At 29.3% G+C, this 460,090-nt stretch overlaps 69 protein-coding genes and 1 non-coding gene across 89 annotated transcripts; 36 read left to right on the forward strand and 34 right to left on the reverse strand.

Annotated features, from left to right (window-relative positions):
• Positions 1-7,323: 7,323 nt before the first annotated feature.
• Positions 7,324-18,416, reverse strand: Bma-pitp-1 (Phosphatidylinositol transfer protein; the record flags this gene model as incomplete). Its single annotated transcript, XM_043077320.1, has 18 exons — positions 7,324-7,399; positions 7,566-7,838; positions 7,940-8,070; positions 8,234-8,449; positions 8,723-8,932; positions 9,079-9,193; positions 9,532-9,684; positions 9,986-10,148; positions 10,293-10,389; positions 10,603-10,725; positions 11,042-11,287; positions 12,815-13,042; positions 13,583-13,840; positions 14,162-14,320; positions 14,439-14,608; positions 14,816-15,019; positions 15,863-15,995; positions 18,339-18,416. The coding sequence occupies 18 exons, from the start codon at positions 18,414-18,416 to the stop codon at positions 7,324-7,326; spliced, it is 3,033 nt and encodes a 1,010-aa protein (XP_042933254.1).
• A 2,440-nt stretch (positions 18,417-20,856) lies between these two features.
• Positions 20,857-23,565, forward strand: Bm13714 (serine/threonine protein phosphatase 4 catalytic subunit, putative; the record flags this gene model as incomplete). Its single annotated transcript, XM_043077321.1, has 9 exons — positions 20,857-20,930; positions 21,059-21,182; positions 21,530-21,655; positions 22,098-22,243; positions 22,359-22,491; positions 22,583-22,696; positions 22,911-23,035; positions 23,172-23,250; positions 23,515-23,565. 9 exons carry the CDS (start codon positions 20,857-20,859, stop codon positions 23,563-23,565), a joined length of 972 nt encoding a protein of 323 aa, XP_042933255.1.
• A 1,211-nt stretch (positions 23,566-24,776) lies between these two features.
• Bma-glrx-5 (Hypothetical UPF0055 protein YPL059w, putative) lies at positions 24,777-25,533 on the forward strand (the record flags this gene model as incomplete). The annotated part of the gene is made up of 2 exons (XM_001897084.2): positions 24,777-24,977; positions 25,420-25,533. 2 exons carry the CDS (start codon positions 24,777-24,779, stop codon positions 25,531-25,533), a joined length of 315 nt encoding a protein of 104 aa, XP_001897119.2.
• A 756-nt stretch (positions 25,534-26,289) lies between these two features.
• On the reverse strand, positions 26,290-30,826 carry Bm4034 (Protein phosphatase 2C containing protein; the record flags this gene model as incomplete). Its single annotated transcript, XM_001897083.2, has 15 exons — positions 26,290-26,394; positions 27,049-27,133; positions 27,225-27,362; positions 27,540-27,615; positions 27,754-27,856; positions 28,069-28,152; positions 28,396-28,519; positions 28,694-28,837; positions 28,992-29,085; positions 29,316-29,544; positions 29,717-29,875; positions 29,987-30,074; positions 30,190-30,316; positions 30,428-30,497; positions 30,716-30,826. The coding sequence occupies 15 exons, from the start codon at positions 30,824-30,826 to the stop codon at positions 26,290-26,292; spliced, it is 1,737 nt and encodes a 578-aa protein (XP_001897118.2).
• A 3,232-nt stretch (positions 30,827-34,058) lies between these two features.
• On the forward strand, positions 34,059-39,591 carry Bma-dagl-2 (Lipase family protein; the record flags this gene model as incomplete). The annotated part of the gene is made up of 14 exons (XM_043077322.1): positions 34,059-34,153; positions 34,650-34,913; positions 35,324-35,495; positions 35,581-35,757; positions 36,245-36,399; positions 36,732-36,852; positions 36,941-37,117; positions 37,235-37,404; positions 37,517-37,655; positions 38,080-38,206; positions 38,680-38,819; positions 39,041-39,117; positions 39,295-39,390; positions 39,570-39,591. The coding sequence occupies 14 exons, from the start codon at positions 34,059-34,061 to the stop codon at positions 39,589-39,591; spliced, it is 1,932 nt and encodes a 643-aa protein (XP_042933256.1).
• A 2,134-nt stretch (positions 39,592-41,725) lies between these two features.
• Positions 41,726-46,206, forward strand: Bma-alh-11 (aldehyde dehydrogenase, putative; the record flags this gene model as incomplete). The annotated part of the gene is made up of 10 exons (XM_001897080.1): positions 41,726-42,437; positions 43,040-43,185; positions 43,455-43,584; positions 43,807-44,051; positions 44,548-44,771; positions 45,032-45,230; positions 45,369-45,533; positions 45,660-45,718; positions 45,791-45,867; positions 46,070-46,206. The coding sequence occupies 10 exons, from the start codon at positions 41,726-41,728 to the stop codon at positions 46,204-46,206; spliced, it is 2,094 nt and encodes a 697-aa protein (XP_001897115.1).
• Positions 46,207-47,762: 1,556 nt separating this feature from the next.
• Positions 47,763-50,711, reverse strand: Bma-chin-1 (RhoGAP domain containing protein; the record flags this gene model as incomplete). Its single annotated transcript, XM_001897079.1, has 6 exons — positions 47,763-47,994; positions 48,394-48,614; positions 48,864-49,079; positions 49,371-49,620; positions 50,031-50,224; positions 50,601-50,711. 6 exons carry the CDS (start codon positions 50,709-50,711, stop codon positions 47,763-47,765), a joined length of 1,224 nt encoding a protein of 407 aa, XP_001897114.1.
• Positions 50,712-51,605: 894 nt separating this feature from the next.
• On the forward strand, positions 51,606-65,067 carry Bma-ekl-6 (uncharacterized protein; the record flags this gene model as incomplete). Its single annotated transcript, XM_043077323.1, has 30 exons — positions 51,606-51,624; positions 51,914-51,968; positions 52,406-52,531; positions 52,926-53,049; positions 54,267-54,458; positions 54,807-54,914; positions 55,571-55,655; positions 56,292-56,599; positions 56,720-56,855; positions 57,040-57,122; positions 57,554-57,661; positions 57,833-57,897; positions 58,113-58,179; positions 58,319-58,397; positions 58,477-58,604; positions 59,027-59,134; positions 59,411-59,560; positions 59,993-60,148; positions 60,381-60,449; positions 60,570-60,785; positions 61,060-61,222; positions 61,445-61,548; positions 61,754-61,933; positions 62,324-62,499; positions 62,718-62,932; positions 63,261-63,410; positions 63,639-63,731; positions 64,070-64,227; positions 64,555-64,668; positions 64,894-65,067. 30 exons carry the CDS (start codon positions 51,606-51,608, stop codon positions 65,065-65,067), a joined length of 3,909 nt encoding a protein of 1,302 aa, XP_042933257.1.
• A 2,418-nt stretch (positions 65,068-67,485) lies between these two features.
• Bm3365 (major facilitator superfamily protein) lies at positions 67,486-72,403 on the reverse strand (the record flags this gene model as incomplete). The annotated part of the gene is made up of 9 exons (XM_043077324.1): positions 67,486-67,671; positions 67,842-68,006; positions 68,204-68,329; positions 68,601-68,733; positions 69,536-69,675; positions 69,832-69,978; positions 70,742-70,887; positions 71,234-71,432; positions 72,287-72,403. The coding sequence occupies 9 exons, from the start codon at positions 72,401-72,403 to the stop codon at positions 67,486-67,488; spliced, it is 1,359 nt and encodes a 452-aa protein (XP_042933258.1).
• Positions 72,404-75,032: 2,629 nt separating this feature from the next.
• On the forward strand, positions 75,033-77,950 carry Bm10782 (Uncharacterized protein; the record flags this gene model as incomplete). The annotated part of the gene is made up of 6 exons (XM_043077325.1): positions 75,033-75,125; positions 75,435-75,656; positions 76,207-76,375; positions 76,673-77,158; positions 77,363-77,555; positions 77,731-77,950. 6 exons carry the CDS (start codon positions 75,033-75,035, stop codon positions 77,948-77,950), a joined length of 1,383 nt encoding a protein of 460 aa, XP_042933259.1.
• A 2,157-nt stretch (positions 77,951-80,107) lies between these two features.
• On the reverse strand, positions 80,108-87,702 carry Bma-pros-1 (Homeobox protein ceh-26, putative; the record flags this gene model as incomplete). Its single annotated transcript, XM_001897075.2, has 12 exons — positions 80,108-80,290; positions 80,700-80,844; positions 82,819-82,971; positions 83,144-83,283; positions 83,486-83,612; positions 83,746-84,077; positions 84,463-84,669; positions 84,861-84,997; positions 85,194-85,380; positions 85,549-85,767; positions 86,648-87,070; positions 87,334-87,702. 12 exons carry the CDS (start codon positions 87,700-87,702, stop codon positions 80,108-80,110), a joined length of 2,622 nt encoding a protein of 873 aa, XP_001897110.2.
• Positions 87,703-124,534: 36,832 nt separating this feature from the next.
• Positions 124,535-139,499, reverse strand: Bma-cbp-1 (the record flags this gene model as incomplete). Of its 4 annotated transcripts, none has more annotated exons than XM_043077327.1 (39): positions 124,535-124,675; positions 124,900-125,145; positions 125,328-125,420; positions 125,533-125,726; positions 125,854-126,100; positions 126,243-126,364; positions 126,837-127,037; positions 127,366-127,513; positions 127,623-127,820; positions 127,966-128,091; positions 128,212-128,430; positions 128,799-128,979; positions 129,220-129,437; positions 129,617-129,911; positions 129,993-130,136; positions 130,294-130,526; positions 130,898-131,018; positions 131,143-131,256; positions 131,517-131,674; positions 131,947-132,117; positions 132,202-132,318; positions 132,424-132,563; positions 132,778-132,888; positions 133,046-133,147; positions 133,367-133,496; positions 133,664-133,961; positions 134,078-134,387; positions 134,521-134,652; positions 135,066-135,168; positions 135,422-135,592; positions 135,927-136,175; positions 136,355-136,465; positions 136,628-136,770; positions 136,902-137,057; positions 137,191-137,308; positions 137,532-137,676; positions 137,816-138,081; positions 138,792-138,889; positions 139,442-139,499. In XM_043077327.1, 39 exons carry the CDS (start codon positions 139,497-139,499, stop codon positions 124,535-124,537), a joined length of 6,528 nt encoding a protein of 2,175 aa, XP_042933261.1. The 4 variants fall into 4 exon arrangements, with proteins under 4 accessions (XP_042933261.1, XP_042933260.1, XP_042933263.1 ...); XM_043077326.1 differs by having other exon boundaries at positions 133,364-133,496; XM_043077329.1 differs by lacking the exon at positions 132,778-132,888.
• A 5,761-nt stretch (positions 139,500-145,260) lies between these two features.
• Bma-lon-1 (SCP-like extracellular protein) lies at positions 145,261-147,760 on the reverse strand (the record flags this gene model as incomplete). Of its 2 annotated transcripts, none has more annotated exons than XM_043077330.1 (6): positions 145,261-145,389; positions 145,597-145,749; positions 146,283-146,436; positions 146,941-147,026; positions 147,363-147,511; positions 147,643-147,760. In XM_043077330.1, 6 exons carry the CDS (start codon positions 147,758-147,760, stop codon positions 145,261-145,263), a joined length of 789 nt encoding a protein of 262 aa, XP_042933264.1. The 2 variants fall into 2 exon arrangements, with proteins under 2 accessions (XP_042933264.1, XP_042933265.1); XM_043077331.1 differs by having other exon boundaries at positions 147,643-147,691.
• A 5,853-nt stretch (positions 147,761-153,613) lies between these two features.
• On the reverse strand, positions 153,614-158,209 carry Bma-abcf-2 (ATP-binding cassette, sub-family F, member 2, putative; the record flags this gene model as incomplete). Its single annotated transcript, XM_001895124.2, has 16 exons — positions 153,614-153,739; positions 153,882-154,085; positions 154,210-154,338; positions 154,535-154,708; positions 154,940-155,029; positions 155,132-155,251; positions 155,349-155,444; positions 155,717-155,819; positions 156,021-156,147; positions 156,244-156,384; positions 156,472-156,547; positions 156,636-156,748; positions 156,817-156,938; positions 157,219-157,342; positions 157,592-157,667; positions 158,126-158,209. 16 exons carry the CDS (start codon positions 158,207-158,209, stop codon positions 153,614-153,616), a joined length of 1,905 nt encoding a protein of 634 aa, XP_001895159.1.
• Positions 158,210-160,560: 2,351 nt separating this feature from the next.
• On the forward strand, positions 160,561-162,437 carry Bm5459 (the record flags this gene model as incomplete). Its single annotated transcript, XM_001895125.2, has 4 exons — positions 160,561-160,728; positions 161,414-161,623; positions 161,734-162,066; positions 162,201-162,437. The coding sequence occupies 4 exons, from the start codon at positions 160,561-160,563 to the stop codon at positions 162,435-162,437; spliced, it is 948 nt and encodes a 315-aa protein (XP_001895160.1).
• Positions 162,438-163,303: 866 nt separating this feature from the next.
• On the reverse strand, positions 163,304-165,736 carry Bma-cdk-5 (Protein kinase domain containing protein; the record flags this gene model as incomplete). Its single annotated transcript, XM_043077332.1, has 8 exons — positions 163,304-163,390; positions 163,624-163,704; positions 163,848-163,978; positions 164,064-164,160; positions 164,286-164,465; positions 164,788-164,964; positions 165,200-165,288; positions 165,700-165,736. 8 exons carry the CDS (start codon positions 165,734-165,736, stop codon positions 163,304-163,306), a joined length of 879 nt encoding a protein of 292 aa, XP_042933266.1.
• A 960-nt stretch (positions 165,737-166,696) lies between these two features.
• Positions 166,697-170,082, reverse strand: Bma-pvf-1 (Protein kinase domain containing protein; the record flags this gene model as incomplete). Its single annotated transcript, XM_043077333.1, has 4 exons — positions 166,697-166,866; positions 167,488-167,686; positions 168,548-168,753; positions 169,752-170,082. The coding sequence occupies 4 exons, from the start codon at positions 170,080-170,082 to the stop codon at positions 166,697-166,699; spliced, it is 906 nt and encodes a 301-aa protein (XP_042933267.1).
• On the forward strand, positions 166,706-168,140 carry Bm13404 (Uncharacterized protein; the record flags this gene model as incomplete). The annotated part of the gene is made up of 3 exons (XM_043077334.1): positions 166,706-166,832; positions 167,535-167,609; positions 168,133-168,140. 3 exons carry the CDS (start codon positions 166,706-166,708, stop codon positions 168,138-168,140), a joined length of 210 nt encoding a protein of 69 aa, XP_042933268.1.
• A 4,289-nt stretch (positions 170,083-174,371) lies between the features above and the next one.
• Positions 174,372-177,956, forward strand: Bma-ced-6 (CED-6 protein, putative; the record flags this gene model as incomplete). Of its 2 annotated transcripts, none has more annotated exons than XM_043077335.1 (9): positions 174,372-174,513; positions 174,619-174,733; positions 174,972-175,122; positions 175,355-175,486; positions 175,710-175,841; positions 176,004-176,204; positions 176,985-177,152; positions 177,368-177,454; positions 177,780-177,956. In XM_043077335.1, the coding sequence occupies 9 exons, from the start codon at positions 174,372-174,374 to the stop codon at positions 177,954-177,956; spliced, it is 1,305 nt and encodes a 434-aa protein (XP_042933269.1). The 2 variants fall into 2 exon arrangements, with proteins under 2 accessions (XP_042933269.1, XP_042933270.1); XM_043077336.1 differs by having other exon boundaries at positions 176,004-176,189.
• A 2,231-nt stretch (positions 177,957-180,187) lies between these two features.
• Positions 180,188-184,983, forward strand: Bm2524 (structure-specific recognition protein 1, putative; the record flags this gene model as incomplete). The annotated part of the gene is made up of 17 exons (XM_043077337.1): positions 180,188-180,238; positions 180,491-180,676; positions 180,813-180,918; positions 181,055-181,251; positions 181,398-181,492; positions 181,632-181,767; positions 181,908-182,011; positions 182,089-182,217; positions 182,308-182,425; positions 182,618-182,721; positions 182,826-182,895; positions 183,008-183,137; positions 183,397-183,557; positions 183,865-184,062; positions 184,154-184,281; positions 184,459-184,552; positions 184,933-184,983. 17 exons carry the CDS (start codon positions 180,188-180,190, stop codon positions 184,981-184,983), a joined length of 2,058 nt encoding a protein of 685 aa, XP_042933271.1.
• An 862-nt stretch (positions 184,984-185,845) lies between these two features.
• On the forward strand, positions 185,846-186,478 carry Bma-rps-28 (40S ribosomal protein S28, putative; the record flags this gene model as incomplete). Its single annotated transcript, XM_001895129.2, has 2 exons — positions 185,846-185,920; positions 186,353-186,478. 2 exons carry the CDS (start codon positions 185,846-185,848, stop codon positions 186,476-186,478), a joined length of 201 nt encoding a protein of 66 aa, XP_001895164.1.
• A 444-nt stretch (positions 186,479-186,922) lies between these two features.
• Bma-elpc-2 (LD47515p, putative) lies at positions 186,923-192,813 on the forward strand (the record flags this gene model as incomplete). The annotated part of the gene is made up of 19 exons (XM_001895130.1): positions 186,923-187,120; positions 187,311-187,404; positions 187,711-187,818; positions 187,970-188,197; positions 188,272-188,342; positions 188,444-188,513; positions 188,919-189,065; positions 189,363-189,535; positions 189,754-189,876; positions 189,958-190,104; positions 190,410-190,480; positions 190,564-190,669; positions 190,836-190,986; positions 191,113-191,243; positions 191,454-191,631; positions 191,861-191,988; positions 192,097-192,200; positions 192,337-192,474; positions 192,696-192,813. 19 exons carry the CDS (start codon positions 186,923-186,925, stop codon positions 192,811-192,813), a joined length of 2,484 nt encoding a protein of 827 aa, XP_001895165.1.
• A 1,903-nt stretch (positions 192,814-194,716) lies between these two features.
• Bma-cnd-1 (neurogenic differentiation factor, putative) lies at positions 194,717-197,232 on the reverse strand (the record flags this gene model as incomplete). Of its 2 annotated transcripts, XM_043077339.1 has the most annotated exons (3): positions 195,256-195,266; positions 196,347-196,381; positions 197,015-197,232. In XM_043077339.1, the coding sequence occupies 3 exons, from the start codon at positions 197,230-197,232 to the stop codon at positions 195,256-195,258; spliced, it is 264 nt and encodes an 87-aa protein (XP_042933273.1). The 2 variants fall into 2 exon arrangements, with proteins under 2 accessions (XP_001895166.2, XP_042933273.1); XM_001895131.2 differs by lacking the exon at positions 196,347-196,381 and having other exon boundaries at positions 194,717-195,266.
• On the forward strand, positions 194,959-195,829 carry Bm17397 (Uncharacterized protein; the record flags this gene model as incomplete). Its single annotated transcript, XM_043077338.1, has 2 exons — positions 194,959-195,123; positions 195,764-195,829. The coding sequence occupies 2 exons, from the start codon at positions 194,959-194,961 to the stop codon at positions 195,827-195,829; spliced, it is 231 nt and encodes a 76-aa protein (XP_042933272.1).
• A 7,328-nt stretch (positions 197,233-204,560) lies between the features above and the next one.
• Positions 204,561-204,734, forward strand: Bm9212 (Uncharacterized protein; the record flags this gene model as incomplete). The annotated part of the gene is made up of 1 exon (XM_001895132.1): positions 204,561-204,734. One exon carries the CDS (start codon positions 204,561-204,563, stop codon positions 204,732-204,734), a length of 174 nt encoding a protein of 57 aa, XP_001895167.1.
• A 2,993-nt stretch (positions 204,735-207,727) lies between these two features.
• Positions 207,728-207,886, reverse strand: Bm14157 (Uncharacterized protein; the record flags this gene model as incomplete). Its single annotated transcript, XM_043077340.1, has 1 exon — positions 207,728-207,886. The coding sequence occupies one exon, from the start codon at positions 207,884-207,886 to the stop codon at positions 207,728-207,730; it is 159 nt and encodes a 52-aa protein (XP_042933274.1).
• Positions 207,887-210,971: 3,085 nt separating this feature from the next.
• Bma-tin-10 (Mitochondrial import inner membrane translocase subunit TIM10, putative) lies at positions 210,972-211,524 on the reverse strand (the record flags this gene model as incomplete). Its single annotated transcript, XM_001895133.1, has 2 exons — positions 210,972-211,134; positions 211,412-211,524. 2 exons carry the CDS (start codon positions 211,522-211,524, stop codon positions 210,972-210,974), a joined length of 276 nt encoding a protein of 91 aa, XP_001895168.1.
• Positions 211,525-211,978: 454 nt separating this feature from the next.
• Bm6984 (TM2 domain containing protein) lies at positions 211,979-213,546 on the reverse strand (the record flags this gene model as incomplete). Its single annotated transcript, XM_001895134.2, has 5 exons — positions 211,979-212,175; positions 212,592-212,719; positions 212,834-212,891; positions 213,182-213,258; positions 213,440-213,546. 5 exons carry the CDS (start codon positions 213,544-213,546, stop codon positions 211,979-211,981), a joined length of 567 nt encoding a protein of 188 aa, XP_001895169.1.
• Positions 213,547-214,595: 1,049 nt separating this feature from the next.
• On the reverse strand, positions 214,596-216,727 carry Bm5295 (Serine/threonine protein phosphatase PP-Z, putative; the record flags this gene model as incomplete). The annotated part of the gene is made up of 7 exons (XM_043077341.1): positions 214,596-214,651; positions 214,809-215,079; positions 215,359-215,514; positions 215,592-215,669; positions 215,924-216,109; positions 216,214-216,396; positions 216,620-216,727. The coding sequence occupies 7 exons, from the start codon at positions 216,725-216,727 to the stop codon at positions 214,596-214,598; spliced, it is 1,038 nt and encodes a 345-aa protein (XP_042933275.1).
• Positions 216,728-218,235: 1,508 nt separating this feature from the next.
• On the reverse strand, positions 218,236-225,911 carry Bm2301 (Uncharacterized protein; the record flags this gene model as incomplete). The annotated part of the gene is made up of 7 exons (XM_043077342.1): positions 218,236-218,382; positions 218,671-218,754; positions 220,323-220,379; positions 220,825-221,006; positions 221,299-221,412; positions 222,060-222,177; positions 225,828-225,911. The coding sequence occupies 7 exons, from the start codon at positions 225,909-225,911 to the stop codon at positions 218,236-218,238; spliced, it is 786 nt and encodes a 261-aa protein (XP_042933276.1).
• A 4,009-nt stretch (positions 225,912-229,920) lies between these two features.
• Bm13760 (tricarboxylate transport protein, mitochondrial precursor, putative) lies at positions 229,921-232,150 on the forward strand (the record flags this gene model as incomplete). The annotated part of the gene is made up of 8 exons (XM_001896215.2): positions 229,921-229,955; positions 230,196-230,382; positions 230,554-230,660; positions 230,803-230,894; positions 231,056-231,195; positions 231,296-231,384; positions 231,528-231,725; positions 232,039-232,150. The coding sequence occupies 8 exons, from the start codon at positions 229,921-229,923 to the stop codon at positions 232,148-232,150; spliced, it is 960 nt and encodes a 319-aa protein (XP_001896250.2).
• Positions 232,151-233,628: 1,478 nt separating this feature from the next.
• On the reverse strand, positions 233,629-240,271 carry Bma-top-3 (Uncharacterized protein; the record flags this gene model as incomplete). Its single annotated transcript, XM_043077343.1, has 16 exons — positions 233,629-233,736; positions 233,950-234,104; positions 234,411-234,754; positions 234,978-235,215; positions 235,327-235,516; positions 235,591-235,779; positions 236,030-236,142; positions 236,275-236,455; positions 236,611-236,824; positions 236,898-236,957; positions 237,089-237,285; positions 237,475-237,665; positions 238,026-238,174; positions 239,066-239,091; positions 239,862-239,967; positions 240,111-240,271. The coding sequence occupies 16 exons, from the start codon at positions 240,269-240,271 to the stop codon at positions 233,629-233,631; spliced, it is 2,622 nt and encodes an 873-aa protein (XP_042933277.1).
• A 351-nt stretch (positions 240,272-240,622) lies between these two features.
• On the reverse strand, positions 240,623-243,063 carry Bm6881 (DNA topoisomerase III, putative; the record flags this gene model as incomplete). The annotated part of the gene is made up of 7 exons (XM_043077344.1): positions 240,623-240,712; positions 240,971-241,113; positions 241,366-241,481; positions 241,637-241,868; positions 242,071-242,219; positions 242,334-242,545; positions 242,821-243,063. 7 exons carry the CDS (start codon positions 243,061-243,063, stop codon positions 240,623-240,625), a joined length of 1,185 nt encoding a protein of 394 aa, XP_042933278.1.
• Positions 243,064-243,875: 812 nt separating this feature from the next.
• Bma-let-49 (MED7 protein) lies at positions 243,876-245,844 on the reverse strand (the record flags this gene model as incomplete). The annotated part of the gene is made up of 5 exons (XM_043077345.1): positions 243,876-244,097; positions 244,253-244,363; positions 244,439-244,586; positions 245,152-245,285; positions 245,689-245,844. 5 exons carry the CDS (start codon positions 245,842-245,844, stop codon positions 243,876-243,878), a joined length of 771 nt encoding a protein of 256 aa, XP_042933279.1.
• A 4,910-nt stretch (positions 245,845-250,754) lies between these two features.
• Positions 250,755-256,745, forward strand: Bma-acs-4.1 (AMP-binding enzyme family protein; the record flags this gene model as incomplete). Its single annotated transcript, XM_001896218.2, has 15 exons — positions 250,755-250,832; positions 251,801-251,938; positions 252,267-252,464; positions 252,685-252,786; positions 252,861-252,965; positions 253,143-253,371; positions 253,506-253,720; positions 253,896-254,018; positions 254,242-254,381; positions 254,567-254,739; positions 254,950-255,024; positions 255,207-255,392; positions 255,501-255,682; positions 255,956-256,049; positions 256,576-256,745. The coding sequence occupies 15 exons, from the start codon at positions 250,755-250,757 to the stop codon at positions 256,743-256,745; spliced, it is 2,208 nt and encodes a 735-aa protein (XP_001896253.1).
• Positions 256,746-258,574: 1,829 nt separating this feature from the next.
• On the reverse strand, positions 258,575-259,280 carry Bm17398 (Uncharacterized protein; the record flags this gene model as incomplete). The annotated part of the gene is made up of 2 exons (XM_043077346.1): positions 258,575-258,597; positions 258,986-259,280. 2 exons carry the CDS (start codon positions 259,278-259,280, stop codon positions 258,575-258,577), a joined length of 318 nt encoding a protein of 105 aa, XP_042933280.1.
• A 154-nt stretch (positions 259,281-259,434) lies between these two features.
• Positions 259,435-266,381, forward strand: Bm9214 (uncharacterized protein; the record flags this gene model as incomplete). Its single annotated transcript, XM_043077347.1, has 12 exons — positions 259,435-259,530; positions 260,183-260,341; positions 261,260-261,360; positions 261,802-261,935; positions 262,333-262,421; positions 262,648-262,814; positions 263,188-263,314; positions 263,546-263,732; positions 264,037-264,332; positions 264,972-265,057; positions 265,688-265,820; positions 265,971-266,381. The coding sequence occupies 12 exons, from the start codon at positions 259,435-259,437 to the stop codon at positions 266,379-266,381; spliced, it is 1,986 nt and encodes a 661-aa protein (XP_042933281.1).
• A 4,403-nt stretch (positions 266,382-270,784) lies between these two features.
• Positions 270,785-275,309, forward strand: Bm9215 (Uncharacterized protein; the record flags this gene model as incomplete). The annotated part of the gene is made up of 16 exons (XM_043077348.1): positions 270,785-270,826; positions 271,045-271,161; positions 271,342-271,478; positions 271,644-271,770; positions 271,966-272,151; positions 272,384-272,510; positions 272,618-272,701; positions 272,847-272,947; positions 273,062-273,225; positions 273,617-273,820; positions 273,906-274,071; positions 274,177-274,362; positions 274,461-274,606; positions 274,721-274,805; positions 274,946-275,153; positions 275,254-275,309. 16 exons carry the CDS (start codon positions 270,785-270,787, stop codon positions 275,307-275,309), a joined length of 2,136 nt encoding a protein of 711 aa, XP_042933282.1.
• A 756-nt stretch (positions 275,310-276,065) lies between these two features.
• On the forward strand, positions 276,066-283,319 carry Bma-swp-1 (the record flags this gene model as incomplete). 2 transcript variants are annotated; one of them, XM_043077350.1, is made up of 21 exons in its annotated part: positions 276,229-276,291; positions 276,886-277,007; positions 277,071-277,134; positions 277,910-277,956; positions 278,162-278,337; positions 278,556-278,701; positions 278,904-279,017; positions 279,103-279,295; positions 279,450-279,637; positions 279,799-279,890; positions 280,031-280,221; positions 280,303-280,418; positions 280,540-280,600; positions 280,680-280,891; positions 281,239-281,393; positions 281,781-281,859; positions 281,984-282,097; positions 282,223-282,345; positions 282,459-282,595; positions 282,881-283,009; positions 283,217-283,319. In XM_043077350.1, 21 exons carry the CDS (start codon positions 276,229-276,231, stop codon positions 283,317-283,319), a joined length of 2,625 nt encoding a protein of 874 aa, XP_042933284.1. The 2 variants fall into 2 exon arrangements, with proteins under 2 accessions (XP_042933283.1, XP_042933284.1); XM_043077349.1 differs by lacking the exons at positions 277,071-277,134; positions 277,910-277,956 and adding an exon at positions 276,066-276,072 and having other exon boundaries at positions 276,239-276,291.
• Positions 281,524-281,680, reverse strand: Bm15520. The gene has a single exon (XR_006227913.1). It is a non-coding gene; the product is annotated as an Unclassified non-coding RNA Bm15520 (non-coding RNA).
• A 619-nt stretch (positions 283,320-283,938) lies between the features above and the next one.
• Positions 283,939-288,697, reverse strand: Bma-div-1 (DNA polymerase alpha subunit B family protein; the record flags this gene model as incomplete). Of its 2 annotated transcripts, XM_043077351.1 has the most annotated exons (14): positions 283,939-284,100; positions 284,214-284,349; positions 284,809-284,972; positions 285,244-285,358; positions 285,686-285,798; positions 285,868-285,986; positions 286,264-286,388; positions 286,612-286,748; positions 287,001-287,092; positions 287,313-287,518; positions 287,653-287,787; positions 287,978-288,036; positions 288,243-288,367; positions 288,583-288,697. In XM_043077351.1, the coding sequence occupies 14 exons, from the start codon at positions 288,695-288,697 to the stop codon at positions 283,939-283,941; spliced, it is 1,803 nt and encodes a 600-aa protein (XP_042933285.1). The 2 variants fall into 2 exon arrangements, with proteins under 2 accessions (XP_042933285.1, XP_001893716.2); XM_001893681.2 differs by lacking the exons at positions 286,264-286,388; positions 286,612-286,748; positions 287,001-287,092; ... (3 more) ...; positions 288,243-288,367; positions 288,583-288,697 and having other exon boundaries at positions 285,868-285,999.
• A 1,379-nt stretch (positions 288,698-290,076) lies between these two features.
• On the reverse strand, positions 290,077-292,125 carry Bma-epg-9 (MGC80090 protein, putative; the record flags this gene model as incomplete). The annotated part of the gene is made up of 7 exons (XM_001893682.2): positions 290,077-290,156; positions 290,322-290,516; positions 290,811-290,923; positions 291,145-291,308; positions 291,518-291,601; positions 291,818-291,895; positions 292,096-292,125. The coding sequence occupies 7 exons, from the start codon at positions 292,123-292,125 to the stop codon at positions 290,077-290,079; spliced, it is 744 nt and encodes a 247-aa protein (XP_001893717.2).
• A 641-nt stretch (positions 292,126-292,766) lies between these two features.
• Bm9216 (Uncharacterized protein) lies at positions 292,767-295,525 on the forward strand (the record flags this gene model as incomplete). Of its 2 annotated transcripts, XM_001893683.2 has the most annotated exons (8): positions 292,767-292,868; positions 293,246-293,311; positions 293,542-293,640; positions 293,811-293,917; positions 294,180-294,369; positions 294,490-294,609; positions 294,807-294,962; positions 295,484-295,525. In XM_001893683.2, 8 exons carry the CDS (start codon positions 292,767-292,769, stop codon positions 295,523-295,525), a joined length of 882 nt encoding a protein of 293 aa, XP_001893718.2. The 2 variants fall into 2 exon arrangements, with proteins under 2 accessions (XP_001893718.2, XP_042933286.1); XM_043077352.1 differs by lacking the exon at positions 293,542-293,640.
• A 1,597-nt stretch (positions 295,526-297,122) lies between these two features.
• Bma-grl-15 (Ground-like domain containing protein) lies at positions 297,123-298,322 on the forward strand (the record flags this gene model as incomplete). The annotated part of the gene is made up of 2 exons (XM_001893684.1): positions 297,123-297,398; positions 298,119-298,322. 2 exons carry the CDS (start codon positions 297,123-297,125, stop codon positions 298,320-298,322), a joined length of 480 nt encoding a protein of 159 aa, XP_001893719.1.
• A 1,182-nt stretch (positions 298,323-299,504) lies between these two features.
• Positions 299,505-301,578, reverse strand: Bma-snap-29 (the record flags this gene model as incomplete). 2 transcript variants are annotated; one of them, XM_001893685.2, is made up of 7 exons in its annotated part: positions 299,505-299,538; positions 299,678-299,748; positions 299,869-300,011; positions 300,091-300,280; positions 300,644-300,805; positions 300,893-301,068; positions 301,527-301,578. In XM_001893685.2, the coding sequence occupies 7 exons, from the start codon at positions 301,576-301,578 to the stop codon at positions 299,505-299,507; spliced, it is 828 nt and encodes a 275-aa protein (XP_001893720.2). The 2 variants fall into 2 exon arrangements, with proteins under 2 accessions (XP_001893720.2, XP_042933287.1); XM_043077353.1 differs by lacking the exon at positions 301,527-301,578 and having other exon boundaries at positions 300,893-300,973.
• A 995-nt stretch (positions 301,579-302,573) lies between these two features.
• On the reverse strand, positions 302,574-304,066 carry Bm9217 (Uncharacterized protein; the record flags this gene model as incomplete). Its single annotated transcript, XM_001893686.2, has 5 exons — positions 302,574-302,776; positions 302,852-302,923; positions 303,220-303,329; positions 303,656-303,771; positions 304,013-304,066. The coding sequence occupies 5 exons, from the start codon at positions 304,064-304,066 to the stop codon at positions 302,574-302,576; spliced, it is 555 nt and encodes a 184-aa protein (XP_001893721.1).
• Positions 304,067-305,315: 1,249 nt separating this feature from the next.
• Positions 305,316-306,678, forward strand: Bm9218 (Single-strand binding protein family protein; the record flags this gene model as incomplete). Its single annotated transcript, XM_001893687.2, has 5 exons — positions 305,316-305,381; positions 305,653-305,792; positions 305,984-306,087; positions 306,262-306,354; positions 306,485-306,678. The coding sequence occupies 5 exons, from the start codon at positions 305,316-305,318 to the stop codon at positions 306,676-306,678; spliced, it is 597 nt and encodes a 198-aa protein (XP_001893722.1).
• A 1,837-nt stretch (positions 306,679-308,515) lies between these two features.
• Bm16932 (Uncharacterized protein) lies at positions 308,516-309,105 on the reverse strand (the record flags this gene model as incomplete). Its single annotated transcript, XM_001893688.2, has 2 exons — positions 308,516-308,622; positions 309,012-309,105. The coding sequence occupies 2 exons, from the start codon at positions 309,103-309,105 to the stop codon at positions 308,516-308,518; spliced, it is 201 nt and encodes a 66-aa protein (XP_001893723.1).
• Positions 309,106-312,021: 2,916 nt separating this feature from the next.
• Positions 312,022-312,508, forward strand: Bm9219 (Uncharacterized protein; the record flags this gene model as incomplete). Its single annotated transcript, XM_001893689.2, has 2 exons — positions 312,022-312,210; positions 312,374-312,508. The coding sequence occupies 2 exons, from the start codon at positions 312,022-312,024 to the stop codon at positions 312,506-312,508; spliced, it is 324 nt and encodes a 107-aa protein (XP_001893724.2).
• A 697-nt stretch (positions 312,509-313,205) lies between these two features.
• Bma-ger-1 (GDP-L-fucose synthetase, putative) lies at positions 313,206-315,994 on the reverse strand (the record flags this gene model as incomplete). Its single annotated transcript, XM_001893690.2, has 8 exons — positions 313,206-313,373; positions 313,489-313,581; positions 313,654-313,740; positions 314,007-314,136; positions 314,322-314,419; positions 314,709-314,825; positions 315,269-315,466; positions 315,923-315,994. The coding sequence occupies 8 exons, from the start codon at positions 315,992-315,994 to the stop codon at positions 313,206-313,208; spliced, it is 963 nt and encodes a 320-aa protein (XP_001893725.2).
• A 988-nt stretch (positions 315,995-316,982) lies between these two features.
• Bma-ubc-18 (GDP-L-fucose synthetase, putative) lies at positions 316,983-317,990 on the reverse strand (the record flags this gene model as incomplete). Its single annotated transcript, XM_043077354.1, has 3 exons — positions 316,983-317,140; positions 317,565-317,751; positions 317,928-317,990. Coding segments are annotated over 3 exons (408 nt in total), but the record flags the coding sequence as incomplete, so codon positions are not given.
• Positions 317,991-320,004: 2,014 nt separating this feature from the next.
• Positions 320,005-324,821, forward strand: Bma-mcm-6 (DNA replication licensing factor MCM6 homolog, putative; the record flags this gene model as incomplete). 2 transcript variants are annotated; one of them, XM_001893691.2, is made up of 18 exons in its annotated part: positions 320,005-320,087; positions 320,271-320,417; positions 320,489-320,617; positions 320,761-320,923; positions 321,105-321,188; positions 321,256-321,424; positions 321,502-321,650; positions 321,902-322,063; positions 322,254-322,387; positions 322,466-322,607; positions 322,743-322,839; positions 322,952-323,118; positions 323,319-323,453; positions 323,601-323,762; positions 323,904-324,014; positions 324,119-324,252; positions 324,381-324,497; positions 324,638-324,821. In XM_001893691.2, the coding sequence occupies 18 exons, from the start codon at positions 320,005-320,007 to the stop codon at positions 324,819-324,821; spliced, it is 2,469 nt and encodes an 822-aa protein (XP_001893726.1). The 2 variants fall into 2 exon arrangements, with proteins under 2 accessions (XP_001893726.1, XP_042933289.1); XM_043077355.1 differs by lacking the exons at positions 320,005-320,087; positions 320,271-320,417; positions 320,489-320,617; ... (8 more) ...; positions 322,952-323,118; positions 323,319-323,453 and having other exon boundaries at positions 323,619-323,762.
• Positions 324,822-325,191: 370 nt separating this feature from the next.
• Bm9220 (TPR Domain containing protein) lies at positions 325,192-336,595 on the reverse strand (the record flags this gene model as incomplete). 2 transcript variants are annotated; one of them, XM_043077357.1, is made up of 23 exons in its annotated part: positions 325,192-325,271; positions 325,370-325,519; positions 325,703-325,930; positions 326,183-326,381; positions 326,599-326,802; positions 327,073-327,416; positions 327,934-328,282; positions 328,657-328,877; positions 329,190-329,406; positions 329,707-330,039; positions 330,376-330,555; positions 330,729-330,951; positions 331,746-331,933; positions 332,424-332,618; positions 332,929-333,107; positions 333,383-333,477; positions 333,665-333,801; positions 333,899-334,087; positions 334,382-334,531; positions 334,826-334,941; positions 335,399-335,674; positions 335,877-336,021; positions 336,371-336,595. In XM_043077357.1, the coding sequence occupies 23 exons, from the start codon at positions 336,593-336,595 to the stop codon at positions 325,192-325,194; spliced, it is 4,623 nt and encodes a 1,540-aa protein (XP_042933291.1). The 2 variants fall into 2 exon arrangements, with proteins under 2 accessions (XP_042933291.1, XP_042933290.1); XM_043077356.1 differs by having other exon boundaries at positions 335,387-335,674.
• A 6,533-nt stretch (positions 336,596-343,128) lies between these two features.
• On the forward strand, positions 343,129-350,554 carry Bma-pef-1 (the record flags this gene model as incomplete). Its single annotated transcript, XM_043077358.1, has 13 exons — positions 343,129-343,195; positions 345,718-345,845; positions 345,901-345,982; positions 346,508-346,656; positions 347,047-347,208; positions 347,283-347,486; positions 347,728-347,877; positions 348,257-348,447; positions 348,795-349,016; positions 349,433-349,539; positions 349,730-349,905; positions 350,111-350,185; positions 350,363-350,554. The coding sequence occupies 13 exons, from the start codon at positions 343,129-343,131 to the stop codon at positions 350,552-350,554; spliced, it is 1,905 nt and encodes a 634-aa protein (XP_042933292.1).
• Positions 350,555-352,237: 1,683 nt separating this feature from the next.
• Bma-taco-1 (Hypothetical UPF0082 protein RSc2190, putative) lies at positions 352,238-354,764 on the forward strand (the record flags this gene model as incomplete). Its single annotated transcript, XM_043077359.1, has 6 exons — positions 352,238-352,342; positions 352,824-353,003; positions 353,642-353,764; positions 353,975-354,085; positions 354,346-354,552; positions 354,648-354,764. 6 exons carry the CDS (start codon positions 352,238-352,240, stop codon positions 354,762-354,764), a joined length of 843 nt encoding a protein of 280 aa, XP_042933293.1.
• A 2,854-nt stretch (positions 354,765-357,618) lies between these two features.
• On the reverse strand, positions 357,619-366,718 carry Bma-lgc-50 (putative glycine receptor like protein T20B12.9 in chromosome III, putative; the record flags this gene model as incomplete). The annotated part of the gene is made up of 12 exons (XM_043077360.1): positions 357,619-357,661; positions 357,981-358,036; positions 358,730-358,798; positions 358,923-359,103; positions 359,387-359,446; positions 359,645-359,727; positions 360,147-360,234; positions 360,455-360,576; positions 361,147-361,381; positions 361,794-362,053; positions 362,690-362,798; positions 366,588-366,718. 12 exons carry the CDS (start codon positions 366,716-366,718, stop codon positions 357,619-357,621), a joined length of 1,437 nt encoding a protein of 478 aa, XP_042933294.1.
• Positions 366,719-370,053: 3,335 nt separating this feature from the next.
• On the reverse strand, positions 370,054-372,220 carry Bm9222 (uncharacterized protein; the record flags this gene model as incomplete). Its single annotated transcript, XM_001895217.2, has 5 exons — positions 370,054-370,184; positions 370,480-370,888; positions 371,406-371,534; positions 371,848-372,006; positions 372,140-372,220. 5 exons carry the CDS (start codon positions 372,218-372,220, stop codon positions 370,054-370,056), a joined length of 909 nt encoding a protein of 302 aa, XP_001895252.1.
• Positions 372,221-374,524: 2,304 nt separating this feature from the next.
• Positions 374,525-381,489, forward strand: Bm17399 (Uncharacterized protein; the record flags this gene model as incomplete). The annotated part of the gene is made up of 19 exons (XM_043077361.1): positions 374,525-374,581; positions 375,121-375,303; positions 375,767-375,931; positions 376,036-376,174; positions 376,247-376,387; positions 376,654-376,808; positions 376,886-377,046; positions 377,195-377,267; positions 377,443-377,532; positions 377,605-377,751; positions 377,875-378,093; positions 378,655-378,751; positions 378,869-378,952; positions 379,153-379,332; positions 379,595-379,701; positions 379,863-380,047; positions 380,273-380,485; positions 380,771-381,000; positions 381,305-381,489. 19 exons carry the CDS (start codon positions 374,525-374,527, stop codon positions 381,487-381,489), a joined length of 2,811 nt encoding a protein of 936 aa, XP_042933295.1.
• A 1,468-nt stretch (positions 381,490-382,957) lies between these two features.
• Positions 382,958-384,327, forward strand: Bm7065 (Uncharacterized protein; the record flags this gene model as incomplete). Its single annotated transcript, XM_043077362.1, has 4 exons — positions 382,958-383,242; positions 383,421-383,623; positions 383,804-383,908; positions 384,150-384,327. 4 exons carry the CDS (start codon positions 382,958-382,960, stop codon positions 384,325-384,327), a joined length of 771 nt encoding a protein of 256 aa, XP_042933296.1.
• A 2,897-nt stretch (positions 384,328-387,224) lies between these two features.
• Positions 387,225-389,160, forward strand: Bm7064 (putative O-sialoglycoprotein endopeptidase, putative; the record flags this gene model as incomplete). Its single annotated transcript, XM_001895214.1, has 7 exons — positions 387,225-387,293; positions 387,383-387,514; positions 387,866-388,081; positions 388,175-388,251; positions 388,377-388,590; positions 388,773-388,909; positions 388,992-389,160. The coding sequence occupies 7 exons, from the start codon at positions 387,225-387,227 to the stop codon at positions 389,158-389,160; spliced, it is 1,014 nt and encodes a 337-aa protein (XP_001895249.1).
• Positions 389,161-389,592: 432 nt separating this feature from the next.
• On the forward strand, positions 389,593-390,813 carry Bm9223 (Uncharacterized protein; the record flags this gene model as incomplete). Its single annotated transcript, XM_001895213.2, has 3 exons — positions 389,593-389,662; positions 390,065-390,221; positions 390,642-390,813. 3 exons carry the CDS (start codon positions 389,593-389,595, stop codon positions 390,811-390,813), a joined length of 399 nt encoding a protein of 132 aa, XP_001895248.1.
• A 1,601-nt stretch (positions 390,814-392,414) lies between these two features.
• Bm9224 (uncharacterized protein) lies at positions 392,415-393,281 on the forward strand (the record flags this gene model as incomplete). The annotated part of the gene is made up of 4 exons (XM_001895212.2): positions 392,415-392,550; positions 392,655-392,754; positions 392,927-393,011; positions 393,213-393,281. 4 exons carry the CDS (start codon positions 392,415-392,417, stop codon positions 393,279-393,281), a joined length of 390 nt encoding a protein of 129 aa, XP_001895247.1.
• A 191-nt stretch (positions 393,282-393,472) lies between these two features.
• Positions 393,473-405,566, reverse strand: Bma-dyf-2 (WD repeat membrane protein, putative; the record flags this gene model as incomplete). Its single annotated transcript, XM_043077363.1, has 36 exons — positions 393,473-393,584; positions 393,850-393,926; positions 394,021-394,147; positions 394,414-394,564; positions 394,944-395,025; positions 395,384-395,605; positions 395,932-396,072; positions 396,552-396,719; positions 397,011-397,077; positions 397,212-397,339; positions 397,492-397,594; positions 397,740-397,822; positions 397,909-397,984; positions 398,110-398,183; positions 398,323-398,395; positions 398,524-398,633; positions 398,801-398,973; positions 399,085-399,182; positions 399,312-399,349; positions 399,431-399,597; positions 400,073-400,178; positions 400,388-400,585; positions 400,788-400,892; positions 401,028-401,134; positions 401,463-401,580; positions 401,671-401,843; positions 401,974-402,044; positions 402,231-402,322; positions 402,522-402,603; positions 402,859-402,971; positions 403,307-403,523; positions 403,883-403,981; positions 404,183-404,314; positions 404,436-404,501; positions 404,818-404,906; positions 405,534-405,566. 36 exons carry the CDS (start codon positions 405,564-405,566, stop codon positions 393,473-393,475), a joined length of 4,071 nt encoding a protein of 1,356 aa, XP_042933297.1.
• A 125-nt stretch (positions 405,567-405,691) lies between these two features.
• On the reverse strand, positions 405,692-406,849 carry Bma-rps-13 (40S ribosomal protein S13, putative; the record flags this gene model as incomplete). Its single annotated transcript, XM_001895210.2, has 4 exons — positions 405,692-405,826; positions 406,053-406,139; positions 406,290-406,394; positions 406,721-406,849. The coding sequence occupies 4 exons, from the start codon at positions 406,847-406,849 to the stop codon at positions 405,692-405,694; spliced, it is 456 nt and encodes a 151-aa protein (XP_001895245.1).
• A 520-nt stretch (positions 406,850-407,369) lies between these two features.
• Positions 407,370-413,850, forward strand: Bm9225 (Uncharacterized protein; the record flags this gene model as incomplete). Of its 3 annotated transcripts, XM_043077364.1 has the most annotated exons (5): positions 407,370-407,570; positions 407,781-407,951; positions 408,206-408,438; positions 411,649-411,722; positions 413,810-413,850. In XM_043077364.1, the coding sequence occupies 5 exons, from the start codon at positions 407,370-407,372 to the stop codon at positions 413,848-413,850; spliced, it is 720 nt and encodes a 239-aa protein (XP_042933298.1). The 3 variants fall into 3 exon arrangements, with proteins under 3 accessions (XP_042933298.1, XP_001895244.2, XP_042933299.1); XM_001895209.2 differs by lacking the exons at positions 411,649-411,722; positions 413,810-413,850 and having other exon boundaries at positions 408,206-408,451; XM_043077365.1 differs by lacking the exons at positions 411,649-411,722; positions 413,810-413,850 and having other exon boundaries at positions 408,206-408,337.
• A 2,835-nt stretch (positions 413,851-416,685) lies between these two features.
• Positions 416,686-417,645, forward strand: Bm11254 (Uncharacterized protein; the record flags this gene model as incomplete). 2 transcript variants are annotated; one of them, XM_043077366.1, is made up of 3 exons in its annotated part: positions 416,686-416,778; positions 417,097-417,208; positions 417,608-417,645. In XM_043077366.1, the coding sequence occupies 3 exons, from the start codon at positions 416,686-416,688 to the stop codon at positions 417,643-417,645; spliced, it is 243 nt and encodes an 80-aa protein (XP_042933300.1). The 2 variants fall into 2 exon arrangements, with proteins under 2 accessions (XP_042933300.1, XP_042933301.1); XM_043077367.1 differs by lacking the exon at positions 417,608-417,645 and having other exon boundaries at positions 416,686-416,776; positions 417,107-417,207.
• A 1,980-nt stretch (positions 417,646-419,625) lies between these two features.
• Bma-zfp-1 (AF-10 protein, putative) lies at positions 419,626-432,461 on the forward strand (the record flags this gene model as incomplete). Of its 3 annotated transcripts, XM_043077368.1 has the most annotated exons (18): positions 419,626-419,725; positions 422,367-422,543; positions 422,979-423,078; positions 423,417-423,513; positions 423,860-423,967; positions 427,314-427,502; positions 427,907-428,049; positions 428,191-428,307; positions 428,468-428,615; positions 428,720-428,858; positions 429,163-429,269; positions 429,497-429,641; positions 429,752-429,890; positions 430,100-430,293; positions 430,637-430,796; positions 431,055-431,558; positions 431,887-432,193; positions 432,288-432,461. In XM_043077368.1, the coding sequence occupies 18 exons, from the start codon at positions 419,626-419,628 to the stop codon at positions 432,459-432,461; spliced, it is 3,048 nt and encodes a 1,015-aa protein (XP_042933302.1). The 3 variants fall into 3 exon arrangements, with proteins under 3 accessions (XP_042933302.1, XP_042933303.1, XP_042933304.1); XM_043077369.1 differs by lacking the exons at positions 419,626-419,725; positions 422,367-422,543 and having other exon boundaries at positions 423,041-423,078; XM_043077370.1 differs by lacking the exons at positions 419,626-419,725; positions 422,367-422,543; positions 422,979-423,078; ... (1 more) ...; positions 423,860-423,967; positions 427,314-427,502 and having other exon boundaries at positions 428,027-428,049.
• A 2,092-nt stretch (positions 432,462-434,553) lies between these two features.
• On the forward strand, positions 434,554-436,444 carry Bm5592 (dephospho-CoA kinase family protein; the record flags this gene model as incomplete). The annotated part of the gene is made up of 5 exons (XM_001895203.1): positions 434,554-434,665; positions 435,356-435,480; positions 435,609-435,775; positions 436,106-436,265; positions 436,427-436,444. The coding sequence occupies 5 exons, from the start codon at positions 434,554-434,556 to the stop codon at positions 436,442-436,444; spliced, it is 582 nt and encodes a 193-aa protein (XP_001895238.1).
• A 6,809-nt stretch (positions 436,445-443,253) lies between these two features.
• Bm333 (Uncharacterized protein) lies at positions 443,254-447,448 on the forward strand (the record flags this gene model as incomplete). 2 transcript variants are annotated; one of them, XM_043077371.1, is made up of 8 exons in its annotated part: positions 443,254-443,379; positions 443,459-443,585; positions 443,904-444,060; positions 444,632-444,735; positions 445,640-445,797; positions 445,889-445,988; positions 446,441-446,568; positions 447,212-447,448. In XM_043077371.1, 8 exons carry the CDS (start codon positions 443,254-443,256, stop codon positions 447,446-447,448), a joined length of 1,137 nt encoding a protein of 378 aa, XP_042933305.1. The 2 variants fall into 2 exon arrangements, with proteins under 2 accessions (XP_042933305.1, XP_042933306.1); XM_043077372.1 differs by lacking the exon at positions 443,254-443,379 and having other exon boundaries at positions 443,537-443,585.
• A 6,389-nt stretch (positions 447,449-453,837) lies between these two features.
• Positions 453,838-457,219, reverse strand: Bm12010 (galactokinase family protein; the record flags this gene model as incomplete). Of its 2 annotated transcripts, none has more annotated exons than XM_043077374.1 (8): positions 453,838-453,993; positions 454,163-454,341; positions 455,028-455,241; positions 455,392-455,643; positions 455,816-455,925; positions 456,244-456,359; positions 456,582-456,705; positions 457,126-457,219. In XM_043077374.1, 8 exons carry the CDS (start codon positions 457,217-457,219, stop codon positions 453,838-453,840), a joined length of 1,245 nt encoding a protein of 414 aa, XP_042933308.1. The 2 variants fall into 2 exon arrangements, with proteins under 2 accessions (XP_042933308.1, XP_042933307.1); XM_043077373.1 differs by having other exon boundaries at positions 456,223-456,359.
• Positions 457,220-460,090: the final 2,871 nt, after the last annotated feature.

The raw sequence follows: 460,090 nt of genomic DNA on the forward strand, positions 1-460,090 counted from the left end.
CAAGCATACAAGAATTCATCATGAATGAAAGAAATAAAACGTAAGTGAATAGTTCATATGCAGAATGTTCAAGTATAGATCTGTTAAGGAACTATTGGTAATGATTATATCAGTGAGAAACGACCAATGGATAAGGTTATATTGAGGTTGCATATTGTTGAAAAGGTAAACATTTATTGGATAACACGTAAAAATTGCTGCAAGAAGTACTTATACTCGAAGTTCACTTGATGTCTTAATAATTCCATCACAAAGATCTCAATACGAATAAATTAATGAATGTATTTGGTAAATAAAATCATTGGTGGATTAGTGGAACAGATTTTAAGATATATTTTCAGCAGTATCGAACAGCTATTTAGTTAAAGAAACTGAATTAGTTAAAGTTCCTTCATCGAGAAACAGCTTATATATGTCGCGAAATATTATCATATCGAAAAGTGCAAAGGTAAATTATTAATTCTTCAGACTTCCGTCAATGCAAGAATCAAAAAATAAACTTTACGAACTGATACGTACCGCATGCTTTACTGATAAATTCTTCATGCTTTACTGATAAATTCTTCATGCTTTTTATAAAATAACGACAATTGATTCAAAATTATTAATAACAGCTTGTTTCTAATGTTATGAGTTATCACTGATTTTTTTTCTAAATATTACAAAAGAAACTTAAATTCTGGGAGCTATTTAAAACACTTCTTTGTAATTCAAAAAAGAAGCAGTTCTGAAAAAAAAAAAAGGAATTAGACAGTAAGGACATAAAAGTAAAATAAATCACATATCCAATTAAATAACTTCTTACTTTCTCGATAGATTTTTAGATAAACATTTTAGTTTTTAAGCTTAATTTTTAAGTCATTCCTATTTTGATTGCTAATGGAAAAGTATAATTTATAAAAGCTTTAAATACAGATAACTGTTCCAAGAAACTAGCGTATGACAAATTAAATTTAGCACATCGTGAATTCATTAGTCGCTATTTTCTATGTTTAAAATTTGTTAGATAGCAATGTTCAATAGTTATAACGTTTAGTTCATTAGTCATCTCTATATAATCAGTTCATTTTGATTTTTTCCCATTCAGTATATATTTATTTTGTCTATTATATTTCAAATATGTCAGATTAAGATTTCAAATATGTCAGATATTTATTTTGTCTATTATATTTCAAATATGTCAGACATTCAGAACTGAATATTTCAATATTCCGATAAGACGAAGACAAGCAAAAAGTGAAAATAGATGGTTTATCAATTAAAATTTTTTTTTAAGATCAGATGATATCATATGTGACTAACATTTGCTATGGACACATTCAGAACTGAATATTTCAAATCTATATTGCTTTAAAATTTATTTTGTGTATCACTGTTACTAAAATGAAACAATATTAGCGTCTTTTTCAACTTCAAATATAATATTGATGTTTGAAAAAAAAGAACTATTTATTACTAGTTCAATAATTAAAAATGTCAACAAAATCTTGAAAAAACCGGAATTATTTTTCGAAGCTTTTCAAATCTTGAAGAATTTCATTTCATGATTAGTAATTTTTTTAATTTTTGAGCTAAATAAAAACTATTCTCTGAAGAAGAAAAAATATTCATCAATCCCAAAAAAGAGAAAACAATAAAGCAAAGATAACTGCAAGAAGCTCGCATGGGAATAATTCTTCTCTCATTGAACTATTTTCTACTTAATAATAATAAATATACCTTTTCAAGCAGGTATAAAAAATGAAAAGCTATGAAAAAAAAAAAAAGTTATTAACGAATTAGGTATTTGAGACAGTAAATTTTCTGGAAAAAAAGTTATTCTTGCAGGGTGCATGCAGAAAGTGAGTAATGCAACTGAAATAAACAATTCATAGCTAAAGAAAGCGAAACAAGCGATAATTACAGTGATCAAAGAGCTTTCATATGATCAATTAAGCAAAACACAAGCAAGAGAGAGTTTGCAAGATTAATCATCTCTTATTTAAATTTGCCAAGGATTGGGACTGCCAAGGATGCGGGATGTTATTTAATCATTTTGAACTTACTTACTGAAAAAGCGAAGCAAGTGATAATTTTTATTTGACGCCACGTTAATCGAACATCATTTTTTTCATACAACGAACGCCTTTCTGGTAATTACAGTAATAAGTCTTTGTGAAAATATTAACATCGGGATGTAAATCAAGTGATAAAATTTATCAGTCAAAACAGTGATTGATAAATTTTTTTGCATATAGTGAAGATGGCCGAACTATGGTCTAATCCTAATATAGCACTGAAACAATTTTCTTCGATATTAGGCTGCATTTACACTTCTTGGAAGAAAAATGCCTTTATCATTTGATTGTTTATTATTTTGATGGTTTTTAGGCCTACATTCTGAAGAGGACAGTTTTAGTTTAATTCTAGAAGATAATAAATAATATCATGGTTTCTGCATAATAAATTTTTAGAGTTGGAAGAACGGTTTTTGCTTCTAGGTTTAGTCCGTTCAAACTGAAATATTTGCGCTTACATGAGACCAATCTAATTTTTCATTAATTATTGCAGTTATTGGAATCACAAATTCTTAGGTAAGTAATAAGCTATTACGGAATTAGCTGTTTTTGTACTGATCCAAATTGTGCCGAATTTCTTCTGTTATATGTTTTCTGCTAGCATGGATATAATGAAGACACATATCGAAAAAAACTTTTTCAAAACTTTTTGAATTTGCTCGTTGGAGTATTTTGAAATAGTATTTGAAATATTTAGGTTTGTATATTTACACTATTCCCAACAAATTATATTTATTTACACTTGTAACTTGTAAAAATATATTTACACATGTAGAATTATGAATCTTGGTAATCTTGATTAGTTTCTTTGAACTTGGATGAAGAAGTGTCTTGGTTTTGTTTTTTCATTTCCTTTAAATGATTATAACAATTCGTCATATCTTGCATAATTAATTCTGCAATTGCTATCTTTTGTATAATTAAATGAAACGAAAGAACTTAGTAACAGTTCGAGATCAATAGTTTTTGTTAATGAATTCAAACTGTGCAGCCTTAGTCTTTTGACATGAAAATTGGTGAGATAAAGCCAGTAGCTAAACAAACGAAAAGTTAGCCAGAGTGTACAAATTAATTTTTTTTTCTTAATTTTGGAAAATTTTGGTAAAAAATTAAGAAAAGTATGTTTTTGTTTTTGGTCTCGATATACAAATAATGATCAAGGTTTAAACCTTGAACTGGTTGCGAAAAGTTGTTGTATTTTCCTTCTTGTATACTTATTTTTTTTCTGTTTGTGGTTTTTAGTGCTTTTATTTTATATGTCCAAATATTTCTTTGTAACCTTAGCATCCATAAAATCCCTCCCAAGTTTCTTCCTTACAAAGCCATTCATTATGGTATGGCTCGGTTGCGAGGAGTCTAGCTTGCTTCTATCTTTAATTACATTTATGTGTTATGTATCAATTCATTATTGTAATATTGTATAATTTTTAATGTTAATCTTTGGTTTAATAACCCAACTTTGAGGTTTGAATAATAAAGTATTTCACGAAGACTCCCACAGTACACGTACACAAAATGGAACCAGTACAAACTCGAGAATCTACCAGTATCGAGGATAAAAAAAAGTCAACCATCAAGAAAGGAAACCTACTTTGTTTAACAAGAAAGCAGCGCAGTAAGAAAGAAATTCTAAATTTGCTTTTACAGATGTATATTTAGGGATAGCAAATATTTTTTGGAAATTAAGGGTTTGTTTTAAAAATTATTCCCATGAAATCATTTTTTATTTGTTTGCTCCTTTTTTTTGGTTTTAATAATAATGTTTCTAATTTTGATCCTTTTTCTTTTATTTTCCTTTTATCGTGGTTCCCTCCTAAGAAATAACTGGTAAGAAATTTAATGCAGAATGTTCAAAATTGATTTTGCTTCATTGTTTTTCGACAAATATGATTGTTCTGGAGTAGGAAATCAAAAAAAAAGAAAAGAAAAAAATGAGACAAACATAGATAAGGATGGAGTAGAAGCAATACTATGTTGCTAGAATCGATCCTACTGCGGTAAATATGAGCGAAAAGAAATTTTTGGAATGGTCGTTACTAGCAAAGTAAAATTACTTATGTTAAAAAATTATTAAACGTTATCAAAAAAAAAAAAAATCAAAATATTGAAAAAGCTTTCTTTTGTGCAAGTTTTTTTGAGAGAGAATCATGTCTCTAAAATTTCTTAAAATAATTTTTTTTTTTTAAAAAGACTAAATTTCTCTATGCGAAACCAAATTTTGATGCAATCACAGGTAATCATACCTCGAGACAGCTGTCACAAATTTCGAGTACCGCGAACTTTAAATTAAAGTAATGATTTTATGCGAAAAACTAACTATCCAAATTGTATTATATCTAAATAAGTGTTAATGTAAACAATATTATGAATCATTTAATTAATCTATTTCCTTATTAAGCCATTTTCTCATCCCTTTTTTGTTTATTTTGATTTAATTAACGCATCAGATATTTCATAGTACAGTTTTTTTCACCTACCAATTCCTGTATTTGAGAGGATCTATCAAATTTTGTAAACCACTTCCATCTTGACATATATATATTCTCTTGTATGAGAGATTACTTACTATAAATGTGAAGAAATGAGGAATCCTCATTTTTTCGACCCCAGTAATTACTTCCTATCCTGTTAAATCTGTCAAAATTTAAGCCAAAGCATTTCGGTGTTATTCCACACTACTGCTACCACATCAAGCCATAATCCACGAGTGAAAAACCTCTCCAAAAGAATCAAACTTTCGACTGCCCAAATTCGCCACAACAGTAGCCAGTCCAGCACACTGACAATGTAGCATTATAGGAAAGTTTGAAGATAAAACTGCTGAAAGAAATTACAAACATAGTGAATCTCACAAATACTGAGCTAAACTTCCAAGACTTAATGGCATAGCTATTTCTACTGAAACAATAAACAATGAAAGCGACAAAAAATGAAATATGCAATCCTCCTTCGGCCATCCGATACAAAGATTACCATACAGACTGGGCAAAAGCTCAGATCAGTAGTTCAAATACAAGAATTCACGCTTTTTTCATTTCTTCCTGTGTAATCTTTTTTACTTTTTCTTTTCGGTAGTTTAGTTTTGGTGATTTCTGTAGTTTTTGTTCAATATTTCTGTTTCATTTATTTGCTTTTCTTGAGTTTTAATACCAATAATTTTTCTCCAATGTTAGTTTTTTTTTTCTTTTGTTGCAATCCTTTTCCAATTTTGTTAAGTATGAGAGATAATTAGGGAATTTAATGTAGAATGTTATAAATTGGTCGTGCTTTGTATTTGGAGTTTTCTACACCAGAACACAGAACATATTGTCCTGATGTAGGGAACTAGCAAAAGTAAGATAAGAATAGATAAAAATGAAGTTAAAGTTAGCAAAAACGTTGCTCCTCTGAGATCTATTATGAAACTGTTTAAAATGATTCACACAACTGATAGAAGTAAATTTACTTATGTTAAAAAAATATCAATCGGTTAGTGCTTTTTACGACTTTCTTTGGTGCAAATTATGCAAAAAAAAAGGAAATGATCCTCCTGAAATTTTGATTTTTCTTACAAAAAGCATTAATAAAATTCCATCTCAGCAAAAGACTAAATTCTTTCATTGATGTAATCACAAAATGTGAGAGCAGTTGCTAATCTCGTAAGCCGACAATATAGCATTATAGATAGGTTGGGAATACAATGGATTTCACAAATTTTGAATTTATATCAGTTATTTTACAGTTTTTAATTCTAGCTGTTTTGTTGATTATCACATAAAAGAGAAGTAAGACGATTTTATTGAAGCACTTTTATATATTACAGCTTGAATTTGTCGATCAGTTCAGTGTAGATTTTTTTATAGAAGTCTTAATTGTAGGATGATCAAAAATATGCAAATGATATGATATTAAAGATGAACAGGAATGAAACGAAGGAGATACAATTACATCAAATTTTGTCTTCGTCATGGAACCCATCATGAAGTCCAGAAAGTGCTTCTAATGTTTTTGTTGTTTGTGACATTATGGCATAATGAATCGTCATTTATGCGTTGAATACCAGTCTTCAATTATAATCGGCAATAAGCGAAATAATTATTAGTTAAATATACTAATTCGAATCAGTTGTTCAAATGAGCAGATCAGTTCAGGTGTAAGACTGTCACAAAGGATGAGAGATATTATTTCTACTATCTCAATGCAAATGAAAGGACTGAATCATGTCCAGTTAATATGTGATAGAGTAGCTACTGTAAATCAGTTTTTTCATTAGGACTTGAGAAATTCGAACGCTTAAAATTAGAACCATTTATTTGGTTTCTTATCTTTTTGTTTCTCTTGTATTGATCTTCAATTAGACCAAAGTAAAACATCGTGTAGTCTTCAAAGAAAGATTTCACGTATAGGAGGAAGGAATTTATGACTTTTTCATCTTTAGGTCAACAAAAACTTCGGGACTTGTAATAGTGTAGGCATATTCCTTTTACGTCTACTATGCCATTATTTCCTGCCGTAACTCGATTTCCTGTCTGTTGTATAACAATGCCAAAGAGCTTCATGTCCATTGCATCCATTTTAATGCTTAAATTTTCATATGTTATTTTAATCCACTGTGCTGGTTTCTACTCATTCTTAGTCATCGTAACTTCTCAACTGGAACTTTTGTATGGATTGGTCAGGTATACTTACATTCTCCCGAGATTTGAATGGTCCAAGATTAGTAAATTGATTACTCTCGTGTCTTATAATTCACATCCACTTCCATATTCCAACAGATTGCAAAACTTCTAGTAGTGAACTTGTCTAGAAAATCCGAAGAAATCCCACGCAGAAAAATCCTCCTTTGTTAAATAATCATTACTTTTTCCAAAGCTTTCTTGTTATGCTTTGACTCTTTTGAACAATAGTCATTTCATTTGCTTATTATTCGAATGTGGACGATATACTGACTGGTGTTTGGCAAAAAAGTAAATATTTTTTTTTTTTTTTCATTATTTACACGACAAAATTTTACTGCAAGTCAATCAATACTGCCATTATTGAAACACAACCTTTCTCATGTCTTGTTTTATTTTTTGCTACTCTTACCAAGTAGGCAACAAAATTTCACCATTTCTAATAACCGTAAGGACCTCACTAAAGTTAAGATTCGGAAAATATATAACAGTTTAAACAACAATACACACTGTACAACAATAATAATAGTTAGCTAATATCTTAACAGAGTGTTAGATTGAGATCGCAAATGAACGAACATGTTTAAACATTTAATTGATATATATTTTTTTTATAGCAACCTGCTCTTTTCGGATAACTGTCGCCCACTTCGGGGGTTGAATGAATTTGTACGTCGTATCAAATTTCTGCAAAATTATATTTTTGATAAAATAATCAAATGTTTCTCTATAGTAAGAGTTATTTGAAGAGTTATAAAAGAAATTTCTAGTAAGAGTTATAAAAGAAATTTCCAGTAAATTTTTGGTAATATTTAATAAAAAATTTTTAGTAAAAAAAAAATTATTTTCAAACCTGCGATTGAGAATGTTAGATGAATTTGTTTGAGGGAAAATTAACGATGAATCAAATGGTTTTGCGAAGTCGTATAATCCTTCGTTGAGATCCTTCAAATGCGAAGCATAACAATTGATATTTGTACATCCTCGTTTCCCCCCAGTTACCGAAAATATTCGATTCGGTTTCACTCCTGCACTACTATAAACCGATACATCTTTACTGCTTCCGTAAGCTGCAGTAATGAATAAACCCATCTCCAAATAGTTTTTCAAATGAAGCACTTTCTGCCTAGAAATGAAAATTTGTAGAATTAATGTAAATGGTCATCATTAGTTTGAAAATCCAACTTTATAATTTTTCATAAACGATTCAAAAACTAAAAAAATGACCTGAGAGGATCTGTCGAAAATGATGGAGTAAAAATGAGGAGACCATGAGGAAAGTTATGAAGTGCAAGCCACAAAGCTACAACTTTATGTTGCATGTCAGGTCTGGCAGTGATATAGATAATGGTGTAGCCCTGAAACACATTTCCAAAAATCTGAACTTCAACACAATTGCTTGGTCCTAAGAGAACAGCACACTGACTTTTGTCACCGTTTATTATTTAATCAATCAATTATCTATCTCGAAACTTTCAATATTTTTCTTTTCGATGAATGAAAGGAAAAAAAGTGACCAACCAAATCATGCCAATATCGTACCACATCAACAACTCCTGGTCGAACTCGTGGATCACGTCCCGTAACCGATACTGAAGCAGTAAGTGATCCATCAACACTAAACACTACGAATTGTTCTCCGACTGGTGCCACAGCAACATACAAATCCAGAAAAGAATGATCTCCATGCACAATTAATTTCACATAGTGTATTCCAACTGACAATCGCTTTTTAAGCTGCAATAACACATTAAATTTAACTGTTCAACTAAATTTGATCATTTTTTCATTTTTCACCTATTCTATAGCAATAAGTTGCAAAGTTCATGGAACTAGCAAAAATAGTGCAAATAGAAATTAATATATGCCTCTGATTGTTGGGAATTTCACTGCTAACTTAAAAAACCGTCGATAAATTAGAGCAGTGCAATTAGAGTTAAAATTAAAGCAGTTCTTCTATTTATGCAGACGGTGAAGAAAAAAAAAAGGATAATATGATCGTAAAAAAACCTCAAATGTAATTTTGCCATGGGAATCAGTAATATCTGTTTTAACTAACTGCCAATCACCTCCTGTGGGCCGTATATAAACGGAAATATTCTCACGGCTTAAAGCAACTAAGTCCATTGGTCCATAACAAAACCGTGCATGGATAACTTGCTCAGTTCCTTCTACGCAAATTACGTCATTACCGCTGAAACTCGGTGCCAAATTAGCAATCTGCAAGCAAATCAGTACTCCATTTATTCCCTTTCTTCTATGTTAATAATTTAGCCTTTAAACTAAGTTCGAAACAAATTAAGAATATAAGACTTTATTAATAAAAAAAATCTACATATTGAAGACCAAAAATTTGCATTACTTGCCTTATATTTAGTTCTTTTCTTGTTCCATATTGCAGGACCAAGCTTAATTTCTGATGGAATTTTTGTAATGCTAGCCAAATTTATCGGACGCACACCTTCGCACTGTAAAAATCGCCTGAAAACATTACCCGTTTTGATAATCATATAAGCACTAATGAATTTAGAATTATTTCGGTATGAGAATACTTCAACAACTTCATATTTCAAACTATAATCTTCTTCCTATCGATTGTTAAAAATGCAACCTACTCCAAAATATAGGGCTCTTATGGTTAACTTCGTTTTTCTGAAACAATCTCCATGACACGAAATACCAGTATATAGAGAAAAACTTACGATATCAACTGGACGTTATCTCAGAATGCAAACTGTTTTTCTTTTTTTTCCTAACTGCACATGCAAATATAATCTTATTTTAAAACGAAAGTTTCGAGGTCAAAAAATTAAACCAACTTGAGGATAAAAGCAGCTACATCATCACTTTCCCAATACGAAGCATGGAGAACATTGGGAAGAGCTGATGACGGCAAAGTAATCATAGCGTGCGGAGAATGCAGTATGTGATCAATACGATGGTTACCCCAAAGTAATGATGAATCAAGTATACTATAAGAGAGAAGTCCTTTAAAAGGCTTGCGATTTCAAAAAAAAAGAAAGAAACACAAAATAAAAAGTAAAATACCACCAAATGTGTAACATTTCGAATTTTTCATGATTTTTCGAGAACATCTCACTATTTAGGAAATATTATTTAAATATATTATATATTAGCATGTAGTTTGTTAGGAGAATACTCACATTATTTATAACCCACTCCCACACTAAATACGCACACTGGTTATGGGTTTAATCGATTTTATACTGCTTCCCTCACATTATCACTTTCGGAGGTATATCAATCATTTACCCATCATTATTCTCAACAGCATCAGCAGTACCACTGTAACGAGGCATGTCGACGGGTAAAAGCATCGCAAGCTGAGGATTTAATACTGGTTCCAGCCGGGCACCACATGCATCTATCGAGTAGTAGATGTTGAATAATTGATTGCATTCCAGTGGTTCAGCTTCTACAAAATTTCTTTTTGTTTCTAAATTTCTTTTAAACTAAAAGAAAATTTTAATTTGAAGCAATTTTTAGCGCAAGCAATTAATTTTTGAAAGCTTTAATAAAATCAGCGTAATAACATATATAGAAACAGAAAAACATGTACCGTAGCCGTGAAATTTCCGATGAATCAAAACAAAAGCCAAGGGACAACCAAGAAGGAATGTCATGCTCGGGTGGAAAACCAGAGATTCTTGCACTTCCTGTAATAAATTTGCTTCAATTAAAGTAAAAACTTCAGAAAATATATCGATTAACAACAGAGTGCTATGCATGCAATTACTAGATACCAACCCCATTTATTCCCATCTTTGTCTTCAGCATAAAATCTAACACAAATTTAACGGAAATCTGGATTTAAAAGAGAAAAGTAATTTGAAAGTCAGTTACTTAAAACAAAGCCAGAATGGAGTTACATCGTTTGAAGAAGTTTCTGAATTAGGTGTTGATTGAGGACAATTTCTGAATTTCATGGTCAATGGCACCGATGAATTTCGCTGTAACTTATTTACATTTGTCATCCACGCATTTTCTCCAAACTGCAAATTGAAAAAAACAAGATATCCGATAAAAAAGAAGTATCGCATATTTTTCAAAGAAAATTTAAGCGACCAAATTTGCAAAATACTACATCCAATCAACGGATCTGTAGAATAATGACCAGTGACAAGAAATATGATAGTATTCTGACAATCGTTTCTCGAAGCTTGTAGGAATATGTGACGGTATACAGCAGTACTTTTTTCACATTGCACTGGGATATTTTTACACTTTTTTCTAGGCTGCAATAGTACGATGTTTGATAAAATTTGATAAAACCTTAGTGATATCAAGTGCTAACAAAAATTCAATCACCTCTTGTCTGTTTTCGTTTGCAATAATATGAGACTTAGTGGAAAGATTACTGGAATGTCGAGAAACAATTTGATGTGATTGTTGCATATGGCAGTGATTTGCGGAACGTTTTAAACATTCATGCAGCAAAATTCCACCCAAGTAATCACCCACGGCAAATATTTCGCCGTTAAAATTTCGTCCAGCATTGGAATGCATAAATTGATTATATGCTTCATTAGCCCGGCGTAACGTATTCCGAACAGCCTAAAAACGTGCTTAATTTTAAGTTTAAATATAAAGTTTATGTACAACTTAACCAATATAATATTCTAATGTTGTTAATTCTATCCTTACGCTAATACAGAAATAATTTTTTTTAAGCGAAGCTAGCCATATTTTCTTTATCAATTTCTCACAAATAAAAATTAAAACATGTTTCAGGCTTTCAATCACTACAACATTCAATTTACTAGAAATATTACCAAAAAAGCACAACACTAATTATTAACAGTTCAAGACTAAAACAACTTGAAAATCATAATGTTGTGCGAAAATCTTGTTCAAATTATTCTGATCTCCAAGCAACAGTTTTTTTATGTTTTATCATTTTAATAATATTCCATTTAATATCAAAATACTGCTGCTTATGCATTCTATCACTAGATTTCAAATTTTCATTATTATTCTTCCAGATATTATTCGCATCAAGATATAATGGAACTAGTGTGTCATTAAAATCATTCATCAATCAAAACCATAATTCCATTATCCTATTTTTTTTTCATCCCATTTCACATGCAATTTTCATCGCTGTCTATATATTATGGGAATTGCAAAAATTGCAAAAAAAAAAGAATGTCGGAAAGAAATATTTTGTGCTAAATTTTGAATTTTTGAACAGGTACAAAATACATGTTCACATGCATATATTAAATCGTACAGCAGCCTTATCTCAAGCTCTTTGATATGCATTATCAGCCAAGTGTGCAATAGTCTGTATAATTGCTAAAAACTGTGCTATCATTGGTATTGTGTTAAAATTGAATAGTATTATTTAGATAAGAGGAATCCTTCCCCATATAATTTCCAATCTACCATAGCAAGGCTGATTGAATTTAAATAAAAAATTTTGCGGAAGTTCAAATTCGAATTCAGTACAAAGATTGACAACAATTTTTTCTTCATAAATCAATGATGAAGATTACCTAATCATTGAAGGTATGAAAACTATTTTCGTCAATCTCTTGAATTTATGCACTGATTATCCCATAATGTTTTCATTTTAATCCCTGATTACATTTTATATTTATCTCGTTCATATCTCACTTATGAGCTATCTGCTCATTTCTATACAATATCTTTCTTTTCTCAATAGTTTCAGTTCAGAACTTTCAAAATTAAATTATTCTAGCAAAATCATCGTATTGATTCTTGCTTTTTTGCTTCCTTTTAAAGAAGTTAAAGAAATAATAAAGAAAAAAAGCACGCTTAGGTATCATAAAAAAAAAAAAAAAAACAGTTTGGAGTATATTAATTGAAGATGTACAACTCTGACTTCTATGTCTCATTATTAAGTCCTCATTTTCGAATGTTTATAAAAACAAACAAAAGCAGTACACTTCTCTCTATCTACTTTCAATGCTAAAGTATCATTTAATATTTTTGCAATAAAGAACACTAAAAAAGTCACCATTTTTAAATGAATATGTATACATCAAGCATATAAACGATTACACAAGATCACCTATATCGATAAGTGCTCTTATTGTATTGTACGATTAGGAAACAAACCTCAAAATAATATTGCGATGAAGAAAGAAGTAATGCCAGTGATGGATGAACAAGACCGTATGTAGGCGTAATTGAGATCAAATGTAAGGCTGTATCGGTGAATTCTTGACCACATGATACTTGTAAAAAATGAACATGTCCTTTCAGATGCTCATAATCTGTTGAGATCTGTTTTTCCATTGTTAAACGCAAAGAATTCGGATCTGATACATTTTGATCGGTTGAAACCTAGTAAAAAAAAAAGGCAAAATGATACCCATACATTACCATCGAAGTAGAAACATAATCTTTTTATATCATTCGTAAGGATGGTAATGCTTTGATTATCTCAAAATCAGTCATCGGAATCACATTCAAATTTAAGTTTTCTTAAATTCAATCAAACAGTATTGAATAAAGAATAGTTGGTTATTTCCGGTATACAGAGTTTTAAAATCAACGAATCGACTTCAGTAATAATTATATCAAGAATTCAAAGGGTGCTCTCATGTTTCTCTAACAAAACAAACACTGTTGTTTGAAGAGTAAGATGTGTTTCACACATATCTATAGAATTTGAAAAGAATATAATATATTTCAGTGAGCAGACTATTTATAACAAACTATTCTTATTAATTCTGACAAATAAATCAGATTATTCAACATTCTTTGAATAAAATTAAGAATCTAAACTTGATATACTCAATTTTATTTATAATTTTAACACTTTTCAGCTAGCAAACAGTGAATTTAAAATTAGTCTCTAAAAATTTTATTCAAAAAACTCACATCTGAGAAAATATCACCGTAAAACACTATCACAAGCAAGGAAGCATCAGATGTGGTGTTAGCTGCCACCTTCACATCTTGTTCAAGTCTAGGTGATAACAGTGTTTCGTGACCACTATGAAGCGATATCTCTGAACTCCATTTTATCAGCGACTGAGAATCCTCTATCATAGGATTACCATCCACACAATCGAAATAAATCGACGAAGAAACAGAAATGGACGATCGCGACATTAATTTGGATAAATGTTCTGCTGCCTGAAAATATAGATGGAAAACTTTTTTTTTTTTCAAATAGATAAAACTTACTAAGTTTTTAATATGTCACAGCAAATCAATGAAAAAGCTGAAAGTGTGCAGTGGTACACGCAATCCCTTACAAATGACAGATTCCAAATGATGATACCATGACATTAAACCATCCTGATTAAATTTTTGATCAATCCTTAGATATCGTTCAGGAATTCCACTCTTCACTTCCTCTTCATGGCACATATTCTCAATACGACAAGTAATTAATTTCCGTAAAGTAGACTAAAATTCTGACCCAAAATTGAAACCCTTGAAAAAGACTATTACATCTCGCTCCAATTCGCGTACATCCTCAAGTGTAAGATCATGCCATTCATCTTGCCATACCCACGCTTGCTTATGAGCCCTTAGCATTGTATTACGCAATGCATGATTATGTATCCAACGTTCCGCGCGAGTCTGCAAACCCCAAAATCGAAATTCAACCTGAAATATCCTTTAATGCGATAATTCATTTGATAAAACAAAGTTCTACACGTCCTGTCAAATTAAATTCCACATTCCTCTTTCTATTGGAAATAATGATTTCTGATGGGAAACGTACTCTGCAAAGTTTATAGGCACACATAATAGGTTTTCCATTTTTGATGCAGTCATCAATCCAATTTTCTTTCAGCGGCCCGCGACCAGTCTTTATACTATGATATAATTTCGGATCTTCATCAGGAACATAATCATACGATGATAACGCATCATTCACAAAATCCATTACATCTACAACGTGAAACTTACATCTCCAACTTTTTTCTAAACATTTTTAAATTAAAAAACGATGGATTTTACGCCTAAAACTGATTTCATAAACCAAAACGATTTAAAAGAATACTTACACACTTATACAACTGACACAACCAATTTTTCGAATTGAAATAATTCGCTAAATCAAAAATTAGAAAAAATATTGTTTTTCAAAAAATTTACCAACAATTCGATTTTTCAATTCATCACCGGTAAGCTCGAAAACATTTTCTTGATTACCAGCATCATTGTAATATTTCGTCTCCACTTCAATATTGAAACGATCCAAAAATGGAGATGAATAACGTGTTTTCGTATGAGGATATGCATTCCAGGCCTCTTCATGTGCTTCCAGTGCATTTGTTGGTAGTACGCTGCGTAACCAGACTAACCATAAAAAAAGAATTTATGAAATAATTCGTGGACATTTGCTTCATTATTTTATTTAATGCATCAAATATCTCCAGCATATCTTTATACATATAAGATTTTTTCAGAAAAAAAAAAATTTAATATCCGATGCAATTTTAATCGCTATAATTTTAACAAAATCGCTATGTTGAGACGACACACAAATAATGTTTTGTATTTGATCAGTTTTACACTATCATATTTATGACCTTTAAAATATAACCGTATCCTGTTCGCAGAAAAAAAAAAGGAATGTATAAACGCTCATTTTATATTTCCTTTATAATTTAAATTTTGAATTTTGAATTTTTTTTCTAATTTTTTTGTTTAATCTTAATAAAAAAAATTCATTACTTAATCTTGAACAATTGATCAATCTACTGATTTCTCATTCTTAAAATAGGCTACCAATTTGTCTTTGACTCAACAAAAAGGAATGTGTGGAAAAAGGAACACAAAAGCAGAAAGGAAAAGTGCATGAGCAATTTGTTCGACTACATTGCTGTCAAAATTTCTAACATTTCTGGACATCATAAAGAATGGAAGAAAATTAAATATGACAACAGCTCTTAGAAAAAGAAAGTGAGGAAGACGATGTTCAATTCGTGTTTTCTTCAAAAAATTGTTCCATGGAATTAACGAAGGTACGGTGCTACTAAAGTAATTTGCTTTTGTTCTATTTATGGAAAAGTAACATTGTAAACTTGTAGTAGCTGATTATAACAACTAAAGCATATTTTCTTGGTACATACAAAAAATGTAATAGCATTATGCCATCACTTTTTATGAAATTCATCCATTGAAGTACAAAATACTTACCTGGGATTTTATTGCCGATATGATAAATTTTAAATGTGTATTGACCAGATCCACCTGGACCATCGCTGTACGGTTTGTTAGTGATAATTTCTACACCACTACCTTCGCCCGAACTTTCTTGTCGACTTTTTTTCTGCAATTTGTAATTCCTTTAAAGAATAAATGAATCAAGTTTAATTATCAATTATTCTAGAAAGAATTATTTGTTTCGTCATTATCTCTTCCTTTTCTAGAATGAAATTTAATTCTAATTCTGGACTTTTACATTAGGCGTACATACTTCATTTTTTCAAATTAAGGTTTCAGTGATGCTGAAAAAAATTCTTTGTCCCTTTCACCTCGAAATTTCTTCCAAAATTTTGCTTTTTCAATATTGAGAAAATGCCCTTTACTATATTTAGATCATTAGTATTTTTAGAATTTAGATCGATATTTTTCTAACATTTGCTATCCAGAAATACATCAAAAATTTTCTTCAATTTTCATATTTATTTTCTATGCTCAATCTCCCACTCTTCCTTCGATGTTTTCCTATTTTCAGGATGTCAATTACTGAAGAGAGTTATGCCATAATGTAAATCCAAACATCTACTTCACACATACTTATTAGTATTTCAGTGTAACGACTAACCAACCATTAACGAAAATGATTTTTACTTTAATACACGAATTGAAGCTTTTATCAATTCAACTTGAATATTTCCTTTAAATTTATGAACTGACTGCCGGAATTTATCAGAATCATTTAGCACTGGTTAATCCATAAAAGTCAACAGATGGTATTTATGACTCAAATATTCCTTTAAATCAATTCATGAAAACAAATATTGATTTCTTTTTTTCATTAACAACATTTAAACAACTTATATTCTGCTCATATTATTAACTTATACTTCCAGAAAGGAATATTTTCTCAAAATTTTTGGAAATATTATTTCCAAACCTGCCCATCATTCGCCATTGATTTACTTCATTTAATAAACCATTAAATTTCACTACATTGACAATCTTTACATCCAAAACAAGTCCTACGCAGTGGGGAAATTAATTGCCAGTCTATTATTAAAAAAGTGGGCATTAAAATATCATAACTTTTATAGATCTCAATATTCCAATTATTGCAGTCATATTAAACTACGAATATACAGTTTCCAACTTTCGATAATACAAGCAACTTCATGAAAATAAGACGGAAAGCCATCATTTGAAAGCAATATAATTACTAACTTCATAAATCTGAAGAAAAATTGCAGTGTGAACCCAAGCATGCATTGAAATGTGCTAAGCAATTTGCTTCTCTTTAATTTAACAATCTACAAATTATCATCAAAAGAATTCTAACAATAAAAAATGGGAAATTTACCATACCTTCCGTCTTGAAATTGCCCCTGATGCTTCCAATACTTTGTACCAAAAGACAGAAAACGGAAAAGACCGATATCTTTGGGAAGATTAAAAAATAATCGATAACATCCGTTATACAAAAACTACTGACAAAGAGAAAGTCCTACTTGATAAAGTGATTATTTAAACTTTTGGTAATTAACAATAAAATCATGTGCAGATCAATAAAAAGAAATATCTTATTTTTTTTGGAAAAAAAAATATAAGGACTAATAAATTTCATTGCGAAAATTTAATATTGACAAAATTATAAAGAAAAAAGAATTATATTTTTCTTGGGAATAAAATTTATGACATTTCATTTAATGAATATATCAGAATCAACTGTTAGATATTTTCGATAAACAACTCTCTACTTCGATGAGAAAATTTCAGAAAATAATTTGATTAAAATGAATCATTTGAGAATAGTTAGATATACATATATATGCAAATTCATCAGTGCTATGCAGCATAGATATGGATTTCAATTAAGACATTTCATGAGATAGCATATTCAATAAATAAACCATTTAATTCTCATTCAAATAAATCTATCACTCTTCTTGATTGAAAAATATTATTGTATACAGATTTCGCGAAAAAAAATGTCCAAAAATTATTATACAATTAGCAGTATGAGAAAAAACTTCATCGTCACTAAAATTTTTCATTTTTGTAGTTCAAAAACTTTAATGTATTTAAAAGCAGTGAAATGTCACACATATGAGAAAAGAAAAATGAAAAAATCTTTTTGCAAACAAGACTTCAATATTTGAAAGTTGCAAATTTTTGCAAAATTTATCAAACTTTCTGAAAAAACAGAAATCATTTTGCAAATGTGTCAATTTTCTCCCACAATGAATGGTGCACATTTAATGCACAATAACTGACACGAGCATAACTGACACACATTCCGTATCATAAGTAACATTTAAACAATAAAATCTATGCTTGAAAAGAAGACAGAATTCCTGAATCCTTCTCCTCCCAAAAAAAAAAGTATCTTAACGTTCCTTCCCATTCATTTCCGCTCTCTCATATCTACATCTCGAACAAGAAAGAAACAAACCAAATTTACCTAAACACAAACCTGAATCATATAAAGTTGAGCGATACGATATTCGTTGACAGTAAGAGGTAACAGAATACGATATTCCTTTATCAACATTGCTTTGGTAGTAAGTAACTGTAGTGATAATAGTAGTAGTAGTAGTAGTAGTAATAGTAGTGATAGAAGTAGTAATATTAGTAACAGAAGTAGAAATAAATCAGAAAAATCTTTTTTTTCAGAAAATCAAACAAATAATTGGCAGAATTGTCCCAATTTAATCATTCAAAATCGCTAGCTGCAAATTTCGTTTTGTTTTTCATTTATCTTCTTTCTTTTTTTTTTTTTTTTTATTAAGAAATACTTTAATTATTTTCATCTATTAATTGATTTTTTAGTAATTAATTTTGAAACGATTTATGACAAAAACATGAAATTCTAGTAATATTAATCATTCGCACATCATCATATCAGTTCTCAGCAAGAAGGAGAAATGAAGTGGTAATTAAACAACCATAAGGAGGGGGACTGAAGTGATAAGCGGAAGAAAGATGGAGAAGGAAGGGGAAAAGAAGGAGTGGAAAGACGAAGAAAGGGAATGCTTAGAAAGAGAAAGGACAGAGGGGAAAAAAGCAAATTATATATTTTATAATTTGTGGGGTAAATATATTATATTGGATCAAGAACCATCAAAAAATGATGAATGACTGATTGTGTTGCACAGAAATATGGATGGAACCACGCGGAAGAGTGAGAGGGAATGAGGAGGGAGAAAGACAAATATTCATGTGAACCTTAGCTTTTAAGGCCTTTCTAGCTGCATTTCATCATCGATATTCTCTTACTCTTCTTAGGCATTTCTTCCTACAATATTTTCTCTTCCATCCTTTTTCCTTCACCAACCGACAATTTCCTCTCCTTTTCTCTTTGCTCTTCCATCTGAATTTCAATACCTGAAAGTATTTTTTTTTTTCTTTTTACTTAGCATATTTTCAGGCTTATTCCTCTCCTTTTTTACCCAAATAGTTTATAGGTAACTTTTTTCCCACTATAACTTAAGGTTAAGGCAAAATTTTGAAAAAGAATAGAAAGGGAAACATCTACTGCAAAACTAGTAATTAAAAAGGAAAATTAAAAGCTGAAATTTTCTCCTTCATCCATTTCAAAGTTTGTCCGAATATTTTCCCTGTTCAATTCCGGTCCTTCCATTATTAACTGTTGCATCAATGAGGAGATGAGTTTGCTTCGAAAAATATGTAAACTATAGAGGTGAAATGCTGAGAAAGAAGACATCCATATTTTCGTTTTTATCATCCTTTCAGCTTTCTAATTTGTTCCTTTAAAACTTCGTTAATAAGGATAGGATAAAAGGAATCAAAAAAGAGAGAGGAAAAAAAAAAAAAAAAAAGGATCTAAAGAGGGAGAACATAACACGGCATGCTGCAAAAATAACTGTTGAAAAGTTATGACATCACATGAAGTAAAAAAAGAAAATGTATTTTACATAAACAAAATACGGTATTTATGATCGAAATGTATCATCCGCCCCATTCACATTATATAACTGTAACAGAAATAAATCACTGGACAAGAAATAGGGAAAATAATATTTTCTCTCTTTCTCCCATTTTCAAAATTTTAAACTAACAATCCTTATTTCAATTTCTTTCAATTCATTTTATACCACAAACTGTTTGCAGGTTTTATGCTGAAATAAAAAAAAAATGCAATATGAATCTGTATTAACTGTTTACAAATTTTTAATTTCTGATAATTCTTGTGATTATATTTTAGCCAAAATAAGAAACTGCGGTTTTTAGCGTATTTTATTATATTTTAATTTAGGATAGATATACACACACATATATATATTTCAATGATCAGCCATAAATTATGAAGGAATTTCCTGGCAACTCAATCATTTTGATGTAAATTTAGATAAAATTAAATGAACCAAGTAATAACAGTTGAATAAATTGCAGAAGAAAAAAGAGAGGAAAGAATGAGTAAGGGAAAATAGGAAGTGGGAATTACATTGGCGGTCATTCTCTCCATCTATTCATTTGACTGTTTATGGAAATTCAAGGAGGAATAGGTCAGTTTCTTATCAATATTCCAAGGCTCTATTTCATTCCTCGTCTATCAGGCATTCAGTTCAGAGTCCCAGCATACCGGACATCAGTTACTGATCGAGATAAAAACGAAATAAACTACAACTCCCACACCTAACACATCTCAGCAATCAAATCAAAATTTCCATTCAATTTCAGCGGCCGGACCGTCTTTTCAGATGGACGGGCTGCAAATTTTATTTCCCTATTTGTTTGAAGTTTAATGGCACTAATGAATTTGATGGCTTAGATTTCCACTTTAAGTTTCGCAGTTTCTGGTTTCTGCTTCATCATTTGTCTGATTATTTTGAGTGCTTAAGCTTATTGATTCAGACATATATGTTTTATACGTTTAAGCAATTATAAAGTTTACTTAAAATATTGTTTTAATTTTAAGCAGACAATTACTGCATTTATTTGTATTTATTGCAGAAGATTTTGATATGGTAATGAATGCAGATGAAACATTACCTTCGATGTTACCTTCAACACCAACTTCTGTTACTGTGAATGACTTGGATAGGTTAATATCAGTTTTTATTTTGAATTTCATTAAAATTGAATGTTCATGAACTTTCACATTGATATATTGCACTGTTTGCCTTTTCGAGTTACATAATTTAGTCATGATTTACCAGCGATAATTTTAAGACAAATCGAAACATTGATGAGGTGTGAATGTATCTCAGAGCAAGAAGTAAAATCATTGTGTGCCAAAGCACGTGAAATCCTTTTACAGGAAGGCAACGTGCAAGTTGTTGATTCTCCTGTTACGGTAATCTTTCGTTTTTCTCTTTAATTTCTTTAATTCTTTAAACCTGTCTTAATGATTTTGTAATACGCTTTCATAATACCAGTAGTTGTGTTATTTAGTATTATATCAGTTAGATCATTAGCATAGTTAATTGTGTCAAATTTTTTATGATATAGAACCATTTATTGTTGACGAAAGTATTAATCTGTTAAATAACCAAATTAGCAAAAAGAATGACAAAAATATATGAAGCTGCTGACGACTTGTTACATCCGGGCTACTTATACATAACCAAAGATTTACGAATCATTTATGCTCTTTTATGCTTAGGAATCAAAAAGCACTTTTATGATTAGAGAGATATTTAGATATGTGGCGATATCCATGGTCAGTTTTACGATTTAATGGAATTATTCAGGGTTGGTGGCCAGGTTCCTGACACTAATTATCTTTTCCTCGGCGACTTTGTTGATCGTGGTTTTTATTCTGTTGAGGTTAAGTTGCTGCTTTTGTTCATCAGTGCTTTGGTCATCACAGTCGAACTTTATTTTTTCTTACATTTTTAATATTAGTTCTAAGTATGAATTCGTAAACACTAATGAAACCAAATTAATTTTATTTGATGCAGCCATATACCGGATTTTGTTCAAACCACTTTAAACTTGTTGTCCTTTAAAGCTTGTTATATTTATTTCCCTTTTGAACTAAATACCTTATTTAACGTGCTCTGTTTCGAACTTAATACATAAGTTATTTTTTATCTTTCAAATTAGCATTCATTTCTTAAATAGAAATTTCGATATCCATTTAATCTTTTTGCGGCATCGGCATTTACTACATAAGTTTTTATGTTATAGTACTTTAGTAACATAAACTTACACTATTTTATACAATGCTCTTGGTTTTAATCACATTTTACTGATTGTAATTTTTCAGACATTTCTGTTACTATTAGCCTTAAAAGTGCGATATCCCGATAGGATGATGCTGATAAGAGGGAATCATGAATCGCGACAAATAACTCAAGTGTATGGATTTTACGACGAATGCTTGAGGAAATACGGTTCATCAGCCGTATGGAGGTACGTTTTTGAATTTTGACTTATGCTTACCTTGGAAAAAAGAACGTTGGTTTTCATAGCAACATTGAATGTCTATTTGCTTTTTATTTTATGTTGCAACTGATCCCTGCTTCAGGTGTTGCACTGAAGTATTCGATTGTCTAAGTCTTTCTGCAGTTATTGCGGGTAAGGTATTTTGTGTGCATGGTGGCTTATCACCATCAATACAAAATCTTGATCAAATCAGGACGATCGATAGGAAGCAAGAGGTTAATACTCTGCATTTCCATTGTCTTACGTAGATATTTCTTGGGATGTATTTTTAATAAGCTACTTAGTTATTCAGGTTTTGGTTTTCAGGTACCTCATGATGGCCCAATGTGTGATTTGTTATGGTCAGATCCTGAGGAGAGTGTCGGTTGGGGTGTTAGTCCTCGAGGTGCTGGCTATCTATTCGGCTCTGACGTTGTTAAGGCTAGTTTCTCCAGCTTGCATGTTTATCTATTATTTTTCTATATAGAAGAAATAGTCATTTAAAATAATTTTTTGAATTCATTCCGAAATGGAAGAGAATTTTCTGTGCCAGTTTTGAGAAATTATTTGTTATCATCTTCTACTGTTTGAAGTTTTCATGATGTCTTATTCTTTAGTCATTAGAGGCTTATTCTCTGATAAACGATTAGTTTAGGCTTTCTGTCAAGCAAATGGTGTAGATTTGATTTGTCGGGCTCACCAGCTTGTTATGGAAGGTTATAAATGGCATTTCGGTGAAACGGTTTTAACGGTCTGGTCGGCACCTAATTATTGCTACCGGTAATGTTGGTTTTTCTTTGTAAAATTCTTTCTTTTTTTGGAGATTGCATTAATCAAAAATAATTTTTCATCTCCAGTTAGATTGACTTCTTCATTAACACTGAAATTGCAATTTTCTAATTAATAGCACTTACAGATGTGGGAATGTAGCGGCTATTTTGGAACTTGATGAACAACTAAACAAAGATTTCACCATTTTCGAAGCTGCACCACAGGTTTATTCATCAACTTTTTTTTCTTGATAAAATTTGAAAATTTAGAGATTAGAAGAAATTCTTCGCATCATACGATCTTTTTTCTGACCATTAAGATTTGATATCTTTTGTAATTTAACACTCACTTTCTATACATGGCTAATATGCCACAAGGAATTGAATTTCAAGTTACATAGAGAATTAATTGGGAACTAAAATCAATTTAACGCAGGTATTAGAAATGACTAATTTCAACAAATTAACTCTTATGTACTTTTTTTGCAGGAAAATCGCGGTGCTCCAGCGAAAAAGCCTCAGCCGGACTACTTTCTGTGAAGGCCATTGTATCCTTTTGATATTATATTGTTATTTGAAATGTAGCTTATTTTTCTTTTCGTAACTTTAAAATTTATAATCAAAGAAGAGAAGCGATAACTCTGTTTCACTTTTTTTCTCTCTATCACAAGCTTTAATTATTGTTTATAGTACTTTTCATCCACTTACTTATTTTTGAGTTGAAATTGCCACAGGTTTTGATTTTTTTCATTTTGTAGTACATTCTGATTAATTGACTTACCATCCGTTTTACTGAATGTGATTTAGAAAGGAAAAAGTAGTTTTGAAAAATTCTGTTGACACGCTGTTCTAGCTGTATAAAGTAACGATCATTCTTTCTTCGAAATGATTGAACCTGAGAATTCACCTTAATGTTCGTTTCGTTTTCTTTTTTTTTTCTCTTTTTTAATTCAAGATAGCTTTATTTTGCAGTTATCACTGGGTGACGCATTCAGTTTTCATAAACCGATCTGATAAGTTAATATTTCTTGGCTTTTATTACTTCAGAAAGGTTTAATTCCAAGCATTTTTTTTTTTTGTTTTGTATGTTATGCTACTGGTGATCGTTACTGAAAGATGAGAGGACTTGTGAACTAGGGATAATTTAGTTGTGTAATTCTAATACTTTCTGGTAAAGTTTCGTAATACACGGCTATTGTTGTTGCTAGATGAAGTCATGGCACAACATATACGTCGTGGAGCGAATCTGCGCTGCGAATTATACTCTTGATGCTCATTTCAGTTGTTTTTGCTTCTCTCTTTATTGTTTCTAATAATTATGCTGCTTGGGGCAATGCATTACTGGGTTTTTCTTATGAGTTAATTTCAGATCTTCAGAAACAGTTTAAATTGAACATCCATGTATTATTTTGTGACTTTTCTTTATTCCTCCGTTTATGAGATTTTTAACTCTTTGTTGTTTTAGATTTTTAGTAGGTTGTATGGGGTTCGAATTAACCTTATAGAATGACTCCACAAAATTATCGATCTATTGCTCTGGAAAGGAAAAAGTGGAGGGAATGTGCACCATAACATATTGATATATAATCTTAAGATTTATCACCTTAAGGTTATGTATGATTAGTCTTTATGCTACACTAAGTGGTCCCACTGACCATTTGCTACTCTAATTGAACTGAATTATCTGAAATGAAAATACTGCGGCACACAAAGCCTAAATTTAAGGGCAATAGCGCTAATTTTAATTGCAGATGTTTGGCTTGACAAAAATTATTAGGCAAGTTGCATTTCGTGCACCCGGTTCATATCTTTTTTCCTCTGCATCGTCAATACCGTTACCTGAAGCGTTGAAAATGCGAATTGAAAATATGATCTCATCTGCTCCGGTAGTAGTTTTCATGAAAGGTACGCAGCTGGAACCAATGTGCGGCTTTAGCAAAAATGTCAAATTGGTGAGTTCTAGTTAAATATTAAAACAAAATAAGAGATCAGGGGTATTCTAAAAATTTTTTGATGGTAAAGCAGAAGAGAAAAGTTTTAATTGGATTTTTTCAAGTTAATGAAAAATCAAGTCTATTGACTCCTTCATTCTATGAAGTTGGGATGATCTGATTTATTTAGCTAATGGTGGTAGCCATTTTTACACTCATATATGCGATCTGTACTATTTGAGTTTTTGCCATGAGCATATCATGACGACATAAACACTTTTAGCAAGAAAACAGTTCTAGTAATCCTCGGAGACAATTCAGTTTTTGTGTTGTGTAGCTTTTAAATTTTGAAAAATACTAATTCATCGTAAGTTCAGATAAAAGCGCTTTTATCAGAGTATTACATAACTTGAAAATTTCTCATGCTTTCTTTTTGGGATTTTCTTCAGTCTTTTCTTTACAGGTATTAGATTTTCATGAGGTTAAATTCAAAGATTATAACGTACTCGGCGATGATGACCTAAGAGAAGGTATTAAAACATATAGTGATTGGCCTACGATACCTCAAGTAAGCTAATGTATTGGTTATTTACTTGGCGGTTTTTTCTTTGAAGAGGAAAAGTGAAGATATAAAAGTAATTTTTTCATCTAGAAACTTGAACTTCTTGAAAAAGATAATGTATTCCGAAAAGGTAGATATGACAATTTCACTTTTATTCTAAAACCTACAACAGAAAAGTTAAAATTGCCAAATAAATGTTATGTAAACATGTTTCTAACCGTTTCTTTGACCACCAGTGCCATGCATAAATAACTTTAGTTAATGCTGGGCATTTTCATTTATGGAAAATAAAACGCGTACATCAGAATGAAACATAACGATTCACACCAATTGGTGAAAGAAAAATAATTTTTCTTCTATGTTCAACCAACCTGCTTTTTTTTTCTTTTTTCACCTCAAAACATGGAAGCATTTATAAGATATCATAAAATATACACAAATAATGTGCAATGATAAGACAAATTTCACGAAAAATGAGAGGAAAGAAAAACAATAAATAAAATGAATGGTACCTAATAGAAACGAGCTATGTATTTTTTCCCTTTAAAAGAATATATTTTCTAATCTGCATACTCTCTGTAACAAATATAAAGTAAGGAAAAGGAAAATAAAATTATATAAATTCTCTTTTAGGTTTACGTGAATGGCAACTTCATAGGTGGTTGTGATATTCTTGTTCAAATGCACAAAAAGGGTGAAATAACGGACCTCTTCGAGAAAGAAGGTATAAAAACACGATTTTCGAATGCTTTAAACGACGAAATAAAAACATTAGGATGACGTTGCCGAGCGCAATATTTGTGCTACAATTATCGTCATATTATCACAACCAGTACCATCTCCAGCTGTATTTGGTGACAAGCAGTGATCACAAATCTACAACTAATTTTTTTTTGCGATATTAAGAAGTACAGTTTCCTAATAGCATTGCATATTTATATTGCACTTTTTTGTACTTTGCCAGCAATATATTTGCCCAAGTTGTGATCGGTTAAAATCGAACATTTACTTTTAAATACAAAATTTTATTAAAAGAAAATAATGCTCTGCTGCAAATGATTTATTTTATGAAAAGCATGCACGTAACTTTCGATCTTGCTACTACAGAGATTTCTCATCCCAAGCCACCTCTTATTTTTCTATCGTCAGTATGTGTCACTTGGATATGCACTCTGTCTTTTGTGTAAATTCAAACATTTGCCTTCTCTAATTGGGAAGAATTATGTTAATGCTGCAGGAATGTTCATGCTGAAGATCCTTTCAGAAAATTTTGTAGTTCTGCTATTTCGTTTTTTTTTTTTTTTTGCAAAGAAATTAGTTTTTCATCTGAAATGCGAAATTAGAAGTCAATTTATAGTGATCTAAATTGTATAACATAAGCCGGAAACATGATCTATATATCCATCTAATATGTCTTTTTCAATTCAGAATTAAGATCACTTTATGCATTGGATATATTTGCATAGGATACTTTTTTAAATATCTGAAATTTTATTTAATCATAATCCCTGAAAGATACGACGAACAAACCTGTTCGCAGATGTCCTTTAGATTGACACCATCATTTATCCTTCGTCGTACGAAATCAACCGCTTCTTGACTAGTGAGGGAATTCCTGAAGTTGCAGATCACTTGGTAGCAAAAATTGTAAAATAAAACAGAACTTGAAGATTTGGAAAACTCCAGCAATAAAGTATATGTCATACCATATACCATCGCAAGCAATAATGATAAATTCGTCGCCTTCTAAAATTTTGTACTGTTTAACATCCGGTAATGCCGAGATCATCTGTTCTTTTAATGGTAATGCAGCATTTTTCTTATAGAAATGATCACCTAAGGCTCTGAAAAGGATTGAATATCAAAAAAATGGGCATATAAGCATCGAGTTTGGCATCGCAAAATCGCAATACTCATTGGAACTCTTTCGAGCAAATTTTTTAAAAGGAATGCACCAATCCTGGATTTCTTTGAAAGAGAACCACATGACTGCAGCTTCTTGGAAAGAAAAATAAGCTGACCTGGAAAGATTCAAGCCACCGTTAACTCGACCATCGATACTAATTTCGCCTCCAGCTGTTTCAATTCGCCTCCTCTCTAGAAAAAAATCTCGCTTCAGTAAACAGCCGACATAAACAAAGCTGAATTTTCTCTATATTTTAAATAAAGTGATCAGTTAGTAGAAAAAATTTGGCTTTGTCAAATTTCTACATTTTACTGAAAAAAAAAACAAACCTGTGTCATCTTCTGGCTTGTGATCAACCGACAGTTCAACAGCCATACCGTCACGACACAGCACTGCCCGACTATCACCCGCATTGCCAACTACTACCTTATCCTAAAATAGCAGCATATGCAATGAAACACTTTTGAAAATAAGTAATCGTAATTTAAAATTATTTTCTTGTAAAAGTTTCGAAAATATAAAAAACAAATTCCTGTCACTAATGAATTACAAATATGGGAATATGATACCTTATTCTGTAATATTTCTAATATTCTGTAGATGCTATTCAAATCTCGTAATAGAATTACAGAATAAAATATTACCTTGAAAACTATGACAACGCATGCTGTCGTGCCTGAATCTTCACCTGGAGTATCACCCGATGGGCAAGAATAGGCCTGATCAGTCTACAATATTGCACTTCAAATAACATGTTATGACAGTAAATAATTATCAATCATCCAGAACTGCTTTCTCATATCTAGTGAAAGATTTGATCTTGCTATTGCAATCTTGACCATTAGTCGGTTTTAAAACTTGAATTTACTTCAACAGTTTCTGACGATAAATGTAGTACATTTCACACATATAACGAAATAGAAAGAATACAGTAGTTTTTATTAGTACTTAACAAGATATTTTGAACCTACATCATCAATTTCCTCATCATCCACTTCCTCCTCCTCTTCACCATCACTCATTTCTTCGTCAGCATTGTAATCTTCATCTACTGACTCTGAATCCGAAGAAAACGTAACTTGTCCCTCCAAAGTTCTAAAATATTCAAAGTGATACGTACACTGTAAAAATTCTATAAATAATATGTTATTTCCTTCCATTTCTTTCAAAAAATCCAGTGCAGAAGAAATCAACGCAGAATACTTTTCTTTAAAAGTATTTTTTCAGATGAAGCTATCGACAAAAAGACTGGAATTAATAGTTACTTACGCAGAAGGATGAGGAATCTCCCCGGATGGCAGAGAGCCATCTCCATCACCTGAATCGATCGAAGTTATAGTAGCATCAACTTCTGCAGGACCAGCGACTTCCGGCTCACTATTTACCGCTTCACTTTCCCCAGCACTTTCGCATCTAAAATAAGAGTAAACATTAGAGAACTATTAAAAGGATCACAATTATTGTTTTCATTAATAAAATTCAATGAAAACAAAGTCAGTTGAATTAATTAGATGAAAAATGATATCGTTATGTTACTGTAAAACAACAGCTCGAGTTTAACATTAACCTTTCATCTTGAATCACAGCCACTGTTTCACCGACCGCTGATCTACCTAAGAGTGTAGCTTTGTTCTGACTTTCTGTTATGTCTTCTTCAACATCTGCAATTAATGCTAATATAGCTTCCTATATAATCTTAAAATGCTGCAAAATCATTACAATGCTCTCATCAGATTACTAAGACAGACAATAAAAAATTAGGCAGATATGTAAAGAAAATGAGCTCCTTTGAAATTCACTCTTCCTTAAACTTGTTATATTGATTGCCGAGAATCAATATAACAAAATTTGCACGAAGTTAAATTGAATTTTTCAAATTGACAGCACAAACCATCTAAGGATTTGGTGCGTTTCATTTTCAGGATACTTGATGAGGAGTCACTGGGTCGTTTTCTGGCTTTTTCTTCCAGTCCCTTTTCTTCCGACTTTCTGAGCTGATTTTCATCAGCTTTAACTTCTTTATCGATCACAGTATCGCTATCCTGATCTTTTCGATTTCCTCCCTGTTCCAATACTTTTGATCCGTTCTCTTCAATTTTCTCCTCAGACTCTTCCATTTTCTGAGTGTAGCATAAATGAAAGTTCGCATTTTTATAAAATCCTTGTTTACTGGTTTGCGAAATCCAGAATATAATTGTCATACAAATTCACTAATGAGTAGGCGATAACTAATAAGTTTAAGCGCAAGGCAATAACTGAGGTAAACATGAGAGAAAACTAATAGGTGATTACCTGCACCTGATCCTCTCCTCCGTCTTGCTGTTCAATCTGTGCCCGCAACTCGTCAAGATCTATGACTGCCTGCTTTCCATTCTGCTCTCGATGTAAAATAATTCCATATCTCTCCAGTATGGTTTCAATTGGCATTCCAGCTTCTTCATATAATGCTTGCTGAATATGGAAGACAAACGAGCGATACTGATAAATTGTGATTTATGAGATATTGATGAATTATGTTCACTATTCTAAATTAGTCCACAACTAGACAAAAGTCAAATATACCTTGTCTTCGTCAATATCGCTTAATTCTTCACGTTTCGGTATTACACCACCTGCCATTTTCTTCAATTCTCTCATAACTGCTTCGGATCTATAAAGTACCCGACTTTATCTCCGAAAACATGGAAGTCAGAAATTTCTTGCAAATAAAACCTAATGAACCAAGTGAATGCTTTAACAAAATAACCAAAATGACTGTTTACAACCTTAATAATTCATCTAATTCCAAGAAAGTATCCTGTATAGCTTTTGCGTAATTACCCGAAAACCATGAATTATTTCCTTTCAACATATCTGGTAAATGGTGTGCACTGTATTGTGCCACTTCACTTCCTATAATGTATATCTGTTTAATAAAATTCAACATATGTCTCAAGAAGAAGAAAAAAAAAACTTAGAGCACTTGATCACGAAAATAATTATAAATATTATTGAGAAATTTACCTCCATGACCGTCGTACACTGCGAAAAAAGAAGAATCCTCATCATAATTTATAATACAATTATGCGCATCCTAAAACGAAATATTTCAGGATATAAATATACAAAACTATTTACCTAACTTACTACTTCCAAAATATCAAATTCAAAAAGTGCTCATCTGACATCTTAGCATAAAAGTGTCAGGGCAAAAATGGTCCTACACATTTCTGTAGGGAAACACACCAATCTTTAAGAAATTCAAAGAAAAAGTAAACCTGAATTTTAGTTAATTTAAAATTTTCAAACAACCTCTTGATTGATGCGCCATCCTTGCATACTTGTCGCAGCATAATAAATTCGCTCATTGCCACCACATTCAGATATTTTTTCGGTTATTGGTTTACTAAGATAGGCACCCATACGTTTTAATTGCTTCCAGCTATATGTATGCAACTACAAAGGCGATAAAGTCGATCCGAAAAGAAGCAGAAATTTAACTACAGTATTTTATAAACAAAAGCTTCTCTTTCAAGATATTACAACAGAAACATATGTCACTTTAAGCATTTATAAGCAGTAAAAAAGAATATGAACGAGAATAATATAAACCATGAAATAATATAAATACTCATAGGTTACATGCAAGTAAGTGGCAACTAGTTCCAAGTTATCTTCAGTAAAATAACTTGATTAAAAAAAAGAAATTTAGGGAAAATTGTTGAATCTACGTGGAAAATACAGGTGATAATTCAAGCAAACTTTATATAATTAAGTACTTCTGCTTTGGGAAAAAGGTAATATTCGTAGAAAATTCAACTGCAAGAATAATATTGATAATGATATATACGGAGCTGAGTAACCAATATTTAAGGTATGCAATTACTGGAATAATCAGTATCCACTATTTAATTAATGAGGCACATAATACTAAATATTCAACTAAAAAAAATCAGCGCCCACTGAAATGAGACTTCCTATCTTATCACAAAAATAACAAACAATAATCATCATTTAGTGGAATATCTGTTAACATCTGATAACTAACCAGTACAGTATTTAGCAAATACAAATATCATATACCAAAATTATTTAGTTCAAATAAAGTGATATTTATGAATATACATTATTTAGATCTTAAAACATCAACAACATTATGATCCCTGAGTTTCTAAGTATCTCTTATATCAATTATAATAAAAGAAATCTGTACATTAAATTCTAACGTAAATAAAAAGTGAAAATATCATAAATGCATTACTGTTATCTTATGAATCTATGTCAAATTCATTTTTACAGAAAATGAAAAATGTAAAAAGATCAAACTGAATTTAATTTTCCCCTTGAGATATCAAATGGCTATAGGAAAATTGACGATAGGCAAATAGACGAAGCAATGAAAATGAGACAGACGGAATTTCTAGTTTCAATGACCTTAAATTTTAAAATTTACAATAGTCATTCCTTATCTCTTCATCAGTTAACAAATAACCTTATCTGTACGCAATAAATACATCAACGAACTATGCAGCACCACATATCACGCAAGCGTAAAAAGCAACAAACCAAACTTTTTCCCAATTACCACTGAAATCAGTTATGAAAATTATATTACACGGCTAACATAAAATATTTCACGGCTAGCCGGGACTTCCGTGAATTAAAAGCGGCCAGTTGGCAAAACTTCTGGTCATTGTGTAGCAGTCATGCCCACTCTCACAGACATGTAGTTCTTTCTTAGTTTTCGTTTTTTGGGTGGGTGTTTATTTGTATGACAAGAAATTTCATCGACTAAGTAGTAATAACTTGTAAAGCAAACATCCAATCAATTTTTAAAAGTTGAAAGCTCCAAAGTTTTGATTTATAAGGTTTAGTTACTTGATCAATAATTTTTTTTATAAATTCTTAATTTCTGTAAGTTTTGAATTTACTTAACTTCATTGTTCTTTATTATTCACACTTATGCTTCTGTACGATTGACTACAAGGAAGTATGGTGTGTTGATTTACAATTTATCGTATGTCTATAGAGCTATAAACTGATTGAATTTGTTTGTGTTTAATACTTGCTTATGTTGTGTTAAATTTCATTTTTTTTTCTTCTGTATTCATTGTAAGCAAATTTTGTAATACTTATTCAAATGATGCTATCTTTACTGATTAAAGAAAGAAATCTTTTGATATTTGATGGATTTTCAACAATTTCAAATTTAAAACACAGATAAGAAAGGAAATAGCCCTAATGTTTTTTGAGTTATTTTCACTTATACTTACGTTTGATTGATAAGTGATGATAGGGATTGACAACTGATACAGCAATTGTATTTGTTATGAACCGCTGTTTTTTGTAAATATGTTGAAAATGGATTTTGTTAAATTCTGGTCTTAAAATATGATACGAGTGGAATTTGTCTACATAATGGTAAGAAAGTTCATCGATGAGTCTGTAAGGCCTACATACATACAGTTAATCAGTTTTATTTGACTAACATTGCTTTAGAATTAATTTTATTTCACTAACTTGCTTTAGCTTTCACTATGTAATCAATTTTTTTGATGACATTGCGGTATATCCAAAAACAAAAAGGAAGGTACCAGTAAATGTTAGTAACACGAAAGTAAATGTTAGTTAAAAAAAAAAAAAAAAAAGCGGATCGATCCATCTGTTTAGTATTTCACTGTTTTAATTTGTGGTCTTTTCTGTTGAATACTAATGCTTGTAAAGTTTTCACATTTTAATGCATTTTGACGTCAAACACATATTAGGCATTAGCGGATCAGTACTTTTGCGTTTTTTTTTTAGTTCCTAACCATTACAGGTCGATTGGTACCTTACTGATGATCCTGTCTGTTATGGGCTATTGGTATCTTCCTATTGATTCTGATCTGTTACAGGCTATTTCATATTCTGGCCATTATTATATTCCCGTATTTCATCTTAGCTTTGAACAATCCGGTAGGCATTTATGTTTTTTCAAACTTTTGAACGAGTAGTAACCCTTCCATGTGATTACCATCAAGTTCTCTTTTTGATTTTAAATTTTATACATGGAACAACGAAATAATATATGGTGGTCCTTAAAAAAAGTGAATTTTATATAGGTATATCAATCGAGAAACAATTTAATTCAGTTGGTATATCAATCGAGGAACAATTTGATGTAGTTGCATAACTTTTCTCAGGATTTTGCATGTACAAAAATTCCAGTTTTTGTTAGAAATCTTGTCTAATTGAAAGAAAAGAAAAAACGAATTTGCCAGTGGATTACTTTTTTACTAGATTGAATGAATGCACTATATCTTAAATACGATTAATATTAATCGTAAGTGAAGCTTTATACAATTAAATTATATATATATATATACGATAGAATATCGTAGATGCTGTCATTGACTGTACTGGGAGGCGGTGGAATATTACAAATGATGACTTCATATTTCCACCTTTGTCCGAAATATTACTTTCATTATCCAAAAAAAAATATATATATATATATATATATATATATATTATATATATTAAAAATACGGTTAAGCACAATATATCTGTATAATTATACTTCATTACAAATTTTTTAAAAAATTTTCAAGATTTTACGTAAATTTTAATTAAAATATATTTATTCGAGTTAGTGATAGACGATAGAATATCGTAGATGCCGTCATTGGTTGTATTGGGACGACGGTGGAATATTGCGAGTGATGATTTCGTATTTCCATCTTTGTCCGAAATATTAGTTCGCCTAGCGTGGTGAGTTTTTCGATTTTTTTTTCTCGCTAAAATAGCCACAGTTTGCAGCACTATATATCATTTAATACTCGCATTACGATTAATCGAACGTTTCAAACTGAACTATTCATTTCTTCCTTCCTTTATTTTTCATTATCAGTGTTTAATTTTGGCTTTTAACGCAAAATACAAAACGCAACAGCTAATGGTGTCAAATTAAAGAGTTAAGAGCTATGATATTTATTGTCATTAATAAAAATTATTATTGCTACTTAGTCGTGATATTATCATTGGATGATGAGTGTTGCTATTTTTTCTGGTAGATAGTTTGAGTGAGAAAATAAAGAACAATAAGTGATGAAATAAAACAGAAATAGTTGTCATCACGATTTAGCATTTATAGTATTTGTTATCATTAATAAGAATTACTACTATTTAAGTTTAATATTATTATAGAGTGATGATTTCTACTGTTTGCATATGTTGCTTTTAATTGCATGAAGTGGTATAATTCCAGGATATCAACAACATGTATCATATTCATGTTAAAAAAGTGGGAAAGTTGTACCGATCAACACTTTCTCATTAGTCTTTTTTCATTGATTGGCATCAATGGTATAATTATTTTAACATGTTTTGTCATGGCATTGATTAGTTCCCGCGGGTCTATCTTGGAACCACACAAGCGACGTCATGTCACGAAAATCATCTATATACGTGTGCCACTGCTTGTTTGTGAAATTGCCATTACTGGCTCATCGACGATCTTTGCTTACAGTAAGCTTATCAAAGTCGAATAATTATTTTTGATTGTTATTCACATTCAGTAATTTTCTTTTAATCTGTTAAAATCTACTGAATCCCAAAGACTCAAATTTATTTTTAACTGCCTTCTATCTTTTCCCTTGAATCTAACAGTTAAAGCATCTTAGAATTTCAGTTATCGATATCCTTTTTATCTGTGCAGGTTTTATTTTATTATTTCGCTAAACGAAAGGAAGAGAACTAAATTAAGCAAATGAGGAAAAAGAAGGAAATGAAAGAAGACAGGGGTAGATAGAAAACTGAGAAAATAAATTCTGGAGTTAAGTTGGATTGCCCAGTGATTGTCATTTTAATATTATATATTTAAAAAAAAAAAAGGAACATTGTTAGCAATCAGTTAATTATTTTTTTCCTTATTTCAGGTAGTCCGTCTCCATGTAGTCTTTTTACTATATTGCGTTTAACAGTTATGCTTCAATGGGCTCTCATAATAACAGTTTTAGTCGGTGTTGCCGTTGTATTTAATCCATCTGGTCGTAGTCGTATACAGCCAAGTTTCCGAACTGAGAATCAAGTTTGGTTGTTACGTCTGAAGTTGGTTAGTTTTATTCCGATTTTTTCCATTTCGTAAATTAAATTCTATCAAATTACTCGAGAAAATAAATTGACATCGGAAATTTTAGTTTTTGTTGACAAGAAACGAAGAAATGCGTGCAGCTTTAAAGGATATTGCTATTCTTACAACATCGTTTTTTGCTGATGTTGATTTAGTAGCATCCGATATTCTGGCTGGTCTTTTAATGCTTGTTCATGCTCCTCATCGACCACCAAGTTCCACCACCTACGTTCCGGAAATTGAAGTACTTTTTTTCAACATTGTCTAAGTATTTAGTGATTTAACAACTTGAGATGATTTCCTAATATATGTAGGCTTACTCATTTTCGAAAATATTTACAGTGCTGTCTCGTGCCAGACCATTGCAGGCAAATATATCCTTACATCTCAATCAATACTTGGGTTTTACGTGCCTGATTTGTAAGCGATTCTGCTTGAAGATGAGAATATTAATATAGAACAAGGAATTTTGTGTGTATGACATGAATGATTTCTTAAGAATTTTAATGGTTTTCACAACTCATTTCTTTGGAAAATTTCGTAAAGAATCTAGTACTACATTGCTACAAAAATAGATAAATTTTTGGAATTCTTTTATTACTGTCATATAATGATACTGTCCATAATGGTAGATAATGGGACTGTTATATATTGATATTTATTGATATTAAAATATATTATTTGTAAATCAACTAAAGTTGACTGAACTGAAATATAAGTAAGTTATACAGCCACCAGAATGGATGACATTGGAGAATGCGCGTTATATGGCGAAGTATATAGCGGCTATATATGGCTGGGAAATTTACATGTTTTACAATTGTGGTTGTTGCGATTGGCTAAAAGTATGTAAAAAGATCAAGTGTTGCGGAAAATGTTGCAGCAGGTCCATTTTCACTTTGAACTTCAAAATTTTTAATTAAATTGTTTTCTTTTGCAGTCATAGTCACGTAAATTAGAATTTGTGTATATAGTTCAATAGGCATGCTCAACTCTTCGAACTAGTCGAGTGAGTAAGGCAGAATCAGTTCACATTCCGATTTTATGATATTTGAAACTTTATTGTAATGAAATCTGGTTAGTTTTCGAAAAGTATCCGGCATTCTTTTAGATTTTTGACAGCGAAAGCATATGTAGCATATGTATTGTTTAAACTTTTCAAAATGGGTAGGTAAACAACATTGCTGGAACACGTAATCATGAGAAATTATTTTACAGGCAAAATTTTCCAGTTAGAGGTGATAATTGCTGTGCATGTTCTACAGCTACTTTCCTTGCGATAACAGAATGTAAGGAAACTGATGTCATTTTCGTATCATTTGCAAATGAACTCTATCAGGTAGTATTTTCTGTTGTTGCAAATAATCTCGGTTAAGCAGGATAGAAATAGTCATTTTTATATTATTATGACAGATACTATTTTTTAGGTACCATTTATCGTACTTGTAGACGTAAAAGCAAAAAGTATTGTCATAACCATACGTGGTACAGCTTCAATGGTGGATGCAATTAATGATTTGTCGCTTGATGATGAAGCATTTTCAATAGATGTTGATCAGGATCCGATTCTTTCTCGAGATGAAAAATTGGATACTCATGATAAGGTGTGGAATGGGAAAACTAGTAATTTTTGGAATTTAACGCTTCATTTGACTTTCAAATTTCCGCCAACTAATGAAGTAAACTATATTGTAATTGGCCAGGAATTTAAAAATTTCCAGGAAGTACGTGTACATCGTGGCATGTTGCGTAGTGCAAGGTATGTGCTTGAAGTATTACGTGCAAACCGTACTTTGGAAGGTTTAAAAATGAGATATCCGGATTTTACAGTCGTTTGTTGTGGACATTCACTGGGTGCTGGAGTTGCGACATTGCTTACATTGCTCTTGAAGTTAGTGTTGCATTCTGTTTAGTGTTGCTGAAATATTGCTGAGTTGAGTATCTAACAGTATGTAGAAGTACAAGAATTAGGTTTTTTCAAAAAAGTGTGTTCTATTTTATAGACAATCGTTCAGTCCTATACGGTGTTTTGCTTATTCTCCTCCAGGATGTGTTATCAGTGAAAATGGTTTAAAAGAGACGCAAAAATTCGTATTTAGTGTTTACATTGGTGATGATATTGTGCCACGGTTGTCATTTCAAGTAATTTTGATCCTGTTTTCTTATCCAAAAAATAACCGTAAAAATAAAAAATGTTATGCATTAGAACTGATGATTGCCTATCTTGTTTGAATAACTGTCAGGTAAATCTTTAGGTATTACTAGTCGTGTTTTTTACATCATGGAAGCGAGGCTAGAATTCTTGAATGTGAAGAAAAAAAAAAGGAATAATGCGTTACATTAGTTAAGTATTAGCCTATAAAATGAAGTTGGTTTCAGTGATGCTATTAATATGTGTCAGATAAAAGGATCATGTTTTAAAATGTAATTGCTATTATCCAAACGATGATTCTTTATCAGCATAACTAGGCGATTTTGCGTATTATGAAAGTTATTATTACAAATTTTAGTGTTTGTCTAGGAGCAGAACTTTTTCTTCCTCTTTATTTTTCTTTTTAATTTTCAGACGTTATGCAAATTGAAATATGATGTAATAATGTCGTTAGCATGTAGTAATTTACCGAAATATAAAGTTCTTCTTCGTGGCTTTTATCGATTGTGCTTTTCTCCTCCGTGGCAACCGGATCGAGATAGTTCGTTCCATTTTTATTACAATTTAAATGAATTTATTTTTCTGAAGTTTTTTGGGCGCCAAAAATAGCAATAATATGAGCTGGTGTATATCAGCTTCAAAATTTTAGCTATGTGTTTTTTGTTTTTATTCAGAGACTTTGAGGGATGAAAAGTTAGTCATAATTTAAGGCTATATTTATTTGTTGTTGAAGCTATAACTTTGATAGTTCTTTTTTATCTTTTTTGTTTTCTTGTATTTTTATCTCCCGTCTGTTTATTAATTTGGTTTATAATTTTTTTTTTTTTTTATTTTTTGGTATTCATAATTATTCAGCGGTCTTTAACATTTATGGTGGAAGGTAGCAAATTTTACTGTAATGAAACATTAATCACATTAGTTTGACCATTTATAATAAGACCTTTCTTTTTCATTTTGTTAGTGTAACCGTTTTTTGATAAATTTGTTTAAAATCATTGTTTTTTATCTGAATAGGTCATGAAGAGGATGCAGCTGTAAATATCAACGATCGATTACCATTAGTTTTCCATACTTCTTTGTTAATTTTTGATGATAACGCTGATGATATAGAGGAAAACAATCCCGCAGAAAGATGGGCAAAAAAGCGGACGAAGGTATGTTAATGCTGATGGTGTATAATCTCAGGAAAGTATTTGGTTTTTTTTTTTTTGGCATTGTTTACATGCTAATGGTATATGGGGAAAAATTTGTCATAGATGCAAGTCAAATTACTATTTCAAGACGATTTTCAGTAAATTAAAAGTAAATTTGCCTGTCTTTTAATTGTAAACTTTCCAGAGTTTACAGTTTGAACTTAAATCAAGTAATTTTGCAGCTCCTTCCACCAGGATGTCTCCTTCATGTCTGGGTGATTGATAACCAGAAAATTTGTAAAAGATGGGCTCATTACAGGTAATTATTTTTCTTCTTTTTTTAAAGATGGCAACAGGACTGCACACGATTTTTTTATTAAGGAGGAAATAAGTTGCGAAAAATTTGTTAGGTTTTGTCCCAAATAATTTCATAATGAAAATAAGTTAAAGAAAGAAATTTTGATTTCTTTGTATTTTTAATTACCTTATAATGCAGTTCGCTTAATGAGATCAAGCTGTCAAGTGCTGTTATTCGCGACCATTTACCGTATAACGTGTTAAAAGTGCTTAACATGGAGCTTAACCTAGATACGTAATATTTTCAACAGTTTTTTTTTTTTTTTATTGTTTATTTATTTTATATACACAATAATATTTATTAGCTTTTATGGCTCCTTTATTAAATTTTTCTTATCTAATAATGTCAATTTTTCATAGTTTTGTTAATTCACTGTAAAATAAATTTGGGAAGATTTTTTTTTTCTAATTTAGGATTTCTGAAGTGGTTTTCTAAAACTACAGTAGCACGAAGTAAGGGTTGCTTTTATCCATGATCACGTTTAAGCAAAATTATTTCTGTGTCCGATCGAACAGTCGTATCCTGATGCTAATAACTGGTGTTATAAAAGATGGAACAGATAAGGGTTTTTATTTTCAAATTTGTTTTCTACTTTATGAATGCAATCTTATCACTTGATGCGACTGTAAATTTGAACTCTTTGTAAATATTTTAATCAGTTAAACTTTTGATAGCAATAGACTCTGTATGTCTTTTTTGTCCAATCATTATTCCATAACAAATAAATACATTCGAATAGGTATACATTGAAGAGCATTGTTGAAATGTTATTCGTTTTCCAAAACGCAGTAACGATATAAGTTTGTTCATTCTTTTTTCTTTCTTGTTTTCAAATAGTGATATTAGGTAGATCCTTTTCGTTTTTCAAATCGTTTATCTCTTTCTTGTAGTCCTTCAGTTTCTTGGTTTATGTGAAACCAATTAGATCTTCGTTATTTTTGACTTCTATTCTTTGCTCATCTTTTTTTTTCTTCCCTATAATATCATTCTATTGTATAATGAACATGAATTTGTATGTTCATCTGTATTATGATATAAAGCTATAATCTTTCAGAAGTATATTTTTATCTGAATATCATTTCTTTATTGTTGATCGCATTTCTTTATCACAAAGAACAAATGTGCATACATTTGAGCGATGAGATTTACCGTATAACATATTTAGATCAGTTTTGCAATCATACTCTTCTTGATTGGTACAAATTTGAAAGGCGATTTTTGACAAAAAATAAACCAAACGGAATGTAGTATTAGTTAGCGTAAAATAAATCGTAGAGTAATGATTTTTTGAAATTTTAGATTAACTGTAAAAGGTCCGATATCTACTTAATTTTGTTGGCTTCATTATATATCTCTCCGTCGTTTTCCTTATGCAGTATCAATGAAGTAGCATCAAATGAAAATTTCATGTATAATTCTTTTTCATTCTAAAAAGAAAAAAGTGTTGGATAGTGCACATGACAGAATAGAAACATTTGTCTCCAGTTTTTTTAATTGTTACAGTATTTAAGGATGAATTCCTTCAATGACATTTCAGTTCACCTTTTTCAATTGTTTCTAATTTACAGCTTTCTGTTCAACTTTAAAATGCCAGGAAAATCGTCATAGCAACATTCATCTGGTTAAGATGAGCACTAGGAATCACATGCCATCTATCATTTTTATGTTAAAAAAGAACTTTGTTTGAGGAATTAGATTATGCAGTGTTAATGATCAGTTCATTTATTAAATTAACATCATATCAAATCTTATGCTTTCCCTTATTATTTAAAAAATTTCTAATATATAAACATATTATGAGCTTTTATTTTAAATCTTTTGATGAGAATATGGTGGTGATCTTTGAATTATTTTAAATCTTGTTTTATGAGAATGTATTGGTGGACCTATAAAATACTACACAAATATACATCCTTATATAGTTTGTATAATGTATTTTATGGATAAATATCTAGTTCATTTTATCACTGACTACTGGAATAATGGCCCATTCATCATTTCGTATTTGGTATTAATAAATAACCGTAATAAAAATAAATTTTAAAAAAGTGGAAAAAAGTAATGTTAGGTTTTGGTTGAAGTTGTATTGCCCCTAATACATGCATAAATTTCCAGCATCACCAGTAAAAGTTAATATCATGGTAGATGCTTATATAACATCCACTTTCACATTACATTAATAAAATTACGTAAGAGATTAATATTTATTTAAATACTGCGAGCGATACTGAATTTCATAGCTATTCACAAGGCTAATTTCTGTGTTTATTTAATTGAGATTTACGAATGAAACAATAATTGTTTGATGCACTTGTTAAGATAGATATTCAAGTTCTTAATAATTTTGATTCTTTCTTTTCATCCATCTTTTTTCTTTACGAATGTAATCGTCATTTGGATAAAAATTTTTTTTGTGGCTCAAAATATGCATATCAATATTTTATTTTATTGCAATTTTTCATATATATATATATATATATTTCGAGATGTGAACTACGCATTTTTCTTTTCTTTTTTTCTAGTCAATTATTTAATCATTAATCATAATCGTAAATATAGGCATTCATCAATGTTCCTCAAAGGAGTGGATATTGGTGTTGGTGATGTTGTATTCTTCAAAAAAGGTGATAATAGAAAAAGTGACGAACAATTTGAGGAAGCAGTTGCTGGTGTTGCATCTGAAGCTGTAATACATGTAGCTTTGCTGTATGAAGATACCGTTCAGTGGGTGATACATGCCACCCGTGAATCTGGTGTTTGCCAGGAACTTTTAATTAATGTAGTAGAAAAGCTACATCCTGAAAGTTTCGAGGTGTATCGAGCTCAGGTACCACAAGCAGTGCGTATCAGTGCAAGTCAGTGGGCAAAATCTAAACTTGGCGCTAATTATAACGATATTTTCTCGCCAAATATGCGTAACTCTAAAGGTGATGAAGCATTCTACTGCTGTCAGTTGATAACGAAATCATATGAAGCTGCTGGCATTCATGATTTCTGTCCATCACATCACTTAAATTTCAATGATTCAAATGGGGAAATTTTACCTTTCTGGGAGGAATACTATCGGAAGCGCTCATTACCAGTGCCACAAAATATGCCAGGTTCGCATCCTGCTAAATTAATCCATTCTAAATATTTGAAACTTCATTTCGCCAGATTTTGCATGCCGTTAGTAAAATTCGCCGTTCCGAAGACAATCGATAACGCATTACATTTCATACGTGGATCTCGTGTAGCACTTACGGCAACCGAACATTTCGATATTTATCAACCGAGAAATGGTTAGGGATTTGTCAAAATTCGCTTTCAGTTAAAATCTTTACTTTCAAATCTTTTTGATATTTTCGTACATACTGCAAATAACAACATTTGTAAATTATCTTGTTATTACAACTGCTTATTTCACATGCTCTTTTGTGAATAAACCTATTTATCAGAACAAAATTATTGCTGTTATTTCAGTGATTTCGATTTTTGGTTTTTCTTGAATTCCAGTTCAATATAATTACTATATATATATATATATATATATATATATATATATTTCAATATCAAAGTTATCGTAGTGTTATCAGTTAAAACTAGTATTTAGCATTGAAATATCTAAAATCAAAAAGTTAAATAGTTATTATTGCATATATATATACATACATCCACGCATATTATTAAAATAGAAAATTATTGGTAATTTTTTTTTCAAACCTCTCACTTCTTCCTAAAGTTTTTGAAAAATAAAAAAAATTGGAAGAAATTTTTTTTTTGACCTCTACTACAAAAGAATCAAAAGAAGGTGAAAGTCATAAGAAGATAGAATTATCATTTTTAAATGAAGACAAATATTTTGGCTATAAGAAATTATTTGGGAAAATCCTGATATTCCCAGGTGAGATATTAGCGCGGTGCGGTTGTGCTAAAACCGAAGTGATTGATGAAGTCGTGAAGGATGCCTGCGAAGCTCAGAAATCCTGGATGGCGTTAAATGTTCAGCAACGTGGAGCAGTTTTACGTCAGGCAGCTTCTATCATACGCGTACGTTTGTTTCGTTTTTTTTTTTTTTTTTTTTGATACTAATTCAAGTTGTCATTAAAATTTAGGTATCATACTAATGTACAAGCACAATGTGAATACTGCTCATTTCAATCCTTGCATATGCTTTGCTTTCGACTCTTTTAATATTTTTACCGCAAGTTTCAACGAAATACTTTTAACTGCTTGGCTCTTTTATTATAGTTTTCAGTTTAATTTTATCACTTAACTTTCAAAAATATTCATGAATTTTCATTCCTCCAATATTCTAGAGTGTCGAAGACGACTTAGCATATTTGGAAACAATTGACTGCGGTAAACCAATTGAGGAATCACGATGGGATATGATCGGTTCTGCAGATACCTTCGAGTTCTTCGGTGGTGCTTTGCATAATATTGCTGGTAAAAATTTCTTGATTCCTCAATTAAATGTTTTTTTTTTTTCTAACTCCTTAAATTTTGCAGCTATATAAAATTTCCTCAAATTCTTTTATTAAAGTGTCATTATGAGTATTCCAATCCTTTCATATGTTGATCGAAATCATTTTTCCAATTTTTTTGAATATACATATTATATTTACTACCAAATGTCTAATGTTGCTAGCCAATTATTTCCTATTACAGGCAATCATTTCCCGTTAAGTAACGATAATTATGCGTATACGGAACGTGTACCATGGGGTGTTGTTGGTGCAATTGGTGTTTGGAATTATCCAATGCTGACAGCATCGTGGAAAATTGCGCCAGCATTAATGTGTGGTAACGCAGTGCTCTACAAACCATCACCTTTTGCACCCATAACTTCTGTAGTATTAGCCCAAATCCTTCAAGCTGCAGGTCTTCCTGATGGTGTACTATCCGTTTTACAGGTATTTTTTTGTGTATTTTACTGATGTATTTTGGTGTATTTCTGAAAATACTAAAATTTAGACAGGGAAGTTATTAATGAATAATTATTAAAAATTTCTCAGTTTCTTGAAGCAGTTTTTGTGAATTCTTTTCAGGTATATAATTTTATTACTTTTGTTTAGGTTACAATTTAAATTAAAATTTCTTACTGACTTGGTAAAAATTAGGCTTATATAGTTTTATTTTCCCGAATAATACTACTTATATTTATGACAGTAGAGTTAGGAATCGGTACAGCGCCGTGTATTCCACAGATGCATATCAGTTGCTATAATTAGTTATTATAACATAGTTATTAACTATGTACAGAAGATATGTTCCACTGCTGTGGATATAAGATGTAATTCATCTGAATAGTCACTGAGAAATACACGTTAAGAAACTAAGTTTATCAGTTTCAATCACATTTTAATCAATGATTTCAGTGACTGTTCGGAATAAGCTAAAATATTTCAGGGTGAAGGTGAAACAGGTCAAGCGATATGCGAACATGGAGGAATTAATAAGGTCACATTTACTGGCAGTACCGCAACTGGATCTAAAATCCTGGCATCCTGTAGCTTGTTGGATCGAATCAAGCCAGTAACATTAGAGTTGGGTGGAAAAAGTGCGATGATCATTTGTGAAGATGCAGATATCGATGTCGCTGTTACAGGTGCTCTCATGGCCAATTTTTTCGCGTAAGTTTACTATAAGCGTATATGTGCTTGGCATGTTTTTAAATTCTCATATATGATATGATTAATTTATCTTTTTTTTTAAACAGTCATCTCTTTTTATCTGAACTATTTTTGTTGTTTCAGTACATTTCACTACTTTTAAGTCATAAAATTGACTGCTATCACTTTTTTTCGAAAATTTGGATAGGAAAAAGAATTAGTAAAGATTCAGTTAATCAGCTATCAGATAAGTAAGAAAAAGTACTGAAAAACATTTGTAGTCAAGGTGAGGTATGTTCGAATGCATCAAAAGTCCTCGTACATGTGTCACGTTATGATGAATTTCGACAAAAGGTTGTAAAACAAACGAAGAACTTGGCGATCGGTGATCCGTTATTAAAGGAGACAAAAATAGGTGCAACAATCTCTCGTGAACATTTAAACAAAGTTAAAACTTACATCAGTGAAGCTGTACAACAGGTTATTTGGATTGCTTTAGCTTTTGGGGGAACAGAAAAATAAAAGGTTTCGTTTCACAAAGTTTGTTGGAAGTCAAATTTGGGAAAGTTAGTGGTAAGATATTCTGTTAACATGCAGGATTGATTTTCGACTTTGAAGGGTGCCAAACTGCTATGTGGAGGTGACGAGGTAAAAGTTAAAGGTCTCGAAAACGGCTATTATTTATCACCTGCTATTCTGGATTCCATCAACGAGCAAATGAAGATTTATAAAGAGGAGGTCTTTGGAGCTGCCATGTTAATTATTCCATTCCAGAACAACGAGGTAAGCCTGTGTTATATTGATGTTCGGATTTATTTAAAGTACTTCCGGTTCTAGCTTCAATCTTCTTGCAATAAGTTACATGTGTGTCTTTAAATTTAAAAAATTTTGTAAAAATTGAAATTTCAGGATGCTATTCGTATGGCAAATGATACGCTTTATGGACTTGCTGCTGGTGTTTTTACGAGGTGTGCTTTATTGAACCGTTAGAATTTAGCCTTTAAATTTATATTTACTTATATCAGCTGCCTTCCCTTCAGGAACTTACATCTGGCATATTCACTGGCTTCAAAACTTCACGCTGGCAACATTTATGTAAATACATTCAATATCACAAGTAAGTTTGTTTAAGGACACAGAATGAATATGAATTATTTCCAAACTAGTTGGGACTTCATCCAAATAGATCTTTCTGTTGTGTAATATTGGTTGATGGTTGTTGTTGGCTGAGAAGGGATGATCTATTTTGGAGTGCGAAGTTCTATTCAAAATTTCATCTTTTTAAGCTATAGGGTGGTGCTATAGAAATCTTTTTTAAGATGCAATGATACCTTTCGGTGGTATGAAACAGTCAGGTTTCGGACGTGAAAATGGTATTGCAGCTCTGGAAGCTTTTTCACAGTTGAAAAGTGTGTTTGTCAATGCATCTGAGAAGTTGGATAATCCATTTCTGTAGTTGGAAATAATGTTAAGTGAAACAAATTTTCGCTTTGTCCGATTAAAGCATATATTTATACATTATGCTTTAACGAGGGTTTTTGTCAGGCTTGATCCATTCAAGTTCATCCAAGTTATTAAGAATGTACTATCTTTAGCTTCGCCAAAAATTATAACCGAGAAGAATCCCCACCCATCTATGTATTTCGCGGAATTTAGCCAGCAGTTGTTCGTGATATTATTTAATACTAACCCTATGGAAGCATTATGAAGCACATTTATATATATTTCCAAATAAATTCTAGAACTAAACTTGAAGGAACATTGGAAATTTCTTCTGCCAGTTAAGAGAGTAAGCCCCTTTGCTCTCTTCGAAATTTGATTGGGCACCACAGAACGTATAACCGTTATTTTATAAACAGCAAAGGAATAAATAGGTAAGACGAACTTTGAAGTGAGTACATTTTCAAATATCTATAAGTGTACATAAATATTAGTTAAGTATTAGTTACACATCACTTTTCATGCAAAGCACAGTATAATGAACTCGAAAGCGAAATAAAAGAGAAAGAATGGCCATGAAATTAGGATGTGGTACGAAGAGAACCTAATGAGAAATGCAATTTATGCATTTAAAAGTATAAGCTAATTTTCTACTAGTATAATACGATAGTATATATAATATTGATCACAAACTGATTTATAGTTTTTTTAACTCATGAAATAACTGGACAAGATGAAATTTCGAATGCCTCATCTTTTCGATAATTTTTAGCAGCTTCTTCATTTTTAGCTTACTCCTGAAATTTCTAAAATTCTCTGTTTACCTAATGAGCATGTCTATAATGAAAACCTTTTTCCCATATTTTAGAAGATACAAGCAACAAGAGGTGGTTATTTCAAGCATTATAACACAGTAAATGAGCAATGAACAAAGAACTGATGGTCTCTATATGAGAAGAAATGTAAATAAATGAGTTGACAGTTATTATTTCCCATCAACTGATAAATGATCTTCATGGAGTAACTAACAAATTCACAACAAGAATAACAGTAAAAATTTTTTGCATACCTTAGTGACTGCGAATTAATGTGATCCAAAAAATGACCTAAAAACCCTCTTACTACCTAGTCATAAATGATCTTTTCCTAAAAGACAAAGATCATAGTCACGCAACAAAAAACTAAACACTAACAAAAACAAATCAACGAACCCACGTTTTCAAAAAACAAACCTAACAATGAAATTCTTATTTGTTGGGCCGGCCTAACTGTTTCGCTCCAAAATACATTTGACTATTCTTGAAATAGTATACCTGAGCCAATTATCACATCAATTTGTACTTTATACAAACAACAAACAAATGATAGCACGATAAATACACAAAATTGACCAAAGTATACTAAAATCGGCTTTTCCGAAATTCCATACTAAAAGAAAAACCCATAATTTTCCATGAAAGCCCTCGTTCATCAAAATTCCATATGTCATCGTTTATCAAAACTTATGATGATGACATGCCTGGATAAAAGAGTAGATATGATTAATATAGTGAATCCGAAAAGAATCATTTATTAAGAAAATGGGACAATCCTGGGATTTTGGATAAGAAAATGAAGAAGTTGGTGCTGCTGTTGGGGTAATGCTGGAACGGTACCGGTACAAAATAATGTAGGTGAAAATATGGTTGCCAGATTTTCGACACTCATTTTATTTTCTCCACTATTATCAGCCACTCTTTGCATATGCATCAATATTGCTAGCAGTGTACGGCCATTTGCTTCATTTAATTCTTTTAAAACCTTCCTGAAAAAATTCTTAGAAATTACAAAATAAATTTTAGTAATTTTTCAACTGGCAAATCATGAAGAATAAGGAACACTGAGAATTCCCTTCACATCATGATAGCCAGAAAAAAGAACTGATCCACCTGTTCAGTAATTTAAGCTATAAAAACTCGTTATCACCTATTAATAAATGATTTTTTCCTAGAATACATAAAAAATCGCAGTTGTGTAGCAGAAATCTAAGGACTGATAGCCCCAAAACAAATCGACGCAATCCCATACTTTTCATTGTAGATATCTTACCCACAATTACCCGATATTTTAGTATCTAGATTTTTGATAGGTATATGAAGTAGCTCTTGCATTATCTTCTAAATAGTTAATATTCCTTTGCTAGAAAACAACATCAGCAATACACCTGCACATTTTTGATCGTTCGTGGAAAGCTCGATTATTAGTGTAAGCAGTAAGTAAGGAACGATATACAGAAAATGGCACAAGTTGCTGCGGTAAAAGCCTGAGATACAGCTTTAGAAGGCCAGCTACAGTATGAATATCTTCAACAATTGAGAGATCAACTTTATGCAGGGTATCGAACTGCCGACGTAATCTTTCCATTTGTTCATGAGAACCGGATACCTAAAATGGAATTCTAGTTTGATCAATTTCTTGGAATTATGCAATGGTGTACGATGACTCCACAATTCGAATATTTATTTTTATTTGTTCAGTTTACTTACTGAAATCAGGAAGCACAATAAAGAGAAAACGAAGTTAAACCTTTCTATACACATACATACAAAAAGATTTGTTTTATCTACTGCTTCTTTCTTATTATCTTAATTACCAATGAAAACATTAAATTATTTAAAAAGAGACTAAACAAACCCTATAGATTCCTTCCACAAACAAACCACGTCGTTCAACCTCCGTAATACAAGCAGAAACAACAGGTGGAATGCTTACAGCGTGCGCCATACATAAGGTACTGATATCCACAGCAAACATCCGCTTTACATATTTCGCCTCCGGTCGGCAATCATGTATAGTACGCTCACTGCATTTTTTATGCGCACAAAAACCACAATCTTCACACTTAACACCCTGAAATTACCATTACATTTGAAATATTATTTTATTTTTATTTTTTGAGTAATTTAAGTAAAATTATGAGTATAATGATCGAGTGTGCTTTAAAAATCAGTATTTTGAAAAATGGGAAAACATGGAACTATGTTATTTTATCAATCTTTTTTTTGAAGTGAAATGAAACTTTAGAATACCACATGATTCTATTTATGAAGAGACGTAGAAACTTTATTTGTGAAAAAAAAAAAAAGAAAAAAAAACAGAAGTGATGAAAAATTCATCAATGGATAACAACGAAGAACGAACCTGCTGAACAAGCCCCCACATAAAATTGCGACAATAATCGCAATAATGTGGTATCCGAAATGTAGCCGGTGTGAAATTATGACACCGAGCACATGGCTGGCGTCGACAGTCAGTTGCTTTTTGATATTGCGAATAAGGGCTTTGCTCATAAATTGCTTCATCAGCCATACGCTGTATATAATCATTTGCATGTTTCTCCATATGCATCGTTATCAATCCATCTGCGACTAAATCCTCCAAATGTTCGAATCTGAATTTATTGGGACAGAAATACTGCTATCAAGATTAATCATTTCTGCTCATCCTTCAAATATGGCATTTCTTATATTTTTGCTTGAAAACAGAGATTTAATTTAGTACCAACAATATAATTTTTAATCCATTGTATATCCGTTTGAAAAGTTCCTCAAAATCCGTTTCATTTATCCTTTAATAATAATTTTAATACTGCTAACCTATGTCAGCTTAGAGATTAAAACCTAATACGATGAAATTACTCCAAAGCAATAAATTAACCTCTAATTTCTTATACCCTACATGCCGTACAAAAAACCAATGAAACATCAAGAAGTATGAATGGTTAATCATATGATGTGAGAAAAAACCACGAACATCAACACTATGATGTAATTTCAAATAACATAAACAACAGTTATTCACCTTTTTTCGCCAACATAATGCATGCCATCATAGAATAACTTATAATTTAATACACGTCCATCGAAGAACATACATAGTGTATTAGCGCCTGGTGAACGTCTGGATGCACGGACCAAAAAAGCGCCTTCACCAGCTTCCAGCAACATATTGTCGGCTACTTCACGCTCGATTAAACCATGAAATTCAGTGCCATACTAAAATATCAATTTTAAGCATTACAGAACGAAAAGAGGATAAGAGCATGGCATCACCCATTCTAACAATAAGTGTTACTAATACAACTATTGGTAAAAAATCATTTTCAAATTCACAAAACACCATTTCAATTTACTTCAGTTCAGCTTATTTCCATTTCTGGATAGCATTTTAAATCAATTTTGTCTCAAACCTCAATATTAGTTTGTTCGATTCTAATATCATCGCCAGTTTTACCATATATAATATATACCAACTTCACATATAACATATACCAATTTACATAATATAATTAACTCACCAACATTGCACGTTGACTACTATAATGGTAATTAAGCATGACAAATATTCAGTGAAAAAAAGTAGACGTGATACCTGAGGTGGTGATGATTCCGGTGATGCCAAACACTTAACAGGAAATGGTCGTGGTGCAGCTTCCTGGAGCAAATATAAGTTTTGCTTCCAGTATCCAATTTCTTCTTCCATTCCATGCAGTAATTAGCTCTAACAGTTTGGGAAATGATGAGTTTCGCTTTTTTGACCAATTCAATAATTCAAGAAATTTTTGCTTCCAATTGCTTCATTAACCACATAATTATCTAAAATAAAGAAAATGAACAACAATAACCAATCAATGACACTTGAAGACAATGTAATCCCACTAAATTTTCAGCCCTAAACCAAATAAAAGATTAAATTTTTGTGCTGCAATAGAGATTTAAAGTCACGGAGGGGATTTCAGTGGCATAAATACGATAGAAAAGTGCTAAATTCCTGAACTGACAATTCCCTATGGATGATTTCCGGCTGCTGCGTTGTCCTCGTCCGGGAAATCACGGGGGTTTGAGAGAAAATTCTCTTCCATTTTTCATGCTTGTAAAAATTGACTGGTTTTTGGTGATTTAAATTCCGTTCAGTATTCATCAAAAAAAAAGCACACTGATTTTCATATAAAGAAGTGATTACGCTTCTATATATTTTCGTATATTGAAGCGTAATTTCTTTAATAGTTACTTGAAATATTTGGAGAAGTGAGGTTGTTGTATGTAGTACTTATTCAATTTTTCTTTCTTATTATTTGCATTGTGTGAAAAAATAATGAGAACAGTGTTAACTAAGTGATTATTAAACATTATTTTTTTAATTACTTGGTTTGGAATTTCATGAAAATTTTATTTTTGTCATATTTGAAAACAATTTTTATTTGATGTGCTAAAATATCAGTTAGCTGATTTATCATTTAAAAGCATTCGATATTGCTTGTTAATAATATTGATGCAGTACATGCTGACCACTTTTGTCTTTTTATTTATTTCGAATTAACATTATGCATCTATTTGGTATAATTCACTTTTGCTAAGAAGGAACTTCTTACGCATAATGTCTGTTGAGAAAAGTGGTAATGAATATTTTCGTCTTAATGAACATTTTTTCAATTTTCATTAAAACGTCTCTACAGTTAATTCTTCTATTTTTCACTAATTATAAGTGTTGGCTTTTTCTCTGTTATGCTTTCTGCGTAATTTGGCATCATTTTCACACTCTCTATTTCGAGAAAATTTTCGTAATACGATTATAAAAAAAAATCGTATTTGTCACTAGAGATTGAAACTAGTAGTATAAACTTTTATTCTTTCTGCAGGTAAACTTTGCTCATAATTTGGTTAAAATGTATGATTTGAAGACAGATGATGGATTAGCAGCTTTTGATGGCCATTTGAAAGATTTCGCATATGCTTCTGGGTAATTAATTCTTTGGATCATTTTTTTAAAACAAATTCTGCTGATTTCTTGATAATTTATTGAAGTAGGTTTTTATTGTTTAAAGTAATTAAGTAAGTGTTAGTTGAGGTTGATGTAAAGCAATGCTACAAATTTTGAGAAATTCATGAGAGAGATAAATACATTATAGCTTCAATTTAGAAATGTCGTGATGGCACTGTCTGTGCTTTTGTTCTTATGCATAACTTTAATCTGATTGATTTTCTACAGATTTATTGCAAGATATCATTGGCATGGACAATGTAGAAAATAGGGAAAGGAGTAAAAATTAGATGTTGTTCGGAAGAACTCTAAATCATTAGCATTCTTAAAGAAGTGGTAGTAATCATTATCATCCATTTCATTTCATATTATTTCGTTTCTGATGATCGGGAATAATGTAGTGACTTGCATTTCAGATACACACCATCTGGCGATGATATGCAGCTGTTCGCGTCACTCAGCGCAGAACCGACTATGAAATATGTTAATGTTTTGCGATGGTACCGGAATATAAGTAGTTTCAACGATGAAGAGCGAAAATTGTAACTAATTTCGCTTTCTTTAATTCTATGCTTGATAACTTGTGTATCCCCTTAAAAGCAGTAACTCTTACTAACATTAAAAAGTAAGCAATACAGTCAGCCACAACCTAGTATCTGTGTCAGAAAAGTTTTACACGTCTAAAATCTTACTGAAGGAATTATTTTGGATTCAGTCAGGATGTATAAATTAACTTGAGATGCATAAAAAAAAAGTTTTTTTGTTTTCCTATGTTGTATTGGTTGAATAAAATCTTTTCATGAGGTGCAGATGATCATTTTTTAATGAGCATCGTGGCACTTATCTATATTTTAATTAAATCATCAACCTTTAGGCTTAATTAATTTCTGAAAAACAAAAGATGAATGAAGTTTTGGGAAATTCTTTTTCTTCTAGATGGCCTGCTCCGATGACTTCTGCCAACGGAGTTCTCGAGAAGTTTGACGAAGACATAGATTTATTCGGCTCTGATGACGAAGATGACGATGAAAAAGCACGCATAACTGCTGCGCGACTTAAGGTTGGTCTAAATTTGTTTTCGCTTATTTCAAATAGAAAAAAAAGTCGTATATTCATCGTCTCATTCTTGGTTTTTCTATGTTACATGCTTTAGGGAGAAATACGTAGTGAACACTTATTTTTTTCAATGTAAAATCATGTGATATGTTATGTGGCGAAACTAAGCAAGAAAGGAAAGGCCAGATTTAAAGAAAATTTTTTTCTTTAAATCTTAATGAGGATCATTCTAAGGGCAAATAGAATTATTGAGGAGATGGAGATAAGAGTTGCATTTATAGTCTAAGAACGAATTTTAAATAATTGAAGTATCTCTCTTCTCCATTTTCATTACAAAAAGTAAAGTTAATTGTGGTTTCACAAAAAGTGCTTTAATGTATTGAGCTTCAACTCATAAGTGTGGGCTGTTATAAAGACTGCTACGCAGTCAAATATTTGGTCATTAGTTTTAGTTGGAATTGAAACATAATAACATGAGTGCCCTGTAGTATGTTTCGGTTTACCGCCTTATATTTTCTGTTCGCTGGTTCCAGATGCGAAAATACTTTTAAGAAAGGGATTTTATTTCTCAATAGCTGATCAAAGAAACAACGATCGCATATATATCAAAGGAACTTGAGAAATTAATAAGACAATTGTGTCTGTTTGAAAATTTAAGTATTTAAAACAGACATGCTTGCCTCTTCAACCTTCCAATATATGTATATGCTCGAAATTGATTATATGATTACGATTATGCTATATTAGTTTTATTAGTTGCTAGAGATCATGCTTATAATGTGATTCCAAAACATTCCAAAGCAATTAAACGTAAAGAGACAGTGAAAAGCATTACAACTATAAAGAATAGTGATATTTAAGTTTTACGTGCGGTAGCTGATCTGGAAAATGTTCTGAGCTGAGTTATGATTATTAACGTAAATCTTTCCCACTTCTCCCTTCTCTCTCCTCCCTCGAGATGTATCACTATTATTGAAGTTAACTGAAAAAAATTATAAGATGTTTTGTTAAGTTGGTAGTAATTCATTGGTTTAAAGCTACACAGGGATTGCATCCCTAATTTGTTCTTGACTAGTTAAAAATTGGCTTTGAATTTTGCGATTAGTGTTTCTTAACCCTTTCAAAACATTAAATGATTTTAAAACAACATAGAAAATGATGACATAGATTGGGATTTCAACAAAGATTGAAATAAAATGTACCAACAAAGAATTTTTGAAGGCATATGAAGAGAAGAAAGCGAAAAAGCCCGCTGTGATTGCCAAGTCGAACATCATTTTTGATGTAAAACCGTGGGATGATTCGATTGAAATAGCCGATATCGAGAAGAGTATAAGAACGATCGAATTGGATGGGCTTGTATGGGGAGCAGCAAAAGTTTTGCCCGTGGCTTATGGCATAAAAAAACTTCAAGTATGGAGTTTGCTTTACAACTTTCGCAAGTCGGCTGAAGATAAAAGGAGCAACTGCAAATTTAAATAGAGAATTTATAACATAGCAGATCTAAAGAAAATAATACATAAATAATATTGATGCAATGAAATGACAATAAAATAAAATGTATAACGCCGCCATAGTGTAAATCTTGCTTATAGCAGAGTCAGCTCAAAATGGAGTGCAGATTAAAATGGAAGATTTGTTAGTAAAGAAAAATTTAGTAGAACATTGGGAGATGGCAATATTCTAATTCAAATGCTGGGACTATTTGAATAGTTTTAGAAATACTATTTTAAACAGTTTAAAGAAAGTTGCTTTTTTTAGATCTGTTGTGTGGTGGAAGATGAGAAAGTATCCTCAGATTGGTTAGAAGAGCAAATTATGGGCTTCGATGATTTAGTGCAATCGGTTGACATTGTAGCTTTCAATAAAGTATAAGTAATGACGGATGTTTTATTGTTGATGTTGTTGGAGAATAAATATTTCATAAAAAGTCATTGTCTATTTTTTTTTTTAATTTTTTTTTGGTACGTACCGCATTATTATCGTTCTTTTTGAAGTTTTGGACTAAAGCTTTGTTGAAATATTCTCATTTATAGAAAAATAACGCATTGTGAGGAGAGTGAAAGATGGAACTAAGTTGCGGTAATTGGTGCTTAATTGGTCATTCAGAAATTGTTTGTTTCAGGTTGAGTTTTCAAGAGGCAAACTGGTCATCACTGAAGACATTGGAATTTATATCTTCTACATATTTCAACACTTTTAGTATAGTTCTGAAAACGACTAGACGCTGGTGAGGTCAAATTCCAAGTCGGTGGATAGGGCACTATATGCCTTAGCCGTGGAGGATTCAGGTGATCCCACTTGTCATTATTAGCATGGTCGTCACTGGATCGATTAGATGGGACAACTCAACGATCACTACTGTGTATCCGTGATTCTAAAAGCCAATATTCGACATACATAAGTGCAGTCTTATCATCTGAAACGTATTGCTTTGACTAATTAGATTATCGTAGTGGTCTTCTATAGATAAATACTTATTAAAACTTCAATGTTTCGGAAATTTTTTCCTTGTTATGTTTTAGATTCTCCGTTTTATTCTTGCTTTCGTTGAGATGGGTCAAGTAACTATTCACGATTATCTCTATTTGATACAAATGGGATGCACACGTAGGTTTCAAATTTCATTATAATAATCTACTTGATGTTTTATGATTACGTTACCATATCACGACATACATTTTTATTCACTGTAAATAAAGTAAATGGTTTTAAATCAAGGTTATGTGGGCATACTGTTTGAAGTTAATCCTGACTTCAAATTCAAATTGGTTTTTGAGCTTTTTTTTTTTTTTTTTTTCAAATTTGTTACAATAACCAATTTTCAATCATTATGGCCAGTCCGGGCTTTTTGTTGTTCCGGTACCAAGGATATTTCATTAGTCCGAATTGATTTTGAAAGTTATTGGTCATCAGTAATGTGGGGGCATCGAAATTGAGAGCAGGAGAGAAAAGGGAATAGCATGTAATATCTGATTTCTTTTTTTTTTTTTTTTGTTAAGATATCACTGTAGAAATGCATTATGTTCGTGTAATGTAGACAGAAAACTGCATAGAAATTAAGACATAGTGCATTTGGGAATGGAAAAAGTGTATTGATTATTAAGTTTTACCTCTGTGGGCAGGCTGGCACACATTATATTGTGTCTGATGTTTCGTATTTTTGTGAAATTCAAGAACTTAGTTTTTGTATGCAGTTTAAATTATAAGTAGCAATGGCCACAATATTACACATAAAATTTTCAGCTCTGAGTTTACCGAAAGTAAGGCGATTACCATTCGATCCATTAAAGCATCAAACCATACATTTGGAGCGTTTGATGCGAAGTAAAGGATTGATGGACCTACAGTTGGATGAGGAATATCGGTTACCACATTCGGAAAATATTCCATGTGATCCGGATGTTAACGAAACTACTCTGTTTGATGAACATAGTTATTCCGTATCTCCTCCTTTAGCACCACCACCTCCATCACCCACTACAGATGTGGCGGAAACTGAAATCGATTATCGAATTCATTACTCCTACCGCATGCTATATTTGTTGAAGAAGGTAACAATTTACGGACGATTTTTTTTTTAATGGTTTTATTATTTTTGAGCATTTAGCGGGTTTTCTATTCTACGGATTCCCAAATTACATATTTCTCGTAGTCTAGGGTACTTTTTGTAGGTGGCAGAAATTTTGGAAGAAATGAGTAAAAAGGCAAGTAATCCGTCGATTCTTTTATCGATTAACCAGCTGTCAATTGTAGAAACAGCGTTTGAGTTTATCATCCCAACAGCAGTTCGACCATATGTAGATGATGGTAAATAATTTTTTCGCTCCAAATTTTCTTTTTCGTTTCAAAATCGTTTGTGGGTTGTCATATGTTTCTCTTCTCGCAGTGATTATTTGTGAAACAAATTCCGGATATTTTTTGCTTCCAGAGATTTATGATTTTTCCTTTCTTAGTGTTAACAAATTAGCACCATAGTTTTGTCATTATTCAGGTGTGATTCTCCATCTCGGTAGAAGTAGTCTCGTGGAGCACTGGAAACCTCTTGTTGGCGATGTTGAATTTCGAAAGAAGCAGGTCATTTTCGCTAACAGCTATTGTTGTTTAGCCTAGAATAGGAGTTGTCGAAGTTCCTTCATGACAAGTTTTTCATAGCTAAGCTTTAGCTTGTTTTGATATTAAATCTAGGTGTGAATTTGATGCAGTTGAACCTACGAAGTTTCAATTCTTTGATATCTGGTACAGCAGCTGAAACAGTTCAAGTCTATCTTAATAACGAAGCTAGAGTAGCTTTGTATGATCGGCTTTTTGCGGATTTGCTGTTAATTAACCCTCACTATTTATGAATTGAAATTTCTTCGTTATTTACAATTTTTTGTCCATGTTCTAATTACCTTAACAATTAAATTACGACAACTTAGCTTATTCGATTTATCAAATAATGTTATTCTTATGACGTTTTATCAGTCATATATATGCATATAGTGTGACTAAATGAAATATTTTAGTTAAGAAAAGCATTAGAAGTTTTTGATTTGTTGATGAATTCATGCGAGATGATTAAGAATTGTGTCGTGAGGAAATTTCTGGCGGATTACATATGCTTAAATGAGCAGGTTTGTTGGTTTTTCCTTCTTCGAATCGTCTTGAATCTCTGTGGCTGTGAAACGTTTCTCAATTTATAAATAATTCTCGGTGTTATTTAGAAAAAATGGAAATACGGATGACTTGTACGGAATGATATCAGTTCACATTTAAGATCGATATAATATAGTGTTTATTTGCAGCTGATTAAACTGGGTGAAAAATATCACAAGCAAAAGTATGGAAAATTTATTCTTACCATTGACAGGTATTTTTACATAGTATTTGCTAAAGTAATCCATAGCTGTTTAAACTGACAAGTGAATTAAAAGAAACAGTTATCTTGATTATTAAGGTTTGTGACTAACTGTGTAATGTTTATGTTAATGAAGATTTATTTCACCGAGTTCAGAGACTAAGATATCATTTAATTGGGTCTAAATATATACAAAAATGATTTTTCAAATAATTTTTGTGTTTAAGACCTATGTTGATCACATCGTTGTTCATTTTATTAACCACAAATAAGGAACAGCCAAAATGGTTGCATGTAAGTTAATTTTTTTTTTTGAAGCAATATTTGAAGGTGCAGCTACTGTAAATTCTATTGCTGAAGAATTTATGCAGTTTACTTATCAGAAATAACAGAAATTTGCTATGCTCTATTTACATTTTTTTTTTATTTTCAGAAGGCAGTAAGCAAGCACATCACCAAACTTTTGTTGTTGGAAAATGGACTCTATCATTTAATAACAGCGATAACTGAAGGTTACTTTATCTATACTCTTTCCAAATCAGCGGTTTTTATCAGGATTATTTTCGGAGCAGTAAAAACAAGTTTTTACAGGCGCCAATTGTTTTGGAGATTTCGGATTTGTTCAGTCATTGTCGCGAATACTGGTAACAGTCCCTTATAAAATGCCGAAAGAAAAATATTATATTTCTTTAATCGAAAATTTTTTGGTTGTCATAGAGGTGAATAATTTACTTATTTACATTTCTATCAATTTAATTTTTATTGACTCACTACAGAACATTTAGTGATCTTCCTTAAACAGGTGGGCATAGCAGTTTTAAGCCCATTGATAGCCATTATTCCAACATATACGATCATAGTAATACTGTGATCAGATAAATGGTTAGGTTTTTTTTCAACCTCTTCCATTTACGTTTTTATTTGAGAATAATAATGTTTTATTGAGAAATACGTGTAACTCATGGTCGGTAGGTTTTCACGATGTTGGAAGAATATCATGTGTAACAAAGAAAGGGCTTTATAGCGACTATGAATATGGAACGTATTATTTTCTGTTTGAGATGAATTTTTATTTAGTAGGAAAAATTAGAAAATATGTGATAAAATAAAGTAAGAAAGTAAACACTAATTTCAATTTTAGAATCATCCAAATGCTGGAGATGCTGCTGTTTGCTTTGCCGTTGTGTTAGATATGTTGCCAAAAGAATTAGTCGAGATGATTTTCGATACTTTGCTATTACCATGGGAGGTTTGTTTTTGTGATTGCAGGAAAATAAATTATCGTTACACCTAAATGTATTCGAGATTTTTTTTTTTTTTTTTCGACTTAAAGGAAGAAATGTTAGCCGAAAAAAATTTTTTTTTTTGTTTATTTTAAATTCACTTTAAATATCGAAGCATAGAATATGTTCTTTACAACATCTACTACAATAAGCATGTCGAATATTATAGTTGAGTGATCAAAAATTTTGTCTCTTACAAAAATTATGATAGCAAATATAAATTAAATGTTCTCATATTTCAGAATCTTAAGATTGATTGCTTTTCAAAATATTCATCGAGGAAGACCGATTTTTTTGATCCTATGTTAGATAGGTCGCTGAGAATTTTGTCATTTTATGCCAAAGCTCTTCCACGAGGAATGCATTTGCCACTCTTCCGCAGATTCAAAGCGGTAAAAAAAAAATTCAAAGCGTTAATTTCATTTAGTTATGCACTGAATTTCCTATCCTTCTGTCTTTCTTCCAGTCCATCTGTTTAAACATAACATCTCATCAATCATGAACTCAAAAACTAGTAATGTTGACGTCAGATAATTCGACTTACCTTATTGGGTTGACAGTATAGGTCATTTCTCGAACTTTTAGGATCATTAAGCCTACTAGAGTCTTGAAGATCTTAATGATATACGTGGAAATTGCATTTGGTCCAAAATTTAGTGTTTCTTATCCTGAAAGAGAAGAAATAATTGAGATGAGCAAATGTTCTTTTTTGTGGAGTGTAGTTTGATGGATTTCTTACTAATCCGGTGCTATGATTTCTGAAGGAAGTAATTAAATATATAATTTCATAATATGTACTACTGTGAAATAGTGATCGTTTACAGCTATTCAATTTATGGACCCTATTATATGCGAGCTATAGTGAAAACGAAAATCGAATGCATGGAATTTCGGTGGAGTATGACAATGCAGGTCAGGGGATCTTTGATATTTTACATCGAATTCTCGACGACCCATCATTCGAAACAGTCGACGAAAAGGTCATGAAACTTTTCATATTAATTATGGTCATAATTCTAATCACAGTTACTCTTGTGATCGTAATGCATTTCTTGATGTATTAGATGTTTTAGTATTTTAAGATTTCATATTTATACTTATGTATTATATTTGTTTTCTTCACTTATGTTTTAACAAATTGGGGTGAGTAAAAGTGAGGTTATTTTGTATTTTTTCAGGCCGTATTTGTTATTACTTAACCCAACTTTTCAGGCTGAATTTCTTGTTCGGCAAATAGAAGATGATCGCGATTTGTATTTGCCAGAGTTAAGTTACAAAAAGGCTAGTTCATTTAAAAATTGAATTTAAAAATTTAAAAATCGAAGTTTTTTTGATTTAAAAATTTCGAAGCATTCTTAGTGAAAACTCTGAATGTAAATATATTATCTGTACATTTCTTAGGTTTTGATCGAGGAAGTCGAGCAAAAGGAAGTCAGTGAAGAAGAAAACAAACAAATGAATACTTCATCGATTACCTCAACTATTTATGGCAGTCATATTTTTTGGTTAAAGCTTCTCAAAGCTCATTATGCAAATCTTCGAATCCACCTTGTAAAACCTGGAAAAGCAGAAGATGCATTCATTCGTTTCGAGAAAGGAATTTTGAAAATTTTGCAAGTAGAAGTTATTGCTTTATTTAAATATCTAGACGCAGTGGTGATGAGTATGAGTGTTTTTCAAAAATAAGTAATAAAGGGAAATGAAATATCTTTTTTTTTTTTCTTTCTTTTTCATGGTCCAATTCAGATTCTTCTCATTAAATCTACTGAACTGATTTTTATAATGCCGTTGAAATATTCACTGTGGAACATAAAATGTGATAAAATATTCAATTTCCTGTGACAACATCCAGTACTTTCAGTGATTAGAAACTTTTTGCAAATTTTTTTAGAAAATTCAAGGAGAGGAGCCGAAGGCATCACGTCGTTTAGCAATTAGAACAGCGATGTGTTGCATCGAGCGTTGGGCAGAAGTGGATTCCAAAAATGATAGCTATGAAAGTACTTGTAGTTCTGAAGAAACATCGGACAACGAGGAAATAGGCTTTGAAGGAAGTAAGAGTACTTTTTATACGTTGAAAAAAGTAATTCTCATGAATCAAGCTATTCAATTCCAGTAACAGGACCAGATCAGAACTCCGGTTTCTAAACCTTCGAACTCCCATTTTCTATTCAGGATTATAAAAGTAAACGAGTGGTTCTGGAAACCCAATGCATGACTATTATTTTACATACGTTCACTGTTGTGTTTCATTACATTTAATTTTTAATTTTCAGGAAAACAAAAAGTGAATTATTTTTTGAACGATTTATTACCTATTTTATCGGAAACCGGCACACTTTCGGATGAAAACCTGGCAAATCTTATTGACATCCCACTGGTTAGTTAACCTTTGTGAAAAGGTTGCGGTAAATTATTTGATGAACTCTTTGATTCGAATATAGTGATGGGGTGAAAATCTCTTTAATTAATAATTTTCAGTCATAAATTTAAATTCTTTAGGGAGTAATTCAGAAATGATGAAGATCAGTATTTCGTAAAAAACTTCAGATTGATATTTTTGTATAATGGGATACTTTTTACAGAGCATACTGGATGTCGCCACGGTGAAATTAAATATGCGCGTGAATACGATTCCAGTGGACATAAGGGGTATACCTTCGGAGGAGGATAAAGAACTTGAGGCTACCGATCGAAATAATATTCATCTAGCATTAACGATTCTTCAGTGTATTCTGGTCTTCAAACAAGGGGAATTCGTAAAAGTAAATATCTGTTTTACATTTATCTTCTCCACTCTTATTAGTTGTTTTGAAAAACCTTCAGTCAGTGTTTTTTATTCCTATCTCAAATCCTTTTTGAGTCAAAATTTGAAGTTGTTATGAAAGTATAATATTGGTAAATGTATAGTATTTAACACATAACATCTAGAAATAAATTTTTTATCTACGACCTAGCCTGTGCTTTGTCTACAAATTGCACATTTTTAATCAATAAGCTATCAAAATACACGTTAATGAAGGAAGAAGGAGATTTAGCATTTAAATGTATCATTTAAATATGCTTTTTAAAGCGGTTAAAATACGATTCGTTCCTTTTAACCCTGTTTTGGATTTTGTTAGTCTGATTAGCTGTACTAATTTTTCGAATTATAGTTCATGGAAAATCTAGTACGTGGAGCAAATATTTTGCAATCTTTCTCAAATACAGTTTCAAAATTGAACGATATAGATAAAAGGCTGTATTTGGAATTCCAGCAGCTTGCTGGGGAAATTATCGCACTTTTAAAAGCAAATAATATTGAACCAAGGGAAGATGACGCGGCTCCTAGGTAAGTTGTCATTTTTCACTTTGCTGCAGCATTTGTTTTCTAAATTTTATATGTCCAACTTTGTTTATTAAGCAGTGATATAAATTTGGGACAGACAGAGGGAGTTCAAATTTAGGTCACTGCTTAATGACTTTTGATTAGTCTTTTATTTTCATGCGCATTTATGAAGCTTGGGATTATTAATTCTTTTTATTGAAATATATGTGTGAAAGTCTTAGTTTCATTGATGAATCACCAAGTATTGGCGACAACCCGATTAATGGTCGAGGTTCAGAATCTTTCTCTTTGGAACAGATCCAATCCGATCTTTTGGATGAATCAGAATCCGTCCGTGGGCATGCTCTAATTAAGTTAGCAAGGGGTATTCGACGAAAAAACAGACAGCTTCTGGATGACATTACTACTTATCCCGCAATTATGCGCATTGTTCTAGGTTAATTTCTGCAGCTCCTTAACTTATTTTTTTATATTTTTGCATAATTTACGACGTTATTGCTTGCAGTAATAGGTATGCATTTATATTTACCGGTATAATCATAGTTTCAGTCATAATTCAGAGACTATTTGGTTGCTCTGTAGTCGTTATATAACTTTTCGGTTTGCAGTGTTAATTCTTGATAATCAGTTATATGGTTTATTTTCTTCTAATTTGATTTTTTACGATTCAAAGTTCTCGCATCTTTTTTTAAAATATCTTTGCTGATTATTGTGAAGGAGATGAATTGGTTTCGAAAAAGTTAAAAATTAGATAAAATTTTCAGAACAAGTTGCTGATAATGATTCTTACGTTTATTTGGCAGCAATAAATGCATTGGCGGAGTTAGCATATTGGAAGCAACAGTTTTTCGATGAAATGGTGGAATTCTTTTTGGACCCGGCAGAAAAGCTGAAGTCCATTCTCGAATTCAGCAGTGATTTTTTAAACCCTACTTTTAGCATGTTGATCACATAATTTTATTCTAAAAATATTCATTTGATACTATTTGATGTATTTTATGTAACTCGAAAACTAGAACGGCAATTGTGAATGCTTTGTATTTTTGCTTTCGAATTTCCGCCCAGTGCTTTTCTATTTCTGTTCCAAGATTTTTTTCTCGTTTTAATAAATATCTAATTATTAATAACTGAAATATTTCCAGTGGACAACCTACGAGAAGACGAAAAAGAAACATATTTACTGATACAAAGAGTTAAAATCGGAGAAGCAATTGCGAAAGCAAATAAAAATCTTGGTAGGTCCAGTCGTTATTCCATGAATCTGTCTGTTTGTCACATCATATAATTCTTGAACAGTTCAATTTATTGCTAATGATACAATTTAATTAACTATATACCATATATATCATGCAGTGCAAATTAACTATGCTGTATATAATGCAATAAGAAATACATACTAAATGCATAAAAAATACGATAGTGAATAGAATGTATATGTTATGGACACACGCAATAAGTAAAATACAAGACTTCTGCAGTTAAAATTTTAATGAGTTAATAATATGTGTACCAACGGATTTATTCGACAACAAATGACTTTCTTTTAGAAAAAGAAAAGGTTTTAATTTTTTAGGTGAAATGGCACCAGCTTATTTTGACCGTATGGTAAATCCGATGTTGTCGTTGATGCTTCATACTAAAGATGATATGTTGCGAGCTTCCGTACTCTCTTCGTTATCCAATCTTATCGTTTCCTGCCGTGGATTGAATATACACAAACATCTTGATGAGGTATTCGAAGCATGAAATTTTCATTTATTGAAAATTAATTTTACATTAAGATGTGAGCTAGAGGGTTTTGTTTGATTATCATTACGACAATATATTATTAAAATGCGACTTTATATTGTTACCGAACCTACTCTTGCTTGTTTTAGGCTAACTCTTCACGACTCATTTCTTAGTTTTTTTTTTTTTTCAATATATATATATATGGCATATTTAGCAGTTGTTATATGGTTATTTCTGATTTGCTTATAGTGTCCTGGTGATCATGGTAGATCATTTAATCCTCTGAATTTCCAATATTTTTCATCACTGATTTAAATGTTATTTCAGATGTTGCTAGCAGCTAAATTATATATACGTGATGCTGAGGCGGAAATAGTACGACGCGCTGCTGTTGACTTAATGCGTGCCATTGTCAGGACATATGATATTAGTCTTCTACAAGTAAATGATTGTTTAATCCTTCTTAAAAATTAAATTCTCTTATTGAGCTATTTTAGCACTCTTTATCTTTTCTTAAAATTAAAATTCCTGAATCACTTCTGCATACACAGCAGAAGTAAAAAGTCTTGTAGAAAATCAAAAGATCTAAGTATTTTGACGATGGTTTCATTTATGGATCAAATATAAAATTTGAGGAGCAAAATAAATTAATGTTCAATTTTGCAGGAAGCTCCATCACACCTTTATGATATAGCAGATTCGCTGAGCTATATCTTGGACCAAGATGAAGATCTGGTCGTTAAAACTCATGCAATGTTATGTCTACAGGATATCGATGCTCAAATGGAGGAAGGTTTTTTAGAATTTGAAAAAGCTCATACGCGCAAAATCCGATTTTAAATGGTTAGATGTTCAATGAAGTAAGTATATTATTCATTCATAGCACATTCGATGTATGTCATTTGTTATCTTTTTTTATTGATCTTTCACCAAGTGCCTTACACGTGAAACATTTTTCTATTCCTTTAGAATAAACTAATGGAAAAATGAACCACATCAAGTCAGTCTAAGTCATTTCTTATCAAACAAGCATTACGCTAATGAATCATATGCAAATATGATTATTTTGAATATATATGTTTCTTTCTGATTCAAGTATTAATTTTTTCTTTTTCCTTTGTAATTTTTTGCTTGTAGGTATTCAGGTTGAATTTATTAATTCAGATTGAACTCATCTTTCTTCTTTATAATAAAGCGGAGTACTCTACTAATATTTCTTTGTCTTTAGGATCTAGTTATTTCTATTCCTGACAAGTAATGAATTAATCTTATGTGTTTTATTCTTGGGTGGAATAATGCTACTATTCAATTTTTATAGATATAAGTTAATGAGATGGTCTCTTAAGTTTAAAGCTAATGTTTCAGATAGATAAAGAAGGTTGAGGTTAAATTATATTAAAGTCTTTGTATGTCTGTTTATTTTTTACTTAATGGTAATAATAGTACCTTTGTTTTGACCGGTAATTCAGTCTTTACTAAATGTGATGTAATTTTTAACTCTTTATCCATTGTTTTTTCCTTTTTTTTTTTACTGTGTGCAACCCAGAGTGCCAAAATACCGATTCGAAAACTGTTTTCATAACTCGTAAGAAGAATTTATGTATTAAACTCTCATTTGATTCTGCTTGGTAGGATGCATTCATGTAATATTTCTTTTAAACCAAACAAAAATTAACAACGGATGAATGAATGAAACAGAAATTCTGTAAACAAAGTTTTTACAATTTAGACTTTTTTTTTTTTTGAAGACATTCACTCTATGAAAGCAATAATGAGTAAACGAACAACACTTTGAGACCTGCCACACTGTTTTTATTTAATTAGGTGAATTTGTAAAAAACATATGATAGGAGTGAGGAAAAGTCTTAAGGAAACTAAATAATGATAGAAACTCAAAAATGAAGTCTTGAGAGTTCTTTTTCTCTTGAGAAAACAAGAGACGATATGAAGGCTTGCTGGTGAATTTTGAGGTATTTTAAGGTTAAAGTTTGGAGTTTGTTCCTTATAGGGATTTGGTCGAATCAAGTCAATTTCATTATCCATATGCGTGCTCTTCTCGAATCTATTATTCCATTATTGTTGTTTGAGAAATTTTTTAATTCAGGTTTTCCTCATCATGTAGGTCTTTCATGAACGTTATACTGTGGTATTTGCAGCTTTTTTTCGCTCTTAAAATTCCATCAATAATTTATTTCCTTTATTCATGTCACATTTTCGCTAGTTTTATCAAGCTTGAAATCAATCAGTCATTTTTGTTTCATATTCAGTATTATCTCACTCCGTTATTCCCAATGATGGGTGATATTTCCGAACTTGACCTACCACTTAATCATGTCTCAGGTATTTTTGTTTTGGCCTAATTATTAGTTTCATTTCTTTAGCTACTGAACTGCTCAAACGCCTAAGTTAATTTCTTATTTACGGATGATAGTATTAACCAAAAGGCTTTTCTTTTTTTTCTTTTTGTATTGATGAGAATGTTGAAAATTGGAGCATTATTAGTATTATTTCTTTTTTCATTTGGACAATATCGTACTGTTGTTAATTCATATTTGTGCTTTAGTTATGGTGGGATCCTTCCATTGGAAGTTATAGTCTTTATCAGGAAAATTTGTTTTTGGTTTTTTTACTTCCTCGTTTTTTACGATTCATAACTATTATTATGTCACTGAACACTTTTCATTTTTCAAATGAAATTACATTATGAAACAGTGTTATCGTTTTGCTGTAGGAGATCTTTTTATTCTTATCTTTTATTATTTTTGGTTCATTTGCTATGTATTTTTCAGTGATGTTTGTTGTGAGCAATATATATCGTTTCCCTATTTGAAGTCAATTTTCAGCTTGTCCATAGTTGCTTAATCATATATTTGTCGAACTATAGTAATAATCTGAGAGATGTGTGTAATTAAACATTTTGTTGATTATGCCATGTAAATTTGAAATGAAAGATTGTTTTGCATAAAAAAGTTGGGAGGAAATTGTCATCTCATATCCTTATGAATATAACTGCTATTATATTGTGATTTCTTTTTTTAATTTCAATTAATGAAATTGTGTTAATGGACTCGTTAATGTTACCTTTATTGCTTGAATTTTATTGAAATATTTACACGCGGTTGATCTAAATCGATCTCAGTTTGTTATCTCTTCTCGAAAGGAAACAAGCGATCATCAGGGGATCGTTTCGGTAAATCTCTTTAAAATGATTATTTCGGAAAGGTTTCATTTTCATTTAAACTTTTTAACACTATATTCTCACTGTCTCCTTGATACCATTGGTATTTGCTCTTCCTGCACACTGACACTTTCCTCATCCACTCGGTCAAGGTGAATATTTTTTGTTTCTACCAGAAATAAGCAAGATGAAATTAAGCTAATTACACCAACGAGTACAACAATGAGGTAAGCTGATGGTGGCCATATATTTGACAAAAAAAAGATCTGAAAATCAATAAAAATTTTTGTTGGAATCGAAATATTTGAAAAATGTTGGATTTTTTTTTTTTTTTTTTTTGAAAGTTGAGAATTTATGTAAAATATAAAAATATATCCCTTATAGTTTTTCTTTTCTTTTTGGAGGATTTTCAAAATTCTTAGGAAAGAAAACTTACTGTTGGTGAAAGTAAAGCACCAATCCTAGCAATGAAAGAGCATGAACCAAGAGAGGAGGCACGCATTGATGTTGGCATCGATTCAACCGCACATAAGTAACATGCATCCCAGGTATACTCGATAAATACTGTACCAATTAAATTAATTACCAGTATAGCAATGCCCTTAAATTAAATATAATGACGAAAAACTGAACTGATTCTAACTGCTTGAAAAATAATTCTTTTATGTGAAATTTTCTCCTTTCTTCCTCCCAAAAATTTGTAGTATTTGAATAATGAATAATAGTTAAGGAAAATGAAAGAACTGAGTAATAATTCATAAAAAGTAATTTTAAGAAGAAAGCTAATAATAGACGAACCTGATAATGAAGGTAAACAAGAATAGTTAATGTTAGGAAGCATATGCAAACAGCTAATTGGGCATATTGATGTAGTTTACGTCGATTGAAATTTTTATTTACTGTATCATAAATTACCAGTATTATCTACAAGCAGTAAAGAAAGTGGATGCTATTCATTATCATTTAATACCAATTACTTCTGCATTTTCAGGTGCAACTCTTTTTTCTTTTTCCTTAAGATTTTGTGCTTTGAAAATGATAGATAAATAAATGAAATAAACGATGGGAACAACTTTCAATCAATTTTTCAAGAATTACATTTTGTACGATTTTTTGTCTAAAAATTAACTTTAGGATTCTATACATAATTTGTGTCATTTTCATTTAAAAAAAAAAAAAAATGAAACAAACAAACTTTAGAGGCAGCAATAAGAATGGAAAATAATGCTTGATTGAGGAATAGATTACCACTTATACGTGATGAATTTAAATCAATTGCATAACCACATAATGATGCCGTGAACCAAATTAACCATAAGATAAACAATCTGAGCAGTTAAATAACATCTATTTGTGATAAATATTTCAATGCTTTTTCTGGCCACTGTTTTGTGAACAAAGTTTGATTAGCAATCAATTGTAGATTTTAGCTTGGAATTTTAACCAATTCTGACCTTTGACCAGTAGTCAATTACAAATTTTGGCATGAGATATTTTAAGTAATTACAAATTTTGATAAGAATTTTTATTTAATCACAAATTTTCATTAAAAATTTTAGCTACTTTTAATTTTACATCATCCTTCTCTTCTTAACAATGTGAATTTTTTTTTTTTTTTTTTTGAGTGCACAAGAATTGATTGAAATAAGAAATGTAAGATTAGTTTACGCTTACCATCTTTTAATGCTGCTATATTAAATTGTTATAACTGTTTAGGTATAATGAATTTAGTAATACTTTATATATAGTTTTCTTCTTAATTTAAATTTTACTTTATATTATGATAGAAATAATTAGAGTATTCAATTTCAATGTACGCTAAAATTGACAGTAGTCTTTCTAACTTTTATATACGTTATATGATTAAATATTAAATTGTCATGATATTAAGACGAGGTAGTTTGGTAAAAAATTTGAGGTAAAGAATTTTAGGGAATATTAATTACAAATAAATGATAGACCTGTTGATTCAACTAAAAATTCAATCAGTAGTAAGTAAGCATTATCTCAACATTACCCGAGAAATCAATATGAAAAATTCATCAGGAAATGCACAATTGAATGCTGACATTTAAATTTCTATTTAAAATATTTAAAAAAAAATGGTTAGTATATAAAATTGAAGTTTACCGTTTAGCATAGTTTGGATTTCGGATGACATCAATCAAACGTTTATTTTTTTCTACCCTTTTATGTTCCACTTCAGCATATGGTATGCCAGCTATACATGCAATCTTTTTCTCACTTTCACGCATTTCATCTATACGATTCTATAAAATTTTAAATTTCAATTCAAAAATTAAAATGAAAATTGGTGAATTTCAAAAGAAAGATTTAAAAGAGAAAAAGAAAAACAATACAAAACAAATATTTTATCTAATTCATTAAATGTTTGCAAATAAAACGAAAATATATTATTAAATTACCTTGCTATGTAACCATGTTGGACTTTCCGGGAAAATGAAAAAGACAATAAGAAGAGCCGGTAAAGCAGCTATAGCATTTCCGAACGATGCTTGACGCCATTCCGGTAACAAGTAACATATAGTTGTCATCATCAGTCGTGCAATACCCTACGATCTACGTCTTGCTTTTTTATCAATTTTTTTTATTTAAAATTCATATAACGTTTAATTTTTCTCATTTATTTATCAGAATCACTAAATTTTTTTTCTAAATTTACATTATTTCACTATAATGATTGCATGTTAATCGCTAATTGTATAATTATGTTGTAAAATGCAAATAATTATAATAATTAAGTGAGTGCATTATATTTGCTTGCATATCTTGCAAATCTCAAATAGTCAAGAAGAAATTACAGTATATAAACTGAAAAGGATAAGATAAGTCATATAAATGTGCATAAAGTTAACATAATAAGCTTAATTATTTTTCTAAGAAATCTCTTGCATATTCTCATCTTACATCTGCAGTCTTCTCAATATTAAATAAAAAAAATACATAACCAAAGTAAAGAAACTAAACATAATTTATATTGCTGACATAGTTTTGTATAATTGAAATTAATGATGTAAATTTCAGGGCACATATTTAATTAAAGTGCTGTAATTAAATTAGGCCTCTAAAGTTAGCTTAAATGGATAAAAGGCAAGTATAAGCTAAATTATATCAATAATGAGCCACAGGATATGACCATACTAATAAAGTTATTGCAATTAAATTAATTATTTCTCTGTTATTATTTATAATTATTGCATTTGCATTTGTATATTGTTAACTTAAATTACTCTGAAAGAAATTGAATCATTTGTAAATTAGTTTAATTCATTCTTTTTTTTTTCTGTCTTAAAAAATTAGAAAACATTAAATTACCCAATTGAAAAAGGCTCTGAGCGCCATACGTTGCTTGGGTAAAAGCATTTCCATCACATATGTACATACTACCACAATTGTACCACCAATGGAAAGGCCAACGAAAAATCTTAAAACCAACAAAATTTCCCAACTTGGTGCTAATCCTAAAATTTAAATTCAAAACTAATCACTCGAAATAAAAAACAAAATCTATTTAATCATTTTTTCTTTTTCCTTGCAAAATAATTAAAAGAAAAAAAAAAAATCAATGTAAATGGACAATAATAACATTGACATTTCAAATGAAGATACTGTGGACATTACATCCAGCGATACTGTAATAATCATGATAATTTCCTTCAAAGATTTTCAAGACTTTATGACACTATTATAACCAAAGAGCAGTATAATGATAATTAAATTTTATGACAGATTTCTTTTTTGATAGTTTTATTAGGTGCAAAAAAAAAAAGAAAAAAGAAAATCCAGAATTATGGCACAAAATTGTACCTGAGCAGAAGGAAACGATAATACCACAAGTGAGTGAAATTAAAGCTAAAGGATGTCGTCCAAAAATATCCGATAAAGTTCCCGTAATTATTGTACCCAATAAAACACCAAGAAACTGTATTTGGCTGAATAATGATGCCCAGTATGCAGATGCACCACAAATCCAGTCATATTCAAGAGCTGCTGAGAAAAATGCTATCTGAAAATTTTCAATTAGTTGACAAAAAACACAAATATTTATTTACCAAATAATAGATATTTATAAAAATTGATTTTAAAAGCATTATAAAATATTATAAAAGAACACTTATAGAATGCAATGGATAGGAATAATTAAAAAATGCGGTATGTTTTAAAATTTAATCTTTTATTTTTTCTACTGTCATGTTATTTGCAAAGTAACAAATCATCAAAGAAATCATTAGCTTAATTATTAAATATTAATAAATAACGGATTAAAAATTATTAATGATAATTTTTTTCGCATTAAAAATTACATTTTTGGTTTGTAATTGAAATCTAAACATTTGATAAATTAGCCAATTTTCAAGATCTCCAAATTAAAAAATCAAAAAAGAATTAAAGTTTATTATTTTCTCATAAATTTAAGAAAAAATAAAAGTAAAAAAACTAAAAAACTCAACGAAAAATTGCCTAAAAATTCATTTAGTAACGTCTTATATAAACTTTGTTGAATTTGGAAAAAAAAAAGAATAATGAAAAAAGATTTATCTAAATTAAAGCAATAAAAAACGACGATAATAATTCACTGACGTGAAATTGAATACAATAAAATAGCTAAATATTGATTAATTGAATAAAAATATATCAGATATTATCTTACAAATGCAAGAAAATAAGTAAATGAAAAACAAAAATGCATTTTAAATAATATTCTATAAATGTATTGAATGTGTTTTTTCCTTTTTATAAATGCAATAAATTAGAAATTGAAAATGAATTGAATACTAATTAGTTAAGTAAAAGTGTATGAATGCAAGTAATTACCTAACTAAATAAATATAAATATGATAAAGAAACAAACTGAAATACCTCACTGAATTGAATGCTATCTTTACATGATAGAAAAATGGTACAATTATTGGAAAATGACTGATTGACAGAACAGCGCCACTGTGGAATATAATTTGCAAATATGGGATAAATCATTTGTGATGCGAAAAATATACTGAATTGCCAGGTAATTAGGACAAATATATGGAAGCGATTAATATTGTAAAACATATTTTCAACTTTTTAATTCAATCCAGCTTTCAATCTGAAATATTACGAAACAAAATTATTAAATTAAATTTTTGCCAACTTAAAACAAAGCAGTGAAAAAATCAATACAATTAAAGACAACAACAAAAAATACAATAATAATAATAATAATAATAAAAGATTAGAAAAATTTTAATAGAAATTTTGCACAGCACAAATTATTATAGCCTTACTAATGCTATAATTGTTTACTGATTAGAAATAATTGTTTTGTAATATTATGTACTGATTAGCATATCTAAAAGTATGCTTATAATAATTTAGCAAAGAACATATTACTATTAAAGATTTGAATTCGAATAATTTAAGGTTCCAGTAAAACAACACTAGTGATACTGAAAAATGCAGTCAGAAAAAAACGCAGAAACTAAGGAATTTTAATTTTTGCTTTGCTTAATTTGATTTATCAGTGCTGTCAAAATGATAGCGTTATCAGTTGCGGTACTGAATAACTTGATAAGAAAAATTATAAAACACATGTTTACATAGTTGTAATATTTTCAACTTGATAATATTAAGTTCATAAGAATCAAACTTTAACTAACAAATAAATATTAACTAGTTAAAATGAGGAGAAAAGAATAGAAAAGGCACTTTCCATTTACTACCAAATCTTGTTTTAAAAAAATGATTTGGTATCATTTCGTCTTTTTTAAATTTTGTTTTAAAATTTCCCCAATTTTTTTTTCCAATTGCTTTAATTTTTTAAAAGATGGCCTGCTTCAGTACTATCAATCTTTCTTTTTATTCAAAAACTTTACCTAAAAAGTTGCTTATTAAAAATTAAAATCTATAACATCTTATCAACTCAGTCCATTTGTATCAATACTTTTGATGAGGCTAGTAATATACTGATAATATTAAAGTTTGTAAAGAAGCATGACAAAAGTTCGTGCAAAATTTTTATCTCAAAAATATCACTATATTCGTTAAAGCATTAGATAACGCACAATGAAAGAAAAAAGAAGATATATTAATGGTAATGGTGTTCTGATAATTGTTCAAGATAATATAATAATCAATAATGATCTATTGATAATAAGTGATAATATTTTAAAAACGAGAGAAAAAGTAAGAGAAACAATGAAATTATCTTAAGAATGATAAAAGGCTAATTTAAAACATTAACTGAGAAGAAAATTGAGAAAGAAAAAATGAAAGAATTGAAAAATGAGAAGGACTTTTTGATGGAAGTAATTGAAAAGTAACGATTGCAAAAGCACATTTTGGTAGAGTTTAACGATTGACAATGATTTAAAATGGCAAAAAAACCAGTTCTCATATTCAATTACGGTCAACCATTTTCATCTATTTTACGTTCGTGTCATTTATATTTTATCTTTTTTTTTTTGTAATAAATACATTAATTTTAATTTACCTTCTTTACCCTTTCTCTATTACCATTTTTTACCGTCCGTATCTCTTTTTTTTTTTATTAAAAATTTTTCTTTCTCATCTTTTCGTTCTTTCTTTTTCTCCCTTTCATTCTTTTTTTTCTTAATTTTTAGTGAATTTATTTCATCTTTTGCTGCAATATTTCTCTTTTGTTTAATTCCTACCATATTTATTTGGCAATACTGATAGTACTGATAGTGCAGCAGATGATAAAAATACATAATGATAAATTAGGTTTGCAAAAGGTGACAAACTTAATAAATTATGACAACTCAATTTATATATAGACATACTAATCAGATATTTCTAATAAATATTTCGTATGTAGCTATAACTTCTAAAAGTTTAGCAACATTTTTTGAGCTGACAAATCTCGGTAATAAATTTTATCAGCCTACTTGTCATTCTAATCATAAGATGACAGAAGAAGAGTAATCTTGAAATTGTAATAACAATAACAACATTAATAATATTTATTACTGTAATTATTATTATTATTACTACAAGAAAGTTATAGGAACTTTTATCACCAACTGTCCATCGCAGATATTAATATGTGTTACTTACATATCAAATTTGCTTATCACATTTTCAGTTCATTATTCAGTTGCACCCAATCGCATTTATCAATAAATTATGCTTCCATGGCAACAGAAATGCCATCTATGGCTCTGTTATTTAGAAGAATGTCATCGTCTGAGGACAGAAGCCTATTTTGCTTCGAATTTTTCATCGAATCCATTGAAATGATATCAAATTCGACAAATGTTCGATCACTGGAAATCAAATTTAATGATTACGAATGGTTTACTATTTCACACGGATAGTTCATTTACTTTGATTTCATGAAAGATTTAATTTTGATTTCTTCATGATCAAAACTTGTTAAATTTCAAAAATTATTTGTCCAAAATATTTAAATTTCTTGCACTGTTATAGAGTGAAGTTTAACAATAAATATTAAAATTTTAATCTAAGCAAAATTCACATTAAATGAAACAAAAATCGATAAATCGATGTATCAATCCAAATACAGCATTTTACAAAACTATTTGTAGGATGTTGGAATAATATTGGTAAAAGATGTTACCTAATTAATGAGGCTAACTTTTTGAATCAAATGATCACCGGCAATCTTCGTGTTCGCGCGATCTGTAACGATCAGTCGATTTATTCATGTAATGTTAGCTTAGGGTCATTCTGTAGAACCAAAGTAAATCTTTTTTGTCATTTACTTTTTATTCACTTATATGAAAAAATTGTAAAAATTATACGATATGAATTATGTACAAAATTAAGTAAAATGTGATATGAATGGAGAAAATTCCCAAATTTTCTTAAATATGTCAAAATAACTTATCAATTTTTGTTTTGTTCAAAAAATATTCTGCAATAAAATTACACTTAACAATTCTTTTCCTGTATATCAATATATTTAAAAATTATTAAATTAAATTTTTAGCACTATTGAAAAGAAATCACATCTATTTTATTCAAATTTCATTTGCTCAGTTATTTTAAGGATACGGCAAACTGCAAAGGAATTATGAAGTTATATCTATTGGATAATTCATCAAAGAATTTGCATGTGCATGTTGCAATGCGTATTTTTAACGTAGATCGCATCCATCCCACAGTTTTTCACCGTAGTGTTCTTGCTGTTAACAGGAATACTCAAACGGACTGGTGCCGGATGAATCGACAGGTTCAAATGAGTGTGACAATGCGACACGTTGCGATACAAGTAAAAAATTTTTAAAAAAAATTCGTTTGTTTTTTATTATATAAATTATAAGTGAACGCAATAAAAATGGAAATCAAAACAATTTGAATTTCATTATAACAGAAATGAAATTCGATAATGAAAATGTTCAATATAATTCGCATATTGTTGTTTATTAATTGGATGCAAATTTTGACAACAATTAATTTTCATTAAGTCAAAAATAATTACTACCAATTTAAAAAGTAGTACCATATAGAGAATGCATAGATTTCATTGCATAAATATTGTTGACACACTCATTTGAAATGGAAATTTCATAATTTATTTGTTCAATTGAGAGATGCAATAAGTCAAAGCTTTTAGTGTTTTAATTAACTAATTTTTATTTTGAAAAGTTAATGAGGAACCTGTTATAAATTTATCAGTGCATTAGTGCATTATTAGAAATAACTGCAGTTATTATTAGTCTTGATTTAATTATAGAATAAATTGCCTTCTAATTTTTTTTTTTTTTTTTTGCTTATTTCTAATTATTTTCCACTTTTCGACGAAAGATCAGAAATTGAAGAACAAGAAGACACAGGTAAAGGAAAAGGCAAAACATGTCACAATGAAGGATGCAGCTGTTCAACTTTCTAAAAGAATTTCTCGGCAACAGTTGACAGAAATAATTGCTGAAATAATTAGCCATGCTTTGGCTGTCAACGAAAAGAACCGACAATTAGGAAAACATTCTGGTATATCTTAGTAATAGTATTTTTATTCGTTAAGCTGTAAAACAACAATAATAGCAACAGTAGTGATGAAAATAATAATTAATAATAATAGTAATAATATAATAACATTATTAGAATAATAATAATAAGAGTAATAATAACAAAGGTCTAATTATAATCATTTTTAGTTCATAATGTTTTTAAATCTAATTCTTAACGATTTACCTAATTTTATTCCATTTGTTTTAGTAATATGCTTTATTTGTTTAGTAATCTATTAATGTTTTGTTGAAATTTATTTTTGCCAATCAATTTGAGGCAATAAGCTATCAGTTGCTGGTGAGAATTCAAATCAATTCAGTAGTCCATCTAGAAAGCGAAATAATCTATCGAAGAAACCAATGAAGAAAAGTACGGAGTGCTTCAATAAAGCTAAATGTCAAAGGTTACCTATGAAATTGCCTAATTTAATCGATGATTGTCCAAAATTGAATATAGAAAGATTTTGCAACAAGCCAAGAATTACGAATGGATCAAATAAATCTCGAAGTCACTGTTATGCAAATATTTTCTGTAATCGATCAAATAGTTATAATTCTATTTGTCAGCAACAACTGTTACGTAAATTAGATCAGTTAATTACTAAACAAATAATGCAACAAAAGATGCATGCGAAAAAATCTAATAAACTGAGCGATGCATCCAAAAATTCGAAGCAGAAAATGGAACGATTGTGTCAAATGTCCGCTATTCCATCACATCGATCAGATAAACGATCGATCAGTGCCAGATTATCATTTATAAGTTCGTTATGTTTCTGTTTTTTAATGCAATTATTTTCTGTCCAGCTATTATTGTCATCTCATTACTGAAAATATTTCTTTCTCTACTAAACTTATTATTTTCAATTTTTTTTTTCTGGGAATTGTAGTTTTGAATTTTGTAAACAAATTTTAGGATTGAAAAGAAGCAAAATCTGTTGTATTAATAAATTTTATTTATTTTTAGACAAAAATATTTCTAACGTTTCAATGTTAAATAATTGTGGGTCTTTAACAAAATCAACAAATCAAAATTTAATACAAAAATCGATTAACAACAAAAGCAGTGACAAAAATAGCAATTGCTCTAATCCGAAAGCAACTATAAGTGAATATAATTCCGGTTCAACTGCAAGACAATCAATTGGAAAATTAAAAAAGTAAGTAAATTCATCAAGTTTTACTTCTTCAATTTTTTAAAAAGAAGTTATAAATTTTTAATTTAATATACCCAATTCAGTATTATTTTTTGTTTGTTTTGAATTCTTATTTTTAATAGCAGTTTAATCACAGCAAATTGGTATGTATCAAAATTTTTTTCTCTTGTAACTACAGAAATTTGACAACCGAAAGACGGAGAAATTCTAGCCATGCAATCAAAAGTGAAAGTAATCCGGAAACATTATCAGATATCAGTAGTGATATTGATTATAACGATGAAAACAGCAATGCTGAAAACGATAATGGGAAGAGTTCGACAGCTCGAACAGTCAGCAGTGAATTTTCAAATTCAAATGAAATTTCGCCAATTACTGAACTTCATTCTATCAAATGATTTTCACTTTTCCAAAAGATTTCAAAAAAAAAAATTAAACTTAAAATTTACTCATTTTCAATACGTTTGTAAACAGTTTTTTTTTTTTCATCTGTACTTTCTATGTGGTAATTACTTCACTAATTTCATTTTTTTTTTTTAATTTCTTTCTTTTATTTTTTATTAAATATTTCTCATTTAATTTTTGTTTTAATTGAAATTATTACCATTGCTTTTTGCTTTCTTTCTTTGCAACAGACTCTGTTCTTTCTTTTTTAATATAAAATAGCTTTTTGCTATCAAACAGAACAAAATTATGCACAACTTAGGCTAGTTTTTATTAATTACACAAAGATTATTATTGTTATTATTATTATTGCTCTCCCTAGTTGGTTCAATAATTTGAGGTGCTAGAAATTAATAACAGGATAAATATGATAAAATAATTGGATAAAGTAATTGAAAATATGAATCGTTTTTCTGGAGTGAATGAGTGTATACGCCTGTATGTGGTTTACCGGTATTAGATCATACTATCACAGTTTGTGATCTTTCAAATGATAATTTAATGTTTGATCATGATTTTGATATGGTCGACTTCAAGAAAAAATATAGGGAAATTTATCGGTAATTATTTCTTTGTATTCCTTTTTCCAAAATGATAATTTTGTGGTTGATAAATTAGATTAACGGTCATGGAAAATTGAACGGTTTCTGATAAACAATTTGAGCTTAATAAATAACGTGAATATAATTTAAGTAAAGATTAAAAATCAAAAAATTTTTAATCCATGATAAAAAACAACTAATAATAAAATTTTTGATACTGGAGTATTCTTTTTCTTGCCCAAAATAAAATATCATTGATAATTTTCTTTTTATTAATTAAGCATTTTCTCTTCCTTTTTTTTTAAAAAAAAAAAAAAAAAAAAACAAATATAAAACCAAAATTTTCATGGCAGAAAACATAAGGAAGATATTAGTCGATTTATCTATATATTTAAGATAAATTTTTCCAGCAAATTCTCAGATAATTTGCAGATTAATTCTCAATTTTCAATCAAATTTCGAAATATCCTATTTTACTTCATAAAGTAAGTGGCCGTTTTGTTTCGCTTCAATAAATTCTTAAATGCTTGAAAATGAAAGAAAGAAATAGGTCTAGGAAATATAGAAAAGCAAAGAAATATTATAATTTTATGCTACGATATAGAAGTGAGACATATTATTATTACTTTATGAATGGCACAATCCATCATTCAATTCGTTTCCTTCTTCTTCAATAAATACCATTCATTGTTTGTGTTCAATTATTCTTCCTTTATGCTTCGATCAGTTTAATTTATTTCAGGGAAAATCCGTTCCGTTGAAAATAGTAAAGATGACCGGAATTTTAATTGAAATTTTCATATTATATACTTACGCACATGCACACACACACACACTTATACACACATCTATACACATACACATACACACACACAACATGCACACACGTATATGAAATCATTCCGTTTGGTAAAGTCAAAATCATTTACTAAATGAAAATGATTGAAAGAAAGATTTTGAACAAGAAAAAAGAAAAAAAGTTAGAATGTTTCATCGTTTAAACAAAGAAAATTTCCCTAAAAAAAAAGTACATAATTATATATATATGGGTGAAATCCTTTGTAAAGAGTTAAGATGGAGAAAGAGTAATAAGGGGTGTAGGAGAAAAAGAAAGGAATTGAAAATGATTTAATCAACTTAAGCAAATTTTAATTTAAGTAACTTAAAGATTCACAAATTAAAAAGTTTTCCAGTCATGCAGCATTTAAATTATTGATCTTGATAGTATAATGGCATATGATTTTTTCAAAATTTATTGTTGTTGTTCAAAAAAAAAAAAAAAAAACGAAAAAAAAACTAGAATGTTTATGCATTTATCAATTTACACACTTGTAAGTTAAATATTATTCCAGCAGATTCCCAAAAGAGACTTTTTTTTATTTGACAAGCTTTGCAAAATTTAAAAAAATAAAAATCCAAGTTCAATTTTGCTTTTTTCTTCAAATTTATACAAAAAAAAAAAAAAAATTGCAAATAATATAAATTGAAATAAAAATTAAAAAGCAACCGCAAAATAAAATGAAACATTTTGTTAGTTAAGGAAGCATTTGGAGAGACAAAAATTCTTTCTTAGCCCTCCAAACGTTCTAGAAAATTAGGATCCTTAAAATATTCCGGAATTGGATCATCCATTCGGTTAATTACTTTATAAATTGTCTTTTTCCAAGATGGCTCCGCATCACGTCCACTTTGTACAGCACAAAAAAATTCACGTAATGTTTCTTGTATTACCAATGATAGCCGTTCTGGTGGCTGCAAATTAATAAATTCTATTAAAATTTATTGAAATGTAAGGGCAATAATTGAATATTCGAGACTTACCAAATGTATCATCTTTTTTTCTGTTTTGTTGTTAAGATTTCGTTTCAATTTTTTAAACCTTTTTTTTGAAAAAAAAAAGAAAATGGTGTAAACACACTAAAATTTTTCTAACAAATAATTTTGCATAAACTTAAAAAGCATAAATTTATGGCTAAAAACATTAATAGTAACTTTGTGCAATTTTTTTCTGGTAAAAGAATTATCGTAAAATCGCACACTAGTAAAAATCCTTCCTCCTTGTTAAAATCAATGAGCTATCATACTTAATTAACCAAATATGATATTTTTCTTACTTAATATGATACTTTTCTTACTCAAAAATATTTTCCAACTAATTAACCTGAATATGGTTATTACGATTATAGTGCTGATTGAGACTTTTATAAATTTCCGATTCTGGTGTAACAATAATATCATCCTTATTCTTGATCCCTTCAGCTAGATAATTCCTTGCGTATTTATCCATTTGATTATAAAAAAATTCCCTGCAAGAAAAAATTTAAAAAAAAAAAAAAAAAAAAAAAAACAGAAATAATAATTAATAAACAGACAGAATAATACAATAATTTTCATTCAGTTATTTCGCTTTTTCAAATTTAGACCTATTAATGGTTAAGTGAACACTGATGAAAAGAGCGGAGAAATTAAGTGTACTATAATAATGATTGATAGTAAATAGCAAAATGTATGAATTTCAGTTTAATGTAAAATTATTTTCAGATTATCTAATTGCTTACTTTCAAGTTAAGGCAAAAGAAAAAAAATACAAAAATAGAAGAAAATATTTTAATATGAATAATAAAAAAAATTTTAGAAGAATTACCAAATATTGAAGTAAAAAGAAGTACAAAAGTATTAAACAATATTGGGAAAAAATGATAAAAAGAAAGACACAGAAAATGAGATTAAAGGTAAAATTAAAATTTATGTCAAATTTTCATATTATTGCAGTAATTAAATAAATAAAATTTTTGCATTTTATTTTTACAAAAGTTATTGAAAATTTGATTTCAAAAGAGAAAAAAATCAAAGTTACAGTAATCCATTAGAATTATAAACAGTTAAATAAGCTCTCTCAAATGTATTAGGGTAAGAGAAAGGAGGTTGATGACCTGATACGACCTCATCATCATCATCATCCCATTTCACCATTATTATCAAATCGTTATCCTGCCTTTCTTTTCTTTTCCTTCCATCATCATCTCATCACCTCATCATCATCAATTATATGATAATCAAGTGTCAAATTACATTTCGAGGCAAATGGGACAATTTAAACAAACATATTCGTCGTTGATCCTAACGGATGAGGACGAACGCGCCAATTATTTGTTTATAAAATAGTAACCGGTTTTAGATGACCTTACATTTTTTTTTTTTCTTTCCTTTCTCATCAATATTTCGTCAATTTTCCCTCTTAACTTATGAAAAGCACCTGTTTCTATTATCGTACACCTGTCCTTTCGACTCTCAAGTATATTATATACTCAGATAAACAAATAAATAATGAATAAGTAATATACATACTTACAGTATTGCTTCGTCATTTTTTTTCTGTAAAGATAGAATTTATCAGTAAATGAATATTTGATCTTACTATCGCAATAGATACATCATAAAAATACTCAAATGAATTAAGTGGGCAGTATTTGTAAACAATGATATGTATATCTTCTCATTAATAATTATATAGAAATGATAAACGAAAACAGAAAAAAGAATAACAAAAATTAATCATTTCTAACTGAATAAGTGTCTGGTTAAAAGGTAAAAGTTTATAAAAATAAATTGATAATTGTACATCTAATTAATCAAAATAATGATATATGTTAAAGTACTGCTATATAAATAATGATTGTGGTCAAATTTTAGGAAAAAATGACAAAATGTCAAAGTGTAAAATAAGAAATGAGAATATCACTAAAGTAAAATCGTAGAGTAATATCATTTTTGATTTGATTATAATTTATTTTGCATATACAACAATTGTTCTTCATCTTTATCGTTTACATGTCTTTGATAGATTTAATCCTTCATTTTGTTGACTTATTAAAATGGTATTTTTTAATCTAAATTCTAAAAATTAAGCAAACACATCCAACATAATAAGAATTTATCATTTAACATCATTTCAATAGCTAAAATTTTCGATAAAAAATTTTGCTAAAAATATTCATGAATTAGCAAATGATAAGAAAATTGATGACAAAGCAAAAATTGAAATCTTATACGATTGACGAAATAGATATAACTAGATGACTGTTAGTTAAAAAAAAGAAAAAAACGAAAGCTCAGTTGAAAAACTATTCATCTTTGTTTTTTCATCTTTACAAATTTGATATTTTGAAACGAAAGAAAAGGAAAAAAGGATTTTACAAAAAATTTATCAATTAACTAAAAAGCTTGTGATTAAAATTCGCATTTTATTTAATCTAATGATGAATAATAACGTAACGAACCGGAAATTCGAAAACCATTTAACCAATTGTGCGGTGTTATTTTTATTAAAACGAATATCCGGAAAATACGACTTCAATAAAGCTGAATTCGGATAACGTGTATAAAAAAACATTAGTTTTGCCTTACGTAGATGCATCGGTGTTAAAGTTGAACTAAAAATTTGTGCATTTTTTGTTTGCATTTTTGAAGCTGAATTTTAATCAATTTATTAAAAAGTCAATTTAATGGACTAATTAATTTAATTACTCAATCAGTTTAATGAATTTTGCAAGAAGAACAGAAGTTTTACTGCTTTACTTTAATAGATATTGGCGTCAAACAAACCTTCCACCGATACTTCCATCATATGGTCCACAATCGCTTGCATCATCCGAATTGATCGGACTATCCCGATCATCAGCAGCAAATGTACCACCACCGTATAATGGATGACCAACCATTGTTGGTGGAAAATATGATGATAGCTGAAAGGGATCTGCATGTTTGAAAGATTATAATAGTTATATACTCTAAAAAAGAGTAAATTAATGGATTGATAATTAATAAAAAATAATGCAAACAATTAAAATAATAAATTGTGTAGTCTTAAAACTGTCTTTCCGTCTTTTTTTTTTTTTTTTTTTAAATATTAAGTTTTCAAAAAATAAGTAAAAAAATGTATGTTACTTGTGGTGAGGATCGGGCGCTATTTGGAAGTGAGGATACTTCACGATTAGCAGCAGCTATTGGTTGAATTTTGTTGATCCGTGATGAATCTGTCACTTTGGATCGTTTCTTTCGTGGCGCAAATGAACTACAAAATATTTAGAAAATTTTAATAAAAAATATAAAGCTTTTTTCTCCCAATTCTCTTATAAGTGAAAATAAATTTACTAAAATTCTTGGGAAAAGAATTGAAATTTTAAAGGCGAAACATATATTCGCACCTCAAATCATCTATTTTGCGAAAAGCTGCAGTGGCTGGTGATGCTGCTTTCAAGTGTGGTACAAACGGATTGAAAGTTGTGCGAGGAGCGGAAGCAGCTGGAAAAATACCGGGCGGATGATGTGATGGTGGCGGTAATGGTAGGCTATTTTGTATAAAGGGATTCGGAAAAGGACCAGATTGACCGTTAAAAGAATGATACAGAGGATGGAAGAGGAATGGATTTCGATTAACAACAACAGCTGCTGCTTGTTCACGTTGCTGCTCCACAAGTGCCGCAGTTGTACGTTGCGCGCTGATCGCTGCTTCTGCAGCTATGAATTCAGCTATTATCTGAAATTAATTCTTTAAAATCAGTCTATGTGCAAATTTCGTTGTTATGATGCACGCAAAGGGAATGATAAATGGTCATGTGATAGATGACGTACTAAAAACTAAAAGTTTCAGCGATTGTTAGCTAATGCTGCGAATTAAATATGGCATATCATGCTTACTTCTAAGTCTTCCACTAATAACTATACAACCGTTTAGATTTAACTCCAAATACCTAATTAATCTTACAGAAATGAAGAAATCCTTTAACTGTACGTTAAATCTAATAATAATCTAATTCAGAATGTTACTTCACATCACTTTTTACCTAATTTTTTAGCTGCGTTATTCTAATTAAAATGAAATTTTAAATGATACTTAACAAATTACAATAGTATTGCAATACCTTATCAACGCTACTATTTAATCCACTGATAAGTTCTTGTTTTAATGACTGTGCTAATTTAGCATAATCCCGCTGAATTTGTTGTTGTATCAGTTGAATTTGCGCTCGTTTTTGCTCTTCATCATTTGCGCCCAATAATTTCTTCTGTTGTTCAATCCAGTTCGAATAAATTCGTTTTTGTATATCAATCATTTCTTGTATCCTGTTCTGTAAACAAAAATATTGAAGAGAATAAAGCAAAATGAGAAAAAAAGCAAATAAATAAAGCAGTATTTAAGATATCTAAGAAAAACAAAAATTATTGAAATTATTCAAAAGCCATGCAACAACTACTAGGTGTTCATCAATTACGATTACAATTTTTTGTCAACTAATTCCATTATAAATTAAGTATATACCTGTGGGTGAATATTGGCAGCTAAACTAGCAGCTAAAATATTTTTCGGTGTTTCATTAGCCATTTTTCTTTCAGGTGATTTTTCGATATTTGCTTTATTTACTGTCTTATTATCTTCCATCACATCCTCATTTTGTTCTAAAAATGACTAAAAATGTAAGTACCAAATTAAATTTTTTTGGAAATTTTACACTATTATTAAAGCACTTGGAAAAATTCCAGATTTATTAAAGCAATTGGAAAAAATCGATATTTTATTTTTGTAATACTTTTAAAATAATTTAAAAATTTTAGAGAAAGCTTAAAAAAAGAATAGGTAATAATAAGAACAAACCAATTTGAGGATTGCATTCATCATCGATATCAATCGGTTGTCGTTGCGGTGCAGCACTTTTACGTCTTGATGAACTACTGCTACCACTGTTACCACCGTTACCGCCACCACCAACACCACCGCCACCACCACCACCGGTAAATGATGCGCTTGGAGTTGGGCTTGTCTCACTCATACTATTTTCTTCCTATTGTAATAAATAGTGATTAGTAATAAATTAATGTTATTGTTACCAACAATTTTTGTCGTCTTTTTTTAATAATTTGCTCATCTTATTTCTTATTAAAAATATTTTCATAATTCCGGTGAATTAGTAAACACAACTGATCAATAAGTGGCTTAAAATCAAACCAACTTTTAGATATGATGTATCATCATCATCATCATCGCCATCATCATCATCATCGTCATTATCATCAGCAGCATTTAACCCAAATGGTTGCTCATCAGTAGTCATTGTAATTGTTTCATCATCATCATTAGCTGGATTAATGATTGTAGCTAACGCTTCATTCTTATAATCGTTAGCTTTAACATCATTATTTACATGTGACATCGTTGATGTTAACAATTCCTGAAATATACCAAAATATTGAAACAATGAGTTGTAAAGTGATACATTTTAATAGTCAAATAATTCAAATTCACCATGTTGCTTTCATTTTATTTTATAATAAAAACAAAAAAAGAAAAAATAATGTTACAATAAATTTTAATTAGAAAAAATTATTTGCTTAATAAATGAATGAAAATTTAAACAAACAATGGTAAAACATAAAATTTTTAAATGTGAAAAATGACTTTTTTAACAAATATAAGGCAAATTAATATTATGAAAGGCATTTACAAAGATAAAAACTTAATTTTTTGAGCGAATTAAACAGTTAGGAGAAAAAGGAAAAAAACCTAAAATTTGAAAGTGAAGCATAAACAATAAAGGTGAAACTCCACCTTTCGCTTTCTTCTATCCAATCATTAATGAGAAATGAAATATAACAAAAAAATAAAATAAAAGTAATAATAAATCCCGCATGAAAGAAGTTGTTTACAAAAATATTACAGAAAAAAAAAACAGATTTTGCGTTTAATCTGAAATGTGTATTATGGTTCCCTGTTATTGTTGTTAAATCTTTGTCTACGGTATGATAAGAATAAGGTTATTGTTTTCTAAATTTTATATTTACATAAAAAATGAAGGAGAAAAAATAAAAGTTAAATGGGCGAAGTAAATCACAGTAAATTGATAAAAAAAATGTCAAGAGCAAGTAAACTAATGAATCAATAAAAATGATTTTGCAAAAAAAGCGAAAAAAGTAATTAAAACAAAAAAAGAAAAAAAGAATAATTAAGTGTAAACAAAAGAAATAAAAAACAATGCTAATTAAAATAATAAGATTGATTTTTCTGAAAAAAATAGCAACAGGAATGATAATAATAATAATTCTCAATGTTACCTGATGTTCATTATTGTTAATGTTTTGTTGTTGACTAAGATTTTGGACAAAATCATCTGTATCACTAATTTGCTCCATGATATTAAACGATGATTCAAATCTTTGCTGCCTTGTTGTAATAGGAGCAGTTGTTGTTGTTGTTGTTGCCGCTATTGCTGCTGCTGTTGTTGTTGTTATCGTAGTCGTTATCCAAGGGAATATACTGCTTAAGGCAACATTGACGTTGTTATTTTGAGTTGTTACTGTTGTTGCTGTTGTTGTATATGCAATACTATTATTGTTATTATTATTATTATTATTATTCTTTCTAATAACATTGCTGAGCTGCAAATCATTCGCATATCGTTGCTGTTGTTGTTGATGATGTTGTTGTTGGTGCTGTTGTTGTTGTTGGTGCTGTTGGAGCATCGGTATGCGTGTTGCCTATAAGATTTACTGGACAATAAAATTTGTTTTTTTTTTCTAGTAATACAAAATGTTATTGTATTACCAAATTTGTAACATAAAATTTCTATTATATTTCAGCAAATACAGTATGAAAGCAGAAATATTGATTAGTTTTACTATTGTCTGAGATTGTGTCTTGTAAAAAATTCAAACATCTCATAAACCTTACCTGTATTTTTACTATCATTTCCTCTCTCTGAACTTAAAAAATGATGAAAGTAATTTTTTTTTTATTGTACCTGATAAGGATTACGTGGTTCACCGGCGTCAACACGTTGTCGTTGTCGTTTCAGTTTAATACGTTGTTGCGGTGATGTACCACTATTACTGTTATTGTTGTAGTTGCTGTTATTATTGCTGTAGCTATTAATAGCGGTAGTGGTCGATGATGATTGATGATACTGTTGTTGAAATGGATGATAGTGATGACGATGAAGATAATGTTGTTGTTGTTGCTGTTGTTGTTGTTGTTGTTGTTGTTGATGTTGTTGATGTTGCTGCTGTTGAGTTAATTGAGTAAACAATGGAAAGTTCGAAATTTGATGAGTAACAAATGCTGATGATGATGACCTGTTTAATGCTTGAGGTAGTGTTTCCCCCGAGGACATCAACTGATGCTTTTCCTGGCGTTGTTTCTTTTTCTTAAAGGAATAATAATATTTCACACTAGCTTGGTTAGTTTAACAATTCGTTTTCGCAACTTTCACTTCCTAGAAAAAAGTGAAAAAATTGAAAGAATAGAAGTTAATAAAACAGCAAATTTAAATTAATTAATCATAGCAGTACCCTTCTTCATTACTTCACTAATAAACAATACTATCATCATTAATTTACCTTAAGTTTATGTATTTGTCTACTTGTCTCACTTACTTATTTTTTGCTTTTCCCCTTTATCTAGCTGATCTGTTTTTGCTTGCATTTAAGAATTTATCAATAATGACGAAGATGCTAGTGAATTGGGATAGATTGCTCTTTGCATGTAGAATAATAATGTTCAATAAACACAAACTAAAGCATGATGAGAATTTAGGAATTAGTAAAAAAGATTGAATAATTCGTTTTTAACGGAAGCAAACGAGAAAAGAAAGAAAGTTATGCTATTTGGTGTTCTGATATGATTTGGATAAATAAAAACGAGAGAAAACATCGATAAATATTTGATTTTCATTAAACAATCAAAAACAAAAACGAAGTAAAAAAAGGAATAAAATTAAGCAAAAGAAAAAATAAAAATTTACTTAAACGGAAAAATTTAACATTATTCTAATATTAAAAAACATTTGGACTAAAATTTTCTTCCTCTTGAATTAAAATTTGCTTTTTTTTTAAAAAAAAAAAAACTTCAATTCATTATTTTGATTTTTTGCATTATATTTTTTATTTTTCTCGCTTCTTATTTTCATGTGTTTTTTTTTTGTTTTTCATTTGATAAAAATTATAAAAAAATCTAAATAAACATAAAAATGTCCAAAAATGCCTTTTTGCATGTTGAAATAATAGCTTTGCGCAATCTAAGCAACTTAAGCAACTGACTTGCATTAGTTTTTTTAAAAGAAAAAACGAAATGGTTTGTAATTATTGGAATATTTATATGTCAGCAATTATTTATCCTTCTTTTTATTATTATTTGGCTATGAATTTACTTGGCAAATTTTCTTATCTTTGGTTAGATAAAATTAAACAATTTACCAAACGATATATATATTCTTTTTTTTTTTCTTAAATTTGATTTATTGGTATTATATTTTGATTCAATATTGTATTATGTCCTCATTCCTAATATTATACGAAGAAAAATAATCAAAGAAAATTTTCAAAAAAAAAAAAACTCGAAATAGAAATATTGCAACATGCAGTACCGTAACGAATGTACTGTAACAGATGAACTGGAACTACAAAAATCAAAGGTTAAATTTGCATATTAATAAATATTATTGTTAAACAATTACCAGTAAATATTTGCTCAAATAGCATGAGAGAAAAGAAGTTTTCATAATAAACAGATATTAAAATTTCCAAATGCTTAGTAATCATCGGTCATATTCGTTTTATTTTTCCATTTAAAATATAAAACAAAATTCTTAACCAAAAAAAAACTTGTTTCACCAAATTATTTCAAACTGACAGTAGTATTTACATTTACATCAAATATAGTAGTACAAAAAATAAATGAATAAAAAATAAAATGAAATAAAACAAAAACAGAAAAAGAATAAGAAAATATCATTTTTTAACCAAATAATTTTTGTTTCGCATTAATCCATTAATTACTTTAAATTAAATTATTGTTAAACAGGAATTTTGCAATAGAAATGCAGTACTTCTATTCTATTAACATCAGAAAATTAAAAAAAATTATGAAATGAAATGTATCAAGTAATTTCAAACATTATTTTTTAATTAAATTATATTATATTCTGTCCGAGGTTAATTCTTAAGCATCAAATCTCAACATACTCATACATTTATATACGTAATACTATCACCACTACTCACTCTTCTGAGGTACTTCATAACTTGAACTAATCTTCCTTAATTTGCATATCATCTACGAAATGGTGTCACCGATACTTCCATACATGCATGTGTGTGACGAAAGAAGAGAAAATACAAAGAGACAGACGGAGAGGGACATGCATGTATTAATATAAGCAATACAAATAGGTAGGCCACCTGTATAAACGAAATAGGTAGAGAGTGAAATAGATGGGAAAAGATTGACTGAGTAGAAGGAATATAATAAGTATATGGTGACATATGTAGTTGACAAAAATTGAAAAGAGAGGAAAGTGGTAGATGAGGATTGGATAGATAGTTGGAAGAAAGAATGGAATGATTTCTGAAGTGTATCATAATCCATCATTTGATGATGGAATAGAAGTGGGAGATTGCGATTGAAAATGGATACTTTACTAAAAATTTCAATACAATAGCATTTAATCATCATCTCTTTTTCTTTTCTTTTTTTTTTCTTCATCTTTAATTCTCATCGTTTTCATTAAATATCCAAATATTTCGTCGTTCCTTGCAAAATTCACTTCAATCATTTTTATATTTGTATTATTTATTGATGAATTATAAAAAAAAGGATGGGTATGATAAAGTAATTATTGCTTAATTGATGTTTTGTGCTAATGAGTGAAAAAAATGGGAGAGAAAAAATAGATAGTGTTTGAAGCAAATAATTATAGTAAATGGATGTAATCAAAAATTTTGAACATTTAAAGTTGAAATTCGGTTTAATTCAAATAAAATGCAATTTCAAAAATTTTTTCCAATTTAAGATTAATGAATGTTGTGAAATGATAAAAACAAGAAATGGTGAAGGAACAAGAAAAAGTGTAATCAGAATTCTAAGATAGTTTCAAAAATTTCAAATCTTGAATATTTTACAGACAATTTATGCGGTTATAACTTCGCATAAATCAATATTATATGGAAACATTTTTTATATGAAAGCATCTAGGAAAGTGTTTTGTTGTATTTTGAAATATAATTATTGGCTTAAGGCTAATTTGAAATAAATTCTAGTTCAACTAAATTTAAAATTTTTGTTACTCCTTTAGAATTTGATCGTTTACATATGATTTAATAAATCGTTATCGTTTCTGTCCAATTAAATGATAACTTTGAAATAAATAATTAAAATAGTTCAAAAATTAATGTTAATTATAAAAATTTCCTAGCAACCATACTCTTTGTGAAGGGAAAAATTTCAACACTTTTAAATTATTTGAACCTATTTCAAAACAATGCAACTGACAGTTGGTATCCCAAATATTTAGATTTTAAAGATTATTCTTCAATATTTCCAAAGTTTTCATCAAAAGTAAATGATAATACAAAGTCCAATATAATATATCGTTATTTGTATCACTGTTTTCTCTTTTTCGAAAAATTTCCGAAATTTTAACCCTCTTAAGATGCCGGAAAATCGAAGTACAATTAATTTCAACTCCAATCAATTTCTATGACAAAAAAGAGAAATTTTCTCACTTCACAGATAATTTCATAATTCTTACAGTTTGCCATCTTTCTTTTCTTGCTGTGCAAAATTTCCAGCTGCCATACTTTTTATGGTTTTTGTTTTATCATTTTTTCGGGGAAAAACCTTATGTAATCAAAAAAGAAAGAAAAAAGAAGAAAAATGAAGAAAATTTTTTGAAAAATTCGAGAAAAATTATCGTAGTTTTTTTACCGTAATCCCTCTCCACTCTTTCACTCCTAAGAAAACGAATCTGAGATTATGAAAGTATTACGGTGAACAAAAATAAAAAGAGGAAATATTTTTAATGAAAAAAAGGAAATTTTTGAAGATAATAAAAGAATTGATTAGAAGATAATAATAGCGCATGAAATAGCACAGTACAATGGAAGCCGAATGGTAGATTTTGTAGTAAAAGGAAGAAATTCTGAGATAAAAGACGGAGGGGAGGGGGGAGGGGGGCAGAAAAATGAGTGAGGGAAAAGGAGGAGGAGAAGAGGAGGTGGGTTTGGATCAAATGATGACGGTGATAGGACGATGTCGAGGAAATAAAGATTAGAGGAAGAAGAGGAGAAGAAGGAGGACGACAACGACACGATGAGAAGGATAAGAGGAGGAGGAGGAAGAGATCGAAAATGAATTTGTCTGTTTAGATGGCTTTTCTTCTTTCTGGTGACTGATTGTTATTACTATTATTATTGTTGTTTGTTTGTTTATTTGTTGATGATGAATGATCATGAATAATAGTGATGATAATAATAATAATTTGCTTGTAGCAATAGACGCCCTCCGTCATGATCTACCAATTCATTTCTTCTCCCATTTCCATTTCAATTTTTCTCCCAGTCCTTTTCCACTATCTTTCTTCCTCCCACCTTCCTCTACTCCCCTTTTCCTCTTCATCACCAACCTCCACTATTCCCACTCATCTTCCTTCCTTCCACCCTAAGTCCCTTCTCGATCGTTTTCATGGTATCAGATTTTCAAGCCATACCTCGGCGAAAATATGAAAAAAGGAGAAGAGAAAAACCCAGCATTTCAGTCCTAACACATTATAATAAAACACACACACACACAGCGTTTTAGTTTATCATTGCATCTTTTTAATCTTCTTCCTTTATATTATAGATTTACTTATTATCAAGTGGTGATGTAGCTAACATACATAAGGAATGATTGAATTCATTTTGTATACAATACTATGAGTATGATGAAATAATTGTTGCTAAATGAGAAAAAAGATCATTTTGAATTTTCATCAATATTGTTTCATTTGATACTTATTAACAGCAATCAAAACATATTATTACGACTATCAACATGCAGTACAATACTATATATATGCATAAGTATATGAATGAAAGTCAATGTCAAACTACGATTGTATCGCTTTTATCACTAATTATGTCAAGTGATCAAAGTTGTCGAAAAATTCATTGAGTCATTAATGTAATCAATCATAACTGTGTCGGTTTATAAAAATAATCAAAGTAAAATTATATCAAATTATCAAAGTCATCAAATAAAATCATCAATCAAAATTATCAAACAAATTAAATGAAATGCCCTACAAATTACAAATGAATAGACTTGCTTATCTGTGATTTATATCTAACAGTAATATGGAAGGAAAAGAAAAATTCTTTCATGCTTAAAAAGATTGCAAGAGGAATGTGTAGATGTTTTCATGTAAAATTCCTAACTAATTTAATATGTAAAAAAATGATAGTAATCATTGATTGCTGCAAAAAAAAAGTAAATAAATAAGAAAAAAAAAAGGATAAAAATAAAGAAAGAAATTACTGGATAACTTGTTAACAATAAAGTAGTTTGAATGTTTTTTTTTTCTTAGTTTAATCGAAGTATAATCGTATTGATGCTGGACCTTACATCTTGTCCTATTTTCGGGATTAATCAATTGTTGTCCGTATGATAATGAAGTGAGAATAATGTATATTTAGATTATCGGTAGATCGAGAACAAATAGTAAAATTAAATTGGTTGAATTAAAAAAGTATGCCGTATTTAGCTAGACTAACTTGCTATTTTATAAAAAATGTACATTTATAAAAATTGACTCTTCCAGTCACCTGAAAAAGAACACAAAAAGAAATTAAGTTCACGCAATACATATTATATAGATTATACAGAAAATAGGTTTTGTTGCCTGCAATTATATTCAGTTGATACGACTGGAAAGTTTAATTTAAATAATAATGACTTTATTATAAATTTCTCTATAATTTCTTTCGTAATAAATCCTAATTTTAAAATTAATGAGTCAGATAGATTCAGTGGTATCAATAGTTATCTTTCATCAATAGTAAAATACATAAAGATAAATAACCCGAGAGAAGGTTCAAATTTCATTAGGAGAGTTGACAAGTGGTACTGTACAGAACATAATCTACGATCACAGACAAGGTTTGGAAATGAGAAAGATGATAGGGGGAACTATAACAGTTTAAAGAATAGAACAGAAAAGAGAAGTAAACATTTCAGAAAAAAGCGAATGATAACGACAGTGAAAAAGGAAACCACGTGAAGAGAATATATTCTTTTTTATATGCAAATTTTTTTGGTTATATTTGAGTGTTTTGAAAAACAATTAGAGAAAAATTGTTGGCATAAATTAAAATCCCGAATCTCCATCATAATATAACGACGTATTGTAGCCAAAAAAAAAGCAAAAACAATAAATCATATGAAAACTAAATTTGAATATTTAAAGATAGAATAATGCTATAACTCAAAAAAAAAAAAATGAATTGAAATAAACTAAAAAAATATGAATTAGAACAATTGTGAAAATGTAACTGAAGGGGGAAATTTTGAAATTGTTTGCTTGAAGAATGAATGAAGAAAGTAGGTGGAGCGAGGAGTCTATTTCATCCAATAGGCATCCAATATGAACTCCTTCACCTTATTCCCAACCACTCGTCTTAAGAATGAATTCATCCCACTCTCTTATTTCTTTTTTTCATATGGTAATAAGCAATATCACCGTTATCATTTCAATATGAATTCTGCCCTTTAAAAATAATGATTAAATTCAAAGCAAAACTAAAATACCAGCAGTTTTGCATGTTTTTACTACTGCAAGAAACCAAAAATTAAAACAGCTTTAAAATTCGCAAAATATACAATAGAAATTGAAAAAATTAAAGGGAATCCTTGTAACAATATAGGTATTATTTCTAACCCAGCTATTCTAACCCAACTATATCTGTGGTTCAAATGGTTGCATTTTTGGTCTTGAATCTCATAAAATAATTTACTGAGATATAGCTCTATCATAAGCACTCATTTTCTAAATTTCAACTATTGATTTACAAGCATTTCATCAGTTCAGTAATTCTGTCGGATGATGATGAAACTGTAATTGGTTTGTTCACCTGGTATTATTTGGGTAACACATGATGCGCTCGTCTTGGTCTTCATGTAACCTCAAATAGCAAAGCTTCATTCTGCTTCCATAGTATCGTTAGTCATTGCATAATATATAGTATCCGCAGAGCGAAATTAGTAGTTAATTGGTATTATGAGTAATGGATATTATATATAGCAAGGTGATTTGAAAATTTGTGTGCAGGAAAAAAATTTGAAGCGATTCAATATAATGCATATTTGATACCGAGCATATTCTTGTTACTAAACTAAATTTAAATTTAATTGTCAACCAAATTTATGAAAAATTAATATTGAATCGAAAACTTGTAAAAAAATTACTTAAGCAATTCAAAAGTGATTTTATCTACCGTTTATGCGATTTATTTATTAGTTAAATGCCACGATGAGTAAATAAACCATTTATTTTCGAATAAGCAAATGAAAAAGAAAAAAAAAAAACAATTTTTTGGATTATTCTCAGAATGACGAATTACGGGAAAGAAGTGAGAAAGTGATTATTATTATGAGAGAAGTTTAAACAGTGAATAGCACTTTTTAGAATAAACTTTTTTTTTCCTTTTTTTCAAATTGTTTTGTGGAGTGCAGGAAAGAGAAGTATGAGTGCTTTCAAAGCAAAAGGCTACAATTTATTTTTTTTTCTTTCGAAGCATCGTTAATTTATTCCATATTTTTTGTTTGAGATAAGAGAGAAGCCAAAATTTTGATTGATACAGCTCGGGAAAATATGAGGAAGGGAAATTGAAATTTAACATAGAAGCATTCATATATACAAAAAAAGACCTTTTATCGATTTGACAAGCAACCTCGATATGAAATTTATTTTCCCAATAATAAAGAACGAAAAAACACTAAAACAAATTGTTTCATTATTGATCATGCATATTTTCTCTTACTCATATTTTTTTCTCTGCGCATTAAATTGTTTTAAAAAGAAAACGATATAGTATTTTATAAGCTGAATAATAATTCATTTCTTTTCTCTTTTCTTCATTTCCACTCCCTTTCTTCTCACTCTTTTCGCTATTACTCCTCCGTCCCTGCCCTTATCTCATATATTTATTATTTATTTAATTTAATTCATTCATAAAGTGCAAGGTAAAAAAGAAGAAAGACATTAAAAACTATTATGAATGGTTTGAATTGGCGTAAACATGAAAAAAGCAAAAAATAAATTGACTTATGATTAAATTATAATTAAAATTTTGTTAATGAGTATGAGTGGTTTTTTATGAATTATGTCAGTATTTGTCCTCATTCAGTCATTGACAATTAATTTAACAGGAAGATTGATGCACAAGCATCTTGGACATGCAGTTTTTCCTTTTGCAATTTAAAAAAAAAATTTCAATCATAACTGGCTTATTTATGGTACTTTAAAACAAATAAATTTTCAGATTCTATGTTTTTTCTTATAATTATGCTATTGATTTCGAAAATTTAATAAATCATATCTCGTCTTGATACATTTAGATATCATTCGCAAATATGAAATTTTAACATCCAAGACTCAAGTCTATGAAGCACTAACCTATTACTTTTATTATCAATAAGAATAATGAATCAGCTTAATCATTCACTTACAAGTCACTTATTTACTAATCGTTAATTCCCAACTAAAATTCTTAAACTACAGCACAAACTTGAATTGATCAAACTAACCAGTGTTTACATTAATCATTAAATAATCATTGATGGAAGAAAGGACTATGTGTAATCTGGACGAAGCTCGAGATTAGTCTCGGTTTTTTCTCCACTTCTCTTTTTTCTTCCCCTGCCTCACTCCCCGCCTCTTCGTCCTCTGATGAAACTTTCTCCGCCCATGTCATATACGAACAATATACTCTCAATTCATATCATACACAAACAATATACACGCATTTAGCGATCAGCTAAAACATTATTGTACTTCTCGAGTTTCAACAATACATGTTCATAGTTCTTACTGAATCTATTTTCAATATCTATCCTCCTTTTTTAAAAAATACTAAAATCTTTAACATTATTTTACAAGGAACAAAAGCTTTTTATTTCGACTTTCTATGAAAATTACCTATAGAATAAGAAAGTGTTTGAGTCATAGATATCAAATATAATACAGAATATAAATAACAAGTATCATGACAAAATAAATTGAACTGTAACAAATTTTTAACTGATCGATTATTTAATTGCATGCAATGATTTTTTTATCCAAATCTTAATCAAATATTGCATTTTAATAACCATTGCAAGGTTTCTTCCAGCAATTGTTACTGTTCCTTTTTTCTTTTTTTTTTTTTTTTTTTTTTGCTTTTCTTTATAATTACTATTCTGACATAAATAATTTTAGAATGCAATAAATGTACCAATTTAGCCAGTAATTCTCTTAGCCATTAATAAATTAGTTAAAATTTTTAAAAAGCACTACTATAAAGAAGGCTTCGAAAACTTTTTTTTCCCATCCAATTTTGTTACAACTAGCAGCTAATATTTTGTTCAACTTATTTAATTGTCATTATTAGTAGTATATTTGATTAAACCTTTTTTTAAATATTTATTAATATGAGGCAAAAATAAAGGCAAGGAGAAGACGTAAAAGGAAATAAAATAGGACAAGACTTCATTTTAGAACAAATGCCTCCAATACTGCTTCTTGCAAATTACTTTAATAATTTCTAATTTTATTCTTTATTTTAGCAAACCCCTCTTTCACTTTTTTAAAAATATAGTTTACGCCGTCAATTTTATAGTTGAATTAAAGAAGATAGATATGTGGTAGTTGTAAGGATAGTATGACAAGTATAATAGCAGTAGTGATACATTTATAATTTCATAATAAACCAAATCTGACAGCTACGTTCAGTACTTAAATGTTCTGTCGTTAAGTTTTTGTATATGCATAACTTTTACTAGCTATCAACATATCTATCACCAGTTTGATTAATAACACAAATAACATTTCAAATTCCCGCGTTTAATGTTCTCTCAGTTAAGATAGTAATTGTCATCACCACTACGATTATCATCATCATCATCATCATCATCGTCATCATCGTTATTCGTAGTGGTAATAATAGTGTAATCCGCGAATAATGCATACCGTTAATTGCAACTACCGGTTGATTGGTTATGGGTGTAGTAGTAACAGTAGTAGTAGTAGTAGTGGTAGCATGAAAAATAGTAATAAGTACCAGTACTGAAGCAATAACCTCTCCGGCTCTATTCTTCTCCTATCATCAATTATGATTTGAAGAGATTGGATCGGAAAATAGACTAACTCAAAAAGGGGGTCGCATGAAGAGAGTACCGCTAATCCGTCTCGTCTCCAAAATTTCATGATATATTCACTTCCACCTCTTATTCCGTCTCTTTTTGTCCCATATTATATTTATCATTGACTACAATTATAATTTACATTGTTCAGTTGTCAATTACTATTGTAATTTTGAAAATATATTCAAAAAAGAGAAAGAAAAATGCATAATTTTCCCAGAATTTCTATGAAATATATTTAATTCTAAATTTTTTTTCCCTTTTTTTGTTTTCCTGCACAAAATTTCAGTCATTAATATGCTATCCTTATTTTAAAAAAGTAAAGAATGACAAAAAAGATGTAAGCAAAATTGAAAACAATGATTAAATATTGATATAAATGGATTTAAAATGAATTCATCAAGAGATATTACAAGATAAAAACGTTTGGGTGAAAATTTTCAGAAAAATTATATATATATATATATGAAAATTTTTTGAAATTTCTTAGAAAAAATTTGAAGAATAAAATTCGAAAATTTAAAAAAATAATTTGAGAAAAAAAATTAAAAAAATAATTTGAGAAAGAAAATCCACTATTACTACTATTACTAACAATAATAATAATAAGAGTAATAGTAATAAAATAACTGCAAATGGTACTATGCTGTAATCTTCGAAATTTTTTGATACAAAATTTCCCATTTTACTATGCTGTTTCAATTTAATTTCTATCAGATAAATTTTGAATTTAAAGTAATACTATAGTAAAGTATTCCGGGATTAATTAACCATTGTATTTGGCTGAAAAAAAAATTTTCCTTCCTGGCTGAAGTTTCTTTCATTTGAAGAAAGTGTCAAAATTTCAATTGCAATGATTCTTAAAGATTAAATAATGAGTAAATGATATATTTATGCAAATGGAATGAAATGATGAATATATACTATGAAAAGAATAAAATAAAGATTTGGCGAATCGAAGGAATTGAATCAGTGATATCATATGCGGTAATGAAGAGAAGGAATAAGACTACTAAGAAGAAGCAATGCACCTAATTTCAAGTTATATGATTGGCGGTAACCTTTTTGACCTTTTCATAAAAAATCATCACCCCAAAACAGATAATCCAGAATCGGTTAATTGCTCTCCTTGATTTTCTTCACCTCCAATTTAACCTTTTTCTTTCTTTTTTGTTTTCCCGGTATTCTATTATTCTTTTCTTGCAATATGTCATACTTTTCAAACTTTTCACTTTGTGAAATTTTTTTAATTTACCTTACAATTAGCAATAATAATGGTTTTATCAATCTTACAACATCATCCTTCTCATCATTCCTTCTTCTCAACTCCCTTTCTCTCTCTCCTTTTATTCTCCTTACTACATGTCTAGGTCATATAAGGGCAGGTGGTGGAGGTACAGTCTCGTGTCATCCTGCTTCTTCATGCCGCTTCTACTGTGGGCTGTTCATAAAAATAGCTTTTAATTCGAACAATTAATTACCTTCAAATCATCTCTCATTAGCAGATAAGCTATTCCGCACATTTTGTGGCATATTCATATTTATCCATATACCCAATAACCAGGTGCTAGAGGTAGATGTACCTTTACACACCTCACACACACACACACACACACACACACACACACACACACACACACACACACACACACACACACACACACACACACACACACACACACACACACATACACACACACACACACACACTGACACTACATAGACGACGGATAGTAAAGCCATCTGATATGCTAAATCTTCATAACATTTTCTTAATTCATCCAACACATCTGCATAGTTGCTCGATTAGTTAGTTTATTGCCATTGCAATTATGCATTTTTTCTTTGATTATATTTCTATGATCGCAGTTACCATAAGGTTATATTATTTTATTGCTACCATATTCGTCGTTATAATTTGAAAAGAAGAACGAAAAAGAAATATTCAATTAAATCAAATAATCTTAAAATGAAATATTTTTTTCTTTTTCTTTCTTTATTTACTTTTTTTTTTAAATTTTCAATAAAATGAAACGTTTAATTAGAAAGAATTTTGCTCGCATACGATAGCTTTCAAAAGTTTTAAAGGAAATAACTCTTTTTCATAAAAAGAAACGATGAGAGAATGCCAAGTTTTAATGTAAGTCAATTGGACTAAATGTAATGTAAAGCAGTTTATTCATTTATTTTATTTCGAATAGCTAAGATGATTAAAATAGAAAAGGGAGAAAGGAAAAAGAGATAGTTCAACTGCAAAACTACTGATGGTATAAAAGAGAAAGGAAAGGTATTCATGGTGGTAAACAAACAACACAACATGGAGAAAAGAATGGCACAGTCAGGTGGTGTATTGTTGGAAGTAATGAATATGACGACAATCGCATGGTTAAGACATTAGGATTACAACAGCCGATAATGCTGATAATTATAACTACGACAGTGATATGAATAAGATGGAAATAATGATAATAGAAGTGATAATAGTATTGTCATGTAAATAATGGTATTAATTGAATGATAGTAACAATAATGATAACAATAGTTGGAAGAGAAGAAATAACGATACGATAGTAAATAGTATTAAATAACAACAATGATAATAATAAGCATGATATGATAATAAATAATAGTAAGCATGATTTAGCTATAAATTAATAATAATAATAATAGTGAAGAACTATGCTATCATCATGGAATAGTTATGTAATACATTTTAGTGACAAATAAAAAGAATTTAGGCACTTTAATTTAAGCAATACATACCATTACTACTAAACACAAATGAGGCTATCAAAATCTATGAAAGTGTGAAATAATTTCTTCTCTTCAATTATATCTTTCGCTTTATCAGAACTAAACAACCACAACCCTTTTCCTATTGTCATTCTCCTCCTCTCATCATCTTTTCCAATTTCTTTAGTTACCCATAAATACACGATAAAACTTGATTAGCTAAAAAGAGAATGGAAAATAGATGAGATGGTTGAAAATTTTAATCGAGCAGTTTTAGATGATGATTTCATGGCTAATGAAAATTATTTAGCACTAATCGACGATGAAGAACCATACTGAACAATCTTTTAAAATTGGAAAAAAAAGAAATTGATGAGTACATTTTAAAATACATTTGTTTGTTTATTTTTTTAAAACAGTAACTATATGTGCACAAATATTATTACGCAGTTTTTTGTTTTTTATTTTCGAAGAATTCTTAATCTTTGAAATTTTTAACAAAAACTAAAAATATTTCATCTATATTTGTTTGCATTTTGACAATATAAATAACAAAATCAAAATTCGTGAAATTTCACACCAAAATTTGATTAGATTTAATCATCAAAATGATATCTTCTCTTTAACATTCCCACATTTTATTTCATTTAAAATTAAAAAGGAATGACAAAGTTTACTATTTTAATTTTCATTTAACATGAAAGAACCAAATGATAATCGCTTTTATTTATCACCACCTATGTAGTATAATTATCTGATATAAATATGTCTAAATTTTAAGATAATTTTTCTGCATGCCTTAAAATTCAGGTGATGAAAAAATGAGGGAAGTCAGGAGCGATGAAGGAAAAAGCAAGGAAATGATGAAAGATTACGGATCCTATTTTCAATCATATCCTCATTTTGAAAAGGTAATGTAATATGTATGTTATAATAGTGAAGTGAATTAAAAGATGCCAACAATTGCTTTGAAAAGGACGACGACGACGTATTACAGGAAGTAGATATCGTCGTCGGCATCCCTCACAAATATCCGATGTCCCAAGAGGCCAAAGATACGGATCGCTTCGTAAAATTACAATAGAGATTTCAATGAAGCACAATGAATTTTATTATGCAAACAATCATCGAACACAGATATACGACATATGAACCCCTCAATTACGCAACATACCGCCACTATTCGAGAACATATATACCCCATCTATTTTCTTTCTTTCTTCCACTTATTATTGGTCTCTCTTTTCTCTTTCTCTTCTTCCTTTCTCTCTCTCTCCTAACTTTTCCTTCATGATCTTTTATTCTGAATTGAATTTCATACATAAATAAATTTGCATGAAATCATAATTTAATTTGTTTTTTTATCTTTTCTTAATTGTCATCTATTTCTTAGTTTATATAGAAATATTAATTTTGATACAGTGGTATGAATTGAAATTTTTCTTAAATATTGAGCAAATTGCAATGATTTCTTTTATTTTTTCTTTTTTGAAAAGTGCAAATTATTAGATAAAAACAAAAGCTCTGCTAAATTACTCTTTAAAATTTAAACATCCTGAAATATTGCCATAGAAATTGAAAGCAAAAAAAAGAAATGGAATGGAATGAAACTGCTTAAAATTCAAATTTAATTTATCTCTTAGATGTAAGTTTTTATAAAAAAGACAGACAAAGTCAAATTTCCTCTTTAAATCTTATCTTGAAACTAAAAAAGTTCTTGTATAATGTATTTTTAATCATAATGGTGAAAGTAATGCAGTAAAGTGACGGAAATGACTGTAGTTAGACTTAATGATATTCATAAGACAAATATTACTAAAACTTGTCAAATCATTAATAATATTAATGATTGCTTACAGTAACATAAACAGGATGAAGTCAAGTGACTACGGTAAATAAGCGTTAAGTAGAAGGAAGAAAAGTGAGAAAACTCAAACAGGAAATAGTTGTCCGTTTGGAGGGCAAAAAGGAAGGGCTTCAGGAATTACTCATTCAACCATTCATAATTTGCATATTGGTCTGTTGTCATCTTCAAAATGCATCAGAGAAGCTGTTGTTCATGGATTTCCGCACTACCACCAATTAAGTAACAGTAATAATGGTAATGGTAATGGTAACACTAATGCTAATGAAGATTAATTGAAATTTGAAATTTTCTATCAAAGTCCTAGAAAGAAAAAAGTTAATGAAAAAGCATTTTTAGCATCAATTCTTTTTTCGAATTATTAATAATTAAATGTTTTATGATTTATGCAATTTTTAACTTACAAAAAAAAAGAAATGTTTAGGAATATTTTAAAAACTTTCCATAAATGAGGTAAATGATTTCATTATACAAATATTTCTGTTTCACGAGTTTTACCGATTAAAACTCATTATTTTTCTAAGATATAAAGTTGGCACGAATATGTGAAAAAGTATAGTTCAGAAGTTAGAATAGAATAATATAGAATTGTACTTCAAGAAATTAAAATGATGCAAAATTACCATGATATATATATTTTTGCCCTAAAAGTTACTCAAATTTTTAGAAAAATAGTGATTAGTGTAAAATAGATCATGATCGCTTATTTTAGACTGAATTGAAAGTTAGTCCTATAAATTCAGGACTAGTGATAACAATGATGACAGTAATGATAACAATAATGATGATGATGATTATATTATTTGGTGGTATATAATTTGTTGGTCATTGCTATAAGAAACAATTGCTATAATTATTACTCTTATTCTGTTTCCGTATTCTCGAATACTTTGCTACTAGAGATTATTATTTGGAAGTAAGGTCGTACTTGGTTCACTTTTCCACTTTCTCTTTCTGTTCACAAATTACATATTTCATTATTATCACCATTATCATTGTTATCGTTATCATTTGTTATTATTACTATTATTAATTATTATTTATTATTGTCATTATTAATTACTACTACTGTTATTATCAGAATTCACCCATATAAAAATTTTTTACTATCACTTGGCATGATCGTATTTTAATTTTCCTTCTCATGTTTTATGTTTTTGATATTTCCATTTGTTTTTAATATTTGATATTTTAATAAAAATGCAGTTTTGTGCCTCTATTTTTTATAAATACGTCATAATAAAATAAAGTTAATATAATAGTGATGAAAATAACAGCAGCAATAACAAAGACAAAAATAGTGACAATAGCAATTGCAGAATTAATAACAGTTATGGCAACATTCCGCCCGGAAAAAAATTATTCCGTCCTTTTACCTGTTTATTAAGAATTGATAAAATCAACTTATATAGGTGATATTCAGAAATCTAATTATATTAATTGTTATTATGTCTGCTATTTTTTTCAAAAAAGAAAAAAATGCATTGTTGATTTACGTCTACTTCCGACATTTGCACCGGTGCTCCAATTTTAAATTTGCAAAAGAATTTTGATAAATTTCATCAATTTAAAAAATTCAGAGACCAAAAAGAGAAAAAAGATGATTGAACAAAAAAAAGAAAAAATAATTAATGCAGCTATAAATACAGTGTAAACAAGTGGAAGGATAATGTATTGGCTGAAGTTTGACCTTCTTGAACTTTTAGCCTACCTAATTTCAATTACTGTAACCATCTTGAACTTTTAGTAAATTGAGAGTCTCTTGAATAGTGTTAACATTTTACTATGAAGGGATGCAATAACAGCATGTAGTTTTCCTACCGGTTAAGTTATATGAAAATAGAATAACCATTGTTCAATTTCTTTACCTTTTCATCTTTATAATTTAAACTGAAACTATTAATTAAAAAATGTTTTTACGAAGTTAGCAACTAAATTAAATACATCGATTCGATTGAAAAACCTAAATTACCAAAATATCAGTTTCTAAAATTAATTAATGATTCAGAGAAAATGAAAAGGTGAAGGGTATCACATACTTCATTGTAATTGCTTTCAAATATTTCCAAAAATAAGTGATAAATCTGGATTTATTTTAATTGGATTCATAGCAGTGCTAAACTTTTTTCCTGAATTTTGAAATTTCTATTAAAATAATGCAGCTCCTTTTTTACTTTTATCTGTATTAAATGTGTGTTGTGTTGTGTTGTGTCTGTATGGGTAGTGTGTGTATGTATTGGTATTATGGATTAAAAAATGGAAAGATCACCTATCATTATGCTAATTTTAAAATTCAGTCCTAATATTACGACATAATTAAGCTACAGATTAGTCTTGAACCAGTTTACATATATTAATATTTATTTGTTTATTTATTTATGCCAATGAGTGTATATCAGTTCGTATCAATTTGTATTATAGAAGGAGCAAATTGAAAGAGAGGAAGAAAGAAAAAGAAAAAAAAAAAGAGAAAAAGGAGCAGAAAAACGTTGAATTATTTGATATATTTGAGTTATTATTATATTATAGTTATTGCTAAAAGTGTACTATCTTTAAATAAAAAAGTATATACCCAAACCGGAATTCTTTCGTGTATACAATTCATCAACCACTGTTTTTTTTCCTGCCGTTTTTTGCCCGAACTTTTTTCCTCCACTTAAGAGGATATCTATATGTCTCTTTCGTTTTAGCTATTTGATTTGATTCTATTCCAGTTTTACCGTAATCTGAAATTAAGTAACCTTATTGTGGTGTGGTATTGATTATTATGTTGTATGCGAAAGAATGTAATCGGGCAATTATGGACGAGGAGTTGTAAACAGGTATAAATAAATAAATACACATATGAATTGCATGTTACACATATAAATAATAAGTTAAATTTTTATTTTTAAAGAAAAATATAATTTCAGACTGCTAAGATATGAAATATTGATTAAATAGTCATGCTGTGTTGTGTAACAATAATAGAATGAAATTTTGATTGGGAAATGAAATGAACAAGTTATGCTGTAAGTGAAGGAAAAAAATAGATGATGTTAAAATTAAAGTGGACAATTTCACTGATAAATTTTATAATCTATTTTCAAAATATGGCTGAAAATAAAAGAATTAAAGAGAAAACTAGATTGAAATTAGTAGATGTTATCAAATAGCGCGCTATGAAATGTCTTCGTCTTACGAGAGTACTGGTAATTAACAATTCAATCATATCTAGAAAAAAAGAAAGAAGAAAGAAGGGTATATATTTAATTGATAAACAATTTTAATAGAAAATTTTTCTAATTACAAAAATTTAATTTCAAGCAAAATAATGAGCAAAGAGGAAGAAAAAATAATGAATGTAAATGTCAACCATCTATCAATGCATAACTAATAATAATATATCATCGTTCAACAATAATATCCTCTCACCGCAATAGACAGATGTTTCAACAGGTCCAACAGGAGAAAGCTTTGCATACCGTAAGCAATCGTTTGAATCATAAAACTCTTAGGGGAGAAGAGAAAACGGAGAGAAAAAGGAAAAAAAAAATTGAGCATTAAATTGGGTCCTTTTGTTCCTTAAGTAAATAAATGATTGGTTGAACATTCTAAATCTATCGTTTAGTCCATTTTTCAAATATGTTTGAATTTACAGAATATCACAGATAAATAAAAGAAGAATTGATGATATCCATGATATAACCATTATTATACAAACATATTCCATTTCTAGTCTCTGTTATTGCTGTATTCATTTTGTAATAGCTTTCTGATATCAAAAAAATTTTTTCTCGTTATCTACACTAAGAAAGAAAAAAATGATTTAAAAATTATCCAACAGTATGGAAATAATTTGAAATTTAGAAATTTACTTTTCCTAGAAATAATTTACTCATTTTGTACTTTGTTTTTGTTTTTGTTTTTTTTTTTTCTTCTTTTGTGGAAATAACGGAAAAAAGAAAATTAGCTTAAAAAGTTCAATAAATATAAAGTATCGTCGAGAAAAATTTTCAAATGATTAAATTTAATATATGCGATTATATATATATATCACTTTTTATTATCTAAAATATAGTTCAAGAGTAAAAAAAAAAGTAAAGAATAAGTGGAACAAGACTATGTCGATAATAATAATAATAAGAATGAGAATGGTAATTAATGAAAATGATAAATGAATAATTAACTTTCGAAAACTTTTTTTTTCGTTGTTTTTGCAAACTATGTTAATTTTATTGTATTATATTTAAAACAATTTCTGATCATATTATAATTACAATATTCAAAAATAAGTACATCAAAATTTTTTTTTAATTCCAATATTTGTAATGAATGTTGAATATACAACACATTTTGCTTCCACTCTTTTCCTCTCTCTCCAATAGTTCATCATCAAAGGAATAAAAAAAGACAGTAGATTCGATAATAATATTAATCAACATGTAGAAGAGGGGGATACAAAGAGAGAGAGAGAGAGAGAAGAAATCTTCCTCAATTATTCATCTTATGATAGAGCCAAAAGGCGTAAACGAAAAATGGGAAAGAAGAAAGTGAGATGTCGTCTTTTTTATTTTTTGCTATTACGAATGAATTTTATATTAAATTTATGTCCATTTATTCAGCCATAAAAGAATTAAAATAAAATGATCGAAAAAGAGCCTTTTGGCTAAGTAAGCCATGAAGCAATTTCGATTATTGTTACATTACTTATTTGGATTTTATGCGAGTATCTTACATTCTATCCCTTTTATTCCTTTTTTTCTCCATTTCTTCTTCTTATCTTTTCTTCCTATCCTCGCTCACTCTCTTTGTCTTTCTCAAGTTATTTTTCCAGATGTATTTTAGAGTAAAAAAATTCAAATTACTTACATTTCACTTGATTTTTTTTGTTTAATTTAATTCTGTCTAAAGAGAAGGTAAGTTGGAGTGATAGGAGAGGGGTAAAAATTCCGATAATTAGCCAAACTATTTAATAATATTAAGAAGCTTTTGTTTAAGTTTTACTAAAATCACTAAATAAACAGCATAATCGGAAATATTATGTATTCTTTTTCTAAAAGACTAACTACAGCTATCAAAGTTTAATAATTCAGAAAACTTGAGTAAATGAATTAAGCCATAAGATTTGAAATTCTAGAGAAATTAATTTAAAAATTTGTCTGTTTCAATTCAGAAACAGCAGATTTTACTAATTAAATGGTTTTAAGCAACTTGCTACTACTAACATTTATAATTTGTATTAATATTAATATTTTATATATATTAATATTTCACAAAAGTATTAATATTTTAGTAACTTTAAGTATTATTTATATAATACAACTTTGAGAAATGAGTATTTTGCTGAAAAATAAGAAACAGTTCAAAATTTAACTATCTTCTAGAATCAAAAAGTAAATTTTCGGCATTATTATTATAGATAGCGATAGTAGCAGCAGTAACGATCTGATTCAATGGCTGTTAATGCTTAATTAATTGGATGAAAATATTAATAAACTGAAAAGATGTAAATGAAAAGTTTTGTGTTATATACAAATAATAATAATAATAAGCCAATGAATGGTATAATATCGTGCATTATTATAATCTTATTAGCAAGCAGAGAATGAAAATTTCTTTAAGCAAATGTAAACAACATTAATTATATGCAAATGTAACATTGCTATGAGTTAAATGATTATAAGAAAATGTTCATATAAAAAGACAGAAGTATGTTCAGTATGAATATTAAATGGCCACTTTTGCAAAAATGTAAAAATATTATCAGCTTAACATTGATTAAAATTTGGAGGTTAAATCAATAATGATAACGATGGTATTGTCCAATTCTTTTTTTTCAATTTTGTATTTCGAATAGAATTCTATTTTGAACTATTACATTTTCTGGCTTTTCGTATTACATAACTCTGAGTACGAAAAGGCAAGAGGAAAAGAAATGATAGATAGTTTCAAATTATAGGTCAAAATTTTGATTTTTTTTTTCTTGTCTTATTTGATTTATTTGATTTTTCTCTAAAAGAAGAACGGAAATTTTTCTTTTCTTATTCAATTTTATGAATTTATTTATTTATATTTATTCATTTATGATTATTTGTATTACACTAAATATAATGATTTATTATTTTATTGTAGTAAATATGATAACCTTCATATATTTCAAAATTATACAATAAATGTTACAGTAATCAAAATTTATGACTAAAAAAAGCAAATGCAAAGAGGTAGGAATGAAATGCTAAATTTTAACAATAGTGAAGAAAATTAACTTTTGAAAAGAAAGAAAATGTTATATTGCATCAAATTTTTGTCCTTCTTTTCGAAATTTTAAAAATTTCTTCTTTAAAATCATCAACATGAAAAGAAGCAGGGAAGAAAGGTAAAAAAGAGAAAAAATTTCAAATAAGCATTTTAATTTCTTTGAGAAACGATTAATTGTGGCTTTGGCAAATATTGAGTGTTAAGTCAAAAGTTTAGAAAATCCTTCATGCAAAACTTGGAAAAAATATTGCAGAAGGATTTCTGAAGCGAAAAAAATTTAAAGAAAAGAAATTTTTTAAGTGAATTAAAAAAAGATAAGAAACGAAGAGGCAAAGAAGAAGAAAAGTGCAATGAAAATTATTAATAAAAGTTTGTTTAGTAATGTGAAATTATTTTCTTTTCCGATTAATGATTTATGTCACAGTATCAGTTTAATCATTATCATCATGCCTTTCAGAAAGTTGAGAATATAAATAAGAGAGGAAAAAAAATCATTAATCATTCAAATACCAAATTAAAGTTTAATTTTAATATCATCATAGAATTTGCATATTTTAGGTTACACATAAAGCATATTAATACACGTTACAATGTTTTCTTGATGTAAAATATCTAGCAAATATTGTTATGCTTCGAGTTTATGACAAAAAAGCGACTAAATTAACAGTAATAATAACCAAAGCTTAGTTTTTATACGAACAGTATTAAAAGGATATGAAAATAATGCATTAATTACGTAAACAACGTTTAGAATATTTTTATGTGTTAAAATAAAGATGTATTTAACAATTTTAAAATTAATTATTAAAAATATTTTTGTTTTAACAGACAGAAAAAAAAACTTTCATTGATGCCAGTTGGGTAAAAAAAACAGAGAAAAAGGAGAATTAGTGTTATTTTAACATTATAAGCATTTCCTGTATTAAATTCGAAAAGAATAAATATTCCCAGAAATAACCAAACTAATCAATTAATGATGAAATGTGGGTAAAATGATAGGCGGTAAAATTAGATTATAATAATGTTGAAGCCGAAAAGATGAAAAGAGAAAATCATGATAATGAAAGAAAAGGGTAAGATGTTGTCAGGACAGCGGTAAATTAACAATATATACATAGGAATTAATGAGAATAATAAAGGTTATGTTCATTAAAAGATAGGTAAGTACTGAAATGGTAAAGGGAGAGAGAGAAGAGGAAAGAAAATTCTGAGATTGCAAATTCAATAAGTGATTTTCTTCTTTTCTTATTCTTCTCTCTCCTTTTTTTCTTTTCTTTTTTTTTATATAGAAAAAGCAGAAATTAGCAAATATCATTGAACCATAATAACTAATATGTGCAACAAGTCGTCAATTATTATCAATTACTGTGGATGGCTTTTCTTGCGGCAAAAATCTTTTCATCTTTACCAAAAAAGAAAGAAAATTTAATTTCTATCAAATTTTATCTTAATTCACTTTTTTCTACTTAAATTAGTAGGTGAATAATCAAATTGTCATGAAATGAAGCAAATATTAATATTACAGTATTAGCATATGGCAAATAATGCTACTGTAGTCATATTGTACAATTTATAACCAATTTCAGGAAAGGAAGAAGAACCAATTTCATTATTAGGGATAAGATTTAAATATACTCTTCTTTTTCATTTCTTTCTTTTAGTTAATAAGAAACTTTATCTTTTAAACCTTAACTATTTTCTTTTTGATGTATTAAATAACATTTATTATTTATCCATTTTTCACTTAATTTTACCGCTTATTTAACAAATACATTTTTTGAGTAAAATAACAAAAAAAAAAAAAAAAAAAAAAAAAAAACATTGAGGAATTATTTGGTTGATATTTAATCAAAATAGAAGGAACAAAAAAAAAGAAACAAAGATTTTTTCTAGTAAAAGTAATTCTTATCTTTTAGAATGTATTGTTGGAGCTACTGAAGAGCAATTTCAAAATCATAAATTAATCAAAAATTTTGAACTAAATGTTATGTCATCGCTATTTATTATTATCATCAATTTATACAATTATAAGTGCTTATTTGCGCATTAAATATGAAAATTCACAATTTTTCAACATGAACAAAACAAAACAGAAATCATTTATAAAAAGAAAATTACAAACTTTCCTTTAAATTCATACAAAAAGGAGGTCAAAGGTTACGATGTGTATAATGGTAATGATGAGTGATAAGCCATGTAGTATGTATATGTATGCATGTGTGTGTGTGTGTGTATGTTTGTGTTTGTATACTTAATGACTGAAAATAATGGCAAGGAAAGAACAACAACCATCTGCTTGTCAAAAGCCAGAAGTACTCAATCAGTAGTATTGAAGTAAAACCTTATAACCAATCACAGAACACACTTCATTAATTACTTTTTTAATGACTTTCTTATAAATGATCCTTTCACTCAACCGTACCAAATTATCACCAAATGATAAATAATTTACTTCAAATACACATAAATAAATAATCACAAATAAAATTTCGTTCAAGCCATTTCAAATACTTTTCTTTTTTTACTTTTACATAAATATTACTTTTGTTAATTCATTAGTTAATACTAAATTTATTGTAATTATCCAAATCACTTACTTATATTCATGTTACCATCATTACAACATACTGAACTGATTAGAATATTATACCATTTATGCTGTATTATAATGAATAATTAATCTACTCAAAAACTTTGATGTCATTTCACAAACTTTACTAAGCTATTAATCAAACTTTTAGCATCTTATCTTTGTCAAATATTTATCGCATTGATTGTCTCATTCCTTGTCATGATATATTATCCTGGTATAGCGTCATTTTCATTTTATAATGCTTTGAAACATCATTTTATTTATTACTTATTTACTTCTCCACACTGTAGTTTTACCTATTTAAGAATAAAATTGTTTCATACTAATTAATCACGCTTAATTGATTAGTGGTGTGATAAGTGAATGATATTTATTAAACTTACTTTAATTAGCATCGTTAGTGAACTATCACATTAGTTTTACCCAGGAAGTTATTCTTATGTTTTTATTTTAAATTTCTCAAAATTTCTTTAATATATTCTGCGATTTTAATCCCAGAACCATTTTTAAGATATATCGATAATATGTGGTGGTGTGTCAAGATTATAAATAAATAAAAACAATTTTTAAATGGATATCTTATGGATGCAGTATTTTCAGCTTTTTCACCACCAATTATATTATATGTCGAAAATATATCATACGACGAATTTAATTTTCGAAATTTCAACTTAAGTACTTGAACGCTTTTAGATTTGTAGATAATTATTTTTTGATAATTACAATAATGACTTTTAGATAATTATAAAGTTAAATTTATAAATAAGTATGAAACAAAATGATGATGGAGAGGAAAGAGAGAGGGAGATTGAGAGAAAGGGAGAATGGAAAAAAGTAGACCAAATCACGTTTTGTTCAAGTATTTTTTAGAATGATGCAAAAAAATATATATAGAAAAAAGGGAATTATCCAGTGGAAAAATATAAAGAATAAAAATTAAAATATAACTATATGGATTTTAAGATTATATATAGAATTACTGAAGTTTATATATATATCGGTAGAGATATGTACGATATAATAATGACTTTAATTAATTAAAACAAATAACTTCTTTCCATTTAATATACAATGGAACTAATTTGTATGTAATTATCTAAAATTGAGAAATATTATATCTTAATATGTTTGTTTGCTTAAGTTTACGTAAGTATCTGTTTACCTATTATTAGAAGGAAATAAAAATCCTAAAAAGATAATGTAAATTTAAAAAAAAGAAAGCGCTGAAAATCAAATTAAATTAAATTTTCATAGCATAAATTAAACCATTAAAAATGGCAATAAGCTGTTATTCACTAGAAAGAGAAAAGGGAAAAATACATCAAATTATGCAATTTTAATTATTGGGTAAGAAAAAAGTTATATTACTCTTATTTTGTTTATTTAATTTATTCTCAAATAAAAATATTCCATTAAAATATGCCAAAAAAAGAGGAGAAAGAGAAGAATGATTTAGGAAAAATGATAGAGGTGCCCAAATGTCGGGTTGATTAGTGCACAAGAGGTGAATGCTGAAATAGCACCTATATATTTATTTATATAAACAATTAGCTTAGCTTAGCAAGCTTATTGCTTAACCTTTCTCTGTGTAAAACTTTTCTTCTCCTTCCTCTTTTTCTTCTAAACAAAAAAAAAAAAAAAAAAATGATAAAAAGAAGCAAAAGAAAAAAAAAAGGAAAAGGAATACTTACGGGAGGTCTGCTTCATTCATTCATTCATTCATTCCCATATTTAATCAATTCTCATTCTTTTTTTTTTTTTTTTTTCATCTTACCTTATCAACAATATGGTTTAGTTTTCTTTTTCTTCTATCTTTTTTATCTTTTTTCTTTTCTGAAAAAAAATTTTTTTTTGCAATTATCCAAATAGGTGAAAATAGGACTACAATTTAAACTATTCGTTTAAAAAAAGTTAGAAAAAATATTCTTTCATTCTCATATTTATTTTCAAGACATTGTACTGATAAAATTATCAATGATTAATTAAAGCGAAATTTTTTTCGGATATTTTTTTCAGTTCGATATTTTTTCATAAAAACTAATGAATTATGAAAACATGAGATAACACGGATTTTTTTTTATTCCGATACTTAAGAACATATGGTATATTATATTTGAAGACATTCCACGTGAAAAATTAACTTTAGGGAAATTTTTCCTTTTGATATTTTTAGACATACTTGAACATATACAATAAAGATTGACCTTAAGGAAAGTTTCTTTCCCATTTTTTTTCTCGAGAATATGTGCTGAGATCAATCCCGACATAGTAAAATCTTATTTCAAATTTTTTAAATGATGATATAACATAGAAAAAGTCAGTCATTAATATTTCATCGCTTATATAATATTTCAGCACAACTTACTCAGATACTTCAGAGCACATTGAAATTTACATTTTTTGAATGTTTCAATCTAGTCAAAAAAGCTACTTATTGCTAGGTAATTAAGGCTGTATAAACCCGACCATTAATAATAAGTGGAATTTAATAAAAAAGAATTCATTAGCTAACAACTGGCAGTGTTATGAACTCAAATCTTTATTAGGAGAATCACCTGAAGAATTTTCTGCATGTAACTGCGAGAAATGATGTATCACATTGATTCGTTTATTAAGGATTAAAATAAAATTATCCTACTAATCATTCTACCAAAAGATTATCTCTGTAATTGTGAGTATTTCAAATAAAATTTTTACCGCAAATTCCATACTTTATTTATTTCATCAGTGAACAACATTTCATATGCTATATGATAATAATAATAACAACAGTAATAGTAATAATAATAATAACAACAGTAATAGTAATAATAATAATAATAATAATTTTACATTCAACCATTATTCTTCGTCATCTTCATCAATTATCCTCTCATAATATTTCATGTTTTCTTTTACTACCAAAAAAAAGATCAATATTTTTAGTAAAAAAAAGGTGATTTAGAGTAAAAAGAAAATGTCAAATGTACAAAATGTTCAAATCACAAGTAATCTAATCATTTTGTCTCTGTTTCAGGTCAGCAATCAAAATTTTAAAAGAAATTAAATGAAAGGAATTTAAAAGAAATTAAATGAAAGGAGAAAAGGAAAAAGATGAAACGATGATGAGTGGAAACATTGCAAATAAGAAGGAAGAAGTAAAATTCGTTGGGTTAATTACTTATTCGAAAATGAGAAAGGTCTCTTCTCGAAATTCTTATTAATAACGAAGCATACATATACATATAAATATACACACACTTCACTACATATTAAGCTGTTGAGCAACGCTTAATTGGCGTTACTATTCCCAATTTCTAAGGCTCGATAAGTTAAGTATAATTGTATATCATTGGATATAAGCTGAACTACCCGCAAACACTTATAATGAGCTGGCTTAGAAAAGTTGTTAAGAAGATGGTTAGCTTATTATTACTACTATTACCATTACACTATTTATTAATATTGATATCATTGTCATTGTCATTTTCATTATTACTACAGCCCTTATTATCATAGTTATTATTATTGTTATTATTATCATCGATATTTATTATTACTATTATTAATTATTATTATTAATCATAACTATTTACTATCATGATTATCACTGTTATATCGCTATGATATAATAGTGTAGGGAATTATTGTTACCTGTTCATCTTCTATATTTTCCTTAATCTGATTTTCAAACAGTGTCTTTTGATATTTGTTTAAACCTAATATAATATTCATAAAATTATACTAAATTATGCTCTTAATTTCATCAAAGTACTTCGACGCTTTCCACTTATTAGGAAAATTTGCAAATGTTATTTCTTATGTTTTCATTAACTATCATTGCATCATTCGAGTAATTTTTTTAGAATTGAAATTATTAATCAATTTATTTCCATTCAGGTTTTCTCACTTTAGAAATTTCGAAATATAAAGAATTTAATCCATTGATTTTCAGCAAAGGTTTTTGTTAGCTTATCTTTCTATTAATATATGAAAAAACAAACAAATATTATTTAGCAGGAAATGTAGAAGAATGAAGAAGAAAAGAATAAAAAATTTATTCTTTTTTCACAAAATGAATGTTATTAGCAGATGAATCTTTCATTATAAGCTAATTTTTAATTTTCATAATTTTAATTCCGTTGGATGTAAGATTGTACTTAAATATATATCTAAAAATTTGTATATTACCAAACGACAGACAGTAGACGGACATCGAGGAAATGAAAAATTAGTTCAAGGATGGAACTGAGTAAATATCGAAATTCAAACCAATAAATTTGAGTCGTATTCCTGAGAATAAACATACTCAAGATACTTTAGTATTACTATCATCACTATTACTTCTACAACTATTGTGACAATTCACTTAAGTTTGAAGAACTTCATCATTGATAGGATATGTGTTATATATTTGCTATAAATTTCTCGGCCAAACGAATACCAAAACAACCTTCAAACTATCAAAGAATTTTATTTCAATTTACTATTTAAAATTTAAATTTATAGTTTGAATAGTAATCTGAGACAAGAAAGAAAAGTGCAATCATAATTTATAAAAGATTTGAGACAGAAGGATAAAAATATTGGGGAATCCTCTTCAAATGTAGCACAAATTTGCAATTTGAAATAATCAGATCAATATTATTATATTAAACATTTATTCTTAAGTATTTGTCAGGAAACACATTTTATAAAACGAAATGATAATTTGAAGAAATGACAAATTTTAAATGATAATTTGTAAGAAATTATAAAACTTTCAAAGTCTTTTTTCACTGATATTTTACATATAAATCTATGATAATAATAAAATGTAAAATTTGTTGATCAAAAGAAGCTTTTTGTTTCTTTTAACAAGAAATGAAAGAAGTATGAGATGGAGAAAGAGAGAGAGGGAGGGAAAGAGAAAGAAAGAAAGAGAGGAAGAGAAATGATGAATGAAATGAAAGAAATGATTGTTAAAAGAAGAAAGGTGAGGTTTTCTTTTCTTTTTTTAGAGAACAAAAAAAGGGAATTTTTACAAAAGTGGTTTCATCTTTATAAATGAAAGATAAGGGTATCTGAGAAGGGAGCGAGGGATAACAGGGGAGAGAGGGAGGGGAAGGAATTTGAGGAGGAGGTGAGTAAGGGGAAGGAAATGAGGAATAATGAAATAAAATAATATCTTTTGAAAAATATTTTAAATGGGAAATACCGATAGTTAGTCAAAAATACCGGGAAGAAAGAGGGAGAGAGAGAGAGAGGGAAGAAGGTTGGATAAGTAGACGAGAGAGAAAGATATTGCATAAAAGAGAAGGAAGGAAGAAGTAGAAGGTAGCGCAAGCATAGACAGGTGGAAGGGAAAAAAAAGGTATTCAATTGATGATAGCTACCAAAAAGAAAAAAGAAAAAGATGTATTATTAGCCAATAAAGGAAAATCTGAAATTTATTATTACTATTCTTTTTTTCTTCATCAATTTTTACCTATTCTACCTAGTTCCTTTTCTTCCTTTTTTCTTCAAAAATTTCAAATATTTTATTAGTGCTTTTATAATTATCAATTGATTAATTAATTATTTGATTAGTTAATTAATATAGCAAAAATATACTAGCAAATACCATAAATTTATTGTCCTTTTGCAAACAATACTATTTCCAAATGATAGTTAGAAGGATAAATGAATAGATAGATAGATAGAGTTGGATTGATATATGAATGAGATGAAATTAAAGCTAAGAGATCGCTTTAAAGTTTAAATGTTTTTGAAATGCAACAAGAAAAGGAAAAATGTCATAGTGAATTTGATGAGCAGAATTCAGTGGCGATAAATAAGGATTAGATGAGAAAGCCAAAAAAGCAAGGAGGTGGAGAGGATAAAGTTGAGTGATCTGAGTGAAACAAGAACTATTAACCGATAAGCGAAGTGATAATGATTAGCGAAAAAATCATCCTTATCGTTGGTTGGTAATAGAAATGGAACGAATAATGATATCAATTCAGTGTAATATTTTTATTATTATTACTATTATTATTGCTGTTTTCATCATTATCATTATAAATGTGATAATTTCTGATATATGTTATAGCAACTTTTTTGATTAATGAAATTGAACTGGTTAAATCACAACTTGATTGGTTTTTAGCCAAACAATCAATTAATTAATTAAAAATTCAATTGATGTTCAGCCAAACAGTTAATTGATTAAGCTTTCCTAAAAAATGATTTTATTTAAATCTTACTAGTAGCTCGGATTACAAATGCCTTCACATACTGATTTTCAGATGAATGTTAAATTATGTTAGTAGCACATAACCATCAAATCAAACCAAATTTTTGGTTTTGATTTCAATAATTTGACTTGAGAATGAAGAAAAATTTATGGTTCACTTCTGTTGTCTTGTCAATTGACCTATTGGTTCAGTGCAAAATAACGGAAGATTATTTTTAATTGTGGATGAAAATTATTAAAGATCAAGTTGCCCTTATCGCTTTTAATTACTTTATCTGCAATTATTTATTTTTCCGCTATCTTAAATTTTCTTCTTTTGTTTTGATGGAAAAGAAAAAAATTCCTTTTTTTCTTCAGATTCTTGCCTTTCAAAATTTCGGAGTTCTTCCTGAATAATTATAGTTTAATACAAATTGAATAATATTTTCTTTTCTTTAATAAAATATTTATTATTTGAATAATTTGGCAAGTAAGTAAATAACTAAGTAAGTAAGTAAACAAGTAAGTAAGTAAATAAGTAAGTAGATAAGTGAGTAGGTAAATCTAGCAAGAAGCAATTGATGGCTTTAGATTGAATGCATCATCTTGCAAAATGGCATGTTTATGCTAATCTTTTTACCACTAATTATATTCATTTCTTTCGTATTTGAAATGCTTTTGATGGACGCATAATGTCTCCTTATCCTTTTCTTTATTTTCTCTCTCCATTCTCTTGTTTCCCTCTTCTATAAAATATAAAAGAGTGTTATCTTCTTTGAAATTAACAGATCATTCGATGATTAATTAACTCGCTGATTCATTGATCAAATAATCATTCGATCGATAATTCAAATCATAAAATATAACATAAACAGATATATTGAATGTTATAATCTTTTTCAATTTCGTTTCTGCTATTATTGTTATTATTTGAATTGAAATTAAGAATCAAACGACAATATCATTAGATATTCATCACACTAATTGTTTTCATCCTCAAAAGATCAATGACATTTTCTTACTTTGTCATCTTTGGCAATAGCAACAACCTTATAGCTTCTTTCATCATTACCCTCCCCCTTCCCCCGCCTCTTCTCACTCCTTCGTTAGTAGAAGCAGGATGATCCCTGGATAATTGCAAATTAAATTTGCATTGATCTTGGGAAGCTTTTTCAAATTGCTATTGAAACGGATGATAAAATTCCTTTTTATCCAAATTTTCAACAATCTAACATAAATTCTTTTTTAATAAATCAAATATCGATTATAACCATTATTATCATCACAAATGACAACATACTATTCATTAATTATATTTGATTGCATTCTAATAATTACTAATATTTACTATAATAATTATTATTAATCATCACTATTATTATTACTTCAAAAAATCATCATAATTTATGATTTATTATATTTTAATCATGATTCCTTAACACGAGAAATATGCCAATAAGGAAGCAAAAAATGAATTATTAGTATTAAAATAGTATAAATGAAACGGAACAGATCCATGTCATTATGACACATACTTATATAATGGATCTTTTGATGTTTGCTAACACATTTACATCAATTATGATAATATTTATTAATTTTATCAAAGTAAGTAGCAGGAATTAAATAATACGAGAAATAAAATACGAGAAAAGTATTGGAAACGAATATAAATAAGAAACACAGAAAAAATATGAAAAATGAAAATTAAAAACAGAATTATCTTAAAACAGAATTATCTCATTAAGATAATTCTGTTTCTCTTTAATACAAACTTAAATGAAATAAATCATTTCGACACAAATTATAATGTTTTCATAATTAAAATAATGAATACAAAGACTTATTTCACTCTTTACTTTTTTCTTTCATTTTTTATTCAAATGAAATTAAAAGGAGAAAAACGGAAATTTTTTGAGAAATATAAAAGTAATATCGAATTCACTGTTAATGAAGTATTTGAACATTTAAAATGAAAAAAATTTGCTATTATTACCATGTAGTTTAAATAATCACTTGGCTAGATAACAACTAATTAAGTGATGAACCATCTAGTTTGGAAAGATCACTATTTATGACATAGTTCAATTAGCTTAAATAATTGGTTAATTAATTAGTCAGCTAGTAACTAATTGGATGCATGGATTATCCAGTTAAGAAAAAATACTTTTAAACTATCATACATTACAGTTTTAATTTTCGTTAATCAAGAAATTTAAAAAGAATAATAACAATAATTAAAATGAATAATTATATCTTATAAAACCTTAGTACTAATGAATGAAATTATTCACCTTTTCTTTTAGCTAAAAATCTCTTAATGGTTTCATACTTTGATGAAAAAGAGAAAGTAATGAATACTTTTCCCCTTTGTGTACGATCATAACAGTCATTCACCCATTCATTTCATTTCATTCATTCATTCCATTCAACAAACTAACAATGAATGCAATGAATTCTTTGAGACAAGCGAACAAATCAATGCATGAAAATATAATAGTAATTGTAATAGTAATACTTAACTATTATGCTTCAATGAACATATACACTTAAGGTGACTAATCTGAACACGTGTCCACTACTACTATCCCTAAATTACTTTCAAATGATGAATGAATGAATGATGATAATGATGATGATGACCTCAGTATGACCTTTCAAATTTTCCCCTCATAAAAAAGTATCATTTTTTCGTTGCTTCTTTTCTTTTTTTTTGCTTTTTTTCCTGTTGTAAAAAAGAAAAGAAAGCCGACAAAAATAGTGAAAGAGAAAAGACTAAAAAAGAATGTAATTAAATAATTAAAGAGGGGAAATTTGTTTTAAATGAAATAAACAAAAATAGTAGATAAAGAAAATAATGAGTCAATTTTTTGTTTTGTTATAATAAATAAAAAATACGTTAGTTTGAAATATATATATATATATTTAAAAATAATTTTAGGTGATAGAGTGTTGTCTTGGAGCTCATTATTTTGGCTAAACTCAAAAAAAAAAATCACTTATTTCATTTGTAATTATTTGTAAAAATCCAAAAATAAACTAATAATTTTATGTCTTAAATATAACATATTATTAGTAGTATGGCAAATTACATCACAAATATTTATATTAAATTAAAAAGAAAAAACCGTCTATATCAAAAATATACGCCATTTATAATATTTAAAATTAAAAAAAAAAAAAACTAATAATTAATCGAGAAATTGTCTATCGACAGTGTAATCAAACAATTTTCTTTTTATTGCTTCCTTTTTATTTTAAAACATGTATGTATATACATATTTGAGCAGATAAATAAATTAAATGAGTAATTATTTGATATTTCTACTGTACTAATTACTATTTCTACATTTTTCCTTATCAATTTGATAGAATAAATAAATAGAAAAACACAAACAGAATAAATGAAATGAATAAGAATGTAGGAAAAAAAATTAAAACTTGGAACTCAAATTTTTAAATTTGACATTCAAAAAAGTAATTCTAATGATGATAGCTGTATTATTTGTGATTATTAACCCGTTATATATGTGAAAATGATACAATAATATCAGGAAAATAACTTATCCAATATTCAATATGATCGTCAAAAGTAATCGCTTAAGGCAATGCAAGTTTGTAGCAATACAAATTTCCAACTTTTTATAATTTTTAGAAAAATTTATTGTATTGAGATAATCACATTCTCTTTTTTATAGTATTTTTAGGATTGCGAAATTATAATTTAGAAATCGATTGATAACTTATATATATATATTCCAGCAGGTTAAAAAATAGATAATGTAAATAAATGCGACATTTCCCGATTCGTTTTTTTGAAATATCATGACTAAATAAGAAACTTTATGACTGGCAATAATTTGCTTATTTAATTTTGTATTTTGTATTTGTACAGAAATTCTGTATTTCAGTTAATTAACTATCGATTAACTTCAACAGAAATTCTGTATTTCAGTTAGTTAACTATCAATTAACTTCAACAGAAATTCTGTATTTCAGTTAATTAACTATCAATTATTATGATATACATACGGACTTCTATGTCATCATCAATCATAAAAACGCTGCATACTTTCAATTAACTGATTGTTTGTTTACTGTCTACATCTTACACATCATTTCTATATTCTCATATTCTCCTACAAAGTCCGCTTAACATGTGGTGCGGAAGGAATAATAATTTCAAAAATTTCAAATCATCTCTTAAGCAGTAAGCAACATATTAACACCGTCTGTATTATTTTGTTGTACGCATTACTTCAAACATTTTATAATTCCATTAAAAAAAAAAAAAAAACGATAAAATAAACCATTTCGTATGAACAAAAATTCGATTGTTTTTAGAGACAATACACAATACAATAAAATGTCACATTGAGAGAAAAAGAAAGAAACATTCTAAAATGAAAAAGGGAAGTTCAGAAAACAAATGATGAAGTAAAATAGTTTAATTCAATTTAAAATAGAAAAAAACCAACGGCAAACACAGCGTTTATTAAAAAATAAAAGCCAAAAAGGGGTGAGGATACATGACAATGATAACAATAATAAACTGACTTCGTATGTTTCTTTTCCTATTCCCAACATGACAAATTCCCTTTAACTATTTCTTAGTAAGCGAACTTTCGAGATATTTTTTGGGAAAGCACTTTGAAAAGCTTACATTACACCAGATTAACTTTTAAATGTTAAAAATTTTGGCAAAATTACAATTAAAAGCATGAAAGATCGCCGTCAATTTCCGCTACTAATAATCGCTTTCATTTTTCTTTCAACCATTACTTTTGCGACAGCGTTACATAATTAACGTACACATACGCACACACACGCGTGTAGCATTAACCGATATCACAGTATAACCCAAATTGAGAAAATAAAAGTAAAAAAAATAAGAAATGAAAACGAAGTGATAAAAAAAAAAAACAAAAGAAACAAAAAGCGAAAAACGGCCTTTTTTGTAGGATAAAGGATAGAAAAAAAGTAGGAATTTTATCAGATGGAAAATGAAACAGAGAAAAAAATTACTATTTATAGTGCTGATGAACATAATAGTAGTCATAATAGTATCAAGTATTTGAAAAGTAGAAATTGAAATTTGTACAAAACCAGGCATTCCAATAATGAACAAAAATTTTAACGAGAGCAATTTAAAAATGACTCAGAAACTTACACTTCAAAGACACGAAATTAATTAATCACGCACATCAATTAAATCAATTCATCAGCTAGTCAGCAAAATGGATTGATAGAACAAATTGTCAGTTTGAAAAAAAAAAAAAAAAAACAAACAGTTACATAACCATATAAAAATTATTCAAAACTTTTTGTCCATTTGCTCATTTCATATATTTTGTCCTATATCTTTCATGTATTGTATACAAAAGCCATAAACAACCATAACCATTGCAGTATATTACTAGAAAAAGAGATGGAGAACAAGGATTATTATCTATCATGAATCTCACGTTACAGTCTAAATATTCCTAAAATCATTGCAAACTACGACCCAATCAATTTTCAAATGAAAATTAAAAACAAAATCCAGTACATATGCCATATAAACATTCTTGAATTGAGGTGCTAAAGATTATTTGATGAAAGCATCATGTTTTACAATGTAATATAATGAATAATGTAATAAGTCACTCTAATTTATTTTTTCATAGCCCTGTGAAGAACCAACATTACACTATTTTTTTATCTTTTGTAATATATTTAATGATAACTTAATAATTTTAAATCGTAACAGTGAAGATTTGAAATGATGCTTCCATCACCAAGCCAGCTTCTCTTCTCTGAAGAAAAATCAAATGCTCCAAGAAATCCAAATGAAAAGTACACTGTCACATACATACGTGCACGCACACACAAGAAAAAAAACACGCATAAGTTCATATATATATATCAAGGTAGAGGCAGCCACAAAGTATGAAAAATAAAATTACTATAAAAGAAAAACAAAACTATAGCTAAATGTAGAAAAAACAGCTACGAAAATTGTACATGCGTATACTCACATAACATTTCAACATCAGCATTTCATCAGCAAATACGAATATTAAACGTAACGTACGCCAATGCTCCATTATATACATATACAATTACATATAGAACATTGACTTATTCTTTTTTCCCATACATTTTCATTCTTAAAAAAAAAAAAAAAAAATGCTAGCGTTTCTTTAAGCTAAATCAATAGCAGCAAACAGTAGTAATAATAGTAACATTGATCGTAACTGTAGCAATAACAACAGTTTACTGATAAAAACATCTCGATGGATATTAATTGACAACAATATTAGAAAAATTTCTTCTTCAGGCACCGAACGGCAATAAAATACAACTTGCTCGAAATATGCGTAAGCCAACTTTTCATCATATTACCCGTATACTTACACCCTTTATCATTTTCATCAGCAGCATCATTATATTTCCTAGCAAACTGAATCAAACATCCCGAAAACTTATTTTACTTCATTAAAATTGGCTTCTACAAACTTCCGCTTCATCTCTTTCTCTCTCTCCTATATTTCACCACAACTATACAAAAAATTTGAAGCCTAGATAAAAAAAAAAAGAAAAAAAAAACTAAAGAGAAAAACAGGAAATGATGATAGAAAATATTTTCATGGTCTTATTTTAAACTGCATTCAATTTTAAAATTCTAAGATTTTTGACACTAAATTGTTGAAATAGAACAGAAAATAAAAATAAACAAAAACAAGAATTGCAGTAACAGTAAATATAATCTCAGATCATTAGATTGACATTCCTTCCACTGCGTGAAACATGTAAGAATACAGCCCGCATGGGCATAATAAATAATTATACATAGCAGTAAGACAAATAAAACAACAACCAACAATTATGAGAGCTAAATAACAAAATGAGCCGTCATCAAAAAGAATCACCCGCTTTGGCAGCACTATGTGTCAAAGAAACAAACATAACAAACAAAGTGGCAAACAAGATAGCAACCGGACAGACAAACACGTACATCACCGTCAACAACTGCGCATGCTGAATTTAAAATGCCCAGAAAATTATATTTCCAAGATGTCAGAAATTTGAAAATTCCAGCTAAATACAAAAAGAACAACTATTATCTCTCTTTACTTGCTACTTCCCGAACCACAGAGGAATTCCGGAATAACAAAACAAGAAAAAAGAATAACGATATTCTCACTGTGTTATCTGTATGGTTGCTGATCTTGATTAACTGCCCCTTGTTGCATTTGTTGAACACCAGGCTGCGCTGCACCAGGTTGCATCATTGGTGACTGAGTGACGTTGCTGACGGATGGTGAACGTCCAACAGGTGGTGAACGGACCTGAAATAACACCGCCAAATTACACAAATCTGCATACTTACGAATAAATTATTGTATGCAGGCATACACAAAAATCTAAAAATACCATTAAAATCAGCAGATTTCAGTCAAATACTGAAAATACAATAACTCCTCTTTCCAAATCATCAAAAGAGAACTCTATTTCCTTATCTTCTGTCCGAAACCTACAGAAGCTATCCTAAATGATGGTACAAGTTAACCACCTGACTGAACTGAGACTGCATAGCTGGGCTCACAGGTTGTGGATTCCGCTGAAACTGCTGCTGCCATTGCGGCTGTGTCATTGCAGTACCGGCCATTTGACCTTGTGAACTCATCGAAGCATACTGACCACCAGGGCCGCGAGGTTGTTGCTGGCCACTTTGCGATACTTGGGATTGCTGGTGTTGATAATACTGTTGCTGTGAAACTGTCCCCTGTTGCCATTGCCCACTTTGTTGAGTTACCATCTAAAACATTACAAAGGGACGGTAGCTAAGAAGTAATATCAAATCAACAGATATGACTACTGTAATTCCCTTCTAAAAAAGATCAGAAAGTTACATCCGACCATGCAGTAAATAAGCCAAAAAAGTCAATATTTTAAGCAATTCCTACAGCATATCGGCATGAGTGAAAGTCGAAAAATTACTTGAGGCTGCCTTATCATTCCCTGTTGTTGCTGATGCTGCTGTTGCTGCTGCTGTATGGCACTAAGCTGTTGCTGATTTAAACTTTGTGGAATCTAAAAATTGAATTATGATGTCTATTTTTGACTACAAAAAAAATGAAAGAAAGTGAAATTCTCCTTGATCTCATTCTTCAGGATCATTCTATTTAGAAATTTTGAGACTCACGTCTCCACCACTTCTTTCATTGTTCGTCATTTTGATAAAAGCGGCAAAAAGATGAGGCATTTTCTTCAAGTCATTCAGTACTTTGTCTTTATCTTCCGCTCGTTCTGCATTTTTAAACCTCGTTAGTATTGCTTGCACCTGAGGATCTTGTTGCAACGCAGTACGATCAATCGGCTGTCCAGTATAAACTTTCGCTGAAAATATTATGATGACAATCAATCTGTTACGAGCTAGAAAAATTCGAAGAATTCTAACCTTTTCTAGGGAAATATCATAAAATTCAAGAGAGATGCAAATGGGAGGATTACAAAAAAACAAAACCTCGTAAATTTTGTATCCCTTGTTGCATTATTGGCTGTGACTGTGAGTTCTGTGGTATAGACTGTCCAAGCATCATTGGTTGCCCAGCATTACCTCCGTAGCTAGAGGATGGTCCTGCAGTTCCGGACATACCACAAGTGTTTTGCTGTGCAGCACCACGTCCATATGGTGGAGGATTCATCGGTTGTTGAGCATGTTGCATTTGTCCAACCAGTCCTGGTCTTTGCATGCCACCCAATTGTGATGTCTAACATTAAGAAAAAGAAATTTTTGTATAAAATTTACATCAATTGATATATCTTAAGCTGTTCAGTCAAACTGAAACTTATTTGTTGATATTCCTTGTCTATATATTTTCGATCTCTAAAACATTTGGAAAAAAAATCAACCATGTTCATGCGTACGCCTTGCTGATGTGGAGCCTGTTGCTGCTGAACTTGTGATATGGTATGGCTTTGCTGCATTGTGGTAGGGACGCCTATCATGTGTATTTGTGAATTGCCAACACCACCTACAATATACAACATATCAATAGCGGTGGCAGTAATAATTAACAACATTCATCTCGAAATACTGCAGTGGAATAACATAACAACTTAGTTGTGTGAGTTACCACTTGCATCGACTTACTGATACACCTAGCCCGAATTTTTATTAAATTCATTATTGTCATGTCGACTAAATATGTTATTTATTACACAACTATGTCATTTATCACTTCAATATGTTGTGACAAACATTAAGACATAAGAAGTCTTAAATATATTGTTATGATAGATGGTAAAAAAGTGGTCTTATAACAGTTATAATTTGTCTTTTTTTTAAAATTCTTAATAGTCATAATTTGTCAACCCTTCAAAAAAAAGACGTAACAAACAGTCTTAATGACATCTTGTAAGTTCATTTTTATATAAAAGAGGAAAGCGACTAACTTTAATCAAATATTAGTTTTTATTCTAACTTTCTTACGATCAGCGCCTAACCTTTTCCATGCGCCTGGTACTGATGTGGCTGTAGCTGCTGCATTTGTGCCATCTGCTGCTGGTTAGGTGACATCACGCCCTGCGGTTGTCCCATTTGTATGTGCTGCATATGTGTCATACTAGTACCCTGATAAGTTTGCATTGATCCAGTACTATGATGAGCTGTCACAGCCTGAGACATATTCATCGCACTAGTTGGTCCTGAAAGATGCACACTGATTCCGAAAAATTGCAATCTACTCCCTGTTCTTTGCTTTCTGTTCTATTAGGATGCCTTTGATACCTCCTTGAGAAAATATCAATGCTATTATCTGCATTAAACCACCTACATGAACCACATGAATTACTGAATTACATGAATCCAAAAATTCAGTGAAGGATATAATGTATTATAAACTTCTTTTATATGACACTGACAAATGGATCGCGTAAGCTTAAAATAAAATAAAGGAATTTGAAGATCGGCCAAAATAGGTTAAAGGACTGATCCCACATTCAGAAAATCAGAAAATAAATTTCCAACACTAACCACCAGACTGCGAGGGACCTGGTGTGCTCGTTCCACCATAACCACTAGAAAGCATATCCATGCGGCGACGCATCATCATGTCAGCACGACGATTCTGTGACCTTCGTTGCTCTTGTAGTTTCTGGCGAATATTCAAGCAGAATGGAACCTAAGAATATAATTACAAATTAAAAACCTAGTTCGGCAATGGTAGGACTGCATAAAGCTCCAGAAACATAGACATCTGTTGCACGTTTGAAATGAAGCGTTGAATTTACCTGACATGAAGTTCCATTGCAATGTTTGGCGTGATAACAACATAAAGCAATAAGCTGTTTGCAAATAGCACAATTTGCATTTTGTCGCTTTTTGCAACCTTTAGTGTGCTGTACTACACGCTTCATTTTGTGACACGTTGAACGTCGACAGTTTGCATCGCGACATTGACACGCATGTACCAATGATTGAATACAACGCTGCAATACAAATTCATAGTAATAATAAAACCAAGATTTTGTGAAATCCAAATGTTTGAAACAATTTAAACTTGGATTTCCATATTCGAAAAAAAGACTTCTGGAAAAACTATACTTTTGCATAGAAACCAGCAAATTATATTACTTGAATGCTTTCAGTTCGTGAATTGGTTGCATCATGCTTATCCTCTACTTCTACCAGTGTACTGACTTTCTCTAATTTGTGTGGATGCGACATTGTTTCATAACATTTATTGCAAAGGTCGAAATCCTAGAATAAAGAGGTATAAGAGATAAAATGGAGAAGTAACATCAATGAAACATAATTCTCAATATTACTTAACATCAGTTTCGGTTTTATCTCTAAGATGTAGAAGCTCTGAAAACTTACTTCACAAGTTGTACAATGCCAAATAGCTGTTCCTTGGCAACTATTGCACGTGTACGAAAGTCCTTCACTTTTCTCTTGATTGTGTAATGCGTGACAAAAGCATATTGTGGAATATTTGGCGCGTCGTAACGAGGAAAACTCCCAGTGTTCATCACGAGCACGTGTTAAGAATGTATCACGCCCATCCATAAGATCGCTTGCTATTAGTGGATCGGGGTCCTGAAAAAAGTCCAGATTTATTAAAATATCGGAACTTATTGAAAAATGAATAAAAGCTGACCCAGCACCATATAAAATGTTTAATAATAAACTAAAAATATATATAAATGATTTTTAATTCATGAAGTTTACAGCAGATTAATTCGTGATTCAATTACAGGTAGAGAACTGTGATGTGAAAAGAAATTGAGTTCAGCAACAGTTTTCTTCATTTTTTCTTCCACTCCCATTGCTATATTAATGGTATCATCCGTAAAATTGTTTTAGCAAATTAAATCATCCGCAGAAACTTGTTCTATTTCATGTCTTCACTACTGACTACTGACCTAATAATTCCAGCCAACTAGTCTAATGTCGACACAACATACCTTAATTTCGTTGTTTTGTGCTGATAATTCCGACTGTGGGCTCATTAATCGAATAGTAAAAAATACTTCTTTATGTTTCTCGAAGTTTATGTACAGCTTATCCGTGACTTCATTGCCCGTTTGTGAACAAACCTTTTTCTTATTCTTTGAGTTACCCTTTTTCAAATTATTCTTCTTTTTGCTAAAATAAAGAAATTCTTAATCAAAGTTTTGAAACAAGTACATTCCAGATTTTTTATTGAAAGAATTATTTATTAAAAAAGTTTCTCTCATACTGCTGCATTTTAGATCAGTTCATAAGTTATGGCTCCATCTGTTACTTCTAGCTCATTTATTAATAAAAAGATTAGCAAGAATTATTTAGAGGTTCTTTTATCTACAAAATTTCTCTCATCAATGCAAATAACTGAACTAAAATTACCTGTTCTTTTTACTTTTCCCGTTATCTCCATCATGGAAAATATCATCACCATCATCATCCTCAGCATTTTGTTGCTCTTGGCGTGCTGCTTCTTCCTGGCGCTTGCGTTCTTGTTCTTCATTTTGTGCTTCACGAATGCAATCCTCGATTACATTTGGCCAAAAATCCCCTTCGAAGTAGGACAATTCCATTGGAGTTACCAAATTCTCATCTCGGGCCTATTAAAGTAAAAATTCGAAATTTGAGATACCAATACTTGAGATACCAAAAAAAAAAAATACCTCAAAACTCAAGCCTTTTAAATTTCCAAATTAAATTAAAACTCCCGCAAAAATACAAAATTTGCCGTCAGCACTAAAATCAACTAAAAATATATAAATTAAGCTCAGGTACTCACCTGTTTGTAAATATCTTTGTAATCAAAAACCGTATGCTCGCCAACACCTTTATCAAGCATTTTTTTATACCAGTCTTGAAGGCGTTTAGGCTTCGGTATTCGTTGTTCTGGTGGATGACAGTGAAAAATGTAGTCGTCACCCTCGGATGGTGGACATGCCCAAATGTGAGCCATTGTATAACCCAACATCATTGCATAATTTAGATAACCAAGCAAGATTTCGTGGTATACTTCCGTACGTAACTGCCGAGGTTGAAAGAAATGCACCGAATCCAAGTAGGCAATATATACTCGTCTGAAAAGTGATGCAACAACAATGTGAGCCGTCAGGCATAGTTGAAATATTTTGAAATCTACTTATCCCAAAATTTAATACCTTTTATTTGGTGGTGGGCAGTTGCTTCCATATTCCTGCACATGCAAACCGAAAAAACAAACTTCCACACCATCAATAACTTCGAAAGCAAAAATTGCTTTTGTTCGATAAGGGAATTTTTCCGGAAAACCAAGAGGTCCATATCTGAAAAAAAATTTTTGGTCTCGTTTTGGAAAACAAATACGTTCTCCTAAAACTAGTGTCCTAAGTGTTATTTCTGGCTAAAGTGTAGAATAACCCTTCAATATCACTTAAGAGCTATAGTTGGAAAATTTTGTGATGCCGAAAAATGCCTTCTTACTTTTGTTTCATCAAAGGTTTTACTTCCACTTCTTTGTCAGCTGCACAAAGTACACGAATGATAACTTCGTAATCCTTGCCAGCAGGATTATTCTTCATAAATTTATTGACACGTTCTTCAATAAATCGTGACAATTGGCAATGCGGTAATTTCTTGGCTGTAAAACGATTTTCTGCCGGTGCCAGATTTTTCTCGCGACGACATGTAGCGCAAATAAATCCCTCCGGGAAAACCTGGAAGGAAATCTAATGAAAAATGGACAAGGGAAATCAAAATGATAATGAATTCCTCACATTTATAGATGTTATTCAGTAATGAGAAGTAATAAGTAAGAAATTTAAACAATTATGCTGAACAATACGTCTAACTATTACTTCATTTTTATAGTTCAGTCTTTATTTATATAAATTCGAAGAAATTCCATAACCATGCCCAAATACAACCAAAACTTTTCAATATGAAAACATGTGCAGCTGGAAACAAGGCTAAGCAGCCAGTGACCAATAAAATTTGTTGAAAACTACTTTGAATTTTTAGAAGAGCTTCCTTTTGACATTGTAAGACTAACTAGGATAACAGCACAGTCAAGCGATATATGACTTACTTTCTTGTTGAAAAGCGCGCATACTCGATGCCATTTTCGGAAACATTTTATACATTTTTCAAATGGCTCGAAATCAATTTGGTCGTTCTTCATTTGTACGAATTTGGATTTTGGTACCATACTGCAAGAAAAAATTTTATTCATGACAAACCTTCCGATATTTTCCGAAATGATTCATGTGAAGCAAATTTTGATTCACATAGCATGCATGAAAGAAACTGAATTCGTATAATAATCGAACTTACTTCGATGTATCATTTGGATTTTCACTCAAACTTATGCCGCTTTCTGGCAGAGCTTCAAAACATTTCGTACAATAAGTGTAACGCTCCGAAACTGTTACACCATATTGAGTTGATCTGAAACATGCAACAAATGTTTCATACAATTATTTGTATCAAAACATTTTTCTATTACGGTTCGTTTTTTTTCTCTCTTAACTAATTTTATTGCAAAAACTTTTATTGCATTTATTTTCTAATTTTGGTAGCAAAAGAAAAATACTTGTATAAGCAGAAATCTGCTTATACAATTAAAATTTTCGTGTCGGCGAATACTTGAAATGAAAAAATAAACATAAGACAGTATGGTGAATTTTAAAAGTTAGAAGGTAAATTACGTTGTCTCATAAACATGATATGTTTGATCACGTGCAATTGTACACATCGACTGGCCATAACAAAACAATGCCAGTGGTGTAAACGACAATTTTTGACCACAACAATAACCCATTTTTTGCATTACGGGATTGATTTCCTCCACAAACACTTCACTCAACTGCAAATGGCTTCTGTTTTTTATTCAGATCTTTTTGCAAGTATAAATTTCAAAACTGAAGCATTTACATCGCACATTTATATAACTTGAAAAACTTTCATTTAATTGTTGGCTCAGCGAATTCTACCCAACTATTGATTAATTCTTGTTGCATAATTAATATGATAGTCTTCAGCATTATATACTTGCTCTTTCTTCTCAATCTCCTCTTAAAAACTCACCGCTTTAGAGCTTCATAAAAAAAAAAAAAAAAAAAAGTACATAAAGCCAACCTTATTGCAGTATTTGTAAACTTTTGAATTCTTTCGATTATAGAGCCAAGCATTATCGAACATTAACCACATATCATCATTGAAATCCCACGGATTCTTATATTCACCTGTATCTAGTTTTCGGCTTACTGTTGATAGATCCATAGGTTTCTTGACAATATCAAAGTAATCCTGCAATTTTAAATCAATAACCAGCCTTACGTTTTTAAAAACATTCATTACTAAAAATTCAATAAAAATGAGAAGACTGATTACCGGTATGCCGAGAATATCTGGATCGACAGGAATTCTGAACGGTATTGATTCTTCCATACTAAGAAGCTTATCCACAACCGGTTTCAAATTATTTCGTAATTCATTGGCATCAAATACCTGAAGTTATTTAAATTAATGGAATTTATGAAAAATGCTTTTGGATACTCGGATATTCTTCCCATTTCTTATAAGATGTTGCAACTACTTTTTTATAGTACACACCTTATCCGGTAATTCTTTTTTTTCTTCAACTTTTATTTCTCCTTTACCATCAGCTTTGCCAATTTTTATTTCTGTTTTAACTGCATTAACAGAAACTTTCACTTTTTCTGCATTTGCTGTATTCGATGTTCCAGGTTTTGCTAAAAGAAAAACTATTATTTATAGCAGTAAATCAGTCAAAGTCTTTCTTAAATTTATTATGAAAATTGATATTTTAACCTGGAATTTTTCTGGTATTTCAGACCATCACATATACATTCATTTTTAAACCACTTATAAGGATGCTGGCTACCCTTCTTTAAGGTTCTCCTCACCAAGGGAAATGCAATGAAATTAATCACTCCGAAAACCTACAACAGCATCCAGAGGCATCTGCTGATGACTCGGTACCAATTGCCACATCACCAGGCACTTCCATTTTTATCCCTGAAGTTATTACCTGACCATTCGTCATTGCATTCCCACCTGTATGACAAGAACTTTATTTCAAGAAAACTGACTAGAACAAATTTTTTCAAATTCTTCAAAATGCTGTAAATTCTGAATTTTTATGATGAATCTCACAGACTATAGCGAAATATTAAGCTTGCGATTTGTAATGCCGTAAGAAAGAAACTCTTACTTATAGAGGTAGACAGCCCATTCATTTGTGGTGTGCCCGTACTGGTGCTTGGTTGGAACGACGGCGTAGTTCGGTTCGGTGGTCCAGGCATATCAAAGTCAACTGAAAAAGAAAACCAAATAAGGATTTAATAGAATGTAACTTGTTGCACTAAGAAACTATTATTGATTTCAATCAGCTAATATGTCTGACAATTTACTAGAAAACTTAGTGTCGAACAATATTAATTTCTTTCGAGATACTAAATTGTCTAACTAAAAATTTCAGTTCGCTCTGCTTCATCCTTTTAATTTATACTACATAATGTTAAGGACGAACCACCTGGCTGGGGTGGTTGCATGCCAGCCACGGCACCCACTTGTCCTTGTTCATGTAATCTCTTAATTTTCTTCTCTTGTAATTCCTTTTGAATCTTATAAATTTTCTCCGCAAGCAAATGGTAGTATTCTCCCTGAAAGAAGAAACTTTCTTTTCAGAAAGAAAACTCATGCACAGCCTAAATAGATGCAAACAAACTCTCTTATAGTTTATTGATAAAGTTTGATTACAGGTACAAAATATTTTATATCATTTTTGCTATTTAATAATTTTTTGTTGAGTAAATTTTTTTGTACTCACGCGATCATTGGCCAATTCGAACATTTCCCTTTCAACTTTTCGCGCATAATTCACCAGATCTTTGATGCGTTGATCGTGAATGGACGCAGGATCAGGTGACGGAAATATTGCTTCCACAAGTTTCCTAACCAAGTGATTACGCAGATCTTCAGTCACTGCATTCTGCCACGGTTTCTTAACTACCGGTGCATCCGGAGGTGGTAAACCAATGATGTCCTTGGAAGTAATGAAAATACCGGAACCTTTCCCTAATGATGGCACCAATTTGTTTGGTGGATTCGGTGATCGAAACGGATCGCTGAAGTTTCATAAAAAATTTTTGTGTGTAAACGTTTTAAAATTTAATTAATTAAACAACATAAACAATACATCAATAAGAATTTTTAAATATAGAAACACTCCCGAAAAATTCACCTTGTGGGGTTGAAATCTATTAAAAAAGCGTTGATTGATGTGGATCCAGAAGAATCATAAGCTGGCATATTATGGGAATTTGTATTTGGTAGCAAAGCTGCGCCAGGACCAGACTGTTGTTGTTGTTGTTGCTGCTGCTGTTGTTGTTGTTGTTGTTGTTGCTGTTGCTGTTGTTGTTGTTGTTGTTGTTGTTGCTGCTGTGCACTGATTCGATTTGGCATTCCAACATTATCAATATCTGCGGCATTGCCTGGACCACATGGCACTTGTTGCGCAGATCCTGCTCCAGTAGTTCCAAACGGTTCGGTACCTAAAGAGCCTTTCATAAATTTTTGCAAATCGAATCCTCAACATGTGTAAAAATATTCCTCAATAGAAAAGCCGATATAAAAAATCAGTCACAGTGCAATGAAATTGTCTGATAAATGAAGTTCAGGATTTACCGGGAACAGTACGTCGGTCCACTGCTTGCGCTACATTTTGCCTACTCTTCAAGGGTGTACAAACTGGACAGTCATCACGCACACAGTTCTTCCAATGAGAAATAATTTGTCGTGATGATGGACAGTGAGGATCTGTAATTATTTCGAATACCATAAATGCATTAAAAAATTGTTTCATACATGACACATTACCACTCTTTATTTTGCAATTAATTTTTTCCATTCTAATTTAAATGAACTACTCTGACATAAGATACAGCGCATTATTTCCCTAGTAACACATCTGCATATTACGCCATGATATGGTTGCTCATTCAACTGACGATACCAGCTCACTGTTTATTTCACTCTGCTGGGATGTCTGCGGAGCTTTTACTTCACTTTAACATTTAAGTAGTTATTCATAAAGCCAATAACTTCATACATCAAATGCTTTAACTAAAAGTGATTAATAAATCACGAAAGTTGCATATATTTGTGAAGGTATATTTTGATTCAATCCTATATTCAAACAATTACAAAATCGAAAAAAATAAAAAACATACAACTACAAGCGCTTCCACTATTACACGTTGTCATATGTTGCAATACACCTTTCATCGTTGAACAATGTTGCAAAGTGCAAGTGTATCGTCCATTTGCGCCATCCTGAAATAAGCGTAATTTTTCGTAATAATTCAAAAACCATGATGATTCAGTGTGATTCATAACGTCAATATTCCAAAAAAAAAGGAAAAAAAAAAAAAACTTGTACTTTCCCCACTTTTTAATCTATTAACCCACTATTCACTAGTCCAAACTAATGAAATCAAATATTTCGAATTTAAAAAAAAAAAAACGGAAAAATCAATAAAAAACATTCCCATTATGTCAAAATGTAAAATAAGAAGAAAACACGCACCGCAGATCGCTCTCGTTGTTGGCATTTGTGGGCATGTAAAAGTAGTACCAACTGTAACTGAATAAGCTTTCTTCGTCCAGGATCTTGATTATTCCCTTGCGTACCACTAGTTGGAAGTGTACTGCTCACTGATGCGCCTTCTCTTGGTGCATTGTTATTCATGCCAGTAAACTGAAATTTTTTTGTCCAATTTTTTTCCCTTCGTTGTTCTGTCATCAATTCAAGGATTGGAAAAAATAAAAATGAAAAATTATTGTTTTATTTTTAAAATATTAGGGTTAACAAAATCGAAATGATAAATCTAGCAACAAACGACCACAGCTGGCTGAGGAAAAAGGACATTTGCTTAAATCTTGTTTTAATAATTGATGGTTCTGGAGAATGCTGTCAGGTGCGATATTTTTTTACTGACATGTAAATTTTTTCTAGCTTCTATTAAATTTTTAAGTTCGTAAAAAGAAATTTCCTTATTATTGGATTTTGCACAAAAATAAGTAAGCATTACTTGCTGTATTTGGCTAGAAGCTGAAGCATTTGCTGGTGGCATCTGAGGTGGCGGCAAATTCGGCGGTATTCCAGATTTCGGACCAGCCATTGGACCAGGAGCTCCTGCTACCGCTGCTGATTGTGCATTCATCTGTGGTGGCATTACATTTCCGTGGGTTAATGATGATGATGATGGTGGTGGTGGTGGCTGCTGATTTGGTTGCTGTTGTGACGATATTGTCGAATGTTCCATCATATGTGGTATCATCTGAGAACAAAACATTTTTTGAATTAATAAGATCCATCTAGCACCTTCAAATCAATTAAAAGTATGAGATAACTAATTTTAATAATTTAGGTTTTGTCAAGAATAATTAAATCAAACTCAAATTTCGAGCAAAATTAAACATTTCTATATAATTAGTAAAATTTATCCTCTAAACTTACCGCACTACTTTGTTGAATCGCTGGTGATGCAGTTGGTGCATTAGTATAAGGCATTGGTTGATTTCTTGCTACCATATGGCCTTGTGGCAATTGTGCATAATTTGGTGATGCCTTAAACTGATTAAGTGAATAAACAAGCAAAACGTTAATGGAAGAAAAAAATGCAAGGAAAAAATGAAAAGAATAAATCAGAACAATTCTTCCTTTGCTGCTAAAGAATTTCATCTTGTCCACCGATTACTTTGCAAATCGAAAATCATATAAGTTACTAACTCCGGTTTGCGTTTGCGAAATACCGTATGGATCAGATGCGCGTTGAGGTGGCATAGTATAACCACCTTGGTCATATGGTGGCCCCTGCTGGACCATGACCGTTCGCATCATTTGTCCACCTCCCTGTTGCATTGTTATCATACCTGGAAATCAGATTTCGACATCACATAGATTTGTTTGATAACTGGTTTATATTTAATGAGAGAAAAAAATTTCATCTTTTTTTCCCCAATGCTTTCTTCAAATACTTCTAAAGTTTTGACAAAGTGATAACCTTGATGAGCAGCAGCTCTCATTCGGGGAGCCGAAGCTCCATTAAGCATTACGGGTGCACTGCCTCGTGCCAAACTCATAGGCTGTGGTGTTGCGCTGCGTGTAGCGGCCGCATAAACCGCCCGAGAACCTGTATTTGCATATACTGGTCGAGAACCTGCAAGTTTTTCAAATATCCTAGAAATTTTAATAATAATTAGAAGTTTCTTCAAAGTCTTGGGAGAGAAATCTTTTCTGTATGGCTTGAATATTCTATTAATGTGGAAATATAAATTATAAAGTAAACGAACCGGATTGCTGATAAGCATATGAAAGAGACTGTGGAGATTGTTGATTAGGCGGTGGCATCATTTGTGAGGCAACGTAGTTGCCTTGTTGAGCTGGATGACCTAGTTGAGGACCAGCACCCTAAACGAATCTAACTTTCGTAAAACGGATAAAGTAGGAACAGTAATTTTTGTAATTTCAAACAGGGTAATCGACCTTCCATTAAAATCATAATATGCTTACTTGGTATCCAATAAATCATCAAACCTTATTAATAATTTTTATAGAAAATAACCCCATTTTACCAGTAATTAAGATGTAACAAAGTTCTTGTTTATGTAATTACAAATCTGCTGATTTATACCGGTTGCATAGTCATATCGGTGTGACCTGCAGGCCCGTACATTTGAGGTCCGGTGGCTCGTAAACCTCGTGGTCCGGCAGAAAGAGCTACATTTGGAGGACAATTTGCTGATGCCATCATCGTGGCACCACTTGTTACTGGACTCCTAAAATGTTTTACACATAAAATCTAATATAAAGCAATTTTACCAGAAAAGTTATAATGAACTACTACATAGAAAATTGAACAACTGCAATTTATATATAGAAACATCGCAATTTCAAGCAGGAACTTTAATAACCAACCTTGTCTGATACTGAGTGGTATATGGTGGTCGTGGGCTATTTAAAGTTTGATTATTTTGGCTGGAAGGATTTAATAACAATTCTTGCAAAACACTGGGTTGTGATGGAGCATTTTGTTGTGATTGCGCATTATGTGTTTGCGCTGGTGCACCGGCTTGAGACTGTATCACTGATGCTGGTCCCATATAATTTCCATGGCTAACTGAGGGTGGTTGACTTGTAGCGCCAGTGGAACCAACTGATGATGGTCCGGGTCCATTATTCGCCTGAAAACAACTTCAGCAACTGTATGAAAATAAGTCAGTTTAACAAAGGAATAAATGCAATATGGAAGCAACAACAGCAAATTAATGCTGCTAGCAACAACTTAGTAAATTTCTACCACATTTAATGCCAAGTAAGGAAAAGGAAAACCAATACACTGTATATCAATAAGTTGTCAAGAAATGAATGAAACGCGAAATTATTTTATAACAAGAGAGAAGGATTTTAAGGTAGCAAGTTTCGAAGTTCAGAAGATAAAGAATTCGCTATTTACTGAAACTATGTGATCTTGCTCTCACTAACAATTTATTACATTAAAAAGTATAACAATCAAAAGACTTCATTTAAAAAAATTTTTTTGAAATCCAAATTATAAACTGCTGAATAATCAGAAAAATAAGCACTCTCCTCACATCCTCTAATTTCATATAATGGACTATTTTTGCACATTGATCATTTTAATTCTAATCTAACCAACAGGAGAGTTGGAAATAATCAATGTGAAATTATACCTGAGCATTTAATCTATATATTTCCGTTGATGAAATCACAAAAATCAACCTTGTAATTTTGGACATTTGAGACACCTCCGAAGAAGGATCCAACTAAGGCAGCTTGATGTGACAGACTACATATGAATTTTATCCCCAAAAATCTTTAAAATTTTAAACTGACAAAGCGAATTACAGAAGAATATGCAAAAATGCCATACCGACATATGAACACTTGATGGTGCTTGAGACATCGTCTCCAGGATAGACGGCAACGGCTCCAATTTTTCCAATTCACTCAACGGATCATCATCAAAGTCTGTAAATTCAATTTGAAATAATTTACAGAATTCAATAATAGCTAACAACAAAAACAAATTTGACAACAAGATAACTGACGCCAACAAGATTCAGCAGTATGATAGCTGGCACTCTAGTAATACACTGAAAGTTTTTGTAATAGTGAAAAGTTTCAATAAATTTAAAACAACATCAGCTGAATAGAAACATTCCTCTAAGATTTCTAGATAAAAAAGGAGTGAAAAGAGTATTCAATTTGCTGTTCTTACTTTAGGAAGTACTTTTGTTTTAGCAAAAGAAGTCGTTAGCAATTGACAACTTTAAGAAATGCAATTTCACAAAAATTCGAAATGATTACTGAAAACTGGTTTCCAAAAATATTGATCTACCTTCTGGAAAAGTATAAATCATAAACCTCAATGTTCAACAATTACTAAGCTCGACCAAATCTAACAAACTACCTCACCAAAGTGAACTACGAAGACATTTTTAGATTGGGATTTGAAGATTAAAAATATACTCCAGCTGCTAGTGAAATGAATAAAAACTCGACAGATCAATCATAGCTAACCTGATGGTGATGAAAGTTTCGGTTTCTTTGACGATGGTTCATCGAGAACATCAGTCATTTTTACCAGCTTCAATTGACTGGATGATACAATAAACTGAGTCGAATTCAAGAAAGAAGATGATAATTCATCTGAGGCTAAGCCTCAATGGGCTAACAAGCTTATACGGTTATCGCCAGCAAGATAACGCTTCGTTTAGCAGCGAATTTCTCGTTGCAATTTTACGCGTAAATGCTGAGTAGCAATGAATACACACGGTTAATAAAGATAAAACTGCGGATGGAACTGCTCAACAATATTATCTTTTAATCGTTTCTTCATCCAAACTTGACAAATATGATAATGATGTGTCCACAGATGTGATTGAATTAGCTAAGTCAATTATAGAGCCAATTTCTACTGATAAAGATCTGCGTCTTTCCAATACTAGTACAATCTAAAAAACAAGAAACAAACTGTACATATATTAATCCCGTTATGTATTGCAAATATTTGAATGTTTATCAAACAACGAAGCTTTAAAGTAACAAAGCTTTTCAAATCACTAGCTTGTAGCAATTGCCTTTCACTAACAAGTTTCACCAAACATTTTCATAGTAAATCGGCATAATTTAAAAAATTTTCGACTGTTCTCACTCATTCTTTTCCATAATTAATCACACAAATCCTTTCTATAATTCTTTCAGACTTCTTTCTGAATTATTCATGCGCCATCCGGAAATTATCCGGATAATTTTTCGTCGCATTTTGAGATTGTCCATCCATTCTCCCGAACATCATTTTTCTCACTAACTACGTCACAAGCATGCCCAAACATTCCTAACAAATACGGTATCGCATTAGTCGTTCTCCTCTAAAGACACTATTGTTCTGACTATAACAATTACGTATAACAACATTTCAACTTTATAATTTTAATCATTCTTATACAATTAAATATTATCAATAGTACAGGAGTATACAATATTCAGCAACTACTCATAAAAATTGGTAACCATCTTTTACTGTCATATTAGGATTTTATTTCCACCAAAAACACAACTACTTTTTAAATTTATTTGGTTGGCAAGCAAATGACCTTCCTATAAATAATCGAATCTTTTCTACATGTAAAATTTGATTTCAGCATTATAAGTAAGCTCAGCATGCTACCAGTTTCCACCAGCGCTAATAATCGATATGATACATTTAATCGCAGGACAAGTACACGTATACTGTCTAATTGGAAAAACCTGACAACTATGTCACTAATTTAAGACAAAAAAACTTCACCGAAAGACTGCGCATCACGCTGCAAGCAACTATTTATTAGCTGATTAAAGCGTGTAAGTGATAAGTCATAAAAGAAGTGGCTGCATATCTAGTATTCCCACTATGAAGCCATAAGTAGCCGAATACTGGAACGTGCATTAATGCAGTAAACTGCGCTGCAAGCAAGTGCAACTTGTCACACCACAAGACGAAAAAAGAAAAATTGATAAGTTACAATGCATGCATATTTTGCATTTGCATTTGCGATTCTATCGCGCAGCATGTGACTACAAAAGATTGGAAAAAAAACGCACGCGCATCACGGAGTTGATTTGGAAAAAAGGGCGAATGCCGCATAAAACAACATTGGTCAGCTGTCCACACGCACATACACACACACACATACATACATACACATACATGTACACACGCACGCATACACACACACCTGCATGCATGCATGTATGTATGTGCACGTATGTATGTATGCATGTACAGACATATAACAATGCCATGCATTTTATTGGAGGCATATTATTCTGCAACAGATGAAGGGAGAACGAGACATCAGAAGGAGAGAAAGATGAAGGTACTTTAGGAAGTACGCAATAATACTAGAAAGATAATGTAGAAGTGGGAGAGTCAGAAGATTTGAAAATGAAAAAGAGAAAGAAGACGAAAGACGCATGCTGCATACGAAGAAGAAAAAGGAAGAAGAAAAGAAAGGAAGAAAAAGGAAGACAAATAAGCGAAAAATAGTAGGGTTAGCAAAAGTGAATAAAAGGAGAGAAGTAGAGAAAGAGCTTTTCCAAAGGAAAGGATGCAAGTACATTAGCACTTATAGCACTAAAAGAGGAAGAGAGAGAGACAGATAGGGAAGAGAAGCAGAGGGGATTGCACGCGACGCGAATTTCTCTTCCATCCACGGTTTGAAACTTTCGATTGAACTATGTGATTGAAATGAATGGAGCGAATAGAAGAGAACGGGAGAGATACAAAGGAAGGAAGTGTGAACAATAGAGAGGTGCGTTAGACAGAAAAAATAGCAGAAAAGTTAGTACAACAAAAGAAAGGGAGAAAAGTGATATTAAGAAGAAGAAATAAAAAGAGACGACCAAAGAAATAGTGAAGGATTATGGACAGTAACTATTGCAGAAAGAAAAAGTAACTTAACGAAAAAGAAATGTGGTAGAATAAGAAGAGGAAGAGAAAGAGAGAGGGAAAGAAAGAGAAGAAATAAAAGTGAAAAAACTTAGACAAATTCACATACATACAAATTTCGTATACTTATTTGCCTTTGAACCTTTGTGTTGCTCCGAACGGCGCAAATTGTATTCCATCCATCCATTTTGATACGCTAACATTGTCACCAGACAGATAGACAGACAGATATACAAACAAAGACACACACACTCGTGGAAGAGTGGAAGGGTGGGAGAGTGAGAGAGACCGAGAGAGGACCGCAGCGCACTTTGTGTGTGTGTGTGTGTGTGCTATAGCCAAAGACAAGTTGTGATAAGGACATGGGATCCTAACACGAATGAATGCATCAGCTCTCAGAATTCTCTCGTCTGTTGCAGCGCTAAAGACGTTTAAGTAGAGTTAAGATTGCAGCTCTGTGGTTATTCAATTAATTTTGAAATTGGGGGTGGTCGCTGATAATCTCACAAGTATTTGATACAGTTGGTTTTATGATGCTTCTCATTGATTCCAGAAAAAAAAAAAAACATTTCCAGGACTGCTTCGACTATGTGTAGTAATTAGGAGTTATTGTAATTGTAAATTTACGAATGAAAAATGGACAAAAAGGAAAACGGAGTAACATCATTGTAGCAAAAATATCTTTCTTCCTTTTTTTTCATGTTTTTCCTTGCCGGTATTTTCTTAATTTAAAATGCCTGAATGCATTATTGCAGTTTTTTATTTCTTTTTTTATTTTCTCTCCTTGTAATTAGGAATTTTGGTTTTTTTACGTTTGTTGGAAAAAGGAGTGTTGCAAATCTAAGCCCATTATATAAAAAATGATGCATTATATAAATTTTTCATGACAAGAAATTTTTTTAAAAAAAATTTATAGCAGAAATTTGAAAAAATTTTCAATTTTTTTCAAATATATTTTGCATGGAAGATTTAATTACAAATTTAATGGATTCATAGCATCACTATTGTTTTGCACCTTTTCCACTTTTTCTTTTCAATTTCGGATTATTTACTCATTTCGAACTGCTATTTCTCTCCATTTTTTATAATGATGAAATTATATTTCTTTACTGATACGAAAATGATGATATAAATATAGTATTAGTAAAATACGAAAAAGAAAAGTTCTCTTCAAGAATGTGTTATAACTGATGATCGTTTATTTTTTTTTAAACATCTTATCTGTTTAAATGATAATTAAGAGACAATAAATATTGATTGCTTTACTTCTTTGCTATTTGAAGTGATAGATTAATCTGATTGACAAAAAAGAAAAAAATTGCTATGTATGAAGATTTAAAAGTTCAACAAATAAGGGAAAAAGGCGGTAGATAAATTATTTTCCACTCATTTAATTGTGAACAAATGTTGCAGAGCAAAATTTTCTTCTGAAATATTTTTAAAACTCTCGTGCACTGGTTTACAAGGTTGATCTTATTTATACCTCTTGCAAGAAGTATGGATAAGATGAATTTCTGTTCTCATTTATTTCCCTTATTTTCTTATGCTAGATGAGAATAGGTAAAAGAAAAGGAAAATGAAGACTAAAAAGTGTGAAAAACTTGATAATTTAGTTAAAAAAAAATGATTTAACTAGTTTTGCTTAATTTAATATGTTTGTGAGCATATATGTTTGCTTCAACTTAAAACAATTTATAAATGCAGCATACTGGATAAAATGGCAGCAAATACAAATGTAAATGCAAGTGCAAGTGCAAATCATTTGCATTAAACTTGGACGAATAAAATGATCCAATTATTAACAATCGAACAAATATATTCTCAAAAAAATAAAACAAATCAAATAAGCATCCTATGTATGATATCATTTGGTTTAAATATTTTATTTCAAAATTCATCTGCAGCCTTAATTTGTTACTTTTAATAAAGGAAAGTTAATCAAACAAGGTGTTATGGATAATGTCTTTGTTGTAATAGAAAATTTGAAAAGTTTATTGGGATGATGAAATTTTTAAAAATGAAAGGTTTGATTGTGTAATTTCATCTATAAATATTGTCTCATTAATGAAATATAATAGTAAATGTTATTGTATTTGGGTGAAAAATATTTCACAACGAATATTTAAAATGCAAAAAATATCAGATAAATTATGTCAATAAATTTAAATTAAATTTAATATAAAACTGGGAAAAATTATTTGAATGAAGAAAGGAAATAAATTATTAAATGAAGTAAAGGAATAACTCCACTGCTATTTAGTCAAGAATTCAACTATTAATTATTTTGTGGTTTAATTAATAAATGAAAAGCATTCTTTGGGATGACTGTTACTTAACTATTAATTATTTTGTGGTTTAATTAATAAATGAAAAGCATTCTTTGGGATGACTGTTACTTAATCGTCTCTAAAGTTAACTTATATTTATCACTGAATAAGATATAATTGCACGATATGCTAGAAATTTTTTATTTCAATAGATATAAACTGAGCAAAATACTTCTATTATGCAAATGTATATCGAATATCATTAGAGATGCAATATGAATAAGTACTTCAGTACCTAAATATGCCAGAATAAAAGTTAGTTAAGCATAGCTTCTAACAAAAATTTTTTCAGAAAAATTTTATTATTAAATTATTATTATATAAAAAATTTTATTATTATTGTCAATACCTCTATGATTAATTAAAATTAATTCAGTTCAACTTAATAAATCGATCAAGCTAATAGTTACCGTTTAGCTTGAGAGGAACTTAATTCATCACTTAGCACACATTAAATGCTACGCTTCTGATCCAGCCTACTAAAAAACTTTGACAATTTACATAATTTCATTGTCAATGACCTGTTTCGGTTCCAGTATGTATTGACTTAATAATTTTGTGAAAGAATTGCAGCAGTTTAAAACTCACTGATAATTTCAGTTGTTTAATAAAAATGCTATAATTTGATCCAAAAAAAATCACTTTTATATGATAAATTTATTCATTATCAAATCCTTTCTATTGTTAAGTGGTTCCTTGCAATAATTTACACAATTTTATTATTGTTCAAACAATTACTTTAATGGCAACAACTAATATAATCAGTAATATAAAACAGCGATAACAAAAACAACAATAACAAATATCATTATACATTATTAAAATTTGCACCCGTATCATTTAAATGAAACAAATGTTAGTTAGTCACATTTGTAAATTATTAAATTTGATAGACTGAATTAGAAGCAATTAGATAATTTAGGAATGGAAATGGACTAATTCATTTTTATCAAAGAAAAAATTGATATGAATTTTATTCAATTTGCTGAAAAACTGCAAAGATTGTTTTTAAAGCTAACATCCAATTTTGGTTGTTTAATAAAAAATAAAGCTTAATTTAATATCTTTTATTTGGTCTGATTTTAATAAGCAGAATCAGCTGCTTCCATTGATAACGATGGCGCAAAGCAGAGACCCTGAGAGCAAGCGGATGCATCTGACGGGCATTCACTACAACGGGGCTTATCACCAGCCCATGTAAATGCTGGCATCTAAGATTTATCAAAATGTTATCATAACGCTTATTATTCTTGCAAAAAAAAAAAAAAAAAAAAACTTTTTAATAATTTGAAATATTTCAACCAATATTTTGCTATATTCCAACAGATTTCTAATCCATCTTAATGGCATGTAATAATAAAATCTTTAAGAAAACAAAATATTTTTATAAAAAAAAAAGAAAAAAATTAAAAACTTGCTGCGAAGAAACCATCTTTGGTGATATAAACGGTATTTCCTTGTGGATTGTAATGACATACAAAAATATGTCGAAAACCACGATTTTGCACACTCCAAATATCATGACATTTTGCATATCCGCAACCAACCAAATTTGTTTCAGACCAGACTATCTTGAAATGGTAGTAATTTAATTAGGATCAATAGTTATATGCTTTATCATAACTGATATTATTATGATAAAATTGCTACATTCAATATTGATTGATAATAATAATAATATTGTTCTTAAATAAGTGGTAAGTGATGAGATGAACCTTATAAAATGATCAAACCAATCATGAAGTAATTATTTATTCTAATAACTTTAAATCCAATTGTTGAAATATAATTGTAACTCATATATTCATAGTATAGTGATATTATGGTCATATGATTGGGATAGTGTCATAGCGAATGATTAAAAGTCATAGGTATCATTATACTCAATCATGGTATTATGATGATATAATGCAATCATGACTCTCATTATCATCAATCGCGGTATTATGATAAAATAATCAGAGTATTGTAGTATACATGTTGCCATTATTATCATCAGAATATCATTAAAGTAATGTGATAGTTGCACATTGTATTGATGACAATGATAGAAACCTGATAATTTTGATTATCACTGTTATCATTATGAGTTTGAAGGAAATACCTGGACATAGTGTCCGCAGCAATGTTTATAAGCATGTTTACAATCACATCGTAAATCGTATACTTCGTTAAACCATCGTGAAATTGCTTCCGTATAATTGGAATATGGTGCTACCCAAATATTTTCACCAATATTTATACGATCATTACTATGTCTATAATTAAATTTAAATTAAATACGAATGTTTTAGTTTTCTGAAACAATTTTTTCTTACACTGTGATTTTCCTTCGCTCTCACTTTTTTTGTTTCAAAATTTTAGATCAAATATAAACAAAATGACAGACATATTATTTGATTACAAATATATTTCAAAATAAATCTTTCTTATGCTTGTCAATAAAGTTTAACAATAATATTTCATTTTTTTTCTTACTTGATTATTTAAATGTTGAATAAATTTGCCAAAAAATATAAAAAATAATGACTATTAATAATTAATTGATGCTAACTAATTACTCAATTTATTAGGTAATAAAAATATTCATATAAATATTTATATTAAAAAAATATACTGAAATATTCACATGACATAGCTTTATTTCATTTCAATTACTTGCCAACAGTCATTTTATTTTGCAAAATTTCATAAAATCAAAGATTAAACGAAGAGTTTACGCCAACAAATCATTTCTAATCAATCAATAATTTTTGCTGTACCGAAAATCGCATCGATCGGCATGTCGCTGAGCGCTTATCGCCAGTTCGTCTGACCAATACATTTGTAACATATCGGTTGCTGGTATCTAAAAGTGTTAAATTGCAAATTATTATTTTTTTTTTAAATTTTAATTTAGCTATTGAATTCTTCTTTTTCTCTTTGAAATATAGCGCATATTACGGACGCATATTACGTATAACACTTATTACGTATAACACTTATTTACGTTTTTCTCAGAATGTGACATATTTATATCATCAATCATTTTCACTTTCTTACATAATGTTGCAACATTTATTTTAAATTCCTGTTGAAAATTAAATATGCTAAAAATTTTTTAACCTTTTAATTTTTTTTTTTTTATTTACAAAGTAATATTAAAATGTTTTTCTTGCATAATTACACATCGATGAAAACACACAATTCTTCGAAGTCTATTATGTTCATTCGTTATCACTTCTTTCATATGATCATTTAATGGTTTAGAATAAATTAACATATTCGGATATGAATTTGTTGATAAATGATAATATGGTGCGAAACGTTTTTCACGTACGCGTATTTGTCGTCCTGAAAAAGCGAAAAACAAAAAGCAAAGTGTAGTTTACAAATAATACATGTTTTCTTGTTCAATTTTAATTTACTATAATTTGGGATAATTAATAAAAACCATTGATAAATGATTTGCACTTAACCCTTACCAAGAATACGATAATTTGGTTCACTACCGCAAATCATTGCGTCATTCATTCCAAAATTTCCAGTATTTATTGGCACAAAATGCGAATAGAAAGTCCAAAGAAGCAATAAATACTGCATCTATAATTAATATAATTACTGAAGAAAGCATATTTAAGAATATTTATAAGTAAATTAATTAAAATAGTTAATGATAAAATTAAAATTATAACACAAAAAATTTTAATTATCAAAAAAGAGGCGAAAAAAGCAAATAAAATCATATATTAACAAGAAATAAAAAATTTCGGAAAAAGGCAAAAATCAATTTTTTATTAGAATTATTCAAATATTTCAAAAACTAATTGATTATTAATCAGCAAATTAATTAATTAGAGTGGAACTGATTGAAAACTTTAGCATTTTGTTTTAGTAAAAAAATTTTGAAAATCATTATTTTTAAATTTTACTGTTTGAAAAATTTCATAACATGATAAAATGCAAGATGATTAATATAGTATTTGTATAGATATTAAAAAGAAGAAAAATAATATTAATACATTATTTGTTTTAATTTTCTCTCATATATTTTAAGTATCTCATCTCTTCAATCATAATTCTTCAATCAATCATAATGCTTTTAAAACTTTAATTTCTTGTAATTACAAGTATTTTCCTATGTTGCATTGTTAACTGCTAATTTTCAATTTCCATCAATCCTAGAAAATACGAAAAGTTAATAAGAAATAAACTGTATTAATTTTGCCAGCAACACAAAAAAAATTACTATCACATATTGCATTAGGAAACTTTTCTAGTAGCTAAGCAATTTTAATGACAATTGACGGACAGGAAGGATTGCGATTAAATTTTTAATAAAAGAACTATCAAGGCAACTTGGTTCTACTTTTTTTATCCTTTTTTATTTTGAAAACAATTCTAACTAAAAAATTTTTTTTTCAATTTGAAAAAAAAAAAACATAAAACTTTCATATTTTGCTATGATTTGAATTAATTATTAATAGGAATAATTTGAAAAATAATTCAATAAATTTCGTTTTAGCTATTTTTTATTCTATTATTATTATTATTATTACGCATTATAAAATTTTTTTGATGATAATTCCTTTAAATCTTTTACTTTATTACCATTTATATTTCCGTGTGCCAAAATCATTTTGTAAAAATTTTAAAAAAGTTTTTGGAGCAAAGCATTTATTTAAAAAAAATTAATTCTTCTTAAAAGAAATTTGTAAGTAACATTCATTTTTACTTTTTTTTTTATTAGAAATTTTTTGTCTATAAAATGTTGCCATTAATTTACTTTGAAATTCATAGTTCTTTTACATCACTCCTAGAAATTTCACAAAAAAAAAGCATTAATTTGAGTTTTATGGATGGCGAGAATTTATTTAACATTTATACAAACAGTTAATTAATTAACATCTAATAAAAATTTTAGTAGTACTAGCAAATAGTATACTCGTGCAAATAATGATAGTAATAACGATAATAATAATGATAATAATAATAATAATAATAACAGTAATAGTAATGACATTTGTAACAGCAATCATAATATTAGATCTGATTGCTGCAGTAGTAATAGTGATTATAGTTTAATTATAATTAATAACAAACAAAGATTTGAATTAAAAAATTCATTCATTGTTGATTGTGCGTAATGATATAATACCTTCAAATTTAATTTTGTATTTTTTTTTTTTTGCATTGTAATTAAAACTTTGAATAAACCTTAAATAGTGGTCATAGTAGGAAGGTTGCGTATATACGTGTACACGTAGTCGTAAGTCGTCTTTGTTGTTGTTGTCGTCGTCGTCGTCTTGCCGTCTACCAATAAATTAGAACCGATTTTAAAGTCATCGTAGTTGTCACATCTGACAAAAAAAAAAAAAAAAAAAACGAAGGAATAAAGCAACAACTCCGCCTTTTCTCCCAATTCGCTGATTACACATACAATAAGATTTGATAAAATAATTTTCAATTTCATTTCCGGTAAATGATTTCTTTTCTTTTATTACCGAATTAATTTTTTTTTTATTTTCGTACTTTTGTTTGGAAGAGAAAATGATATCAAAGAAAATTTCTCAAAACAATTTAATTAATTAAAATGCAATTGAAATTTTCTTGAAATTGGAAAAAACTCTAAATTCTTTTTCTTATTTTTAAAATTTTTAATTTTAATAACAAAAGTTAGCATATTGAAGACAAAGTTGATGTGAAAACAATAGATTATGCAAAGGATTATGTAAGAAATATAATTTTTGATAAAAGGTATTTTTAATTTTATTAATGAAGTTTGAAAGTAAATTTATGTCAGCAAAGATGAGTATAATATTTGCCAATTCAGACCGAAAAATTCTAAATTTCACTAATGAATACCGTTTTCTGTTTACTATTTAAATTTTATTAAAAATCCACATCCTTACCATAACAGTAATACATTGAAATAATTTGAATTGATAAGTATTTCTCGACATGTTAATTAATGTATATATATATATATATATATATATATATATATATATTATATATATATATATATATATATATATATATATATATATATATATATATATTTAAAATTTAATTTTTGCAATGCACATTACTATTTTATTTTTAATTAAAACAACAAGAAATAAGGAAACTGCTAAGGAAAAATCACAAAATTTTTTAAAAATTAAATGTTTAAAATATCCGAACTGAATGATTCTGAAGTATTAAGAATTTGCATTCACTAATTCAAATACTTAATTAAAGTAAGCAAATAATAATTATATAAAAGCTCGAGATGGATGGTGCTAATTTTAAATTTGTTTTCGAACCCAAAATATCAACCAGAAATTAATTTCATTAGTTTGCACTGGAAAAAAGTATTGGAAAGAGTGAAAATTTTGACTTCTTCAGCCACTTCACTTTTTATTGTATCTAATTTTTTTGCTAAATTTCAAAAGTGAAATATTTATTAATCCGATATTTTTATTCATTTTTAATAGTCTTTAATTTTAAATTTTATTTAAACAATCATAAAATTTGTCAGTATGTTTCATTCAGGAAAGCAAATACTTCATTGATTATTGAAATCAATGAAAAAAATATTATGAAAAAAATTGTTGAAATAAGAAGGAAGAAAAAACGAATTCTTTTGCAACAAATAAATAAAAATATATGATAACAAAAAATTTAATGATATGTCAGGTTATTATTAATTGTAATTAATTCCAATTAATTTGAAAAGGAAAGAAAAAATACATTTAGAAAAGAGAAAAGAAAAAAGGAATAAGAAAAGAAAGAAATAATTAAATTAACAAAGAAAAACAATCTGACTGTGGAAAATTTTTGAAGCAATTAATTTCTTTATAATAATAATTTATAGAATTTTTTTTTTTTAAATGATCAAATTGATTTAAATATTATAAAATTATCACAAACATTTAACACTCATTTTTTTCTTTTCTTTTTTTTCATTTCTTTTTCTTTCCAATTTTTTCTTCTTTCTCAAATACCCTAAATTCAATCAGGTAGAAAAAAATTACAAAAAAATTTGTAAAATTTATTGTAATAATTCATTATCAAATATTTTTCGGTTCTTTTTGTAACGATTAATTAATTATGATAATAACCTGAATTAAGACTTTCCCAGAAGCTTTTTTTCATTTTTTTTAATACTCTATTTTACTTTGATATTCATTCGGGCGTGCATAAGAAAAACAATAACGAAAATATATTTAAAAGATAAAAATTATGAAATTTAAATATTACAGTACACTTTTACCTGATGAAATATTATTTTCCATTTGTTCAAATGTTTAGGTTTCATAATTTCTTTCTTTTATCTCAATGAATCCGATGTTGAAAAAAAGATTTAATTTCATTTTATACTCCCTTTTTTGATGATTTTAATGACATTACAAATAAATATAATATATTATCCGGTACATTTACGGATTTTAATTTATATTCTGGAACTATCACCTTTTTTTTGTAAAATTTTTATTCAGATATTACAATTATTAAAGTCTTAAGTAATTCAGTTAAATGTTCAGTTAAAATCTTAAGTAAGTGTTAATCCTAATTCTTGTCTTTTGACTTTCTTCAAGAGATGAAATATTAAGGAAATTCGAATGATCTTCCAATCTTTCTCATAATATTTTCTCCTTCAATTTATCAAAAAAAAAAAGAAAAATAAAAAAGCATTAATTAAAAAAGAAAGAAGGCATTATTGTGTTATAATTGCTAATATTCTAGTCTAATATTACTTCAATTGAATCAGTGACAAATTTTTTAAATTAAAATTTTTGCATTACTCATTATTAATTTTTAATTATAGACAATATCTATAGATGCAAATTTAATGCAAATAACTACAACGCTGTTTAAAAAAGAATCTTTCTGCATACATATTAAGACCGTTTAATTAAAAATGAAAAGAAAAAAGTGGTATCGCTTCCATGAATATACATACTTTCATTATTGAATTTCGGAACTCGAATTTTAAGTGTTCAAGGTTTTATAAACTTAAATTTTACTATTTAGTTTTATAAGCTCTAATCAACTTCTCAAAAAAAGAGAAAAAATTGTATTAATTTAAAAATTAATGATAATAATACACCAATATTTATCACTCTTGTATTACAACGAAGGAATGAAATATGTATGTTCTAATTTTACAATTGAATATTTTACTTATCACTTTCCTTTCTTCCTCTCTTTCTACCTTTTTCTTGCATGAACGGGGAGACTTACCGACGACTTATCAAGAAATCTTCTCCATCTCATACTACTTTTCTTTTTTTTCATGAAGTCATCTCAATTCATTCATTCATTTGAATTTCCCTATCATCTCTACCTCTACCTGTTCATCGATCTATTAATCAAACAAAAAATAAATGAGAAATATCCAATACGTCCATTTCCGGTGTCTTTTAATCTTTCCTTGTTCTATTAATTTGTGTTAATTTGTCGATTAAATAAAAAAGGCAAGAATGAGAACGATAGAAAAATTTGAAAAATTTCTTCATTTCGATTATACAGCTTCGTTCTCTCTCTCCCTCTCTCTTTCTCCCTTACTGCTATTGTATCACAATATAAGGGCATCAAATTCAAAATTTTTAGAAAAGTGATGATTGGAGCAGTCAAGTTTGATAAAAGATAAACATTTAATAAAATTTCATATGCACTACAGGAATGATCCCAATAGGATTCGATATAAATTTTAGCATCAGTGGACAAGAAAGCAATCTGATACGATATTTATGTCATCAAATATTAGTCAAAAATTTCACTATGAATGTCCCTATGATACCCTTCCTTTTGATTATACAAATAATTGATTACAGTTAGGGATTAATATCGAATTGGTCAATCAATAGTAGTAATATGTGAATGGGCAGATTGGTAGTCATATGCTGATTTTACTTCACTGTACTACAATTCAAAGATTAGTAATTTTAATGTGCTTACTGATGCTGAAAGATGTCAGACTGCTTTCTAAATTGCTACTTTCATCACCTTTTTCATTACAAATTGTATTCATTGCTATTCATGATAAGTGATGATAATACAAACTGTTTTAGCTTTTACTGTTCATGAATAAAACAACAATGCCTATTGCTTTTCCAGAGATAAGTAAAAATCACACATGTATATGACGAACATACTTCCTTATCACCAGCTAGCAATAATGGATTAATCAAAATATTTTCTTCACATTCACTTTTATTGAAAATTCACAATCGCGAAAGATCAAAATGATAATATATGCTTGAGGAAGTGAATTTAAGGAGGAGGAAGAATTGAAAAGTAAGAATTGCGAAAAGAACTGAACTAAGCTTGAATTAATAACAAAGTGCTTTCATATAAAGCAAACAAAAAAAAAAAAAAACGATCAACATTTATCTCTTTAAAGGGTTAATCTTTTCAGTGGAACGAATCCTTCACAACACGGACTGCTAAGCTAATGAAAATGAAGTACTATCGTTCCACCACTTCCGAACAATGCTTCTCGATTGCCTTACGCAGATGATCTTTGTATGTGAAAATATCACCATCCCATCTCGTGATTGTTTGCTTATCACAAACCCATATCTCCTGAGCTACCTAAAAACAAAAAACAAACAATTACTTTAACTGATGAAATCATTATTTTATGTTAATAACAAGAAATATTAATGATTCTACCCAAGCAAATTGTATCTGAATTGATAATAAATAAGATAGAAATATACTCAGGAGACCATACCTGATGTACTAAACGAAAATCGTGCGAAACCAAAATCATTCCCCCTTGAAAACAGTTAATTGCTTCCGCTAAAGCATCAATACTTTCTAAATCTAAATGATTGGTAGGCTCATCAAGCAACAAAAGATGCGGTTGTTGCCATGCTAACCAAGCAAATGATACCCTACATCGTTGTCCATCTGATAGCTGCTTCATCGGACAAACCTTTAAAATTCACTTAATAATGCAGAGGAATAAAATTACTATTTGAGGGAAGACAAGACAATGTCTTACGACACAGATGCATCGGTAGACTTCAAGACATGGAATAACTAATTTATGAATATACCTGCTCTCTCCCAGTCAATCCATAACGCCCAATAATTTTCCTCATATCCTCTTTCTCCTTAACTTCTGGAAATGACATCATCAAATATTCCAAAGCAGATTTTTCCAGCGGTAATTCTTCATGCAAATGCTATAAATTAAACACAAATTTAAATGACTGCAATAAATCATTTAATATGAAGCAACAAAGTGAGACTGCTAGGAAAAAGCTAGCGCTCCGAAAAAGATAATATGGAAATGAAAATTTCATTAATATTCAATTAATAGAAATCTGAAACTCATCAAAAAATGGCTCTTGCTTATCTTATTGCTATTACTCAACAAACCTGGTGATAGCGTCCTATTTTGCAATGTGAATGACGTCTTATAAGGCCATTTGATGGCATTACATCGCCTGATATCAACTTTAATAATGTCGATTTTCCTGCTCCATTTGGACCGACTAGAGCGATACGAGTATCAAGATCTATTCCAAAATCGAGATCTTTGTAGATTAATGGCTGAAATATGAGTTACACATTGATTTATCGGTTATTTATCAAATCAAAAACCAAGAGCAGATGCATTCAGTCTGATATTTAAGCATTATTTTCAATTACTTTGTAAATTTGTAATTCAGTAAATTCATTCTTATTATCAAACATTTTTCAAAAAAAAAACACTGATCCTAGCTTTTTACATTTTGAATCCTAAAGCATAACTTTCCTGTTCCATTAAGATAAAGTACTTACAGTTTTTTCATTATATTGAAAAGATACATGTTGCACCATTATAACCGGAGGTGGAATTGTACCAGGATCAAAAAAGTAAAACTGTTTTACCTGAAAAATGAGTGAAGATAACTGTTTCCTTATTTGTAACAAAAAAATTTAAACTAGGAAATAAAAAACACTAGGAAATATAATTAGAACTAATGAGATAACCTTCTCGGTAACAACTTTTTCAGTTAATCCGACAGCTACCATCTTTGCCATCGTTTTCTCTTTGCTTTGTGCTTGCCGAGCAAGTTTGGCGCTGCCATGCCCAAACCTCGCAATGTATTCCTGCACAAAATTTTACAATGAAATCTTCAAATTATTTAAGTTGTCACTGAAAACTGATGAATTAAATCGAAAATAAATCAAAAAAAAAGAAGCTAACTTTCATGTGTTGCAATTGGTCTTGCTCCCACTTGTAACGCTTCATTTGATTTTCAAGCAGCTCGGTCCGGGTACGTACATATGTATCATAATTACCCTGGAAATATTTCACTATTCTTAAACTCTTGTTCCCACTAACAACCTATTACAGTGGAATAAATGATTAAATCATTGACACTATAACCCATCAAGAAAATAATATTCATGGTTTCCATATGTAGCTAGACAATTAAAAGATGCATAATAGAGCCCAAGTTCTCATAATTTTTCGCCCCTTTTCTTTTTCCATTCCTTCCTGTTCTCTCCTACATTTCAGATGTTTACTCCAAAATTTAAAAATTTTAAATTGTCTTAACTATCAAAACTCACTCCATAGTACTCTAGCCTCCTTTGGAACAAATGAATAATATTTGTGCAGACACCATTCATAAAATCCTGTGAGTGTGAAACGATTAGTAAAGTCCTTTTGTACCTTAAAAATGTATGACAATTATATTTCACTGACTGTCACGTGAGATTGTAATTTCGACATTTCACAGTATAAGTTATAAATAGTATATGTCGATAATGACTGCCAGAAAGAAATATCGGAAAATGTCAAATTCTATCTCACTGTTTTGTTAATTTATCAATATTTACCAATGATGAAAAATGTAGTAAAAATTCGACATACGCGGCAAGTTCTTTCTCAAGCCACACACAAGCTTCTAAATCAAGATGATTTGTCGGTTCGTCAAGCAGTAGCAATGATGGTTTCAGATACAATGCTCGTGCTAATGCAATTCGCATTCGCCAACCTCCTATAACAAAAAGTACAAGCCGACTACATCCTAAAATTAAAACATTATAGCACTATGATGAATAACAAAAAAAAAAGACCGAAAACTTATGCAAACCTGAGAAATCTTTGCATTTCTTAAGCATCATCTGTCTAGTAAAACCAAGACCATGTAATATTTCTGCAGCCTTTACTTCCGCTCTATCTGCATCCATTTCTTCCAGACGATCATAGATATCTAATAATTTTTCCTGACTTTCTGCAATACATATATATATTTTTTTAAACTATATATATTTCAACTAATGAAATCTTTCTGAACTGTAAAATACGGAAAGTTACGAACCATCATCCGATGAAGCCGCCAGTTCCTCAGCTTGCTTCTCGAGTGCTTTTCTCTGTTCATCAACATCACATACTACCTTTAATAAATCCTAGCTAAGTTGTCACATTTCTTTTGTTATAGATTTATGATCATAATTTATAATAACTTATTTAAGATGTACACACCTTTAGAGCACATTCATTACAAGCAGCCATTTCACGAGACACTAAGAACATATCCACGTGATCAGGAATTGGCATTTCTCGGCGAAATATTGCCTGCATTAAAGTAGACTTTCCTAAAATAAACAGAATGGAAATATACTGGCAAGTTATAACAACAATTTAAAAAAAATATAAGACCAACCACTTCCATTTAAACCAATAAGACCATAACGGCGTCCCATATTTAATTCAAGTTTTGTGTCCGTTACAATTTCTCGTCCGTGAAATGTTACAGTTAATCCTTCTATTTTGAGATCCATGGATCTAAATTTACATAATTTCTACAAATCTCATTAAAAAAACATATTAATTTTAACAAAAAAAGAGATATTAATTTTACAATAACGATACGTTACTCAACATTCATGCAGCCGCCTGAAAGGAAGCTTTGGAAAACCAATCTGACCGCACTACAGTTTATTTTATGCCTCTAAGCGGTTCCATAACAAATATCCATCTACTAGAATTGCTTCGAAATATTTTCATTTAAAAATTTTTTCTGAATACTGATGAAATCCCTTTTTTCTGGGAGAAAAAAAATTACAATGGATGAGAAGTTAACGCTCCTGCAACTGATCTTGCCTTTGCATTTTCCAATTCCATTTTTTCAAGCATCGCAGCAGCCACATCGATAACATCATCCATAGATGGAGTTACCTTAGAAGTATCTGCAATGTATAGTAATTTTTTAATTTAACTTAAAATCCTACAATCTTTAATGATCTACAGATAAACAGTGTGCATTATTTTCAGTATATATCACAAAAAGAGAGAATTCAGATCTGACCTTCCACACAGTTTTCATTTTCTACTGAACAAACGCGAAAGTTCCATCATACTAGAACTTGCACCTTGCTGTTAAATTTTTCACTGACAGTATTAGTAACAAGAAGGAATAAATAAGATTTAATGATTACCACCATTTTGCATATATGACCTTTGTTCTTGAGTAAGTGATCCAACACCTTCATTATTCTCCTGCGGATGTATTACCTGAAAGCCTGCGATAAATTACAACATAAAGATTATATGACAGCTACAACAATATTAACTTCTTTACTGTTATTTGACATCCGTCGAGAAATATCATGGACGTAATATAACCTTCATTTTCATTCAATAATAGCTCTTTTCTTGATCGCATTATACAAAATAGCTAAGCTAACTTTTCATTTCACTAAATTTTCAAAAGTGTACAGTACATTAAAACATTCATGTGGTATCTATATTAAATACAATATGCTGATATAATGTCTCATTTTTATATCAGAAACATTATAAATAACATGCGATCATTACACTGTGCTTCATCACTTTTACTTTATGTAAGTAAGATATACATCCTTTGCGCAAATTTTCTTCACACATATAAGATATAAAAATCTAATTTATTAATTATAATTTTAACGGAACGGAAAGGAAACATAAATGTACAATATTTGCGAACTTACTAATTTTTGATCACGGACTCTGGTACGATTCTTAGCTGCTTGTTTTTTTGCTGCATCACGTCGTTTTTTCGCATCCGAAGGCATCGATGATAGGATACGTTCACGTTTGCCCAAGTCTAAAATTCAAACATTCGCGTTTGTTTCGTATTTTTACATAATGTATTCATTGGTTTATATATGGAATATGAAATTTAAACTATATTTACGCTTTTTCAGTCTAAATTTCAGACATCAACTGAAATATATTCTCTTCGATGAAATATATTCTCTACGCGATTAAAAAATAATTGTTTTGTAATGATCTTCGCATATAAAAATTCATCCATGCGTACAAAAGAAGTCACTTAACTTTCCCCATTTTAATAACTTCAACCAAAACAAAAAGGAAGAAAGATTAGATTAATTAATTTTAAGTAAACCTATCACACAATACTATAATGAAAAAAAAAAAAAGAATTCCACATTTCCTTTTCAATTTTCACGAATAATAAATGCCATTCTCCGTACTCTTACTCTTTCATTTACTCATTTCATCAAGACCGATGTGCTTAGTATTCTATTCTTTTCTTTACCAGTGCCTTCTCATTTCCTCTATTCCGCCTCTTCATAAACACCTTTTTCTCTTCTCTCAGTCTTATATTATCACTGCCACTGTTAAAATTTATACCACTAGTAGTACTCTACAATGTGCTGTTATTACTGCCCCTGTTATAATTCACTACCACTGATGTACGAAATATAAAAATTCTAAATATCTTGTTTTCCTTTACTTTTTTTAAAAAAAAAAATAGTTCACAAAATTCTAGTGAATTTCAAATGAACTCTCATTATGTGCTGTTTTGCATTTTTAAGTGTTTACTTCATCGTCTTATCCTTTACCTTCTTCCCTACCAATTGTTATCAGTAGTTAACAAACAGCTGTTTATCAGCTGATCTGTACCAATGAGAAAGGATCACATGCTCATTGAGACGTTATCTCACGCTACATAGACTTACAGCTAACGTGTTCCTTCCTAATTCATTTGCGCAATTTCATAGCTTTTTCAGTATGCTATTGTTGAGGATGAATTTTCTTAGTATTTCGGATTAGTGTTTGCAGATAACATCTCATTTTGCTAATATGCTTTTGTTATTTCTTTTTCATCCTAAGATTTCAAATTATTAGCATTCTATAACGTCATAGAAACAGTATTAATACATAGTGAACAGTCACTGTTTCACAGTAAATAACTAAAATTGTTGATAATATTTCTTTATCACAATAAATATTACATATCCTATGATATATCAGATTGTGGGAGACAAATAAGATTCAGGAAGGGAAATAAGTTTCAGAATTGGAAAGATGACATCATCAACTTCTAAAATAGTTTAAAAATCAAATAGTCAGTGATTTTTTTCTTTGTTGGTTTCACATTTCTTTTTTATCTTAGTTATTTGGAAGGACATAGCGGAACAGTTAGTTACCCAAAATAAAAGTGAGGTTTAAAGTAAGATTAGAAGCAAAGCTAAGATAAGGAATAATTAAAAAGTAAAATTAAATTAAAACCTAACATTTGGGATAGCCCAAGACCGCACAATCCTACAAACGAATCTCCTCTATTCACATGTTCATCTAACTAGCTTCAATAGCAGCAATTGATTTCTACAGCGCTACTCTTTGGCAAGTATCCAGAAACTACCAAGATATTTCGCCTAAAAAGTGATTTGGTAGTGTGGATGCTGTCACTTGTCACTCTTCTCTCCTATTTAACAGTTGTGCAGTTTGAGTCTGTATTTGGTGCAGGCGTACGTGAGAGGTGCATGTAAAATTACGGTTCTGTATGAGGACTAAGTCTGAGCGAATTCGAAAATCGAAGTTATGTGAAGGCGAGTTAGGAATCTACGTAACAAACACTTTGTAAACGTATATGAAATATAGGGGAATTAATAAAAAGATGAGTAGACAAGAAATGGTCGTATGTCTTTGCTGAAAGGAAAAAAATAAAACATACTGCTTTATTAGATTTTATAGAAGGCGTTTCTTTTCCGCTTGGCCATTTCACTGACTCTCTTAACTCTTTACCTTTACTGTTTTCATGATGTTTTATAAAAACTCATATTTGTATTATAAAGATAATTTTTTCTTCTATTCATGAATCCCGGAGATTTAGTTGTTAAAACGAGAAAGTATTTTATTTTCCAAATAAGTTATCTGGACGCATTAACCGAAAGAGGTAAGTTATAGGATTACTACCGATATACGATACCTTACGTATTTAGTTATGTGAATCAATAAGTAACAAGAGACTGGACAAATTTCTTTTCACTGTTGTTGACTTATTATTAGTGCTTAGGAAGGTATCTCTGACCAATTTAACGTTATGAATTTTCACCAGTAATTCACATTCATCATTTTACAAAACGTTTACAGCTACTAATCCTATATATTTTCGATGTCATCCGCAACAGCCCAATCACAAGGTACCGGTAAATCACACCCCAATGACAAAAGCACATTTGATGTGAAAAAATTTGTGATTGATTTGGCATCTGGTGGCACAGCCGCTGCCGTTTCCAAAACTGCTGTTGCACCCATCGAACGTGTCAAGCTACTTCTTCAGGTATCATTATTATATGAATAAAACTATTCAGCAGCTACAGTTTTATATATGAAGATGCATTTTTCGGCTATTACTGAGCAGTTTATCACTTTGTTGCATGAATAAAATTTGTAATGACATGAGAAATTATGACCCGAAAATGTTCACATCTTTGGGAGGGTAATAAGGTGATGAACTAGCTTATGTCTGCATCTGGTTTATTTGGTCGTTAAATTCTATGTTAAATTCTGTCAAAAAAACTACTTTATGACTACATGGCCAATTACTTTTTCTAGAGCTATGGCAAATTACCTTTTCTCATATGCAGTTAGATGAAGTCATATATGAACATGAAGTACTGGAAGATCAAAAATAAATTATATAGGATATGTAAGCATCAAAATTTCAAGTTTCTTGAGGCGCATAGGAGGTTTGGCTTATTCTCAGCAATATCGTTATTTAAGCAAAAACTATTTGAAGTAATCTTAAGTTTTCAGTAAATTATCTTGGGATTACAACAAATTCACGTATCTTGAACAGTTATTCTCCCTCCTCTAAATTTAAAGAAATCTTTAGGATACACTAGTAAGCACACGTAGTTGTGAGATGTGTAGTTGCAAGTTGTTGGCGCAGTGAATAATAATTATTACCAATACTCGAACTTTTCTGTATCAAAGAAAGACAATGCAGTTTATTGATTTTCTAGGTACAACATGCATCCAAAACAATTGAAGCCGATAAACGTTATAAAGGTATTATCGATGTATTTAAACGTGTACCTGCTGAACAGGGTTTTGCATCATTTTGGCGTGGTAATTTGGCAAATGTGATACGGTACTTCCCTACACAAGCACTAAATTTTGCATTCAAAGATACTTATAAGAAGATTTTCGTCGCAGGATACGACAAGGATAAAGTAAGTATTACTTTATGTCTTCGTAAGATTTCGAGAAATTTATGCAAATAATTCAAGTCATTTGAAAAAACTGTTGATTCTGTATGGTGTTAAGTATCATGTTATTCCAGGATTTCTGGAAATTTTTTGGCGGTAATTTAATGAGTGGTGGTGCCGCAGGTGCTACATCTCTGTGTTTCGTGTATCCACTTGATTTTGCTCGTACTCGTCTTGCGGTTGATGTTGGCAAAGGTGCAACCCGCGAATTTAATGGGTTGATAGATTGTTTGGTAAAAGTCGTTAAAAGCGATGGTCCAGTTGGGCTATACCGAGGTTTTATGGTGTCGGTACAAGGCATCATTGTTTATCGTGCAGCTTACTTCGGTCTTTTTGATACAATCAAAATGATGGTTTCTACAGACAAAAAGAAACTTAATTTCTTCGTTGCTTGGATGATTGCCCAGGTTTGCTTGTTTGCTTGAAATTTGTTGCTCCGTTATCGAGAATGTGAATTTCTCAGTGATTTGCGGAGACGTGCTTTTGACGGAACCGAACCACATGCATGTCTACACATACAGTTAACGTACGGTTGTTGTAGGTCGTAACTGTTGGATCTGGAATTCTCTCATACCCGTGGGATACTGTGCGTCGACGAATGATGATGCAATCCGGTCGCAAAGAAATACTTTACACAAATACTTGGGATTGTGCAAAGAAAGTTGTTGCCAACGAAGGATTCACAGCACTTTACAAAGGTGCTCTTTCCAATGTCTTCCGAGGCACAGGTGGTGCACTTGTATTAGCTATTTACGATGAGATCCAAAAATATTTATAAACTGCCGGTGATAAGTCTAGGTATTTCGAATATACGGACGACATCTGGTTCTTTTTATCATATTCACCATATGATGGGATTCACTATCAGCTATAATTACATTCAAGCAGTGCTCCGTTTATCGTACATAATGTTTTTTACTCTTGTCATTTCTAATTACTTGTACTTCATTTCACGACTTAGGATTCGAAAACTGATCAAAATAGTGCATTGTGTGGGATGTGAGCAATTTAACATTATTTGTTCTTTAATTTCACTTCCCAGTAGGATACCTCATTATGTTCATTTATTCTCCAGCTATTTTTCTATATGTTGTTGCTAGGTTAGCCATATATGGCAGAGCTCAGACTCGTTTATTATGCGTTTCTCATAATTTTGATAAACATTGTAAGACAATAGTATAAGATCATATGCTATTGACGGAAAAAATATGCTCTAACCACAAGCTGTCTTTTTTCGCATCCTACATCTCCCCAAATGATTCTGGGAACAGAGTTTTTATTGAGAGCCGGAAACAAGTTTTAGGATTTGGTAACTAGTTTCATTCTTGAAAAGTAGTCCATTGATACATGAACTCCAACGATACACCGGAATGTTTGATTCGAAATGAAGTTTAAAGAATTCCTCGGATTGCATAAAATCACTATTTAAATCCCGCAATATAAATCTGTTATCAGTTTGAATAAAGTAAAAAAATTAAAAGAAGGAATGTTGAAGGGAGAGACCATTTATAATGGAAAGAAATTATGCCCGACTTACATATTAAAAAGTTCGGAAAACCCATAAGATGGACAAAATACACAACAACGAGATCATTAATGCATACGACTTGATTTAAATTATCTGAAAACAATTTTTAGTGTAAATCAGCCGTCAGTAATATCACTGAAATAGTCATGACGTAACGCTACTTCGGCATCGATACGACGAGATGGATTACAAATCAGGAGTCGCTAAAATAAACATGTCAACTGACGAGTGTATAAATTACCGGAAAAAAGAAGTAATTACTCCATTCGATTGTAAACATTTTGAAGACAAAAGGGACCGCATTGTACAAACAATGTAGAAGTTGTAATTTCCTACTGGAAACAAGAGTGGACAAACGGAAGGAAAAGTTGCAGTTGGGGACCTCATTCGCGTTGTATTCAGAACAATGGAAGTGCACGGAGCATTATAGACATACCTGAAGTAAGTCGCGACCGCGTGCGGGAAGATTAGGTACCACTTGTCCAATTGTGAGAGAGGGGTGATACAGAGGCATCGGCTGGAAGGAATAAGAGTTTTCAGAATTAAACTTCGGTAAGAACTGACAGTGGGAAAACAATGTATCTTGAACTTCGGATTTCCGCAACTTTTGAGAACAAAGTAATAAAGCTTAGATTTTAGAGCTCCGGAATTTTTAACAACCTTGAATTCAGGAAGCTGCGAAAGACCTGGCCATGTGGCATCCGTAGGAGTACCCAGCATTTTGAAAATCCTTTTTAGCTGGTCATCAACATCAGCTCCTGGGAAAAGCGGCCTTCCGGCATTTGAGATTTCTGGAAATTCCTAATTATAACATCTAAAAATAAAAACAACAAAGAAATGGGACCATTTTATATTCCGTGAATATGAGAGACCTACCAGCAAAAATACATCCAGCAGACCACATATCAATTGAAGTATTGTAAAGTTTTGCACCAAAGAGGACATCAGGAGGTCGATACCATAACGTAACAACCTTAACTAATACTTTCATAAAAGCTTCCCCATATTCAAAATGTTATTAAATTTGCTAATTAAAGCCAATGTCAATTATTAAATCGTTTTTTGAAATTCACAACACAGAAATAATTAAAAACAAACTTCGGCGCTATAACATCTCACAGGTATGCCAAATGCCCGTGCCAATCCAAAATCTGCCAATTTCAACTGCATATTAGTATTTATTAATAAATTCTGGGGTTTTAGATCACGATGAAGAACGTTGTGTGAATGACAGAAGGCTAATCCACATAACAACTGCTGCATAAGTGACTTCACTATCTGAAAATTCAAATATACAGGGAAACTTTTTAGATTATGAAGTGCAATAACGTAGTTTAGAATTTAAACTTAAACTAATAATGTTAAACAAACACTTTTAAAGTCTTGGAGTACTGTTAATTTCCTTAAATCTTATAACGTAAATCAGAATATGATTAAAGAACAAGTGTGAGGTAGTTAGGAGTATTTCCGATGCAACATATCTTAAAAGGTTGTCGTTAAATTTAAATAAGCAATACAGCTTCAAACTAAGACCTTGGACAAAATATGATTATATGAATTTAAATAATTTAAAATTACACTATAAAGTAATGAACATTACCTGTTGATCAATTTCACCACTGCACGAATCGAAATATTTTTTTAAATCCTGATCACAATATTCAAAAACTAACGTAAGCTTACGCTCACTATGCACTACATCGTATAAGCGAACGATATTTTGATGTTTGAGCTCTTTTAATAAACATATTTCACGTAGTGCCGAACTTGGAACACCCTAAAAAACTTTGTACATACATGAACACTTTATTCAGTATTGTAATACTTTAAGTGAATAAAATATTTATAAATTTACCCACGGTCTAAACGTCTAATTAAATTCCGAATACCGCTGATTAACTATGTGTAAATATCATCGAGATACAAAAATAAAAATCACTGATTTGATTTGAAACAATACTGATCTGGTGATTTCAGCAAGGTTAGCTAGAAAAAATAACAAGGAAGCAAACCTCGTCGTCATCGTCTAAACGTACACATTTCATTGCTACAATCTCTTGAGTGTCACAATTCTTAGCCTTAAAAACAGTTCCATATGTACCTAAAAGATTAGAATGACGAATTTCATGTAGTCCTAACAGACTGCAACATTTCTGAAAATTGTGACAATATGCCAGTCTTGAAATTTTAGAAATTGCGGAAGAACAACAAAAACTTTAAATTTTGACTTAAAATAGTTAGGTTGGAAAGTAATAGATGGTTTCGTGAAGCAGTAAATTCAAAAATGATATTTAAACAATTCGGAATATTTATAAAAAATTCCTAGATTTTGTCGTGTTAAAATTTAGCATTTGCCTCACTAATTAGCAAACGGAATAACTTATTGTTTGAATAATTTTTAAAATAAAATTGAATCCCGGATTTTATCTTCAAACAGAAAGACAGTGAAAATTTTACTGTTCGTTATAAAAGAAATAAATGAAACAGAGAAAAGGAAATAAATAATACAAACCCTCTCCTATTTTCTCTAACTTCTCGTAATTTTTCATTTCAGTTCAACACGTGCTCTATCAATTTATCACGTTGATGCTTTACGTAGGTATGCTTTTTGATTACTTCTTACGTCTGCACGTATCCTTTTCTTTACTTTGTGATATAATTCAACTTTTGTTGACTGTCCATCACACTTTCTGCTAGTTCCACTTGATATATCTCAAAATATATCTGAAATTTATTGTAGAAGTCAAAAAGCTCGCATAGAATTAATCGACTAATCAACTGAACTCCACTGAGGAAAATCCCAAACCTCCCAATTCAATTGATGCTCAAACCTTAAAACAGCACACATAGGATGAAAAGTTTTCAGAATGGTGTCTCACAGGCAGCCTCATATCCGTATAACTCTTGCGTGTTTCGGGTGTTCGCGGTATCGCGATACCAGAAGGCGGGTCTGTATGTTTATGTTTTTTATTGATGTTTGTTTTTAAAGAAATATTTGTGTAAAACTAACGGATTTTTTTGTGAATCACGGACGGAAATTTACCTTAGAATAGATTGAACGGGTTGTAGCTTCTGGAAACGTATAATACTTAGAAAAACTGTATGGCATCGAATAAAGATCAATGTGATGGTTATTTGCATTGTGAATTGTGAAATGTCACAGACGATCAAGCATTTAGAACGGATTTATGATATGATATATCAGAAATAATTAGTACAAATGTTACTGAAAGGAATCATCATGGAGGTATGTTTTACGCAGACTTAAAAACATTACCTCGAAATACTTCGAAGCCATCTTATTTCCTTTATCATATGCTCTAAACATTTTATGTGTAATCTGCAGAATACTTTTTTAAACAGATATATCAGATCTGGAAAATGTTGCTAATGTTAAATTATTTGAATTGTTTGGAGTTACATGCAGTATATCGGCAATGTCATAGTTAGTTGTAATAATATTTATTCTAAATATTCACGGGCAATTTTCATCAATATCTTTTCTGGGGCTAGCTGAAATGTCGATCAGAAATTGCCGGACGTTTCCGGCTCCTCATAATTTTCATTATTGTGTGGATGATAGCAGTAGCATTGTATGTATCCGAATTACTTCTGCTGCAGTCATTCTTCGTGACACAACTGCAGGTGCACGTTTCGTCATTCCACATCTTATTTGGACCTTAAGTGTAACGTTTTTTAAACTTTTGAACTGAGGTCTACAATTTTTTCTTTTTGCTTATTTCTATGCAAAAAAAAAAAAAAAAGAATGATTATGGAAAGTTAAAGGAAACAAAGAAGGTAATAAAACTTTTCTTTCATCTTGGGGTGGAGACCTCAAAATCCAGTTAAAACGAAAAATGGAATCCCATTTACAGAATAGGATTTGAAAGTGATTGTCTATTCGATTCTGATTGAAATTTGTCTATAGATTAAAAAAAGGTCGTTTATGAAAGTTGATTTATCTGCTTGGAAGATATGTATTTGATTACCATTGTAAATCCAAATTTATCATTTCATTGGAAAAGGTTATTGAAATTTTTTTTTCGTATAAAATAAATTGGAGTCATTGAAGTTAAAATAATACTAAAAAAAAGCAAAAAAAATGAAAATTGAAGCCTATTGGGACAAAAAATTAAATTTCAAGATAATTTAGCTATCTAACTGCATATCGACCATTGAAATGAATTAGAATTCTAACTGCAGCACCGACCACTGAAATGAATTAAAATTCATCCTTCACTTGTAATTTTTTGTAATGAAAAATGTATTTTAAATCCAATTTTTTCTAAACATTAGAAACCTTGACAATTTTTTTTCTCTTCTGGATTTCTGCATTCACATTTACAGTCCGGACCAACAATTTTCTTTTGCGGGCACTGAATAGCTGCGCCAAATCGAGTGCATATTCGGCAACTACAAGCAGTATGTTGTTCGACCGTTATATTTCGCGTTTGATTGATTACAAATAGATTATTACCTGCATACAGCATTTCAATAATCTGCAATAAATTATCACATACTTTTATCTGTAAACGAAAAATTGACTACTAATCCACACCAAATTTGCATGTTTTTCAGCAGAAATGATAATATTCATACAATTCCTTTTTGTTTTCGTTAATATTATCTAATCGACTTTTTTTGTTAATATTGATGATACATTTTTATAATCAATCAGTAGGCCATAGATAATTGCGAAAGCATAAATTATTCCATCAGTGAATAACGATCATAAATTCATAATAGTTAATTGGGATGAATAAACGGTCAAATATATGCTAAGCTATCAAGTATTTTAGTTATCAAATTGAAGGCCGATGTTAAGAATAGCGTGAAATCATGTTAAAAATACATCAGTATTGTCTATTAACATAAAGAAGTTCGCTCATAGTGATATTACTGTATATTTTTATATATGAAACATAATCATGCATTAATAATTGAGAAAAATGAAAAGCGAAAGAATGAGGGAGCCTATTATATGAGCCATCAATTTTTTGTTCCTTTTATTCGATTTGTTTCATTTGTTTATCACTTAATTCGGTTACAAATTAATGGTTACAAACAATTAATGGTGGCTATTTTGAGCGTATTTGGAATTTGCGTTAGGTTAGTGCTACTATTATTTACATTGCTTCTTACTGGTCGATAAAGATAGCTTTACTTGCAACAGTATTTTAACGATAGGTAAAAGAAAATTTTTTTGACAATTTAAAATTTTTAATGATGTAGTAATTAATTTAGATCAAGAAATTTCGAATAAATGAAAAATCTCACTACATTTATTGGAATGGAATGGAATAAAAGGAGGAAAGAAAAGAAAAAAATAAAAATGGAACTATATATTTTAGAAATATTACCGGTTGTTGAATATATTCAGTACTGGTTGGATGGCAATGTTCGGTAAATTCACAACACGATCCAATACATTGTGTTATTTCATAGCATTTCGGAAATATCAATAATCCAGGATCAGGATTTTCCGGTAATATAGGAATACAAGCTTTTTGCAACTCACATGTATCTTCACCTTGTCGAATTGTGCGTAGTATCGCCAAGCTGCTCACTGTATTATCTAATTTACAGATTTTATTTTGCTGCAATAACTGCACTATTACGATCGTCCTTGTGAATTATTGTGAAAGTAAAGTTAAATCAAAAATTGAATGATTTAATAAATTTATATCAAATCATTTTTTTTTTCCTTTTTGTCTTTAATATTATCAGATCCCTATTATTTACTGTTAAAATTTTGTATACTCCTTAATTTTAGTGTAAAAATACTAGTTATAGCTTATCAAACATATTACGATTTAAAAATATAAAAAAAAAAAAGTGTATGAAAAAAAGCCTTCATAAAAATTGGAATTAAATGTAGTACAAAAAACGTTTCGCAGGCATTTCAACGCAGTAATGGTTGTATTATCATTAGCGATATTATGAGAAATCGTTTATTTTACTTTTGTTAATGTTTCCAAGTTATTCCTTTGGTATCACTACTGAACATTAATTCACTTATGTTCAGTTGTAGAATTTGAGAAGTAGTAGATGGATTTCATAAAACTTCTGATCTACTAAAATAACTGTTGATAGTAGTGGTAAGAGCTAATATCGATACTTTTAGCAGCACAATTTTATTTTGAAAATTCTTTTTTTTTTTCCTTAATTGAAGAATATAATATCAGAAGCATTTAATCTTGATCAATGTACTTTAAATTTATGATAATGTAAAGAGAATTCGTCATCTTTATTTTTTTATAATCTCACTTCTGAGTTTGGTAATAACTTAAGAGTCGATATTATTTATTTGTGTTGTGTATCATTATTATTATTATTATTATTATTGTTTATTAACTATTATTACTATTAATTAGTTTTTAATTATTACTGATACAATATAGTCAAATAAATGTACGTAAATGAAATCCAAATAATAATGACAATAATATCATGTTCTTTTTTTTGTTTTTTATAAAATTCTTGGATACTAGATTTTTTTTGTTCCTCAATTTTTTTTTTTCAGAATGCAGTAGAAAAGAGTATGAAATATGCAAATGAACAAACCATCGGCAGTTTGTTGAGAATTGGATTTTCTTGATAGATCAAGTCCGCGAAATCCAAGGAACTCAGCATTCTGCGTGCGGTTCATGTAAGGCCCTATTTCAGTAGCTTGTAATTCCTTGTGATGCTTCAACATTGATTTGCCCCCATTTCCAAGTAAATGTGGTGCAAACGAAAGTTGTATGACGGGTAGCAGTTCACTGAATGTACGCGCTTGGCTTACCTTTTCACGTATCTCATCAGGTATAGTTTTTTGCGCTAACGAATATTCATCCAGCAATATTAGTAGTAATATCGGTAGTATCAGGGTAAACAGTGACATAATCTGCAGCATACAAATTTTAAATTGTTTTTTAAATCTAGTTTTACTTTTTTTATTTAATATTTTTAAGATGAATACTTAGGTTTTCCATGTAGTCTCAACATATATCAATTTACATTTTCAAAAACATTTCTAGTTTATGGGTGAAAATCCAGTTTAGATTTTATATAATTAGAATTTAACAGACAATTATAATCTTAATCATTAGTTATAGTTATTCAGCAAATTTGAGGTAAGGATTTTTCTTTTTCAACTAGTATTAAGGCATATCCTTTAGGTATCTGCTAAATGGAATTTGTTGAAATTAAAAAAAAAAAGTGAAATTTGGTAAGATTTCTAGTTTACGATGAGAAAAAGAACTGGATTTAATGAAAACTATAATATATGAAAGAAGTGAAGTCTCCAAGTAGTTCGAGGATGGATATAAAGATATTAGTTTAAGCAACTGTGTTTCGAGCATTTGATCATTTGTTAAATGTTATATCATTAATTTTCTTCTTTTATAATGTTATCGAACATTTTATTTTTCCCTTTTCAATTTCTACCATTGATTTGACATAATTTTCAAGAAGAAGAATGAAAATTGTTCCAGTTAAAATTTTTATGGATAGTTTTTTTTTGTAAATGAAAAGAAGCTCACAGCTGAGGTAAGTTATTGATTTCGAAAAAATGAATTCAAATAATTGATCACTTTTCTGAGGATGGATGTGTGATGGGCAAAAGATGGAAGGTTAAGTTTAAAATGACATTAAACTTCACTGAAATATGATAATACAACAGCGCTATAGTATAATAATATCTGTAAAATGCATTGTATATTGGACTTTTTAATGTTAAGCAGCATTGTGATGATTCATCAATGCTAGTTCTTTTTTGATTATATAATGGCATCCTCTCGTAAAATTCATTCATTTTCAGGAATTGGTTTTACAACAGAGATCTGAACTTTGATCTTTCTTTGCAAGAATGTCCCTTTGAAGTTGCTGCGAGGTTTTCTTTAATTTTCAAATTTGCTAAATTTAATAATCTCAGGTTTTGAAACTTAACCTCAGGTTAGGTTGATTGGTTTAATTATCTCTATTGACAACATACTTTTCTACTAGCTTATAATTAATTTGCTTACATTTTTATGCTTATAGTACAAAACATTATATTGAATGATGAATTTTTAAGATGATTTGTTAAGTTTTTTTATTTATTTTTGAGTCGTTGTAATAGTATATTTTGACCTGGTAAATTAGCTTAATGCTTGAGTCATACGAGATATTGTTTAATGTAAGCCATCTTCAGAAGCCCCAGTCCACGATACATTCATTTCTAATCATGATCAAATGTTTTCAGGTCTTATGGTCATTTCAATAAGTTATGATTCTCCTTCTTCTTCCTGCTCTGGATTCTCTTTACTAGTTTGTTTTTGTTATTTACTAAGGTATTGCCACTTCAATCATTAGAATCGAATTATATCATTGGAAAAAACTATAAAAAGCGAGGGAAAAATATTGAATAATTAGTTTAACAATAACAGTTTAATGTTCGAAAAATAGGAATTATTGTTGGATTAATTATTCGACACAAATTGGAAAGTTTTTTTTTTTTTTTAGTTTCTTATCTCATTCTGTAGTAATATTATTTGAAAATACGTTAACTTGAATGGATTTTGCAATTTTAATTTCATTTGGTCTTTTTTAAAACAAACTAGTAGATCTATTGCTTAGAAAGAAAGTCACAATGATACGGTTGAATGAATTTTGACAAATGTGGTGTATTGTAGTTGAAGGGTGCTAGTGCTGATTGATTTGTCCTCTTTTCGTTTCCATTATATATCTGTAGAAGGTGTGCTGCTGCATCATTCACACATTTTTTATTTCTCATTTGTAAGTTTGTTGTCAAACAAAATTTTTATTTATTGCAAGCAAATCATCTGAAATGGTTGCAAATTACATGTGAAAGCTGAAATAAAAAAGCATGAGGTATGGTATCATTTCAAACAAATTGTACATACCTCAGCAGATTACAATATTTCTTGTTTTTTCAGTTTATAATATTTCTTCTTCTTTGAAACATTTTCTATGAATATGTTTTTTTGAATCTTTTAAACCCTCTTTTAATATGATGAAAAAATAACTTCTTTGAATATTTTAAGAGTTTGCTTCATTATTCGCTGCCTTGCGCTACATCGAATGACTGTGGTCTTTAAAATTGTGTACTTGCTTGCTTTCTTATTCGTCTATTTACACATTTAATTGCACAATTTAAATTCCAGTGAAACTATAAAATAACTTGCCAAATTGTTTCATTTATGGATGAAAACAGATGCATTTCATTCAATTGACATGATAATATTTAGTGTCATTGAAACATTTTTGATAGGATGCCACCAAAATGTCTATAAATGTGTATGACCCGTAACAAAAACAAGTAGTAATGATTGTTGATTGGTAGTGGTGGCGGTGTTAAGAAATGCGCACAGTAAGTGGGAGAGTGTTGATATGTTGTCCCAATCTGGTATATCACTTTCCATGCCCTCATCCTCTTAGTCACATGTTCGCATTATTCGTAAATCATAAGGAACAATAACATTTAATTGGGTGGGTATCGCGACGGAAAGATGGAGAATTTGGGAATGTAGATGAATTGAGCTGGCAGTTATTGTGCAGAGGACAGATTCGGGGAAAGAAAAAGTGAAGAGATGAAAAGGAAGAGGTTGGGAAATATATATATTGATGTTGTTATATAACATGTGGTAACGTTTGAAGTATTGTAAATAATGTCTGGTTAGTAAATAAGGAATAAAATTTAATAGGGAAGATTAGACAGAGATGATAAAGCTGAGATATTTCCAGGAAAGAGAGAGCGAGAGAAGCGTGTTTAATAAGTGTTTACATGTGTACTTAATAAATATGTACATATGTGATGTAGTGGCATTTGGCATGAAATGAAGTGAGAGGAGGAGAGGTAGATGACTGAGTGAGATGTATGATCTAGGATTAATGAAGTGGAGGTAGAAAGGGGTGGCAAATAAATGATGTAGAGGTACTGTAAAGGATGTGAGTAGATGACCATGATGTGAAGCAAGATATTTTGTTTATGATGAGAAATGATTATTACAAAAGCTGTATAAAATGAATTAGTTATTTTGAAATGATTGGTAATTTTTTGTGGTGAATTACCAAGGTAATATGACTTATTTTAGAGAAAAATTGTAAAAATGAGAAAATTTGAAAGAAAACTTTTCCCTTCCTTATTGTCTTTCCCCTCTTTAGCTGGGTTCAGTTGGAATTATTTATCAGTTTATCATTATATGAAGCAAAAATAATAGTGGACTGAATACAACAGAAATAACATCAAAAAGATGGAGTAGTTTTATTTTTTTGAACAGAACTTAAGTTATAATACCGGATTTCTTTCAGGAATGGTTTTATTAAATAACTTAAGGATGATGGTTAGCAGTGAGAGCTCAGAAAAATGAAACCAAATGTTAACGAACCTTATAAATATTTTTCATCAAAGTTTAATCAATATGAATGGAGATATTAAAGATAAGTTGAATGAATACATTTGAATTACAATTCTCATTCACACAAGATAATTTTTACATTAGCTTTTCATTTTATGTTAGTGATCATCTCAGGGTGATCTCTTCCTACTAACCATCAATCTTAAGTTGTTATTTAAGAAACCATTCTTTAAGTTTTGTTTTAAGAAAATAAAATTACTTTTTTGACGTTAATTCCATCGTATCAGTCATTCAGATACTTGTTTCTCAATATCATTAGTAAATATTAGTTATGTTTCTGTTATCTATTTTATTTCAGGAATAAAAGATGATTTATCGGATGACTTTTTTCTCTGTTCATAGGACAATTCGTGCCTCTTGTTTAATTGAGTGATTGTTATTATTTATATTAAAATATGTATTTTTTAAAGTCTTATCTTTATTATATTTGAAACTTTACATTAGTTACTTTGCATCAAGAATGTGCCTTACGAATTATTAAACTTGATAGCCATTTACACTAGAGGAGCTGACCTTCACTTATTTGAATTCAAGTCTGCATATACATAAAATTAAGAAGAAATGATGTGCTGCGCTAAATACCCAAGTGAACAGCTCAGTGTTTCATTGACAATCCGACTATTTCATACGTTTTTCCTTTTTTTATGTATTTGTAGTTTTACTCTGATATTTAACGAGGTACCTATTCGTTGTATCGCTAGTCGTTACCCTTTGTACGATTATTCTTTTTTGTCTTTTGTTGATATATATACTTAATTAGCTGATACGCATTTGCAGGTATTAAATGACTTCAAAAGGAAAGGAAATTTATAACACGATAAAACGTTCCCTTGGCTCTCAGTCATTTGGCATTGCTGGTTCATCGAATCATACGAACGGAGTTCGATATTCTGGTGGTACTTCATCTAAATGGATACATCCACCTGGTTTGTTTATTAGTTTGTACTATACCGCTGAAGACTTCCCGGAATTACTTGTCATTCAAATCTTTCTCATTTGAAAATGTTCCGGAAGATGTTCTACTATTGCAGATGTATTATTAAATGGTCGTGTCGAGTATTCCGTGAAAATGCTTGGTTTTGCGGAAGTATCGGAACCGAAGGGAACACATGTGATTCGGGATGCTATTCATGCGATACGATTTCAGTTGCAAGTAATAATTCTTTTCGTAAACCCTCAGTTCTTTTTTGATCTTCTATTTTCACTACTTGCTTAAGAACTCTTCTTTCGGTGTTATAGTTTGGATTTTAGAAAAAATACCGAAGAGTATTTTCATCAGGTCAAGGAAAAAAAATATGATCAAGACTTATGCTGATAAGAATGGATTTTACTGTTTCCACGTCCATCTTAATGCTTCTTAATATTTTCAAATAATCTAGATAAGTCGAGGAGTTACGGGACATTCGGGAGCAAAACTTAAGAAGGTGGACTTGCAAATCAATGTGGATGGTTTAACAGTTATCGAAACAAAGACAAAAATGATTTTATTCAAGTATCCCCTCCACCGAATTTCATTTTGTGCCGATGACAAGCAGGTTTTTTTTATATCATCTTTTTTAATCTTATCTGCTGATGTTAATTTTTACATAAATCGTTTTGCTTCAAAAAAATAGCTTCTATGAAATAACATTTCTTAATTTAACTACTAATTGAAAATTGATTGGTGTTAGCATTTGATATTATTATTTGCATGACATTTCGCTGTGGTAGACAATGCATTTTGTATTTTTCTTTTGTACGAAACGGAAATTAATGTCCATATTGCAGGACAAGAGGGTTTTTTCATTTATTGCCAAGGCTGAATCTTCTACTAGACATGATTGTTTCGTCTTTTTAAGTGAGAAATTAGCAGAGCAGATAACTCTCACCGTCGGCGAAGCTTTCGATCTTGCATATCAGGTGAAATTATTTAATGATTTTGGTTGGGCTTTAAATAATACAGTGATGTGGCAATTTATTTAAAAAATACTGAATTTTATAGTTTATATTCGTATACTATGATGTTAAATGCTCCGCAGGATTTTGGTAGCAATTATGGACAAACAAGTCATAAATTTTGAAATGCTTAATCGGCATTATAAAGTCCAACACTTTTCGTTTATTTTTTTACGCTTCCTTTCAGAAATTTCTGGAAAGAAATGGTCGAGACTTGGAAAATAAAAAACAGTTGATTATGCTAAGAAAACGAATAGCAGAACTGGAGCAGGAAAATAATGAACTTAAAGAGAAGCTTTATACGCAGCAGAGCCAGAAGGTTTCTTGTACTTCATCTTCGGTAGACGTTTCATCAGTATCCTAGGAGAATTATGTCAGAACAGAAATTCACTCGGTTTTCAAAAAAAAGTTTTGTTCCAAATCTTTTCTTGAAATTTGTTATAAATTTCTTCTTTTACTTAACTGAATTAGTTGTTAGGAGGATTCTGTACCACCTCTACCAACTTCTCCGATGCCTCGTGAGCCACCTCCGGGAATCACGCCAAATTTAATGAACGACATAATACCCGCAATTGTTCCGCCGCCGGCTATTCCGCGGAGACATCACGCAAATGTTATGAATACAAATGATCCCACCACAAACGCTATGAATACAAGCGACCCCACCGTAAATTTCCCACAAGTTTGATTTGAAAAAATTTTTTTCTAATTTTAAAATAATTTAAATTTTTTTTGAATCTTAAAGTTTCGTTTAGTTTTTTTTTTTTTTTTTTTAATTTTGTAGTTTTAAAATTTCGTTTCTAAACTCTAGTTAGACAAATCGTTTGACACTATGAGCCTGTTTGGTTTAGAATATTATCAAGTTGCTATATCCGTCGTAACCAAACTACATCAGCAAGACTGTATCTTAGTAAAAGCTTTGGGCCTTTTGTTCTTGCGTTTTACAACAATATTTATTAGTATTTATCAATAATTATTTAGATAGTAGAATCCGTTGAAAGAAAACTGATATCCTATTAGTGTGGGGTTCGTTTCAATCCTATTTTTTTCTGACGTAATCACAATAAGGATGTATTATCATAATCAACAAAACAGTTGAAATTGAACCAATCAGTTTCGGAATAGATTGTTGGGTAATACATCCTAATTGTTGTAGAAAATGGTTGTGAATAGGAATTTTATCTTATAAATAAACAATTTTATTTCATGAAGACACTACTGAGTAATGGGCAATTTTTAATTATTTATCTTATTAGAAGTTATTTGTTTTGGCATTTTAAATCATTACTTCCAAATGATGTTCTGCTGCAGCAGAATGTATTTTTACAGCAAGTACATCAATTTTACAAAATCTTAACGCGAAATTTTAAGATCAGCACACTCGAGTTCTGAAACAAAAATAGGCCGTAGGTTTTGCAATTTGTAATTTCATTCATCATGTAAAGTGATTTAAAAAGTTTAGGTCGGAAAACGTTTCGAAAATTTACAATTGGACAAAATGGAAGATTTATTCGATGACGAATTTGATCCACGGGCAGATGAAAGAAAAAAACCAGGAGTAGGAGTGAAAAAAGAAAAAGATAAATTTGGCCTTGATCCCTTTGGGAATGATTTCATGAACGATGTCCTTGTATGTTTTTTTCATGTTTGCTTTATTTTTCGATCTAGTAATATTGTATGGATGTTTGATTTGTTAAGATATAACAAAAACCTTCAGTCTTTCTATTTTTTTTCTTCCTCCAATTCTCAGTTTCTCGAAGGAGAATTACGTGAAATACGTACATGTCTAGTGGTTTTACTTTTGTTTTATATATATATTCCAATAAGTCTGTTTTCTTTCATCAGAATCTGGAACGAAAACCTGTTTCCGATGTACCATCTACTTCAGAACATGAACCAACGCCGGAACAATTCGATGAAATGTTATCAATAGTAAGGGTTTTGAATCTTTTTTGAAAGTAAAAGGGAAATTAACTTTTTTCACCATTTTGTTAGTGATGGCAGGTGGTGGAAGCGCTGTTATAATCTTGAAATTATGGTGATTACATTTTTCTTGAAAATTAAAGAAAAGAAGCTTAAGAATGATGAGTTTAGGAAAGATTGTTTTGGCCTTTGCAAGTTTTGCTTGTAACGTGTTTTCCATTTTGCAATAAATAGTCTGAAATCTCCAAAGTTTTTCTGAAAATATTAGGCTATATTCTTAGTTTAACATCTGAGAAGAATGGCTTATTGCTGATTACTTATTTTGTTTTTTTAGGTAGACAAACGATTAACAGAGCTACGAGATGGATTTGCTTCAGGAATTTTAGCAATGGGTGATACGGGTGATGCAGCACGTGATCTGCACAATATTTATAGTGTACCAGTTCAGTCTCCAGAAACAAATATCGGTGAAAAGAATCAAGTAACAGCTAAGCAAAATGGTCATACTTGATCAGATTTCAAACAGTCTTTACCCGGCTGAATTATATCATGCAGATTGTATCATAACGCTTTGCTTTGCCCAGATAGTTGATAAAATATTATCGAATATTTGAAGGAAGAGAGATAATTGAAGATATCGGTCATACAGTAGGAGATCTCGCTCAAACAGTAAGCAAATAGTTAACTCTGGAAAAAAGTACTGACAAGAAAAGTGCTGCATATTTCAATAATTTCGTAGAATGGTAAGAAAACACAACCTCATGTAACTTTGAAAGTTATCATTTTTTCTTATTTAGTGTTTGGTTTTATGATATATTCTGTGGTCGTTAAACATGTACCTGTAATGTGATTTGAATGAATTCGAAGAACTTAGTTCGAAATTGTATAATTTAAAGTTGAAATTTGAAATTATAATTCTTGAAGTTGTATTCTGATTGTAAACAAATGCAATGTTAGCAATTGTACCATTAATTCTCTTGCTCAAGCAGTCACAAATGTTTCACTAATTTAGTGCAACACATTTTGTTATTGCGATAGCACCACCATCACTACCCATAGATAAGAGGTATAAATGTATTTTCTCTGAGAACTTAAATATTTTTTCATAATTGTTTTTGCCTTCTTAACACTTCCAGGAATTTATCACTTATAGGAAATATATGATAAGAACAGACAGGTTTTGCCTGTTTATCCGTTCTTTTTCTTTATGAGTTTATGATAGATTTCAGACGCATAATATTTGTATGATATCATTAGATGAAATATAATCCTATTATATATTATTTCTGTGGTGCACATTTCTACCGATTTCTATTCAAAAAGAGGTAACTGCAAATGTATGAAAAGGCGAAAAGTCATGACCACTCTTTCATGTACACACAATGGGATCGTAATTGAACTTTAGGGATGGTAGTTCTATCCTTTCCTTGTGTTGGGTAAGAATCCAAAGGAAGGGAAAATCGTTAAGGTTACTGTTGTGATGCTTTTAAGAGGATTTTAAGTTCAGGGGAACAATTCATGAGGACAATGAATTTGATGACTATGAGACACGAAGTTCAACTGATATTGTGAGGTTTTCCCGGTAGTGATGTATGTCTGTATGCAAGATAAGAATTACCAACACCGCAACGGTCCCAAGAAATTGCACCTGTTTCAAAGAGTCAAACCTCGGGAGTGTACATTGAGCATTCCTACTAATAGTGCAACTATTTCAACCGGTGAGATAATTTTTTCATAACGTTCTCCGTCCTATAATTTAGTTTTATTTTTCCCGGCTTTTTTCTCACCCTTCTCTAGCAGAGAGGAAGAAAAGTGGTAGGAAGAGTTGTTGAGGAGTGGATGAGAAAGATAGTGGCAAATTAGATGTCGTGAGGAAGAGAAGAAAAATAGTGAGTGGAAAACATGAGAGAGTGGTGCAAAAACTATGACAGAGTACAAATCTCTGTTAGTGATTTGGAGCGAAAAGAAAAAGAGGAAAAGTGGATGAAGAACGAGAATGATGAATTCTCTAATTTGTTGTTGTTTAGTAATCTTGTACAGTAAGTGATAGTTACTGTTACTTGTGTAAATGTCATCTGCAGTTTGTTTATTTTGTTTACATTGACTAATTTACATATTTATTTGTTTATTAACATTCATATGTGCACATACGTTATTTTGTTTTTTTTGCGTTTATCTATTTACTTATATTATTTGTTTACTTGTCAATTTTTTTTACTTCTTTCAAAGTTGTAGTACTGTGATTCAGTCATTGTTATGCAGGATAATAATTAAACAGAACATGATTAATCATAACTCAGTCTAAATGTTAGTTAAATTTTCCTCTCATTTTCTTGTTAATGATAGTTAGTGATAATTATGGGATCTTACGAATTACTTGTTTTTTTTTTTTTTTTTTTTCTCATGTCTTTTTCATCACTGATTGTTTTCTTCAACTGTTTGTTTTTTTTTTTTGTTTTCTATTTCTAAAGTTACCCAAAGTAATTATACGTGTTTTTTTTATTTTATTTTATTTTTTTGTTTTCGAAGTACTTTAGAACGTTGAGAATCAAACTGTTCTTTTTCAGATTTAAATTAAGGATTTTTTTACCAAAAGATCCTTAATTCAAGTTTGAAAAAGTTTGATATTATCATTACTTTGCAGGCATTAAAAGGATGGGATTATTTAACTTCATGTAATGCATGTTTTGTTAATTTTTCTCAGTGTTTCGCTGATAAGTTTTCAATTTTTTAAATTTCAGTATGACAGAACTGGAATACAACAATATCTATCAGGAATATATGGGCTTAATGGTAATCATTTTTTAATATAATTTATCGGATAGTTTATTGTTGAAGATGTACACGAGCATAGGTATGGGATATGTATTATATAAATGGAGCAAACATGCGAACAGTAAGTAGTACATGTGGACAAAGGAAGTTTGAAAATGTCATTTGCATTTATATAAAGTTGAATTCACTTCATCGTTGAAGATCCGAGGAATTAAAATTTTGATCATTTTGTGAGATTTGTTAGCCTTTTTGTTCAATAACTTTTTGTAGCATCAAGGACGCATAAAACTGAGCGATTCGCAAATAAACTTTAAAAATATCAGAAATAACCGACTACAAGCCATTGATTCATCAGAAATCGAAAAGATAGATTGGATGCGAGTTGGAAATAAGCCTGGCTTACGAATATGCATGTCTTCAGGAATTCGTCATCGTTTCGGTGGATTCGCTGAAAAGGTTTTAGCAAGTTTAATCTTTATATGGCGAAAATGTTCACTCTAAAGTTTTGAGGGGCACTCTTTTTTTTATTTTTATTGACAGTGTTTCTTTTGTATTTTCCTGTTATTTAATGGTCTGAATTTTTGTTTTATAGGATTTTGAGGATATTAAAAAATTTGCTCTTGATAGGTGGAGTATTGATGTTGACCAGGTTGAACAGTGTATCAAAGGCTGGAATTATGGGAGAGCGGAAGTGAAAGGTTATTTTGTTTTTTATAATTGTCTGATTTATCGTCTCAGATCTTTTTAAACTGCTTTGGTTTCTTGGCTTCTTTTGAACTTCAAAATACTACATCTTTTAAAGCGACATTTCAATTTGATTCAAATTTGTTGTAGGGCAAGTACTCGAATTTGAAGTTGATGACAAGCCATGCTTTGAAATCCCACTTAATACCGTAAGCAATTGTACTGCCGGAAAAAGTGAAGCAGCTTTGGAATTCCACCAAAATGATGATTGTTCTGTATCACTGATGGAAATGCGTTTTCATATTCCGACAGATCCAGATGCTGATGAAGATGTTGACCCAGTGGAAGTATTTTTTTGCTTCATTTGTGCATAAGATTAATTTTGTCCTTTAACATAATTCGAGACTTCTTGTTCGATTTTTTACAGTATGATTTTTACCAATTTGTTTTTATGTTTTCCTTTTTAGGTGAGAAAATATACTTTTTTTTACAGGAATTCCGACGTGCTGTAATGCAGTATGCTGGAATTGAGACAGAAACAGATCAACCGGTAGCGATTTTGCAACAGATTCTGTGTACAACACCTCGGTAATAAAATTTCGTTTGCTTTCGAAACTTCAGTGAAGACGGGATTCGAGCAGTATACTGTCTGATAAAAGAAACTGAAATGTATATAACAGTTTAGATCTCTAGTTTATTTCAAAATCATCAATTAAAATATTTGCAGTGGTCGGTACGACATTAAAGTGTATCAGAACTATTTGTCGTTGCATGGTAAAACGTACGATTATAAAATTCCAATTCGTACAATAATGAGGCTATTTTTATTGCCTCACAAAGATGGTCGTCATATGTATTTCGTGGTTATTCTTTAGTTATTCCGTCTTTTTTTTTCTTGATTTCTAGGTAGAAATATTGCTTTTTACTCAAAAAGGATTAAACATGTTGTTCTTGTTGTACTAAATTCTTTATTCTTCGATTTGGGTTTGTTTTCACATTTAAGATCAGCTTGAATCCACCGATTCGTCAAGGTCAGACTCGCTACCACTTTTTGGTTCTTGAATTCTCAAAAGACGAAGAGGTTGATTTGGACTTAGGTCTTACGTCGTGAGTTTTCCCATACTTTAATGCATCTTTGACATAATTTTCATCAAACAGGAATACAATTTTATCAATGTTTTCAGTGAGCAACTGAAAGAGCAGTACAAGGGGAAACTGGAAAAACGAATGAGCGGAACTGTGTTTGAAGTTGTATCCAAGATATTTCGGGTTATGGTTGATATGAAAATAACCGTTCCCGGGAGCTTTGTTGGGTACGTCTATTCCTAGAATTATTCATGTTTTTGTAATTCATAGATATCACTCGAGTATTGTGTAATTTAAAAGTTTGCATGTTTCTACAGGCACTCTGGAACTCCAGCAGTTATGTGTGCTCACAAGCAGGCTTCAGGGTTTTTGTACCCTTTGGAAAAAGGATTTGTTTATGTTCATAAGCCACCGATGTACATTCGTTTTGAAGAGGTATTTACAATTTTTTTAAAGATTGGACAGACTTTTCATCATCACGCAAATTTCTGTGCATTTTTTCTTTCATTTTTTGAGGTTAAAAATATTACATTTTTTTTTTTTCTGAGGAAATAAGTTTCAACAATTCTTAAAATCTTTCTTATGTTTCCTTTTAATCCCATATGTATTAATATGAATAAATTGCAGATAAGTTGCGTTAATTTTGCTCGATCGGATGTGTCAACTCGTTCTTTTGACTTCGAAATTGAAATGAAAGGCGGCAGTTTATTGATTTTCAACAGTGTTGAAAAGTTCGTCGTTTAGGAATGCTTCATACTTTTCAAGTCTTTATGTACCTGCCACATTTGTATGCACAGTTGTATCATATCATGAACTTTCTTTTTAATATTTTAAGAGAAGAATATAATCGTCTGTTCGACTTTGTGAACAATAAGCATTTGAGAATCAAAAATGCGAAGCGATTGGTTTGTTACTGTTAATAAATTTGATAAAGTTCAAAAACTGACTGATTTTTTGGGTAATTCATTATCATTTGAAAGTTTTAACGAAATTAAAAGGGGTTGAATTGTGTTGTAGGATAAACCAACATATACAGAAAATCTTGGTGACAGTGACGAAGAGCTGGATCCATACAAAGAGACGCTGAAGCAAGAAGCAAGAAATAAAGAAGCGGCAGAAAGTGATGATGATACGGACAGTGAAGATCGTCTGTGGTTTTGTTTCTATAAACTTTTAGTTCTTAATAGGAAATACAAGTGCAAGATTATTTGCTTAAAGTGTATTTCAGTTAGTTCTAGTATAGCCCAAGTATTATCTCTCATCTTCATATGATATGTTTAAATTCTGGGTTATGAGTGCCGTTAGCTTCTAAAAATGGTACTGAGATAATGGAAATAATCACTGAGAATTATTTAACTGCTATTCTTTCATTTAGCTTTATCTCAACATTCACGAGAATCTTTTAGATGATTATGATCTCGAAGAAGATTTGAAGAAAAGAAAGCATAGCTCCTCAGAAAATTCAGGAAGTGAACCAGATGAAGAATATGATAGTGATGCCGCTCAGTCATCGGAAAGTGATTCCGGTGATCACAAACGGAAAAAATCACCAAAACCGAAAAAAAAGGTAGAAATCGCTCTTGTTAAATATCTATATTAAATAGTTTTAAAGAAAATTTTGCCATTGATGTTTTAAGGTACCTTTTCACTCATCTTTCTATCGCAAAAGTCCATTTTTATATTCGGACTAAATAGCTATTAATATTCTAATAAGTTTTTGCGAAACACCTTAGCGATATGGATGAAAGTGCAAAAAAAATGTTTCACGAGAGCATTGAGGAAATTCATTTCATTTTGCACCCATAATTACGTATATGCAATAACAGACGAGGATAAGTATATAAAGTACGTGTTTTAACTACGGATTTTTGTAGGATTTATCGAAATCTTCAAAAGGTAGCAAGCGAGAAAAAAAGAAAAAGGATCCAAATGCTCCGAAAAAGCCGCAGTCAGCGTATTTCATTTGGTTTGGTGAAAATTACGCAAGCTTTAAAAAGGAAGGAGTCTCTGTGACGGAGGCTGCCCAAAGAGCTGGCAAGATGTGGAAAGAAATTGATGAGGAAACTAAAAAGGTTCTTTACTTTTCGAGATGCTTTATAAATTTAAATTTTGGAAGGATTCTTTTTTCACTAATAACTTAGACTTGATTTTTTTTTTTTTCAGAAGTATGAAGAAAGAGCGAAAGAAGATAAAGAAAGATATGCTCGCGAGATGAAAGAGTATATGGCAAATGGAGGACCTGTATCTTCAACTGCATCAACAACTAAAAAGGCAAAAAAGCCAAAACCAGAGTAAGCAAATCTCTTCTTTTGCTAAGATTACAATATTTATAAACTTGTAGAACAAAAGGCTATGATTCTATCGACTTTTAGCTTTGCCATTGATAAACTCGTGAATTTTGATTTCTGGAGTTTTTAGAAGCAGTATTTTCATCTTTTTGATTGATTTTTCTTGCGAATTCGTTTTAGTTCGCCTGTGAAGCTGAATTCAAAGACGAAATCAAAGGAATACATTAGCGATACAGATAGTAGCAACGAGTCAAAGAAGGATAAAGAGAAGAAGGTTCATTAGTTCACACCATTCGATTGTATATACTCTGTCAAGTTACTGATGTGACAGGAATATGTTATGATAATTAAAGCTTAGATAGGGTGCAACCGAAGTAATGGATTTCATATTTGTTGATTAACATCCAGAAGCTGCAATTTAGGTGGCAAATATCGTGCAATGAATTGTAATCGTTGAAATAGATTTATGATCATTTGGAATACTTATTTGCTTTTTGTTCACCCTCAAAGAACTGTTGAATCTCTGAAAAAAAAATGGATTAATTGTTCATTTATTTAGAGAATTGTAGTAATTGTTTACTTCCTTAATTTCGAAAAGACATTTCTGTCTCCAGTTGAATTTATTAAAGCGAGAAGTAAATCAGTCTATTTCAGGACATCAAATCGGAAAGCAATGATAGCAGTAACGAAGGTGATGACTCATAGAAATAAATAAGCGGCCGATCTCATTAATTAATTCCATTATGTGAAACCATTTTGAATTGTTATGTATTTCCATATGTATAAACTGCATGCAGCATCCCCAACATTCATACAAAATCGGTTAAGACTTTCATGAAATATGGAAAAAAATCTGCGTAAGCAGGAGAGGAAAGGCAAATTAATATAAGTATTGGTTCTTTCCAAACTATGATTTCTTTTATCATTGTAATGTGTCGCAAATATTTAAGCTTTCGTTTCAAAACGAGGACTAAATCTTTTGCGCTCTAATTTGGCATTGTTTGACGGCAAGATAGATTGGAATAGTCGTTTGCATTAGACTATGATTCGAGGGTTAACGGGCCACTGTTATTATTAATTTTGGTTTAGGTTCGTTTTATTAGTATATGAGGAAGAGGTGGGGTCTGTGTGTTGGTTTGTTTGTGGTTTTTGGTTAGGAGTTATGGTTGGAAGAAGAATTTGAATAGTCACGAGAAGTGCCGAGTAAAATCTAAGTGGAACGATGTTATTGTCGATGTTGGCTTACTTATTTGCTAGGAACATTTTATTGAAAAGGCAAAGGGGTGCATGATGGACTGAAAGTTTGATATAATAATTTTGTATATTCTTCTTTTTTTGTAATTTTGTATATTCTTTTGTATATTCGCATTTATTTTGTTGTAGAAGATGTGAAGGATGACAGAAGAGTAAGAGGAAAGAGGAGGGGGATGTTGTAATTTAAAAATATCATTCGTTACAGATTCAGTTTTATAATGAATGGTCGATCATATAGCGATGTTTGAGATTCTTTAGTGTTTATTTTTATTTGTATGACATGTATTTACAGATTAGCTTATTTTGTTGTACAATGGATAAACCAGTAAAATTGGCGAAAGTGACGAAGATTCTTGGACGTACCGGTTCACAAGGGCAGTGTACACAGGTTTGGTGACGTTTTTATTACTTATTAGTGGCAGTTATAAGTTAATTGGAACTACGGAACGAGTTTAAAGGATATGAAATGTAGAGCATGAGCGATGAATATGGAATGACAAGTGCTGAAAGATATACATGCAATAATAAAGGTAGAGTGGAAGTGGTTGGAAGAAATTAAAGGAAAGATGAGGAAATTTTAAATTCAACAGAAATTTAAATAACTGTATTTCAAATATTTCTAGAATTATTATATTTCTTCAAATTATGATTCAGATGTTTCTCGTTATCTCCTTTTATCATTTGTGCAGTATTGTTTACATGCGTTTTTATCGCTTTTGGATTATGAAGCTTGTTTGTAAAATCTGGTTTACCTTAGTACTAGTTGTGAATTGAACATAACGATATTCTTGAATTTGGAGGTAAGTAATTCGAATTATAGGTACTTGTTGACTTCATAGACGATCCTTCAAATCGGTCAATTATCCGTAACGTAAAGGGACCAGTTCGAGAGGGTGACATTCTAACATTGTTGGAAGCAGAAAGGGAAGCCCGTCGACTTCGTTAACCTTATTGTTATAATTTTTGTTTCTACAATGAAATTTTTGGAATAAATAGTATTTTTCAACTCATTCTCACTTATTACTGTTACACAGACATAGAATGATCCTTCCCATATTTCGTTTTTTAAAATCATTATGTTTTCTTTCTTTGGTCTTAAAAAGAAGACGGATTTTTTTCTTTTATGCTAATCCTGGCTATCCGCATTTGATTTGTTTTCGTTGGTTGTGAACTGGGAAAGAGCAAATAAATATAGCACCAAAAACAGGAAAGAGCTGTAGTTTATTGATACTAGTGGAATTGTATTAAAATGTAGGATGGAACTGGATGATTGAATGCAGTATAGATGTAGACGGGTTGGAGGACGTTGTCTGTTTCGTAGCATCATAATTTAGGAAAAGGAATGTGTGAGGAAGGATGACGTATGGAATAGAAAGAAATTGTGGTGATCATGTTGTGTGGTAATGCAGAAAATATGGACTGCTTGCTAGAAATGGATCAGGCTGATAAAGAAGTGTCAGAATGCAGGGTCGACATCACTTTTATAGGTCGAGGATGCCAAAGAAGTACGAAATGCTTGAATTGGTCAAAAGTTATCAATGTGGTGGCATTTGCTTCAGCGGGAGATATTTGTTTTGTGATTCCCGAGGTAATGAATGATATGTGCGGTTGTTAGCACATTCCTAATCGTCAATTTTAGCTTGATAATCCCAATAAGTGTTGCATTATTGACATTTTTATCCCTTACGGTAATGCTAATTTTATCCTCCATCCCCTTTACACATTATTTTTAATCCATTTGTTTTTTTTTGGGCTAGTGAGGAACAAAATTTTTTCAGCAAAATAACCGATGTATAGCTATCAAACATGCGGTGAAGGCTCATGATTTTCCAATAACTTGTTTGAGATTTATTTCATGGTATCAGTATAACAGTAAGTTATTTAACTATCTTGAAAATGATCTGTCTTACTTAGAGACTAAAAGTCCAGTTTAAATTTTTGATGATAAATGCTTAATTTGTCAGTATTGAAATAACAATTCCATATATCTTTTTAGAACATATTCAGTTTATTTTTGATTCCAGAATGTAAACATATTTAGAAATTTGAATTGAATATTAATCAATATGAGAGGAAAATTTTTTTCTGTAGACCATTCATTGACATAATCTTTTTCATTTTCTGTTACGGAAATATGTAAGAAATGTCTTCTGTAATTGCTGAGATACGAATTTTTAGGTTTTGGTTTGGATTATCTCATAACTGGAGCAGCTGATGGAACTATTCGTTTATGGGCTGTGCAAATATCAAACAAAACAGTTGTTGTAAAGTTAATCAGTAATAGCGGTAAGGCATAAATTTTTTTCTGAACTTTTTACAATTATGATTATAACATTTAAGATGTTTATGGTATTTTTCTATACTAACATTTGATATCTGCAATGGATTTTGGAGCTTTTAGAAAATGTAAAAGTCATTTTGAATTTTCCTTTTTAAGGAAATGTAACAACAAAACGTCCTGTAAATTGTTGTGCTGGTGCAGCATTTAGCGAAGCGTATCAAGATATTGCCATTGTGAGTTATGCTATTCCGGATGGATCAGTAGTTGCTGAACAGATTGCTATTGATCGAGTGTCTTTGGAAGAAACAGAAAAGCGAAGCTATGAGAGAATCATGTTTCAGCCTGCCTTGATAGTTTCTGTTGCTGTTCAGATCATATCGAATGGTACATTTTTGACTCCATATTTCGTCTTGTTTTCCAAATAGTATGTATTTTTATAATTCTGAACACTTTTACAGATAATATATTGTTCATTTTGGGAACAACGAGCAATAATGTTGAAATTATTTGTGCCAAACTTGCTTTTATTGTAAGCTTTTTTATGTTATTTATTGAATTTTTTCATATTTTCCTTCATATTAGTTGGTGTTAATTTATTTTTATTTGACATATTTTTTTCTTATTTTTTAGTCTTCACAACTGCGAAAAGCCGTAACTCTCCAAGGTCATACTGATTGGATTACCAGCATAGATATTCGAGGTGAATTTTAGTAATTCTTCCTTACACGAAGAAGAAAAGTGGCTTCATCAGTTGAAGTAAAATCAGGCTTTTATATGCTCTATTTTATTTACTTTCGTGAGTAATCATTTTCAGCGCTTTGTGATACTATTTGACTATTTGAGATTGGACTAAGATCTTAAAATATTTTAATAACACTTCAATAAGTTACGCCTATTATTCACAATAATGCAGATTTTTTGTTATTTTGACGGTAATAATTTCTGCTAATCCTATAGGATTTGGCAGAAGGAGGGACCACAGTTGAAAAAATTCCGTAGCGTTTATGAAATAGTTTTTCTCAAACTTAAACATTTCTCATATTTCATTTTGTTTATAATTTTTATTGAAAGTAAAATTAATAGTGTTATTTTTTTCTGCTTTTAGCCTATGAAAATGATATTTGGTTAGCAAGTGGTGGACAAGAAAGCATTCGTATTTGGCGTTTTGAATTACTTCAGGGGAATAAAATGCGTGTTAATAGCGATACTCAATTAAAAGCCCAATTTACCTTATTTGATGAAGAAACTAAAGGTCCTTTCATTTTTAATGATAGTACAAGGAATGAATTCTAGACAGATAAAGTTCTTATTTACTTTTGTTAAATATCATCGTTGAAGGATATCAAATGTGAACTATTACAAGGACTGACACAATAACTCGTAATGATTGCTTTATTATTACTGATCCTTTCTCAATATGGTATTTTTTGATAGTGAAAAACTCGAGTGAAAGAAACTATAGATATTAAAGTATATTGAAATATTATATTATTAGTAAGGAAAACTCGAGCAAAAGGGAGATAAAATAAAGTATATATTGTCTTTTTAGTTATCACTTACACGATAAATGTCACTCTGCAAGGTGTTTTAAATGCTCATGAAGATTGGATCTGCTCAGTGGAATGGCATTCAAGCAAGCTGCAATTGTTAAGTGCGTCAAACGATAAAACAATGATTATATGGGAACCGTCTGAAAGTGCTGCTGGATTATGGTTCGATTCTGTATGTTGTTTCTATATTTTAGAAGTACTTCATAAATTTGAATGTTATTTTATCTAATGATTTTAATTTATATGTGTGATGCTTGAGATAAAGAGGAAAAATAAAGGAAAGAACGAAAGAATATATAAAAGGTAGAATGAAATGAAAATAATACACTTTATTGATATATTCAATTTTATGTGGATCAGTTACTGTTAAATTTAAATAAATAAATTTAGGTATGTGTAGGCGACGTTGGTGGACAAGCAGTCGGTTTTTTTGGGGCTTGTTTTTCTCCTGATGGTTACGCGATCCTTGCTTATTCATATTTTGGTGGCTTTTGTTCATGGCAGATAGAAAAAGTAAATTTGCAAATTTAAGACTTTTAAAGCATAACTTTGTAGTGAGCGATCTGAAAGATATTCTTAAATATATATTTAAAGGAAGGAAGTAGCTATTGGAAAAGTGTTCCAACTTTCGGTGGACATTCTGGACAGGTCAGAGATATCACTTGGGATCCTACCGGAAGTTATTTGTTATCATGCTCACACGACCAAACTACGCGATGTTATGCCCCTTCCGCGAATCATGTCTGTTTATTTGCTCTAATTATCATAGATATAAGTTTCCCATCAGATACAAAATGGAAATCATAATCATAATTATATTGGGCATTTTAAACTGATATTTTTTAAAGGATTGCTTCAAGAATAATATCTATCCTTGTGTTATCAATTTGAATATTCTTAAATATTTTACGAAGGTGTCTTAAAGGTCTTTCTTGATTTTTTCGAAATCTTTTTATTAAAATAAAGTTATCAAAAAATTAAAAAATAAAATCATTAATTGAGATGCAAATGAATGAAAAAAAAATATATATATTTGAAGTTTACAGGGCGTAATAAGCGAGATTGCACGACCACAAGTGCATGGTTATGATTTGACAAGCATCGCATCTATTTCGAGGTATGTATCTATTAAAACCATAAATTTATAATTGAACTTATTTCCTTCTTTATTTGTATTTAACTTTATTTACTGTATTTTAGTAGTCGCTTTGTTTCTGGTGCTGATGAAAAAATCCTTCGCGTTTTCGCTGCACCGCGTAATTTTGTCGAAACACTCAAGGTTGTTTCAAAGTATGATTGCCAGAAGGTGATTTTTCAACTTATTGGACTCATAGTATGAACTATTGTGGAACTGATTATATTTCATCAGTTTAGTATCTTGATTTTAGGCTTTTTTTTCTCCTTGAAATCTGGAAGAAAATTAATAAAGCTCTGCACAAATCGTTTTCTTCACATATCAAAAGTTTTTGCAGCTATTTCCGGATCCCACTCAAATTGTAGGATATAACGCAGCTATCCCAGCGTTAGGTTTATCAAATAAGATTACTAGTGTTGTAAATATTGAAAGTAATGAAAATTCCTCAGCTGATGATACAATAAATCAGAATGTTCCTTTCATGAAAGGTTAGTTTTCTTGTTGGTTTTTATTATGAATTGTTAAAGCTCTTTGAATAATTTTTATGAGTTAATGTCATACTGAATCCTTAAACTTTATGAAAAATCATTCGACTATTTAACATCGGGCTTCAGGAGTACCTATTGAGGAATGTCTGATGCAAGATACACTATGGCCAGAAATTCACAAATTATATGGACATGGATTTGAAGTATTTACTGTTGCATCAAATCATTCCGGTACACTCATTGCAAGTGCATGCAAGGTTGGTGAATTCATCCTTACTGTCATGTTTAAAATTAGTTCTTATCAAGGCAAACAGTATTTGAAATTTTTGCAAACATGAAAAAGGAGCAGCTTTTGTGATAAAATCTTGGTTTATATAAACTCTTTGAATTTGAATGTTCGAAGAGATTTCACAATTTTACTGAATCATGCAAATTTATACGATGAGCTAAAGTTACAGTTATTTTAGGCAAGTCGTGTCGAAAGCGCCACCATCATTATATGGGACAATAAGGAGTGGAGACGTCGATGTGAGCTACAATGCCATAAGCTTACTGTAGTACAATTGGCTTTCTCAAACAATGATTCCTTTTTGCTTTCTGTTTCCCGTGACAGAACTTTTGCTATTTCGGTCCGATCTTTGCAGGGTAATAAATAGTTTGTCCTAGGAAATATCCCATCTATATTTGAATATGGTAGTGAAATAATAAAACAACAACACTGACTTTTTTTTTCAAACCTTAATTACACATTTATACAAATACGCTGTTTTAGTTCTCGATTCTCATCTACGATGGAAATAAATATAAGAATTTGATCATGAAACCATTAAATTGCATTTTTCAACTTTAAAAGTTTGACTGTGACTTTTCTTAGATCCTTTTGAATGGAAACTTCAGTTGACATCAGAGCAGAAGTTTAGTAAAGTGCATTCCCGTATTATTTGGTGTTGTGCGTGGACTCCAGATGATAAATATTTCGTGACTGGAGCACGAGACAAAAAGGTAATATGTCGAGCAGTTAAAGGTTTTTTTTATTCACGAAATATCACTTTTAGCTGATTAAGATCAAAATTCAGTATTAAAATTTTAAATCATTTTGAAAATTTGCAGCTATGTCTTTGGCATTTTGATGGCGATGACATCCAACTTATTGCGGAAAGGAAACATTTGTATGCTGTTACAGCAGTAGATTTTGCACCAAAATTGTGGAATAAGTATATATTTCTTCTTCCTCCAAATCATAAAAATCATTTGGTTATATTATTGTAACTTTTCAACCTTTCTAAATTTGAAAAAATAATTGTAGATAATACAGGTTACAGTGTGTTAGGACTCTACTTTCAATTTCAGACATTACATTCTGGCTGTCGGTTTTGAAAATGGTGAAATCGAAATTGAAAAATGGAATTTGCGCCAAAATGACATCAATACTAGTGATAACTGCTTGAAGCGATGGTTGGCTCATTCACAAACGATAAATAGGCTGAAGTAATTGTTTATTATTATTATTGTTACTATTTATTATTACCACTAATTATTATATTGTTAAGTTCTTAAGGCGAAGGAAAAAAGTAATTTCTAATAAGTGATTCTAATTCGAAATTAAACAAGTAGTGCAAAACTAAATTCTATCATAGTTAATTGAAATAAATATATCTTATAGAAGTCGATTTGTTACTAGATGATATTTTAGAAAGTTTTTTCTTTAGGTTTCGTCCGAAACAAGGATCTTGGTTATGTAATGGTGATGTAAATATTCATATTTGGGAACTTGCTTCAGCAAGTAATGATCATTCTGTCGTAGTTCATCAGTTAAATTTGTTGTAAGCAGGCTAATTTGTTAAATGAATTGTCGTAATGCTTAGTAAGTTTGTGTTAATAGTGGAAGGAAGAGTGCTTAAATAAATTGTTACTTGAATACTTGGATATGATCAAATTATTGGATTAATAGGGATGACAACTGTTGGAAAAGCGTGGGTTTGACTGGGAAATAGTTTCCTGCTTTTGTGATAATAATTAAGTGTTTCTCCATCATTTAATTATTTAATGTATGAATGTATGTGATACTAACAGAAGTATATTGCTTTTCTTATTGGAAATTAACGGCAATTGTCATTTACCCAAGTGTATTTTTCTGGATTAAAAAAAAATTCTTTTCCACTAATTACCTGACAAATTTTATTTGTAATAATTCATATAAGACGACAAAATTTGCAAAGTCAAATCGATAGCACTGAATCCCTATTAATCAGAAGATTTCAATACTCCAAACACCAAGGCTATTATTGAAAATTCAATTTAAGTTAATGCATAAACTGATCGAATAGTGCGTGATACATAGATCGTCAATCAACATTCAGACAGGTAATATATTAGTCATGAAGTTGATGCAGTGTGCAATTATCTCAATTATCCTTGAGCATGAACAAGTGATTAATAACACATTGATAGTAATGGGAAGGATATGTAGCTAACGGTACTAGAACAATTGTTGATTTAATTAGTCTAAATTAGTATAAACTATTTCATTCTGAAAAATAATGTTGATCAAATAGAGTGATTAAAATTTTAAAATCAAGCATAAATTCAACAACTCCCTTTAAATACAGGATTATTAAAATAATTTCTTTACAGTTGTTCAAATATTAAAGCTGTTAAATTTGGACGAAGTTAGTTTTATCCTTGTTAAAATAAAATATCTGAAAGTGTGTATTAAATTTATTACAATCAATAAAATGATAGAGAACTAAATGAATGAGTGAGTAAATAAAAAAAGGGTTGAGATGATGAGTATCATGGGAATGAATGTTATGGTTATTATTTCGGACCAAATTAATTATTGCATAATTGTAAGCTTTGATGTTTTGTTTAGGAATGCGAGTTTTTCAGCAACAATTAATCCAATCATTGTTTTATCTAATTGTTACCATTTAATAGAATCATTCTATAAGATACATGAATGCATACACATATATAGCTTATTTAAAAAAAGCAAAAGTAATTGTTAGAAATGACACCAAAAATTTTGAATCTTTAGATTATAAAATTTTAACTTCACCTGAATTTAATAACTTTAATATTTGAACAGCTGTAGGAAAAGTAAAAAGGATTTCGTTATCTAATGAAATGATAATTTAGAATTAATTAACAGATATTATAAATTAACCTTACTGATTTTAATAAATTTGGCATTTAAGGAGAGTTTCGAATTCATGTTTGATGATTTAATAGAGGGCAATTTCAACCATTCTATTTCATTATGCTAAAATTACTTTTTATTAATGAAATTTATTATTAGTTATATAATTCAGGCTTATTTATTCTTTTAATATTAAAGTATAGTGAACGATAAAAATGTTTAAATTTGAAAATTTACTACCAGTAATAAGACAGTGTTGTCTGATTATATAAATATTGCAAAATACGCTTTAAATGAAAAAAAGAAATTTAGATGTAAAAATAAAATTTATAAGTTTAAAAAGTCAACATTTCTCATCTAAACAAATTTATCATAATAATGAAATATTCCTCTTAACAAGTTAACATTTCACATCTAAACAATTTATTCTACATCTTTAATAATGGAATTCACCGGATCACATTTTAAACTAAAAAAAAAAAACATTCTTTTTTAATTCAATGAACTATATCAAAGGAATATATCTAACAATACTGGTAACGGTCATGTTAAATTTTGAAATAAAATATGAGAAGAAAAAGTTCATAGCTACTATTTACAAATATCTGCTGGAATATTTGATGTTGAATGAAATTTAGACGTTGTTGACATTTGTATCGGGATAAGCTGATTAGATTCAATATGTTGCACATTGATAGCATCTATGAAGCTACTATACTGATTTAAGTTTGATGAATGAATGGATGAAATGCATTCCGAAAGATTAGTTGTTGATTTAGTAGGATATAAGATAGATGTAAGATTATGATGATTATATTCATCCTCTTGTAAATATGAATGATAATTTGGATGATAACAAGGAAAGCGTTGATAACGTTGTTGTTGATGTTGTTGTTGTTGGTGCTGGTGTTGTTGTTGTTGATGTTGTTGTTGTTGTTGGTGCTGTTGATGATGATGTTGGTGTTGGTGATGATATTGCTGCTGTTGAGTTAATGCAAGTAAGCGAGGTGGTACACGAAGTAAGGTTGCAATTAAATTTGTTGTTGTTTGACTCATTCCATTACTTAACATATTTGCATATTCTAAAGCACTTGGTTGTACATTACTATCCAGAATATGATCCAGTGCAGCTATATAATTCCTGTAAAAGAAAAAGAAAAATCATATCATAATATTTATGAAATTCAAATGATTAACTATTGCTATCGCTGATTATCAATTAATTAAAAGGAATTAGTTTACATAATAATTATTTGAGATTAAATTTAGAAAATTACTGCACTATTACTACCACTGCTACTACATTTTCATCATTAATGATGATCATGATTATATTGTTATTTTGTTTGATTAAAATATATATATTTTTTATTCCTAGTAGTCCATCGAGAAAATGTTTTGGTAAAATTAAAATTAATAATGCTGAGAGGAATAAGTTTACATAACATAAATTAAAATAAATTATGATTAGATAGATCAAATACATAGTATATTTCGTGAAATATGATCTTAATTTCTTATTTTTTAAGTCAAAACTTATATCAAAAATTAAGCAAAAGACTGGGAATTAACTGCAAAAACAATAGAATTATGGAAGAAAATTAGAAACTATAAACTAAGAATTATCAAAAATTGCAGATTTTAAAATTAGTCGCTATTAAATATAAGGAAAAAGTGCAAAAAAGGATGCGAGGAGGAGAATAAAGGACAAATCAATAAGTAAAAAGGTGATGATATAAGGATAATAATTAAAGGTAGATAGGTATGAAAAGGATGATGACAATTTAGAAAATGATCACCAGATGAGATCAGAAATGAAGTGATGGAGAAATTATTGTTTCTAGTCGCAACGGCTCATTATTATTTTTATTGAAATCATTGAGCAGTAACGGTAGTATGTGACAAGGTCAACCTTAGCTCTTATTTATCTCATCTGCTTAATTAAATTATTTTATATCGTTCAACTGCATTAGAATTATAATTAATTATTGTCTTCTGTATATGTACGTGTATGTGTGTGTGTGTGTGTGTGTGTATGTGGGTGTATGTGGGTGCATTATTTCAGATAAGAAATACTCGTTGAAATGGTGAAATTTAACATAGCTGAAAAAAGAATGAAAGGAAAAACGGATAGGTCGCTTCTGTTGAGTTAACAGTAAATGATAAACAATGATTTTCCAGAAATGCTAAGAAGCAAATTGAAAACAAAAATGGATTAAACCTTTGTAAATAATAGATGACACTGCTGTCTCAGCACTGAAATACAATAATGCTAGTAATAAAAATCACAGTAACATTAATAACAATAATAATAAATAGTGGTAATAATAATAATAATAATGGATAATCGCAAATGAAGCGAAAAGTTTGGGAAAGAAAACGTTACGATATAATTACCGTAATCCTTATTTGTAAACTAGAAGTTATTACTACTTGAGACAGTGCGTTATTTATCGAAAGGTTTGTGCGATATTTAATGGCGCCTTTTGATTAGTTTCAATTTTGATTGATTATACTTATTGACCGTAATCTGATATAAGTTTCATTTCATAATAAATAATATTGCTTAAAAATGATGAAAAGTTATTCGTTTAAGGCAAATATCTGAATTATGAAGGAAAAGCGTGAAAATGTGTAAATATAAATTAGATGTATAAATATTTAAGTCATTAGAAAGTTATATTTGGTATAGAAATAAAATCGAGTATTCAAAAAAATATAATAATTTTTTGAATTTATTATTAATTAGTAAATTAAAAAAAGTTTTTCTTTTTAGATAACATTTAAATGAATTAGCCATAATATAATTAGCTCCTTTTTGTCTATTAAACTATCATCAGAGTTATTATAATCAAAAATTAAGACATAAAGTGTGAGCAACCATAAAACCTTGCTAATCGTAACGTTTCAATTTTGGAAAGTTTTTGATGTTGAGTTGTTATTGGGACACGTTGACGTAACTTATCCAACGCACGATTTAAGCCGTGCATGCGATTCCTTTCTCGCGTGTTTGCTTTTTGACGGCGCACTCGTGATTTATTAATAGCATCAAATGTCGTAGAAGTTATTGTTGTCTCACTTGACGCAACTGTTGATGGAACTGTCATTATTCTGTAAACAGAGTGATGATGACATATGATACAGTAGCAGAAAATATCAAAGAATATCGATAGGATAGGAATTTCTTTTTTTTTTTTTTTTCGGTTATTTAGATTTTTTGACTATAATTTAATTCTATTATTAGTTAAAATTGTTTTGTATTTTGTTTTAATCATATGCTAGTACTACAGTAAATTTCTGACTTAAATAATAATATTGACTGAATTAATCAAAAAATATTATTGTAATTTATGCTTGCCAAATTTGACAATATGATAACAAAATTTTTTTAAAAATATTGTACCAAATTTCTAAAAATATTATATCAAAAATTAGAATTCGGGAAATTGTTTCAGGAAGCGGACAATAATCCGTTCCTGTACCTGATAATACGATCATGTCGGATATGTATGCTTGAAATGGATAGTAGTGGGGAAGGAAGGAATAAAAAAGGGTGGAGAAATGGTAATTGAAATGGCTCCGCCTTTAGGCTCTCAGAAAATGGTCCTTGACCTGCTCGTGATTTTGAATTATTATTAAAATGAGTGTTCGGTCCTTCTGAGAAAGCGAAAAGATTGAAATTTACAAAATTTAATCAAATGGTACTAATTTCAAATTCATTCGTTTGCTTCTAATTTAAATTCAATGAAAAAAAGAATTGTTTGATTTTTAAATATGTAAATTAGCAGAGGCACCTGAAAGTTAATGACAAATAATTAAAATGAAATTTGAATGCTTCATTTTTTCTTATTTTCTTTTGTGATTTTAATTCATTTTAATTTCCCGATTAATTCATTTTATTCCATGAATATACTTTTTGTTGTTAGCCTTTGACTTTAAATTCAAACAAATATAGAACAGGGTGAAAGATATTACTCTTACAATAGATACTTGTAAAGTAATAGTTCGGTGACAATTAAGTTCGCTGACACAACTAAATATGCAAATTTTATATTAAGAAAATTGCAAAGAAAAAACAAAAAAAATTTATGCTTTTTCAGTTTCTCTTACATTGTTCCTTTTTTTTTCTCTTTCCTTAAAAAAAATATTTTTTCTCGGTTCATTTCATCTTTCATATCCTTTGACCTTAAAAATGTAAACAAGTGTGAAGTATGGCGAGAAGAGATATTACCTCGCAACAAGACATCTATCGGGGTGGTAATTTGATGTCAAAGGTTAAAGGAAGCGGATTAGCCTTGACTAAGAGAGGTTTATCGTACTGTTCATTTGTCAGATTAAATATCCTCCAAAAATTTCTTTCTTTTCTTCCTCTCCCGCTTCCTGTTTTCTCCTAAACCACTCACCGTTTTCCTCTTCATCTTAAAATTCCTCGCTCTTTTATTCAAAGTTTATTAAAATTAATCCAATGATCGATCCTGTTCCTTTTTGCTTTTTCTACTCTAAATTTAACAATACACACTTCTATTACTACGGTAAGATAAGATCAAAATTAAACAAAACAAAAACAAAAAAGAAAAGCGCAAAATGATACGGTCGTAAAGTGGGAATTGTTTCAAACAAAACATTCAATCATAACATATTGACCGAACGATAATTCTGTCCTAACCATGAATGAAATGACTGTATTGTATTTGGTACTCCTCGAAATCTCTCCTCAGAATAACAATACCAACAAAAAGGCAATAATCTGCATTATCGTAAATGGAAAAGCGGTGCAGATCAAAGGATGAATAAGACTGACTGACGGACTAACTAACGAGCGAAACTAACTAACTGACCGATTGGCTAATGCTACTGATCAGTAGAAATGATCGAATAATATCGGCACGTGACAAATGGACATATGCGCACACACACGCACACACACACACACCACATACTACATACATACACATACACATACACACATACACATATGTATATATACATTCATTTGTGTATGCAGGTATGCATGCATACAAATAAAATAGCAATTAAGACTGTTTGTTGAAATGATTTACAGTTATTTCTTTTGTTTTTCTTTTTTCTTTTCTTTCGGATGAATCTTTTCATCGGATTCATTTGATAAATTTGCGGTAAAATTTATTCGTCCATTTTTAATAAACTTACCTTTTTTCCTTCTTTAATGCTTACCTAAATAATGGATGAGATAAATTTGATCGATCATTATTGATTTTTCAAAGTAGAAGAAAACAAAAAATTATTTTATTCGATGATGTTAAAAAATGATAAATGGAAATGATTAATTGGAATAATATAAATATGAGCTAATTTAATTTAAATCTGAAACTTAGCATTCAAATACTTTAGTAAAGATTGGGATGCAAATATATTTTTGTGGTTTAAATTATGTGAAATAAAAGAAAATGAGAAGATAGAAACTGCAAATTATATAAAGTTTAGATTTAAATATTTCAAAGAAATAGAAAAGGAATTATTTACTAGGATAAACATGGTTTATTTATATAAGTGATAAACATAGTTTATCACTTATATAAATTACTTTTTCATCTTATTATAATACAGTAAATTTAAATAGTCAAATGATTTATTATAATTTAAGAGATTTAGTAGACTTGCAAAATTAAATTTCAAATGCATTCAGTTAATTTTGTTGCAGTATAACTATTTATGCATTACTGTAAAAGTAACGAAAATTTAGCGACAAATTTGTTAACGTAATTAGGAAATATATATATGAAATAATAATTAGCCATCTTCTAATCTTATGACAAAGTTTTCTCGGGAATTTATGGAATAGAAGAAACATAACTTTGAATTACTCATAAACGAAAAAATTTCTTTACTATACTTTTAATTTTTTAGCCGTAATTTCAATTTTTTCACTTAATAATTTTACTGCAATATATCTATTTGTATATATTTTTTTCTCCTTGAACAATACAATAATATTTTTCCAAAGAAATTCGTTTTTTTTAAAAATGAAAGTATAAAAATTGCTTATGGAAAATTGTGGTATTTTTTTTTTTTTTTTGAGCTGAAATCATTGAGGTATTCTATATTAAAATTAATTGATGCAAATTTAGTGTTAGCTAAAAAAGAGTACGTTGTCATTTTCATTCATTCTGTCATTTTTCTACCTTTCTTCAATCTTGTCACCTTCTTTTCTCTTCTTTTTATCTCTCTTTAGTTTCTCTTTCCTTCCAACACTCCGCCATTTCTATCTTTTAAAAGAGAAGAAAAAAAGAAGGAAGCATTTGATGTTATTCCGCTTCATTTCAGCTCCATCTTCTCTTTTCCGGAAGGATTTATTAGAACCGACAAAGAGAATTTGCTAAATGTGACATAGCCATTTCTCTTTTTCTCATTTAACCCGAATTAATACTTTTTGAAATCTGTTCGAGACTGCTCCATTAGCGCCCAACATTATCATCAGCAATGTGAAGCGGTATTTAAGAAAAGATATGGCAGTGACAAAATCATCAATTTTAGTGACAATAATAGCGGTAATGATGATAGCAATAATAATGATGATGATGATAATGTTGATAAAAGCGCAGATAGCATTGCATGCTTTGGTTAATCTTATTATTTGTGACACGGCTAAATATCATTTGATTGATAGTACATCATTACATCAAGGTTGTTTATTGTTTACTGTAAAATGTTTAAGATATTGAAATGAAAGAACTTGATATACCAGAGAGATAGATAAATAACGTCGTGAGAGATAAGCTAAGAAGGAGTGATAAAATATCCATTTAATCTCTCCTGAGACATTTCTACCATATTTTCGAAGCAGATGCTAAGTCTGAAAATTTGTCATCATCATTCATTGGTTTAGATGAAAAATTAAAAACAAATTTGGATGTTCTGACACAACATATATGATTACTTTTGCTATCATTTATATCATGATGATAAGTATAATCATAAGCGACTGAATTCTAATCTGTTAAAATAATTAGCTTAAATTTAAATCAAGGAAAATCATACTTAAATATTTTTCTCAAAGTAACCACTGTCCACAGAATTGAGGCACAAATTATATAATTTTCTAATTGAATTTTAATTGTATTATTTGTATTATACTTGCATTATAATTATTAATACATAAATACATATGTTAAAAGAATGAAATAAATTGATAGCAATTAGATGTCAATGTAATTGCTTGATAATATTTGTTTAAGTTAATGCTTTCTTAAGTACAGTCATAGCGTTATGAAACGAAAATCTTAAGTGAAGCAAAATAGTAAAAGATATGATAAATGACTAATTTGATATTATTAATTATGCTTGATGAATGTTAAATAAAAATTTGTATAAAAATATAAATATAAAAGCAGCATCTATTACTAAATTTATTAGTTTCATACAGCTCAGTTATTTAATTGAACTAATTTTAAAGCATAAATTAGTCATAGCTTTGTAGAAAATGACCGAAAATAATTAGTTGAATATTGAAATTTAAACGAATACACTGAAATTGAACAATTCATTAAATAATTTATAAAAATTTGAAATTTAAACGAATACACTGAAATTGAACAATTCATTAAATAATTTATAAAAATTTGAAATTTAGTTTCAAAATTTTGTCACTCATGAATTCAATCATTTGAAAATCAACCTTTAATCAACAGCATGTAATATGAAATATTATTAAATGCTTTTCAAGAAGAATGCATATGTGGAATTGATGTAAGGAAGTATCAAGTGAAGGAAAAAAATTAGATCAATTGATTTGGAAGCTCAAAAATTACTAAAATATATTATATAAAGGATAAAATACAAAGATTATTAAAATATTATTATTTCTTTAAAAAAATTGAAATAAAAATAAACTCTTTTCTTCTTTCTCAATGTCTTCTTTTCGTAGGTCAAATTCTACTATTTTCTTATTTCTCTTTCTTATTCTGCTATACAATCTCCTTCACTGATCATTTGTAAAAATAAATAAATTTTCGCAATAAATTTATAAAATACTCATTTTACATTTAGTACAATTTAAATTTAATTAAATGAAAAATAATGACAAAGGAGGAAAAAATTAAATTTACTAAACTGAACGAATAAAAAATAGTTTTAAAAAAGAGAAAAAGAAAAAGTGATTGGATGAATTTAGTTGAATTGGATATAAATGTTAAGTGCATTTATGCATATCGATAAGAATAGCATGAAGTACTCAATTGGTTGGATTATTTGGGATGACAATTTTACTACACTTTTTTCTGAAGTGGGTAATAGTCAATCGTTCATCGTAGTAGTAGTAGTAGTTGTTGTTGTTGTTATTGTTATTGTGATGGTACTCTTTTACAATTATTCATCCTCTCTCTCTCTCTCTCTCTCTCTCTCATTTGTTTCTTCACTTTCTCTTTTTAATCCTTTTATTTTCCCTAAATCCTTTCTATTATTTTGCTATTTTATAATCAATTAAACCACAAAACCTACAATTTATTTGTTTTTATTGTACGTCTAGCAATAGCAATCGTAATAAGCACACAGTAATAGTCATAGTTAATAGTCTAAAATACCGTAATACTCAATGTATCTATGTATAATTGAATTCATCAATTGGTACTTTAAGTGGTCCAAGGGAAAATGGATAAAAATAGCCTAGAATTAATGAATTGATGCAGTTTACCAATCTTCTTGCCCTTTCTCTCTCCTCTCCACTTAGGTACCAATTTTCATAATAAATACTATTTCCTCCTGTTGCTCCTTCTGTTAATTCTACTAGTTATTGCATTGTTGCTATTTAGTGAAATGATTTTTGAGCTAAAATTACTTATTATTTTATAATAAAATTTTACATTTTTCTATTTATTTATCCATTTATTTATTTATTTTACTTACTTACCTAATTATTTATTTCTGTAAGTATATCTATCATTCACTCATTCATTCATTAATTCATGATCCATCTATCGTAACCAACAATTATACGATATTTTCATCCTATAACCAATTATCAATGATGGAAAACTATCAATTGTCGACTTACTTAATGCAAAATATGGAAATGTATGTAAAAAAGAAGCTAGATCTGTCAACTCAGAATAAATAATTTTTGTTATAATAATGCGTTCAATTTCAATCTTTGTTGTATTATTGTAGCATTACCTGGTTTTCGTTATGTCATCGTAGCATTAAGCAAACTTTGTTATATCATTGTAGCAATAGTCAATTTTAGTAATATAAGGTAAATGTTATAGGAGAAAGAGAATTTGCATTTAGAAATAATGATAAACTGTATTTATAATTTATGTGCGGCAACAATATTTTGATTAGAATTAAATGCTAGCTAAACTGCTGTTAGTTATTTATTTCATTAATGCAATCCTATATATATATATCACTAACAACAAAAAATATTGTAGTAAATGTCCGGATCAAGCTTCACCAATACTATGCTATTCAATTTATCAATAAAAAACTGATAAGACATTATTAGTTGATAACTATGCAATTTCTGTATAATAAAAAGACGAAATGAAGTAATCAGTTTAGTTATTCAAAGTGATAGTTTGTTGTGTCATAAATATTCTAAAAATATTTCTGTGGTTGGGTTCAGATACTATCAAAATTTGTTCATGTTATTCGTTTTCACTTCGCTTATTTATTTTTTATTTACTTATTCATTCATTCATATATTTGTTTATTCATTCGTTCAAGTAATAAATATTCATTTATTTATTAAGCATAAGAATTTCAACTACATTTAATTGTTTAAAGCTAATGGTTGTATTATTTTCAAACATTCAGTTATTCAGCAGCAGTGTTAATTGATACATTATTTATCCTATTTAGTAATTTAGTAACAATCATAAATAAGCAGAACAAGCAAACAAATTTTATAATATTTCTCAATGATAGTTTGCTCAGTAAAATCTTTTTTATAATTTGCTTAAATTATTTCTTTTTTTTTGCATCACCATCATTAGTTTTTAAAATCAAATGAAATAAGAAGGAGATGTGTAATTAATCTTTCATCAAAAAACAATATCACTCGGGATAGAAAAACTAAGTAAAATTTTTTAATGCAGCAGCAATGGAACCTAACCTTTATTATCTGATTATCATTAAAATAAAATGATATTTTTGCAATAGTAATAAAAACTACAATAATAATTGTTGTTACATTATTATTATCACTATTATTATTACTTATATAATTATTGTTTTTTAATTCGAACTATATTAATTTAAATAAAAATAAAAAATAAATAAATAATAATGATGGAAGGATGTAATTTATAAGAATAATTCAGTCGGAATGATACTAAAATTATACCAAAAGTAACTCATTCTGTAATTCTTTGGCAAAGGATTAGCAATCATCTAACCAATTAATTAACTCATCTCCCTATGATGCATTAATTGATCTCATAGCGCATTAGTATTGGAGGAAATGCTAAATTATAATGAAAAAGGTGGAAGTGTAAAAAGATTGAAGAAGGAAAGGATCAGTGACATGAAAATGAATAATCCATTTTGTGGATGGCGTCATCAAAGCCAAAGTATTGTTGTGGAAAAGAAAGAAGCCGCATGGCTTACTGTTGGAAGTCCTGCTGTGATTGCTTGATTAAAATAAACATTTATTAGAGATTATATATGCAAAAATAAATATGCTCCTATTGTTATCACTATTGCTACTGCTAGCTTTTGATCTTAATCATTGAACAAAAATTAATTTTAATAAAAAAATATAGAAATGAAAAAAGAAAATAATATTATACATTGCTGATAATTGCTTGCCAATAGTAATAATAGTAATAATAATAATAATAATCGTTGTAATCTAAGTATGGATTTCCTTAATTATTTCGTTGATTTCTTTTTAAGATACCTACCGTAAGTATTTCAAAAATGTAAATTTTTGGATAGTGATGATGCAATGAATCCATTCAATATTCAGTTATTAATTTTACTAATTTGTGGATACAAATTAGATAATTTCTTCTACTGACGTCATAATAATAATAGTAAAAAAAAAAAAATAATAATGAAGTACTGAACACTAGTATTATTACCAATCGTAATTGAAATAATGCTAACCTAAAAGTAATGGTACCAAATAATTAAGTGAGAAAAAAGGAAAAAAGAAAAAAGGAATCTATACGAAATGGAATGCAATGACTGACTAAACAATTAATCTATTGCATAATCATTAATAAGGAAGGGAAAAGAAAAAATAGAAAATGGTACCATCGTCATATTTCAGGTCATTGAAAATATATGAAAATGCAAACATAAAATAGATAAATAAAACGTTAAAATTTTTGATTGTGCAATTATATTAATTTTATTGCATTCAATTTCAATTTTTTCTAGAGAAACGATCAAATATGTAAATGTTGAAAATGATATGAGAAAAAAAAAGAAAGAAAGATGGGAAAAGCGAATAGACTAATTGTTATATCAAATCAAAAACAAATGATAGAAAATGATTTGCCTAAAATCCTAAAAAGCGAATTGGTGATAAGGATAATTGAATTTTTTTATAAATAATAAATGATAATGATGGTAATAATACAAAGCTGATAATCAACTTTTGATGAAAAAGCACACAAAAAAAAATTAATTTTCTTTATCACGAGTAGATAAAATGAATAGATGTAAAATTTATGAAAGTAAATAAAATATTTTGAAGAGATTGAAAAATGTTTCAAATGTTTATGTTTGTCAATCTGTTTGTAAAAATAATTCTTTTCATGTTGAAAAATGCAAATATTTGAAATTAGAAAAACGCAATGATTAATAAATTTGCATACCAGTAATTATCAGTTATTAAAGTACCAGATTTAAATTATATTCTGCTTACATTAGCATGCATTACAGTATTTTTATTGAAATGCATGTTACTATCATATTTTACAAAATGTATGTGCGACAAAAGTGAAAGTTTCATTTACATAACTTTCATCATCGATAAATTCGAAAAAAAATTGATAAAATTGATACTATTATTTTTCTTACTTTTACTTTCAAATTTATGCTAAATAAGACAAATATCATTTTGTTCATTTATTCAGTTTTTTTTTTCTTGTTGTTTAGGTTATATAAACTTAATTAAATTTTCATTTATCATCGATGTAGTATTTTTATTGTTTATTTTGCTTATCGCTGTAGGTGAAAAAAAAAAAATCTCCTATATATGTCATAGATCCTTTAGCTACTATTCTTGCTATTATTTACTTTCACCAACTGCTACGGGTAAAAAATCCTCTAAATATTTATTGAATGTAAAATAAGGCTAAAGTAGTAAGTCAATAAATTCAAGGTCAATGGTCTTTTCTATCAAGCAATAGTATCATTGATAAGATGCCGGAAAACCGGAAACGATTGTGAAATCATGTCCTATTTGTTAAAACTTTGTCAGTTTTGCGATAAATTCTGATAAGTAAAATATTTCTATAATTAAAATGAAGATGATTTTATCTTAATATAAACAAAACTGCTCCAATTAATTCAAAATTGGCAATTAAACTTGAAATGAACAATTCTTGCAAATGGTGTGGGATGATTTACTGTTCTTTTGTCTTTTTTTGTCACTTCAGTTCAATTGTATTAATTTTAATCCTAATATAACATGTAATTTTATATTTTTCCTTTTCAGAATTTTATTTTGTTTTTATATTTGGCAATGCTAATATTAATATTTTATCTATTTGTTGTGTAATTCTTTGTGTTTCAATGAAAATTTTAATATCATTTCAAATTTAGTTCATTTAACATACCATCAAATAAAAAAAAAACAAAATGAAATAGAAACAAATGAAATTCCATTCATTATTTCGTTAAAACTTCTTAACTTTCTTTTCAGCTAATTATTCCATAATTATTTTGTTGAAATCAAATAATTCAAGAACATTCTTTTTCAAAATTTAATTTATAAAATTAAAAATATTGAGATAAGCTGAATTTATTCAGTTATTATTGAACACTTGCAGAGAATTATTGTTATTGTTGGCAACAAAATTTATTCTGATCAGAACAACTCAGGCATAATTAATTACGAATACTTACTTAAAATACTAATTTAATTTGGAAAAAAATTATTTTTTTAAAATAAAAAAAAATTGCATTAAAATGTAATGGAATAATATAAAACAAAAATAAATGAGAGATGAAAACAACTGCAACATAATTATCACATTTCTAAAATATCAATGATTACTGTCAAATGATACAATTTTTTGACATTGAACAAGTATTCCAATTCCAATATTAAATAAATGATATGTGGAGAGGAAAGAAGGAAAGAAAGAGCAGTAATGATAACAATAATAATAAGTTAAAAGGAAAACAATTTTCAAATAGCCTAATTCATTTGTATATTCTATTAAATAAATTCAATAAAATTTTAAATAAAGTGAAATTCATTCCGATCAAAATATCATAAGCGCAGTTATAAATGCATAATCAAAATAGTGATTTAATTTAAAATAATGAACCAGAATTAATATAAAATTGTTATTTTGCTTGCCATGTTTAGATAAAATTTGATAGAAATTCTTTTCTCGTTTGCATCATTTGTTAACAAATAATCGATGAAGAAATTTTTCTTTCAGTTATTCATTTCTGATTATAACCACACCAAGTTGAATAGCCATTTAAACTTGGCGAAGCAATGCAATCATAATTAGCAGATGGCAAAAATTGTGGTCGCGCCGAAATAATTGTTACTATGATTAGCAATGATAGCATTAAAATATGAATAATTTGTTGATTCATTTTGTAATATCTGAAAAAATTAACAAATTATATTCAAGATATTTTCATTTTGAAAAAAAGACAATTTTGCAATATATTTACTGGTTTCTCTCAAAAAATAAAAAAATAAAAAATAAAAAAAATTATAAATAAAAAATAGATTTTTTTTTAACAGAAAAAGTAATGAAAAAAGGAAAAAAAAAATTAATGAAAAACTTATATACTTCTTAAACATAATGTATCGTTAAGAAAAGCAAGCAAATTATCAAATAATAAAATTTAAATTTAAATTTAGCAACTTTTGTGACTCGCTTATACTGGTCGCCCAATTTAAGCTGAATTGTATATTAAAAAAATATTCACCACATTAATTTGATTTAACTCACTTTAGTGAAGTATCTGTTAACTGATTGCAAAATCTTTTAGCATTTACCTTTATATTTTGAAACAATTTCAATATAAAACTATTCATTGCTCCACCTATCAGTTAGTGTTATACCAATGATTTCTCTTTTATATGTTTAAATATGTAAAACAAATTAATGCTATTAAATGCTATTACACAGCGTGAAACATAATACAAAGAAGGAAGGAAAAAAAATATTCATTAGATCATATTTAACTGTTAGGTATTACTTAATAACTTTATATGCCACACACGCGAATACATTTTATTTGCATTTATTACATTATCATTGCATATCATAATACAAGCGATTTTATACGTTTCTAAAAATCACGTAACACGTGAACACATTTTTTTTTTTTGTTACATAAACCATTGTATCATCAATGTTTCTAAGATTAGCGGATAATTCTGTACAAAATGATGATGTTATCACTTAGTTTCAATGACGACAAATTGATTTTTTTTTCAATCAGATTTTTTAATCAAATACTTAGTTAAATTTAAAAGCAAAAAAAAGGAGAATGGATGAAAGAAGGGTAAAACGAAGAAAGATAAGTAACTGTCAGTTGTATCACATTAAATTTTTATAATTGAACTGAAATCAGTGCAGTAGATGAAATTTCAAAATCTTTTAGTGCAAAGAACAATACGAAATACCAACCCATCTTTATGACGAAATTTCATTTCTTTTCTTTTTTCTTTTCACAATCATTTCTACTATATTTTTATTTATTATCTTCAAATATTAAATATAAGAAATGAGGAAAAACACAACTTAACTAATCTATGTTTTCGTTTTTAATGTCGTAGAAAAAAAGGAAAAAAAAAATTTGAAATGGTCAAACATATAACTATTTTAATAAATTTATTATGAATGACAAAATGTTTTCTATAATAATTGCATTATTTTGCTATGTGTTTCTGCTCTGACCTTTCACCTTTCCATCTTTCACATTTATATGTTTTAAATTTTTATAATTTATATTTCAATCTTTTACATTTTAATTCTTATACAGTTATCATACTTCTTTGTTTCCTTCCTTTTTGTGCACATTTATGTGTTTTTATTGTATCAATTGCTATCATCGCTTGTTAATTTGAAATTAACATTCAATATTAAAATTTCATTCTAAATTAAAACTGTTAATAATATGTGTAACTGTATTTTTATCAAAATTTGTCAAATATATTCAAATATATCCAAAATTTGCTTAATTTCTAGCAGAAAAATTTATTTCCAAATATCTGTATTATTTAATACAATAATCGTATCGTTTTACTATATGTTTCTGCTTCAACCTTTTACCTTTTCATCATTTATTTTTAAACCTTCTTTTCGAAAATTTTTATTTGGTCCAAATTTAAATTTACTTAAGTTTGCGGAAAGTTTCAAGTTTCAAATGATTAATGAAGCAAAATATTAATTGCGATCCATAAGTTTAGTGATATATTGTAGTAAATAAAAAAAAAAAAACTTGTATATATTTCTTTTTTCTAGCTAAATCGATAACTTTCTCCTCTCTATAATTCATAACTTACAAACTTGAGAATGGTTACTTTTATTATCTTCACTCATTTTTAAAATTTTAATCATAAATCTTTTTTCTTCAGATGATACTTTCCTTCCACTTTTGACAACATTTTATTTCTTCTAACATTTATCTCTAATAACATTACCCACTTTCCATCTTCGTTCCTTTTTGTCGTATTTTTTTTTAAAGAGAATTCCTCTTCTAGAAAAAAAACGAAAAGAAAAAAGATCAAAGTGGAAATGAGTTGGTGCTAAATTCTGCTAAGACAATGAATGAATGATGTTAGACAATATCGTGTTGTACTTCTTTTCCGGTAAACAAATTCTTATTTATGGTGTAATAATTTTAAAACCTGATTTTCCAATTTGCTTTCTGAAATAGCTATTGCATGAAATGAAAGTCAACAAATTTTCGACCTACACCTACACTTCTCACTTCTATATTCAAATGTCGAATGTTTACAAATAAAAATAAGTCAAATGTACTTGAAACGAAAACAAAAAGGACAGAAACTTTTGACGAATTCATTATGCGCTCATTTTTGACTTTACTTTGTTCATACTGTAGATGTCAAATTAATAAAATACATTCTCTCATTTTGCTTTAAAAATACATACCTAACAAAAAAAGAATAAAAACAACTTCCTAACATCATTGACCGTTTAAGTTGGAATTTCACATTGACCCATTTTAATTGCTTTCTTATTGCAATACGAAAGTTAATAGTCAATGTCCACTTCCATTTTGTTGCTATAGTAAACTCATATTTAATCTTATTAATTAATTACACCAAGCCCATCTCCAAGCATATGTGAATAGAGCCTGCGTATTACCCAAATGAAATTTGTGATTAACTCACTTTCTTGTGTAGGGACAAATCGACTACCGTTTGAAGAGTAAGAATGCAATATGCCAGTGCTACACCTCTAATTTTCTTTCTTATATTTAGAATATATTGGATGAGATATTCAGACAAAAATGCCAAGCAGTAAAACTTGTGTAACTTGTGTTGCTAATGTACTATAAGACAAAAGTCAAAAACAAATGCAGCATCATTTACTTGATATCCAGACACTTTTAAATTGCTTGTACTAGTAATAAAAAGTTAAAAAATAAAAATTTTATACGTGAGCAATTTGTAAATAATTGTGAAATAAATCAATTATCATTTCACTTGTTGCTGTAACTGTTGTTGCATTTGCTGCAATTGTTTCTCATCTTGCTGTGATATTGATGTCAACCGCTTTCCAAGTTTTTCATGCACATCCAAATATTTAGCAACACAGCGATCCAAGCAAACTGCTTCACCCTTTGTTAATTCTCCCTCTCTAAAATTAAATCGAAATATGACCACTTGAAATTAACAACAATTCTCATTCACTGCTAATTATTATATATCTCATTATATCAAAATTGTCATCCCAATAAACGCTATAAAAATTCTGTCTCGAAACTTAATCGTCAATGGGACTTTTAAAAAAAGCTATGAAGGTGGAAAAATAAGCAGCAGTCACGAATTGTTAGAACTATTGAATAATTTTACGCAGAGTTTTAAATGTGAAAAGTAAGACCGTAGGTAACATATAAATGGAGAGTATGCCTTACCTATAACGAGTTGAGATACACTTCTGCTGACATGCCGCCGTCATCCGCCGATACATATCAGACATCATTTCCATCTCCAAATCAGCTACCATTTGAAGTTGTGCTTGCGACATTATTCTCAAATCTCAGAACGAAATAATTCTAATACTGAAAAATGAATGAGAATGACATTCCGGAAACTCATTAAAATCAAAAAAATTTCTTAAAAATACCGTACTTCAGAATTTTCTGCGCTATAAAACTTCTAGGGTGAAGTACAAATTGAAATCCACAAAAGAATATATTGGTATTTGAAATTAAATACAAATTCTCATTTTGATCTAATTACTCTTGAATTATATATCTTTTCTGAATCAAACCGTACAAAAGATATTAACACAAATTGTATCAATAATTGTAGAACATTTGAACAAAGTACCCGTACAACACCAAATAATAAGTAAAGTGCATCAAGAATGAGAAACTAGACGCTAAATACAAGTGAGAATTGCAAAGTCTCATTATTTCGAATTTGAAACAAAAATTTACTGTGAAAGTCGAAGTTTCAGAAGAATAGAGAGAAAGAAACTACAGTGAACAATCGAAACAAGTATACAGCGAAACATAAGTATCGTTCGAGAATCGTACTGGTATCGCTTTTGGCCCATAGAAATTCATGCGGTAAGCGGAACCATCTGCTGGTCCTAGCAACTGCAACGCAATTAATACGATATCCACAAGATATAATAATGTGAAGCAACCAAATGAAAACATCTTGAGAAATCCTGAAAGGAACAAAATCCAACATGTAAACAATCTCGACACACACATATATATGACGTAAACATACATCATCATATCTATAACAGTTTACATGAAATTTAATTTAAGATTGAAGGGTCGAGAATAGCTTACTAGTCGTAATTAATTCCTACCCTTCTTTCTTTATTTTGCTCTTTCTTCAGTTAAAATTCTTTTTTTTTTGAAAAACATAACTTCATAAATACACGTTTGCTTATGACTTAAATAACTAAAACTTTTCCTTGGTAACAAATCGTAGGCTCATCTGCAGCGTTCTTTTATATTCATAGCGACTTAGCCAAATAAAGCTATTACACTGAATCACACAGTTCCTCTTTTAATTCATATCCGCTTTTACGGTACCTCATATCCTCAGAAATTCAAGAACAAAATTCCAAACCTATAGCATAATATCCAAGATAAATTCGATCAATGCCTAACCAGCCGAGAAATACTGATAACAATAGTGCAATACTATAATCAACACCAGCTGAATAGGCACAGCCATTTGGTACACGTTTCAGAAACCTAAAATATGAGCTGAAGAAGCAAGTATATTATTTTGCAGAATTTTATAACGCATCATGAATATCAGTTCGAATGTACCTTAAAAATGTATGAAAAAAGATCTGAAAAACATACTTCCTCGTGCCGTTGTCCAATCCTATACAATTAATTTCATTTGCCACTTCACAAACAACTGAAAAATTAATGAATATGTGAATTCAAAATAAACTGCTTGTTGAAAATCAGTACGATGAATTCCAAAACCCATAATTTAAGACTCCTTTATACTATCTTTATTGGAAAATTATCACAAACTTGATGTAAATTAGGTGCGTCACTTGCTCGGTTTGCAAAAGTAGCCCCACAAATAACATATACTACGTTGTATGCATATATGCACAAATGTTCATATTCATGTGATAACTTACCTCAAACTATGTTATCAATTTTACATGAATAGTAGATATTTAAAAGTTGCATCACCTGTAATAGAGTTATCCTTCTCACAGGTTTCAGGAAGCTGCGTGATCGGTGAGATTACAGGCTCTTCACACCAATACCTGTACTGGAGATAGTTTAGAAGTATCGTGATATAACTAAGCAATTAGGGTTAAAATGCAAGTAAGTAAATAAGGGAATATATGAATACCGAGAAAAGACAAAGAATATCAGAAAGATGGATAGTTCTACTCAAATTTTGGGATGTAACATCGTTTACTGAAAAATAAATTGCAGACTTACTGTCCCATGAGCAATTCGGAACAGGACTTCAACGTCATTTTAGTTGTACCGAATGTTAACAATGGAAACAGTGATAAAATTACGACAGTAAAATCACTGGCAAACATTTAGCGCTATATAGCAATTATCAATCCAACTACCGCGATGCAGTCATCGACTAGAAATCTGAAATGAATGATATATTTGAAAAACATATTACCAAATTGTTAAGAACATAGCATCTCTAAGTAACAGCATATTAATATCCAAATTGATTGAAAGAAAGGAAATCAATCGTTTAAGGAACGGTTCAATCAATGAACAGTGAGAATGCAATATATACGATAACAAATTACGCTTGATTTTTGGTAACTATTTTTCATGATAACAAGTAATAATGATAGATAACCGTCCATAATTATTATCAGTGATAACAAATGATACATAAGTGATACAATACAATTATTAGTACTATCACATAATATCTGCGCTTTTGGAATTTTTGCAACTATCCGTCAATCCATTGTTTCCACTTAATGCTAGAAAGAAGAAATACATTGAGAAATACAATCCACACTAGAGATTGAGAGAATTCACATAGAACAACTCCTCCTAATGTTGACAACGATTAGCAGAAAGAGGGAGACATTTGAAATACGTGAAATAGTGAATGTTTTAGAGAGATGATAAACGGTAGAGATTAGTGGGAAGTGAAAGATAGCACAGAACAAGACGAATAGAAAGTCGAAACATATAGTAACCATGGAGAGCTAAAGCAACAAATGTCCCAGCATTGTCAAACTTTGACCAAAAGAACAATCTGAAAATTTGTATCCCATATCGTGCTTCCGATTAATATTAAAACTTCAGTCAGTAAAACTATCTCTTTCCACCGTTTTTTATCATTTATTTTAGTTTAAGCACAATATTTTCTCCACATTCATTCACAAATGCAATTCCTATTTCAGTTTATCATACATTTCTTTCTCTTTTCTCCTTTCTCGTATAGTTTAAAAATTCAAATTTCATAATGTATGAATGAGAGTTGATTATACTGTAAATAGTGATGAAGTGTAGAATGCATTACGAAGAGATTTAATCGATTAATTTCCATCATTTTTTTTTTTCAACTTATCACTTTTAAATGAAGTTATCAGTTTTCAGCAATCACTGATTTTTACTGTTTTCCCTTATTGATTGGTGTAATTATTTCCGTTGGAAGCAAATTTGTCCCTGTAAAGAAAACACACACATTTTCACTTTTTGTTTTTTTTTTCCTTTGCCCCCAAAAAATGGCAATTTAAAACAAACTAAAAGAAAGAAAATAAAAAAAAAGTTGTGATGAAAAAACGAAAAAACAATTTTTGATTCTAAGAAAGACATTTAACACCTGGATTAGGACTTTTAGCAGCACTCGATCGACTTTGTTTTTCAAGTTCAGCAAGCTGTTCGGCGCTTAATTTTTGTAAATCTAATTTTGGTTTCAATGTTACAAATGAAATTTTCAGATCATCGGTAACACGCATAATTGATCCACAATTACCATCGGTACCACAATAATTTGGTGCAGAAAAAACGGTACAAATTTTACCATCACAATCGATATGATGACCATTTTTTACTACTTCATGCGCTCGTACAATCATATCAACATCTAGCGCCTTATGTATAATAATCATAATTATTTAATCTTACTAATAATTAATAATTATATTTATAGTAACTATAATAATTTATTTATTTTTTGTTATCGCATTGATTGAGCAAAAAAATTCTTTTGTTTAATTAAATATTAAGACTTTGTTTGTTTAATGTTTTATTACAAATAAAACCATGTCTTAATATTAAAAAGAAAAAAATGTAGCACTTCTTTATTCATTTATTTATTTTTTTGAAATGTATTTCAAAATTTAGACAAAAAATAAATAAAGAAGATATACCGCGATGCATTCTTTAATCATATCTTGTCCAAACATCCATGAAGCATTGCGAATTTTATTGGGTGTAAAACCTTTAGCGCATGGATCATTATCCGGATCAGACCACATCAAATCAAGTGCTAAGCCGGAATCACAATCTGCTTGATTTCTTGGCTTCTATAGTTTTTTTTTTCCAAATTTCAAAATTATATTTATTAATTAACAAAAAGAAGAAGGAAAGATGAAATAAATACCTTCAAATTCTTCAATGAATGCCATCCGTGTATTAAAGGACTTATACCGCCATGCATACAAATTAATCGATTGTTAACCTGAATTATCATTTCATGACATAACGCTAAACCATTATTCCAGAGGACTTTGTGTCATTATTTTACGAATTCGCGATAGCCTACTGAGATTAATTTCCAAAATTCTTTCTCATTCGTTTTGCTAACAAAGAGATCACTAACAGCTTTAGGATTAAGAGTTTTAGGAAAGTGAAGTAAAGTATGCAAATATTAGTATTCCCAATATGTAAACCTATTAAAGTAACCGAAATAACTATAAAATATATTACACAGACATTTGCACATAGTGGTAATTCATTGAATGCTTTCTGGAATATTTTCCAAAGCGATGTTGTTCGTACTCGTTTACACTCTTGATAAAATCCATAAGTTCGATTCATTTTTGTACATTCATGGTTACCACGCAAAAGGTTTACTCTGTCTGGATATTTCACTTTAAAACAAAATAACAACATTACAACCTGAAATCTTTTATTTTTTGCTTGCTTCAAAGGTTGATAAATTTAAAAAACTTTTGAAAAAACAAAAATTCAACAAGAAAGAAATAAAGAAAATAAGAACAAACTTCAAGACCCTTTTTACATCGATCAATATAATCACCCAAAAAGAGAAAATTTTGTTCCGGTGGTGTACCAACAATTTTAAAATAACGCATTAAATCACCAAATTGTCCATGAATATCACCGAAAATAATAACCGGTGCAGAAATTTGAATCAAACAACCAATTGGTTGCAATATTTTACAAACCTAAAGATGGAAAATTTTTTATTTATGCTTAACTAATTTGTTTTTATTTGTTTTTTTCCAAGTAAAATAACTTAGTTATTTATTTATTTTGTTTAAAAACTTTTTTTTTTAAGTTTTTCAAAATAAAATACTTCTAATTATTAGCATATTCTTCTGGAAAAACATTTATAATTAAATTTATTGTGATGATAATTTGCTGTTTAATGTTATCAAATACACTTGCAGCATCAATAATTGTGATCAGTTGGTGATCAGAAAAACCATCCAAAAATTGATCGGTCATTAAACGATGTATTATTCGATCCGCTAATACTGACAGCTGCTCCGTCATTCTTTTTTAATCATATCAAATTTAGCTTGCGTATATTTTATTAAGATTAATTTAATTTATTTAATTCTACTTCATTTAGTTTTTAATTTGATTCAATTCAATCCGATTTATTTTTCATAAATACCAATTATTATATTCTCTAAAATCATAAGTGCGGAATGATTTTTGCTTTAATAAATCAGATTTTTCAAATTTTAGTAAAATGAATGAGAATATAATTACAAATATGAATTGCGATAACAATCTATAATTGTCTAGTACTATTATTATTATTCTAAAGTCTTGCCTTAATAAATTATTTGGTCGTTTATTCAATCACTCTCGTTTTAAAATAATTTTCACTATATTTCCGAAATTAAAATTTAAGTTTTACTTAATGCTTAATTAATAAAGTGGGATGGTAACAACCACTCAGTATTAAAATAAAAATTATCAATGAAGATTACGGAATTATTTTTTAATTAAATAACAAAACAAACCTCAAAAAATTATTCTTCCCCTATAATATGAAACAATGTTTGCTGTTGCCTTAACATTTGGCCTTAACACGAAAATCTTGCTTTATCAAGTTATTTAATCGTTCACTAAATGATTTTCTTTTTAAAAATTTGGGGTTTTAAGATTAAAATTTTAAATCTTAAGAAGTATGTGGAAAAATATATGAGGAAGAACTAACCCGTGTATATAATTTCCGTTTCTCTGTTTGGCAGTCTTTCAGTGTTTCTATAAAAATATTTAAATTTGAATAAAAAAAGAGACAATTATTGGGATATTTCAGAATACTTCATTTATGATAATAAGTGATAACAAAAATAATGAATAATGAATGGTAAATAATAATAATAATGGTAATAATGCAGAAATATTGATATTTCTCATCCATTTCATTTATTATTTTAATTGAAAGCAAAAATTTCCTGAAATTGTTAATGGTTGAATTGATTTTAATTTGTGTCATAGCTCTTTACTTATCGAAGTGTTACTTACAAAGTAAAAACTTCTTTTTTATTTCCTTGGATTATAAAAAAATTCAAAGCAAGAATACATAGACACACAAAAATGTAATTTACAGTTAACATTTGTCAATTAAAATTTAAAACAAAAAAAGATGAAAAAATATGAGTTCAAACTATCCAATAACCTATTTCGATATGGGATGATTTTAGATAAAAAAAAAGTAATCATAAATAAAATGAAACTGAGAACAATGGATTGTTAGATTTGGTATATTTTCGACAACCAATTAAAAGAAACCAAATGATTTTCCAAAAAAGAGAATTTTTTTAAAGAAAAATGTGAATTAGCAAGCTTATTTCTAGAAACATAATGATAATAACTTCTTATTCGTTTACTTTGAATAAAATTTAAAATTAAAAATTATACAATTTAATCAGTTAATTATATTTAATTCTCTCTCTCTCTCTTCCTCTCCTCACTTTTTTCTTCTTTCCCTCTCAAAATTTGTTATAATTTGTTATATATTCATACAAAATAATCATATGAGGATTTCATCGAATTTGCTGTGGTTGTCTGTACATTGTATCATGAACTACACGTGGATCACGTTGATCCGTGTAGTACATTTGATCTCGTCTCATTTGAGGTGAATAAGCGTAATTTGATGGTAAAGTTGGATAAACAGTTCGTGCATCATACTAAAATAATAATTGAATATAATGATAACAGATAGTATAAATTTAAAAAAATGTTTGAAAAATTCAAGATTTAATTCATATCCTAAAAAATTTTTTTCTTCTAAAATTTATAATACAAATATAATAATTAAAAAAAAAGGAAATTATTAGCTTATGAATTAAAAATATTCGGAAATTTTATTCGATAACAATAATATCTATCATATGAGAAAATAAAATTTAAGATATAAACCAAAAATTACACTATACAAAATATTTTATAGAAGACATAGATGTGATCAAAATCACCTGTTTATCTCCGTCAATAACATTACCAATATTTCGATTATGCATACGTTGAAATTTTGCTATCATTATAATAACTAACGATATCTGAAATTCGAAATTGCACAATAAATAATTCATTTATAATCCTTTATAGTATTTATCATTTTTTAATTTAATACATAATTAACAAATAATGATTTTGTCATTTGCTAATGAAAAGTTACTAAATTGTAAAACAAAATAATATCAAATATGAGTAATAATTCTGCTTCTTATTGCGATATTATTTGCTTATTAAAATTTACGGATGATATTGGTAATTAAATTTAATTGATAAGTTGAATTACTAATAATTAACAGTCTTGTTTTTCTCTGGTATTATTCATTTACTAAAACCTACAAAAACAATATATTTAATGATTAAATTTTATTAATGAATTGCTAAAATACTACAATCCTATTTTCTCTCTAATTTCTAAATTTTAAAATAAATTTCTATTACATTGTCTTTTCCTTGTTCATTTCTCATCTTTTCTTTCATTTCTTTTTCACTTTTTCCTCTCTCTCTCTCTCTCTCTCTCTCTCCCTTTTTTCTCGTTATTGTCCTTTAATAACTGATAGAATATAAATTGTAATTTTTCATATCAATAAAAAGTAGCACACAAACACTTTGAATGATTGATTCATTTATCTTATCTTTCAATGAAATAGCACACATTTCAATTAATGTGCTAAATGGAATAAAGTATTAAAATGGGAAATACCGTGGAGAATGGATCAGAAAAGCAAAATGAATAACAGCAAGTGAAAGAGAGAGAAATCAGTAATTTGACAGCTAATGAATAAAATATTGGATGAAATTATTTGGTTGGTTAATTAATAAACAAGTTTCTATGAAAATGTTAAATTGCTCCAAATTTATTTCAAACTTTCATTTCTTCCTTTTTTCCACCGCCATTTGCTACACACAGTTATTCTGCTGGAATTTTTTAAAACTTCCTTTGTGATGAATGAACTAACTTTCACCTTTGTTGCTTGCTTTCTACAAATTTTAAAAATATAAACTATAAAATTTAATTGATATTAATAAAGGAATATAAACTATAAAGTTTAATTGCTATTAACAAAGGATAATAAATGGGAAAAGAAACAATTAAATGTGCAATGAATTGAAACCAATAATCAATTTTTAACAGCTGCAACTTAATATACAAATAAATGCTATGGGAAATATGAAAATGACTGAATGTGAAAGTTATTGTACTTATGCACAAGAAGCGAATAAGTAAATATGCAAGTAATCGATTAATAGATAAAGTAATTTAACAAATAGCTGATGAATGTGAGATTCAAGAAGGTATTAAATATGCAAACATAATGCATATAATAAATAATTAGGTCAATTAATGATGGTTAAGAGAAAAAAAATAAAAACAAGGAATGAATAAATTGCTAAGTGTGAACATAATGATTAATTCGAAAAAGGGAACACTATAAATATTCAAAAAATTGATTTAATATAATTCATTTAACGATGGTTAAGAGTTCATAGTTTCTATGAAGATGTTAAATTAGTCATCTAACAATTAGTCATATATCATTTTGTTATCTAAATGATTACTAACGCTAATCAGAATTAATATTTAAACATTAAAAAAATCAAATTTACTTACGTGAAAGAATTGCAATCCAAGAAAAAATATTCCAGTTGCAATACGTACCAAATTCCACTGCAAATAATCAAAATAAGATAAATGCCAATTAAAATATTGAAATTTGCATCATTTTCAAAAAATTAAAAGTATAATTGATTGAGGAAACTTGAAATTTTTTAAAAAAAGGAAAAGACTAAACTAAACAAAGTAATTAAAAATTATACAATTAAATCAAAAAATTGCTATTATCATTTTTATTTTTTAATATAAAAAACATGCTAAAAATCATAAATTCAAAAATGAGAAAAATAGAAAACCAATCGATACTTTATAAATTTAAGAAATCAATCAAAAATAATAACAAAACTTAAAATGAGTATCTACCACTTTCAGATGAAATTAGGCAAATGAATTTTGCGCTGTATCAAGAAACGATTTCATCTTCCTCAAATTCAATTAGCACCGGTAATATTGAATAAAAGGCAAATGGAATTTAATGGAATTTCTAACGGGAACTTACGTGAGCATAGAAGAAAATGAAGAACACACTGATCAGTCCCCTGATAACATCTAAAATTATCAAAAAAATCCATGGTACTAGCAACCATTCCACATATGATGCTAAACCAATTAGTAATAGTATACTTGCAATTATAATGAGTACATATAAGATGATATCAATTACAAGTGTTGACCTTCTCCCTGAAATATAAATCTCATTTAATTAAAATAATCTAAGTTAAACTTACTATTTAAAGTTAAAATTATATTCTAATATAATTTTTAATAATTAGCATTTAAGCGTACAATAATTTATAAATAATGTTCATAATTTATTGAAATTTACAATAAAAAAATAAATTCGTGATTAATTCTTGACAAAACAAAATATGCTATTCTAATTTTTAAATCATTCTTGATTAATTAACTTTTTTTGAATGAACTTCCGAAAAATTCTCGATAGAAAAATGATAAAGAAAAGAAAGGTACAAACATGTATAAGAAAAGATTAATTCCTCGGTGTAAAGACCGAATGAGCAATGATATGAGCTAGAATCCTCGATAACAATAGTTGTTGTACCTTGATTGAATGTTAGCTTACGATTGTCTAAAAATAAACCACCAAACAATTATTTGAAGATTTTTAAATTTTTGGACAAAAAATGTAAAAAGTTTATTATTTCTACATATTTAGTTGGAAGAAAATTAAATTATTATTATTTATATTTCAGATCGAAAAAAAAAAACACTCATTAATTATATGAAATAAAAGATTAAATTACAATCAGTTTAAATTTCAGACAAAAAATGAAATAATAGAATATTAATTACATAAAGTAATATTGGAAATGAAGCAAAAAATTTCCAATAATTTAAAGTGGAAAAATGAAATATGTGGATATTAATTAATTTCAATGAAAAATTTTCAATAATTATTTAATGGAAAAACAAAATACTCAAATACTAATTGCAGAAAATAATGATTAAGCTTAATTATCGTTGTTACTAAGCAATATTACTTCAAATTTCTCTTTTATTACCATTTATTTATTTTTATATGATATCCAATGAAAAAAAATTTAATAATTGAAAGTAGAAAAAGAGATATAATATTGGATCTATTTAATTTCATCGTTTTTTATAAACTGACTAAGTTTTGTTTATTTCTACAAATAACATTAAACAATCAACAATCATAGTGATAATAACCATTATCTCATTTCATTTTCCATAAATGCTTATCATATTTTCTACCTGGTCGTACTTTGCCTAAAGCTTCCAAATCGCAATTTGTGTAATGTGATGAATCACCATTAGCTGTCGTATCAGATAAACCCCAACTAGCCAATCCGGTTAGCAGTGAATATAAAAACTGAAATTCTTTTTTTGATTTAAATTATTGAAATTTAAATAATTTAGGAGAAAAAAAAAAAGAAAACATTTCACACAAAGAATTTATTTCGATAGAAAACAAATAATGACAGAAGAAATCTTATTCAAACTATTAGTGTTTAATAGTGCATTTGTTAGCAATAAATTGAAATATCAATGGTAATTATTAAATATATATTATTTAAACTATGTAACAATGGAATTGGAATAAAGTAATTAGTTGAATTATACGGATTTCATTGCAAGAAATGATTTATCTCTTCAATTATTCATTATTGCATTTTATTCCCTTTCATTTTCTCTTTCTTTTAAATTGAAATAAACTTCCCTAATTCATTAATTTCCGAAAGAAAAAAAAAAGAATCAGTGAGAAAATCAATCAAATGATAATACAATAAAGTTTCTCCTTGTTTTTTATTTCAAAGAAAATAATTATGAAAAGAAGGTATCATTCAGTTCAATTTTTTTTCTTTTTACAAAATTGACATTTCGTTTCTTTTCTTCTTTCTTTTTCATTAATTTTACTTCTTCATTGGAAAAAATAATGTTGTATATTGAATTTAACTAAGTAATAGCAAATTTGAGATATTTCAAACCTTCAAATAAAACAAATAAAAACAAAAATTCATCCATATTTTTTGTTCCTCAATTGCCTGATTGAGTATTGAATACTATTTGTTTATTAGATATATCTCATTTATTACTTTTATTTTCTAAAAATGATGAGAAAATTAGAAAATAATAGAAATTTCAATAATAAATCGAAATCTGTGCAGAAAGACTACTAATTTGTCACATTTTAATGGCAAAAATGCATAAAAAGTTTAAAAAAACAAAAATTTGAAATACTGGAAGTATTTAGGGATTTGGTACAATAGAAAATGGAATATTGAAACTATTGAACCAATTATTAACCTAAAGTAACTCATGGGAAAATATTTCAATATCTGTTATTAGATAATTATAATGATCGTCTGCGTTGACCGAATTACTGTTCATGGATTGAATAGGACGGGGATAAAATTTTCTTTTTGAAATTATTAAAAAAAAAAAGTTCTTTCAGCTTAGGATTTAAGTCTTATATGATGTGCTCTTTCAATTTTACTTAATAAATGACATAGAAACTGTAGGATTTTTTTTTAAATTAATGTGATTAGCTGATATTTCGAATAATGTATTTAGTAGAACTTAATTAAATTGATTTTCTTCTTTTTTTTCTTTTTCTTAACATTTCGTAGTATAAGCAAAAAATGCAATCATATCGCTCTTTGTTTGAAAAAATGTTTCGCACTTTTTTTCTAATTTTAAAATGAAATTATTAACTGTAAACTAACAATTTTATTTGTCTCAAAATTTGAAGAGTGTCGAAATGAATGGAAAAAAAAAGAGAAAACAAATAAAATTGGTAAATTGATCAAAATTTTGTTGCTGTTTTCCGCGTTTTTTTTTTTTTTTTTCATTTTCTGAGATATTTTTTCTATGTTTGAGTGCTAAAAGTGAATCATAAACGGATGCTAAATGACAAAAAAGATTGATTCGCAATAAATTGAATCGCATTCTTCTCCGCCTCACCAAAAAAAAAAAAAGAAATTATTTTTAACTTTAAAATTTTCCTCAAAACTTCAATTATATTATGATATCGTTGATGTTGACTGAAAATTAAAATGAAAAAAGAAAAAAAAAAAACAACCAGTGAGCCGAAAAAATGAAGCAAACAGATAAAATTTTTAATCAAAATTTCATTTAAAATGCTATTTTTCCCTCTTCAAAAAAAAGTTTCCTTTTTGCAAAGGAGAAGAAAGATCTTTTTGCTATTCTTTTTTTAAATACTAATATTCCAACTAGGAATTGATTGCTGAGTAACAAAAATTGATTTGCCATAAAACTCAATGCTGAAAAAAAGGAAAAAGGTTGAAATTGTATTTGAATGCATTTTTTTGCAAAAAACCTGAACGAATTACGTTATGGGCTGTTTAATGTTAATAGAAAGTTAAAATTGCAAATTTTTAATTTTCAATATTTTCTTATGTGTCCTTTTTCTCGTTGAAGAAATTTTAATTTTATGGAAAATTGTTTCTTTATTTCGAAGAATATGTGGTAAAAAATAAGTTGAGAAATGCTCAAACTTTATTTTAATCTTTCTTACAAAACTCGATTGCTATTGACCATTGTTATTGAAAGCTTCCATCACTGCTAATAAAAAAATTGCAAATTTAATATTATTATTATAAAAACAGAAAGAAAAAATATTGCTCGAAAAACCTCATTTCTATGAATTTAACAATGTCCAATTTAACTAATTACAAATCATTTTTCGATTCATAAACATCTAACTTAGAAAAGAAAACAAATAAAATGTGGAATTAATTGATTTATCATTTGATTATATAATTTTAGAAGATTTATATCTTGCTTTTTATGTTCATAATGGCATTGTAACAGAATTTTTTGTTTTAAAAAAAGGTATAGAAAAGCTTTTTCAGTTTAATAAATTATTTAATATGAAATTGACACAAAATGATATGGAAACTTTCAACATGTTTAAAAATTAAGGCTAATGACCTCTCGAATTGATAGAGAAGAAGGAGGAAAGGTTGAAGTTACATGATATTCAATCAATCACCTAAATTTCTATTTGATAAAATTGTTCTCAATGAGGAATTACTAACTATATATTATCATCAAAAAACATCGATTTCATTCACATTCTTCCTTCTTTTGTTTTGTTTTACTTTCTTTTAATTACACAAGTGCAAAAAAATCGTTTCAACAAGAACTGTTTATAGGATTTAAAAATTACAAGGAAAAATCACTGATGAGATTCTGTTACGGACAATTAACTGCATTTATGATTAATTGATTATAGAAGTGTGTAAATCTGAATTATTACTGATTTCAAATCCTATTTTTTTTTTGTTGTTTCCTTGGTAATTCAAATTAAATTTAACTTTGACCAAATTTTTTGATTTTTTTTAAGAAAGAAAGAAACATGATATGGAAACTTTCAACATGTTTGAAAATTAAAGCTAATGATTTCTCGAATTGTGGGAGATAGAGAAGATGAAGGAGAAAAGGTTGAAATTATGAGATATTTGCAAGAGCTTTGAAGAAGACAATGTATTGCTTACAGTACTAAAGCAGTAGTTTTAATGGTTTTATAACTAAGATAGATTTTCTTATACAAACTTTTTCTTATTTACTACTTCAGCTATTGATAATAAACATATCAATAGAGTTTTAAATAAATAATCTACTGATGTTATCAATCTATTAAATTAATATTAATTAATTAAATTGTCCATAAAACTTGCTCATAAGACTAATTAAATTACATATTAATACGACTCATTAATTAGACTACCAATAAACCTACTGCGAACTAGATCATATATTATAACATTCCTAATGTAATCAACAAACAAACATATAACAATTATAAAGAAATCAATTCATTTAAACTATTTCATTCTTTCTACAATTTATGATTAAGCTATCTCCCTTCTACTCCAAAAAAAGATCCCACATAAAGTGACAATTATAGAATAAATTATCTGAAAAAAAAAAAGCTTGATTTATAAAAATAATTCATGATGAAATATATGCAGCATAATAAAAAAGAAAAAAACTTACCAAAGTATAAAATGCAATAAGAATCGTAGCCAAAGATAAACCACAACAAAAGCAGCTCCTGATTTGTACCTCAATTTTCGCCATCCAATTTTCTAATTAAACTTTACTCATTAACATTAATGACTAAACTTAAATTGTTAAAATAAACAATTAATTTTAAACGACAAGTCTTATTTTCTTTTATCTTGTAAAAGAAAAAAATGAAGAAAAAAAGGAATGATCTTTTTTTCTTTTCTTCCTCTTTACTTTTTTCCCTTTTTTCTTCCATTTTTTCTCTTTCCCTCCCCGTCCTTCCCATCCTCTCTCTCTCTTTCTTCCTTTCTCTGTTAATGGAAATATCAAAATGAAGCATTTGTTAATTATCATTCCAACTGAAAGGAATTATATAGTAGAATGAACTGTCAAAATGAGAAGAGGGGAGGTGGACGGTGATAATGATGGTGATAATAATGATGGCGATGATAATGATGATGACAACAATAACTATGATAACAACTAGTTCTCATCGTAATTAGAATTAATAGAGGAGGAAGAGAAGGAAAAGGAGGGAGAGAAAGGAAAGGAGGGAGAGAAAGGAAAGGAGGGAGAGAAGGAAGAGGAGGGAGAGGAGGAGGAAGAGATGATGGAGGAGCGGAATAAATGCGGACAGATCAAAAAAAAAACCGGTAAATTGTGGACTGACTGATACGTTGACAACAACAGCATCAATGCATCGACACTATTTCCGTTGTTCAAATGACAATTTTGACATTATCAGTATAGCACGGCAATCACGTCAATGACAACAATGGCGTAAACATAGCCCAAAACTCTTTACCACCATTGTCAACCACTATCAATGAGTCAGTAAGTTTCAAGGACACATACACACATACACACACACACACACACACACACACACACACACACACAAGCACAGATGGTATATTTTAGCCTTTATCACAGTTTACGATCGGCGAAAGTAAATTTGAAAGAATATAAGTACTTGAAAGAATGTAAATGAAAGTCATACTTTACCATATTAACTGGAATATATGAATATGGACGTGTGGAAGTTAGAATAGAAATTTGCGATTTATATTAATGAATATTATCGCTATAATAAGATAATAATGAATAGAAATAGAATATGATATAGGACAGATGTAATATTAGTATCGTGCGTGACATTCTACGTAAGCTAAGCCAATATATGTGACGTAAAAGAATGAGAAAATCGGGGATAAGTTTATAATGTTGTTGATTAAATTTTAAATTAAAAATATTAGCAATGGATTTTTTTAACTGGTCTTTTGAATTAAATTAATTGTACTGGTTGCTAACTAACTAAATTTAGAGATTTCAGAAATTTTTCGGATATTTGGTTTCGCTTATCAAACAGATTTTTATCGAAATTTATTAATAAAATTATTTGGATTAATATTATTAATTTGATTATTTGTAAAACTTATTTACACGTTTTCCCACTTAGTTATTCCAAAAATTTTTGAATTTCATTCGAAAATAAAAAAGAACATTCCAAATATCTTTTTTATTATCATTTTAATTCTTCATTTAACTGTCATTTAGAATTTCGTTTAGTATTCTACACAATAAAAATGTAACATCTGAAAGTGCTATATGCACATTTTTTCTCTTCTATTTTTGTCAATTAAATATTCTTTCTTTTTTGATTTATTATTCTTTTCTTATTTCATTTCAATCATCCCAATTTTTTCATCTTTTTTCTTCTATTTCAATCATTCGTAATTTTTCAGTTAATCTTGCCAAATGATATATATAAGATGTATTTTACATGAATAACTTGATCATCTAAGATGACATGAATAACTTGATCATCTAAGATGACATGAATAACTTGATCATCTAAGATGACATGAATAACTTGATCATCTAAGATGACATGAATAACTTGATCATCTAAGATGACATGAATAACTTTAGCATTTAGGAACTGTTAATGAATGGTACTAATATATGCAATGAAAATATGTGAGAAAGAAATAACAGTAAAACGAATTAAGAGGATTAAGCATCCCGACAAAAGTAAACTAATTGAAAGTAAATAAATAAATTAGCAAAGAAATTTCACTAAACTTAAAAAAAAATTTCCTTCAGTCTACGATATTTCTAACATAATTTTCCCATTTTTTTTCCATTATTTTCTTGTAGTATTCGTTTAAATTTATATGAAAATCTATTCAACTCATTTGCTGAAGTTAGTTTCATTTCTGGATATCTGAGCAATGGAAATGTATCAAATATCGAATATATGATAACAGCAGTAAATATAATTTGCATTCATTTTCATTAAGTGTTTCACTGTTGAATTAAATGAAATAAAAAAAAAAAAAAAACAAAGAAATGGTAAATAAATAGAAGCAAAAAGTAAACAAATGAATTTATAGCAAATAAAGTTACATTACAAATGTATTTTATATTTACAAAATAATACAGCTAGTAGTATTTTTAAAACCCATAACTAAACCAAACTTTTCACTGTTTTCTATTATATTATGGCATATTACAGTAACAATGTCTGTGTTGTTACTAAAGTAATGATACTCTTGTAATATATTTTTTTGTAGCTTTTAGTTATGATATTAGTCTTGATATGGAAACTATATTCATAATCCAAATTATATTTATTATAGTTACTGCTAATACTTACTGACTTTTCATGAACCAATGTGAACGGTAATTTTATCCAAAATAACAAAATCAAAAAATTATGGATTCCTTTTATTTAATTTAAGAGAAATGAGAGGTGAATTAATTGCAGCACTTACGATAATATGAAAACTCCAAATTCTGATTGATTCATAATATCACAACTCTAAACTCTGGCTGATTAAATTTAAGTTTGATCACAAAATTTCAAATGCATAAAACTTCACACCAACGTTATTAATATTTACTACTTAGAGATGAAGCAGACAAAATATAAGAGTAAGCCATTTGAAGAGATAGAAAACCAGTAATTGTTGAATTCTCCTTCTTCATAATTTCTGTTATTTCCGAATTTATCAACCAGATCTAATGGAATGCAATACCGAACAGAAAAGAAAAGAAGAAGAGATGGGGAGAGGACAAGGAGGAAAAGAAAGAAAGAGATGAGGAAATAGTTCGAGGATTTACTATTAAAGATTTGTAGCGGAATAGTTTGAGGAATTATTCCGATTAAAATTTTTATTTTTATCCTTAAATTTATTCAAGGAATGATGAATAACTGGCATGTTTTCATGAATTTTCATCCTTTTCTCACTCATCTGTCCCATTTCGGTATGTATTTGACCATTTTACCAATTAAAAACTAACAAATCAAATTTGAAAGAAAAAAAAATGAATGTTTAACGAATTTACACTTTTAAGTAGTAAATAACTGTTCAAAAATTACTGTTTGGTCAAATTCTTGAGGACAGATTTTTTTCCTTTCCTTCTTTCTCTCTTTTGTGATTGAGAAAGTTGAATTGATGGGAATATTTAGGATGAGAGATATTTTATAGAGAATTAGGAACAAAACTGTTCTAACTTTTCCAATCTACTGTTTAGAATTTCGTCAGGGAATACCACAAAATGTACTATTATGTTAGACATTTAATCATTATTTGATCATTTTCAACTTATCACGATGTCATATCACATTTAATTTTAAGACATCAAAATTAGCTTATCAAATAGTTGCATAAGCTATTTGTTACATCGTAATTTTGTTTCCCTCCGTCTCTCTCCCCTGTCTCCCTACCCTGAATTAGTTTTCACTATAACAATAAGTAATCTCTTATCAGTCTTTCCTGAACAATGAAGAAAGTTTGAAAAAACTGTCCTAATGTTTGATAGATAAACAAATAGATAATATTAACATTCATTTACACTTTTCATTACTTTTTATATTATTTATCGGTGTCTTAGGAACAAATTTATCATTTATGTTTCCATTCATTTGTTCTAGTTATAATTTTTATTCCTTTATTCATTTTTTTAAATCAAATGTCTTTTAAATAATAAAATTTCCACATCAATTTCAGGATCGCAGAAATTTTTGTAGAAGTAAACAAAAGCTTTGAAGAACGAAATAGCAATAAATGCAACGATGAGCACAACCGATGGCACTAACATTAGTAAATAGTTAGTTAGTTATTACATTAGGCAAATTGGAATTAAAATTTGGAGAAAAAAATACATTACTAATTTTCTTTGCTAATTTTTTACAAGTTAAAGATAATTCAGTGAATTCGTTTACTGATATCGTCAGTTTTGAGATTGAGTATGTAACCCGTGCATATTTCAATTAATAAATTAACTAAAAATCAGAAAAAAAGATGATAAAATTATCTGTAAATATTACACATATTTTCATTCATTTAGCGCAAAAAACAATCAAATGCTCTCATCGTTTGCTGGTTTTCGTCGTTTTTTGCCGACAGATAAATCAGTGAAAGGTATCGTTATTGGTGGATTTACCGGTGGTATCGAAATATGTATTACATTTCCGACTGAATATGTTAAAACGCAGTTACAATTAGATGAGCGTTCAGCACATCCAATTTATAAAGTTAGTTTCTGTTTCATTATGTCTCAATTTGCTGATTGTCTCACTCTATTTTCTTTTTCATATTCCCACTGTAGAAGTTAATTTTTAATGGGAATTTTTTATTGGATAGATTCTTAAATTACCATATGAGATATGGTAATTTAAGAGTTACTTTTACTTTAATCTTTTCAGGGTCCGATAGATTGTGTTAGGAAAACGGTACAGACTAATGGGTTCTTTGGCTTGTATCGCGGATTATCTATATTAATCTATGGTTCAATTCCAAAATCAGCTCTTAGGTATAATTTTTTTAGGTATAATTTTTTTAGGTATAATTTTTCTCTTAGGTATAATTTTTTTTTTTTCTTTAGGTATAATTAAATTTGCTTCTTTCCATGCTTAAAATAGGTAGTAACAATATTTATCTGTTTACATTTTCAGGTTTGGAACATTTGAAACTTTGAAAGGATATGCCGTTGATTCGAATGGTAATCTTACACCGATGTGGAGACTCTTTTGTGGCTTTGGTGCAGGTAAAAGGTTTATATACTCAAGTAGCATTCAAACGGATATTGATGTGGTATCTTAATGTGTGTTTCGAGGATCTTTAAATGGTTTGGGAGAGGAAAAACATTGATGAAATTTGAATCCAGTTTTCGGTTTAAGAGGATTTAAGATAAATAATTTTTCACAGGTCTTTCGGAAGCAATATTTGCTGTTACACCAATGGAAACAATTAAAGTGAAATTTATTCATGATCAGCAGTTGGCTAAACCAAAATTTAAAGGTTTTTTCGGTGGTTTGAAGACAATCTTGCAAACTGAAGGTTTCCGGGTTAGTAAATATTTTTTCCTTATACATTTCATGAGTATTGTAGATGTATTATTTTCCGTTATTTCAAAATAATCATATTCATGTTAGAGAAATATTGCAGGGTCTATATCAAGGTGTTACAGCTACAATGGCAAAACAAGGTTCTAACCAAGCAATTCGATTTTTTGTAATGGAAACTTTGAAGGATTGGTAACAGTGTTTATCATTGCATATTAATTTTACATTTGTTTTAAATCTCACAACAACAATGAATTATTGGAATTAAAATGTTCATATTTATTAATGCTTGCTATACTAAACGCTTGTAATAATGCATCTGATATTAATGCTAGGTATCGTGGCGGGGATAATTCAAAGACGGTTAGTAAACCAGCTACAGCGCTATTTGGTGTATTTGCTGGTGCATGTTCGGTATATGGTAACACACCGATTGACGTTGTAAAAACTCGGATGCAAGGCTTAGAAGCTAAAAAATACAAGAATACTATTAACTGCGCCTATCAGATTTTGAAAACTGAAGGATTCTTCGCGTAAGTTCTAATTTTAGATAAATTGACATGCTTGTCAATTGAATGAGTTATCCCAAGCAACAGATACTCTAAATTGGGTAGATATCACACAGAAGACATTTCGAAGCTGCATTAAATTAGAGCTTTATTTTGATTTGTACTATAAGCTTCTGGACTTAACCACATCTTTTTATAACAGCACTGTATTTAGAAAAGATGAAAAGTAAAAAAATATCTCGGCAATACATGTTTCATATTATCACTATTTGTATTTCTGGCATATTTTTCTTTTCATTGTTACGAAGTCAAATTTCCCTTTAGAGATTCATTTTAGATTTTACAAGGGTACTGTACCTCGGCTATGTCGCGTCTGTCTCGATGTCGCATTAACATTTACTTTATACGACTCGATCATGGAATATGCCAACAAATTATGGAAAACTTAGCATGATTTTCTAATCCTTCTTTTACACTGTACACTGTAACCTTGCTTGCACATTTACTACGATGGGAGATTGAAATCCTTCAAATCAAAAATCATGAAATCGGTTGAAAATGGGTACTAGGATTTTAAACTGGAGCTTCATCCTGCAATCACGTGACTCCTCCGTATTTTGATTTATGGATTTCATTGTTTTACTTCAAAGTCGTTAATACACAGAGATTGTTCACTTCAAAGCTTTTTATTGTTTTTTCTATGTCAGTCGTAATACTTGAACTTATCTGGACAATGCCATTCCATAATGATCAGCATGACACAATTTAAATTGTATTACTTTGTGAAATTTCTCCAATTTCTAAAGGATTTATATGTAATAAAATGCATACAATCTGACGTCGCAGTCTTTTCTTTATTTCACAACATAAATTAAAGAAGAATTAATGAAAGAAAAAGCTATGAGATGAACAGAAAAAAGAAAAAATATATTAACTGAAAGTTTTTCAGCAAATACTTTGTTAATTATCTGTCGATAACAGCTTAATTAATAGCATATATGGGAATTTGAATGCCTAGTGTAGGATGAATTTAATTTTAAAATTCGAGATCATATAAATGCGGACAATGTACTAAGTTGTATTATAAAATTTATAGATCAGAAAAAAAAGCTTTGGTCATCTTTCCTATTTCGAATCTAATTGAATCCTAAACCTTTGACATAAAGGGTTTCCAAAATACTACTACAACAAACATTAGAGAAAAAAAAAAAATGAAAATCAATAAAATTCATGGACGTGTGTTGAAAGATGTTTGATCGCCAGTGAAACTGTATGAGATCCAACAATTCTTATCGTTACTTTTTCGAACAGCTCTGCAAACCATATTGCTAGTACGTGCGGACACTGAAATACTCCAATGAATTACGCTGCCATAAGATGATTCAGTTTTGCTAACTTAATACAATAATTAAATTGATATTCTTTGTTTAATTTGCTGTTCTCGCATCACTCCTTTATTTCTCGATTACCTTATTACGATGTTTTATAATGATCTGTTTTTGAACTAATCTAAGCTACATGTCGTTAGTCTAATGCCTTAATCTTAAGGATCATAATTTGTCATAAGATTAAATCATTGTATTGTGCTAATGTAATTCATAAGCGTCACTTTACTTAATTACAGTATGAACTTTTTTGTCATTTGCGAAACTATGTTTAAATTACTAACCTATTTTATGCAAATTTAGCATTCCAGAATCTAACTCTTAAAGCTCTAATGTAATCTTTTCCTGTTTTTTTTTTTTTTTTTGAATCATTCTTTACAAACAAAAATAATCAATAATAAATATATCAAATTGGAACAGCATAGAAATTAGGATAATAAAACAAAACATTGAATTTGCGTAGATTTACGGAAACACTTGACGAAAACACAAACAAAATTACAAGATAATTCCTTAAAATTACACAACAAATTATTGTAGTTCTATGATGGTTCATTATTTCTGGATCCATCCCATTCAAAATATTTACACTTCTCAGGATTATCCCGACCTTTCGAGCATGCCCAGAAAGCACGACCATGATTTGGGCCCTAAAAAATAAGCAAATTTTTTACACACCAACTACATGGACTGAAATATTAGAGTGATTCATTCTCGATTTCATTATCCGGCATTGAAATGCGACCGTCATGATTGGAAATATCATTCCTAAACTGGGAATACTTTTTACTTCATAGTTTACCTAGAAGCAGTAAGTAATTTTATTGAATTACTGATCCCATTATTAAAATTCTAGAAATTACCTCCTTCTTAACGATCAGACGTTTAGCTGCTAGTCCACAAGAACACTGTCGTTTCTGTACAGATCTAACTCGTTCTCTACCGCGACAAACACCTGCACTGGTGATTGCCTTTGTTCGACCTCGTGTTCCGCTATTTGAATGCAATATAGAGAGGGCTAAATGAAATTTAGAAGTTCCCTCAATATTCCATTAAGTTTCATAATTTAAAGTATAGCATCAACACTACATAAAACACGTTCATGGCTTCTAATAAATTCACTACAACTTGGGACATATATAGGAATAAATAGCTGCGCATATGTAGAAATAAATCCATTTAAAAGTACCAGTTAATCTACTACAAAATTTTCTGATTATTCTAATATAGTAAAAATCAAAATTAAATGTTTTTAAGATTAAGCGAAACACAATTTTAATAAAAGAAAAATTTCCGGAAAGTTACAAGCGAAATGAAAAAATACATGAAAGAAGTTCAATGTCACTAGCATTGGTTGTTGCCAGTTGTTCCTCATTAACAACCGTCCTCGAAATTGATCGGCTAGCGCCACGGCCTCCGGCTTTGCTATTTTTTCCACGCCTTGTGGAAGAACTATTTCTTGGTGTTAAAGGAGCACGACTAGTTACTACACGCATGTTATTGGGTAATTCTGGGTTATTGCTTTGCTGTATCGTTGTTTCGGGTAGATTTTCACGCTGATTCAAATACTGGCGCAAAGCATTTGATAACATTTCAACTTTGTCTTCCGCTTGTTCAAATATTTCTCGATATCTAGCGATCTGTTCTTTCAACACATCATCTCTATTTCTGAAAAACGTGTCCTACAAACCGACAAATTTCAAAATATGAAAGAAAGAAAGATAAGCAGCAACATCTTCTTCTCCCACTTTTAATTTAATCAAAATCTTCCAATAATTTAAAGTTAAAAGGACAAATGGCTCCAATCAGTAAGCTAATTCTAGCAATAACCTTTCGAAGACTATTAAAATTAAAGTGCTCAAGAAGAATACAAATTGAAAGGAAAAAAAACCTTTGTCCAAGACAAATAAGTTTCAGTTGAGACTCTAAGTCAGCACGCATATGTGGCTTACTCATTGCATAGCCCATCTGATCATATCCATCAACAAGTGCTAATCCAATATAGCCCGGAATAAAACGTCCATCGTTGTTCAGTGCAGCATACTGACGTGTTTTAATTGTTTCAATGTGTTCCGCATGAGTTGCATCTGTCCCAATACCGTATTTATCCATCAATGCAATTAAATCAGCTACAATAAGAAAGAGTTCATTCCACTAGTAGTGAATCATTTTTAAGATTTTTCTTCTCTTTTTGTAAAATTTATGCGTCATGGAAATTTTAAAATCTTTTATAATAATACCTTCATTAAGTAATTGAGGTGGTTGCGTTTGTCCTTCAGTTATTTGCAATTGATAGCTAGTAATTAATTCATTTTCGCGATAAGAAGGTAAAATTTTATCACTCCATTTGTCATATTTATAAACATTAAGATATCCATAATCCTCAACTATAAGCCCTGATGTCGTGAAATTTTCGTTGCCCACACGAACCTAAATTGAAGGAAAAATTTAAGAAATTTAAAAGTATAATGAAATAAAGCTTACTGTGTAATAGTTCAGTTTACCTGAACTTTAGTTTCTTGTCCTTTTGCGTCAACAGAAAGACAAGCGAGAAAATGTCGCACGATGAATTCGTATAGAGACCATTCCAAGCCAATCAATTCATTTGCTGTAGCAAATTTTAATGGATGAATCGGAGGATGTGCTTCATCAGTTTTCGAACCATTTCTCGGATTTGGTCCACGTACTGCGATCTCAAAAGTGTAGCATATAAATGCATCCTTATAATTAAAGCATTTTTCTGTTGTGTGCTGAAAATGAAGTATGCATGGGAGAGCCTTCTAGAATGTAGGTGTGTGTAATAGTGTGGTGATTACAGTGAACGAGAATATTCGTTATCAATATAATAATGATTTTGAAGAATATAGATCTATTTTGTGTCTTCTTTAAATCTCTTTGGGACATCTATTGCAATTTTTCAATCGTCTAAAATCTAGAACTAACCTCCTGCGCAAAGTCTCCCCATTCACCGCTTACTGTTTGTTGCTGTACGTAAATGTTCAAATTCATATCTTTCGGAAACTTATTTGTTTCTGTACGTGGATATGATATATATCCTAAAAGGAAAACTTTTAAATTGAAGCGCAGATAAAAACGTAACGCTTCAGCAAATTAAGATAATGTAAAGAAACGAAAATGTGAAGAAAAAATGATTTGATTCCTCAAAAAGCAAATAAACTAATAAACACCTTTATTATATAATCTCTCGGCCACAACCATTGTCTCTTTGGCGCTGAATTTTAATTTCCTAACAGCTAATTTCTCAAGTTCAACTGTATCGAGAGCAACAGGCCTCCATTTACTCTTCGGCTTTGTTATTACCGACAAAACTCGAGCTTCTCCTGCTTCTTCACAATCGTCTAGAAGTACCTAAACATCATACACCGTTGAGCTGTATAAATTAGTTTCAATCTTTATGCTCCAAAAAAAAGAAAAAAAAAATGAAGACAAGTCTGATTATTAAAATAAAACACAGTTTCCACTGCTGACATCAATTACAAAATGCAGTGAGATTTCCCACTTACCTGGACAATGTTATGATCAAAAAGCCTTTGACGATCCCAAAAAAATTCAACTAGAATGTCGTCTCGCATATGTTTCATGGAAATTTTCCAGAATGTTTCCGAAATGAATTCTTTGATGGCTTTGTAACGCTCCACAATGAATCCCAATGTTGGAAATTGACATGAACCATAACTGACAATGTTTTTATCTCGAAATATGCTGGTGAAATTATTCCTGGAACTTATCAAAGTTAGAATATTTAGATATAATCACTAGTAGCCAAATGCAACTGAAACAAAAAAGAGACCTTAAATGAAGTGTTTGCAGGCGCGTAAATGCTGCACCAATTCGTAAGTCCAATTCTGAACTGAAATTTTTTCTGATAAAGAGAAATTCATTAGAAATATTTACAAATCCTAGTGAAGAAAAAGAAAATTGAGTAAATCTGTTAGTAATCATGAAGAAATTTATATCTGAAACAAATTACAAATAGCGAACCGACATTCAACAGCATCCACCAATCGTTGATCTATTCTAACCAAATTATTCAGTGCACGATTAACAGCTGCACTTGTAATTTCAGAAAATCGAGCTCGATAGACGTCTAAATTACGATTAACCTGAGTGCATACAGAAACCACTTCAGCTCCTATAGCTTCACCTTCTCGATCACAATCGGTCCATATGACAAGTAACTGGAGTAATCAAAATAATTAATATCAAATATTTAGGAGTAGTTAACCGCTAAATATCTTTACATTTCCTAAAACAGTACTCAACTTTTTTAATTCGAAATTATTTACAGCCAGACAATTCAGAATGTAATCGACGAGGAATACCAAAAAAGAACACTGCTAACAGTAAATAATACATTTAAAACTTACATCAGATTTTTGTATCTCTTCTATTAATGTAGCCCTGACATCTTCCATTCCCGGGATAGTACTTTTCTGGACATTTACATCGAATAGCACTTTTATTGGAGTCTCAGTCCAATTTTTGAAGGATGATGGGAAGTCATGCTGAAGCAAATGGCCAGAAACACTTGTCATCGCAACATGACAACCTGGGTTTTCTGAAGTAATTTGTATATTATAATATATAATATTCATTTGATATTTACTTTCTCTCAATTTCTTTCATCCATTTTGTTAAAAAGAAATTCCAAGGCATTTGTTTCCCTATAATTGTTGTTTTTTTCGTTTGTTTTTCTTTCGTATTTTTTTTAAAATGTCCATATAATTCCATTTCTCCATGGCAACTAGGAACGAAGAAAAAAACGAGACCTAAATATAAATATTGAAATTTATCATTATACAACCATATGTCAACATAATAATCAAAATAATGTCATACATCAATGATATGGTGTAACAAAGACACGAAAAATATAAATTGATTGTAAAACATAAATTGATCGAAAAAAAAAACTTACGGCCTACATTTGCAGTAAACTGATAAATTTTATTGAAACGACTACGACCATCACGTCGTGTTGAAGTACCACGTGATAATATCGCCGCAATGCTCTTGGCTGCATCATTTTTTTCGGCTACAAATAAAGCACGCATAGATATATTCAATCTGAAATTTATTAAAAAAGAAAGAAATTCATGAAAAAACATATATTATTGTTAAAATTATACTAGGCTACCCAACGAAATCTAACACTTTACAAATATTATTAAAATCTAAAAAAAAAAATCCTTATAATGTTGTGCCAAACTCTAATGTACCTGTCAATATTCCCGATTCTCTTGCCTTTTTCATAAATTACCATATCCTACAACTACCGGTTAGCTTGCTACTCAGTTATTTTTATACAATATTACTTCATGTAAACATATTGTTTCACGGTTGCTACGGATGAACATCACTCTTTTGCAAAGAAAAATTGATCACTGAAAGTTTAAATCGCTCCGTGTTTTTCAAATCTATCCCAACATCAGCTACTGCTCTCGCATATAGCTCCATATAATCAATCATAAATTGCATATATAATATATTCAATAAAAGCAGTTATTTCTTCGTGCATGTTCCAAACAATGGCAATTTTCATCTCTTTAAAAACAAAAATAAAAATAATTGTACCCGCATTAAAGATAGAAAAGAAAAAACACAGGAATAAGAAATTAATAAAGAAACAAGGTAAAGAATTATGATAAAAATAAACAGTAAAATGACAAGATAAAATTGAAATACATGAGAGAATTATTTAATAAAAACAATTGTTAAGTTTCATATTGACGTAATAAATTGTGTATACAAAGATCACTTGTATATAACAAAATACTAAATACGATGGAATACAAATAATTAACTTTGTTTGATCTAGTTGATCTGGAAAAATATGATTTTAATAGTTCTGTTTTGCTAGCTTTTCTTTTACTTTAATCTGCATGATAAGAAATTATTCAATTCAAACAAATCTTTAAATAAATGGTAACTTTAAAAGTAATTCAAAGCACAACTTACCGTAAACGATCGCTGCCGTTTGATAACTGAAAAGAATAGTCATTACAAGACAATAATTATTAATTTGCAATACCTCAAAGGTGCCATTGCAAAAAAAATCCGTCATTATGGACAATCTTTTTATACAACACTAAATTTTTTAGAACCCTCCTCCATTTCAAGTAAAATTTACATTTTATTAAGTGCAGCTAAGTCTAATATGTCCATACTTAACGGTACTTCATCAAAGCATTACGAAAATATTTTCAAAAAATCATTTCTATTATAAAACTTTTACATTTTCTCTACGTGTTTAATAATGATCGTAAAAAAATCCGCTTGACAAAGCAATAAATCTGTTATTCATTACGATAAATGGATGCCTAATTTGTGTTTATCTAAGAAAATTCACCAACTTATTGACCCATTTTTTCTCCTCAAAAAAAAAAAAAAAAAATACTATAATCGATCTTATACTAGACACACAATTGATAAGCAACTGGTTAGATTAACATACCTTCCTGAAGAAAGAATGAACAGTGACAATAATTTACCATTGGGAGACAAGTATAAGTACATTGGGAATGTGTCCCAAATACCTAGATAAAAAAGTACAGCTTGTCAAAATCACGATATATTAATATAATTTAATGTTTTTTCTTAGTGTAGAAATATTTTCTTGTTTCCTCTTTTGTCTCCGTCAACAATATCCAAATAATACTTTTATTTAAGCATCTTTAAACTTATAAGTTCAACTTCTATCACTGAGCCACAAAGACAGGCAACTTTTCATCTTTTTGTCATTCATACAACTTACTTCGTATATACTCCGACCATGAACAGGATCTTTGAGCAAGCAAACATTGCCGTTATCGGCTAGAGATACCGCTTCTAATACAATGCTTCCAAAGCATTGGGAAATCCTGCAAGAGAAAAAAGAAATGATATATTAAAGATCAAAACACTATCATCTTGTTAATGAGAACTGTACAATATGATTGTGTTGTTTTGAACTTCGACTATTTACTTCTTGCAGAATACAAACAAATGAGTTTATCCAACTTACGGTTCTAAAACATCCAAAAGAGGCTTTGAGTTTGAAGGATCACTTCGATATTCCATAGCTCCCTTCGCAATATATGAAGACATTTCGCGCATTATCAGCCGAATTCGTGATGCTTGTAATAGACGATTCGTTTCATTGTTTAATTTACTCAAACCATCCATGCAAAGGAACTGCCAAACAAAAATGCTCCTTCTGAATCATTCAAAACAAAAAGCTACTTAGAAAGCAAGGATAAAAAACTGTAATTTATTGATTAAAAGTTAGGATATATGTTTTTAAACAAAAAAAAAAAGATAATTTCTGTACTGAAGCCGATGCATTCTATAATATGAAGTAAGTTTGGGAAATCAAGCATTAATATCATAATATTTTGTTGGGCTTCAACTTCTTAAGGAAAATAAAGTGTCAAATTCTAAGGAATTACATTTTATTGAAATAAGTAAACATACAGACATATACAAACTGAGCATAAACTATAAACTTCTGACTGAGCAATTTCAAGACCTATAGATCTATAAAGTAAGCAAAGGAAGAACGGGCATATCAACTGATTGTCTGTTATCATCACGGCCTTGCATTTCATCATTCGTTTTCTCTTCCACCTATAACAGGGTATTACTTTTTTCAATCAACACGGATAATAAATTCAAAATACGGATAACAACAGTGATCATAGGTGTCGCTATCTCTCTAATTCCCTAAGGTATTACTTTTTTTCAAGTCAACATTATTATCAACCTTCAAAAGATTATTTATTCTCATTCTTTAAGTAAAAATAATAGTTTATTTCACAATTCTCATTCATTCTATAACAGCGTGAAGTGTTCATATGTTCAAAATATCTTGAAGTCGGAACTTACCACATTTTTATTTTCTATTTCTACCGGAGAGATAACATAATGGTGGTCTATTTTTTCACTTTCTTCAACGGTACCCATTTCAATATCATCAGTGGTAACGATAAACTCATCTTTCCTATATCGTGATCTTCGTTCTCGTGGTCCTTAATGAAGGATATTTCAAAAGAAATTATCTTGTTAATTCTCGTTAATCTATTAATGTTATTTAGAATAAATAACCTAATAAAAGCAAAAATATTCCTTATTCCATTCTATCCACTTGGTTTGATTTTTTGCTCCTACATTATTCATGCTAGATAGTGTACAGTGTTCTACTAATGAAACAAAAGAATTCTCAAATAACATTCTTCAGTTCCTGTCAGAAGTTAAAAGGAACTTTTCCGGGAAAATCATACCTCGCCTTTCTCCTTCTCTAACATGATTGTTAGTAATATGACGGTCAAGATTACGTTTAGTAATGCAGCAATATGAACATTTTGGACATGAATACGGCTTTTCACCTGTGTGTGCTCTGAAAAAATAATCATGAACAAATAAATTTACAGCTTGACAGTAAGTGAAGTATTTTCTCAAATATTCAGCTTTATAAAAAAGTCACAGTGATCAACAGTAATAAAAATCAGTATTTCTTTTTCAAATTTAAGCAACCCTTCAAGACTTTCTTGCCTGATGTGAACTTTCAACGCAGATGTTGTTCGGAATCGTTTTTGACAGTATGTACAAATAAAAGGCAATTCACCAGTATGTATCCGATAATGGGTACCAAAATTATGCCTATAAAGTATCAGACCACATGCAGGACATTCCATTTTCGTCCGATAAATATCATCATTGTTAGTATTCGCTAGTGCCCCAATTATTTTCCTTTTAGAATTGGTTGCATTAGAACCAAGAGCACCTAAATCGATTTATTTATTTTTTTCCACGGAATTTAGTTCCACGAATTTGTCATCTCTAAACCAGAAATAATCCCCACGTTATATAATCAAATCGACTGAAAACACTCTAATGGTTCTCGAAAGAAATTGACAGAAATTGAGAAATGGATAGACTGCGCAGAAAGCATTTTTATATTTCATGGAATTTTAAGAAAGTGAAACCTTGCGACCCATAATAGTAGCCATCGTTTCCACTAATAACTCCATTGCCTTCTCGCCCACACTTTCTTTCAATCGATATATAAATTTTCAGTCCACTAGGACTTTCTAATATTCGCGCATTTTCTAACTCAAAAGGTATTTTCTGGAGCCTGAAATAAATGATTTTGTTTGTCCAACTATCCCATGAAATGCTGAAATTGACTTGTGAAATACTTAAAACTATTTCTAAAAAACTTCACTCTGCAACAGTTATGTATGTAAACCTTTCGGAAGATGACCAATATCGTTGCTCCAAGTGTGACGTAGAAACGAATGAAAGAGGTACTGCTTTTGTCGTTCCTGTCGGTACTGTTACCTGTGTCTTTTTAAATCGCGAACATTCTACTTTACATTTTGCTGAAAATGAAAGAGTTGTCAACCTTGAGGAGCTCGCTGAAGCATTCGTCTCGGGTATCAATATTGGTGGATCATCTCCCTGTAAACAAAAAAAAAAGAATTTGAAAAAAAAAAAATAGTTAATGGATTCATTAAAAAATACTTTGAAATTTAACTTGAAAAACTTATATCTGCCATAATCATTTAACCTGCAAACAAAGTTTTTATCTTAAATATTCACCTCTATAAAAATTATTTGTGGACAGAAAGCCACTACTGTTAAGTCAAGATAAAATTACCACAGTTCTATTAATTTCTTCCTTTATTCCTAAAACCCTTCACCTCTCCGTCTAAAGTCTTGCAGAACAAATATACCTTAGCCGTAATTCCGGCATGTGTAGTAGCATCGAAAACAGCAGTTGATTTTGTAAGCGATGGCATATTCGAAAACACATTGACCGCTTCATTTTCAAATGATTCAATAATGCATATTTCCGAATGTAAATATAATTCCTGCACCGTTTGAAATCGTTTATGACATTCAGTGCATAGCAGTGGATGACGAGAATTTCGAGTTTGAATGTGGGTAGATTCACATTGTTTACCCGATTCAGGCATCTTAAAAATAAAGAAGAAAATTCTCGAATTGACAGCTACAAAGACGATAGAGTCACACATAATGTTAACAATCATGCATATCTCTAGCTAGTATTAAATTTTTAAAAGTTTTATAATAAATTCTGCAAGCGCTAAAACAATCTAATTGCAGTAATTAAATTCATGTATCTGCATTGCTTCAATAATTTCTCAAACACAGTATTGTCTCTACTTTTTAAACATTCTTTCCTTTACTCAATTTATGATCTGTAGTATTTAGAACGAATATTTCTGGAATCATTCACCAATGTACATATCAGTATATAATTTCCTTATTACGTACATCAATCAGTTCATTCTTACATCTCTCACATACACGAATACAACTCAGACTCTGCGACAAAAACATGCAATGCTTATCTGAAAAATCGTTACAAGAAAACTCTGCTTCAACATCAGCAACAAACATTTCCATACATTACTTCAATTCAGCGCTAATCAAGTAGTGTAAGCATTGTATTATTTCGAATGGTTTATCACCAATCCTCCATAAACATAAAACACTGAAAATTAGATTCATGAAACCGTTACACTTCCTTTTATCATATATGATACAAAATAATTTGTACAATTCTAAGTTTCGCACGAAACAAATGGCATAAATGCACAGCAAATATAAAACAATGCACGGCAAATAAGTTATTTAGCTAATACCGTCGTTAATACCTACTGTTTTATCGCTCCAATAATATGCATAATAAATGGATAGTAATCCACAGAGCCTTTAAAACCAGTTCTTTAATTTAAATTAAATATATGAAGGTTTGAATACATCAGTATTCCATTTGAACTCTACTTGTGGAAGGCGACAGTCTTCTTTCTAGATCTGCATCACCCATATTGTCTAACAATTCACAAAGCATAACATCTCTTCTCCAAGCTTCTCGTCTGGATACTGTCGTCTTCCTGGCTTCATCATAACTACTTCTCCGTTTACTAATTTCAGTTTCCACTGCACCAACTTGCTGTTCTATCGACACACCAACATTCACATCCTAGAAATTTCAAAATCAAGGAAAATTTTCAAATCCAAGAAAGATAAAAACTTTGAACATGAGGATTTGAAAAGTGAATTGTTCACTGTAATCAGATAACTAATAACAGAATCATCATCAGCAAACTGTCAAAATTAAAAATAAAAAAACAATACCTCAACATTAAGCATCGGAGAGGCTGAAAGTACTGGAGGAACTTCATCGATTACCTGATTTAATGCCTCATGACCCATCGCTAAGTAAGTGCGAAAACGGCTTGTAACATCCTAAAAATTATGAAACACAACATGTTAATTATGGAACCTGTTTTCGGAATAACTTCCAATATAAAGGAAATATACCTCAATAGTTTTAATCAATAATCTCATCATCGACTGCAACGCATCTCGTGCCTGCACCGGCCGATATTCATTAATCAGATGATGCATATTGATAAAAAGAAGACGTAGGTTATTGATTTTCTCCAGACGTTCTGGATGATTTGGACACCTTAAAAATAATATTACCATAAGTCAGATTAGACAGACACAAACCCTATATTGATTTCTTTTCCGTGATAACTATCGTTTTTAAGATAGTGTTCCGAAGACAATCTACAAAATCAACCTAGCAATAATAATACATAAACACTGTCATTTGCTCTATCTTGGCACTTCGAGAGAAAAAATACAAAGTGGAAAAACGATGTAGCTGAAGTGACAAACTTAATTTATCACATCAAATTGTGCTTTATTAATTCTTATCCTTCTTTGTTTAATCAGATTAGCCCTTTTTTTCTTGTCTCTTCATTAACTGATTACAATAATCGTTTGCATAGGATGCTTGTTCCTGTTCAAAAAAATATTGCATCGCTAATGTCTCATGGACATGGAATCATAACTCAAAGTTCTAAAGGGCGGCTGATTTTTTCAGCTTTTCTTGGTTACTCTATCACTAATCTGATTCAGAATGAAAAATTTAGGAATAAAATTAGTGCCACTTGGAGCAATCAGAATCAAAGAAATTAAGTCATAGTGTAGTAGTCAGGCATCCGGATCGTTGTCCAACAACTTACCGTATTAGGATATCAAGAAGATCAAGGAAAGCAGCAACTGTACTTCTGTTCAACTTCTTTAACTCACTTCTCCAGTCACCATTACTCGAAAACAGTTGTTGCATTTTCTGCGACTGTAACGACCGGATCATTTCCTGCAACATTAATTTCAGTAACATATAAAAAAGTTAATTTTGCCAGATGCCAAAAGAAAAGACTTCCAATTCAAAAAAAAATGATTTCCAATATCAGTTCGTTTAAAAAAATTCTATTATAACAGGATATCGAAACTTTGAAAAAAAACCAAAAGATTGCAAAAATTGCACAGGTAATTTCACATTCTGAATCATTTGAACAATAATAATTGGTTTAAAGGGAAGCATTTTCAATTCTCATAGAATACTTAAAGTAACTAAACGGAACAAAGAGTATAAGGACTTGTTTAATGGAAAGCAGAAAGTAACACTGGATGAACTAATCATATCATCTCAGTATTATTTCCTTTGAAAAACAAAAGTCATATTTCAAGTCCGCAGGAAAAAAGAAAAAATCGGAAACTTCTTCGAAATTATATTCTTCGCCAAAAACCGTAAATTCGGATGGTACAGGTGGTGGTGGCAATACATTCTTCTTCGCCACATTAGCGTCTGTATACTGACGAGCATATTCCGGTGGTTGAGGAAATGGACTTACACCAACCGGATGACTCGCCATATTCACTTTGTTCGCTTAGTATATCCAATTCTTAGTTGGTTATTAGCTAAAAGCATAATTTATAATACAACTATTCGCACAAACTTGAAATACTGTAGTTGAACCAATCAATAATTGCACTGACATGGACTACCAACACCGATTATTATCAATTCAGAGTCTTACCCTTTCCCTTCAGTTAATCCGGAATTGTTCCTTATTCTTTTTCTTCAATCAATCCGGAATTGTTTCCATCTGATAAAAAATTAAAATTATTATGGTCGTAGCTCGATTCACCTCTTCTACCAGAAAGCAAGTGAAAGTGAGCTATAACATAAAAAGTATCATTGTTGACTGAAATATTGGAAGATATTAGGAGAAATGAGAAACGAGAGAGAAATGGAACTGCTAGAGAGTATACGTTTAGTCATTAGAAAGTCGGAGAGCAAACCGAAAAGAAAGAAGACGGGTTGTATAGCTAAGGTAATTAGTTATTGTAGGGTAGGATGAAATCATTGTGAGGTAGGAATGAAATTACGGATTTGATTATTGTTTTGTTTTCACCTTGTCCAGTATTACCTAAGTCCAGCATGATAAAGAGTGAATAGGAGTGATGAACTGGAAGGAAGAGGTTGTAAGTTTTCCGAGTCGGAAAGTAGAGAATGATTAAGTAAAGGTTTTCGTTTCTGAATTTCTTTTTTATTACGGTGAGAAAGCAGAATTGACAAGGGGAGTGTTAAGTATTGAATTTTTCTGTTCTTCCGTATTAAAAGTTTTGAAGATATGCATCATGTAGTTAATTAGTATTACCTGCCTTTCTCATTCTCTGGATTCTGTTACGAAGTAAAGAACTGGCGCAAATAGTGTGGTAAAATAAGTTAAAATATTAAAATAAAGCATATATGTAAATCTTGAAGTGATGCTTTCTTGCTAACTTTTAGAAATTTTAAGTGAAGCGTTCACAGAATGCAACTAATTGTGCATAACTTGGTATCAATGTAAGTGTTTTTCGTGAATGCAAATGTTAGTAGTAAATTGTATTCTATGTATTTAATATATTTGTTGTAGGAGTATTGTGCAGTGGCTTAAGAGAATTAAATGACTTGAGCAAAAGGAAATAGAATTCTTCTGGATCGGTCATTACCGATAATATTATTGATGAACAGAAGAGAGTCAGTCATCTGACTAATGAACTCTTCTCTTCACTATAGAAAGGATAAATTACCGAGAATTATTACTTTGTAAATCCTTCAGAAGGGCATTGGGACTGTATTTCAATGTTTCAATTATTTAGGAGGGAAAGTGTGAATTACCATTGGGAACGCGGGAGTCAAGAATTTAAACGCTTTTTGTAGCTATGACTATCTGACTTTGAATAGTCTCGGAAGTTTTAAGGTTTAAATGTCCAAAATTTAAGTATTTTTTGGGAAAAAGAAATTCATTCGTTTTTGTGTCTTCATTTCTTTTCATTCTTATTGCTTTTTCTTTTTCATCTTTACAACTAATTTTTAAACGAATTTTATAATTTTGTAAGATTTTAAACTATAAATAATGACTGTAGTACTAAATTTTTGATTCATTGAATGGGAATATCGTTCTCATAATTGCAAAATTTAAATATTAAAAATGATCGAACTTGATGCATATTACAATTCACTTCATTGCAGTATTAAAATGTCCTTTAAATTGTAGTTCCCAGATAAGTAGTAGCTAAATAGTTAAGTATTCATACAAAGACCCAGTAATAAAAAAATCTCTCGGAATTTCCGAAAACAGTTTTATATTTTGATTTTGATTATGCTTAATCGTTACATTTCGGCATAATATGGCTAGGTTGGGTCTTCTAAAGGATTCCCTTTTTTCTTTTCAAAATTAATTTGGACATTTTCTAATTTAAAAAGGTAGGAAGAACTAAAGTGTAGGATATATTTTTACTTTCATAAATGTTTTCAATTATTCTCACTCTTCTCCACAAGACTACATGAATCTGCCAGCTGATTTGGAAAGCAAATATAGCACAGTTGGAAAGATATAGATAAGATACACATTACATTTATTACTTGAACAAATCTTTACTAGCAAATTCGGATTCTGGATTTCATTGAAATTTAGATTATAAAATACTCCAAAGAGGCTATAACCTTTGTTCGTATTCTTTTTATTATACATATTAATGTTTCAACTTCTACGTGATTCATCTTATCGTTATTTCAGGCTTCAGTTGACGTTGGCACATAACGTTGATATCAAAGTTGACATATAACGTCGAAGACAATTTAATTAATTATGATCACTTTATTATTTTAGGCTGTTATTAATATTAAATAGCATTCTATATGTATATGAATTCCCAAAGTTATATTCAAAATTTGTTAAGCCTTTTTTCTATGAAACTAGAACTTGTACTAAAATTAAATTTTATACTAAACATTGAAATTGAATTTTCTAAAATTAAAAACTCATTTGCATTATTCCGTTTCATTACTAATCTTATCAATTCTTATAGATTTTTTCTTATTTAGCAAATGAAGTAATACTGACTAATGTTCTTTATCACTCAACAATCCAGTGGGAATAAAACAAATTTGTAAAGAATTCAAATAGGTTGGTACAAAGATTTCACCATACCACTGATCATTTGGGTAACACTGCTAACCGATCTGAACAATGTCCAATGTTCAGGGTCCATTTGTTCTATCTACTCTCTTTCCATTTTTTCTTCCTCATTCTTTCACAGTTTAAATCAGAAATTGAACAGATAATTTAAAAAAAAGGCATAACTGAAAGAAAAAAAAGACATCCTTTTTGTTTCTTTAAGGAAAATAATTTTCAGCGATTGAAATAACAATCTAATGTATCGGAATATTTGTGTCCAAAAAAAATTATCTTTACACTTCTCTTTCATATTAATTGATTTTAGTCCTTTAAAAAGGACAAGTAATGTTTACACAAAGAATAAACCTATTATGATGGTATCGAACACTATTATTAGCATTATCATCATCGTTGTCTTTGTTGTTGCTTGAACGGCCTAAAGATGGAATTGTTATGCTTCATGCACGGTAACTACGATCGATACTAACAGTTGACTCCATAGCGAGGGCTGGGCTGTGAGTGAGTTGTAGTTGTCTTCGCGACGAGAAGGGATGAGTGACGTTGACCAGAGTAGTAGTATGGTTTGTTTTATTGTCACTCATTTTTGTATTTTGAAGAAATTAGGATAAGGAAAAAAGGTATTTTATTATTCGTAAATTCTTCAAAATTGTTCATTTAGAAGAATTCTATCGTACAATAATTGCATCAGTTCAATTTAATTCGTTAGCTGTCTTTGATAATATTTAGTTCAGCTAATTGTCTTTGATAAAATAATTCTCTGATGATTTATACATCTACTAAGTTAGTGAAAATGTAATATTTATTTTATAACTATCGATAGAAAAAGGGAAAGGTCAAAAGAAGTTAGAGAAAGAAATTGTTTTGTTTGTCATTGATTAAATAATCATAACTTTTTCATTTTTTTTTTCTTTCATATTTCACTTTTTCTCGAGAAATATGTTTTGGTAAAAAAGGTAAGTAGAAGAAAGGGAAAGAGGGAGTGATAAAGATGAGAAGTTATGATTTGATTAAGCTATGCAGATTAGCTTATTGATACATATGTCTCAGATGTGAGTGATGATTATAGGAATGAGGGAGAGGGAGCAGGGAAGAGGAGAGGTCAGTCATAGAGACATTGATGTTGCGTGAAATGTTAGTAAACACTAATAGCAGCAGCAGCAGCAGTAGTAGTAGTATGGCAGTAGGGCTAGCGTGAGATTCTCTCTCCTCTCATCTTCTCTTCCTGCTTCTCCAACATTTCTGTCCTAACTCTTTCATCGAGATTTCTCTTTTCCTAAAAATTTCCTTTCCAATTTCTCATTTGCCATCATCATCTAATATATCTTTTACAAAAATTTTAGGCATAATTTTGAAAGACGAGAGATATTTATTAAATCCACTGCGTTTTCTCGTACACTTATCTTTTAATTGCTGATTTTCATCTTTTTTTCTTTTTCATTTCCTTTGTATAACTTGCAATCGTTCTTTCTAATTCCTCTACCAAATAACATTTTGGTTTCTTCGTTGTAAATATTACTGCATAAATTGTCTTGACAATAAAAGTATGTAGTTTAGTTTATCATCCGTTATTTCTTCTTTCTTCTTGTTTTACATACATCTAAAAATTACGGTCGTTTAAACAAGTGGATAAAGTAAGTAGAGTGCTTGTTTTGTTAATTTAATCGTTGAATTAATTAATTAAATGATTACGAAGAATGTATAGTAAGAAAAATTTAGTTTTCTCTACTAAACAATTAAGTCAGTATAAGTAAAGAGCAAGGAGGGTTTAATTGATTTGCTTTTTTTCTTTTTTTTTTTTTTTGGATGGTAGCTGTACTTTTAAATGTCTCAAAAATCACATACGAATTGAATTGGCCGTTCTTGAAAGCATTAGTAGGAGTGGTATGAAACCGAAAATTTTACAGATTCTTGCATTTGATTTTGAAACATTTGAAGAGAATCCTACTGAATTGGTTGTTTTTGTGAACATGTTTCACGTATGGACGTGTTAATAATTTTATTGACATCTAATGTCATCAGTACATAAATTTTAATCGATCTTTTTCTTTTTTGCTACATAATATAAAGTATCACATGTTTGCATGTTTTCATTGCATCTTCATATGTCTTCTGTACCCTACGTGTTCTACGTGTTAATTTTCACTGATCTCAACAAAAATTGTTAATAATTTTATTGACATCTAGTGTCATCAAAATAACTTTTTTCTTATCATCGTTTCATTGCGAATTGACATACTTATGTTTTTATTGCGTGTGAAAATCTCCTTTTACGAGCTTTTTTAAAGGTGTATTTTGTTTTGCTTATGCAAGAATAGATGGATCGTAAAGCATGTTTTAAGCAGTCGAATGACGATCATGGCGATAGTAAAGAAACAATTGACAGACTTGTAAAGGTATCTTATCGTGTTTCTTACTTTCTTGTTTGAATAATATTAATACAATTGCAATAAGAGTGTGTTGCTATCGTTAGCTTTCTTTCCTGTTATTTATCTTCTCTATTTGTGAGTTGGAAAAGATTTCTGGCATCGAAAGTTGGGGGATGGAAGGGAAATGGGGCTATCATAACAGGTGATTTATGTATTTTAAAAAAAAAAAATAAAAATCACTTCACGAGTTTGTATTTATTAGTCAACTCCAACTGTAATTTGTACAAATTAAATAAAGACACAAATTTTTGCTTCGGAAATTATGATAAATGATGATGAAAAGGGAAAATGATTTTCAAAGTGAATAGTGAAAGACGTGATATAACGAAAAATTGGAAGGATTGGTCTTCGAAATTTGCACACAAGTTGTAATAAGGATTATAATTTGCTAAGTTACACAATTATAGTGAAGAAAAAAGGAAAGTTTTAATTCTATCATTAGAATGGGATTAGTCGCTGGCATACAAATACAAGTTGTAATAAGAAGTAACCTATTCAGGTAAAAAATTTGTTATTGGCTTGAAGCAAATAACTATGCTCATTTAATAAACAGAATACCTAGATTTGCAGTAAAGCTCCTAGTCATTTTTGAGAATATCTTTTAATTTAATTTTTATGTTTTCAATAGTTATTTTGGATTTGAATTTCATCTGCTCTAAGCTGTTTGCTTTCAATGGATCTTAGAATGAAAGGTTCACTAACTGCGAAAAAGCTGGATTATTGTGTATGAATGGAATAACTTATCTATTAAACTGCATGAAATGTATCATCTCCCTTTAGGCGAAATTCAGTTTATCACCTCTCTGGAAATTTACTTTGCAAGAGTGTATCCATAGCAGTTGTGTATTAGTTTGTTTGGGCATATTCAATCTTAAAAAGAAGGAAAAAGAAATGTGATAGTAAAATTTGCATTTCTTATACACACTAATTTTCAGGGAACTTCGCCATTATGGATTCAGTTAATTATTCTTCTATTACGCGCATGGTTTTTTATATATGATTGCCTGAATTATATACCGTATGAGTTATTCAACTCACCTACAGCGAAATTAAAACGAAGTGAAAGGATAAAGGTTTGTTCTTTTTATTTGGTGAAACCATTTAATAGTTCATTCTTCTACTGATATTTACATTTACATATTATTTAGCTAGAAGATTTCAGAGCAGATGAACTCAGTTCTTGGTTTCTAGAAGTTTTACCAATGATGATACTCTTTTTTTTTATACAGAAAGATGTTTTAGAACCAAAACATTCTATTGGTTTTACGGTCTATTATTAAAGGATGATGTTGTCATTTCATTCCTTCGAATGGTAGGCAGCTAAGTCATACTCGCGGCTGGAAATTTATGCCTCCTGCATCATATAATTTTCACTTCTGTCAGCTGAAGCTACATATTTAGGCAAAGCCGATCAAGGATCCTGATAGCCCATGGATTAACGTGGATGGTCCACTCACTGAAGATTTTCCCGGTGTAGATACGGTTGATAAACTATTTACACATGTGGCAAGGTTATATGGTGACAAACCGGCATTAGGTACACGAGAATTACTAGAAATATATGAAGAAAAACAACCAAATGGACGCATATTTGAAAAAGTGAATTTTTATTCTAATTAAGATTTCCGACATTTTAGTAAAGAGGAAAAAATTTAGCTGATTGAATTAAATGCTGGAACTGCATTTAAAATGCTTACTTTCTTTTGCTTTTTTTGCTTTTGCTAAACCATTAAGTGACCGATGTTTTGATGAAAATGTACTCTAAGATGATTTATACTTTCGAAATTAGTAATTGCACCTGTAAGGATGTAAATTTCAGTGGGTGTTGGGTAATTACAGTTGGCAAACTTTTGCTGAAATTCATGAAAAAATTGGTCGAATTGCTTCGGGTCTAAAAAGCATCGTGGAAAATGGTTGTCGAGTGAGTTTTTCATACATTTTGAAATTAATAAGTTTCACGGATCCACTGATTGTTCGAAAATAATTTCCTTTCAGGCAGTAATTTTTTCGGAAACTCGAGCTGACTGGTTTATCACCGCGTTCTCTCTCTTCAGAATCAATGTACCGGTTGTTACAGTATATGCAACCCTCGGTGAAGAGGTATAATTATTCAGTGTATTGGTGTTTAGATGAAGTGAAGTCGTACATAAAGAAGCTGAAATTGTTGTGGAAGATTTCTTTTTTGGGGTTTACTTAGACTGCTTTGATTTTGTGAATCCTCTCACTCTTGACTCTTTTTATAGATTTTAGTCTATTTCTTACTTTTATCCTCTGCAGGCAATAGCCCAAGCCATCAACGAAACTGAAGCGACACTGCTGATAACATCAGCAGAACTTTTATCAAAAATCGCAGTAATTGGGAAGAAATGTCCAACATTGCGTTCTTTGGTTTATTTCCGCCCCGTGCATTTTTCGAAGAAAATAGCCACCGTGGATATTGTTAAACAGCAATTCCGAAATGTTGTGTCACTGGATGAGTTAGAAGCACACACAAACACTGTGTCAGGTTGATGTTTTTCTGTTTGCTAATATTCCTAGTACTTCATCTCTTTACTATTAGCATTTTCTTGTATTAAAATTATTACATAAAACACTTTACAAATCTGTCAAATAGTTGATCTTGTAAAACATTTTTTGCAGAAGTTTCACCTGCTGGACGAAATGACACAGCAATGATAATGTATACAAGTGGTACTACTGGAGCTGCGAAGGGAGTGATTTTGACGCATTATAATATCGTGTCATCTGTAGCTGGATTGGGAGCTGGAATACCTATCATCAGCCATACAGACATATATATTGGGTATCTTCCGCTGGCGCATATTCTAGAGTTTGCAGCTGAACTAACTTGTATGGTGTGTATTTTTCTTATATATATTCCAGCATAGAAGAAGGGAGGAAACAATAATTTGTTACTGAAAATAACCAAATATCTGCATTTTCTTTTTCCAATTAATTCAAGGCTCATGTGTAGACCAAACTGAATTCCGTGAAAATTAAGGATTTGGGTTTTTCAGTTTTTTGTTTCAGACGCGTGGTTGTCGTGTTGGATACTCAAGTCCATTGACTCTTCATGACCGTGGCGCTAAAATCAAGCCAGGAACGCATGGAGATTGCTGGGCACTAAGACCAACAATTATGGCCGCAGTACCGGTTAGTTTTTTTGGTAAATGAAATTTAGGTGTGTCCGAGTTGCAAAGGAAAAGATTGTCCATTTGGAAACATGTGCTATTGAATATTGTGAGCAAAGATTTTTGATCGGTTGAGGGTCATTTAGACACGTAGAGATGTTGGTAGTTGTTTGGGAGTCTGTCAGGAAAAATATTTGGCTGGAAATCAAGAGATGTAGAGTTAAATAATCATTGTTACTTTTAAGGCAATAATGGATAGGATATTCAAAGCTATAAGCGATGAAGTTGCATCAGCTCCACGTCTGATGCAAGAACTTTTCCGATTAAATTATGAACGGAAGCGAGCGCGTTATCAGGAAGGATATTGCAGTCCTTTTTTGGACAGGTTTTTTTGTGAATTTCTCGAAAATGTTAAAACTTAAAAGTCAACTGAGTTTCCACCCAAAATTTTTTGAGGATTTAGAAATTTTGAGCAAGACATACATTTTCATATGCATTTATTTGATAAAAACACTTTTATGTGTGCTTTTTTCTGGTGCAGATTTCAAATTAATTGATAATTGTTTGTAGAATTGTTTTCAAAAGGATTCGACGTCTTTTGGGCGGCAAACTGCGAGGTGTATTGAGCGGTGGAGCAGCATTGAACCCAGAAACTCAGCGTTTCATGAATATTTGTATGTGCTGTCCAGTTATTCAAGGATATGGATTAACTGAGACGTGTGCAGCAGTTTCTATTGCTGACGGTTACAATTTATCTTCTTTTTTTTTTAATTATTGAAGTGGCAATAGCCATAGCATACTTTAGTATAATTCTTGCCATTGGTTTAAGGCGTCATTTTTTAGTGGTTTTTCTTCCATTTTCGATCCTTGTGCTAATCAAATACAATTTATTTTTCAAATACAAAAATCAAATACAACAAAATACAATTTAATTTGATTTACTTATTTTTCAGTGAATGACCTGAGCACAGGAACTGTTGGTCCACCTGTGCGTTGTTCACGAATACTTCTTCGCGAATGGAGTGAGGGTAATTTTTCTGTGTCATTTTACCTAACTCATTATTTATATGTCTCATCGGTAGCAAATAAGCATTTTATGCGTATCTTTCTTTGATTCAAAAGTAACAGTGCATCCACTCATATCTCATATTGTTCGTTAGTATACAAAAGTTGTTTTTGTTCTTTTGAATATTTTTTTTTTTTTTTACAGGAGGTTATACTCCATTTAACGATCCACCTCAAGGTGAAGTTCTGGTCAGCGGTTCAAACATATCACCAGGTTATTGGAAGCAACCTGAGAAAACAGCTGAAGATTTTGTGGTAATTGATGGCGTGAGATATTTTGCTACTGGTGATATTGGTGAATTTCGTGAAGATGGGTCACTTCGTATAATTGGTTCATATTTTCCGATTCTACATATTTTCTGTTGTTTTTTTATTTGAAACCCAAAAAAGTTTAATTCTAGAATAAGTGGAAAATGGTTTAAGTGTTATCGTATTTTAGATCGAAAGAAAGATTTAGTGAAACTTCAACATGGCGAATATGTATCATTGGCCAAGATCGAGACTGCGCTGTTGAATTGTCCATTGATTGACAATATCTGTTGTTATGGCGATTCATTGTCATCATACCTGATTGCACTTGTTGTGCCTAACAAGAAACACTTGACAGAAATGGCTGAACAGGTTGATCTTAGTCATTAATATGACGATTACATATATATCCAATTAACGATATATATATATATATATATAATAATGTGAACATTGAAATAATGTGAATCAATGTAGATTGAAACTATTAGTGATTGATTCAAATCAGAATATGAACAGGTTGATCTTAGTCAAATCAACATATGCATTACAACTCGCTGATTCATAGCAAGAATCAACTTATGAGGAACGAATGATACAAAGGGAATATAGAATAACTGAAACAATACTTTCACTTATTTTCAGTTTGATATCAGTCCATCAAGTTGGACTGATATGTGTCATAATGTGGAAATTGTTAAGGAATATCAAAGACGCATGGAGGAACATGCCATGAAAAGTTAGTTTTTATAATTTGATTTATAACTGAGTCTACCTTTGTAGTAGTTGACACATTGTATGTTTTATGTCTAGCACTTCGTTTAAAAAATGTTGATTTTTATAAATGTTTGGAAAATCTTAGTTTAACAATTTCTGCACCTTTTTTTTTGCATGGCTCTTTCCCAATGTTGAGTTGTGAAGAACGGTTTTTATTCGTTCTTTTACTAATTAAATTGGGATAAAATAAAAATGTGATAGGAATAGTGTAGTAACGGATAATGTTGCTACTCTCAGTTTATCTCATACAAACATTTCACACATTCATTTAAAAATTTCTTCCCTTTATTACTTTTTTGTTAATGATACTTTGCAGTGACATTTTTTGTTAATTTGAGTGAAAAGGTAGTAATCAATGAGTATATAAGATTAGCCAGAAATCACGCAACAGTTTCAGAAAAAATATATTCCTTGTTAAAATATAACTCAAGATTTTGAGAAAATAAAGCTTTTACGAATAATTTGTTGTTGTGGAAATTTAATTTTAGATCACTTGTTGAAGAATGAATTACCAGGAAAGATCTATTTATGTGATGAAATATGGACAGCTGAAACTGGTCTTCTGACTGAAGCAATGAAATTGAAACGTCGCTTAATAAAAGAGAAGTACGAGCAAGTTATTGCGCAACTTTATCGTGATGATTCTTATAAACGCTAATATGAGTGACATTGTAAGTAAGTTGAAAAATTCTTATTCTGAGATGATGACTATGTTCTATATCGTCCATTTTCATTCTTTTACAATTCGAAAAATTCCAAACTTTAATTTGCTTAAAAGTTAGAAGATTTCACTGTTTCAACAATAAATGTGTTACCAGAATGAAAATTGAAAAGAAATTTATTGCTTTATTGCACTATAACGACTGTTCTCAACTAATTATCAGTAAGTACATACAAGCTTTATTTAACAGGGATATTACGCTGTTAAAGGCATCTTTTTTAAGTCTCAAAAATATGTTAATTGGTAAGAGTTATGCTAAATTAATAAGTTTTATTGGAAGTTTTTCTATTGTTGTGTTGAATTGATTGTCGAAGGCATCATTCCTTTTTCATTTATCTCAAAAGAGCATTTAATTATATAGATTAGTAAGGACGTTTGCTTTAGATGAGTAGAACATCCCATCAAATGGGTTTAAATTGAAAAATTCGTTGCATTGCGGTATTTTTGGTCTCTTTTCCTTAAGCTAATTCGTTAAATACTAAAGCATGAATTTCCGCTTTATGAATAATGCTATATGATTAATTTCTATATGACTTTTAATTTTCAGCCCTTTATATTTTGTTTTCCGATGTGTCACATTTCCCAAGCAAGCAAAAAAAAATCTTTCAATTTAACCCTTAATTTGTAAAAGTAATCTATGAACTTTTCTTGTTTCTTTTGCAAGTTTACATTGTATTTATGTGTCCCACTGTTTGTTCTTTGTTTTTGGAGTGCGGAGATAATAAAAAAAAAACCATTCGTACATTCCTCAAACGTACTTTAACATTTTCCATTCATCTTTGCAGTAAACAGAGTCACTGAAGGCGAAACATTTTCAAATAGCTTTTTTTTTTACTTTCAAACCAATCTTTTGCAGCTTAACTTGTTAATCTCTAATTACTTTTAAGAAATTTTTTTTTTTTTTTTGTTTTGTTTTTTTAGCGACACTGTTGCAAAATGAAAGATTGCGGAAATTCGCTACTTTTTTTTTTTTTGAATATTGCTAGTGCTAAATTCAAGCCGCGATTGCCTAGAATTTTCCTGTTCAATTATTCGGTATTCTCTTACTTTTTTTTTTCATTTTTATTTGTTGGAGACATTAGTATTTGATATACGGGAGAATTTCCGTCTGATGCTACGTGGTCATATGTCATCGTATTTTTTGAACTGATAGTTTTGTGTTTCTAATATTATTGCTATTGCTTTTATCATTTTGTATTATTATTTCCTTTGGTTCATCTATAACCATCTGTAAATACTTATTCTCATGTTAAAATTGGCAGAAAAAAGAAAAGTGAAATAAAATTTTATTAGTTTCAATTCGTATATCTGAAGAAAATGAGAAAAAATTCTTTACCAGAATTCAAAAAATTTCATATAAACATTTCGCTTTAATTGTTTAATCCATTAATGATTTTCTTTTGTTTCTTCATCAATAAAAATGAAGAAAAAAGAATGATGATTTGCAACGGCGTTGTTTTCTTCATCAAATATTTGCAATAAAATATTTTCTGCTGAAATGTGATGCTTAACTACTCTTCCCTTTATTTTGCATGCATAATCCATACTCTAATCTAATTAACAAGAAATAGATGAGTTTAGTTCAGAAATTTAAAAAAAAAAAAAACTTCAAAAAATTGGGTTTTTATATAGAATGGCTAAATTAGATTTATTTTCCGATATGTCCTGACAAACAATATTTTTCTTCTTGCTTTCTTTTTTTCTTTTGCCTTTTATTTCAAATCATTTCAATTTTTTCAAACTGTTTCATTTTTCTAATTTTTTTATTAATTTGTTCTTTCGGTTTGCTCTGAAGTATTGCAAATTTTTATAACACAAATTTAAGAATAATTATTTGTTGAATTTAAATTAGTCTTAAAGCATTATAGTGTTATGCGATCTTTCTCAAAAATTATTGTCTATCGTGAAATAGTTTTGCATATTTATTAGCAACTTTTATTGGATTATAAAAGGCTTACTTTTTAATCAAATAAATTATTAACTTATTTTGTTAGTTAGCAAACGGTTAGTTACTTCATGGAATTATTAGCAAATTGCTTAAATGTTTCTTCAAAAATTTTAATAATATTGCGAAATATTTCGAATTATAGTGAACGACACACACCCCAATATAATTTTAAGTAAGTAAAATACAACATATACGTAGTATATGACAAATATCACGTAGAATAACTCACGTATCATAGCTTCACTCTGATATGTCGTAATCTCACGTATCATAGCTTCACTCTGATATGTCGTAATCTCACGTATCATAGCTTCACTCTGATATGTCGTAATCTCACGTATCATAGCTTCACTCTGATATGTCGTAATCTCACGTATCATAGCTTCACTCTGATATGTCGTAATCTCACGTATCATAGCTTCACTCTGATATGTCGTAATCTCACGTATCATAGCTTCACTCTGATATGTCGTAATCTCACGTATCATAGCTTCACTCTGATATGTCGTAATCTCACGTATCATAGCTTCACTCTGATATGTCGTAATTTCAGAATCTCATAATCATGTTTCGTTACCTTAATCCCATTTATTATAAGTTCATCAAAAAATACAATAGTGGTTGGGCTAATAATAGTAATTCAAGATATGAAATGTTAAATTTATAAATTAAAGGTAAATGTCAAAAATCTCAACATTTCGAGCGTATGATATATCAAATGCAATCAAAATACAAAGTTGGTTTGTCGGTTTTATTACAAAACCTTCTGTGGAGGTTATTCTATAATTTGTTAATATCATTTTTTCTTAATTTCAATTGAATTAATTTTAAAGTACTATTACTATACCTTTAACTTACATAAAAAATAATCTCATGCAAGTATTTAATTAATATTTTGTTCTTTCTTTAAATTTAAAGTCTTTTCGAACTGTGCATGATTCAGAGTTAATAAAATAAACTTAATAATTTCCATTGTATAATATTAATATTTTTTGGTCGGGAAATATGAAAATAATTTGATAATCAGTTTCATCTTGAGTAGCAAATGTTTTTTTTTTTCTTTTTTTTGCGTCGCCAACATATCACAATATTTTAATGAATTGAAATTCTGAATTAGAATATTTTATAGTTCCCAAAAAATTGATATTTTATGCTTTTTTTTGGAACAAAATTCCAGAATGAAAATAAAATTACAAACTTTAATTGTTATCAGTCTTTACGAGTGATTGAAGTTTTATAATAAAAATAAAATACTTTATCGTGTATACATGTGTAAGCAGTTAAATGAATGTTGAATAATAAATTTAATAATTTGTTTTTGAATTATTTACAAATAGCCATAACAGTGCCTTTTTTTCTTTTTTTTTGCCAACAAAATATTTCATTGAAAGTAAAATTTTTCAGTAAAAAAATTAATTTATTATAGCGTTTTTTAAAGAAAGAAAGCGAATATTTGGTGCATACCGAAGAAAAAGATAATTGCTTAAGATTTGTTCTTTCTGTACGAAGCAAAAAAGAATGTCACCATTTTACACTCATAAACAAAGATAAACTTGGATGGACACTTGATGCTGAACCTACTAAAGTCATTTTTACTATTTTATCGAAAAAATCAAATATAAATGTTTTTAAAATTTATTGAAATGATCCTTTTTCTCTTTTCCTTTCTCTTTATCTCTCTCCTTCTCCCTCTCTTTTCCCAAAATTTTGTTTGCACAGTGCAATGCACAAATGCAAGAATTAAAATTAGAGAATACATGAATGAAATTCTGAATAAGTTTTCATTTTTTCATTTTTTTTAAAAAATTAATTAAATTAAAAAAAAATTGAAAAACTAGTTTTCCTTGAAATTGTTAAAAAATTTACCTTTTTACAGTTATAAATTTTACACTTTAAGGCTACTTTTTTTTATAAGAACTGAATTCAATTATTTTATTATTCTTTCTAAATAGTGATTTAAATCCATTACCGTGAAATTACTAATCAGAAATAATTATTTGATTTTTTTTTTTCTTGAAAGCTGTTAGGAATTTTTCTTTTTTCGATTATTCGTCTTAAAGCCAAGAAATTATTATTTAATTGATCTTTTTCTTTTTCGAAACATTCAGAAACAGTATTATTATATTGTGTTATATTATTTTATATTAACTTCAGAAAAATATTTATTTTATCGAGTAATGGTTTTATATCTGCTGCATTCAGAATTCAATTTCAAATTTATTATTATTATTATTATTGTTATTATTATTGCTATTATTATTATTATTATTATTATTATTATTATTATTATTATTATTATTATTATTATTATTATTATTATTATTATTACCATTATTATTTGGTACATTTCTTCATAAAATTTCTCGCAAAAAACTTTTCATGGAAAAAGGTTTAAAATAAAAAAATTACATTTATTCATTCGATATATTTTTTTTTTTCTTTTTTCTAAAAAAAATCACTTTTTTTGAATTTTATCTTCATTATTATCTTAAAATTGTTTCAGATAACATTTATTACAATCATAGACTTAATTCACTATTATGAAAATCATCTATTGCCTATGGGTAACACATTTTTGGTTCATCCGTTTGAAAAACCGAAATGGTTTATTTTTCTTCACAATAATTCTTGACAAACTAAATTAATCATATCCGAATGTTTATCAATTTTTGTACATTTTATGCTTTAAAACTTATGAAAATGCCCGAATAGAACTAATTATTTTGCAGAAATTAATTTAGAAAAGAATTAAAATTAGAGAATTTGTTTTACTTATTGAAGATTTATTTGCATGTTTTTTCTATTAGATTGTAGAAATGATTTAAGCTTGCAATTAATATTATATACTTATCATACTACTTGGTAATAAAATTTCATAGTTTTTCAGAGGTTAAATATAATTCTATTTTTAAATGTACTGTTTCAAATTTAATTGCTAAAAATATCTGAAATGTTATTTTAAAAGTTTATAAACTTTTTTTACTATACTTTGATTTCAATGCCATTCACTTAGCTTATAATTCCGGGAAAATTTTGTAATTTAAGGTTTATAAGACATCAAAATGTTGCGTATAACCTTGAAAGAGGTTTAATAGGAACCGGAAATTTTTCCGATGTTTACGAAGGCAAATTATGTGGCAAAATATCAGTGGCACTAAAAGTATGCCATGGACCAACAGGTATTGTATATCTTTGATACAGAATAAAAGAAAAAAAAGCGAATTCCAAAAAATGAAATAAGTATAATTTAGCCGGAGCATAGTATTTCCTATTTCTTTTTATTGCTTCTTACAGAAAAAAAAAAAATGTGTAATTATCATTATAGATCGAAGCTAGCCGAAAATGGGACTTTGAGCAATTTAAAATTGAAATTAATTCAACGTTTTAATGATTTTAAATAAATAAATTACTGAAGCAAATAAAATCTCAATTGAATTTTATTTGTTTCAGTTATTATTAGCATAATAATAACAATAATAATAATAAATGCTGATATTGTTAACAAAGAACATATTAACAGAAAAGTAATTAAATAAAAAAAAAAACTTGTTTACGAATAATTAATTTCGTTTTTAGGTGAAAGCTTAAATCTAGAGGATGCGAAAGAAGCACTGGTGCGTGAAGCTTGTTTGATGTCTCAGTTTAAGCATCCAAACATTGTTAAGGTTATAAATTTTTCAAACTATGCATAAATTCAAATAACGAATTTCAAATAGCAAATCAAGAAACCCATTTATGATTCGTTCGCTATGCTTTTTATAATAAATAAATATTAGTTATTTAAATTTCACTTCATATATTTTCTCATTCTTATTTTTTCCTTTCTTTTGTCATTTTTTTCTTTTTCTTCTTTAATTATTATTATTTTTTTGTAATTATAATCGATTGCAGTTTTTTGGAATATGTTACGATGTGCCATCCATATGTGTCATAATGGAACAGTGTACAGGTGGTTCATTAGATAATCATTTACAGCATTGGGCGTATAAAATTACAATCGGTGAACGAATTTTGTACGGTTTAGAAACAGCGAAAGGAATGTGTTATTTGCAGGGAAAGTATGCTATTCATATTTTATTTGTAAAAAGTTTTATTGTATTAATTACTAAATTTTAATAAAATAAATTTATTCATTAATTGATTACAAGAAAACTATATCATTTCATCATTTACTTGCAAAACATTATGGAACTAATTGTAAAAAAGTTGTAGAAATAAGTTATTGATTAAATGATTCATTAATTTAAGTAACTTGTTGATAAGTTAGATTTTTTCTACTAGGAAACTTTAGCAAAATTCATATTAAATTAAAAAGAACGAAATTTTATTGAATTAACAATATTTATATTATTCAAAAGAAAGTTTAAATATTTTATTTAAAAAAGAAAATTATAGAGATTTTATAGAGATTATAGAAAAAAAAAATTATAGAGATTTGATACATCGTGATTTGGCTACACGAAATTGTTTGATTAGTAAATATGGTGTAATTAAAATTTCTGATTTTGGTCTTAGCCTATTAGCTAATGACCATACTGTTATTTGGAAAAAACAAAAGGTAACACATGAACACTTCATTGTTTCAGTAAATGGGTCGTGTCATATAACACTTTTAAAACTTCTATCTAATACGTAATTTAAAGGCTAATTATGGGATTAGAATTAGTAATTATAATTTGCTATTACTGATATGAAAAGCCATCGTTATCGTTATTAGAAAATCAATAATAAATAGTTTTCAAATTTATCAGAATATCATTACATATCAAATGATATCAGGTTTTTTTAGGTACCCATACGATGGATGGCACCAGAAACTATTCAACATAAACCACGTTATAGCGTTAAAAGTGATGTTTGGTCATATGGTGTGCTCTTATATGAAATTTTTAATAATGGTATTAAACCGTGGCCAAATTTGGATGTGCGACAATGTGCAACAAATATCAGACGTGGTGTTATGCCTAATATGCCAGGTAATTTTAATTGTAGGTACTGATTAAGAAACTGTCAGGTAATGCATCAGAAAATATATTTTTGGTGATAATTATTGGACATATAAATGAATAATTGTTAAGTAATTGTCGTATAATTGAATTAATTTTACATGAATCAAATTTAGCATAGTTTAAATTAATTCTAATTCAATTATTTTTCTTTCTCTTTCATTGCTACAAATCAAATATACTTTCAATATATCAAATATACTAGAGAAGAAGAGGCAACAAAAGTAATTGATATCTATCAGAAGGAGAAAAAAACAAAAGTAATTGATTTCAGAAATAACACCTAAAGAAATAATTCGTTTGGTAAAGAAATGCTGGAAAATAAGTGTTGAAAAACGATGTGACTTTAAATATATTGTCAAAAAACTTAAAAAACTTCAATTATGTTATGCACCACCAGAAATTGCCGATTTAACGATTGCAAAATTGAAAAATGTGAAAGCATTAACCGAAGAAGGAGCCGAAACTCAGGAAGAAAAAGATGACTGTGAAGCGGAATCGATAACACAAACAGTAATCGAAGGCACAAGCACTGGAAGATGGATTACTGATTCGACAACTATGCATAAGGTTGATGCAATGTTTACTCTTTTGTTCAAAAAAGTAACATTAAGTAAGTATATCCCAATAATATTAAAGTAATTAATTATTATCAGTCAAAATGACTGAAATAATCAGTTAATGATAACAGTCAATTCTATTACTGAGAATTACTGGCACTCGAAATAATTTCAAAAAAACGTCTTTATCTTTTTTCTTTTTAGCATTTTTCTTTATTAGAAAGTTGCTAATCAATACACATATCAAGAATATTTTGCTGCATTATAAAATATTTATCAGAAGAGAGACATTAATTTTTACCAACTACATTTTGAATTTAATTTTTATAATAAGAATTAAAAACTTAATTTTTGATGAGTAATTGTGATGTTTCTTCTTGTAACTGTTTGAAGTTTACACGACGAGCAAATGTTATAATATTCTTTCGTAAAGATTTCCACTAAACTATTCTAAAATAAAGTTTCATGAGAAACAAAACTTTTATAATATTTTAAAATATCAAGGTTTGGTAATGGTTAGTTGTTAACAAATATAGTTTTATGCTTTAAATCAGATCAGCACCAGATTTAAAGGTTTTTTATAAAATAAATTGAAATTGACTTCGGTGAGTCAGAAATTCATTTTTATCTGTAAAACATAACTTTCTAGAAAGACAATACAGATGAAGCTTCATCTGTTTCTGATCAAATTGAAAAAAAGGAAGAATTGGAAAGAAAAAGAATGAGGGAAGAAGAGTAAGTTATTTTGTCATACTTTAAAGAGTTTAATCTGCATATCTATATTATTATTAGTATTACCAATTTAATTATTACTAGTTATTACAATTATTATTATTAATCATTTATTATTATTATTTTAATTTTTAAATTAATATTAATACTATTATTATTATCATTATGATTATTGCTATTATTATTATTATTATTGTTGTTGATCGTAATCAATTTTTATCAATTGTTTGAATTATTCATAAGCACATGTGTTGTTTCTATTAAAGTACAATAGGTTTGTCCGGGATTTTCTTCCCCGACATATATTTGTTACCAAAAATGATAAGAAAAAAAACGTCACGTAACATTTATAATTTTAAGACCCACTGCTTTAATTAATTGGTTTCCAACGCTATTTAATCATAAGAAAATGATAAAGAACTAAATGAAATCTTATTGGTAATTAGCATAAAATGAAGTAATAATGATTGATAAGAAGTTAAAAATGAAAAGAAAAAGATATTTATGCGTGATAATAACTGATAAATAATCTAAATTTAATATCTAATATTACTAGAAAGTATCAGATGTTTGAAAGTTTACTAAAAAATTTTTCTGCATGCTTTCATTTTTTACATAATTTACAATTTGTAGTTTGGCAATTCTGAATGAAGCTATTCTGGAATATGTCGCAGCTGAAATTGAGAAATTGTTGGCTTCCAAACGTAAACATAAACGAAGACATGCAAGCAATACATTCCTTTCAAAAAATTTATCGCATTTTGATGTCAAAATAACTCTTAATTTTAAACATTTAATCAAAAGTTTAATTAACAAATTAAAAAGAGAAGATAGAGATGACATAAGCAATTCATTGAAGTATGCCGCATTTTCATATATGCATGTATTAATTTTCTTTTTTTTTTTTCATTTTCAGAAATCCAAAAAGAAACTTGATAGAAAGCATCGTCGAAGTCGTCGATCATCTGAAAGTTCATTTTTAAAAGAAGACGAAAGTTCTACAATTAAGAAAAGTAGCAAAGATTCGAGAGAGAGTAAAACTCAATTGAAAGAAAGTGAAGCTTTATCGAAAGATAGTGGAAGTTCTTCAGCCAAGGATGAAGCTTTTTGCAAAGAAAAAGAGAAATCAGCAGGAGAAAGTGAAATTTCTTCAAATGTGAGCGATATGCAGGATAGTAGTAGTTGTCAAACAGATGACAAGCTAATGAATCAAAATAAAGAAAGCCGAAATGATGAAGCAATAGTTATAAGTAATGAAAAGAGGAGTAAGAAAAATGCGACGAATAATTCAAACAACATAAAAAATACTGAAATGCCGGAAAAATAGAAAAGCAAGAAATAATGAAAAAATCAAAAAGGAATTATAATGTGTGTAATTTTAAAATTAGAAATTAAAATTGGAATAAAATGAAAATATTTAGAAATGCATTGTAAATAAATTCATAATTACGAGATTGCAGCAGATATACTCTTTTTAAACTGATTTCAATAATATTGTTTGCGCTAATTAAAAAACTCAAACTATTGTTATCGTTGAAATATTACCACAAAGTTATTGGAAATGAATAATTTCAGATAAAATTTTTCCAATGAAACTTGTAATCATTTTAATGAAATTGCAAATTAGAATTGTAAATTTGTGAAAACCTTGAAAAAATTCTAAATTAAAATCAAGTAAAATTAATGACAATTTCCTAAAAATTTCACAAATTGAATGATCTTGATTATCCAAATATTTAAAAAATCAGAGAGTTATAATTTAATTTTGTATGGCATGGTAATATTTTCAGTACATAGAAAAATTAAATCATGTTGTGTTATTGCTATATATTTTTTTTCGTAAGCGACGAATTTAAATAATTAAAAAATGTTTTAGTAAGCTTAACAGTCAAGTTAATTTGATTTTTTAACGTCTAATTGAAATGAATCGAATAAGACCATTAAATTATATTGAAATGAATTTAATTCATTTCGATATATTCCCTTTTTTAACATCCTTTTTTTTTCATCTCACAATCACAAATTTACATTTTCGGAATGCTTATGGCACTCTTTGTACGGCGATTTTGTTGTTTAATATACAAACGATGGCAGTTATACTAATTTGGGGAGCTGTTGTCCTACTAACGTAACACTTCTTTTTGCGCTTAATTTCAATTATCCGTGAAAACAAATCGGAATTTTAATTTGACAACTACTAATTTTTGCTGTGTTGAATGAACCGTTTCCAGGAATTCACGTGAGTTATCATCGCAGACATCTCCCATTGCCTTAATACCCGGATGCTTTGCTAATGTATCTTTTTACGGATCATTATTGCTGAATTTGTTAATTGCGGTAAATAGATACTGCGCTCTTACACATCCTCTCAAATATCATTCTTTTTGGTCTGTACAGAAAGCTCGTATAGCAGCAATTATTGCTTATTTTCTTGGGTTTCTTCCATGTTTTCCAAGCATTTTTGGTAAAGCTTTGTCAGATTCATTTTTTTAGCAAAGTGAAGTAAGTGCAATTTATAAAAATGATAAATATTATCAGTGAAAGAAAATGGCTTACCGCAATTGAAGTTCAGGATTTCAGAAGCTTGATATCAACCAATAAATAATGCATCAACTTTATAACTTATGCTTACAGAACCCTGTACTCTCATTTTTAATATGGAATTGGATTTGCGCTGGAGCTACAGTAATACCAGTTGTGGTTATATCAATTCAATGTTTGACCTAATATTCTGTATTTCAACGCTGACCACAGCGGGATGCATTAACTTTATAACGCTTTTTAGGATTAGAAATTACAGTAAAGTTACGATTCACGGTTGTCTCATTAATTAGTTGCAATGAAGGAGTTTAATTAATACTTAAAATGCGTTGTTAACTGTTTGATAACCCAATTCTTCAGAAAATATAAAACATTTATTTCCCACCTGGTCGACTTGTATGCTTGGAACCAAAATGAACTAACTGTTTAGACTGAAAGCATTTTTCGAGCAAGTTTTTAAGTAAATACTTGTCTCAGTAAACTTAACTTTTTTCAGTCAAGAAAAATGAAAGTAGACCAACTGATAACACGTTCTATCAATCGCAATCGTGACATAGGTTTTTTTAAACAGGCAAGCACGCAACATTAAACTAAACAACAAACTGTGATAAATATTACAACGACTTTGGCTAGAAAGTCTACAACAATTGGCCATCATGCATTCATAAATTGTTTTTTCATTGCAGTCGTGTACCAGTGGGTTTACAATTATGATAGTTGGTATTTTCTTTAATGTTGGCCCACATTTTCTCACCAATAAATGGGCTTTATTTGCTGCGACTACAATTTGCTGGCAACTTTCGAATACCTTAGATGGGTGAGAGATTTGTTCCATCTACTAAAAATTACCTTTTCTTCTTTATATTTCCTTGCATCGTCGCTTATTGCAATTCTTTCTGGAATTATTTGCATCTGATGAAAATAATTTCAAATTGACATTTAAATTGTTAAAATAACATTTGTAATTGGGAATTGTAATATCTTCCAAGATTCTAAAATAAATTTTAAACTTGAAATGAAAGCAAATACAAATTTATTTGCAGGTTTGTTGTATTGTTCTTCAGTTGGCATTACGTCAGGAATTCATCAACAAATAGTAATAATTTGTTATCGGTCAAATTGTAGAATAGAAAGTCTGGATTAACTTTTAATAATTTTTTTTTTTTTTTAAATTTAATTTTTTTTTTCGATGTCATAATATAATAGATTATAATTGAAGTAGTAATGGATCTAAGGCGACATGGATGGTAAGGTGACACTGGTGCACTCTTCCGATGGATAAAATCAAACATATGTGAGTGATACCCAAACAATCAGTTCTTATATTTTTTCACAAGAATAGAAAAAGCCGATATCGTGAATGATATGAAGATGAAAAATGAAGTTTAAAACTTTTGGTAATGAATTATTGTTTCATTCATGAAAGTATCTGTTAAATTATGAAATGGATTAAACAAAATTAGAAAGTTAATTTTCAAAGTTGATTTTTCTACAGTTATTCTGATATATTATCACATTATCATTGCTACAAATTGAAGACTGAATGGACTTGCTGCAAATACTAATAATAGAAATATCAAAATTTATAATGAAATTTGTTTCGTTTTTAAAATTGCTATGGATCTTTACTCAATAATATCAATCCATTGCCAAATATCAATCATGGAGCAAATGCATTTACAAAATATTTATTTATTTTTGTTAACCGATTAAAATATTGCTGTTACTACTGATTGTATACTATTTACTTTCTATTGTTTTGTTACATTTATTTATGGCATAAACCTCGTTGCAGAATGGTACCACTTGAGTTAGATGTAATCACATCGTTCATTTGCTATATTAAATGAAACAAAAACTATGCATGTTATGAGATGTATAATATTAATGAAAGTATTTTAAAATAGAATGAAATGTTTGACCCTAATTTGACCTTGCTATTTTTCACTCTAAAATAGTGTACCTTAATTCATGAGTTCTGCAACTTTTTTTAGGGAAACAGAACCTGAATTCACCTTCTGTTCTTAATTTAGCAATTCTTAATAAAGCTGCGTAATTACTAATTTCTGAAGTTAGAAATTTTTTAATCTAGAAGTGAACAACACATTTTTCCAAAGCGTTTTTTAAGTGTAGTCATTAAACTATAAATGTTAATAACCATGATCTTGCTTATCGATCTGTTTTAGATTTTTAACTTAACAGCAGTTATTTTGATATTCTTATATTCATATCACACATTCTCAAAACTTGGTTTGTCAAGGAGAAGAAATCTAACTTTTAATTTCACTTTACGATTTTATTTTGATTTCATTTTTTAACTTTTTCAGAACATTCTGGTAAATTATAGGCGAGCACGAAATTTCACGTACATGTCGAAGACTTCAATATACTTTACAATTTGCTTTTCAAACCTTGCGGGAAAACTTGGACTCCACTCAGAAATTTTATGGGAAAACTTCCGTGAGACAGCTATTTTCACTATGGCCTATCATAGTTACTTTTCTTAATCAAAACATAGAGCAGAACTTCATTTACTTCCAATTGGTAGTGTAAATAGGTGGTTGGTGGACTAGGAGTTTCTGTTTGGGGTTTGTCGCTTTGATTTGTGGTGAGTGTTGTTAATAAGTACTTTCTCTGAAAAGATTCCACTATTCTTTGAGGTATCCATACGCAAAGTTAGAAAATGTTTTATCCTGACTTTATTTAAATCTGCTTAAGTATTCCATGTTATGCAACAGTGCACTGAAGGGAATTTTCCAAGTTAAAGGAAAAATTAAGCCTTTTCTTAAATTGCTGTTTTCATTTTCCTTTCACGGTTAAAATTATATTAGTATGTTAAAAACTTTTCTAAATATTATTCCAACTGCTCAATAATTATTATTATTTTCTTAGATTAGTTGTTCTCTCGAGTTTTTACTTATTCTTTTGCATTTAGTTTCGTTGATGCATGATAACATATAATAGCGAAGTATAATGTTTCAATACTGTTTTTTCCTGCAAAGTCACATGTGCTCTACTTTCATTGTCATATTAATATCTCTGGTATATTATTATAATCGTAACGCTAATAACGTTAATAAGTTAATAAGCGCTAGTAACTAATAAGCTAATAAGGTGATATTATGTTAGTTTTTCAGCTCTTGTGTTTACGCCGTAATAGTTTCATTAACAGGAATTTTTCTGATTAGTATGATGCTTCAATCATCGAAAACATCTACCGCTTCCAAGACTGTTAGTTTCATCTTGAAATATTAGTAAATTTATTACGCTGAAAAGAGAAGAATGATAGAGACAATGTTGGTGGTTAATTTATGTTGAATATTGTTAAAAAGAAAATAAAAACGGCAGATCAGAATTGATAGACAAATCAGAATTGATAGATTTAATCCTGTTGCAGGGATTAATGGGTTAACAGAGCGAGAGTAATAAAGATACGATTGAAATTTCAGAATCAGTTGAAACGTGATGCGAAACTGATACAAGAAATGGAGCAAGAAACAACAAAAATTCTGAGTCCATTATTCAATGACATGGTTTGGCTGAATAGAGCGTACTTGATATTGAAGGTAATTATTTCTGATATCCTGAAATATGAAAACATAATTTTGCAAAATTAATTCTGAGTATTGTTAGATCTTGCAAAAAAAGTGACAAGTAGAAACTTTTGGTTTTTGTTTGATTCAGAGCTGGATTCGCAATACTACTGTTAAAATTTTGTGGGGATTTACCCATTTTTTTATTTCCAGGGACAAGGTTTACAAGAAAGCGAAGGACGTTTTAAAACTCTAGTTTTGATATTGAATGGACGAATTAAGCACTCGTTGAAGCTTTCATTCGATGCTGGGATTTTACGTACCACCAAAATCTTCAGCTATATACTTGAGTGAGTCTGTACAGGGCTGCACTATCTCAAATGGATTTCGTATGACTACAGTCGTCTGCGCTGTATACTTACTTTAAAATTCCAATATATTACAGTATAGCACGCGAAAAAGAGACAATAAAGAAGGGGGGATGTATTTTGTATTTGCTTATTATTTCGTTGCAGGTTGGACGCTTTAATCAGGGAAGTAATGGAACTGCCCCGCACTCCATCCCTGGACCACTTCCAGTCGTTTGCTAAAGGCATCTTATTCCGCAACATTGGCGACACATTTCTTCTCCTTCACCATATAGTAATATTATTCGATCTTTTTTTTTTTTTTTTTTTTTTTTTAAACATTGCCTTGAAAGTAAACGAAAAAAGCTAAGCAAATATGACTGAACTGGAAATTTTGAACTTCTTTAAATTTCCAAAAGAAAAGACTTCACTTTACAATGGCTTTATTATTTGAACTTTTTCACTTTTTTGTATATGTATATTATATCAGGAGAAAGGAAATAGGATGTACGAGGAGTTGGCATTTGTCAGTTATTCAATCGCATACGATATTTTTTACAAAGCATCACCTGTCTCATCTCTGCTTGCTGCTATCTTTGTACTTGAAACGTTCGTACTGCGTACACTACTCCAGCATTTCAATAGGGTCAAGTTATCCAGTTCGACGACACAATTGGTATTTTGTTCGCTGTTCACAGAATTGTTAAATTCATTTCGAATTCATTTCATGAAATTCTTTAGAATATTCATAGTTTTGAAAAGCATCATTATTTTAAATAGAAGTAATGATTGTTCTCTGTAATAATAGTGGTTTACAGATGATCTTTATCTGAAACAATTAAAATAAGAATGAATATATTGTGAAGCTGAAATCAGTGTGCTGTGAGAAGCTACAATGGTGACTTTAGGTTGGAGAACGTTTGTATGCTGCATGTAGCGGTGTTACCACATCTCGTTCTAAATCATTCATGATTTCAATAAATTCGGTGCCAAGCACTCATGAAACACATCATATGGAACAGAACAAAATCAGCAGTAAGGATTACTCTCATCGTTTTATACTGATTCTTTTTGTATTTTTGTATTTGGTTGGAATTTTATAAAATTCTATTTGATAATTCCTGGTCCTTTTGATCTTCCAGGATTGATCAATTTAGCTGATAAAAACGATTTTTTGATTAACTTATTATGGCTATTAGCTCACAACGGCGATATGCGTGATAACGGTAAGTGAATGTACCGTCTAATTGTAAGATTGGTTTGATATTTGGGTATGATTCTCTTTGTCCACAACATTGTATTCGCTGTAATTTAGAATGGAAAACTTTGCATGAATTAACTTATAAAGCTGCGATTAATTATCAGTTTTAGCTTCCTTCTTGGATCTTTTCCTGAAAAATATACCTGCCGAGACTTCTGGTGATGATCTTCAATCATTTACTTTGTCGTCATTTTGCAAAATTGATGCAAAAGTATGTTTTATGAATCATTATTCGAGATGAATAAAATGGTTTTGAAATTATATTTGTATTTCAGTGCATGATTAAATGCTTTTTGTACAGTTTCTGACTTTGCAGTTCATTTAGGTGCTGTTGTTAGGAGCGGCAAAGTGGTCTGAGCTGTGCACATCTCATGTGCAAAAATATGGTATTTCCAGTTTAAGTATTCTGCCGCCATTAGCATTTGCGCAACCTAATTTTATTGTGCTTAATTTTTGGAAGCTGTTATTGTCTTTCAATAAGGAATCACGGTGAGAAGTTGTCAGTATTTCTTTTTATTATATATTTTGCTAATTTTTGTTTTTCAACTTCATCTGCCTGTTTTGTCTCTGCTTCGTAAAATCTGATCTGATTCATCAGTTTAGTAGTGCCGAATCTCAACTGAATATATGAGTTGGTCAGGAATTAAAAAATCGAGACATTGTTTAATTTTTTCTCGCTATTGCTCTGTAAATTAAAGCCAAAAGGATTAATAGAACCTATTTCCTCATGTATTCATTCACAAATTACCAGAAATGTTTTAAAAATTTCAAGTGGGCTGAAAAACTACTTTATTTTAAATATTCTTGTACTACAGCTTTGAAGTGAAATACACTGAATAATAGTGGTTTTAGTGTTTCTGACAGCTTTCTTAATTTTAAGGATTAATCATTCAAGTCAACTGTGCTCTGAGAATAGAATAATAATAGCAGCTTTGGAAGCGTCTAGACTACGTGGTGAGATTCCTGATGTGCGAATTGTTGATTATGTTCGTAAATGGCTTGTTGCTAATGGAAATGCACTTGGTGACACGAAAGGGAATTGGGCGAAATTGTATTCTCGAGTGTTTATGGATCTTATCAATGGGTATTGTATTAATTGTCAGACATTATTTTGCTAAGAGTGTCCACTTATATCTATTTTTTCATTTCATTGGCCTTTTTTGTTATAGGGCTCACTATGCAAATCAAGGTGTCTCAACGGAGGATTCATTTTTTCCACCGTTAAATGATTCGGATTATGATATGCTCGATGATGCCGAAAAATGGTTTTCTCTTCAGGATTCATCTGTATCTCATAATGCCGATCTGGTTTTGGATGAGTCCGCGGAATCAAAGGTATAAAAGTGATTTTTCAATTTTTGGAAGAACTTATCAACTTTATTAATTGCATCATATAAGACTTGCTTTAGTATTATTTGTTATTATTATACTTAATTGCAGCTCGGCACTTTGCCTATCAGTCAGACAGAATCTATAGAAGATGCACCTATTAAACCGAAGAGCCTTTTACAACGCATATGTACATCAGCAAAAGCTATGTTGCCTAGTGATTACAATAACTCAGTTATCTCTTCTTCTTGTGCACCAAAAAATGATAGCATTAAGGCGCTGGAGCTACTGACCAAGGTAACTCATACATTCGATAACTTTTATCTTGAACTGTTACAATTTCGGTTGTTATAATTCTCATTCTCTTTAAACAGTAGTTAATTATTCTTTAACAGGATTATAAAACGAAGTGCAAAAACGAAGCATCTACAAGCTTTGAATTGAATGATTTATCGTCTATTATTAAAAAGAACAAAGTCGAAGAGAATTTATATGCAGAAATCATTAAAATGCAGAACGAGCATGCATGGGATGTTTGCAAGTAAGGAGTTATTTCTTCAGTAGTTATAGGTTTTCATTAATTTATTAGCATTCTTCCAATGTTTATTAAAATTTTTTTGAGTAAATATTGGTTCTTCAAATTATAATATTGCAGGCTTGTACAAACGATAAATTCGTTAGAAGAAACAGTAAAGCAGTATTCAAGGCAATATGCAAATGATTTAGCCATTTATACTTCAGTATGTCACTTTTATAGTTACACTGTAGTAATTTTCTGACATTCTCATCTTATTACACGTTTTTCCCACTTACTGTTTCAAATATTTAGATTACTCGAAATTTTCATCTAAGCAGTTTCCTATATGAAAGTGTTTTTCAGAAGGCCTACAAACAAGGTTATAATGATGGATATTGTTCAGCTCTGCAAACAAACAGTAATGTTGCGAACCTGATGGAATCTACTGATCAACATGCAATTTCATCAATAACACAAAAAAAAGGATTTTTAGAAGATCAAGATCAGAAGGCTTCGGACGTTGAATATTCGCATAATCCTGACGGATGCGTTGGTTGTGCTTCCGAAGAAGGTTAATATGTTTGTTAATCCATTCTAATGTGATAAATTTGGTGTTTGCCAATTATGGACAGTGTTTTTCGATATAAAAAACTGTTAAAATTCTTTTCCAGAACAAGATCGATTTTTGAGGATACTGGACAAATTGGCTGACAGCGGTGTTGTTTGAGACTCAAATGGGATTTGGTGACTTTGGAAGAAAAATGCTGTGATGTTATTGGTCTCTCTCTGATTTCGATCAAATTATCATGTTTTATCTTTTAGTTTTTTCTATAGTTCTGGTATCATATTTCTTCAGTACTATTTCTTCTAGGATTTCAAATTATCTGTTATTTTTAATTCCCAATCTCATGGTATAGAATGTGTTTGTCATGAAATTTAATGAATTTAGTTGGAATTAATTTTATTATTACTGGAACAATTATCATTGTGCAGTTAATTTCGCATTTTCTATATTTACTTTCAAATCGTACTGTTTTTAATTTATTGTGATTAACCTGTCCGTTTGTTTCTGCTGTGATTTTAGGAGTGATTGAATGAAACATTGTGTTGAATATCAGGTAATTTTAAAAGTATTATGAATGTTTTGATGATGTCCTCGTAAATGAACTATTCATATCAATGATATTGATAAAGTACATATGATCTGCGCATGCGATTAATCTAACTAGATTCTTATATATCGAATACATTACTTATCAATTTATATTGACAGTGCTTTTTTATGACATTAAATTAAATCGGCTTTGAATGAGCGGTTTTAGGAGTAACTGAACAATTTCTTCGATTAAGCAGCATGTTTGCTCATTGTTTGATTAATTATTTCCAGTCACTTTTTTTTTTTTTTTCAATGTATCAGAAAGGTTTAAAGTACTTTATAGCTACTAATCTGTACATCTTTTGCAAATAAAAGCGGCAGGGAAAGATGCGAGGTAAATGTTAGTCTTATATCATGCTTATACATTTATGCATAACTATATTTTCTGGGGATTTTTATTTTGTTGCTTAATTATAGACTGGCTACAAAATGGTTTATAGTATCTCATTTTATATAGTTGCTGAACTATCTCAATTTGATGACTTATAGCATGAGTGCAGAAAATGTAAGGCTTTGTCGTGGTGTCAAACGGCGTGGGCCAGACGATACACAGGTAAGATTTTCGTTGAATAGCTTCTTGTTTCCTATACTTTTTGTTCATTGTAATATTATGTAGTTGCTCGGACGTTTCATTTTTGTTTATCAGTTCAAATGAAAAGTCCTTGGATTTAGTTTTCAGAATTATCAAAATATTTATTTTCCTTTAACATGTCTGTTTTTTTAGTACTTACTCTCTGAAGTTAATTTGGAAAATATGGATGAGAATATGCAACAAATAGGTGTGAGAAATACTGCACATTAATTTCTATGTTAATCACGTTAGATTTTTAATTTCCACAATCCAGCAATTGCTTTCAACAAAATTTTGAATGTCAAACAAAATTGCTAGGTGGAAAAGGAGTGAAAATAGACATCAGCAACAAAGGTAAAAGTATTATACGGGAACTCAAAATCAATTTTGCTATATCACTATTCAGATTACAAACCCAATGTAGGACATGTGAATTACTAAGACATTAATCCTTCCTTGAGCTACCTGAAGATAACATCATTCTTATTTTCAATGAGTTAAACTTTAGGTTACTGAATAAAGTTTTCATATGGAATGGAAATTATGTTTATAACCAAATAATTTGTTTTATCGTAGGATGAATTGCTTGTGTTTGGCTACGCATCACGAATATACGTAAACGATGATCGCGCCGAATGGGTTGCAGAAGAACGACATCTGATAACACATCCGGCAGATTCGCAGTTACTGATTGATAGGTGAGTTAGTGAAGCACGTTAAATCTTTAAATTGACTTTTGTTCCGTACACCTTTCGAAATAGGTTGGTCAAGATGTGTGGTTTATGGAAGCTCAAAATTGATGGTCTAAACTCAACAAAACTTTTGGTAGGTTTCATTTAATTTTTTGAAGTCTTAATTTTCCATCATAATTGCTGTCATGGGTTGATTAGTACAAATTATTGACACTGAATCAATGGAACCGTTAAATTAAGAAGTACAAGAACTTAATCTTTTTCTCTAGTACTGTATGTGAAATAGCACTATCGTCGAAACGCTCTAAAATAGAGACGAGTTATTCTGATCATGCATCGTTTATGGACTGCTATTTATTTTATGTTTGATAAGGAAGTTTCATCAGCATTTCTTTTCAAATAGTGGGGGCGTGAGAAGTAGTTTGCTAAGAACTAGATTTACTACTTCTTTCATCGTGATTCATATTTTTGGAACTGATTAGTCTGCTTATATATTCTCTGAAACCCGATCAATGCATTAATTTAGAGCCGTAACTCCTTATTATTACTAGTTTTATCTCTTATCTCGTTCTCACTTCCTTTTTGCGTGCAGAATAAGGGGGACTTTTCGAAAAAAGGTATCTCAATTATGAATGATACCCTTCTTTTCATAATTGTGATACTTTTTTTCTTAGTTTTATAAGTCATATGAAAGGTTTTTTTAATCATGCAATAAGGCATTTAAAAGACTGGACGGATGAATAAATTTTGGAAAGAATAGTGCGAAAAAAGGTGCCAAAACAACAATATTTTGAAATATCAAACTAAGGTAAGCGATTGATATCTTGCACTAACTTAACGTTTTTGTCTTTTTGGCAAGAAATTTTAATTACTAAGTATCAAATAATGTATTTCTTCCAACATTTCAGATGTGGATTGGACGTCACACACGCCCAATAGTTTGGGCAGTATGGTGGTATGTACTTTTCGTAAGTGCACTATAATTGTGAGATAAACAGTTTGTTGTTGTGAGAAGCCTAGTTTGGCTTGATTTCAGAAGTAGCATTGGGGATATAGAAACTAAGTTCATAAAGTTTGGAATATCATTTAGAACTTAGTTTCTATGTCTTCACATTGTATTCCTTCATTATTCTACACTGTCATGTAAATATCATTTCCAGGTATGACTGTCGCTTACATCTTTCAAGTACAGAAGCATTAGATATTGCATGTATTACTGGCGGAGGTTATAGTCTAAGTGGGATTGGATATGACTGTCCTGCAGAATTACTCGAAGAGGAAATGTGCGAAGAAGAGCGATATAAAGATATGCATGAAGATATAAAGAGACTTGAACGTAGGAGTATGAAGTTTATATTTGTCTGAATGAATTACTGTATCTTAAGTAGATCAGAAATTGGAAGTTTGTGAATATGTAAAGATATGTCTTTAAAATGTTACTGAGCTATCATTCGATGAATAATTGAGTTGCTGTACTTCATTTTTTTTTTCATATTTCATGTTTATTGTTGAATAAATTGTAGTAATGTTTTTTTAATGTACCTTTATTTACAGAGGAAGAGGAAGAAAAGCGAAAGCGTGCCGAGATTGCATTTAATTATGATGAAAATTGTAAAGAAGCAAGTAGTAGTAGTGAAGAAGAAATTGATGAACCATTTCAACCTCCGGAAAATATCAAACTTCCATTGGGCATGAATTTGGTATATTTTATCAGACGCCATCATTGATATCTTCATTGTTCTTTATAACTAGAAAAATTATTCAGAGAAACTTTTTTTACAGACTTCCTCAGAATAACTCACAGACCTTTATTCTTATTTCTTTTCTACTTAGTAGTTCCACCAAACTGCATTATATCGATGACAATAAATTGGTCCTTTAAATCGTCCTCTTCTCATTTAGCCGGATACAATGAAGCAGAATGCTGTGATAGAGCGTACAGCAACATTTGTCGTTGCCCAAGGTCCTCAGATGGAAATAGTTATCAAAGCAAAACAACGTGGAAATCAGGATCAGGTCCTCACTGCTTGTTCATTTGTTGATTTGAAAAACATGTAATTGGAGAGGCTACTCTAATATTTATTGAAGGATTATTTTTTAGTTTGGTTTTCTGGAATTTGATCATCCTTTGAATGCTTATTACAAATACATCTCAAAACTGATACGAGAAAAGAAGTATACACCAAAATCACATGTTCCAAAGCGTCGTCCGAAATTGAAAAAATTACAACGTTTGGAAGAAGAAAAGCGACTGTTAGAGGAGCAACAGAAACAAAAAGAGGACGTAAATATTGGTAATCTTTATTTTATCAGACTTATTTTATTTTTATTCAGAAAGACAAATTTCATAACTAAATATTAAAATCTACTTTTTTCTATTTTCTGTAGAATCCAATTTGTCGTTCATTTAGATTCATCTATGATAGTTCATTTGTTGATTTGTTATAGGTTCTAATTCTGATAGCGATTCGGGATCTGATATCAGTGGAAATTATCTTCATCCTTTGCTAATGGGAGGAGCACGGAAAACTGAATCCGGAAGTAGTTCTCCGGTAATTGGTCCAAAAACAAAGGAAGAAAATGACGTTGCTACCAAGAAACAGTTACAAGTTGGAAATGATTACAAATTGGGAAAGGTTATTAGCACTTATTTTATTCATGAGACTAATGAAGTTCTTCTGACCTGATGCAGATTTGTAATTTTTGAAATTTTGTTTTTCGCAATATTAGATGTGAGAATACGTATTCATTGCAGCGGAGAATTCTTTCATTTGCAATGTGTGATTATTTGTTTCAGGCTGACGACATGTATTCTTCGCTCTTCAAGAATCTCTCTGATTTAGTTGTCACACAGACAAAAGCAACACAAGTTGCTGGAAGTAAAGATGAGTAAGTTATTGTTTCTTTCACAAAGTCAGGAATAGCGATAAGGAAACTATTCGGCATCGCTTCAATTAACTATCCACATATTATGATCGGATCAAGCAACAACAAAATGATTTTTTAACTGAAGTTCTGTAGTTTTGTAGAGCTATAGAAAAAACAAAAGATTTGGAAAAAGGCGATTACTATGAATGGTATCTGAGTTTCTATGGAGAACCACCACCAAGCAATGAACAGCCGAGTGTGATACCGCCACCACCTGACATTATGCCTACCGTCAATAGCGCTGCTGAATATGTTGCCAGATACGGAATTCAAGCCGAACAAATTTTACTAGGTAAACTGAAATTTTTTGAATCATGTCAAATGAATCTCTTCAAATTTTGAAATGGGACTTTCACATCAACACTTTTTTTAGGGCGACATGACCTTAACATTGGATTTTTGTGTGCTGACGGTCCTTATTATGGTTATTATCATTCGCGTATTCGATATTATCAAAAGATGCATGCTTCCTACATGCAGTCTCAAAAGGTGAGACACACTTTTTAAAAGTATTTTCAGTATTTTTATCTTATCTATACTTCGAATGATTTTAGTCTTTTTAAAAATGCACTTCCTGGACATGGAAAATAGTTTTAAATTTCACTTTTAGATGACGGGAGATGCAGAAACAGAAGAATGGAACACAGCGAAGCAAGACATAGATATTTCAGGTAAGCATTGGACAGCGTTTCCTTTCAACGATATTGCTCAACCATTAAATTACCTTAATAATAATTATAACAGTTATAGAAGGGTGTGATGTGGAACAATCCTGTAAAAGTGACAGTGACATCAGTGAACAATCGAACAAACCATTTTCTGACTTACTGCAAGCACCTCCTCCTCCACCACCTTTTATGAATCGGAAAATGCGTCGTCGAGGTTTCCATGATCCACCACGTACACCTGAACCAACTGTGCAGAATGTTGCTGAAGTTGGAGTAATCGACTTTGATGTCCAGGTTGGGAATTCTTTTGCTGTAGTGAGCTTATCAATTATGGTAATCTAATTGGTCTTAGTTCTTTTTTATATATCAGTGCTTGTGTCCCTATTTTTCTGACTAAGCTGCAGATGATATTCAGAATCATCATCCTGTAAACAACATCACTGCTTATTAAAACCTCTCTTATTATTAAGAGAGGGAGTGAAAACCATTATCCTACCTCTGTTAAAAAAAAAAAAAAAAAAAAAAAAAAACATACAAGAAGGCTTTCCTCATATTCTTTCGTTGCCTCAAGGGAATTCGAAAGTTGTTGCATATTAATTTGATTCAAAAATTTCCTATGCATCATACAGTATTTATTCTAGCTAAATGAAGTGCAGTCACTGCCAGCACTTTTGGATAATCCTGAGGAGCGAGAAGAAAGCTCAAACTCGTCAATGAGAAAAACAGCAACGGGTCCAATATCTTTTTCGTTGAATGTTCAAAAAGCAGATGATAAAAAAATTCCAAAAATAGCAAGGTAAATACTACTCAGAAATAGGAAAATAACATATTTTAAGAGAAACACCCTCTTATTGAAGCACGGTAGTCCGTTGACAACAAGTGTATCATTTTCACTTTGGGGGTTGTAGTTCACATCCGTATGAAGTAGCCCAATGATTAAAAAAAATGATGAACTCAACCGACCCGAATATTTGCGGTACAATTAGAGAGTTCTTTGTTAACATGGAGCAGAAAGAGTTCAAAAATTGGGAAGCTTATAGAAAACGGTCGGAAATAGGATTATGATTATGAGAGATGAGGGCTATCTTCTTTTAACTACAAAATTTGCAGTTCTTTTTTTGGACCAGAAATGTTATAAAATCTTTAGTTGCTCCCGAATAATCTAACGTTGATCTGCTTGCAGCGCGGTTAAATTTGAAGCATATGATGACGAAAATGGTGGAACAGAAGCGATTGATGTCCCACCTGGTGTTCTTAATAACGTAAATTTTAAAATTTACTCATGATTTTTTCGTTCTTATATTTGGACTGAATGAAATTTTCTTGTAAACTTACTGCTAACATGTAGTTGGGTACAAGTCCTTAAAAGTTAATGCTTGTTTATAGATTCCTCCGCCAGGTTTAACAATACCGCCACCTCCAGTTGCTCCAGTTCCTCTTTCCTCCGGGCAGCTTGCGGTAGAAGGTTCTGTTGAACTTCAGTCAGAACGAAAGCTAAAGGTAATTTTGTAGTCATTGCTTTTCTTATCTATGTATACATTTTTAAGCTTCAAATGAACTTCGAAACAAAGTAGATCTGAGCAATAAATTCTGTTGGAGCTGGGAATGTATTCTGTTTCTTTAAGGCACGCCTTTTTATGGAGAAAATTCTGAACGAGAAACGGGCTGCAAAACTGAGAGCTCAAAATGAGGAACAATTGAAACGTGAAAGCGAACTTTTAAAAAAGTACGAGGAAGCACGTGCTAGTGTGAGTCCTTTCTAAAGGAATTTTTTTTTTAGTAGTGGAAGTTTTAACAAGTCCTTCAGGCATTTCTTGACATTATAATTTGAAATTCGTATGGAAAAGTGTTCCACTTTTAGTCAACTTCGTCGATCGCCACAAAGTCGAAAAATAAACGCGATATGAGTGATGTGGAAGTGGTCTTTTCAACTTCCGCGATTGATCAACTAATTAATTCACGAATCGACAAAGTAATCAGCGAAACGTTTAAAGAAAAGTGAATAACCTTATTTCAATTTAGAATTTTTCTGCATTTCTATTAGACTTTCTAACTACATTAATAATTTTTTCCACTGCTGTCATTTTCTACAGGAACCATGAAACTATACGCTTCAGGTTAGTTTCGCCAAGCTATCATTATATTTTATATTTTGAGGAACGCCAAATAAATTCACAGGTTCGAAGGGGATCTATCTAGACACAATACGTATATTTTAAATGACTTGTATTCAGTTTCCATCATTCTCTACATTTATTGGTATCCTGAAAAGTAAGATTGCAGGAAAGATTCTAAACATTCAAAAAGTGATCATCACAAAAAAGAAAAAAGGAAGAAGCAAGGGAAAGGAAAACACGATGATAATCGATTATTGGATGAGTGTGGCAGTAAATCAGGCAAACGCCATAGGAGGTTTGATACTATCAGTTAACATAGGAGGTTTGGACATTACAAATTGTATTTTCATCTTTATAGGTGCTATTTCTACAAATATACATGGTCGTCTTCCCAACGCTATTTGTAAATAAAGCTTGGGTTTTGAAAAGCACAATTTTCACGGGAGGGCAATTGGCGCCAACGACGTACGTAACTGTAGCTATCTTCAAAATTAAATTTTAGATCGCGTGAGAGTTCTAGTTCGTCTGAGCGAAAAGTCTCAAAAAGAAAAAAAAAGAAGAAACGAAAACATCGATCTCGTGGTAGCGCCGATGAAAGCAGATGAATGTTGTTGTATGTTACATTAGGTTTACTGATATATGCTTGTAATTTATGCTCAGGTTTCTTGATTTATCATGAGAAGTAATAAATAAAATGCTACAATTCCCTAATGTCCAAAATTTATGCTGTGAATTCATTCTTATTTTCATTTAAAATATGCGTATTAAAATCATGTTTGTTTGGGAAATATCTATCACCTTTTGAGGATGAATAGTTCGGAATAATAAATAATGAACATTAACTGGAATTCAAAGAATCCTTTCGAAGTCATGTGACTCACTTCACCTGTTCTTAAATGCTAGATGATTTGATATCCTATCATAACAGCTATAACACCAGCAGTATACGACTAGATTGTTGTATTTTTATAGAATATTGCTGTTGAAGAGATTTGGTGGACCCAGCTGTGTTCATGACTAAAAATCCCTATTTACAAACAAAACCGTCTAGATGTGAACGAAGAAGCCACTGATAAGTTGTAAATTATCGCACATCTTGCACTATTCTTGATTCATATAATTTTAAATTCCTTTATTCGTAATATCTGGCAACTTTTGAAAACATAGTAGTAAAAGAAGAAAATAAAATATAGCACAGATTTCATATGTGTTTGTGGTATTATTTCACAATTGCACAATTTGTACTTCGCAGAAGTCAGCAACTGATGTTTGCGAATTCTCTTTTGTAAGATCAATCTGTTTGAGATCAATTTTTAATTTCATAAATGTACCACTGCTTCCACGTACTAATGCATTGGTATTCACAAATACTGAACCGGCAACTACCTTCAAAACGAACTTTTGAGGCAGATTCCAACTGCTCATCAAGATGTAAATTTAACATGTCAGCATGGAATAGCTAATTTACATTAATATATGCAAAACTATTAAGAAAGTACCTTAACGGTAGGTGCAAGTACCGACGGCATAATAGTGACGTGAGGTATTGCAGAAAGTGATGTGCGTTCAATAGCTTGACGAAGTCGGTAGGTAATATCATGAGCTGCAGGATACAATGGATACAAAGAACGCTGCCTGCAAAGATCGTTCATTAGAACATGTATGCAGGAATCTGTTTTCAATGTAAAAGAAATTTGGAAGAAACTTTAAAAAAAGTAGTAAACGAATTCAAATGCATTATTCATACAATGAATTTTCGATTATAAGACTTGACTTATTTTGATAACACTCCCACTCATAACTGGCACCCATCAAGGGCAAGTGTCTACAGAAATAAAATCAGGCGAAGAAATTCTTAAATTGGAAGTGATGGTTAATATCGTAAACTATTCTCCTAAATTAGCGTTTGGCATCATTCTTCAATCTATAAAAAGATACCAGTATTTCATAAAAAAGGACTTTTGTTGTACCATAAAAAAATGCGATAATTTGGAGCTGGACTTTTACTCAAACCTAGAAACTTTGAAGATTAACGAAAGTCAACTGCAGAAAACATTTTCAGTTGATCTTATAAATACATCCAATTATTAATACCTGAACAAATCTCGAACAAGTCGAGACATTCGATCATGGTCTTCACAACTATCTGAATGACCTATTTCATCTCTTCCTAAATGCTGGATGATTTCCGACGCTGTTACAGCAAATTCAATACCAGCAATCCGAACGATGGCAGGATCCGGTAAAAGTAGTATATTCTGTAGACAATGATATTGCATTTGGGGAGGTAATGTAGAAGAAATCAGATTCAATAATTACAAATTACACCACTTCATGTTTGGATCCCTATGGTCCATTTTCTTCTTCAAAAACTCTCTCATGTGAACAGCTTGGCAAATTTTTTCCTCGAAATTACACCACTAAAGATTGGTCAATGTATATTAATGTGCAGTAATGAATGGTGAATGAAAGAATCTTGAATTGTATAAAAGAAATCAAAGAAACTGCTTGATGCATTAAAATCGTAACCTTGCTTAATTGCTGCTTTCGTTGTTTAAGTGAACGAAACGGTGGAGTAGGAAATGACGGTCGTATTGCGGCATCTTTTTTTCCATTTGGAACTATTAACACTTGAATATCAGTTCTAAAAAAAAAATATATTAATAAACGCAACTGGATGTAAGGAAAACTAGTGTTTCATTCTAAAATGCCTTTAACGTCTGATTAATATCCCAACAGAATAAATGTTTTACTTCAAATTATTATCCTCCATAATCTAAAAAATTACGCCTCATTCTTTTCGTATGTAAAGCAGTGTCTAATTCCGCTGTAAACCAAAAAATATGATACTTCCTAAATTTTGATTTACGAAAGAACAATCTTTTTCACTCCTTATAATTTGTAAGCAAGACAATCTTCTTTATATAGAATATTAGTTACACATCGTCTTGTGCTTCTGTAAATAACAAACCCTAATAAGACTTCATCAATTTTTGCAAGAAGCATATTCATAAGATCCTCGTATGTATAACAACACTGAGGTGACTTTACCACTGGACTTGTTCGGTCAATGAATGGACCAATCTGAAGTTCTACAATTACTATAACTATCAAAAGCGCATAGAATTATTAAATAATGGAAAAGTGATTAACCAAAATTAGAATATTAGGTCGCTCCTTCTTCACTAATTCCATTAGATCGCAGAGCTGTTCATAAGAGAGAGTTTTAGAAGAAGTAAATGGTCCACAGGCACACCAAACATGAAGCAGATCTGAAAAAACCATATTCACATCCCTAATTTATATTCTTTCTGCGATACATGTCTTGTAAATTCTACTTGTTGAAGTTAAAAGTATATCGAAACAATTTTTTGTTTTTTAAAAGTATATCGAAACTTTAATCATCAAGTCGAAAAGTACTGACTTCGTGTAAATCGATTTCGCAAAACTAATTCAATGACAGATCAATGAAATTAGCATAACAGTAGTAATTAGTTGCTAACTGTTTCCACAGAATTGTCTTGACAATAAATAATAGCAAGATCTTACCAATGTTTGATTGCTTATTAAGAGATGCAATCGATGGTTCTTTGGGTTCGAAAATTTCATCCGGGAAAAAATTATCACCAACAAAAGCTCCATGAAGTGAAACAATCCGTAATAGAAGAAAATAACTAACAATTAAATGAACAAGAAAAGTATAGAGTTGATAATGAAATAAAATAAATTTATCCCACAACTAATCTAATTCAGAATTATCATAAACGACAATACATGTTTGGTTATGTATCCCATTTACTGCTAAACTTCTTTTTCACTGATAATCCACTAAATATAGGATGGATAAAATATGAAAAACGAAAAAAAAAAAAAAAGCGAATTACCTTCCCAGAGAACAATGAATAAGCTTTAAGATTGCTCAGATCAAGGTTTATAACAGCAGCATTTTGATCAATGCATTGCAATGAACAATTTGAGGCATCTAATGGATCTTCTGTAGTATTCACGATGAATCCCGAATATATGTTTCGTATCTGCAAATAAATTTCTTCAGTGTTTTTTTACGAAAATTTTTGTATTTGTAAAAAATGACACTGGCTACACTTAAAATCAAAATATTTTATTGAATAAAATTTACCATGTAAAAGAAAAAGTATATATCTCGAATATATATGTTGGCCTGAATTTAACACAACAGTGTAGAAGAAAATTTAGAAATGATACAGCATAAATAAAATTCTACATTTATTCTAAAACAGTTCAATTCCGAGAAGAAAAGGACATACTAATGATAATGAATCTATTTGTTCATCGTCAATTAATGTTGCGTTTTCTTCTTTGATTATATCGCACAAACTCTGTACTCGTGTAACAAGTGCTTAAATTAGGTCAGTGTACTAGTAAAGATCCACAAAACATTATGGATTCTTTTCTTTCAGAACAAAATATATGAAAAGGTTCACTTAACTTACTCCACTTAGCTTAACCACAACGCTTGAAATGCAGTTACATGCTAATATTCCTATAAACTAAATCAGTTCACCAAATCATTAGATAATGCCGCACTAAGAAATTATCAAAAAATTTCCTCTATTCACCTTCAACTTGCTCCAAATCTTTCTCTGCACCATATTGTAACAAATTTTTGTAATCATCAGTGTAGAGCTTTTCCACAACAACTTTACATTCATTGCTATCTTTAGTTCTATTATTTATTTTTGCAGTGAAATTTTTGCCTACGAATTCTACGACAACTTTGCCCGAATTTTTCCGATTCTGGTATGCAGCATCAGATACGGATTTCCTGAAACGAATTTTTCCGATTCTGATATACAGCTAGTCGAAATAAACAATTTGTTGATCTTAATACTAAATATTATTTACAATAATCCAGTCAACAAAGTTTTAAACACAAAATTAAGAAAATAATGCTCCAACCTGATTGGTGTAAAAGCCAAATATTTTTTAGGCAAAGTGAAAACATCGTTCGAAAAGTTTACAATCGTACTACAACTGTCAGCTATACTACTCTCATCAAGCCATGAATTTTTATTATGTTGGTTAAATGCAATTCTGAAATTAGATATAAAGAAAACCAACCACACAGTACTAACTCTTTACCTTAAACAGATATTTGATTAATCAGGATGAATTTCTAGGATATATAAAGAAGTACAATGCAGCATAATGTTTATCTAATTTTTTCTGATACGACAACATACCAAAAAATGAAGCTATCATAAAAATGATGAATAAAAATTACTTCATGTTAGAGATATTGAACGACTCATTCTTGAAATTTTGAACAGCTCTTTGAAGAATCTATAAATAAGATCAAAGTTAAATTATAAAAACTTTAAATCTGTCGGGAATAAAGATAAAGAGGACAACATCGAAAATTTTGCACCAAAACTTTTGTCTTTATTAACACCCTTCATCTACTCTTTTTAAATTCATATTATATGCATCAGAAATTTATTAAAAATTTGCTGTTATATGTTGTATTAATTAAATTTTATAACAATTACCAGCTGTTCAAAATTATCCAATATCGAAAGATTCACATGTGTCTCCTTTTGATTGGTAGCAAATGCGATTAATTCACTTATAAAATCTTCACCATTTTTGCAATACTGTTTGGAGAGATCATTTGCTTCAAATAGAAACACTAATCCCAACAAATTAATTCAAAATTTAATCCCTACTGTTTTACCTTTAGCTGTAATGCCATTTATATACAAGCACATTTCTTTTAAATTCAGAATCTTATGACGCCGCACATGCTTTCGACGTATGATAAATATTAAAGATGGAATATCACATCGATATATCACAAATGTACCATGCGTAAAATGACAGAAAATGGACCTTTGGCGACAAATACCCCATCAGGATCATCTTCAAATGTGTACATAAAGTCTGCCAGTTGTTCACTCAGCCAATTCGCCGTCATACACCCATATGATTCAGCTATATCATCCATGACGTTGTAAAATTATATGAAATCCTTCCAAACCTGGAATCTACTTCTAAAAATCACTCCTAAACCTAAGCTTAAGTTCTTCCGTGACCCCAAACTCGCAAAAAGTTAACCCTTATCCAAACCCACCATTATATACCTACTTCTTCCCAACCCTTTTTCTCCACTCCCTGTCCCACCTGTCACCATAACCATGATCTTCACCGTTTTTTAACTTAAAATTATCCGAGAATCTAAAAGTTTGCGAAATCGCTTAAAATAGTATAACTCCGTAAAAACATCCTAAAATTTATTTTTATATAATACATAACAAACTGTTTACATAATACGCAAAAACAAAAATTTGTAAAATTGGATTGTTTCAAAAGCAATTATACATGAACAGCTAAACCACAGTGCAACGTGTTTACGAGCAATAGCGGCGACAAAACGAAGGACTTTATACAAAACTCTATACTTCGAAACAAAAAAAAAAAGCTTCAAATTAATTTACAAAAACATACAGACATACAGTAGACAACATGAAAAGCAAATATCCTATTTAACATATACCAAATGTACCTAACTGTGAGGTAAGTGAGATATAATATTAGTCATATATATATGTATATATAGACCAACATGTGATTCGTTAATTGCTGGCGAGAAAACGAAAACACAACACAAAATCCCATTTTGGTTATGTACAAAAATATAGCAGTATAAATCATGAATAGATTTTCCAATTCAAAAACTACCTGAACGCAAAAAGTGCTGCAAGTTCATGTCCAAGGATGTCTCCGATTTATGCGACTATGATGACAGCAAGAAATCAAATTTTGAAAAGAAATTTCATCCTACAGAAAATAGTATCTCCAAAAACGGTATTTACAAAGATAAAAATGATATTTACAAAGACAAAGAAGGATGAAATATGATACTACGAGAAACCAGTGCACCGAGCTAAAGCACATACATGAAATGTCATAAGTTCATGTCCAAGGATTCATCAAACTTGTTATTGAGCGTAAATATAAAGCACATTTCAAGTGTATAAATGAATCCCTGAAGAATGGTAAGAATTCACTCATAATAAAATGGAGCTTGGCGAAAAACTACACAGTTAATTAGATTTCCGCTTTGCCAAGTGATAATACAACAAATTCAACTTTGGCAAACAAAAAAAAGAAAAGCAAACATATGTAGAGACACAAAAACAAAAAAAAGCTAGCAGCTTTTAAACCTGAAACAAAAAGTAGTTATTTACAATGAGTACAAAAAAGTCATGGAAAATGCGAGTAAATTGATGTACAATGTCAGAAGTAAAAACAGTAAAATCTTAGGAACTATTTACAGAAATTAAAAGGACAATGAAATATTAGCGAATCGCGCAATGTTTCTATTTACGACAAGAATGTATCTCTCAACATTTTTTTGACCGCAGATGCACCAATTGTCATCAAGGTGCTTTCCGTATTTTGACCTATAACTAACAGTCATTATAATACTTCACACTGCACTACCAATGAACATTAGCAAGAAAGTATTGGTCGGTTTCAATATCTAAAATAAAAGATCCGCACAAGATGATACAAAAATTTACGACCACGAATCTTTAATGATTGAGCACTGAAAAATGATTACATACCCGAATCGAGTGGATGTTTGACTACTCTAAAAAGATACGGCTGACATTCAAGAAAACTTGTATCAAAAATACTCGTCACTTCTGAACGTGCAGGCATTTGTGGCATGTATTGAGGTCGACTAATCAGTGAGCATGCTTTCAGCACAATCTCTGATACCGAATCCGCTACCTCTTCTCGCATTCGTTCCCAATACTCTAAAAAATCGTTTTAAGTGCGAAGTTATACAGGGATTTATTAAGACTGGAAGAAGTGCCTCTACCACTTCATATCATTTACAAAAAGAACAGGAATGCTCTGAAATTTATAATATAAAAAGATCAGAAAAGTGTAAACTCTGTTAGTAAAGATCACATCATGAAATTCAATGTTTGATTCTCACTTGCTTTTATAGCATCTAAAAACACTTAACTAGAGATTTTAATAGTAATGATGACAAGACGTAAACCTAAGATTAATCGAATTACAATGAAAAGGTATTATGGAGTCACCTCGTTCTTTGATTCTAACTACACCGAGTTGCATCTGCCATATTTCCCATGGGATTTCGTAATCTGATAACGGCCATGACCGTTTCTTTTTTTGATAGAATTCTAAATCAATCCTGAAATAGGTGTCATGTTAAAAGCATAAATAAAACTTCATAAAATAAGTTTTCAAGAACAATCTGGAAGCATACATTTTATTAAGTCTTGAAGCTACCAGTGTCGTTCATAAGTACTTTTATCTATATTCAAAATCCTAAAGTGGATTTCTCGGCATTGTTCAATGTCGCAAAAAAAAAAAAAAATCGTAGTTTAATTTTCAGAAAAAACTATAGCCAACTTAGCATTCAGAAGTGGAGTCCCATAATGAGTGGGCAGTGATACTGGTGGTGGAGAATAGAAACGAGGCGCAGCAACACTTTCAATGGAATGCCAAATACACTGCACGAAAGAATCAATTTCCTCATGCAAGCATGAAACCAGTTTTGGACTATTTACACGTACCTAAAAGTTTCAACCATCAACTTTAAGGAAGCCTTAATTATATAGAAAAATATATGAAAATGAGGGATCAAATAATTATTTATATGATGCAGTATTTTACTTTCGCAATAGCATTCCCATCATAAACAGTTTACACATGAAGCTGTTATTAAATAAATTAAAAAAAATTCCATCTGTTCATGTCTATCTAAAAATGAAATCAAACTTACATAGCTTAAATTCAAAGTGCTACAATCCACTTCCTCAACACCAATAGACCCGAGTTGAAAGTTTATTTCACTAGTATAATGCATCTGTAAAAAAAGTGACTGCTGAGCTTTTATCTTTCAACGTCTATCACCTTTGGAAATCAGAGAAATTATTCACAAAAGTTGTTTATTGAAAATGAACATCACTGTTTTCATTTCTGCAAAGAAAAAGCTAATGGGTCTTGGATATATCATCTTCGATTAAACCGCATTTGTGAAAAAAGAGAATACACAACTACTTTTCAAAGAAACAGAAATTACTTTAGGCACGCTCCTGTGCAAAAGAATAGTGTGGAAGACTGTTGAGACTGCATCTCGTACCTGATGTTCATCAACAGTCTAAAAAGGTATTAAACAAGCAAGTTAGATAAACAATTCCTAGGTAAATAAATAAACAATTACTAGGTAAATAAATATATTATATTTTCCTTCTTCTTCTCTAAATATTTACATAATATATTTAGCAAAATATGAAAAAAAAGGAGTCTTCTCAGAAAGCATAATGTGTTGTAAAAGTACACAGAGAAAAAACGACTTACTAACTGGAACTGATGATTGCGTGCATTCATACGAGAATCTGAAAAATGACAAAAATGAAATGAATAAAAGTTTTATTGGTGATGTTAAACATTAGCTAATAAGAGTAAATGAAGTTAAATTTCAAACATAAAATTTTGTATCTGTATATCTGTTTCATATGCCATAATAACCCACAGAAATTCAACATTTTCTTTATATTCAAAGTTTCTTCCGTAATATATTCCATATAAGACAATACATTACTAAGACAAGGAACTAAACCTCAAACAGCTATGAAAGCGAAAAAAAAGTAGGATGAATAGAAGCCAACGAGGAAAAGTCACACTCGCACGTAATGCTTAACATGAAATGAAAGTATGCTACACTGATTGTCGCTTTACGACATAACTTTGCTTCATCCACGGGAAATATATTAGAGAGAAAAAACTAATATGGGAATTAACGTGGTAAAGTTATTTTGAATGCGACGTGATTTGATGTGATGCATCACGTAGCAGTATTCTTTTTTTTTGCATATTCATAAAATTTAGTATAAAATGGGTAGGAAAGGTTGTTAATATGATCAGTTAACTGTTCCATTGCAATTGTCAGGGTGATTTATAGTAGAGCATTAAAAGTATCCTAAACATAAAACATTCGCTATTGATTATTGAAAAAAAAAAGAAAAAGGATGAAAGAAAGAGCTATGCTGAAGAAGAAAGTAGGCAACGGTGATTTACTGCAGAGCTCCGCGAAGTATTTCGATGATTATCATTGCAAAACAACCGAATGGGTTAGATACATCATATATTCATCTTGCAACTTTCATTTAAGCATAACTGTGTTAATTAATCGGATCGATTAAATAAGTTTATTCCACCTACATACATCACACATTTAATTTCTAAATAAATTGATTAAATGAAATTTAGGAACTGTATGAAACAAACATTATGACCCGTATTTTGAGTAATTAAGAAGACACTCAACTACTCTACAAATAGTTCAGTTGTGGCACTTTCATTGAGGACAACAACTCTTTTATGACCGTTTTACTATTTGATTATTAACACTATTTAAACTATTTCAATTTAACAAAGAACTAATTCTTTATTTATCCTTAATGCAATTCGAAACTAATTTCAATGAAGAGAAAATGATAAGTTTTAGAATGTTAAACAAATGAAGACAAAGACAAATATGGAAGAAGTGAAACAAGTTATTACTGCTTTAAAGGTTTCATTCTGAATATTCAAAATATTTACTAAAAGGAAAGAAAAAGGAAAAAAAAGCAATAAATGGACAAAAATTTAAGCTTTCAATTTTTTGAGAAAAATAAAAGGAAAAAAAAAACCTTTAGAAAATTAGATGTTTTCAAATTTTTTTCAAACATTTATTCCAGTTTTTAAAAATCGTATTTTTCAAGTGTGAAACAATTTTTCATTTTTATTTCTTTTTTTTTAAAGAACAAATTGATGGAAAGGCATTTAATGTCGAAGAAGATTGCAGAATTGGAAAAAATTCTGCAAAAAATCAATAATGCCACAAATGAAGTTATAATTGAGGTGTTATTTTCTGTCACATTTTTTCTTTTGACGATTGATAAATTAAAAAACATTTCATTAAATGAAGGAATACATCATATATGAATGATTGAAAGATTAAAATGGTTAAAAATGAATTAATCCAAATCTAATAATCAATATTATCAACTTATGTTATGCATAATTTGCAGATGAATAATCGAGTGGATGATTTAAATCGAGATTGGCAAGAACGATTACGAAATGAAAATGTAAAATGGGAAAATGATATTCATACATCAAGCAAATATTGCGATAAGTGCGTTTGGCTTTTTTTTAAAGCCATTTTATTATTAATTTGATATAAGATACAATCATTTGGATGCATACATAAGATATTTCTTGAATAGATATTTTATAATTTTTAAATTATAAATTTTGCTTCTGTCAAAATTTTAAATTGAAATTTTCAATAGAATATGGTAACACTTTAGACTGGTTAGCCAGCACAAATAATAGCATAAGAAATGTCTGAAACGTTAAATTTAACAAAAAAAAAAAAAGACTTTGCGCAATTTCAGTAGACCAATAGAAACTCGAAATTTACAAGATATTAACAAAGTGATATGGCGAACGGAACGACGTCTTATTGAGTTAACCGATCGTCTAGCACCAATTCAAAAAATGGAGCAAAAATTGGAAAAAATTATTGAAGTATTGAAAAATGCTCCATGTTATCATCAGTCAACGTCCATTACTACGGATAACTTGGTTGGTTGGCTTATATTGTAATTTCATAATTAGATAAGATTAAGAGCTGAGCTAATGCACTACGTTTCATCGATATTTCTATTCGTTGATAATAAAGTGTAAAATATTAAAAAGTTTTAGCATATCTCAGAGAGTGAAAGTGTTAATACAGCAAGGACAGCACAAAATATGCAAGAGGAAAGTGTTACAAAAGCTCCCAACTTCTATGGAGTTGTTGAAATCGCTGCAAATTATTCTATGGTTATTGGCTATTTCATTTTAAAATGAAAATTTTTGTTCAGAACTGGGAGGTATTACATGAGAATCAAAGGTAATCAGAAATTCATGGGCATATGTAGAAAATATAAATTGAACATTTTGAAAAATTTGGTCATGTAATGTATACTTCTATATCTGAACCATTATAATTCATAATCAAAATGGTATAATCAATTAAGTGTCTTCGAAATCTGGAACGAGCCATCAAATCCTTGGAATCAATGAAGCAAATGTCAGCATTATTTGGTGTTTCTGTTGATGGAATATCAAGCGTTTCAGATGTTAACCATACTGCAAACGTACTTAAACAATTTGTTAACAAATTGAAAATTTCGGTAATTCTACAAAATTTTAACCTCATTTTGTTCAAATATTTGAATTAATTTGGACTTATGCACTAAAATTTTCAATTTCAGTAATTAAATTCTGTTCGCAAAATTTGTCAAACTTAAGAGAGAAAGATGTAATTGAATATTAATTTTAAAAACATTATATATTTTGCTCGTATGCATTAGATAGAAATGATGCAAAGAACGGTGCAGGAAATATCAAATACATAGTTTCGCAGGAATTTATTGGAATTATCAAAAAAAAAAAAAATGAATGCCAAATTGATAAGAAATGAATAGATGTAATTTAGTGGAAAGTACAATATAGTCTTAAAATTTGTATGAAATAGCAAACCTATGGATAGTAACTACTACGATAGGACGAAAAGTTCATCTCAGTGAATGTTTAACCCTTTCATGTTAATAGTAAGTGACACTCTGGATTGTTACAAAGGTATTTAATATTTAATGTCCTGAAAAATATATTTCACGTATATATAGATATCATAATGATATAATTCTTACAGCTGCAGAAACGTAATTTGCGAAGTGATAATGTTTTGTTTTGATTGATATGTGACAAATGAAACTCTCCCTCTCTCTCATATATGTTTATATTTTCACTTGATCATTATCATTTATCTATTGTAACATCAAATTTGTTAAAAAAAATAAAAAAATAAAACAATAAAGTTTTAAAAAAGTTGTCAAACTTATCGAATGTTGTAGTATAAATTAAAATTTTTCAATCAAAAAACTTTTTAACGTTCAAATTTATCATATGGATGAACAAAAAATTTTAATGGAGAAAATGAGTGTTTATAATTAAGATCGCTAAAAGTATTAATGATTGAAAATTTTTACTTTAAGGTTCTTAGTAAAAAATTAACTTAATATGTTTCCAACAAATTAGCTTCTTATCAATTCTAATAAATGCAAAAAGAAATAATATGTTGACTGGAAGATGAAAAAAGGAGTATGAATTTTTTTATAGTTTGCCAAGTGAATTATTTCAAAAACAAAATAGTTTCGTGTGAAAAAATCGCACATGTATATATAATTGAAATCGTTAATTCTTAGATTAAAAAGGAAAAAAGTCATTCAATATATTTTTTTCTAAAAAGTAAAAAAAAATTAAGAAATAACACAATATTGCAATAGCAATGATTAAAAAATATTATGGATGAAATGTCATTTTTTTCTTCTCGAAAATGATGATGTAACTGCCACAATTATTTCCTTTTTTCTTTTTTTTTTGAAATTTCTATTCTTTCTTTTTTTGGTTTTTTATAACTGTTGAAAGATAAATATATGTCGTAAGATGCGATTTATGACCTACAAAAGTATGTGCTATAATCCAAGATAATAGTTCTCCATTTTAGTTCCTTTAAACTTCTTCTTTCATATCTTTTATCCACCAATTTTATTCCATCTATGAACAAATTTTTTTCTTATATTGGAAATAATTTTTAATTTCACATTGATATATGTATGTATTAATGATGGTAGCAATAACAACAATAACAATAAATAATAATAATAATAAAAGTGAACGAATTCATTTAATAACTTTGTAATCTATAATTTTTGTATAACTAAATCTCACAAATCTTTTTGATTTTTTTATGCTAGTATTCATTTTAAAACTGATTAAAAAATTAGACACATTGCAAAAAAAAGAAAGTAAAAATCACAAAATATTTTTAGACAGAATCAGTTTACATCTTTTGTTTATTTTTGGCAAAACCTGAATAGTTGTTAAACCAAGAATTATTTAATTTAAAGTCTCAAAATACTGAATATAAGCTTGAATTTCAATCCATTCAGCTAATAAGTTTAACCTTTTAATGACCATTTTTGCAACTTATGCAATAGTTTTTAAAAAAGAGTAAAAAACTTTTTAAATGTGTATACTTTGTAGCATTTGAAGAAAGTTAACGAAGCGTACGTAAGGAACTTTCTTATAGACAAGTTTAGGTAGCTTGTCCTTTTAAATAAACTTGAAGAATATGGCATTTTAGATAAGCTTAGAAAACATAGTGATTAAGTAGGCATGTTTTAAATTTTGTATGACTTAACTTTTTAAAAGAATGAAAGAAAATAATTATAATAATGTTTCGTTAATCTGCAACTGTTTAAAAGTACATAATTTTATTGAATTTCAGGATGAGCCACGATGATGGTTATTACATTTCCAAGAGATCACTCCTTCTAATCATATTCGTTCTAAATTTATCATCTTTTAATGCCACAGACAGTGATAATATGAGATGTAAATGCATATCAGAATCAAAATCAAAATGTAAATTGACATGTTTGGATGGAACAAATAAAACTGACACGAATCACAACATAGAAAGACGAGAAATAGATTATGAGGAAGTTGAAATTATCGATGAACGAAAATGCAATAGCAAAAGTTTGCAAAATATAATGTTACAGGTGAGTAATTCTCTTATCATATCATTTTTATAGAAAGGAAGAAAATGATTTAAACTCTCTAATAGTTGATAATTTCAAAATTGTCGCATTCTTTTACATTTATATAATATTTGCATTTTGGAATTAGAAAGGGAAAAGATTTGGAAATATCCTTGTGTTATAACAAGAAATCGATTAACGATTAACAATTAATAATTAACAGTTAACAGTTAACGATTAACAAACAGTTCTTACTATAAAATATCTTTATTGCTTTACTACTAATGCACCTTTATTGTCTTAAATATCCTAACACTCTTTTGTCTGTTCTAAAAAGAATTTAATTTATTTCTCATTAATTACTAATCCTTTTTTATTATAGTTTTTCACTAAAAATAATTCATTCAATGTTTTTTTTTAAATCAAATTTGTTTGCTTACTTCTAAGTTAGACTTAATTTAAAATAAAGGAAAATGAATTTTTTGATTGCACCAATACGTTATGTTATGAAAATGATTAAAGAATTGGTAAGAAAAGAGTAATAATTATAAAACAATAATTTTGCTGTAAACAGTATTATTTGTATTCTAAATGAGTGACATTTAATAGAAATTAATTAATTCCATAAGAACAATGCATTATTTAAATTAGTTAATATGTAACGAAAATTTCGGCATACTAATTAATAATTGAGATAAACTAAATTTTGATATGATTTTAACAATTCTACAAATTACTCAGAATATGGCTGGACAAACAGCAAAACAAGCAAAAACAAAAATAATGCGAGCAGCCGAAGCACTTCTTGGCGGTTATTTCAACGTTATTTGCGCTTCTGGTGATTTCTCTTACATTACAACAACTAGCCTTTATTGTTTACAATCTTTGGGTAATATCAATTGTTATGCATTTCTTACAGGAAATACTCGCCCAAGACTGAAGTAAAAAGATTACAAAAAAACTAAAATTTATTAATTATTGTGGAAGAGATGTCAACATCAGCTTCATTTTTCATTCCTTTCTATTATATTTTTTAATTTATATTCTCACTAATTTTGTTTAATAATCATTAATCAGCAAAGAATAATTCGAAATGGAAAAAACAGTTATGTAACGAGTATGAATGAGAAGGACTTTATTGCTTGAATATTGTTGGTAATAACTGAACAAAGAGATTACACTTGTTTCAAACTTATTATCAGTCAACCGGGATGATGCACAGGAAACTCTTCTCTGATAAGTTATTTCTTATCATCATTATGTCCATTTTAATTCACTGAAAGTTTTGTGATTGACATGTTGATGATAACAAATATTGATCAGGGAAGACTGCCAACAGCTGCAATTATTTCAGCCTTATGCAAATTGATTCTATCTACCGTATCAAAAGGGAAATGTATTATGAAGATAGGAATGTATAGATAATCCTATTTTGTTAATCATATCCAATTTATAGTACTGGTGAAATGCAATAAAGTTTCATCCGATGTAGGCCAAAAGATTTTATGCAAAAGAATGGATTACCAGGGAAAATGTTACAGACATCATTTGAATCACTTGAATATAAATAATGGAAAAAGATTTACCATTAAGTATTTTTAAAAGAATAATCCGGAATACGGGGCAATGGAAGTTCTAAGGTAGAGGAGATATGTGGCAAAATGATAAGTTCAATGCCAATATTACTATTAATTTTTTTAAGAAAGAAAAGATTATTGAGTGTCACGAAATGTAGAGATGGAAGCAGAGAAAGAGAAACAGGGAGAGCAAGAAATATTTTAATATAAACTGTCATCACAAGAATCAAAAGGATGCGTACTAAGGATACCAGTAGTAAACATACCTTATAAGTTAAAAAGCAATATTTTATAAATGTCTTACTTCGAAATATCAATAAAAGCGTCATTTCATCCAATAATTTACAATTACATTTTTTTTTTTTTTTTTTTTTTGACGAAAAGATAGTTTATGCTATGAATTTTAATGCTTTTCGTCAATATAATTTAGTAACATAAATTACAACTGTATTCTATTTCAGATACATGAGAAAGACATTAAAGCAAAAAGATTATAGAAATAAGCAGAGAAGGATGATATCTGCATCGACTATGCGCAGCTGTTCCGATATTAGAAAGCACTTTTGACTGCACTATATACAATTCTGAAAACATAATGCTTAAAATAATTCCAAATATAACAACAGCTTCTTATGCTTGAAATTGCATCGGTTGACTCATATACTCGTTCTGATTCTAATTTCAATTTAAGAAATTAAAAGAGAAACAATTACAATTGTTCACCTCTTTTTGCTAACTGAAGGTAATGAAGGCTTCATTTCCTCTTTATCCGCTGAACCAAGTAATTTTTTCATCTGAAAAAGTATGAAATATCAAGTACATCAAGTTTAAGTAAACAAATTTCAACCATATTATAGATATCTCAGATAAAACGGAAGATCTAATATGAATTAAACATTATGCAAAGTACACACTTGCTTATCTTGATCTTTGACGCGTGCATTAGTACGTTCAGCTTTAACTTGAATTCTATCTAACATTTCATTCTGCGAATCAACTTCCTCGCCAATAGCTTTGCCAAGCATACGTAATCGAGCCAATTGAGAACTCATTGAATCTAAACCCATCTTATATTTTAAAACATTATTAAAATTATATGGGACTGTTAGAACAAGAATGAATAAATGTTTTACTACCAAGATTAGAATCAATTTCATTATCCATCGCCTCCCAGCGTGTTCCTTTGATTACAGCCCGTGAACTCTCGCTTAATGTTGGACCCGATATACATACGGCACCTCCAGCACAACTTGAACCTGCTTTAGAAACATTACTTAATTTATCCACAGTATTTCCAAGCACTGAATCCGATTTCGACGGAGCCATCTGCAACCATATTATACATATATATAAACTTGTGTACACACATATATGATATATAAAATTAATATGCATTACTAATTACCATGAATCATCAATCAATTGATAAACTATGTATTAGATAAAAACCGAATTCAAAAACAACGACAATAGTAATAATAACAATAATTAATGACAATAATTCATAACAAAATAATCCACAGTAATAATAATAATAAATAATAACGATTAATAATAGTAATAATAATAAAATAATAAAAACAAAAAAATTTTAATGTAAAAAGGAAAAAGAAATCATCGTTTTAAATATTTTTATTCATTGCTGGCCTTTCGCCCAATTACAAGTTTCGAAAAGTAATGAAACCTTACAGATGACTCCTCTTTTGGCGCACGAGAAAATTTATTTCTGAAGAAACCGCCGAAGACAGATTTCAAACTGTTAAGGTTACGCTGAGTCATTTTCGTTGTTCTATCAATATCATCGAGATTCTTTTCCGTATGTTCTAGCTTCTCCCTTTGCGTTAACAAGTCCTAAAGCAAAATCATTTATACAACATATAAAAAAGGGGGTCCAGTCGCATATTTTTCCAAAATAAAAAATGGCAATCAAATCAATACTTGTGCAGTTGCTATGCCAATTTGTTCACTTTGTTCTAAATTCTTCCTTGATCGCTCTGTGCTATCTAACGATTCCTGCATGTAGCGTTCCAGCTCTTGTTCATAAAAATTAACATCATCTTCTATACTGTTACCACTATTGTTAGAATTTACCGTTGTATAACTTTTCACCGGTCCTACAATCATATAAATTTTAATTCAAATTATGAAATATGTTTAGTTTTTTTTTTCTTTTTTCTTTTTTTTTTTTTTTTTTTTACAAAAATCCATTAGAGACATTTTAACAATTTCACCAACTGAACGTAAGATTTGAAAACACTGCACTTTTAAAAAGATTCTTTCTACATATAAGTCTTTGTAAATAATTACAATATTTGTAGCATATGCCACCGGAACTACGCATTAATTGGATATAAACAATTGTGTTTTGCAGACGAGGAAAAATCAATAAAAAATGAATAAAATTTGTTAGCACTCAAAAAATAAACGATGTGATTGTATCACAGTTTACTAAGGATGAACAGATACTATTCTTCAGGAATATTTCAAAAATTCCCATCCCCAAATTATTAAAAAATTTATCAAAAAAAAATTTGACGAATATGAATACGCACTGAAACTAATCTCCATTTACCTTTATAAATATTGGGATTTACATAATTATCGTCAAATGGATTTGATGACATCGAATTAAACAACCAATGACGTTGAACAATAATCTGGAAAGATTAATTTTTAACACTGTGACTTTTTACAACTTTTCTCGACGTTTCATTTCCATTTAAAGATTTAAAAAATGTAAAATTATCTAACTGCTCATACACAACCAAGCTACTGGATGATACAGCCAAAATCTACACTTCAATGTTTATTTGTGATACATCGTTCGTTACGTATAGCATCTGCATTTATTCACCAACAATCATTCAACATCATTCATTCAAGTAACAAAGAAAAATGGCAGCACCAAACAGCTTTTACGTTCCAACTAAAGTTTCGCCATTCTATTAATTATTGATACCCGTCTACACAATGACATTCAACAATATATATATATATATATATATATATATATATATATATATATATGAACATAGCGATTACTTGTCTTCCTCAGCATATTCCTTCTTCTACCACCAAAAAAGTGGCAATTGAAAAGATTTACAGCAAAAGGTATCACAGCTCTCGCAATATACTTGCTACAAACCATTTCAAGTTTTCGACTGTAGTCCTTGACCGAAGTCTACCAAAGAATTTTTATATCAATGAATGGTATCCTGAGAAACTAAGCAATACTTTGTTTATATTATTTGTGCCAAATCATGCTTACAAAACATCCTGACTTAGAGCCAACAACAATTTGCGAAAAGATGAATGCGTGTTTGCCATAAATTTATTCATTTACATTTCATTACACTATCCATTACTACCCCATCACCAGTTATTTAGTGATTATTCTCCATTTCCATTACGGTTCAAAATTCAACTCAATTTACCACATTTAAGATATGAAAATTAAATTTGAAATATAGCTCGTAAAATTTCTTCGCAACAATCAAAGACGACCTTTTATTCTAATTTTATTTGGGAAAAATATTTCTCGCACATACACAGGCGTCGGAAATTTTGGAAACTCAGTCAAAAAACATAGATAAACACAAACAATGACGAATTAACATGTTTATTTTTTCTCATTCTGTTCTAAATCCTCTTCGGCTGATAAGTCTACATCTTCAAATTGTTCGTTTTCACTAACAGCAGATGCAGCAGAACTGCTTTCTACTGATATGCGAGATGCCATTATAGTTCCACTAGAACCTTGCGTTCCATCCGCTGCAACTCTCGGGAAAGTCGCTAAGCGACCGAAAACGAACAAATGCGAACCTAAATTATGCGAAGTAAAATAAAATTTTTATATTTCCGCGGCAATAATAATTTCAATCCACCGTTAAACTTTACCTTCATCGACATTTGCCCTGCAATATGCAAGCGAAGTTCGTGTTCCTAAACGCACTCGGAAATCATAATGACCTATAAAATATTTGAATGTATTGAAACACAAACCTTGATAATAGTACACATATCCTAAAAAATCAGTTTATTATTCCTGATGACATCATCACTTATGCAAAACAAAACTATCAGTCAACATGGCAATAACTTTATTATATCTACATCTTATTCCTACAAAAATACGAAAGTAACCAGCAACAATGGAATCATCGGTAACGATCAGAACAAGTACTCCAACCAATTTGAACAAATTTTTTCCTAAATCTTGATTATTTCGCAATAAAACCGATAAAATATTATATAATAAATAATACCTCCAAATGAATTTGACGTGATTCGAACAACGCCAAATTTTCCCCCATTTCTAGTTGTCCCATAAAATGGTTTACTTGTTACTGTCCCACTAAGGCAAACTCGATTAACGCTACAATATATTTATATTTTTACAGACAAAGAATAAAGCACAGTCCAAAATGAATAGGGAAATAACTACAGAATCAATTACATACTGATCTACCAACTCAATAATTGTGCGGTTAATCAATTCATAAGTAAAACTAAGTCGTCATAAAAACAGATGACTAGTTAAATAGTTAATCAATCAAGTATCAGCTGATTAAGTAACCAAAAGATTTTTAATTTGACTGAAACCCTTAAAAATTTAAGAAACAAATAATGTTAACGAATTAAATAAAAATATCTGCAAGATCACAGTGCAAAGTAATGCTCGAATTGTACAGGATACCTTACTTCCTGCGACTGACCGCCTGGGTCAATAGCTCATTAGGTCTCTCTGACGATGAATAAGTGCTTGTATCTGTGGGCTGTTGTAGATTGGCTTCTGCTGCAAACAATCGTCTGGAAAGCTTAAAAAAAATATCTTTCAGTTGCCTTTAAAAAATAAATCACGTATAAACACTATGAATCTATTTATTGATTTTAATTTAACTATCAAATCGATAAATAACATCTTAAAACAAGCTTGCCATACAAAAACATTCATATCTAGTAATTAAGTATTCAAAGAAAGATTCCTTTCAAAAACCATTTATGGAAATATAAAATTTATGGAAATGTAAAAGTTTATGTAATCGAAGAAACCAAAACCTGCTGAACTAAGGACACTCCTGGAGTATATCTTGACAATACTTCACGGAGCATTTCTTCAGAAAATCTCCCTATAATTATATATTACGTGTGCATGTATTTTTGAGAATATTCTATGGCCGAGATCGGGAATTGCACTCACATCTCCTTCCTTCTTCTGATTATAAGAAAACCCCTCAACGAATAGGACAGCAACTATATGGCCTAAAGAGCCTAGAGCCTGAAGAAACCACGACCTCCCACCAGGCCAGCCCAAACACGCCCTCAAGCCCAGCATTTTAGGAGAGTTCAGAAAAATAATGGTCTGTACCACCATGTACAAGGAACTCGTCTCGCTGTATCACTACGGGTATATTCGGCCAACTCTAAACTGAAGTTAACTCCCCTAATTTTAGGGAGTTCAGTTCTTTTTTCTATCGTTTTGTAGTATTTTGTACACTTTTCTCGTTTATTATCAGTCTCTATTAACTCATCAGAAACAATACTCTTTCCACTTACACTCTCAATCTATGTTCTATCTGTGACCGTTATACTACCTCCCATAACTTAACATATTTCCGTATTACTTTTAAGTTACTTATACTGTAGTTAATTGTTTTATTTGTAATTAGTTCTTTCTTATGTATCTATAGTTATTTTTAATTGTGATCTAAAGTATTATGACTGTTTATTTGTTATTATGTATTGATTTGTTATCTGTTTTTTAACTGTTTTAGTTTAATTTTTAAAGTTTGTAATTTGTTATTAGAGGATATGAAACATTTGTGTTTGTTTTTTTCAATCCATTTTTGTCTTTTATTTTTTTTTTCTATGTTTATTTTATTTGGTTTCTTGGATTATTCTTGTATTTTTTTTTCTTTTTTTTTTTTTTGATTCTTTTGATTTTGTCCTTTATTACGAGTATTTTCATTTTAGGACTTGTTTGTATTTTTGAGTTCATAGTAGTTTTTTTTTTTTCTGATGCCATATGAAACATATGCTATGTTGATTCGATTATCATCAGTTATATCGTCCATCTTTTCCTAAAAGATATTCCTACACAATCTAATGTTTATACAACCGTCTACCATATATATCAGATTGGTATTAATAGTTTGGGTGGTTGCTTTGTAGCACATTGCACATTTTGTTTGGAATGTAAAATGGATGTATCTGAAATATATCATTTGCATTCTTCTGATGCTTTCTAAATTATATGGATGGTTTACAAGAGAATTGTAGTTGGGAATGTAAGTGAACACTTACATTCCCAACTACGGATGTAAAATTCATATCACTGATAAATACTGAATATTCCAGGAAAATGCTTCAATTATTAGGTCGAGTATTAGTACGAGGGCCTATTATACAACGAGCCCAATTGCTACAAGTATGATTTTTTTCTTTACACTAAGTAAGGTATTTTATTAGGGAATCTTAATTGATGTTAGTGCAGAAGGAGTCGTTGTGATCTTAGTAATTTAAATATTAAGATGCAGTTATTAACTTAGTTGCCAATTATCATCATGATTCCATTGTCGATTTATTTCAAACGTTGAATTAAATTGAATTTTGATTGAAAACTATGGTAAAATTCTTGTAAACTACGTGTTGATCATATTTGTGACAGAATAAATGACCCTTTGATTTCTTTTTTTCAGCATGTTGGAAGAGGTTTGGCTACGCAAGGTCAGAAGGTGGTTGAGGAAATCAGTGATGATGGTGCCAATTTCCCTGCAGATGCTGAAGATTTTGCAGGAATAGAAGCTGATGCAGACTCCAGGACGCGTTATAATTTTGAGTAGGGCATTTGACTTTTTTTATTATTCCAAAATGCTTTATGAATAAGAAAGTAAGATTTATGAATAAGGAAATTTCGGAATATAAGGGATCAAGAATTTCTTTTTTTTTCATAGTTTTTAAAATTTGACATTACTTTCAGTACATTTTTTCTCCATTAGTTATTCTTTTTCATAATATATGTTTTTATAGTGAGAACCATATCGAAGTGACTGGTGTTGTTCGGGGACCACCGAGAGTATATACAATGCCAACCGGTCGACAATATGCCATTGTAAAGCTATCAACAACAAGTGGTATGTTGTTGATTTGTGTGATTTGATTATTATTATTTATTAATATTAAAAGAAAAAATTAAAATTCTTAATTTATTAGAAAAAAAAAAGGAAAACAAAAAACTTAAACCCAGAGAATTTTTTGTTTCGAATTTATGATTATGATTGTCAAGTATGTGCAAGATTTTGTTGAAGTTGATCGTCGAGGTTCTGGACGATTTGTCTCTTTTGTCGATGTTTTTGCGCCTAATAATATAGTCGACTATATCAAGGATCACGTTCGTGAAGGTATACTGTCTTGATTGTTTTTGAGTTACCTTCTTTCTTTGTTCGACAATAATTGTTTTAACGTGTCAGATTACTTAGCAGACATGTATTATAATTTTATGTTTCTATTAAAATCTCGGATATGCTTCAGGAATACAAGTATACGTGAGCGGTCAGCTTAGGAGTAGACTGCGAACAGATGAAGATGGACGATCATTCCAGGATGTACGAGTTCAAGCTAGTGGACTTTTCAAAATCGTTGATCCAAAACACATCATAGAAAAGAATAGTTCAACTGGGAAGGATGCCAGTAAAGTGAATTCAGGAGCAGAGCAAACATCATAAAATGTCTTTGATATGTGGTCACTGCATAAGTTCTTTTTTGCTTTTTTATTCTGTGTCTCTTGTGAACATTTTTATTACTTGTGAACATGTTTATCACTTTCCTGTATGTAATCTATTTACTTTCTAAAACAATAAAAGAAATTCTAGAGTTTCGTTTCCAGTAAAAATTTACCTTATCGCATTTCCTTCTCAGTCTTTGTTTTTTACTGTCTTTAATGCGCATGAAATTTTAAAAGGTGAGTAGATATGCTGATCAGTTGCTCTAATCATCGTATCTATTCATGTTTTTAAATAATCCTGTACCGGTTGTTCTAACCTGCTGCTTCATATATATTTTATATTAAAAATTGAGTAGCTTTCATAAATGATAACTCATTCAGGCTTCATATCCAAAGTTTCAGTTAAATTTTAAGTCATATAAATGATTAAGGAATTGTTTATTTATTTTTTAGAGCTGTTTGCATGCAAAGATTTTAGCCCTATGTTCTTACAGGCTGAGTCATTCTAAATCAGTTTGAATATAAACCCTAACTTAGAAACTGCCTAAGCGATAGAGCTAAAAATACATGGGAACTATATGTAACCTAGATCCAAGGAATATTCCTCTGATAATGTCTTCTTTTTTTACAAGGATGATGGTATCTGCACGAAGATTACATTAGCAAAATCAGTTAATTAAAGCAAAGAGCAACTTGAGAAGCAACGAATTAAATCAAAAAATGCTTGAATCTAATAAAATTATGGGACAACCGACACTACAAAAATCAGAAAAATTGATTTAGCAAAAGATGATAAAGATAAGTGTAAGAGAATGAGCGTCATTTAACTAAAGCATAACGATGAATGTGTGGGAGTGTTTGTGGAGATTTTGTCACAAGCGACCTTATTTTATTTGTGATGCTAATTCATTTGAAAAAAAAAAAAGTTTTCTTGAAGAAATGTTTCTGGAAATTTTAGTTTTCGAAATACAAATATGATCTTTTCTGAAGTATGCATGTAGCAAATAAAATTATGTAATAAAGAAATTGATTGATTCATTTAGCAACAGCAACAATTTTCGTTATTCGAGTATTTGTTAAAAAAATTTTTCAGTTGTAATTCCTTTTAAAAAATATCTCTCAAGTGATTCCATCAAATGAAATGCTACGAAGAAAGATTATGACATAAATTAATGATATTTGATAAAATTTAGAAAATGAACTATTTGGAGACAGTGTATGAAATGAATTCGACGATCAAAATGGCTGTAATAATAGATAGCACTGTTAGACTGACCGAAAAATAAAAAATGGGAAAAATACCTTAAATCTTTCTTAATTCATTCCAAAGTAAAACTCCAGTGATTAGCATCCATTTTGTTGCAAAGGGTTTTTGTTTTATTTAATTTTTTTCGTTCCTTTTAAGTAATAAAATACGTCGAGAATGAAAAATTGGATAAATAAGAAAGGGAAAAGACATTTCTCATCACAGAATACTAGACATACTTTGAAAATTGCAGAAATTTGTTCATTAAATGTTTTAAATAACACTGATAAGAAAAAAAATAACGAAAGTAGTACATTTATTAGCAAAATGTTTCAAAATGTAAAATAGTTTCAGTTGAAATGATTAATTGAGGTATGTATTATAAAATATAAGCGACACTGCAAAAATAGCTAAAGTAATTATTTGCACCGTAGTGAATTCAAATTATCCATAATTTTCGAAATTCGAAAAAAAACATCATCTAATGGTCTTATTAATATCTATGATACAATTATTTACAGTTCAATGAAATATTAATGACTTTTCGGGCTATTTGAAAATGAAACATTTACAATTTATCGGGAAAAAAATCTTAAGGTAAGTTCACACTTCCGAACATATTAAGATATGAATAATCAGGTGATTCTTTACTTATTTTTGCTGAACGGAATGAATTTCTTCGTGAAAATTTATTGCATTCTGCAAAAAAAGGAAATAATTAAAGGAAAAGCAAGTATTAATAATGAAAAATCTTGAAAATATAACAAGCAAACTTTAGTTTCATTCAATAATTTGCAAAATTTCACTTCTCAATTATAATTAACTTTGTTTATATTTATTTCAAAAATGGTATCGTATGAAAGATAGCAATATGAAAGAATAATAAATGAAATGAAATATTGTGATTTGCTAATGGATTAAAACAAATTGACCAAATTAGCTATTAAAAGTTTAAGAAAAAAAAAATTAACTATCAGAGAGAAAGTATTCTAAGAATTAAGAAGTAATCCTATAAAAGTATCCGAGTTTTTTAGTCCTTAAATATAGGACGGAATTATTAGAATTGTAAAATTTTCATCCAATATTACCTGTTTTTTTATCACATATCATTTGATCACCATTTTTTATAATTGATTCAGTCTTTTGTCGTCGTTTCGCGATAATTTTATTATAAAATTCCATCTTAAAAAACGGTTAAATTGTGCATAATTTTAATTGAAGTTTTCGAAATGAAGTACGAATGAAAGAGAGCAAAAGAAGTAACCGTTCTTATTTTAGTAGAATATTCGAATAAATTTTAATTCACAAAAAAAATTTTAGATAAAAAAATAGAGCAAAATTTAAACAAATTGATGAAAATAATTTTCACACTTATCTTAAAACAATTAAATGCAACGATAGATATAAGAAGCTGAAAATTTTCTATTCGCAAATGCAACAGAATGTTTTATTTGTTTCATAAATTCTCAAAAAATACCAAATAACACTTGAAATATTATTCATATATTACTTGATGCTTTCTTAGTTTACACAATTTTGTTCGTTGATGACGTTAGTGAAATGATCAATGATTTCTTATTTACATAGAGATTTATCTTTCCATTCATCCAGCGTTTTAATAAATTTTATAATTAACTTTCGTCCATTTTTATTACTTATCATTTTTTAATAATTTCTTCATGTAATATATCTAAAATTTTCTAAAATAATTAGCAGTGCAACGTTATTTTTTACAATTTCTTGCGCATAATATGAAGTTAACATGCAGTAAAATTACTATTTAAAGAAGTAATTAAATATTGATTAGCTAGAACGAATCAATTGTTGACCAATTAGTCGGTCAGTGGCTAGTAATTTTATTATTGGTAGATTAGTAACTGGGTTTATTATAGTTGACCAATAATTGCTATCATCAGTAAATAGTTTGCTGATCACTCAATCAGTATCGATTGATCAAAAATTATGATAAAACGGTGAAGAAAAAGTAAAACGACGAATATAAAAACTAACTAAGTAATGTTAGTTTTGCTCAATTGATCATATCAACAGATTAAACGATTAAATTAATTAATTCAGTTAGAATAAAAAGTTGAACAGTAATTAATGGTTTCTCATTTCTATTAACTTTCATTCAAATAACTAAACTGTGGTACTTAAATATCATTGTTAGAATTTATTTCACAGACGATTAAATCTATAATCTTTTTTAAATATTGATAGCTATACTAATGTAATTTCTTTTAGATAATGATAATATGCAAAAGAAGCAATAAAAAAAAAAAAAAAAAAAAAAAAAAAAAAAACGTAGGATTTCTTAGAAAAATACTTGCAGTAAATAAGAATTGACACCGAAATATCCAAATATAGAAAAAAAGCAGAAAGAGAGAATAAATTTAACTTTTTTGCATCATTTTTAATATCAAAGAAATTCCACAAAAATATATAATTTTACTTCAATTTATTCAAAATTCACTAAAAGAAAGAAATTTTCTAATTCAAATAGCAAGTTTTACTTAAAGAATCTAAGTTAAAATGCTTTTTTTTTTAAAAGAGAGTTTGAAATGAATTTCATTATTTTGAAAGAATGTTTTTTAAAAAAAAAAACAAATGAAAGTAAGAAAAATGGTGATTTCGCCAAACTATTTGTACTTAAGATGATGCAAGAAAATGAAGTTAGTTTGATGACAAAAAAAGTTCAAAAAAAAATTTTTCTTATTTACCATTTAACATCAGTTGTTAAGCACTTTCAGGGGAAAACGAAAAAAAAAAACGAAAAAAAACAAAATGATCATTCATCAACATGTTGATAAACAAATTACAAATGAAAAACAAGCTCGAACTGAATTATTCGGAAAAAAAATTGAAACTTTGTTTTCTTTTATTTTTTAGATACCTTTAATTTGAATGATGAAACTTTATCACCTGTCACCTCTATTCTCGTTCTATTACTTTTTAGTTTTTTCTCAACTTTTTTTCTTACCTGAAATTTATTTTGCTTGAAAGGTAGTGTTTACATTAATCATCATGGGAATGCTCTTTATTGCATATTTTTTTTTTAGTTATGAATTATTTATAATAGTTTTTAATTATTTAAAAAATGACAATTTAACGATCATAGCAGATGTTATATTTAAAAAGAATTATTCTACCATTTCTTTTCTTATGTCCAATACTTGTAATTATTGAAATAAAAAGAAGGAAATATTAAAATCTTTGGGATGGATTAAATTTTTATTTATGTTGTTTTTACAACATTCTTGAATGAATGACGTAAGTGTTAAGTGTTGATACATTCGTAAAGATTCTCTTTCAAATTTGATTTTTGATTTATTACATTCCAATAGAAAAATATTTTGATTTCTTAAAATTTTTTTCTCTTTCTAAGAGTGACAAATTTAAGTCAGTTTTCAAAATTTTCATTAAAAGTAGTTAAATAAGCTAAATTAATTATAAACTTAGGGTTTAAAAAATTTTTCTATTCCTACATTTAATTATATATCAACGTATGAATTAAAAAACAAAAAGGAAGGAAGGGATGATTGCAATAAAAAAAGGTTGCAATTTGTATGAAATTGACAATTTAGATTTTGAAATTAGATGTATTCAGTGTTTAATGAATAATGCATAGAAATTTAATAAAATAAAGTAAATTGAATATTATCAGATAATACAAGATGAAAAATAACATCAAAATATAGAACTAATAAAAATCGCAAAATAATTAGAAGACAATAGTTCTTTTTCTCTTTTACAAAATTCTTCTCATTTTTAGGCGTTGTTTGTTTCTGATATAAAATCAGTTCATAATATGAATTATTGAAAATTTTCTGGAGAAAAATTTATGAATTCAAATCTCACTTGCTTTTGAAATTTGTAGGAAGGAATTTAAATTTCGCTCATTTTCAATTTTATTTACTTTGTATTTCCTTTACCACTTGCATATTTCAATAGCTTTAAAACAATTTTAATTTTAAGTGAAAAATGAATCAGTCATCAATTAAATTTTTCACTGAAGTTTCTTGATGATTGTGCTTTGAAATTATTTTTTTTATCAATTCCATAATAGAGAGAAGAATGAAGTAGCTAAATGCAGTGATCATGTTGGCATGTCTTGCATACGATGATGTCTGCGAGAATGTAACAAATGTGGAAGCTAAGCTCGGCCAAACAGTACAGTTAAAATTCAACAAATTCACCGGCAATATTGATATTGAATTGAAGTATCCCGAGAATGGTGCAATTTATCAAAAGGCTATAATCAAAGATGGCAAAACAACAAAATACGGGGTAAATTATTATTTTTTTTGTTCATATTACGAACAAGAGAAAGATTTAACTTAGATATAATTCATTTGATGTATTTGAAAATAATTCAAGTATCAATTCACTTCGAAACAGTTTTGAAGCAAATCATCATTATTACTTTATTTTTGTGATTAACACGTTATAGATGGAACGTTTTGGAAATCGGATAACCTACATAAACGGCAGTCTTATTATAAGAAATGTAAAGGAAAGTGATGCAGCATCATATACATATAAATTAGGTCATTATTCACAGAAAATAAAACTTATTCTTTCATAGCAACTATACATTTGAGTGTAATCACCTTCCTTGATATGGTTTTATCACTTTGATACTACTCGTTGTAATGATAGGGATAGCGTCCAAATAAGTAGTGAATGAATGTTCATAAAGAATTGTTTTACTTTAATTAATTGGATTGTGAAAAATAAGGAAAAATCTTTACATTGATGTGAGGAACAATCATGCTATGTTTTAATATAGTTTCCTTACCCCTTCTTCCCATTCCAAATTTTCTAAAAGCATATGTTTTCAAATTCAATTTTGGTCCTGTTTTGATTTAATTGCGAGGGAATGTTATTGCAACAGTGAAATGATAATCGGATCACGAATCTAATACCTTTCAAGGTCCTAAGATCTTTGTTTAAGGCGAAATTTTAGTCACTGCTCTCTTTATTATTACTTATTTTTTTTTTTTTAGAACCAAATATAATACTATTTAATTTATGTTACGGATGCAATCAAACACTACTACATTGCTGCATAGAACAATTTAACTTACTAAAGAATTATATAGCAGAAAGGGTATATGAATGATGGAAATTTTAGTTGAATTAATAAATCACAAGACAATATATATATATATATATATATATATGAAAAAATAAGAACTGTACCATCTAATTCACTGTTCTAATAATCGTAACAAATGCGTAAAGCCATTACAGAATTTATCACTTTGCATTTATATTTGTAATTATTTGCGTGCATTATCATAATTGTCGATAAACCAATCAACAGATTCTTTAATTGCTATTTCGAATGGTGTGAATTTGAAATTTGGTAAGTATTTGCGTAATTTGGCATTTGATGCAGTCTTCTTATATTGTCCATCAGCTTTTGTTTTGTCATGCACTATTTCACCCTGAAATAATTTCAGATTAACTTGTCCATCATTTACTAGAAATAAATGCCTATTGAAACTATGTTTCAACTGATGAAGTTAATTTCTAATAGTATACAAATATTTTTAAGGATACTTTAAAATCGAAGGCTCTGACAACGGCATGAACAGCATCCATAATTGATACTTCGTCTTCTTCTCCCACTGATAATATAATTGGATCAATTTCCTGAAATTTGATACAGTAACGCAAATTCCTAAGAAAGACAACTCAATTTAAATGAAGTACGGAAAAATGAACTTCGTATGATCTTGCGACCCAAATGAAAAGTCGAGCCAAATCTAGAGAGTAAATAAACTGGCGCAATGGTGTTCCACTGCCAAATACCTGAAAAAAGGGTGAGCAATAATATTCGAATATGATAAGCATTACTTCAATGCTTTTGCAAAAATTTTTTTGAGAATCACATGTTTTTAGCCTTTCCCTTACCTAGTCCTTTATGCGGAATGAGAAATTTGCTTAAGAGAAGAACAAAGCAGACCAAAAAAAAAAAGAAAAAAGGAAGCGGAGAGAAAATTTTCAAAGTATTTCATGTTAACGCAATGTTAATTGCACTAACATGACACTGGTATCATAAGCGGTTCAAATGCAACCTCTAAGGGTGTTCCTTCATGCTTCGCAATATAGGTTTTGTGAATTAAAGCCGGGATGACATGTCCATCTTTCAAATTATAATTGTCATGCGGTCCAAACACATTACATGGTATTACAGATGTATATTTCCTGTAAATTTGAAAGAAATTTTAGAAAAGTAACAAATATTGTTCACGACAATTTTTATTGTGTCTAACGTCAAGTAATATAAATGAGAATTATGAAATAAAATAGCTTGAATTTGATATTAGATGAATTTGGAAGTAAACGGAATTTCATATTAAAAGTGAAAAAAATCTTAATATTTCACTTACCGACCAAATTCTTGCGCATATCCTCTATTAAGTACATCGATCATTCTTTTTGCATATGAATAACCAAAATTACTGCTATGAGGAGGACCATTATGAACCTATAAAATTGACAAATATCATTAAGTCTACAAAAAAGAGAAAAAAACAATTTTCAAATTAGTATGAAAATAAAACATCCTATAATGATAATGCAATGTATAGTTAATTATTCATTAATAATGAAGCAATGCAAATTTAAATGACATTACTGTATATTAATCAGTCAAAATAAACCAGTTCGATGATTAAATGGAATAGTACGAAGGTTAATATGATCATTCGTGCTTTGAGACTAGTAGGCTAAATTCTACTTCCGATTACTTAAAACACTGTGCAAAAAATACTTACCATAGTTTCATCGATTGGATACGTAGTTTTATCAGGAAAGACACATGTTGACAGACATGATATACATTTTACAACATCGAATTCATTACATGCCATCAGTACATTGTCATTAATTTGCTGAAGCAAAACCTATTCGAATGTAATCCTTCTGTACCTATCTATTAAAACAACAATTTCCAACAAAAAAATATTTATTAAAACAACTAAAATTTCCGACAAATAACGGTTCTGTAAAAAAAATTATGATATTTAGTGGCTAGCACTGCGTATTGTTTAATCAAAAAAATTTTAAATTTATAGTCAGAATAACAGAAATATTTATAAGTGCCGTCTAGTAGTATGGAGATGGTGCATTGGTAATATGCTTGAATAACAGCCGCTGAAACAACGAGTTCGAGTCTCGAGTAGCAGGCAGTGATGAAAACACTAGAGTCTCAGATTTATATTATGATTCGAAAAAGTGCTCATCTACTGAGTCTGCAGTAGAATTCCTCTGTAACTATTTGTCTGTCACAAAGGAGGTCCGGTTAAGTAGTTTAATAAAGAGGGTTCTGAATTACCATATTTTTCCGAAAAAATTGTAAATTACAATGGAGATTGTGGAAAAGACCGCCAACCATAGCCGCTAAATGAATCACGTGAGAAGGTCTGCACTTCATGAATAACTTTCTTGTAGCTTCAATATCTGTTAAATCACAATCATTTCGTCCAACGAATATCCAGGTTTCATTTGGTCGTGCTTCTTCAGTTGTTATTATCTACAAAAAGACTTTTACCATATGTTTTAAGAAACATACCGTTATAAGATGAACAAATCATGGTATTAACTCTTACCCAAAAATATAATTGTCGTAATTTTAATTTGGTTTATTGTGAAGAAAATTACGGTAAACCGGTTAAGTAGTTTAATAAAGAAATTTTGATATAGAGAATGGGTGATATAAACATAAGAATATTTTCGCTTAATAATTCGCTTATTTCTCATATGATAAAGATAATTTTCTATATTTAATTTTACTTCTTTTTTAAGCTAATTTACATATTTGAAAATTTGAATTACCTGTGTGTAGAAAGCAATTTCAATTTGAAAGGATAATATTTCACTTATTTAATAGTATTCCTTTACCACTGTACTCATACTGAATTTTTTAACTGGAAGGTACGGTACTCAGATAAAAACACTAGTTATAAATTAAAAGAAACAAAAGTGTTACCTTTTCAATGGAGCGTCCCACAAGACCTGTTCCACCAGTTACCAATACTGTCATCGATTGCTCTCGATCCATAATTTTGTGCCTAGTTTCAAACCAGCCTGTAAAACTAATGGAACCCAAATTAAAAGACAACACATAAAATTATTAAAAAAAAAAAAAAAAAAACTTGCCTGTGGTGTTCATCCCTGCGTATGCTTAAATTTTTTAGGACAACTGCTTCCCTTGTGAAAAAAGAGCCACCGACTTAAGCGTTATATGACATGCCATTGTTCCAGCTGCCTCTCATGGCTCAGCACAACTAATTCCCGCAATGTCTCATAAACTACACTTAAAAGATAATTTGAACACTTATCCCACCAGTGCATATTACCTTTTTGTATGACTTGGCTTTTTCAGATTTAATCAACATGGAATGTTAAAAATTCCAAATCATCATAATGTAATTTTATTTCTAATTAAGATACACGTGTCACGCGATAATAACCTACTTCATAGCCATCCTACTCAGTAGAAAATAAAATCAACTACCTCACATTTACATCGCCTTTTTTTATTTGGACTAAATTTATCCTCAATTTAATTTTTGAAACTGGTCATTGCTACTTCAATTTGGAAATTTACACTAAAAATTTTTAAAATTAAACTAGTAAATAAAAATCCGTTTTTCTATATGTTTTCAAGTTCTCAAGAGTTGTCTTGGTTATGTTATGAAAAAAAGTGCGTTATAAAAAAGAGACTACAAACCAACTGGCATTTCCTTTGACCTCATACTGATACTTTAATTTGTATTCTAATACATAACAAAGTGGAAAAGAAGAGGAAAACAAATTTAAAATATAAGAGAATAATGATAATAAATCACTGATGCTAACCAAATACAGTTTGAATACATTTATGGACTGCTTCTTCTGCAATTACGCAAGTTACTCTTGAAAAATCATTGGAAAGTGGGAAACAATATACTAAAAAGCAAACGAGATTCCTGCAAAAATGAGCAAGAACACCACAACGGTAACAAATAAATATCCAGAAAAAATGGAAACAATTGTATCAATTCTTTCTAAAAACCATCCGGTCGTTTAACTGCGTATTTTTTCGTATAATCTTCTGCTGTCTTATTGAATTTTTTCCTATCTTTCGTAAATTCTTCGGCAAGATCTGCTCGCAATGGATGGTCAGGTTCTGGTTCGGTAATCAAACCAAGCAATGCATTCATCACTGAAATTCACCACTCTTCCTTTAATTTTTCGTTGCACTATGAACTACGATACACAAAAATTGTGAAATAAGCAAAGCAAGAAAATATTCTTAGTTTATTTATTTCTTATTGTTACTCACAGTAATTAAGACATACAACACAGGCAATCTCTGAAACGGTTAATTTCAAATAACTAACTAGGAAGTTGGTTTCGCAAACTAGACGACGAACAAGACTACTGAGTACAAATAAGCCATATTACAAATAAGTTATATTATAAATACTTCTTAAAGCTTTCAGACGTATTCTGTGGATAGTAAAGAAAAGCATGATCGAAACTTTTATTAATAAATAATTTTGAAACTTTATCATCAAAATGCAAGACTCAAATTTTTGAGTAAAAACTTTCTCTTGAAAACCAAACTCTAAAATGTAAGAAATGACCTTGTTCGGTTTTGGTAGCAGGTTTCCAGTTGTCAGGTGATATGATCGGAAGACATACTTGTCCCTTTTCGTCAACATTTGGGTGGTAAATCTTCGTCAAAAATGTGATTTTGGGCGGTTTAAACGGATATTCTACTGGAAAATCTATAGCTACTTTAAATGCTCCCTTGTTGTATGGCTCTTTATCCTGCAAATAATGCAACCCATAATACAAAAAAAGAAACCACTACACTCTGTTAATACTTCATGAATTTGCTGCTGGTTTCCGGTGATCTTATTATAAATACACAAGATATCTATGAAAAGCATTTTCACTGGTTAATCCTAAAGTCGGCAGTATGACTTATTTAATAATATACATACCGGAACAAGGAGACCAGTCCAGTGCAGCAAATTATTTTCATCAAATTCAACACAGCAGAATGTCCTCGAATCAGATGACTGAATATCTGTTAGTTCCTACAAAAGGATTTAATATGTTTAATACAACAACGGCTAAAAATCAATAAGAAATACACAACTACACACCAAGCAAACAATCATTAACATTTTTAGAATTAAATAATTTCCATTCTTCGCCCTTAAAAGTGATGAAATGGAAGTAGCTGCCAACGCAAAAAGAACACATTCCAAAAACATGATGACAGCCAATTATGCAAACTGAAGCTATAAACAGCTTACCAAAAAGTTATCAGCACTGTAATAGTTGCAACTGCAAAACAAATTAAAATTTATTTGGATTCGAAAAAAAAAAACAAACGAACTTTTTTTAATCGGCGTGATGAAGAGGCCATTTTTGAGTAAAGTCGGTATAAACCCTGAATAAATTGATTGTAAACAGATAAATCAAACCGCTTTTCGCAAATGAACTTAATTAAGCATTACTTTTTGATATTTTTCATTTTCAAAATTATCCACTTCTGTCCCGTGAAAACTGTGGCATCCATTATTTTTTTCTCCGAAAATATTTCTCAGAAACATTAAAAGTCTATTTTATTTCACTCCCACTACGACAGATGGAGAGACAGAAGATTTCAATAATTCGATTACTGCATGCGAACAATTCTTACATATGTTCCTTAAAGATTTTTAGCAAAAACATGGAAAGAAAAGATTTGTAATGCTGAAATAAGGCGATGACTGCATCCCAGAAATCAAAGTGGTGCGAATTGAAATGATTTGGAATTTTTAATCAACATCAAATGCATGACATACATCTGTTATTTGTAACAGAAATTAAACGAGAAAGCAATGCTCACGTAGTTTTCATCATCTTCGCATCAGATTAAGGAGTAATTCTTGAACAGTGTACAAAATTATAACATAGAAACGTGACTAAACAAGCGCTCGTCAACTTTTCAGCTTACCAAAAACAATCCACTCGACCAACCCCAAGAAAAAGTCAAGTAACAATTACCAAACCCCGTGACAAACTAATAAGTCTCCTTCTCATTTCAACGGCCCATCTTAACAGGATACTATGAAAATTCAATTCCGATATGGCGGAAAAGAGCAAATTACAAATCGAATGAATTTTATATTTTCTTTTTCTTTTATTAAGAAGTTTGGACAGATGTTATGATGGAAAAGTTGGTTGGAAATACTGCAATTGAAATGAATTCGTCTCGAGCTCTATAATCACTGTAGTATATTCATTCGGTTTTTGTAATAAATGCGGTTCAGTGTTAGCATCTTGAAAAGCCTTATGAAGTAAGATTCGTGTAAGTATTGCATGTAATGGTTTAGGAGTGGTGCAAGGAGTGGCTCTCTGCTAATGATTGTAGCCATCCGGAAATTTACTGGAAAAAGTTTGCATCACGGAATGTTTCTTATTCTGAAATATTTCTTAAAGGCAGTCAGATTTCTGATCGAGTAGGATGGACATAGGTCGATTTTAGTAGAATGTAAAGAATGTCTGGCTGGTGTAGATATAAAATATTGTATAACTAAAGATTGTGAATATTACTTATTATTAATAAAGTATTGAAATGAGAGCGACGACTCAGATTCGAAAAAATGATAAGATTAATAGGGGACCCCAGAAATAAGTGATATATCGATTAAAATATTTCTGGAATAAATTTAGTTTTGTTATTATGTAATATAAACTGAAAGAACTTGAATAAGAAAATCAATCACTTACTTACAAAGCATTTTATAAACTTCAATATTTCAAAAATATTTTCTAGATTCATTATTGTAGTGTAAGATTTTGTCAATTTTGCTAGTATTTCTCTGACTTAACCGTCTTATTGTGGGGTATTCCCAATTTAAATACTTAATTATAAAATATTTTCTGAATTTAATTACTTTTCAAAGCGTTGTATATTGTTGTATTGCGATGCTATTGAAATGTAATTATTTTTCTAAAACGATATGTCAAGTAATAATTTTGCTTTCAGGAAAAGTACCATTTCATTCCTTACAACAAGCTAATTAAATGGATAGTAGTGTTATAGTTTCGAAAATTACCGATTCAGAAGGAACACATGTACAGAATGAATTCTATCGCTTCATCAATGAGTAAAAAAATATTTTTTTTTTCTACATGTCAATTAATTTTATTTATTCCTTAGACAATATAATGGAATTTTTCGATTTCGGGATTTCAAATAGTATAGAATTTTCGACATGAATCAAATAGGACTTATTTAAATTTCATCTCGTATATGTCTTACGAAATATAGAACGAAAATTGTTTCCCAGATTCGAAGACCCGAATGGAACGCTTATCTATAAGGAGGATATTCCACATTTGTATCATCCAGAACGCAATACACTGTTTGTCCAATTCGACGATATTTTCTCCTTTAGCAATACGCTTGCATCAGCACTTGAATTACAGTTTTATAGGTAAATTTTATTTTCATCCTTACACATCATGAAATTACTTTGAAAGTATTTGAAACTCTAAAGTGTTGCAGGCTATATCCATATCTGTGCAAGGCATTGCACTTAACTATTATGGATGGTTGCAACGATGATAATATCAAACAGCGAATGCAACGAAAAGAATTTTATGTTAGTATTGGACAAATTAGAAATAAACTCAGGTATTGTTGATTTCGTTTACCTTTGAAGCTCTGTTTTATTCTCTTTTCGGAAGAAAAGTTTGGGGGGAAACAATATTATGACCATCAAAAAATAACATTCCGAAAATTTGCATTCTAATATCTAATATTTGTCCTCAATTTAGAGTTCGTGAATTGACAGCTAGTAAAATTGGCGCTTTGACGTGTATTTCGGGACAAGTAGTGCGAACACATCCAGTTCATCCTGAGCTTCATAAAGGTGTTTTCATTTGTGATGACTGTGGATCAAAAGTTAAAAACGTTGAGCAACAATTTCGCTATACACCGGTATTATTTTCTATCAAGATTTACAATTCGCTGTTGATACATTGCTGAGTTGAAAATTTGATGTAAACTATAACACATAACTTTTTTGGTTCACTTTATATTTAACGAGTTCTTGGGTAAATTACACATTATCAATGTATTAACTTTGGTAATATCTTATCAAAAAGAGGTAGATTTGCAGCCGGCACAGTGCGCAAATCAACAATGCAGTAATCGTGGTCGTTTCCAGTTGGATATCTATGAATCATCATTTATCGATTTTCAGGTATTTCCGAATATCTGATTTTTTTAATGTTTTCTGGACGGCTCTGAACAGCTAGTTTCTTTTTTAGAAAATACGTATTCAAGAGACCCAAGCGGAATTGCCGCGAGGTAGTATTCCGTTGAGTTTGGATATTATCTTACGCGGTGAACTCGTTGAAACTATACAACCGGGTGATCGTTGCGATTTTGTTGGTGCTCTGATTGTTATTCCGGACGTCGCTCAGCTGAGTGCGCCAGGTGTGTAGTTTTTTATTGTTAAATTCAAATTTTAAATTTGGTTTGCATGAAGAACTGTTCAAATGTTTCATTTTAAGGTCTTCGAGCAGAAGCTTCTCGTCGTAACCGACGTCGTGGTATAGGAAACGAGCAAGAAGGTATTACTGGCCTGAAGGCTTTGGGCGTACGGGATATGAACTATAAATTGGCATTCCTAGCATGTAATGTCACAACTTCAATTCCTTCGGTTCGGTGCTGATCATATGCTTACTATTTCTTATTTAGTAATCTATAATTGATATGTTTTTCAAACGAAATTTCATGTTAAGTGCTCGAAAAAGATTTTTAAATAAAAAATTTGGGTTGGATTTTTTTCATAGTCTTTTTCAATAACTGAAGGTTTTCGTGATTGAAAATTTTCAGCAATTATTTGTGCAAAAAAAAAAAACTGAATGATGTAAGATGAAATTAGTTTATTAATCATCGTTTTACTTCCAGTTTGGTAGTCGAGTTCTCGCACGTGAAGATTTGGATCATAATGAATTGTGGTCTCAATTGTCTGAAAATGAAAAGAAAGTGATGCGTAAAATGAGTGAAGATAAATCAATTGCCCAGAATCTTATTCATAGCTTATTTCCAGATATTTATGGGAATGACGAGGTTATTTATATTTAATATTTTATTGTTTTAATTTAATTAACATTCGTTTTTTTTTTTTTTTTTGTCTCAAAATATTATTTGTAGTGAAAGTCATAGTTTTGTTTGAAACAAAGCTTTATAAGTCTTAACTAAACTTTTGGGTTAGAAGAAAAATAAAAAACTTTGTTCTAAATATTAGTCTTGATTACAGGTGAAACTTGGAGTGCTTTTGATGCTTTTTGGTGGTGTTCAGAAACGAAGTGAAGGAGAAGGAACTACGTTACGTGGTGATATAAATGTTTGTTTGATTGGTGATCCAAGTACAGCGAAAAGTCAAATTTTGAAGTTTGTTGTTATCATTTAAATTAAATGTCTATTGACAGGTATTTTTCCTGACTCATTAACCAGTTATTGTAATTTTAGAACAGTGGAACACTTTTCACCGAGAGCGGTTTATACTTCCGGCAAGGCATCATCAGCAGCTGGTTTAACAGCAGCAGTTGTTAAAGACGAAGAGTCATTTGAATTTGTTATTGAAGCGGGAGCTTTGATGCTTGCAGACAATGTTTGTTTTAAAATATGTTCTGACTTGAATAATTTGTTATTTAGGCAAAAGGGAAAAAATTTGAAATTAAAGGTGCTAACTTCAGTCAGTAAAATCTGAGAGATTTTAATGATTTCTAGAGAATAAGAGTTCCAGGGTGTTTGTTGCATTGATGAATTTGACAAGATGGATGTGAAAGATCAGGTTGCAATTCATGAGGCTATGGAACAGCAAACCATATCAATAACAAAAGGTGGAAAAAAAACAATTTTTTCTATCTGGATTATTTAAGCACAAACATTTCCAATGCTATCGAATATATTCCCAGTAAGGTGTAGGATAAAACTATGATTTTATTTATTTAGCCGGCATAAAAGCGACACTGAATGCTCGTGCTTCAATTCTAGCAGCAGCAAATCCGGTTGGTGGCCGTTACGATCGGTCACGACCATTAAAGAATAACATACAGCTTTCTGCACCTATTATGTCAAGATTTGATCTTTTCTTCGTCTTAGTTGATGAATGCAATGAGGTAATGTGGTATGCTTTTAGTTGCTCTGAAAAGTGACGAGAGATGAATATAATTGCTTTGTTGATGTTTCGGTGATTTGACGATTTCAAGCCTGAATTTCAATTGAAAAATTTAGTGGTGATAAGAAGTGTTTTCGTTTTTTTCTCAGTTTTCTAATTTGTCAATTAATATCATCAATTGATGTTTGCGTTGTTTGTCAGATCGTAGATTACGCTATAGCTCGTCGCATATTGGACACTCATCGTCAGTTGGCAACCCAAGAAAAATCAGAAACAGTGTATAGTCTAGACGACATCCATCGTTACATTACATTTGCTCGATGCTTCAAGCCAAAGGTACGAATATCTCAAATTATCAAAAACGAAAAAAACGTGATGTTTGAAACGAATACAAATTCGAGGTTTTAGATGAGGAATCCAAATTTTTGAAGCTCTTAAACGGTCACACATCAATATGTCTGTAAAATATACGTTAAATTTAAGATTGGTGATGCAGCTGCAATGCTTTTGGTTTCTGAATACAAGCGTTTACGAATGAGCGATAGTAATAATTCAACTACCTCATCCTGGCGAATAACTGTACGACAACTGGAATCGTTAATACGACTTTCCGAAGCACTTGCTCGACTTCATTGTGAAGGCGAAGTGAGTTTTATGCTATGAATTTATTTGTTTAAAAAAATTTTTTCATTACGCTTCACTACTATTCCTTTATACATTTAATTTTATAAACCTGCTTTCATAGAGTTAGTCTTGTCTTGCTATAATAGACTAAGTTTGCATTAGGTCAAAGCGGAACATGTTCATGAAGCTTCAAAATTATTGAGCAAATCGATAGTGCGTATCGAACAACCTGATATTGTTTTGCAAGAAGATGATGCACTTCTGGAAGATGAAGTAAGTATATTTATTATTATGAGATTTTTTTTTGTAATTGAATGAACATTAAATTAATATATTAAAATAACAATGACATATTTTTTGAGCAAAAAGTATTTTAGATGATAGACGCAGCAGAACTAGGTAGTCAAGATGGAAGTGCTCTTCGGGAACGAAATCGAGAAGCGGAAGGAAGTACGGTGAGAACCGAAGATGAAGGGGCAAAGAAAATTGATTCCGGAAAGCTGAAAATCAAGTGAGTTTTCTTGGTTTATAATAGATCTAGATCAATAGTTTTTAGTACATATATGATTTATTTATTTTTAGGAATTCTTTTCTTCTCTGTACAATATTCCAGCAACTACAATAAAATTAAACTTACAGATTTGAACTTTACAAGCGAATAGCTGATATGCTAGTATTACACATCAGACATGATGAAGAAACTGAAGAAAATACTGAAAATTGGGAAGGCGTCCGGCAATCACAGCTTATTCAATGGTTATTTTTTTACAAATCAATGTTTCTTTGAAGCAAAATACTTAATTCAGGACAAAATATTTAATCCAAACTTTAATTCAAAATATTTAATTTATCTGATGTTTCTGTTTCTCTTTAATGTTCTTAATATTGTTGCTTAGGTATTTGGATATGATGGAAGAAAGCATAGACTCTGAGGAGGAGTACAATCTTCAGAAAACTATATGTGAACGCGTCATTAGGCGTCTTATCACGGAAGACAATATTCTTATTCAGTTGAACGCAGAGACAGATGAAGATCCTATTGTTGTTGTTCATCCTAATTATGTAATAAGTGATGAATGAGATTTTTTTTTCGCTATAACTGAAATGTCGTCGTTTTATTTTCTATAAAAGATCTTGTAATTTTCTCTAGTAATATACTTTTTTAATATATGTTCGAAACACCTATCTTTGACTAAAGTTTTTTCAGGAATGACTGCCATTTAGATTATAATCTCTTTTTTGTTACATTTCTATTCTGCGCATTGGGTGCATTTTGATGAATACTTTTAATCTTGATTTTACTTACATGATGTTACTTATTTGATTTGATTGAAATATTTTGATTTATTATAGATGGTAATGTTGAAAATAAGTTATAACATTCCTATAATTCCTATGACTAAAAACATTTCCAACAAATCAGTTCATTTTCATATAGAAAACATAGCGATTATTCAGATTCTTGAAATTCAACATCAACAATAACTGCTTCTGAATCAGTATTTTCCGACATAGAACTGCGACAAGAGCCTGTAAAAGCTTGTTTTCGATATAGCAAATTAGTGAGATTTGATAAAATGTTTTAGAATTATAATGAATTTCTGGGTGATATCAAATTTAATATATACTTTCTCCTTCCGAATGATATCCTCGTGATTTCAATTTCCCCCGTTGTTTTTTTCTTCTTACACGAACGTTATTTGCTAACGATTTCATCAATTTGTTGAGATTATCTACTTCCGAAGTTTGTAAATCGTCATACATACCATAAAGATGATCTGTAAATATTCACTGTGTTTGCATGTGAAACTTTTCAGTTTTTTTAAACAGTTACATATGATTCTGTCATGTTATATGATGAAAATATTTTAAAATTTTCGATTTTCAATGTTTTCGATGAAGATTGAAAATTTTGGGACGCAATACGTTAATGTGAAAATGATCAGAAATTTTGAAAGAACCTCGGAAAAGATGTTTGATAAATTTTAGAATAAAATTCTGTTCATCATGTGTTCTCCGAATAAATGTTTCTTGCAAATAATCATCGACTTCACAATGATCTGATAGTGTGATATGTTTGCAATGATCATAGAGGTCCTCTAATTTCTCCACAAATAATTGGATTTCATTTGTTTTCATTTGTTGTTTTATCATATCCAACAAGTAAAGTTGTACTTTTGTTGGTAATCCTTTAAACAAATTATAAAATTGACTAAATGTTGAGAAGCGAACAGTCAGTCATAAGAAAAACAAAATTTTCAACTAGTTTTAAGGTCAAATTCTGGTTGCAGTGGATTTTCAACTTAAAATTATTCGTTTCAAAGATGAAATTAAAAATAAATTTTGCATCAGATAATGCAAGTGCTAGGCAATCAATCTTTTTTCTTTTTTTTTGACTTTAAAATGGAGTATTATGAGGGGTTTCAGGAATCGATACTGACCTTTAAAATTGTCAATTTCTATTTGATTATTCATACTAATTGCTAAATTTTCGACCAATCCACCTTCCATATCAACAATTATCTTTCTGATACACTGCGCTCGACCAGGACGAACTTTGGAAGAACGATCGCCAAACAATCGTACATTAATGGATTGTAAAAGTTCTGAGCATTCTTCCACCGAATACCCATTAATAAGCTAAATTAAATTTGAATGAGTTCCATATTTGAACGAGAGAAGAAAATGTTCTCTAATTTAAGCCTAATTTTTGTAGGAAAAAAGGTGTATTTTTCAATTTTTCTTTAAAGGAAAAATTTCGAAATCAATTTTTTATTTTAAAAATTGAAAAGTATTCAGTTAAATATTTCTGTTTGAATATTTCTCTTTTGAAATTTCATAATTCTTTTTTAAACACCTTTTCAAGAAATGGCATTAATGATTGGATGGTTTGCCCCTTGATATCCAATAAACAATGTGCATTAGCAATCCGAAAATTGATAATTGTGTCATCTGTTTCATTATTTAGTAAAATGACAATGTCGTTATCGGAGGAAGAATTGATAACATTATCAGTATCAAAAGACATTTTTGTGAAATCGATAATTACTAATGAAGATACCTAAATAATGGAAAATTTAAGTGGTGATTTCTATGAGAAATACTTCTTTATTTTTAGCTTAAATGAAATTTAAACCATCTTTTTGAGAACAAATTTGGGAAAAAAAATTGGCTTAGCAATTATGAAAGATAGATAAATCTTGTAGAACATCTCTATTAAATGTTATCTTTCAGTTTTAGAGATAAATCTAAGTAATTAACTAAGATTTTTTACAAGTCCGAATTCAATTTCAAGATTTTAAGATATGAACGAAGGATGGGAAAAAATAACCTGTATTTTATAAATGAAATCAGTTTTACCATTTGGACAGATATGTTCCCATGAAATAATTGCAGAATCAATTCCTGCATAAAATATCCCAATTTCAGGGTCTTTCCGGTTTTTTTTATATTTTGGTTCATTGAGTGCAACCAGATGTGTCTTGTTGATATCGAGAGCATGTTTCACATTCACCAGTAATTCCGATTCTGATACTAACTTCTCGAATTCGTCATCAGTCAAAGCCGGGATAGTGTCAATGGTGTGAAGCATTTGATCCAAAAATTGCGCAAAAAATATTGGCATTTTGCTTCTGGTAGCATTATCAAGAAAGTAGTACAATTTGCCAATTTGGCCTAAATTTAGTTTTAAATTCAAAAGAGTATTTTCATCAAAAATTAAGCCATGAAAAAAAGAAATAAGCCCTATTTCTATTTGAATTTAAATCTTACTAATATCGCCATGTAATGCTTCGTATGGAAGCACATTTTCCCACTACGTAATGATTAATAATCTAATAATAATGATGATGAAAAGATTGAGATGGTGAAATAATAGTTCAATTAACAATTTTATTGTTAATTGTTAAAAATTTAGTGATTTGTCCGATCATATAAAGTATTGCTTCAATATTTGTAATAAATATAAAACATTAGGCATTAATTAATTGGACTGCTGATTAGTTTAATTAATATTTTGTGCAATATTTTAATTCTATAATAAAGAAATGTACCTAAAATGATTACAAGAAAGACAAAATAGTAGTTAATGCTGAAATAATTTTTGTTTCTAAATAATATTTCTTTCCTGTTATCTTTGTAATACAAAATACAAAGGAAGAAATAAATTTGTATATGAAAAGTAATAACTAACCAACTTCAAAATACCATACCAACTTATAACGATCTACATGTAAGCAATACAGTAAACTCTTCTTCAACTCTTCAATGTATTCCTGAATAGCTTGTATAGTTGGAATACTGTATCCAACGGGTAACTTCCTTTTACGACAATCGCGCCAAAATTTACTCTCAGCTATCGTAATAGTTTCTACAGTATTTGCGTGTAGCATATATTTGCATAAAATTAACATTATATGAAGAAAATTGATAATTATTTGTTGACGGCTATAAATGCGTATCAATGATAATTCATTAAATTCCTCTACTGTATCTTTCTCGAAATAATGGCTTAAATATTCTTCCAAAAAGTTGGCACATTCCTGCAACAATCATAAAAGCTCATAATTATTGCTTAATCAGTTACAATTCCTCACTACTTTTTTACCTACTCCATCCATACTTACCATATTGTCACATATCCTGTCACTGTCTATTCTTATAATACTACCACATCATGCACACTTGCCATATTATTTTGTTGTCATAGCTTTATTTTTGAGGTAAAACATGCTTATGATAGTATATCAATTCAGAACAGATCAGTACTTTGAACACTCGACGGGATTTACTGGAAGAGTTTGAGATAAGATCATTTATAAATGTTTCTATTATATAGTATTGTAAAATGGAATTAAAACAAAAAAAAAAAAAAAGATAAAACAACAAATAACGAAATTTTTTTCTTATATTTTACCTCAAATTTTTGTTCATTCCAATAAAATAACGCAATATCAGCGGTATATTCTGCATTATTTTGATAAGTATTTTTATACAAATCAAAGAAATGTTTTGCAGTGATAAAATCACCTCTTGTCATCATCCAATGTATTGCTGCTATTTTTGATAAATTCTCATGATTTAATAGATCATACAAGCATGATTCGTCCAAAATTCGATGAATGACCAATGAATCAGCTGAAAAGAAAATGTCATTTAAGAATATATCATTTAGCTTTTTTCCTTGAATGAAATTTTTTATTGATATGCTATAACATTTTTTATGTATGTAAGATTTTACTTTCAAAAATTTTGAAAAGACTTTTAGATGGATTTAGGATTAGGAAAAGATGGATTTAAAATCTTAAAGAGATGGATTTAAAACTTTAAAAAAAGTAGATTAGGAATATTGAAAAGTGAGATTTAGAATCTCAAAGAGATGGATTAAAAGTCATAAAAAGGTGGACTTAGGATCTTGAAAAATATCGTTGATCAATTAGATCAACTTACTCCTCATAGCAATATCTTGTATTGCTTCAATTATATAATCTGAAGCACTGCAATTCCATTCAATCAATAAAAGCTCTAATTTAAGCATTTCTTTTCGATTTGTTGATAAGTTTTTTTGCAAATTTTCAAAATTTTGCATATGATACAAAGCTTCTTTATAATTTCTATCATCGTAGTAAGCGCATGCAAGGATATATTCGCATGTGGCCTTCAAATTCTGCAAAATTAATCTAAATCATCATTTAAATACTACATTGAATTATTATTATCTTTTATAATGAAATCCAAAAAAATGTCGAAAAATTAAATTTGTCGTTTTTAAAGCTTAATTAATGTCACTCATTAGCATTTCAGCTATAAAACCTAATAACAGCAAATTTTAAAGTGAAAATTGTCGATAATTTAAATAATGAAAGTAAAATTTGAAATTCCAAGATACATAATGCATTAAAATATAGCAATTAATGGAAAACTTTACAATAATGTTTATTTAATTTGGTAAGAAGAACAATGTAACCTTATCTCGGCAATTTTCCTTTACATCCGTAATATGAGTAATTGTATTACTTATGAAACCTTCTTCCAATTCCAATTTGCCAAGTTCGAACAATATTAAATGTTGCTCATTTGAATGATCCCCCATTGCATTTAAGCATTCTTGAAATAGCATTATAGCTCGTTTCCTTGCATTACATTTCAAATATTTATTTTTCAAATTTAATAACAAATTTAAAATATCGCCGCATTTATTAGCAATACATAGTATTACTGCTTTCTCTAAAAATTTGCATGCTTCCCATAATTTCGATAAATTTGTTGCTATTTCTGCTGATTGTTTCAAAACTTCAACCTGAAAAGAAGAAAATAAGATTCCTTTATATATAGGAATGAAAACAGAAGCATAATTTATTAGCTAATTTATTAGTTTTATTAATTATTAATTCTTATCCAATTAAAAACATAGCATCATAGCTTGTTTTCTTGCATTACATTTCAAATATTTGCTTTTAATTTAACAAATTTAAAATATCATCGCATTTATTAGCAATGCATAGTATTACTGCTTTCTGTAATATATATATATAAGCTTTTATTTTCCATTTCCAATTTAATTTTGTACAATAACTGAATATTGATCTGTGGTTGAATTAAATTGTTATATAATAGATTTTACTAATAATATAACCTGTAAATCAATAGATCCCATTTGTGACAATTGAATTCGATTGCTGCAGAGTCGCATGGTCCAATTAACATCTTTAATCAATTGTTTTTCTTCGATCAGATGTCTCAGTGTCTCACACTTCCCTTCGATATCATCGATATCATCAAAAAATGGAATTTGTTTACAAAAATTGACTAATGCCTGAAACTATTCAAAACAAAAATTTCAACCGTTTAAGTAATAAACTGTTTTTCTGACAATTACAGCGAGTTTTTTATTTCAATTTTTACAAATCTAACTTACATCTCTTACCTATTCATTGATACATCTGCTCAATTATAAAAATAAGTAAAGGAAGAGCAAAAAGTATATACCTTCGATTTTTCACCTATTCCAAGATAGCATTCTGCCATATAACCGTATATTAGGCCACGTTCACGTCGATAATTCGTCTCAGTCGTTAAATTTAATGCTTTAGTAAATATTTTTTTTGCTTCTGTATATCGTTGACGTAGTAATAATGTACGTCCAATTGATATGAATGCATTCAAACGAGCTGTATCTTTTGATAATATGCCAGCAAGTGTCAGGTAACATCTGAATATTCTTTTCATCAACTTTCATAGGTAGTACTTTTTCTAATAAAATAAAACTTTTTAATAGAATTTTAATATTTTTTTATTTAAACAAGCTTTAATAAAATTTAATAGAATTTCTTACTTTTTTCTTTAATAGAATTACTAGAAGTAATACTTTTTTTTCCATAGGTATTTTTTTTTAATAGAATTTAATAGAATAATTATCCGCAAATACTTGACAAATTAAACAATTATTTTAAAGTCTTGATGAAGTTTAATTTGACATTATGGCATTTAATTTTGAAAGTTTTCTTCTTAGGAATATAACTAATTTATTTTATTTGAATTGAAATATTTCGCGTTTAATTTTTCATCAGCTCTTAATAATGAATTTACTGTCAGTTATTTGAACAATTTTTTTTTCTTCTTTTTTTTGAAGATCACCTTATTTATGTTAAAGTTAAACTAGCTACTATTGCTTAGCCAACTTAATTTGAGTACAATATTCTTTTTTAAATTAAATTTTATAATAAATATTTTATCGTAGGCAACAAATATGATTTTAATTTAATTTTAATTCTTAATAAATACTTAATGTTCGCATTTTTTTCTTCATATCTTACACTTTCTTAATTATAATTGTGTAATTGTGCATAAATGTTAATTAGCATTGTTTTGTTTAGATTTCCATTGCATTATTACGCAAGAAATAAATTTAATTATATTGTGCTGCAGAATATTATTACGAGTAATTTGAAATGCTTATCATTAATATCGATTTCCATTTTATCATTTCAAATATTCTAAAAGTACCTCAAACATGAATGACACATATCCATCATTCCTTTCTTGAAATGAATATTTGCCATTGCATTGTATAATTCCAACATACCTTCCAAATCGGACAGTTGTTGACATACACTTAGTGATTGCCGATAATATGCTAATGCTTCGTCCGGATGATATAATAACCAATGTGTTTTGCCCAATTTATTGCATAGCTATTAATTACATTCAGCAATTAATTAACTAATTACATAAATTAATAACTTTTTAAAACTCATATCTATCGCATAATTACATACAATTGCTTGAAAATTTATTTTTAAACCTAAAAATGGCAATCTGTTATCAATTTGATATTGAGAAAATTTATTAATTAAAAACATTGATTTATCGATAATGGTAAAAGATTAATTTAGTTAATCAAATAATAGGATTAAATTATCATCATTTTAAATTCACCACCAATGATACTATAAAATATGAAATTCTTGATACTTGATTTTAGATCGAAAAAGAAAAATTTGTGGAGATTTTTGTTATAAACTAAAAGAATACTTCATTATTAGTACTAATTAGTTAGTTAAGCAATTTTTAATTTATATTTAAATAATTTCAAAAAACTCACAAAATATTGCAAGCAAATGAGAAAATTTATCTTTAAATCAAAAAAAAAAGTGGAATTTTAGTATAAATTCAAAATAAAACTTTAGCTTCTTTTTGAAGATTGTCATCTTCTTGCACTACCATTAAGCAACGATTGTATGCATCGATCGCTTCTTCAAATGAATTGCAATCAAAATAATTATCGCCGCTCATTTCAATAATTAACGCTTGTCGTTCTTCCACTTTATGCTTCAAATATGTTTGTTGTGCTTCATTCCAATGTTTTTGCGCTTCATCCTTAAGCAAAATTTCTTCATTTTTCAAAGTCACATTTATTTTTTTAATTCAAATTCAAATTAATTTTCTTTTTCATTTGCTCGATCCCAATGATTTCTGGTGTGCATTTTGCTTCAATTTGAAATTATTCTTGAAATTCCAAAATTAAAATAGCTCTGCTACTAGCATAATGCTTATAGTATATATATATATATATATATATATATTTATATATATATATATATATATATATATATATATCATCGATAATCACTAATAAGGTAATTCTTGAGACTTTTCACGAACAAACGGAAATACTCAAAAAAGTCACCTTCCTATGCATTAATCGGTAAAACTGATACAAGTCGCTGTGTACATCGATAATTAATGCATAAGCACCAATTTTCTGTGCAAGTTTTGAATTTTCCAATAATGCCATTTCAGCCTGGTCAAATCGATTTGATTTTTGATATAATTCGGCTAATCTACGCAAACCATTAAAACGAATATCTGCAAATCTGCTTTACTGAATTAATTACATTAATCTTAATTGCATTAATTACCCCATTTATCATAAATATTTCACTTAACAGTGCTTTAATTTTAATATACATTAATTGTACATGAATATTGCACAATGAGAAATAATATTACATTCTTTTTTAATCATAGAAATTAATAATGATTGCAGAAGTTATTATATTAATTTTGCTGGAACAGTCTTTTGTTTTCAAATATTTAGCTGCTAGAATGATAAATTTTTTAAAAAGTGAAAATGAACAAACCAACGCCTTGATCAGAAATAAGGCAGCAATATTTTTCCCATAGAATTGCAGCATTCGAATAATCATCGATTGCTTGATAAATATTCGATAAATTCCTAATTGCAAAAAGAAGAAAAATTTGTTATTTCAAAAGATGCAATTTTTAACCTCTAATTGCTCGATTGTGAAAGGTGAAAATCTTATTTTCCAATTTAAAAACAATTTGTAAAAAAATAGTTAAATCAAAATTTGTTTCCAAAAATTTCCAGTGAATGAAAAATGAGACTTCGTAATTTTAATTACCTTAATGCATCAGCTTCGAGCTTCAATGACCTTCTGCTGGTTGCTATTTTCAGCTCTTTTTTGGCCCATGTTCTTGCCATACAATATTGTCCTATAGCCAAGTGACATTCGCTTAAAATGCCAAAATACTCGCCAATCTTAAAATATACTTTATTTATTATTATCAACTGTTGTTATTATTATCCCTATCACTATCGGATTTGTGCTTTAAATTTAATTTTAACAAAAACGTACATTTTCCGCTGTTGTTTTGTTATCTTCAAAATATGTCATTGTCTTTTGTAAGATATTCAAAGCAATTATTGCTTCCTTCCGAAGTAAAAGACATTTGCATTTCAACAATATTGCCAAAGTTTTCTCATCTGTTCCCTTGCCTATCTCTGCTAATCTATTGCAGTAGGCTAATGCTGCTTCACCATCACCCTAAAAGTTAGGAAAAAAAAGAGGAAAACATTATAATATTTCTAAAGAAATATTCCTCCGAAATCTGTGTAAAATATTGAGTTGGATATGAACATTTTCAGTCGCAAAAACTTCAAAAAAAACTTGGAAAGTTGAAAAGGTAAAAAAAATCTATTTTGCATTTATTTATTTTAACTAGCAAAGTTAACTTAAAAATTTAAAAAATATTTGAAAATATTAAGATTGGAGAGAAAATTTATTTCTGAACAAATTGAACACACTTTTTAAACTTGCCTAATTTGATAGCTTACATACCTTAGCTAATGCAAGCTTTACAATTCCGAGAATACTTCTAAATGTTAGAGGTCCGCATGATGCAATAATTTGTGCCGCATATTGATAATTACCAAGTTGAATGTATAAATCAGCAAGATTGAGCCGAAAATCGTTTGCTTCCATGTCATTCTGAATTACCGTGATGAATTTTAAAATTAAATTTGTGCTTAGTTTTGTTTTTGTAAAAAATTTTATTTCTTACGAAAAAAATACAGAAAAAAAAAAATAAAAATGCAGCAAAAATATAGTTTAAAAAAAAATTGCAACTTTTCAAAAAATTTTATTCTGTGAAAAAGCGAAATATCTAAAAAGGAAAGGAGATGAATGATAAAAGCAAGAAAAAACTGCCCAAACACATCTTCTAAATTAATTAAATATAAAATCTTCTATACTTGTCACAGTAATTTTATTATATTTACAAACAGAATTCATTAATTGAATTTGCTTTTGAAGATAATTAATTGCAAGCATAGTTTCATCGTTCAGTAATGCTATTCGTACGATACTATTGTAAATCGTTAATTGTTTCTCGAATTCATCTGAAATAATATTATTATCGAATTAAATCAAATTACCTTTTTCTAATCATTTTGTAATTTTTTAACCAGCTGACAAATGATATTAACACAAAACAATAAAACATTACTATTTCTTTTTTTTGATATAATTTTCATAATTGCTTTAAATAAATATTATTGAAAATGAAATTTTATAAGAGAAAAGTACTGTCAGAATTATCGCTGTTATCAGGAATCATTAATTAAAATAATAATTTTGTTTCTCCCAATATTACATTATCTATAAGGCTTGCTTCAAACAATTGCAAGCATAATTGCTTATTAACCTTATGACTTATTCCACTTTAATCTTCTCCATCATAGGCTGTATATCCATATCATTTTCTAATCACAGCTATCAGTTTTAATTTTAAGAGCAATTAATTTTAAGCACTATTAATGCAAAAGTGAATGTAGAAAATCTTACCAAGTTGCTTACTTATTTCAAGTTGCATTTCTAAATATTTGATTGCTAGTTGATAATTTTTCTGTTGATAATATGCAAATGAAATAGCACCAATTACTGATAGCTTTAAATCTAATGGTGCCATTTTGGCTTCATCCATATCTAATGCTAATTGAAGCAATGCAATTGCCACTGTTATATGGCCAGTGGTCAAATATTCTTGACCAATTATGCTAATAATTAAGAATGAATCCAATTTCACTCCATTCATATCATTTCCAATTTCATTCAGTAAAACTGATAAATGATCTAAAAAAATTTAATATCAACTACATTTGCGTTATTTCAATAGTATTTTCAAATAAAATAAAATTTTAAAGATAATCATCCTTTTTTCTTTGCATATAAACTCATCCAATAAAATGCTATTACATTAATCTTGAGAAATGTACATAAGTGGAGATTAAATATAAATAATTTGAAAATTTTAAGGGCGAAAAAATTTGCATACCTTTGATTGAGCTGTAATATAAGCTATTTTTTAATGCCTTCACTGTTTCAATTCTATTTTCAATTACTAAACTTTGGCAATATGCAAAAATTGCTTTGTCAAATTTTCCAATACCGCGTAAAGCATCGCCTTTCCGGAAATAACCCTAAAGGAAGAAGCAAATTAAACAACTTCAAATAGGTACAAAGTAAACATGAATGATATATTTTTAATTAAATCAATAATAAAAAATTAACCAATTTGCTTATTCTTTTCTGGAGATTTCAAGAACTGAATTTGAAGAATTGAAATTACAAAATTGAGATAATAAATTTTTATACTAGAAATCTATCCTTCACAATTGATTGCTTAATTATTGACGAAATATTGCTTATGTGATATTTTTTGAATTAATTTTTGTTCTAATTTTCTTAATAATAAAGAAAGAGGAAAAGAAAAATAATAGAAAAGACTAAAAATAGAAAATGAAATAATAATGTGATAATATGGCTAACCTTGGCCCATTTCGGATTTAATGCTAATGATTGCTTGGCATCATCCAATGATTTACGGAAACATTTCAAACGAAGAAAGATGGCAGAACGATTGGAATAGAGAATAAAATTAGTGGGATGTAATTGAATTGCTTCATTATAAAGTGTTAAAGCTTTTTCAAAATTTCCATCATAAAATGCACGATTTGCTGCATCTGATAAAGTCATTAATTTATCATGCGGCATTATAGCAATATGATAAAAACAGAAAATATTTCACCTCCTTTAATATTTGGAGCTAAAAAAGGAACAAATAAATGAGCGAATGAATAAATTAAAAAAAATTAAACTGTGTAAATAAAAACTGCAAAAAGTGTTAAATACTTTACTAATAAACAAATACAAACAAATGAACAAGTAAGCAAATAAGTAAATAGTTTAAAGAAAATAATGCAAAAAAAGTTAAATATTTTTATTAGTTAAAACAGAGCAGTAATTGCACTGAATGAACTTAATTACAATATACTTTAATTTTTGACTGTCTTCATTAACTTTTAATTTATTACATTGCATATGCTCTACTTAAATAATATAACTTCTATTGATTGTGAATATATGTTCACTGTAAATGAGATATTTAGAAGAAACTAAAAAGTGTTTAAAAAATTTAAAAAACAGAAAGAATATTAGTTAAATTGTAGAAAACCCTTTTAAATTAAATCTATAATTTTGATGAAAATTTTTGTTTAGACTAAAAGTGAACGATGATCCTCTGTGCATAACAATGGTATAGGATGATAATAAGACGAGCTGTAAAATGTGACAGTTGCGGGTTGGCGTCCTTGTCCTTGACAAAATTGTACACTATCTAATCTTAATTTCCTTGCCTTCCTCATTTTCGTCTTTTACCTCTTTTTTTTATTTTCTAGATTTTCTTTTTTTTTTTTGAATACTTCCTAATCAATTAATATATTTATTAAATTTGAAATATAATACAGATCATCTATTTACTTTTTTATTACTATGTTTAGTAGAATTTTCCCTTTCTTTATCCAAAAATTAGTTAATTATTTAGTGATACTATTTCAAATTACAGTTGTTATTAGTTTTAGAAATATTGGACAATTATATGCTTTTAAATGTATTTGTCCTCCATTTCATATAATTGATAAAAAGAATCTTTCAACTAAAAGGTACACATATCACTGTTATTTTAATATTTTGACATTCAGAAATAAAGGTTTTATCTTTCTTCCTGATCGAAAATAATTATGAATGATGTAGTTTGAAAATAAATTTAAACATTTCATATAGTAGTTTTTATGATGGACTGCGACAAAATTTATTGGATAGACCTCTTTAAAATATATTTTTGAAAATTTAAAACGATTTCTTTCGTTTTCTTTTTCCACTTCTGTGACATCTAGTGTTTTGTTGATTTTTAATTTTGTTCATTGAAGTGTATTGCATTTAATTTGATGGTAATCAAAATCAGATTTCTTTTATTATTAATTTTAATCTAACATTTATTTGCAAAAATATTGCATTTTAAAAAAGACTTGAAAAAATTACATTCCATGTAACGCTGACTATTTTTATAGAACGAAAATTCTTTCAAATATTGTATCCACCAATAAAATATAAATAGCAATGATTTATAATAAAGTATTTTGTTTGAAAAAAAAGATGAAAGGAAAATGATTAATTGAAATGGTAGAGAATATAATAATTAGAGCGATGCTAATTTTAAATAGTTAAAAGAGGGAAAATTTAAGAAAATATACGAAATGATTTGAACAGTTGCTAATAACACATCGAAATAGGAAATGAATAAAAATTCAAATAATTATTTCCTATTAATAATTCAAAACAAATCCACGTATGCTATTTGATTAAACCAATGTCAATCACAGAACAAAGAATAAAGAAATTTTCTTTGCATATTTTTTTTATCTATGCTGAATAAATCGGATGTAAACGTAGAAGACAGAATGAATGAATGATTTCAGTGCAAACGTGAAAGACAGAATGAATGAATGATTTCAGTGCAAACGTGAAAGACAGAATGAATGAATGATTTCAGTGCAAACGTGAAAGACAGAATGAATGAATGATTTCAGTGCAAACGTGAAAGACAGAATGAATGAATGATTTCAGTGCAAACGTGAAAGACAGAATGAATGAATGATTTCAGTGCAAACGTGAAAGACAGAATGAATGAATGATTTCAGTGCAAACGTGAAAGACAGAATGAATGAATGATTTCAGTGCAAACGTGAAAGACAGAATGAATGAATGATTTCAGTGCAAACGTGAAAGACAGAATGAATAATAATCGTTTTCTGCCAAAATGTCGCTTAGTTTTATAATTTCTTTATAAATTAAAAAAAAAAAAACCCTTAAAATGATTGATGCAATAAATAATTTTCAATTTTTAATGTTTTTTTTTAGATTTTTAATGATTTCTTTTAAAATAGTTCCACTTGAAGGAAAAGAGAATGGTTTAAAAGAGTAAGCTAAATGAATGATGAAAGCAGTAGAAGTTAATCATCCTTCTTCTCTTCTTCATTCCTCCCACATCTCACATTATTCCATTCTTTCCTTTCCGCAACGTACGATTAACCTTCCCAACGTGTTTTTTACGTCTTCCTTTTTTTTTTTTTTTTTTTTTTTTCTAAACAGCGAGAATGTTCTTTAAGTTCAAGAATTGCACCATTCCTTTTCTGAGATACAATGATAGTGAAATATTGAAAAGAAATGAGAGACAGAGATAGAGAGAGAGGGGTAAAGAAAGAAGGGAAGAAGAGCATTTTTCACTTTATGTGAATTATAATTAAATCATATTCACTATACAATTTACTCTTACCAACTGTTAATTTTTTATTTTAACTGTCCGGAATCTCAATCCGGAATCTCACTTATTCTATCAAAAAAGGACGATAAATAAGAAATATTGAAAATTTATTAGAGACAGCCATTACTAACGAATTGATTTCGTTGTTGACATTTTCAGCAATGAATTTGATTTGACAAGTTCAGTGGTCACTTATGACCATAGTGTCTGTCATTGATTGGGATGGATGGATAATTTTATTTCATTCACTGCGTTCATTTATCAATCTTTTAAATTATTCCATACATTGTTAAGAATTTATCCGACAACGACGATGATGACAATAACAATGACGAAATTAATAATAGCAATAATCATTAAAATGACGGTGGTGATGATAACAGTTTTGTTAACGATAATGGAAATTATAGGAATTTTGGTAGTACATTGTTTACACATCATTTAATAGTTTGTAATAAAATGCTTTCTCTCACTATCGAATCTGTGATATAGAAAATATTGATTGAGAAATTCAACCATATATTATTCACCACCAATTATTATTATAAATTTTCTATTTGAACTAAAATTTATCGTTTTTCTTTTTTTTTTTTTTTGGAGAAAAAAATACTTTCATACGATGGTATACTTTTTGGGATGAAAGTTTTTAAACCAATCATTGAAAGAAGGGTGAAATTTCTCATTTACTGAAGAATTGAAGAATTGATTTGAAAATTTTTTGAAAATTACTTTTTTGTTAAATAAATTTGTAGGTAAAACTTTTAGTAGTTGATTGCCAAAAAAAAAAAAAAAAAAAACATTTTACTATAGCTTTTTCTTTCTTTCATCTTTCATTTTGTTTCAATTAAAAAATGATGAACAAAAATTGCTGTAAATTTCTTTGTGTAATTTTTTAGTTAACAATAATTCGTTACTTTTAAACTGTGGCTAATTACCAAATGGTAGAAGAAACTTGAAATGATTATTATTTGATTTTGATTAATAATAAAATTGAACAAAAACAATCGGATTTTTTTCTATTTAATATTTGCAAAAGGAAATATTGTTTATACAATTTAAATAATGAAATGAAAAAAAAAAAAGCTTTAATTGATAATTAAACGGAAAAATCTTCGTGCATAACTTATCAAAAATTAATTATATTGCCCATTAGTTTAATGTATTGCTGCTTTATTTCATGCTGATAATATTATTGTCGTTTATTTTTCAAATGATTGCTCAACAATTTTTGTGACATATCAAATGCTGCAAACTTTTATAGTTTAAAATTTTTAAACTTTAAAAAAAAAAAACTATTCCAGTGAAAACATCATTAGAGTGTCCTCTCGTTAACATCTGATATTTTCATCGGGTATTATCGAAATGCAAGTTTTTCGTCTTTTTTATCATCATAAGTTAGCTCATTTACCTGAAAAATGAAAAAAAAAAAAAACGACAGAATGGTCAGGAATAATGAAAGTAATGACTGATGTTTTTAATGAAAGAAAAATTTTAATTCTTTTGACACTTTTGATATTTTTGATATTCATAGCAAGTTTGTCACTTCAACATCTCATCATCATTATCATCGTTACTATTCTTAATTTATCAATAATTGTAATAAAATAGAAAAATTGTCAAAAATTTAAAATGTTTTTCAAGAAACATTGCACAAATAAAAAAAAAAATATTTGCTTCAAATTTTGAAATTTGCTTTTCTGAAAATTTTTCTTTTCCACAAATACATTTATAAACTTAAAAACTTCATTTATTGGACTATTGTAAACGGAAACAAGGAATGACACATTAATTAGTAGTAAATAACATGAATTAACTTTATTAAAATCCTCAAATTGTTATTTAATTTGTAAAAGATAAAAAAATAAAAAAAAGTTATGGCTAGTGTGAATTATGTAAATTAAAAAAGTGTAAATTATATTACTTTGGATGTTATTAAAATAAAAAATTGAGGACACTTTATTTTTAAATTTAAAATCAGCGAAAATATTTGTTTTGCACATTTCTTCTACACATTTTTTCAATTATACAACAAAATGGTATTTGATTTCATAAAGTATATTCTGTTTTTATTCTGCTCTGTTTATTTTCCTTTTCTCTTAAGTTACTGAATTCTTGCAACTAGTAGAAAAAAATAAAATTATTATTTTTAAGCATAATCTACAAATTAGTAAATTTCATAAAATGCTATGACAATAATAAAAAAAAATAGTATACTCGATACTTGTAATTGAAAGTATTTAAAATAATATCAATATTTGTTATAAGAAGGTGCACTTATATAAATTTACTCATATTTGCTAATCACTGGTTGGAAAAGTTAAAAAGAGACGAAGGAACTATTTTCCGTTCAGTACATTTCATTATTGTTAATTAATTAGGATTTTCGTTTGCTAACTCATCCATCCATTAATACATAATGAGTTGTTGTTGTTTCTCAACTTTTATATTGTCAACGAAGATGACTTAACAGCTGACATCATTTGCTTAAATTTTATAAGTTAACAATGACTGATCTATTTTGTTGTTTACAAAAAGAATTATCTCTCTTATTTTATTTCTCAAACTACTGCTATTTCATTTTCCCTTTTCTTTTCGGAAAATAAACTGATTGCCAAGAAAAATAATTTAAATTAAAGATGTTAAGAAGAAGAGAGAAAGGAAGCAAAAAAATTGAAGAGAAAGAGGGCGAGAGAAAAAAAGAGATCTTTTTAAATCTTAAAAAGTTAAATGTAAAAATCTTTTCCACCTCTATAAGTAAGCATCAAAGCATCAAAATGTTCCACACTTATCCATTTATTCATTTATTCATTCATTCATTCATCTATTCATCAAATCATTCAGTCATTCATTCATAATTCTACTTGTTAAGCTGTTGCTTACATACATACACACACACACACACACACACACACACACACACACACACACACACACACACACACACACACACACACACACACACACACACACACACACACACACACATATGCATACATACATATACACAACTAATTACTGCTCATTTACATCTGGTGAATTTGTTAGCATTCATTTTCCTTCCATAAATTCTTCTTCACTTGCACATTATCATTATCATTGTCATCATGTCACTACCAGCACGTTTCTTACCATTATTATCATCAACATCGCTCATTATTATTATCATTGTATTTATCATTTATTATTATTATCGTTTGTGCTATTACCAATGGCTTACTTGTCGAGAAAAGCACTCAACTCACTAATGAATAAGATAACAATATTATAAATTTTTAGTCTTAGTTCTTATTGCTAGTGATGCTACTGTCAATAATGGTAATGATAATAAATAACAATACCGATGGTAATAACAGTGCTGAATGTGTTGTTTGCCTAATCGCAATTTGTAATAATACAACTGTCATTAATAACGGTGATGATGATAAAGACAATGATACTGATAACAATGATCAGTATATGAAAGTGATAATGATAATTATGCAATTATTTTATTACTACTATCACGATCATTAGTATTATCATTAATGTCAATGTTGGTACTTTCAATGATGATGGCAATAATTACAATGATAATAACGATGATAAATATATCATTTAATCATTAACGAAATTGAAAAAAAAAAAACTAAAATCAAAGAAGAAGCATGAAGATAACAACTTTGTTAAGTAATCATATGTAATACTAAGTATTCATTATTAATTTTTTTTTCCAATTATTTAGCAGATTTTAGTCATCTTTGAATGAGTAGAAGGATAAAATTAGAGTTATCTGCATTAACAATATTTAAATGAATAGCTTCGAAGAGATAAATTTTTGTTTTTTTGCTATTAAAAAATTGCTTTCATTTCAAGTGAATTTGAACATTCCATCAAACAATCCTTCTTTGATTTATTTTATTAGCAAAATTTCTCGGAAATCTTCATCATGGGATGTGGTTCATCGCATCGAAAACTTCACGATCCATCACCTTATGCACCACCGACTGAAATCTGTAAGTTCAGCAAAACCTTTCATTCCATCCCTGAAATGCTCTTCTAATTTTAATTCAAAATGAAGAAATTATTCAATTCGTAATTACTGCTAGTTTAATGGTTAAATATTCTATGTGTATGTAAAAAAAAGTGATTTCAATTTATTTTATAACATAATATTAATGTGGTGGAAGTATTTTAAACTATAGCTTAAAATTTCAATCTAAAATAAAACTTCTAATATGGTTTACACCTGATTAGATTAATAAAATATATTATGATGATAGTGTACCTTATGTCTAGTTTTGTTTTACATCGCACTTTTTTAAGTTTCAAATTTAAAGTTCAAAGTCCAATTCAGATTTAAAAATTCGCACTTAAACTATAAATACTGCCTTATTTTTTCCCATAACTTATTTTTTGCAAAATTTTAAGCTTTCACTTTGCACAGTGGTTGGCTACATTTTGAAATAAATGAAGTTTCAAAACTAAAATAAAAAGCCGTGAAGAATTTAATATTGCATCACTTATTTGAGTTTTCGTTCTTTAAATTTCACTTTACTTGCTCTTTTTATCTTTGTTTTATTTTAGTAAAGTATTATTACTAAGATTATGTCTGTCATATCTCCAATTTTTCAAAAAAAAAAAAAAAAAAAAAAAAAAAAGATTATCAGTTGAAAAGTTAATAAGTTAAAATCTTCAAGAAGAATTGAGATTATGTTAAAATCTAAAATTTTATGATAAAATCTTAAAGCGCTGCTGAAACTTGTTTCATAATTTAAATGGCATGGATTGGCAAAGTGATTTAAAATTAATTTTCAGTTATTGGAACTTTTTATGTATTACAAATAACTTCTAGCATACTAATTGAAGAGTTAAATCTTAATTTGTATTTCTTTTTGGAATAAGTTATGGACAGATTAGAGATTAAACTGATACCTCTAAGAAGTGAACGTATCTTTGAAAGTGACAGTAGTGCGACATCTTTTTTTCAATATTTTTATTGTTGCTATAATTTCCGCAATGAAAATATTTCTTATTTCCGGAAATATTGCAAGTGATTCAATACTTTAGTTGTAAAATTTATCATTCCGTTTTGTTTTAAGTTAAAATTTAAAATAAAAATTTGAAATAGAAAAGTGCATTCTTTAACTAGTTGAAAACTTTCTACCAAAACCACACACACTGTGTTCATTCGTGAAAAGAAGACTTCATGAAATTGTCATATTGCTTCATCTGAGAGATATGTGATAAATTACAATAATAATAATAAAAAAAAAAAAACTCTTCAAAAAAACAAAAATTTTAATTTTAATTATTGGAGTAACTAATCGATCATTGCATTTTCTGAAATATATTTTTTCGACTCCCGAAAAAGCTAAAAGTTGAAAAATTAGTCAAAAGAGAAAATTTTAGTGATGCATTCAAACCCATTATTACCATTACTTATTTATTATCATTATTTTTATTATTCGTAATTATTTATTTATTACTATTATTACTTCATACATTTTGATTTAATTAATCAATGAAGTTGTAAAATGGATTAATTTCTTCCTTCTTTTCACGTACAGCAGTACCATGCCCAAAGAGAGGAAATATTTCTTTGAGTCACTTAGCATAGATCTGATTGCTTTTTTCATTGTTCAAAGTCTTACGTATAATTATTCCTTTAAATTCTCTCATCTTTCTGCCCGAATCAATAGGGTTTTTATAAAACTTGGCAATTTTTTTTGCAACTTTTATAGCGAAATTTGAACTCGAAAAAATAGCAGTCGGATTGTTAGGTAAAACTTCAATTACTATTTCAGTTGGTAATTTTACTTTTAAAATAGTTGACAGTACAAGTGAATGTATGCAGAACATGTTGCAAAAGAAATAAATGCAAATAAGCTATATGAGTTATTGTAGAATATATGGTAGGCAGAGATTTTATTTGCATAGCTTTTGGTCCTATCATTAGGTTTCTACTAAGTTCATCTAGGCTCTGAGAATCTACTTTAGTGAAATTTATAATTGCAACTTTAACCTTTCGTCAATTAAAAAGTTATCATTAGCCAGGAAAACTAATTAAGTCTCCTATCGAGGAGATGAAGCATGCGACATCATAGGTAAACATGCTTTTCTCTTCGTTATGCTTTGCTTCCTTTTGTTTATTAAGCATCCTTCTTATTTCATCAATATATTAACCGAGAAAATTAATTCCGAAAACTTTCGAAGAAATCAGGAAAGAAACAATTTGAAGAAAGAAAAACCAAAATAAAAACATTATTCAAATGATTTTCATCACTTTGTGGTAAATTATTAAAATATATGACAAAAAATGAATAATAATAAAAAAATGAAATTAAATGAGGCAACAATAATTAGTTTTTTTTAATTTTGTTTTGCTTTTTTTTTCTGTTTTGTTATTATTTACCTTCACTTTAAAAAAAAAAAAAAGAGAAGAAATTTTTTTGTTTCTCATTAATTTCATTTTTTTTTTTGAAACCATTTTATAATTTATAATCTTTTTTTTTGGAAAGCAAAAAATTCTTTCCAGCGATAAAAGCTGCCATCTTAATTCAAAAATGGTATAGACGTTGCTTGGCACGTCTGGAAGCACGTCGTCGTGCAACGTGGAGCATATTTACAGCATTAGAGTATGTCGGTGAACAGAATCAATTAAAGGTGACTTAATTCTTTTTCGAATTTTTTTCAAAAATAAGGAAGCATTTTGTTGCAGTTGTACAATTTTTTCAGCGAAATAATCGATACATTGAATGAAACGGAGGATAAATTGCACCATTCCGCCATGCTAACACACGGTTGTCATTTTTAGAATTGATGATGTTAAAGTAAAATGAAAAAATTAAAATGATGGGAGAGGAGAAGAAATAACGTCGGAAAGTTCAATTTTAACTGATAACACTATAAACTTTTATATCTTAAACTTCACTGTATAAGATTTAAAAAAAAAAAAAAAAAAAAATTAGTTTATATATACTAATAAGAAAAATCTTGTTAAAATTTAAAACATTTTATGTTAATTTTTATTCCATTATTCTATTTCATTTTTTTCGATTAGTTGAAAATGAATTAGACTTTATATTTAAAATAATTTTTTTCTATTATTTTCGATATTTTTTTTTTTTTTTTGATCATAGAATAAGCAGCTCATTGTTGAAGCAGAAAAAAAATGAGAACGTTTTGCTGGAAATTAGTGGAAAAGAAAAAAATAAATATTAAAATTAGAAATAAAATTAGATTTAAAAATTTGACTTTTTCTAGTTTTACTTATGTTTTATTGATGAGTGAAGAATTCGCTACCATATTACCAAGATAAATGATAGGAAATGAAACAGCGGATGAGAAGAGATTATTGGAAATGACCCGACCAGAATCATTCAAAGTCGAGAAAGGCTACAAAGGCCCCAATATTTCATTGCCGCTCAAAAAAATTCACATTGAACAAATGATGGATGCATTTAAAGATAATAAAGTAAGCATAATACTTTAAATAAATTCTCAATCTTTTTTTCCTCCTTTTCTTTTTCTTTTTTGAAGAAAAAAAAGTGCTAGATGTTCAATTGTTTGATGAAGGAAGTAATATTATAATCAAATATGAAATTTATATTCAATTTCAAATTTTACCGACAATTCAAACAAATTAAAATTTAAATAATGCGAATATTAGCATTTATAATGTTTGCAATGAATTAAAAGAGAAGAAAGATACAATTTTAAACAGAAAAAAAATTTCTAAGTTTTATTTTGCTGAGCTTTTTCTTTTATTTTTGATTTCAATTTTATCAACTTTCCAAAACACATTGACATGAATTTATACTAATTTATAGCTAATGATTAAGTAAATAATCATTAACATTTTTAGATAATGCATATCAGTTACATATTATTGATATTACATGAAGCTCGGCGTGTATTTAAAACGCTTCCAACAGTTGTTGAATTATCTACGTCTCTCTCAAAACAAATTACAATCTGCGGAGATTTGCATGGAAAATTTGATGATTTATGTATTATTCTTTATAAGGTGTATCCTTACAATAGTTATACACAATAATAATAATAATAATTATTAATAGAAATAAAATAGGAAGTCTTTAGAATGGTTATCCATCGATTGATAATCCATACATATTCAATGGCGATTTCGTTGATCGTGGTACTCAGTCCATAGAAGTATTCGTGGTACTTTGCGCACTTGTCATCTTAAATCCGTCATCAGTAGTGTTAAATCGCGGTAATCATGAAGATCATATTATCAATCTACGCTATGGTTTTGTGAAAGAATTAATGACAAAATATAAGGTATAACAAAATAGTAAAAAGAAAAAAGTAGTTTGTGATGAATAATCAGTTTCAGTTTTAAAGTAAATATTAAAAAAAGAATATTTCAGATTCATTATTTCTCATTTTCCTCTTTATAAATGATATATATGGCATTTATAGTTTAATGGAAGTTATTAATTAGGAATGCTTACATAGCAGACTAATAAATATTTTACTTCATTTCATAAAATATTAAAATTGGCATAAAGTTAGAATTTAGAAATCAGCAAATGCATTAGTGAAATTACTGGATGATATCTTCTCATGGTTACCACTTGCAACAGTTATTGATAATAAAATATTTGTTACACATGGTGGTATTTCGGATACAACAAACTTGGATGAACTTAAAAATTTACCTCGGTATCAGGTAAGTTATTAATTTTCAGAAAAGTTTCAAATAAGCAGAAACGATGAAGAAAGATGAAATAACATAAGCGATTAAGAAAGTTTAATAGATCAAGAAAAGGAAATAAAAAATGTGACTAATCAAAGGAGGGAGAGATTAAATAGGAGTAATTAGTTAATTTGAGATTAAGTAAAAGTAATCGATTAGTGACTAATATGATCGATCGTGAAATGAAAATGAAGTAAATTTAACACTTTTTTTCTTCTTTCAATTTCTGATTGTTTTAAAAAATGAAATTCCAAAGAATAATCCATTTTTCTCAGACTTTCTTCACGAAATAAACTTGCTTGCATGCTGTCTTTGTTTCTTCTGTTTCTTTTGTTTGTTTTCTTACTTATAGTATGGATCAGTGCTCAGGCCACCGCATTACTTTGTTGGCATGCAAAGGAAAAGTGTTGATGATAAAGAATGGAAATTAATTTTGGATATATTATGGAGTGATCCAAAAGAGCAAAATGGTTGTACGGCAAATGTTTTCCGAGGTGGCGGAACATATTTTGGTCCCGATGTTACTCGAACATTTCTTGAAAAGTAAGCGCAATTTGGTTTTAACAAACGAAAATAATTCTTCTAATCTAAAAACATCTCTGCTTTGAATCCATTAAAATTTCATTAATTTAATATAGTAATAAAAATTTACTACTTTGAAGGATTAAATTGAAAGTAAAATTTTTTTAAAATAATATAATGGACAAGAATTAAAATTAAATCAAATAACTGCTTATGTAACATGAATGAAGTAGTGAATTTTTATTTTTACATTGAACTGTGAGCTTTTTTTTTTTATTATCTACTGATTTATTTATTCATTGTTTACATAATTTATGCATTTCATTTATTAATTTTCCATTGGTTTAATAATTAAATTATTGTCAAAGGCATCAATTGGATATGATTGTTCGATCGCATGAATGCAAGTATGAAGGATATGAATTGACACATAACGACAAAGTATTAACTATATTTTCCGCATCAAATTATTATGAATATGGTAGTAATCGAGGTGCATATGTTAAATTTCTTGGTGCTAATCATGAACCACATTTTGTACAATATCAAGCAACCAAGGCACATCGACAAGTTATTAGTGCAAGAGAAAGGTTAAATTATTTTTTTCTAAAAAAAGAAAGCAAAAATTTATTTTAGTTTGTTAGCATAAAAAAAGATTAGATTTTTTTTTAAAAAAGGTATTTTATTAAATCAAAAGTTAACATTTTTAAAATTTGAATACTATTATTATTAATTATTTTGTTATCATTTGTAATAGTTATTAAAAAACAATTTAAAAAAATCTTTATGTTTTGTTGTTTGCATTTTAACAAATAGAAAAAATTGTCCGTAAAATATTTTGAAAAGATAACTAACAATGAATATACATATATAGCAAATATTGGATTTACTACTAGTTTATAAATAAACTAGTATTAATTACTGGTTTATAAATAATTAATTCTTCCATACAATGATAGAAAAGAAGAATCAGAGTTTTTAATGAAGGATAAAATTATAAGTTTAGGATTGATGCTGTGGAACAATCAGCTATGCAAAATTTACGAGCACAATTGGATGTATTTAATAAGCAACTACAAAATGAATTTGAAATTTTGGATCCATTAAATACTGGTAATTCTATTTGAAATTAATTAGCAAAAGTTAGTGTAAATAAGAAAAAAAGAAATTTGATCAATTTAAAATAAATGAAAATTCAATGAATATTTTGGTTCAGTTTTATCAAAAAAAAAAGAAAGACTTTTTATAATATTTAAAAATTTATCAAAACCATTTACTGATGTGCAAATATTTGAAATTTAAGGTGAAATTTCCATCCATAAATGGTGCAAATGTGTGGAAAGTATTTCTGGCCTTAGTTTGCCATGGTATTTACTAGCTCCACGACTTGTTACCGTAACTGAGGATGGTAAAAATGTATTATACAAGCAAAATTCATCAACTGTACAAATTTTTAGTGGTGATAAGAAAATAATGCAGGTGGAAAATTTTTAATTTTATTTTTAATATTTAAAATTCTAAAAATTATGGATTTAAAAAAAGATTTTTTTCAACGAGAAACAAAATTAATATCAGTTGTAAAATGATAAAGTTTTGGAATAACTAACAGCAAACAAACAAAATTTCTTAATTAGTAAAAAGAAATTATAATATTTTATAACACTCTAATGCATCGCTAATTCAGAAGAAACCACATGTGATAGAAACATTATACAGACATAAAGATTCTCTCGAAGCAATATTTCGCTTTATGGATAAAGTAAAATTATTCCATTTTTTTTTTTTTTTTTTCAAATTACATATTCTAATACCGATCAATTATTAATTTTTATTATTTCTTGTAAGAAATATTTTAATAAACATTTTTTCGAAATGTTTGATTAATTCGATTAATTTCAATGTTTCATTTAAAACACAAATAATTGAAAATTTTTAGGATAACTCAGGCTTTGTATCTGTGGATGAATTCATCGATGCATGCAAAATTTTGGGCCAATATACTCGTAATCCACTAAAAATACCTCATTTGGAACAAATAGCGGAAAGTATTGATTTTAATAAGGATGGTTATATTGACTTGAATGAATTCCTGGAAGCATTCCGTCTTGTTGATCAAGGAACTGAATAAATGTGGTCGCATTTATCATATTTAGACTACCTAATATGATGCTCATCAATCATCCATTCAATAATTTATTGATTGAATAAATTACTGATTGATTTTAATTTTTGTCTTTTTAAGTAAATGAAATATTTTTGCTAATCCCAGCAATTCCAATAATTTATTTCTATTTTTTTCAATATCTGCAACGAATAAAAAAGAGTGAGAAAGTGCTTGTAAATGAAATCACCGATGTTTTATTGATACACATAACACATTGATTATCGATCAGACTTTCTTTTCATAGAAACAGAATATCGATTACTCATAAAATCATCAAAATATTATTCCATCTAATATCATATCAACGTTCGATGCAGTAATCATTAATTGATTGGATTGTCGTTCAGATGTGCGTGTATGTGCGTATGTGTATGTATGAATGTATGTATGTATGTATGTATGTATGTATGTATGTATGTATGTATGTATGTATGTATGTATGTATACGTGTGTTTAACGGCCAAAATGGTCGGAATCGTTAGAGTGGAATACCTAAATACACGCAACCGAATAGAAATGTATCACACCTGTGCTGTATTCACCTGAATGTACGTCATTGATTCGTTAAAAACAAAAGGGAATGATAAATTTTAAAACTAGCGTTATAATATTGAAATCACTTGCAATATTTCCGGAAGTAAGGAATATTTTTTCATTGCGGAAATTATAGCAACAATAAAAATATTGAAAAAAAGATGTCGCACTACTGTCACTTTCAAAGATACGTTCACTTCTTAGAGGTCTCAGTTTAATCTCTAATCTGTCCATAACTTATTCCAAAAAGAAATACAAATTAAGATTTAACTCTTCAATTAGTATGCTAGAAGTTATTTGTAATACATAAAAAGTTCCAATAACTGAAAATTAATTTTAAATCACTTTGCCAATCCATGCCATTTAAATTATGAAACAAGTTTCAGCAGCGCTTTAAGATTTTATCATAAAATCTTTAGATTTTAACATAATCTCAATTCTTCTTGAAGATTTTAACTTATTAACTTTTCATCTTTTTTTAAAAATTGGAGATATAAGAGATATAACATTAGCAATAACATTTTCTCAAGCAAACATAAATTACTTTGATTTGTAGAATATTTTGTATCGATAAATTTCCAAATCGGTTGATGCATATTTTATACATTTAATTATAATTACAATATTATTCACCAACTCAACTTTATGCATTAACTTATACACACCGTGGTACTGAGGTACCACTGTGCTACCTCAAGTACTACTCCTCCTTATTTGTCAAGTACCCATGTTAAGGCACCCCACACCAAGCACCTTACGTCACGCCAACTCATCAAAAAGGTAAGACTTACCTTTTTGGCAACTGAAACCTAAACCCAATCAGATGATCGCGTTGAAAACGGTCACTTTTTAACAATTTTTCAAGTTTTATTGCTGAGAAGCGCATTCCGGATTCTCATTGTTGGTAGTGATGGGTCAGTTTCGGGAATTCTTAAGAACTGTCTTTGTTGGTGTTAATCTTTCATTTACGGATAATTTCATTTGCATGAAATAAAATCTGTTGAATTTTGATTTCTTCATTTTTCTAGAGAATGACGAAGTTCACGGAGTAGGATCGTTTGTTTGATTGTCATCCATTTTTCGGTGATATCTTTTTTTATGTGTTTATAGGAGATGGAAATATTTCGATGTAGAATGATACTACATGCAAGGCGACTGTGGGTATCACCACATTTCATGAAAGGTCATTCGAAATGGGATAACATTAAGGATACTAAGGTTTATTTGCATATTACTTTTATTGTTTACTGTCCATATAATATGACAGTATATGATATAATATGTCAAGTATATCACTTTATTTGCACTTATGTCCCAATTGTGTTGAACTGTCTCAAATTTCTGTTTTCAAATTGGAATTTGATTGGTTGTAATAAATCTAGAAAAATTTAGTTAATTAAAGATATAATTATGATTATACTACAATTAAAGATGCTTCTATAAGCTCATCTGATGGTTTTTGGCAAAAATTTTCAAGATGCGGTATAATATGTCATATCATGTATATCACTTTATGTTGCATTTATGTCCCAACTGTGTTGAACTGTCTCAAATTTCTGTTTTCGATCAAATCTTCAAGATGCGATCAAATCTTAATTTAAAAAATAAAAAATTAAAGTAATCATTAGAATGTTTCAAATTTCTCTCTTTATGTGTCTGTTAAATATTAATACGTTTGAGTAATTCGAGTTGATATTAGCTTGCAGCTATGGTTAATAAAACAAAAACAGCTGAACAATTAATGGCTAAAATGAAACGAATTGTTCGAACTGGTGGGCCTGATCTCAAATTCAACAAAGATTTAGTACAATTGCAGTTGGAATATAGGAACGCAAACTTTCCTGATGAAACCTTTCAACGTGCTTTAAAGAATGTGCAAGTAAGAATCTTGTATTGTAAAAATAATTTTTTTGAAGGAAAATATTAACGTAACCAGTTAACCATTTCGATTATGTCTAGTAGAAATTATGCTAATATTCGTCAAGTATTTACTACAATATTTTAAGGCAGTTCATAAAGTGGTTTTAAGTATTAATTTAGCTTGGAATCAAATTTTTTTATAATGCATCTTTTTACCGTAATATCTTTTTATCATTTTGCCGTAATATCTTTTTATCATTTTACCGTAATATCTTTTTATCATTTTACATTAATATTTATCTATTGCGCTTTTTCATCTCATACTTATTGATAGAAATAAAATGTTCCTCTATATATGATTTCTTGGTAAAGAAAATGATTACAATTGCAGTCTTTAAAGAAATATTTGCTTAAATATTATAATCGTTCATCGTTATAATTTGCTAGTTCAAATTACCGTTTTCTATTCTAAAACTAACAAACTGCTGTTCAATTAATACCGAAAAAGATGTAAAAGAGAATTGATATTAAATGTTATATGATTCAGTCTATTTCAGTTTTAAGCATGCAATATTCATATTCCTTTTACTTATTCTAAGTACTTTAAATTTCTTATGTATTTACTGGACTGTTGAAAATTTTTTCTTTTTATTCTAGCTCCAGCCAGTAAAAACAGCGAAAATTACTTTGCTCGGACCTTCTGGATCAGTTTTTATCATCGAATCGGAAGGTTTATCACAAAAAAAACTGCTAGAGTTTCTTACAACATCTGTATATAAGGTATTCAAAAACAAGATATTTCAAACAAGATATTTTTTTCTTGTCAGTTTTTTTTTTTGTCAGTAAAGTGATCTTTGTAACAACATCTGTATAAAAGCTTTGTCTGTTTCTGTATAAATTTTTTTTGTGTAAATTTTTCTGTATAAATTTTTAAAATCCTAAATTATACTACTAACTTCGGTTTTCTTATTTTATGGATTTGGTTTTCAGATTGGCGATGGATTTCAATTGTCAAAGAATGATTATAGCCGAAGTTTTGAGGACAAAGGTGTTATTATCGTTAGTGCTATTAAGGCCAATAAAACATTATCATTAGATGAGGTTATTGACACTTCCATTTCGTATATTTGGTGATGTGCGATTTTTTATTTATAAACATTAGATTGAATGTCGAAGATGTTATTTATTGCTTTTCAGAATTCTATCAATTTCATTTACTTTTTTATAATCAGTCTGTAATTCAGATTGCTAATCCTTATTGGCAATTTCAGTACATTATAATGTGAACTCTAAAACAAAGTTTTTTTTTTTTTTTTCGTTTTTATTTACTTGTAGAATTCTTGTAAGATTTTATTATTTAGATGGAAGAAATCTGTATAGAATTGGATTGCGATGATGTCAATAAATTTGAAGAGGATGGAGCAACATTTTATGAATTAGTTTGCGTACGAAAGAAATTTGCTCAATTATTGGCTATTGTTGAAAAAGAAGGCTTTAGTGTTAAATGTTCTGCTTTGGAACTACGTGCAGTCAGTCCGGTTGAAATAGAGAAACATGAAACAGAAAAGGTACGGCTATTTTGCTTAGTTGCAGCTGTTGTTTTATTTGTTCTCTAAAACTTGTTTCTGATGCATGAAATAGGAATTTTACTTTCATTTTTTAGATCATTCAGTTGTATCAAATGCTACGGGAAAATGAAGGTATCACTCAAGTTTACGCCAATATAAGGCCAAATTCTATACCGATAAGGCCTGTCAAGTTAAAAGTTGCAACACAATGACATTTGATGGTTTGTGCCGGGTGAATGATTTATCTGTGCTTCAGTTTGTATAATAACTATTGATAAATTTATTGATATCATGACTATGAATAAATTTATTGATTTATATTACTGTGCGAATTTTATTCTTATTTAAAAAAAAAAAAAATCCAACCAATGATTTTCAAAACATTTATTGATTCAAAATACGAAAAAATAATGTCTAAAACTCTAGAAATTTATAAGAATACAGTGGATGACAACGTATAAGATTCATTGCACATAATAAATTATGTGAGCTAAATTCAAATCAAATAAATGAAAGATTAGAATATTTTATCCTTGTTTTGAAAGTGAGGAATGTCGCAATTGAATGTCAAATTTTAGCATTAAATTTAAAATTTGCAGTAGGATAACAAGGAAGTAAGACCGTAGTTGAAGAAAAAAACAGATTCAATTTAGTTTTTTAAGGAACATACATGATTACTCTAATACGATAGGGTAAATGAGGGATGAAGCATCTCCTAATCTTTAAAAGCGAGACAGATTTTGAAAAGGATCAAATCGCAAATTTGAAAATCGGACTAATTGGCATCGAGTAAACAAAAAAGTACGATATAGCACATAACAATTAGTTTAATATGATTATGTGAAGCAAATATATTTAGCAGAAGTTAATTGTTATATAAAAAATATTTTTCTCCTTGGTTTGCTGTTTTTTCGAATCTTAGACGGACCGCAGAAGCATGCGCGTAACGTTGGACCTTCTGCTGATCCTCGACAAAAACAGGACTGTACCTTACGATTACCATCCCTCCAACATGCATTTTGGCATGATTGCATGATGCATCGATCCAAACTTCCAAAATCACTAAACTGATTCATTGTTACTTTCCATTAAAAATTTACAAATTATATTTAATAATTCATTTTATGGTAGGTGATACGATATGATATATGTGATCTGTTATGATCTGATATATATGATGATACGATGATTGATATGATACGTGATGTGATATGATGACTGATTAAGATGTGATCCATTATATGATACATAATACAGTACGACACGTATGATGATACGATATATATCATTTTATTGTTATATAATACGGTATTATATGGTACGGTATGATGTGATATAATATGATGTATGATATGATATAACATATAACATATTATATATTTTATGTAATATAATAACAAAATAAACAATGAATGGAGTATTGAACTAAAATAAATGAGGTAAGACAAAATTAAAAGAGAAGAAGTTAGGAAAGAGTCCAAAATAGATTAGTTAACAAATATTTCAATTTCTGTCATAAATTCAAATCTTAGTAACATTTCATTTTGATCATTCTAATTAGCAAAATCAACAATGTTTCAAACAAATTTAAAAAAAAAAATTAATCTTCACTATCTACTAATTCATTAATTGAGTTGAGCTAGTCATTTAAGTTCTTTACATCAGTCGCTAATGCTTTTCATTTCCGAGCTATGCTATCCTTATCTTCCATTTCTCTTCAAGCATATTGTAATTTCATATTATAATTCAATTATTCTTTATCAATATAAATTGTTATTCCTAGAAAGATACTTAGCAATGAAATGCTGCTTAAAATTGAAGAATAAACTTACCAAGGAAGTGTTATGTGAGAGCTACAAGTAGCTTTACAGCTTTGAAATGTTTTAGAATTCTTTACCAATGTCGGTTGAGATGTCACATTCCGCAATAATACAAATATAATTATAGATGATAAAATGACAACGTTATTTTCATTGCTACACGATGATGACACTATCATTTGAAAAATTATTGCTGCAGCTGTTGTTGTTGCTCTTATGAAATATAAAATTTAAATTTATAAATTAATGCTAGCAAAACAAAGGAGGGGGTAAAGAGATCAGCATAAGACGAATAATAGATTTCGTTAACTAATATCAGTTGTAAATGAATGTGCACAATGTCTCTTCCACATAGGGAAGAGGGCTGTTTATATTATTTAATAGTTGTAATTCGGAAAAAGGGCACTTGCAATTAAAGATAATAGAAAAGATTTAAAGATTGGTTGAGAAGTGCTATTTGATACTCCGATAAACATCAATTATTTCTGGTGATACTTTTGCCTGCAGAAACTCTCGAGAACAAGTTTTAATGAAAATCTTTCAGACATTTACTTAATCGAACAAAGGCAGAAACGAGTACAGGTTACATAAGGAACTGGTCATCTGCATCACTTGTGAAGCAAAAGCTGTTCCACTGATTAATTAATTCTTATCATTCTTATCGCAAATAGTTAATTCGTATCACACAATTGCAATTCTCAAATAAGCAAACTTTTTTCTTCCTTTTTTATTTAAACTTTTTTCGTAATTTAATTATATAATAAATGATAGTAAATAATAAATTTGCTAAAATACATTTTAATTTATATTTCAAATGCAAAGGCAAATAAATATTTTATTCATTTATTAATGAAATTGGTGAGCACTATTTTGTGAGGAAATAAAATTTTAATAACTAGATAATACCATATGGTATTATCTAGTTTTGTTTTAGTGAATTGTGATTTTTTGACAAAAAAAAAAAGGAAAAACAAACAAATAGAAGCAAAAGACTGTTTTTTTTTTTTCAATAATTCTTTCACTTCTTTTCTTCCATATAATTTTTCCTAATTTTTTCTCTTTTAAAATAATTCACTTATTTTCGTTTTTGAATAAATTCAAATAATTCTCGTCGTTGCCAATTCTTTTCGTTTCTTTTTTTTTGCTTCGTGCAAATTTTACACGGAAGTTAACATCTCTTGAAAGCTTTTTTTTTTTTTTTTTTTTTTAGATAACATTTCAAATTATTAAACCGAAAACTAGCATATCAAAAAGCTCCATCCATTTTCGAAATATACACCGTCCAATATCTAAAAAAAGAAGAGTATTTTAACTTGTTTTTAACGGAATAAATTTAATGATAATTCAATGTGCTCTGCGACATTTTTTTAGAATAATAAAAAATTTATATTACATAACTTTAGTTTCATCAATTAAAATTTTGATAAAAAAATTTTTTTGGCAAATTATTCTAAACAAAGCATTGCAAATATGTTTTTCTCCTTGGTCTTTAAAAAATTTTTGAATCGCGAATAATTTAAACACTTCTACATAAGTATACAAGTAGGGGTTATTTGATTATTTAGTACTTCCAAATTTGAATGTCACAATTTATAAATGATAACTGACATTATATTGAAGAGAAGAAATGATAGAGGAAATAATCGCATTGAATAATAGTCGACCTTAAAAAAAAGAAATATTTTTAAGTTTCAGTATGAATTAGTCACTTCATTCCAAAATCTTTACTTAAATTTAAGCATTAAAATGATTCCATTTCAGAACCCTGCTTGGTTCAGATATTGAGATTTTTGGACTAAATTTCATTTAATTCTTAAGTAATATCTCTATATGTTCCATCAACCTATACATCTTCTTATTTACTTTTAATGTAGTAGCGAGAATATATGAAACAATTCTTAACAACGATAAAAAGAAAACAAATAAAACTCTTTTAGCTTATTTTTTAAATTTTCAAACTTTGATCTTCAAAAAAAAAAAAAGTTTTTTTTTCGACTATAACTCACAACAAATGTCCTGAATTAATTGTGAAGTTATATTGCAGTAAAAGAAAAACAAGTTTTTTGCTTTTCAATTTGTCAGTTATATTTTTATTTGAGAAAATTCTCTATAATACATTGTTAATTTTTGATCAAGTAAAATTTTGATTTAATTCCTCCATTATTTATTTTCCTTTCACTACTAAAACTCATTCATTAAAATGATTTACAGTTTTTCATTCTCCTTTAAATTTATTAAATAAATTTATTGAAATGTTTACACTTATTTCTTTGTTTAAAAAGAAATAACTATCTTTGGTGAAAAAAAAAAAAAAAAACTAATTGTGAGAAACAAAAAAATTACTCATTAATTTATACCTGTGCAGCAGTAATCGTCCAATCTCGATCACGAAGTTGAACCAATAATTTTCTGATATCTATTATTGGCTGAAGATGAAAAAACCAAAAAAAGAAACGAAGGAGAAATATGAAGAAAATTTAATATATTCTATTAGACAAAGATTTATGCATAAATTTTTGAATTTCTATTAAAACTTAAGAAGAAAGTTACCCATTTAAAAAAACGATGTTCATTTGAAGTATTCTCTTTGTTATCACTAGTAATATCAATATCTGTTGTAGCATTTCCTGCTTTGCGCAATTTTTCTAGATTCACTATGGATGAAATATTTTGTCTCCGTAAAACTTTCACATTGCTATCACTTGAATTTCCATTCAGGTTTTTCCGTTTTCTTCAAAAAAAAAAAAAAAACACTAATTTTTGAATGGATGATTTAATCAACTTCAATAGGTTAAATTTGTTGCCAGTTAAAATGAATACTGCTAATATATATATATAATATTTCCTGCATATATTCGTTTATTTATTTATTTATCCAGTTTACTCATTAATTTATTTTATTTAATTAATTAATATATTTAGAGTGGAATAGAATTTTAATGGCAGATTATAAATTTTGCTAAAACTTATAATTTATTAGCTATTTCTTAGAAATTATATCTGTTATTGAGAACCTTATTTGATTGATCCATTGATTAACCGCATGGCTTCCAATTTGTTTTTCGCGTTCACAACTGTAAAACAAAAAAAGACAAATCGACTTTAGTGAAGCAGTTTAAATGCAAAGCAAAAATTGTTCATTTAAATTGAATAATAATTCATAACGATTTCATATTTCAACTATTTCATATTGTTAATTATTCACTGATTGCTAAATTTGTTCTCAAATTTAAAATTAATAGAAATTTCAACAAAATGTAATGAATACTAACTGATTAAGCCGGCAAATGATAGCTAATTCAACAAGTGTACAGAAAATAAAAATGATCGAACTGATCATCCATACATCCAAGCACTGAAACGTTTAATTTTAATATATAAACATATCACGTGGATAAATTCAATTAGTTTAAAGTTTTTTTTTTTTTTTTTTTTTCTTTTTTTGTAGTCAGAACAACGATTAAAAAGCTATGAATGTTGGAAAAGCAAATAAAATATATTTTGGCTTATGCCAGAACTTTTTTCAAAAAAGTTCTTTTTCTTCAAAGGAAGAAATTTGTCTGTTTTTATTAGCGAGTTTAAAGGAATGAATTAACAAAAGTATAATTATATGAAATAATCTTCTTTTTCTTTTTTTGAAAAATAAAAACTTTTGTAGAAATTACCGTTTTATATTTTATAACTAATTGTTGAATAGAATATTGCACTTTCAGTAATTGATTACTTAAAGAAGAAACATGGAAAGTGAAGTAAAAAAGATAAGCGTAAACTAACTTTGATATAGCTAGCACGTGGCAAATGACGTAATACACTACCAAATTGAAAACTTACTGCTAATAACGATGACACACCCAATGTTATCCTTTAAAAAGAAAACGAAATTTTTTTATTTATTGAATTTGAAAAATCGAATTTGTGATGGTACTGTTGTTCGGTAGGATTGATTGTATATACTGTAGATGAAATTGTTACTGTAGGGATAGATACGGTATTTAAATATGATAATATAAAAAGTGCGAAATTCAAATATTTTACATCATACACTATGGAGTATAATTTATAATAAAAATATATTTGCTAACTTTGCGGAAGCAGCTCGTACGTCAAAAAAGAATCCAACCCAAGAGCTAATAACAGTTAATGACGTTGGAAAATACGATTGAAAGAGATAGAAACCGTATCGTCGTGCAAATTTAAATTCAACCTGCAAAAAATTTTTTTAATAAAAATCTGAAATTCAATAAAATTAGTTATTATTTTACTTTAAATTCCAATGTTGCTCCAAATAACAATTAAGGAATATTCAAATATTATTTGACAAATTTGCCAAACACTTGTATTTTTCGACAGAGTTAAGAACTTTTAAAATAATTGCTGCTTCTTTATACATAAATATACCAAGAATGATTTTTTTAACCACATTAACTCATGAAATGTTGTATTTTCAGCTTTTAAATGCATTAATTAGCAGTATTAAGATTAAATTTGAAACATTTTTTCGATTAATTAAAAATTTTAATTAGATTTTATTTTCATTTGGAAATATTAATTTTTTTTCCTGTTTGTTACATTTTTTTGAAACAATAAATTGTTAATTTGAATGCTTTAACGCAAACGAATATCTGACTTTGGTTCATGCAAAAAAAAATGTTTCGTTGAATTAATTAAATTTTGAATTTTTTGCAAAAATTTCTAACATTAAAAGATATTAGTAAGGATATTGTTGGATATATACTGGAAATTTTGACCGAATTAGTAAGCAAAATTAATTTACCATTGCCCTATCCCACTCTCCATTCGGATATTGTGACCTTTCATGATCCGTCCTCCAACCAATTAATTCGAAATCAGGTAACTCAACTATTTCCATCATTGTTAATGGTTTTTCATGCCAAAATAATCGCACTTCATCAGCATTAAACGAATAGCTTTCAAAAGTAAGCTTACAAATGATTGAATCAAACGGAAACATTCTTAAATCCATTTTGCATGGTGCCCTAACTTTAAGTCTGAAAATAGAAAAAACTATAGTAACATTAATTAATACTTTTAAAATCAAACTTCAATAGTTCTAGAATCTATAATATACTGTCTTAATGTTTTAAAAAATTTTACATTATTTATACTTAGATTTGGAAAATAAATTGCAGGATGAAATGATAAAAATATGGCTTTGATAATTTTATTGTCATGTCATTTCTTCTTAAATAATTAGTTCCAAACAAAAAAATAAACGAATATTTTTGTATGTCATATTATTACTTTTCATTTCATCAATTTTTCATTTCGTCATACTTACATATAATGTGCAGAAAGGTGATAAAATCAAAATTATTAATATGAAATTTAAAAGTGTTTAATTAATATCAAAATTAATATGAAAAAATTTAAAAGTTACTTCTTTTTGTTTTTAAAACCAACCTGAAATTACTCCATACTATTCCATTTTCATATAAGATAATGAAAGTATTCTCTGATGGTGAAGTATGTATCGATGAATGCCTGCTATTAATAATACATGTTTCCGGTGTCCAAATCCTCTTCCGAAATTCACCTTTTAAAGTAATATTTGTTGCGCAAATATTTAACTGCTTAAAATTTAATCGTTGATCTTCCCAGATTTCACTATACATAAAGTCTAATTCAAAATCACCGGTTAATTCCGAAATGGCTGTAATACCCTGAAAATAAACAGTATATGCATTCTTCCACATTCATTTTCAATAATTTTTCCTAACGATCAAAAATTTTGTCTCACTTTTTTCTTTCCATTTCATTCCTTTTTCGTTTTCTTTAAATCGTAGTCTGTTTGGAAAATAACTTTAATGAAGACGTCCAAATATTTCAAAGACATTTGTAGTTCAAAAAATAGTAAATTTTGAATAAGTAAGATGTGATAAATTTAAAGAGAAAGTGATAAATTATGATGATATATGATAACAAAATAAAAACTAATGAATTAAATGAGAAGTGATAAATAGTGATATAAAAAACATGAATGGGAGTTAATAAATTCTAAATTAAAAGTAAAATCTGATAAATATGAATAAAAAATAATGAACTCAAAATGAAGATAATGAATGATAAATAAAAGTGAAATGTGGAAAAAAAAAAAGTTGATGAAGGCAATAAATATAAAGTAACGAAGAAAAAGGAACATAACAAAGGATTAAAAATATAAGCGATTATTATTGAAAAAGATTTTCAACTTCCTTTTTATCGGTAAGAAAGATAAAAATCTCACTGAACTCACAAATGACTAAATTGAAATTTTGAAATTTAATTGAAAAGATGACCAGTTGATGGTGTTTACCTACCTGCACATGCATTTCAATTGTAACATTAACACCTTCATTAGATGGTAGTAAATGGATATCATAATCATTGAGCAATGCGTTGATTATATGTCCCAAATTAATTGTATTCCTGAAATAAATTATATTTTCAAAATGAAATGAGCATTTAATACCATATTTGGTTAGATTTGTTTATAATATCATCTACAGTAATCATTCATATGTCATTGCTGTCCGTTATTTTTATTCTATTCCTTATTTTTTTATTTGAAAATATCACTTGACTCAAACTAGTATGTCATCTTTCATTCTTTCCATTTTAATTAAGCTATTTAAAATTTCAAATAATTGGTTTTTAAATTGTAGGATTTATTCAGTGATTTCTTATTGATTTTTTATTATCTGTTAATCGTTTTTCTTTTTATTAAAACTGTAGAAGCAACCGAAATATACATCAGTTATTGGTCATCGCTGTAAAAATCATTCTTATGATTGGTTGAACTTGAATACCAGAAATAACTTCATTTAATTTTTAATCTTAATTATAAATATTCATGTGATATATCAGATGGTGCAAAGGAGTGAATAACTTAATAATTTCTATCATTAATATTAATAAAGATTGATTTTCAAGGTGATAGATGACAGTATATTCTATAAGAGAAATTCATCAAATTAAATTGCAATGGCCGATTTCGATTCGAAATGGAATTTACTCAAAAGTGATACATAATAAAAAAAATTCTATCAAAAGTGGTAGAATTTTACTAAATTTTTTTAATTCACTTTTTCTGCACATTTCTATCTTTCTTAAAAATATTAATCTTATCTTTTACAAAACATTTTAGTCTATAATTTTTGGACATATTAGAAGGAAATTTTGCCGGCAAATAAGATCCAACAATTTATCCTTTTTTTCTTTTCCTCTTCATGTCTCTTTCTCTCGTTGTTTTTTACCTTATTGTTTCAGTAAGAAATTTCAATTAGTATGTTACAAATTAAAAATGCAAAAGAAAGAAAAATATCTCAAAGATCACTCAATTTAAATCTTTAAATATCATTTATATGCCAAGCAAAACTGTAATGCAAATTAAAATTTAATAAAAGGGAAAAAAGAAATTATTGTTTGATACTAATCAATAAACATTTGTTTTTATTATAAAATTTGCATTTGTCAAATAATTATATTAATTGCATTTAAAACTTCAAACGATTATCATTTATTTTGCAATTATTAAAGAGAAAGTAAAATTTTTTGGTATAGAAAAGTTTTTTTATTTTTATTTTTTTGCATTTTCTGCTGATAATGTTAACTAATGAAACAAATTCATTAAGTGAAGAAGTCTAACATTGAAAATGTCTGATAACATAATTAATTAAAGCATATGGTGTTTGTTTGTAGTTAAATAAGACATTATTACTATCAATAAATTTTATTGAAATTTCAAATAAAAGACTGATTCAAAGCTTCATTATTGATGGTTTGTAAGCCTGATTGATATATATCAGTTAGAAAAAATGAAAGCAATTCTTTTCTTTTTTTTTAAAACATACATTTGATTTTAAAGTTGTAAAATACTTCGTCAAAACTTCAAGTATAACATAAACAAGAAAAAAACTTTAACATTTCGAGCAGCAAATTGGATTTGAAATCGTTGGAAAAATAAATTCTAATTTGACTTGATAAAATAGAAATAATTTCCATTGTTTATTAATTTTATTAATAAACATTTGTTAACAAAAATTTGTAGCAAATAATGGATTATTACTTTGTAATTAAAGAAAAAATTTATAATTAAATATAATTGTAGATTTGAAATAAATCTGAATATTTCCTAAGAAACAACCATTATCCCATCATCTTTCCAGCAAAGTTTAAGATTATAATTTGTTATATCTTGGCATTATCTTATTATCACACTGATAATACTGATATTTGCCAAACTATAGAAAATGACAAATGCAAATATCACTAATAATATTTGTGATAATTCTGTAAATCCATTAAAGATAAATTTAATATTTTAGTGACGTTGAATATGCATATATCATTGGAACTAACAGTTAGTGATAAAAAAAAAAAGAAATAAGTGAGAAAAATCAAATGGAATTAACCAAGAAAGTTGCAATTGTTTTAAACTGCTTGCTGGAATGAATTAATTAACGCATTTTTTCTTTATTAAATATAGTAAATATCGACTAAATAAAATATGGCTGATAAAATTATTTCAAAAAATTTGGAAAAGATTTTTTTAAACTGAGTAATAAATAAAATCATTCGAAAACCAAGATAAAATTTATTCAATGCTCAATTTGTCAATATATGAATTTGAAAATAATTGCTTACTTATTTTCTTATCACTTCGAAACTTATCACTTCTCTTATCAGTCTTATTTTTGATATTTTGATAACATCATAAAATCAATTCTCTGAATTTTTTCTTAATATATTTTGCACAAATTTTTGGATGTTACTAAAATTTCAATGCAATGAAATGCATGTTGCAATAATATCTTAATTTCTTTAATTAATATTTAGTGAACTATCAATTAAATGCATTTAATTCATTTCTTTAAAACATAGTAATCAAAATTTTACAAATTTCAAAAAATCAATGAAATCTTCAAGTGACTTTCGTTTTTTAAACATTTTTTATTACATTAATGAGTAAATGCTTCATGTCAATAATAAGTTTATTGTTATATATTCATCAAAGCAAGCAAATCAAATGCTAACTTGCTAAGATGAAATGTTATTATTAATGGATATCTATTGAGAGAAATTAATTCTAAATTTTATCTAATAATAATATTACTTAATAATAATAATAACAATAACAATAGTAACAACAATAATAAGAGTAATAATAAAAACAATAGTGATAGTAATAACAATGAAAATAATACTAATAACAAATAATAATCATAATGACAATAGTAGTGATAGTAATGTTAATGAAAAATTTCGCTTTGAAAAAATGTTCTTCCATCTTATGAAAAGCTATTGTCCTTACTTACTTTTATTTTAACTTCTTTAAATTTACTTTTATTTTAAATCCCTCCTTTTCTACTGATAGAAAACATGCGAGTTTTTCTTTTATTTAATAAATTAAGTTATGATAACAGTTGTTAAACAATCGAATTGTTTTCATAGAAAATGATTGATTAGCTATAGTTCAATTTCATTAATAGTTTTCAAATTTTTAACTTATATATATACAAAATATATTTTACATACAGATATTTTAACTTATATATTCTGTTTGCCCTTGCAAATTTTCTTCAAGTTTTAACGTTTTTTGATTTTTTAATTTGTCTTATACATCCAATTTCAGTGGATTAGAATTTATGAATTAAATTTATAGCTTTAAAAAAAAAAAAAAACTATATAAAATGTAAAATATGATATTATGGATTACTACACCACTTGAAAATCTCTTTGATCTTACTTCATATGAATAACAAAAGATACTTTAGTTATTGGTTTTTTATTGTTTAGTTTCATCATGTCATTAAATTTTTGAATATTTATTGACAGTTAATAAATTATTATTTTAATCATTATTCATTTATAAGTTAAAACTGTATCAATGAGCCACACTAATTACTGCTAATATTTCATTACAATAAATTCTAAATTATTAATTACTACTAACTTTCTATTAAGCAATTAGAATTGAGTTATTAATTACTGCTAATTTTTTTATTATGATTGAATTTGCAGTAAATTTTTCTTACTTTCTGCACTGATCATTTTGTATTATCACTGATAAATATGGAGATAGGCAAATTGTAATACTAAATTATTGAAATAAAATATAACAGACGGATTTTTCATAAAAATGGAATAAACGGAAAACTCTCAGGAATTTTTTTGCATTACTTCAATATTTCAATAATTGAAATAAACTTTTTTTACCTTCTACATTGATTATTTGTGGCAGTAGTAGTAATACTGGCAGTAGTAGTAGTAGCAGTAGCAGTAACTGTAGTAATAATAGCAATAAAAATATTTATTAGATTATGATTGTAATTATAATATATGAACATTAATTAATCAGTTCGTTGATTCCTTCTTCTAAAATTTTGTCCGTGAAAATAACTTTGCAAATAATTCTTTTACTTTTTTCTCACTGCGATTTAATGAAGAAGAAGCAATCATAGAATCTTAATGGATGAGTAAAAATGTTTGCAATACATTTTCTTAGATAAACTTAAAATGCAGTAATAACATAACTTGCTTTTTTCTCTCCTTCCTTCCCTCTCTCTCTCTCTCTCTCTTTCTCTTTCTCTCTTTCTTTCTTCTATTCTCGTCCTATTATTGTTATTGTTTTCATAAATGAACAAAAATGATTGCAATAACATTAAATTTTTTTCGTTATTGTTTAACTGAAAATCATATATTCCTATTATTACTTTTATTATTATTGCTGTTATTGTTTTTTATTTATTAATTATAGAATAAGAAAAAGGACAACTTGAAAATTTTTATTATATTTCAGTTAAAATTAAATAAATTTCCCTCAAAGATTAAAATCTAATTGTACTAGCGACCAAAAATTTCATTCGTTAAAATATTCATTAATTGACAATAAAATTTGTCATTTTTTTTTTTTTTTTTTTGGGAAAAAATGGATCACAACAAAAGCAAAAGTTATTTGTAAAACAAAAGCTAAAAATAGCAATATGTTTGATAACTTTTGCATATTCATTGTTTTTTTTTCTTCATAAATAAAAATTTCGATTCAAAATTTAAATTAAAAATTCTTATATGGGCTACAAATAAATCGCTAAAATTTTTGTCAAAATGAAAATTTCTGAAACTGATATTTATTTAAATTTGAAAGAAGTCATTAGTGGCGTAGTAAAAAAGAGAATGAAAAAGAAAATTTATTTTTAAAAAAAATTCGAGTAATAATTGTCAGTTCATTGTTTCCATATTATTCTTTTTTTTTAATATTCCTCTCTTTTTTTAAAATTTGTTTTTTTTTTCTCTTTCAAACTTCGTTTTTTAATGCTATTTATTTCGGTTTGATAAGTTATTGTTTAAAAATAATTGTATATTTTTCAAAAAACTTATATTTAATTTTCCTTCTAAGTGATTTATTATTGCTTTTTACTGTTTATTACATCTAATTTTTCTCTATTTTAAAAAGCACAAACAAACAATTTTTTTTATGTTGAAAAAAATTACAATTTTTTCTTTACCTTTTGTTTCCAGAATTTTTTTTTCTCAAACAAAGAAGAAAAACAAATTTTTTTCAATATTTGTGCTATTTTAAAAATCACAAATAAAAATCTTTTTTCCCGTTGATGAAAAAAAAATCACTTTTCTTTTTCATTTTCGCTTTCTTTTTAAGCGAAAGAGGAAAAAATTTAATTATTGAATCATAGTTATCACTTTTAGTTACTTTTTCTACTAATTCATTAAAACTTGTTTAAATTAAACGAAAGTAAAAAAAAAAAAATTGTTTCAATAAAATTTTTTAATACTTTGAAAGAAAATTTTATTGGCAGAAAAGTATAATAAACAGGTAGAAAGTATGAGTTATACTCTAACACATGTAATTACATATTAAACTATACTTTGAGTTCTTTTTTAAGTTAAAACTAAGAATACATGTGTTTTCTATATGATCATATCGCAAATTAATTTTCTTTTCCAATACTTTTTTTTGAAAAAAGTCATTTTTTTTTAAATGGAGCTTTTAATTATTCAGTAACCTTAAATTTAATTAAAAACTTTAATTTATTTCATTAAAAGAAATAAACCTTCAAATAAATAAAATTTGAAATATTAAATATTTCAACCCTTTAAATAACCTATTGCAAAAATAGTTTATTTTTACAGAAATTCATTGAAATTACTCTCGAACGCTAATTAACATATTTAAGAAATCGGAAACTTAAACGAGTTATAAGTAAAATTCCATCATTCAATTTCAAATATTCCTAAATACAATTAATTAGTGGAGCCAATAAACAAATAGAAGGGTAAAGGAGAATATAAGTACTTCACTAATTAAATCATAAATTTAATTTAATTTGTTATTACATTATTACAAAGCATTTTCATTTTGCAATACGAAACAATGAATTCATACATTTGTTGTGTTTTAACGCAATATAATTATATCTACGAGAAAAGCAATTTATTTGCAAAGAATTAGCATATATAAAATAAATTTTACATAAGTAATGATTTTTGAACTCAGAATTTCATCCTACTTATACTTATTTTGGAAAAAAGTGCTTTTTTTTCAAATTAAAATGAAAGAAAAAGGAGCAAGTGAAGGGTTAATTTAACTCTACGACATAAAAATGAAGTTTTAATTATTTTTAACATTGCAATTAGTGTTGCTGCTTTCAATAAAAATACTAACAGAACAAAAAAAAAAAGAGAGAGAGAGAGAGAGAAGGAGTAGCAAATCGAGTTTTTCTCTGAAATTTATTATAAAATTAGTAAAACGAATAAAAGATTAGTTGAAATTTTTGAAAAAATTTGAGTAAGTTGAAGCAGATGTTAACAAATGGTTAGCAAAAGCATTCACTGCTACCATCAAGCAATCGAAATAAAAAGCAAAGCGATGGGATGCATAAGTCAATTAAGTCTTTGAAGTATACAATCGATAGTAATTAGTAATCAATTAAAATAAATGAAAGGTTAGATATTTATGAATTGTTAACTATGCTGAAGTATCGATGATCGATCATTTGTAACAATTTTTAGAAAAAAGAAAGAAAAAATATGAAAGAATGAAAAAGAAATGATTTTTTGTTTTCTTGTTTTTTTTTGTTTTTTTCTTGAAAAATAAGAAGAAAAGAAGCGAACTATTTTTATTTTTTTAAATTAAATTTTTTTTTAAATTTTTTTAAATCAGTGTCAATAACATGTTCATGAGAAAACCGATTACTAATGCATTACTTTGAAAGTTGTGCATATGATCAAAAGGAAAGAATTTAATTTTTTGAATTTTAGTTATCAAGTTATAGTTAAAATTCAGATAGTAATTAATAAGAGTATAGTAAATGAAAAAAAGTAGGGTGAAAGATAAATCCAAGTAGAGGGATTTATGAGATGAATTGTTGAGTAAGCATCTGAAAAACTTTGTTTTTATCGTTGTTAATATTATATATCAATAACATAATAATAATAATATCATCATCTTTCTTTTTCAATACTTACGAATAAAATATGCAGCAATCAATATTGCTAGGCATATAATTAATTAATTTCAATTTGAATTATTCGGAAATTTCAAGAGTTAGCAACACCATCATTATTATCATTGATTATTTTCTAATTACTCATCAAATATCGATGAGTAATGTCATATTTTTCACATCAAGAGATGGCTGCTGATGTTCGTTCAGCTGATGCTTGTTTATGATGACGAGGATGATGATGGTACTGATGGTGACGATGGTGGTTGTAATAGTTGCGGTGATTGTGACGGTGATGGTTGTGATGGTGATGGTAATTTTGTCGATAATTTGCTTCCATTTGCTTTGTTTCCTTGAATTTTACAAAATTTTAGTTCATCTCAAATTTTTTGGCTTATTTATTTTTATTTGAAAATGATTAATGATTGGAATTTTTTTATTAACACTTTAAACTTCTACTGATGTTGACTGCTTTAATAATTGACATCAATATTAGCAAAAATGTATTAGTTGGCATTTCTCAAATGTAGTAGCTATGCTTCTAATTATCATTACTCTGATATTCTCAGATAGTTAGCTATCCTGGCACATCTTAAATGCTTTTCATATGATTATCATGATATTTTCAAGTGTGATGAGACAATAACCTTCATCAACAGATTTGATTGAAGTAGTTGTTATTGTTTTGGATTTGTTTTCGTCTTTAGTTTCTACTGTCGCCATCTGTGTCGCATCCTTCTCGGTATTTGTCTTTCTGATAGCAGATGACGATGATGATGGTGATGCTGATGGCGCTGACGTCGTCGTCATCGAGCCTTTTTTAATGGATAAACTTTGTGCAGTTCGTAGTTCAGTTTTTGCTATAAGCGATTTTGCTAATTCTTTTTTCTCTGATCCGGAAGATTTTAATAATGTTATTGTTTGCCCTATTTCATTACCATCCTTTGTCATAATGTAAACCGGTAAAACAGCTGTTTCCGGTTTCTCTTCTTTGAAATGAAACACAACTGGTTGTCCTCCCTCCATATGTGTCATATATGATGGCAATTCAGGCATCTGCAATTCTTTCATCTTTCTCTTCAAAGTATACTTTCGAAGAAATCATAATGGAATCTAAAATTTCCAATCTATCCATCAATCCACTGCATGTCAGATATGTCCTTTAGTTAGCATAGTTTTGGCATCTATGGTCATTTGAGTGGACAATGTTAATGGAAGGCAAACATATTTGGTCAACAAACTCATTGAATATTTTTGTGACTTTTCTCCTCAATTCTTCTAATTGAAAAATTATTGTATTCGAAAAAAGGACATAATACAAGTTTTAAATTCAATTTTAAATTTAATTGCACCCCTATGGTAAAAACTTTCCATTTTTACCCGTGCAATTCACATACTTTTTATTTTCCCTACAATTATTTTTTAAAACGAGATTGAAATTTACCACCTTTTGTTAAGTTGAGGAAATGCTAATAAACTTTTTAGGTATTCTTTTTACGACTTCTATTCATAGAGAAATAGTCAGATTCAAATTAGTTTTACAAATATCGATTGAAAAAAAAAAAGAAATTACAGCTTTGAAAGTATCGTCGGTGTCAGTAATTTGTGTTAGCATCGGTTCTTCGCCTGTTTTGGAATTTGTTGAAGAAGCACTTATATGAATTGGACAAAATTGCCAAACTTCTTGTAATTCCTGAGTTTTCTATAAATTTTGCTGATTATAATATTAATTGACGTTTTTATACTAAATTTGAACGATAATGTAATTATTGCATCCTTTTTTCACCTCTTCCATAACTGAAATGTTTCTACCATAAAAATGACAGAAATTTTGCGAGAATAAAAAAAAAAACTTTTTTTGCTAATATTAAACAATAATTTAATAAAAATAAATTTATTAAACTGATTAAACTATAGTTCATACTTCTGAAAATTAAAAATTAGCAAAAATTTTGGTAAATAAATTTGTTTAATCGAAACATGTCATCAAATATAGTAATCGAAAAATGCCATACTTCAACAGATAATAATTTCTTTAGTTGTTTCTTGTCTGATGGAATTTGTAGAATTTGCTTCGTCTCTTCTCTTGTTAATACTTTTGGCCTCATTAGAAATAGAATAATAATTGCAAGTAATGTAATTATTGCACCTACTAATGCACCTAATATGATTACCTGTAATAGGATCGCATTTGCCAATAATTTTACTAAATTTTTCAAATGAAAAGTAAATTAATTTCTAAAGAAAATTTTAAATTAATTAATGAAAGAGGGAAAAAGAATTTTCTATTATTATTGGTGAAAATACTTTAAGTAAATAGACAACCAATGTTGATATTCGCGATGTTAACGTAACATTAACGACGACAGAAAGCAAAAGAATATCCATTATTAGTAATTATTAAGTGTGATTAATTGATTATCAGCTGAATTAATTTCTGACAGTTTGAAAATCATACAAATTTCAAGAGGTCAATAAAAATGGTTTTGCTTTTTTGTTTTATTTTCGAATTTCAAAAATATTGTTCAGATTTGACTCAGTTTTACATTGCTTCCAGTCTTATCCAAGGATCTAAGATCAAAAGGGAATAAAAAAGTTGATGAAAAGTTCTAGGCTGGGAATGAAAAAATAAGCTAGAAATATATTAAATCTGAAGCGTAAAAACAAAATATATCTTTGAGAAATATTAATTTTCTTTCTTATGAAATTTTCGGATTAAAATGGCCAATTCTAATTGTTGTACACTTGTTAAATGAATAATTTAAATAGTACAAACTAAATTAGAAATCGATAGTTTGCTGTAATCCGGATGATATGATAAGGAACTCGTAGCGAAACCGGATTGTACAATATTTATCACCACAGCAAATAATAACCAGCTAACCATAATCTAAACTAATCTAACAAATACAATTCATCTTCCCTTCAATCTTCCCCTTTTCCACTTGTCAGAAAAAAAATATCAAAATGATTTGCATAACACATTTTATTTTATTTGGATATGGAAATTTTTAAAATTTGATAAAATAAATAGAAAAGAAACAAGGAAAATTTTATTGCAGTTTTTTTGACGTTTTTTTTGATTTTTACATGAAGCATTTCAATCTTATTTAAATATAATTAAACTAGAAGCATAATTAATTGCTTGAAATAGATCTTTAAATAATACGTTGCCTTCTTTTTTGTCTTTTAATTAGCACTAATTTAGATTTAAATTAAGGTACCCAGCGATAACGCTGATAGTAATGAAAGATTTTAGTATTCACTAAATTATAAAGAAAAACGCTCTCTTCCTTCATTTGCATTTCTCCTTCGTTCTTCGATTCGATTATCACTCATATGATGATGTATAGGCTTCATCTGTTGATAAGGGTTCGTAGTGATAAGATCGACTGGATCATTTGATTATGATTTTGTGAACAACAGGATCAATGCATAGAATTTAATGGAAGGATTTATAGATAAATTTATCATTTATTTAACTGAATGTAATCTTTAATAATAAAAAAAAGTGAATTAATTAATAATCAATAATAAGAAAAATTAATGTATCAACAATTAATTACTAATTATGTTTTTAATAATTAACAATCAATAATAATAATAAATGAATAAAAAAAGAGAAACAATTATTCTTATTAATAAATTCAAATGTATAAAGTGTGAGATGTAAATGGATAATTAAGTTAAGTAAATGAATAAACAAATAAACTGAACGAAGAGATTAGTAAGTGACTGAATTATAAATTAAATTCAACTATCATGTAGACAGACTGATGCATGCTGATAAAAGTACTGCATTATCATCAGGCATTCATTTTCGGTGATATAATTAGTAGTAAAATTAATTAATGCCGGACATAGACACAGAGAGGAAAAGAAATGTACTGCTACCTGCAAAATGCATGTCGTGCAGGTTGTGTGTGTGTATGTCTGCATCTGTGAGTGTTTGAATAAGGAAGGAGCTGGCAATGTGGCACAGTGAGGCTGGCTCATCACTTGTCACTGAGTCGTTGACAGTTGAGTTCTTTGATCATTTCTCTTCCAACTTTTTACATATGACTGGGAAGTATTTCTTTATTTATTTTTAACTAACAAAGATCGGAAATGCTTTCGAGTGACGTAAACGTAGAAAGTTGGATGATGAAGTATAGCAGTCGATAGAGAAACCACGTACCTCATTCATCCTTGTTATCGTTCGCACTGATTTATATATTTCTTGGAATGTTTCAGATGGTTTGTTCCTTTTTTCATAATATACAGTATCATACCGGAAGAGTAATACTGTACTATGTCCAATGACCGGAAGTACTGGGGGAGAACTGGGAAAGAAGTATCGTACTCTGCGTAGTGTCGAATTTATTTGTCAAGTTTGTAAAAACATCACTTCCAGTTTCGTGTCACCAAGTAATGATGTCCTAATTTTCATATAAACAACTGTGGATAACTTTTTGTTTAATAGCTATCGATTTTAACGCCTTTAATATTTGATAACATTTTAGTGAATTTTTCATAGTTGGTAAATTTCGTTTTTTCTTTTTTTTTTTTCTTTTTTTTGAACAAAATATTCCGACACCTAATAAATGATCATTGCAGAATTAAAATTAAGTTTGTTGGTGAATTTTCAAACGTCGGATTTGTTGATTCGAAACAAAACAGCAAATTAGCAAATATTTTATGACGTGATAGACAATGTCATTAAAATCGGTCGTGCTGGGCGATGATCGAGAAGCATCCATTAAACATCAGGTAGAAGAACTTACAAAAGCTGTGGAAATCTTTTTTCAGAACATTGTGCAATGATTAATTTGTTAATTGCTGGCCGAATTACTCTTCAGAGGTTATCTCAAAATTAAATTGGGATTTTTTGAAATCTTGAGATAAAAACCGCTATGAACTTAAGGTTAATAGTAATGCATGTAGGTGGTCTTGTTCAGCGATTCTTTTGTGATTTGTTGAAAATGAACTTATGTGATATTATGAAAATGCAACCGCTAAAGAGAAATGTCGTAAGTGAATTAAAAAGGCGAAAAGAAGGAGTGAGGAATTTTTGTTAGTATTTCAGTATATCTTAATGCATTGTGAAATAGTACAAAATGCTTTTCTATTCATAATTGCAGTAATGTGGATTTAAATTTTGTTTTTAATCAACCATTCACGAAATTTTCATCGGATTTCATTAATGAAATTGAAATTAAAATTACTGCTAGAGCTGGAATTTCGCTGTTTACTGTTTAATTATTCTTATTGTTGTCTATTTATTTCTCTGCGTTATTTCATGCTTTCAGATTGTGTCAGTTCATAAAGCATTGAACAAAAATGAAGTACCATTAAAGCATAAGCACGCACGGCAAGTAATTGTTGGAACACATAAAGAGAAATCTTGTGCATTATTTTGGAGCTGTATTTCACGCATTCAGTTGGAAAAAAACCCAGTCATTAGTTGGAAATTTTGTCATTTGCTTCACAAGGTTTGCTTCTACATACTAAAAGGTTTTCATTTTAAAAAAAGAAAAAACAAAAGGAAAGATTCAGTGCATGTATCTGTTCTTTATTAGATGTTTTAAGATTTTCCATTGATATAAGGAAACTCAAGAATTGTACTGAAAATTTAACTTCTGCACACGACTAAATAATTCATTATGTGAGTGACACTTTCTGCAATTTCCACTACTTTCAAATAATTACATAAGTTATTTTTATTGTCGTTTAATGGCTAATCGTGTTATGAGATGTTATCTGCTATGCTTTGCCTTCTGTTTCAGCCTGTGGTAGCAAGTATTTTATGTTTGAGTTTTATAACAACTCAGAGCCTTCAATAGATGATTCAGCACTAAAAAGGAATTTACTTATATTTTGAACTAGCTGGTCTTTTGTAAGTCTACAATTGTTAACCTATCCTAACAATATTGCGTCGACTCGCACTTTTTGCAGCTAATTCAAGATGGTCATCGTAAAGTGCTAGAAGAATCAGTTCGATATAAAGCCCGTATCGAAGCGCTAGGAAATTTCTGGTATCACCTTGAGAATTCCGATTACGGTCGACCTAATTCTTCTTATTGTAAAATGCTCGTCAGCCGTCTCGAGTTTCACAACCGAGTTAGCATCTTTATTTTGTTTTATCATTCTTTTTTGGTTGTGTAAAGTTTATGTTTTTGGAATTCCTGTCTGTTATAGAGGTTCTGAATTTATGTTTATTTCAGAATCACTCGATACCGGGGAATCTAAGATTGAGCCCCAGTCAAGTTCAGGCATTAGCAAATGTCGATGTGAATCAGTCGTTTGAGCTTTCAATTGAAATGTTGGATCAGATGGATGATTTGCTGACTTTGCAAGCAGACGGCAATTTTTTTAATGAACAGTATTGTCTGACTAAAAGTTAAAGTTTTTTCGTTATAACTTATATCATTTTAGTTCTCAGAAAAGTGGACAATGTTAACTGGAGTTCTTTGGTTCCTCAAGGACAGTGCATGTTATCACCCTTAATACTCATAATTCTTGATACAAGCAAATTCTATGATCATCTGGTGAAATTGATTTTCAAGCTGCACTCAAGTAAGCATTTTTCAACTTGTAAAGTAGACAAGTTAATAGAAAAAGGCTTTCCTCAAAATTTCAGTACTTCTGTGATAATTTTAATCAAAGCGAACTTTTTCCTTCACCTGTCATGGACTATGAATTAATCTTAATATTTGGGATTGCTCTATTATTTTTCTTAAGTAATCTTACTCATTCTTTTTTTTCGTTTTTCGTTTCTCTATTGCAATTTTGATTTTGTTTCAACCATTGCTCTGACACATTTCCAGCTGTAAACTTTTCAGAATTGCCTCCAGATGCATTGGTTGGTCATAGAAGCCGATTTAATTCGGTTTTTCATCAAACAAAGGAGTTTTATGAAACTTCAACAAATTTACAGTATTTCAAGTTCCTAGTTTCAATCCCGAAATTGCCGACATACCCGCCTAATTTCCTTCAGGTGGCACATTTGTCTCGCTGTCGACTTATCTTTAATTATTTCGACTTCGTCTTAAGACCAGTCCACAAAAATTTTAGGCATCTGAATTGGAAAGTTATCAAGCACCAAATGCTTACCTTCACGGTGATAACGTTAGCGAAGCCGATACTCCTCCTGATGAACGATCTGTAGTTGAGGAAAGTTTAGTTGATGTTGTAGAGACTGGGTCGCAAAACAGTTCTGGTCACATGGACTCGAAGTAATTCCTGTGCTATTATTCTATAACTTACGTCCTTTCTTTTTACATTGCATTATGGGGAATTTTTTTTCTAATTCTGGATTTGGTTGTTAGGCTCATTTGTTACACTGTGTTTAATTCAGTTTTTCATATTTCTTCTTTATTTCAGAGATGCAATAATCGAAGCTTTAAGGCGGGATGTGGAAGATTCCCGTTACCACAATGAAAGGCTTATGAACGAGGTATGTGATGGATATTGTAAAAATTGATTGGTATTTTGTTTCTTTTAGAATTGATAGTTATTCTTCACCAAAATTTTAGCTTACACTGATGACTTTAAGAACTGCTGTTTTTCTTTATTTTTACTTTGCAATCGCTTGGTTTTTCTTTACAAATTGTAGTTACGATTTATTTAAGGCACGTGCTCGTATTGAACAGTATGAAAACCGCTTGATGCAAGCGCAGCAGGAAAACGATCATTACAAGCAGACATTGGATGAAGTGAAGGTGCAGTTGAATATTTATACCATTTAGTATTTTGCGTGTTTTTTTAAAATCGTTTTTTTTTTTTTAATTTAGAGCGAGGTCGATAGACTGCGAGAATTAACCATAGTGAGAGTTGACGAATCTCAGTTACTCGAAGCTGAACAAAAAGCTCAAAACAGTGAACTCAATTATCAGAAAATGAAAAGTGCTTATACCAACTTACGACAGGAGCACATTGGGGTAGCTTTTATGTTTTGCGTGTGATTAATATTTGCATGACTCATTTTTTAGAACGCTTTAGATCTGTTATCTATAATTCAAACATAGCTGTTTTTTTTTTTCCTTTTCTTTTTTTGGTTTTAGGCACTTACGAAGCTTTCTGAGACTCAAAAAGAGTTATTGTCTTGTCGAACGGAGAAGCAAAATGATGAAGAAACTATTTCAAACATGGAAAAGAAAGTGGCAGAATTAGAACGAGAAAGCATAGATATAGAAGAGAAAATGCAAGATGCTAATAATGTCATTGACAGCCTCCAAAGAAGGATAACTTTACGAGATGATGAAGTTAAGGAATTGAAACAGGTATATTGCAGTCAAACGGTGTCACCAAAGTTATTGATGATTAGGATGAATCATATAAACATGGTAAACTTGGCAGCTTTTATATTTATACGACTTTGATAGTAGAGTCTCTTTTGAGGAGGCTGTGTGATAGCTAAACAATATCAGATTTCAAAAAATATAAATAAAAATCTTCTAAAATGTCAGCAGGGAAGTTTGAAACTAGAAAGAAAGTTAACTGAGATTTAAAGAAGAACGAACTGTTCTGGCGAAGCATTCCTTTGTTTTTTTTTTTTTTTATCTGGTTGATGTTAAGCAGTTAGTCAAGCTTATCTAAATATATCTGAAGCAAGATGAGGCAGTGGACTTTCGTATGGTGAAGGAATTGAAAGCAAAGAAATTCGCAAACGACTTGTTAGGAGTGTTAAAATGACCTGTCAGAAATGTGTGGAAGATTTAGAAAATGTTGATGAGATGTGTATGCTAGTGCTAGTGACTTATTTTATTTCAGTCTTTTGCAAGCGTTGTTATTCAGAGATAAGCCTGTAGAAATTTTATTAAAACAAGCAGAATTTTTTGTAGACAGTACAACAAATGCAAGCAGAAAATATCAAGAACGTGGAAGAAAATGAAGAGAAAAACACAGCCAAACTGCGCACTGTTCTGAAAAATTTATTTAGTAATAATAATTTTCTCTATTTTTCATTTTTGATCGGCTTTATAACCATTTTAACATTTAAATTACAGTAGTATAACTACAATAAGTAGTTTAATCCGACGCATTTCACTGTTACAGCTTCACTGGGTGAAGTGTATGGTCAAATCTTGAAACAGTCGTGTGAAGATCTCCAGAATGCTTTATCAATCACTTATCCCAATCGTAAGTACATTTTTATCCATTCTTTGACAATGTCGTAAATGATTTATTTAATTGGGCAGTATTTTGTAGTTATGTTTTCCGAAATTATTCGATATGATTTTATTAGAAATTTACGTTAATCATTACGATTTTTTGAAATATTTTTATTGGATGACATTTAATTCTCTTTGCTCATGATGACAATTATGACATGATTTCAGAATTAGTTTTGCCGGCTCTTCGTTTTGTTATCGAGATTACTGAAAAAGCGATTAATGAAGCTGACGATGAGCAGTCTGACAAGTTATTTCGTACTTTAACTTTTCTGGGCCATTATCTTGCTGATGTTTTACTGAATAGTGCTGCTGCAGCTAATGTTGTTTCTATCCAGCATTTTCAATGTATGTTGGCAAACATTCATATTATTCGTGCACTTGATAATGCATAGTGGTATTTTAATTCATCTTGATTGCAATGAAAAAAAAGAAAAGTGACTTGAAGGTACATTTAATAAAAATCAAATTTCGAAGTCTTAATAGATTATAGATCATAACATGTTCTCATTTCTATCACTTGCCTCCTAGAGACCGCACATCAATTAAATTAAATAGGAATGTTAAGTTAAAGGAATTTTTGATCTTACTTGCATTATTCTCATTACAGTAGTGCAAGAACAATGTTGTACTGTAACAGCTGATGCTGTTGCTGCCTATTCAGTAGTTGGAAATCTAGATTTGAAGTGTGTCAAAGAACCTCTCGAGAAGCTGAAGGTGAGTTAACATACCTGTATTTCTTGACGTTAGCAGTATTCTGACTGCCAACCGCATGATCAAATTATTGGAAGTGATTGAATTATATTTTTTTTTTAAGAGAGTGAGTGAGTCTTTAATTCATTTAATCATTCATTTTAATATTATTTTAGTAATTATAGAATTCTTTGGAAAGGCTAGAAGAAATATGTCTCAATTTGCCAGTTGGTTCGAGTGATGTGACGGCTGAAGTAATCGGTGCTGAACTTGAACAAGAGATGAAACGTATGGATGAAGCGATCCAAAAAGCTGTGGAATTGATTGATGAGATGCAAAAGAAAAGTCGAGCTACTGATTCCGGGATACGGTCAGTGGTTTATTATTTTTAAAATTTATGTTTTATAGTGGAACGGCTGGGACTTTAGGTATTGTGGAGCTTTTCAATTCAGTTTTCTCGAATAGAAGTCACATTCGTCACGTTCAACACATTTTCTGTAAAGAACAGGTTCATAAAGCGATCTTTAGATTATTCTGTTCATTTAATTTGAAAAATGATAATCAGTTGATTATGAACATATACATTTTGTTTCAGTTTAAAAGTCAACGAAGGGATTTTGGATTCTTGTAATCAGCTGATGGCAGCAATAGTAACGTTGGTAGCAAAAAGTCGCGCATTGCAAGAAGAGATCGTTGCTGCTGGTCATGATACAGCTAATCCAAATGAATTTTATAAACGAAATCATCAGTGGACTGAAGGTCTACTTTCAGCGGCTAGAGCGGTTGGAGTAGCAGCCACGGTGCTTGTGTAAGTTATCATCTACTGTATAATTTACATTAAGTAATGCCTACTATTGATCGAATATGGAATCTTCTATTTCGTTCCGGCACAGAAGCAGTGTTTTGACTATAACTTAGGTGATGGTTTTGTTATTATTCGTCTTATAGATTTCTAGATGTAATTTTTTTTAATGAACAATTTTTGAGCAACTACCAGTGATGTTTAAATGATGTTTTACAATTAGTTCCAGTAGTATTTGTATTTCTGGTGTATTATTTGATGTGGGCACACCTCTCATTATTTTCTTTTCAGTCAGAAAGCAGATGATGTCGTTTCTTGTCGAGGCAAATTAGAATATTTGATTGTTGCATCACAAGAGATTGCAGCGAGCACCGCGCAGTTGTTTGTATCATCCCGCGTAAAAGCAGACCGTGAATCGCAACGACTGAAAGAACTTTCTTCAGCATCCTGTTCGGTTAATACTTGTACTGCAAATATTGTTGCCACGGTGAAAAATGCACAGATTACCTTGAATGAGCAGAGTAGGTTTTCGTTTTATTGATGATTGTATTACCAAAGCAAGTGTCAGCGAATCACATGCTTACGGCTTTTGAGATTGATTTCATCTACCTTCTACTTCATTTTTATTAGCAGTACTTCTACGCAACAAAGCAGCAAAAAATCATAAAAGTTATTTTCCTCGAGCAACAATCGAATGTTAAATATAGTAACATAGCAGAAAGTATTATTTTCGAGATCTTTATGTCTTCTTTTTGGTTTAATCATAGAAAGTGAACTAAAGATATAATTTTACTTTTTATTAGAAAATTACAGTAGATTTTTCAGGAGATCTCGACTTTAGTAATTACACCCTGCATGATACTAAAAAAGAAGAAATGGAAAGCCAAGTGCGTATTTTGGAGTTAGAAGACCGATTGGTACGAGAACGGGCACATCTTGCACAGCTTAGAAAGCAGCATTATCAACTTGCACAAATTGTTGAAAGTGATAGTGGTTCTGCTGATAAATAAATGAGAACGGACAAAGTGAGAAAAACTTAAAAGTTTGCTATGAATTAGTTTATGAGGAACTGGAAAATTTGTCATCGTTTACATCGGAAGTTTAGAATTTTGTTCCGGGTGTTATCTTTAAAATTTAGATGGATATTCATCCTTTCCGCTGTTGTTGTGATATCGAGCAGAATGTTGACATCGTTTTACCGTAATTTTTTTTTTTTTTTTTGATCCATTCAGATTTCATAGTATTTTCGTTCTCAGGCTGCTTTATAAGGCTTTATCTATTGATTTTTCCAGAACAAAACAGACCAGCTCTGCTGTAGTTTAGGAAAAATCTGGATTGTTAAATATGCCAGTGAAAATGCTTTATTGTATATTGTTCATGTGAATATTATTTGATTTCATGAACTCGAAATCTTAATTGCTATAAAGTCCGCATCGACTTTAGCCGATATAATTTATCATGTTTAAACAATTAAATTGCTGACTTTTATAATTTCATCTTTAATAAGCTGACGAAAGTAACGAATTGTTATGTAATATTGTTCTCGCGATCACTAGTTCATCTCTCTGCATCTCTTTACTTTGCGTACACTTTAAACATAATTTCGTATGCCTTAATTGGTGATAGCTATAGACATATTTGTGAACAGAGATCTAGTCTGAACTAATTAATTTCAACTCAATTGATCATCATGTGTTAGCAATCGATGATGTATTTCTCATTTACAGCATTTTTTTCCACAAGTTTTGTAGTCCCATTTTTGGTTATATTTTGTAAAAACTATATTTGATGCATCATTTTCCATTTATTCTTTTTTTTTTTTGTGTCGTTTGTACAAAAACTTTCTAATATCAATAATTAAATCTTAAGTTGCTTTCATCTGTACTTTGAAATAATAAATTATTCAGCTGATTTAATGCGCAGTCTTTTTATTTCATACATATCAGTTGTAGCTAAAATTAAAGCATTACTTACAACGGTAGCCTATTATTATCCTTTACTGTTTTCTTTTTTCTGTATAAGTTTTCCGAAAATGGAATTGTTTCACTTATTCCCTTTATCGTGAAATATTCTTTTAAAATGGTGAAGAGTTTTCGTTCTTATTTTCCGACAAGCTTTCGTTTCCTACAAGAGGTAAGTTAGGTGGGATTCATTACATGAAGTGGAAATTTTGATTAATGGTGTAGAATTTCATTTCTGTATGATTAAATGCACAAAGTCAAGGCCTTTCTTTAATTTCATTTAATGCAATGAAATTTGGAAATTTGTAGAAGTTGCGTTGTGCCGTTTTTCCATTTATGTTCCCAGCATCATTTACCGCAAATTAGGCATATGAAGGTATTGAAAGTCAAGGTACAGAAACTGTTATATCGGAAGTTAAGCTAAGCAGGTAAAACAAATTCTAAAGAAATGTCCAATTCATTGTAAAAATGAATCAGTCACTTTCAGTATCGGAGTTGAAATTGGACTGAGCAAATAATGAGTAATGTAAATGAATGTGAGGATAATGAACATTCACCACTGCTAAGTAGCGAAAGATCAGTAATTACCCCAAACTATGAAGGTATTGAAAGTCAAGGTACAGAAACTGTTATATCGGATGAGCCGGACGAATATGTTAGTCATGAAGAAGAGCATCATACTGTGCCACAAATTCAACAAACAGTTTCTCATGCTTCCGGTGAATCAGGCGATACATCCAGACATTTCGGTCCAACTGTTATATGCCGAGTATGCTCAGCTATAATTGTTATTGAAGGCAAGGTCAAGAAGTTTGATTTCTTAAAGGTTTTTATCACTTAGGATTTTTTATTAGATTATTATATCAACATTGCTCGTAAGATAGCTTGACAAATAAGGTAATTTGATACTTCTCAGTCGAATTTTAATCAATATTTTGTGATACTTACATTTATTCTTTGTGAAACATTTATTTCTTCAGACTGGGCAACATGTGGTGAAATGTAATCAGTGTAATGAAGCAACACCGATTCGTGCAGCGCCACCTGGTAAAAAATATGTACGTTGCCCGTGCAATTGTCTTCTACTCTGTAAAGCTTCTTCAAATCGTATTGCATGTCCACGTCTCAATTGCAAGCGTGTTATTACGTTAGGTGGTAGTGCACCAGTTGGTACGGCAGTCAGGTATGTATTTTTTTTTTTGCATGTTTCTAAATCTAAGGGATCTAAATTTGTAAAAAAAAAAGGTGCAATTTCGTCTGATTTTTCTTTTTTTTTTCTTTGAAGAAATTCAATTCCTTGTCATGGAAAATTTTGCATATTATGCTTCTGTAAACAATGTCTAAAAAATTATATATTTTATAGAGCTCCAACTGGAACATGTCGTGTTCTGTGCGCTCACTGTCAAGAAATTTTCATGTTCAACACACTCAATGTTACCGTCGCAAAGTGCCCACATTGTCAGAAAATGTTAGTTCATCTAATTTAATTTAAAAATCTTGTAAAGTCCAACCTATTTTAATTCCTTTGTTCTTATTTTCAGCCAATCATTGCACTACTAAGATGCATATAGTATTATCGAAAACAGAATAAGTAAAAGAACTGATAATTGCTACTTTTAGTAGGAGAGCATCTATAAGTATATGAGTTTGTTAAAGATTAATTTGAACCACTAGTTACTAGTTATAATATGAATAAATAAATGTTGTAGTTCGTCGGTTGGTCGTGATTATGCTCGTAACAGAGCAATCTTTTTCATCGTTTGCTCCTTGTTATTCTTAATAGCTGCACTTGGTTTAATGGTCAGTTTTTTTATTATGTTTTTCAGTTTTTCATTGTTAATTTTTTCCTCAGTAGTTTTAGACAACGATTATATAAGTGAATCTTAGTAGTGAAGTTTACTTGCAATTTCTTGGTCATTATTTTTATTTTTTAGGCAATTAATGCTTTCCTCATTCCTCAATGAGATTAGATGTGAAATTGACATATTATTTGAATATATCATTCTTACTTCCAGGCATTGTGAGATTGAATAAAATATTAAAAAAAATTAAAAAGATCTGCGTCACTTATCTTTTTTCACTAACATTATTTTTTCTAGATAGGGACATGGCATTCAGCGAAATCTGCACCTTTTATCTATTTCGCTTGGCTATTTGTGATTGCTATTGCATTGTTTTTTTTCTTCCGTTTCGCTTATTTTGTAAAACTAAAAACAAGCACAGTTATTTCTCCATTGTAATCAGATACGTAAGGAAGACATAATTCCAGTTCGTTCCGGCTCTAAATGATTTTTCATGCCTTAACTGTTTTTCTTGTACTTCTGCTTTAGCTCTTGTTGCTTTTTTGAGGACATATCGTGATCTTCAGTTTTCTTTTTTTCAGTTTCTGATTGTATAAAAAACATGAATTATCCATATTATATATATATTTTTTTTTTCATCCTCCATGGATTTATTGTAAATTTTTTTTTCGGATAAGTAATCCAAATCCTGTACAGATGTAATGAAGTATTCTACTTTCCAGTCTTGTTGATAGGTTCATTCTCGCGAAGATATTTATTACTACTAGAGTAATGAAAACTTATTTCTATTTTAGCATTTTATCAAAAGCCACCTTTATTATCTTAGATTTTTAGATGAAAATTCTACATTTCTAAGGCGCTAATAGAAAAAGTAATGCTCAGTTTCTATTTCTGCTCCGTCAAAACAATTTACAAGTTTTTCTTGCTCATATCCGTATAGGTTGCTCTTATTTGTTCCATATTCCAAACATGTACTAATTTCAGCTATTACAGATTTCATTCTACTATTTAAAAAGTAGGTTTTATTGCAAGTGTTTTTTGCATACAGTAAATTTATTAATTATACAGCCTACGAATTAATCACATAAGTTTTAAAAGTGGAACTTTTACGTGATAGAATATCTGAAATTTCGATTTTAAATTTCCGGTTGTTAGTTATTTAAATATGTTTTCAGGATTAAAAGATGTTATAGCTGAGTGAAATGATAATTTTCAAGTTCTTTTTGTTTTGGGACAGTGATAATTTTTAGTAGAAATTCTAGTAATGTTTCACTTCACCGTACCTACTACTTGTGTAAAACTTTTGCAAAAATACAAAATAAATTATTGTCATCAATCATTTATTAATTGTCCTGAAAAATAATTTCAACGCTTTTCTTTCACAATATTTTTTTGCTTTTGTGTTATTCAACTGAATTTTTAGTCATCAAGTTTATTTTCCTAAATCGTTGGAATATTTTTGATGTATTGCAGGGAATTAATGTCAGTCATCGTTTGTCTATCATCGAAAAATGTTCTGTCTTTTTTCAGAACAGTTTTTATTGGTGATAAAAGACAATTCATTGAATTTTAATTGATTTTTCTGTCGTCCATAGATTCCTAGCTTATTTGAATTTGCTACAAATAGATCATATTTGTATTAAATTTATTTTGTCATTCAAGCATTTTTTCTTCCTTTTATATTATTTCATGTATTTGCTATCATATTTTGCATAGCATAAATTATATGATTAATTTCGTGCCACTCAGATAAATTGTTCATATTAGAAAATGAATCAGTTTTATCGCGAAATTTATGTGAAGTCATGGATTTTACTTCAAACTAGTAATTGATTGGTAAAATCAAAGACAAGAGAAAAATTGTGTATAAAAGCTTTGAAAGTTAAATTACCATGGGTGATATAATGTTTGAGAAAATTTAAAGAAATAGTTTTTTATCAGCTCCTAATTTATTATATTTAACATACTTTAATGCGGTGTACTACTGTATTGTTTAATAATAAGCTATTTTAAATTAGAGATTGGGTTTTGAAAAGTTATTGATTGCTGTGAGATTGTCCGATGTTATCTTAAATTATGAAATGAGTACAAGTGAGGTTTATATTTACTAAATTAAGATAATTAAAAGGAAAGCTTATTCAGAAATGTTTTTTCAGTTTCATTCCTATTTCATTGCATTCATTTTATATTGATGAGCAACCGTTTGTCGATTTTATCATTGTACAAACGAATTTTACGGAAAGCTGATAGTTTCGTGTACACTGACAAGGAGTATTTCTGTGAACGGGTTTATCGAGAATTTTTTTTCAACAAAAAAGCTACGGGCAAAAAAGTGGAACAACTTGTGAAGGTTTCAAATTTTTTATATTTTCAAATAAAAAAATCTAGCTGGTAATTATTGCTCGTCAGGTATGCTTTAATGCTACAGGTTAATGATTTTTTGTCGACATTTAAATTATATATAAACTAAAGAAAATGGAAAGTAAAAGTATGAAGGATAAGAAATCATCTACTTCCTATTTAAAATTGGAAATGAAGGAATAAAGGTATAAAGGATTAAGAAATCAGCTGCTTCCTTCCTTTCGAAGCAGCTGATTTCTTAGCGAGTCTTTCGTTACCTATTTTAGCTTAATCTATTTAAATTTAAAGAACTTACAGATATAAATTTATGTTATTGATGTAGGCTAGAAGTTATTGATGTAGGCTAGCATTTTTATTGCAATTTAAAGAGTTTTTGTTTTATTAATGGAACATTTTAGCATTGAATAATATAAGCATCCCTTTATGGTGATAGAAAGGAATGCTTTTACCAATATTACTACATTGCTTAGTTATATCAGGATCTTCTTTACTTAAAGGGTTTTGTCACATTTGCAAACATTTTATATTAAAAATGTGATATAACTACAGAAATCCTTCTTTGTCTATCCTAGAAAGCTAACCAACTATTGAAATCGGATCGGTTTTGTTGAAGTGTCAATTATGGTTTGCATATTGGGAATTGAAAGCAGTGCTAATAAAGTTGGTGTTGGGATTATTCGTGATGGCGAGGTATCTGTATATTATTACTAACCTTCAGTTCTGTGTAATTTTAATGATTGTACTAATTTATTGGCATGCATTTATGTATTTATACTTAGGTATTATCAAACCCTCGGGCTACTTACCATGCTCCATTTGGTCAAGGATTTCGACCACCCGAAACAGCAGCACATCATAGACAGAATATTGTTCGTATTGTTATTGATGCTTTACAACAAGCAAATATTAAGGTATTATACGAAAGTGTTGCTTGTACTATAATTTCCTAGTCGTATGCCATCGACATTTTTTTGTTTTTTATCATCATTATTTTTATCCTTTTATTATCATTATTTTATTGACTGGTTAAAAAATTGTAACTACTTTGTCATTATATTACAAAAACATCGAAACTTTGTTGTGTAATTAGTATTAATTCGCTAAACGAATTTGTTTATCAAAAGTTTAAAATTATCGTTGAAACGCCCTACAGAGTGTTCTTTGCACTAATTATATTGGAGTTGAAAATAGTTTGACACTTTTTTATAAATATGATCAATAATTGACATTAGTTAATATACGGTATTGAAATTTTATTTCAGGATCCACAAAATGAAATTGATGGAATTGCTTACACAAAAGGACCAGGAATGGGTGCTCCACTGCAAGTTGGTGCAACCGTAGCGCGTACATTGTCGCAGTTGTGGTCAGTCCCACTTTATCCAGTGAATCACTGTATCGGTCATATTGAAATGGGACGTCTTATCACGAAAGCGGAGAATCCAGTGGTGCTGTATGTTAGTGGAGGTAATACACAGGTATGTTAAACTAACGATGATTATCTAGCTAATTTTCTTCACTTTACATTGAATTTGATCAAATATCAGTAGAATAATATTTTTCTATTCTAGGTCATCAGTTATTCTAATCAACGCTACAGAATATTTGGTGAAACATTAGATATTGCTGTTGGTAATTGCTTGGATAGGTATATTTGATTGCATTTTTGAATTAAATTCGCTTTAAAAATTTCAGTTCATATTAATTTTTAAATATATTTCTTGCTTATAATAAATTTTGGGAAGGTGTATGAAATCAGTTATACCTCCTCAGATTTGCGCGATTAGTGGAACTGCCAAATGATCCGTTTCCGGCTTACAATCTGGAACAGCTTGCTTTGGAAGGGAAGAAACTTATTGCTCTACCATATACAGTTAAAGGAATGGATTTATCACTTTCCGGCATGCTTTCCTATGTCGAACGTAAAGGTTTGCAAATGATTCGAGCTGGTGAATGTACTGCAGCTGATCTTTGTTTTTCTTTGCAGGTTAGGAGGGAAGTTTTATTCATCTTCATGTGTAACATTTGCTCGAATAACAACAGATTTATTTCATTTCGAAATTCGATTTTTTAAAGAAATTTAATTTTTTAAAGAAAAATAATCCTCAGAAGTTTTTCATTAATTCTGTATTCTTCATTAAAAGTATTTTATGTTTTGAAATTTCTCAGGAAACAATATTTGCTATGCTAGTGGAAATCACAGAAAGAGCAATGGCACATTGTGGTAGTAACGAAGTATTAGTCGTTGGTGGTGTTGGTTCCAATAGGCGTCTCCAAACGATGATGTCAATTATGGCCGAACAACGGTAAATGTTTGGTTGATAATGATGTGAAAAATATGAGGAATGGTTTTAGGATGAAATATACATGCAACAAAATCTTTTTTAGGGGTGCGAAATTGTTCGCGACAGATGAAAGATTTTGTATTGATAACGGTGCGATGATTGCCCAGGTTGGCTGGCATATGGCAAATGCTAAAATGATAATTGCTCTTGAAGAGTGTAGCACTACGCAGCGTTTTCGTACTGATCAAGTTGATGTCGTTTGGCGCAACTGATAGGATTATAGATGAATAATCAGTTATCATCTCAGGAATCTCTTGAGAAGGGATTTTCTTGTATTATGACTTTATTAATTTTCTGTATACTTGTTACATTATTTTTAATCTTTAAAATTCAGTCTGAATAAGTTTATTGAAATTCAGATCTTATTTTTTCCTTTCTCCTAATTTGGTTGATTTCTGAATACATTTGAAGCGAACACTTAAATGCATTTTTTCTTACCACGTTTACGTCAAAGTAGTACGACTCGGAAATACTGCTTTATTTACATTGATTTATTCGTTTTTTATAATTAAATGCAAATTTGGCTTTAAAATGCAATTTAATTTTCATTGTTGGTATAAATATGCAGTTCAGTCATACAGTTTTTGCCATTATTTATTAGAAAGAGTTTTTATCTTGCGCCGCTCTCTATTTGGTCGTGCTAAATGATTGATTTTGGGCAGTTTTCTGCAAATAATTCTATTCGGAATATCTCTGTAACTTCGCTTCTTAATTGTAAGTCTTACCTGTCTGCTTAGTCTGGAATAATTATTACGGAATACAGTTTCATCTATTGGATTGGATTATTAAATTATTAAATACAATAGATTTTTACAAAATACGATTTTCTGTGGAATCATAATGCTGTAAAAATTTGTTTTCATAATATAGCGGTTATTTCGAAGTAATATTATTAATCAATTTAATGGTATCGTATTTGTTTGTTGTGAAGGCTTTATGAATGTATTTTTTATCCTTATTAGGTACTCCAAAAGTCACTATAGATTTACCATTCATCTTTGCGTGCTTATCTTCGAATTATAGTTTCCTTGTAAAATGAACGAATAGTGTCTCCAAATTTATTTCACATATATAAACTAGTTATTGGTAAGCTTGTTTCATTTGTCGTATTTTTAGTTCGATCATGTGTAGAAGCAGCTGACCGTTATTATTTTTGGATGCTTGTTCTTCTAATCCTTCCAGCTGTTATCAGTTGTTGTTCACTAGCAATATCACTTATCACCATTATTCATGTCCGTCGGTTGAAAAGTGTTACAGAAGCTATCACTAGCAGGTGAATATGTTATATTTTTCGCATTGAAATAGTAAAATTATTTTTTTGTGTTCAGGTCATCCATAGTTTATGAAGTTTTCGCGCTTTCGATTAATTTTCCTAATTTCGATTATCTAGCTTTTTATTAAGTTGATGTTTCTGGTTCATGTGGCAGTTTTTGGTTTCGAAAATTGCAAGTGTATTCATTTTTCATTTGATAGCTTTTACATTATCTCTTCCAGTTATTTTGAATTGCTGTTTTTGTTCATTTTTTGAAATGTTTTTCACAAAGTTGAACTTTATTATAATTATTAAAAATTTTGACATTTAAAATCAAGAAAAAAAAATTTCGAACTTGTGCTGAGTGATTGAAAATGAACCGTATTGAATATGGTCGAAGATTTATTTTCAAAACATTCGAAAAAGTATTCTTGCTTTTAGCACCCATTGGTTGGCAAGGACGGCGAATCGAATTGGATTGGGTGTTAGTGCCCAAAAAGCACTAATGGAATATGCGAAAAAGAAAAATTTGTTAAAATTAATTCCAAATACTGGGCCTAAAATTAGCAATTTAAGTGTTCCTCAACCTCATAATTCTGATGAACAATTATAATGCATTTGATGGTAACCATAGTGCAAATTTAACTAATGATGGATTTTACTATATATGTTAAGTTGATTTTCCATCATTTATGTCGTATAATATGTTTTTAGACTTTATAATAGAAGAGAAATGCTCAAAAAATTCACTCGTTTTCTTTTTTTCTTAAATTCAATTGCTTGTTTGATTTTTTGTTTTTATTTTCCTCTTTTTTCATCTCTTTTCTGTAATTACATCCAAAAATTTTGTTTGTTAATGTAACAAACAAAATTTTGTCGATGTTTTATTCAATTGTTTATTTTTTTTCTTTTTCATACAATAGTAATAAAATATAATTTCTTGATAATAAAAAGTACTATTACTATTTTATTCAATATCTACATTCGTTTTGCTTCTTTGGAACTCCGAAAAACTCTTCCAGTAAATAATAGGTTAATTATATTTGTTCATTTCAAATTTCTGATATTTTCGTCTTTAATCGATTGTAAGTATATTCTTTGTTTGTGTAATCTTTTCGGATTTGTAATAACTTGAAAGATGAATCTGTTCAAATGTTAAAATTTCCTGTCCTTGCCTATAGTACAGATCATTATCTAATACGATGTTTGATATTTCATTAACTGTTACCAGAATATGCAATGCTTAATATTTGTCTAAATGTAATCTTCAGGACAGATAATTAATTAATTTATAACATAGTTAGGTCATAGATAAGTAATCTATAAAAGAATCAAATCATTTATTCTGATACTACCGTAATTGGTTGTTTATTTTATCTAGCTAATGAATTCTAGAATGTTTAACTCAGTCTTACTTTATTTTTTTTTATCCGGTGATATTTTTCATTTCTAATTTCTCTCTTACTCAGTTCCATTTCCAATGAAATTCCCAGAAACACATGTTTCAATTCGTATGTTAGCTAAGAAAAGAAGTTCAATTCATTCAGTTTCTTTAGCACAAAGTAAGACTCGATTTATACAGTATTTTGTTGTATTTTTTTTTTTAAATATATATTTAGAAACAAAGTAAGATTTAATGGAAATAATGCATTTTATCAGTCCGTATACATTATTTCACTAGATTTCACTTACATAAGTGTCAGTGTTTTGCTATTGTTTAAAGATTCATTGCTAGCAAAACATAATTAATAGTTATTAGTGCCACTTAAGTAGTGGTATTAATTATCTATCAGTATTCAGTTACTAAGATAGAAAAAGGAATGAGAAAAACATGATTAAATAGTTCAATTCATAATTATTGGTAAAGACTGGTAAAAAATGATGGAAGGTCAGTAGGTCAGGACCGAAATATCATTTTTCGAGAATGTTTATTGTGTAATATTCATGAGTTATGGAATAATTGTCCTTCAGATTCTAAAATCAACAAGTTTTTTTTCTTAATTTAAACATTTTCATTAAGCATTAGTCATCTTTTCATTCTTAATTTTTTTGGCTATCTTTGAAATTAGATTTTGAAAGTAAGTCTTAAGTTTATTTTATGTTCGGATTTCATTTTTGAAAGGAATTTCGATATTTTCCAGGTGTAACTATAACTGATATTTCTCGTTTTGCTAAAATGAGTAACGACAACAACTTATTTCAGTGCCATTGCAGATGACATTTAATCGAAAGAAAGTTGAAGGACTAAATGAACTGAATACATTATTGAAGGATCTCAAATGTCGTACCGTTATTTTGTTCAGCGGTTCAAAAGATGGTGGCAAAAGTTGGTGTCCAGATTGTGTTCAAGGTTTTTTTTTTTTTTTTCCTCAATGTATTTCTATTGAATTAAAAGTCTTCTCCAGATCTTTTCTTTTTAAAAATTTGAAGTCCCAAATTTGTCCATTATTTTAGCGGAACCTGTAATTGAGAAAGTTATTGAACAAATTGTATCTTCTAATGATACGGACATAGATTTGACATTTATCGAATGCGCTGTTGGACCACGGACGTGGCAAGTTTATCCTCCACTTTTTATTCCATTAATAACAGTTTCTATATCCTTTCCGGAAGTAAAATTTTTCTTTTTTAAAGAATTTACAAAATTTTCAAATTTGTTTTACAAATACATACGTTTGCACAAGCAAAATATTTACGATTTATTAATTTAGTTATGGCAATTTTAGCTGGAAAGATCAAACAAATGCATTTCGAACTGATCAGAGATTTAAACTAAAAGAAATTCCCACATTACTGGATTATAGCAATAAGGTTTAATTCTCGTTTTTAGGAAATATCACAAATTTTAGTGGACAATTATTATACAGATGACAGATTCTCAAATCTTAAAAAAATTGGTGGAATAGTTATCTTTGCTAACTTTCAAACATTTAAACATTATCTACTATATATATATATATAATTGCATGTGCTACCTATTTATTATATACGTTTTTAGTTTTCTCTATTTAGGCAAAGAGGTTGTCTGGTGAACAGTGTGCTAATGAGCTGTTGGTGAAGGAATTATTCCTTGAAGATTAATTAATTGATAATGTTGTTATGAATTTTTGACATTCCAAATGATGAAACAATATGAATTTCAAATGTGCATATGAATGTCAAGTTGTATGGATTGTGATAATTTGTAACCAAACTTTTATAATTTATTTCGTCATTGAAAATTGAATTCCTATAAACAAGATCACTTGCAAACTTCGCTTTCCTAATTTTTATTACTGTCTGTTTTTTTGGTCATTCATTAAAAACTGCTTTACATCATCCACTAGTTTCAAATCGCTCAGTTCCTCACCACACATTGGGCAACCTTCTTGTTCATCCTTGAGTCTGGAATTAATCAAATATATGATTCCATTATCATTAAAAAAAATAAATGGGCAGTTTCGTGTAGGTTTTCTTCTTTATAATCGATGTAATTTGATCACAAACGTAAATACATGTAGCAATACTAAAAACCAAATTAAATGGAAAAATTTACATAAAAATTTTTACTTGAAATTCCAAAATCGAAATGCAAACTTTCGTCATCACTTCTTTTTTATTTTGTTATAAAATGAGAGAAATCACTCGGCGAATGAAATTTTATGATAACCTTTTTAATTCAGAATAAAAACCAGGGAAGCCACATGATGGGCATGTTGTAAAATCATTCGTGACCAAGTGTAAGCCCTGCAAAGCATAAACAATGTGCGACTTTTTTCACAAAATGAAGATTTCAAACAAAGTTTGTAATTTTTGGGAATAAACAAAGTCGGTTTCTTACTGTAACAATGCAGTAAGGAATCAAATTTTTGCATGAAGCGCAAACGAGTATCGATTCTTCCGTTGGGTTATCACAGTACGGACAACATGTCTTTAGTTCTTCTGGATCTGGTAATTTATCTGATTTCCTGAAATTGGAAGACTGATTTAATTGAAATAAATTACAAGCAATTCACGTTTGGACTACTGTAGTGTTTCTACGAAATGTCGAAATACACAAGAACACTACATTTTGAGAATGAAGAATTACTGTGTTAAATGCATACACGGTAAAAGCTTGCTTACATAAGCTGTTCATTTAACTATCAGAATTACCAATCCATTCCATTTTACAGTTATTTTTTTCTTCCAATTCTCAACTTCATTTATTTATTTTCAAATTGAAGAAGATTACCTTACAACAGCTTCAATTTTTTTGCGGTATTTTTCGTCAATACTCTTTCGATTGCAATCTTTTAGAAGCTCAACAGCAAATTTAAATGCTGATTGTTTAAGGCCTGCTTTGGTACATTCAATAACAGTAGTTGTAAGAATAGATACAACATCTGTAAATGTACTACTTTATAAGCATTTTTTTTATTTGTTATCTCTATGCTAATTCTTTCTTTCCTGATTCATGTTTTGAAAATTGGATAACATTTAAGATAGAAGATATCGAAAAAGTCAAAATAAAGCAGCAGTCGAAAAGATGAAAGAGTATTTTTAATTTGTTAATATAACTTTCATATTAAGAAAATAACGTAGTTTTTTCTTTTCACATTAAAATTTTATATTAAATTAACAGAGAAGATAACTTGTTATGAATTTTTATGTTTGGAAAATTAATCCGAATAATTCGCATATCGAATTTTCTTATAATATATCAACATTAACTCCCTTATTTTTTTTTTTTTTTAAATTGAAAAATAATATTGAATTTCTAACGTGCTGGAAAATGGCTGATACTACCGGCCACTCTTATCAACATACGTGCAGCTTTCATATGTTCGCCACGTTTCACCAAACTCTATTTAAAAACAAAAGTCATATTAGGATAATATTTAATATTAACCAAAAAAAATCCTAATTTTTTGCTTGGAAGAACTGAGATATCGAAAGGGAAAGAAAAAGAAATCAAAACCCCATCTCTTCTGCAACTTTTTGTTTTTAAATCGTTTTTTTTTTTTTTTTTTTTTTTTTTTTTGATAATTCTTCATTTTCCTGAAATAAGTATCATAACTTATTGAATAAATTATAAAATAAGCATCTAAAACTAAAGTGTTTTTTTTTTTTTACTGATGCTGTAGCCGATATTGCAAGATAAAGTAATGTAGTTTAAAATAAAAATAAGCATCTAAAACTAAAAATCATTGTCCAAAGTTTACCTTTATTATGAGGTAACTGTGTAGTAACATGAGGTTATTTTGCACCTCAAATGGCACTTTGATTCTTTCATTTTGTAATTCTTGATACATGCCAAACAATAACTTATGTGCAGTACGATATGAACCATTTGCTTGCTCTTCGGTGGCTATCACAACCGCTGTTTTCGCTGCTTCACGGTACATTTTCATTGAAATATAGTATTTAAAGAGAAATTTTGGATTCTAAAAATTAAAAAAACATAGTATGAAACTTTTTTTAAACCTTCAAGGAATGCTTTGGAGATTTCGAAATATTGACAATCGATATCGAATGTTTAATTTTTCCCACAAATTAGTACATGGATTTGATAAAACTTTCATATGATTTTTCATAGCTCAAGTCTTAAATTTATAAGAACCATAATTGGAACATCAGGACTAGTATAACTGATAATTGAAATGCCTAATAGTAAGATTTAATTTTCTATATCATCAGTGAAATCAAAAAAAAAAAAAAAAAGAAGTGATACAATAGAAAAAATGAGAAGAGATGGAAATTTAAGACATACCTTAGGAATACCATCAATTTCACCAAGCAAATAATCAATCATATGAGAATTTAGGTCAGGGTTTCGTGCTTCTACTACACATGCTATTGCTGTACTTATTGCCTTCGTATCTTCACCGTTTGTAAGCAAGTAATCCAATGCCTAAAATAATATTCATGCAAATTTAAATATCTTAATTAATTGCAATAAATCACCACTTATATCTAACTTAATAGAAACGATCGACTCATGCTACGAAATTTGATTACAATTATTTTGAAAGTTAGATGTTAAAATAATTTCAGATAATTTAAACTATGTCTTTTTCATATACAAGCGAAATGTTTCACAATTATAATATTAATGCAATAGACTTTTGATATATTTATCATTCTTGTTAAAATTGTGAGAATTATTTCGTTATTTTGTTATGAACCACTTTCTGGCGAGTATTCCCCAACTAGTTAAGTAATCCAAGCATTGGAGAATATGATGAAAAGATGAGAAAGATGAACATTAGCATATTTACAAATTTTCGAATCAAAAAAATAAATTCTCGATTTTCATCAACTAATACTATGAAAAAAGAGATTGCAATTCTTTTTTTTTTCTTTTATTATGAGGCAAAAAAAATCAAAAACCTTCGAATATTGCCCAGCTTTGTAGTAAAAAAATCCAGCTTTCTGTGAATTCATATTCTTTGCATAATAATCAGCCAACTGCAAAAACACATCCACTGTTCCATCATCTTCAACAGCATCAGCAAAAATATCCATCTTTTGTTCTGTTTCTGCCAGATGAAATGCTTCCTGAAAATAACCAGGGGATAAACGGTCGAACTGTGAGATCTCTCTCTTGAAGATCTCAATGGTAAACTTTACTTGAATATAGTATTCACTAAGTGGTGGAAAATTGTGAATACAGTTTTTTTCCGAGTGGTAAGAAAACTATTTCCGAAGAAAAAACAGATCAGCACTGGATAAAATTTTACTACTACTTATGTGTTACTTGAATAGTTTCTGTGGTAAGTTAAATTCTTGGGATTATTAGACAATTCCAAGATTCTACATTTTACACGTTAGAAGACTTTAAGAATTCACCTGTTGACATTGAGAAAGTACCAAAAATTGGATAGCTGAATCTTGATCTCCAAGTTTGGTGAAAAATCTAAAAAAGAGAATAAATCGGAAACTAATAGAAAAACATACGATCATAATGTACTGATAAGAATATACTGATAGGAATATTCATTAAAAATGTTAGAATTATCAAGGAAAAATTACAAAGAACATAGAATCTACTTTGCAACAAGTCTTGCTCCTTCAACGCTTCTACTTTCCCGCACAATACATACTGCTTCTTCAGGCTTATTCAAATGCTCTAACAGAAGTCTTACTAAGTTGTCGTAATCTCGAGCATTTTTGTAAGCCTGAAATTTAATTTAACTTTCATAACATCAAACATCAATACGATTAAAAATAATTTTGGTGAAGATATTGTCATAATTTAGAAAGAATTCAAAGGAAAAAATATTTGCAACGAATGAAAAAAAAACTTTACTAAAATTTGCTAAAACTTTACCATTGCAGCTTGTTTGAATTTTTTCTCTCTTTCCATCACTTTGCCATATGCCGTATGGATTTTTGGCGAGTGAATTTTAGGTAAAAGACTGCTCACCTTAGTCCTATAATAAACCATAAAGGTAATAAAATCTTACCAAATTCTTTAGTTTTAATCCAAAACATTGAAAGTGACAAAAAATTTAATAATAACATTTAAAGACAAAACAGATAGGAAAGAGCTTGAAACTAAATTTTAACAGAATTTACCAATTCTTTGCTTTTAGTGAAACTGCAGCAGCTCGATCATAAAAATGCCCAAGTTCATACAAATATGCTGCATCACTATACTGCTATAAAATCATTATCTTCTAATTATTTTTCTAGAAATGTACAGAAATCAAATTTCTTTCTGGTTCCCTAATCGCTGTAATTAAACCTTTATCTGTTCTAGAATTGTCGCACAATCGCGCTTAACGGCTCGTCCTTCGATACTTGCAGCAATTTCAATTCCTCTACAAAAATAAATTTGATTTTTTAAATAGGTGAATTGGTGTATGCATATATGGAAATTATAATACATACAGGAACAAATATGAATAACTAGAAAAGCAAAAAAATCGCTTTAATTAGTACTTACTTCCGAATATCTCCTGTGCGAATAGACATTCGAGCAATGCCAGAGTTACACATATTGTTATGTTCCAAAACCAACTTATATTTAAAAACAAAACTTTAATATGCATTGAAATGGAATACGAGATCGAAGTAGAAATCAAGCCATTTTTTAAAGGAAAAACTATCCAACATAAACTAGTCAAGTAGCAGGAAGCATAACATATGTAAAAGAAACCTGTTCATTGCTTTCGTCTGGATTTTTAATCAAGCCATTTTCGTATTGCACCAGTGCTTGGCTATAATTTCCCCTGAAAATTAAGAAAAAGTCATAGTGTTAAAAAACATTTGTGATTTGAAGTGCGATCTTTTAGCCCATGTACTTCCACTGTTGTTATACTCAAATACTGCACAGATGATTAAAAGGTACGAAGGTTACATAAATTCTAATTGTTGTGCATATTCCTTTGAAATCATTGGCACTTCTTCTTCAGCCAAACGTTTTGCCAAATTCAGTGCTTTATCCCAATGTAACAGATCCCGACGCATCTAGAAGGATGAAAAACGCCCTTGTATAATTTCAACACCGAAAAATAAATTATTCTCATCTAAATGTGTTCACTTTGAATTCCATAAAAATTCGATCCACAAGTTTACAACTCAATTGCACTTTTTAAAATTAAATAACAGAAAATGCGCAAGGAACTGCTTCTTACATCCAAAGCTTCTCTTGGCTTAGTCGACTGCAAAAAAAGTTTTTCTGCCACATCAAAATTTCCTAATAACAGGGCCAAATATCCATTTAGCAAATTTTTTTCCTCAATGTATTGTATTTCTTCCAAACTCCAAACAATACCCACTGCATCGATTTGCTTGAAAATCTTAATTGCTAAAAAAATTTTTGCTTTTATTTTTGCCGAAATTAATTTTACAAAAAATTATGCGAAGGTGCATATCATTAGTCTAAAAGAAAGAAAGTAATTTCCGATACTAACATTACCTAAATCTACTTCACCATTTTTTGTGGCTGTAATTGCAAATTTATTCCAATGTTCATGAATTTTCGTATATTCACATATACGCCATGCATGCATCCATCTAAAATTGAACGACGCAAAATTAATTTTCGACCTTTTTTTGCAATTTTTTAATTAGCAGGTGATTAGTGAACAAAATGCTTTCATTTTCTAAAATATCGATGTGTGAAAGATTAAGAAATGCACGAACCTTTTTAGATTAAGCGCTTGATCCAATAATTTTTCCAGCTAAAATTTAACACAGTTCTCTCAAATCTAATATATGAAATCTCTTCTGATTATTTCATCAATGAAAAACAAAATACTAACAGTTTTTGGTGATTTCCCTTCAAATACCATATCAGTTCGATGACTCTCCAACAATATACTACCAATACGTCCATTTTGTGTTTGACAGTGAACAATTCCCTTACAAAGCATCAATGGGATATGTCCGTATGGTATATTTGTGATTCCAATTTTTGCCAATGAAACATCTAAAAGATCATTAAATCAACCAAAATTGATTGTTCTCACATGTAACACAAAAGTTAACCACTAAAACACACAATTATCTACTAATTATTTTGTTTTTAAATATTCTGTTCTTACATGAAAAAGACGCAGTATGAATTATAAATTACTTTAAACATTTAAATCTTGAAATAATTGTAGTGAAATTCTTTGCCGGAGGGTAGAAAACGGAAAAGCATTCAACTTTGGAAAGCAACTCATAATATAAAAAAAATAAACAAGTAAATACTTATCTCTATTCACTGAATAGGCATAATGTTAGAATTGAAAGTTATGAGTGATTCCGAAATTTAATCATCAAAATGTTCTTTTTGTATACCACTTCTTCCCTTGCAAGATAATATGAAAAAACCTAATGAATGCACAAACATACTGTTATCAGTGTTTGACAATTGGCAATTAATGTTAATGAGCTAACTATCAATTAAATAAGCTTACTTTCTATTTGATTCTTGGACACAAGATAAACATGAATGGTATCTGAATTACATACAACAAATGTGTCGCGATCCACGGAGAAATTCTCCCATAGACAACTCTTTAACTATAATATATCATTAATAACTAATAATTAATAATAATAAATTTATATTCTCTCTACTCAGACATCTTTCGTCTTGTCAAATTCATCTTAATGTTTCCTGTGGTGTGTTTTAGAAATTTCTCTGCACATCCTATAACTTAATTTAATGGAAGAATACGACTGCATGTACGTTAGATATTTGAGGATTGTATTAAACTGTCAAAATTCACATGAGCAGTGGAATTAATTGAGGGGATTTTGACAGGCTCATTATCAACAGGACTGTAAATGTATGCATTTAAGAGTGCATCGAAAAAACAAAGCGTAATTCCTTCTGGTTCCGGATATAACGATGTGATTCCCGCTACATGTCTGTATTCGTTCACATATCTTTCATCTGCCAATGAATAATAATAAAGGTGCCCATCCTGGAATTAAGCATTAAAAGAAGTCATCCATTTTTCAAAATGAGTTAAAAGTTTAAAAAATGTTAAAAATCTAGTGAATTAATTTCTAGTTTTCGAATGAAATGTTTTTGAAATGTAAAATTCTCGAATGAAATGTTTTTCAAACAAAAAATGTTTTTTTCATTCTACAATTAACATATGTAAAGCAAATTAAAATTCATACATTTGTACAATAGATAAGGAAATTATCGGTGAGTGAAATATCCTGAAGCCCATAACTAGCATGTACCGAATCCGGAATAACGAATCCATTTCCTTCACCATGCAGCTGTAAAATGTTTAATCTATTTAACAGATTAATGGTAGATTATTTTTTTTTCTCCAGTATATTGTATTCTTGAAAATAGGTGGAAAAATAAACAAAATTACGATTAAATATATATAAATATTTTGTTAGTCATACCTTCTGTAACTGTGCCCGATTGTCAAGCTTAGCAACAGCATAGTTTTCATTCAAATGCATAGCATTAACCGTTGACAAATATTCAATTTCACAAACGTGTCGAATTCCTTCATTATTATAACAAATTATGGAAAAATTTATGTAATGACGAATGAATGTGCTTCATTTCATGTCATTTTAAATTGACAGTGAAAATTAAATTCAAACGGTATACATATTTTCTAATGATTTTTTAATGACATTTTTTTGTAGCTAATGAATGAAATTAGCCCTTCATACTGAGACCGATTCAACAAAAAATTACAAATAATGGATAAAAATGTTACATTAAGAAAATAATACTAATTCAATAATATAAAATTTTACCTATAAAATGTGAGCAATATAAGTCAGCAAATACTGGGGTATGTAATGCAAGATCTTTTCATTACTTACCTTTCGTTTCAGCAATTTCATAAAGCCATGCACGATTATTCATTGTAATTGCAATGTGTTTTGGACCCAATGCAATTCTTGTTGGTTCCAGTTCAATTTTCACTACTGCTAATGGATTCTGAAGAAAAGATACTTTTAAGATTCCTTTCGAAAGTTTAGTATTTCAATTTAAATGTTATCAGTGGATCTGTTAAAGAAGTCTGCCCACCTTTTCTCCTTCTCTAAAAAGGGTTATCTCATTCAATGACGATAAAATAGCAATAGTATTCCGGTATGCAGCTCCAAGCATGGGCATTTTTGTTAGAAATAAATGTAATGTGCCAGACCGAGTACTAGCAGCAACCAATCGTCCATCGTAATTTGTTGAAATACTACATAAATCTGTAGAGAAAAATTTCTCTACCTAATTCCTCCATTTAATTTGATACTTAGATTTGTCGAGAATATTAATAACTATTACTGAAAAGATCAAAGAAATTGACAGCAGATGAATTCACAATGACTAACAAACCATTGTTCTTAATGTCAACTTCGACAATTTCAACAATTTCATCAAGTCGACTCATTTCACGTATTCGTATCCTAAAACATGCTGACAGAATTTTTTTGTTATAAAGTTCTGAGATTCCGTTGAAAAATGCTCTGGAAATCAATTGCACAGCTTGTCTTAGTTTCGATATGAGCCGTCATTATCACTCAAAAAACAAAAGAGTAAAATTCTATAAGGACGAAAACACTTGTGAAAGATTGAAAAAAAGGAATATTTACTGATTGTCACCAATTAGCAGAACTTTAGATAATGATTCATTGATGCATATAGACGACAAATATGTCTTGAAATCTTGTACTGCATAAATTTCCTTAAAATATATTACATCGAAGCAAGTTGCGAAAGTTACTTATGGATTTATGTGAACGTTTCATTAGATGTGATTTTTTACAAATAATAGTTATGATGAATGAGTACAAATAATTTTTAAATAATTAAATGGAAATAACCAGTTCTTTAAAAAGAGGAAAGATTAACAACACAACAGCGTAAAACTGAAGTTAACAAACCTGACCAATCTCTGCAGCAATCGTTGAAACACAAACAAAAAAACCTTTATCAAAACCCAATAATAAAAAATTACTCCGATACCTAAAATTTTCTTTCTTTTTTTATGGAAGCATTTCGACTATAATATTATGTCCTTTTCGTCAATAATAATATCATTATTCTACTAACAATCACTGACATTTTTACGGCTTTTTTAGATGAAACTTTTCCATCAAATCACATGATATGTGCAAATGTTCTTCAAATTAAACTATGTGAAAATTTCTAAAGTAAAAAAACTTATTAGGTAAAATAAGTATAATTCATATATATAATAACTGACAATAACCAACCAACCAACAAAATGTTACGATTTGACCGTAATGAACTTGACATTGAAGATTGATAAGTTGTGTATTATCACTCAGCTCTGCCAATAGGATAGTATTCTGACTCAAAATAGCACCTAACTGAAATGGGTATACTATTTAAAATTATTTAAGAGTATACAATTCAACAATTTGAATTTAAAATCAAATTCGTAGTTTTTTTCAAGACAATTCATTTTTGAAAAATAAATGGGAGAAAACAGAATGAAGGATTACAGAAAGGAACAAAAAAAAATGATAAAATAATAATAGAAATTAACGACATCGACAGATAATTTCCTGTGTAGTCAAATTCTGGCAATGATGAAAACGAAAAAAAAAGTGAAAGTTTTGGAGAAAACTAATGGGTAATGAATAATGACTGAGAAAATATTATAATGATCTTATTAAATTATTCCATTCAAAACATAACTAACCATTACGTCAGGCTTAGCATTTTTATCAGTTTGTTGCTTCCGATCACAAAATTTAATCAGTGATGGTTCCATGTTACACATGAATGAATATAGCAAATCACCGTCAATGCTGCTAACAGTTATAGTGAAATCGGTTGAACCCAATGCAAGCAATTCATTATTTGAAAATGCTCCACAAGTTATGGCACTTTGATGCTTCCCGATTGCTGAAGTCTTGCTATAAAAGAAATGTTCCCTTTAATTTATTAAAAAGGTATTCAACATTATTTTGGAAGCATTTTCAACCTATCATCTTCGTCCTGAAAAGGATAACATAAAGATTCATTCTTTCAAATTTATACGTTTTCGTTTTCTGAATAACGTATATTACATACAATTCTGTGCATATGTAGCTCAAATAGTACTAAAATAAACTATATTTTGCATTCGAAGAAATTTTAATCAGACCCTTTCTAATTAATTTGTTGCAGACTTAATTTATAAATGAATTAGAAGGAAATATCGAAATAAGAAATAAGAGAATTGCTGTATGTCTGTCTCTCTCTCTCTCTGTCTCTTTATATATATAAAACTAACCGTGAGGTACGTTGGTTATAAAGTAACAAATTTCCCGTATCATAACCGATAGCCAAAACTGGCGAAATATGAGACCATAATATAAACGTTGGTTTCTCCCTTAAAAATTTTAGAACATATCTGAAATTGAAAGTGAAAATTGCTGAGCTACAAAATTTAAATACTATACTTGCAAAAAATTAAATATTATATTATATATTATAAAGTTTTAGAATCGTTATCAGTTTTAGAAAAGCATAAGAAATGTACTGTTACGAGAAAAAAAAATGTACTTAAGCTACATCATACAGTAATACTTACTTCCCGCTCATACCACTATCTAATTTGGTGGCTGTTTTCGACGTAAATTCCCATAATGTTACTGCTGTACTCTTATCATTCATTATAGCTAACATGTCACCATCTCGATCCCATGATAATGCTTCCACCTGCCTGTACAGAAATAAAAAAAAATAATAGTAAAAACAAAAAGGAAAAAAAGAATTATTGAGAATAATGAAATCAGTAAATAAAATCAACAAATAACTAACTGCCACCTAAAAAGAAATCCTACCCAGGTATGACTAATTCGTCAATCAAATTGCCACTTCGGTCGTATAGTTTCACCAAGTTACTGGAGCTGAAAAATTTTGATATTTCAAATCACTATGAGCTGCTTTCTTAGTGAATTATGAATTACATATTACAAATGCAAAACTGACTTAGATTCTGAATTTAATAAACAAAAATGCAAAATGAGTATAACATAAGTATGACATCAAGTCCATGACAATTATGTCATTTATTTAGTTATTGTCACTGCCCATTTAATATTCTATTCCCAATAAATATGATTAAGTAATTAATCATAAAGTATTACTTTGAAATAGACTCTAGCAAGATATTTCTCGTGAGCGAAGTGAGATTTAAACTAATGAAAAGTAAATAAAACAAACCCAGCAACAGCAAGATAGTTCCCTTTTGGACGCCATTCAAAAATTGGCTCACCTTCGCCGAGTTCTTTTTCTGTTAAACTACATATTAACTGCAAGTGCACAATAATATTGCTATATTCAATTGATTTTCTAAATTAATGGAATATCTCCATTGCTTCTTATTTCACTCTATAATTAATCAATGACTTTCTGTACATGACTGACCTAAACTAGTCTCTGCTTCATTTTCATTTCATAATTTGCCCTGAATCTCGCCAAAGAAAAACTTACTTTCATCCTTAAATATAACTGAATTTAATAAAGACCAACACAAAATTAGCCAACACAAAATAGCAATACATCTCGTTGCTGGGCAACGAAGTAATCGGAAGCTTATCGTGGCGGACGTTTCACTGTTGTAAACAAACGTAATCTTTCCCATACAATCTAGTATGATGTGAGTGAAAACGATGAGTAACATTTGTACATCTCGTGTACCTGGAGTAACAGCCTAACATAAGAATCCGTCAAACAACTATGCTCCCATACCCTCAAACTTCCCATCGAAATCTTTCAATTATTTCCTAAAACAGAAAATCCCAGAAAATTCATTTTGAAGCTCTAAGATACGTTATCCAAAATGTGCCACCAAATACACTACGTCACATTTAATGCATTAATTCACTAGGACCAAGCAAATATTTATTGCATATTCCCCATCAACAATTAGTACTTACCGTGAGCATTACTGGTACATCGCAATTGCGCATTTTAGTGTCTTATTTTGAAGTAGAGCACCAACACATGTATAAATAAGCAAATATTTATTTCGTAAAAAACTTTTTTCTCAAAAAAAGAGAAGTAAACTGACAACAGCAAAACGGAATTATTCACTTTATGAAACAAGTGCTGACGCCGTTGATGATTCGTATTTCCACGTGGCTGGCAATTGGCGTTTCGTTTTGTAATATCGAGCCAAGCGATGGATACGTGATTCGACAAGAATCAGTCTATACTTTGAGTCTTTGTCCTGCAAATCATGACACTAGCCATTGTAGTACACTATTCAGAAAGAAAAACGCTCAAAAGAGTAACATCTACTTCCTTTCCTCATCAAAAAAGTTCTTATTTAAACATGAGAATTTTATTAAACAACTCTTTGAAAATCATCCACAAATGTTAACATGAAATATGAATAAATGGTAGTACGAATGAATTCTTTCCTTAATAAATTGAGGAAAATCGGTTTAAAGAACCTTGCGATTTCTCTCTAAGTGCTTGCGAATATTAACTGCTTTTTTTATAAGGTGATACAAATCTTCCGGGATTTCAGGCGCCATACCCTGAAAAATTGTAGATAATCAGAAGAAATGAATGATTGTACACTATTATATTACCGAACTATCACAACAATGATCAACTCATCGGAGCGAGTTACGCCTTAAGGACTAATACAACAAATCGAATAAAAATGCAAAAATGGAAATTCTTACTTTAGATTTCAAAATGCGTACAATCTTGTTACCGGTAACACGTCGAACCTGGGCAACGCCATGTGAATCACGCAGTATTACACCAATCTGTGAGGGACGTAAACCCTATAATGTAAAACACCGCAAATACTTCCGGCAGCATGAAATAATTGTTCAATGCTTACTTATATAAAGAAGGAACCGTATAGTAAATCTGGAATCCGAATTCTGATCAAAGGAAAAAACTCCAATTTCTTACCTTCCTGACAATATTTGAACATACATAAATCTTCAACCATCCAACAAATTAAATTATTTTCTAACACAACTTCTAGATAACGCTATTTTCGAAAAAAAAAAAAGATGCTATGTTACCTCCAGCCTCACAGATTAGGTAAAGAAATAAATGACAGCATAAGACATTACATGAGCTAGTAAGTAAATAAAGTAACCTTTTTAGCAAGACGTGTAATTTGCTCCTGAACTTCCTCACTTGTAAGCTTAAGCCAAGTTGGTACCGATCGACGGTATGGCAACGCCGACTGTGAGATACCCTTGCCGGGATTGTGCATGCGACCCATAATTGACGATTATTAACTGTAGCAATACTCTTACGTGATATAATTTCCACAATTTACCTGAAAAATACCCTAAATCATTCACTAGCATTACATTAGCAAAAAAAATCCAGTTCTAGACAAACAAAGCAGTAACTTTAACCTACAAATGATTTAGAGTGATGCTTACCAACAAGTGACATACGACACACAACCTAACCAAACCTACTAACTATGAAACGAGCAAACCTAATGTCAACCGATTGCTATGAACGGCCACTCTAGCTGCGATATGCAAAATGGTCGTCCCAGCTCGTCTCATTCCTTTTCGTCTCGCTCAATTTACTTGTTTCATTTTGATTTCGCGTTTACTTTTAATTTACTATAATCTTTTGGTTACTTTAATTTTGATTTAACTTTTCATGTGCGTTCGCTATGTCTTATTTTCGGATTTAGCTTACTTCACCTTGTTTTTCTACTTATCTTTGCTGTTGAACTTCATCTTGTAATTTAATTTTATTCAATAAGTTGATAAAAAAAAGCGATGATTAGATTAGATTTATTTATTGCTTTATCTGTTGCAGCATTTTATCAAATGTTAATTGGAGATGTTGAGGTAGAGCCGGAACCTAATGTGAACTTGTTGCTTATTTTATGTGGCAATGAGGAAGCAACAACGGATAACGATTCCTTTAACTTGTTGTGCAAAATCTGTGCAGCTAATATTATCAGTGATCGTACAAAGGTTATATACTTATTTTCACTTTGCTTGTATTTATTTTATTAATATTTTTCAACGTAAAGCCGTGCGTGTTTGGGTATGTGTGTAGTCTGAATATAGATTATGGATGAAAACCTCAGGCTAGGATCATTACATATGACTTTTTGTAAATGATATTGTGCACTTTTAAAGCTGAAATCAGCCTACTCTTCTTTATATACACTACAGTTTCAGCTTTATTGGCTTCGACATCAACCACCCACATTACTTCCAAAAGAATCAACATTAGAACCATGGCAACTTTCACGTATCATGCTGCGTTATTTCAATGAAAAACTCACTAGCGGTGTTGCTGCATTCTGTGCTTTTGCTCATACATTCTCCTTTGTGGAAATTGGTGTCATTGTAAGTTTTCAATAAGTACCGATACTTTAATTTTATGATAATTTACGCAGTGTTACTTGAATTATCCCAGATTGCGTTATTTATCATTGAATTAATTTTTAGTTTTTTGAATTAATTTGCAAATGAAATCCGTAAATTACATGACCTTACGGAATATAAATTTGAGAAATTCTGGTCAAAACTAAATTTCAAACATATATTTTCAAATTTCTGTTCATCTTACTATTATTCGTTCCTTCGAAATTTAATTGCAGGTGGAGTTTTATGAGAGTGACATACCACATGAAGAATCACTCTCAACAATATTAGCATTACTTTCCGATATGGGTAATTATTTCTCGATGATCTCAAAGGGTGCATTATTCCAGCAAAATATATTTCCGGTAACTGCTTTGATTCGAACTTCTCGAATATATGATTATGGATTAGTGGCAAGTCTATATACGAACTGCATGTTATGTTTTGAAAATGGCGTTTGTAAAAATATGTTAGCCAAATAAAATGCCATTTGGAGATTTGTTTGAAGCAAAACAGTAATGTTTTATCAAATCGTGGAAGAGTTTGAACAAGTGATTACATTATGTAGAAAAGTAATGCGTCATTATTAAATCTAGTAACTGATTAGTAATTATTATTAGTAAAGATTGAGAAGTTAAAAGCAGCCAAAGTTTCAGTTAAGCTAGGTAGTCTATCTAGGTTTGACTTGGTAGTTTGAATGCATTTTTGAGACATGAAATGATAAAGTGCTGCAGTTACCAATACAATCACTTTTTTCAACAAACATATAATGGGAGAATTTAATTATTTTATAGAAAAAGATAATAAATTATTTTTGATTGAATCTTTTTTTCTAAAGCTACTGTGCTACTATTTGTTGAAAGATAACTGAAAAACTATTGAAGCTTGCAATATCTAAAAACTGATTTTAATTGTTGATGATTTTAGTTAAAATCGTTGTATGCACGGCAGATTTTATTTTGTTGCCAATTTTATAAAAAGAATCTACTGTCAATAAGTTTTATTACTTTGTCTTCTTCATTTCCACAGTTCTTTTTAATTTCGATTTGGCGTTGTGGCCAGTTTAATCCCTCTTCTCTTCGTCTTTTCCACCATAATTCATAATTTTTTTCACCTTTTTCTCACCTTTCACCTTTTAGATGAAAGTCCTTTAGTGTATTCACTAGGTATATAAAGAAATGAAATTCTCGCCTTCCTTCTTATTTCTTCAACAAAAGTTGGAATTAGTGGGCAATGATTTTATACCCAATGGTAACATTGAAAACTCTTTCATATTACAAACTACTGCGACAGTGTTGAGAGTAATTCCAATCGAAGTATTGTCATTCCTTTAATGATGCAATGCGGATTTGGCAACGACCAAAAATGTTTCTTTCTTTCCATCTTGCAACATAAGTGAAGTGGTGAAATTGTGTTTCATTTGGGAAAGTTGTAATGAATCGCGGTATCTCCTTTAGGTTTTTGGATCCGGGAATCTTATTGGTTCTTAAATGATATAAAACATCGTTTAAACTTTTCATTCCTTTGAAGTGAGTTAATGCATCGTAAACGATTGTTAATATTGTCATGAAATTATTTAGTGTCAATACTGTATGATTAGATAAATAATGAGTAATATCATTTTGACTGATATCAGAAGACACCTTTTGGATTATGTTGGAAGTAGCTGTTTTTGAATTATTTCATTGTTTCGACTGTGCAGTTGAGAATTAGTTTGAAGTTGTTTGATTAACGATTTTAATCGAGTAAGAAAAAGATTGTCATTTAGTCTAACCTTTGGCCAAAAGACATTCCTTTTGTTTCTTGGTGACATTTTATTTAAATTCTAATGCCTTCTACCTTTTCAATATCTTAGGCATTGGATTGTTCTTGAATGTCTATTAATTCTAATTTTCAGAACTGATCTATATCTGGAGTATTTGTGACATTCGCGACACAAATGGATTCTACGATTATAAGCTATTATTGATCTGATTTTTGAATGAAGTAATAAGAATTCAGATTTTAAATCCTTAATATTACTTAACTGGATAAATTTGAAGAGGTAACTGGCTCCAATGAGTGTGTCAGGTTGCTTTTAGTTGATCTTATTGGCTTATTGATGACAACTCCTTTTTATTCAAATTAATAACTTGCAATTTGTTGAGTAATCAACCCCAACTATCTCAAGAATTATTATACCCCTTTTCCGTTTTCCATTCCTTTTGGTAACAAAACATGTTTTTAACATCCAAACGAAGCGATTTTCAGCTTTTTTTTTTCGTTTGCTGAAGTTTCAATTCATTAACTAACCTGTTAATATGATGGATAGCCTTACTGACTACAATGATTTTCTTACACAAATTGTTATTGCATTGCACACAGATCCATTTGTTCCGTATTTGAATTCATTACTCAGGTGGTTGTTTCCGTGTAATTTGCTCGGACATAGCGTCGTATTGTGAATGTTGCAGCAGAAACAAGAAAAGTTACTTTTTATTGGAATCACTTGTTGCATGCCATATTCGAAGACATTTGCATTGATTTTCCTCAATAAATATGGCATTGAATAAAAACCCAATGGTATTTCTAGCTTTATTATCCACAGAAATTTCCTTGGACTATCTTCTTGGTTACGTAGTCAACGTGATTAAGGTCGATGCTTCTTTCCCAGTTTCACGTTCTGCTAGTTTTTATTCCACTAAAAGTTTAGCATCTAGTGACTTTCCGCTTACGTTGCGCTAGTTCTGTCAAGAATTGTCTTAGCTTGTTGACTGCCCAAATTTCTTCTTTCTTTATGCCGAAATTTACTTTCAATGACGTCTTCTATACTAAAATGTTCTAGATCCTTTCAAAATCTTTCTTATGACACTAAGTTCTTCAAAGCAGTACTCTAACCTGCTGCTAGTAGAGTCTTTCCTTTAAGAAAAAATATCAAATAATTCACTTCCTGGATGTCTAAGATAATTTGGAGATGAACTGTTGCTTCAAAGCCGCTCCAGAAATGTCTGAAAATTTTTGAGTCGCCATTAAATTTGCCAGTGACAACTATGCAAATTTACGCTAGGCGATATTGAGATATTTCCTGTGGAGGTAATTCTCTCATACCTTGCTAACTTAATCGCTGCACAATTAACTTCTAATTGTTCACAACTTAAAGTTTCTTTAGCATCATTTATTAAGATTGCTTAATACTCCACTCACTGTCGTCGACCATTTCCACATATTTATCTTCCTTCTTTATTTGTTGGGCTGTAATTTTTGGATATATATAATCTTGGCTTATTGTTTCGAGTGTGCTTGTATAAAATTCAAGACGTAATATTTTTTCTTGATAATTCTTCTTTTGACGTCATAGCTCTTTCTTTGGTAGCGAAAAGTTTAGTTTCCTAATTTTACTGATGATTTTCTTGATCTTCTTGACCGCCTTAGTTGTCTTTATTATTTTATTAAATATTTTACCTCATCTCGGGTGCCAAGAAATTTGTTGAAAATTTATATTTTGTTTGGGAAATTTTCTGTGGTTGGAGTGTTTATAGATGTGTTGTGTAATGGGATCTGTTGTAACGAATTTTATTCCTACGAACTACGTTAATGCATATTGATAATGTACTGATAACTTCTAGAAGCGTTATCTACGAGCATGGAAAGATGCGGAAGAGTTTGAATGAATGAGTGCGCGAGACTAGTCAAACTGAAGCTTACGTGGGCATTGGCTCATACTCGCAGTAAGTAAAGAGCTGTCACTATCGAACGAATTTACTTTTTATACAGGTAAGATAGTAAGAGTTGTTTTTAACATTGTGTTAATTGCTTGTAAGATGACAGTTACACCGACAGATCTCTGTACTCGACGTTAGACAAAGAGCTGACCAAAAACCTTTTAGCAATCGAATCTCAGTTTGACTTCTAAAATTTAAGGTCGCAAGAATAAAATGACTCAAAGCAATTCTCAACATATTAAGCAATGCAAACATTCTTTGTTAACAATGTGTAACATTCTAAACACTAAACATAAGCTTGACATGGCTACATTTGAGAGATGAATGTGAGATAAATGGTTTCTCACTTGAGATGGGAATTTGAAACAGCTTTATTTCTAAGGTATATTCAAATAAGACAATCTCTAGTCTTATGGATTTTGTAAAAATTTATTTTAACATATTGTAATTCGGTTCCTTTTCTTTTTGAATGAGGGAGTGTGAATATAAAATGATAAAAATTAAATGTTTTCAATCATTATGACTATCTTGATTACTAGTAACTATTGTAAAGAGAGTTTGGGGAAACTACTATGATGATATGTTGTGTATTACTTGTGTAAACTGTTTTTTTATTTTTTATTTTTTTTTTTAAAATGAAAAAAAAAACAGTACCCAATTAGCTAATACTCGTTTTTTTTTTTTTATTTCTATGGCAATATTTCCGATTCGAATAAATGAATTGAATTTCGAGCGGAAGTTAATCATAAAACTGAGTAATTTGGTGAGAGATGGGCATATTTATCAAATGAACGACAATTTGACTAATGAGACGGCACGAATTATTAAAATGTTATTTGCATATGTTATGGGATAACTTTCAAATTACTGCAATTTTCTTAAATTCTAATTTAAATTATTTGATGAGTTTTTTGTAACCATTTAGCTTTAAAAAATAATGACATGACATGATGTATCAAACATAACAATGTTCTTATTGAACATTACACCTTCTTTAACAGGTCATCTCACTACCATTGACCATTCATCAACGAGGTTAATTCTACCATTACCAATTCTTTCTTACACGAAACAATCATACAATTTACTTATTGGTTGTCGCAGAGGTTAATCCTATCATTACCAAATTACTTATCCACTACCCAGAACCAATAATATAAAAAATTTTTACGTCACTTTTATGTACAATTAGTGTTTTTCTGCAATCAATACAACATACCATACGTGTCATCATGCATTGTTACTTCGGAAAACCCATTAAATTATATAACAGGAAATTTTAACCATTTCTTGCACTAAAATATGATGCTCAATAGGATGAAAGTTTCTAAGTGATTTTTTTACACTACTGAAAATTGGCTTGATACTTGAAGTGATACTCCGAAATATAAAATAATAAATTATCAGTTCATCCCAATTTTCTTTACCGTATCTGTTAATACTTTTTTCCCAAATCAAATTTCAATCCTTTTGTCCCTTTTCGGTGACCGCTATAAAACTATACATGCAGTATAGGGAAAACGTACCCTAAAATTCCAACTGTATATGAAAAACTCAATGGCAATCCAATGATTTATTTTATTCTACACACCCTTATACACTCATGTGTTACCTGTCCATTATATTTTATTTCATATAACAGAGATATTTAGCTTTTTATTTCTATTTGATAAGCAAAAATTAGGGGCATTTCAAAAAGTTATAATCGAATGATCTTTACGCGAAAGCAATAAAAAATACCAATCAGATAATAACTATTTGATTCTTGATATGATTATCACTGCTACTGACCAATATTGTTTTGAATTTCAAAGCTAAGCTAAATTACTTCCTTATAAATATAGCAAAATTAAACACATTTTTGTTAACTGAAAGCATAAGTATTATTTCCTTCTGTTAACCTATTTTAGTTGGGAAACTTGATCCTGTTAACCACGATGTATAAATATAAAAGTATACTGAATGTGTCCCATCCCTTACAAATCCATTCAACAGTAAACTGTACCGTAATGTAAATAATCATTGCAAAAACACCGCAGTGTAAATAATTATCGTTATAGTAATACCACAGTGTAAAAACAGCATTAGTAATGTGTAAATAATTACACTTAGTGATATCTCCAATTCATATAATTATAGGTAGTAATGCCACCGAACGGAATATAGTGATAATGTTATGATAGCTACGATCTAAACAAACCATAGCAATAATGTTGTGGTACCTACGATAGGTGTGGTACGTGCGGTACTAGTAGTCACACCAATGGTACCAAGAAGGACAGCGTCACGACGTTAAGAAATGTTAGGACAGAGAATGGAGAAAGGGAAAGAGAAAAAAGAGGAAAGAAAAGAAATATGAAAGCAGTGAATATCAGTTCCAGTAACCATCCGGAAAAGAAACACGATACATATGTCATCAATAACGACGACGACGACTGATGCAATGAACAAAACCTGTTAATGACTCATCAACATTATCACCGTACGATGAATCATTATAATAATCCCGTAAAACAATTAGCACACTGATACTACTTGTCAATAATGAACCTTTACTTTTCATAACTATGCGGAAAAACTGGCAAATGTCGTAAATACAAGAGATTATTTCGATTATGACGTCATGTGAGTGCACAGACGTATAGGTATAAGTGATGAATGGAACCACCGATAGAAGGATGAAGGAGCAGAAGGATAGCTGGATGGATGGGTGGATTGATGGTTGTTGATGATGATGGTGATGGTGAGGCGGTAAAGCAGCGCAGATGTCGGAGTGCAGATCGATACCGATTCAGTGGGATGCCTAGTTATCGATCGAGACGAAGGAAGACAAATGATGGCGAATGGCAGCAGTGGCAGCATCAGCAGTAGCAGTAGCAGTAGCAGTAGCATAACTGCGCTTAGTTGCTATGCTCATTCATCTGTATCGCACACTTCTATTTCCTAAGGCTTTTGCTTCCATACCTGTCATTTCTTCAATTAAATGAACCACTTTTGTAGTACCTATTAATATGTGAGTATATCTGTAGTTTTAAAATTTATAATCTAACTCTTTAATTGTAACATTTTAGAAATGAATGAACTGTTATTACTTGCTACAACTAGTAAGCTAATGTTTTAGCACCACTATTTTATAACTAGCAATCTGTTTATATTCATTTTTTCCATCATTTTCTTTCTAAAGAATATATTAGTATTATTTATTGTTATTAACTAATCTTACTATTATCATTTTTATTATTATCATTACTACTATAATCATCATTGTCATTATTACTACTGATTATTATTATTACTATTATTATTATTATTATTATTATTACTGTTATCATTATTATTACTATTATTATTACCATCATTATTATCATTATCATTGTTATTGTTATTATCATTATTGTTACTATTATTATTATTATTATCATTGTTATTATTATCGTTATTATTATTATTTGTTATTATCATTATTATTGTTATCTCTTTTCTGTTAATTATTAAATACTCTTATCGATTCAACCGTTTCTTCTTTCTCTTCCTCCTTCTCGTCCTCTTCAGTTCCCTCATCTTTTAGTTCAATGTTCGTCGTTCTTAGTGATATTATAGTTGTAGTGAATATCGTGATATGGAATAGCTACCTTATCACCTTAACTTTCCCCATAACACCTATTTCTCCTCCCCTCTTATCTTTTTTCCGTGCAGGTAAGGATATTATATATTACAGTGAACGATTTACTAGTAAGATTATTGTTTAAATAAAATGAAGTGGGCAAATGGACAATAGTGAGAATGTTGGTCAGCTTTGCTCCATTCATTTATATATAATTATTAAATGGATTAGATAGGTTTGCTAGTATTTTCTTTGTTGATTTTTCCGTTCGATATCATATATGATTTTAATAAAACTTACTTAATTTAGTACTATATTATATGCGGAATGTTCGCATGATGTTACATGTTAAATTAAATATGAGCAAAAAAAAAAAAATTAAGTTTATGGAAATACAATTTATATTTTGAAAGGATTAGTTCATAGAGCAAGTTCAAATTTTAAGCATATGGAAAATAAAGGAGAAAAGCGGAAGATTCGCGACGAAACAATAGAAAGTATGAACGCATAGAGAGACACAGCACAGTTGACACTATCAGCGTTAACCTAATTACATATGAAGTGAAGCTGTTTAATGAATTCTAAGATAGAATTTGGGAAATAATAGCGACACGATTGTTTATCTTTGTTCAACGAATAAAAGGTTCTTTTAAAAGTTTGGTGAAATTTTTATCAAATTTTGCTTTTCATTTGTGTAGAAAGGATGAAGTAGAAATAACGATGTTAGCATTATTCTATGTTAGCACTATTAATTGTTATCCTTTATTTTTATCATCATTATTACTATTATTGTCATTATCGTTATCATAATTTACTCATTTATTTATTTATTTATTAACCACTTACATAATAATATGTAGAAAAGATGAGGGGGTTTATGATTTGACGATGTGATGCGATATGATGCAGTTTACCCTTTTATGGATTACCGTAAGGATTATATATCATTTCAGTTAAAACATCTCTTGAACTTGATAAAACGATATCAAACCTGTTAATGATGATTGTGATGTTACAACATTCTCATAAAATGATAAATGATGATAATCTTTCTATCTGTCCTCTTCATCCTTTCATATAATTTCTATTTGCAAAATTGAAAACTACAGTTGCATTGATTCTTTTCTATCCATCCATCCATCCATCGATATTTCTTTCCAATAATTAATCCGACAAATGTCAACGAACTAAATATCAGTCTACTATTGATAAATGAAAGTAAAAAAGGAATGATAAAAAGAAGTAATGAGATAAATTAGATCAATCGACATAAGTATTACTAGTAATTTAGTGAAAGAACTAATCAATAGGAGTAATCGCTGAGATATAAATAAATGAATGAAAATGTTAAACGAATGCCTTCTTTGCATTCTTCATTCGTTCATTCTGCTGCAATCGATCGTTGCAATGAATGAATGATATTAAAGGAAAGGGTGGTGGTGATAACGATGATGATGATGATGATGATGATGATGACGATGACGATGATGATGATGATGATGATGACAGTCTGATGAAATTTTAGAGTGGAAAAATGTTTGTCTGTGAATGGATGATGAAATGATTCGTTAGCTTTAAAACAAACGTGAAGAAGGAGAAGGAGAAGAAGCTAATGTTTCCTGTTCCTTATGCTGAATTTCACTGGTTGGTTCGTTTGTTCGTTCATTCATCGCTTTGGTTGCTTTGGTTGTTTGGTTACTTTGGTTGCTTTAGTTGGCTGACGGATCAGTGTATGTATATGTGTGTGCATGTGTGTATGTGTGTGTTTGTGAATAAGTTGTGATGAAGGAGACAACACCGCAGTAAGTTGGTAGTTTGAAAAGATGATGTAGGAGGAGCGGGTAGGGAAGGCGGTGGTAGTAGTGGCGGTGACGGTGGTAAGAATGGCTTCAACGACACCAATCCATCATCAGACATTAATTCTCTTACCGTTGGTTGTTCAACTATTGAGACGTCGGAAATCTTCGTCGAGAGAACTTTTTCTTCTCTCTCTTTCCTCCTCTCTCCTTTTGCCCTTCCCTTTTCTAATTCTACTTTTTACTTCATATGTGTGTATGTGTGTGCATGTATATGCATGTGTATATGTATGTGTGTGTGTGTGTGTATGTGTGTGTGTATGTATGTATGTGTATGTGTATGAACTAAACAACTGCAACCTTTTTTCACATTTCGTAATGGTCGGAGTTTTTGGAAAGACTTCAATTTTCTCATTTCGTTTTATTTTGTTTTCAAGGGATTTTAATGGAAGAAGCAATGGTACCATACGGTCAGTGTTAGTATTGGTGTTGATATAATGAATGAAGTGATTGTTTATTATAAGGAATGTTTTCTAGGCGAAACGAATTGGATCGGGTCGAATCGAATCGATTGATAAATTGATTAAATTATCATTTAGAAAGATTTTTCATAAATAATGATTGTAAGTTTCATATGCTTAAATAATCTTTTAAAGTGACTTACGAAACTTTTATTAAGTGGCAGATGTCGCGATAATAAGAAATCACTTATACTGCATATCTTCCTGTTTGATGATATTTTGTATTGGAAGACAGCGATTTAAATGGGAATTTATAGAAGATTTCTGATCAGTGAACGATTCATCTCATTTGTGAAATAGATTGATGATTAAGGATTCACTGTAGCTGAAGGACGATTACTTCAGAGCAGTGGATTTCATTTTTGGTCACATTTGAAGGTTATATCTATATGGCTCTCTATATATATATATATATTATGTGTGTGCGTGTATGTGTGTGTGTGTATGTATGTGTGTGTGTGTGTGTGTGTGTGTGTGTGTGTGTGTGTGTGTGTGAATCTTATCGTATCGTATAATTCATTTAATTGGTAAGTCGTGAAAAGAGAAATAATTTCCGTTTATGCATGAGTATGTATCTGTGTATGTATGCATGCATCTATACATATATATATACATATATATGCTATGTGTTTTTGTATGTGAAGAAATTTTTCAAGGTTCTTTCGCATTTCGGACGTCCTTTTAAGGAACTTCTTTTTACGACTTCGTTTTGAAGCAACGTCAGTTCGTCATTTTTCCATTTCACACCATTTGTTGTGTTGATCGAAATCGATATTAGTGCTATTTGAAGGCTATTTGAAGAGATGATGTGATGTGTGTGTGTTTCTGTATGTGTGTATGTGTGTGTGCGTGTGTATGTGTGTGTATACCTTGTGGTGGTTATGTGCCAGTAGGACAAGTCTTCTATATCATCTTTGTTCCCTTCGGAATTTTGCTTATTTAGATTAGATGGACAAATCTCTCCCCTTTTTACCCGTAGTAGATTTGATTATCCCAGGGAGAATACGGAAATTTTTAAATATGTGATTTGATTTACAGGAAGAAATACTAGTTAGATGTGATTTGGTAAATAACATTTGTTATTGTCAAGTTTATAAATGAGTTTTATGTTTTTTAAGGATGTAATATCAGTTTTTAATATTACTGAATAATGAAAGATTGATGACTTTTTTAGTTGTGTAGTTTATTATTTAATATCTAAGCGCATTATACCTGAGAAACTTCAACCAAAACATTATACCTGAGAAAGTTGATATCTCACTAGCTTTGGTCACTTACAAGTTTTTCTATTCTAAATATATTAATATGTCTTAGTCACAGTTATATATGTATATGCATACATTTATTGTATTTTGATTTATATATCCATCATTTTTGAATGTACACGGCTTATTTGTCATCATTATTATGATGATAATCGTATTGATAGCGATGAGATAGAGAGATGAATTGATAACCAAAAGTAATATTTCTTTTCGACAGATTTAGCATTTGCGTCAAAAAGAAGCAATTGGTAAACGGACGGCAGTGGCAAATATCTCGAATGAGGCAGGCACTTCTCGAGCCGAAGATGTTATAGTAAATAAGGTTGGTTCTATTCATTTATTTTACATTTATAATAATAAGTATGAACAACCGTAAGGCGAAAAAGTACAGATATAAGTAATTTTAAAAATTGATTCAGTTAATCACATTCATTATCCTCTAAGAATATCAAACTCTATCCAATTTTTTTTTATCTAATATAATTTCACACTTAAGTATCATCACTGAGATAACGACCAAAGAGATGAGCACGAGGGTTTTTAAGTAAAAATCGATTTTTGTAGTTTGATTGTAGTATGAATCATCACCATTAAAATATTATTCTTTTCTCGGATGTAAAAGAAGTAAATTTAGATTCTACTGATAAGGAAGATTGATCTGTCATGGCTGTTTCCATGTCTGTGGGGAACATTTTATTGTAGATTAACCTTTCATTTGGTCTTAGTTATTTCCTGAAGCACTGTTAATGGTTGCTATCATTTCCAGGAAATGCTTGGCGGCTGTTGCGTCTGTGCCGACGAGAATGGTTGGGAATCGAACCCGCTTGTTTATTGCGATGGTCCCAACTGTGAGGTTGCTGTTCATCAAGGTATCTGTTTTTTTATTTTTTGATAACTTCTTTATCTTTGATTTCGAATTATTTTAATTTTTAATTCGATTAATAGAAGTTTTTTTTTGTCTTGTTAATTTAATTATGCTGAACCATTGACTGATCAATCTGACGTTATCTATTGACAGATTGTTCCGTTCGCACTACTGTCGTGGAAGTTTTCTTGAGCCGGATAAGGGTATTCTGAAAGGGTTGCTGTTATTGCCACTATCTTCTTTTGATTTATCGACACTATCTTATTTTGGGAATATTTTCTTGATATTAAATTCAGTCTTAAGAATTTTATATGGCTGCAATAGCTATATCTGGCTTCAGTATTTACAAATCCAATCTTAAGATTTTTATTCTTTTGGATGTGGAAACTACGAATCATTTTTTCGCTTTCCAAATGCTATCATATAAAATTTAATGAACAGTGTGTTATTTCTTCGATATTTGCCAGGAGAAAGTTGTGTAATTGTGAGAAGTAATGCATGCAAAATATGCATGTTTCAGCAGTTTTGCATTGTGAAAACGCGGTTACAACTACCAGTATGGATATTAGTAATCGCTAGAAATTCATGTTTTAGCTCGCAGCATTTCTTATGGTTAGTTGACTGGTTGGATGTAGGCATATACCAGTGTTGGCAGAACGTACCATTTTATCTTTTTTCTTGTCCATAGTTTTATTTCATTGGTTAAAAAGGGGGACAGTTACTAATGTGTGTATGTATGTATGCATGTGTGTGTGTGTGTTACTTGTTATTCGTGTCATTGTCCATGGTACCATAAAATATGTTCCTTATTTTTTCTCCTTGGAGAAATTGCACTTTATTTAATGGAAGATTATGGTGCAGAAGAGAAGGAAAAAGAAAGAGGGAACAGCGTTAGCAGTTGTAGCAAAGTGTTGCTCTCGACATTAACATTCTTTTCCATAGCTTCCCCCTCTTTCATTTTAATCCAAAATTGTTTCCTACTATTACACACATGCATGACGTCATTGTTTGTATGTGTTGACGATAATTTCTGAATACAATTGGTCATTACCTTTTACTGTTCTTTGATAGTGACATTACTTGAAAGTACTGAGAGGTGACTGATATGCTTCATTGTCTGCTTAGTGAGATAGATGATTGCGATGTTGATAATGATGATATGTATATTGGAAGAACGAGATTGTTTGACAAACATAGGCATCAAATCATTGAGGTTTTGTTAATTCTTTTAAAAAAGTAGGAAAAATAATTTTGAGTCTATGAAAACTGTTTAAGATGACTGTGAAACGTTTTTCTTTCCTTTGTAAAAATTCCTTGTGTTGATTCACTGTGAGTAAAGATTGCACGATGCAATCTACCACTGTTCTATTTCACAAATTTTAGACAATTAAATGAAGTGTATAAAAAATTGCACATTTCTTACGATTGATCGATTCGTTCTCAATGCATTCCGAATGTTGATTTGTTTACTCTCTTTATGTGCGTAGCCAAACTTCTCGTTAACATTATCATCGATATTGTTGTCATGATCGCCATTTATAGCTCATTTATAGTTGTCACTATTGTTGTCGTCGTCATTCTTGCAGTAATGAACACTGCGATATTTGCTTTCTCCCCTAGATTTAATATACATACTTTGGTTATTAGCGTTTGTTCGTCTTTCCTTTCTCTACTTTCTTTCGCGTCCACTACTACAGCTTATATACACATGTTCTCACATTTACGCACATACAAGCACGCATGCTATCATCACTTAGATTCATTGTAATGTTGCTGCTACAGCAACTATAATAATTATTATTAATGATACCATTGGTATTATCATAGCAGTTAATGCAGATGTTATTTGGCCGTGATATATACATGCATGTTTCTGCAATAGCGACAATTGATTTAGAAAGATGACGGAGACTACGGTATTTCTATTTTTACATCACACACAGAGGAGAGCATAAAAAGTGAATAATTCATTTGTACAAAGGGCAATGAGTTGTGCTGTTATCGGTGGCTAGTTTCACCATCAATTTTACCACCCACCATGAGAGATACGAACATTGTCTGAATAGAAATCAATTATTACATTCATATTGCTTCACATTTTTACTGATTTCACATATGGATAATAACAATGAATGTAAATGGGACAATTGAATGGCATCCAATCGTTAGGAGAAATTATGCATTTCCTTAGTTAAGATTAATGTATTGTGTTTTATTGCTATTACTAGCAGTAATTATCTGATTGATAATATGTACATTATTCTAATATGTACAGAAGATGCAGTTTTGTAAACTGGTTGGGGTGAGATTCTATGCCTCATTCTGATAGAGGTTATGTTGATTTAAGTATTTTTTAATAATTTAATCATCTGAGCTGCATGCCTTTCATATGCTTTTGAGTTTTTGTTTTATTTGTCGCTTATTTCTGTGAACTAGAACTTGTCGCATAATCTGCCAATCTTGGACTCTTTAACTCCGTAAAATTTGTTTACTCGTGGTTAATGACTAGTAACAATGCTTTAAAATATAATTGCATTTGCTCGTTATAAAACACAGTTATTTTTGTTATAAGCAAACAGAGGGAAAAATAGAAAAATCGAATTGTTTTAATGAATTGTTGTAGGTCATTATTATGTGATTTTCAGGCTGTTATGGTATTGTTGAAGTACCAGAAGGTGAATGGTATTGTGCAAAGTGCGCCGATTTTATTGCACATTCGCAGTACAACGGAAATAACGGTGATGTTGGAGAGGTACGCGAAATACCGCGTTGTAAATTGTGTCCCTTTGGTCATGGTGCACTCAAACGGACCGATAACGATGGTCAGTGTTGCGGTAGTCTAGATCGTGTGATATTTATTTATATATCTATCATTTTGAGTAAACACTACAAATACGTGATATTATCATCACTTATCCTTCTGACGAATATGTGGAAAGGTTACCGTGTAATCTCTCAATTTTCAACACATTCTTCTCTGGGAGCAATTTTTAATGTAGTAGCTAAGAGCTTCTTATAAAATGTAGCAGTTGAACCGAGGGATTAATTCGCACAATCAAAAGCGAGGCATATGCTTGGTTAATTCGTTTAGTGGTATTAAGTCTTTCCAGAATATGGTGATTGCTTTGCAGATCATGAAGGCTGTGCTCTTGTTGTTTTAGCTCAGTTTCTAATTTGTTGGAATCTGTTAAAATTTGAAATTAATATTGGCGGTCAGCAATTGATTTATTGGAATTTTTTGCTATATTCAGTTTTAGAATGGGCACATGTCATCTGCGCTTTGTACATACCGGAAGTGCGTTTTGGAGATGTCCACAGTATGGACCCAGTAATTCTTAGTGATGTTCCACTGGAACGGTTGGTTTTTCCCAATTTAATTTCAAAATAACTAAGTCTATCCATATCTGTTCTGACCTCCACTTTAAAAATATCAGATTATTCTGTTGCTCTAGCTTAATTTTATTTTGCAACTGAACTTAATTTAGCCATTTGGTGAAACTATGGAGCTCACAACTCTCTTAAAGCATTAGGTTTTTGAATCTTTTTTGGCAATTGCAGGCAAGTGCCTAACAAATAAATGCATGTGTCTGTCACGACTTCTTTAAATTATGTTGCTTTTCATCCATTCTTTTTTTTTTTTCATGAAATTTTTTGCAGTCACAATGTGATTGGAATGTCACATGTTTACATTGCAGGTTTCAACAGCAGTGTTACCTATGTATGGAACGTGGGGAGGAAAAACGAGCGTATCTTGGTGCATGCATGCCGTGTAATAAACCTGGTTGTAAGAAGGTAATATTAGCATATGAAAAAAAATAAATGAACAAGCATAAGATATTGACAATATGAACCAGTAGCATTCTTTTTTATTTGAATAATTTGGCTAAAATAGGAATATGTATTTAGAGTAGGAATGTCTTATTCTTTAATTTTACTGAGAATGTTTATAAAGTATTTGCGAAATGAATTTGTTTATGTAACTAAGATAAATTGCGTAAATAAATTTTTTTGATCAAAATTTTTCGGACAGTTCATCAGCATGTCAGTTTGACTAGATTTTTTTTGTCCTCTATGTTTGTTATTATCGTTTACTGAAAGTTTGTTCTTGCTGTCATTGATGAATATTATTTTGCGTTAGTGTTTTCATGTTACTTGCGCACAAGCTGAAGGCTTACTATGTGAAGAAGGTGGTGGATCGAAGAATGTCAAATATTGTGGGTACTGTGCGGCACATGCAAAGAAAGCGGTTTGTTTTTATTTATTTTATGAGTATCTTTTTGCAATTCAGTTACTGAAAACTTGTAATCCTAAGCTGCGTTCAAAAAATCACACATCCATTTGCTTCTGTAAGCAATTCCATTACGGCGTGGAATTAAATTTTAATCGAGAAAGAAGTGATGAATAGAAATTGAATTGCAAGGAAAAAAGGAACAGAGTAAGAAAGAGGGTATAATCGTTGATTTAATTCATATAAAAATAATTGACAGCAAAGTTTCATGGTGAAATGAAAGTGTAGAAGCAGGTGTACATTAGAGGACCATTACTCTGGATGTCATTTTATCACCATCGTCGCCATTATCTCCAAATAGTTTGATGAAGTTTGAATAGGAAGCGGTTGCATAGAAATACAGTATAAATAGATATAGATGTATTTATTGTACTAGAGGCTATTTGCAGGTGGAAATAAAGAGGAAGAAGTAAGTGAAGGGAAAAAGAGTTTTGAAGGGACCTGTATAGAGAGCAATTGTCATCTGTCACTGGTCGGTTTTGGTTCCATTTGATTTAGTTCATCCATCCATCTGTTTGGGTAGGAGTAGTTGGAGAAGAAGAGAGTATTGTACATTGGGTAGGAGGGAAAATGAATGTCTGCAGAAAAGAGGGAGAGGAAAGTTGAACTGATGTCAGATATTGTTGGTACGAAGGAGAGACATATATATATTTATTATATTATTATTATATATACACATATTTAAATGTTCATTTTTGGACTTTGCTACATATCTAGTTTATTGTTATGCTCGCATTCAAGACACGTTAAATGTTTCAAACAAAATATTGCTCCAGTTGCCTTTTTCCTCATTTTCACCTAATGTTGTATAGCTTGCAGTTTCTTTGTTTAGTTTTTTTTAGTGTTTTATCAGTAAACTTTACATTTTGAGAAAAGTGATAAGGTAATTCGATTACTAACAATAGTTGATTATAAAAGGATAATGAGATTTACGGACAAAAATAATGTTCTTCATATATGTATATTGTTATACACTACATTATATTATACTGATATTATTACTATATTATTACATTATGTTATATTATATTGTATTTCCATATTATCATTATGTTATGTTATTACTGTATCACTCTGATATTCAATATTTTCTGAATGATAAGAAGTGTTTTTAATATTTAATACATTGATCCACAGTGAACCGTAATGAAGTTTAACGCAGTAAATGTATCACTTCTTTTGCGGAATAAGTTTAGAAATTGAAATCGACGTTACGAAATAGTATAAAAACTGTATGATACGTTTGGTGATTGCAAATATGTATGGTACATTGTGAAGAGTAGCTACGACATTTTGTTTTTTTTCCTATTTTTTTGGTAAACTTTCATTTGTAAAGCAAATTATTTCCTTTTCATCATTTTCATTGAATTGGCATATTAATTTTCTTCTTTTTCTTTTTATTATTTAGGCATCTATGGTCATAGTCTTTCTGTAGGAACAAGAAGAAAATTACGTTCGACAATGACGCATTGGCGCTTTATTTTTGCCGTATTTCTCCATCTGTTAGTAAACAGTTTTTCGTTCTAATTGCATTTTGTTGCTGCGCCAAAGAATTCTTTTTCTTTCGCATGCTGATCTCAGTCTTTTTTTTTTTTTTGCTCTTTTTTTTCTTTAGCAAAAAACTTAGTCGATTATTTATGTTAGATAGATGTACACGTACTTTCTCTGTTAGCTTATAGCTGATATTGAGGGAATATTTTATAGAAATTAAAATAATGCTGGGAAGTATAGATGACCCCGTAATAAGTTCAGAAGTTATGTTCCATTGATTTTTTTTTTCTTTTTGTTCATGGTAAAACTGGCATGGCAACTAAATCAGTGATTTTGCATTACACCAGTGACTGTAATTACTAACGCTTGAATAACTTTGGCCTTTTCATGCTCCATGCTATCTAGTATTCTGTTGAGAAAAATGCTATCATATATCCTGTTATATGTTAAGTTAGTGCTTAGAACATAGAGTGTTCAAATGTGGCATTTTTGCTTGTTTTTTGCCGTTTTCACAAGAAAAATTTATTTACTAACTTAGATGATATTCTTTTTGATCACACTAAGTTTCATTCATTAGTGATGAACCAGTACTTATGTCTATTTTTCATCTATCATCTCCAGTTATTAGACACTGAATCGTACCAGTTATCTCTAAATTTTGAAGTATAACAAATCTGTCACTGATTTTACATTTTTTCTGTTTTTGTTTCTGGAGTTATGTACTGACAGTTTATTTTAATAGATCAATGGTGAATTATTTGTGTAGCTATTTACTGTTTAAATATGAGAGTAGGAGAACAGTAGTAGTGGTAGTAGCAGTTTGTAAACGCATAGTATTGATGTGAATGGATTTTTTAAGTGAAATTAGTCATTAATCTTACAACCTGTACCTTTAAATTTAAAGAGTGCAATGGAATTTGAAATAATTGGATAGAAATGTTGTTCAGCCTTACTATGTTATATATTATGGTAATCGATATAAGTAGTAGTAAAAGCTTATGTTAGTAATGCGCTATTGCCAGCGTATGACAGAGAGAGAGAGTGAGTGATGATGATTTGCTGAATTTACTGTGTGAAAATGGATCTCGAAAATTTGTGGAAATTAGTCAAATTCGTTTTTGTGTTCCTCCGGCTCGTTGTGTCAATGGCAGCTGTCCATAAAGCAGAAACCAACGCAAGCAGTTAGCTTCATCTGTTCAGTAAAAATAGTTAGGTTGTAGATCTGTTTTCACTGTTTTTGTCTTTTTCACATCTTCTATTTTCTTTATCTTCCGTATATTTGGCGTCCTTAATGCTTTTGATATTGTCGTATCACTCTTTGTTTTCTTATTTTCGCATCACAGAAAGATAATAATAAGAATAATAACTTTTGAGTTGAGAGATGTTTATGACTTTTTTATCAAATGTATGATTTCTCTTTTTTGTACGAAAAATGTCTTTTCAGGTGATAGTACCTGGATAAGGTGATATTATTTTACAAATGACAAGTGTGTCGACGTGTAATGCTTTTTCCTTGCATTAATTTTACTGCTTTAAATATTTCAGATGAATATGTCTCTTTAAGGGATTAGATTTCGTGAATTTAGTTATTAGCAGATGAATAACTATTTATGCTAATGTTTAAGTTATAAATGGTTGATTATCAGCTGTACTGTATTTCCAGATTTTCCATAAAAGCAATTTACAAATGAAATACTTTCTGCTTGTTTTAGAGAATGGGTGGGTAATTAATGAAGTGTTATAATAATGGATAAGATGCACACTTGCGCATACTAAACGTTAGGTTAACTTTATATGATTCATTATATTGCAGATCAGCGATCCATTAATAAAAATTATACCACCATATCGACATCGGGCAGAATCATCGTGTTCATCGGGAAGTGGAGGTGGTGGTGGTGTCCAGCGTGCAGTAACTCCAAAATTAGGTACTGGGAATATTTGCAGTGGTGATAATAGCGGTCAAACATCTTCTACCAGCTCACCTCATTTCAACTCATCCGTGAGTAATTTTATTTCACTATCTGATAGCTCGTTATGTGTTTTAATACAAATTTTGAGGCAGCTTAAAATCTAATTTACTGCAACCTCCTGGCATGTTTAAGAAATTTAACTGGTTCGAACTAACATATAACTGAAATGTTTTAAGGGCAAGGCAGAAAGATAAAACATTAAATTTTTGGTTTGTGTAATCTTGCTATTAGTAGTAATGAATATCATTTATGGAAGTTAAACTGTAATACCTAGCCTTCCTTATTACTTTGCTTCAAGACACTAAAATTTTTTGAGTTTTGGCAAAAGTGAAAGCAGTCAGAACGCTAGAGAAGTGGAAATTTCCACACAGAGTAAATTATAGAGGTTTTAAACTGATGTATTTTCATCTTTACATTTTATTTTGTTTTGCAGGAACTGCTGCAGAATACATCAATCGGTAGCAGTTACGGCAGTGTCAAATTAGCAACAACTACATCATCAAGCGGTACTGCAACATCATTTCCGTCGAGTTTACGAGCTGAGGGACCTGCAATGCTTGTAGACGCATTATACCGGTTGGCTCATTGTCCTTTTTGTAGAACGAAGTTGATGAGGAAGTAAGAGTAATGGACTGTGTCTTAAGAGAAGTTTGTTTTGGATAAATTGTTCGTCTGCGTATCCTTTTTACGATGGTATTCGCTAAATATGCCTTTCAGTACTTCATTGCCACCACCAACAGTTGACAGAGCTATGTTAAATGCTGTAATGTCTCAATCATTAGCAGTTCATTCAATGCGTGATGATGCTTGCAGTCCACCAATGTCAAGTGGCAGGTAACAGTTTCCAGTATTGACATTTCACAATATCAGATTGTAGTAGAAGCATAATGTGATTTTTTGAGTTTGAATAAATTTTTCTTTCTTAATGATATGACTCACTCGTTATATGTGAATGTTTCATATGTTCAAATCAAATTAAAATCGTCTGTTGTAGATCATCAACAGCTCACAGTACACCTCCACCTGTTCCTGCATCAGTTTCGTTGAAGAAAGATCACTCAGTCTACGAATTACCAAGTTCTTCAAATGCAACTATCTCTTTACCTTCAAATGTTGCACTTCTCGGTGCATCTGCACAAAAAGTTAACGCTTCTCCTAAAGAAAAACTTAATCTTTTAAAAATTTAATTTTAGAATTGTTGAAACTGTTCCATAACTTTTCCACTTTTAAAGTACAATATATTCAGAGCGAATTATCAACTGATATAGCAGAAGAAAAAGATTTGAATGGCACTTTAATATCTCAACTAGAAATCAAGCTGCAAAGTCGTACGAATTATGGTCCTATAGACAATGGTTCAGTTGCTAGTGTTGGAAATAAAACTGGTATGATTTGCTTAAAAAGGAAAATCGTGTAGATAACATCATTTGACATGAAAGTACTAATTTCTTACTAAGATAATGTTGAGTGAGACTAAGAAATTGACGTTTGAAAACTGGTTTTAACTAATGGATCCATTTTTATTCGTCATTTTTCTTCACTCATGTAAAAAATGACTTATTTATTTGTTACATTGTTACACTGGTGTCTGGCTAAAACGCAATCAATCCAGAAAATTTTTAAATATATGTTATGTCGAGATGTTACTATATTTTGAGAGTGTGTTGGAATTTGTCTTTTTTTTTTCAGTAAAAAGAAAAGCAGCTGAGGCTGCAGAGAGGCCGAAACGCCCTCGTAATAACAAAGCATGTAAATCTATGAAAGCATTACTCGAATCGGTTGGGCCTTTGATCTCGGTAATTTATGAATATTTCAAAATGTTTTAGTTTTCACTTTCATTTTTTGTGTGCATTATCTGCATTTGATCATTCATTCTAGCGAATGTTTTCATTATCGTGATGCATGTATATTTCGTAGTCATTGAAATAAAAAACAAGAGGATAATTCCTTTTGTTTTCTCTCTCGTATCAATTTTTTTCATCAGTTTTGGTTTCAAAAATATTCTTGATTTTTTTCTGCCCAGGAAACAGTTTCCGATTTTCAACGGGAGCGATTAAATGAGCGCGATAGTAATATGACAACTGCTGCAACATCTCATTCAACTGCTCCTTCAACTTCTGGAGAACATGAAATAACAACTTGTACAGATTCGGCAAGCACTTCAACGGGTATTTTTTCATTAGTTATCTGCGATCAAAAGAGTGAGAGGAAGAAATATATTACTTTCTCATTTCTAGAATGAATTACTAAAATATCCATTGTTAGGTTTTTCTTTCAGCTCACTGTACTGTAGTGACGTGTTCTTTGACGTCAACGCAGCAGCAACAACCGTCAACGTCAACAGTAACAACATCAACGTTTGTTGGTGTACCACTTATAAGGGCACAACCAAAGGCTGTAGTAAGTCCGGATGCTGGGTAAGCATTTCTTCCTTTTGATATTAATGAAATGCAGGATTACTGGAAAACTTGCAATACATTACTCGAAGTTCTGCGGATGCTCTTGAGATAAAATGATTAATTGACAGTGTATGCCAGATCAATTTCGTATTGACTTCAAAAACGTTTTCGAAAACTTTTATAATTGCATCAGTTTCTATTTCATATGCTTGATGTTATTTCTTTAGTGCGGCGGTTATAGCGGTGGATCGTACTCACGTTGCATCATCATTGCCATCAACATCTGGTGCAGCTGGAGCTACAACATCTCTTTGTCCCATGTCTCAACAATCGGTAGCTTTTCCACAATCGATGGAAGAATTGCTGGAACGGCAATGGGAGCAGGGATCACACTTCTTGATGAGTCATGCACCATTTGATAGTTTGTTTTCTGTTTTCTTTCTTTTCGTTTTGCAGTAATCTTCCACACTTCCGTTTTTGAAGATGGGATCTTGCCGTTAAATTTTTATTGCTTTAAAAAAAAAAATCCTACTGCTTTTAAAAAGCTTCTATAATGAATGGAATGCCTTGCAAAAGGGATATATTTCTTGATTATTGTAAAAATATGTTTGCTTGTTGGTTTTTATAGAATACTCAGGATTTAAATATATATAGTTTTAGTAATATGTAAGGAATTAACAGAAACTACCAATTTGACTGCTATCTTTAAATCAAAGCTGTTCGAAACTAATCGATTTTATCCAGATTGTTAAGAATTTTTTCAGTTGCACAACTTTTGTCATGTTTGCATGAGTTGAAAATGGAAAATATTCGTTTGGAAGAAACATTATCACAGCTTGCTAGGCGGCGAGATCATCTGCTTGCATTAAATACCAGGTTGTCACTATCTCTGGCAAGCGGCTCTTCATTGGGCCTTGGTACCAGGTGTGTTTCTGTAGTTCGACCTTCCGCAATTTTTACTTGCAGTGAGTAGACGTAGTCGAAGAAATATATCACTAACAGCATCACAGTCAATCTCATTCATGTCCAGCTCTAGCGCAGTTTGTAAAACAGTGCTTTCTACAGATACAGTGTGAAACATTACGTCATTCTACTCGTTTTTATTACTTGCTAACTTTTAAGCTTAATCATGGGATATTAAAGTGATCCTAAAAGAACATTACCACTAAAAGTATCTTTCAGTCCGCATCATTCACCACGGATCAGTGCAGCAGGTAGCGGTGGTAGTATTCCATTAGCTTCAACCAGCAGCATGCAGCCGAACAGCGGCATCTCATCAACACAATGTACAACACAATCTACCTCCTCTGCATCCATTTCAAGTCTCCCATCAATTGTACCTCTACCACCAACAACAGTGTGTGGACAACAACAACAGCAACAGTCCCTTCAGGCAGCTGCTGGTTCTGCAGTCATCTCTTTTTTGAATCCATTTTGTTCCACCCTTCCACCCATTATCGATGATTCGCTGAATCAGCTGCGTTCCCTTGCAAATAACGGATCAGTGATCACAAACCGAAGTAGTCATACACCACAAGCTGCTGTAGCTGCGGCTGCTGCTGCTGCTGCGGTCGCTGCTGCCGGACAATTGGCTGGTACCACTGCTGGTACAGAAAACCGACAAACACCTGTAGCTAGTACTGCTGGTATTGCATCAGTGCAACAAGCTTCACTTCCTTCCAGTCGGCAAGTTTTTCTTGCAATTTTATTGAAATAAATATATGAGTGCATCGGTTGTTATTTGTCCGCTCTTGAATGTATCTCTCATTGTCGTTCAGTTGAGATTTCTAAATAGTGAAGTAGAAAATTATTTCAAATAATCAGTAGTTGATAATTTAGTATTTGAAAAGGATGATAACGGACTTTTTCAGAGTCATTTGAGTGATCGGGTTTAGACAGAGAGAAAGATTGGTAGAAATTTGTGTAAGTGAAATAGTATTACTGAACTCTAATGTGTAGGAAGCAATAGCAGTGATTATTATTATATGAAGCATAAAGGAAAATAGATTTTTAGAATTCCATCGGCAGCGTCAGCGAACACGGGGATAAGTACACCCTTGTTGGCGAATTTCACTAATGCACAACTTGCAACAAGTATGTCATCAACAGCCGCTGTAACAAATGCACTGGATCTGTTTGGTGGTTCACAGAATAATGCCCACTTGACACTGACTTCCGAACGGCAACAAATGGCTGCAGCAGCAATTGCTGCTGCGGCTGCCGCGAATGCACTAGGTGGAAATTTTGTTGCTCCTCGGACACCAACTCATTCGAGTACAGCCGTTTCTGGGACATCTTCTATAGGACAACTCGCTTCTACGGTACATTCTTTTATGAATATTTTATTGACGGCAACTAAAAAGAAAAAGAAGAGGTTCCTGTTACCTACTATGATTTCAAATGTAAGTATTACAGGAGTTACTGGCGCAGTATGCATTGCTGGCTCAGCAACAGTTACTCCATCAGCAAGCAGCAGTGGCAGCTTTAAGCGCCAGGTACGGAAGCCAGGTGATATCGAGCAGTTCGACTTCGCCGCATTCCACATCGTCAAATTCGCAACTTTCATCAAATCCTCATTCGGGGAAATAGTAGGTGTTTCAAAACTTATTTTGGCAAAATTTTTATTAATTAGGCTTCTTAAAACTAAATTTTTAAATTAAAGGCTGCATTTCTTTTTCAGAACCTGTTAGGAATGTCAATTGTTAATCTGAGATGTGCATTATTGAAATATGAAAAAATAAAAAGACAAAGATCACCGAACTTTATCAGGTCCTTTCCTTCATCTTCTAGACTGTATATAAATTCAAGTATTGAATGGCTGAAAGTGGTTTCATATGTAATTTAAAAGTTATTTCTGTGATTGAGTTCAATTTGATTCATTGAGAATCGCCGTTTGGATGTAATCCTTTTTTAATTCATTTTGTTGTTAGATGTTCGGGATGTGATTTTAATTGATTGCTTGGGTATTTCATCCGATACACACACAAGCACGGAAGTTAGAAAAGAAATTTTATCGATTTTCACTTCCACTGCTTTTCAGTATTCTTCAATTTCAAAAGAATTTCGTGAAGAGCATTTATAAAGCTTCGTTCTTTACCTCTTATTTACATTAATGATTCCGTCATTACCGCTTTTCTTTTCAATTTTTTTATAAATGATGGCGATGATTGCAACACTTGTTATCCTTCTCCGGCTGTTTAAGAAATATTATTTTACCATTCTACATCTGTCCCTTTTTCTGAACTTTATTTTAAAATAAGAAAATTAGTTAACTAGGTTCGAAGTTTCAATCTTTTTATCGAACTCTTCTCTTTTTGTTCCTTTCATTTTTTTCTTTTTTTTTGGATAGCGTTATACAGTGTTATGAGTTTTTGAGGATTAATCGTTTACAATGACAAGAGAGTATATACCTTAATGAGATCCAGCTGCTTCACATAGCAACATTTTTTTTTTGCTTTGACTTTGATATAATACGGAAAGTTTTCCCCTTTTTGCAATCTTTTGTCAGTTGCCATATTTTGAGTCACAGTTAAAATACTTAACAGCCCGCACTGTAGTGTTTTCTTATTTATGCCTTGTCATTGATTGATGAAATTTATTTGTCTTCCCTCCTTGTTTCTTTTCCCAATATGAATGTTAAAAAGTTCAGGCAAATATGTCGACTGTAAAGAAAGTTATCATTTTTTGCAGATGGATTCGATTGTTTTACTTTTGAATTTCTATTATTTTCATCCATCTAACAGTAATGAGGCAGAATTAATTTCTTAATCTTAGTTTTACTTCGCTCTTTTTTCGGAGGAACTTTTGGTTTTGTTTCATCATTCTTTATTTTTGCATCTTGAATTTTGAACATTTTCAGAAACTCCACTTAAAGCTTGTGTTTTTTATTTTTTCAATTTTAGCTCAATTTTTTTTTTAAATTTTAATAAATCTAATATGGAACATTTTTGCGGTGAATATCCAGGTCTCAAAATCAAAGAAAAAATGTTTTTATACGAGTTCTTTTCTCTTTTTTTTCCGTTCTATTTTGCTGTTAATTACGATTTGTGACAAGTTTAATGAGTAAAAAAGGCTACGAACTGATTTGTTTTGTTTGTTTTTGCTTCAACAGTTAAATATCACCCACCAGCGCAGATAATTACAATTTCACAACAAGAAATTTCAAATTAAAAAAAGCAGCTGAAATGGTGGAAAGTAGTTCACTGATTAACCTTCATGAATTTATATAAGTATATTAATAAAGAATAAAATGAGTCTAGCAAGTGTGCATAACTGTATGTCAATGTCAACATATTGTTTTTATGACCATGAATTTCTTCGATGAATGATTAAGAGAAAAAGTTGCATTTACTTTTCTAACTCTTCATGCTCAAGTAATCAGCGAAGAGTTGAAATGCTCTAAAAATGAGTAAAACAAGTAGGTGACTTGCATGATGTATGGTCACATTGTTCTTTTTGCTTTTCTTTTTATTTCACTGATGTTCCACATTGATAAAGAAAGGAATCCAAAATTGCTGTAAATTATTTAAAAGAGAAAGCGCAATATGTTTTTTAACATTTTATGTAGTCTCGAAATAGACGATGAAATGGCCATTTATTCTTATTGTGATCCTCTTGATGGGTTGTACAAGGTTTCTTTTCACTCTGAATATGGGAAGTATTGATTGAAGGAGAGTGTAAAATGTATTTGATTGGTTTAACCGGTGGTATAGCAACCGGGAAAAGTACTGTTTCACAAATTTTTGTCGAAAATCATGTGCCAGTTATTGATGCAGATTTGATTGCTCGTGAAGGTATGATTTTTCTTTTCTATAATTAGTAATTGAGAGAGGTGATTAATTGTTGTTCATCGATGTAAGTTTGCTGCGATTCTGATTTAATGAGAAGTTCGAGATTTTATTTTATATTCTTTTCAAATAACAAAGCGGTAGATAAATTATACATTTATGTATTACTTCACAAAAAATACTTCTTTGGAACAATGTAAATCAAATATTCTATTTTTATTAAAAATTATTTTTGTACATCTACTTATAAATAGGGAATAAATATTTTTAATTTTTTATTAAAAATCGTTTTAATTGATAAAAATTTCATCGTGGATAATAATTAAGCTTACCTACTTTTCTACAATAAATGAAGAAATACGGATGTAATATTTTATTGTTTTCTTATTAGCACATGAGAATAAGTATATCATTTCGTTTCGTTGAATTTTCATTTCTTTTTTTTGTAAAAATAGTAAAAGTAGAGTTGTATTTATTACTGAATTGTATAATGAACTGTGATCAGTGTATGAACAATAAAATTATAACATTGAAAAGAGAAAAAGTTATGAAATGTCAAAACGAAAAATTCATGTCAACTGACAAAGTTTGAGACCTTATTATATGAGAAAAATAAGTAGCAAGTGAAATCGGAATTTTTAAAATATATTTAATAAGTTATATTGTCAGCGATCCTATCTAAAATTCACTTTATAGTTGTTGCACCAGGCGAAAATGCATATGAGAAATTGCGCCAGCATTTTGGTGATGAATTCTTTGATAGTGTAAGTGGTGAATTATTAAGGAAAAAATTCGGTGATTTGGTTTTCTCTGATGAAAATGTAAAGTTTTCTGTTGTCTTTTTTCTTCTCTTTTTTACATCTTACAAACTATTAACAATATTTATATATTTCAGGTACTTTTATCTTTAATTTTTTATTTTTCAATATCAAAAGTCAAAAATTTTCAGGTTCGTCATTTGGTGAATTCAATTACACATCCTGAAATACGTAAAACTATAGCACTTCGAATTTTGCAATATTTTTTTCGTGGTGAAAAATTTGTTGTTTTAGATCTTCCATTACTTTTTGAAGCTGGTTATGCGAGAATTGTGCAATCAATAGTATTGGTAGACTGGTAGGTTTTAAAATTTTGCTTATTATGTATTCAATATTTTAATACATTCATATTTGGGTTACAAGAAGAAGAAAATTCTTGCAATAAAACATATTATTGATTTTAATTACGACTTATTGAAGTAATTTAAGGCTGTATGCGCCATTTTACGTTTCGTTTTTCTTACTTACATACTGTAATTACTTATATCAAATGAATTCTTTTTGATTCTTTCTTCTGCAATGTTTTCTTTTCCTTTCTTTTCGTAATACTAAGTAATTGGGTTAATAATACATTGATAGAATATTACATCAGCGCTACATCTGTTTTCATTTGCAATTGTCTTTTCAGTCTTGAAAATATTCAATTGAAACGCTTACAACAACGAGATAATATTGATGAAAAAGCCGCTCGAAAACGGATCAATGCACAATATCCGATGTATGATAAACGTCATCGTGCAACTCATATTGTGAATAATAGTGGTGCTATTGAGGAGACTCGAGCTCAAGTGCTTAATTTAATTCGAGAATTTAATGCATCCAAATTACATTTAATTATCCGAGCTATTTTACTATTTACATTACTTACTTTCTTCACTATAAGTTATTTGCTATACCATTTTGTTTTACTACCATTATTTAATAATTAATTTTACCATTTGTATTTTAGAATTTGAAACGATTTTGAAAGGAAAACTGGTCACGAAAAATGAATTTAAAATAAAAGTAGAAAAGAAAGATAGTTATCTTTTTTCTTTTTTACTTTCCTGTTAAATTTGTCATTTTCTTTAAAAAGTTCTTTATGTTTTCAATTTTATATCAATTTTTACTTACAATAAATAGTATCAACATTGACGGAGAAACCGATCAAATTAATACAATGAATTCATTATAAAATATAGTATTCTTCATTTTTTTATATAATTATAAGGTAATACTTTTTATGGTTTTGTCTTGAATTCCAAATAATTTCTAAAGCATTGGAGAGAGTAGAAAGATGAAAGAAGAAAACTTTAAAGAAAGTCGATGTTTTTCCTTTTTATGTTAATTTAACAGAAAATGTCAGACAGAAAAGGAGAAACTGATAAAATACCTGATTACTTAAATGATATCAGTGATATCACATCAATAATACTGGATATATTCCATAGAACATAAGTTATTTTTATGATATCCATTTATATATTGATTTATTTCAATTTCAGCATTTATTATTGATGATTTATACTGAATTCTCCTCTTCCTGTCTTAATTACAATCATCTTTTACCTTTTAAATATTGATGAAAGTAGTAGATTAATCCCATATATGAGAATATCTGGAAAATGATGTGTCATTTGTCATGGCAATGACGAAACGGTTATCCATTCTCCGTCTGTTATTCATTATCAACAATGAAATTACTATCCACTGTTTAATACAATGATTAAATCGTTATTCATTTTTCCTATCCATAATTCATGATTATCATCCAGCACAACGATTAAATCCTTATCCATTATTTCTATTTATCATTCATTACAACGATAAAATCACTATCTATCATGTCGATTAAATCATTATCTATCCTTTCAAGCATCATTTAAAAGAATTGACAAAGCCTTCCCTACTCGAATATGTGTTTATTTAGAAAGATCACCAGTACTTTATAATTATCAAAATTCCAATCTATCATCTTATTTCCATTCCCTGTTCCTTAGCGATCCGTGTCCTTTAACCCCCGAAAATTTCTTTTTTCTCCTATTTTCCTTGCCCGCTTTGCTCTTTTCCCTTCGAATTAATCAAGAAAGTTTCCAATCCTTCTACACTGCTTCTTCCCCTCCTTTTACTTTTCATTTCACAACGACACAATTATTCATTCTCTTCTTTATCTTAATTCAAATGAAAGAAAAGAAGAAAATTATATTTTGATTTTTTTTTTTCAAAATTTTCTTCAATACAGTAATTTTATTTCAGTTGTGTGTTTATCATTTTACACTTTTTAATTTCCAGTTAATTCCTGAAACGGAATAACGATATGAAATGATGAAAAAAGGTGTGGACTTTTTTCTTTTTTAGTATAATAATATTATTATATAGAAAAGGAGCGTAAGGGAGAGAGAGAGAGGAGAAAAGAAAAAAGGAAGCAGTAGTTATGTTAGAATTTTTATAAGTTCGGAATAAGGAATGAAATCGTTTTTGTTCGTCCTTTTTTTCAAGGTTGATATCTTCGTTTTCTTTTTCACTTCGTGAATTTTCTAAATTGCAGTTTGGTTGGATACTTTATGTTTTTATTTATTTTAGAAGAAATAACATTAAATATCCTATTTGGTATAAATTAGTTGAAGTTTTGGCATTAATGTCATTAATTTTAATTGATTTCATTTTCAGTTAATATAATTTTGATTTTTACTATCTTTAAATTTCAGCATTTTTTGCATAAGTTATTTAATTATTATATTTGCATTGCAATAATTAAATTCTGGTGAACTTCTTCAGCTAATTCATTAAATTGGCTTTTTTATCTGTTCCATTTTGCGGTAACTGAGTTATTTTTCAAAAAAGAAAAGAAAACCAAATGAAAGTTCAACAAGTTTACATTTATTTATTACTAAGACTCTGTTTTTTCTAGCCCAATTTACAAGGATTGATAGATTTAATCAGAATTAGGCCATGATAGTTTTGTTCATATCTGAATAAGTGCTGGATATAAACAGACTGGCATAGTGCCTTCTTAATATATGTTTTTCTTTTTTGATAACCGAAGAATTAAGTATTTATTTTTAAATTTCATTTACTGATTGAAAATAAAATTTATACAAAACATTTGTGGGCATAACGAACGTATATAATATGGAACAACTGAAATTGCAATATAAATGATTGGAATAATTCAAAATTCGTAGGTAAGAGAATCGTCAAATATTATATAACATGTTAATGAAATCTACACGAAGAAAGTATTCTGATTAGCATGCATCATCGATCAAAGACAGATAAATCTTCCAGTCCTTTTTCTTAACTATCTCTTCAGGACAAGAATAGTTAATTAATTGGAAAGAGAAAAATGAAGATTTCAGCAAATGAAAAGAAGTCAAAGTATGAACATAGAATTAAATTTCAACGAAAAATCAAAAAGAAATAGAAACATAAACAAAAGTATCAATTTATTAAAAGTCAGTTTCTCCTCCCATATTTTTTCCTATTATTTGAATGTAAAGGAAAAAATAAAGACAGAATTTGACAAATTCTTTAACTATATATTTAAAATTTTAATATAAGATGTCACATACCATTATTGTTATCATATTTATATGTGCATCTTACATGCGATATTCTCGGATTAAATATATCACTTATTCCAAGCTTGTTTATTTCACAATTACCACCAGAAATAGAACTGTCAACGAACTTTTTCTAAATTTTCTTAGCTTTTAATTTACGATGTGTTATAAGAATTTAGATATATTTCATTACTCTAATGCGCAGTGAATTATTAAGGTTGGTAAAATATATTTCCAATATCATTTAAACATTTGAATCCTGGAAAATTACCATTATAATTGGCTTCCAAATTAATTTCACATGGCATGGTATTGAATGTTTTTCCTAAATACAGGTATGACTTATCATTATTACCAAGCATTAATAGGTGGCGACAGTAATGATTAATCTTAGTTAAAAATGTAATAAGGCAAATACGGTAGGTTACAGAAAATATTCGGAACTAAAAGTGGCGATAGTACGTAATACTTGTAAACTTTTTTATAAAAAATTTAGATGGAACTAATTTACTGAATAATTTCTGGAAGATCAGCTTTGCCTTATATATGAATAACGTACTGTGAAGGAAAACATAACGATGGTATTTGTAAACTGAAATTACACCGTAATCTCTAGAAATATAAAGTAATACGAGTGTAAAATATGTTTGTTAAGTTAATTATTAATGATATTTCAATCCAGTAAATAACAGTGAGCTCTTTCTTGTATATAAGGCTATATAGAGCTATTATTATTAAAATTTTCTTTATTTGAACAAATTAAATCATTCTTGCCTTTTTTCTTTTTATCCTAAAAATTTAGAAAAATTTTTACATTATATTTCATACTTATTTGAAATTATTAGCATTTAAAATAATGAAATAAAAACAATAACAATAATGGAAATATCTTTCAATCCTTAAAAATTAGTACGAAAAATTTGATTCCTTAGAAAACGAGATATATCGCTCCCCAAAATATGTATTATAATAATTTGTTGGCTGAAAAGCGAAGATGAAATTTGCTTTTCTAAAATTCTAAACTTTCTAAAAATCTTTTTTTACAATATGAATTTTACTTCCAAATGAAAATTGTTCTATTGGAATATTATTAGCATATTTATCGCTTGTTTTACTCCTGAAAGGAATTTGCAGAATCAAAAAAAAAAAGCAAGAAAAAACGCAAAAAATTTTTCATTATTCAAATTTTCAAAATAAATTCGTTTTTTTTTTGACTCTATATTTTCCCAATAAACTTGTAATATTTAAAATATATAACTTTATTATCATACAGTGTCGTGAATTCGAATTAACATTTTGGTCAGAAGAGTAGTTGATTTAGATTAGTTAAGCTCACTTGACTTACTTTAAGCTTGTAGAACTTCTTATCTGTTAGCGAGATCGACTCAGACATGATTTATTTCCTTTATAAATGTGAATTGATACAATATGCAGTCGAATAATTGAAACGCAGCGAAGGAACAAATGGCACTGTTAAGGAGGAGGAAGAGAAGACTGCCACCGACTTTAAGGGTGCAGGAAGTGGGTTCACTTAGCAGATTAACATTCACAACGAAGACAGATGTACATTTACTATTTGAGGTTTAGATAAAGGATTCATTGTTTGGAAAGAATGAGATCTAGCAATGAATCATTAGCATTATTCTAAACACTTTGTGTGTAACCAAAATTTTTCGGTTTTCTGACATGTAGTATGCTGTAATTTAAATTTGTTGTAATTAATAATCAATGGAATTTTATATTTCTATGAAGAAATCTTTTACAATAATCAATTTGGCTGTGCAAATTATCTTAATGCAAAAAAAGACTTTTCATGATTGAATATAAGTGAAATTAAAATTAATAAAAATTACAGCGAAAATGTTAATAATGGAAAGTTCTCTTTGGCACATCTGAAATTTCGATTGAAAGTAATTTATGTTTACATAAAATTTGAATGCCACACAGTACATCTGCCCTCCTTCCCTCATTCCTTGTCTTCAGTTCATTTCTACCTTGTTTGTTATCATAAAGGCGAAAGTGTCATCAGTTTTAGTTTGCATGATTAATTTAATGAGATCAATTAAATTTACCATTTTATTTCTATGTTTCATCCATAAACCTCATTCCACCTAAATTTATTTTCTCTGAATTGGATTCGAAAATTTTAAATTATTTTCAAAATTTTGACTAATTGAGAACAATGTAAATTATCTTCTATATCTCAAACTATGCTCCTCATTAAAAGTTATTTCACATTGATTACTTTCATTACTATTTGTTTTTACTTCTTTATCGACAAGAAAACATACTTATAGATTCATTTGAAAAAAAGTTAAATTGAAAAGGATTTTTTTTTTTTTTTTAAATAATATCATTTTTTCAGGATTCTTCAATATCTTATTTCATTGAGTCAAGAAATTAAAGATTATTGATGGTTTTTGAAGATTATATGCTTCTCGAATGACTTTTTGCCGATTCATTTTAAATTTTAAATGAATTCTAAATTTTCTGTACCTAGACTTCCAAAAACCGAAAAAACTGAGAATATTATAAAGTTTGTTTTTATCAGTTAAATGTAGTTAATTCTTGTTTTTAGTCCTCTTATAATTAAGTAAACTGAAATAGTGCATATTTTGTTTATTTAAAAAGAAAGAAATAAAAAATGGTTACATAGGGAAGTGAAAAGTGAATCATTTAAAGATGCATTAAAAAATCTTGAACAAGTCTTCGAAGTTTAAATTAATTATACAAAACAAATTGTTTCTGCTCAATTACATTCAATTATTTTATTAAATATTTAAAGAATTAAGCATAAAATATTTGGTTACTATTTTGTTAGCTGTTGTCATATGGTAAATGACTGTTACAATTTATGTTTACCAAATGGATATTTATTATATTTTTCAGATTTTATTCCACAGCGATCAAAATTTTCTGCGTAAATTATTCTATTTAATATCAAACAACTTCTCCTTCAATATTCATACAATTTGTAAAAATTATTTATGGTTGTATATTTAGTTTAGCTGAATTGTTTTCATTTTGCATTTGCATATTGAATTTTATTTAATTTCTGGAATGGAAAAAGAGATGTTAAAAATTTATATTTAACCACTATGATGCAATTTCATTATCGTTTCATCAAATTATTCATTCGCATATGTTTTATTTACAGACACAGTGCCACTCAACAAATTATTCATTTTTTTTTTTTTTTCTGAAAACCTCAAAAAATTTTTTCCAAACTTTTTTGTTGTTATTGTCTAGTCAGCTGCACTGATTCATCTATGCTTATATCATCGTTTCTTCTTTATAATCTTTTGTTCCAAATAGATCAATATATCACCTAACGGGTGATATTTAATCCGATCTATGAAGTCACTTTCATAATTTATAAAATAATTTTATTTCTTGCAAACAAAATTAATTCCAACTCTCAAAATGAAAAAGGAATGGTGGAAGAGATAATTTATGTTTGCTGCTAATTTCAATTTTCTAAATTATTTTGATATTTTTTAACAGATTTTTGCAGAAATTATGAAAAAAAAAAATTCGGAAATCTAATAATTACCGCATAAAATGTTTTTCATAGTTTGAATATATTTACCCATTTGTTGTAAAACATCATTAAAGATGAAATTGTTTGGCTAGAAAACAGGATTTTCTGGTTGACTCATAAATTAGAAGGGTCATTCTGTATGTTCATTTCAGAATATCTCTTGATAATTCCTGAAAAAAGTTAAAAAAAAAAAAAACAGATTGTTTATAAAATTTGGTTTCACCATGTATTTACTATATAGTTATACATATATGATCTTACTATTTCTTCAAAATTTTAGCACCTTTCTAATTATTTCTTATATCAATAGAAAAAGGAAAAAAGAAATTATCTAAAATTCGACAGAAAAAGAGATTATCTAATATTTTGAATTGAAAAATTTTTTTAAATTAATTTTTTGTTCAAATTTTTTTACTAATTCTTTTTTTCTAGCACTGTTTTTCCGATATTTGCAATGGAAGATCCTAAATTTTTCCTCATTTTATCCTCAATTTTTTTCATATATATTTTTTTGTTTTATTGGAAAAAAAATTTTCTAATTTTTTGAATTCTTTCTTTGCTACAACTTTTCATAGTGTATGAAATGGAAATTTCGCAGTTTTAGTTTGTAATTGTTTCAAAAAAAAAAAAAAAAAGTAGAAGCAAATTTTTTGGATTGTTTGTTACGTTTTTTGAAATATATTTTGAAGCGGAATGGACAAAAAATTGACGCTAATTGGCGAATTAATTCACGAAATCAAGAAATCATGGAATGACTCATATTGTTTACAACATGAACAGTTTTTCCAGGCAAATGTTCTGGCTGACGATATTATTCAGGTAGGGCCAAAAAGCTTAAAGTGATTTGAATGAAAAGATGATTTTACTGTGATTTCATTTCCCTTACTTATATTTTCAGAAGTTAATTAATTTGCGTAATTTATGCAGTAATATATCCTTGAGTACTACGAAGAATGAATGTTATGATAAGATATTAATGAATAGTGATACACGACAATGTTTGCCTCACCATGGAGAAATTCACAGTTAGTTTAATTTGACAAAATTTTAGAAATAAAAAAGAAAGAAGCAGCAAGCAAATTAAAATGAAAATAAATTAATTAAATTTTTGAGTTAACTATATATATATTGTACAAATTTGATGTTAATTATGCACCGTACTGATTTAGAGAGTGTTGTACAAATTTAGAGTTAACTATGTACTGTAAGTTTCGAATTAACTAGTATCGTACGAGCTTAAAGCCAACTAGCTGTATACGATACAAAATTAGGGTCAGTTATACGGTATATATGGAAAGCATATACGATTACTGTAACATAAGGATTTTTTTTTTTTTTTTTAGCTGAGCAAATGGTTAATATAAAAACGGAAGCAGTGCTAAACAATGATGAAGCAAATTTAATAGAGATAGCTCATCATGCATTTAATAATGAGAATTATGCAAAATGTGTTCGAACAATTGAAAGGATTGCAACATTGCAACAGAGCAAATTAAATCCGTAAGTTCAATTAAATAGTCACATTCAAAAATTTCCATATTTCATTTTTTTTTTTTTCTAAAAAATTTGTCTTGTAATTATATTTTTTCCCGAATTATGGAACTCTCAACTAATTCCTGATTATTGTTAATAGCAACAGTGACAATGTAGCATAGCGATCTATTCATCTTGGCAAATATTTGATGTATTTCGACAAGTTCAGCAAATGAGCTAGATTTCATTAAGACTTATGAATTTGGGATCAAAATTATTCCATCTATTGCAAGATCACTTGTACAACCTAAAGAGAGAGAGAGAAGGAGAGAAGTGAATAAACGCGGGTTATTTCATGTTTTTAGTTTCATTCCAGAACTATTTGGCAACTATCGTAAACAGTCTTTTATTTTAAATAAGTTTTAAAATTGCATAGAATTTATATTTTCTTTAGTAATTCTTAGATTTGCAACTATTTCCTTCCTACTTTGCATAGTGTATCTACCTATTTAATTTAATAGGTAATATCAAACTTTTCCCATTTTTTCAAACAACGCCAAAGAGATGCAATCTTTTTGAATAATTATATTTCTTATAGAATTCTCATGGATTTATGCCATAAATCATATAAAAAAGTTATCCAAAGTGCGGCATCAAATACTGATCGGCTAAAATTGTGTGAATGGTGGAGGTTATTTGTTGGTGATTGATTTTCAAATTATTTCTTTATTTCATTGTTTTAATTGTTCCATTTTTCCTAATTTTTTATGAATTAAAATAGAGATTAGCGTAACTAAATTTATTTACAGTGATTAAATATTATTATTTGAATTATCAACTAAAGCAATTAAATTGTAGTAGCAGTTTACTACAAGTATCGAAATTTAGGTGATAACTGTGTGTGAAAGATTGGGAAATTCTAGCAAAGTTAATAAATGTTAGTTACAAATTTCAATCATGAAATAATTTTTAGCTTTTTATTTCCTTTTCTCTCTCTTTCTCTCTTTTCTTGTTTTGCTTTACTCAAGAAAAGAAATAACAACCATATTTGGATAATGACAAAATATAAAATATTTTAACGATAACGATTCAGGAAACATATGAAACTAAATTCCTGAAAATGAATGCATTTAGCAGATATATACTTTTTTCAAAAATATCAAAAAATATTAAAAATTTATGAGACAAATTAGAATTCAAAACTCAGAAAAGATTTGCATTACGATTAGAAACTGAAATGCAAAAAAAAAAAAGAGATGATTCGGAAAATGAAAAATGAAGAATGCTGAGAATTATGGCAAAAAAAAAGAAAGATGAAGAATGAAGAATGCATAACGAAAACATTTCATTTCACTTCATTGTAATTCAGAATAAAAATTTGAAAAGAATAAAGGGAGAGATCGAAACAAGATTGAGTTAACATTTAAGCATTATGAGAGGAATAAAAATGAATAGAATAATCGAATTAACATGATTAAATCAAAATTGAAATGGCCGAATTAAAATTAATTTTTTTTTCCAAGAAAAAAGAAACATCAGAAAATTAGAAAAAAAAAATAATATTGGAAGGAAGAAATAAGCAAACAAATAAAGTTTTAAATTTCAGAAAGTACAAGATTGGATGATTCATCAAATGAAGCATTACTCTGTCAGATCGATTGGCGCAGTGAATGTTTGCAAGAAAGATTAAAACTTACGAGATGTGTTAATGAACGAATGCGAATATCGGAATTATTGATTGTTAGTTTGATCGAAGCATATGAGGTGAATAATATTTGCAAGAAAATTTTAAATGAAATTAGAATTTTAAATTTGATTTTAAAATTGAAATATTTGATTTAAATTATAAATTTAGGTTGCTGTTCAATGTATGGCAACATTTTCAGCCGTCAAATTAAAGCAACGCATCGATGGTTTATGTTCAATGATTAATGATTATTTGCGCAATTTTTCTGGTATTTTTTTAAGTCGCTTTTCTATTTTTATTTTTTCCAAATTATCAACTATCATTAGTATTAAAAATTATTTTGACTTCTAATTAAGTGATTTTAATTAATTTAATGATTTCATTTTTCTTTTTTTTTTTTTTAAAAAAGATATTTGATCATTTTCAATTTTTTATAAATTAAATTCATGTCTTCCTGACACCAAAAGATAAGGGATGATTAATTTATTAACCAAAAGGAAAGTGAAATGAACCTTTAAATTGGTAATAGAAATTATCGGCAGATTACTATCAAAAGTATTGTTTGTAATATTAAATATTTCATTATCATTGCTACAATATGTGTGAAAAGAAGCAATGTGCTTATTAATTTTATCAAGTAATTTAGTAAATTGTTTATCGGATTGTGTGCATACAATAGCATTTGTTGACAATAATAACGGAATTAGAATGTGAATTTAGAATTGGACAAAGTATCATTGGTGATTGAAGAAGGAATCGAACTCTTAAGGCTTATCTATAATGAAGCAAAGGATGAGTTCAATACAACGATACAAAATAATTCGAAAAATGAAGATGACAGAAAAATTGTTAGCTTATTTTCAAGTTTCGAATTAAAAATAGTGAATTGAACCTGATAATGATGATAAAGAATAAGAAGCACTTTTCATTTTAATGATTCTAGTGATAAGGAATATTTTTCTTTCTTCAAAAAATAGGAAAAAGATAACGAGTTACTTTGATGGTTTTGTTACATGATGGTAAAAATTTATGAAAATGTCGAATAAATAATGCAAAAAGACAAAGCTAATCATAATATACAACTAAGAAATTTAATAAAATCATTATTTTCATGTTTGAATTTAAGAATAAATAAATGAAATCACTATTTCATCTATGAAATTGAGGATGAATCATATGAATGTAAATTGAAATGGATTAGATTTTTGGAAAAATCAAACTTATTACTAATTTAATTGAAATAATAGTTCAAGCTTTTTGAATAATTTCTTTCTATTATTCATTTCTTTTCTCTCTTCCTCTCTTTCTCTTTGTACTTGTTTTCTCTAAATCATAAAATCATTTTATATAATTTTGATCTAATTTAATTCCTACATGTACATATTAGAGCAAAATATGCTATAACAAAATAAAAGAGAACGAAAATTTTGATAAATTTAAAGTTTCTTTTAATAAATTAAAATAATTTAAAATTAAGTTAAGATATTTCAGTTAATGGCAATAATGAACGAAATCAATCTTGTCTTACAGCACTGCAGTTGGTGTGATATTAATAAGGCGGAAATTAAGCCAACTGATATGATAACTGTATGCAATCATTCTAACACAGCTATCATCGATCAAAGCAATACTTCAACAAATGACTTATCATCTGATGACGATGATGGTGATGATAATGATAATGATAATGATCTCTATCATGATGATATCATTGAAGCACGCTTTTAATTATCTTTTCCAAATAATTAATCAATTTTGTAATTTTGTTGGCATAAAAAAAGGCAGCCAATTGTAAATAAATTGAAATTTTTTGGAAGAAATAAGAAAGAAAATAATAAATATATGGAAATAATGGTAAAAAAGAAGATGAACATTATGATTACGAATAACATTTGTGAAATTTTTTTTGTATAAAATTTAAAATTTGTAAAATTTATTCATTCAATATTTTAATTGCCTATTTGTTCATAAAAAAAAAAAAAAAAATTCATTATTCATTATTCTAAAAAAACAAAAAATTTTTTTGGATCAAAATTTTATTTTAAATGAAATTTGATTGAAAGACTATCTCACAATATGAAATTTAATCATATAATTTGCATGTTAATGTGTACAAAGGTGTAAATAATAGAATAAATAATTAAACAACTAAGCAAAATGAAAGTAATTCAATTCTCAATAAATTTGTGCTTTCCATATGAAACTTAAATCATTTAATTTAATTTTTATTTCAGTTTTAGATTATTGTTTCAGAAAAAAAATTATTAGTCCCATTACTTTATATGGTGATACACTCAAATATTAAGTGTCTTTAATTCATAATATTAATATAAATAATTTGTTTCAATATTATTTCTTTTATATAACATAATTCTTGTCGTTTTCTTCTTGTAGAAGATTTATCAAAATTTTCACTATTTTTTGATTAATTAATATTATAGAAATCGTTATTTCTGAGCATAATTAAATATTCAATGAATTATCAAATCAGTAGGAAAATTCTTAAACACAATGATACCTCAGTGAAATGCTGAATTGTTCGATTTATCAATAACTAACTCTTCTAGTTGATATCAATTCAATTTTTTTTAATATTATTTTAAGAGTTTTTTTACCACTTTCATTTTCTTTTACGTGAAATGCGCTGCCATTATTACGCTTGAGCATATGGTCGCATCACGTAAAACAAATTGCCCATTTTATTTTTGCACGCAACACATTAAATCGATTCATCATGTTTGAAGTCTGCATAGCAGTGACAGGAAATAATCAAAAGGTCAAATAAAGGTAATAAGTGAAAAGATCTTAAATCTTAAATGATATGACAATCGTTGGCGTAATTATTACCTCAAGAATTATTTTAAAACTTTAAGTGTGACATTTTTTTAAAGAAAAGAGAAAACTCTGCTCGAGAATCTTAAATTTTCATTGCAAAAATTATTGCTAGAAAATTTACCGCAAAAAGGTAATAAGCAATTAAATGCTTAATAATGCGTCATCAATTCAGTGACTCAAATTGATTTGATAATTCCGCAATAAGATGGAATAATAAACACAAAGTTAATGTTTTATTTTCAACGAATTGAAATCTTAACAACCTTAATGCTGTCATTCCTGAATAATTCATCGGAAGACAATCAGGAATTAATCTTCAACCTGTTCAATATAAAGTGCATATTAAAAAAAGAAATTAAAACCCGAGTTATTTATTTCAGAAGTATTCAATCATAATTACCTTTATTCGAACAGCAAACCTTCCGGTAAAACTAATTATTTCGGCCTCAAAAAAAAAAAAGCTGGAATCCAGATTAACTCACCAATTCAGGAAATTCTTTTCTTTAATTTCAGAAATTGATTTTACTTTATTATTTATTTCTTTTTTTCTTGTCTTCGTTTGGGGTTTTCCTTAAAAATTAAACTATCATATTTTAAAAGGAGAAAAATGAAAAAATTTTCTATTTGATCGTAAGGACATAACTTCAGTAATAAAAAAGTTCAACTTTTTTTTTTGAAAGCAACTAGCAATTTTCTTTGACAAAAGAAAATCCATAACAGTTGCATACGTTTTTTTTTAATTTAATGTTAACGAAATTAAATACATCTGCAACATTGCTGATAGCAACAACAACAACAACAACAGAATAAAAAACAATAACAAAATGATAATAATAATAATAATGGCAATAAATAATAATGAAAATAAATATAAAAATGACAACAAAGAGAGAAAAGCAACAATTTTTAAAAAATTCATTCTGACAAATCTGATAAAATGACAACGAAATGTTTATTCTTACATTAATATTGGGATAATAAATTAAAGCCGTATGGTACTACCAGCAAAGGATATTATCATATGATAATGATAGCAAAGATGGTGGAATAATTAACGATTGATTTCGATATGTGATAAGATAAGACTGATGCTACATCAATTGATACTATATTATAAGTGATAATATCTTAAATAATATAAATATGATGCATGTTTAGCTTGTACAATACGATCTATTCAAAAGTGAAAGTATTATTTGAACAATTAATTGAAATGTTGAACTTCTGAAACAATATGACAAAAGTTTCAATTTAATAAGATTTTAAAATTTTCGCTATGGTAAAATTTTTAGAATTTTAATGGAATTAAAAAATTTTTGAATGTTTTATTGAAATAGAATTTTCATTTTTCGTTTTTTTTTTTGTTTAATATTTGAAAATAATAAATCGAATAAATAAAAGTTAAAAAACTTGTTCTTCCTTTTTTCTCATCCATTCTATACGGAGAGAATAAGAAGGAAATTCAATCACTTACGTGGCCTGTAAAAGGATCGAAATTATTGGATTACACGTAAGTGAACTGATTTAATTGAACAGATGTAATTGAGAATGTGATTGAAACAGCGGCAATATTCGAATTCCATCGATTAACTGTTTACACTCATTTCTGCTTTCACTATTACTTTGTGAAAAATTGACCCATTTGATCCTTTGACCTATACATAAGTGACCTTCACCATTCATGTAATAGATGTAAGTTACGTGAATTACTAAGTTATACGTAACTGGACAGATATCACATGGGATTTAATCAATGATAATATTTAAATGCTGTTGATTAACAAGGAATACCATTTCTATTTTCATCATTACGTGCTATTAGCCAGCCCATTTGACCTGTATGGATAGTATAGTATTATTGATTAGCAATTTGCGCCATATCTATCCCACTGATTCCGCTACCAATTAAGGAAGAATTTTCTTTTTCGATTAAGGAAGAATTTTCTTTTTCAAATAATTCAAAATTTTCACTTCAATATCAAAATTAGTAGAAATTTTACATGTAAAATTATTTTTTTAACGATTTAAAGAGTAGCAATAATGATATCGATGAAACAAACATGAAATTAATAATGGTTTGATTAAAATTAATGAATTTTAATTAAGTGGTAAGGTTTCTGAAATTAATGAAATATATGTCAAAAACAATCAAAATTTTTTTCTTCACTTTTTTCTCTTTTCTTAAACAAAAAATTCTTCGAAAAAAACAAAACATTATTAGTTGGATTTTTATTTTTACAACTTAATTAAGCTAATTTTCTTTCATCTAGTTTGCTTGGATTTTTTAAATCAACATTTTACCACTTATCATTAAGAGATAGTAAAATGGCACTTTATTCAGTAAATAATTTTAGTAAAAATTCCATAAAATAAATGATCCATCTATTATTTCATTGTTTTTGTAAAATGATGAATAAAATATATAAATTTATTTTGAAAAAATGCAATTAATTATAAAGAAAAATTTTTCAGTGATATTTAGCTTAAAAAAGGGAAATATTTTAATATAGCAAACAATTTTTCATTTTGCTTTTTTTCTATTTTATATCGTAGAATCAATCCATTTGCATTCTATCGCACAATTAATTCCACTCTATTTCAGAAAATTGTTCCATCACAACAAGTTTCTGTTTTCCTCTTTTTTTTATGACAACTTAGTACTTAAAAAATATTTTTGTATTTTTATTTTTCAAAAATATATTTGAAGAAAAAAAAAAGGAATTTAACTTCTGTCATTCGTTCTAGATGATACATTGATTTTTGAAGAGAAATTTGTTGAAACAAATTAATTAACTACTTCTTAAAAAAGTTTATTAACGAAGTGCATATTCATGAATTTATATTATAATGCTGTTTAATTATATATATTGTCGGTATTTCAATATGAATTTCACATTTCAATATTAAATTTGCAACATTTTAGTATATCTCAAAAAAAAAAAAAAAAAAAAAAAAAAAAGAAAAAATTACAAATGGTAAAGGCGCGTACTAAATTAAGAAAGGAAAGAAATAATGAAAAATGGCATTAAGATTATGCGAATAATTCAAAATTACAGAAGTAACATATTTCTGAACTTGTTGCACAAAAGCGCCAAGTATAATTGGAAGCGGAAATGTATTAAGTGATGAATTTTAAATTGTCGAATTATTCCATTATTTTTTGAGCAAAAGTAATTGAAATTATTTCGAAACTTTAAAAATTTTTCGTATAAAATTTACAATATAGTCGTTTAAATTTCACTTCTTGACATAATTCAATTCAAGTTAAATAAATTGTGAAAATTTTGCTTCATTTTATCTGTTGCAAAATTTCTGTTATTTATTATTATTATTATTAATAATATTATTATATCACTATTATTATTGGTTACTATTATTTATATGAAATGAATGTTTGTTTTATGTTTACTTTTACTTTTTCATTGTTATTATTTCTTGAAAATGTTTTACAAATTATGTTTAATTTTACTGCATATATACTTTATTTTCCAAATAAATTGTTTTATAGCGATGAATGAATTTTTCTCTTCATAAGATGGAAAGGAATGCTCCTCATCAGTTAAATTTTGAATATATTTTAATGAATTTGCATTTACCTTTGGATGCTATTTCTATTTCACTCTTATCAATTTAATCATTCTAGGAGGACAAGAAAAAAGATTTCTTTCTTAACATTAATAATAACGAGAAAAATGATTGATAGTTTTGAAAATTATTCTTACTTAAATTATTCAAAGAAGACAAAAAATTGTTAATTTATTTAGCACAAATGGAGTGAATATATCCTCAAAATACTGCTCATCTCTCCCTCCCTCTCTCTCTCTCTCTCTCTTTCTTTTTCTCGAAAAAATATCCATTGAAGAGAAATAAAAAAAAGCTTTCCAATAAAAAAAAAAAAAAAAAAAAAAAAAACAAAAAAAGAAACGGTTCGAATGTGTTTTAAAAATGTGAAATCAAAATCTAAAATTGAAATGATAAAATCAATGATGCCTAGAACTACTCCCTTTGTCCAACATAAATAATTAATTGTATTTAATACCATTAAGTTTTACAATATCGAATTATTCGCTAAATTTTCACAGCCAAAAATTACAATTAGTTTTTCTTTTCTCTCAAATATTGTCTAATTTAATTATATCAAATTAAATCAACACCAATAATCATATTTCTTAATGGCATTTTAAGTGAAGCATTCAGCATTAATGCAAAATTTATAAACTTTAATTCAGGAATGAGAAAATAGTGGAGCAAAAAAGAAAAACGAAGAGAATGATAAAAATTTTGTGACAGATAATCGGTGACAATAGATGAAAACTTCATCTATCACATTTGATGGTCGAAATTCTTTCGTTATCATTTTATCAGTATGTGCAATCATTTGTGCATTAACATTGTCATTGTCAATATGCCTGCAAAAGTATTACTTTTTGTCGTTTTTGCAAACAATGTAAAATCAATTTTCCCTATTCAATTTTAACATACAAAAAAAGAAATAAAAAACATAAAATATAGAAAGGATAGAAAGAGAAATAAAAAAAAAAAAGAAACAACAAACTTTTTTAAAAAAAAAAGAACTGTGGAATAGTAAATTGCATTAGCATTACGATATCAACAACTGATTACAATTGAAAAAAAAAGAGATATTTGAGCTTTCAATTGAAAAATATAGAAAAAAAGTGAAATAAAAAAATAAGTAAGCGAAATGGACTGATAAAGGAATTGCAGTAAGTGATAAGTGATTAAATAAATAATATGTCAATAAAACAATATTTGTGGAATGCATAGAGAAATGATAATTAGTACTAAAAGTAAACTAAATTTTTACCTAATAGTTCCACTAAATTTTTCAACAAAAAAGCCTTTCTTGAAATATTTCGATCGAAATATTCGATATATGAATAAAACATTACATCGCTATCTAAAAAAAAGTTTTATCTAAAACTTCGGCATTAGCATAAGTGTCTTACATCTCATTTTGACAAAGAAATAATACTAAATTATTGAGATAATGCATAAATTATTGCGATTTTATCAGAAAACATCATTAACTAAACATTGATTTGATGTAATTAAGATCAAATCTAATTAATAGGAATGCTTTTACGTAAGTAAGTGAAGAAACAATCTAACAGAGACAATAATTATTTGAATGATTTTGATTACATGGAGGGAGAATAATTGCTTTACTATAAATAGAATAAAGAAATAAAATTGAAGAAAGTGAAAGAAGAGCAAATATGAAAGGCAACAATTTCATTTCAATGATTTCAGTAAATCTCTCATTAGCATTTCATCAACTGTATACCACTAGCAGGTCCACTCCAAAACAACACTTCCAGATCGGACTGTTTGATGTCAAAAAGCGCAACGGCGCAACCACCCCAGCCAGCTCCCGTAAGTCGCGCACCTAATGCACCATTTCGTAAACAGTTCTCCACCTAAAATTTCATTTATAATATGTAATGCAATATGCAAAACACTTTACATACAATAGTTTCTATTAATTTGATTAAAATGTGAAATATTTAGAATATTATAATACCAATTTTATCATTAACGATTGATAAGCAATACTTTTGAATCTTAAAAATAGAAGAAAGAACTGACTACTTCATCTAGTTTATTGCAGGAACATTCGAATAGTTCCTTACAGCTATTATGGCTTTCGGTCATCAGTTTCCCCATCTCTTCCACATTACCACTTTTACATGCTTCATGAAATAAACGAACTCGATCTGCCTCCATGTACACATGTTTTGCTCTTTGCGCCAGTTTAAATGTTTCCACTGCAAATGTTTCAATGAAGTAGTGATAAGGCAAAATGAATAAAATGAATTTGATTGAATCTAATTTTCAAAAATCATATATAACATACATTTCTTCTTAAATAATTTTTTCTTAATTAATATAAAACATTATCAACATTTGATATACTTACAATTACATATTTCGGTAACGAATAAATAATAAATAATTGACTGAAAGGATGATTACTGTTGATAAGAGAGAACAGATACTTCCAATAAATACATAATATACGTTTGTCAGATGTTGAATATATAATCACAATATTAAAGTATTAATACTTAATACTTATTTTAATGACTAACATAATGCTGCTCATTTAAACCAACATATATCAATCGAAAGTTTGTAAGGTTATTAATAAAACAATAATAATAGTAATAATAATAATAATAATAATAATAATAATAATAATAATAATAATAATAATAATAATACGATAATAATAATAATAACGATAATAATAATTAATAACAATAACAAAAATAAAATTCTTTTCTGGTAAAATAAGATGGAGAAAGCTAAAATTTTTCAACATTTTATTTTGTTCTATTTTAAAAATCTTCGGACTTGTGAAACCTAAGATCTAATTGAAGATTCCCTGTTCATATATGAAAGCCATTCATATATTATTTTTTTTCCCAGCTTTTTAAATTAGAAAACGAACTGTGCTGAGTGTTCGCTGAAAGGATTGTTTGGTTGAAATTTTCATTTGATATGCCTAACAAGCTAAGAGCATTGTCCTTGGTGTAAACATGATCGGATAGCACTTCCTCTACTACTACAATCATTTCTTGAGCAGTCTTCTGCAATCGCTGTGCAACTTCACCTAACGTTCGAATTTCTTTCCAACTTTCTAGTTCATACACTTTTGCTATGATCTGAAGAAATCAACGTATTGATTATTTCCAAGTAAATTTTAAGTATCTGTAAGCAACAGTAATTATTGTAGGAAATAAAAATCATAAATCTGTGATAGAATAAGGTGATTTGATAAGAACTCAAATAAATTTGAAGAATGCATTGTAAACCTGAGCTGCTAGACGACATTCCACAACACGTTCATTGTATTGAGAGGTAGCTGCCTTATTAAGCGCTTCTCCAGAATGAATCACAGCGAAGAGAGCATTTTCGGGAAGTGTAACTGGTGCAAATCTAAGTGGATTGAAGTCAATGAGCATTGCAGAGCCTTCATTAGCTAAAATTTCGATTGCTTGATCCATACCACCACCTTCCACACCCACGTATCGCTCTACTTCAGCACACAATTCAGCAAATTCTGTCTGCAAATTCTATTTGTTAATTTATAGATTACACAATAAATGAGTGAAAGATTACAGCATACCAGGCAATTGATCACATCTCGATTTATTAAATATTTAATGCTTACATCAGATGGCAGTAAATCAAATATATGGTTGGAGTTAAAATTTATACCACAAATTATATTTGTACCTTATTGATAATATCAAAATCTCGCCCCGTATGCAGTGCAAGTGTTACCAATGCCGCGGCGCATACGAGAGAACTAGAACTAGAGAGACCAGCACCTGTTGGTATAGTACCTGTAATGGTATAGCACCTGTAAGCTCAGAATTGAGAATAAGTCTGTAATTTATAAAAACTTTGTAAGAATAAAATTATATTATATTTATTAAAATTAGTGCCCAAAAGGTTTTAAGTTACAATGAAATATAATTATGAAATATTCGTGAAATATGTCACTATAAATTATTTAAATATTGAACTATTGCAGATTAAAGAAGAATTCAAATCCAATCGCTAATATTTTATGAACAAAATATTTTAGTAGCATAATAAGTTATTGGTAAGACATCCAAAGTAAACACATTACGACCTACCGTGAACTAATACATTCATACCTTTCGGTAACATATTCAAACGCCTTAACACACCTTTCCAGCCGCATAAAAAATAATGAAACCATTCGGGTTTCTTACTACCAATCCAATTATCGCAAAATTTATATGTATGTGCTCTTTAAGAATAATAATTTACTAACATTTTACAAGTAAATTTTAAAAATTTTAAAAGTAAATTTCAATTGAATTAAAGACGATTTTTTTACAATCTAGTTCATGCCATAACAATAAACAATAAAGTTTACTTCAAAATCTTTCACAATAAAGAAACTTTGTTGCAGTGCCTATTGCCACAATAAAACTTTGCTTAAAAGCTTACTAGAACAATGAAACTTTACCTGAATGCTGTATTAATATTTTGGAACACAATTTCATTGGTATCATGAAGTGAAGCTAAAATATACGTCGAGGCGCTAATTGCCATTGGTAATACACCGTAACCACTATAATCAATATGTTCACCTGCAAGACACAACATTTATTGTCTTCTTTATTAATATTTTAATGCTTATTTGTCCTCATCTTTTCAATAATTACCGATATATTATATTTTATTACAAATGAATTATACAAATTTAGTTATCTATTAAACAATGACAAATCAAAATATAAATAAATAAATAAGCGAATACATTCATTTATTATTTCAGTTCATTTCTTTCCTCCGAGTATTTATTCATCAAAAAACTTTCAAGTTGAAAAAATTTGAAAAATTATTGCCTTTTTATTTTTTAAATTATTTTATCAAATTTGAAATATATTTAAAAATAATTACATTAAAGTTCTTCTCTTTTTTAAAAAATATAGTATAAAGTTTAGTAAAAGAATAATTTTTTAAAAAAAAAAAATAATTTTTGTAAAAAAAGAATAAGAATAAATTACCAATTAAATTAACTCGTCCTGGACAACGAACAATATATTTTGCACTGCAATTAAATCGCTGTCGAAATTCATCCTTCAACTCATCGACATCCATTATCGCTGATGTCAATATTGACTGCCACTCTTAATACTGCTCTGTAGAGAAAAAACAACTATAATACATTTGCATAATTATCGATTAGATGGAGTAAAAGAAAAAAAGATATTTACTAACAACTTTTATAAATTTAAATTATTCGTTCTTCTATTATGATATTATCATTTTATTTATCGTTATAAGTATATATATATATAATTAATATTCTCATAAAAACACTAAAATAATATTAAATGATATTCAAACGAAATAATTGTCGAGAATGAATGAATTTTGGAAGAGAAAAGAACAATAATGTGCAATTTCTATGAGAAAAAGATTGATCAAAAAAAAATTTCAAATTATCAAAAATTCACGAAGATATATCTGCTCTCATTGATAGTTCAATAATAATTATTTCCATTTTTTATTAGATGAAATCATTGCTTCTTTAATCCCTCGTGAGAAAGTTTCAAATGTTCAGATTGTATCGAAAAATTTTTTGAAAGGTTAAAAAGGAACTAAAAAACAATTTTGAATTAAGAAAATTTAAAAAAAAAACTTTCTTTAAAAATTGAAATGATTGAAAGGACTGATATTTTGAGGAAATGTTCATTTAATATCCTGCGACTACTACATAAAAGATTAATAGGAATGGTGTTGAAGGCCGAATTGGTGCACCGGCATTTTCGTGTCTTTAAAATATTCAAATTTCAAAAGTTTCGAGAACTGGTATGTGCGAAGAAGAAATTTTGCTTGTGCACTGTTGTTTTAAAAAGTTTGAATTTCACCTTGCAAATTTGCAAATTTTTTATTCTACCAAAATTACCGATTGATTGATTGGTTGTTTAATGTAAATTTCATAAGTAAAGCAGTTAAAAGGATAAAACTTCAAGGACAGAGAGATGATCCGTTGATGGCTTTCAAGGATTTGCTTTCCTTTTTTTTTTTTTTTCACTTCGAATACTTCGAATAACAGATTTTGGTTTCAAGCAATATGAAAATTTCAAATTCATTTTTTGATTCCAGTCATAGCATTCAAAATATCATTCCAAAACATCTGGCGAATCGTGTAAAGCAATACTTGAAACACATATAAGGAATAATAGCAATATAATTTCAAATTAATTTCATAGTTTCAAAAAAAAAAAAGAAAAAACTTACGAAAAGAAACTTTCAATCACTTATTACTGTAAGATGAAATTTTCAACTACCAAAAATCATTACTTAAATTAGATACGGAAACGGAATAGAACTAAGGTATTAGGGAAAATTATATCTAAAATTCTAATGAACCATCTAAAATTCTAATGAACCCAAAAATATTCTGAATGAAATAATAATAATAATAATAATAATAATAATAATGCATCAAATAGGATGGATGAAAAATGAGCAATGCTTTTTCCGCTCAAAAGTGTGTGTGTGTGTGTTATGCTAAATAATAATAATAATACAAATCAATTGCCATTTCTTTTCTGTAAGTATTCAATCACTACAAAAAAAAAATTTTTTTTAGGACGAAAAAAAAACGAAGAATATGTTTAAATGTAATGCTAAAGTGCGAGAACTTTATGAAATATCTTACACAAAGCAAGGAAAAAATAATAGTATGAATTGAAAAATTTTAATTCTTGCAAAAAGCAATTTAAGAATTCAGACATTATTTCCGTAACCAAGAAAATTATGGAAATTTATTTCATCCTTTTCTATTTAATGCTTCATAATGCATCATATCGTATACATATGAGTTTTTTTCTTTACAATAAAACAAACATCATCATACATCAGTATATGTATCTTACTATTACACATTCTTTATAGACCATAAAAAAGAAAAGCTATTTGAGCATCGATTATTTCCAAACGAACCAAAATATGCACTCTTGCCGAGATATTCTCATCACTTCAACCTAATATAACAATCTGAAACACACAAGATAATTTCATATTTATATTTATATTCATACCTATACTTTCAAACTAACCTACACTATATATATAAACATGCATAGAAATATGTTTACAGTATACATCATACTATTACACATTCTTCATATATACCACAGAAAAAAAAGTTATTTGAGCATCGATCCATAATATGCACTCCTGTCGAAATATTCTCATATATACATACATAAATATATTTATTTATCTACAAAATATCTACACTTACATTTATATATTTACATTTTTAATATTTGTGGATATTTACAGATACCTCAATGACTTTCTTTAACATATACCTTAAATACTTTAAAAGTTAAGTTCGAATTTAGATAAATAAAGACAGGTATATTGATTAATTTGATTCATATATAAATGTAATACTTTCCGACAACTTAATAACACATTCTTTAACATTTTGAAAGAGAGCAAAGAAAATATTTTCTAAAAATGTATGTTTAAAAGGAAAAGTTTTAAATTATTAAGTAGACGAGAAAGAAATTGAGCAAATGAAAGGAGAGTTAGATTATATTGTTAGATTTGTGTTATTTGTGTTGAAAGAGAGAAAATTTTCATCAGCGAAAAGAAAAGGGAAATACAACGGAGCAATACGAAAACTACGAATTTATTAAATGAATAAATAATTGAACAATAATTATTAATCAAAAATGAGAAATGTTAACAATAATAATAATTGTTTGATAATCTAACCGATAGTTACCAAAAAATGACCCCAGTAATAGCATGTCAATTGATAAGCAGTATATCACATCTAATCATTTCCGTAACAAGAAACAAATGAGATAAATTTTACACCGAGAAACAGAGAAGGTGACATGCAGCATATGCGACACGCTGGATAATGTGTCACCTACCCATAGTGAGGATTTCTAACGGTCATTTTATGTTGGTTTACTGGTTTACAGTTAATTGAGGATTACA

Source organism: Brugia malayi (genome assembly GCF_000002995.4).
Source record: "Brugia malayi strain FR3 genome assembly, contig: Bm_v4_Chr1_scaffold_001, whole genome shotgun sequence".
Taxonomy (NCBI): domain Eukaryota; kingdom Metazoa; phylum Nematoda; class Chromadorea; order Rhabditida; family Onchocercidae; genus Brugia; species Brugia malayi.